The sequence below is a fragment of the Homo sapiens genome, chromosome 19 (genome assembly GCF_000001405.40).
Source record: "Homo sapiens chromosome 19, GRCh38.p14 Primary Assembly".
Lineage (NCBI taxonomy): Eukaryota > Metazoa > Chordata > Mammalia > Primates > Hominidae > Homo > Homo sapiens.
In genome coordinates this window covers 53589529-54069393 of record NC_000019.10, presented here as the reverse complement: position 1 = coordinate 54069393, position 479865 = coordinate 53589529, and the positions used below count along the sequence as shown (strand labels likewise).

At 49.0% G+C, this 479865-nt stretch overlaps 8 protein-coding genes, 6 long non-coding RNA genes, 51 other non-coding genes and 15 pseudogenes across 115 annotated transcripts, besides 50 other annotated features; 16 read left to right on the top strand and 64 right to left on the bottom strand.

Moving 5' to 3' along the window:
• The first annotated feature begins 5496 nt into the window (after window positions 1-5496).
• On the top strand, window positions 5497-28569 carry VSTM1 (V-set and transmembrane domain containing 1). Of its 12 annotated transcripts, XM_011526847.2 has the most exons (11): window positions 5497-5650; window positions 10662-10697; window positions 10804-11088; window positions 13595-13888; window positions 17946-17984; window positions 26837-26904; window positions 27025-27117; window positions 27198-27225; window positions 27441-27478; window positions 27578-27615; window positions 28314-28569. In XM_011526847.2, exons 1-11 carry the CDS (start codon window positions 5617-5619, stop codon window positions 28333-28335), a joined length of 975 nt encoding a protein of 324 aa, XP_011525149.1. In that variant the 5' UTR covers window positions 5497-5616; the 3' UTR covers window positions 28336-28569. The 12 variants fall into 12 exon arrangements, 11 of the variants coding, with proteins under 11 accessions (XP_011525149.1, XP_011525148.1, XP_011525147.1 ...); NR_110142.2 differs by lacking the exons at window positions 13595-13888; window positions 26837-26904 and adding an exon at window positions 20991-21079; XM_011526846.2 differs by lacking the exon at window positions 26837-26904.
• Window positions 32934-33509: an enhancer, noted in NCBI's record as "OCT4-NANOG-H3K27ac hESC enhancer chr19:54539139-54539714 (GRCh37/hg19 assembly coordinates)". NCBI's record gives its function as "activates a minimal SCP1, AML or CMV promoter by ChIP-STARR-seq in primed H9 embryonic stem cells {active_cell/tissue: H9 hESC(primed)}" and the evidence as "EXISTENCE:reporter gene assay evidence [ECO:0000049][PMID:30033119]".
• Window positions 46402-46605: a silencer, noted in NCBI's record as "fragment chr19:54526043-54526246 (GRCh37/hg19 assembly coordinates)". NCBI's record gives its function as "represses an EF-1alpha promoter that drives an FKBP-Casp9 reporter gene in an ReSE screen in K562 erythroleukemia cells {active_cell/tissue: K562}" and the evidence as "EXISTENCE:reporter gene assay evidence [ECO:0000049][PMID:32094911]".
• Window positions 48945-49239: an enhancer, noted in NCBI's record as "tiled region #12456; K562 Activating DNase matched - State 5:Enh". NCBI's record gives its function as "activates a minimal TATA promoter and a strong SV40 promoter by Sharpr-MPRA in K562 cells {active_cell/tissue: K562}" and the evidence as "EXISTENCE:reporter gene assay evidence [ECO:0000049][PMID:27701403]".
• On the bottom strand, window positions 56728-78245 carry CACNG6 (calcium voltage-gated channel auxiliary subunit gamma 6). 4 transcript variants are annotated; one of them, NM_145814.2, is made up of 4 exons: window positions 76186-77757; window positions 71081-71155; window positions 69623-69760; window positions 56728-57443 (listed from the first exon to the last, which is right to left on the bottom strand). In NM_145814.2, exons 1-4 carry the CDS (start codon window positions 76514-76516, stop codon window positions 57205-57207), a joined length of 783 nt encoding a protein of 260 aa, NP_665813.1. In that variant the 5' UTR covers window positions 76517-77757; the 3' UTR covers window positions 56728-57204. The 4 variants fall into 4 exon arrangements, 3 of the variants coding, with proteins under 3 accessions (NP_665813.1, NP_665814.1, NP_114103.2); NR_102308.2 differs by lacking the exons at window positions 69623-69760; window positions 76186-77757 and adding an exon at window positions 78197-78245; NM_145815.2 differs by lacking the exon at window positions 69623-69760.
• A 933-nt stretch (window positions 78246-79178) lies between these two features.
• On the bottom strand, window positions 79179-106457 carry CACNG8 (calcium voltage-gated channel auxiliary subunit gamma 8). The gene is made up of 4 exons (NM_031895.6): window positions 105969-106457; window positions 91165-91248; window positions 89387-89527; window positions 79179-87314 (listed from the first exon to the last, which is right to left on the bottom strand). The coding sequence occupies exons 1-4, from the start codon at window positions 106249-106251 to the stop codon at window positions 86545-86547; spliced, it is 1278 nt and encodes a 425-aa protein (NP_114101.4). The 5' UTR covers window positions 106252-106457; the 3' UTR covers window positions 79179-86544.
• Window positions 86997-87087, bottom strand: MIR935 (microRNA 935). The gene has a single exon (NR_030632.1). It is a non-coding gene; the product is annotated as a microRNA 935 (primary transcript).
• Window positions 88879-89411: an enhancer, noted in NCBI's record as "H3K4me1 hESC enhancer chr19:54483237-54483769 (GRCh37/hg19 assembly coordinates)". NCBI's record gives its function as "activates a minimal SCP1, AML or CMV promoter by ChIP-STARR-seq in naive H9 embryonic stem cells {active_cell/tissue: H9 hESC(naive)}" and the evidence as "EXISTENCE:reporter gene assay evidence [ECO:0000049][PMID:30033119]".
• Window positions 107096-107616: an enhancer, noted in NCBI's record as "H3K4me1 hESC enhancer chr19:54465032-54465552 (GRCh37/hg19 assembly coordinates)". NCBI's record gives its function as "activates a minimal SCP1, AML or CMV promoter by ChIP-STARR-seq in primed H9 embryonic stem cells {active_cell/tissue: H9 hESC(primed)}" and the evidence as "EXISTENCE:reporter gene assay evidence [ECO:0000049][PMID:30033119]".
• Window positions 108427-109327: an enhancer, noted in NCBI's record as "H3K27ac-H3K4me1 hESC enhancer chr19:54463321-54464221 (GRCh37/hg19 assembly coordinates)". NCBI's record gives its function as "activates a minimal SCP1, AML or CMV promoter by ChIP-STARR-seq in naive H9 embryonic stem cells {active_cell/tissue: H9 hESC(naive)}" and the evidence as "EXISTENCE:reporter gene assay evidence [ECO:0000049][PMID:30033119]".
• Window positions 111538-112072: an enhancer, noted in NCBI's record as "OCT4-NANOG-H3K27ac hESC enhancer chr19:54460576-54461110 (GRCh37/hg19 assembly coordinates)". NCBI's record gives its function as "activates a minimal SCP1, AML or CMV promoter by ChIP-STARR-seq in naive H9 embryonic stem cells {active_cell/tissue: H9 hESC(naive)}" and the evidence as "EXISTENCE:reporter gene assay evidence [ECO:0000049][PMID:30033119]".
• On the bottom strand, window positions 125444-160116 carry CACNG7 (calcium voltage-gated channel auxiliary subunit gamma 7). 2 transcript variants are annotated; one of them, NM_031896.5, is made up of 6 exons: window positions 159877-160116; window positions 156367-156591; window positions 154808-154894; window positions 153889-154029; window positions 127779-127924; window positions 125444-127358 (listed from the first exon to the last, which is right to left on the bottom strand). In NM_031896.5, the coding sequence occupies exons 2-6, from the start codon at window positions 156560-156562 to the stop codon at window positions 127101-127103; spliced, it is 828 nt and encodes a 275-aa protein (NP_114102.2). In that variant the 5' UTR covers window positions 156563-156591; window positions 159877-160116; the 3' UTR covers window positions 125444-127100. The 2 variants fall into 2 exon arrangements, with proteins under 2 accessions (NP_114102.2, NP_001371730.1); NM_001384801.1 differs by lacking the exon at window positions 127779-127924.
• Window positions 141372-141572: a silencer, noted in NCBI's record as "peak3551 fragment used in MPRA reporter construct". NCBI's record gives its function as "represses an SCP1 promoter by STARR-seq MPRAs in K562 erythroleukemia cells {active_cell/tissue: K562}" and the evidence as "EXISTENCE:reporter gene assay evidence [ECO:0000049][PMID:32103011]".
• Window positions 161490-162031: an enhancer, noted in NCBI's record as "H3K4me1 hESC enhancer chr19:54410617-54411158 (GRCh37/hg19 assembly coordinates)". NCBI's record gives its function as "activates a minimal SCP1, AML or CMV promoter by ChIP-STARR-seq in primed H9 embryonic stem cells {active_cell/tissue: H9 hESC(primed)}" and the evidence as "EXISTENCE:reporter gene assay evidence [ECO:0000049][PMID:30033119]".
• PRKCG (protein kinase C gamma) lies at window positions 161742-188300 on the bottom strand. Of its 3 annotated transcripts, XM_047439092.1 has the most exons (20): window positions 187554-188300; window positions 186730-186837; window positions 186200-186231; window positions 185151-185233; window positions 179645-179756; window positions 179377-179508; window positions 177564-177720; window positions 176751-176885; window positions 176319-176406; window positions 176003-176032; window positions 171283-171435; window positions 170766-170954; window positions 169070-169161; window positions 168913-168975; window positions 168645-168783; window positions 166241-166321; window positions 164652-164759; window positions 162937-163077; window positions 162503-162687; window positions 161742-162400 (listed from the first exon to the last, which is right to left on the bottom strand). In XM_047439092.1, exons 5-20 carry the CDS (start codon window positions 179655-179657, stop codon window positions 162358-162360), a joined length of 1749 nt encoding a protein of 582 aa, XP_047295048.1. In that variant the 5' UTR covers window positions 179658-179756; window positions 185151-185233; window positions 186200-186231; window positions 186730-186837; window positions 187554-188300; the 3' UTR covers window positions 161742-162357. The 3 variants fall into 3 exon arrangements, with proteins under 3 accessions (XP_047295048.1, NP_001303258.1, NP_002730.1); NM_001316329.2 differs by lacking the exon at window positions 187554-188300 and having other exon boundaries at window positions 186730-187197; NM_002739.5 differs by lacking the exon at window positions 187554-188300 and having other exon boundaries at window positions 161742-162687; window positions 186730-187197.
• Window positions 169686-170617: an enhancer, noted in NCBI's record as "H3K27ac-H3K4me1 hESC enhancer chr19:54402031-54402962 (GRCh37/hg19 assembly coordinates)". NCBI's record gives its function as "activates a minimal SCP1, AML or CMV promoter by ChIP-STARR-seq in naive H9 embryonic stem cells {active_cell/tissue: H9 hESC(naive)}" and the evidence as "EXISTENCE:reporter gene assay evidence [ECO:0000049][PMID:30033119]".
• Window positions 169686-170619: a biological region, named in NCBI's record as "Sharpr-MPRA regulatory region 4174".
• Window positions 170325-170619: an enhancer, noted in NCBI's record as "tiled region #4174; K562 Activating DNase matched - State 4:PromP". NCBI's record gives its function as "activates a minimal TATA promoter and a strong SV40 promoter by Sharpr-MPRA in K562 cells {active_cell/tissue: K562}" and the evidence as "EXISTENCE:reporter gene assay evidence [ECO:0000049][PMID:27701403]".
• Window positions 176268-176807: an enhancer, noted in NCBI's record as "H3K4me1 hESC enhancer chr19:54395841-54396380 (GRCh37/hg19 assembly coordinates)". NCBI's record gives its function as "activates a minimal SCP1, AML or CMV promoter by ChIP-STARR-seq in primed H9 embryonic stem cells {active_cell/tissue: H9 hESC(primed)}" and the evidence as "EXISTENCE:reporter gene assay evidence [ECO:0000049][PMID:30033119]".
• Window positions 186194-186745: an enhancer, noted in NCBI's record as "H3K4me1 hESC enhancer chr19:54385903-54386454 (GRCh37/hg19 assembly coordinates)". NCBI's record gives its function as "activates a minimal SCP1, AML or CMV promoter by ChIP-STARR-seq in primed H9 embryonic stem cells {active_cell/tissue: H9 hESC(primed)}" and the evidence as "EXISTENCE:reporter gene assay evidence [ECO:0000049][PMID:30033119]".
• On the bottom strand, window positions 192959-203766 carry MYADM (myeloid associated differentiation marker). Of its 12 annotated transcripts, none has more exons than NM_001290193.2 (3): window positions 203666-203766; window positions 199556-199640; window positions 192959-195866 (listed from the first exon to the last, which is right to left on the bottom strand). In NM_001290193.2, exon 3 carries the CDS (start codon window positions 195862-195864, stop codon window positions 194896-194898), a length of 969 nt encoding a protein of 322 aa, NP_001277122.1. In that variant the 5' UTR covers window positions 195865-195866; window positions 199556-199640; window positions 203666-203766; the 3' UTR covers window positions 192959-194895. The 12 variants fall into 12 exon arrangements, with proteins under 12 accessions (NP_001277122.1, NP_001277117.1, NP_001018656.1 ...); NM_001290188.2 differs by lacking the exon at window positions 203666-203766 and adding an exon at window positions 202977-203023 and having other exon boundaries at window positions 199556-199704; NM_001020820.3 differs by lacking the exon at window positions 203666-203766 and adding an exon at window positions 202977-203023.
• Window positions 198794-199707: an enhancer, noted in NCBI's record as "H3K27ac-H3K4me1 hESC enhancer chr19:54372941-54373854 (GRCh37/hg19 assembly coordinates)". NCBI's record gives its function as "activates a minimal SCP1, AML or CMV promoter by ChIP-STARR-seq in naive H9 embryonic stem cells {active_cell/tissue: H9 hESC(naive)}" and the evidence as "EXISTENCE:reporter gene assay evidence [ECO:0000049][PMID:30033119]".
• Window positions 199708-200621: an enhancer, noted in NCBI's record as "NANOG-H3K27ac-H3K4me1 hESC enhancer chr19:54372027-54372940 (GRCh37/hg19 assembly coordinates)". NCBI's record gives its function as "activates a minimal SCP1, AML or CMV promoter by ChIP-STARR-seq in naive and primed H9 embryonic stem cells {active_cell/tissue: H9 hESC(naive and primed)}" and the evidence as "EXISTENCE:reporter gene assay evidence [ECO:0000049][PMID:30033119]".
• Window positions 199896-199955: a silencer, noted in NCBI's record as "silent region_11012". NCBI's record gives its function as "represses an Ori minimal core promoter by ATAC-STARR-seq in GM12878 lymphoblastoid cells {active_cell/tissue: GM12878}" and the evidence as "EXISTENCE:reporter gene assay evidence [ECO:0000049][PMID:35858748]".
• Window positions 200287-217160, top strand: MYADM-AS1 (MYADM antisense RNA 1). The gene is made up of 3 exons (NR_184033.1): window positions 200287-200485; window positions 211430-211516; window positions 214759-217160. It is a non-coding gene; the product is annotated as an MYADM antisense RNA 1 (long non-coding RNA).
• Window positions 201731-202706: an enhancer, noted in NCBI's record as "H3K27ac-H3K4me1 hESC enhancer chr19:54369942-54370917 (GRCh37/hg19 assembly coordinates)". NCBI's record gives its function as "activates a minimal SCP1, AML or CMV promoter by ChIP-STARR-seq in naive H9 embryonic stem cells {active_cell/tissue: H9 hESC(naive)}" and the evidence as "EXISTENCE:reporter gene assay evidence [ECO:0000049][PMID:30033119]".
• Window positions 210878-211378: an enhancer, noted in NCBI's record as "H3K4me1 hESC enhancer chr19:54361270-54361770 (GRCh37/hg19 assembly coordinates)". NCBI's record gives its function as "activates a minimal SCP1, AML or CMV promoter by ChIP-STARR-seq in primed H9 embryonic stem cells {active_cell/tissue: H9 hESC(primed)}" and the evidence as "EXISTENCE:reporter gene assay evidence [ECO:0000049][PMID:30033119]".
• Window positions 228300-229067: an enhancer, noted in NCBI's record as "H3K27ac-H3K4me1 hESC enhancer chr19:54343581-54344348 (GRCh37/hg19 assembly coordinates)". NCBI's record gives its function as "activates a minimal SCP1, AML or CMV promoter by ChIP-STARR-seq in primed H9 embryonic stem cells {active_cell/tissue: H9 hESC(primed)}" and the evidence as "EXISTENCE:reporter gene assay evidence [ECO:0000049][PMID:30033119]".
• Window positions 229068-229837: an enhancer, noted in NCBI's record as "H3K27ac-H3K4me1 hESC enhancer chr19:54342811-54343580 (GRCh37/hg19 assembly coordinates)". NCBI's record gives its function as "activates a minimal SCP1, AML or CMV promoter by ChIP-STARR-seq in primed H9 embryonic stem cells {active_cell/tissue: H9 hESC(primed)}" and the evidence as "EXISTENCE:reporter gene assay evidence [ECO:0000049][PMID:30033119]".
• Window positions 232144-232913: an enhancer, noted in NCBI's record as "OCT4-NANOG-H3K27ac hESC enhancer chr19:54339735-54340504 (GRCh37/hg19 assembly coordinates)". NCBI's record gives its function as "activates a minimal SCP1, AML or CMV promoter by ChIP-STARR-seq in primed H9 embryonic stem cells {active_cell/tissue: H9 hESC(primed)}" and the evidence as "EXISTENCE:reporter gene assay evidence [ECO:0000049][PMID:30033119]".
• Window positions 234454-235221: an enhancer, noted in NCBI's record as "H3K27ac hESC enhancer chr19:54337427-54338194 (GRCh37/hg19 assembly coordinates)". NCBI's record gives its function as "activates a minimal SCP1, AML or CMV promoter by ChIP-STARR-seq in primed H9 embryonic stem cells {active_cell/tissue: H9 hESC(primed)}" and the evidence as "EXISTENCE:reporter gene assay evidence [ECO:0000049][PMID:30033119]".
• Window positions 235992-236761: an enhancer, noted in NCBI's record as "NANOG-H3K27ac-H3K4me1 hESC enhancer chr19:54335887-54336656 (GRCh37/hg19 assembly coordinates)". NCBI's record gives its function as "activates a minimal SCP1, AML or CMV promoter by ChIP-STARR-seq in primed H9 embryonic stem cells {active_cell/tissue: H9 hESC(primed)}" and the evidence as "EXISTENCE:reporter gene assay evidence [ECO:0000049][PMID:30033119]".
• Window positions 237532-238299: an enhancer, noted in NCBI's record as "OCT4-NANOG-H3K27ac-H3K4me1 hESC enhancer chr19:54334349-54335116 (GRCh37/hg19 assembly coordinates)". NCBI's record gives its function as "activates a minimal SCP1, AML or CMV promoter by ChIP-STARR-seq in naive and primed H9 embryonic stem cells {active_cell/tissue: H9 hESC(naive and primed)}" and the evidence as "EXISTENCE:reporter gene assay evidence [ECO:0000049][PMID:30033119]".
• Window positions 239070-239839: an enhancer, noted in NCBI's record as "H3K27ac-H3K4me1 hESC enhancer chr19:54332809-54333578 (GRCh37/hg19 assembly coordinates)". NCBI's record gives its function as "activates a minimal SCP1, AML or CMV promoter by ChIP-STARR-seq in primed H9 embryonic stem cells {active_cell/tissue: H9 hESC(primed)}" and the evidence as "EXISTENCE:reporter gene assay evidence [ECO:0000049][PMID:30033119]".
• NLRP12 (NLR family pyrin domain containing 12) lies at window positions 244991-275810 on the top strand. 15 transcript variants are annotated; one of them, XM_017027463.2, is made up of 11 exons: window positions 244991-245508; window positions 250302-250510; window positions 254406-254486; window positions 258106-259807; window positions 261726-261899; window positions 263944-264114; window positions 265272-265442; window positions 267997-268167; window positions 270981-271151; window positions 273365-273535; window positions 275258-275810. In XM_017027463.2, exons 4-11 carry the CDS (start codon window positions 258153-258155, stop codon window positions 275343-275345), a joined length of 2772 nt encoding a protein of 923 aa, XP_016882952.1. In that variant the 5' UTR covers window positions 244991-245508; window positions 250302-250510; window positions 254406-254486; window positions 258106-258152; the 3' UTR covers window positions 275346-275810.
• Window positions 270770-271270: an enhancer, noted in NCBI's record as "H3K27ac hESC enhancer chr19:54301378-54301878 (GRCh37/hg19 assembly coordinates)". NCBI's record gives its function as "activates a minimal SCP1, AML or CMV promoter by ChIP-STARR-seq in naive H9 embryonic stem cells {active_cell/tissue: H9 hESC(naive)}" and the evidence as "EXISTENCE:reporter gene assay evidence [ECO:0000049][PMID:30033119]".
• Window positions 271852-272352: an enhancer, noted in NCBI's record as "H3K27ac hESC enhancer chr19:54300296-54300796 (GRCh37/hg19 assembly coordinates)". NCBI's record gives its function as "activates a minimal SCP1, AML or CMV promoter by ChIP-STARR-seq in primed H9 embryonic stem cells {active_cell/tissue: H9 hESC(primed)}" and the evidence as "EXISTENCE:reporter gene assay evidence [ECO:0000049][PMID:30033119]".
• Window positions 276247-276747: an enhancer, noted in NCBI's record as "H3K27ac hESC enhancer chr19:54295901-54296401 (GRCh37/hg19 assembly coordinates)". NCBI's record gives its function as "activates a minimal SCP1, AML or CMV promoter by ChIP-STARR-seq in primed H9 embryonic stem cells {active_cell/tissue: H9 hESC(primed)}" and the evidence as "EXISTENCE:reporter gene assay evidence [ECO:0000049][PMID:30033119]".
• Window positions 276748-277248: an enhancer, noted in NCBI's record as "H3K27ac hESC enhancer chr19:54295400-54295900 (GRCh37/hg19 assembly coordinates)". NCBI's record gives its function as "activates a minimal SCP1, AML or CMV promoter by ChIP-STARR-seq in primed H9 embryonic stem cells {active_cell/tissue: H9 hESC(primed)}" and the evidence as "EXISTENCE:reporter gene assay evidence [ECO:0000049][PMID:30033119]".
• On the bottom strand, window positions 280621-280689 carry MIR373 (microRNA 373). Its single transcript, NR_029866.1, has one exon. It is a non-coding gene; the product is annotated as a microRNA 373 (primary transcript).
• A 479-nt stretch (window positions 280690-281168) lies between these two features.
• LOC124904767 (uncharacterized) lies at window positions 281169-282372 on the top strand. The gene is made up of 2 exons (XR_007067336.1): window positions 281169-281507; window positions 281635-282372. It is a non-coding gene; the product is annotated as an uncharacterized LOC124904767 (long non-coding RNA).
• Window positions 281438-281504, bottom strand: MIR372 (microRNA 372). Its single transcript, NR_029865.1, has one exon. It is a non-coding gene; the product is annotated as a microRNA 372 (primary transcript).
• On the top strand, window positions 281652-281717 carry MIR371B (microRNA 371b). Its single transcript, NR_039909.1, has one exon. It is a non-coding gene; the product is annotated as a microRNA 371b (primary transcript).
• Window positions 281653-281719, bottom strand: MIR371A (microRNA 371a). Its single transcript, NR_029864.1, has one exon. It is a non-coding gene; the product is annotated as a microRNA 371a (primary transcript).
• Window positions 286234-286959: an enhancer, noted in NCBI's record as "OCT4-NANOG-H3K27ac hESC enhancer chr19:54285689-54286414 (GRCh37/hg19 assembly coordinates)". NCBI's record gives its function as "activates a minimal SCP1, AML or CMV promoter by ChIP-STARR-seq in naive and primed H9 embryonic stem cells {active_cell/tissue: H9 hESC(naive and primed)}" and the evidence as "EXISTENCE:reporter gene assay evidence [ECO:0000049][PMID:30033119]".
• On the bottom strand, window positions 293468-293925 carry RPLP1P12 (ribosomal protein lateral stalk subunit P1 pseudogene 12; annotated as a pseudogene).
• On the top strand, window positions 296106-296899 carry SEPTIN7P8 (septin 7 pseudogene 8; annotated as a pseudogene).
• On the top strand, window positions 300841-301423 carry HMGN1P32 (high mobility group nucleosome binding domain 1 pseudogene 32; annotated as a pseudogene).
• On the top strand, window positions 302762-302860 carry RNU6-165P (RNA, U6 small nuclear 165, pseudogene; annotated as a pseudogene).
• On the bottom strand, window positions 305195-313156 carry LOC124904766 (uncharacterized). Its single transcript, XR_007067335.1, has 2 exons — window positions 311711-313156; window positions 305195-305798 (listed from the first exon to the last, which is right to left on the bottom strand). It is a non-coding gene; the product is annotated as an uncharacterized LOC124904766 (long non-coding RNA).
• On the bottom strand, window positions 306964-307050 carry MIR519A2 (microRNA 519a-2). The gene has a single exon (NR_030222.1). It is a non-coding gene; the product is annotated as a microRNA 519a-2 (primary transcript).
• Window positions 308172-308261, bottom strand: MIR516A2 (microRNA 516a-2). Its single transcript, NR_030221.1, has one exon. It is a non-coding gene; the product is annotated as a microRNA 516a-2 (primary transcript).
• On the top strand, window positions 309206-309307 carry RNU6-1041P (RNA, U6 small nuclear 1041, pseudogene; annotated as a pseudogene).
• Window positions 311076-311162, bottom strand: MIR1283-2 (microRNA 1283-2). The gene has a single exon (NR_031696.1). It is a non-coding gene; the product is annotated as a microRNA 1283-2 (primary transcript).
• On the bottom strand, window positions 312564-312653 carry MIR516A1 (microRNA 516a-1). The gene has a single exon (NR_030220.1). It is a non-coding gene; the product is annotated as a microRNA 516a-1 (primary transcript).
• A 2135-nt stretch (window positions 313157-315291) lies between the features above and the next one.
• MIR527 (microRNA 527) lies at window positions 315292-315376 on the bottom strand. Its single transcript, NR_030219.1, has one exon. It is a non-coding gene; the product is annotated as a microRNA 527 (primary transcript).
• Window positions 315377-316755: 1379 nt separating this feature from the next.
• On the bottom strand, window positions 316756-330555 carry LOC124904765 (uncharacterized). Of its 2 annotated transcripts, XR_007067334.1 has the most exons (6): window positions 330306-330555; window positions 327127-327249; window positions 322988-323191; window positions 322250-322488; window positions 321004-321126; window positions 316756-317366 (listed from the first exon to the last, which is right to left on the bottom strand). It is a non-coding gene; the product is annotated as an uncharacterized LOC124904765 (long non-coding RNA). The 2 variants fall into 2 exon arrangements; XR_007067333.1 differs by lacking the exon at window positions 330306-330555 and having other exon boundaries at window positions 327127-327407.
• MIR519A1 (microRNA 519a-1) lies at window positions 316913-316997 on the bottom strand. The gene has a single exon (NR_030218.1). It is a non-coding gene; the product is annotated as a microRNA 519a-1 (primary transcript).
• On the bottom strand, window positions 318097-318183 carry MIR522 (microRNA 522). The gene has a single exon (NR_030217.1). It is a non-coding gene; the product is annotated as a microRNA 522 (primary transcript).
• Window positions 319443-319543, top strand: RNU6-751P (RNA, U6 small nuclear 751, pseudogene; annotated as a pseudogene).
• MIR521-1 (microRNA 521-1) lies at window positions 320672-320758 on the bottom strand. The gene has a single exon (NR_030216.1). It is a non-coding gene; the product is annotated as a microRNA 521-1 (primary transcript).
• Window positions 321594-322192: an enhancer, noted in NCBI's record as "H3K27ac hESC enhancer chr19:54250456-54251054 (GRCh37/hg19 assembly coordinates)". NCBI's record gives its function as "activates a minimal SCP1, AML or CMV promoter by ChIP-STARR-seq in naive H9 embryonic stem cells {active_cell/tissue: H9 hESC(naive)}" and the evidence as "EXISTENCE:reporter gene assay evidence [ECO:0000049][PMID:30033119]".
• Window positions 323251-323463: a silencer, noted in NCBI's record as "fragment chr19:54249185-54249397 (GRCh37/hg19 assembly coordinates)". NCBI's record gives its function as "represses an EF-1alpha promoter that drives an FKBP-Casp9 reporter gene in an ReSE screen in K562 erythroleukemia cells {active_cell/tissue: K562}" and the evidence as "EXISTENCE:reporter gene assay evidence [ECO:0000049][PMID:32094911]".
• Window positions 324289-324390, top strand: RNU6-982P (RNA, U6 small nuclear 982, pseudogene; annotated as a pseudogene).
• MIR520H (microRNA 520h) lies at window positions 326795-326882 on the bottom strand. Its single transcript, NR_030215.1, has one exon. It is a non-coding gene; the product is annotated as a microRNA 520h (primary transcript).
• On the bottom strand, window positions 327987-328081 carry MIR517C (microRNA 517c). The gene has a single exon (NR_030214.1). It is a non-coding gene; the product is annotated as a microRNA 517c (primary transcript).
• MIR518A2 (microRNA 518a-2) lies at window positions 329975-330061 on the bottom strand. The gene has a single exon (NR_030213.1). It is a non-coding gene; the product is annotated as a microRNA 518a-2 (primary transcript).
• A 1904-nt stretch (window positions 330556-332459) lies between the features above and the next one.
• Window positions 332460-332549, bottom strand: MIR516B1 (microRNA 516b-1). The gene has a single exon (NR_030212.1). It is a non-coding gene; the product is annotated as a microRNA 516b-1 (primary transcript).
• A 1881-nt stretch (window positions 332550-334430) lies between these two features.
• On the bottom strand, window positions 334431-334517 carry MIR518D (microRNA 518d). The gene has a single exon (NR_030211.1). It is a non-coding gene; the product is annotated as a microRNA 518d (primary transcript).
• Window positions 336311-336413, top strand: RNU6-980P (RNA, U6 small nuclear 980, pseudogene; annotated as a pseudogene).
• On the bottom strand, window positions 338304-338388 carry MIR518A1 (microRNA 518a-1). The gene has a single exon (NR_030210.1). It is a non-coding gene; the product is annotated as a microRNA 518a-1 (primary transcript).
• Window positions 338389-339468: 1080 nt separating this feature from the next.
• Window positions 339469-339556, bottom strand: MIR518E (microRNA 518e). Its single transcript, NR_030209.1, has one exon. It is a non-coding gene; the product is annotated as a microRNA 518e (primary transcript).
• Window positions 339557-342407: 2851 nt separating this feature from the next.
• MIR526A2 (microRNA 526a-2) lies at window positions 342408-342472 on the bottom strand. The gene has a single exon (NR_030208.1). It is a non-coding gene; the product is annotated as a microRNA 526a-2 (primary transcript).
• Window positions 342473-343867: 1395 nt separating this feature from the next.
• On the bottom strand, window positions 343868-343952 carry MIR516B2 (microRNA 516b-2). Its single transcript, NR_030207.1, has one exon. It is a non-coding gene; the product is annotated as a microRNA 516b-2 (primary transcript).
• Window positions 343953-347138: 3186 nt separating this feature from the next.
• MIR520G (microRNA 520g) lies at window positions 347139-347228 on the bottom strand. Its single transcript, NR_030206.1, has one exon. It is a non-coding gene; the product is annotated as a microRNA 520g (primary transcript).
• Window positions 347229-348251: 1023 nt separating this feature from the next.
• Window positions 348252-348318, bottom strand: MIR517B (microRNA 517b). Its single transcript, NR_030205.1, has one exon. It is a non-coding gene; the product is annotated as a microRNA 517b (primary transcript).
• An 893-nt stretch (window positions 348319-349211) lies between these two features.
• Window positions 349212-349298, bottom strand: MIR520D (microRNA 520d). Its single transcript, NR_030204.1, has one exon. It is a non-coding gene; the product is annotated as a microRNA 520d (primary transcript).
• RNU6-803P (RNA, U6 small nuclear 803, pseudogene) lies at window positions 350229-350330 on the top strand (annotated as a pseudogene).
• MIR521-2 (microRNA 521-2) lies at window positions 352714-352800 on the bottom strand. The gene has a single exon (NR_030203.1). It is a non-coding gene; the product is annotated as a microRNA 521-2 (primary transcript).
• Window positions 352801-355959: 3159 nt separating this feature from the next.
• MIR519D (microRNA 519d) lies at window positions 355960-356047 on the bottom strand. Its single transcript, NR_030202.1, has one exon. It is a non-coding gene; the product is annotated as a microRNA 519d (primary transcript).
• Window positions 356048-357039: 992 nt separating this feature from the next.
• MIR517A (microRNA 517a) lies at window positions 357040-357126 on the bottom strand. The gene has a single exon (NR_030201.1). It is a non-coding gene; the product is annotated as a microRNA 517a (primary transcript).
• Window positions 357127-358305: 1179 nt separating this feature from the next.
• MIR524 (microRNA 524) lies at window positions 358306-358392 on the bottom strand. The gene has a single exon (NR_030200.1). It is a non-coding gene; the product is annotated as a microRNA 524 (primary transcript).
• Window positions 358393-360558: 2166 nt separating this feature from the next.
• On the bottom strand, window positions 360559-360659 carry MIR518C (microRNA 518c). Its single transcript, NR_030199.1, has one exon. It is a non-coding gene; the product is annotated as a microRNA 518c (primary transcript).
• A 425-nt stretch (window positions 360660-361084) lies between these two features.
• Window positions 361085-368724, bottom strand: LOC107985346 (uncharacterized). Of its 3 annotated transcripts, XR_001753998.1 has the most exons (5): window positions 368688-368724; window positions 365166-365296; window positions 364549-364624; window positions 362187-362309; window positions 361085-361125 (listed from the first exon to the last, which is right to left on the bottom strand). It is a non-coding gene; the product is annotated as an uncharacterized LOC107985346 (long non-coding RNA). The 3 variants fall into 3 exon arrangements; XR_001753997.1 differs by lacking the exon at window positions 368688-368724 and having other exon boundaries at window positions 365166-365436; XR_001753999.1 differs by lacking the exons at window positions 364549-364624; window positions 368688-368724 and having other exon boundaries at window positions 365166-365436.
• Window positions 361855-361941, bottom strand: MIR520C (microRNA 520c). The gene has a single exon (NR_030198.1). It is a non-coding gene; the product is annotated as a microRNA 520c (primary transcript).
• MIR526A1 (microRNA 526a-1) lies at window positions 363058-363142 on the bottom strand. The gene has a single exon (NR_030197.1). It is a non-coding gene; the product is annotated as a microRNA 526a-1 (primary transcript).
• MIR518B (microRNA 518b) lies at window positions 366575-366657 on the bottom strand. Its single transcript, NR_030196.1, has one exon. It is a non-coding gene; the product is annotated as a microRNA 518b (primary transcript).
• Window positions 368107-368167, bottom strand: MIR520B (microRNA 520b). The gene has a single exon (NR_030195.1). It is a non-coding gene; the product is annotated as a microRNA 520b (primary transcript).
• Window positions 368725-369292: 568 nt separating the features above from the next.
• On the bottom strand, window positions 369293-369379 carry MIR518F (microRNA 518f). The gene has a single exon (NR_030194.1). It is a non-coding gene; the product is annotated as a microRNA 518f (primary transcript).
• Window positions 369380-370922: 1543 nt separating this feature from the next.
• On the bottom strand, window positions 370923-371009 carry MIR523 (microRNA 523). The gene has a single exon (NR_030193.1). It is a non-coding gene; the product is annotated as a microRNA 523 (primary transcript).
• A 767-nt stretch (window positions 371010-371776) lies between these two features.
• Window positions 371777-371861, bottom strand: MIR525 (microRNA 525). The gene has a single exon (NR_030192.1). It is a non-coding gene; the product is annotated as a microRNA 525 (primary transcript).
• A 2239-nt stretch (window positions 371862-374100) lies between these two features.
• Window positions 374101-374181, bottom strand: MIR519B (microRNA 519b). The gene has a single exon (NR_030191.1). It is a non-coding gene; the product is annotated as a microRNA 519b (primary transcript).
• A 590-nt stretch (window positions 374182-374771) lies between these two features.
• Window positions 374772-421346, bottom strand: LOC107985342 (uncharacterized). 2 transcript variants are annotated; one of them, XR_007067332.1, is made up of 3 exons: window positions 421117-421346; window positions 418485-418609; window positions 374772-375365 (listed from the first exon to the last, which is right to left on the bottom strand). It is a non-coding gene; the product is annotated as an uncharacterized LOC107985342 (long non-coding RNA). The 2 variants fall into 2 exon arrangements; XR_001753996.2 differs by lacking the exon at window positions 374772-375365 and adding an exon at window positions 398455-398811.
• MIR526B (microRNA 526b) lies at window positions 374919-375001 on the bottom strand. Its single transcript, NR_030190.1, has one exon. It is a non-coding gene; the product is annotated as a microRNA 526b (primary transcript).
• MIR520A (microRNA 520a) lies at window positions 378429-378513 on the bottom strand. Its single transcript, NR_030189.1, has one exon. It is a non-coding gene; the product is annotated as a microRNA 520a (primary transcript).
• MIR1283-1 (microRNA 1283-1) lies at window positions 380827-380913 on the bottom strand. The gene has a single exon (NR_031573.1). It is a non-coding gene; the product is annotated as a microRNA 1283-1 (primary transcript).
• MIR519C (microRNA 519c) lies at window positions 382839-382925 on the bottom strand. Its single transcript, NR_030188.1, has one exon. It is a non-coding gene; the product is annotated as a microRNA 519c (primary transcript).
• On the bottom strand, window positions 384303-384385 carry MIR515-2 (microRNA 515-2). Its single transcript, NR_030187.1, has one exon. It is a non-coding gene; the product is annotated as a microRNA 515-2 (primary transcript).
• On the bottom strand, window positions 387149-387235 carry MIR520F (microRNA 520f). The gene has a single exon (NR_030186.1). It is a non-coding gene; the product is annotated as a microRNA 520f (primary transcript).
• MIR519E (microRNA 519e) lies at window positions 389371-389454 on the bottom strand. Its single transcript, NR_030185.1, has one exon. It is a non-coding gene; the product is annotated as a microRNA 519e (primary transcript).
• Window positions 390309-390391, bottom strand: MIR515-1 (microRNA 515-1). The gene has a single exon (NR_030184.1). It is a non-coding gene; the product is annotated as a microRNA 515-1 (primary transcript).
• Window positions 391199-391699: an enhancer, noted in NCBI's record as "H3K27ac hESC enhancer chr19:54180949-54181449 (GRCh37/hg19 assembly coordinates)". NCBI's record gives its function as "activates a minimal SCP1, AML or CMV promoter by ChIP-STARR-seq in primed H9 embryonic stem cells {active_cell/tissue: H9 hESC(primed)}" and the evidence as "EXISTENCE:reporter gene assay evidence [ECO:0000049][PMID:30033119]".
• MIR520E (microRNA 520e) lies at window positions 393597-393683 on the bottom strand. Its single transcript, NR_030183.1, has one exon. It is a non-coding gene; the product is annotated as a microRNA 520e (primary transcript).
• MIR498 (microRNA 498) lies at window positions 395074-395197 on the bottom strand. The gene has a single exon (NR_030182.1). It is a non-coding gene; the product is annotated as a microRNA 498 (primary transcript).
• On the bottom strand, window positions 397354-397426 carry MIR1323 (microRNA 1323). The gene has a single exon (NR_031568.1). It is a non-coding gene; the product is annotated as a microRNA 1323 (primary transcript).
• Window positions 399350-400237: an enhancer, noted in NCBI's record as "NANOG-H3K27ac-H3K4me1 hESC enhancer chr19:54172411-54173298 (GRCh37/hg19 assembly coordinates)". NCBI's record gives its function as "activates a minimal SCP1, AML or CMV promoter by ChIP-STARR-seq in primed H9 embryonic stem cells {active_cell/tissue: H9 hESC(primed)}" and the evidence as "EXISTENCE:reporter gene assay evidence [ECO:0000049][PMID:30033119]".
• Window positions 400140-400237, bottom strand: MIR512-2 (microRNA 512-2). The gene has a single exon (NR_030181.1). It is a non-coding gene; the product is annotated as a microRNA 512-2 (primary transcript).
• Window positions 400238-401126: an enhancer, noted in NCBI's record as "NANOG-H3K27ac-H3K4me1 hESC enhancer chr19:54171522-54172410 (GRCh37/hg19 assembly coordinates)". NCBI's record gives its function as "activates a minimal SCP1, AML or CMV promoter by ChIP-STARR-seq in naive and primed H9 embryonic stem cells {active_cell/tissue: H9 hESC(naive and primed)}" and the evidence as "EXISTENCE:reporter gene assay evidence [ECO:0000049][PMID:30033119]".
• Window positions 402015-402903: an enhancer, noted in NCBI's record as "OCT4-NANOG-H3K27ac-H3K4me1 hESC enhancer chr19:54169745-54170633 (GRCh37/hg19 assembly coordinates)". NCBI's record gives its function as "activates a minimal SCP1, AML or CMV promoter by ChIP-STARR-seq in naive and primed H9 embryonic stem cells {active_cell/tissue: H9 hESC(naive and primed)}" and the evidence as "EXISTENCE:reporter gene assay evidence [ECO:0000049][PMID:30033119]".
• MIR512-1 (microRNA 512-1) lies at window positions 402632-402715 on the bottom strand. The gene has a single exon (NR_030180.1). It is a non-coding gene; the product is annotated as a microRNA 512-1 (primary transcript).
• Window positions 402904-403791: an enhancer, noted in NCBI's record as "OCT4-NANOG-H3K27ac hESC enhancer chr19:54168857-54169744 (GRCh37/hg19 assembly coordinates)". NCBI's record gives its function as "activates a minimal SCP1, AML or CMV promoter by ChIP-STARR-seq in primed H9 embryonic stem cells {active_cell/tissue: H9 hESC(primed)}" and the evidence as "EXISTENCE:reporter gene assay evidence [ECO:0000049][PMID:30033119]".
• Window positions 403792-404681: an enhancer, noted in NCBI's record as "NANOG-H3K27ac hESC enhancer chr19:54167967-54168856 (GRCh37/hg19 assembly coordinates)". NCBI's record gives its function as "activates a minimal SCP1, AML or CMV promoter by ChIP-STARR-seq in naive H9 embryonic stem cells {active_cell/tissue: H9 hESC(naive)}" and the evidence as "EXISTENCE:reporter gene assay evidence [ECO:0000049][PMID:30033119]".
• Window positions 407274-408163: an enhancer, noted in NCBI's record as "OCT4-NANOG-H3K27ac-H3K4me1 hESC enhancer chr19:54164485-54165374 (GRCh37/hg19 assembly coordinates)". NCBI's record gives its function as "activates a minimal SCP1, AML or CMV promoter by ChIP-STARR-seq in primed H9 embryonic stem cells {active_cell/tissue: H9 hESC(primed)}" and the evidence as "EXISTENCE:reporter gene assay evidence [ECO:0000049][PMID:30033119]".
• Window positions 408164-409053: an enhancer, noted in NCBI's record as "OCT4-NANOG-H3K27ac-H3K4me1 hESC enhancer chr19:54163595-54164484 (GRCh37/hg19 assembly coordinates)". NCBI's record gives its function as "activates a minimal SCP1, AML or CMV promoter by ChIP-STARR-seq in primed H9 embryonic stem cells {active_cell/tissue: H9 hESC(primed)}" and the evidence as "EXISTENCE:reporter gene assay evidence [ECO:0000049][PMID:30033119]".
• LOC100288093 (nuclear RNA export factor 3 pseudogene) lies at window positions 410797-411629 on the top strand (annotated as a pseudogene).
• On the bottom strand, window positions 415603-415709 carry RNU6-698P (RNA, U6 small nuclear 698, pseudogene; annotated as a pseudogene).
• Window positions 424886-425679: an enhancer, noted in NCBI's record as "OCT4-NANOG-H3K27ac-H3K4me1 hESC enhancer chr19:54146969-54147762 (GRCh37/hg19 assembly coordinates)". NCBI's record gives its function as "activates a minimal SCP1, AML or CMV promoter by ChIP-STARR-seq in naive H9 embryonic stem cells {active_cell/tissue: H9 hESC(naive)}" and the evidence as "EXISTENCE:reporter gene assay evidence [ECO:0000049][PMID:30033119]".
• Window positions 431920-432420: an enhancer, noted in NCBI's record as "H3K4me1 hESC enhancer chr19:54140228-54140728 (GRCh37/hg19 assembly coordinates)". NCBI's record gives its function as "activates a minimal SCP1, AML or CMV promoter by ChIP-STARR-seq in naive H9 embryonic stem cells {active_cell/tissue: H9 hESC(naive)}" and the evidence as "EXISTENCE:reporter gene assay evidence [ECO:0000049][PMID:30033119]".
• Window positions 432380-468280, bottom strand: DPRX (divergent-paired related homeobox). Of its 4 annotated transcripts, none has more exons than XM_047438893.1 (4): window positions 468002-468280; window positions 437260-437332; window positions 434709-434863; window positions 432380-432798 (listed from the first exon to the last, which is right to left on the bottom strand). In XM_047438893.1, exons 2-4 carry the CDS (start codon window positions 437285-437287, stop codon window positions 432406-432408), a joined length of 576 nt encoding a protein of 191 aa, XP_047294849.1. In that variant the 5' UTR covers window positions 437288-437332; window positions 468002-468280; the 3' UTR covers window positions 432380-432405. The 4 variants fall into 4 exon arrangements, with proteins under 4 accessions (XP_047294849.1, XP_011525313.1, XP_011525314.1 ...); XM_011527011.4 differs by having other exon boundaries at window positions 468072-468280; XM_011527012.3 differs by lacking the exon at window positions 468002-468280 and adding an exon at window positions 462310-462385.
• Window positions 439353-439681, bottom strand: RN7SL317P (RNA, 7SL, cytoplasmic 317, pseudogene; annotated as a pseudogene).
• Window positions 449946-450446: an enhancer, noted in NCBI's record as "H3K4me1 hESC enhancer chr19:54122202-54122702 (GRCh37/hg19 assembly coordinates)". NCBI's record gives its function as "activates a minimal SCP1, AML or CMV promoter by ChIP-STARR-seq in primed H9 embryonic stem cells {active_cell/tissue: H9 hESC(primed)}" and the evidence as "EXISTENCE:reporter gene assay evidence [ECO:0000049][PMID:30033119]".
• On the bottom strand, window positions 452092-452621 carry OSTCP3 (oligosaccharyltransferase complex subunit pseudogene 3; annotated as a pseudogene).
• Window positions 454655-455648: an enhancer, noted in NCBI's record as "NANOG-H3K27ac-H3K4me1 hESC enhancer chr19:54117000-54117993 (GRCh37/hg19 assembly coordinates)". NCBI's record gives its function as "activates a minimal SCP1, AML or CMV promoter by ChIP-STARR-seq in naive and primed H9 embryonic stem cells {active_cell/tissue: H9 hESC(naive and primed)}" and the evidence as "EXISTENCE:reporter gene assay evidence [ECO:0000049][PMID:30033119]".
• Window positions 455649-456643: an enhancer, noted in NCBI's record as "NANOG-H3K27ac-H3K4me1 hESC enhancer chr19:54116005-54116999 (GRCh37/hg19 assembly coordinates)". NCBI's record gives its function as "activates a minimal SCP1, AML or CMV promoter by ChIP-STARR-seq in naive and primed H9 embryonic stem cells {active_cell/tissue: H9 hESC(naive and primed)}" and the evidence as "EXISTENCE:reporter gene assay evidence [ECO:0000049][PMID:30033119]".
• Window positions 456644-457637: an enhancer, noted in NCBI's record as "H3K27ac-H3K4me1 hESC enhancer chr19:54115011-54116004 (GRCh37/hg19 assembly coordinates)". NCBI's record gives its function as "activates a minimal SCP1, AML or CMV promoter by ChIP-STARR-seq in primed H9 embryonic stem cells {active_cell/tissue: H9 hESC(primed)}" and the evidence as "EXISTENCE:reporter gene assay evidence [ECO:0000049][PMID:30033119]".
• Window positions 462338-463260, top strand: LOC100422610 (solute carrier family 7 member 3 pseudogene; annotated as a pseudogene).
• Window positions 462802-463329: an enhancer, noted in NCBI's record as "H3K4me1 hESC enhancer chr19:54109319-54109846 (GRCh37/hg19 assembly coordinates)". NCBI's record gives its function as "activates a minimal SCP1, AML or CMV promoter by ChIP-STARR-seq in naive H9 embryonic stem cells {active_cell/tissue: H9 hESC(naive)}" and the evidence as "EXISTENCE:reporter gene assay evidence [ECO:0000049][PMID:30033119]".
• On the top strand, window positions 465897-469763 carry LOC284379 (solute carrier family 7 member 3 pseudogene; annotated as a pseudogene). Its single transcript, NR_002938.3, has 4 exons — window positions 465897-466042; window positions 467231-467397; window positions 468022-468129; window positions 468960-469763. The product of NR_002938.3 is annotated as a solute carrier family 7 member 3 pseudogene (transcript).
• Window positions 472844-473773: an enhancer, noted in NCBI's record as "OCT4-NANOG-H3K27ac-H3K4me1 hESC enhancer chr19:54098875-54099804 (GRCh37/hg19 assembly coordinates)". NCBI's record gives its function as "activates a minimal SCP1, AML or CMV promoter by ChIP-STARR-seq in primed H9 embryonic stem cells {active_cell/tissue: H9 hESC(primed)}" and the evidence as "EXISTENCE:reporter gene assay evidence [ECO:0000049][PMID:30033119]".
• Window positions 473774-474705: an enhancer, noted in NCBI's record as "OCT4-NANOG-H3K27ac-H3K4me1 hESC enhancer chr19:54097943-54098874 (GRCh37/hg19 assembly coordinates)". NCBI's record gives its function as "activates a minimal SCP1, AML or CMV promoter by ChIP-STARR-seq in naive and primed H9 embryonic stem cells {active_cell/tissue: H9 hESC(naive and primed)}" and the evidence as "EXISTENCE:reporter gene assay evidence [ECO:0000049][PMID:30033119]".

The following is a 479865-nucleotide window of genomic DNA, read 5'->3' as shown; positions in this document are numbered from 1 at the left end:
CTCTTTCATGGGCTGCTGTAGAGATATGGAATTCTCTTCTGCTCCAGATTTATTGAGATCTAATCGACAAATAAAAATGGAGTTATATTTGTGTACAACGTGATGTTTTGATATATTCCATTTTGATTTATCAATTATACCCCCATAAGCCTACGGGTGGGGAACCCTCCTACTAAGTAATTTATTGTGTACCAAGGAAGAAATTTCACTGATTGTGACATGAGTATCACAATGTAGCTAACGAACCTTTCTGTTTAAGATCCACCTTCTGGGAACCTCCCTACTAAATAATTAATTGTGTACCAAAGAAGAAATTTCACTAATTGTGACATGATTATCACAATGTAGCTAATGGACTTTTCTGTTTAAGATCCACCTTCTGGGAACTTTCCTACTAACTAAGTAATTAATTGTGTGCCGAGGAAGAAATTTCACTCATTGTGACAATGGTTATCTCAATCTAGCTTATGGACCTTTCTGTTTAAGATCCACCTTCTTAGCAAATTGTAATTACCCAGTGCAGCCTTGTGAACTGTAGCCGCCCTGCTGTGCATTCAATCCATATGGGGTTCTTTAAACATCAGACTCTACCATGGGGACTTCACACGTTTCTCCACATGGGCACAAATGGTATTTTTTGTTTTTTTGTTTGTTTGTTTGTTTTGAGACAGAGTCTCGCTTTGTCGCCCAGGCCAGAGTGCAGTGGTGCGATCTCGGCTCATTGCAACCTCCGCCTGCCAGGTTCAAGTGATTCTCCTGCCTCAGCCTCCCAAGTGGCTGCAACTACAGGCACCTGCCACCATCTGGCTAATTTTTTTGTATTTTTAGGAGAGACGGGGTTTCGCCACATTGGTCAGGCTGGTCTCGAACTCCTGGCCTCAAGTGATCCACCTGCCTCAGCCTCCCAAAGTGCTGGGATTACAGGTGTGCACCACCGGGCATGGCCACAAATGGTGTTTAAAGTGCAATAGTCCTTCACCATGTGAGACTGTCTTGTCCATTATAGGAACACGTAACTCGACATTGCTAATACTTCCTTTCCCATTGAACACCTGTTGGAGACCTAATTATTGTGAAACAACAACAACAAAAAAGCCACTACTCTCATACCTTTCAAATATCCCTGGATGGGGCGATGGGAAGTGAGGGTGGTGCTCCCCCTGGTTGAAAAGCTGTGTTTGGATGCCGGGAGAAAACAATCTTCCTCCTCTTCCTTCCCCTCTAAGCTCAGCTCTGTTCTTCTCTAGCCATAGATCCCACAGCTGCCCAGGGAATGATGGGTTGGACCAGCTGAGCCTTAACCGCTTTCTGTGGAACCTGCACTCTCAGCTCTGTTGGGATCTGCTGTAGGGCAGGATGGTGGCTTTCTTCTTCCTGTACTTTTCACTGGGGACAGAGGACAGAATTGGGCACAATGAGCCACGTAATACTTTTTTTTTTTTTCTTTGAGACGGAGTCTCGCTCTGTCACCCAGGCTGCAGTGCAATGGCAAGATCTCGGCTCACTGCAACCTCCACCTCCTGGGTTTAAGCGATTCTCCTGCCTTAGCCTCCCAAGTCGCTGGGATTACAGGCGCCTGCCACCATGCCCAGCTAATTTTTGTACTTTTAGTAGAGATGGGGTTTCACCCATGTTGGCCAGGCTGGTCTTGAACACCTGAGCTCAAGTGATCAGCCCACCTCGGCCTCCCAAAGTGCTGGGATTGCAGGCTTGAGTCACCGTGCCCAGCCCTTAATACATTTTTGATAACTTGAATCAATACTTAAAACTTCAGAGTCAGATTGAGTAGTAGGTGACTCTCACCTGCGGGGAACTCTTCCTCCACACGAAGGGAAAAACATTGCTTCCTGTGTAATATTTATTAATACTTCCTCTCCGTTCTTTCTATTTTGTGCTTCTGGACCAGCATTTAGTCCAATATTGGGATATACATATTTATTTATTTATTATATTTATTTATTTTGAGACAGGGTCTCACTCTGTCGCCCAGGCTGGAGTGTAGTGGCTAGATCACGGCTCACTGCAGCCTCGACCTCCCAGGCTAAAGTAATCCTCCCATCTCAGCCTTCTGAGTAGCTGGGACCACAGGTGTGTGCCATCATGCCGGACTAAATTTTGTATTTTTTGTAGAAGCCGGGTTCCACCATATGGCCCAACTTGGTCTCGAACTCTTGGACTCAAGTGATCCTCTCATCTTGGCCTCCCAAAGTGCCAGGACTACAGGCGTTAGCCACTGTGCTTGGTCATATGTATTTATAATACATTCTTTCTTTCTTTTTTTTTGGAGAGGGAGTCTCACTCTGTCACCCAGGCTGGAGTGCAGTGGCGTAATTTCAGCTCACTGCAACCTCCCTCTCAGGTTCAAGTGACTCTCCTGCCTCAGCCTCTCAAGTAGCTGGGATTACAGGCGCCCACCACCATGCCTGGCTAATTTTTGTGTGTTAGTAGAGACGGGGTTTCACCATGTTGGCGAGGCTGGTCTCGAACTCCTGACCTCAAGTGATCTGCCCACCTTGGCTTCCCAAAGTGCTGGGATTACAGGCATGAGCCACCACGCCCAGCCTGTATTTATAATACATTTCTTTTACATTTTATTTTATATGTTTCCAACATTTTACCCAGTTTGGCAGGAATTCCATTCTATCCATGGCATCCATTTGCTTGTAATTGGTAGCCAGTCTTACTGGTGCAGATGTAAAATGTCAACAGTTGCCAGGTGCTGTGGCTCATGCCTATAATCCCAGCACTCTGGGAGGCCGAGGTGGGCGGATCACAAGGTCAAGAGATCGAGACCATCCTGGCCAATATGGTGAAACCCCATCTCTACTAAAAATACAAAAATTAGCTGGGCGTGGTGGTGCATGCCTGTAATCCCAGCTACTCAGGAGGCTGAGGCAGGAGAATTGCTGGAACCCGGGAGGCAGAGGTTGCAGTGAGCCGAGATCTCACCACTGCACTGCAGCCTGGGCGACAGAGCGAGACTCCGTCTCAAAAAAAAAAAAAAAAAAAAAGTCAACATTTATGTTTTGTTGTTACATTTTGTTTTCAAGATTTGTTGCTGTTTCTTGTTAATAGTCTTATTATTTTTCGTAAATATCATTCTTATTTTATAACTATTGTCTCCTCTGTTATAACTCTGAGGATGTGCTTATCAAAGCAATATTCCTCCTCTTCCTCCACTAACCACAGGTTGGTCCTTCTCTATCCACAGACCACACAGCTGCCAAGGGTAGCATGCGCTAGAGCTGCCGATCCTTAGAGTTTCCTGTGCAGCCAGCATTTCCAGCTGTTTGAGAGCCGCACCAGGACAGGACGATGGCTTTCTTCCCATCCTCCTCACTTAGGACAGGACGGGGTGGGCACAGGGACCCATCCAGCAAGTTATTATTTTTGTAGTTATTAAGATAGAAAGTATAGGCCGGGCATGGTGGCTCACACCTGTAATCCCGCCTCAGCCTCCCAAAGTGCTGGGATTACAGCGGTAAGTCATCATGCCCAGACGATTATTTTTTATTTGTATACGTTTATGGGGTACAAGTGTAACTTTATTGCATGGATAGATTCCAAAATGATGAAGTTAGGGCTTTCAGGTATCCACTAACCCAGTGACACACATTGTATCCATTAGATAATTCTTTTTTTTTGATGGAGTCTTGCTCTGTGACCCAGGCTGGAGTGCAGTGGCGTGATCTCAGCTCACTGCAACCTCCGCCTCCCGGGTTCAAGCGATTCTCCTGCCTCAGCCTCCTGAGTAGCTGGGACTATGGGCGTGTGCCACCACGCCCGGCTAATGTATCCATCATCATAACACACAACCATTTGAATGAATCTCACAGGCATTGTGCTGAGTGAAAAAGGTCACCCTCAGAAGGTGAGGCGATGGACGATTCCATTTATACAAGAGTCTCAAAGTGACAAAGTGATAGAGACGTAGAACAGATTAGCAGGTGCTAGGGTGGGAGAGCGATTATAAAGGGGCAGCATGAGGGAGTTCCTACGTGGTGGTGGGACAGTTCTGTGTCTTGATTGTGGCGGTGGTTCTATAAAGCCATACATACAGGCAATAAAATGTTACAGAACTATACCCATAGGCAAAGAAAAGGGAGGAGGAAAAGAAGGTGGAAGAGGAGGAAGAGCAGGAGAAAAGAAGGAAAAGGAGAAAAGGAAATAGAAATAGAAGGAAGAGGAAGAGAAAAAGAGAAACGAATTATGCACAAACTGGTGAGATCTGAGTGACCTCTGGAACCTGGTTAAACGTGTGATGCCAGTGCAAAGTCTCTGGTTTTGAAAATGTGCCATACGCCGGGCGTGGTGGCTCACGCCTGTAATCCCAGCAGTTTGGGAGGCCGAGGCAGGCGGATCGCCTGAGGTCAGAAGTTCGAGACCAGCCTGGGCAACATGGCAAAACCTCGTTTCTACTAAAAAGAACAAAAAAAATTAGCCAAGAGTGGTGGCGGACACCTGTCATCCCGGCAACTCGGGAGGCTGAGGCAGGAGAATCGCTTGAACCCGGGAGGCAGAGGTTGCAGTGAGCCAAGATTGTGCCACTGCACTCCAGCCTGGCTGACAGAGATTCTGTCTCAAAAAAAAAAAAAAAAAAAAAAAGTACTGTAATTATAAGAGATTACCATTGGCCGGGCACAGTGGCTTATGCCTGTAATCCCAGCACTTTGGGAGGCTGAGGTGGGCGGGTCACTAGAGACCAGGAGTTCAAGACCAGCCTGGCCCACATGGTGAAATCCCATCTCTACAAAAAATTAGCTGGGTGTGGTGGTGCATGCTTGTAATCCCAGCTACTTGGGAGTCTGAGGCAGGAGAATCCTTAAACCCATGAGGCAGAGGTTGCAGTGAGCCGAGATCGCGCCACTGCACTCCAGCCTGGGTGACAGAGCAAGACTCTGTCCCCCCCGCCCCCCAAAAAAAGGTTAACATTGTGGGGAGCTGGCTAGTGGGTACACGGAAGCTATAAAGCTATAGGTATTAATGTTTGTTTGTTTGCTTGTTTGAGACAGTTTCACCGTTGTTGTCCAGGCTGGAGTGCAGTGGCACAATCTTGGCTCACAGCAACCTCCGCCTCCTGGGTTCAAGCCATTCTCCTGTCTCAGCCTCCGGAGTAGCTGGGATTACAGGCATGCGCCACCATGCCTGGCTAATTTTGTATTTTTAGTAGAGACGGGGGTTTCTCCATTTTGGTCAGGCTGGTCTTGAACTCCCGACCTCAGGTGATCCGCCCGCCTCAGCCTCTCAAGGTGCTGGGATTACAGGCGTGAGCCACCGCGTCCGGCCGGTATTAGTGTTTTAAAATAAAAAATTACATTTACAGAAAACTCTTGGCAGAACTTCAGATAAGGTAGGACAGAGCTCGGGCGGGTGGGGCCACACACACCGGATTCATGGGGAAGAAGTTATCATCGACGGCTTCTTGTTTCCTGAGTCGGTTGTGAGAAGGAAACTGCAAGAGTGGGGCAGAGAACCAGAGTGTCAGAGCAAAACCTCCTCTATCTGCACATCCTGGGGACGAACCGGGCAGCCGGAGAGCTGCGGCCGGCCCAGTCCCGCTCCGCCTTTGAAGGGTAAAACCCAAGGCGGGGCCTTGGTTCTGGCAGAAGGGACGCTATGACCGCAGAATTCCTCTCCCTGCTTTGCCTCGGTGAGTCTCCAGGACTGGGACGAATGGGCTTGGGCTGGTGAGAAAAACTCATGTGGGAGTGGCAGTCCAGGTGGAAATGCGGTGTGTGGAAGTAATGACTTCCAGGTGTTGCACACCTGCGGTGGGTGGGTCTGGGCTGTGGGTTCTGTGAGTTCTGCCGCCCACATGCAAGCGAGGAGGAGGCCGCGCTGCAGAGACACGGGGACAGACTCCGCTGGGAAAGGCAGAGCTGCTGTGGGGTCTCCGAGTCTGCAGCCGCTAAATACCGCAGTACTGCCATCATCCTCCGTCGGAATAGAGGAGGGCTGGGCTTAGGGATCTACAGGGTGCAAGGCTGTGGGCAAAAAGACAATTTTCTTCTCTCTCTCTCTTATTTATTTATTTATGTATGTATGCATTTATTTATGAGACAGAGTCTCACTCTGTAGCCCAGGCTGGAGTGCAATGGCGTGATCTGGGCTCACTGCAACCTCCGTCTCCCAGGTTCAAGCGATTCTCCTGCCTCAGCCTCCCGAGTAGGTGGGACTACAGGTGCAGGCCACCACACCCGGCTGACTTTTGTATTTTAAGTAGAGACGGGGTTTCACCATGTTGGTCAGGCTGGTCTCGAGCCCCTGACCTCAGGTGATCCGCCCGCCTCAGCCTCCCAAAGTGCTGGGATTACAGGCGTGAGCCACCACACCTGGCCCCAAGAAGACAATTTTCTGACCAGCTCGATTCTTAGGCTGATTTTAACCATCCTCCAATTGAACCTGATGTATTCAGACAGAGCTCACACTGTGAAACGGATGACCTGGGTTATAATCTCGGCTTTACTACATAGAAACTCTAGGCTTGACCCAGCAGAGCTCCACCTCCCTAAGGCCCCAGTTCCTCCCTGGTGCACGGGGGGTGCGGTGGACATCGACGTGCTTCGTCTGCTTCAGTTCCTTCCTCCTTTTCTGGGTGCAGCCCTTCCTTGTGGGGTAATGCTCGTCTCCTACACACATTTGCACCTTAGATGAGCATTTTTTTTTTTTTTTGACAGAGTCTTGCTTTGTCTCCCAGGCTGGAGTGCAGTGGTGTGATCTCAGCTCACTGCAACCTCCACCTCCTGGGTTCAAGCGATTCTCCTGCCTCCGCCTCCCGAGAAGCTGGGATTATAGGCACACGCCACCACGCCTGGCTAATTTTTTGTGTTTTTAGTAGAGATGGGGTTTCACCATGTTGGCCAGGCTGGTCTCAAACTCCTGAACTCAGGTGATCTACCCACTTCAACCTCCTAAAGTGCTGGGATTACAGGTGTGAGCCACTGCACCCGGCTATTTGTGCCTTAGAGATGACTATCGGGTTCATACCCAAGCCTCCAGCTGCTGAGCACAGTAAGCTGGGCAACCAGGAGACTGACCTCATCCCCCAATGGCTGCCATACCAAAGTACTACAAGCCTGGTGGCTTAAAGGAATTAGAATTGCTTTAAGTTGGGGAGATGAGAAGTCTGAAACCAAGGTGTTTGCAATGTTGATTCCTTCTGAGAACTATGAAGGAGCGTCTGTTTTATGCCCCTCTTCTAGTGATGGCTGACAATTCTTGGCATTTTTTTTTTTTCTTGAGGCGGAGTCTTGCTCTGTCACCCAGGCTAGAGTGCAGTGGCATGATCTTTCTCACTGCAACCTCCACCTCCTGGGTTCAATCAATTCTCCTGCCTTAGCCTCCCAAGTAGCTGGGATTACAAGCATGGACCACCATGCCTGGCTAATTTTTGTATTTTTAGTAGAGACAGGGTTTCACCACGTTGGCCAGGCTGGCCTCGAACTCCTGACCTCAGGTGATCTGCCCGCCTCAGCCTCCCAAACTGTTGAGATTACAGGCGTGAGCCAGCGCTCCCGGCATTCTTTAACTTGTAGATGCATCACTCCAATCGTTGGCTCTGTTTTTTTTTTTCTTTTCTTTAGACAGGGTCTCACTCAGTTGCCCAGGCCGGAGTGCAGTGGTACCACCATAGCTCACTGCAGCCTCAACCTCCTGAGCTCAAGCAGTCCTCCCCGCAGCCTTCTGAGCAGCTAGGACTACAGGTGCACACCACCATGTTGGACTAATTAAAATAATTTCTGTTTTAGAGATGGGATCTTGCTATATTGCCCAGGCTAGTCTCCAACTCCTGGGCTCAAGCAATTCTCCTATCTTGGCATCCCAAAGCACTATGATTGCAGCCTGGCCTCTCTGCCTCTGTCTTCGCATGGCCGTCTTCCTTCTGTGTGTCTCTGTCTCTCTTTTTCTCTTCTTGTAAGTTATATTGGATTAGATACCCAGCCTACTCTAGTATGACCTCATCTTAGTTTAATTAATTACATCTGCAAAGATCAGACAATGCTATTTTCAAATAAGGTCACATTCGCAGGTCCTGGGAGTTACAACTTGAACTTCTCTTTTCAAGAAACACAAATCAGCCAGGTGTGGTGGCTCACGCCTGTAATCTCAGGACTTTGGGAGGCCCAGGCGGGCAGATCTCTTGAGGTCAGGAGTTTGAGACCAGACTGGCCAACATGGTGAAACCCCGTCTCTACTAAAAATACAAAAATTAGCTGGGCATGGTGGCAAGGACCTGTAATCCCAGCTACTCGGGAGGCTGAGGCAGGAAAATCGCTTGAACCTGGGAGGCAGAGGTTGCAGTGAGCTAAGATAGCACCGCTGCCCTCCAGCCTGGGTGACAGAGGGAGACTCCATGTCAAAAAAAAAAAAAAAAAAAGAAAAGAAAAAGAATATGGGAATTGGGCTGGGTGCAGGTAGCTCACACCTGTAATCCCAGCATGTTGGGAGGCCAAGGTGGGAGAATCACTTGAACTCAGGTGTTCGAGACCAGCCTGGGCAACATCGTGAGTCCTCATCTCTACAAAAAAATTTTAAAATCAGCCAGCGTGGTGGTGCATGCCTGTAGTCCCAGTTATTTGGGAGGCTGAGATGGATGGATCACTTGAGCCCAGGAGGTTGAGGCTGCAGTGAGCTGTGACTGCACCCTGGCACTCCAGCCTGGGCCACAGAGTGAGACCCTGTCTCAAAAAGAAAAAAGAATATAGGAATCACTGTTTGAACAGACGATGGGTGGATAGCAGAGATGAGATGACATGAATCTAAAAGCGGGATTTGGGGAGGGTCTCAAAACAGAGCCTGAGTCCTGGGATGCCCTGCCCACCCAGAGGCTGTTTCCTACCTGCCAATCCCAGCTAATCTCGCTGCCAACGCAGCTTCGGTCCATCGTGAGGCCTCCACCTCATTCCTCTGTGGTGAAGCTTGGTGGGGGGTCACGTTCTGTATCGGCACCTGTGTCAACAAGGAACCAATGTCCTGAGACACTGTCGTGGCTCTAGAGAATTTCTACCTAAATTCTACGTAACTTCACCCTGAAACAAGCCCCATGACTGACATCCCATTTTCCACCCAAGTTTAAGACGCTACCTTCCCAGCGGGGAATGTAGAGAACAGAACACAGAAGAGGGAGGGGATAATGTAAGTGGAAACCAAAGCTAAAGTGAGGAGAGTATTTGGGACCAGAAGACACGGGGAAGGGGGAGCAGATTCTCTCTATTGGAATTGAGCAAGAAAACCCTCCTCTCGGCCGGGCGCGGTGGCTGATGCCTGTAATCCCAGCACTTTGGGAGTCCGAGGCGGGTGGATCACGAGGTCAGGAGATCAAGACCATCCTGGCTAACACAGTGAAACCCCGTCTCTACTAAAAATACAAAAAAATTAATTAGCTGGGCTTGGTGGCGGGTGCCTGTAGTCCCAGCTACTCGGGAGGCCGAGGCAGGAGAATGGCGTGAACCCGGGAGGCAGAGCTTGCGGTGAGCCGAGATCGCGCCACTGCACTCCAGCCTGGGTGACAGAGCGAGACTCCATCTCGAAAAATAAAAAAAAAAAAAAAACCCACCACTCTCACTCCACGATAAAATAACCTTTGCATTATTTAAGTGGCAAGGGTAAAACTGCAATCAGGCCGGGCACGGTGGCTCATGCCTGTAATCCCAGCGCTTTGGGAGGCTGAGGCGGGTGGATCACTTGAGCTCAGGAGTTTGAGACCAGCCTGGGCAACATGGTGAAACCCCATCTCTACAACAACAACAACAAAAATTAGCTGGGCACGATGGCACACACCTGTAGTCCCAGCTACTCTGGAGCCTGAGGTACGAGTATCACTTGAACCCAGGGGGTGGAGGAGGTTGCAGTGAGCTGAGACTGCACCACTGCACTCCAGCCTGGGTGACACAGCGAGACTCTGTCTCAAAACAAAACAAAACACTGCAATCACAGAAAATACCAGAAAAAAGCATAGGTGAATGTTGAACAATTTCTAGATGGTGAAAGGATTACTCATGAAAGCAATTCAATACATCAGAAAAGGTTGCTGGGCCGGGGGCAGTGGCTCACGCCTGTAATCCCAGCACTTTGGGAGGCCGAGGCGTGTGGATCACCTGAGGTCAGGAGTTCAAGACCAGCCTGGCCAACATGGTGAGACCCTGTCTCTACTAAAAATGCAAAAATTAGCCAGGTGTGGTGGCGGGTGCCTGTAGTCCCAGCTACTCGGGAGGCTGAGGCAGGAAAATTGCTTGAACCTGGGAGGCGGAGGTTGCAGTGAACTGAGATCATGTCATTGCACTCCAGCCTGTGCAACAGAGCAAGACTACATTTCAAAAAAAAAAAAAAAAAAAGAAAGAAGAAGTTGCTGGAATTTTCTCCATACACGTAGCTTCTGAATGACAAACAATGGAACAAAAGTAAGAGGTAAGTCTGGGGAGATATCTGCCAAAAATATATACATATATGTAATACATATATTTAATATATATATTATATTTATATATGTATTATATGTAATATGTGTACATATACTTAATACATTTATTATATATAATACATATATACATTATATATATATATATATCTCAGACCTATAAAGAGCTAGTCATACGTTCTCTGCTGGATTTGTACTCAAGGACAAGCACATAATTTTTCTCTCATTGAGATTTCTCTTCCAGGGCTGTGTCTGGGCTACGAAGATGAGAAAAAGAATGGTGAGTTTTCTCCTACTTAAACTTTTATTCCTGCATCCCACGCTTCATGACCTTTTCCTTTAATCGTCTGAATTCTAGACTCAAATTAACTCTGAATTGTTTCCAGAGAAACCGCCCAAGCCCTCCCTCCACGCCTGGCCCAGCTCGGTGGTTGAAGCCGAGAGCAATGTGACCCTGAAGTGTCAGGCTCATTCCCAGAATGTGACATTTGTGCTGCGCAAGGTGAACGACTCTGGGTACAAGCAGGAACAGAGCTCGGCAGAAAACGAAGCTGAATTCCCCTTCACGGACCTGAAGCCTAAGGATGCTGGGAGGTACTTTTGTGCCTACAAGACAACAGCCTCCCATGAGTGGTCAGAAAGCAGTGAACACTTGCAGCTGGTGGTCACAGGTGAGAAGGGCAGATGTACTCTTTGATGCACACATTTCTTTGGTTTGGCTTTGCTTTTTTTTTTTTAAGACAGAGTCTTGCTGTGTCTCCCAGGCTGGAGTGCAGTGGCACGATCTCGGCTCACTGCAACTTCTGCCTCCTGGGTTCAAGCAATTCTCCCTCCTCAGCCTCCCGAGTAGCTGGGACTACAGGCGCCCGCCACCACGCCCAGCTAATTGTTTGTGTTTTTAGTAGAGATGGGGTTTCGCCATGTTAGCCAGGATGGTCTCCATCTCCTGACCTTGTGATCCACCTGCCTCCGCCTCCCAAAGTGCTGGGATTACAGGCATGAGCCACCGCGCCCGGCCTAATTTTTGTATTTTTAATAAAGATGAGGTTGTACCATATTGGTGAGGTTGATCTCAAACTCCTGACCTCAAGTGATCCATCTGCCTCGGCCTCCCAAAGGGCTGGGATTATAAACGTGAACCTCCACACCCAGCCTTTTTTTTTTTTTTGAGAGGGAGTCTTGCTCTGTTGCCCAGGCTGGAGTACAGTGGCATGATCTCAGCTCACTGCAACCCCCGCCTCCTGGGTTCATGCAATTCACCTGCCTCAGCCTCCCGAGTAGCTGGAACTACAGGGGTGCGCCACCACACCTGGCTAATTTTTGTATTTTAGTAGAGACAGGGTTTTACCATGTTGGCCAGGCTGATCTCGAACTGCTGACCTCAAGTGATCTGCCCACCTCAGCCTCCCAAAGTGCTGAGATTACAGGAGTGAGCCACTGCGCTCGGCTGCTTTTTTTTTTTTTGACAGAATCTCGCTCTGTCACCCAGGCAGGAGTGCAGTGGCATGAACACAATTCACTGCAGCCTCGACCTCCCAGGCTCAAGCGATTTTCCCACATCAGCCTCCCAAGTAGCTGGGAGTACAGGCAAGCACCACCATGCCTGGCTAATTTTTAAATTACTTGTTGAGACAGGATCTATGTTGCCCAGGCTGGTCTTGAACTCCTGAGCTCAGGTGATCCTCCTGCCTTGGCCTCCCAAAGTGCTGGGATTACAGGCGTGAGTCACCAAAGCCTGCCTGATGCACGTATTTCTTTTCCTGTCGTGGGACATGGCTGGGGAAGAAGGAATCTAGGAGACAAAAAGATAGATGCAGGCCAGGCACGGCGCGGTGGCTCATGCCTGTAATCCCAGCACTTTGGGAGGCAGAGGTGGGCAGATCACTTGAGGTCGGGAGTTCGAGACCAGCCTGGCCAACATGGTGAAACCTCACCTCTACTTAAAATACAAAAATTAGCTGGGCGTGGTGGCAGGCGCCTGTAATCCCAGCTACTAGGGAGGCTGAGGCAGGAAGAGAATCTCTTGAGCCCAGAAGGCAGAGGTTGTAATGAGCTGAGATTGTGCCACTGCACTGCAGCCTGGATGAAAGAGCAAGACTCCGTCTAAAAAAAAAAAAGAAGAAGAAGGATAGATGCAACACCTTCAATGTGGAAATGGGAACCGAATGTGGAGCAAGATTCTCATCAGAGATTCTGAGAGGGTCCCAATGATGTGGATGTGGGAGGGTGGTGTAGAATATGGTCAGTTAATAGAAAATTGGGGTATGGTAAGACTGACAGACCAAGTGATGATTGCCATGGAAAAGATGGTCTGTTACAGTTCCCAAGAGGAGGAGGAAGGCTATACTGGGGGGAGTATGTGGGGAAGCACCAGGGTCAATGAGGGGCAGAGGGAGGAGGAAGAACTGTGGACCAGAGCTTTGATTGTATTTTGTGGGGAGAACAAGATTAGAGTTGGCCAGGTGTGGTGGTTCATGCCTGTAATCCTAGCACTTTGGGAGGCCTAGGAGGGTGGATCACCTGAGGTCAGGAGTTTGACATCAGCCTGGGTAACATGGCGAAACTCCATCTCTACAAAAATACAATAATTACCTGGGTGTGGTGGTGTGCACCTGTGCTTTCAGCTACTCGGGAGGCTGAGGCACGAGAATTGCTTGAACCCCAGAGGCAGAGGCTGCGGTGAGCCAAGATCGTGCCACTGCACTCAAGCCTGGGTGATAGAATGAGAACCTGTCTCAAAAAAAAAAAAAAAAAAAAAAAAAGAAAAGAAAAGAAAAGAAAGAAAGAAAAGAAAAACAAAAAAAGAATTGGCTTTGGGGTGTAGAGGCTGTCCCTGGTTGTCTAGTTCTTGGACCTGGGGTGATTAGGAGAGGACAACATTGACCTTGAGTGTGAGAGCCCCATAATTAAGGTGGTTGAGAGTATGGGCTCTGGATCTATTGGCTTGCATTTGAGGGACATCCTTGAGGACAAGTTGTTTACTGGCTCTAGAAATTAACTAACCCTGCGAGGGGAGGTCCCACCAAGGGCAGCAAGGCCCCAAGATGTTAAAGCATCAAATGCAGAAGATGAAAGACATGGTTAATACGGAGAGATGGATGAGATAGTCCCCAAGTGCAGTAGAAAATGGAAAAGCCCTGGCCCTTCTCTTTACCTCCATTGCCTTGTCCTCTTCAGGATCACTCCCAGAACCTTTGCTCTCAGTCAATGTAGACCCTGGGATGACTCCAGGTCTCAGGACACTTCGATGTCTCACTCCATACAATGGAACCGAATGTATTGTAATTGCTCTGTTGAAAATGGGGATCCCAGAACCATTACAAGTCAGGCAAGTAAGAAAAAACCAGACTGATTTCATGCTCTGGAACGTGACAAGTAATGACAGTGGAAACTACAGCTGTGTGTATTACCTGAGCAACTCATCACACTTGGCCTCCTTCCCCAGCAACAAGCTGGAGATCTGGGTGACAGGTGAGGATAGAGTGATAACACTGGCATTTGACATGTATCCAGCATTTTCTATGTTCCTGTCTCCACGACAGGTAACTTGCCTCCACTAACTCATTCAGTCTTCACTTCCTATGAGGGTGGTTGTGTTACTAACTTCTTTTTGCTCATAGAGATTAGGTGACCTCCCCGGTGTCACAAAAACAATGAGCTTCACAGTTGCTATTCAGACATAAATGAAAATTTATATTTCATTATGCCAGAGAAGGAAAGCCAGAAAGAGTGTCCAGTGCTCTATGAGGGATGTAGGAATGGCAAATAATGGATTGTGGGGCTAAGAGATCCCATTGTGTGGAAAAGTATGGGAGGCACGGTGCAGGTAACTGAAAAAAAAATGATGAGGACCACAGTGAGAAGATGCACGTGGGAGGATTGTAACATACATGACTTGAGATCCCAAGGAAGAGGGATAAAGAATAATTTTGCATCACTTTCATCTACCCATTTATCTACTCACCCATCCATCTATCAATCTACCCACCCATCTATCAACCCACCCACCCATCTACCCACCTACCAACCCATCCACCCTCCTACCCACTCATTCACCCATCCATCCACTCACTTATCCATCTATCCATCAACTCATCCATCCATCCATCCATCCATCCATCCATCCATTCATCTATCCATTAATCCATCCAACCACCAACCCTTCCATTCATCTGTCCACCCACCCCTTCATCCATCTATCTACCTACCTACCCATCTATTTACCCAGCCACTCATTTGTCCATCCTTCCACCCATTCATCCACTCATCCACCCTTTCACCCATTCACTCACCCCCACCCACCTATCCATCTATCCATCCATCCATCCATCCATCCATCCATTCATCCATTCATTTATTAGTCACTAAACAATACCTCTCAACTGACCACAGTTGCTTCCAGTAGGTCAGTCCTGCCATATCATGGGAAATCCCTGGAGAGACTTTACAGTCATCAGTGTAGTGTAGAAGTAGCCGTGGGTCCACACCAATGACTTAGCCTGGGCTTGGGGCATGATGAGTAACTGAATACTTAATGTTTCACCTCTGATTTACCCTCTTTCTGAGGCTCTTGATCAATGATACTCCAACAAGGTGCTCATCACTTTGATATTGATTTCAAATTGTATTCCCCATAACTCGTTCTTGTAGTCTTAAGAATTTCTGCACCCACACTTTAGCCCTAAAAGCCTCGCGATTATTTGCCATTTCCCAATTATGTTCTCTGGCATATCATCTACTGTTTCCTGATTTCTTCACCTCTATCGCAGCTGTACCATTACATCACAAGACAGGCTATAGTATCAATTTCCAGTGGTTGATTTTCCAGGTCAGCCTTCCATATACAATCTGTTTGCTGCTTTGCAAATCACTTTATTATACTACTTTTTACTTTTTTATTATACTACTTTTTACTTATTACAAAATGGGCATATAAATGCTTCCATTACAAAAAAAAATTAATGCAAAATACCTGGCACAAAAATAGCTGCCCATTCACCCTACAAATTCAGATACTTTGGTAGATCCTGAGCATATTGTAGGAACTGAGACAGACCAGGTCTCTGGCCAACAGGAGCTCACATTCTTCTTTGGAAGAAAGAAAGAAATAAGAGCAAGCTATCAGAGTAATTAAAAAACACATTATAGATGGAGAATAACTGTGAGAGGCATTGTATTAGTGATCTACAGCTGCATAACAAATTACCACTAATTTAGCAGCCTGAAACACCTATTTATTATCTCACAGTTGATGTGGGTCAGGAGTCCAGGCACAGCTTAGCTGAGTCCTCTGCTTTGGGTCTCATAAGGATGCAATCAAGGTGTCAACAAGGGCTGTGTTCTCATCTGGCTCATCTGGAGGCTTGACTGGGGAAGGGTCCATTTCTCCACTCCTGTGGTTGATAGCAATATCTGGTTCTTTATAGCTGTAGGATTCATGCTAGAATGATTCTGCAGCACTTGCAAGAAGAGAGATTGAGAGAGAGAGAAGAAAGAGAGAGCAAATGCCCTAGCAAACAGAGTTTTATGTAATGTAACATAATCAAGAGCATAACATCCCATCACCTTTGCCATAGCTATTGGTGAGAAGAAAGTCACAGATCTCCACACTCAAGGTGAGGGGATTAGACAAAGGCATGAACACCAGGAAGCAGGGCTCCTGAGTCTCCTGAGTGCCCCCTTAGGGTCTATCTGCCACAAGCATGAAGGATGAGAATGACCCAACCACACCGATATCTGGAGAACAGCCCTCCAGGGAGAGAGAGCAGCAAAAGCAAAGTCTCAGAAGTGTGAGTGTTCCTGGAATGATTGAGACACAGAAAGGAGGACATAAGGCAGGGCCTAGAGCATCTAGGATCTTGTGGGTGTTTGAACTGGTCCTAGAGTCTGCTTTGAAAGAACAGGAACCCACTGATGAAGTTGAGCTGGAGGATGGCATGATTTTATTTATATGCTGGAAGGGTCACTGGCTGCTTTTTTTTTTTTTTTTTTTTTTGAGACAGGGTCCCACTCGGTTGCCCAGGCTGGAGTGCAGTGGTGCAATCACAGCTCACTGCAGCCTTGACCTCCCAGGCCCAGGTAATCCTCCCACCTCAGCCTCCCAAGCATCTGAGATTACAGGCACAGGCCATCATGCCCGGCCTCTGGCTGCTTTTGGAAAATAAGGGACTAGATGTAGTAAGAGTTGGTGCGTTTCAGGCAATACGACTTTTTAAATTTAAAAATATCAAATTGACAAATGAAGATTGTATATATTCAAGGTATACAATCTGATGATTTGATCCACCTGTACATTGTGTAATGATTATCACAGTCAAATTAATTAGCACATCCATTGCCACCATGCTGAGCACCTGAACTTCTTCATCTTAGAACTGGAAACTTATACCCTTTCATCAACATCTCCGCATATATCATGCTAAACAAAATAAGCCAGACTCAGAAAGACAAATTCTGCAGGATCTCACTCATATGTGTAGTCTAAAAAAGCCAAACTCACAGAAGCAACTGGTGGTTGCCAGGGACTGGTGAGTAGGTGATATTTCATTTCATTTTTATTTTTATTTTTATTTTTTTTTTGAGACGGAGTCTGGCTCTGTCCCTCAGGCTGGAGTGCAGTGGCGCGATCTCGGCTCACTGCAAGCTCCGCCTCCCGGGTTCACGCCATTCTCCTGCCTCAGCCTCCCGAGTAGCTGGGACTACAGGGGCCCGCCACCACGCTCGGCTAACTTTTTGTATTTTTAGTAGAGACGGGGTTTCACCATGTTAGCCAGGATGGTCTCGATCTCCTGACCTTGTGATCTGCCCGCCTCGGCCTCCCAAAGTGCTGGGATTACAGGCGTGAGCCACTGCGCCCGGCCAAGTAGGTGATATTTTAACTTAGACTAAATGGTGCCACTGTGGAGATAGAAATATAGGCCAGGTGCAGTGGCTCATGCCTGGAATCCCAGTATTCTGAGTGGCCAAGGCAGGTTGATCACTTGAGGCCAGGAGTTTGAGACCAGCCTGGCCAACATGGTGAAACCCTGTCTCTACTAAAAATACAAAAATTAGCAGGGTGTGGTGGCGGGCGCCTGTAGTCCCAGCTACTTGGAAGGCTGAGGCAGGAGAATCTCTTGAACCCGGGAGGCGGAGGTTGCAGTGAGCTGAGATCATGCCACTGCACTCCAGCTTGGGTAACAGTGCAAGACTCAAAAAAAATAAAAGAAAGAAAGAATTTGGGTGAATGGTGTTCTTTGTCAAGATAGAGAAGACTGGCAAGGAATCAAACTGGAGGGGGCGTTAGCAGGGTCATTCATAAATATTTTTGTTATTAAAAATACTATCAAACTCCAGGACTATTAAGAAGAGTAATCTGAGGCTCTGTCCATGCTCTGAGGACCCAGGGAGCATCTAGGGAATGGAGAAGCCATTCTCTTTTCTGCTTCCCAAAGAAGAACAGGATGTCTATAAGTAGGACGTGAGGACTCCTGTCCCCAAGGTTCCTGTATGATTAGTGTAATTCCTTTTCTTCCCTCCTATTTTCTAGATAAACACGATGAACTTGAAGCTCCCTCAATGAAAACAGGTAAGATAATTAGAAAGGAGATGTTTTTCCCAATGAGATCTGCTTCATGATCACCTTTGCTTAAAGTGCACAAGGAGAACTTTATTTATTTGTTTGTTTGTTTGTTTGTTTGTTTTTTGAGATAGAGTCTCGCTTTGTCACCAAGGCTGGAGTACAGTGGCGCAATCTCAGCTCACTGCAACCTTCGCCTCCCGGATTCAAGCAATTTTCCTGCCTCAGCCTCCCGAATAGCTGGGACTACAGGCACGCACCACCACACCCAGCTAATTTTTGTATTTTTAGTAGAGACGGGGTTTCACCATGTTGGCCAGGCTGGTCTCGAACTCCTGACCTTGTGATCTGCCCGCCTCAGCCTCCCAAAGTGCTGGGATTACAGGCGTGAGCCACCGCACACGGCCTATTTATTTTTTTGAGAAAGAGTCTTGTTCTGTCCCCCAGGGTGGCGTGAAGTGGCACAATCTCAGCTCACTGCAACCTCCACTTCCTGGGTTCTGGGTTCAAGCAATTCTCCTGCCTCGGCCTCCCGAATAGCTGGGATTACAGGCACCCACCACCATATCCAGCTCAGTTTTGTTTTTTGTTTTTTGTTTTTAGTAGAGATGGGGTTTCACCATGTTGGCCAGGCTGGTATCAAACTCCTGACCTCAAGCAATTCCCCCGCCTCGGCCTCTCAAAGTGTTGGGATTACAGGCATGAGCCACCGCACCCGGCCTAGAAGAACTTTAAAGCCCATTTTCTCAATGTTATTGGGGAAACTGCTGTGTTTTGGGGGGTGGAGGATGAGGGGAGATAACCTCTAAAGTGCTTCCGGGTTCTGAAGAAGCTGGTGTGTAAAACAGCACAGAGTGCGTTGTTTGCCATATGACATGATGAAAAACTAGGGTGGGATTTGGGGAATAATGGGGGTGAATTTTTCAGTGACCCATTTGGGGAGTAGGACCAGGACCTACGCAGAGTAGGTACTTCAGGAATATATATAATCAAGAGTTTGTTATAACTCTAAAATTCTCAAAAATAGGTGAATATTGAATTTTTTTTCTAATGTTGCTTATTCATTAACAATTGACTAAGATTCTGTCCTCAGAGTTTCTCATAAAAATTAGAGCTTTTGGGCCAGGCGAGGTGGCTCACATCTGTAATCCCAGCACTTTGGGAGGCCGAGGTGGGCGGATCACCTGAGGTCAGGAGTTCGAAACCAGCCTGGGCAACATGGTGAAACCCTGTCTCTACTAAAAATACAAAAATTTGCTGGGCATTGTGGTGGGCGCCTGTATTCCCAGCTACTCAAGTGACTGAGGCAGGAGAATTGCTTGAACCTGGGAGGCAGAGGTTGCAGTGAGCCGAGATTACACCACTGCCCTCCAGCCTGGGCAACAGAGTGAGACTCTGTCTCCAAAAAAAAAAAAAAAAAAAAAAAATTAAAAAGTTAGAGCTTTTGGCAGCATTCGGCTGAAACAGGAACTCATCCAGACTTTAAGGGCCAAATGCAGAATATAAATTGGCATCTAGATGCTTAATCATCCTTCCTTTCAGCAAGTCATAATCTTCCTGCAACCTACTCCAAAGAGCCAAAGTTGCTGAAGGTTGTTGCTAGCAGTCTGTGCTGGTATAATCGGTTTTCAAAAAGGTATCCTCCAAAGTGTTCTTGCAAGATAACTATTTGAAACGTTTTTATTCCATGATAGTAGGCTTGGGAAATGTCTGCTACCCTAGCACTACGAACACAATTCACGTCAGGAACGTTTTCTGAGAAAGATATGAAATCTAATGGGAGAGAGGAACACAGAAGTATCAGAAACGAGGTGGGAGATCTAGTGAGGTGTGAGGGGGAGGAGGAAGAGAAGCTTTTCTATTTTGAGCTCTTGTATCATTTATTTTCTTTCTTTTTTTATTGATATATAATTCACAGTCCAAAAATTCACCCTTGTAAAGTGTCCAATTCACTGGCATTTTGTATCTTCATGAGGTAGTATAACCATCACCACTACATAATTCCAGAACATTCTCATCACCCTAAAAGAAAATCTTGTACCCATTAAGCAGTCACTCCTCATTTCCCACTTTCCCACCAGGCCCTTCCAACCATTCATATGCTTCTCTGTGTCTATGATTTTGTCTATTCTGGACATTTTGTGTAAGTGGATTCATACACTATGTGATCCTTTGTGACTAGCTCCTTTCTCTTTAGCATAATGTTTTCAAAGTTTGTCTGTACTGTAGCATGCATCAATGTTTCATTTCTTGTCATGGTGAAAAGCATCGTATTGTATGGATAGACCACATTTTGCTTATCCATTCTTTTTTTTGTTTTTGTTTTTGTTTTTTTGAGACGGAGTCTTGCTCTGTCGCCCAGGCTGGAGTGCAGTGGCACAATCTCAGCTCACTGCAACCTCCGCCTCCCAGGTTTAAGTGATTCTTTTGCCTTAACCTCCTGAGTAGCTGGACCTACAGGCGCCCGTCACCATGCCTAGCTAATTTGTGTATTTTTAGTAGAGAGGGGGTTTCACCATGTTGGCTAGGCTGGTCTCGAACTCCTGACCTCAGGTGATCCACACGCCTCAGCTTCCCAAAGTGCTGGGATTACAGACTTGAGCTACTGTGCCTGGCCCCGTTCTTCTTTTGATGGACATTTGTGTTGTCTGCACCTCTTGGCTAAAGCGAGTAATGGTGCTGGAACACTGTGGTAGGAGTATCTGTTTGTCTCCGCGCTGTAAATTATCTTGAGTATGTACCTAGAAGTGGATTTGCTAGGACATATGGTGACTATTATGTTCAACTTTTTGAGGAACTGCCAAATCATTTTCCATTGTGGCTGTATCATGTTATATTCCTTCCAGTAATATATGTGGGTTCCAATATCTCCACATCCTTGTCAACACTTACTTTTCTTTTTTTAAATTATAGCCATCCCAGTGGGTATTATATAATTTCTTAAAATGTACTTTTTGAGTTCAAATTTGTATCATCACAATTCTAAACAGAATAAAATATCTTTGCCGGGCGCAGTGGCTCACGTCTGTAATACCAGGACTTTGGGAAGATGAGGCAGGAGGATCACTTGAGCCCAGGGGTTCAAGACCAGCCTGGACAACTTGGTAAGATCCCATCTCTACAAAAAATACAAAAATTAGCCAGGCGTGGTGGTGTGCACCTGTAGTCCCAGCTACTTGGGAGGCTCAGGCAGAAAGATCGTTTGCGCCCAGGAGGTTGAGGCTTCAGTGAACTGTGATTGCGCCACAGCACTCCAGCCTGGGTGACAGAGCGAGACCCTGTTTCAGTAAATAAATAAAATAAAAGTAAAATATCTGTAAGCACAGGTATGATGTCCCCAGCCTGTATTTATATGCCTAAAACACACTAGAAAACGACTCTATGTTCAATCGCAATGTAGAGAATGAAGATGAATTTTATCACACAAGACTTGACTTTCTTTCTGGTGCCTGTGCCTCCATTTATGCCCCGTGTCAGGCTGTATCTTGTTGCTCACGCTGACTTTAGTAGCGTAGCAAGTTATGATTTATTCTGGCAATTTGCAAATACTGATGCAACATTTGGCCAGGATCTGTGGACATCTCAGGGTGAACCCAGTTCAGCTGATTATGGGGTCATATGAAGATGAGAATTTTGCAATAATGTACTTCTCATTTCTAGTGAATTGCTGTGTGAAAGATACCGTAGGCTGGAAAAGGGGAGAACAGAAAGGACAAGGCAAGGCTGCTGTTTCTCTGCTTCCATCTGGGGAAACTGAGAGTCCAGGAGCAGCTGTTCCTGCCCTGTTTTCATAAGTCCTTGGAGATGCACTGATAGAATTGTTGCTTATGGCCAGGCATGGTGGCTTATGTAATCCCAGCACTTTGGGAGGCCAAAGTGGGCAGAACACTTGAGCTCTGGAGTTTGAGACCAGCCTAACCAACATGGTGAAACCTCATCTCTACTAGAAATATAAAAAATTAGCGGGGTGAGGTGGCGGGTGCTTGTAATCCCAGCTCCTTGGGAGGCTGAGGCAGGAGAATTGCTTGAACCCCAGAGGGGGAGGTTCCAAAGCCGAGATTGTACCACTGCACTCCAGCCTGGGAGACAGAGTGAGACTGTCTCAAAAAAAAAAAAATTGTTGCTTTTGAGGGGTTCTCTGATTCAGCTCCACCAGAAGCAGGCTCTTAGACAGCATTAGTGTGAAAGTGACGTTTTATTTTATTTATTATTTATTTAGTTTTGAGACAGAGTTTCGCTCTTGTTGCCCAGGCTGGAGTGCAATGGCGTGATCTTGGCTCACTGCAACCTCCGCCTACCAGGTTCAAGAGATTCTCCTGCCTCAGCCTCCCAAATAGCTGGGATTACAGGCATGCACCACCACACCCAGCTAATATTCTATTTTTAGTAGAGACGGGGTTTCTCCATGTTGGTCAGGCTGGTCTCGAACTCCTGACCTCAGGTGCTCTGCCTGCCTCGACCTCCCAAAGTGCTGGGATTACAGGTGTGAGCCACCACGCCTGGCTTGAAAATTACATTTTAGGGAGTGGGGAAGAAGGGCTGGGAGGAAAATAGATTAAACAAGTGTGGGATATCTGTGTCCCTCAGATGGTATCTTTGGCTCCATCCTGCAGAAAGCAGTGGAGACAGAGAAGGTCGAAGACCAGAGGCTAGGGAGCTGGGGTCCCCACAGCCGTCAGTGGCAGTTTGTCCCGGGCATGTAAATTCCAAGGCATTTGGAGTTCTCCCAGGCAGTCCCCCAAAGAAGAGATACAAATGTTCACTTTGGAAAGGGAAAGAAGCCACGATCTAGAATGCATAAAAATGGGAAAGGGATCTGGGGAACATGGGTTGAGGAACATTGACAGAATCTATTACAGAGAGAGATGGGTGTAGGTGGAATATTGGGTGAAAAAAAATCATCATTATACCTACAATCCCATTATCCGACACAATGAGTCAGTTTCTAGACTGAGCGCTTTAAAGCCAGGATTTTTCATCATTACCTAACTCTTCAAGTTAGATATTATTAGCTCTCTGCCCCCTCCTTATATTTAACCAAAAAATAACGTATTCCAGAAAGGGAAGGGAACATTTACAAAGTCAGGAGGTAGGAGACCCAGTACTAGAACTCAAATATGTCTTGTTTCAAACTCCCCACTCCTTTTGCTGCTCCCTGATGATCAGCTCAGAAAGAACCTTATTTCAGGGAGGGGGATAGATAGATAATTAGATGTGATAGATAATAGGCAAGTAGGCAGATAAATAGATAACTAGATATGATAGATTAGATAGATACATAGATGATAGGTAGATAAGTAGCTAGATACGATGGACAGATTAGATAGATAGACAGATGATAGGTAAGTAGGTAGATAGATAACTAGATACAACAGGTTAGATAAGTAAGTAGATAGATAACTAGATATGATAGATTAGATAGATAAATAGACGATAGGTAAGTAGGTAGATAGATACAGATAGATTAGCTAGCTAGCTAGATGATAGATAACTAGATATAATAGATAAGATAGATGATTAGATAGACAGATAATTAGATATGATTGATAGATACATTAGATAGATGATAGATTAGATAGATAGATGATAGGTAACTAGGTAGCTAGATAAAGCTAGCTAGATAGATAGATAGATATACAGATACACAGATAGATACATAGATACCTAGATAGGTGATAGAGTTGCAAGATAGAAAAATTAGATAAGTAGGTGGATAGATAGATAGATAACTAGATAGAATAGATTAAATAGATAATAGTAGGTGAATAGACAGATACATACAGATGATAGATGATAGATGATAGATAACTGGTTATGATTGATAGATACATTAGATAGATGATAGATTTGGTAACTAGATGATAGGTAAGTCGGTAGATAGATAAGTGATAATTAGATATGATAGGATGGATAGATTAGACAGACAGCAGGTAAGCAGGTGGATAGACAGATAAAGATAGATACATAGATGCCTAGATAAGTGATAGATTAACAAGATAGAAAAATTAGACAGACAGATAGTTAATTACATATGATAGGATAGATAGATTGGATAGGTGATAGGCAAGTAGGTAGATAGATAAATCATAATTAGATAGGACGGATAGATTGGATAGATGATAGGTAAGTAGGTACAGAGACAGATAAAGATAGATAGGTAGATAGATAATAGATACCTAGACAGATGGTAGATAGATTAGCGAGATAGATAAATTAGATAGGTAATTCTCTATATATAGATATGTAGAAATGCCAATGCAAACATAGCGAACCAAGTAGGGGAAGCGTCTGGATGGGAGACCCTCTGTTGGTGCAGAGGACCAGGCGTGTGAAGCATCTCAGACTTGGCTCTGTAATGTGACCACAGATCATTGCACACCTAGGAAAAATTCTCAGACTCAAAGCACACTAACAAAGATAGCGGGGGTCTTGGTGAAGCCCCTTTCTGGGGCCTCACTTCTATAGTTGCTCAACTTTTTTCCTTAATCACGTTTCTGCTACTTACTCCTTAAAGTCTCACGACTTGTGTTTCTTGAATCTAAAGTGCCAAGAAAAACAAAAAACGGGGGGGAACTGCATGGACTCTGTCGCCTAGCTTTAGTAACAGGTTGCTCTCTCTTCCTCAACGCTGTGAGCTTTGGACACAACCCTTGCTGTAATCCCAGGAGTCACACGGGAATGCATGCCCTTCACCAGTGGGAGGGAAATAATTGTACTACCTTGCAGGGTTGTTGTTAAGACTTTAAAACGCTATGATGTAGACTTGCATGGCAATATTGCTCAAGAACTAGTTTTTTTTGTTTTGTTTTGTTTTTGTTTTTTAATTGGTAGAAATTTTATCTCCTGAGAGGGATGCTTTTTTGAGTTGGAGTCTTGGTCAGTTGAGTGTATGATGCAGTGATGCGATCTCGGCTCACTGCAACCTCCGCCTCCCAGGTTCAAGCAATTCTCTTCTCTCAGCCTCCTGAGTAGCTGGGACTACAGGCGTGCGCCACCATGCCCAGCTTATTTTTTATATTTTCAGTAGAGACAGGGTTTCACCATGTTGGCCAGGCTGGTCTCGAACTCCAGACCTCAAGTGATCCACCTACTTCACTCTCCCAAAGTGCCAGGATTACAGGCGTGAGCCACCGTGCCCGGCCACTGGTCATTCTTTTCTACCCTGCTCTAACCCTGTTCTTATTAGGAATCCTCCCTGAATTCTCCCAGCTGATCCCTTGTTCTGTGTCTTGGGGAATCATGTCTCCTTCAGAGAGCCCCACCCCTCCCCACTCTAAACGCCTTCCATGCCCGTGTCACTGCTGTTCATTACCTGGCATCAACGAGCTCATTGAAGTGTGTTTGAAGTTGGCTGGGCGTGGTGGTCTGTACTCCCAGCTACCCTGGAGGCCGAGTGAGGAGGACCACTTGAGCCCAGGAATTCGAGTATGATCACACCACTGCACTCTAGCCTGGGCAACAATGGGAACCCATTGGCACATCTGGGATTGGCATCCTGAGCTCCCATCTGTGACCTCCCTCCTCTCCCCTCCTCTCCCCTCCATTGCCCTCACCCTCTCCCCATAATCTTCACATCCCGTCCTTTCACATCTCTCTCTCTCCTTTAAAAAAAGAAAAAGGAAATATGTTTGAAGTTAAGAGCTGAGATCATGTCTGTGTTAGCCAGGGTTTTCCAGAAAAACAGAACCAATAGAACATATAGATATAAGCTGGGTGTGGTGGCTCACGCCTGTAATCCCAGCACTTTGGGAGGCCGAGGCAGGCAGATTGCCTGAGGTCAGTAGTTCAAGACCAGCGTGGCCAACATGGCGAAACCCCGTCTCTACTAAAAATACAAAAATTAGCCGGGCGTGATGGTGGGCACCTGTAATCCCAGCTACTCAGGAGGCTAAGGCAGGAGAATTGCTTGAACCCGGGAGGCGGAGCTTGCAGTGAGCCAAGATTGCACTATTGCACTCCAGCCTGGACGATAAGAGTGAGACTTTGTCTCAAAAAAAAAAAAGAGAACATATACATGTATATACATATATGGAGAGAGAGATTGATTTTAATGGATTGGTTCACGTGATTGTGGGGAGCTGGCAAGTCTGAAATCTGCAGGGCAGGCAGGCAGGGGATCCAGGGGAGACTTGATATTGCAGCTTGAGTCTGGAGGCAGAATTCCTTCCACCTTGGGGGACCTCAGTCTTTTCTCTTAAAGTCTTAAAGTCTTCAACTGATTGGATGAGGCCCACCCCTATGACAGTGGGTCATCTGCTTTACTCAAAGTCTATTGGTCGAAATGTCCAGCTCCAAGGAAGTTCCAGCTCCAAGGTGGGAGATCCAGGCTTGGAAGCCAGGCCATCTGTCTGGCTTCTCTTAGCTTTTCTACTCACCCCATCAGTGGATTTCAGACAGTGATTACACAGACAGATGTGGTGGCTCACGCCTGTAATCCCAACTACTCAGGAGGCTGAGTCAGGAGAATTGTTTGAACCAGGGAGGTGGAGGTTGCAGTGAGCCAGGATCACACTCCAGCCTGGGTGACAGAACACGACTCCATCTCAAAAAAAAAAAAGTGTGTATATATATATATATATGTATATATATATATATATATATATATATATATACACATTTATATATACACACACATATATATACATTTATATATATATATACACACACACACACGTATATATATATATGGAGCACCTGGAACAGAGCTGGCTCACAATAAATGATCAATATCATTGCTATGCACCAAACATTCCCTGGGAATTTTTGGAATTTCCTATGCGCCAAGCACTGTTCCAGCCCTTTCTATAGGTACTGACCCACCATCCAATAAAGTAGCTACTGCTGCTATCCTCACTTTACAGATGGGGAAACAGAAGCTTGGAGAAGATTAAGGAAATTCCCCAAAGCAATAGGAAGTTCCAGCTCCGAGGTGGGAGATCCAGGCTTGGAAGCCAGGCCATCTGTCTGGCTTCTCTTAGCTTTTCGGCTCGCCCCTATCAGTGGATTTCAGGAGCCAGGCTGATTCCCTGACCTGCTCTTCCCCCTCCAGACACCAGAACCATCTTTGTCGCCATCTTCAGCTGCATCTCCATCCTTCTCCTCTTCCTCTCAGTCTTCATCATCTACAGATGCAGCCAGCACAGTGAGCTCAGAGAACGCAAAGGGAGAGAGGGGGAGTGAAGGATTTTCTCGGTAGGTAAATTCCTCCTGCATTTTTTGTAGGTTCATCATCTGAGGAATCCACCAAGAGGTAGATGCTTGGCATAGCTCATGCTCCACTTATTCCCATGTCATTCTCAAGGGAACCCATTGGCACATCCGGGATTGGCACCCTGAGCCCCCACCCCAGCCCATTCTGTGACCTTCCTCCTCTCCCTTCTTCTCCCTTCCTCTCCCCTCCATTGCCCTCACCCTCTCCCCGAAATCTTCACATCCCATCCTTTCACGTGTGTCTCTCTCTTTCAGAACCAGCCATTCCAAACTTCCGGAGCAGGAGGCTGCCGGTAAGGGACAGGGGAAGTTTAAGGGAATCACCGGATAGAAAGACTAAGTTCTGACTTCTGCAGCTGAGAACTGATTTTTTTTTTTCCTTTCTCACTCAGAGGCAGATTTATCCAATATGGAAAGGGTATCTCTCTCGGTGAGTCCTCCCGCTTAGGAGTCCCACAAGAGCTCCCTCACCACAATGGGCTGGTCGTGTGTGCCTCCTGGTTAAGCCCATACAGAAATGTATACTGTTTATCACGCATGTGGTCTTAGACAAGTCACGAAACTCCCCTAATGGGAACCAAAATCTCCATTTAAAAGGCTTATGCATGGGCCGGGCGCGGTGGCTCACGCCTGTAATCCCAGCACTTTGGGAGGCCGAGGCGGGCGGATCATGAGGTCAGGAGATCGAGACCATCCTGGTTAACATGGTGAAACCCCATCTCTACTAAAGATACAAAAAATTAGCTGGGCGTGGTAGTGGGCGCCTGTAATCCCAGCTACTCAGGAGGCTGAGCCAGGAGAATGGCTTGAACCCGGGAGGCGGAGGTTGCAGTGAGCCGAGATCACGCCACCGCACTCCAGCCTGGGCGACAGAGCCAGACTCTGTCCCAAAATAAATAAATAAATAAAAATTTAAAAAAAATGAAAAAAGGCTTACGCAGATCCATTGATGTCACAGGCATAAAGGGTTATAAAAACAGAAAAGAAAAAGAAATGCATCTGGTGTGACCGAGGACCTGGGTTTTAAATTAAATTTAATTGTAATTAACTTAAATGTCAATAGCCATGTGTGGCTAGTGGCTGCCATATTGAACACTCAGTTCTAATATTCATCTATTTTCTCCAAAGACGGCAGACCCCCAAGGAGTGACCTATGCTGAGCTAAGCACCAGCGCCCTGTCTGAGGCAGCTTCAGACACCACCCAGGAGCCCCCAGGATCTCATGAATATGCGGCACTGAAAGTGTAGCAAGAAGACAGCCCTGGCCACTAAAGGAGGGGGGATCGTGCTGGCCAAGGTTATCGGAAATCTGGAGATGCAGATACTGTGTTTCCTTGCTCTTCGTCCATATCAATAAAATTAAGTTTCTCGTCTTAAAAAGAAATCTGACTTATTTATGGATTATTCATGCCCAAGAACCCCACCATACTCTTTCTACCCCACATTTCCTCCTAGAACAATTCAAGGAAATAATAAATAATGATTGACCAGCTATCCAGGAAAGAATGTAAGAATTACTGAGCATCTCCAGGAAGCACAACAAGCAAAAAAGAAAACGGCCGGGCTCACGCCTGTCATCCCAGCACTTTGGGAGGCCGAGGTGGGTGGATCATCTGAGGTCAGAGTTCAAGACCAGCCTGACCAACATGGTGAAATCCCATCTCTACTAAAAATAAAAAATTAGTTGGACGTGGTGGCAGGCGCCTGTAATCCCCGCTACTTGGGAGACTGAGGCAGAAGAATCGCTTGAACCCAGGAGGCAGAGATTGCAGTGAGCTGAGATGGCGCCATTGAATTCCAGCCTGGGCAATGGAGTGAGACTCCATCTCAAAAAAAAAAAAAAAAAAAAACAAAAAACGCCCAGAGCTGCAAACTCCTAGACCAGAGGGCAGAAAACAAAAGGACCAGAGAGTAACACGTCCAGCTTTGTGGGCTGTAGGATCTCTGCTGAGACTACCCCACTCTGCTGTTGTACCATGAAAGCAGCCATCGCTGATATGTAAACAAGTAGGTGTGGCGGTGTTAGAATAAAACTTTATTTACAACTTCATGTTCTCACTCATGTAGGAGCTAAAAAAGTAGATCTCATGAAGGTAAAGAGAGAGTCAGTTATCAAAGGCTAGAAGGGGTGGGATAGTTAATGGGCACAAACACAGTTGGATAGAAGGAATAAGTTCAAGTGTTCAATAGCACAGAAGGGTGACTATAGTTAACAGCAATATATTGTATATTTCAAAATAGCTAGAAGAGAAGATTTGAAACATTCCCAACACAAACGATAAATGAGCCAGGTGCAGTGGCTCACTCCTGTAATCCCAACACTTTGAGAGGCCAAGATGGGTGGATCACCTGAGGTCAGGAGTTCAAGACCAGCCTGGCCAACAAGGTGAAACCCCATCTCCACTAAAAATACAAAAATTAGCTGGGTGTGGTGGCGCACACCTGTAATCCCAGCCACTTGGGAGGCTGAGGCAGAAGAATTGCTTGAACTCGGGAGGCAGAGGTTGCAGTGAGCCAAGATCACACCACTGTACTCCAGCCTGGGCGACAGAGAGAGACTCTGTCTCGAAAAGATAAAAAAAAAGATAAATGTTTGAGGTGGTGAATATCCTAAATACCCTAATTTGAGTATTATACATTCTGTGCATGTATCAAACTATCACATGTATGTCATAAATATGCATAAATATTATGTATCTATAGAAAGTTTTTTTTTTTTTGATGGAGTCTTGCTCTGTCGCCCAGGCGCCAGAGTGCAGTGGCGTGATCTCAGCTCGCTGCAACCTCTCCCCGCAGGTTCAAATGATTCTCCTGTCTCAGCCTCCTGAGTAGCTGGGATTACAAGCTTCTGCCATCACACCAGGCTAATTTTTTTGTATTTTTAGTAGAGATGGGGTTTCACCATGTTGGCCAGGCTGGTCTTGAGCTCCTGACCTCAAGTCATCCGCCTGCCTCGGCTTCCCATAGTGCTGGGATTACAGGCGTGAGCCACCGTGCCCAGCCCAGAAAGTTGTTTTAAAAACAAAAAATTTTATTTGCAAAAACAAGCTGTGGGCTCTAGCGTGCCAACCCTTGTGCTAGGCCAGTGCTTTTTAAAGTCTGCTTGGGCCATCACCCCAACCACTTCTGGCCCTGATGAGGGTCCAGGGCATGAGAGGGAAGGAGAGAGTGTCTTAGTCCATCCAGGCTGCTATCAACATACCAAAGACCTGGCAGCTTACAGACAACACATAGTTATTTCTCATGGTTCTGGAGGCTGGAAGTCCAAGACCAAAGCACTGGTAGATTCAGTGTCTGCTGAGGGCTTTTTTCCTGGTTCATAGCTGGCACCTTCTTGCTGTGTCCTTACATAGTGAAAGAGACTGGGCCGGGCGCAGTGGCTCACGCCTGTAATCTCAGGACTTTGGGAGACCGAGTGGGGGGCGGATCACCTGAGATCAGGAGTTCGAAACCAGCCTGACCAACACGGTGAAACCCCATCTCTACTAAAAATATAAAAATTAGCTGGGCGCAGTGGTGGGTGCCTGTCATCCCAGCTACTTGGGAGGCTGAGGCAGGAGAATTGCTTGCACCTGGGAGGCGGAGGTTGAAGTGAGCCGAAATCGTGCCACTGCACTCCAGCCTGAATGACAGAGCCAGACTCCATCTCAAAAAAAAAAAAAAAAAAAAGAGTGAAGGCTTAATAAGCAAAAGAAAGAGAAAAGAGAATAGTTCTCTCTTTTGCACAGAGAAGAGAGGGGTTCCCGAGTGGGACCCCTGGTTTTGTGGTGAAATGCATGGGGCTTTTATAGACAAGCTTGAGGAGGTGCTGTCTGATTTACATAGGGCCTGAGAGATTAGTCGGACCAGGTATGACGTTTGCATAGCCCCCAAAGAAGCTGGCCATCCCACCCTAATCTTTTATTACGTAGGTAGGGTCTCTGCCTGGCCGGGGCCATGTTGTCTGCTTTTTTACTGCACATGTGGGGACAAAGAAAAGGGAAGAGGGAACCTCCATGTTGAATATACCCGGCTCCCAGGCATCCGTTTTCTATTGGCACAGCTGATGCAAGATTTTAGCTTGTTTATCTATGCTTGCAGCTTGATGTTTCAGGCTGCTTTCTGTTAGAAAAGAAATTATTTGGGGGCTGCTCTTTATTAATAGGAAACCTTACTGAGGACTCTCTTACCCTCACTGTCTGCCTCAATAATTTCTTTTTAGCTCCCGTATTACAAATACCATCACCTTGGGGTTAGGTTCCAACAGCTGAATTTTGTCGGGACACAAACATTGAGTTTACAATACCCATGAAGCTGTCTCTGCTTGTATCTTGTCCTAACCAGAAGCTCCCAGGATTGCTGCATCTGAAGGAACAACCTTGATATATGGCTTGTGTCTGTGTCCCCACCCAAATCTCATCTTCAGTTGTAGCTCCCATAATTCCCATGTGTTGTGGGATGGACCCAGTGGGAGATAATTCAATCATGGGGGTGGATTCCTGCAGGGTCCTATGGGGCTTTGCAGGTGTTCTCCCCGTGTGCAGAGATAAGAGATTGTAAGAAATAAAGACACAAGACAAAGAGATAAAGAGAAAACAGCTGGGCCCGGAGGACCACAACCATCAAGACGCGGAGACCGGTAGTGGCCCATAACGGCTGGGCGCGCTGATACTTATTGCATACAAGATAAGGGGGCAGGGTAAGCAGGGTGAATCTTCGAAGTGATTGACAAGGTGAAGCAAGTCGTGTGATCACAGGAGAGGGGGCCCTTCCCTCTTAGGTAGCCGAAGCAGAGAGAGAGGGAGAAGGCAGCATACGTCAGCGTTTTCTTCCATGCACTTATAAGAAAGATCAAAGACTTTAAGACTTTCACTATTTCTTCTACCGCTATCTACTATGAACTTCAAAGAGGAGCCAGGAGTACGGGAGGAGCATGAAAGTGGACAAGGAGTGTGAGCACTGAAGCACAGCACCACAGGGAGGGGTTTAGGCCTCCGGATGACTGCGGGCAGGCCTGGATAATATCCAGCCTTCCACAAGAAGCTGGTGGAGCAGAGTGTTCCCTGACTCCTCCAAGGAAAGGAGACTCCCTTTCACCGTCTGCTAAGTAACGGGTGCCTTCCCAGACACTGGCGTTACCGCTTGACCAAGGACCCCTCAAGCGGCCCTGATGCACGCGTGACAGAGGGCTCACCTCTTGCCTTCTAGGTCACTTCTCACCATGTCCCTTCAGCACCTGACCCTATACCCGCCGGTTATTCCTAGGTTATATTAGTAATGCAGCAAAGAGTAATATTAAAAGCTAATGATTAATAATGTTTATAATAATGATTGATAATTGTCCATGATCATCTCTACATCTAATTTGTATTATGACTATTCTTATTCTATTTTCTTTATTATACTGCAACAGTTTGTGCCTTCAGTCTCTTGCCTCAGCACCTGGCTAATCCTCCACCCACACATTCCCCCATGCCGTTCTCATGGTAGTGAACAAGTCTCAGGAGAGCTGAGGTTTTTATAACGGGTTTCCCCTTTTGCTTGGCTCTCTCATTTCTCTGTCGTCTGCCACCATGTAAGATGTGCCTTTCACCTTCTGCCATGATTGTGAGGCCTCCCCAGCCATGTGGAACTGTAAGTCCGTTATACCTCTTTTTTAAAAAGTAAACTGACTGGGCGCAGTGGCTCACGCCTGTAATCCCAGCACTCTGGGAGGCCGAGGCGGGTGGATCATGAGGTCAGGAGATCGAGACCATCCTGGATAACACAGTGAAACCCCGTCTCTACTAAAAATACAAAAAATTAGCCGGGCGCGGTGGCGGGCGCCTGTAGTCCCAGCTACTCAGGAGGCTGAGGCAGGAGAATGGTGTGACCCCGGGAGGCGGAGCTTGCAGTGAGCGGAGATCGTGCCACTGCACTCCAGCCTGGGTGACAGAGTGCGTCTCAAAAAAATAAATAAATAAAAATAAAAATAAAAATAAATTACTCAGTCTCAGGTATGTCTTTATCAGCAGTGTGAAAACAGACTAACGCAAACTTCTTCGCTCCCCCTCCCCTCACTACACAGTCCCAGGTTGCAGTGTGGAGGCCACATAGGGAGTAGCAAGGTGGGGAGGAGTGTCTCTTTGTTTTCTTGCCACAGAGAGTCATTCTTTTTTAAGCTTGGGAGTTCTTGGTGGCCATCTGTCTCGCCATGTGGAGGAAGCCAGTCTTTATGGAGAAACACAAAGATGACTCAGGGAGCATCCGGGAAGCGGGAGTGAGTAACAGTGCTTTCAGCTTTTGTTTTCTTGGTTCTAATTGCTTCCAAAGCTCAGCATTCCTTCACTCCCTGCAGTTTTCTTGCCCAATCCTTCTTGAACCAAAAAAACCCAAAAAGTCCTCCTTTGATTCTAAGCTATTCTGAGAATGGATTTTGTTTTGATTGAAGGGTCCTGGCAAACATTATTAAAATGGGTGGCCCTAATGGATATCCTTTATGGACATCTATGCTGGTAGTCACACTCACTGAATTACCATAGTGAGGACTCAGCTCTGATTTTTTTTTTTTATCTTGCCCAGATTCTTATCTAAGGGGTCTGGGGTCTCATGCCCTACAAACCATAAATTCTCATCAGATGGGTTTTATTTAGCCCTATATATCGTGACTTACTTTCCAATCTGACTCTGGCATAACATTACCTAACAAAGAAGAAAATAAAAATATTTTACCCCAAAACATGTTTCTTTGCCATATTTTTAAATGGCCCTGCAAAGCTGTCCTTGGTGGGGGGGAATATTTGCATATGTAAAGGATCTCTGTTAACATTGCTAGATCTTTTTCCTCCAGGACCTCCCAATCCTGAGGAGGTTAACTGAGAATCTAGCAACTTTTGAAGGTCTGAGTAGGAAACATTTGTCATCTATTGTCTCTAAGGGCAGCCACTATAAGACTTCAAAAGAACCTTGGTCTCCACAATCTTTTATCTTAACCTGAATATTTCCTCTCTATTAATCCCAGGTCTTTAGACAAACTCAACCAATTGTCAACCAGAAAATGTTTTAATTTACCTAAAGCCTGGAAGGCCCTGCCTCCTTCAAATTGTCCAGCCTTTCTGGACCAAACCAATGTATTTCTCAAATGTGTTTGATTGATGCCTCACGCCTCCCTAAAATGTATAAAACCAAGCTGCCCCCCGACCACCTTGGGTACATGGTCTCAGGACCTCCTTAGGGCTGTGTCAGGGGCCATGGTCATTATCATATTTGGCTCAGAATAAATCTCTTCAAATATTTTATAGAGTTTGACTCTTTTTGTCAACAAGAGTAAGTCTTGATATGTGATACGATCTGAGGGAGGCTCGGATCCACAGCTGGGGTTTGGACAGCTGTAGCATCACCCTGGGAGCTCCCGCCCCAACTCGGAAGGGGCAGGGCTCCCTGCGGCTCCATAGCGTGTATAGCCCGGGCTGGGCCTCCCTGGGGCAGGTGGCGTCATGGCAGCAGCAAGCCGTCTGGAGTGGCTGCTGCCATCACCAAAGGCCCAACCTCTCAGATCACATTGGGTGTCAAGATTTAACATGAGGCCGGGCGCGGTGGCTCACGCCTGTAATCCCAGCACTTTGGGAGGCCGAGGTGGGTGGATCATGAGGTCAGGAGATCGAGACCATCCTGGCTAACATATCTCTACTATAAATACAAAAAATTAGCCAGGTGTGGTGGCGGGTGCCTGTAGTCTCAGCTACTCGGGAGGCTGAGGCAGGAAAATGGCATGAACCTGGGAGGCGGAGCTTGCAGTGAGCCGAGATCCATCATTGCACTCCAGCCTGGGTGACAGAGCAAGACTCTGTCTCAAAAAAAAAAAAAAAAAAAAAGATTTAATATGTGGCCAGGCGCGGTAGCTCACACCTGTAATCCCAACACTTTGGGAGGTCAAAGTGGGAGGATCATGGGGTCAAGAGATCGAGACCATCCTGGCCAATATGGTGAAACCCTGCCTCTACTAAAAATACAAAAATTAGCTGGGAATAGTGGCACACGCCTGTAGTCCCTGCTACTCAGGAGGCTGAGGCAGGAGAATTGCTTGAACCCAGGAGGCAGAGGTTGCAGTGAGCCGAGATCACACCATTGCACTCCAGCCTGGGCGACAGAGGGAAACTCTGTCTCAGAAAAAAAAATAGAAAAGATCTAACATATGAATCTGTGGAAAGCACCGCCATGCAGCACAGGCCCAGGATTTGAAGTAAACTGAAGAGGCTCAACACATGTGGAGGTGGCTTTGTAAATAACTTCAGGAAACTAACTGAGGGTCATGTACCAGCAGGAGCAACTTCATAAAGGGGCCATGGAGAACCTGAGTTCCTTGCTGTTAAAAAGGAATATATAAATCCTGTTAGTTCAGAGAAAGCACAGATCATCAGTCTGATGAGGATAGGGCTTAATTATGGGCTGAATTACATCTCCTCAAAATTCGTGTGCTGAATCCTAACTCCCAGTAACTCAGAATGTGACTGTATTTAGAGACAAGAGGCCGTTGTGAAAAAAGGAAATTTGGACATAAAAAAGACACTAGGGGCTACGTGTGGTGGCTCACGCCTGTAATTTCAGCACTTTGGGAAGCCCAGGTGGGCGGATCGCCTGAGGTCAGGAGTTCAAGACCAGCCTGGCCAACATGGCCAAACCCCATGTCTACTAAAAATACAAAAATTAGCTGGGCGCGGTGGTGCACGCCTGTAATCCCAGCTACTCGATAGGCTGAGGCAGGGGAATCGCTTGAATCCAGGAGGCAGAGGCTGCAGTGAGCTGAGATCGTGTCATTGCACTCCAGCTGGGCAACAGAGTAAGACTCCAACTCAAAAAAAAAAAAAAGAAAAGGACACCAGGATATGTACATCCAGAGGAAAGACCACGTGGAGACACAGCAAGAAGGCGGCCATCTGCATACAAAGCAGAGAGACCCCGGGAGAAACTGACCCTACTGGCACCTCCATCTTGGATTTCCAGCCTGCAGAACGGTGAGAAAATCCATTTCTGTCCCATAAGCCCCCCAGTGGGGGGCATTTTGTTATGGCTTCCCTAGCACACAACTGTAGGTGGTAAACATATTTTAAACATTATAGTGATCATTTGTAAAAAAAAAAAAAAAAAAAAATTCAAAGAAATATATTTTCTACAGCTTCTCTTTATGATACCCTATGTTCCAAAGGCTACCTATTGTATTTTCTAGAAGACTATAAGAATTTTTCACACATGCTGGGGCCTGTCAGAGGGTGGAGGGTGGTAGCAGAGAGAGGATCAGGAAAAATAACTAGTGGGTACTAGGCTTAATAACTGGGTGATAAAATAATCTGATAATCAGGAAGTAGTAAATACACTAGAAAAAAAATAATCTGTACAACAAACCCCCATGACACACGTTTACCCGTGTAACAAACCTGCACATCCTGCCCATGTACCCCTGAACTTAAATGTCAAAAAAAAAAAAAGAATTTTTCTAGTATCATGCCAGGCTCTGTGGTTCATGCCTGTAATCCCAGCACTTTGGGAGGCTGAGGCAAGTTGATTGCTTGAGCATAGGAGTTCGAGACCAGCCTGGGGAAAATGGTAAAACCCTGTCTATACTAAAAATACAAAAATTAGCTGAGCATGGTGGTGCATGCTTGTAGTCCGGGCTACTCTAGAGGCTGAGGCAGGAGGATCGCTGGAGCCCAGGAGGTGGAGGCTGCAGTGAGCCATCATTGCACCACTGCACTCCAGCCTGGGTGACAGAGTGAGACCCTGTCTCAAAAAAAAAAAAATCAATTTTTCTAGTGCTATACATTTAATTTTTTTTTCTGTTATGAACATTAGGTTTCTTTGCCTTATTGTTTCAAATTCTTTGGAAGCATTGTTCAATCAATCACATGAGCACAATAGTTGGTACAAAACAGTCATTATTTTGAAAGACCATCACCTGATATGAACAGTTCATTCATAAACTTGAGCCTTTTTTTGTTTTTGTTTTTGTTTTTGAGACAGAATCTTGCTCTGTTGCCCAGGCTGGCGTTCAGTGGCACGATCTCTGGTCACTGCAACCTCCACCTCCCAGGCTCAAGTGATTCTCCTGCCTCAGCCTCCCAAGTAGCTGGGATTACAGGTGCCTGCCACCACGTCCAGCTAATTATTTATTTATTTAATTTATTTTTTGAGACGGAGTTTCACTCTTGTCACCCAGGCTGGAGTGCAGTGGCACGATCTTGGCTCACTGAAACCTCCACCTCCTGGGTTCAAGCAATTCTCCTGCCTTAGCCTCCTGAGTAGCTGGGATTACAGGCGCCCACCACCATGCCGGGCTAATTTTTGTATTTTTCGTAGAGACGGGGTTTCACCATGTTAGCCAGGCTGGTCTCAATCTCCCAGCCTCAGGTGATCTGCCTGCCTCAGCTTCCCAAAGCACTGGGATTACAGGTGTGAGCCACCGTGCCTGGCTGAGTTTGTTTTGTTTTAAAGACCTCAGGGATGTACCTCTAATTGACACTACATCACATTAATCAATAGCTGCACTTTTTGCAAACTGTGGCTATGACAGTCCTGAACAAGAAGGGTTTCCTGCTTAAGCTGCAGTAACTTTTCTGACTATGGATCATTGTTCCTTCTGTGGCAGATTTTTACACCTCCTCTAATGCATTTGGGATGACTGTCTCCAAGTAACCTGCAGCTTTCCTCACTGTCTCTCCTGCTAAGAACTGTTGCCCTTTTCTGCTGTTTTTAGAACCTTCTGTTTTCATATCCACCAGTTCCACGGCCAGATCTATAACGACCACCAGAGGGACTGCCTGAGCTTCTTCCACCAAAACTGCCCCGCATAAACTTGAGCTTTTAAGCGGCATTATATATAAGCCCTATACGAGTTTAACTTGATCTTGTTAAGGTAAACAATCTGTTCAGTCTCACTTTCTTTTTGCATTGATAATTTTAATAATGTCTGATCATTTACTTTCTAAAATCACAAATGCAGTAGCAAGTTTTGGCCAGTTTCATTTTCTTAACTTTTCTCCTCCACATGGGACATGCTACGGGAAGAGGCTTAGAATCGTGGAAAGAGGAGAGTCATCTGCTTTCAGTGCTGGATACAAGGGCAGGTTGTGTGACCTTGGGAACACGTGTTAAAATCTCCAGAACTGCATGTGCCTTTCCTCATCGTGAAGACACAGATCTCGAATAGGGTTGTTGTAGATAGTATGACCAACTGTTACCGTTTTACCAGGATTGGTGTGTGCAGGGGCGTGTGTGTGTGTCTTAGGATGTGGGACTTTCGGTTTTAAAATAGAAATGAGGAATTTCCCAGGACACAGAAATTTCAGGGCTAAACCAGAGAAAATCCTGGGCGAACCGGAACAATTTGGTTGCCCTAGTTGTAAGCACGTGAGTTGCAAAGATGTAGGTGTGATTATTCCCTTGATTCAGTAAACAATTTTTTTCTTTTTTCCCATTGCCCTATCAACCCAACTCCTAGGTCTAATTCTTTACCTGTGCCCTTGGGTGACATGTAAAGCAAGTCTCATAACTTTTTTTTTTTTTGAGACAGTCTTGCTCTGTTGCCCAGCCTGGAGTGCTATGGTGCAGTCATGGTTCACTGCAACCTCTGCCTCCCAGGTTCAAGTGATTCTCCTGCCTCAGCCTCCCGAGCAGCTGGGATTACAAGCATGTGCTACCACGCCCAGCTAATTTTTGTATTTTTAGTAGAGACAGGGTTTCGCCATGTTGGCCAGGCTGGTCTCGAACTCCTGACCTTAAGTGATCCGCCCACCTTGGCCTCCCAAAGTGCTAGGATTACAGGTGTGAGCCACTGCGCCCGGCCTTCTCATAATTTTTATAGTCATCTTAGGTCATAAAGACTTCCAGCTGCTTCTTAAAAAAGTCACATACAAGAAAAAAATACAGTGTCAGCTCAGTGATTAAAATCCTTTCGGCAGGTTGCCTGCAACGTGGAGGAAGCGTGGTCAGCTTTTCCTTTATCTCCCCACGTGGAGCTTCTCCTGCTTCCCCCACTCTCTTGCAAGGCTGCAGACCTCTCACCTGCAGTTCCCTTGATGCCTGTAAATGCAGCTCCTCCACTTGGTCACATTACTGAATCCTTGGGGATCCGTCAGTACATTTCCAGCTTCTCTCTGCAGACTTCACCTCCTACCTCCAGGTGGCGCTCCTGCAAAGGATAAAAGCTCCTGGTACATTCATTCTCATATTCATTCTCTCTCCCCCCTCTCCCCCCCTCCCCCATTTCTCCCCTCTCCCCTCTCTCCCCTCCCACCCTCTCTCTCTCCTCCCACCCTCTCTCTCCAGTGAGGAAAGACCCTGTGTTAGCCCGTTCTCACACTGCTATAAATAGCCGAGGCCGTGTGTGGTGGCTCACACCTGTAATCTTAGCACTTTGGGAGGCTGAGGTGGGCGGATCACTTGAGGTTAGGAGTTCGAGACTAGCCTGGTCAACATGGTGAACGCCACCTCTACTAAAAATACAAAATTAGCCGGCTATTGGCGCATGCCTGTTGTCCCAGTTACTCGGTAGGCTGAGGCAGGAGAATCGCTTGAACCCAGGAGGCGGAGGTTGCAGTGAGCTGAGATTGCACCACTGCACACCAGCCTGGATGACAGGGGGGCTCAGTCTCAAAAAAAAAAGAAAGAGATTTAATTGACTTACAATTCCACATGGCTAGGGTGGCCTCAGGAAACTACAGTCATGGCAGAAGGGGAAGGAGAAGCAAATATCTTCTTCACAAGGCAACAAGAGAGAGAGAAGAGCAAGCAAAGGAGGAACTTGCCAAACGCTTATAAAACCATCAGATCTCCTGAGAACTCACTTTATCATGAGAACAACAAGGTAGAAGCCACCTCCATGATTCAATCACCTCCCACCAGGTTCCTCCCCCAACACCTGGGGATTACAATTCAAGATGAGATTTGGGTGGGGACATAAAGCCAAACCATATCAGACCCCATTCCTCTCTGGACCCGCCCCTCACCCCATATAACTACTCTGAATTGTCCAGTTGAAGAGACTGTCATCCTCCATCACACATCTACGGTGGACAGAGGATGGGACTCACAGCACACCAACAGCTTACGTAAACAAACACACAGAAACAAAACAAAACAAAAACTCTTCTAATCTCTGGAGACTATTATTCTAAGTGAAGTAACTCAGGAATGGAAAACCAAACATCATATGTTCTCACTGATATGTGGGAGCTAAACTATGAGGATGCAAAGGCATAAGAATGATACAATGGACTTTGGGGACTTGGGGGGAAAGGTGAGAGGGGGGCGAGGGATAAAAGACTATAAATGGGGTGCAGTGTATACTGCTTGGGTGATGGCTACACCACAATCTCACAAAGCACCACTAAAGAACTTACTCATGCAACCAAACACCACCTGTATCCCAATAGGAAAAAAAATACCTTCTAATCTCAACACTCCTTTCTTTTTTTTTTCTTTTTTTAATTTTTATTTATTTATTTATTTTTATTTTATTTTATTATTATTATACTTTAAGTTTTAGGGTACATGTGCACAATGTGCAGGTTAGTTACATATGTATACATGTGCCATGCTGGTGTGCTGCACCCACTAACTCGTCATTTAGCATTAGGTATATCTCCTAATGCTATCCCTCCCCCTTCCCCCCAACACTCCTTTCTTACCTTCAGGTGGACAAGAGGCCAAGGGTGTGGGGAAATTAGGTTTTCAGCATTTTCTCCTGAAGTCATGCAGAAATGGCCTTACTGTGAGATCTGACCTCGCTGGCATCTATAATCTTTGGGCCTGAGCAGAAACTGAGATTGCAATGAATCTACTTTGACATTCTGTTATATACATGTGCAAAAACCTTGGGAATACTGGGTATGAGCAGTTTGGAAGGAGAATGGATGGTAGGAATTCATTTTCATAAAAAAAAAAAAAGCTCATGAATAAGTGCACAAGAAAATGTAAGATCAGCCGGGCACAGTGGCTCACACCCGTAATCCCAGCACTTTGGGAGGCCGAGGCAGGCAGATCACCGGAGGTCAGGAATTGGAGACCAACCTGACCAACACAGAGAAACCCTGTCTCTACTAAAAATACAAAATTAGCCGGGCGTGGTGGTGCATGCCTGTAATCTCAGCTAATGGGGAGGCTGAGGCAGGAGAATCACTTGAATCCGGGAGGTGGAGGTTGTGTTGAGCTGAGATCGCACCACTGTACTCCAGCCTGGGCATCTCTAAAATATAAAAATTAGCCAGGCTTGGTGGCGGGCGCCTGTAATCCCAGCTGCTCAGGAGGCTGAGGCAGGAGAATCGCTTGAATCTGCGGGGTGGAGGTTGCTGTGAGCCAAGATGGTGCCACTTCATTGCAGCCTGGGCGAAAGAGTGAGACTCTGTCTCAAAAAAAAAAAAAAAAAAAAAGAGAACCCAGACCTGGAGTGGTGTCTCACGCCTGTAATCCCAGTATGGTGTCTCACTGCAGCCTTGACCTCCTAAGCTCAAGTGATCCTCCCGCCTCAGCTTCCTGAGAAGCTGGACGCACAGGCAAATGCTAATTTTTAAAAACTTTTTTGTAGAGATGGGATTTTGCCATGTTGCCCAGGCTGGTCTTGAACACCTGGGCTCAAGAGATCCTTCTGCCTCAGACTCCCAAAGTGCTGGGATTATAGGCGTGAGCTGCCACACCTGGCCTCCAGAACTATTTTAAAATAAAAAGTTAAGCCAGGTGAGGTGGCTCGCTCCTGTAATGCCAGCACTTTGGGAGGCTGAGGTGGGCAGATCACTTGAGGTCAGGAGTTTGAGACCAGCCTGGCCAACATGGTGAAGCCCTGTCTCTACGGAAAATACAAAAATTAGCTGGGCATAGTAGCAGGTGCCTGTAGCCCCAGCTACTCGGGAGGCTGAGGCAGGAGAATTGCTTGAACCCAGGAGGTGGAGGTTGCAGTGAGCCGAGATCGCGCCACTGCACTCCAGCCTGGGCGACAAGAGCAAGACTCTGTCTCAAATAAATAAATAAAAAGTTAATTTTTTGGAAAGGATGAGATAAAAAGCAGACGAAGGGCATAGAAAGGCCCTTCCAACGCGGCCCTCTCCAACATGAGGAAGCCTCCCACGAGATTTCCACTCACATCTCAAGAAACACAATTGCATCCAGCCCCTTCCTTAAATAACCACTAGCAGTGGGCGTGAGTTTACCTAACTGGGCTAAAGGTGTTTAAACTTCAGTGTGCATCAGAATCACCTGGAGGACTTGTCAAACCATAGGTTGGAGAGGAGGAGAAAGGAAAAGCTCACCTTCAGAGTTTCTGACTGATTCAGTAGGTCTGGGGTGGGGCTCAAGAATTTGCCTTTCTGACGAGCTCCCAGGTGATGCTGACGCTGCTGGTTCAGGGACCACACTTTCACAACCAGCACGTCACTAAGCCTTAGACTAATCAAGATTCATGCCTGAAACTAGAAAAGGGCCAAGTCTCCAAGGAACAAGGGTGGCCAACTGACACCTGAACAAAATCAGGGTTCTCGGCTGGGTGCGGTGGCTCAGGCCTGTAATCCCAGCACTTTGGGAGGCTGAGGTGGGCGAATCACGAGGTCAGGAGTTTGAGACCAGCCTGACCAACATGGTGAAACCCCGTCTCTACTAAAAATTCAAAAATTAGCTGGGTGTGGTGGCGAGCACCTGTAATCCAGCTACTGGGGAGGCTGAGGCAGGAGAATCACTTGAATCTGGGAGGTGGAGTTTGCAGTGAGCTGAGATTGCACCACTGCACTCTAGCCTGGGCGACAGAGCAAGACTGCATCTCAAGAAACAAAAACAAAAACAAAATCAGGATTCTCTTAGCAGAGAAGATTTTGGATTTTGAGAAACACCTGTCCCTTATATCGTACGATGACTTTTCTCTTATTTTTTCTGATCTTAATATAATTATATCAGCTTCCTGGAGAAGTTCCTCCACCACATTTTCTTACTTGTTCATTTTTCTTCAGCTGTATCAATTCTGCCTTTTTTTTTTTTTTTTTTAAAGAGACACGGTCTCACCATGTTGCCCAGACTGGTCTCGAACTCCTGGTCTCAAGTGATCATCCCACCTCAGCCTCTCAAAGTGCTGGGATTACAGGCGTGAGCCACGGCACCCACCCTACTGCCTATTCTGTTAGAGGATAATGTTATATATTTTTTACCATCATGTATTTTTATACTTTTTATTTCCATAAGCCTCTTGCTTTATGGAAAATTGTTCTTGTTTCATATTGCTAATATGTGTCCTTTTTTAGTATGTTTCTTTTTTTTTCTTTTTATTTTTTGAGACAGGGTCTTGCACTGTCACACAGACTGGAGTGCAGTGGCACAATCATAGCTCACTGCAGCCTTGACCTCCCAGGCTCAAGCAATCCTCCTGCCTCAGCCTCCCAAGTAGCTGGGGCCACAGGTGTGCACCACCACACTGGGCTAATTTTTTTTTTTTTTTTTTTGTAGAGATGGGAATCTCACTATGTTGCCCAGGCTGGCTTTGTTAAGAAGTACATTTCTTATGCTAATTATAAATTCTTGATCTATCTGACACCTCCTCCCCCGAAAAAAACACTCTCATTGCTTCACCACACCAAGCAACTGACAAAGCTTTATATTCAAGTCCTCAGGGAGAACATCCAGTTTTAAAACACAGCTGCAAGTTGTTAGACATTCTCTCTTCTTTTTTTTTTTTTTTTTTTGAGATGGAGTTTCGCTCTTGTTGTCCAAGCTAGAGTGCAATGGCACGATCTCAGCTCACTGCAACCTCCACCTCCCAGGTTCAGGCAATTCTCCTGCCTCAGCCTCCAGAGTAGCTGGGATTACAGGCACCCGCCACCATGCCTGGCTAATTTTGTGTGTGTGTGTGTGTGTGTGTGTGTGTGTGTGTGTGTGTGTGTGTGTATTTTTAGTAGAAACGGGGTTTCACCATGTTAGCCAGGCTGGTCTCAAACTCCTGACCTCAGGTAATCCACCTGCCTCGGCCTCCCAAAGTGCTGGGATTACAGGCATGAGCCACCGCGCCCAGCTGACATTCTCCCTTCTACAGGTGCAGTCTATAGCTCCTTGCTCTGAAATATTGGTGAGTCCCTGACTGCTTCGGCTGATAGAGTCAGAATAGACACCGTCTCTACATTTAACAAATAAACTAAAAATTATCCAGGCATGGTGGCATATGCCTGTAGTTCCAACTATTTGGGAGGCTGAGGCAGGAGGATCTCTTGAGTCCAGGAGGTCAAGGCTGCAGTGAGCTATAATTACACCACTGCACTCCAGCCTAGAGGCAACTTCTGAGTCTAGATCATAAAAGGTGATTCACCTTCTGCCTTGTTTGCTGAACCAAACGTCATGCAGGAAGTCTGCCTGTCCTGAGACCACCATGCTGTGAGGAAGCCCAAGTCACACAGAGAGGCCACGTGTGGGCACTCGGGTCAGCTGTCCTCCAGCTGCGCACAACCGTGGAGTCATCCAGCCCAGACACCGGACGTATGAGTGAAGACGCTCCCAGATCTTCCAGATAATTCCGGCACCCTCCATTCCAGTCTTTGCAGCTGAGGCTGCAGATAAAACCACCCTTGCTGTACTCTGTCCAAATTCTTGACTGCTAGAATCTACGAGTATAAATAAACTATAGCCGGGCGTGGTGGCTCACACCTGTAATCCCAGCACTTTGGGAGGCTGAGGCAGGCGGGTCACCTAAGGTCAGGAATTCAAGACCAGCCTGGCCAACGTGGTGAAACCCCGTCTCTACTAAAAATACAAAAATTAGCTGGGCGTGGTGGCTCGTACCTGTAATCCCAGCTAGCAGGGAGGCTGAGGCAGGGGAATCCCGCTTGAACCCGGGAGATGGAGGCTGCAGTGAGCCAAGATCGCACCACTGCACTCCAGCCTGGACGACAGAGCGAGACTCTGCCTCATAAAAGGAAGGAAGGAAGGAAGGAAGGAAGGAAAGAAGGAAGGAAGGAAGGAAGGAAGGATGGATGGATAAATAGCAGTTGTTTTTTGCCACGAAGTTTGGGGTGACTGGGTGTAAGTCAGCAGGTAACCAGAACAGAGAAGCTGCCCTGAGAGAGGGCAATTGTCCTAATTTAAAGGGATGACGCCTTTCGTTCCGTGGCCCCAGCTCTAGGTCCAAGTTGTTGCTGTCATTTTCGCCGCTAGGTGGCGGCTCATGACTGTTTCCAGCCAACGGCGGGGCAGCAAGAGGGGATGTCAATTTCTCTCCCAGCCTCGCCAGCTGATGGGGCCTTCAGCCTGGTGCCTAGTACATCAGTTAAGCACGGTGATTATTATTTCCTTGCAGAAACCCAACCTCACCCTACCTCTCCGCACGCTCATACCCTCGTTTCCAGCCTCAAGCCTTTTGCTGGAGTCCATGAAGCCCCGCAGAGAGGCTGCAGACACGGGGGCGCCTTAGCCCAGTTCCAGAGACCCTAGTTCAGCCTGCAGCTTGAGAAGGAAGTGGGGAGCTGGGGAGGCCACGCTCCCTCCGCTCCGGTCTTCTACCCCAGGGCTGGTCTTTCGCTGACGCTTCAGGAAATGAAACGCAGTACATTGCAACATCATGCACTGTTTCCCCCCCTACAATATGAAATTTAATTTTTTTAAGCATTACTGATTTATTTTTTAGGGCAAATAAAAATTGTATGTACTTATGGTGTACAACATGATGTGCTGAAATAGTATACGTTGTGAAAAGGCTAAATTGAGCTAATTTACATGTGCATTGCCTCACATTTATCATTTTTGTGTGTGTGGTAAGAACACTTACAATCTACTCTCTTAGGAAGGCTCAAGAACACAGCACATCCGTGTTAACTAAAGCCCCTCTGTTGCAGCATCATCCTCTTAAAGCCCATCCCCTCCTGGGCTTCCCTCACTGTGAGTCTGCAGCTGACACCACAAAAATTCAGGCCATCAAGTTCTAACTCATAAAATAGAATTACCATGGGATCCAGCAATTCCATTTCTGGGGAGATACCCAAAAGAATTCCAAGCAGGATCTTGAAGAGATATGTATGTATGTATGTATGTATTTTTTGAGACGGAGTCTCACTCTGTCAGCCAGGCTGGAATGCAGTGGTGCGATCTCAGCTCACTGCAACCTCTGCCTCCTGGGTTTAAGTGATTCTGCTGCCTCAGTCTCCCGAGTAGCTGGGACTACAGGCACCTAACACCATGCCCAGCTAATTTTTGTATTTTTAGTAGAGATGGGGTTTTGCCATGTTGACCCGGGTGGTCTTGAACTCCTGACCTCAGGTGATCCACCCTCCTCGGCTTCCCAAGCCAAGGATTACAGGCATGAGTCACTGCCCCCAGCCTATCTGTGTATTTATTTTTGAGACAGGGTCTCTCTCTCTGTTGCCTGGTGAGTAATACAGTAGTGTGATCTTGGCTTACTTATTGCAGCCTCGACCTCCTGGGCTCGAGCGACCTTCTCACTTCAGCCTCCTGAATAGTTGGGACTACAGGCATGCACCACCAAGCCCAGCTACTTTTAATTTTAATTTTATTTTATTTTACTTTTGTAGAGACAGGGTTTCACCATGTTGCCTAGGCTAGTCTTGAACTCCTGGGCCCAAGTGATCCACCCTCCTTGGCCTCCCGAAGTACTGGGATTACAGGCGTGAGCCACCACGCTCGGCCGGAAGAGATAATTTATACGTTGATGTTCTTAACAGCATTATTCACAAAAACCAAGAAATGGAAGCAATGTAAGTGCCATCAATGAATGAATGTGTAAAGAAAGTGTGGGATCTACATAAATGGACAAGCATTCAGCCTCTGAAAGGAAGGAGATGCTGACATGTACCTGTGGGAGGCCAACACTTGTTACCAAGAGACCTGATCAGTGAAGAACCTTGAACAGCCACCCCGGAATGACTTCTGGTTTGGGGCTTTCAAAGAGTGGGTGACAGTGTGGCCCTTGCCTTCATCAGCCTTGAATCCGCGAGGAGCTGAGCACGGGATCGTGGTCTGAGAATCAGGGGAAAGACTCCTGGGCAGCTTCCCTGTTCTGAGCAAGCTACTCCCCTTCCCTGGAACTGTCTTATGTATCCAGTGATTTCACAAATATTTGTCGAGCACGTACTATGGACCAGGCATTTTGAAAAGACTGTTACTGTTGGCTGGGTGCGGCGGCTCATGCCTGCAATCCCAGCACTTTGGGAGACCGAGGCTGGCGGATCATGAGGTCAGGACTTCCAGACCAGCCTGACCAACATGGTGAAACCCCATCTCCACTAAAAATACAAAAATTAGCTGGGCGTGGTGGTGGACGCGTGTAGTCCCAGCTACTTGGGAGGCTGAGGCACGAGAATCACTTGAACCCGGGAGGCAGAGGTTGCAGTGAGTTGAGGTCACACCACTGCACTCCAGCCTGGGCGACAGAGCAAGACTCCATCTGAAAGAAAAAAACAACAAACTGTAGATTGTAACAAGAGACATGCTAGAAATCAAGAGGGATGCACTATAACACAATGAGTGTATGGGAGGTGGGTCTTTCCTTTGCAAAGTGGGTAAGGGAAGACTTGGATGAAAATATGTTGAAGCTGAGAATTAAAAACAGTGTAAGTATCCAGCCATGAGAAATGCAAAGAGAATGACACTTCAGGCAGAAGGCACAGCGCAGGCAAAGGCCCTGGGGCAGGAGCAAGCCTGGCCAGTACTAGTTCCAAGAATGGACACAGGCCAGCGTGGCTGAGGCAAAGTGAGCCGGCTAGAGCACAGCAGGAGAAGGGAGGTGCTAAGCCCGGATCATGCAGAACTTTGCAAGTTGTGATAAGAAGTTTGAATGTGGGGCCGGGTGCAGTGGCTCACGCCTGTTACCCCAGCACTTTGGGAGGCCAAGGCGGGGCAGATCACGAGGTCAGGAAATCAAGACCATCCTGGCTAACACGGTGAAACCCCGTCTCTACCAAAAATACAAAAAATTAGCCAGGTGTGGTGGTGGACGCCTGTAGTCCCAGCTACTTGGGAGGCTGAGGCAGGAGAATGGCGTGAACCCGGGAGGCGGAGCTTGCAGTGAGCTGAGATCGCACCACTGCACTCCAGCTTGGGCGACAGAGCGAGACTCCGTCTCAAAAAAAAAAAAAGAAGTTTGAATGTAGCTGGGCCCAGTGGCTCATGCCTGTCATCCCAGCACTTTGGGAGGCCGAGGCAGGAGACCAGCCTGACCAACATAGAGAAACCTCATCTCTACTAAAAATACAAAGTTAGCCGGGCGTGGTGGCGCATGCCTGTAATCCCAGTTACTTGGGAGGCTGAGGCAGCAGAATCGCTTGAACCTGAGAGGGGGGGTGCAGTGAGCCAAGCTCGTGCCATTGCATTCCAGGCTGGGCAACAAGAGCGAAAATCTGTCTCAAAAAATAAAAGAAGTTTGAGTGTGTGTGTGTGCGTGTGGTTTTTTTTGTTTGTTTTGTTTTGTTTTGTTTGAGACTGAGTCTCACTCTATTGCCCAGGCTAGAGTGCGGTAGCATAATCTCAGCTCACTGCAACCCCCGCCTCCTGGGTTCAAGCGATTCTCCAGCCTCAGCCTCCAGATAGCTGTGATTACAGCCATGCACCACCAGGCCCAGCTAATTTTTGTATTTTTAATAGAGACGGGGTTTCACCATGTTGGCCAGGCTGGTCTCGAACTGCTGACCCCAAGTGATCCACCCGCCTCGGCCTCCCAAAGTGCTGGGATAATAGGGGTGAGCCACCGCGCCTGGCCTAGAAGTTTGAATTTTTGTCCAAACGGAAAAGGAAGTGGAAGGTGGAAAATGCCTTCGTAACACTGATAAGGCAGGCAAGCAAATGATTAAGCCCTCCCTATCTTGTGGCTTTGCAAGCCTCGCATTTCAGCACTCTTGTTTGTCCTTGCACGGGAAATGAGTAGGCAGTGAATAATTTTTAGGTTGATATTGTCAGATTCCGTGCAGTTCCCCCGCTCTGTCCACAGACCTCACAAGGATTGTGTCACATCAGTTAAGGGCAGCAGGAGGGGCGGGGCTGGGAACAGGGTGGGTCTTCAGCCTTGCTGGCACCCTCTGGTCTGACTCAGCCCTTCTCACCTGATCACAATAGCGTCCTAAACCATCTCCCTGCTTCTACCTTCATTTCCCGCCTTGACCATCTGCTCTCAACGTAGCAGACAGAGGGATTCTTTTAAAATAGAATTGCTAGACTTGGGACATTAAAATACAGGATGCCCAGTTAAATTTAAAGTTTTAGATAAACAAAAAAATTTTGAATGTAAGTATATCTCATGCAGTTTGGGGGCTGTACTTAGACTTAAACATTTTATTTGTTGTTTATCTGAGTTTTGAAATCAACTGGGCATCCTACATTGAATCTGGCAACCCTATTTCAGTTTAATTTTTATTTTATGTATTTTTTTTGAGGCAGGGTCTGTTGCCCAGGCTGGAATGCAGGGACACGATCATGGCTCACTGCAGCCTCCAGGCTCAAGTCATCCCCCCACCTCAGCCTCCTGAGTAGCTGGGACTACAGGTGTGCACCACGATGCCTGGCTAAACTACATGACACATATATCCTCTCACCGCAGTTAAAATGGCTTTTATAGGCCTAATCCAGCACTTTGGGAGGCCGAGGCGGGCGGGTCACCTGAGGTCAGGAGTTCAAGACCAGCCTGGCCAACATGGCAAAACCCCGTCTTTACTAAAAATACAAAAATTAGCTGGGCGTGGTGGTGGGTGCCTGTAATCACAGCTACTCAGGAGGCTGAGGCAGGAGAATCGCTTGAACCAGGGGGAAAGGGGTTGCAGTGAGCCAAGATCACGCCACTGCACTCCAACCTGGGCGACAGAGAGAGACCCTGTCTCAAAAGAAAAAAAAAAAGTGATTGTGGCAAAGAAGGGCTTTTCTCAAAGACATTGCTTCATCTGTAACCACAAGCCTCATTTCTTTACTGTACTCCACCCTTTGGTGGAGTAACTTATCAACATGGGCTCAGTTTTGAAGAACTGATTACCTAAACAAAAAAGATATTTAGTTACCTTGCCTAACAGGAAGATTTTGTGCAAAAACTCATGCATGTTGCTAAGAACCAAGCCCTTTCTGTTTTACCACTCATGTCTTCAATGTTTGGCCTGTTGCCTCCTGGTCACCCATGACCCGGGGCAGCTCCACACATTGTGTCCTGTCCAGACCATGCTCAAGGGTGAGGCAACAGCTCAACAACTCCCTTCTCCCCTTCTATCTTCCTTGTTTTTTTTTTTTTTTGGAGACGGAGTCTCGCTCTGTTGCCCAGGCTGGAGTGCAGTGGCGTGATCTTGGAGGCAACCTCCGCCTCCAAGGTTCAAGCGATTCTCCTGCCTCAGCCTTCCGAGTAGCTGAAATTACAGGCACCTACCACCATGCCCAGCTAATTTTTGTATTTTTAGCAGAGATGGGGTTTCACCATATTGGCCAGGCTGGTCTTGAACTCCTGACCTCGTGATCTGCCCACCTCAGCCTCCCAAAGTGCTGGGGCTACAGGCGTGAGCCACCGCGCCTGGCCTCCTTCTAGCTTCTTATCAGGGAGTGATACCCATTTCAGAACCTCCTCATGCTCACTTCTCTTTATTTCATAGTGGTCGTAAACTATTCTTTACCCATGCCTGGACTTTATTTTTGTGGTAAAATCTTACCGTTACTTAAAGCAAGATTTTACCATTCTAACTATTTAAAAAATGTACTATACTTACTGATACTAAGTACATAAGTACCTCCAAAATGTTGTGCAAGCATTGCCACTATCTAGTGTCAGGAAAAAAAATTTTTTTTTTTTTTGAGACGGAGTCTTGCACTGTTGCCCAGACTGGAGTGAAGTGGTGTGATCTTGGCTCACTGCAACCTCCACCTCCTGGGTTCGTGCCATTCTCCTGCCTCAGCCTCCCGAGCAGCTGGGACTACAGGTGCCCATCACCACGCCCAGCTAATTTTTTGTACTTTTTTTAAGTAGAGACGGGGTTTCACCATGTTAGCCAGGATGGTCTCGATCTCCTGACCTCATGATCTGCCCACCTCAGCCTCCCAAAGTGCTGGGATTACAGGCGTGAACCACCGCGCCTGGCCTTTTTTTTTTTTCTTTTTTTTCAAGACAGGGTCTCACTCTGTCTTCCAGGCTGGATTGCAAGGGTGCAATCACAGCTCACTGCAGCCTTGACCTTCTGGGCTCAAGTGATCTTCCCACCTCAGCCTCCCGAGTAGCTGGGACCGCAGGCATGCACCGCCATGCCTGGCTAATTTTTGTATTTTTTTTTTATAGGGAACTGGCTTTCACCATGTTGCCCAGGCTGTTCTTGAACTCCTGAGCTCAAGCGATCTGCCTAACTTGGCCTCCCAAAGTGCTGGGATTAAAGGTGTGAGCCCCAGCACCTGGCCTAGCATCAGAAACTTTTAATCACCCCGAAAGAAAATCTCTCAGATGAGGCATTTAACAAATGTTAGCTATTGTTATTATCAGTAGTAATAGTAATAGGAGAAGGAGGAAGAGGAAGAAGAAAAGGAAGAAAGAAGTAAAAGGAGGAGGAGGGAGGGATGAGAGGGAAAGGGAAAAAAGACGAGGAAAAGATGAGAAGGGAGGGGAGAAAAAGAGAGAGACAGAGAGAGAGAGAGAGAGAGAGATGAGAGATGGGCTGTGTCCAGAGGCTCTGGGGTGCAGGGATGAGAAATTCTTCAGAAGTTGATGATCTGGGCACCCTTGTCATCTCCTATCTTGCTTCCTAGGCTCAGCCCTGCCCACATTCCTTCTGCTAGGAAACCACCCAGGGACTTGCTCCTTTCTGCCCTAACACCACTGTTGCCAGGCAACCTTCTAGTACTTCTCCAGCTGTCATCCTTCATGAAGCATTGGGCCTCTTTCCAATTCCGGCTAAAGTCAGAACCCTCAGAAGAGAAATTGAGGAAGGAGAGATTTCATGAGAGGTTATAAAATTAAAATAGGCTGGACGCGATGGCTCATGTCTGTAATTGCAGCACTTCGGGAGGTTGAGGTGGGCAGATCGCTTGAGCTCAGGAGTTCAAGACCAGCTTGGGCAACATGGTGAAATCTCATCTCTTTAAAAAAAAAATTTAAATTGGCCTGGTGTGGTGGCATGCACCTGCAGTTCCGGCTATTCAGCAGGCTGAGGTGGGAGGATCACTTGAGCCTGGGAGGTCAAGGCTGCAGTGAGCTGTGATCACGCCACGGCACTCCAGCCTGGGTGAAAGAGAGAGACCCTGTCTCAAAAAAATTAATTTAATTAAAATAGCTACTGTTGGAACACTCATACATAGCACTGTGCATCAGCAGCAGCAGCAGCTAATTTATTTTATTTTATTTTATTTATTTTATTTTATTTTGAGACAGGGTCTCACTCTGTCACCCAGGCTGGAGTGCAGTGGCATGATCTCGGCTCACTGAAACTCCATCTCCTGGGTTCAAGTGATTCTCCTGCCTCAGCCTCCTCAGTAACTGGGACTACAGACACTTACCACCATACCCAGCTAGTTATTTTGTATTTTTTGTAGAGATGATGGCCCGGCCGCCTCTGAGACCTTCTAATCTCCTTTAGTTCAAATGCTCCACCTGACAAACGTCATCCTTACTTCGGGGGTATTGTTTTCTGAGCCCCAACAATACATTGTTTCATAGGATGATGTGATTCCAGTCATTTGTCTTTGTGAGGTCTGTAATTCCTTCTCCCACTTCTGATCAATCTATGTTATATCTCTGCCTTCCCCTCCCTCCAGTCTCTCCCCACCCAGAGCTGAAGCCTGAACTGGCCGTGGGGGAACCACTCGGAGTGTGGTCAGGGAGGGTTTGGGGGAAAATTGCCATCTCCCTTTTCTCTTGAGTCTCTGGCTTTGAACCTTCCCTGCCCTGACCCCGGGTAAGAAAGAGTTTTCAGAATGATGACCCCACTGGACAAAGAGCCATTCCCACCAGGTGCGGTGGTTCATGTACCTGGGAGGCCGAGGCAGGAGAATCATACGAGCCTTGGTGTTTGAGACCAGCCTGGGCAACACAGTGAGACCCCATCTCTATTTATTTATCTTTTTTTTAATGAAGAGTGGCCAGGCACGGTAGCTCATGCCTGTAATCCCAGCATTTTGGGAGGCCAGGGCGAGTGGGTCACTTGAGACCAGAAGTGCAAGACCAATGTAGGCAACAGTGGGAGATCCCCATCTCTACAAAAAATACAAAAACTTAGCTGGCTGTGGCTGTGTGTGCCTGTAGTCCCAGGGATTTGGGGGACTGAAGCACGAGAATCGCTTGAACCTGGAAAGTCGAGGCTGCAGTGAGCCATGATTGTGCCATTGCACTCCAGCCTGGGGGACAGAGTGAGACTCCATCTTGAAAAGAAAGAAAGAAAGAGAGAAAGAAAGAAAGAGAGAGAGAAAGAGAGAAAGAGAAAGAGAAAGAAACAAAGAAAGAAAGAAAGAAGAAAAAAGAAAGAAAGAAAGAAAAAGGAAGAAAGGAAGGGAGGGAGGGAGGAAGAGAGAGAGGCCAGACGCAGTGGCTCGCGCCTGTAATTCCAGCAGTTTGGGAGACTGAGGCGGGTGGATCATGAGGTCAGGAGATCGAGACCATCCTGGCTAACAAGGTGAAACCCCGTCTGTACTAAAAAAAAATACAAAAAAATTAGCCAGGCTTGGTGGCGGGCGCCTGTAGTCCCAGCTACTCGGGAGGCTGAGGCAGGAGAATGGCGTGAACCTGGGAGGTGGAGCTTGCAGTGAGCCGAGATTGCACCACCGAGCTCCAGCCTGGGTGACAGAGCGAGACTTCGGCTCAAAAAAAAAAAAAGAAAAAGAAAGAAGGAAAGAAAGAAAGAGAGAGAGAGAGAGAAGAAAGAAAGAAAGAGGAAGAAAGAAAAGAAGGAAGGAAGGAAGGAAGGAAGGAAGGAAGGAAGGAAGGAAGGAAGGAAGGAAGGAAGGAAGGGCCATTCCCCCAAGACCAACTATCTCCGCCACCCCCATGGCAGATGTCTCTTGAGGCTTCCCTGACCTGGCTGGGCACAAAGTCAAACAACAAAAAAAAAATTGTGGACTCTCTTGTCTCCTAGCACTTAACTTGGTTTATAATTGCACGCTCATTACTTCAGTGATGTGATTAGTATCTGTTTCCATCAGCAGGCTGTCAGCTCGTCGTCGGGGGTCCCTGTTTACTCTGTAAGTGCCACTTGAGAAAAACTAACAGCAAAGGCAGATCGAGTTGCGACCACGTGCCAGGCGGTCTCCTGGGAGCTTTGCAGGGCTCATGATGGCGTTTACTCCCGACGGTGACTCCTGGGAGTAGGTACAGGATTGAGCTCACGCACCGTCTTTAGGGATGAAGGAACGAAGACAGAGAGAGGTGAAGCTGTTGCCCCAGCCATAGGTCGGGGAGCTGGGCTTTCACACCAGCCTGGCTCCCAGGTGCCCAGGCACTGCGGGGCACTTCTGCTTGTTGAATGGAAGAATGCAGAATTAGAAACAAAAATCGCATGGTCAGCTGGGCGCGGTGGCTCACGCCTGTAACCCCAGCACTTTGGGAGGCGGAGGTGGGACGATCACTTGAGGTCAGGCGTTCAAGACCAGCCAGGCCAACGTGGTGACACCCCATCTGTGCTAAAAATACAAAAATTAGCTGGGTCTGGTGGCGCACACCTGTAATCCCAGGTACTGGGGTGGCTGAGGCACAAGAATTGCTTGAACCCGGGAGGCGGAGGTTGCCGTGAGCCGAGATCGCACCACTGCCCTCCAGCCTGGGCGACAGAGTGAGACTGCAAAATAAAAATAAAAATAAAATCACATGATCATCTCAATAGATGCAGAAAAAGCATTTTGATATGGGAGGGGGGCAGAGAACTGCTGGGTAGAGAAGGGCAGGGTCTCTGGCAAGGGCTCTACCCTAGGGCCTGTGCCCATGGACCTAAATTAGAACAGGCATTTCCGAAGGTGCTGGGATTACAGATGTGAGCCACCACACCCAGCTAATTTTTGTATGTTTTGTTGTTGTTGATTTGTTTTGTTTGTTTGTTTGTTTTTAGTAGAGACAGGGTTTCACCATGTTGGCCAGGCAGATCTCGAACTCCTGACCTCAGGTGATCCACCCGCCTCGACCTCCCAAGGTGCTGGAGTTACAGGCATGAGCCGTCGCGTGGGGCCAAGACTCACCCTTTTCTTAACACCTGGCAACCACTAGTCTGTCTTCCGGGTCTGCAATTTAGTGACTTCAAGAATAAGAAACCTTGTTTCAACCCCTTGACCTGATGCCAGTGTGTCTCTGCTCAGCAAGCTCCCATGGCTCCTCAGTACCCTCAGGGTAAAGGCCAAGCTGTTCTGTTGAGCATCTGAGTCTCTCCACCTTGTTCATAAGACAGCCCACCCCAACCCTCTCACGTTTCCTGTGTCTCACTCTGAACACCAGCGTTCACATTTCCTCACTCACAGGTTCATCATGTTTTTCCTCTTGTTTCTGTCCAGGCTCTCCCACCCAGCTGGAACGCCCGTGACGTTCTCCACTTTCTCTGATTCTTACTCACCTTGAAGACTCAAGTTCGTCATCTTCTTCGGAAGGCTTTCCTGAACCAATCCCCCTTCCCCCCACCTTTTTGATTTTTTTTTTTTTTTTTTTTTTTTTTGAGACGGAGTCTTGCTCTGTCACCCAGGCTGGAGTGCAGTGGCGAGATCCCGGCTCACTGCAACCTCCAACTCCCAGGTTCAAGCAATTCTCCTGACTCAGCCTCCCGAGTAGCTGGGATTACAGGTGCCTGCCACCACACCCAGCTAATTTTTGTATTTTTAGTAGAGACGGGGGTTCACCGTGTTGGCCAGGCTGGTCTTGAACTCCTGACCTCAGGTGATCCACCCGCCTTGGCATCCCAAAGTGCTGGGATTACAGGCGTGAGCCGCCACACCCGACCAGAAAACACAATTTAGAATATATACACTGTTAATGGTTGAATGTTCTCCCCTACAAAATGTATATATATATATATATGTTGGACCCTAACCCCCAGTACCTAAGAATGTGACCTCATTTGGAGATACGGTCTTTACAGAGATAATCAAGTTAAAATAAGGTCATTGGGGGTAAATCCTAATCACGTATGACAGGAGTCATGTGTAAAGGGGAAATCTGGGTGGGGTACGGTGGCTCACGCCTGTAATCCCAGCACTTTGGGAGGCTGAGACAGGTGGATCACTTGAGATCAGGAGTTCGAGACCAGCCTGGTTAACATGGTAAAACCCCGTCTCTTCTAAAAAAAAAAAAAAAATACAAAAATTAGCTGGGCATGGTGGCTCGTGCCTGTAAACGCAGCTACTTGCGAGGCTGAGGCAGGAGAATCACTTGAGCCCAGGAGGCGGAGGTTGCGGTGAGCCAAGATTGCAGCACTACACTCCAGCCTGGGAGACAGAGCAAGACTCCGTCTCAAAATAAAAATAAAAATAAAAAATATATTGTGTTTTCCACACTCTCAACCATTGTGTATGGGTTCGTTTTCATGTGACTTCTGGGCTTAAAAGTGTTTCTGGAGGGTATGTTTCTGGAGGGAATATGGGGTCACTTTTCTTTACCCCAGAATGCACGATCACATCACAAATAGACTCCAAAGCAAAGTTGTTAAATTTCCAAACCTTTAATCCCAAATCAGATCACAGCGAGGCCAGACCCTTCGCTATCTCCCCCAACCGCACCCGGAGCTGCAGATGAGTTGTAAAAAGTCTCTCCCGGCAAGTGAATCGATCCAGACCTGGGAAATGAAGGGGCCCCCAACTCCCACCCAAGACCCCCTGACCTCATCCCCCAACCCCACACCCCAGCTACCCCATCAGGTCCCCGCCAGTCTTCTCTGGGGACCCTCGTTTGCAAAGAGCCTCTTCCCATCCCACCCCCAAGCAACCCACATACAGCCACAGAGAAAAACGTATTTACAGAGGGAGAAAGGATAAGGGGACAGGAGGCAGGCGTGTAAAAAAACATGGGCCCCCGAGCAGGGAGAACACAGTTTCTCTAGGAGATGGGGCAAAAAGATCTTGGGGGTACAATGGAGAAGGTCAAAGGGCTCGGTGGTTGCTTAGAGAAGTCTCACGCGTGGCTCTAGGTGGCCCGGTGCCCCCGCTTGGGACAGAGGGACCCCCAGGGCCAGGAAGGCAGTGTGAGCAGCAGAAAGCAGCCGGCCCCCAACAGCAGGATCAGGCCGGCCCCCACGCCGCAGCCCAGGGACCAGGAGTACTCGTAGGTGAGGCGTGGGGCCGGGGGAGGCTCCGGGCTGACTCTCTGCAGCAGGGCCCTCACGGAATGCCGGAACACCTCCAGGCTCACCAAGAGCAGCAGGCCTGCGGGAGAGAGGACAGCTCGCAGTCAGACGCCCGCGACCCCAGCTGTGTCTGAACATCTCCGCCATCCGCTCCCAGCCCTCCCGCCCACCCTGGCACCTTCCCACGCGTGCACTCAACAAATACTTACTAAACACCTACTATATAGCAGGCAGCATTTGGGAAGCTGGAGATAAAGAAAAAAAAAAACAAGACACAAAGTCATAGAGACAGAAAGTAGAAGGATGGTTGCCGAGGGCCGGAGGGAAGAGGAAAAAGGGGAGTTGGTGTTTAACAGGTATAGAATTTCAGCTGGGGAAGACGCAAATCGTTCTGAAGGTGGATGGGGGTGATAGTTGCATAACAATGTGAACGGAATTGATGCCACAGAACCGTACGCTGGAAAATGATTAAAAGGCGGATATAGAATCACAGCTAGACGGGAGAAACGCGTTCTGGTGTTCGCAGCACTGTAGGGTGAATATGGTTCCTTAGTTTTTTGTTTTTGTTTTGTTTTGTTTTTTTTTTTTTTTTTTTTTTTGAGACGGAGTCTTGCTCTGTCACCCAGGCTGGAGTGCAGTGGTGCGATCTCAGCTTATTGCAAACTCCGCCTCCTGATTCTTCTGCCTCAGTCTCCCGAGTAGCTGGGGTTCAAGCGACTCTCCTGCCTCAGCCTCCTGAGTGGCTGGGATTACACACGTGCGCTACCACGCCTGGCTAATTTTTGTGTGTGTGTGTGTGTGTATATATATATATATATATATATTTTTTTTTTTTTTTTAGTAGAGACGGGGTTTCACCATGTTGGCCAGACTAGTCTGGAACTCCTGACCTCAAGTGGTCCACCCACCTCGGCCTCCCAAAGTGCTGAGATGACAGGTGAGAGCCACCGTGCCTGGCTGTGTATTTTCAAAGAGCTAGAGGAGAGGATTTTGAAATGGTCACAACATGAAGAAATGATCAAGTTTGAAGAGGTGGATAGGCTAATTGCCCTGATCTGATCATTATGCATTGTTTACATGCATCAAACCATCCTTCTGTTTCCCACAGATATGTACAAGTACTACATGTCAACTAAAAATAAAAGAGGAGGCTGGGTGCTGTGGCTCACACCTGTAATCCAAGCGCTTTGGGACGCCGAGGACGAAGGATTGCCTGAGGCCAGGATTTTGAGACCAGCCTGGGCAACATAGCAAGACTCCATCTCTACAAAAAAAAAATTTTAAAAAATTAGCCAGGTGTGGTGGTGCACGCTTGTAGTCCCAGCTACTCAGGAGGCTGAGGTGGGAGGATCATTTGAGCCCAGAAGGATGAGGCAGCAGTGAACCGTGATCACACCAGTACACTCCAGCCTGGACAACACAGCAAGATCCCAATTCTTAAAAATATATAAATAAATAAAAATTGAAAATAAAAAGGGGAAATGGTTAAAATTACACATTTTATGTTTAGCACATTTTCCCACAACTTTTTTTTCTTAAAGCAAACACAGGAATCAGAAAACACAAAATTCAAATTAAGACTCCATTAGCGGCCAGGCACACCTACAATCCCAGCACTTTGGGAGACTGAAGCGATTGGATCACTAGAGGCCAGGAGTTTGAGACTGGCCTGGCCAACAAGGTGAAATCCCATCTCTACTAAAAATACAAAAATTGGGCCGGGCACAGTGACTCACGCCTGTAATCCCAGCACTTTGGGAGGCCGAGGCGGGTGGATCACCTGAGGTCAGGAGTTCAAGACCAGCCTGACCAACATGAAGAAACCCTATCTCTACTACAAAATTAGCTGGGCGTGGTGGTGTGCACCTGTAATCCCAGCTACTCGGGAGGCTGAGGCAGGAGAATTGCTTGAACCTGGGAGGCGGAGGTTGTGGTGAGCCAAGATCACGCCATTGCACTCCAGCCTGGGCAACAAAAAAAAAAAAAAAAGAAAGAAAAGAAATAGTCTCCATGCAAGTTTTTTAAAAGAGTGATAGAGGGGGAGGGGTCACAAAATAAAGATAAAGTCATATTGCAATGCAATTTTTTATTTTTTATTTTTTTTTTGAGACGGAGTTTCGCTCTTACACCCAGGCTGGAGTGCAGTGGCAATCTCGGCTCACTGCAACCTCTGCCTTCTGGTTTCAAGTGATTCTCCCGCCTCAGCCTCCCGAGTAGCTGGGATTACAGGCTGATTTTTTTTTTTTAAAAAAAGCAAAAAAGAAGAAAAAGAAAGAACATGATAGAGAAAGACCCTACCCTCGTGGAGCTTATATATTACTTGGAGATAGACAGTAAACAAATAAACCAAAATTTGCAAAACTCAAATGCCTGCAGGGGGCATGAGAAAGTGTAAACACACAGGGCGGCAAGTAAGGTAGAAATGATGGCAGAAGCCAGCTGCAGCTGCTCAACAGCATGATCTCAGCTCATTGCAGCTTCCGCCTCCCAGGTTCAAGCGATTCTCATGCTCAGCCTCCTGAGTACCTGCGACTACAGGTGTGCTCCACCACGCCTGGCTAATTTTTTTTTTTTTTTTTTTAGATGGAGTCTCACTCTGTTGCCCAGGCTAGAGTGCAGTGACATGATCTCAGCTCACTGCAACGCAGTGACATGATCTCAGCTCACTGCAACCTCCACCTCCCCAGTTCAAGTGATTCTCCTGCCTCAGCCTCCTGAGTAGCTGGGATTACAGACACACGCCACCACGCCTGGCTAATTTTTGTGTTTTTAGTAGAGACGGGGTTTCACCACGTTGGCCAGGCTGGTCTCGAACTTCTGACCTTGTGATCCACCTGCCTCGGCCTCCCAAAGTGCTGGGATTACAGACGTGAGCCACCGCGCCCGGCAATTTTTGTATTTTTAGTAGAGTCATGGTTTCACCATGTTGGCCAGGCTGGTCTAGAACTCCTGACCTCAAGCGATCCACTCACCTTGGCCTCCCATAGTGCTGGGATTACAGGGGTGAACTGCCGCACCCGGCCTATAATTGCTTAAATGATTATTATTTTTATGGGAATTCTCCCAACCTTTAAACGTCAACTCGAAGAAATCTTTACACACTGCCTGGCAAACAAAGCACATCTCCTGGCCATCGAGGGCCTGCAGGCTGCCAGGTTGCAATGTCCAAAATAAACAAATGAGGAGACAAGATAATCTCAGAGGGTGATGCATGAAAGGAAGGAAATAGAAACAGAGAGAGTGGCACCCAGGGGTGGAGCAGGGACTTTGGATGGTGTCGAGAAAAGCCATTTGAGCTGGGACCTGAAGGATGAAAAGAAGTCAGTCATGCTCAAAACGAAGCAACGGCTGTTCCGAGCAGAAGGAGGTGCTGACGCGAGGGTCCTGTGTAGGACGCAGCACAGAGTGTTTGGAGAAAAGAGAAAAGCTGAGTGTGGTGGGAGCAAGGAGAGTTGGGGTTGGGGAGAGAGGCGGTAATGGAACTGCAGGGGCGGGCAGGGGCCAGGTCATGCAGGACCGTCTGAGAGTCACGCATGAGTCATGGATCCCAGCCGCCTTCTCTCCAGACCCTGGAGTCCTGCCCCAACCCCAGTTCCTGACCCTGCTTCCTCCCTGCGCCCCAGCCCCACTGTGGTGTTTTTTTCTGTTTGTTTGTTTACCGGTTTTGGTTTTGTTTTGAGTCGGAATCTCACTCTGTCATCCAGGCTGGAGTGCAATGGTGCAATCTCAGCTCACTGCAGCCTCTGCCTCTCGGGTTCAAGAGACTCTCCTGCCTCAGCCTCTTGAGTAGCTGGGACTACAGGCTCTTGCCACCACGCCTGGCTCATTTTTGTATTTTTAGTAGAGATGGGGTTTCACCGTGTTGGCCAGGCTGGTCTCAAACTCCTGACCTCAGGTGATCTATCCACTTCCCAAAGTGCTGGGATTACAGGCCTGAGCCACCGTGCCCAGCCATTCACTGTGGTTTTGATTCAGGGCCTGGAGAATGCAGCCAGGATGCTGTGATTTAAAAGCCCCTTCTTTGCTCCATGCAGCCCAACATTACAGAACGGGAGGTGGAAAAGCATTTAGACAAGGACTCCCCTTCATTCCTTTCCTAATTCAATCTTTTTTTTTTTTCTTTTCTCTTTTTTAGTGACAAGGTCTCAGCCACCCAGGCTGGAGTGCAGTGGCGCGATCATAGCTCACTGCATGCAACCTTGACCTCCCAGGCTCAAGCCCTCCTCCTGCCTCAGCCTCCTGAGTAGCTGGGACTACATCGCAAGCTGCCATGGCTAATTATTTCATTTTATTTTGTAGAGACGGGATCTTTCTACATTGCCCCGGGCTGGTCTCAAACTCCTGGCCTCAAACAATCCTCCTGCCTCAGCCTCCCAAAATGTTGGGATTCCAGGTGTGAGCCACCACAGCAGACCTGATTCATGCATTCTTTGATTCATTCAACAGATGTTCATTGAGCTCTTATTACAAAATACATATAATATGATACATAAATGATACTACAACTAAATCCCTGTCCTTCTGGAGTTTCATCCAAGAAGGAGAGATGGACAATTATCAGTTAAATGCACTGTTGAGGGCTGAGTTGTGTCCTCCACAAAAAAGTTGATGTTTTGGGGTCCTGACCCCAAGTACCTCAGAACATGACTGTATTTGGATATAGAGTTCTTAAAGACAGAATTAAGTTAAGGCTGGGTGCAGTGGCTCACGCCTGTCATTCCAGCACTTTGGGAGGCCAAGGCGAGCGGATCGCAGGAGTTTGAGACCAGCCTGACCAACACGGTGAAACCCCATCCCTACTAAAAATACAAAAGTTAGCCAGGCGTGGTGGTGCATGCGTGTAATCCCAGCTACTCGGGAGGCTGAGGCATGAGAATCGCTTGAATCCTGCAGGCAGAGGCTGCAGTGAGCTGAGATCGAACCACTGCACTTCAGCCTGGGCAACAGAGTGAGACCCTGTCTCAAAAAACAAAACAAAACAAACACACACACACACAAACAGATAATTAAGTTAAAGCGAAGTCATCAGAAGGAACCCTAATCCAATGTGACTGGTGTCCTTATGAGATAAAAAAAATTTCAGGCAGGAGGATCTCTTGAGGCCAGGAATTCAAGATCAGCCTGGGCAACAGAGTGAGACCCTGTCTCTACAAAATAAAATAAAATAAAATAAAATAACAAAATAAAAAAAAGAAGGCCGGGCACAGTGGCTCACGGCTGTAGTCCCAATACTCTGGGAGGCAGAGGTGGGCAGATCACCTGAGGCCAGGAGTTCGAGACCAGCCTGGCCAACATAGAGAAACCCCCTCTCTACTAAAAAATACAAAAATTAGCTGGGTGTCATGGCGGGTGCCTGTAATCCCAGCTACTCGGGAGGCTGAGGCAGGAGAATCACTTGAACCCGGGAGGGGGAGGTTGCAGTGAGCAGAGAGAGATCACACCACTGCACTCCAATCTGGGTGACAGAGCCAGACTCTGACTCAACAAAAAAAAAAAAAAAAAAAAAAGAAAAGAAAGAAGGAACTGGGGACACAGACCAGTACAGAGGGAAGACCATGTGAAGATACAGGGATAAGTTGGCCATTTACAAGACAAGAAGAGAAGCCTTGGAGAAAACTTCCCTGTGGACGCGTTGGTCTTAGACCTCCAGCCTCCAGAACGGTGAGGAAATCAATCTCTGTTGTACCACAGCCACCCAGGCTGTGGTACTTTCTTATGGTGGCCCTGGCAAATGAATACGGGCATAAATAAATAGAGAGCCACCCAGGCTGTGGTACTTTCTTATAGTGGCCCTGGCAAATGAATACGGGCATAAATAAGCAGAGAATTTCAGGTAGTGATAAATTCTGTGAAGAAAAATAAAGCAGGTAAAGTCCCAGCTAGAAATGAGTCTTCTTTCTTTCTTATTTTATTTATTTATTTATTTATTTATTTATTTTTGAAACAGAGTCTTGCTCTGTCACCCAGGATGGAGTGCAGTGGTGCGATCTCAGCTCACTTCTACCTCCACCTCCCAGGTTCAAATGATCCTCCCACCTCAGCCTCCCGAGTTGCTGGGATTACAGGCACCCGCCGCCACGCCCAGCTAATTTTTGTATTTTTAGTAGAGACAGGGTTTCACCATGTTGGTCAGGTTGGTCTCAAACTCCTGGCCTTAAGTGATCTGCCAGCCTCGGCTCCCAAAGTTATGGGATAACAGGAGTGAGCCACCGCGCCTGGTTTATTTTATTTTATTTTATTTTATTTTATTTTATTTTATTTTATTTTATTTTATTTTAAGAGGGAGTCTCACTCTGTTGCCCAGGCTGGAGTGCAGTGGCGCGATCTTGGCTCACTGCAATCTCCACCTCTTGAATTCAAGTGATTCCCCTGCCTCAGCCTCCTTAGTAGCTGGGACTACAGGCATCACCACCATGCCCGCCTAATTTTTTATATCTTAGTAAAAACGGGGTTTCACCACGTTGGCCAGGCTGGTCTCGAACTCCTAATCCTGAGATCTGCCCGCCTCAGCCTCCCAAAGTGCTGGGATTACAGGCATGAACCACCATGCCCGGCCAGTTTATTTTATTTTTAAATTTTTATCTATTTTTTTTTGAGATCAGGTTATGAGACTAGCTAGTTTTTGTATTTTTGGTAGAGATGGGGTTTCACTATGTTGCCCAGGCTGGTCTCGAACTCCTGGGCTCAAGGGATCACGTACCTCGCCCTCCCAAAGTGCTGGGATTGCAGGCGTGAGCCACCGCGCCCAGTTTCTCTCACGTGCTCTTTCTTTTATTATTATTTATTTATTTATTTATTTATTTATTTATTTATTTATTTTTGAGATGGAGTCTCGCTCTGTCGCCCAGGCTGGAGTGCAGTGGCGCGATCCCAGCTCACTGCAACCTCCACCTCCCGGGTTCAAGCGATTCTCCCGCCTCAGCCTCCTGCTTAGCTGGGATTACAGGCGCCCGCCACCACGCCCGGCTGATTTTTGTATTTTAGTAGAGTCAGGGTTTCACCATGGTAGTCAGGCTGGTCTCCAACTCCTGATCTTGTGAGCCACCTGCCTCGGCCTCCCAAAGTGTTGGGATTACAGGCGTGAGCCACCGCGCCCCCCTCTTTTATTTATTTATTTATTTATTTATTTTTAACATTTTCTTGGATACCAAATGAGTCCCCTTTAGACACGATGGTCAGTGCTGGTCTCTCTGAGGTGGTGACATTTGACCAGAGACTTAAACAATGCGAGGAAACGAGACACGTGAAGCGCCGGCGGAAGAACGCTCCAGGCCGAGGAGGCAGCCCGGGAAAACACGCTGCGGGAGGAATGAGCTTAGAGCGTCTGGGGAACAGCAGAGGCTGGCGTGGCCGGAGCAGGGAGAGCAGGTGGCAGGAGAGGGAGTCGCAGGGCGCCGGGAGTCAGCCCGCGCGAGGCCTTGCCACCATGTTATTCTAGCAGTAGGAATTTAAGTGGCTTTTATTCTGGGGAGAATCCGTGATCCGACTTATGATATAAAAGTATCACTTAGGGGCCAGGCGTGGTGGCTCACACCTGTAATCCCAACACTTTGGGAGGCTGAGGCGGGCAGATCACCTGAGGTCATCAGGAGTTCGAGGCCAGCCTGGCCAACATGGAGAAAGCCCATCTCTACTAAACACACACACACACACACACACACACACACACACACACACACACACACACACACACAAAAATACAAAATTAACCAGGCGTGGTGGCGCATGCCTGTAATCCCAGCTCGGGAGGCTGAGGCAGGAGACTCGCTTGAATCCAGGAGTCAGACGTTTCAGTGAGTCGAGATCGTGCCATTGCACTCCAGCCTGGGCAACAAGAGCGAAACTCCGTCTCAAAAAAAAAAAAGTATCACTTGGCCGGGTGCGGTGGCTCATGCCTGTCATCCCAATAGTTTGGGAGGCTGAAGCGAGAGGACTGCTTGAGTCCAGGAATTCAAGATTAGCCTGGGCAACATAGTGAGACCTCATCTCTGCAAATAATTTTAAAAATTAGCCCAGAGTGGTGACGTGTGCCTGTGGTCCCAGCTACTCGAGGATGAGGTGGGAGGATTGCTTGAGCCCAGGAGGTTGAGGCTGCAGTGAGCTGTGATTGTGCCACTGTACATCAGCCTGGGCGACAGAGCCAGACCCTGTCTTAAAAAATTTAAAATTAAAAAAATAGAAGTATCACTCTAGCTGCTCTGTGGAGAATGGACTTGAGGAGGTTAAAAGGAGAAGCATAGAGAAGAGTTAGGAGGCCATAGAAATTACCTCGGGGAAATATAGCCGTGGCTTGGATTAGTGAAACCGAGGGAAGTGTTTGCATTCAAAACACATTTTGGAAGCAGTGCCAATAGAATTTGCTGGTGGATGGCTAGGCAGGGTGGCTCATGCCTGTAATCCCAGCACTTTCGGAGGCCAAGGCAGGTGGATCACCTGAGGTCAGGAGTTCGAGACCAGCCTGGCCAACATGGAGAAACCCAGTCTCTATTAAAAATACAAAACTTAGCCAGGTGTGGTGGCAGGCACCTGTAATCCCAGCTACTTCCGAGGCTGTGGCAGGAGAATCGCTGGAACCCGGGAGGCAGAGGTTGCAGTGAGCCGAGATCGCACCGCTGCACTCCAGCCTGGGTGACAGAGCAAAACTGTCTCAAAAATAAAAAATAAATAAAATAAATAAAAAGGCATGCGGGTCTGGCTCCTGCGGCTTCTCCAGCCTCCTCTCAAGCTGCTCCTCCCACACTCTCGCAGCGTGGAGCAGGACTTTCAATGCACCAGATTTGTTCAGGCTTGAAGACCTTTATGCTGCTTGGAATAATTTTCCGCCTCCCCCTCCCTGAGCCTGTCTTAGATGTCCTTATTCTTCACATCTCTGTATGAAGTACATGTTTCAAAGGGACGCCTTCACTAACCACTGCCACCTAAATCTACAGTGGGTCTCCTGTCATACATTTTTCTCATACTCTGTACTTTTTATCTATAGCATTCATCACAGTTGGTAGTTATGAATGTATATTGATTTGTATGACTAATGTCTCTTTATCTCATTTCTGTCTCTCCCACTGCACTATAAATCCACGAGGGCAGCAGACTTCTCTGTCTCATACCTCTAAAACTAGAACAACAGCTGATATATGTATTATAAGGAGAGAAACAAGACAACCTGAACACGACCCTTTATTTAGGGAGACCTCAAAATCCCAACCTGCCCCAGTCCCTGACACGCAATCTAACCACAGTAATTACAACATCAAATCCTTCTTCACTCTCAATTGGTTGTACAATCTGTGGAACATTTTTGTGCTCAAGACTTTCATAAAACACTTTTATATCAACAGTTTCCTGTGCACCCCCAGGAGTAATGCAGGTGTGAGTTCAATAATAACACCAGCACTAAATTCCTAGCAAGCTACAAATTCCATGAGAACAAACATCATCTTTATTTTATTCATCGTTGCGTCCTCAGCGGCTCCTAGCACAGCATCTGGGACTCACTGGATATTAAAGAAATACTTGTTAAATGAATGGACAAGTAAAAAAAAAAAAAAGGAGAAATAGATGATTGGAGGGAGAGAGGAAGGGAAAGAGGGTGGAAAAGAAAGAAAAGAGAGAGGGGCCGGGCTTGGTGGCTCATACCTATAATCCCAGCACTTTTGGGAGGCCGAGGTGGGCGGATCACTTGAGCTCAGGAGTTGGAGACCAGCCTGGGCAACACAGCGAAACCCTATCTCTACAAAAAAAAAAAAAACAAAAAAAACAAAAAAACCGAAAATTAGCCGGGCTTGGCGGCATGCACCTGTATTCCCAGCTACTCAGGAGGCTGAAAGGTAGGGAGGACAATCACTTGAGCCTTGGAAGTCGAAGTTGCAGTGAGATGAGATTGCACCACTGTACTCCAGCCTGGATGAGAGAGCGAGACCCTGTCTCAAAAACAAAAAAAAAAGAGAGAGATAGAAAGAGACATAGGGAAAGAGAGAGAGGGGAAGGAAGGGGAGAGAAGGAGGAAACTGATCAATCAACGGAAGGATAAATGGATGGATGGATAGGATGGACACAATACTAACAGATACATGGATGAGTGAGTTCATGGCTATAAGGAGATTTAAGCTCAGAGATAGAAAAAGGTTTGCCCCAATTACATGGCTGTTAAGAAGTTGGGACTCCAACCCAGATCTTTTTGATTCCCTGTTAATGTCACAGGACCAGTGACATTAATGTCACATTAATGCAGTGACATCTTTTACACCAGTCTCCCTGTCTCTCTCCACACTCCTGTCACACTGGCTTTCTTTCAAGATCTGCAATGCAGCAAACTCTCCCAGCTTGTCTATCCATACTTTGACATCTTCAATGTCACCTCCCCAGAGAGGCCCTCTCTAAATCCCTGAGGACAGAACGATGAAAAAGATAAAGATGATGTCTGTTTTCATGGAATTTGTAGCTTGGTAGGAATTTGGTGCTGGCGTTATTATTAAACTCACACCTGCATTACCCCTGGGGGTGCACAGGAAGGTGTTGATATAAAAGTGTTTTATGAAAGTCTTGGCCGGGCGCGGTGGCTCACGCCTGTAATCCCAGCACTTTGGGAGGCCAAGGTGGGTGGATCACTTGAGGTCAGGAGTTGGAGACCAGCCTGGTCAACATGATGAAACCCTGTCTCTACTAAAAATACAAAAATTAGCCAGGCGTGGTGGCACACACCTGTAATCCTAGCTACTTGGGAGGCTGAGTCAGGAGAATTGCTTGAACCTGAGAGGCGGAGGTTGCAGTGAGCTGAGATTGTGCCACTGCACTCCAGCGTGGGCAACAAGAGCGAAACTCTGTCTCAAAAAAAAAAAAAGAAAGAAAAGAAAAGAAAACATTTGATCCAAGAAGAAAACCAAGGCCCAGAAAATAAAAGGAACCTTCCCAAGGCCACACAGTGATTCAGGGCACAGCTTGGGCTGGAACCTAGAGGCAGAGGTTGTAGTGAGCTGAAATCGTGCCACTGCACTCCAGCCTGGGCGACAGAGTGAGACTCCATCTCAAAAAAGAAAGAAAGAAAACCGAGTTTAAAATCCCACCTCTGCCATCATGCCATCATTGATTGTGTGCCCATGAGTAATTCATCTGACTTCTCTGAGCCTCAATTTCCTCATTTATAAAATGGGGGAAGCTGTGTGTGGTGGCTCATGCCTATAATCCCAGCACTTTGGGAGGCCAAGACAGGCAGATCACTTGACGTCAGGAGTTCGAGACCAGCCTGGCTTATGTGGTGAAACCCTGTCTCTACCGAAAAATACAAAAATTAGCCAGGCGTGGTGGTGCCTGCTTGTAATCCCAGCTACTTGGGAAACTGAGGCAGAAGAATCACTTGAACCCAGCAGGCGGAGGTTGCAGTGAGCCGAGATCATGCCATTACACTCCAGCCTGGGAGACAAAGGGAGACTCTGTCTCAAAAATAAATAAGTAAATAAAATGGGGGATAGTAAGCCCTGCCTAATAGTGCTGTTGTAAGGATTTGAACTGGAAGTACAATAAACTGAAGTGTTGTTTATTACTGAGGGCTACATTTCACAAGATGCAGCATTTTATTTAGACCTTCAGCTCCAAGAATGCAACAGTCCTTGCAGACCTCAAGTCTCAAATCTAAAAGAGCATTTAGAGACCATCAAATTCTGAGCCAACAATAGGGCTTGGAACTCTTCCACCTTTGAGCCTGCTATAGCCCCTGGGCTTCCCTGACCTCTCAACACGCTATAGTGCTTAAAACATCTCAGCATGAAACAGTGTTTGGGGACTCCATGTTCAAACCTTGAAAAGCGTTTGGACAGCTTCCAATTCCCAGCCAACAACAGGGCTTAGAACTCTCCAATTTTTGAGACCTCTATAGTCCTTGCGCTTTCTCTAATGCCTAGCATGCAACAGTGATTGGAAATCCCAGGTCCAAATCTAAAACAATGTTTGGACACCCTCCAATCCTTAGCCCGGTTGTTGGGGTTCTCCCATCTTTGAACCTACTATAGCCCTTGGGCTTCCCCTCAACTCCAAGCATGCAACAGGGCTTGGAGATCCCACCTCCCAGCGTGCAACAGTGTGTGGAGATCCTACTCCCAGCATGCAACAGTGTGTGGAGACCCTACTCCCAGCATGCAACAGTGCATAGAGATTCCATCTCTGAGCGTGCAACAGTGCATAGAGACCCCATCTCCCAGCATGCAACAGTGCCTGGAGATCCTCCCAGCATGCAATGTCCTCAGCCTCCAGGCTCTGAACCCTCACCTGAGAGGCCAAAGCAGACGGCTCCAACTCGGAGCAGGAACTCTGCACCTTTACTGAGCACCATGATGATACAGAGGCACCCCAAGGCCATGACTGCCAGGCCCAGCACTGCTATCACCGCAGCTGCCAGATTCACCTCTGCCAGCAGGAGAGAGGAAAGAAGCAGAGAACATGGGATGTAGGGAATGAGGAGGATTCACCCATAGGAACCCAGAACCAGGAAGATGTAAGATTCGGGACGAGAGAAGAATTTTCAAGTAGAGTATCATCCAGCCCAACATTTTACTTACACTGTTGAAGGAATTAAGACTCAGAAAGGGTCAGTTATTTCTCTAAAGTCACTGAGCAAAGGGAGGAGAGGGCCAGGATTAGAAAGAGTTGAGAATTACCAACTATTACTTAGGATCTGGTTACCACTGGTTTACAGTTGAGGAAGCTGAGGCAGTGGGGTGTGTGGGAGACGATGGCAAAGGCAGTGTGCTACAGTGGAATGATCCAGGTTGGAAATCTCACCAACTACTTCCTACATGGAAGATTCTAGTAGGATTTTCCAGATTCCAGTAGGAATTTAGGCTGAACCCTTCTCAGCCTAAATTTCCTCCTGTGGACCAGGTGCGGTGGCTCACACCTATAATCCCAGCACTTTGGGAGGCCAAGGTGGGTGGATCACTTGAGATCAGGAGAGTTCAAGACCAGGCTGGCCAACATGGTGAAAAATTTTCCTGGGAAGAATAATTGTAACCATTCCTGGACTTCTGGAAGATGGAAGATAAAGCCCCCACCCTGCAGGGCTACTGCGAGGACTGGAGATCTTACAGATGGAGTGCCCAGCACTGTGGTCAGTACTTGATGCCTGCAGGTTTGTGAGATGTCCAAGTGCTACCCACAGAGAGGGGCTGCGACTTGCCCGGGGTGACACAGAACGTGGCATAGGCAGAGATGGGGTAAGAGCTCTAGGCACAGCTAGGTGCAGTGGCTCACGCCTGTCATCCCAGCACTTTGGGAGGCTGAGGAGAGGGATCACCTGAGGTCAGGAGTTCAAGACCAGCCTGGTCAACATGGTGAAACCCCATCTCTACTAAAAATATAAAAATTAGCTGGGCATGATGGTGGGCGCCTATAGTCTCAGCTACTCAGGAGGCTGAGGTAGGTGAATTGCTTGAACCTGGGAGGCGGAGGTTGCAGTGAGCCGAGATTGTGCCACTGCACTCCAGCCTGGGTGACAGAGCAAGACATCATCTCAAAAAAAAAAAAAAAAAAGAGTTCTCTAGATTCTCTAGAGCACCATGTCCCCATCATTAACTCTCCCGCCAGCACTCCCCAGGGGACAGCCACAGATTATAGACACGAGACCTGCCCTGGGGTAAAGCAGAGGAGGGGATAACTCTCTCTAGAACTCCTCCAGCACGCTCAGCATTTCCCCCACCTGTCACCCAGCAGGGGGTGAAAAGTTCTCACCTTTCTTTGTGGTTCTCTGAAAGATGCGTGCATTCTCCCCCGTGGTGAAGAATTTAAAATAGGTGCAGTTTGCTTCTGTGGGAGCAGGAGAGAGAAAACAGACATGAGGATGTGAGGTCCCTTGCGTAAGCTCAGGGCTGGACAGTTAACAGCCCACGGGAGCCTAAAACTTGGACATCAGCATCCCTGATACACAGAGGAGAAAAATGATGCCCAGAGGTGTGAAAGCCACCTGCGACCACACTGCCATCTAGGAGCTGGGACTCCTACCCGGGGCTCTGAGCCCCAGACCTGTGGCCCCAAGTGCGCCATTAGCCTCTCTGGGTCTCTAGTTCCTCCTCTTTAAAACGAGATAATAATCTCTTTCCTGGCCCCTTCGTATGGGTTTGTTGAGGGTCAAGTGGGATTACATATGGATAATCACTTGATTCAACAAAGGATACCAAGATACAAGTAGCAGAAGACTAACAGACTCAGAAAGGAATCCTGTCTCAGGAAGGATTCCTACCTAGAACACACAAAGAGCTCCTGCGGATTAGCAAGAAGAGAGAGAGAACCCAGTTGACAAATGGGCAAAGGGTATGAATAGTAATTCACAAAAGAGGAAGCCTGGGTAACTCATAAGTCCATGGAGAGATGCCCCACTTCACCAGGGATCAGAGAGAGGCAGCCGGAATCAGCAGGGAGCCACCACTTCCCATCAATTAGATTGGCCAACATTAAAAGGGTCATATCAAGCGTTTGAAAAGATAAGAGGAAACACCGTGTATGAACGGGTACTCCTAGTCTTTTGGGAAGGCACTCTGAGGTACTTTATGAAATGAAGAATGTTCATAGCCTGTGGCTCAACAATTTCATTGCAGGGTATAACTCCAGAAAAAAAAAACAAAACAGGAATATATATGCAGATGTTTACAGCAGCACTGTTTATAAGTAACATGGAGTCAGAATCAAGTCAGGTGTCCATCTAATGGGGAACAGACAAGTAAATGACACAGACAGTCCTTGTGAAAATCTCTCCAGTACATATAGCCATGAATTAGAATAACCTAAAGCAAGATGGAGAGATTTGAGAAACACAGTGTTGATCAAAACAATAATGATAATTAATATTAATAATTTAATTTAAAAATCCAAAAATTGAGGCCAGGAAAGGTGGCTCACACCTGTAATCCCTGCACTTTGGGAGGCCGAGGCAGGAGAATCACTTGAGCTCAGGAGTTTGAGACCAGCCTGGCCAACGTGGTGAAACCCCGTCTGTACCAAAAATACAAAAAATCAGCTGGGTGTGGCAGCACACACCTGTAATCCCAGCTACTCGGGAGGCTGAGGCAAGAGGATCCCTTCAGCCTGGGAGGCAGAGGTTGCAGTGAGCCAAGATTGTACTACTGCACTCCAGCCTGGGTGATAGAGTGAGATCCCATCTCAAAAAAAAAAAAAAAAAAAAAAATCCCAAAGATCAGACAAAATCAATAGCATGATCTCATTTATGTAAAACACACATATAAACTAACACTATATATTTTCCAAGTCAAAATACATATCTGTGAGTGTATATCAAACACATTAAAGAGATGAGCTGGAAAAGAACGAGGAAAAAATAATATAAAACAAAGCACAGGGCCGGGTGTGCTGGCTCATGCCTGTAATCCCAACACATTGGGAGGCCAAGGCAGGCAGATCACTTGGGGTCAGGAGTTCGAGACCAGCCTTGTCAATATGGTGAAACCCCATCTCTACTAAAAGTACAAAAATTAGCCGGGAGTGGTGGCACATGCCTGTAATCCCAGCTACTCAGGAGGCTGAGGCAGGAGAGTCGCTTGAACCCGGGAAGCAGAGGTTGCAGTGAGCTGAGATGGCACCACTGCAATCCAGCATGGGTGACAGAGCAAGACTACATCTCAAAAAAAAAAAGAGAGAGAGAGAAATTTTAAAGTTAAGAAAGACAGAAAAAGGAAGAAAGGGAGAGAAGGAAGGAGAAATGAAGGAAGGGAGGGGAGCACTTTCTGAAGTGCATTTTAGACCCAGAAATTCCCTCAGAATTCACCTAGCCTGACCTACTCTCTTATTCTACAGATGGGGAAACTGAGGCACAGAAAGAGAGAAGAGAGGTCGAGAATAACAGGAGTAAAGGCCATAGAAGAGGGACCAGGCAGTCCATGAATGTGAAAAATTGAACTTTTCAATTTGAACAAGGATATGAAGGGACAAGAAATCAATCCCTGAGTCAGGTGAGGTGGTGTGGGCGGGCGCTCCCCAAGTACCCCGAGGGGAGGTGAAGGGGTGAGATGTCCGGCCAGGAGGAGTGGGATATGTGAGTTCTTATGCAGCAGCAAGAGGTAGAGGATGCTGGGCTGCGCGTGGTGGCTCATGCCTGTCATCCCAGCACTTTGGGAGGCCGAGGCGGGCAGATCACCTGAGGTCAGGAGTTTGAGACCAGCCTCGTCAACATGGTGAAACCCCGTCTCTACTAAAAATACAAAAATTAGCCGGATGTTGTGGTGCATGCCTGTAATCCCAGCTACTTGGGAGACAGAGGCAGGAGAATTGCTTGAACCTTGGAGGCAGAGGTTGCAGTGGGCCGAGATCGTGCCATTGCACTCCAGCCGGGGCAACAAGAGCAAAACTCCATTTCAAAGAAAAAGAGGTAAAGGGTGCTTCACGTCACTGAGCGAAGGGTGCAGGTGCTCTTTGAAGCAGTCATTGCGGGAAACACGGTCTACATCCACAAGGGAAGTGTGACGGCCCTTCTGGGACAATGTAGGTTGCCTGGCATCCTCTTTTGGCTACTAATAGTTTAGCACATCCCAATTCGACCACCCCCAAACATGACACATCCCATCTGGAAAAGTGCAGGGTAAGGGTCACCCCCACATTCCATACTTATAGCCAAGGGAGCCAGGGATGCCTTTTGATGGGCAGTGGTGAGTGTGAGATATTTCTCTGAGATAATGAAGATTGAGAGATGTCCTCTGAGGGGTTGGGTTTGTAAGATAACGTTAATGGCCCTGCTGGAAGACTGAAGTCCTTTCTGATCAATGGAGGGGACAGCAAGGGATGCAAGGAACCCCATACAATGCGGTGAGATGGGATGGGCCACCCCTCCATTGTCCCAGGACCTTTGACCTTTGGGATCTCTTGATGGACCAGTGAGATGTGATATAATGCAGTTGTTGAGAAGAGAGGCAACCAAGCTTCAAATTCCATCTAACTAGCCTGGGTGCATAGACCGAGCCACCGAGATTTCTCGCCCCCTCATTTTTCTCTTCTCTAGAACGGGAGTGATAATAACGACTCATAGGCTAGCTATGATGCTTGATGAGTTAATGTACATAAAACACTGAGATGAGAACCAGGCATTACATAAGCAGCTACTATTCTTATTACTGGGGACTCCCATTTTGCAAAAGTTTGAGATCATCCTTTATGAGACCCCTGAGGGGCCAGAGACAGCCCATCTGCAGAAATAAAATGATCAAGGGTAGCCCATCTGGACACCAAGTGGGTAGCTCAGACAGCCGGGGGGCCTGGCATCCCACTGTCCTATCGAGGGCTTGGGACATCCTATTTTGCACTCTACACATATAAGATATCACATCTGGAGAAGTGAGGGACGAGGGAAATCTCATACGGAGCCCAGAAAAATAGGCCATATTCTTTGAGGGGCACTGGGATGATAGGACCGTCTTTGGAGACTGAAGAGTGCTGGAGATCTCATATGGGTGATCAAATATATGACAGCCCAAATGGGCTCTGAGGAGTGCCAGGTATTTTCCATGGGTCAGTGGAGGTAGAAGGAGATTTCATCCAGTTCCCAAGGGGTATAGAATGTCCCCCTGGTATAAGCACAAGCCGTGGCGTGGCGTGTCAGGGAGGTATGGAACAGCTCTCTGCCATGCCCAGGGATAAAACAGCCATGATTTGGGAAAGGAGGGAGTATGGGAATGTCTCTCGGAGAAAATGAGAAACGCTGAAATGTCCAGTCTGGGCATTTGGAGGCGAGAGGACAGGAAGTGAAGAACATTGCAGGGAAGGAACAAGGTCTGCCCTCGGGTGTTGGGAGGCGTCTGGTGAGAGCTTGGTTTGGTGGAAGCAGTAGGTGGGGAACAGGCATAGATCCTGCTTTGGGGTGGGCGTCTGTCTCCCCAGGGCTCACAGGATGGGAGCGCAAGCTGTCTCCAGGCTGGGAAGAGGAAGCTGACACCAGGAACCCAGGCTGTCTCTCCATGGGCACAGGCTGTCTGTGGGCACATGCAGAGTGGGCACGGGCTGTCTCCAGGGCACAGGCACTTCCAGAGGGTGCAGGCTGTCTGGGGTGGGCACAGGCTATCTGAGGACACCAGCTGTGTCTGGAATCACAGGCTGGGTCTGGGGACACAGGCAAGATTTTTCTAGTGACACAGGCTCTCTCTAGAGCTGTAGGCTGGTCTGGGGGGACACAGCGATGCCTGGGAACATTGGCTGTGTGGGGGCAGGGACTTTGGGGGTCATAGAATCATCTGGGACCATAGCCTGGTGTGGAGGTGCAGGCTGATCTGAGGGCACAGGCTGGTGTAAGGATGCAGGCTGGTCTGGGGGTATAGACTGGTCTAGGGGTGCATGTTAGTCTGGGGGTGGAAACTGTAGCTGGGGACACAGGCTCATCTGGGGGTACAGGATAGTCGGGGTACAGGATGGTCTTGGGGCACAGGCTGTAGGCGGGGGCACAAGCTCTCTTTAGAGGTGCAGAATAGGGGTACAGACTCGTCTGAGGGGGTCTCAGGTCACAGCCTGGTCTGGGGGTACAGGATGGCCTGGGGGCACAGACTCCCTGTAGGCACATTCTGGTCTTGGGGTACAGTCTGTAGCAGGAAAGCAAGCTCTAAGGCACAGGTTCTCTGGCGGTAGGCCCGTGAGGGACCTGGGCCATATCTGGGGGATCCCTCTATCTCTCAGCAGTTTCTGAGAGCAGAGGACGAAGTGGGCACTGGCGCTTACTGCGAGGCAAGCTGTCTCCTCCGGGCTCAGGCTTTTGTCCCTGGGGCGGGTTTTCTCCTCGGACACGGGCCCCTCTCCCTCCCTGTCCGTGGGACGCAAGCCCTGCGCTCGGGGCGGCGGCTGCTCACCTCCGGGCAGCTCCGCGGGGCCGCAGGTGTCCCTGTCCACGGGCACGTCCGCCTGCCACAGCCGCTTGGTGCACGCCTTCCACAGCCCCAGGTGGGCCGCTTCGCACACGGCGCTGCCGTTGGCCTTGTAGGTGTTGAGCTCCACCCAGAACTCGGTGCCCACGGACAGCACCGCCAGCGTGGCGCCCACGGCGGCCAGCAGCAGCGCCAGCTTCACCTTCCCCTCGCGCTCGGGCGTCAGCCCCGACCTGCCCTGCCCGTGCGCCCGCCGCCGGCCCGCGGCCCCCCGCCGCCGGTTCTCCTCTTGCAGGAAGAAGTTGGACCACATCATCTTATGGCCGGTGGGGTCGGGAAGGGGGAGGAGGCAGAGCCGGCGAAGGGCCTCGAGGGGCGGGAGCGAGGAGCGGCCTGGGGTCTTGAAGGGGGTGAGGGACTCAGTTTCCCCTGGGTATGAAAGAGGGAGAGCCGAGTCCTGTCTGGAATCTCAAATGCGAAAGTCGAGATTGCTTCTGGGGTTCAGAAGAGAAAAATGATCCCCAGGGCTGGGGAAGCCTCTGGGGTTCAGAGGAGGGTCTAGGTTGCCCTCAAGAACTTGGCAAAGAAGACGGGGCCCAGAGGAAAAACAAGGCCCCCACCCTGAGGTTTAGAGATAGAATTCGGCTTCCCAGGAGGGAGTCCCCCCAAGAGCTCCAGAGGAATGAGAACTGGTGCCCGCTGAAGCTCCCTGCAGCTCCAAGGGGCTGCTTTGGGGTCCCCGCTGGGGGGTTAACAAAAGGGAAACTGGTTTTCCTGAGAGATCTGAGCACCCCACTAGGGCTAAGAGTTTGGGGTACCCAGGAAGGGACCTGAGGTCCTGTGTGTGTTTGGAGGAGATGTGGCCGGGGTTCCCTTGGGCTCAGAGTTTGAGAACAGAGGACTTGGGGACCCTCTGGGATTCGGAAAAGGAAGACCTGGGGTCCCGGGAAGCTCCCAAGGGGAGGTCGGAATTCAATCCGGGTCTCAAGAGAGGCAGTAGGACCCCGGCATCCACAGAAGGAGAAGAACAGAGCCCTGGCTGGGGCTCAGAAGAGGACTGGGCCTCGCTGGAATTCAGGAAAAGGGGATAGGGGTCTCCCCTGCCATTCAGAAAAGATCCGAGGTCTCTACTGAGCCTGGAAAAGGGGCCGGTGGCCGGAAGACAGAGTGGAGTCCAGAGGCGGGAGGCTACGGGGCCTCCCCGAGGGCTGGGGCAGATGGGACCGGGGGCCCTCCTGGGGCTCACACTATGGGGCTGTGGTCCGCACTGCGGCTCGGAAAACCAGGACTGAGTCCCCCCAGGGTTCAAAGGCCAACCGCGACCCGCAAGAGACGCTGCGCCCCTTCGGGATCAGTCCGTCTCCCTCCCCCGGGCTCCCAGGGCCTTCCCGGTCGGGTTCGCGCCAGGCTCAGCCCCAGGCCAGGGCCCCCCCTCGGGGCTCCCACCCCCGACTCCCGAGCAGGGGCCCCTCTCGCTCTCCTGCCTCGGCCCCGCGCCGACCCCAGCTCCGCGCTGCCTCCGAAGCGTCCGGCTGTGCCCGCCACCGCCACCGGCCTGGCCTCCGCCCGCGCCCGGCCTCGTCCCCACCCGCCCACCCCCCACCCTCCACCCTCCACCCTCGGGGCTATTTCGGGCTTGACCCGTAAATAACACCCGCACCTGTCGCCCGGCGCCTGTTGCCATAGGGATCCCGGGTGTTTTAAGGGGACGAGGAAGGGGGGAGGGAGGCCGCCCGGGGAGGAAGGGGCCGAGCCTGATGGGACTTTCATTTCACTAAGGGGCAAGAGCGGCGCCGAGAGTCCCAGCTCCGCAGTCTCCCGGGCAGCAGGAGACGGGCGGGGCAGCAAGTCTGACTGGGGTTACCAGGGAGGAGGGGCGGGAGGCAGGGCCCCGGGTCTCAGGGAGGAGGGCCTGAGGCCAGGAGTCTTGGGTCCCTAAGGGAGAAGAAGCCTCGGTACCCCACTTCTGAGTGGTAGAGGAAGAAGGCCTGGGTACCCAGAATCTTGGATCTGAGAGGAGAGGAACCTGGTCTCCTAGGTCCTGGGCTCCTGAGTCTGAGGGAGGAGGGGCTGGGGGCCTGAACTCCTGGGTCTGAGGGAGGAGGGGCTGGGGTCTGGACTCCTGGGTCTGAGGGAGGAGGGGCTGGGCCTGGGCTCCTGAGTCTGAGGGAGGAGGGACTGGGGCCTGGACTTCTGGGTCTGAGGGAGGAGGGACTGGGGCCTGAACTCCTGGGTCTGAAGGAGGAGGGGCTGGGGGCCTGGACTCCTGGGTCTGAGGGAGGAGGGGCTGGGGGCCTGGACTCCTGGGTCTGAGGGAGGAGGGGTTGGGGGCCTGGGCTCCTGGGTCTGAGGGAGGAGGGGCTGGGGGTCTGGACTCCTGGGTCTGAGGGAGGAGGGGCTGGGGCCTGGACTCCTGGGTCTGAGGGAGGAGGGGCTGGGGGCCTGGGCTCCTGAGTCTGAGGGAGGAGGGGCTGGGGGCCTGGACTTCTGGGTCTGAGGGAGGAGGGACTGGGGCCTGAACTCCTGGGTCTGAAGGAGGAGGGGCTGGGGGCCTGGACTCCTGGGTCTGAGGGAGGAGGGGCTGGGGGCCTGGGCTCCTGGGTCTGAGGGAGGAGGGGCTGGGGGCCTGGGCTCCTGGGTCTGAGGGAGGAGGGGCTGGGGGCCTGGGCTCCTGGGTCTGAGGGAGGAAGGCCTGGGCCTGGACTCCTGGGTCTGAGGGAGGAGGGGGCAGGGGGCCTGGACTCCTGGATCTGAGGGAGGAGGGGCTGGGCCTGGACTCCTGGGTCTGAGGGAGGAGGAGGGCCGGGGAGCCTGGACTCCTGGTCAAGGCGTTGGCAGACCCAGAGTCCTGGGCCTCAGGGAGGAGACTGGGGCCAGAACCCTGGGTCTTGAAGGATGGAAGGCCTGATTTCCATGTTGGAGAAAGCGCAGGCCTCAGGGCAGGGCCGGCTGTCAGGGGCACAGAATGAAAGCAGCACTCCTCTTCATCGAGTTTATTAGACGGGGCACCCCTGGGGGACCTTCCATGCAGTTTCAGCTCCCCCAGGAGCAGGGACAGAGGACAGCCGTGTGGCATGGCGGCAGGGCCTGATCTTCAACCCCTCACCCCCTACCCCTCAGCCCTTCTGTGGACGGCCCAGGTGGGACCCACCTTTCACCAACTCCTTCTTCTCCCACAGTTGGCTGCTCCAGGCAGGCCTGGCGCTGACCTGAGCGAGGCTCTGGTGCACGCTGGGCCTCTCTGCCCACCCCCTGCTCTGGACTTTTCCGATGGAGCACGTGTTTCCCCGCAGTGTGATTGTCTGTGTCTGGTTCTTCCAGCAGACTGGGGCCGGGGCCAGGCACAGGAGGAATTCACCTTGGCATCCTCAGCTCTACCCGGCACAGGGCCAGGTCACAGGCAGTCTTGGAAAATGTGCATGGGGTGACTTGAATGAATGGATGGATGAATGGGCAAAGGAATGACCAGATGGAGTGAGATGATGGCACACAGACATCCCCGCCCCAGCTAGGGGAGGGGCCTGCTGCGTTTCCTCAATGCCCGCGTGGCCCCGTCAGAACACAGCCCCCTCTGTATTCTAATTGTCTGGACTACCTGTCCCCCCCTCTGAAGGCAGAGATGGGACAGAAGTGGCCTGAGATTGCAGGGCCTTGTACTTGGAAGTCCTCAGGAAATATTTTTTTTTCTTTTTATTGATCATTCCTTGATGCTGTGCTTGCTTCTGAGTCTCCACGTTGCTTTCTATGCGAATCTCTGGGTCTTTCTCCGGCTTACGTCTCCCTATCTCTGTGGTTGTGTTTTTGTTATCTCTGGGACTTCTCTGATTTGTGTACCTGTCAGTCTCTCTCCTCCTCCTTTTCTGTCTTCTCTGTATCACCTTCTTGTCTTTGACTTTATTTCTTTGACTTTCTTTCTTTCTGTTTTCTGAGACAGGGTCTTGCTCTGTGGCCCAGCCTGAAGTGCAATGGTGCAATCATAGCTCACTGCAACCTTAAACTCCTGGACTCAAGCAATCCTCCCGCCTCAGCCTCCCGAGTATCTAGGACTACAGGCGTGAGCCACCACGCCACAGCTCATTTTTCATTTTTGTAGAGACGGGGTCTTACTATATTGCCCAGGCTGGTCTCAAACGCCAAGCCTCAAGCAATCCTCCTGTCTTGGCCTCCCAGAGTGCTGGGATTACAGGCATGAGCCCCCAAGCCTGGCCAGAAAGTATTTCCAAGAACTGAGTGAATGTTTATTTCTGAAAATGAATGATGAAAACGTGTTCTTCCCCTTCACCTCAATAGGTCTTGACAGGGTCTACAGGGGGAATCCCAGAGTGTGCCCGGCGCTGACAGCAGCAAGAGACAGGAGCTGGGCAGAGCATCCCTGGCTAGGGGATCTGCCAGAGCCTAGCTGACAGCATCCTCTCTTCCCTGCCCCCTGAATTCATCTTCCCCTCCTGGCCCTGGGCTTCCCCATCTCTCTTGCTCCTGCCTGCTGTGACAGCTAATTGCAGGATGCAATTTTCTGCCTCCCATCTCCCTATCTGCATGTCTCCCTACTTCCTTTCAGGGTCATTTTTTTTTTTTTTTACCTTTTTTCTTTTTTGAGACAGAGTCTTGCTCTGTCACCCAGGCTAGAGTGCAGTGGTGTGATCTTGGCTCACTGCAACCTCTGCCTCCTGGGCCCAAGAGATTCTCCTGCTTCAGCCTCTCAAGTAGCTGGGATTACAGGTGTGCACCACCGCACCTGTCTAATTTCTGTATTTTTAGTAGAGACGGGGTTTCACCATATTGGCCAGGCTGGTCTCGAACTCCTGACCTCAAGTGATCCACCCACTTCGGCCTCCCAAAGTGCTGGGATTACACACGTGAGCCATCGCACCTGGCCTTTGTGTCAGTTACACACACACACACACACACACACACACACACACTTGCCTGAATTCCCTTTCCTTCTGTCTTCCCCCCAAATTCTCTCTCCCCTCCACTCCAGCAGGGCTTCTGTCCCCACCACTGCACTGAACTGACATCTTATCTTATCAAGATCACCAACCCTGTCCATGTCATCAGACCTAATGGTCACTCTGCTCTCTGCATCCTTGTCCAAGTCTCAGCAGCCCTTGGCACAGCTGGCTGTCTCCTCTCCTTCTTGAAACACAAAGGTGCATTTGCCCTCTGTAACCCTCCTGGTTTCAGCCTACCTCGAGATCACTCCTAAGCTCGTTTTGCTACATCCCCTTCTCCCCCAGATGTAGATGTCCCCAAGGCTCTGGCCAGGGTCGCTTCTCTGTCCCCACCCCCCTGCTAGGCCACGTCACCCAATCCTGTGGCTTTATGTTGACGTTTCCAAAACTTACGTTTTTGAGCCACGGCCTCTCTTTCCCCCAAACTCCAGTCTCACATATCCAACTGGCTATTTGATACCACAACTCGGATTTCTCGAAGGCAGATCTATCTTGACACATCCAAAAGAGAAGCCTTGGTTCCTCCCTCCCAAAGCCACTTTCCTGATCCCAGTCTCCTCGTTCCTGGTAACAATCCTCATCGGTGCCCATCAGAGATGTGCGTGCCCAATTCAGAGAGTTCTTCTCTTCCTGGTTCCTTTTCCTTCCCTCCTCTATGACATCCAGTTCACCACCAATGCAGGCTCTAGCCTCCAAAATCCCATGCCTTCTTCCACTTCCTCCATCCCACTAACTCCACCTTGGTCCAGGCCTCCAGCAACCAGAGGAAGGCAACAGCCCGCTACCTCCTTCCTTCCCCTTTGACTCCTGAAGTCTACGTATGCTCAGCACAGCAATGTAATTCTGCTGTTCTTGTTTAAATAAAAATATGAGGCCGGGCGCAGTGGCTCACTCCTGTAATCCCAGCATTTTGGGAGGCCGAGGCAGGTGGATCATTTGAAGCCAGGAATTTCAGATTGGCCTGGCCAACACGGTGAAATCCCGTCTTTACTAAAAATACAAAAAAATTAGCCAGGCGTGGTGGCACATGCCTGTAATCCCAGCTACTCAGGAGGCTGAGGCAGGAGAATCACTTGAACTTGGGAGGCGGAGGTTGGCAGTGAGCCGAGATCAGCCCACTGGACTCCAGCCTGAGACAGAGCAAGACTCTTTTTCAAAATAAATATAAATAAGAAAATAAAAATATGATCATGGCATGCCTGTGCTCAAAACCCTCCAAGCACTTCCCATCAGATCTAGAATAAAATTCAGATTTCTTCCCAAGGATCCAAGGCCCTAACTGATCAGCCCCTACCCTGTGCCTCTGTCCTATGGTGGATCTGCTCACCGCACAGGCCTCCTCGAAGACCTGCTACTTTTCTGGGCTTTGGGGCTGCCTCTGGTGGGTGGAATGCCTGGCCCCCAGACTTTCTCACCTCTCTTTCCTACTCACAATCCACATCTCTGTGACCTCTGCCACAAGGTCTACTCCAAGGACCTCATCTAAAGTCATCCTTGCTCTGTCATTCTGTTACCACTCACTGTCGCCCAGGCTGGAGTGCAGTGGCGCGATCTCAGCTCACTGCAACCTCTGCCTCCTGGGTTCAAGTGATCCTTCTTTCTCAGCCTCCCAAGTAGCTGGGACTACAGGCACACCAGCACACCCAGCTACTTTATTTATTTATTGGTAGAGATGAAGTTTCACCATGTTGACCAGGCTGGTCTCGAACTCCTGACCTCAAGTGATCCACCAGCCTCGGCCTCCCAAAGTGCTGGGATTACAGGCATGAGCCACTGCGCCCGGCCTTCAGCTTAATTTTTAAAGCACTTTTTGGTTACTGAAATGATATTATTTATTGTTTATCTCTCCAGTGTGTTTCAGGAGAGCAGGCCCTTGTCCGTCTATTTGCCACCACATCCCCTGGCCGAGATTGGGTCTAGAACAGGTTGGCACTCAATAAATATTTCTTGAATACTGGGAAAACAACACACCAGAAATGGAGCATTCCTTGACGCTGCGCTTGCTTCTGAGTCTCCACGTTGCTTTTTGTGCGAATCTCTGAGTCTGTCTCCGGCTTACCTCTCCCTCTCTATCTCTGTCTCTGTGTGTGTTTCTGCTATCTCTGGGACTTCTCTGATTTGTGCACCTGTCAGTCTCTCCTCTTCCTCTTCTCTCTCCTCTGTATCACCTTCCTGTCTTTGACTTTTTCTCTGTCTGTGACTCTACTAGTTTGGTCTCTCCTGCTCTCCCCCTCCCTCCCCATCTTGCTCTTCCTCCTGCCTACCCTCAACCTCATTCTTTCTCTCTCTCTCTCTCTCTCTCTCGTTCTGTTTGGCCTTCAGACTCTAGAATCCATTCTCCCCTAACCAGTTCCCTCTCCCTCTTCCAGCAAATATTTGCTGTCTCTCAATTTTTTTTTTTTTTTTGAGACAGAGTCTCGCTCTTTCGCCCAGGCTGGAGCGCAGTGGTGCCATCACGGGTCACTGCAGCCTCACCCTCCCAGGCCCAAGCGAGATCCTTTCACCTCAGCCTCCTGAGTAGCCGGGACTACAGGCGTGCACCACCACACCCGGCTAATTTTTGTATTTTTGGTAGAGACAAGATTTCAATATGTTGGCTGGTCTGGAACTCCTGAGCTCAATCTGCCTGCCTCAGTCTCCCAAAGTGCTGGGATTAGGAGCCACAGCACCCGGCCAGATTTGTCTCTTTTAACACCCGCTCCGGCATCCCTCTTCTCTCCACGTATCCGTCTCTCTCACTCAGCGCTTCTCCGTCTCACTGATTTGTATTCCTTTTCCTACATTTCCCAGCATCTCTTCCTGAAACCGCCTTGGCAGAATTCTTCCTAGGGACCTTCAGTCTCTCTCTTCCTGGTCCTTCCACACAGGCCTCGGAGAGAAATTCTGAACACCCAGCTCTGATCTGTACCCTTCCGTCAAGAGAAGGGCACGCAGAGCCCCTGGCAGCATGGCACCACCGCTGCCACGTCCTCCTCAAGCTGCGTCTGTGCCTGTTTTCCCGCCAGACTGGGAGCCCCTTGAGAGCAGGGCAAGATCAAAATCACCTCTCCACTCCCAGCACCGCCCAGCACAAGGCTTCGGGGGAGGCCTCAGGAAACACTTGCTGAGCAAATATGGAAGGGAAGCCTACTGGGCGCTGTCCCCTCTGCCTTCTCAGTGAACTTCAAACCCATCCCCTCCAATCACCGCACAGCCCTTGCCCCCGCGCAGCTGTCATCCTCTCTCACCATCCTTAGAAGAGCCTCAGTCCCTCTGCCTGGAACTCAGGCACCTTTTTCTCTTTTTTTCTGAGACAGGATCTCAGTCTGTTGCTCAGGCTGGAGTGTAGTGCCGCGATCCTAGCTCACTGCAGCCTCGAACTCTTGGAGTCAAATGGTCCTCCTCCCTCAGCCTCCTGAGTAGCTGTGTCCACAGGTGTGCTCCACCACGCCCGGCTAATTTTTTTTAATGTTTTGTAGAGACAGGGTTTCGCCATGTTATCCAGGCTGGTCTCAAACTCCTGGGCTCAAGTGATACTCCAGCCTCAGCCTCCCAAAGCGCTGGGATTACAGGCATGAGCCACCGCGCCCGGCCACCCTGGTACCTTTACACTCTAGCTTGTGGCTACTTTCCCGGCCTCATCTCCCAGCCCCACCTTGTACATCAGCATCCCAGAACTGTTAGCACTGACCCCAATACATCATGCTCGTTCACTTCCTCCCGTTTTCACCCAAGTTGTTCTTTGGCCCCACAAGCCTTTCTCATGCCTTTCATCAACCAGAAGATGCCCACTCATTTCTTCAAGACCCAGAATGGGCATCATATTCTCCAGGAAGCCTACCCCAAGTGCTGCTCACTCCTGGCAGTTGGTCACTCTGTCCACCGTGTGCCACGGTACCCACGGTGGTCCGGGTTCCAGCACCGATTGCCCTGCCTGGATGGCGGTGTTTGATGACAATAAACTGCTTGAGAGCAGGGCTAGAGTCTGTTTCACCCCTGGGGATCTGGATCCTAACACACTTCCTGGTACCTTAGCAGATGGCCAAAAATGGCAATGGGTGAGTGGCTGAATGAACGAGTGACAGACACATGAGTCTCTAAGCCCCACGGCTTTCTCCTGCACACCAGACACCATGACTATGCTTCAGCATCTGTGTAATTACGTGCTTCCTCCCACAAGAGTGTGAGCTCCAAGGGCCCGTGCCCATGTTTGATGCTGTATTTCAGCACATCTCTGCCTCCTACTCTTGCCTCCGAGTTCCTGTCTTCCCTTTGTACACCATTCACGTTAGCGTCCTGCTTAAACCCGTTCCACGGCCCTCACCACTCCTAGAATAAAATCTGAACTCCTGACCTACGAGCCCCTGCACAATCTGGCCCTGTCTGTGTCTCCGGCCTCACCTTGATCCCCGCTCACCTGCCTCACTACCCTTCAGCCCTCGCTGCAAGCTCCTTCCTGCCCCGGGGCCTTTGCACGTGCTGCTCTGCCTGCCACACTCCTGCCCCAGCTCCGCCCTGCTGGCTTCTTCTCATCCTTTCACTGTCCACTGAAATCTCTTCCTCACAACTGGGTTAGGCTCCCCTGATGGAGCATTTCATAGCATCTCGTTTCTCCTATAGCCTAACTGTAATTTATTGTGTATGTACATGATCGATTAATGCCTGTCTCATGCACAAGATGTTTACTCTATGAGACGTCGGGGCCCCTGGCTGTTTTCCTGCCTCCTGCACGCTGAGCACGGAGCACAATGCCTAGCTTTTTAAGGCGCACAAATAAATTGCCGGTAATGAATGAATGAATGAGAAGGCCCTTTCTGTGCCTCGTTCGTGTCCCCTGCTCCAATGCCTTCTTATGTACCAGTGCCTGGTACACAGTAGGTGCTTAATAAGCCCTTGTGGAATAATGAATGAAAAAAATGAATGAATGCCCGCGTCCAACCCTTCTTTCTGCCTTTCTGCATCCCTTCGCTGTGTCTCTTTATATAGGGCATATATATAGTTTGTGGGTGTAACTATGTATTCGTGTATTATGGGCCCCTCTCCAGGAGTTGGGCTGGGCTGGGAGTCCCTCCCTCCCCTCCCCCCGCCCCGCCCCCCATGCACACAGCAAAACATGAAAAAGAAAACATCTCGAAACTGCAAAAAACACCATGGCCCTCCCCCCTCCCCATAGATCCCCCAAAAAAATAAAACACGACGCTCCCTCACAGCGGCCCCCTCCCTCCCCTGCCCCCTCCCTCGGGGTCCCTGCTTCGGAGGGGGAGGGGGGCGGGGAGGGTGGGCGTGGGGCGGGCCCAGCAGTCTCCAGCGCGCTCACGGGGGAAAGCGGGGGCGCCCCCGACCCCGGCAGCCTCGATGCACGCGCGCCCGCGCACGCGCCCCGGACACGCCCCTCGGCTCCCCCGCCGCGCCCCTACACAGGCGTGGTTTTCCTGTTGAGCGTGTTGGTGTTGGAGGCGGCGGCCTCCTTGGCCAGGGTCCCGGGGGCGGGCGCAGAGGGCGCGGGTGGCGCGGGCGCGGGCGGGGCGGGCGGCCCGGTGACCGTGACCGTGACGCCGCCGCCCGCCTCCTTGGGGAAGGCGTTGTGCAGCGTGAGGAAGCCGGACGCCCCCCCGCGGTCCCGCTCGGCACCCGCCCCGCCGCCGCCTCCGCCGCCGCCCCCGGCGCCCCCGGCCGCGCCGCCGAACGCCCCCACGGCGCCGCCGCCGCCGCCGCCGGCCCCCGCCAGCCCCGCGGCCACGCTGCCCTTGGAGGGGTCGCGGCTGAGCGTGTACATGGAGATGTCCGTGGAGGCAAAGCCCGGGCCCCCGGGGCCGCCGGGAGACGCGTCCCGCGACGGCGACGGCTCGCTGGAGCGGGAGCTAGAGCGGGAGCGGCGGCGGTAGCGGAAGCGGTAACTGGGCAGACGGAGGATGGCCGAGGGGCCGCTCCCGCCACTGCCGCCCGCGCCCCCGCCGGCCTTGAGCAGGTCCGAGCGAGACTGGCAGTGCGCCTCGCGGCTGCGCTCGATGTAGATGTTGACGGCCAGCACGCCTATCACCTCGGCCAGGATGAACGACAGCCCGCCGAAGTAGAAGGACCAGCCGTACGAGTAGTGGTTTTTCTTCTCCTCGTCCCGCTTCGGGCCCGGCTCGCCCGCGTTGGCGGAGATGTACACGATCACGCCGATGATGTTGCTCAGGCCTGGGCGGGGACGGTCAGACGGGAGCCTCGAGGCCACCCCCGGCCCCGCCCCCGCCCCCGGCCCCGACCCCTGCCCGCCTGCGCCAGCGGGCCCAGGCGCCACCCCCAGGCGGTCTAGGCCCCACCCCGAGTGGTCTAGACCCCCGTCCTGGATCTGGCTGACCCAAGTCCTGCCAGAAGTGAACACAACTCCCCGCCCGATGCTCTAGGCGCTTCCCTGCTGGTCTAAGCTCCAACCCAGAGGGCTCCGGCCCACTCTTAGCTGGCCCAGGCCTCACCTCTGCTGGTCTAATCCAACCCCGGCTGGTCGAAACTCCATCCCCCAGGTGGTGTAGGGCCGCCAATGGTCCAGACTGCATCATGCGTGGTCCTGGCCCAGGCAGGCTCAAGCACCCCCTCAGATGGTCTAAATTCCACCCCCAGGTGGTCCAGGCCCTGCCCTGAATGGTCCAGACACGGCCCTGGATGGTCCAGGTCCTGCCCCCAGATAGCCCACGGCCCACCTCTGCCGGTCTAACCCAGCCCTGGCTGGTCTAAACTCTGCCCCAGGTGGTCTAGGACCCACCCCCAGATGGTCTGGGCTGCCCCCACATGGCATAAACCCCACTCCTCTAGCTAAGGTCCCAACTCTGCTGGTCTAAACCCCACCCTGGCTGGTGGTAACTCCACCCCAAGCGGTCCAGGCCCCACCCCTAGGTGGCCTAAGCCCCACTCCCAGCGAGTCCAGGCCCTGCCCTGACTGGTCTAAAACCCACCTTTGATGAGATGAGTTTCCAGGCCCTGCCCTAGTTAGTCTACCTCCACCCTTAACGTTATAAACCTGGGTTTTTCCCAAGCCTCATCCCTCTGCTCCTTTGAACTCTGTTAATGATGTCATCCTGCTGTGATCAGGCCCTGCCTTTCACTTATCTAATCTCTCTTCATATAATTCCTGCCGGAGTATCCATTCTAGGCCCTCCCCTACTGGTCAAAAATTTGCCTTTAATAAAGCAGGCCCCGCCTTCTACTCTAGGCCCCACCTCCAGCTTACCAAACCCCGCCCCGTGCGGATCTTGGCCAGGGTCCTTGCCGGTCTCGGGTCCTTGCCGGTCTCAGGTCCAGCTACTCCGGCCTTTCAGATCCTCCAAGCCCCACCCCTTGCAGATCTAGACCCATCCCCAAAGCACACCCTGCTCTTCAAATATGCAAAGCCCTCCCTCTTCTCTGTATTCTACTCCTCCAAAAAAGCTCTGCCCCTGGAATTTCCCAATGCTACTCATACGGGGTAGAAAGGGGGCCTTACCCCTTAATTGCGTGCCTCTTAAGTGTTCCAGTCCTAGCTCTCTGCTCGTCTAGGCCCTAGCTCTTGAGACGGCCAATCCCAGGTACTGACTGGCTTTGGTCGGCCTCTTGCTTCAATCAGCCAGGTTGATTCTCTGTGCCCTTAAGGACATAACCCCTCCCCCTTTGGCTTTTCCAGGCATCGCCCCGTCTTTTCTAGCCTCTCCTTCTCCAAATGGCCACGGGCAAGGGCCGATTCAGTCTCCCTTACCCAGCCCCTTTAGTTTCCACTTCCCGGCCCTGGACGGTTTCCCAGGACCAGCCCCCTCTTGGATCCACCAAAGTCTCCAAAGGCCCGCCCCTTAAAGCAGGCTCCTCATCGGCGCTCAGATCACTTTCTACCTCTCCTGGGCCCGCCCTCCAAGACCCAGCCCCGCCTCTCTATCCTCAAGAGCCCAATTGTGTCTCAAGGTCCCACCCCCTCCCCAGCTCCTCCCCTTCCGTCTCCAGGACGGCGGGCTTGGGATCCTAAGCGCCCGGCGTCTTACGCGCCAGACACCTGCCTGTGTCGGTTTACTCCTCCGAAGGCGACGCGAGAACTACACCCACCTTACCCAGCGGGTGGCGATGGAGCTTGGGGACCGCCTAGGAAGGCTCCGGGCCCCCGGGGGTGCTCGGGGCAAGGTGGCTTTGCAGACACACGAACGCGCACTTGCACTCACGCGCGCGCGCGCACACACACACACACACACACACACACACGTGCGCGCCCAGGTGGGCCGCCCCGGTCGCCCCCTCCCTCTGCCTCTCACCTGCTGCCACGAACAGGATCCCTGCGCCCAGAATGATGTTCCTCTTGGACTTGTAGACGCGGGAGGCCGCCACGCACACACCCCCGAGCAGCAGCAGGATGGCGCTAAGGATGGGGAAGATGCTGGAGGCCCGGACAACTCCTGCGGGGGAGGAAGGAAAGGAAAAGGAGGGAGAGCGAGGGCGGTCAGACGCGGCCGCCTGCGCCCCCTTCCCGGCCCCCCATCTCGCGGCGCCTCCCGACAGTTCTGTGATTCTCTCTCTCCGGCTGTGTTCTGGTTTATTTTACTGTTGCCTCATTCTCTCTCCTGTTTTTAAAATTTCTCTATTTCTCGGTCTGATTTTCTCTCCCTCTTTTTCTTTGTCCTTTTCTTTTTTCTTCGGACTATTTTTCTCTCTCTTGGAATATCTTTCCCCCTCTTTATTTATCGAAATCACTCTCCCTGTTTTTCTCCCAACTTCTCCATGGATCCTCTCCCTTTCTCTTTCTCGTCCCTTCCTTCCTCTCGTCTGCGAATTTCTTTCTCCATATCCCGCAAATCACTTACTACCTCTCTCCACACCCCCTCCCATTTTCTGCCTCGCTTCATCTATCTGGGTTTCTCTCTCTCTCTACATTCCTTCCTTCCTCCTCCTCCTCCCGTTTCTGCCAGGCTGAATCTACTTCTGAGTTTCTCTTCCCTTCTTCTCCTCACGCCCCCACCCCACCCAGTTTTATTGCTGGCTTCATCTATCTTTCTGGCTCTGTCTCCCCTCTCTCCTCTTATCTGCTTGGCCTCGTATGTCTTCATAGGTCCCCCCCCACCCCGCTTTTTCTGCCTGGCCTCATCTGTCTTCCTAAGTCTCTCTCCCACTTTTTCTCCCTGGCCTCATCTGTCTTCCTAGCCACCCCCACCCACAACTTTTTCTGTCTGGCTTCACCTATCTTCCTAGGTCTCTCCCCCCTCTTTTTTTTTCTGCCTGGCCTCATCTGTCTTCCTAGGTCTTTCCCCACCCCACCCCACCCCACCCCTTTTTTCGCCTGGCCTCCTCTATCTTCCTGGGTCTCTCTCTCCCCTCCTTTTCTGCCTGGTTTCTTCAATCTTCCAGGTTTCTCTTCTCTTCACTCCCTTCCTCTCCCTTCCTCCTTCCCTCCCTCCCTACCCCCTTTAGGCCTGACTTCGTCTATCTCTCTTTCTCCCTCTTTTCCTCCCTCCCTTCTTCCCCTTATCTCTCTCTCCCCGCCCCCACTCCCCGCCCCGCCCTCCTCTTTTTCTCTGCAGTCCTTCCTTTCCACCCACCCCTAAAACCCCAGGCAACTAGATTTTGCGATTTCGGAACCTGGCTGAGGCCGCAGCCAATCATCATTTAGGATTTGCCGCGTTCTCGGGGTAGCTACCAATGGCAATACAGGCTTTCCCAGCCGGCTCCCAGTAGTGGCCCGTCACCGCCGCAGATTGCCCCACAGCTCTGCGGCGCGGTGGCCAATCCCAGTCCGGGATTCCACAACCAGTCACGGCGCAGAGTCGCCGCGAGGGCCAAAGAGAGCAAAGCGGCCAATTAGCGCCCAGGATCCTCCCTCAGCCCGCCCCAAGGTGAGAGGAGGGGGCGGGAACGAGATCAGTCAGCCAATCGGGGACCAGAGGATCTCACTATCTGGACTCGGATTGGCTGGGAGGCTAACCTCGGCGTGTCGATCCAAGTGCCGGAGTCCCAGTGCCTTTTCCCGGCACCCACCCCGACGCCTTCCAGGCCCCGCGATTTGACCCACTCCCCACGTCTGTCCCGGACCCCCACGTACGGAGTAGATACTCCGCGCTGTCGTGGTCGTAGTCCGTGTCCTCCGGGAAATGATTGATCTTCACGCAGACGCCTCTTTTCAACCCTGGAGGAGCGGGGAGGGCAGTGGTGGGGGCGGATACTTCAGGGTTGGGGGCGGGGCAACCCCACTGACAACCGACCCTTCCCTTCCCCAAACCCCTTCTCTCTCTGGGCTGCTTGGGAGACCGCAAGTCCTGGCTCCTGAGCCCGACTCGTGATATGGGACAAACTTTCAACTTCTCTGGTCTGTTTCCCCGCCTGTTAAAGAAAAGAAGAAAAGCAAGGAAAAAAACCCAAAGTCTAACATCCTTGCAGCACTCACTGCAAGGCTACAGGACCTTGGTCCTGTAAGCTGCGCTAAGTTGCTCCAGCACTCTGGACTTCCGGCTCCCACCTCTGTAAGAAAGAGGGTGTTGTTGGCTTCAATAATAGCAAGGCGCTTCCCACCTCTCAATTGGTTGAAAAGTCTGGAAATGCGTGGGAAAAAAAACAAGGAAAGTGATGCGGAAGCCGATGAGGACTACATTTCCCATGAGACCCCGTGAAGTCTGGAGTCCAGTTGTGAGAAGAGCAGCCGCAGTGGATCATGGGAGTTGTAGTCTCTAGTCCTGTGGGGATGGGGAGAGAGAGGTTCCAGTCTCTTTCTGCAGGGAACCTGGAACCTTCTGGAGAGAAATGGAGTAGTTGAAGCAAGCAGAGGTGTGTGAGGGGTGGAGTATGCCTCTAGGGGTCATGCATCCTCATCTCCTTCCCCTCCTAAGATGCTCATCCTCAGCTATTTTCTCATCCTTGGGAACAGTTAATGTTTTACCACCTCTAGCACATAGCTGGAGAAAAAAATTAAAAATATAAGTATAAACAATGTAGTTTCCTCAACTGCCCAGCTCTGTCCAGTTCTGCAGACCTCTGCCCATGCTGTGGAACATTCCAGCTCACATTCTTTGCTGATGTAGTACTTTACCTGCAGCAGGCAGCTCAGGAGGCACCTTCTTGAGGAGGCTTTCCCTAGACACACACAGACACACATGCACACTCATTCCTCCCACCGAACTTGGGTCAGTTTCCTGCTCTGAGGTGCCCCGTAGGACATGCATTAGTTGGTAGATGATCTTCTTCGTCCTCGGTAAGCTGAGAGTTCCTGGAGGGGGTAGGGCATGGGAGTCCGATTCCTCTGTGTGTCCCAGCATTTCTTGGCAGTAGGCCTGGCACACGGGAGACCTCAAGAAATAAGGGCTGAGGCCGGGCACGGTGGCTCACACCTGTAATCCCTGCACTTTGGGAGGCCAAGGCGGGTGGATCACTTGAGGTCGGGAGTTCAAGACCAGCCTGACCAACATGGTGAAACCCTATCTCTACTAAAAATACAAAAATTAGCTGGGCATGGTGGCGGGTGCCTGTAATCCCAGCTACTCGGGAGGCTGAGGCAGGAGAACCACTTGAACCCAGGAGGTGGAGGTTGCAGTGAGCCAAGGCTGCACCATTACACTCCAGCCTGGGTGACAAAGCGAGACTCCGTCTCAAAAGAAAAAAAAAAGAGAGAGAGAAAGAAATGAGGGTTGAATGAAGAATGAATGAATGAATTAATGAATGAATATAAGCATAGCAGAAGGTGAGATCACAGGCAGACCATGACCAGCAAAGGAAAGTAGGGGAAAGAATAGGGATAAAGGAGGAACTGGGAAGAATTAATATAAGGGAGTGAGTAATACTGGCAAGAGCTAATGTGCGTTTGGTGCTTGCTAGGTGGGCCAACTCATTTGATGCTCCCAAGAGTCCTATGAAATAGATCATGTGGTTTGTGTGCTGTGGCAGCCAAATGTTAGGTATTGGAACGTCTCCATTTTTTTTATTCTTTGAGACAGGGTCTCCCTCTGTTGCCCAAGTTTGGAGTGCAGTGGCACAATCTCGGCTCACTGCAACCTCCACCTCCTGGGCTCAAGTGGTCCTCCTGCCTCAGCCTCCTGAGTAGCTGGGACTACAGGCTTGCGCCACCATGCCCAGCTAAATATTGCATTTTCTGTATAGACAGGGTTTCCCCATGTTGCCCACTTTGCCCAGGCTGGTCTTGAACTCCTGACTTCAAGTGATCCGCCCGCCTCAGCCTCCAAAAGTGCTGGGACTACAGGCATGAGCCACTGCGCTGGCCTCCACCACTTCCTTATTCTGTGTCCTTGCTGGTGTTACATAGGCCAGCTTGCTTCAGTTTCCCCACCTATAAAATGCAGAGAACAGGACCTACCTCATGGGACTGATATGAGGGATTGGGTCTAGGTGGAGATTTAGCACTTGGCCTTGAACACAATTAAGTACTCGGTTGATAGCAGCTGATGTATAGCACCCATTACCCAAACGTGGAAACTGAGAAACAGAAAAGGGTCATCATTTCGCAGCTGATGGTGGCAACAAAACTCAAACACACATCATGAATGTGAGCATCTGGGCTGTTCGACACTGTATTACCAGCATCTAGAACAGTGCCTAGTGCATATTGAGTGCTTAATAAGTATTTTTAATGAGAGAATGGTTGAATGGGCCAGGTGTGGTGGCTCACGTCTGTAATCGTAGCCATTTGGGAGACCAAGTGGGTGGATCACCTGAGGTCAGGAGTTTGAGACCAGCCTGGCCAACATGGTAAAACCCCATCACTACTAAAAATACAAAAGTTAGCCGGGTGTGGGGGCATACGCTTGTAGTCCCAGCTACTTGGGAGCCTGAGGCAGGTGAATTGCTTGAATCTGGGAAGAGGAGGTTGCAGCGCGCTGAGATCGCGCCACTGCACTCCAGCCTGGGCGAGAGAGCGAGACTCAGTCTCAAAAAAGAAAAAAAAAGAATGATTGAATGGGTCCACAAGCACATGAAAAGATGCTCAATTTCACTAATCATTGGGGAAATGCAATCAAAACCACAGTGAGATACCACCTCATATTCGTTAGTATGGTTACTATTAAAAATAAGCAAAATAGGCCAGGCGCAGGAGCTCACGCCTGTGATCCCAGCATTTTGGGAGGCTGAGGTGGGTGGATCACAAGGTCAAGAGAATCGAGACCATCCTGGCCAACATAGTGAAACCCCGTCTCTACTAAAAACACAAAAATTAGCTGGGCATGGTGGTGTGCACCTGTAGTCCCAGCTACTAGGGAGGCTGAGGCAGGAGAATCACTTGAAGCCGGGAGGTGGAGGTTGCAGTGAGCCAAGATAGCGCCACTGCACTCCAGCCTGGTGACAGAGCAAGATTCCATCTCTAAATAAATAAAAAAATAAAATAAAATAGGCTGGGTGCGGTAGCTCACGTCAGTAATCCCAGCACTTTGAGAGGCCGAGGTGGGCGGATCACGTGGTCAAGAGATCGAGACCATCCTGGCCAACATGGTGAAACCCTGTCTCTACTAAAAATACAAAAATTAGCTGGGCATGGTGGTGTGTGCCTATAGTCCCAGCTACTTGGGAGGCTGAGGCAGGAGAATCGCTTGAACCCAGGAGGTGGAGGTTGCAGTGAGCCAAGATCATGCCACTGCACTCCAGCCTGGGTGACAGAGCGAGACTCTGTCTCAAAAATAAATAAATTAAATAAATAAATAAATAAATAAAATAACACGTGTTATGAAGGATGTGGAGAAATTGGAACCTTGTGCACTGTTGGTAGAAATATAAAATGGTGCAGTGGCTATGGGAAACAGTGTCGAGGTTCCTCAAAAACTACAAATAGAATCATCATATGATCCAGCAATGCCAGTACTGGTGATAGACCCAAAAGAATTAAAAGCAGGCACTCAAATAGATATTCATACACTCGTGTTCATAGTAGCATTTTTCACAATAGCCAAAAAGCGGAAACACCCCAGTGCCCGTTGACAGATGAAAGGATAAACAACATGTGCTATGTACATACAATGGAATATTATTCAGCCTTCAAAGGGAAGCAAATTCTGATACATGCTATAAACATAGATAAACCTTGAAGACATTATACTCAGTGAAATAAGCCAGTAACAAAAAGACAAATACTGTGTCATTCCACTTATATGAAATTCCTGGAATAATCAAATTCATAGAGACAAAGTGTCATGGTAGTTGCCAGGGCTGGAGGGTGGGGGGATGTGGAGTTATTTAACGGGTACTGAGTTTCCATTTTGCAAGACGAAAAGAGTTCTGGAAATTGGTTGCACTTACCACTACTGAAATGCATACTTAAAAATGATGAAGATGGTAAATTTATGTTATGTATAATTTACTACAATTATCAAAATGAATGAACGAATGAATGAGTGAATGAGTGAATGAATATACAACTCCCACATACAAACTCTTAACCCATCAGCACCTCCACCATGGTGTGGTAGGTAAGATGACAAGCTCAATGTCCCTCCTTTCTTTCTTTTTTTTTGGGATGGAGTCTCACTCTGTCGACCAGGCTGGAGTGCAATGGCTCGATTTCGGCTCACTGCAACTTCCACCTCCTGGGTTCAAGCCATTCTCTTGCCTCAGCTCCTGAGTAGCTGGGATTACAGGCGTGTGCCACCATGCCCAGCTAATTTTTGTATTTTTAGTAGAGACGGGGTTTCACTGTGTTAGCCAGGATGGTCTCGATCTCCCGACCTCAGGCGATCCTCCTGCCTCGGCCTTCCAAAGTGCTGGGAGTACAGGGGTAAGCCATCTTGTCCAGTTTTTATTTATTTATTTTTTTTAAGAGATAGAGTCTCACTCTGTTTCCCAGGCTGGAGTGCATTGGCACAATCTCGGCTCACTGCAAACTCCCCCTCCCAGGTTCAAATGATTCTCCTGCCTCAGCCTCCCAAGTACCTGGGATTACGGGCACCTGCCACCACCCCTGGCTAATTTTTTGTATGTTAAGTAGAGATGGGGTTTCACCATGTTAGCCAGGCTGGTCTCGAACTCCTGGCCTCAGGTGATCCACCCACGTCAGCCTCCCAAAGTGCTGGGATTACAGGCATGAGCCACCGCGCCCAGCCTGGTCCCTCCTTTCTTGAATGGGATCATAGTAATTCTCTCAAAATATTCGTGATGATTAAATGAGACTGAGCATGTAAACCACATGGCACACCGGATTGCTGAACAGGTTAGTGGTGACAGTAATAATAACTAGTTCTGACTGAGCACTAACCGTGCACCAGGTACTGCTCCAAGCATTTGACAGGTGGTTAATAACTTGCTCAGTCCCTAGGACAAACCCTCGGAGGTAGGCAGTGACAGCATCCTTGCTTTACAAATGAGGAAATGGAGGCATAGGGAGTTGAAGAAGTTGCCCAAAGCCCTATTGGGGGTGAGTGATGGGGAGAGGTTCCTTCCAGCACAGCTCGGTTTGGGAGTTCAGCATATTTAAGACAGTAGAGTCTGGTGGCTGTGGGGGTTATTGATCGTGGGCTCTGGAATCCAACTCTCTGGACACACATCCCAACGTACCACTTCCCAGCTGCGTGGTTTTGGAACCGGATCGTCCCTGAGCCTCTGCTCTCTCATTGGGAAATTGAGGATGGTAGTGTGACTTTAGAGGGCTTCAGTGAAATTTCAGTGAAAGTTAGGCACAGAAGCCCAGGCGCGGTGGCTCACGCCTGTAATCCCAGCACTTTGGGAGGCCAAAGCGGGTGGATCACCTGAGGTCAGGAGTTCGAGACCAGCCTGGCCAATGTGGTGAAACCCTGTCTCTTCTAAAAATACAAAAATTAGCCAGGCATGGTGGCAGGTGCCTATAATCCCAACTACTCGGGAGGCTGAGACAGGAGAATTGCTTGAACCTGGGAGGTGGAGGTTTCAGTGAGCAGAGATCACACCATTGCACTCCAGCCTGGGCGACAAGAGTGAAACTCTGTCTCAAAAAAAAAAAAAAAAAGAAAAGAAGAAAAGAGAAGAAAGAAAAAAAAAAGAAAGAAAGCAAGCAAGAAAGAAAGGCACAGAAGACCAGGCGCAGTGGCTCACAGCTGTAATCCCAGCACTTTGTGAGGGCGAGGTGGGCAGATCACCTGAGGTCAGGAGTTCAAGACCATCCTGGCCAACATGGTGAAACCCTGTCTCTACTGAAAAATACAAAAAGTAGCCCAGCGTGGTGATGGGTGCCTGTAATCCCAGCTACTCAGGAGGCTGAGGCAGGAGAATTGCTTGAACCCAGGCAGCGGAGTTTGCAGTGAGCCGATATCACGCCAGTGCACTCCAGCGCACTCCAGCCTGGGGGACAGAGAGAGACTCCGTCTGAAAAAAAAGGAAGTTAGGCACAGAATTCACAGTAGTTATGCTTAATGCCACCGATCAAGCTATGAGTTTTTCTTGTGCATGGATGGTGATGTCATGGCCCTGAGTCTCCTCCCAGGGGCTGCCTAGCGCAGACCCGGGCATGCAAGGGTTAAGGGGCAGCTTTCTTGCAGTGCGGACACGTGGAGAACTGGGATCCAACCCACTCTGCCCCTCACATGCTGGGTAGTCCAGGCTGAGCCACTTCCCCTTTCTGGCCATCAGATTCCTGCTAATAATACATTCCCCTGGCAAAGTGGCGAGGGCTTAATGAGATAATAAGCAGGGCAAAGTGCTAGCAAAGGGGCTCTGTATGGTCGGCACTAATAAATAGGGCTGTGGGCCCAGACTCTTGAGTCCTGAGAGAAGACCTCGGGGTGTGGCTGAAATCCCTGAGGAGGGGGCACAAGCTGGGCTGTCCCATGCAGATGCCTCCAGCTCCCAACACTTGAAATGTGGCAATGGAGAGGTTCTGTGAGGGTAAAATATTTACTGGGTTTCAGACTCAGGATGGGGAAAAAGGGAGAGAGAGTGTCTATGTATAATATTTCATTAATAATTTTTATATTGATTACATGTTCAAGTGATAATATCTTGGCTATGCTGGGTACCTGTTCCTTTTTATTTATTTTAATGTAGCTACTAGAAAAATTTTAATTTTCTTTTTTTTTTTTTGAGACAGGGCCTCAATCTGTTGCCCAGGCTGGAGAGCAGTGGCACAATCTTGGCTCACTGCAAACTCCACCTCCCGAGTTCAAGCAATTCTCCTGCCTCAGCCTCCCGAGTAGCTGGAATTACAGTTGCCCACCACTGCACCTGGCTAAATTTTGTTTTTTTAGTAGAGACGGGGTTTCACCATGTTGGCCAGGCTGGTCTCCAACTCCCGACCTCACGTGATCCACCCACCTCGGCCTCCCAAAGTGCTGGGATTACAGGCGTGAGCCACCGTGCCCAGCCTAAAAATTTTAACTATATATGGTCACCCATGTTATATTTCTTTTTTTCTTTTCTTTTCTTTTCTTTTTTTTTTTTTTTGAGATAGGGTCTTGCTCTATCACCCAGGCTGGAGTGCAGTGGCACAATCACAGCTCACTGCAGCCTCGACCTTCTGGGCTCAAGCAATCCTTCTACCTCAGCCTCCCTAGTAGTGGGGACTACAGGCATGTATCACCATGCCCAACTAATTTTTAATTTTTTACACAGGCGGGGTCTCCCTATGTTGCCCAGGCTGGTCTTGAACTCCTGGACTCAAGCAATCCTCTCACCTCGGCCTCCCAAAATGCTGGGATTACAGGGGTGAGCCAGTGGCCCATCCTTGTGTTATATTTCCTTTTTCTTTCTCACTCTGGAATCTCACTCTGTTGCCCAGGCTGTAGTGCGGTGGCGCCATCTCAGCTCACAGCAACCTCCGCCTCCTGGGTTCAAGCGATTCTCCTGCCTCAGCCTCCCCAGTAGCTGGGACTACAAGCACCCACAACTACGCCCGACTAATTTTTGTATTTTTAGTAGAGACGGGGTTTCACCATATAGGCCAGGCTGGACTCGAACTCCTGACCTCAAGTGATCCGTCCACCTCAGCCTCCCAAAGTGCTGGGATTACAAGGCGTGAGCCACTGGCCCATCCTTGTGTTATATTTCTTTTTTCTTTCTCACTCTGGGATCTCACTCTGTTCCCCAGGCTGTAGTGCGGTGGCGCCATCTCGGCTCACTGCAACCTCTGCCTCCTGGGTTCAAGCGATTCTCCTGCCTCAGCCTCCCAAGTAGCTGGGACCACAGGCGCCCGCCACTGCGCCTGGCTAATTTTTTGTATTTTTAGTAGAGATGGGGTTTCACCGTGTTAGCCAGGATGGTCTCGATCTCCTGACCTCGTGATCCGCCCGCCTCGGCCTCCCAAAGTGCTGGGATTACAGGCATGAGCCACCGCGCCCTGCCAGCCTCCTGATTACCTGGGGTTACAGGCGCTTGCCACCAGCCCTGGCTAATATTTTTGTATATTTAGTAGAGACAGGGTTTCGCCATGTTGACCAGGCTGGTCTCGAACTCCTGGCCTCAGGTGATCCACCCGCCTCGGCTTCCCAAAGTGCTGGGATTACAGGTGTGAGCCACCGCGCCCAGCTGAAAGCAAGTTTATTAAAGACAGTAAAGGAATAAAGAACGGCCGCTCCTTAGGCAGAGCAGCCTCCGAGCTTGTTTCAGTCATTACATTCTACTGCATCTCTCAGACACACTCCAAAGGGAAATGGAGATTGAGCCCAAGGGTTCCCAGGAGCACAGTGGCTGCAGGACGCAATGACTCAGGGGGACCCCGTTTCTACACCCCTGGAGCCCCGATGGGCTGAAAGCAAGTGGATTTGTTGCTTCATTCTCCTAGAAAACCAGACACACCTGGATTCAAATCCAGATGCTGGGCCGGGCAGGGTGGCTCACTCCTGTAATCCCAATGCGTTGAGAGGCCGGGGGTGAGAGGATTGCTTGAGCCCAGGAGTTCTAGACCAGGCTGGGCAATGTGGTGAGACCCATCTCTAAAAAAAAAAAAAAAAGTAAACAAATCAGAAACAAAAACAAATCCAGACCCTACTGCATATTAACTGTGTGATCTTGGGCAACTCACTTCACCTCTCTGAGCTTCACTTCTTCTTTTAGAATGGGAATAATAAAAGTACCGGCTGGGCGCGGTGGCTTACACCTATAATCCCAGAACTTTGGGAGGCCAAGGCGGGCAGATCACCTGAGGCCGGAGTTTGAGATCAGCCTGGTCAACATGGTGAAACCCCGTCTCTACTAAAAGTACAAAAATTAGCCGGGTGTGGTGGTGGGTACCTGTAATCCCAGCTACTCAGGAGGCTGAGGCGGGAGAATTGCTTGAACCCGGGATGTGGAGGTTGCAGTGGGTTGAGATCGCGCCTCTGCACTCCAGCCTGGGTGACAGAGCAAGAATCTGTCTCGAAAACAAAATTAATAAAAATAAATAAATAAAGTACCTACTTTGCAGGGTTATTGTGCGCATTCAGTGACAAATGAATGACAATTACAACAACAACAGAGTCAGCCTTCATTCCTCCTCTCCTTGAAACGCTAACTTCCTTTGGCTTCCAAGACATCCAAGGACCTGTTTTTCCCCAAACCTGTGGCCACTCCTTTCTCCACTCCTTTGGTGACTTCTCACCTCCCTCCCTTTTTTTTTTTTTTTTTTTTTTTGAGATAGAGTCTCACTCTGTTGCCCAAGCTGGAGTGCAGTGGCACGATCTCAGCTCACTGCAAACCTCCACCTCCAGGGTTAAAGGGATTCTCCTGCCTCAGCCTCCCGAGTAGCTGGGATTATAGGTACACGCCACCACGCCCGGCTAATTTTTGTATTTTTAGTAGAGACAGGGTTTCACCATGTTGGTCAGGCTGGTCTCGAACTCCTGACCTCGTGATCCGCCTGTCTCAGCCTCCCAAAGTGCTGGAATTACAGGCGTGAGCCACCGCGCCCGGCCATCTCCCTCACATTTTAATAGTAGACTGGCCGAAAGCTTAAGCCTTCAATGACATAAGGACATTTTATCATTTGTTCTGGTCTCTTCTCTCTCTTTTTTTTTTTGTTTTTTTTGAGATGGGGTCTTGCCCTGTCGCCCAGACTGGAGTGTAGTGGTATGATCATGTCTCACTTTAGCCTCGACTTCCTGGGTTTAAGCAATCCTCCCACCTAAGCCTCCTGAGTAGCTGGGACCACAGGCACGCACCAGCACTTCCAGCTAATTTTTAAATTATTTGTAGAGACAAGGTCTCACTGTTTTCCCCTGGCTGGTCTCGAACTCCTGGGCTCAAGTGATCTTCCTGCCTTGGCCTCCCAAAGTGCTGGGATTATAGGTGTGAGCCACTGCACCCAACTGTCTCTTCTCTAAGTGATTCCATCCATCTGATTCATCTATATGATGATGCCCCTCAAACTGATATCTCCAGCCCAGCCTCTGGCCTCCTACATCATATCTCTAGCAGCCTAAATCACTGGTCAGCCAGCTATGGCTCACAGGCCAAATCCAGCTAAGAATGGGTTTTATGTGTTTTTAATGATTGAGAAAATGTCAAAGAAGAAGATGATTTTGTGGCATGTGAAAATGACATGGAATTCAAAAAAAAAAGTTTTTTTTTCTTAGAGTCTCTCTCTGTTGCCCAGGCTAGAGTGCAGTGATGCGATCTCGGCTCACTGCAACCTCCACCTCCTGGGTTCAAGCGATTCTCCTGCCTCAGCCTACCAAGTAGCTGGGACTACAGGCGCGTGCCACCACGCCTGGCTAATTTTCGTATTTTTAGTGGAGACCAGTTTTCACCATGTTGGCCAGGCTGGTCTTGAACTCCTGACCTCAGGTGATCCGCCTGCTTTGGCCTCCCAAAGTGCTGGGATTACAGGTGTGAGCCACTGCGCCCAGTGAAATTCAGATTTTAGTGTCCATAAATGAAGTCTCATTGGAACACAGCCACACTCACTTACAGACTGTCTTGGTCGTTTTCACGAGTAGTCGTGATAGAGACTGCTCCACAAAGCCTGAAATCTTTACTATATGGCACTTTATAGGACCTTCACTGTGCTGACCTCTGTCCAGATGTTATCTGTTAATGGGCATCGTAAATTTAACATGCCCAAAACTGAGCCCATGGTCCCTCTCCTTCATAATAAATTTGATAAGAGAAAATAAATAAAACAGCTGCTGTTTCATCTTATGAATGGCTCCCCTATTCTCAGGAGCTCAGGCCAAAGCCTTAGAGCGGTGATTCTCAACTCAGGGCGATTTTATCCCCCAGGAGACAGCTGACAATGTTTAGACACAATTTACAATTTTGGTTGTCACGACTGGGAAGGGCGCTGCTGGCATCCTAGTAGGAGAGATCAAGGCTGTTGCTCAGCATCCTACAATGCATAGGACGGCCCCTCCACACAGAATTATCCACCCCAAAATATCAACCATGCTGCGGTGGAAAAACCCTGCTTTGGAGACGCCCCTGGCTCTTCTCTCTCATATCCTACAACTGCTCCATCAGCAACTCCTGCCCACGGTAGCTCCAGAATATACTCAAAATTCAAACAACTTCCCAAACCCTGCTGCCCCCACCCTAGATGAGCCTCTCGTTGTCTCATTTGCCTTCCCCTCGGTCATTTGTTAACACAGCAGCAAGAAACATACCGCAAAAATGTAAGTCAGCTCGTGTGACTCCTCTGCTCAAGAACCTTCAACGGCTCCCATCTCCGAATCTAAAGCAAAGTGCTTTCTGGGATGTATAAGAAGCCGTGAGGCCGGGTGCAGTGGCTGACATCTGTAATCCCAACACATCGGGAGGCTGAGGCCGGAGGATTGCTTGAGCCCAGGAGTTTGAGACCAGCCTGGGCAATATAGTGAGACCCTGTGTCTACAAAAAATGGGGGCATGTGCCTGTAGTTCTAGCTATTTGGGAGGCTGAGGCAAGAGGACGGCTTGGGTTCAGGGGTTCAAGGCTGCAGTGAGCTATGGTCTTACCACTGCACGCCAGCCTGGGTGACAGAGCAAAACCCTGCCTAAAAACAAAAAAAGAAAAACAAAACAAAAACAAACACAGAAGCTGGCCAGGCATGGTGGCTCACATCTGTAATCCCAGCACTTTGGGAGGCCTAGGCGGGCCAATCACTTGAGGTCAGAAGTTCGAGACCAGCCTGGCCAACATGGTAAAACCCTGTCTCTACTAAAAATACAAAAATTAGCCGGGCATGGTGGCACACACCTGTGATTCCAGCTACTCGGGAGGCTGAGGTATGAGAATCGCTTGAACCCAGGAGGCCGAAGTTGCAGTAAGCCAAGATCACGCCACTGCACTACAGCTTGGGTGACAAAGCAAGACTCTGTTTCAATAAATAAATAAATAAATAAATAATTTTTAAAAAACAGAACCTGTGGGATGGGGACCCTGATACCCCTACGACTGCACCTCTTACTCCTACGTTCTCCGCCACCCACTCTGCCCCGGCCACGCTGACCTCACACTGGCTTGATCAACACACAGCCACACTCCCACCTCAGGGCCTCTGCGCCTGCTATTCCTACAGTCTGAAGCACTTTCCTCCATCTCTTACTTCCTTCAGACCTGTGATCAAATGTCACCTGCTCGGGGAAGCTTTTCCTAGATTCCTTATCTACTTCCCACGGGGATCCCTGACCCCTCCCATCCCCTCCCCCAACTCCTTGTCCTCCTTAGCACTCAGTTCTATCTAACACCCTAAAGGTTGACTTTACCTCCATCATTATCTGTCTCTCCCTTAGAATATAAGATATATAACGACAGGAGGTTTTGTCTGTTTGTTTTCCACTGCTGCAGCCCCAGAATCCAGAACAATGCCTGGCACATAATATAAACTCAATAAAAATGGGACGTTGAATGAACGAATGAATGAATGAATGACATCCCTACTAGATGCCACGTGCTGTCCTAGGGCTCCCATGATGGGAGCCCTCACACTTGGCTCTATGCCTGGTACTTGGTCAGACCAGTGAATGGACATGAACTCAAACTTCCACAGGAGAGGCAAAGAACATCACGAGAGCCGTGGGAGGAATGGGAGGCGAGACGGAGCAGATGGAGGTGACTGTGGGGAAGTGGAGACCCCCCAGCTGCTGCTCAGATCCGGCCCATCGTGGTCAGGGTAGAACACAGGCTTGTGCTAGATCTTCCGCCAGCTCAGAAGAAGCCGGAAATCAGAACTACAATGGGAAGCCTCCCTATTTTTAACTGTTGGCAATGGATTCAGATTTTGCTTTCAGTTTTAAACACTTTGTACACTAGACAGAGCGCATCTGTGAATCCCATCCATGAGATTCGAGTTCTGCTCTTGGCTCGGCCCCTTTCTCAGCTAGGTGACCTTGGGCAAGTGACTTCACTTCTCTGAGCCTCAGTTTACCCATCCCCAACAGCGAGGTGGTGCCCACCTCATAGGATTAAACGAGATAACGTTCCCGGCTTGTCGTGAACACTCAGCAAAACAGAGGAAGAAGGGGCAGAGGAAATAGAGGGGGATGAAAAAGAGAAGCAAGAGATTTCAATCTTTTGGCCGAAGGGGGCATCAGGATGGCTGGTTCCACTCCTTCACGTTGCAGACAAGGGCTGTGAGGCTGGGGTGCAGGAGGGAAGACAGTGGTCACACAGCAGGGCAGATATGCAGCAGAACTGGCACCCAAGACTCCTGCTTCCCAGCCCCGCAGCTACTTGATACTCAGGAAAGAAATACTGATGCTAAGAGTGGGAGAGAGAAGGGGTTGGCACAGCAGAGGGCAGGAGTCTTGGAGAAGTGGGGAAGTCGAGAGCCAGGGAGCCGAGCTAGGAGAGAAGCTGTGAGAGGGAGAACAGGACAGAGGAAAAGAACCAAGTCGAAGATCCGAGGAGGTAGCAGGGGCAGGAGCGAGAAGCCTTAACGTGAAGGCCTGAGGCATCGAGTCAGGAAGACGTCGAAGGAGGCATGAGTGGAGGAAGAGGAAGTGGAGTCCACTAAAGGAAAAAGGAGGAAAGGACCAGGATGGGAGGTTGGAGGGCACCCTGGTGGGAGAGACATGGGTGGGGGCACTGATGGGAAGAGAAAGATGAACAGGAGGAGAAGCACAAGGCAGAAAAGAGAGAAAGTCATGAGTGAGGGCGAGTTAAGGCACGAAGTTTCAGGGGAGCAGCAGCCAAAGAGAAGGGGAAAGAGACAGACCGGAAGACTGGGCCGTGAAAGGGGGCGGGAGAGGCAGGGGACTTCAGAGGACTGGGGGGGAAATGTCGGGAGAGAGAAGATGTCACGGGGCACGAGGGAGAGGAAATGAAGGGGCAGGTGGAGCGGAGGAGCAGGGTCAAGATGAACTGACGGGAAAGAGGGAGAAAGAGGCTGCTGGGTGCAGTGGCTCATGCCCTTCATCCCAGCACTTTGGAGGCCAAGGCAGGAGGATCTCTTGAGCTCAGGAGCTCGAGACCAGCCTGGGCAACAGGAGACCTCATCTCTACAAATAATAAAAAAAATTAGCTGGGCACAGTGGCTCATGCCTGTGGTCCCAGCTACTCAGGAGGCAGAGGTGGGAGGATGGCTTGAGCCTAGGGATTCGAGGCTGCAGTGAGCTGTGATTGTGCCACCGTACTCCAGCCTGGGCGACAGAGTGAGACCTTGTCAAAAAAAAAAAAAAAAAGAGAAAAGGCACAGGGCAGAGTGGAAGAAATGAAACAGGAGGAGCCCCAGGTACTGGAGAGAGGGAAGATGCAGGGGTGTGATGGGGCAGCGCAGGAGACACGGACTAGGGAAAGATAGGATAAGGGGGTTCAGCGGAGAGGCAGAGGGGCTGCAGAGGGAGCATGCCGAGGAATTCCGCAGGGTGCCAGGACGCAGGGAGGAGTGGGAAGGAGGGGAGAGGAGGTCAGGGGCGCGAGTGGGAAGGCGCAGAAGCCCCTCTGGCAGAGGAGGAGGGGTGCCCAAGGGGGCCCCAGGATCAGGGACAGGCAGCCCCGGGAGGCTCAGGGTCTCTCGGAGGGGAGCGGCGGGGGCTGCGGGGAGGGCCGCCCGCACCCTACCTTCCAGGCAGCAGATCCTCCAGAGGCCCGAGTGCGTGAGGCCGCCGGGGTCCTTCTTCTCCGAGGCGCCGCCGCCCCCGCGGTGGGGGGTCCCGTCGTCGCCGCCGGCCGTGAGGTTGGTGGTGTTGCAGATGAGGGCGCGCGTGTAGAGCCAGTAGTCAGTGCTGATGGCGATGGTCATGAGGCCGAAGGCGGCGAAGGCGCCCACCGTCGTCAGCAGCACCTGCACCCCCTTCTCGCACCAGAGGCCCCGCTCTTCGTTCCAGCGCTTCAGCGACTCCAGTTTGACCACGGGCAGCCGGGGGGCCGTGGGCCACCACCGGGGCAGCGGGGGCGGGGCCGTGCCGGCGGCTGGGGGGGGGTTCACAGCGCAGGCAGAAGCGGGGGGCCCGGGGCCGGCGGGGCTGGGGAGGGGGGCGGCGAGGAGGAGGCTGCGGCCGGGGAGGGGGTCAGAGCGCGGCCATGGTCGGCGGCTGGTGGAGGGCAAGGAGCGAGATCTCGCATTAGAGGAGAAGAAGGCACAGGTACCTCCCCCAGTCCCCGCCCCCCCCCCCCCAAAATCCCTGCCTCAGCTCCAGAAACTCCTTCCACTCGGGGCTCCACTGCTTCTCTTTCTCAAAAATAATAATAATAATAATAATAATAATAATAATTAATAAATAAGATGAAATCTCTCTCCACTCTTGTCTTCTGCCCAAGAAAGTCATCCCACCATCCCACTAACCCCACTCGGAGGAGTCCCCACCACCGCTAATAATTAATAAATAAGATGAAATCTCTCTCCACTCCTGTCTTCTGCCCAAGAAAGTCGTCCCACCATCCCACTAACCCCACTCGGAGGAGTCCCCACCACCGCTAATAATTAATAAATAAGATGAAATCTCTCTCCACTCCTGTCTTCTGCCCAAGAAAGTCGTCCCACCATCCCACTAACCCCACTCGGAGGAGTCCCCACCACCGCTAATAATTAATAAATAAGATGAAATCTCTCTCCACTCCTGTCTTCTGCCCAAGAAAGTCGTCCCACCATCCCACTAACCCCACTCGGAGGAGTCCCCACCACCGCTCACACTCACAGCCCTCGCCCCTAGCCCGCGCCGCCTCCGCCCCAGGGGGCTCCACGATCCTCATCGCATGGGAAGCCACCCCCCGCCATGATGCCAAGCCCCACGCCGCCGCCTCCTCCCCAGGAGCCCCCGTCGCGTTCTTCCTTCCTTAGCGACCCCCGCCCCATCACCATGCGGCGCCCACCAGCTCTCCCCACTCTTCCCCTGCAAGCCCCACCTCTCCACCCGCTAGAACCCTTCCCTGTCAGCCCAACTTTTCCCTGAGCGTCTCCACAACTTAAGAAGCCCGAGTAGCACCACTTCCGTGGGAGTAACCTCCGCGAGCCCCCTCCGGTCTGGCTTTTGTCATTCCATCACTCCAAATGGTCCCCCACAGTTTCCTCTCCTTAGGAAAAAATAAATCTCTCAACCTCTCTTCAACTAAAAAGGAAAAATTAAAAGAAGAAGAAAAAGAAAAAGAAAATCCCAGCTGACCCTCACAGTTTGTGCAACTCGGAATCACCAGCCACCCTCAGTCAGCCTCCTCTCCCTGGAAGCCCCCTTCCTGCCTCGGGCAGCCTCCAACACACCTGGAAATCACCCGAGGACCTTAAAAATTCGGATGTTTGAGTCCCACCTGAGAAAGTCCGACATGGTTGGTCTGCAGTGTGGCCTGCGCATGTAAGTTTTTAAAAGCTCCCTGGGGAATTCTAATGCACCCAACATCAGACCCACTGGTTTGCAAGCTGCCCCCCCCCCGCCATCTCCAGCCCATTCCCTGTCACAGCCCCCACTGTCTCCCCACAAGCCACTCACTCCCCACCCCATACTATGCCTTTACTCCAGGAAAACCCCCACCCTCTCTTTTGCTTTAGAAGAGTTTTCTGAATCTTCCCACCCCGCCACCCCCCCCCCCACAACTTAAACGAACTCATATCATAACCATCGTTTTCTCCTCCATTAAGAAAAATTTCCTCCGTGAGTTCCACGGCATTTTCTACTCGCAAGAATGGCTTCCTCCAGACCCCAAATGTCTCTCCACTCAGGACCATTCCAATCTCTGCCCTGTACTCCCATAGCAGGGGGCACACTGTACCACCCACCCGCCCCTCTGCACTCACAGCAGCTCCCACTGCCTCCAAATCCCCTCCTCGTAGCCCTTCATCATCACACGGGATCTTCAGCACACTGTTTCCCCCAACTTGAGATCCCCCTAACTCACTTTGAAGCCCACTCTCTCTTCAATGTACCAGGAAGCATCCTCCCCAACTTCTCTCTCATCATATAGAATTCCCTTGACTCACTTCCTCTTGCTCCACCGCTATAGCTCCCAGGTTCTCCTCTGCCCCGGAAAATCCCCTCCGCAGGCCCCCACAGGCTTCCCTTCTTGGGAACGCCCCCCAGTACTCCCCTCTACGACTTCACCTGTACAGGAACACACACTGTAGCCCCTCATCTTCTTCCACATGCAGAAAGAGCCCCCCCAGTAGACTGTGTCCCTCTGAAAAATGTGATCCGCAAGACTACAACTCTCTTTTCAATTAGGAATACTTTCCCAGCCTGCACCCGCTGCCCCGTGGCTCCTTCATTTCTCTCTTCCACATTCTCCCCCGACCACCATGCCCCCAGCCCTGCCTGTCTCCCCCACCCCAACTGTCCTCTGGGGGATGTACTCCTTACTTGCTTCCACACTGCTTCTTCAACTTCTTCCCCCAAACCCACTATAGTTAAGAGCCTGGAAACCTTAGACGAAGAGGGGATTAAAAAAAAACAAAACAAAAACCAGAACCTAGGTCCCAGTACAGGGTGACCTTGGCCTCCTGATTGCTTGCCCGTCTCCACTGCCCCCCATCAGCTGGCCTCAGACTGGGGCTGCTCCGAGGAGGGGCTGTGGAAAAAGGTTGTCTATGGGGGGTGTCTCCATGGCAACTGGGCCTAGTGCCCCACACGTTGTGTTCCCTCCCCCACCTCAACTCCCGTCTGCCCACACACAGCCCTTCCTCAGGCCACAGTTCAGCAGCCCGCTGGACAGGGCAACCCCCAGCCTCCCGGCCTGGGCGCCGGCCCCTTCCTCTCTTTTCTGTCCGCATGCTGAGTTTCCTCTCTTCTTGATCTCTTGGCCTCTTCTCCCCGAATTGGTGCCCCTCACCACCAGCAGGGCCACCTACCCTGTCTTAACAGATATCTGCTCTCAGTGGGGTAAGCCTGTGACCCCAGGCCCCTAACAACCTGGGATAAGAGGGGAAGGGAAGAGGAGGGAAAGGAGGGAAATTCTCCTTCCGTCCAAAAAAAAAAAAAAAGATTCGAAGATCTTTTCATTTTGTCAATTTGGGGCACAATCTGGTTTTAGGGACTCTTAGTCCATCGTTCAGCAGCTGCCAGGGAGAAGAGAGCTGGGGACCCCCAATTCTAAAGCTTCCGGATATGAGGGGGTCACTCTCCTTTCTCCTTAGGAAGGGGACCAGCTCTTTTCTCCAGAATTCGGGGGGGGGGATCACAGAACATTAATTCTACCTCCACCCACCTCCGATTAATAAAAAGATCTGTCTCACCTCTGTTAATGATAGGTCAACTCTCCGATGCACGGAGGAGGGGACGTCGAGCCCCCCCTGTTGGCACCCCCCCCAGAAAAACCTTTTGGCTCCCAATTCTCGCTGCTTCCCCCTCCCCCAGCAGTGAGGGACCCAGGCGTCCGACCTGGTTCGGGGAGTGGAGATGAGGAGGCGTATGGGGAATGGGGGTGCTGAGGTCAGGCTGGGGCTGGGGGGCAGCTCTGAGCCTGGGCCCCAAGGGAGTGAGGGTCGGGATATATATATTAAAAAAAAAAGGTGAGGAGACAATTTGGTTCTCGTGTCGCTGGGTAAAGTGCGGAGCTGGAGGACGAGAGGGAGGGAGTAGGGAGGGAGGGGGAGGGGAGCTGCTGAGGGATGGGGAGCCTCGGAGAGGAGATGGATGGGGGAAGGGAAAGAGGGGGGCAGGGTCGAGTGGCAGAAGGAAGCCGGAGGAGAAGAGAGAGATCCAGAGAGGGAGGGAGAGAGACAGAGAGAGACGAGGAGAAACGGAAAGAGAGAGACCCAGAGACCGCGAAACAGAAATGGGGGAGGGAGAAATTTGGGGGAGGCAGCGGCTGGAAGCAGAAGGAAGTTGGAGAGATACACACAGAGAAATATCCAGAGAGAGAAGGGGACAGGGACAGAGACTCAAAGAGAGAAACGCAGGGGCTGGGGGGGAGGGGGTGGGGGAGGGCTGGGGTAAGTGTGTGTGTGGGGGGGGTCAGGATCTGGGAAACAGAAGGAAAGAAGAGAGAGGGAGAGAGTCATCCAGAGAGGAGGGAGGAGGGACAGATGGGGAGAGACAGACAGAAAGAGAGAGACTGAGAGGATGGGGGAGAGAGGGGGGAGAGGGAATGAAATGGAGAGCGGGTAGGGAGAGAAATTGGGGATGGGGGCAAGGTCTTGCTAGAGAGAAGGAAGCTTTAAAGAGAGAAGAAGATGCGGAGAGGGAGCGGGGGAGCAAGATAGTAAATGAAAGAAATGGAGGGTAGAAGGGCCTGGATGGCAGAAGGTACCTGGGGAAAGAAAGGCAAGTGCAGGAAAAGAGGGAGACCCAGAGAGAGACAGACGGAGAGGGACTGAGACAGGAAGAGAGAGAGATCCAGAGAAACAGAGGCAGACACAGAGACTGGGGATGCACCCGAAGGAAGCCCAGAAAAAATAACGGGAGAGGGGTGAGGCTGAGAAGCCCCGAGGAGGTCAGAGATGAAGGATACCCCTGCCCCCGCCCCCTCCCGCGTCCCCAGCCCCGGATCCCTGCCCCCTCCCCCATTCCAATGCCACCACCCCCACCCCCACTAGCCTCCATCTCTCTTCAGCATCGCTTGCCGCCGCCACCGCCTCTTCCTGTCGTCATAGCAACAGGATCCAGGCGCCCAGCCAAGGCTGGCAGCGGCGGCCGGAAATGAGGGGAGGGCCTTTTCAAAAGGACCCCAGGAATGCTCCCCTTTCCCAAAATCCAAGGGAAAGCGCAACTTCCCGGGGTCTTCCCACCGCTCCTCCTCCAAGTGGCGAGGGCAAAGATTCCCCCCCCACCACCCCAGATAAAACAATATTGAACTTACCACGTTAACAAGCCTTTTGACTTTCACCAACAATTTTTTCTTTTCTCTTCTCATCCCCCTCCCCTCCCCTAGTTCAAACCTGATGGGGAAGAAGGGGTAGAGTTAGATGCCCCCGAGATGGGGCTGGGGCTGGGAAGGAGAGTAGAATGCCAAAAGCTTGGGTGCAAATATGTCTTAAAGAAACTTGTCTGGGACTGGGTAGGGGTCTATGCAACAGTTTTGAGAAGCATGGATCTGTCCGTTCTAGAACTAGCTAGTAGGTTGGGGAAGTGGAACAATCGGAGGTGGAAAGTCTGAGATCAGAGTCTGAAAGTTCGGTCTTGGGTCCAAATTTCACGGATGCTCCCAAGGCTTCGTGTGACCTTGGACAAAACACTTCTTCTCCTCTATACTCAGTTGCTCTTGGTTATAAAGGGCACAGAAGCTGCCTCCAACCAAGTGAGAACGCGGATGGGAAGTGGGATTGCACGTGGCTCTAGGCAAGCCGTTTACTCAAGACCCGATCCTCGTAAAAATGTTATCAGAAACTAAGAACTAGTAGCCATGGCTGATTGAAGGCTGTTGGCATGCTTCGCTGTCTTACAGAAGTCCTACAGAATCTTTGCCGTGTGGGCACCAATGTTCCTACATTAACCATGAGTAACCTGAGGCTCTGAGACAATAGGGGTTATGGGGGTGGAGGGCGGCCAACAATAGGTGAAATTCATAGTCATTTAACCCAGCACACCTTTACTGCTCCCTCCTGGGGGCTGGCAGAAACAGGAATAACCTGTGTTCCCTAAATCTATTTACCTAGTGTTTGCTCCTGCTGGTTCCTTCCTTTGGAGGGGCGATATCTTTCAGTCCCCAGCATCTCACATTTCTACTGAAATTTCTTTAGGTCGTTTCACTTAATTCTCACCCCGCCCCATGGGAGAAAGTTTAGACATGCATTCCAACACTCCTGGTTTAGAAGCTAAGAAACACAGCCCCCAAGGGAAGGGGTCTGGAATTCATTCGTTTGAGGAAAGTTGATTATTTTCTGCTCTTTTGCTGGGGGATGCGGGGGGAGATACATCAGCAAACAATGATGATAACCAATATAAACTGGACATTTAGGCTGGGTGCAGTGTCTCATGCCTGTAACCCTAGCAATTTGGGAGGCCGAGGCGGGCGGATCACCTGAGGTCAGGAGTTTGAGACCAGCCTGACCAACATGGTGAAACCCCGTCTCTACTAAAAATACAAAATTAGCCGGGCATGGTGGTGCATGCTTGTAATCCCAGCTACTTGGGAGGCTGAGGCAGGAGAGTCACTGGAACCAGGGAGGTGGAGGCTGCAGTGAGCTGAGATCGAACCGTTGCACTCCAGCCTGGACAACAAGAGTGAAACTCCGTCTCGAAAAAAATAAAAATAAAAACAAACTGGGCATTTAATATTACAGACTCCAAGGAGCCTGAGGGTATTGGTTCCATCTTCAAAAGAAGTGGGTTCTGTTAGCAGCCTCCACTTTAAAGATGTGAAAACTGAGGTTGAGAGGTCAGTTGTATTGGAGGACATTCATCAGGACATCAAATTCCAGAGCCTGTGCTGATACAACTGCACTGGTGAGAACGACTATGAAGATAATTTTTTAAAGCCAGGGTTTCCCAATCTCAACGTTCTCAACATTTGGGCTGGATAATTTTGTGTGGTGGAGGCTGTCCTGTGCATTGTAGAATGCTGAGCAGTACTCCTCGCCTCTATCCACTAGATGCCAATAGCACCTCCAAATAGCACCCTAAAAATAGCATTTGGGGACAACCAAAAATGTCTCCAAACATTGCTCAATGTCCCTTGGGGAACAAAATCGCCCCTGTTGAGAACTATTAAATTATACGAACTAGCAACTGGGGGAAACCTCTTTATTTTATTTTAAATGAAAATATATTTCCTAGTCCAATCAATATAGGCTCATGGTTTAAAAAAAGAAAAGAAAAAAAATCAAATGGTACACAAGGGACTACAATAAAAATAATTTAGCCTGTTCCACCTCAAGTCCTTTTCCTTATTGGAAAAGTCTATTAACATTCTTGTTTTTGCTTTTGTTCTTGTTACTTGAGACGGAGTCTCACTCTGTCGCCAGGCTGGAGTGCAATGGCGCAATCTCGGCTCACTGCAACTTCTGCCTGCCGAGTTCAGGCCATTCTTGTGCCTCAGCCTCCCGAGTAGCTGGGATTACAGACATGCAGCAACATGCCCAGCTAATTTTTACATTTTTAGTAGAGATGGGGTTTCACCATGTTGGCCAGGATGGTGTTGATCTCCTGACCTCTTGATCTGCCTGCCTCGGCCTCCCAAAGTGCTGGGATTACAGGCATGAGCCACCACACCCGGCCGTCTATTAATATTCTTAGCTATTTCTTCTCTTACTTGCCTTGACATCCCTAAATAATGATTTTCTTTTGGAATCAAAATTATACATTATTTATAGATATTTTTTCTCTAATAGATAACAAATCAATTCATGCAGCCCTCACTTTTCCTTCCCTTCTTCCTCAAGTGTTAGTTCTTCTATTGGTAATTTTGTGACACTAAGTGATGCATGATTACATCATGATTTATTTCAACAACTAAAGAGTATATCTCTTTTTTTCACAGCTTTATTGAGATCGAATTCACATATCATGCAATTCACCCACTTAAAGTGTACAATTCAACGGCTTTTAATTGTACAGAGCTGTGCAATCATCAACTTCAGATCACTTTTAGAATATTTTCATTAGTCCAAGGAGATACTGTGTACTCCTTAGCCATCACCCCCAATCTAAGCACCCACTCCAGCCCTAGGCAATCACTAATGTACTTTCTGTCGGTATAGATTTTCCCATTCTAGACATTTCATAGAAATTGAATCATACAACGTATGGTTCTTTGTGTCTGGCTGCTTTCAGGCTAAGTAAGTAATGTCTTTAAGGTTCATCCATGTTGTAGCATGAGCCAGTGCTTCATTCCATTTTATGGCAGAATAACATTCCATGGTATAGCGGGAGATACCACATTTTATTTATTCATTCATGTATCAATGAACATTTGAGTTTCTTCCACATTTTGGTTATTACAAATAATGCTGCTGTGAACATTTGTGTGCACATTTTTGTGTAGACATATGTTTTCATATCTCTTGGGCACATACCTGGCAGTGAACTTGTAGAATGAGTTTAAGGAATGAGATAGCATCTCTTCACTTCATTTTGAAAGATGGGAGTATTACCAGGTGTGGTGGTCCACGCCTGTAATCCCAGCACTTTGGGAGGCCGAGGCGGGCAGATCACCTGAGGTCGTGATTTCGAGACCAGGCTGGCCAACATGGTGAAACCCCGTCTCTACTAAAAATACAAAAATTAGCTAGGCATGGTGGTGCACGCCTGTAATCCCAGCTACTTGGGAGGCTGAGGCAGGAGAATCGCTTGAACCTGGGAGGTGGAAGTTGCAGTGAGCCAAGATCGTGCCACTGTACTCCAGCCTGGACAACAAGAGTGAAACTCTGTCTCAAAAAAAAAAAAAGCCGGGCGCAGTGGCTCATGCCTGTAAACCCAGCACTTTGGGAGGCCAAGGCGGGCAGATCACGAGGTCAGGAGATCGAGACCATCCCGACTAACACGGTGAAACCCCGTCTCTATTAAAAATAAAAAATAAAAAAAATTAGCCGGGCGTGGTGGCAGGCGCCTGAAGTCCCAGCTACTCGGGAGGCTGAGGCAGGAGAATGGCGTGAACCCAGGAGGTGGAGCTTGCAGTGAGCTGAGATCATGCCACTGCACTCCAGCCTGGGCGACAGAGTGAGACTCTGTCTCAAAAAAAAAAGAAAGAAAGAAAGAAAGAAAGATAGATGGATGGGAGTATTGAACCCACTGATCACTCCTTCAGCTCATGGAAGGCCCCTTCAGAAGGGGTGTCACAGAAGAAGCAGGTTGTAGACTTTTATAAGATCTCATTTCTACATTTGCTCACATATTCATTTCACATTAGCCAAGGCCTCTGCTGGGCTTGACCCAGAGACCTAGAGCCTGCAGACTTAGAGATAGGTTTGCTAATCCCTTCCCTTGAGAAGGTCCTCGGTCCTCACTTCCAACTGTGATAGGCAGAATTTTAAAATAACCTCCAAGATTCCCACCGCCTGGTGTACACACCCAAGAGAATCTCCTTCCCTTGGGTGTGGACAAGAGCTGTCACTAGGAGGTGATGCAGTCCCCATGATTATGTGACATTATATGGCAAGGTATGGGATTTTGTAAATATAATTAAGGTCCCTAATCAGTTGACTTCATTAAAAAAGAAATTATCCGGCTGGGCGCAGTGGCTTACGTCTGTAATCCCAGCACTTTGGGAGGCTGAGGTGGGCGGATCACGAGGTCAGGAGATTGAGACCAACCTGGCTAACACGGTGAAACCCCGTCTCTACTAAAAATACAAAAAATTAGCCAGGCAAGGTAGCGGGTGCCTGAAGTCCCAGCTACTCGGGAGGCTGAGGCAGGAGAATGGCATGAACCCCGGGGGTGCGGAGCCTGCAGTGAGCCGAGATCGCGCCACTGCACTCCAACCTGGGCAACAGTGAGACTCCGTCTCAAAAAAAAAAAGAAAGAAAAGAAAAGAAATTATCCCAGGTGGGCCTGGCCTAATCAGGTGATCTCTTAGGAAAGGATCAAGACGTCAGAAATAACCAAAGCAAAGGAGTTGCTGAGAACCCTGAGGAAGCAAACTGTCTTGTCATGGCAAAGACCTGAGAGTGAGTGGCAACTGCTAACTAGAAAACAGAGACCTCAGCCAAACAACTACAAGGAAATGAATTCTGCTCAACCTGTGGGAGGTTGGAAGTAGTTCTCTCCCTAGCCAAATCCCCAGCAGAGGACACAGCCAGCCGGCATCTTAACTTCAGCCTTGTGAGACCCAGAGCTCACCAGGCGCAGTGGCTCACGCCTGTAATCCCAGCACTTTGGGAGGCCAAGGCAGGCGGATCACTTGAGGCCAGGGGTTCGAGACCAGCCTGGCCAACATAGTGAAACCCTGTCTCTACTAAAAATACAGGTGTGCTGCCGCACACCTGTAATCCCAGCTCCCTGGGAGGCTAAGGCAGAAGAATCACTTAAACCTGGGAGGCGGAGGTTGCAGTGAGCCAAGACTGTGCCACTATATTCCAGCCTGGGCAACAGCAAGACTCCGTCTCCCAAAAAATAATAATAACATAAAATTCTCGGCCGGGCGCGGTGGCTCATGCCTGTAATCCCAGCACTTTGGGAGGCTGAGGCAGGCGGATCACGAGGTCAGGAGATCGAGACCATCCTGGCTAACACGATGAACCCCCGTCTCTACTAAAAAATTCAAAAAAAAATAGCCGGGCGAGGTGGCGGGCGCCTGTAGTCCCAGCTACTCGGGAGGCTGAGGCAGAAGAATTGTGTGAACCCGGGAGGCGGAGCTTGCAGTGAGCCAAGATCACGCCACTGCACTCCAGCCTGGGCGACAGAGCAAGACTCCATCTCAAAAAAATAAAAAATAAAAAATAAAATAAAATAAAATTCTCCTATGTCTCCCTATTGCCCTTAGGAGTAAATCTAAGCTCCTCACCTATGTCCTTTTGCCAAGAGCACAAGTCTCATCGTATGCCGCCCCCATTGCTGCCTCCTGCAGACTGAAGGTGTCTTCCCTACCATTCCCAGCTCCTTCCTGTTCTGAGGGTTTCCTGGGTGGTTTTCTTCCGTGGAATCCCCTTCCATCTCAGCCATATGGCAAACCCTCTATCCACTCTTTTTTTCTTTCTGAGACAGGGTCTTGCTCTGTCACCCAGGCTGGAGTGCAGTGGTGGAATCTTGGTTCACTGCAGCCTTGACTTCCCAGGCTCAAGCCATCCTCCCACTTCTTCCTCCCCAGTAGCTGAGACCACAGGCAAGCACCACCACACCCGGCTATTTTTTTTTTTTTTTTTTTTTTTGTATTTTTGGTAGAGAAGGGGGTCTCGTCATGTTGCCCAGGCTGGTCTCAAACTCCTGAGCTCAAGCGATCCGCCCACCTCAGCCTCCCAAAATGCTGGGATTACAGAGCCACTGCACCTGGCACTATCCACTCTTGAGATTCAACTTACACGCTCCTTCCTCCAGGAAGCCTTCCCTGACCTCCCAAGCCTCCATCAGGGTCTACATCAGTGCTCCCACCAGGCCTGCACTGGCTCCTTAAAGCCACAGCAAGGCTATATTGTGATTGACATGTGGGTCGGTCTTCTCCGCACTGGTGCCGGAGCTGTTCAAGGACAGGCACGGGTCTGATTTACTTCCGTGTCCCCTAGATCCCAGCTCAGCCCTGATGGACAGGAGCCCTCGGGTCCAGGGATGATGAACAAATGAATGAATGAATGAACGAATGAATGAGAAAATGAATGAGTCAGGGAATGAGTGGATACATATTCTAGGGTCTCCACCCTCTACGCAGCCAGTTCCAACCTCTTGTCCCTATCCAACCCTTCTCCCTGCCTCACATCCTGAGTGTGTGGTTTTTCCCAGGTGCGCGAGTGTTTCTCATCAACAACAGCTGGGGCCTTTGTGTTTCCTCAAGAGGAACAGGGTGGTGGTGGCATGTCTTCCTGCTGTACCAGGAAGCGTCGATCAGCGTTTCTTAAACGTCCTCATTCAGGGTGAAGTGGAAATATTCCAACGCTGGGGAGCCAGGTGGCTGGAGTTCCAACTCCGGCTCTTCTTTGCCTCCCCAAGGAACCCGGATCCAAAGCTTGATTCTCACTGCAGCTTCCTTCTCTCATTCTCTCATCTGTAGAAGGGGAAGAGGGATACCGTTAGTGATCTCTCTCTTGTTGAGACTGTGATTCGAAATCACACATCCAAGGCATTCTGCCAGAGCTAATGGGATGTCACTGAAGCCCCTGATATTATGTACAGAATATTGTGAGTATAAGTATTTTTTTCCTGGGGGTCCGTAGCTTTTATCTGACTCTCCAAGAGGTCCCTAATCTCCTGCAGATTATCACAGCTGGCAGAGCGCCGTGGCTCATGCCTGTAATCCCAGCACTTCGGGAAGCTGAGGCGGGAGGATTGCTTGAGCCCAGCCTGGGCAACATAGGGAGGCCCCCGACTCTACAAAAAATATATATATTTTTTTGAGATGGAGTTTTGCTTTTATTGCCCAGGCTGGAGTACAGTAGCGCGATCTTGGCTCACTGCAACCTCCACCTCCCAGGTTCAAGTGAATCTCCTGCCTCAGTTTCCTGAGTAGCTGGGATTACAGGCGTCCGCCACCACATCCGGCTAATTTTTTGTATTTTTAGTAGAGATGGGGGTTTCACCATGTTGGCCAGGCTGGTCTTGAACTCCTGACCTCAGGTGATCCACCCGCCTTGGCCTCCCAAAGTGCTAGGATTACAGGGATGAGCCACCATGCCAGGCCAAAAAATAATTCTTAAAAAATGAACCAGGAGTGTAGTCCTAGCTCCTCAGGAAGCTGAGGTGGGAGGATGCCTTGAGCTCAGGAGGTTGAGGCTGCAGTGAGCCAAGGTCATGCCACTGCACTCCATCCAGCCCAAGCGACAGAGAAAGACCCTGTCTCAAAATAAAAATTAAAAAAAGAATCACAGCTTATGAATCAATTTAGGAAAAACTCATTTGTGTCCATAAAAATAAAGGTAAAAAAGAAAAAAAGAAATATATATATATATATATATATATATATATATATATATATATATATATATTTTTTTTTTTTTTTTTTTTTTTTAGACGGAGTCTTGCCCTGTTGCCCAGGCTGGAGTGCAATGGCGTGATCTTGGCTCACTGCAACCTCCGCCTCCCGGGTTCAAATGATTCTTCTGCCACAGCCTCCCGAGTAGCTGGGGTTACAGGTGCCCGCCACCACCCCCAGCTAATTTTTTTTGTATTTTTAGTAGAGACAGGGTTTCACCATGTTGGTCAGGCTGTTCTCGAACTCCTGACCTCATGATCCACCTGATTTGGCCTCCCAAAGTGCTGGGATTACAGGCGTAAGCCACTGCGCCCAGCCGCAAAAGAAATATCTTCATAAAGATATTTCTATTTATTGATTTCTAGATAAAAGTCTGGCACAGGCTTTCTCAATCACTGTCGCACCAGTCACATCGGAGACCAGATGATTCTTTGCCATGGGTGGCCTTCCTGCACATTTCAGGGTCTATTCCAGAACTTGCTAGGTTCCCGTAGCACCTCACTCCCCCCAGCCCTGAGTTGTGACATCCAAAAATATCTCTGGACAGCCGGGCGCGGTGGCTCACGCTTGTAATCCCAGCACTCTGGGAGGCCGAGGCAGGCGGATCACGAGGTCAGGAGATCGAGACCATCCTGGATAACATGGTGATACCCCGTCTCTACTAAAAATACAAAAAATTAGCCGGGCGTGGTGGCGGGCGCCTGTAGTCCCAGCTACTCGGGAGGCTGAGGCAGGAGAATGGCGTGAACCCGGGAGGCAGAGTTTGCAGTGAGCCGAGACTGAGCCACTGAACTCCAGCCTGGGCGACAGAGCAAGATTCCGTCTCAAAACAAAAAACAAACAAACAAAAAAAAGCAAAAACAAAAATATCTCTGGACATTGCCAAATGCAACCTGGGGGCAACATGACTTCCAGTTGAGAGCCACTGTCCTAAAGGAAGAAAGTGGGAACAGTCACTCTCTCTGGGAAATGAGGCTGGAATTGAGAAGAGTGAAGAGAAAGCTACTTTCTTTTTTCTTCTCTTTTTCTTTTTCTTTTTTTTTTTTTTTTTTTTTTTTTGAGACGGAGTTTCACTCTTGTTGCTGAGGCTGAATCTCGGCTCACTGTAACCTCTGCCTCCCGGGGTTCAAGCAATTCTCCTGCCTCAGCCTCCCAAGTAGCTGGGATCAGAGGCATGTGCCACCACGCCCGGCTAATTTTGTATTTTTAGTAGAGACTATGTCATGGGATTTCACTAGGTTGGCCAGGCTGGTCTCAAACTCCTTACCTCAAGTGATCCACCCGCCTTGGCCCCCCAAAGTGCTGGGATTACAGACGTGAGTCACCATGCCCAGCCAAAAGCTACTTTCTTTATACCCTTCTCTGATGCTGAAACTTTTAAATCATGACTGAGTATTACATTTCAGGGCCAGGCACGGTGCCTCACTCCTGTAACCCCAGCACTTTGGGAGGCCAAAGCGGGCAGATCACCTGAGGTCAGGGGTTTGAGACCAGCCTGGCCAACATGGTGAAACCCCATCTCTACTAAAAATACAAAAAATCAGCCGGGCGTGGTAGCACATGCCTGTAATCCCAGCTACTTGGGAAGCTGAGACAAGAGAATCACTTGAACCTGGGAGGCGGAGGTTGCAGTGAGCAGAGATCGTGCCATTGCACTCTAGCCTGGGTGACAAAAGTGAAACTCCGTCTCAAATAAATTAATCAATTTATTATAGAAATAGAAAAAAATTTAAAATAGAAAAAAATTAAAAATTAAGAATAATAAATAAATAAATAAATTCGTAATTAAAATGAGTTTATTGTTCACATAAATTACCTCTCTGCAATGGACCACTACATAGTCATTAGAGGAATTAGGTAAATCTTACTAACTCTGTGACATACAGCATTAGCATTGAAACCTTTGAATGCAGGATCCCTCCGTACACTTAACTGTAGAGAGCTGGTGGCTCACACTTGTAGTCCCAACACTTCGGGAGACCGAGGTGAGAGGATCATTTGAGGCCGTGAGTTTGAGACTCCATCTTTACAAAAAAAAATTAAAATACTAGCTGGGCATGGTGGTGCTCACCTGTAGTATTTGCTACTCAGGAGGCTGAGATGGGAGGATTGCTTGAACCTGGGAGTTCAAGGTTGCAATGAGCTATGATAACCCCACTGCACTTCAGCTTGGGCAACAGAGCAAGATCTTGTCTCTAAAAATAAAATTAAAAAAAAAGAAAATTGTAGGGGACCCCAAAGAGCTTTTCAAATTTGTGCTATGTCTATCGATATTTTGCATATTTGCAATTCAAACTGAGAAGAAAATCTAAAATATGTATTTAAGTAAAATAATCAGCTTATTGTATATTTACATAAGCAACTTACTTTAATAAAAATAACTAGTTTCCAAAATTAAAAAATTATATAATGGTATTGGTTTATATTTTTTAAAATAGATTTAACGTTTGACTCAACAGAAGAAAGTCAGTCTCATATCTGCTTCTGTGTTCAGTCGTGTTCTTACTTCCTGTGAAGCCTCCAGACTCTATACACTCATGAGAGAATAAGAATGAAAAAAAGGAAAATATCTTAGTATTACGATAAAAATGCCTTTGACCTTGTGGACTTCCTAAATGAGTCTCAGGGATGTTCCAGCTCCCCAGGACACATTTTGAAAAGCACTGGTATGTGGTATTGTCCTGTAAACCAGTGTGGTCTAAGGGGGGCAGTATAGGGTAGGGTGGAAGCATTTAGCTAGACCCTGATGCAGGCTTGGGAGCTCAGGGAAGGCTTCCTGGTGGAAGGAGCATGTAAGTTGAATCTCAAGAGTGGACAGAACCCGGTGTGGTGGCTGATGCCGGCAATCTCAGCACTTCGGGAGGCTCAGGTCAGCGGATTGCTTGAGCTCAGGAGTTTGAGACCAGCCTGGGCAACATGATGAGACCCCTTCTCTACCAAAAATACAAAAAAAAAAAAAAAAATAGCCAGGTCTGGTGGTGCTTGCCTGTGGTCTCAGCTACCGGGGAGGCTGAGGTGGGAGGATGGCTTGAGCCTGGGAAGTCAAGGCTGCAGTGAACCAAGATTGTGCCACTGCACTCCAGCCTGGGTGACAGAGCAAGACCCTGTCTCAGAAAGAAAAAAAGAGTGGATAGAGGTTTTGCCATATGGCTGAGAGATGGAAGGGGATTCCTCGGAAGGAAACCCTCAGAACAGCAAGGAGCTGGGAATGGTAGGGAAGACAACTTCAGTCTGCAGGAGGCAGCAGTGGGGACGGCATATGTTGAGACTTGTGCTCTTGGCAAAAGGACATAGGTGAGGAGCTTAGATTTACTTCTAAGGGCAATAGGGAGATATAGGTCATTGATAAACAGATGGAACCAGGTGGCTTCAATATACACAGAGGGCCAGGCATGGTGGCCCACACCTGTAATTCCAGCACATTGGGAGGCCAAGGAGGGCAGATCACCTGAGGTCAGGAGTTTGAGACCAGCCTGGCCAACATGGCGAAACCCTGTCTCTACTAAAAATACAAAATTAGCTGGGAGTGGTGGCGTGTACCTGTAATCCCAGCTACTCTGGGGGCTGAGGCAGGAGAATCGCTTGAACCCAGGACTTGGAGGTTTCAGTGAGCCGAGATCATGCCACTGCTCTCCAGCCTGGGCAACAGAGCGAGATTCGTTTAAAAAAAAAAAGCCGGGCACAGTAGCTCACGCCTGTAATCCCAGCACTTTGGGAGGCCGAGGCAGGTGGATTGCCTGAGCTCAGGAGTTCACAGCCAGCCTGGGCAACACGGTGAAACCCCGCCTCTACTAAAATACAAAAAATTAGCCAGGCGTGGCGGTGTGTGCCTGTAGTCCTAGGTATTCGGGAGGCTGAGGCAGGAGAATTGCTTGAACCCAGAAGGCAGAGGTTGCAGTGAGTCAAGATGGCACCACTGCACTCCAGCCTGGACAACAGAGCAAGACTCCATCTCAAAAAAAAAAAAAAAAAAAAAAAATATATATATATATAGAGAGAGAGAGAGAGAGAGATAAATAGATGGAACCAGGTGGCTTCAATATACACAGAGGGCCAGGCATGGTGGCCCACAACTGTAATTCCAACACTTTGGGAGGCCAAGGAGGGCAGTATATATACACACACACACACACAAAGGTATACAGCTTAGCGGATAAGTATTGTCGACACAAGAGACTCCCAGGATTCAAATTTTAGCTTGACCGCTTACTAGCTGTGTGACCAGGAGAAAGCTAATTACCCTCTCTGTGTCTCAGGATCTCATTTATAAAGTGAGAATGATACTAAGAGTACTAAACCTCCTGAGGTTACAGAATGTAAAAGGCTTAGGACTGAAACACAAAGTGGCTGGCATGTAAGCACTCAATAAATTACGCAATTAATTTATGCAAACAATTGTTATTAAGCAGCCTTGGAAAACAGTAGAGTTATATAACATACTAAATGAGCCCCATGCATTCTCATTTGAAACTGGAAGGCCCAGAACTATGTGCATTACATGATAAATGTATAAAATAAAAATATGTATACCACATACTCATCTGTATGTGGATTTAAACACATGCATATATGCTTGAATATGCATAGAGTATTCCTGAAATTATACATTGAAAACTAATAATGCCTCAGGAAGAGGAGGATTTCAGAATGTTAGGACATCCTGACTTACTTTGGATAAATAAAGGTGGAACTTTTCACAGCATTTCTTTAAAACAAATCAAAAAACTCACCAATCTCGAACTGTGGGATTACATTCCATTTTCAAAGTTTAATAAACAAAAGAACTAGCTTGATTTTTTAAAAGAACACAACCCTTAGGATTTTAGGTTGTTAACTTCCCCATAGTGTTAGCAAGTATCTAGCATTTGCGTCACCACAGCCCATCCTGCAGGCAAGGCAGACAGCACCAATTGAGCAGCACGGCAGACAGCACCAATCAATGGCAACACTCTTTCCCACTGAGCAGATGTTCAGAATCCTTCTAACACCGGGCTCCAAGCAGCCCGTACGAATCACTTAGTTTTGACAACGAAGCTGAAACATGATTTGCCATCCCGAATCTCAAGCATGACCTCCAGAAATTGGTGAAATTATTGAAAATGACTTAGAATATTTCCCTCCGGGAGTCCAGTCCTGCTGATTCAGAACTCTTTCCTGCTAACTTACCCCCACCAACCTCCCTATTCCAGAGGGATTTGGAATCCTTCTAAACCAACCAGTGCCCTCGGTATTTTTTTATTTTTTTATAGAAAAAGAAACTGAAGCCCCAGAGATTCAAAGATTTGCTCAAGGTCACAGAATGAGTTTGCACCAAATCCATAGTAGTAAATTATAGCAGCTAAGAGTGTGGGCTCTGAGGTCAGACAGGCTGGGCATGAATTCTCCTCCGCATCTTACCAGCTGGGTGGCCTCACTTCCCTGAGCCTCGGTTTCTTCATCTATAAAATGGGGCTAATTGGGATGCCTGATTCACAGGATGGTTGGAAGGATTCAATGAGCTAATAAATCAAAAGTGCCTAGTGCAGGCTGGGTAGGGTGGCTCATGCCTGTAATTCTAGCACTTTCGGAGGCCGAGGCAGGAGGATCCCTTGAGCCCAGGAGCTCAAGACCAACCTGGGCAACACAGGGATACCCTGTCTCTATTTTTTTTTAAAAAAGTGCTTAGTGCGGTGTCTGATACCCTAATGATGACCTGATAAATGTGTCTTGGTTGTTAACAGTTGTGACTGTAACAGCAAAAGTTATTCTGATGGATCCTTAAGAGGCCAAATCTAGACAAGGCAAAGAAGGGAAGATCTGGCACGGTGTTTCCTTTACAATACGCTGCAAAAATAAGCTTATCAAACATTTAGGCTGTTCTCAGTCTCTCAGTATAGTGGGTGAGACTGCAGATTGTGGCACCCACTTTCCGAGCCTGCCTCCTTCACCTGCAAAAATGGGGTGATAATTCCTACATACAGGGTTGCTGTGAATGTCTAATGAGATCATGTAAGGAAGGAAGGCGTCTGGCTCAGGGTAGGTGTGCAGTAAATGGTAGCAGTCATTTCTTAACAGAGGGACTGAGCCAAGCATTGGGAAAACCCACCACTGCCTAGTGCAAGGGGGAGGAAGCCTGAGCTTCAGAACCAGATAAACTTGGTTTTATTATTATTTTGAGATGGAGTCTCACTCTGTCGCCCAGGCTGGCGTGCAGTGCACTCGGCTCACTGCAGCCTCCGCCTCCCAAGTTCAAGCGATTCTCTGCTTCAGCCTCCCGAATAGCTGGGATTACAGGCGTGAGCCACCGTGGCCAGCTAATTTTTTTGTGTTTTTAGTAGAGACAGGGTTTCGCCATGTTGGCTGGGCTGGTCTCGAACTCCTGACCTCAAGTGATCCCCCCAGCTTGACCTCCCAAAGTGCTGGGATTACAAGCGTGAGTCACCGCACCAGGCCTAAACTTGGCTTTAGCAAATGGCTCTGCCAACTTCCACCTGTGTGATCTTGGATACGTCACTTCACCTCTCTGGACCTATCTGCAAAATGAGGCCAATAAATTGACCGTGCAGGCTTGGGGGAAAAGTTAAAAGAAGCAATGAATGTCGAAGGAAGCCGAGTCATAGTAACAGTACTCTACGTGGTCATAATAATACCAGGAGAAAGCGTTTATTGATCCTGACCAGTATCATTTACGGTCCTGCATGCTTTACACGGACTGAAGTATAAAGCGCTGCCGTTGATAATGATGATGATTAAGTCATTTAACAACGACCCATCTAACGTCATTCTGCAGTACTTTAGGCCTGCAACCCTAGAAGCAGAGACCCAGACTAAGCCCCCTCTATCCAATCCCTTCCCTCCGGGCAGGCGGAGACGTGTTTGAAATAAAGTTTATTGAAGTTTCTGTCGATATTTACATATGATACACGGTAAATAACAGAGCCAGGCCCCCCACCCCACCCTGTCCCCACCCCAGTGCCCCCCTCCCCCCAGCCTCGTTAAAAATCGCTGCGTAAAGTCAGGTTAACTGCGGCGGGTCCCCCCTCCCCCCTCCCACCTAAGATGCAAACTAAAAGCCCCCGTCCCTCCCCTGCCCCCCTCCCCCCACCCCGGGGGCCATTCTGGTTCCGTGTACAGCACTGTGCTACCTCGCCCCTCTTTCCCTAATAAGGGGGGGTGGGCGAGTTCCTGGTGACCTCCTCTCCCCCCAAAATCTGTCCAACGGGGCGGACGGGCCCTTGAAAGAGGCCAGAGTTGGGGTTCTGAGGGGGGAAGAGGGACGTCAATGAGGAGGAGAGCCAGAAAATGGAAGACTTAGAGGTTTGGGGGGGGTGTCGACCCCCGCTACTGCCCCTCCCTCCCTCGACGGGGCCTCGAGGGGGGAGAGGCGGGCACAGGTGCGGAGATGGCGTGGGGGAATTCCCTCCACCCTAGGGTCCCCATTCTGGCCGTCTGGTGTGCGCCTAGGGCGGGATGCACCCAAGGGCTTGGGACGAACGGGTGAAGGGAGGAAAGGAGAGAAAGAGTTAAAGGAGGAGGAAGACGAAAAAGAAGCCAAGGATAGCTGAGAAAGCAAGAAGATCCTTTAGACAAGAGCCCCCTAAAAGGCAGGTAACCTTCAGGAAGCAGAAAAGAGCCCAGCCGGTGAGAAAGAATGGGACCTTCCAGGGAAGTAGGGGAGATGGGGAGGGAAGGGCCAGGTTAACCGTACCCGTGGCTTCCAGCCCCCTTCCCTACGCCACCCCGGGGCTGCGGGTGGAGCAAGCCGGCCCTCCCACTGCACCGGAGGACCCAGCAGGTCAGGAGGTGAGATTAGGCAGGGAAAAAGGAAGCCCAGGTTAGAAGGGAGAAGAGGATGGTCGGTATTCCCGACGGCTGCCCGAACCTGCTCTCCAGCCCAGCGCCCCTGCGGTGAGGTCCGAGGTTGGGGAGCTCTGGGGAGCTGGGCGCTTGCACCGCCTCTGGCTGCTCCCAGCTCAGAGCAGGTGGAGAACGAGGGAGGAGCTAATTTTCTTGGAGAGGAGGGGCCAGAGGAAAGGGGCGGGCCAACGAAGGGGAGGAGTCATTTGGGAGTGAGAGGGACCAATGAAAAGGAGAGGTCGGGAAAAGAGGGCGCGGCCATTGAAATAAGGGAGTCTGTGGGCGGAGCCATTGGGAGGAGGGCGGGGCCTAAAGCTGGCGCAGCCTCCTCCGGGTGGGAGCGAGGAGTCCCGAGGACGGAAGGGGGCGCTGCATTGCAGGGAGACCCCCCTAAGACGAGGAGGAGGAGGAGGCAGGGGGAGCTCCGAGGGGCGGGCCTCAGCAGGGCGAGGTGGAGATGTGCAGGTGGTCCGGGTACTTGATGGCGGGAGGGTAGTTCTGCGTCATTTGGATGGACACGTCGCTGGAGATGTCGGAGGGGCTCCGGCCGCGGCGCCACGCCTCGGGCTGCAGGAACTGGCCCGAGTAGTCGGAGCAGTCGCTGAGACGCGGGCGGTAGAAGGCCGGGTGTGGACGGTACATCTCCTCCTCCGCGTAGCGCTTGGTGAACAGGTACACGGACATCACGCCGGCCCCCTGCGGCAAGGCAAGGTCAGAGTCCCAGGGGCGCCCCCCTGCGCATCCCCGGACCCCGACTCATCTCCTCTCACTCCAGGACTCAGAGTCCCCACCCCAAGCCCCTTCCTATCCCAGGACCCAGGATCAGGGCTCCAGCCCTCTCTTTCCCCGGGACCTCAGGAGTCCAAGCCCTCAGGTTGGCCCCTCCCTCAAGACCCAGGAGTCCCAGTCTCCAGACCCCTCCTCCCCCAGGATCCCAAAAGTTGGAGCTCTCAGACCCCTCTTCCTCCAGGACCCAGGGGTTAGACCCTCAGCTACCACCTCCCTCTGACGCCAGAGTCTGCATCTCCAGCCTCTCCTTCCTCCTGGACTCAGGAACCAGGCCCCCAAGACCTCTCTCCATTCAGAACTCTAGAGTCTAGGTCCCACGGACGTCACCTCTTTGAGTAGGAAGGAGGAAGCGGCGAAGGCAAAAGACCACCCGTAGCGATAATGAAAATACTGCTCAGAGCTGCTGGGCCTGTTCATGACCTCGTCGTTGATGCTGGAGATGTAAAGAACCAAGCCCACCACCAAGGAGAGGCCTAGGGGAGCAGAGGGGGTGCCCTCGTCCATTAGAAGTGGGCCCCTTTTCCCAGCCCCAGCCCCACCTCACTGCCTTCCCCTCCTCCCCATTCTGTCCTGGACTAACTTCCCTGAAGCCCCTTGTATGCTGGGCCTTGGTTGGGTGCAGGGAGCCCAGAGATGAATCAACAACCACCTCCCCCTTTATCCCCCTAAATCTGCCATCCAGGAGCTCACAATACAATTGGAGAAGGAAAATAGGAACACACTGATTAAGTCACATATAAGGTGATAGGTGCTACAAGGAAGTAGCACGCTGTGTGGGACTCTGGAAGGAGTGCCAAACCTGCCTGGGGCAGGGGCAAGAGAAATGAAGGAAAGATTTCTTTGTTCAAGTCTTCTTTTCTTTTCTCTCTTTTTTTTTTTTTGAAATGGAGTCTCACTCTGTGGCCTGGGCTGGAGTGCAGTGGCCCGATCTCGGCTCACCGCAACCTTCAACCTCCCAGGTTCAAGCGATTCTCCTGCCTCAGCCTCCCAAGTAGCTGGGATTACAGGCGCCCGCCACCACTCCCGACTAATTTTTTTTTTTATATTTTTAGTAGAGACGGGGTTTCACCATGTTGGCCAGGCTGGTCTCAAACTCCTGACCTCAGGTGATCCACCCACCTCGGCCTCCCCAAATGCTAAGATTACAGGTTTGAGCCACCGCGCCCGGCCTTAAAGGATGAGGCCCAGAGAAGAATAAGGGCACACTGGCAGAGTGCACAGCATGGGCAAAGGTTTCGGAAGGAGGGAAAATAGAGCTGGTCCACCCATGTAGCTGTAACATAAGCTGTAGCCACAAGAAATGAGGTTAGAGAAAGGGGAAGGTATAGCCATGGTGAGCCTCGAATGCCGGGCCCAGGAGCTGGGTGTTGACGCCAAGGGTGCTAGGGAGCTACACAAAGTTTGTAGCAGAGGAAGGACAGGGCCAGATCCCAGTGTTAGAAGAAACTTTGGGGGCTGGTTGATGCTGGGAACAGACTGGAGGGAGACATATTCCAGGGCGAAGAGGATGAGGCCTGAGCTGAGGCTGTGTGGATAATAATTGCAACAATAGCAATAATAATAGCAACGACTTATATAGGTCTTGGTCTGTGCCAGGCACTGTTCTTGGTGTTGTGTATATATATACATTCATTCAAACTTCACAACACCTCTTTGAAGGAGGTACATTTTTAACACCATTTACAATTGAGGAAATAGAGCATACGGACAGTGTGCAGAGGAGAGGTCCAATCTGAGAATTTCTAAGAGGCGATTATCATTTTCTCCAGATGAAATTTCCTCTAAACAGTAACCATGCCAAGAGTGGCTTAAGGAGGCTATAAAGTTCCCTGCCTTAAATGTATCTAACTAATCCCTATCAACCTCTTCCCCTAGAATCCTACATTCTGTGTGCCACACACAGAATAAGCCCAAATTCCTTCCACTGTCTACACCGGTGGTCGGCAAACCATGGTCCATGGACGAAACCCAGCTCACCCCCTCATTGTGTATGGCCCACCAGCTAAGAATGGCTTTCACATAAGTAAATGATGTTAAAAATCAAAACAAGACTGGTATTTTGTGGCACATAAAAAGTATATGAATTTCATTTGGCAGCGCCTCAAAAAGTTAAAGATAGAATTATCATATGACCCAGCAATTCCACTCCTAGGTATGTCCCCAAGAGAAGTGGAAACATATGTTCATACAAAAACGCATACACGGATGTTTGTAACAGCGTTATGCGTAATAGCCAAAAAGCGGAAACAGCCCAAATGCCCATCAGCTGATGAATGGATAAACAAAATGTGGTATATCCATATACAGGAATACTATTCAGCCAAAAAAGGGAACGATATACTGATTCATGCTACCATAGGGATGAACCTAGAAAGCAAGCTAAAAGAAGCCAGATGCAAAATATCACATATTGTGTGATTCCATTTATATGCAATGTCCAGAATAGGCAAATCCACAGAGACAGAAAGTAGATTAGTGGTTGCCAGGGAATAGGATGGAGGGGGAAATTGTGTCTGGCTGCTAAGGTGTGTGAGGTTTCTTTTGAGAATAATGAAAATGTTGTGAAATTAGCTAATGGAGATGGTTGCACAACCTTGTGGATGTACTGAAACATCACTGAATTATATGAAATTTATAGTATGTGAATTACATCTCAATTTTGTTTTTTGTTTTTTGGAATTTTTTGAGACAGATTCTTGCTCTGTCACCTAGGCTGGAGTGTAGTGGTGCAATCTCGGCTCACCGCAACCTCTGCCTCCTGGACTCAAGCGATTCTCCTGCCTCAGCCTCCTGCGTAGCTGGAATTAACAGGCACCCGCCACCATGCCTGGCTAATTTTTGTATTTTTAGTAGAGACAGGGCTTCACAATGTTGACCAGGCTGGTCTCAAACTCCTGACCTTAAGTGATCTGCCCACCTTGGCCTCCCAAAGTGCTGGGATTACAGGTGTGAGCCACCACACCCGGCCTTTTTTGTTTTGTTTTGTTTTGTTTTGAAGACAGGGTCTTGCTCTGTCACCCAGGCTGGAGAGCACTGGGACAATCATGGCTCACTGCAGCCTTCACTTCCCAGGCTCAAGTGATCCTCCCACCTCAGCCTCCCTAGTAGCTGGGACTACAGGTGCACACCACCACGCCCGGCTAATTTTTTGTATTTTTTGCAGAGACAGGGTTTTGCCATGTTGCCCAGGCTGGTCTCGAACTCCTGATCTCAAGTGATCTGCACACCTCATCTCCCAGAGTGCTGGGATTACAGGCGTGAGCCACTGTGCCTGGCTTTATATCTCAACTTTTTAAAGTACATTAATTTTAAATTTTGGTTTCTACAAATGATAGTGGAACACAGCCACACCCATTTGTTTACATATTGCCTGTGACTGGTTTTTTGCTACAACCACAAGGCTGAGCAGTTACAAGAGAGACTGGGTGGCCAATAAAGCTGAAGGTATTTATTATTTGGCTCTTTACAGAAAACTTCGCTGACCTCTTAGACTGCAGTATATAAATGGTCCGGTACCTGCCCACACCATCTCTGATCAGTTTCTCCTTGTTTCTTTTTCTTAGACCACCTAACTTTCTTTACTTTTTTTCTTTTTGGGACAGGGTCTTGCTCTGTTGTCCAGGCAGGAGTGCATTGGTGCAATCATAGCTCACTGCAGCCTCCACCTCCCTGGCTCAAGCAATCCTCACACCTCAGACTCATGAGTAGCTGGGACAACAGGCATGCACCACCATGCGGGGCTAACTTTTGCATTTTTTTGTAGAGACAGGGTCTCCCCATGTTGCCCAGGCTGGTCTCGAACTCCTGAGCTCAAGCAGTTCTTCCACCTTGGCCTCCCAAAGTGCTGGGATTACAAGCGTGAGCCACCACACTCGGCCTAGAACACCTAACTTTCTTGCTCTTCCTTGAACTCCTCAAGCTCACTTCTGCCTCAGGGCCTTTGGTCTTGCCATTCCTTCTACCTGGAATGCTCTTCCCCCAGATTTCCCCATGTCTATTTCTGTCACTTAGATCTCTCCTCACTTGTTGCCTCTTTAGAAAGACCTTCTATGGGCCAGGCGCAGTGGCTTAAGCCTGTAATCCCAGCACTTTGGGAGGCCCAGGTGAAAGGATCACTTGAGACCAGGGGTTTCAGACCAGCCTGGCCACCGTGGTGAAACCTCGTCTCTACTAAAAATACAAAAATTAGCTGGGTGCGATGGCACACACTCGTAACCCCAGCTACTCGGGATGCTGAGGCAGGAGGATTACTTGAACCCAGGAAGCAGAGGTTGCAATGAGTCAAGATCGTGCCACTGCACTCCAGCCTGGGCAACAAGAGCAAAACTCCGAGAAGGAGGGGAGGGGAGGGGAGGGGAGGGGAGGGAAGGGAAGGGGGGAGGAGACTTTTATGATCTCCCTGTTGAAAAAAGTAGATTTCCCTCACTCAAAATTTGAGAAATGCAAATGAAAAATATGATGAGCTACCACTTCTCATCAACCGGGTAGTCAGAAGTTTAAAAGCTTCACAGCACACTCTTTTGGGGAGGCTGAGAGAATGGACGTTCTTCTACATTGCTGGTGGGAATGCAAAACGGTGCCGCCACGTGAAAGGGGATTTAGTAGCATCTAACAAAATCACACACGGATCTGTCCTTTAACCCAGCAATCCCACTTCCAGGAATTTATCCTGAGGATATCTCTCCCGTGATGGGAAACCACACATGCACAGGCTGATTTATCGCAGCATGACTTGCCGTTGAAAAATAATGGAGGCTGGGCACCGTGGCTCATGAGTGGAATCTCCGCACCTCGGGAGGCCGAGGTGGGCAGATCACTTGAGGTCAGCAGCTCAAGACCAGCCTGGACAACATAGTGAGACCCCATCTCTACTAAAAATAAATAATTAGTTCCTGTTGTCTTAGCTACTTGGGAGGCTCAGGAGGGAGGATCCCTCGAGCCTAGGAGTTCAAGGCTGCAGTGAGCTATGACTGCACCACTGCACTCCCGCCTGGGTGACAGAGGGAGACTGTCTCAAAAAACTCAATTAAGTTAGGCTGGGCACGGTGGCTCATGCCTATAATCTCTGCATTTTGGGAGGCCAAGGTGGGCAGATCACTTAAGGTCAGGAGTTTGAGACCAGCCTGGCCAACATGGTGAAACCTGATCTCTACTAAAAATACAAAAATTAGCCAGGCATGGTGGTGGGTGCCTGTAATCCCAGCTACCTGGGAGGCTGAAGCACAAGAATTGCTTGAACCCAGGAGGCAGAGGTTGCAGTGAGCCGAGATCCCACCACTGCAATCCAGCCTGGGCGACAGAGTGAGACTCCGTCTCAAAAAAACAAAAACTAAATTAAAAACAAAATAGAATAAAATACATGAGTCCACACTGATACATATTTAAAATAAGAAAAAAGAGAAAGTTCTTTTCAGTAGCACACCAATTTATCCATGTAGGTGGAATAATAGAGTTAGAAGAAAACACCATTCTGCAATCCTAGTAGTAATGTTAGATTCAGGCAAGAGTCACGAGGGGATGCTCGATTGCTGGATGACAGAATCTCCCCACAGAAGATCTATTAATTATTACAGAGATAAAAAGCTTCCTTTATGGTGAAAGAACCTGGCAGATACTGCCTTAACCAAGTGATCGCAGTTAACATCACCAGCAACAGGGCAGACCTACACCACGGGCCTCCAGAGAAGAGAGCTGAGCAAACCACTCCCTCCTTTATGTCGTGTTCCTGCTGAGAATGCGTAACCTGAATCCACTCATGAGGACAGTGGGACACTCTACAGCCCAACTGGCTGCACTCTTCAAAAACGTCAACATGAAAGATTGAAAAAGAAAAAAAAAGGCAGCAGAGCTCCATAAAAAATGAAAGGTTCACATGGCATCCTCCACGTATTAAAAAAAAAAAAAAATGAAAGGAGACTAAAGAGACACAATAGGGAAATGCAAAGCGTGATCTTAGATTGGATTCTGAATCAGGAAAAAGTAACAGTAAAAAGATAGCATTAGGCCAGGCGTGGTGGTTCACGCCTATAATCCCAGCACTTTGGGAGGCCAAGGCAGGTGGATCACTTGAGGTCAGGAGTTCGAGATCAGCCTGGCCAACATGGAGAAATCCTGTCTCTACTAAAAATACAAAAATTAGCTGGGCATGGTGGTGGGTGCCTGTAATCCCAGCTACTTGGGAGGCTGAGGCAGGAGAATCGCTTGAACCCAGGAGGCAGAAGGTTGCAGTGAGCCGAGATCGCGCCATTGCACTCCAGCCTGGGTACAAGAGCAAAACTCCAACTCAAAAAAAAAAAAAAAAAAAAAAAGACAGTATTGGAGGGTGGGGGCGGTGGCTCACGCCTATAATCCCAGTAGTTTGGGAGGCTGAGGTGAGTGGATCACTTGAGCTTAGGAGTTTGAGACCAGCCTGACCCACATGGTGAAACCTTGTCTCTACTAAAAACACAAAAATTAGCCAGGCGTGGTGGCATTAGCCTGTAGTTCCAGCTATTTGGGAGGCTGAGGCACAAGAATCCCTGTAACCCAGAAGGCAGAGGTTGCAGTGAACCAAGATTGAGCCACTGCACTCCAGCCTGGGTGACAAAGCAAGACTGTCTCAATTAAAAAAAAAAAAAAAGACAGTATTGGGACATTGGTGAAATTTAAATGTAGGACTAGATATTAGCTATAGTATTTTATAGACCTTAAACTTCCTGAATTTGATTATTGTACTGTGGTTAGGTAAAAGAATGCCCTTGTTCTTAGGAAATACTTGCTGAACTAGTGAAGTGTTTGCAACTTATATTCAAGTGGTTGCACCAATGTGTGTACATATATATTTTTTGTGCACACATATGCATATATTTGTGTGTATATATGTATATATAACGTGTGTATACATAGGTATATATGTATATGTAATATGTGTATACATATATGTGTATATAGATCTATATATATATATGGAGAGAGAGAGAGACAGAAAGGCAAATGTTGTAAAATGTTGAAAAACTGGGCTAGGTGAAGGATATGAGAGTTCATTGTATTATTTTTACAAGCGTCCTGTAGTCTTAAATTTTCTCCAAAATAAAAAATGTAAAATACGAGTATCCCAAACCAAGATTTTTTTTTTTCAAAATGCTAAAGTATTACCTGCACACTAGTATTTCATTTACTTATTTATCTATTGAGATGGGGTCTCGCTCTATGGCCCGGGCTGGAGTGCAATGGCATGATCATGGCTCACTGCAGCCTCAAACTCCTGGGCTCAAGTGATCCTCCTGTCTCAGCCTCTGGAGTAGCTGGGACAACAGGCATGCGCCACCACACCTGGCTAATTTTTTTTTTTTTTTAAGAGACAGGGTCTCAATGTTGACCACGCTGGTCTCAAACTCTTAGGCTCAAGCAATCCTCTCGCCTCGGAATCCCAAACTGCTAGGATTACAGGCATGAGCCACTGTGCCTGGCCTTGCTTTTTCATTGTAAAAAGAAAAACCTACCTTTTCCATGGGGAGCTCTGATGGACACCATCTTTACCAAGGGTTCAAGCTGGTACCACTCACTGTGGGACAACCTGACATTATTTGCTCCCTGGAGTAACGTGATACAAAGTATGCAGCGGCACCTCTGACTTTTCTTGCCAATGATGTTTAACGTGAATGTTATCAAGCCTCTAGTCTAGACAGAACTTCCAGGTTACAGAAAATACAAGGAAAGAGGAACAAATGAAGTGTTACCATGAAGAAACAAATAAATTCAAGATGCAGCTGGGAGCAGTGGCTCACGCCTGTCATCCCAGCACTTTGGGAGGCTGAGGTGGGTGTATCACCTGAGGTCAGGAGTTTGAGACCAGCCTGACTAACATGGAGAAACCCTGTCTCTACTAAAAATACAAAATTAGCCGGGCGTGGTGGTGCAGGCCTGTAATCCCAGCTACTTGGGAGGCTGAGGCACGAGAATTGTTTGAACCCGGGAGATGGAGGTTGCAATGAGCTGAGATTGCGCCATTGCACTCCAGCCTGGGTGACAAAGCGAGACTCTGTATCAAAAATAAATAAATAAATAAATAAAAATTAAACAATAAACCCAAGATGCAGGACATTCACCAGGATACCCTGTCCCTCAGTCTTCAGAAAAACGATGACATGGAGCAAGCTAATGACACTCAAACCAGTGATCAACTCTAATATCTCAAAAAGAGAGACAATCAGACAATCTGTGTCTCTTGATGTAATAGACACAGCAGGATGTGAATAGCACCACCTATGTATAAAGTGTTCTTGCCAAAAAAAAAAAAAAATCAAACCTGCATCCATCTAAGCTTCTTTTAGATCTTGGCTTACAAGAAAACACAGGAATAGGCTGAGTGTGGTGGCTCACACCTGTAATCTCAGCACTCTGGGAGGCTGAGGCGGGTGGATCACCTGAGGTCAGGAGTTTGAGACCAGCCTGTCCAAAACATGGTGAAACCCCCTCTCTACTAAAAATACAAAAATTAGCCAGGTGTGGTGTTGGGCGCCTATAGTCCCAGCTACTCAGGAGGCTGAGGCAGGAGAATTGCATGAACCTGGGAGGCAGAGGTTGCAGCGAGCCGAGACCGCACCACTGCACTCCAGCCTGGTGACAGAGCGAGAGTCCATCTCAAAAAAAAAAAAAAAAAAAAATTGGCCAGGCGTGGTGGCGGGCACCTGTAATCCCAGCTACTCAGGAGGCTGAGGCTGGAGAATCACTTGAACCCAGGAGGTGGAGGTTGCAGAACCCAGGAGGTGGAGGTTGCAGTGAGCCGAGATTGCACCACTGCACTCCAGCCTGGGTGACAGAGTGAGACTCTGTCTCAAAAAAAGAAAAGGCTGGGCTCAGTGGCTCACGCACAAAGTGCTGTAATCCCAGCACTTTGGGAGGCCAATGCGGGCGGATCACCTGAGGTCAGGAGTTTGAGACCAGCCTGGCCAACATGGCGAAACCCCATCTCTATTAAAATACAAAATTAGCCGGGCGTGATGGCAGATGCCTGTAATCCCAGTTACTCGGGAGGCTGAGGCCAGAGAATCGCTTTAACCTGGGAGGCGGAGGTTGCAGTGCCTGGACGACAAGAGCGGAACTCAGTCTCAAAAAAAAAAAAAAAAAGGAGAGAGAAAAGAAAACACTGAAATAGATGAACATATTAAACGACAACAGAAGATTCCATTGGAAAACTGCAATGTGGGAATTCCACATAACAAAAATGCAAATTTCTCAAAAAAATAAATGGCCAGAAAAAAATAGGAGAGGGACCGTTTTAGGTTGAAAGAGGCTTCAGAGATCTATCAACTCAATGTACATGTGGAACTTGGATCTGGATTTGCAACAAATGAACTAGAAAGAGGCATTTATGAGGCCAATGGGGAAGAGTGAGCATTAACTAGATATGAGATAATATTAAGTAATTATTCTTAGTTGCTTGGGCTTGATCATGGGATTGTGGTTATAGTAAATAAAAGACTACTTATAACTCAGAGATATACTGAAATATCTGTGAATCAAATGATGTCTGAGACTGGCTTTAAAATAATGTAGTGAAATGCAGAAGAGGACATGGCAATATGACTAAAAACAGATTTGCCATATGTTGGTAATTGTTGAAACTGAGTGCAGGATCCATGAATTTCATTATACTATTCTTTCTATATTTTATTTTATTTTTTAATTCTTTTTTTTTTTTTTTTTTTTAGACAGGGCCTTACTCTGTTGCCCAGGCTGGAGTGCAGTGGTACCATCATAGCTCACTGCAGCCTCCATCTCCTGGGTTCAAAGCGATTCTTCCACCTCAGCCTCCAGAGTAGCTAATACTACAGGCTCGAGTCACTGTGCTTGGCTTCTTTTTATATTTTAATAATGAGATATATTTAAAAAGTCAGTGCTGGCCGGGCACAGTGGCTCACGCCTGTAATCCCAGCACTTTGGAAGGCTGAGGCAGGCGGATCACGAGGTCAGGAGATCGAGACCATCCTGGCTAACATGGTGAAACTCCATCTCTACTAAAAATAGAAAAAATTAGCCGGGCGTGGTGGTGGCCGCCTGTAGTCCCAGCTACTCGGGAGGCTGAGGCAGGAAAATGGCGCAAACCTGGGAGGCGGAGCTTGCAGTGAGCCGAGATCGTGCCACTGCACTCCAACCTGGGCGACAGAGCCAGACTCCATCTCAAAAAAAAAAAAAAAAAAAAGTCAGCGTTGTTAAAAACAAATAGTAGTGGAATTAGGCTTTTTTTCCTTTCTTTTTTTTTTTTTTTTTTTTTTTAGACAGAGTCTTACTCTGTCACCTAGGCTGGATGCAGTGGTGTGATCTCAGCTCACTGCAACCTCCACCTCCTGAGTTCAAGCGATTCTCCTGCCTCAGCTTCCTGAGTAGCTGGGACTACAGGCATGCACCACCACACCTGGCTAACTTTTTTGTATTTTAATAGAGATGGGGTTTCACCATGTTGGTCAGGCTGGTCTCAAACACCTGACCTCAAATGGTCTGCCCAGCTCGGCCTCCCAAAGTGCTGGGATTATAGGCATGAGCCACTGCGCCCAGCCAAAAAAGAGACTTATTAACTAAATGTCATGCATGGACCTAGAATGAATCCTGGTTCTAGGGAAAGAGTTATAAAAGACATTCTTGAAATAGCCAGGACAGTTTAAAAATGTATTAAATTGTATTATGGAATTATAAAACGTCCATGTCTGATAATGTTGTTGTAGTTACGTAGACGAATGTATTATTCTTCTATTTATTTATTTATTTAGAGACAAGATCTGGCTCTGTTGCCCAGGCTGAAGTGTAGTGGCACGATCTCAGCTTATGGCGACCTCTGCCTCCTGGGCTCAAGCCATCCTCCCAGCTCACCCTCCTGAGTAGCTGGGACTGCAGGTGCATGCCCCATGCCTGGCTGACTTTTGGTAATTTTTGGAGAGACGGGATTTTACCATGTTGCCCAGGCTGGTTTTGAACTCCTGAGCTCAAGTAATGTGCCCACCTCGGCCTCCCAAAGTGAGGCCACAGCACCCGACCCTTAGCCTTAAAGGATGCATACTAACACTTAATTTTAGAGATGAACTATCAACATGTATGCAATTTACTTTCAAATGCTAAAGCCAAAAAAAATCTGTGTGTGGTGTGTTTAAAAAGTGAGGTGGGGCCGGGCACAGTGGCTCACACCTATAATCCCAACACTTTGGGAGGCTGAGGGCAGATCACCTGAGGTCAGGAGTTCAAGACCAGCCTGGCCAACATGGTGAAACACCATCTCTACTAAAAATACAAAAATTGGCCCAGTGCGGTGGCTCAGGCCTGTAATCCCAGCACTTTGGGAGGCCTAGGTGGGCAGATCATGAGGTCAGGAGTTCAAGACCATCCTGGCTAACACAGTGAAACCCCGTCTCTACTAAAAATACAGAAAAATTAGCAGAGCGTGGTGGCAGGCACCTGCAATCCCAGCTACTCGGGAGGCTGAGGCAGGAGAATCTTGTGTACCTGGGAGGTGGAGGTTGCAATGAGTTGAGATTGAGCCACTGCACTCCAGCCTGGGCAAAAGAGTGAGACTCCGTCTCAAATTTAAAAAAAAATTAGCCTGGCGTAGTGGTGCCCGCCTGTAGTCCTAGCTATTCGGGAGGCTGAGGCAGAAGAATTGCTTGAACCCAGGGGGCAGAGGTTGCAGTGAGCAGAGATGGCACCATTGCACTCCAGCCTGGGTGACAGAGTGAGACTCTGTCTCAAGAAAAAAAAAAAAATGGTGAGGTAGGAGGGAAAGATAGAGAGATAGAGAGAAAAACATTTAAAAACCTTGGATTATTCAGGTGGGTGGGATAATATAATAACCCCTCCCCATCACTCTCCTCCTAACCTGCTTTTTTTTTTTTTTTTTTTGTAGCATGTAGCACCATCTAACATTATATTATCTATTTGTTACTTTTTTATTAGACATCTCCTCCATCCCCAGTTAGATGCTAGGAACTCCATGATGCTAGAAACAAGTCCACCTTGTTTTTTATTATTCTCCATCAAGTAGTCAATTCTCTTTGAATGGATGAAGAACATACTTGCTATGCAGCTGGAACATCTAGAAAAGCCCATTCACTCTAAATCCCACCATTCCTCTATCCCTTCCAAGAATTAACTTTTCCCTTGCTCTGAACTTCCATAACACTTTCAACTTCTAGTATTCCATAATGTTGAGACGCAGTAAGGGAGTGATTATAGGCTGGGCGTGGTGGTTCAGGCCTGGAATCCCAGCACTTTGGGAGGCCAAGGAGGGCAGATCACTTGAGACCAGCCTGGCCAACATGGTGAAACCCTCTGTCTACTAAAAATACAAAAATTAGCCAGGCATGGTGGCGGGCGCCTGTAATCCCAGCTACTCGGGAGGCTGAGACAGGAGAATCGCTTGAACCTGGGAGGTGGAGGTTGCGGTGAGCTGAGATTATGCTGCTGCACTCCAGCCTGGGCGACAGAGCGAGACTCCATCTCAAAAAATTAAAAAATACAAAAATAAAGAGAATGATCATGAAGCATTACATGGTGAAAATGCACCTGAGATTGGTCTTGAAATATGAGCAGGTTTATAGCAAAGGAAGATTGAAGGAAGCCCAAAAATCACATTCACTGCAGTGCCTAACTCAGATGCAGGGGAATCAGCTTCACTCCTCTTTTCCTCTCTCTCTCTCCCTCTCTCTCTCTCATCCATCAGGGATGGTCACTGAAGGACAATCAAATTATGTCTGCTTTACTTCCTGAATTCCTCATAAATCTAACCCCCTTTTTGCTTCCCCAAGTCCCTTGCCCCAGCTCAGGCCTTATTCTCTCTTTTTTTTTTTTTTTTGTTTTTTTTTTGAGGTGGAGTCTCACTGTGTCACCCAGGTTGGAGTGGTGTAATGGCGCCATCTCAGCTCACTGCAACCTCTGCCTCCCGGGTTCAAGTGATTCTCCTGCCTCAGCCTCCTGAGTAGCTGAGATTACAGACGTGCGCCACCATGCCCGGCTAATTTTTGTATTTTTAGTAGAGATGGGGTTTCACCATGTTGGCCAGGCTGGTCTCGAACCCCTGACTTCGTGATCCGCCAACCTCAGCCTCCCAAAGTGCTGGGATTACAGGCGTGAGCTACCGTGCCCGGCCTTCAGGCCTTATTCTGTATGTTTGTACCATTGTTCCAAAATCCTCATCTCCGTTTCTGAAACCCAAAGCAGACTCTATCCCTCCAGGCTCAGAACTCTTCCTTGGCTCCTCATTGTCCACAGGAGAAACAAGTCAGCCTGTCGTTCCAGGCTGTCTGTGATCTGGTTCCTGCTGACAACACCTGCCTCATAGTTCACTCCAACCCCAGACTTAAGGTCCAAGTTTCACATTACAGCTCTAAATAACAAACATTCTGCCAGGTGCGGTGGCTCATGCCTGTAATCTCAGCACTTTGGGAGGCTGAGGTGGGCAGATCACTTGAGGTCAGGAGTTCGAGACCAGCCTGGCCAACATGGTGAAACCCCGTCTCTACAAAAATACAAAAAAAAATTAGCCAGGCATGGTGGTGCACGTTTGTAATCCCAGCTACTCAGGAGGCTGAGGCATGAGAATTGCTTGAACCGAAGAGGTAAAGGTAGCAGTGAGCCGACATTGCACCATTGCACTCCAGCCTGGGCAACAGAGCAAGACACTGCCTCAATAAGTAAATAAATAAATAAATAAATACCAATCTCCATAAGCAGAATCAGGACCAGGGTCTGATGAGAAAGAAAGAAATATTTCCACCGAGGAAGAGATTTTGTTTTCTTTTTTCTTTGTAGTAAGTCATTCTTATCGTTGCTTTTTCTTTCTGGCCATTTTGCATTAGCCCTGGTTCTCCAAAAATAACCTTATTTTCCCTTTCTCTTTTTCTCCCCTCCCTTCCTCCTTTCTATCTCTGCAATCCAACTCTCTTACTCTCCTCCCACCCCCTCAACTACATCTGCTTTGTAATTCTTAAAGCACAGTAGGCAAGAGTCACCTACATTCCAAGCTGAATAGAACCATCCTGACTTGAGAGCAACTGGGTTTCAGGACCATGGACAGGTGCACTGGCGTCGACCTCTGTCTTAGCTGCCTTCTTTTTTTCTTTCCTTTTTTTTTTTTTTTGAGATGGAGTTTCGCTCTTGTTGCCCAAGCTGGAGTGCAATGGTGCGATCTCGGCTCACTGCAACCTCCGCCTCCCGGGTTCAAGCGATTCTCCTGCCTCAGCCTCCTGAGTAGCTGGGATTACAGGCGCCTGCCACCAGGCCTGGCTAATTTTTGTGTTTTTAATAGAGACGGGGTTTCACCATGTTGGCTAGTCTGGTCTCGAACTCCTAACCTCAGGTGACCTGCCTGCCTCGGCCTCCCAATGTGCTGGGATTACAGGCGTGAGCCACCATGGCTGGCCTGTCCTAGCTCCTTTCTAGGACCTTATCGCATGCTGTGAATCCCATCTCCAAACCAGGCTCTTTTCTTTCTGGACTTGAAAATTTCCCCCTGACCCTTTCGGCATCAACTTAGCTGTCACCTTTTCCTGGGAGCCCTCCCTGGTCTCTCTCACCCTCTCCAGAGCACCCTACTATGTCAGGTTAATGCATCTTCCCTTTTCTTAGAATATGCAAGACTGTCACTCATCCCTTCTGCCCTCACTCATTCTGGAAATATTTCAGTTTGCACTTCATACAAACAACACCTCTAGGCTCTAAGATACAAACAAGAACATGTTTGAAAAGGTCTCAGCCCAGCTGCGCCGCAGTGGCTCACGCCTGTAATCCCGGAACTTTGGGAGGCCAAGGTGGGTGGATCACTTGAGGTCAGGGGTTTGAGACCAGCCTGGCCAACATGGTGGAATCCCGTCTCTACTAAAAATACAAAAATTAGCCAGGCGTGGTGGCAGGTGCCTGTAATCCCAGCTACATGGGAGGCTAAGGCAGGAGATCACGCCACTGTACTCCAGCCTGGGTGACAAAGCAAGACTCTGTCTCAAAAAAAAAGAAAAAAAGAAAAAGGAAAGAAAAGGTCTCAGCATCCCCCTCACTCTTCTTTTTTCTGAGACAGAGTCTTGTTCTGTCGACCAAGCTAGAGTGCAGTGGCATGATCTTGGCTTAGTGCAGCCTTCACCTTCCAGGTTCAAGTGATTCTCCTGCCTCAGCCTCCCAAGTAGCTGGGACTATAGGGGCCCACCACCATGCCCAGTCAATTTTTCTATTTTTAGTGGAGATAGGGTTTCACCATGTTGGCCAGGCTGGTCTCGAACTCCTGACCTCAAGTGATCCACCCACCTTGGCCTCTCAAAGTGCTGGGCTTACAGGCATGAGCCACCGCACCTGGCCTGTCCCAGCCCTTTTGAAGATTACATTCTGATACAAGAAGACAAAAAACAAATGGCACAACAGTAGCAATAAATGCTATGAAAAAATATGAAATAAAGCATGTGATAGTATCGCCAGGGTAAGGGAATACTAGGTACTGTTGTCAGAGAAAGCAACTCTGAAGAGAAAAAGTTTGAGGCTTCTGAGAATTAGGGTCGGGTGGAGTTGGAGGTGGGGAAAGGACTTCCAAGCAGGGAGGAATAATGAGTGTACGAAGTCCTGAGGTGAGGCTGTGATTAGCATTTTCAAGGAGAAGAATGAGGCCAGTGTGGCTGAAGTTACAAGCAATGCGGAGAGTGCTAGTGGGTGAGGAGATGAGGTCAGAGATCTGAGCAGTAGCCAAATCATAGAAGACGTTGGAGGACAGACTGAGGCATTTGGGTGTATTCTAAGTGTAATGGGGATCTATTGAAGGGATTTAAGAAAAAGTGTGAAAAGCTTTGACTGACAGGTAGTCGGGAGCTGTTCTGTGAGTGAGTGCACATGGGCTACACATGAGATTTAATTGTGTTTTCTGTGCCAAGGACAGGGCCTGGTATACAGGACATCTGAAGATTGAATGAATAAGCATATCCACAGATCATGTTTAATGATCAGGGGCTAATGTGGGACAGGCATGCACATGCCTCTTATGACCTGGAAAAAAACCAATGCCCGTCTAGCTTCCTCCCACTTCTACCAACCACATCCAGTCAGTCATCTGATTCTATTGATTCTTCCATCAATATCCCTCTCTCACATGGCCATCCAATTGCCTTTTCCTCACATCTCCAGCCCCAGCACAGACCTTATCTGCTACGGCCTGGGCCACTACACAAGCATCCTCAGTTTGTACATTTCCAGTCTCTTTCCCTCTAGTCCATCCCCAGCAGAGGTCCCTGTGAGACATTTAATGCGCAGCTGTGACCGTAATCCTCCTGCCTGAGCCCTTCCACTGGTTTCTCCACAATTGAATGCCAACTCCACCAATACCAGACCTGGGGCAACTCCCCCAATGACCAGCCTGGGGCAAGTCCACCAATGACCAGACCTGGGGCAAGTCCACCAATGACCAGCCTGGGACAACTCCACCAATGACCAGCCTGGGGCAAGTCCACCAATGACCAGCCTGGGGCAACTCCACCAATGGCCATACCTGTGGCAAGTCCACCAATGACCAGCCTGGGACAACTCCACCAATGACCAGACCTGGGGCAACTCCACCAATACCAGACCTGGGGCAACTCCACCAATACCAGACCTGGGGCAACTCCACCAATGACCAGGCCTGGGGACAACTCCACCAATGACCAGACCTGGGACAACTCCACCAATGACCAGACCTGGGGCAACTCCACCAATGACCAGACCTGGGGCAAGTCCGCCAATGACCAGCCTGGGGCAAGTCCACCAATGACCAGACCTGGGGCAACTTCACCAATGACCAGACCTGGGGCAAGTCCACCAATGACCAGCCCTAGGCAAGTCCACCAATGACCAGCCCTAGGCAAGTCCACCAATGACCAGACCTGGGGCAACTCCACCAATGACCAGACCTGGGGCAAGTCCACCAATGACCAGCCCTAGGCAAGTCCACCAATACCAGACCTGGGGCAACTCCACCAATACCAGACCTCGGACAACACCACCAATCACCAGCCTGGGACAACTCCACCAATGACCAGACCTGGGGCAACTCCACCAATGACCAGACCTGGGGCAAGTACACCAATGACCAGCCTGGGGCAAGTCCACCAATGACCAGACCTGGGGCAACTCCACCAATGACCAGACCTGGGGCAAGTCCACCAATGACCAGCACTAGGCAAGTCCACCAATGACCAGCCCTAGGCAAGTCCACCAATGACCAGACCTGGGGCAACTCCACCAATACCAGAACTGGGGCAACTCCACCAATACCAGACCTGGGGCAACTCCACCAATACCAGACCTCGGACAACTCCACCAATGACCAGCCTGGGGCAAGTCCACCAATGACCAGCCTGGGCAACTCCACCAATGACCAGCCTGGGGCAACTCCACCAATACCAGACCTCGGACAACTCCACCAATACCAGACCTGGGGCAACTCCACCAATAACCAGGCCTGGGGACAACTCCACCAATACCAGACCTCGGACAACTCCACCAATGACCAGACCTGGGACAACTCCACCAATGACCAGACCTGGGGCAACTCCACCAATGACCAGGCCTGGGGACAACTCCACCAATGACCAGACCTGGGGACAACTCCACCAATGACCAGACCTGCGGCAAGTCCACCAATGACCAGGCCTGGGGCAACTCCACCAATGACCAGACCTGGGGAAAGTCCACCAATGACCAGACCTGGGGCAACTCCACCAATGACCAGACCTGGGGCAACTGCACCAATGACCAGACCTGGGACAACTCCACCAATGACCAGACCTGGGACCAACTCCACCAATGACCAGACCTGGGGCAAGTCCACCAATAACCAGACCTGGGGCAAGTCCACCAATACCCAGACCTGGGGACAACTCCACCAATGACCAGACCTGGGGACAACTCCACCAATGACCAGGCCTGGGGCAACTCCACCAATGACCAGGCCTGGGGACAACTCCACCAATGACCAGGCCTGGGGACAACTCCACCAATACCAGACCTGGGGACAACTCCACCAATACCAGACCTGGGGACAACTCCACCAATGACCAGACCTGGGGCAACTCCACCAATGACCAGGCCTGGGGCAACTCCACCAATGACCAGGCCTGGGGCAACTCCACCAATGACCAGACCTGGGGCAACTCCACCAATGACCAGACCTGGGGCAACTGCACCAATGACCAGACCTGGGGCAACTCCACCAATGACCAGACCTGGGGCAACTCCACCAATGACCAGACCTGGGACAACTCCACCAATGACCAGGCCTGGGACAACTCCACCAATGACCAGACCTGGGGCAACTGCACCAATGACCAGACCTGGGACAACTCCACCAATGACCAGACCTGGGGCAACTCCACCAATGACCAGCCTGGGACAACTCCACCAATGACCAGACCTGGGACAACTCCACCAATGACCAGACCTGGGGCAACTCCACCAATGACCAGCCTGGGACAACTCCACCAATGACCAGACCTGGGACAACTCCACCAATGACCAGGCCTGGGGACAACTCCACCAATACCAGACCTGGGGACAACTCCACCAATACCAGACCTGGGGACAACTCCACCAATGACCAGACCTGGGGCAACTCCACCAATGACCAGGCCTGGGGCAACTCCACCAATGACCAGCCTGAGTCAACTCCACCAATGACCAGACCTGGGGCAACTGCACCAATGACCAGACCTGGGACAACTCCACCAATGACCAGACCTGGGGCAACTCCACCAATGACGAGCCTGGGACAACCCCACCAATGACCAGACCTGGGACAACTCCACCAATGACCAGACCTGGGGCAACTCCACCAATGACCAGACCTGGGGCAACTCCACCAATGACCAGCCTGGGACAACTCCACCAATGACCAGGCCTGGGGACAACTGCACCAATGACCAGGCCTGGGACAACTGCACCAATGACCAGGCCTGGGGCAACTGCACCAATGACCAGTCCTGGGACAACTCCACCAATGACCAGACCTGGGGCAACTCCACCAATGACCAGACCTGGGACAACTCCACCAATGACCAGGCCTGGGGCAACTCCACCAATGACCAGCCTGAGTCAACTCCACCAATGACCAGACCTGGGGCAACTGCACCAATGACCAGACCTGGGACAACTCCACCAATGACCAGACCTGGGGCAACTCCACCAATGACGAGCCTGGGACAACCCCACCAATGACCAGACCTGGGACAACTCCACCAATGACCAGACCTGGGGCAACTCCACCAATGACCAGACCTGGGGCAACTCCACCAATGACCAGCCTGGGACAACTGCACCAATGACCAGGCCTGGGGACAACTGCACCAATGACCAGGCCTGGGACAACTGCACCAATGACCAGTCCTGGGACAACTCCACCAATGACCAGACCTGGGGCAACTCCACCAATGACCAGCCTGGGACAACTCCACCAATGACCAGACCTGGGACAACTCCACCAATGACCAGACCTGGGGCAACTCCACCAATGACCAGCCTGGGACAACTCCACCAATGACCAGACCTGGGACAACTCCACCAATGACCAGGCCTGGGGACAACTCCACCAATGACCAGGCCTGGGGACAACTCCACCAATGACCAGGCCTGGGGACAACTCCACCAATGACCAGACCTGGGGACAACTCCACCAATACCAGACCTGGGGCAACTGCACCAATGACCAGACCTGGGGACAACTCCACCAATGACCAGACCTGGGGACAACTCCACCAATACCAGACCTGGGGCAACTCCACCAATGACCAGCCTGGGACAACTCCACCAATGACCAGACCTGGGGACAACTCCACCAATGACCAGGCCTGGGGCAACTCCACCAATGACCAGGCCTGGGGACAACTCCACCAATACCAGACCTGGGGCAACTCCACCAATACCAGGCCTGGGGACAACTCCACCAATGACCAGACCTGGGGACAACTCCACCAATGACCAGGCCTGGGGCAACTCCACCAATGACCAGGCCTGGGGCAACTCCACCAATGACCAGACCTGGGGACAACTCCACCAATACCAGACCTGGGGACAACTCCACCAATGACCAGCCTGGGACAACTCCACCAATGACCAGCCTGGGACAACTCCACCAATGACCAGACCTGGGGCAACTCCACCAATGACCAGACCTGGGGACAACTCCACCAATGACCAGACCTGGGACAACTCCACCAATACCAGACCTGGGGCAACTCCACCAATGACCAGCCTGGGACAGCTCCACCAATGACCAGACCTGGGGCAAGTCCACCAATGACCAGACCTGGGGCAAGTCCACCAATGACCAGACCTGGGGACGACTCCACCAATGACCAGACCTGGGGACGACTCCACCAATGACCAGACCTGGGGCAACTCCACCAATGACCAGCCTGGGGCAACTCCACCAATGACCAGACCTGGGGCAACTCCACCAATACCAGACCTGGGGCAACTCCACCAATGACCAGGCCTGGGGACAACTCCAGCAATACCAGACCTGGGGCAACTCCACCAATGACCAGCCTGGGGCAACTCCACCAATGACCAGACCTGGGGCAACTCCACCAATGACCAGACCTGGGGACGACTCCACCAATGACCAGCCTGGGGCAAGTCCACCAATGACCAGACCTGGGGCAAGTCCACCAATGACCAGACCTGAGGCAACTCCACCAATGACCAGACCTGGGGCAACTCCACCAATGACCAGACCTGGGGCAACTCCACCAATACCAGGCCTGGGGACAACTCCACCAATGACCAGCCTGGGGCAAGTCCACCAATGACCAGCCTGGGGCAACTCCACCAATGACCAGACCTGGGGCAACTCCACCAATACCAGGCCTGGGGACAACTCCACCAATGACCAGACCTGGGGCAAGTCCACCAATGACCAGGCCTGGGGCAACTCCACCAATGACCAGCCTGGGGCAACTCCACCAATGACCAGCCTGGGGCAACTCCACCAATGACCAGCCTGGGGCAAGTCCACCAATGACCAGCCTGGGGCAAGTCCACCAATGACCAGACCTGGGGACAACTCCACCAATGACCAGACCTGGGACAACTCCACCAATGACCAGACCTGGGGCAACTCCACCAATACCAGGCCTGGGGACAACTCCACCAATGACCAGCCTGGGGCAAGTCCACCAATGACCAGCCTGGGGCAACTCCACCAATGACCAGACCTGGGGCAACTCCACCAATGACCAGCCTGGGACAGCTCCACCAATGACCAGACCTGGAGCAAGTCCACCAATGACCAGACCTGGGGCAACTCCACCAATGACCAGCCTGGGGCAACTCCACCAATGACCAGACCTGGGGCAACTCCACCAATACCAGACCTGGGGCAACTCCACCAATGACCAGGCCTGGGGACAACTCCACCAATGACCAGCCTGGGGCAACTCCACCAATGACCAGCCTGGGGCAACTCCACCAATGACCAGACCTGGGGCAACTCCACCAATGACCAGACCTGGGGACGACTCCACCAATGACCGGCCTGGGGCAAGTCCACCAATGACCAGACCTGGGGCAAGTCCACCAATGACCAGACCTGAGGCAACTCCACCAATGACCAGACCTGGGGAAACTCCACCAATGACCAGACCTGGGGCAACTCCACCAATGACCAGACCTGGGGCAACTCCACCAATACCAGGCCTGGGGACAACTCCACCAATGACCAGCCTGGGGCAAGTCCACCAATGACCAGCCTGGGGCAACTCCACCAATGACCAGACCTGGGGCAACTCCACCAATACCAGGCCTGGGGACAACTCCACCAATGACCAGACCTGGGGCAAGTCCACCAATGACCAGGCCTGGGGCAACTCCACCAATGACCAGCCTGGGGCAACTCCACCAATGACCAGCCTGGGGCAAGTCCACCAATGACCAGCCTGGGGCAAGTCCACCAATGACCAGACCTGGGGCAACTCCACCAATACCAGGCCTGGGGACAACTCCACCAATGACCAGACCTGGGGCAACTCCACCAATACCAGGCCTGGGGACAACTCCACCAATGACCAGCCTGGGGCAAGTCCACCAATGACCAGCCTGGGGCAAGTCCACCAATGACCAGCCTGGGGCAACTCCACCAATGACCAGACCTGGGGCAACTCCACCAATACCGGGCCTGGGGCAAGTCCACCAATGACCAGCCTGGGGCAACTCCACCAATACCAGACCTGGGCAACTCCACCAATGACCAGCCTGGGGCAACTCCACCAATGACCAGACCTGGGGCAACTCCACCAATACCAGGCCTGGGGACAACTCCACCAATGACCAGCCTGGGGCAAGTCCACCAATGACCAGCCTGGGGCAACTCCACCAATGACCAGCCTGGGGCAAGTCCACCAATGACCAGCCTGGGGCAACTCCACCAATGACCAGACCTGAGGCAACTCCACCAATACCAGGCCTGGGGACAACTCCACCAATGACCAGACCTGGGGCAAGTCCACCAATGACCAGCCTGGGGCAACTCCACCAATGACCAGCCTGGGGCAAGTCCACCAATGACCAGGCCTGGGGACAACTCCACCAATGACCAGACCTGGGACAACTCCACCAATGACCAGACCTGGGCAACTCCACCAATGACCAGGTCTGGGGCAATCCCTGTCTTTCTCTCTCTGAGGCCTGGTTTCCTCATTGCGAACAGGAGGCAGTCACCCCAGGCTATTCCATTCCAAGTCCCAAGGCATTGGTACTATTTCTGTCCTTAACTTCTCCTTTTAAATCTCCTTCTTTTTTGTGATCTTAATCTTGGTGGGGCAGCATAATGCCATGGTGAGGAGGCTGGGTTGGGAAAATTTGAAATTTGGCCAGAAGGGGAGAAAAATTAAAAAATCAAAATAAGGGCAACGTGCGGTGGCTCACGCCTGCAATTCCAGCACTTCGGGAGGCCGAGGCGGGCGGATCACCTGAGGTCGAGAGTTCAAGACCATCCTGGCTAACACAGTGAAACCCCGTCTCTACTAAAAATACAAAAAATTAGCCGGGTGCACTGGCACATGCCTGTAATCCCAGCTACTCGGGAGGCTGAGGCAGGAGAATCGCTTGAACCTGGGACGCGGAGGTTGCAGTGAGCCGAGATCGCGCCATTGCACTCCAGCCTGGGCGACGAGAGCGAAACTCCATCTCAAAAAAATAAAAAATAAAAAAGTAAAATAAAAATTCAAAAATTGTTTGTTACTACTCGTACTGCTACTACTGCTACTATCACCAGCACCAGCACCACCACCGCTAGTACTACTATCATTACTACATTTATTTATTTACTTAAAACAACAAGTGTTCAGTGCTTACTGTTACAGTCCAGGCAGTGGGTCGGATGCTTTACATTCATGATCTAAATGAGGGGTTGGCAAATGATGACCTGGCCCATTGCCTGCTTTTGTATGGTTTGTGAGCTAAGCAGGATTTTTACCTATTATTCTTCTTTTGATTTAAAAAAAAATCAAAAGAAGAAGAATATTTCATGCACATGAAAATTACATTGAACTCAAATTTGAGAGTCCACAAATAGTCACTGGAACATAGCCACTCCCATTTGCTTACACCTGGCAGCTTTTGTACTACAGTGGCCAAGTTGCATCCCAGTAGAGTTGAATAGTTGCATCGGAGAACCTATGGCTCACGTAGCCTAAAATATTTGCTATCTGGCCCTAAGCAGAAAAAGCTTGCCAACCACTGATCAAGATTTGTCCCCTCAATAACTCCACAAAAGAAGGCTTTGGTTCAAACCGTAAGTGGTAGAGGCAAGATTTGAACCCAATTCTTCCTAGGTTTACAACATGTGGCCTTCAGCCACTATACACCCCAAGCTTGGCAGCACATGCCTGGATACCTTGGGGTGGAGTGCATAGGTCATAGCCTGTGAAATGAATGCTAGGAAGGAATTCAGGCAGTTGGATTCAATCTCTTCCGAATTACTCTATTGTTACCCTAGAGACGTGACTTCCAGCCTGCCTGCACCACTGATCCTCAGCATGACCTTGGGCAGTCAGTTCCTGGTGCAGTGGGTGGTATAAGCATGGATTTAGGAATCAGAATACCCTAGATTCCAATCCAGTTCTGCCATTGACAAGCTATGTCGCCTCTTCGAGCCTCTGTTTCCATTCCTGTGAACCGCAAACAATGGGACTTTCCTTATCATGATTTTGACAGGTTGAATAAAAATCCCCATGCTATCTACTCTTGCCCCACTTTTTGTCTCTAGGCTACTATTTTTCCATTTGAAAAATGATGAGACCTTTCCGCTCTCACACTCTAGGATCGTGATATTCTCCGTGTCTTATTTTAGCTCAGTGTCTGGGCTCCACCCGCTGTGATTCAAGTTTGCACGGAGGTTGCACCCTGCTTTCCCTGGAAAAGGTCTCTTCAGGTTAGGTTGAAGGCATGGGGGAGGTTGCACCAAGAGGAGCCTGGGTGAGGAGCAGAGACTGGAGGAGAGGATATTGGATCAGGTGCTTTGGATCTTAGTTGCTTAGTTGGAGGATCCCTTTTCAACGATTTGCACAGCCACTGAAAAGAGGGAGCTGAGTGCCGGCCCCAGGGGACAGAATGGAGCTGAGACATGCAGTGGGGTTTGTTCATAAACTATCAACTGAATTACAAGAACCTGATTTGAGTTTAATTAAATTATGTTGAATTCATTTGAAATGAACTGAAGAATTGAGTCAGAATGAATTGGGGTTAGCTGGGTTGGATGGATGGAGTTAAATGTACTCGAGCTGAGTTGATTTGGGCTGATTTTAGCTGAATTGGACTGAATTGGATTGGACTGAGTTGAAATTTGGAGGAGAGTAACACTCAAGAAAAAAGCTTTAGGCCAGGCACAGTGGCTCATGCCTGTAATCCCAGCACTTCGGGAGGCTAAGGCAGGAGGATCACTTGAGGCCAGGAGTTCAAGACCAGCCTGGCCAACATGGCAAAACCCCATCTCTACTAAAAATACAAAAATTAGCTGGGCATGGTGGCACACACCTGTAATCCCAGCTATTCGGGAAGGTGAGACAGGAGAATCGCTTGAACCCGGGAGGCAGAGGTTGCAATGGGCCGAGATCACGCCAGTGGGCTCCAGCCTGGGCAACAGAGGGAGACTCCGTCTCAAAAAAAAAAAAAAAAAGCCAGGCGCAGGGGCTCACACCTGTAATCCCAGCACTTTGGGAGGCCGAGGTGGGCAGATCACCTGCGGTCGGGAGTTTGAAACCAGCCTGACGAACATGAAGAAACCCCGTCTCTATTAAAAAAAAAAAAAAAAATAGAAAATTAGCCGGGCGTAGTGGCACATGCCTGTAATCCCAGCTACTTGGGAGGCTGAGGCAGGAGAATTGTCTGAACCCGGGAGGCAGAGGTTGTGGTGAGCTGAGATCGTGCCATTGTACTCCAGCCTGGGCAACAAGAGCAAAACTCAGTCAAAAAAAAAAAAAAAAAAAAGAAAGAAAGAAAAAAGGCATTGCTGGAACTCTGGACACTGAAGTCCTCTGGAAATAGTTTACACTAGTATCTTGGGCAACTCTCTATGCAATTCTGGGCCTTGGTACTTATGGGCAACTCTCTATGCAATTCTGGGCCTTGGTACCCCCATGTTATCAAGTGAGTGCTAATAATAACTCCTGGGTAGCGATGTTAGGAGACGGGTGTGAGATCACATATGCAAAAGAGGCTTGTGCCTCAAAAGAAGGAAAAAAAAACTGTAAACAAATATTGAACTCTAGCTAATCACGTGTACGATGACGTAAGTAGGGTGAAGTGTAGTGATGCCTGAAACTTACTCTGAAATGCATCTAGACAATAAGGTGGATTGATGGATGGTTGGACATATAGACAGATGGACAGACGCAAGACCATGCAAGTCTAGTGACCTGTCAATGGTTGACTCTAAGTGGTGGCTACATGGGTGTTCCCTATACAGTTCTTTGGACTTTTCCATTTATTTGAAAAAATTTAAAACAAAATATTGCACAGAAAATAAGCAGCCTTGTAAACTGTTAATTGCAGTTTATCAGCAGTGGTTAAAAATACAGCCTCCGGAGGCGAATTGCGTGAGTTTCATTCCCAGCTCTACCTCTCACTAGTTGTATGGCCCTAAGCAAATGACTTCATCCCTCTGAGTGTCTGTTTCCATATCTGTAAAATGGGCTATTAATAGGATTTACCTCACAAGGTTGTTGCGAGTGTGAGAATAGAGCCTGGTACCTAATTAGCACCCAGTAAGCCCTCGCTATAATGTGGTCCTCTGAAGGACGCTTTGCAATGGGCACTGCTATTTCCATTGCACATAGAAGGAAAGTGGGGCTCAGAGAGGGTCTGCACCTCCTCCCAGGCCACACAGCAAGGAAGTGGCTAAGTGGAAAAGGAACCACAGGTCCCTGGAACTGGAAATGGTCCCCCCCAACCCCCAAGTCCTTAGGCTCACCCGATAGTATGAAGAAGATGCCAGAGACAAAAGCCAGAATGGTCCTCTGCGGGCGGATGTGGCCGATGTTGCTGATGACGAAGGCCGTGAACACGAGGAAGAGGCTGACCATGGGGAAGGGGGTGGCCGTGCGCACTGTCTCTGGGGAGGGGATGGGGAGAGACAGGGGTGAGGGGGGAATCTCCAGTGGGACACTTCCCCATTCCTTGACCTCTGCTCTCACCACCTCTGCGTTTTTGTTTGGCTCCTCCCTTTCCTTACTGACTCCTCCCCTTCCCCACTGACTCTTCTCCTTCCCCTGATATTTCCTCGGCAGACACAAGCCTGCCACGCCCCCTCACACAGGCCACACCTCCTTGGGCTTAACTCCGCCCCCTTTCTGATTGACCGCTCCTCACCAACCGGACCTCACCCCTTCAACCTTGCTCTTTCTCCTTACCTAACCACCACTCTGCCTTGCCTTCTTTCTTTCTTCCTTCCTTTTATTTATTTTTTTTTTTGAGACAGAGTCTCACTCTGTGAGTTGCCCAGGCTGGAGTGCAGTGGTGAAATCTTGGCTCACTGCAAGCTCCACCTCCCAGGTTCAAGCGATTCTCCTGCCTCAGCCTCCTGAGTAGCTGGGACTACAGGCACGCGCCACCACGCCCAGCTAATTTTTGAATTTTTAGTAGAGACAAGGTTTCACCATGTTGGCCAGGCTGGTTTCGAACTCCTGACCTCAGGTGATCCACCCACCTCAGCCTCCTAAAGTGCTGGGATTACAGGTGTGAGCCACCATGCCTGGCCCATTCTGCCTTCTTTCAAGCCTCCCCTCCTTCCCTTGGACCCCACCCTTTCCCTAGTCCTGCCCCCTCCCAGGACTCCACGACTCGGCTGTGATCTTGCTGTCTTGTGCCTAGGTGCCCCCACATCCCCTCACTCAGAATATTCTCCGTGTTTTCCGTCACCAAATTGATCTCCGGTTCAAGAAAATATTCTGAGGCCACACAGCGACCTTTCTCCCGACCTGGGGGGAAGAGAAACAGACAGGGCTGGATGAGAGGCTCCTAAGCTCTAGAGAGGCTGGGGGTGGGGGCAGGACAGATAGAGGGGAGACCCCAGGATGGGGGAGCAAGGCCTAACCCAAGGGTTACGAGCTGTACTACTCCAGGGGTGTTGGGAAAGCGGGTGGGTGGATGTCTGTCTGGGATTCCTCTTTCTTTTCTTTTTCTTTTTTTCTTTTTTTTTTTTTTGAGATGGAGTCTCACTCTGTTGCCCAGGCTGGAGTGCAGTGGCACGATCTCGGCTCACCACAACCTCTACCTCCCAGGTTCAAGTGATTCTCCTGCCTCAGCCTCCTGAGTAGCTGGGACTACAGGCATGCGCCACTATGCCTGGCTAATTTCTGTATTTTTAGTAGAGACGGGGTTTCACCATGTTGGCCAGACTGGTCTCAAACTCCTGACCTTGTGATCCACCTGCCTTGGCCCCCCAAAGTGCTGGGATTACAGGCATAAGCCATTGCACCTGGCCTGGAACTCCTCTTTCTAACTGCCCTAGAGACTCCTGCTTGAAGGAGGACAAGGCTGGAACTCTAGGTCTTAAGCAACAAAGGGGCTGTAGATCAGAACTTGTGGTCCCTAAAGAGGACGAGGTCTGGGGAGCCAGGATTCTTACAATGAATTGGTCTTTGTGGTCCCTGGGAGGTATAGATTTTCTTTTTTTTTTTTTTTTTTTTTTTAAGAGACTGGGTTTTGCTCTGTCACCCAGGTTGGAGTACAGCAGCACCGTCATAGCTCACTGCAGCCTCGAACTCCTGGACACAAGCAATCTTCCCACCTCAGCCTCCTGAATAACTGGAACTACAGGTGCATGCCAGCAGTCAGAGCTAGGGAGAGTGAGATGGAGTCTCACTCTGTCTCCTAGGCTGGAGCGCAGTGGCAGTGGTGTGATTTCAGCTCACTGCAACCTCCACCTCCCGTGTTCAAGTGATTCTCCTGCCTCAGCCTCCCAAGTAGCTGGGATTACAGGGGTGCACCACCACATACAGCTAATTTTTGTATTTTTAGTAGAGACGGGGTTTCACCATGTCGGCCAGGCTGGTCTCAAACTCCTGAGCTCAAGGGATACTCCTGCCTTGGCCTCCCAAAGTGCTGGGATTACAGGCATGAGCCACCGCGCCCGTCCCATGCATTTTTTTTTTTTTAATCTTGCCCATTCAGCACTGAAATTGTGCAGGGGACAAGTTCTAAACCTAGACTACAAACTTTAAAGGAAGGCTCCAGAATTCCTTAGGGGTTAGGGGCCTGGAGCATTGGGGCTCCTAGATCCAGGAATAAAGGGCTAGTCACTGGGGCTCCACGTAGAAATTTGAACTTCCAGGAGAGAATCAGGATCCGTTTCTGGATTTCTGGAACTCAAGGGATGGGACTATGGCTAAGACTCTCAGACCCCAGGCAAGGCAGAAACTGTTGAGTGGAAGACGGGTGAGGGCTGTACCTGCAAAGAAGCAGACTCGCCAGAGGCCGGCGTGCAGGGCCATCTTGACCTCGGTGGTCTGGTTCTGCGGTAGCACTGTGCCTTCTTCCATGTACAGCCAGTAGTCAGTGCTGACCGCGATGCCTACCAGGAGCAGGCCACACGCACCAAACACGCTGCTCAGCAGGGTCAGGGCGCGGCTGCTGCAGTGACTCATCCTCAGAGGCAGGGGGCGCCCTGCGGGGCCTGTGGAAGGGAAGCTACAGTGCAGAGCTCCATGGGACCGACCAGAGTGCTTGACCCCATGCAGCAACCCGGGATGCTGGGCCCTAGCCAGAGACACTGACTCCCAAATCGAAATCTCAGATCTGACCTCCGTGGCCTGACCCATGACCCCAACCCTAGAGTCTGACCAGAGACACCAACTGTTGAGCCTCAGCCTCAGGGCTGGGCTCCCCAAACCTGCTGCCTGTGGTCTAGCTCCAGATCCAGATCCCCAACCCCAGAATTAGATTTCTAATCACAACTTTCAGCCCAGGCCCAGAGATTGAATCTTGGCTCCAACCGTGTTTGGACCTGGGTCCCAAATACTGTGACTCCGAGCAGAAATTCTAATTTGAGCTTCTTAACCCCAGAACCAGGTCCCCCTGCCAAAACCTAACCTCACCTGCTGACCTGAGACCCTAATTTAGAAATCAGATGCCACCAGAGTCCCTAACCTTGAGTGTGGATCAGTGACTCAGAAACTATTAGGCAGATCAATGATTTCAGCTCTAGGACCTGGCATCCTGCAGCCCTGTCTCTGTGTGACGATCGAAGCCCCCGGTTGTGAACACCAGACTCCAACAAGGATCAATAACCTCAACTCTGAGCCAGGACCTAGATCCCAGAGCACAGGGCATTGGGCTTGAACCCTGGATGCTCTACAACTTGAGCTGGCCAGAAACTCTAACCCAGGCTACCCAGTCTTAACTCCATGCCCTAATCTGATGCCCTGATACATTTTCTTGCACCCTGTCTCTGAACTACATCCAGAAATTCCCAAAGTGGGTCACTAACCAAGGATCTCTAACCCCATACCAGGGCTTCACACCCTTGACCTCAGCCCTATCTAAGACTTTGAGCAGAGGCCCCCACTGAAGTTTACACTCAAGATTTGTATCTTGAGCCTAACACCCAATTCTAACACCAAGAACTTGACCCATGACCTTCTAACTCTGATCCTGTGCCTTGACCTCATTTGATACCCCAATTTAAGATGACATCACACATGACATCCTCCCATCCTCCGCCTGGCGGCTCAGGGGTTTGACCGCGAGCTGCCTGGTCCTCTCGCAGCCCTGTGGGTTCGGAAACGGGCACCATCACCCTGGCCACCCTGGCTGCCTCCATCCCAGGTAGCCGATCTCAGCTTCCCCCTTTCGCCCCTCTGACTCTCAGCTGGGACCTCGTCCCTTCTCCACATTCTTGCACCCCGTCTTAAAACCCAATCTTGCTCCAATTCCTCCTCACTCCAGAACCTAGCTCCAGAACCCTAATTCCACCCTCCCAGATCTAGGCAGGCTCCTGGACCTGGAATCCTGGAACATCTTCACAGTCTGCTGAGTCCCAGAACATTGGAACCCAGAGACATAGAACCAGAATCTCGATTACAGATTCCAGAACATCAAAATCAGGAGCTGAGACTGGGTGAGGTGGCTCACACCTGGAATCCCAGCACTTTGGGAGGCTGAGGTGGGTGGATCACTTGAGGTCAGGAGTTTGAGACCAGCCTGGCCAACATGGTGAAACCTTGTCTCTGCTAAAAATACAAAAATTAGCCGGGCACGGTGGCTCACACCTATAATCCCAGATACTCAGGAGGCTGAGGCAGGAGAATAGCTTGAACCTGAGAGGCAAGGTTGCAGTGAGCCGAGATAGCACCATTGCACTTCAGCCTGGGTGACAGAGTGAGACTCCATCTCAAAAAAAAAAATCATGAATGAGCTGGACCCCACCACCACCACCAATCCAGCATCCTCATCAGAGCACCCCAGTCAAACAACGGTCTCTCATCCTTCCAACTAGGATTCAGTGCCCTGAACTCTAAAATCTCAAGCAGGAGTCCCAAAACCCCCTCCCCTAACACACGATCTGAAACTTCCTACCAGAGGTTCTGGACCCCGGTTTCCCATGCTGGGACTTCCAATCACAGATCTTCTTCAACATCCAGCATGGAGTCCCGATTTCATAACATTAGACTCCAAACAGGAGATCCCAGTTCATCTCTGTGGCCTCCCCAATTCCACTTAGGAACCTAGAAATTCCAGCGAGGGAGCTCCTCAACCCAGATCTCAAGGACTTGAAATTCCTTACCCACGATTCTCCCCCGACCCCTGCAAGATTTTTCCCCAAGCCACGCAATCCCGTGATTTGGGGGTCTCAACTTGGGACCCTTAGCCTTTATCAACCAGAGACCTCTACATCCCTGAATACCCGGGATCTTTTTAACTATGAAGGTTGAGACCCCTCAACATTCTCCCCTACAAACTAATCAAGACATAAAACTCCACTTTCCTTCACCAGAATTCTTCTAACCTTGCAACTCTGCTCCACCTGAATAAAGACTCTGGAGTCTGAGACAACCCTCACTCCTCCCCGCTCCACCCCGCACTCCCAGCCTCCAGATCCCCCCTCCTTCCCCCCCAACCTCTTGGAGGCCTCCGAGATCCGGAGTCAGGGAACGCTCTGGCCAGCTTTTCCTCCCATCCCCCGCCTGGCGGCTCAGGGGTTTGACCGCGAGCTGCCTGGTCCCCTCGCAGCCCTGTGGGCTCGGAAACGGGCACCATCACCCTGGCCACCCTGGCTGCCTCCATCCCAGGTAGCCGATCTCAGCTTCCCCCTTTCGCCCCTCTGACTCTCAGCTGGGACCTCGTCCCTTCTCCACATTCTCGCACCCCGTTTTAAAACCCAACCTTGCTCCAATTCCTCCTCCCTCTCACTGGCCCGCCCAGATCTCCTTATTCCTCCAGCCTTTCCTCCTTTGGGACCCTCCCCCCAGGCCTGAAGCCTCCTCTTCTCCCTCTTTCTCCCACCCTTTCCCGGATTCAGGCATTTGAATCTCCGGGGTCCCCTTCTGCAAGTCTTAAGCCCAAACTCCATCTCTCCTCCATCTCTCGGGAGACCGTAACTCCCCCTTTCTGGGACCCCTTTCCAGACCCACATCCTGCTCTGGCCGGGCCTGGGTCCTCCGCCCTCGCCCCGTACCTCGCCTTCCTCAGGGACCCGGCCTCTGCCCTCCCCAGCCCACGCTCGCTGCGACTCGGACGCGAGGAGTGCAGTTTCCCACTCCGGGACCCTCGGACCCCGTCCTCCGGGATCGCCAGGCCCAGGTGTCCCTGCATCCCCCATAGCCGCTCGAATTCGGGCGTCCCGACCGCCAGGATCTCACCACCCCTGGAGCCACTCGGGTCCCTTGTTGCCCCAAACCCGGCTCGCAGCCACCTCGAGGGGCGCCCCTTCTTCCTCCCAGGACCCTCCGCTAGCGCTCACCTCGCTCAGGGCTGGGCGGACGCTCCGGGCCGCGGGCCCCGCAGCCGCATGACCGGCCCCGAGGCTTCCCCCGGCCGCCGCCGCCGCCACCGGGGTCGCCGGTGCCCGCGCCCCCCGCCCCCGCCCCGGAGCCCGGCGTCCCGGCCCCCTCCCGGCCTCCCACCCCCCACCCCCCGCGGCCGCGGCCTCACTCGGCGGACGGAGCCGGGAGCAGGAACCGGCGGCCGCTCATTGGCTACTGCGGAGGAGGGGAGGGGCGGGGAGGGAAGGGGGGAAGGATGCAGCGAGGGAGGGAGATGGGCCTTGAGGATGGGGGAGGCAGAGAGGGAGAGAGAATAGAAACAGAGGCAGAGAGCCCGAGAGGGGCAGAGGCACAAAGAGAGACAGGGCAGAGAGAGAAAGTCACGCCGAGACCTTGAGGCCGAGAAATCCAGGGACTCAGGTCTGGAGACTGAAGGAGACACAGAGACAGAGAGAGACAAAGAGGGAGAGAGACAGAGTTTAAGACCACCCCTCACCACCTAGGCGCAGAGATTCTGAGGCCTGGGAAGTGGAGAGGTCAGAGACCAGGAAGAGACAGAAAGAGACAGGGGGACGCCCAGAGGCCTGGGGCTGAGAGATGCTGAGACCCAGAGACCTTGAGCTTGGAGAAGAGACAGAGACAGAGGCAGAGAGAGAGAGACAGAGAGACAGAGAGAGACAGAGAGAGACTCTGAGAAGGAGAGACAGCAGGGACAATCCTGGGGGTCCCCTGACGAGGACTGGGGCTCTAGCCAGGCCTGGGGCGGAGCCTGGGGTCTGGACGGCTGCAGGAAGCGGGAGGGGGCGTCCCGGGCCGGGGTCCCTACAGCAGCGGGCGGGCGCAGAGCGGAGTCGGGTCCTGCAGCCGCCGCGGAGCCAGGAGCCGGGCCACCCCCCCCCCCCGCCGTGATGTCAGCGGGGCCACTCTTAAAGGGGCAGGCCGCCCGCCGAGGGTCGGAGCGGGGGCTGGGGCCTGCGGGCACTGGATGGGGGTGTCGCGGCGGTGATGAGGGAGAGAGGGGCAGCCCCAGCATCCACCCGGACCGGGTCATGGAAACCCAGGAGACTGCAGGGAAGAAGACGTGCCCGGGTCCGCAAGGAAGACTGCGAAGCTTTGGGGCTCAGTCCCCTCCAAACACACAGACAAGGCACACCGCTCCACTGGTCTGGCCCTGACCGGAGACTACATTTCCCATCAGCCCTGGCGGCAAGGAGCCGCACTTGGGGGAAGGGTCTGCCGCGAGGCCTGCGGGGAAATGTAGTCCATCTGCACGGTCCCCGGCACTCCCCAGACTCTCAAGTGGGTCAAGGGAAAGAGGCCCAGAAGGCGCGTCTGCCTGCCGTGTGCCTCCGTCGCCGATTCCTAGGCTCTCGGGTTCTGGCTGTTTTTGGTTGCTCTGGCGTGGGGGTCTCTTCCTCTGATCAGGTCTCTAGGTCTCTCAAGAAGAGGCCAGACTGTGATCTCCCCGCTTGGGAAGGACTTCTCCCCGGTGTCTGAGCCTGGGGGTGCATGTGAGCTTGCGTGGCTGCTCTGGTGAACACGGACGCGCTGGGTCTCTGCGCGGGGGTCGCCACCTGGCACTCTCAGTGATCTCCGTGCCCCTCTCTCGCTGTGCACTGTCCACGTTGGTGCCCTCTGTGATATTTTCTCTCCCTGTCTCTGTCTGTCTGGGTCTCCTGCCTCTGTCTGCGCGCGCTTCTCTGCTTGCTCCCCTGCAGTGGGTGTCTCCCCTCTCACTTTGTGGGTCTCCGTGCTTTCCTTCTCTGTTTGTGTCTATGTACAGTCACTGTCCCGCCTCCACACCCCGTTCATTCTCCAAGCTTACAAGAAAATATCCAAACACTTCAGCATCAGCATCCCAAATTTATTCTCCAGCAGCTGTGGCCGGGTGGGAGAGGCTAAGGGAAGAGGAGGGGAGGAGGAGAGTCCCAGAGAGTGGCAGGCACTGGGGAGAGTTGGGGTGGGTCCGAGCCAGACAGGAGCCATGCACGGCAGGCGGGCTGCGGGGAGAAGTGATGGCTTCGGGATGGGGAAGTCTAGAACAAAAGCTGATTGGGAGCCTCTGGGGAAAGAATCCTCCATATATCCCAGAAATCCCCAGAGCACAGCAGCGGGACGTACTGGAGGAGGGGGGCACGCCTCCCACTCATCTAGAACTAGAGTGGAGGCGGGGAGCCTCGGAGGCCGAGGGCTGTTCTGGAACCTGAGTCTGGAACAGCCAACCCCGTGAGGCTATTTCCCCAGGGGCGGGGTCTGGGGGGAGGCACAGAACTACCAAGATGGAGTCTCGAACCCCATGGAGTTGGGGATGGTTAGTGGTGTGGTCTCTGGACCCGATTGGGGCAGAGTCCAGAACGCTAAGGTCAGGGAGAATATCGGGCTCCGCTCAAGTCTTGAACGCGGGACGGCTGTAGAGGCTGTATGGAGTTCAGAAGGCCAGGAACGCTTGGGAGGGGCGTCTAGAACCCGCGGGGGCAGAGCTGGAATGCTGGGGTGCAGGATCTAGAATGGGACAGGGGGTGGTGAAGTTGGGGGTGAAGTGGGGCTGCCGCCGGCACGGCGGAGGGGACGTTGGGGACACCTAGTGGCGGCGGGTGAGATTACATGACGGGCACAGGCACTGGGCTGGTGGGGCTGCGGGCATCCGGGTGCACGAAGTCGGGGTTCACGTAGGTGAAGCCCTGGAAATCGGCCTGGTCGATGCTGGCCAGGACTAGGCGGTCTGGAGGGGTCAGCGCTGGCGCCGCCCGCGTGAAGAACTTGTCAAAGTTCTCGCCGCTGCGGCCACACTGTGGGAGACGTGGGGGAGGGAAAGTTAAGCAGCTCCGAGGGCTCCTCGGGTGTCCCTCTGTGTACCCCAGTCTCATCTCCTGTCTCCTGCAGAATCTCTATTCATGCTTCATGGTGTCTGCACCTCCTTTTGTTGGGGGCGGGGGGCTCTGCAGAGGGAACCCCACCCCCACATACAGGTATATTGAGGCCCAGGGGAACCCCACCCCTTCAGGGACCAGGTTTTTGTTGCCTGGAGGGTGACTGACCGGGCGGGGTCTGAAAGGAGGCGGGATCTCCAATCGTTCCAGCCGCTCCCAGTCAATCCAGCGGAAAAAGCCATGTGCACGGATGGTAGGTTCCCCATCAGGCCCTGAGCCCAGGCGCTTCCCTGGGTGCTTGGTCAGGAACTGTGGGAAACACAGAGAGAGACAGACAGACAAACAGACAGAGTGCCGGACAGGTAGACCCAGAGAAAGAGGGACAGAGACAGGCAGATGGAGGAACCAAGAGACACAGGCATGAGATCCGGAGAGATAAGAACAGCCAGGGGAAACAGGCAAATGGAGGGAGGAAGGGAAAAGAAAGGAGAGAGAGAGAGAAGAAAAGAAGAAGAAGAAGAAGAAGAAGAAGAAGAAGAAGGAGGAGGAGGAGGAGGAGGAGGAGGAGGAGGAGGAGGAGGAGGGAGGAGGAGGAGGAGGGAGACAGACAGAGAGCGAGACAGAGAGAGACAGAGAGGAGAGAGAGAGGAAGAGGGACAGAGAGAGAGAGAGACAGAGGGTGAGAGTGAGTGAGAGAGAGAGAGAGAGAGACAGGAAGAAGGAGAGGATACATGAAAATGATAGCAGATGAAATTCATACCCAGAGACCCAGGGACACACAGAGAAACAGAACAAATCATGAGGGAGATGGAGAAGAGGAGAGGGAAAAGGGGTAGGGGGAGAGAGGGAAGGGGAGAGAGGGACGGGGAGAGGGAAGGGTAGGGGGAGGGAGGGAAGGGGAGAGTGAAGGACAGAGGGAGGTCGGTAGGGGGAGGGAGGGAAGGGTAGAGGAGATGAAGGGGAAGAGGGAGGGAATGGGGGAAGAGAGGTTGCAGACCCAGAGAAAAGGGGAAATAGAAATTCAGAGGGTGGTACAGAGACCCCAGGTAAGAAGGCAGAAACTCAGAGAAGGGAGGAGACAGAGGAGACCCAGGGGGACAGAGATTCAGAAAGAGAGAAGGATAGAGACCCAGGAAACACACACCCAGAGGGAGGAATAAAGACCAAATATGGGGACAGAGACCCAGAGAAAAGGGAGGACAGAAAGCCAGCAGGAGAGGAGGGTGAGATGTAGCGTGTGTGTATGAGAGTGGACACAGGAGGGGACAGAGATGGGGGGTAGGGGGGTTGGACAAAGGCCCAAAAGTGTAGACAGAGATGCAGAAGGAGACACAGAGAAAAGGAAGAAACACAGAGAGCCCCATCGTATGCAGATGGAGGGGAGGCATGAGACAGAAACCAGAGAGACTGTCAGGGAGATGCAGAGAGAGCAGCTAGACGCAGAAGGTGCTGACATGGGCTGAAAATCTGCTATGGGCCAGGTGCTTTCTTCTGTGTCAACTCCATAACCCCTGAAGAGAGTTAAGCTCACAAAGTTTTGGTGACTCACCCAAGTTCACACAGGAAGAAAAGCTGCAGAAGTTGGGTTTACCTGACCCACCCAGTTCTAGACAGACAGACACCCTGGACTTTCAGCACTTCCTGCAAGCAGGGAGCTGGGGAGTGGGAGTCACAGAGAAGGATGAGACAGAGGCCATCTCCAGGCCTCGTGGCAACAGGGCTGGAAATCATTGTTCTAACAAAACCTATGCATCATATCAACTTTTCCAACAGATGGAAGTAAAGTGACTTCAGGAATGGGAGCATTTTTCTAATAGGCACAGAGACAGCAATGGGGTGTGTGGTTGTGAGCCTGGAGAAGCTGGGAGTCAGGGGGCTCTCACCCCCTTGCAGATGGCCACGGCTTCCCGGGAAAGCGACTTGGGGTAGGTGACAGTTTGTTCCATGATGGCCTGAAACAGCTCCTCCTCGTCCTCCCCATCGAAGGGAGGCTATCAAAGTGGAGGGGATAGAGAGTCAGGGACATGCCCAACTGCCTTTCCCCAAACCTTCCACACCCTCCTCACCCCACCGGGAACATGCCTGACCCATCACACGCCCCACATGCACACCTGACCACACCCTCAGGAGAGATCAGACCAAACCACCAAAGCTTGATCTCTCTCCTTCTCAGGTTCTCTCATTTCCTATCTCGGATGCCTCAGATCTGTGCATCTCTGTACTATTCTGCCTCTCTTTATCTGCTATGTAAATCAGCAGGCTGTTAATTATGCAACATGTCAGTTAAATAGAAGAGAGGAAAAACTGCAGGAAACACCCTAAAAGCATTCTCCTGGTTGGATGAGTAGTTCACAGTCTTCTGAGGTTACAAAAAATGATACCAAGGCAAAGATTTAGAGATGGGGTTTCATCATATTGGCCAGGCTGGTCTCAAACTCCTGACCTCAAGTGATCTGCCCACTTCGGCCTCCCAAAGTGCTTGGATTACAGGCGTGAGCCACCATGTCCGGCCAAATTTTTTTTTAACTTCTAACTAAAATTTAGCATTCCCTTCAGTTATGAATGCAGGCAGCAGCAGTGCTTGTGGCTTCATTATCAATAGTAATCACAGGTATTTTCTCATCACATGAGAGTTGCAGATATTCCAAATTATTAGTCATTGCTACATCAAAATTACTGTTAGAGCTCCTTTTTACTTTACTACCATTAGAACTTACTACTTAATGAATTAATAAGAAATTGCACATATGTCCATTTTCCAATTTTAAATATTTAGACAACTGTATACATTGAATTTAGTTGGTTGTTAGATTCAATTAAATTTTAAAAGTTTTGGTGACTATCTTTCAAAATGATTGATTTCTTTTGTTTGTTTGTTCTTTTGAGATGGGGTCTTGCTCTGTCGCCTGTGCTGGAACACAGTGGCATACTCATAGTTCAGTGTAACCTTGAGTTCTTGGGCTCATGTGACCCTCCTGCCTCAGCCTCCCCAGTAGCTGGGACTATAGGTGCCCACTACCATAGCCAGCTAAGAAGATGATCAAGAGTGTGGTAACCAATTTTTTTAGTTGTAGTACACTCAGCAGTCCAGGAATCCAATCAAGCTGATTTAGAATGTATGTAATTGTCTAAGCTGACACAGCCAGTAAGTGGCAAAGTGAGGATTTGAACCTTGGTTTTCTGCGTATGTATTATTCTATTTTGTGCATTGAAAAACATTCTTCTGAGAAGGGATCCATAGGCTTAACCAGACTGCTACTTTACCATCTAGGGAGAAAGAATCCATGGTAACAGAACAAACAAAACAAAACAAAACAAAACACCTGGTCTACATTAAGACAACACTTCAGAACCATGGACAGCGCTATTCGAGCACAACCTTCTGGGCTCCTTTCTAACTGGCTCCTCCTGAGATCCAGGTGCCCCTCTCTGTCTCTTTTAGCCAAGCCAGCTTCTCCCCACCTTCCCTTACCTGTCCTGCCAACATCTCATACAGCAGAACTCCAAAGGACCACCAATCGACAGACTTCCCATAGGGCTGGTAGGCAATGATCTAGGGGAGGTGGAAGGCAGGGAATCATGATGCGTTCTTTAGGAAGCCTAGGACCCCTCTGGCCTCACCCCCTGGGAGCGCTACCCACGTTAAGTGCTTTCAGCACAAGCTCTTCCCACTCTGAATATTTATTTCATCAGGTGATTTTTTGTTTCGTTTTTTTTTTTTTTTTTTTTTTTTTTGACAGGGTCTCACTCTGTTGCCCAGGCTGGAGCACAGTAGTGTGATCACGGCTCACTCAGCCTCAACTTCCCAGGCTCAGGTAATTCTTCTACCTCAGCCTCCCAAGTAGGTGGGCTACAGGTGTGCACCACCACACCTGGCTAATTTTTGCACTTTTAGTGAAGATAGGTCCTCACTATGTTGCCCAGGCTGGTCTCAAACTCCCGGACTCAAGCAATTGGCCTGCCTCCGCCTCCCAAAGTGCTGGGATTATAGGAGTGAGCCACCACGCCCAGCCTCCACTCTGAATATTTTGGCCAGCGATCTAACTTTTGGAATATTCTGGAAACAAAGCATACCTACTTCAAACATTCATTTGGCCTCAAATAGAAAGACTACCTAACGGCCAAGTCACTGGTTCCACCCACCTAGAATATTTGTGTCAGAGTCAGGAATATGTGTGTAGTTTTCAAATTTTCTTATCTTTTTTCTTTTTTGAGATGGAGTCTCACTCTGTAGCCCAGGATGCAGTGCAGTGGTGCAATCTTGGCTCACTGCAACCTCCACCTCCTGGGTTCAAGTGATTCTCCTGCCTCAGCCTCCTGAGTAGCTGGGTTGACAGGCACACATCACCATGTCCAGCTAATTTTTGTATTTTTAGTAGAGACGGGGTTTCACCATGTTGGCTAGGCTGGTCTTGAATTCCTGACCTCAAGTGATCTGCCTGCCTCAGCTTCCCAAAGTGCTGGGATTACAGGCATGAGCCACCATGTCTGGCCTCAGTTTTCAAATTTTCTACAGATGATTCTGATTACCAGCCAGGTTTTGTGATCACTGACATTGATTATTTGGGCACGAGTCAGGCACATCCTCCCAAGTAGCTGGGACTACAGGCATGTGCTTTATCCATCTATACGTACATTCAGAACATCAGCCCCACCCCTTTAACAAAGTCGGGTAATACCCCACCCACTTAAAATACTCATAGGACAGCATCTGCTCTCCCAGAACCTTAGGGATCTCACCCTGCCCTTTTTCTTTTTCTTTTTTTTTTTTTTTTTGAGACAGGGTCTCACTCTGTTGCCCAGACTGGAGTGCAGTGGCGCGATCTCAGCTCACTGCAACCTCCACCTCCCGGGTTCAAGTAATTCTCCTGCCTCAGCCTCCCAAGTAGCTGGGACTACAGGCACCCGCCACCACGCCTGGCTAATTTTTGTATTTTTAGTAGAGATGGAGTTTCACCATGTTAGTCAGGCTGGTCTCAAACTCCTGACCTTGTGATCCGCCCGCCTCAGCCTCCCAAGTGCTGGAATTACAGGTGTGAGCCACTGCACCCGGCTTTTTTTTTTTTTTTTTTTTGAGATGAAGTTATGAAGTTATGCTCTGTCACCCAGGCTGGAGTGCAGTGGTGTGATCTCAGCTCACTGCAACCTCCGCCTCCCCGGTTCAAGCGATTCTCCTGCCTCAGCCTCCCGAATAGCTGGGATTACAGGCGCATGCCACCACGCCCGGCTAATTTGTGTAATTTTGTTAGAGATGAGGTTTCACCATGTTGGCCAGGCTGGTCTCAAACTCCTGACCTCAAGTGATCCACCTGCCTCAGCCTCCCAAAGTGCTGGGATTACAGGTGTGAGCCACCGCGCCCAGCTGATCCTGCCCTCTTGAAAAATGCAGCACAGAAGTCCAGTACACTTACATCAGAGAAACACGTACAACACAGGAAATAAGCTTCCATCCAACTGAATACTCCAGGGAGAGCCCTGCCCAGTTTAAAGTATTCAGAAGATAGTCCGGACATGTTCAGTGTTGGCAGGGGACAGGCCACACCCACTCAGAGTACACTAGAAATCGTCTGCCCCTTCTCAGAAGGATCCAGGGTCAGGTCCTACTTGGAATTCCTACGAGCTGGTCCCACTCTCCTGGAACATTCACCCACAGGTGCTGCCCACCTTACCTATTTAGAGACCCAGCTGGGCCCACCTGGCAGGCTCAGTGCCAAGCTCACCTGTGCTGGAGGCTGGAGGAACGACTGGCTGTGTAAGAAGGCCACAACTCATGACAAGGTCTGAGGGTCAGGCCTCACCCGTGGTGAATACTGGACCATCAGCTACACCCTCTAAGGGATCTCAAAGCGTGACCAGAGCAGCAGGGTTGGGGTTACCTCCGGGGCTATGTAGTCCGGGGTCCCGCAGAAGGTGCGGGTTGTCGTCCCGGGGAAGACGTTCTCCTTACACATGCCAAAGTCAGTGATCTTGATGTGTCCCTCAGCATCCAGCATCACATTGTCCAGCTTCAGGTCCCTGGACGATGCAGGGGTGTGGGGCAGGAATTGCAAGAAGTGTTGAGTTCAGCAGTCTAGAGCCACATATTCAAATCCCTTCCCTTCCAGGGGCGTGATTTCCTCCACGGAAATTCCTGGGGCTGCTCACCTGTAGATGATGCCCTGATTGTGAAGGAAGAAGAGGCCGATAGCGATTTCTGCCGCGTAGAACCTGGAGGACGGGGTGGGTGGGGACGTCAGAAGGTCAGTGGCTGGATCCTGCCCCCTTCCACCACCCCGACCATTCTCTGTTGGCCGAGACTCACGCTGCATGGGGCTCCTTAAACTTGCCCAGCTGTTGAATGTGGTACATCAAGTCTCCCCCGGTGACGTACTCCATCACGAAATACAGGCGGTCCTGCGGAGAAGTGCATGGGCTTAGAGGCGGGATCCATCTACCCAGAGTAGGAGAATTTCTTTCCTGATCACTCAGGACAGACGTGGAAGGTTCCAGATGCACCCAACCAGAAATTCAGAGCACCTAGCCACATCCCTGGGAGGGCCCTAAGGTGCTAATCCTGCTACCTCAGAATCTCCACCCGCCAGACCACCGCCAACTATCAGACCACGTGTTCTGGCCCCGCCTTCTCAGAATTGAAGACTGAAGCCCACCATTCGCTCGAAATCCGGGAACACCAAAATCTCTTTCCACAGCCACTCACACACAGATGCAATTCTGGCTTCCTACTAAGAATCAAAGTTGCAGCTGGGCGTGGTGGCTCACGCCTGTAATCCCAGCACTTTGGGAGGCCGAAGCGGGTGGATCACCTGAGGTCAGGAGTTCCAGACCAGCCTGGCCAACGTGGCGAAACCCGGTCTCTACTAAAAATACAAAAATCAGCTGAGTGTGGTGGCGGGAGCCTGTAATCCCAGCTACTCAGGAGGCTGAGACGGGAGAATTGCTTAAACCCGGGAGGCGGAGGTTGCAGTGAGCCGAGATCGCGCCATTGCACTCCAGCCTGGGGGACAAGAGCTAACTCCTTCTCAAAAAAAAAAAAAGGAATCAAAGTTGCTCATACATATATTTTAATCCAGGTGGCTGGCCACTCTCATTCGGAGCCCCTGGAAGTAAAGTCACGCCCTCTTAAAATCTTGCAGGTTCTGACTCTCTGCCCCTAAGTCGCAATCCTAAGGAAATAATGTCCTGTTTCTGATGTGTCCTTCAGTCAGAATCCAAAAGTGATGACCCCGTCACTCGGAGCCCAATTCTGGGCAGGCCCACTAGGAAGGCACCCTCCTCCACTGTGCCCCTTTGCTGAAAATTCCAGAGCACTGGCTACAGCCACTCAAGACCAAGCTCCCCAGGGAAACAGGCATCTGGCCACTCCCCCCAAGAGCCCATCCACCTGGCCACGCCCCCAAGGAACTCAACCGCTTCACGACACCTCCGCAGGACCCATTCACCTGGCCAGGCCATGCCACCGAGGAACTCACCGCCTGGCCACGCCCCCGAGGAGCTCATCCGCCCGACCACGCCCTCCGAAGAATCTACCTGCCTGGATACGCTCATTCATAATCTCGTCTGCCTGGCCTCGCCCCCAAGGAGCCAATCTGCCTGGCCACGCCTATTAATGATCCCATCGCCTGACAAAGCCCGCCCCTCTAAACCACCCCCCCAAAGATTTCATCCGCCTGACCACGCCCCGCGAAGAGCCCCTCTGCCTGGCCACGCCCCCGATGAGTCCCTCCACCTGGCCACGCCCCCGAGGAGCCCCTCCACCCGGCCTCGCCTCCGTTGAGCCCCTCCGCCTGGCCACGCCCCCCGATGAGTCCCTTCGCCTGGCCACGCCCCCCAAGGACCCCCCCCCGGCCACGCCCCCTGAGGAGACAATCCGCCTGGCCTCGCCCACTCAGAGAGCACAAAGTTCTCTTGCCTCGCCCTAAACTCAGAATCCCAACGCAGATGTCCAGAACTGGATAAGGCAGGGCCCGGAGGACAGCCTCCGCCCCCTCCATCCTTACCGGGGTCTGGAAGGTGGAGTGGAGCTGGGTGAGGAAGTGGGGCCGGCCGCCAGGACCCCGGCCCCCCAGCGCCAGCACACGTTTCTCCACCAGCGTGCAGTCCACATCGTCGTCCTGGACGATCACGTCCTTTTTCAAGATCTTGATGGCGTAGAGCTCATCAGAGCCCCTGCGCTCGGCCAGCATCACCTATGCGCACAGTTCCAAAAGGGCCAGTCCATGTTGGGAACCCAGTGGTACAGGACCTGCCCCCTCCCTAAGGGACGCAGGGAAACGGGATCCCAGGCCCTTCCTCCATCTCTTAAGGGACTGACAGCCCTGACTTGCCGCCCGTCCCCTCAAGGAGAGTGTCCACATCTGTAAACCTCTCCTCTCCAGGAACCTGAACGGCCCAACCTAACCATATTTGAAGATGCAGGAGCCCAGTCTCTTCCCACCCCCACTTCCTCCCTAAGAACCAGAAATCTGACCTTCCCACAGACATCCTCCCTTTCCCCCAGAACCCCAGGAATCCAACCTTCCCAAAACTGCCTTTTCCTAGAACCATGAGGAAGCTGAAGTCGGAGATGTGCAGGCGTCCTGGACTCGCCCCGAAGAAGCAGCGCTTGGGGTCGGTGGGACTAGGGGAAGGGGAGGGGATGGGAGAGGAAGAGGGGCCCATCCGCACCCGCTGTGGAAAGGAGAAAGAAAGAGCCAGAGGCAGTTAGACCTTACACAGCGATAAGGAAATGCTCCCAAGAGACACAGCACCCAAGAAAGGAAAGGATGAGAATCGCTAGACAGAGGAAAATGGCCACCCTCCTACCCTGTCCTTGGCTTAATTTTCTCTGACTCCCCATAGCCTGGAGGGTTTATTTATTATTCAACAAACACTTAGCTCTTTTTTTCTTCTTTTTTTTTTTTAGATAGCTTATCATATGCTGTTTCCAGAAAACCCTGCTATCGTTTCCATTTTACAGAAGAGGAGACTAGCACAGAGACGTTAAGTAACTTGCCCCAAGTCACACAGCAGGTAAAGGACAGAGCCAGAAATGAAACCCAAGCAGTCCAGCTCTAGAATCTGGTTGCTCTTAGCCTCTAAGCCGGAATTCCCTAGAGGGTTTGGTAAAACAGATTGCTGGGTCCCACTGCCAGATTTTCTAACTCTATAAATCTGGGGTGGGACCTGAGAATCGTTATGTGTAAAAAGCTTCTGGGTGACATGGGTGCTGCCAGTCCAGGGAGCACACCTGGCTTTCAGCTAGGGTCCCTTCTCTACCTTTTCCTGCCTCGGCCCCCCAGGGAGGGGGCCCAAGACTAAGCTGCTGTCACAGCTTCCACACTTGTCCCTCTACATGGACGGCTGCCCTTTCTAATGCATTCTCTACTCAGCAGGCACAGGAGCCAATTTAAAAATAAATAAACCAGGTCATGTCTCCCCTATGCTTGTAAACCCTTTAACTGCTCCCTCTGTGTTAAGATTTTATTCCACATGACTTGCAGAGCCAGGCTGAGACTGACACTGCAGGTTGTTCTTCTCTCTCCCAGGCTCCATGGTCCAGCCACCCTGGCCTGACACTCATTGTCCTCCCTCCCACCTCAGGGCCTCTGGATGTGCCGTTAGGTCTTCCTGTAAAGCTCTCCCCTCCCCTTCCCTCCTAGTTGTCTCCCAAACACCCTTTAGACCTTGACTCAAGCATCACTTCATAGAGGCCTCGCCTGACTTTTTAAACTGGGTCAGATGCCTCTCTTACCACCCCTTGGTCACCATGGACAGCACCTTCCTGGCACTTTTATTCTTAGTAATTTACATCTATCTGTGTGACTATCTGCTTTCTGCCTGTGAGCTCCCTAAGGCAGGGGTCTGCTTTGTTCGCTAAGACACAGTAACACTGCCTACCTCATTGAGGCTACATAAATATTTGTTGAGGGCTGGGTGCGGTGGCTCATGCCTGTAATCCCAGCACTTTGGGAGGCCGAGGTGGGCAGATCACCTGAGGTCAGGAGTTCAAGACCAGCCTGGCCAACATGGCGAAGCCCCATCTCTACTAGCAATATAAAAATTAGTAGGACATGGTGGCACATGCCTGTAGTCCCAGCTACTTGGGAGGCCAAGGCAGGAGAATCGCTTGAACCCGGGAGGCAGAGGTTGCAGTGAGCTGAGATCGCTCCACTGCATTCCAGCCTGGGCGACAGAGCGAGACTGTGTCTCAAATAGATAAATACATAATAATAATAATAATAATAATAATAATAATAATAATAATAATAATCAGGGCTGTTTCTGTTTGCTGTGTTGTTAGCCCCGTACCTAGCTCAAGGCTTGGCACAGAGTTGGTGTTCATTGGTAATATTAAGTGGTGCCTGCTGAACTGTGGGAGAGTGCTGTGAGCCACAACAGGCACACACACCACCCTACACTCCCTGCCTCTAGGCCTTTGCCCACCATCTGCCCTGCTGGGTTTCTTGGGTTTGTACGGGAGGATCATCCCTGCTGATCTCAAAAGACTCTACCTCTTTGGCTCAGAATGTCCTCCCGCTGGTACCCTTGTCTCCTGCAGAGCCCATTCTCTCTTTTTTTTTTTTTTCTGAGATAGAGTCTCGCTCTGTCACCCAGGCTGTAGTGCAGTGGCACGATCTCGGCTCATTGCAAGCTCCACCTCCCAGGTTCATGCCATTCTCCTGCCTCAGCCTCCTGAGTACCTGGGACTACAGGCACCCACCACCACGCCCAGCTAATTTTTTTGTATTTTTAGTAGAGACGGGGATTCACCGTGTTAGCCAGGATGGTCTCGATCTCCTGACCTCGTGATCCACCCGCCTTGGCCTCCCAAAGTGCTGGGATGACAGGCGTGAGCCACTGCGCCCGGCCGCAGAGCCCATTCTCAAACTTAACTTTGCAAAAGGATCACCTGAGGAATTAATTTAGTAGGCAGACATTTGAGGCATCAGAGAGATCGTCACTGAGTAGGTCTGCAGAAAGGCTGGGGAATGTGCTTTTAAAAGCAAGCACTCTAGGAATTCTGATGCAGGTGAACCCCCACACACAACATTAAAAACTCTGGTGAAAGTTTCTGTAAGAGTCCAGTAAAGACTATAACATGTTGTTGCTGTTGTTGAATCTTGAAGATTCTTGTCTTCTTTTTTTTTTTTTTTTTTTTTGAGACAGAGTCTCCCTCTGTCATCCAGGCTGGAGTGCAGTGGAGCGATCTGGGCTCACTGCAGCCTCTACTTCCCGGAATCCAGCAATTCTCCTGCCTCAGCCTTCCGAGTAGCTGGGATTACAGGCGCCTCCACCATGCCCAGCTGATTTTTGTATTTTTTAGTAGAGATGGGGTTTTGCCACGCTGGCCAGGCTGGTCTCAAACTCCTGACCTCAGGTGATCCGCCCGCCTTACTAGGATCACAGACATGAGGCATCGTGCCCAGTCTATCATATGCTTATATATTTTGTTTAATGTCTTCCTCCCGGTGTAAATCCCATAAGGAAAGGAACTTTTTTGTTTGTTTGTTTGTTCTTTCCCTGCTTTCTCTATATCCCCAGTGAGTAGAGCCACGCCTGGCACACAAAGATGCTCTGTAAAGTATTTTTTGAAAGGGTAAATGAGGGAGAGAGCATTACTTCCTCCTGCCTGAAAATCTGGTCTCTCCTTTGGGAAATCCCGCCCTTCTACCAGGTCTCACCTCTCTAGGAAGCTTTCTCTGACTCAGGCTGTGCCAGGGACGCCCCAGTGCCTGAGGCTGTCTCCATTACAGCAGCATTGCTCCTCGTTGTGAATGTCTGGGTTTGTAACTTTGTCCTCCACTAGAAGAAGAGCTCCACCAGGGAATGGCCTGATTCTATTCCCAGAACAGGGCCTGGCTTATGACACCCTAGAAAATGGGTATTCGTCTGGGCGTGGTCGCTCACGCCTCTAATCTCAGCGCTTTGGGAGGCCAAGGCGGGTGGATCACTTGAGGTCAGGAGTTCGAGACCAGCCTGGCCAACATGTCGAAACCCCATCTCTACTAAAAATACAAAAATTAGCCAGGTGTGGTGGTGCGCTCCTGTAATCCCAACTACTCAGGAGGCTGAGGCAGGAGAATCACTTGAATCTGGGAGGCAGAGGTTGCAGTGAGCTGAGACTGCATCACTGCACTCCAACCTGGGTGACAAAAGGAGATTCTGTCTCAAAAAAAAAAAGAAAGAAAGAAAGAAAGAAAAAGAAGGATATTCAGTGAGTGAATGAATGAATGGAGAGATTAAGATGATCATGCTTGATAGATTTTTTAAAACTCAAGAATCGGCTGGGTGTGGTGGCTCACGCCTGTAATCCCAGCACTTTGGGAGGCTGAGGCGGGTGGATCACCAGGTCAGGAGATCGAGACCATCCTGGCTAACACGGTGAAACCCCATCTCTACTAAAAATACAAAAAATTAGCCGGGCATGGTGGTGGGCGCCTGTAGTCCCAGCTACTCAGGAGGCTGATGCAGGAGAATGGCGTGAACCCAGGAGGCGGAGCTTGCAGTGAGCCGAGATCGCACCACTGCACTCCAGCCTGGGCGTCACAGCGAGACTCCGTCTCAAAAAAAAAATAAAAAACTCAAGAATCGGTCGGGCGCAGTGGCTCATGCCTGTAATCCCAGCACTTTGGGAGGCCAAGGCAGGCGGATCACCTGAGTTTGGGAGTTTGAGATCAGCCTGGCCAACATGGCGAAATCCCATCTCTACTAAAAATAAAAAAAAAATTAGCTGGGTGTGGTGGCGGTCACCTGTAATCCCAGCTACTCAGGAGGCTGAGGCAAGAGAATTGCTTGAACCCGGGAGCTGGAGGTTGCAGTGAGGCGAGATTGTGCCATTGCACTCCAGCCTGGGCGACAGAAATAAAAATAAAAATAAAAATAAAAATAAATTAAAAAATTTTAAAAAACCTCAAGAATCAATTCAGGCGTCACCTCCTCAGGGAAGTCCTCCCTGACCACCCTCCCCCAGGCTGGATTAGTGCCTCCGTTAGGCCTCTTCAGTGCCCTGGGCTACCTCTAATTTAGCACATCTTCCTGTATTTTAAGTATCTGTGACTGTGTCCCTACCTTGGAGAGTTGCTTGAGGGTCAGATTCATCTCTGGATCCTGGATTATTCAGCAAGCACAAGACAGGCCTAGCACAAATGTGTGCTCAACTCATGTGTGGGGAATTGAAGACAGAAGTCAGAGGAGGAATAAGAAATCAGAGAAGTAGGCAAAAACTGCCTCCATTCAACGCCCTGGTTCTACTCACCTCATACAATTCCAGGGGGTAGTTACAAGCCTGGGAGAAAAGAAAGAGAGAGTCAGGGTCCCAAGAGATGCAGGGGATCGCCCTAGAACAGGGGCTGGTGGCCCCTAGTACCCTCAAGCCATGGCGATAGATAGGAACTATAATTCCCATCAGACCCTGGGGCTCGAGTCCCCTAGAAGAGCAGAGGAGGGAGTCCTAGGGTCTTCTGGGAACTGTAGTCCCAGGACCAGCGGGCACTCAGGGGTGGAAGGAAAGGCCAGCTCTGAACCGTGGGAGGCTGGGCTGGGCTCCCTTGAGGAAGCCAGGGTCTGGGTACCTCAAACTTCTGGAGGAGGCTGCAGTTGTCAGCATCGGCCACCGGCACATTGTAATACTCGCCCTCCTCCTGGTTCAGTAACTTGTACCTGACATACAGACGGAGACCAGAGGCGGGCAGCGGGGATGGGGCACCCATGGGAGAGGCAAAGACATTGGAAGGGAGGAAAGAGACACAGAGAGACGGACACAGAGATGGAAGAGAGAAAGAGTGAGATAAAAAGAGAGGGAGAGGGAGAAAGGGAGGGGAGAAGAAGAGAAGAATAGAGAGAGAGGGGTGTGTGCGTGTGTGTGCGTGTGTGTGTGTGTGTGTGTGTGTGTGTGCGCATGCTGGGAGGCAGAGGGAAGGACAGTGGCCTGGAGGAGAGAGACCACACACAGATGGAGATGGTAATATTGCGCTCCATCCCCAGGCCCCAGCCCTGCTCCTCACCAGCCATCCACGGGCGCCTTGAGCAGCTCCGAGACGCCAAAGGACATGGCCCCCATGAAGTCGTTGCGGGAGGTCCGGTCCCAGTCCCACACCTCCACGCTGAGCCGGCGCTCCACATCCCCTGGCTTCAGGTTGCTGCAGGAAGGTGGGGTGGATGGGGTGCAGAGCCGAGCTCATGGCTCCCCTCGGTTCCCCATCCTTGGTGCTGGAGGTGGGGGCAAACCCAGCCAGCTGGGGCTCCTCTCCTGCTTTGTCGGTCTCCGACCTCTGACCTTCCCAGCCGGGCTCTCTCTCCAGCTAGGGCTTTGGGGCCTGAAGTAAACCTAGAGAGCTCTTCCTCTCCCTTCCTCCTGCATTCTCCGCCCCTTCCCATCTCTGTCTCTTGTCTCTCGAGATCTCTCTCTCTGAGTCTCTGTACCCTTCTCTCCTCTCTGGGTCTCTATCACTCTGTCTTCCTGTCAACTGATCTCTGTCTCCCTGCCATCCCCCATCTTCTCCCCTCCCTCTCCATCTGTGTCTCTCTTTGGGTTTCTGCCTCTTCTGAGACTCTCTCTTCTCTCTCTCATCTCTGTCTAACTCTAAAGTTGGGGGCTTCAATGGAGACTAATTATACAGTGGTCTGGCTGTCTCTCCGTTTCTGTATCTCCATCCCACTCCCTCAATCACTCTATTCCCTTTTCCCACCATCTTCTTCTGCCCTTTTCTGGGTTCCCTCTATCCTAACCCCTCCCATCAGCTGCTCTCTGGGGGCCACTAGGACCCTCAGATCATTCTCTGTCAGCTGTCATTGCCTTCCCTGCACCCCAGACTCACAACACAAAGGTCTCATTCCACACAGGGTTTAGCGTGGCTTTCACCGTTCGGGTCTTCTGTTTCGTCAGGTTCCGAGGGTCTGGGATGAGCTTCAGTTTCACATAGGGATCAGAGAGACCATTGGGGTCCATAGGAATTAGGTTACGGGCCTCGCCAACTAAACGGGGAGTGAGGAAGAGTGTGACGGGTTAGAGATCCAGGAAGGGGCTCCCAGCCCTCCTCCAGTCAGCAATCAAGAGTTCCAAGCTTGGCCAGGCACGGCGGCTCATGCCTGTAATCCCAGCACTTTGGGAGGCCAAGGCGGGCGGATCACAAGGTCAGGAGATCGAGACCATCCTGTGAATGGTGAAACCCCGTCTCCACTAAAAATACAAAAAAAAAAAAAAATTAGCTGGGCGTGGTGGCAGGTGTCTGTGGTCCCAGCTACTCAGGAGGCTGAGGCGGGAGAATGACGTGAACCCAGGAGTCGGAGCTTGCAGTGAGCCGAGATTACGCCACTGCACTCCAGCCTGGGCGTCACAGCGAGACTCCGTCTCAAAAAAAAAAAAAAAAGAATTCCAAGCTCTCAGTCTCGTTTCTCATGACTTCTTACCTCTCCAGAACCCAGAAGACAGGGCATAGAGCCCTTTCCGCAACCAGTGACCCTGAAATCAGATCCAGAGCCCTTCTCTCCATTAGGAACCAGAGTTTGGACCCTGGCCATGTCACCAGTACTGAACCACAGCCTCCCTCAGAACCAGGTACTCTCCCTTCTCAAGATCCTTATACCCAGAAAGCCATTGCCGGGCACGGTCCTCACCCCTGTAATCCCAGCACTTTGGGAGGCGGAGGCGGGCGGATCACCTGAGGTCAGGAGTTCCAGACCAGCCTGGCTAGCATGGTGAAACCCTGTCTCTACTAAAAATACAAAAATGAGCTGGGTGCAGTGTCATGCACCTGTAGTCCCAGCTACTCAGGAGGCTGAAGCAGGAGAATCGCTTGAACCTGAGAGGCGGAGGTTGCAGTGAGCTGAGATCATGCTACTGCACTCCAGCCTGGGCAACAGAGCGAGATCTTGTCTCAAAAAAAAAAAAAAAAAAAAATTAGCCGGATGTGGTGGCAGGCGCCTGTAATTCCAGCTACTCGGGAGGCTGAGGCAGGAGAATCCCTTGAACCCCGGAGGCAGAGATTGCAGTGAGCCAAGATTGCACCACTGCACTCCAGCCTGGGTGACAGAGCAAGACTCCATCTCAAAAAAATAAACATAAAATAAAAACAAAAAAGAAAGCCATTGGCCAGGCGCGGTGGCTCACGCCTGTTAATCCCAGCACTTTGGGAGGCCGAGTCGAGGGGATCACCTGGGGTCAGGAGTTCGAGACCAGCCTGGCTAACATGGTGAAACCCCGTTTGTACTAAAAATACAAAAAATTAGCCGGGCTTGGTGACACGCGCCTGTAATCCCAGCTACTCGGGAGGCTGAGGCAGGAGAATCACTTGAACCCGGGAGGCGGAAGTTGCAGTGAGCCGAGATCGCGCCATTGCACTCCAGCTTGAGCAACAAGAGCGAAACTCCGTCCCAAAAAAAAAAAGAAAGTCAAAGTCATTAACAGGTGCAGAAAGTTGCAAGAAGCCAGGTTGGAGGCGGGGCTTCGAGCCAAAAGGGGTATGGCTGGGTGTGCTCGGCCTTTGGGGTGGGGTCAGGAGTGTGGGCGTGACCATAGAAAGAGGCGTGGCCCCATCTTTGGGGTAGGGCTGGGCCAGCACAAGTGCCTTGGGTCAGCCCCGCCTCACACTTGGGGAGGGGGCGGGGCCAGGCGAGGGGGCGGGGCCTCACCAGTTACGTGGATCTCATCTGCTGTGGGAGCCCGGATCTCCAGCTGCAGGCGCCCGCGGCGCTCGGTGTGGTCCACACCGCACAGGGAGGGCACGCTACGCACACAGCGCCGGTGCACGTTCATCTCGCAGCCTGGAGGGGAAAGCTGCGGGTAGCACCTCAGGCCCCGCCCCCAAGCCAAGACTCCACCCCCCACCCCATCCCGGGCATTTCCCGGAACCCAGACCGGGCGCTTTGGAAGGGCCCTGGCAAGGCCCAGGTCACTCACAGGAGCATTTCATGCCCTGGTGCACAAGCCCGTAGAGGAGGGAGCCACAGTGGTCGCAGAAGGTGGGGCTGCTGTAGCTATGCAGGCGGAACTTGTGTTTGTTCCGGGGGTCCTGGGGGCAGAGAAGACTGGCTTAGGGGGCGTTGGGAGGGTCCTAAAACCCCAGGGGAGGGGCCCTTTTATCTTTTCCTCCTGCCTTGCTCTCTAGGTCAGCCTGAGGCTCCATCTCTTTCACTCTATGTACCAATAATCATTGAGCACCTGCTGTGTGCCAGGGACTGTTCTTGGTGTGGGGACCCAGCATTAAACAAATGAAAAAAAAAAACCTCTTTGTCACATGGAGTTTACTTCCTAATGGAGGGATACAGAATGTAAACATGGTAAATAAATAAAACATATAGTTTGATGGTTGGTAATGGGTGCTCTGGAGAAAAAATGAGGCAGGGATGGGGACCACCAGAAGTTGGGGGATTGAAATTTTAAATACGGTGGTCCTGGCTGGGTGCGGTGGCTCATGCCTGTAATCCCAGCACTTTGGGAGGCCGAGGTGGGCGGATTGCCTTGAGCTCAGGAGTTCCGGACCAGGCTAGGCAACATGGCAAAACTCTGTCTCTACTAAAAATACAAAAATTAGCCGGACATGGTGGTGCATGCCTGTAATCCCAGCTACTCAGGAGGCTGAGGCATGAGAATTGCTTGAATCCAGGAGGCCGAGGTTGCAGTGAGCCAAGATTGTGCCACTGCACTCCAGCCTGGATGACAGAGCAAGATTCTGTCTCAAACAACAACAACAACAACAAAACTGTGTGCAGGGGGAGTGGCAGGGGGGCCTCGCTGACCAAATGATATCTGGGCAGAACATGAAGGAGGCAGGAGCTTCCAACCTCCCATAGTTCCCATCCCCCCAACTCCCACAAGTTATTATTTGAGGACTTGTGGGCCACCCTGAACCCCAGCTCCTTCACTGGCAGCTTCTGTCAGTGTCCATATGGTATGCCTTCTCTGAGCTCCAGGTGGAATGGAGAACATGACCTCTCAGTTATAATAGGAACCCAGGAGGCCTAAATAAAATAATTGGTGTACAAAACATAGCTGTGCCTACCACGTTAGATGCTCCCAATACTATTACTGTGGTTATTGTTAGGGATTTTATTGAAGTCCCTACATAGCCCTGAATGTAAGTAAGAGCTAGGCCGCTTCTCAGCTGTGTGATTTGGGGCAAGTTCATTCCCAGTTTTGAGCCTCAGCATCCTCCTCTGTCAAGTGGAAATAAATAATCTATATTTTGAAGCAATGCTAAATTTCCAGAGTCCATTAAGCAAGAATGCAGGTCATCAGTGAAGCTTCTCCTTCTCCCCTGCCACCCACTACCCCCGGGACAATATCTGCTTGTTAAATAACTTGATTCTAAGAATCCATTAAAAGGATTATCACAGGGTGAACATTTAGGCCATTCTTGGATTTTCATCTATGTTAGTGGGGTTTCTAGTTTGAATATATATTTGGGTAGAGGAGGGTGTTGGCAGTTTCCAGGATCCTTTTCAATGTGCTGGGCTTCTAAATATCTCCGCTGACCCTAACTCAAAGGGTTCCTGCCGCACTAAATAAGATGCTGTGTGTGAAGGTTCTCAGCAGGCTGCCTGACACACAAACCATCCACAGACAGAGGCTGCTGTTCTTATTCTCAAAAGTGAACGTCGCTGTTAAAAAGGAGACAGCACGGAGGCTGTGGTTACATACATCAGAGTTCAAATCTTGCCTCTATCCCCTACCCAGCTAGGTGGCCTCACCACGCCTGCCCCTTTTCAAAGCCTCAGATTTACCGCTTGAAAAGTGGGGGCATGTGCCCTCCCTGGGGACTAAATGAAATCATTCTTGCCAAATCTTGATCCATGTTACTTTTTTTTTTTTTTTTTTTTTGAGATGGAGTCTCACTCTGTCGCCCAGGCTAGAGTGCAGTGGTGTGATCTCGGCTCACTGCAACCTCTGCCTCCGGGGTTCAAGCGATACTCCTGCCTCAGCCTCCCGAGTAGCTGGGACTACAGGCGCGTGCCACCGTGCCTGGCTAATTTTTTGTATTTTTAGTAGAGACGGGGTTTCACCGCGTTAGCCAGGATGGTTTGGATCTCCTGACCTCGTGATCCGCTTGCCTCAGCCTCCCAAAGAGCTGGGATTACAGGCATGAGCCACCATGCCTGGTCAAGGCATGTTACCTTTTTTTTTTTTTTTTTTTTTTTTTTTTTTTTTTTTTTGAGACAGAGTTTTGTTCTTGCTGCCCAGGCTGGAGTGCAATGGCGCAATCTTGGCTCACTGCAACCTCCGCCTCCTGGGTTCAAGTGATTCTCCTGCCTCAGCCTCCTGAGTAGCTGGGATTACAGGCGTGTGCCACCACGCCCAGCTAATTTTGTATTCTTAGTAGACACGTGGCTTCTCCATGTTGGTCAGGCTGGTCTCGAACTCCCAACCTCAGGTGATCCACCCGCCTCGGTCTCCCAAAGTGTTGGGATTACAGGCGTGAGCCACTGTGCCTGGCCTGCATGTTACTTTTAAGAAGATCAACTGCCAGCAGTGAATCACTTGAGCCCCGGAGGTCAAGACTGCAGTGAGCAGTGATAGCACTATTGCACTCCAGCCTGGGCAACAGAGTGAGACCCTGTCTCAACAGCAAAAAAAAACAAAAACAAAAAAACCCCCGAGTGATGCAGAGGAAAGATCTCCTTCTCACTATTCACTCGTTTCCTCATTGGTCATAATAATAATTTTAACAAGAATAAAAAATAATATTTTGGCTCTTGCTATGTGTCAGAAACCATCCCAAATGTCTGACTCACTAAATCTTCAAAACAATCCATAGTGAGCATAATTATCATCTCCACTTTACAAACAAGGAATTCAACAAGTGCAGAGAGGTAAATTAACTCAGGAAATGTCACAGAACCAAAAAGTGGTGGAGCTGGGATTCAAACCAGATAGACAGGGAAAAATAACCAAATAAGCTGTTGTGTGGATCCAACCTATACTGTATACAAAATACTTGAGGCCAGGTGCAGTGGCTCACGCCTGTAATCCCATCATTTTGGGAGGCTGAGGCAGGAGAATCGAGTGAGACCAGGAGTTGAAGACCAGCCTGGGCAATATAGTGAGTGAGACTCCATCTCTACAAAAACATTTTTTTTTAATTAGCTAGGTGTTGTGGCTTGTGCCTATAGTCCCAGCTACTTGAGAAGCTGGGGCAGGAGGAGCACTTGAGCCTGGAGAATTCAAGGCTGCAGTGAGCTATGATCCCATCACTGTACTCCAGTCTAGGTGACAGAGTGGGACCCTGTCTCAAAAAACCCCAAAAATCGGCTGGGTGCGGTGGCTCACGCCTGTAATCCCAGCACTTTGGGAGGCCGAGGTGGGTGGATCACGTGAGGTCAGGAGCAAGACCAGCTTGGCCAGCATGATGAAACCCTGTCTACTAAAAATATAAAAATTAGCCGGCCATGGTGGCTCATGCCTGTTCTAGTCCCAGCTACTCGGGAGGCTGAGGCATGAGAATCGCTTGAACCTGGGAGGTAGAGGTTGCAGTGAACCAAGATTGCACCAGTGCACTCCAGCCTGGGTGACAGAGTGAAACTCCATCTAAAAAATACCCCAAAATCAAACAAAACAACAAAAACAAAAAAAAATCTTTTTTTTTTTTTCCAAGACAAAGTCTTGCTCTGTCACCCAGGCTGGAGTGCAGTGGCGTGATCTTGGCTCACTGCAACCTCTGCCGCTCAGGTTCAAGCAATTCTGCCTCAGCCTCCCGAGTAGCTGGGATTACAGGCAAAAAACAAAAAAAAAAATCTTGATGAGTGTACCCAATGAGCACTGGATGCATCAGACTTATCTGGTGTTGGTGGCGGAGGTGAGTGGACGAGGGGGGTCATCAATCACATACACGTGCTGGTAGACAGTGGTGCTCAATATATGTTCTATGAAGTCACATCTTCTATGTAGACTTCTGTTATTTTCAGCTGAGAGGGTGGTAAAACGCCTCATGGACTTCTGTGGATCTCTCTCTCTCTGCCTCTCTCTCCATCTGTACATCATAAAACTGTCTCCGATCTTGTGTCAAACCCTGGGCGAAACTCTGAACCCACCTGACTTCAAAACAAGCCTGGAAGTGTCCAGATGTGTGCTGTCCCATTTGGTGGCCACTAACTACATGTGGCTGTTTAAATTTAAGTCAGTTCTGCCGGGCGCGGTGGCTCACGCCTGTAATCCCAACACTTTGGGAGGCCGAGGCGGGTGGATCACAAGGTCAGGAGTTCGAGACCAGCCTGGCCAACATGGTGAAACCCCATCTCTACTAAAAATACAAAAAAAATTAGCGGGGTGTGGTGGCATGCGCCTGTAGTCCCAGCTACTCAGGAGGCTGAGGTAGAAGAATTGCTTGAACCTGGGAAACGGAAGTTGCATTGAGCTGAGACTGCGCCACTGCACTCCAGCTTGGGCAACAGAGCGCGACTCCGTCTCAAAAAATAAAAATAAAAAAAAAAAATTTAAGCCAATTCAAATGACACGAAATGGAATTTCTAATCCTCAGCCACAGTCGCCCTGTTTCAAGTGCTCACTGGCTACATGGAGCTGGTGGCTGCCTATTGGACAGTGCATGTACAGAATGCTTCCGTCACTGTAAACAGTTCTGTTGGTCAATGCTAGATCATCAGCCCCATTTTATAGAGGAGGAAACTGAGGCTCAGAGATAAAGCAGAAAAGGGAACGGGAATGGGCACTCAGGGTTGACTGGTCTTGTGAGCCTCTGATGGAGAGAGAGGGGGTGGGGAGAGGCTGTGTGTCTCTGCGTGCTGCACATCTGTGATGACAGGGGCATCTGTACATGCACGCACATGTGTGCAAGTGTACTGTGGGACTTCCCTGGGTCTCCTCTCAGCATCTCCTAAGCTGTTGTCTGTATCCACCATTTTCTATTTTAGTCTCTTTCTCCAGGTGTCTGTGTCTCCGTCTCTTGGAGTTTCTCTGTCCATCTTTTGGTGCCTCCAAATTCCTCTCTTTCTCCCTGGTTCTTTCTCTGCTCCATCTCTCTCTCTCTCTGCCTCAGCTTCAGTCTCTCCTAGGTCTCTGTCTTCTTCTGTCTCTGTTCCTCTCCCTGAGATTCCCTCTGTCTTATGTTGGCATCTCCGCACCTGCACTGATATTTTTCTCCGTGTGCCCCTCAGCTCTCAATTTTTAAATCCCTTCACCCCTGGATCACAGCCCACCCCCGGCAGCACCCATCTTCAGTCTCCTCACCCCGGCCTCCTCTCTGTGCCCCACCCGTGTCCCCAGCCTGTCAGTCCCCCTCGCATTCCCCCTTTCCAGGCCAAGGGCAAGGAATCTGGGCCAGATAGCTCCCCCTATCTCTCCAGCCCCCCTCCCCTCCCAGCCATAAAAATAGCAGGAGAAATTGGGACGGACGCCGAGGGGGTGAGGGCGGGGGCACGGCCCGAGGAGGAGAACCAGGTGTCCGAGCACTCACGTCCGTCTGGGGGCCCTTCCCAGCGCCTGGACACTCGAAGGTCACAAATTCGTGGCATCGTCGATGAACCACAAAGCTGCAGACTATAGATGAAAATCATAGAGACACAGACGGAGGCATGGATTAGTCCAGCGGGAGACCCCAGCAGACAGAAAATTGGAAAGAGAGAGCGGAACTCGGACACTGAGAAAACCAGAAAGAGAGGGATCTCAACACAGAGAGTCCAACAGAGAGAAAATCGGAGGCCAGAGAGAGAAGCAGGAGACAGAAACCCAAGAGATGGGCTCAGAGTCAGAAACAGAGACGCAGAGACTTACAGAGAGACACAGAGCACAGAGCTCAGGGAAGGGAGATGGAAAAAGAGAGAAAGAAAATAGGATCCCATTGACAAACAGACACAGGCCCACGGACGGAGATCAGAAAGCCAGGAGAGAGGCAGACAGATTCAAAGAGCGAAAACCGAAATATCTTCAGACGCAGCCCAGGAAGCAGCAACTTGGGCAGAAGTGAGTCTGGGGGCGCTGCTGCCGGCCCGCCCCCCACCCTGACTCACTCTGTTCTCAGCAGTAGCAGCTGGTGCTCAAGGACTCGCCCCCCTCTCCCGCCCCCCAGAACTGCCGGCCCCGCCCGGCCCCCACTCGCCCATTGGTGACCCCACCCGGCCTGCCCCTGCCTAGGACGGCTGGTGTTGTCATGGCGACGGCAGCCTGGGGTGGGGGGGGGCTCTGACTTTGCATCTCCAGCCCCCTCCCCCTTCCCCCCTTCAGCTCCCCTTTTCCAAATCTCCATGTTCCCATGGCAACAGATTCTCCAAATATCTGTCCCCACCTGGAGCCGGCCGAGGGAGGGGCCCCCAGCACCACCTCCGCGGTGGCCCCACCATCAAAGCTCCCTCCCCACCACAGGCTGTGTCTCTGCCACACCCCCCGCCCCGGGCTCCCCCGCGCCTCTCTGGGGACCAGAGAACACGTGTGTCAAGCAGCCTCAGCTGTGGGGCCCCAGCCTCCACCCTCCTGAGGGTCCCAGGAGCCCCGGTCCCCAGCTCTTACCTTGACATTGCAGGCCCTGCTTTCCGATACCCCTGGAAGAGTCAGGGATCCTAGGTCAGTGCAGAAAGGGGTACCTGGACCCCCAACCTCTGCGAGCCACAGGGGGCCTGCGCTCTCTGACCCTCCTCCCGCAGGGCCCAGGTGTCCAAGCCCCGGCCACCTCCTCTTTCTAGAACCCAGAAATTTTGGCCCCCAGCCCTTCTTCCCTTAGACTGGAGTTCAGCCCCCAGTTTCTTCCTCCTTCAGACCCAGGAATCCAGGCTCCCAGCCCCCCAGGCCCTTCCTCCCTCAGACCCAAGACTCCAGGACCTCTGTCCTCCAGCCTCCTCCTCCCTCGGACCCAGCACTCCAGGAACCAGCCTCCTCCTCACTGAAACCCAGGAGTCGAAGCTCCCAGCGTTCCCTGGCCATCCTAGAACCTGGGAGTCGGGACTACAGCCCCCTCCTTCTTCCTTCCACAGGGGTCGGCGTGATAGGAGTCTGCACCCCTAGTCCCCTCGTCCCCCAGTCCCCCAGCCCCCTTCCCTCACCAGATGAAGTCGGTGCAGTGGCTGCAGAAGGTGGGCTGCTTGAAGAAGCGAGCGGTGAACTTGTGGCTCTTGACTTCGTGGACCACCTTCTGCCTCAGGGCCCCCTTTCTGCAAAACAGGGGCCGGGGTCCCCCCTCTGAATCGCCTACGCCGGGGCCCAGACCAGCCATGGCCCCAGAAACGTAGCAGGGACCAGGATCCTGCCTTTCTTGGGGGAAACAGGTGGAAGGGAGAGGAGCTGGAGACTCGAAGGATCAAAGGAGCCACAGGGAAATTCCGAGGTGGGCAGGAGAGGGGCAAGGCACCTCCAGGTGCGGAGCGCGCCAGGCAGGGAGCGGCACCCCGGGCGCGCCGGCTCCGCCAGGGGGAGCGGGCGAGTGGGGAGGAAGAGCCAAAGGCAGGGGCGCCGGCAGCCGGAGGCACGGGCGGCGGCGGTGGGAGCTCCAGCTCCGGCACCTGCTGAAATGTGGGAGCCCCGGGTTGGGGGAGGCGTTGCCAGGACGACCGAGAGGGCGGGGTTTCGGCTTAAAGGCGCTCCCCTCCCGGAGACACGGGACAAATGTCCTCCCTCCCCGCCCCCCACACGTGCACACACCCACTCCGGGGGCTGGCTGGAGGGAGGGGCATCCTCTGAGCCTGGCTCCCCCCCACCACCCTGCAATCTGTCATCCTGCCCCGCGTTCCTCCCCCACTAGGGTGCCTCGTGTGTCCTGTGGGCGCCCTGGGGTCCCTGTGTCTGACCCTGCCCCTCTCCTTCCTTCAACAAACTTTATGCTCCACGCTAGGGGTCCAGCAGTGGACAGGCAGGGCGCTAAGGTTCTCACTTTCTCCGATGCCGGCTGAGTCTTTATTTCCTCCCCTGGCCTCTCCATTATTTGTGTAGCTCTCTGCCTGCGTGTGTCTTTCTTGTGACCTCTGTCCCTCTCCCTCTATTCCTGGAGCGAGCTTTCTCGATGTGTCTCTGTTTCTGCCTCTCAGTGGATCTGTTTTCTTTTCCCTGTCTCCGAGAAATGCTGTTTCTATTTCTTTCTATTTCTCTATTTCCTCTGCTGTGTGTCTCCATCTGTATCTGTCGCCATCTCTGGGTCTTGGTGTCGTGGTTCTTCTCGGGGTCTTGGTCTGCCTCACTGTGAATCAGTCTCCCTCTGTCTCTCCCTCTACGTCTGATAAATTCTTCCGCCTCTGTCTCCCTGAGTTTGTTTCTTTCCCTGTCTTTGTCTCTCTGGCTCTGTGAATCTCTATTCTCTCTCAGGCTGTGACTCTGTCTCCCCCTCCCTCTGCAACTTGATCTCTTTGGGAGTCCGTCTCTGTCTTCCTCTCTGGGAGTCACTCTCTAAATGCTTGCCCCTGTCTCTCCCTCTCTCTCCTCACCTCCACCCGTCTTTATAAATGCCTTTGTCTCTGTCTCTCTCCCTTCCTCCGGTTCTGCAACTCCGTCTCTGTTTTTGTTTGTCTCTTCCTATATCTCTCTGGTTCCATCTGTTTCTCTGTACTTGTCCCTCTCTGGCTCTGTTGATCTCTCTCTCTCTCTCTGATGCTAGGGGGGTCTCTCTCCTGTCTATGACTCAGTCTCTCTCTCCCTCTTCTCTTCTCTGTCTCTGTCCCTTTCTCTCTGACCCAATCTCTCTCCCTCTTCTCTTCTCTGTCTCTGTCTCTGTCCCTTTCTCTCTGACCCAATCTCTATTTGTCTCTCTGGCTCTATGAATCTCTTTCTGTTTCTGGGGATCTCCCCGTCCCTCTGTGTCTGTGATTCACTCTCCCTGTGTCTCTGGCTCTCTGAATCTATTCATCTCTCTGACTCTCTGAATCTGTGTCTCTGGCTCTATGAATGTCTATGTCTCTCTGACTCTGAATCTGTGTCTCCGGCTCTATGAATGTCTCTCTATGTCTCTCTGACTCCCTGAATCTGTGTCTCTGGCTCTATAAATCTATGTCTCTCTGACTCTGAATCTCTCTGTGTCTCCGGCTCTATGAATGTCTCTCTATGTCTCTCTGACTCTGAATCTCTCTGTGTCTCTGGCTCTATGAATCTCTATGTTTCTCTGACTCTGAATCTCTCTGTGTCTCTGGCTCTATGAATGTCTTTCTATGTCTCTCTGACTCTCTGAATCTCTGTGTCTCTGGCTCTATGAATCTCTATGTCTCTATGAATCTCTGTGTCTCTGGCTCTATGAATCTCTTTCTATGTCTCTCTGACTCTCCGAATCCCTCTGTGTCTCTGGCTCTATGAATCTCTCTGTTTGTCTCTTTGGCTCTGTGAATCTCTGTGATTCAGGCTCTCTGAATCTCTCTATATGTCTATGAATCTCTCTGTGTCTCTGGCTCTATGAATGTCTCTCTATGTCTCTCTGACTCTCTGAATCTCTGTGTCTCTGGCTCTATGAATCTTTCTATGTCTCTCTGACTCTCCGAATCTGTGTCTCTGGCTCTATGAATCTCTCTGTTTGTCTCGTTGGCTCTGTGAATCTCTGTGATTCAGGCTCTCTGAATCTCTCTATATGTCTCTATGAATCTCTCTGTGTCTCTGGCTCTCTGAATCTCTGTCTCTGGCTCTAGGAATCTCTGTCGAGGGTCTCTAGATAGAGACTTCCCTCTCTGTGTCTCTGTGATTCAGTCTCTCTCCCTCTTCCCTTTTCTGTGTCTCTCTCTCTGTCCCCTTCTCTGACCCACTCCATGTGTCTATCTGGCCCTGTGAGTCTCTCTCCATCTCTGAGGTCTCTCCCTCTCTCCCTGTGTCTCTGTGATTCAGTCTCTCTCCCTCCTGTCTTTTCTATGTCTCTGTCCTCTGTCCTCTTCTCTGACCCACTCTACGTGTCTCTCTGGCCCTGTGAATCTCTCTGTCTTTGAGGTCTCTCCCTCCCTCTAAGTGTCTCTGTGATTCAATCCCTGTCTCCCTCTCTCTAGATCTCGCTGGCTTCGGCATCCTCTCTGTGCGCCCCCTCTCAGGAAAGGGGTCTCTCCAAGGGCCGGCGCGGTCAGTCTCTTCCGGCCTCCACACCTCTTGGTCGCTCTACCCGCGTCCCCGCCTCTCTCTGGTCGGGCTCTGCGCCTCCCCGGCTCGGGAGCGCTTCCCAGTCCCCGCTCCCGGGAGACCCTCTCTGTTGCCAGGGGCAACCACGGCCCGCCCCGGGCTGCGGGCGCAGTGCATTCTGGGACTGGTAGTCCGAGCCTGCGGACCAGCCACTCTCGGGACACGACCGAGAACTCCGCCTCCCGGCGTGCCCCGCGAGGCTGGGCGGGACGCTGCGGCGGCGCCTGGGAGGGACTCTGGACGCCCAGCTTACCTTCTCTGGGACTTTTCAGGGGTTCGGGGCGGGTTTCCTGGGATTCCCAAAGCCGAAGGGAAGGTGGGGGAATCCGAGTCCTCTTGTAACCACTCTCCCTAAATGTGGAGTCCACTGGCCTTCCAGCCACCTCCAGGTGACCTAGGGCGAAGGATAGGCGGCGGGGATGGCCCCGAAACCGACCTAGGAATCCCACCACGTTCTAGTCCAGTGTCCTTGAGTTCTTTCCCGAGTTAACCAACGTATCACCCCAGAGTTCTATAGCTGTTCTTTCGGATGCCTTCCAGAAGGGATTCAGGCATGGGATGGGAGAGAAGGGTGGGCGAGGCGTCCTTTAAGAAGACAGCGATGGAGTGGGTTGGAGCTCAAGAGTGGACGCTGCAGAAATGAAAAGGAGGCCTTTCCTCATCCAACGACAGTGTGTGCCCCAGCTGGCCTTTCCTTCTCCCCTTCCAGGGGAACCCTTCCCTCCCTTGCGGTATCTCTCCCCAATTGCTTTTGCGGATGTAGATGCAGATAGCGGGTTCTGTGATCATCGAATTTTCTTTAAAACTTTTTTTTAAATAGAGACGAGGTCTTGCTGTGTTGCCCAGGCTGGTCTTGAACTCCTGGGCTTAAGCGATCCTCCCGCCTTGTCCTCCCAGTGTTGGGACTACAGGCGTGAGCCTCCGCGCCGGCTGATCATGGAATATATATATATATATATATATATATATATATATATATATATTTTTTTTTTTTTTTTTTTTTTTTTTTTTTCAGACGGAGTCCCGCTCTGTCTCCCAGGCTGGAGTGCAGTGTGGCGCGATCTCGGCTCACTACAACCTCCGCCTCCCAGGTTCAAGCGATTCTCCTGCCTCAGCCTCATGAGTAGCTGGAACTACAGGTGCCCTCCACCACGCCCGGCTAATTTTTGTATTTTTAGTAAAGACGGGGTTTCACCATGTTGGCCAGGATGGTCTCGATCTCCTAACCTCGTGATCCACCCGCCTCAGCCTCCCAAAGTGCTGGGATTACAGACGTGAGCCACCCGCCGGGCCTGATCTGGGAATTTTGTAGGGCTTATATTTATTTGTGTATTTGTGATTCTCCTGAGGTCCGGGAAATATGTAGGCGGAGGATTACCTAGGTGCCCAGGCAAGAGACTGAAGGCACAAACTGTTTCAGTATAATAAACAAAATAGTTAGAATAAGAATAGTCATAATACAAATTAGATGTAGAGATGATCATGGACAATTATCAATCATTATTATAAACATTATTAATCATTAGCTTTTAATATTACTCTTTGCTGCATTACTAATGTAAGCTAGGAATAACCGGCAGGTATAGGGTCAGGTGCTGAAGGGACATGGTGAGAAGTGACCTAGAAGGCAAGAGGTGAGCCCTCTGTCACGCGCACATCAGGGCCGCTTGAGGGGTCCTTGGTCAAGTGGTAACGCCAGTGTCTGGGAAGGCACCCGTTACTTAGCAGACCACGAAAGGGAGTCTCCTTTCCTTGGAGGAGTCAGGGAACACTCTGCTCCACCAGCTTCTTGTGGAAGGCTGGATATTATCCAGGCCTGCCCGCAGTCATCCCGAGGCCTAAACCCCTCCCTGTGGTGCTGTGCTTCAATGCTTACACTCCTCCTTCACTTTCATTCTCCTCCCATACTCCTGGTTCCTCTTTGAAGTTCATAGTAGATAGCGGTAGAAGAAATAGTGAAAGTCTTAAAGTCTTTGATCTTAGAAGTGCATAGAAGAAAACACTGACGTATGCTGCCTTCTGTCTCTGCTTCGGCTACCTAAGAGGGAAGGGCACCCTGTCCCGTGATCACGTGACTTGCTTCACCTTGTCAATCACTTCGAAGATTCACCCTCTTTACTCTGCCCCCTTGTCTTGTATGCAATAAATATCAGCGAGCCCAGCCGTTATGGGCCACTACCGGTCTCTGCGTCTTGATGATAGTGGTCCCCTGGGCCCAGCTGCTTTCTCTTTATTTTTGTCTTGTGCCTTTATTTATTACAATCTCTCATCTCTGCACATGGGGAGAACACCTGCTAAGCCCCATAGGGTTGGAGCCTACAGAAATGGACAAGATGGCCTTCTGTGGGACAGAGATTGGTTGCAGTAGCTCATTTGATCTTTATGAAGGTCTTCTGTTGACCAGGTATATTCAGAGGCTTAGATTGGAGGGTAAGGAGGGAGCTGATAGTGGGAATGGAGGCGGGATCAGATCATGAAGGCCAGACCCAGGGGCTTTGATAGTGCCTATAGGCAATGGGCTACGGAAGGACTTCAGCAGGGAAGGGCAGGATCAGATCTGCATGATGAAAGAATCCCTCTGGAGCCAGGGTGGGATGGAGGAGAAGGAGGCTGGGGCAATAGCTCAGGTGAAACAAAATGGAACTTGAGCTGGACCAGGAACCTGGAGAAGAGGGCGGTAGAAATGGTATTTAGGGGGAAGAATAGACAGTGTTTGATGAGGGACTGACTTGAGTAGACGGGGGGAAGGTACCACCATGTGCTTGGGTTCTCAGCTCTGAGAGGCTATTACTGAAATGGGGGGACCTGGGAGGACGAGGTGACTGGGGAGGAAAGCTCCTTCACTCAAATTAGGACGTTGTATTTGTGAGGTGCTCAGGGGACAGACTCCAAGGAGGGAGAAGTCTAGTTCATTTCTATCCCACCCAGCCCTCCTGGTTTGAGGAAGTCATTTAGAAGACCTAGATCCAGCTAGTATCTTCTGATGAGGCCAAGGTTGTCTTGGCACCAACCCTATTCTCCCACTAGACCCAAGAATCTGGCCCTTGCCCCTCTCCGAGAGTCCTCCCCCGCTTTTCTTTTTTATTTTTTTGTAGAGACGGGGTTTCACCATGTTGGCCAGGCTGGTCTCAAACTCCTGACCTCAAGTGATCCGCCCGCCGTGCTCGGCCGCCCTCCTCATTAAGAAAGCACAAGTCCTTCTTTTACCTTTATATTGATATTTAAAAGAAAAAGAACATGATGGATACGGGAATGGGGGAAGGGACAACGGTTCTACGATTAACAACAGGAACTGATAGGAACCAGAAGCTCCAGGGATTTAAAAAAAAATAAAATATATATTTATACATTTATATATATATATATATATATCACGTTATGTATGTGAGTCCCAGACAAGCAGGAAGCAGCAGCAAGAAGCAACTAGCACACAGAAACACCCGTGCGTGTGCACTACACATTCAAGCAAAGCCATTCCTCTAGCTAGGACGCAGCAATCCCCACCCTCCCACCTACGGGCAAAAGAGAACAGCTGAAAACAAACTTCCCTCTTTAAGGGCCACTCAGTAATTTTTGTCCTCATGGCCAGGAAAAAGAAAGAAAAACAAAACAAAACAGAAAAGGTCGATCTTGCCTTGAAAGCGGGCAGTGGCTATTTTCTTCTCTCTGCCAAAGCAGGACACGTTATTCTTAACACAGAGGGCCACATCGCTGTCCCTCACAAATACTTCAGACAGTTGTCTTCAACATCCTGTGGTTCTTCGTCCGATTCCTTTTTTTTTTTGAGATGGAGTCTCGCTCTGTCCCCCAGGCTGGAGCACAGTGGTGCCATCTTGACTTACTGCAACCTCCACCTCCCGGGTTGAAGGGATTCTCCTGTCTCAGTCCCCCCAAATACCTGGGATTACAGGCGCCCGCCACCACGCCCGGCTAATTTTTGTATTTTTAATAGAGACATGCTTTCACCATGTTGGCCAGGCTGGTCTTGAACTCCTGACTTCAGATGATTGCCTGACTTGGTCTCCCAAAGTGCTGGGATTACAGGCGTGAGCCACCACGCCCGGCCCCGACTCCTTCTTTTTTTTTTTTTTTCTTTTTGATACCACAGAGAATAGTTGGGATGAAAGGCATCCAGCCCCTGCTTCCTTTAAGATGGCCTCTAGGCAGTGGGTGTTCTGTAAGCCTGGCAAAAATTCTGGAGCCAATCTCTGGCAAGGCTGAGTGCCAGGCGGGGCCTAGGGACCCAGGGTCGGTGCTTAAAGCCTCCCGCCCATTGGAAATTACTGACCTCCAAATATATATATATATATGTTTTTTAATTTAAAGGGGAAGTACACTGCACACCTTCCTCCACTGGGAGAAAGAGGGCCCAATCCCCAGCTACCCACCCCCCACCCCCCAAACACACACACACACACACACACACACACACACGTACACACTGACTAAGGCACAGCGAGGGTGGGCAGGCATGCTTTGGCAATGGGGCCCCTTGGGGGGCTGTGGCATGGACGGCTGCAAGGGGTGTGGATGTGAGCTCAGCACCTTTGGAGGTGGGTGGAGGCAAGGAGAGAAAGAAGTCTCAGGGCTCCCAAGGACACAGGAGAAGGTGCTTGCAAAACAGGCAGATAAGAAAGCCGACAGGCAACCCAGAAAAGAGATGAGAAAAAAGAAGAGTGGAAAAAGAGAAACAGGCTGGGTGCGGCAGCTCACACCTGTCCTCCCAGCTACTTGGGAGGCTGGGGCAGGAGAATCGCTTGAACCCAGGAGGCGGGGGTTGCAGTGAGTCGAGATCGCACCACTGCACTCCAGCCTGGGCCACAGAGTGAGAATCCGTCTTAAAAAAAAAAAAAAAAAAAAAAGAAAAGAAAAAGAGAAACAGCTCAGGGGTGAAAACAGGATGTGGGCAACAAAACAACACAGGAAGGAAACAGCAAGAGGAAAGGGAAGGAAGAAGATGCATCCAAGAACTGGTTAGAGTGCAAGGAATTGGGAAGGAAAGAAAAAGGTGGGAGGGAGGGGAGACAGGAAGAGGAAAACAGAGGAAAGGCGGAGGAAAGAAGTACTCCATAAAGAAAACTCGGGCAAGAAGAACAAAGAGGTTGGAGAGGGAACGGGAGCCTCTTGGGAGAGTCTTAGACCTTGACAAAAACCAGGTGGGCAGAGTGCACCAGGTCAGCCACATACGCCAGTAGGTTGATGGCCGTCAGGATGGCCACAGCCAGTCGGCGGTCCCAGGCACACACGTAGTAGGCATGGCTGCGGCTGCAGCTTACATCTCTCGAGCGCCGAGGCTGGCCGCCATACTTCTCATCGAACTGGTAGAGGGGCCAGAGAACAAGGGCGGTGGCATAGAGGAGGACAGACAGCAAGGCCAGCCCCGACAGGAAGCTGGGGAAGGGGATGGGTAGCACGTTGGTGCACTCCCCCAGGTTCAGCAGGATGGCGATGGCCGCTAGGATGAAGCAGATGGCGTACACCGCCACGCACCACTCCAGGGCCGGCTGGTGCTGGTACAGGTTGGGGTCGCTGATGAACGCGAAGATGATGCAGGCAACGAAGGTCTCCAGCACCTTCAGCAGCCCGGGTACGGTGGCCATATAGCCAGTGATCTCGCCGGGCCGGGCCCGGGTCCAGGCCACTTCGGTGGCGTAAGCCACACACGCGATGCAGGAGAAGAAGGTGGCGGCGATGGCGTGGTCCCGCGAACGGCCGTGGGACAGGAACTGGACATAGGTGGTGGGGTAGATGATGGAGGCCGAGAGGCAGAAGAGGGCCGCATAGCAGGCGAAGGTGATGGGGAAGTTGCGCCAAGACAGGGGGAAGCGGGCCTGGAGCCCGCACAGCTCCACGATGAGGATGATCAGGGTCACGGAGAAGCAGAAGCACCAGGTGAACATGGACCAGTTGCCCATGGACCCCGTCCAGGCGCCCACGCTAGCCACCAGCGAGAAGGCCACGCAGGTAGACACCAGCTGCAGCAGGCGAAGGAGACCCAGGGGCTGTGTCAGGGCCCGAGGGGACCCCACGATCATGGGGGACCCCAGGCCCGAAGATGACGTCGTGGTGGTTGTGATGGTGGTGCGGGTTACCGTCACTGGCATGGCTGCAAAAAGGGGAAAGACAGTGTCCTTATACAGTCACAAACATAAGAATCCAGGTCCCTTAGCCATTGCCTACCCCAGGGACAAATTAATATGAGCTCTAATTAGGGAGTTCCCAAGATGTGGGGCTTTCGGTTTTCTTTTCTTTTTTTTTTTTTGAGACAGAGTCTTGCTCTGTGGCCCAGGCTGGAGTGCATTGGCACAATCTCAGCTCACTACAACCTCTGCTACTCAGGTTCAAGTGATTCTCCTGCCTCAGCCTCCCGAGTAGCTGAGATTACAGGCATGTGCCACCACGCCCGGCTAATTTTTTTGTATTTTTAGTAGAGACGGGGTTTCACTGTGTTAGCCAGGATGGTCTCGATCTCCTGACCTCATGATCCGCTGGCCTTGGCCTCCCAAAGTGCTGGGATTATAGGCGTGAGCCACCGGGCCCAGCCTTGGGTTTTCAAATGGGGACAGTCCTGGGCATACAGGGATGAGCCTGTCCCCTCCGGTTCAAGGCTCACTCCTCCCCTACTCGTATCAGAATCCAGGAGTCTAGGCCCCTATTTTCCTCCTTCTCAAGAGATTCTTCTCTCTTTCAAGACCTAACTACTGTACAACTACACTGTTTGCTTCCCACTCCAGATACCGTGCTTCCCTCTTTCCCTCCCTCCCCAAGGGACTCAGTAGCTCAGCCATTTAGCACTCTGTACTCTATAGCACCACCCCTCTGGCCAGGCACAGGTGTGGCTGATGCCTGTAATCCCAGCACTCCAAGAGGCTGAGGCAGGAGGATTGCTTGAGCCCAGGAGTTGGAGACCAGCCTGGGCAACCTTAGGGAGACCTCATTTACCAAAAAAAAATTTTTTAATTAGCTGGGTGTGGTGGTGTGTGCGTGTGGTCCCAGCTACTCGGGATGCTGAGGTGGGAGGATTGCTTGAGCCTGTGGGGTCAGGGCTGCAGTGAGCTGTGATGCACCAGTGCACTCCAGCCTGGGAGACAGAGTGAGACCCTGACTCAAAAAAAAAAAATTTTTTTTAATTACAAATAGGCCGGGTGTGGTGGCTCACACTTGTAATCCCAGCACTTCGGAGGCCAAGGTGGGTGGATCACTTGAGGTCAGGAGTTGGAGACCAGCCTGGCCAACGTGGCGACACTCGGTCTCTACTAATAATACAAAAATTATCTGGGCGTGGTGGCATGCACCTGCAATCCCAGCTACTCGGGAGACTGAGGCAGGAGAATCACTTGAACCCAGGAGGCAGAGGTTGCAGTGAGCCAAGATAGAACCCCTGCACTCCAGCCTGAGCCACAGAGCCACACTCCGCCTCAAAAAAAATAAAATAATCTGGGCGCAGTGGCTCATGCCTGTAATCCCAGCACTTTCGGAAGCCGAGGCTGGCAGATCACTTGAGGTCAGAAGTTCAAGACCAGCCTGACCAACATGGTGAAACCCCGTCTCTACTAAAAATACAAAAATCAGCTGGGTGTGGTGGTGGGCGCTTGTAATCGCAGCTACTTGGGAGGCTGAGGCAGGAGAATCGCTTGAACCCTAGAGGTGGAGGTTGCAGTGAGCCGAGATTGCGCCACTGCACTCCAGCCCGGGTGACATGAGTGAAACTCCATCTCAAAAAATAAAATAAAATAATAAAAATAAATAAAATAAATAAAAAATAAAGCATCCTCCTTCTGCCTCCTGCCACAACCCAAGTGTCAGAACAAAACGCTTGTCTTCCACAGGCTCTGAAAACCCCATCTCTCAACTTCCTTTTCTTTCAGTATTCAGAGCTCTGCACCCCAGACCCTGTGAGCAAACTTCCTTCTTCCATCGAACAGTGACCTAGACATTTGCAGCCTCTAAACGGCCCAACCTCCCCAGGCTTCCACTCTCAGGGACCCACATCTAATAAGAGCTCCGACCTCCCGATAAAGGATATCTTCTCATAGAGATCCCAGCCGTGGAAAACCAAGAGATCTCCCCTCCCTTCTGACAAGGAGCCTAAACTCTTAGCGGCCTCCTCCTCTCCCTACCCCCCACCTTGGAGATTAGCAACCTTCACTCTCAGTCTAACTCCCACCTGAGATTTAGGACTGGAGTACTGCAACCCAAAAAAGCTAGTTTGAGCCTCCCCCTCCACACTCCTGCATACTGAGTCCATCTACCTCCACCTTCTCTCCCCAAAACCCAGCCAGCTGGTCCCCCAGCTTCTGGGAAACTCAGCTCCCCAGATTTCCAACTGTCCAGTAGGAACCCCAGGCCCTTCCACTGAACTCTCTCTAGGCCTCACAATCCTGTTTTTTGGTTGTTGTTTTTTTTACATGGAGTCGCTCTGTCACCCAGGCTGCAGTGCAATGGTGCGATCTTGACTCACGGCAACCTCCGCCTCCCGGATTCAAGCGATTCTCCTGCCTCAGCCTCCTGAGTAGCTGGGATTACAGGTGTGTGCCACCATGCTCGGCTAATTTTTGTATTTTCAGTAGAGATGGGGTTTCGCCATGTTGGCCAGGCTGGTCTCAAACTCCTGACCTCAAGTGATCCGCCCGCCTTGGCCTCCCAAAGTGCTGGGATTACAGGCATGAGCCACTGCGCCTGGCCATCACCGTCCTGTTATAAGGGGTCAGACCTCTGGCCCTGGACCCTTAGCCTGAAGGATCCCAGATGCCCCAGACTCCAGAAAACCAATTTGCTTCTTTAGTCCTTGCAAAACCTACAGCTTCCACCTCCTTGTCCTAATGGCCCCCAGGAATCAAGTGCCCGTCCTCTTAGAAACCAGGTGCCCAGTTCTTTCCTTAGGCTGTAAACTGTCTCAACGCAGCCACAGGACTAAACCCAAGGCCTCTCCTAGCCACAGGAAAGTAACTTCCTCCTTTCAGCTTCAGGCACTTTGCAGGGCAGTAGCACAGGCCTTAACCTCTTCGTGGCAGTCGCAGGACAGCAGCTCCCTGAGACAAAGGAGCCAGGGCCTGGACTCGCTTCTTCCTCAGATACCTCAGTGTCTGGGACCCTATTCCTTGGAGCCCAAGCTTCCTGGTCCTTCTCCCAGGATCTAGGAGCCCAGGACCTAATCCTTCCTCCTTCAGACCCACGAGTCCAGACCCCAGCCCCTCCTCCCTCAGACCCAGGAGCCCAGGCCCCCAGCCCCTCCTCCCTCAGACCCAGGAGCCCAGGCCCCCAGCCCCTCCTCCCTCGGACCCAGGAGTCCAGACCCCAGCCCCTCCTCCCTCGGACCCCGGAGTCCAGGCCCCCAGCCCCTCCTCCCTCGGACCCCGGAGTCCAGGCCCCCAGCCCCTCCTCCCTCGGACCCAGGAGTCCAGACCCCAGCCCCTCCTCCCTCGGACCCAGGAGTCCAGACCCCAGCCCCTCCTCCCTCGGACCCAGGAGCCCAGGCCCCCAGCCCCTCCTTCCTCGGACCCAGGAGTCCAGACCCCAGCCCCTCCTTCCTCGGACCCAGGAGTCCAGACCCCAGCCCCTCCTCCCTCGGACCCCGGAGTCCAGACCCCCAGCCCCTCCTCCCTCGGACCCAGGAGCCCAGGCCCCCAGCCCCTCCTCCCTCGGACCCAGGAGCCCAGGCCCCCAGGCCCCCAGCCCCTCCTCCCTCGGACCGAGGAGCCCAGGCCCCCAGCCCCTCCTCCCTCGGACCCCGGAGTCCAGGCCCCCAGCCCCTCCTCCCTCGGACCCCGGAGTCCAGGCCCGCTGCCTACTCACCAGCGGTCTTAGCAGAGGAATCCACGGAGAAAGATCTGGTGGTGGAGACGGATTAAGCCACACTTGGAACAGGCTGTAAGAGCACCTGAGGGGGAGGTAGGCCGTTAGCGTCCGTTTGGACAGGCTCCTCCCTCTAGGGATCGAACGCCCTGCGGAGACAGGAACGTGGCGTGGAACCCAGCAGGGCCCTGGCGGTGACCCCGGGTAAGCCCCGCCCCCTCCCCTCCCCGTTCAGTTAACTGTTTGGGCTGCGGCGGACGGAACCCAGCGAAAGTGCACGCCCCGCGGGCCGGCGTGGGCGCGTGTGTGATCTTAACCCCGCGGGGGCGGGGGTGCGGGCGGCAGTGGCGGGAGAACCCTGGGCGGCGGCTGTGGAGGCGGGCGGCCCAGCCAGAGCCGGTGTCTCCGCGCCTTATAAGGGCTTCGAGTCGGCCCAGGCATCTGGAATGTGTCAGGGACCAGGAGGCGGTGCCCGGACCCCCGCCCGCCTCCGGGGCTGCCCGCCCTCTCCCGGATTTCCGGGGGGTGGGGACCCCGACTCTCAGGGTTGGAGGCCTGCATTTCTGGATCCCTATAAACATGGGCTGAGAGCCCCCCCAAGAGCATCTCTAAGACCGGAGTGGGCAGGGACCCGGGCCTCTGAGGGGCTCAGGCTCCAGGCCGGAAACTGCACGCGGTGCTGGCGTCAGGCCCGAGGCCCAGCTACGCCTCCCACGGCCTCCCTAATCGCCATTCGGGGCTTGCGGGAGCACCTGGGAGGCTCCACCCGGAGCCAGACACTGCCTGCCCCCACGCCCCTCCAGGACCCTCGAAGGAGAAGGAAATCGGGACTGGCCCAGCGTCCCGTGCTCTAGAAGGCGGGCTACTGCCCCGTCCCAAGCAGGGGAGGAGGACGAGCGAGGGCGTCACTCATTCTGTCCCCCGCGGAAGGTGGGCTAGCCGCGGAGGGGGGCGCGCAGGGGAGGGGGGCGCGCCGAGGGGAGGGGAGGGGAGGGGTCCACCCCGCCCTTAGGGCCTCCAGCCATCGCCCGAGATCAGAGCTCAGGAATGCGCAGCCAGACCCTGGAGGGTGAGGAAACACCCCTCCGGGATTCCTCGCAGCGCACCCGACTCTCCGGGCCACACCCAGCCCCTCAGTGTCCTCCCTCGTCCACTCCAGACGCCACACCCATCGCTCACGCTGAGAATCGGGCCCCGGAACCCCAGCTTCGGCTCTCGGCACCCAGAGGTGCGGGACGCAGCCCTGTCTTCTCCTCCTTTCCCAGCTCCTTCTGCACTTCGGAAGCACGGGGCTGGATCTTAACACCCCCCTCCCTCGGCCTTTCAGGAGCCCAAAGTTCCGATTCTGTCTGTCCCCTGGATGGGGAGGGGTCAGTAATTCTGAATTCCTTCCATTCTCATTCCCAAACCCAGGACACCTAACCCTAAGCGCTTCCCCTCCTAAAGGACCTCCACGTACCAGATTCCAGCCTCCAACTAGGGCACCTACGAGTCCCCATCTCTCTACTCCCGCAGACCCAGCCCCTCCTCCCTCAGACTCAGGAGTCCAGGCCCAGCTCCTCCTCCCTCAGACCCAGGAGTCCAGGCCCTCAGCCCCTCCTCCCTCGGACCCAGGAGTCCAGACCCCCCAGCCCCTCCTGCCTCGGACCCGGGAGTCCAGACCCCCAGCCCCTCCTCCCTCAGACCCCGGAGTCCAGGTCCCCTTCCCCACTCTTCCAGACGTATGACCTCCACAGTCCAGGTCCTCAGCCCTCTCCTCTGCAGAACCCCAAGAATCCTGGCCCAGCCCCAGTCTTTCTAGGGACCCAGACATTCTGAGACCCAGCCCATTCCTCTCTCTGGCCATAAAGACCCTAGACTGTTGCTTATGCCCTCTGGGGTCCCCACAACCTCACCTCAGGCAGCCAGTGGCGACTGCGGCTGAAGCAAAGACGACAGCGGCAGCTGGAAGGGTCTGAGGGCTGGGTGGGGTTGGAGGGCTGGGGAGCCAGCGCGGGCGGGACGGGGGCGGGGCCGGGGCGGGGCGCAGCTCCGGCTAGGGCGGTGGACAGGGACTTCCCCGAGTCTGGGCTATCCCAGCCCCGCCCCGAGGCGGGGCCAAGAGCAGACCACGCCCCCCAGAGTAAAAGTAGCGTGGAGCTCCCGCCCCACCCCAGTGAGCAGGGTGGAGGGCTGAGGTCACGGTTGCCGTGGTGACAAAACAGGAAGACACAACAGCTGGCGGCGTGGAGACTCCTGGGGGCTGCCCTCCTCGACACAGCCCTAGAGGAGTCTCCCGGGTAGGCCAGGGAAGACCGTTACCATAGAAACCCCGCATGTTTAGGGTTTGTTTAGTGCAGAGCCCCCCAGCTCAGGTCCCCGCCCCCGTCTCACCTCACTCCTTTCTTCCGCTCCCTTCCTACCCCCTCCTTCCTGGTCTGTTCCGCCCCCACCCCTTCCTTGCCGGATGAAACCTTAGACACCTGGGTCGCAGCGGATTGGGGGACCAGGCCCCTCAGTTCAATGGGGGGGCTAGGATCTCTGTCTCTTGGAGCCCTGAGGGAGAGCAGAATTGAGAGCAGTATTCCTGGGCTTTAGGTGGTTCTGGGCTACGATCCCTGACTGATGGGTCTCCCCAAGAAACAGAGGCTAGATTCCTGTATTTAAGGACTTGAAGGGGCGGCAAAATGCTCCCCTAGTACCCACTGGCACCGGGCGCCGCAGGGTAAGGGACTCGGGCTGGACGCAGGTCTCAGATATCACAGTGGATAGGGGTGGGGTGTGTTGGGGGCAAAATTCCTGGGAGCTAGCGCGGTAGCAGTTGGGGGCCCGGATTCCTGGGCTCCACAGGATGCCTAGGCTGAGGCCCAGATTCTTGGCTCAAAAGAACAATCAGGCCTGGGCGCGGTGGCTCACGCCTGTAATCCCAGCATTTCGGGAGGCTGAGGAGGGAGGATCCCTTGAGCCCAGGAGTTCGAGACCAGCCTGGGCAACATAAGGAGACTCTGCTCTATTAAAAATAAATCATCATGATCATCATAATAGAACCATTAAAGCTCAGACTCGGGTTTTCCGAGCAGGTGTTGCAAGCCTAGCCGCCTGGGTCTGGAAGGCAGCGATATTTTTGGCCTACATTCCTGACTCCTGGATGGAGGGAGGGACTCAGAATTTTAATGAGGATGGGGCTGGGGCTGGGGCTTGGGGCTCTGGATTCACGGATCCTGCAAGAGGGGAAGGGATCCAAGGGGCTGGTGGGCCCGAAGCCCCAGGGCAGGGAAGGGATGCAGGGTGTGTTTTTAAAAGGCGGCTCTGCGGCCCTAAAACGGACTGCCGGAGCCAAAAGAAAAAGAGGGAGCTGAGGGTCGGGATGTCGGGCCCCCGGGGAGGGGCAGGGCGGGGACCTGGGACGCCTGAGTCCCTCCCTCTGGCCGCGTTCACTCACCGCGCTCTGCAGTCGTCCCGGGCGCGGCCTGGCTGGCTGCGGCCGCTGGGCGGGGCCTGGTGGCGGCTGCGGATGCTCAGCGACGCTGAGCTAACGGGGCGCGTCTGGCGCTGCCGCCGCTGGGCACCTTCCAGGGCCGACAACTGAGGAGGCTTTGAGGCCAAGCCCAGGGGTGGAGGCCGAGTCCAGGAGTGGAAGCCGCGCGAGTGGCGAAGGGAGCAGTCGGAAGGGGTCCGGGAGCTGGGGATCCGGGTCTACGTGCCCTACGGAGCAGGGAGGGGCCGGAGGGGGACCTGCAGGAAGGCGGGGGTCTGCAGGAGTGGAGAGGGGGTTGGGTAGAGGAAGGTAGAGCCTGTGTGCGGGCTTGATGTGCTTCTGCAAAGGGAAGGGGACACAGACCCTCTTTGTCACTCTGGGCCCTGCATAGGGGAGGGAGGTCTCAGTGCACCCAGATCAGGCCTTGTCCTTGTCCAAGGAGGGAGGGCTGTGGACAGATAGGGAGTCGGGACATGGTGTTAGTTGGAGACTCCCCTGGGACGCCTCTAGGTTCTATTCACAGGCCTCCTTGGCCCCAAGTGTAGCAGCAAATCTTTCCCCTTCCTGCCTAAATTAGTCACTGCCTAACCCCATAGTGACACACTCAAGGTACCCCAAACGGCCCAGAGGTGGTCTCCACTTACACAACTTACTGTGTTATTCCTCGTGGTGGCAGCGGTTCCCTTGTAGACACTAGAACCCCTCAACAGCAGGGTTCAGGGTAGCAGGAACAGGAAGCAAACATTTGAAGAGTGAAGGCCGGTCACGGTGGCTCACCTCTGTAATCCTAGCACTTTGGGAGGCCAAGGCAGGCAGATCACCTGAGGTCGGGAATTCAAGACCAGCGTGGCCAACATGATGAAACCCCGTCTCTATTAAAAATACAAAAAAATTAATCAGGCGTTGTGGCGCCGCCTGTAATCCCAGCTACTCCAGAGGCTGAGGCAGGAGAATGGCTTGAACCCGGGAGGTGGAGGTTGCAGTGAGCCAAGATTGCCACTGCACTCCAGCCTGGGTGACTGAGCGAAACTCTGTCTCAAAACAAAAAATAACAACAAAACAAATAAAAATTTGAAGAGTGAGTCATCGGGTGTGGTCCTAAGAAATGGCACTCTTGGCCGATGCAGCAACTCATGTCTGTAATTCCAGCACTTTGGGAGGGAGGCCGAGGTGGGTGGATCACCTGAGGTCAGGAGTTCGAGATCAGCCTGGCCAACATGGTGAAACCCCGTCTCTACTAAAAATACAAAAAATTAGCCGGGCGGGGTGGCATGTGCCTGTAATCCCAGCTACTTGGGAGGCTGAGGCAGGAGAATCGCTTGAACCCAGGAGGCAGAGGTTGCAGTGAGCTGAGATCATGCCATTGCACTTCAGCCTGGGTAACAAGAGCAAAACTCCGTCTCAAAAAAAAAAGAGAGAGAAAAATAAAAGAAAGAAATGGCACTCTTGAGTTCACAGGTCTTTGTAATCTGGGATCATCTGGCATGTACCCCTGGTTCAGAGTGGTTACCCATCCTGTAACAGCACCCCGACCCCAAAGATGATGACTCCAAACTGGCCCTGTAACCCAGTCTCAAACAGGCCGTGCTGTTCCATGAGGCTGGCTGCTTTGGGGTAATGGGGTACATGGACTGCCCCCCACTGACTTCCTAATATATGGAGCTCCTTGATCAGAAGCAATACTGTGCGGGTTAACATGAGGGTGAATAGGGCCATTCAGTGCATACACAGATGCTGCTGTTGGCAGAAGTGCAAAGGGCAAGAAAAGCAAATAACAAGCCCAGAGTTGTTTACTCGAGGGAGGAAAAACTCCCTGCCCAGCCCAGGATGAAAGGGCTCCAGTGTAATCCTCACGGGCCCAGGTATTTGGCTTTTTGGTCTTCCTAGGAAACTGTACCACACTGGGGGATCAGCACTTGCTACTGCCAGCTAGGTGGGCATTCATCAGTGACGTAGGTGGTGTAGTCCACCTCGGCCACTTTGCTCCTGAACCTATGGAGCAAGCCCTGAGGATGCCAGGGAAGGAGGCTGATCCAGATCCTCAGAGTGGTCATCTGATCTACCACATGGCATCATAGCATTCCCTGTAATAGAGGTTTTAGGGGGAGAGTTCACTTGGGATAAAGATTACGAAGTGGTTTCCACTCGCAACACGTCTGACACCAATGTGTGTGTTTTTTCTTTTCTTTTTTTTGAGACGGAGTCTCGCTCTTGTCATCCAGGCTGGAGTGCAAAGAGGTGGTCTTGGCTCATTGCAACTTCTGCCTCCCAGGTTCAAGCGATTCTCCTGCCTCAGTCTCCCCAGTAGCTGGGATTACAGGCACCCACCACCACACGCAGCTAAATTTTTTTGTATTTTTAGTAGAGGCGGGGTTTTCACCATGTTGGTCAGGCTGGTCTCAAACTCCCCACCTCAGGTGACCCACCTGCCTCGGCCTCCCAAAGTGCTGGGATTACAGGCATGAGCCACCGCGTCCAGCCACCTGGCTACATTTCTAGGACTGTCCTCTAAAAACAAATAAGTTGTTTTTTTCATCTCAGGTCAATTCTTTTCTTTTTATTTATTTATTTATGTTTTAAGATGGAGTCTCACTCTGTCACCCAGGCTGGGGTGCAGTGGTGCGATCTCTGCTCACTGCAACCTCTGCCTCCTGGGTTCAAGCAATTCTCCTGCCTCAGCCTCCCGAATAGCTGGGACTACAGGCATGGGCCACCACGTCCGGCTAATTTTGTATTTTTAGTAGAGATGGGGTTTCACTCTGTTAGCCAGGCTGGTCTCAAACTCCTGACCTCAGGTGATCCACCTGCCTCGGCCTCCCAAAGTGCTGGGATTACAGGCGTGAGCCACCGTGCCCAGCCGTCAATTCTTTTCCTCTTTTTCATCTCTAAAGACATTCTTCTCATAACCTTACTATTGCTGTTACAATTCTTCTCTTTTTGATAGTCAATGTTCCTACTCAAAGAATATTTCGTTGGATTTAAAATACACACACACACATATCATATATATGCATATATATGTGTGCATTTATTATCTCACAGTTTCTATGGAGCTTAGCACAGTTTAGCCAGGTTCTCTGTGAGGCTGTAATCAAGGTATTGGCCAGGACTGAGTTTTGGGTTTGTTTGTTTGTTTGTTTGTTTTTGTGTTTTTTGTTTGTTGGTTTGTTTGTTTTTGAGATGGAGTCTCACCTTGTCGCCCAGGTTGGAGTGCAGTAGCACGATTTCGGCTCGCTGCAACCTCTGCCTCACAGGTTCAAGCGATTCTCCTGCCTCAGTCTCCTGAGTAGCTGGGATTACAGGTACATGCCATCACCCCGGCTAATTTTCATATGTTTAGTAGAGACAGGGTTTCACCACATTGGCCAGGCTGGTCTTGAACTCCTGACCTCAAGTGATCTGCCCACCTTGGCTTCCCAAAGTGCTGGGATTACAGGCGTGAGCCACCACGCCCGGCCCGGCACTGAGTTTTGATCTGAAGGCTCCGCTGGGAAAGGACGTGCTTCTAAATTCACTCAGCTTGCTGCAGAATTTGTTTCCTTGTGACTTTAGAACTCATCAGGGGCTGGGCACGGTGGCTCACACCTGTAACCCCAGCACTTTGGAAGGCTAAGGAGGGCAGATTGTTTTGAGCTCAGGAGACCAGCCTGGGCAACATAGCAAAACCACATCTCTATAAAAATACAAAAATTAGCCAGGTATTGGTGGTACCTGCAGTCCCAGCTACTGGGGAGACTGAGGCTGGAGAATCACTTGAGCCTGGGAAGCAGAGGTTGGAGTGAGCCGAGATCACGCCACTGCACTCCAGCCCCTGGATGACAGAGTAAAACCCTGTCTCAAAAAAAAAAAAAAAAAAGAACTCAGCCGGGCACAGTGGCTCACGCCTGTAATCCCAGTACTTTGGGAGGCTGAGACAGGCACATCACGAGGTCAGGAGATCGAGACCATCCTGACTAACACGGTGAAACCCCGTCTCTACTAAAAATACAAAAAATTAGCCGGGCGTGGTGGTGGGCACCTGTAGTCCCAGCTACTTGGGAGGCTGAGGCAGAAGAATGGCGTGAACCTGGGAGACGGAGCTTGCAGTGAGCCAAGATCGCACCACTGCACTCCAGGCTGGGAGACAGAGCGAGACTCCATCTCAAAAAAAAACAAAAAAACAAACAAAAAACCCTCATCAACTCATCAGTGCATGCTCCTTCAAAGTCAGTGATGAGAGACTCTAGGGTGTGTCAGCTAGCAAGAAATCTTCTACAACATATAAGCACCACCTTTGCCATGCCGTATTGGTTAGAAGAAAGTAACACGTTCCTCCCACACTCAAGGGATGGGGATGATACAAGTGTAGAAGATTTCTTTTTAGGAGGAAGAAAATTTTCTGGACACACAAAGTAGTGATTGGCCAGGTGCAGTGGTTCACGCCTGTTATCCCAGTACTTTGCGAGGTTGAGGCAGGCGGATCACTTGAGGCCAGGAGTTCAAGACCAGCCTGGCCAACATGGTGAAACCCTGTCTCTACTAAAAATACAAAAATTAGCCAGGTATGGTGGTGCATGCCTGTAATCCCAGCTACTCAGGAGGATGAGGCAGAAGAATTACTTGAACCTGGGAGTCAGAGTTTGCAGTGACCTGAGATCACACCACTGCATTCCAGCCTGGGCGACAGAGTGACTGAGACTCTCTCTCAAAAAACAAACAAACAAACAAAAAATAATAACCACCTAGCAGCAAAGCCTGTGAATGCATTTCTGCTTCCTTTTTTTTTTTTTTTTTGAAACAGGGTCTCGCTCTGCCGCCCAGGCTGGAGTAGTGCAGTGGCGTGATCTCGGCTCACTGCAGCCTCGACGTCCAGAGCTCAAGCAATCCTCCTGCCTCAGCCTCCAGAGTAGCTGGGACTACAGGTGCTCGCCACCATGCCAGGCTAATTTTTTTTTTTTTTTTTTTTTTGGTAGAGACTGGTTCTCACTCAGTTACGAAGACGGGTCTTGAACTCCTGAGTTCAAGCGATCCACCTGCCTCAGTCTCCCAAAGAAGTAGTAGCAACATTTTTAAAAAGTTTAAAAAAAAAATAAGAAAAAAGTCAGGAGAGTTGGGGTTGCAATGAATAGGCAGAGTAAGAGATATTTTAGGAGAATGAAACTGTATTATGACACCATAGTGGTAAATACTGATTATTATACATTTGTATGAACCTATAGATTCTATGACACCAAGTGAACCCCAGTGTAAACCGTGGACCCTGGGTGAAGATGACATGTCAAATCAGCGGAGGTTCATCCACTGTAACAAATCTACCACTAGCTGGGGATGGTGGTAGTTGGGGAGGCTGTGCATGTGTGGGGACAGGGAAATCTCTGTACCTTCTGCTCAATTTTTATGTGAACCTAAAAATGCTTTTAAAAATAAACTCTATTGGCTGGGCGCGGTGGCTCATGCCTGTAATCCCAGCACTTTGGGAGGCTGAGGCGGGCAGATCTCTTGAGGTCAGGAGTTCGAGACCAGCCTGGCCAACATAATGAAACCCCATCTCTAATAAAAATACAAAAATTAACCAGATGTGGAGGCTCATGCCTGTAGTCCCAGCTACTCAGGAGGCTGAGGTGGGAGAATCACTTGAACCCAGGAGGCAGAGATTGCAGTGAGCAGAGATCACGCCACTGCACTCCAGCCTAGGCGACAGAGCGAGACTCTGTCTCAATAATAATAATAATAATAATAATAATAATAATAATAGACCGGGCGGGGGCCTTACGCCTGTAATCCCAGCACATTGAGAGGCCGAGGCGGGCGGATCACCTGAGGTCGGGAGTGTGAGACCAGCCTGACCAACATGGAGAAACCGCGGCTCTACTAAAAATACAAAATTACCTGGGCGTGGTGATGCCTGCCTGTAATCCCAGCTACTCAGGAGGCTAAGGCAGGAGAATCGCTTGAACCCGGGAGGCAGAGGTTGCAGTGAGCCAAGATCGCGCCATTGCACTCCAGCCTGGGCAACCAGAGCGAAACTCCGTCTCAATAAATAATAATAATAATAATAAAATTTAAAATTCGGTTTCTCAGTCTCACTAGCCAGGTTTCAAGTGCTCTTTGTGGCTATGGCACGGTAGCACAGCCTTCATTTCGTGTGGACTCCTTAGGCTCAGAATAGAGCTCTGGGTTTTGGAGTGTGTCAGCCTGTATTAGCATTCAGACTCCAGCGGTAGAGTAAAAAAAAATACATTGTGACCAACTGGGGTTTATTCCAGAAATGCCAAAATGGCTTTTTTTTCTTTTTCTTTTTCTTTTTCTTTTTTTTTTTGAGACAGAGTCTCTCTGGGTCTCCTAGGCTGGAGTGCAGAGGCGTGATCACAGTGGCGTGATCACAGCTCACTACAGCCTCAACCTCCCGGCCTCAAGCGATCCTCCCTCCACAGCCTTCTGAGTAGCTGGGAATACAGGTGTGTACCACTATGCCCAGCATGGTGTTTTTAGTAAAGACAGGGTTTTGCCATGTTGCCCAGGCTGGTCTTGAACTCCCGGGCTCAAGCAATTTTCCTGCCTCAGTTTCCCAAAACCACCCGTAAGCCACTGTGCCCAGCCCAGAATGGCTAATATTCAAAAACCATTAATGAGCTTTATCATATTAACAAAGTAAAAAAAAAATCAGTATGATCATCTTATATATGCTAAAAGAATATTTGACAAAATTTAGTATCTATGTTTTTTGGTTTTGGGTTTTTTTTTTTTTTTTGAGATGGAGTCTTGCTCTGTCACCCAGGCTGGAGTATAGTGGTGTGATCTCAGCTCACTGCAACCTATGCCTCCCGAGTTCAAACGATTCTCCTGTCTCAGCCTCCTGAGTAGCTGGGATTACAGGCTCTGGCCACCATGCCCAGCTAATTTTTTTGTATTTTTAGTAGAGACAGGGTTTGGCCAGGCTGGTCTCAAACTCCTGACCTCGTGATCCGCCTGCCTCGGCCTCCCAAAGTGCTGGGATTACAGGCATGAGCCACCTCGGCTGGCTCTATGAATTTTTTTTTTAGAAAAACACTGACTAGCTGGGTGTGGTCATGTACAACTGTGGTCCCAGCTACTTGGGAGGCTGAGATAGGAGGATCTCTTTAGCCCGTGGGTTCAATTCTGCAGTGAGCTATGATCGCACCACTGCACTGAAGCCTGGGCAACAGGGTGAGACTCTGTCTCAAAAAAAGAAAGAAAGAAAATTAAAGTACAGTGGCAAGGGCAAAGGTGTCACTAGTCAATGTCAGGAGGGCAGTGCCCAGTGGTGGTGGTGGTAATGGTGGCTTCCCCACCGGGGTGTGGCTGCATCTGATATTAGGAACATTCTTGCTGCTGTCTATTCTTGGCCTCCTGCCACATTCCTGAGCCGGATTCCGTAGCCTTTCCATGTATCCTTTGCTTTTTTTTTAGACAGAGTCTTGCTCTGTCACCCAGGCTGGAGTGTAGTGGCACGATCTCAGTTTACTGCAACCTCTGCCTCCTGGGTTCAAGAAATTCTCCTTCCTCAGCCTCCCGAGTAGCTGGGATTACAGGCATGCACCACCATGCCCGGCTAATTTTTTTTTTGTATTTTTAGTAGAGATGGGGTTTTACCATGTTGGCCAGGCTGGTCTCAAACTCCTGACCTGAGATGATCCACCTGTCTCAGCCTCGCAAGAGTGCTGGGATTATAGGCATGAGCCAGGTCGTGGCTCTTCTGCTTTTTTTTTTTTTTTTGAGAGGGAGTCTCGCTGTCACCCAGGCTGGAGTGCAGTGGCTCTATCTCTGCTCACTGCAAGCTCTGCCTCCCGGGTTCAGGCCATTCTCCTGCCTCAGCCTCCCAAATAGCTGGGACTACAGGCACCTGCCACCACGCCTGGCTAATTTTTTGTATTTTTAGTAGAGACGGGGTTTCACCATGTTAGCCAGGATGGTCTCGATCTCCTGACCTCGTGATCCGCCCGCCTCGGCCTCCCAAAGTGCTGGGATTATAGGCGTGAGCCACCGCGCCCGGCTCTTTTGCTTTTACTCAAAGTCCTTCAACACATTCCTCCTCTGCTTCTTGGATCCAAACAAGAGCCACCACAGCCAGAGGCTCTCCCTGCTGCATGGCAAGAGACCCTCAGGAATTCCCCTTCACATAGCCCAAGAGGAGGTTTCATGCGCATGAGATGATTTTCGTTTTTCTCCTGATGCAGATTGGATTAACAGATGGTGACTTTTGTCATCCTTAAGCAAAATAGACTGAAGTCTTCGGTTTTGAAGACGTAGGCTGCATTTTTGGGGGAACGACGAAGGAAATCTATTTGATTTGTAAAACTCCCCTGCTGAATGTACTTCTAAGACTGGAAATAGATCAAGACTCCATCTTATAGGGGACTGGTGAGATGAACGATGGCAGATTCAATAATGCAAACATGTCTGTATCTTCTTAAAAGGATGAGGAAGCTCTGTTTACCTAAATGAAAAGCTTTCTAGGAGGAAGTCCTAAGTGAACAATGATGCATGAGGATGCAATCTTACAGGTGAGAAAACATAAAAATAAGGATATTTATATGGTTTACCTATTTGTCCCCTCCAAATCTCATGTTGAAAATTGATCCTGGGCTGGGCACGGTGGCTCACACCTGTAATCTCAGCACTTTGGGAGGCCAGGGTGGGTGGATCACCTGCGGTCAGGAGTTTGAGACCAGACTGACCACCATGGTGAAATCCCCTCTCTACTAAAAATACAAAAATTAGCCGGGCATGGTGGCGAGCGCCTGTGATCTCAGGAGGCTGAGGCAGGAGAATCGCTTGAGCCTGGGAGGTGGAGGTTGCAGTGAGCCGAGATTGCGCCACTGCACTCCAGCCTGGGCAAGAGAGTGAGACTCTGTCTCAAGAAAAAAGAAAATTTATTCTGAATGTTGGAGGCCTGTGGCCTTGTGGGAGGTGTTTGCGTCGTGGAGGCCCATCCTGCATGAAGAGCTTGGCGCTCTTCTCAGGGTAATGAGTGAATTCTTGCTCTATTTGTTCCCATGAGAGCTGATTGTTAAAAGGAGCCTGCCGGACAGGGCAGCTCATGCCTGTAATCCCAGCACTTTGGGAAGCCAAAGCAGGAGGACTGCTTGAAGCCAATAGTTCAAGACCAGCCTGGGCAACATAGTGAGACCCTGTCTCTACAAAAAAATTTGGCACCCGACCTGTATAATTTTTCTATTTTAAACATATTGGCTGGGCGCAGTGGCTCACGCCTGTAATCCCAGCCCTTTGGGAGGCCAAGGCCAGCATATCACCTGAGGTCGGGAGTTCGAGACCGGCCTGACCAACATGGAGAAACCCCATCTCTACTAAAAATACAAAATTAGCTGGGGTGGTGGTGCATGCCTGTAATTCTAGCTACTCAGGAGGCTGAGGCAGGAGAATCGCTTGAACCTGGGAGGCAGAGGTTGTGATGAGCCGAGATCGCACCATTGCACTCCAGCCTGGGCAACAAGAGCAAAACTCCATCTCAAAAAAATAAAAAATAAAAAATAGACATATTAATGTATTAGCTTTATAAAATTATATCAGGCTGGGCATGGTGGCTCATGCCTGTAATCTCAACACTTTGGGAGGCCAAGGCAGGGGATCACCTGAGATCAGCAGTTTGAGACCAGCCTTGCCAACATGGTGAAACCCCATCTCTACCAAAAATACAATAAATTAGCCGGGCGTGGTGGAGGCGCCTGTAATCCCAGCTACTTGGGAAGCTGAGGCAGGAGAATTGCTTGAACCTGGGAGGCAGAGGTTGCAGTGAGCTGAGATCATGCCATTGCATTGCAGCCTGGACAAAGAATGAAACTCAGTCTCAAAAAAAAAAATTATATCTATATTACATGATTCAATGCATATAAAATTCTTAGAATAGGCTGGGTGCGGTGGCTCATGCCTGTAATCCCAGCACTTTGGGAGGCTGAGGCAGATGGATCACCTGAGGCCAGGAGTTCAAGACCAGCCTGGCCAACATAGTGAAATCCCTTCTCTACTAAAAATACAAAATTTAGCTGGGTGTGGTGGCTGGTGCCTGTAATCCCAACTACTCAGGAGGCTGAGGCACAAGAATTGCCTGAACCTGGGAGAGGGAAGTTGCAGTGAGCCTCAGCCACTGCAGTCCAGCCTGGGCAACAGAGTGAGACTCTGTCTCAAAAAAATAAAAATAAAAATAAAAGTAAAATTCTTAGAATAATGCCTTGTATCAGTACATATATATTCACACATGTATATTCACACATGTATATGTGTGTATATGTGTGTGTGTGTGTGTGTGTGTGTGTGTGTATATATATATATATATATATATATATATGCCATGGATATTTCCAAAAAGATACAGAAGACATCAATAAGAACAGAAGGGGAGGAACGCTGGAAAATGGGAAAACTGGGATGGATGAGAAGCTTACAGTCTACCCGGAAATATATTACCAAGTCAAAACACATCACTGTTTATGTATTTTATTACAGGGTCTCACCCTGTTGCCAGGCTAGAGTGCAGTGGTATGATCACGACTCACTGCAGCCTTGACCTCTTAAGTCTGAGAGATCCTCCTACCTCAGCCTCCTGAGTAGCTGGGACCACAGCTGTCTCCCTGGCTAGGGTTTGTTTTACTTATTTATTTATTTATTAGAGACAGAGTCTCACCCTGTCACCCAGACTGGAGTGCAGTGGCACAATCTCGGCTCTCACAGCAACCTCCACCTCCCAGGTTCAAGCAATTCTCCTGCCTCAGCCTCCCAAGAAGCTTGGAGTACAGGCGCATGCTGCCACGCCCAGCTAATTTTTTGTATTTTTAGTAGAGACAGGGTTTCACTACGTTGGCCAGGCTGGTCTCGAACTCCTGAACTCGTGATCTGCCTGCCTCGGCCTCCTAAAGTGCTAGGATTATAGGCATGAGCCACCACGCCAGGCGGGCTTAATTTATTTATTTTTATTTTTCATTTTTTGAGATGGAGTCTCACACTGTCACCCAGGCTGGAGTGCAGTGGCGTGATCTCGGCTCACTGCAACCGCCACCTCCCAGGTTCAAGCGATTCTCTTTGCCTCAGCCTCCTGAGTAGCTGGGATCACAGGTGCCTACCACCATGCCCGGCTAATTTTTTTTTTTTTGTATTTTTAGTAGAGACAGGGTTTCACTATGTTGGCCAGGCTGGTCTTGGACTCCTGACCTTGTGATCCGCCCACCTCAGCCTCCCAAAGTGCTGGGATTACAGGTGTAAGCCACTGTGCCTAGCCGGGTTTTATTTTTTATATTTTATTTTATATTTTGTAGACACAGGGGTCTCCCTATGTTGTTCAAGCTGGTCTCGAACTCCTGGCCTCAAGTGATCCTCCTGCCTCGACCTCTCAAAGCTCTGGTATTATAGGTGTGAACTACTGCATCTGGCCTGTATAATTTTCTTATTTTAAACATATTAATGTATTAGCAATATAAAAGTATATTTATATTACATGACTCAATGCACGTAAAATACTTAAAACAATGTCTTATATCGGCACACACACACATATATATATACACACACATTTATACATGCATATATATATATATCTGTGTGTGTATATATATGCAATGGATATTTCCAGAAAGATACAGAAGAAATCAGTAAAAACAGAAAGGGAGGAACTCTGGGCAACTGGAAAACAGGGGTGGCTGAGGAGGCTTGCGTCTACCCTGAAATCTATTACCAAGTCAAAACACATCACTATGGATGTATGTATTTTAACGAAGTATTTATAATCTTTCAGGCAAGGAGCCCAGTGATAACAAATGGCTGTAGATGCTTTTCCTCCATCAAGCTTCCAGGAGGAGATGAGATGGAGCCCATCGCTGAGCCAAGGTCACCAGCCCCATTTCACAAATGTAAATAGCAGGTGTCCCCCACACAGTCTGAACACTTGGAGGCCAAGATTCATTTCTCTCAGGGCCCACCATCCTCAAGCATGGGATTGATTTAGTGCCTCTTGCTGGGAAGCAAAGTTCTGGGAGCCATAGTGGGATCCTCCCTCCCTCCCTGCAGGAGACTGGGGCCCTTCCAAGCAGCAACTGAGACCAGTCAACAACCTCTGCCTTAGGCCAGGCGCGGTGGCTCACGCCTGTAATCCCAACACTTTGGGAGGCTGAGGCGGGCAGATCATCTGAGGTCAGGAGTTCAAAACCATCCTGGCCAACATGGTGAAACCCCGTCTCTACTAAAAATACAAAAATTAGCTGGGCGTGGTGGTGCGTGCCTGTTGTCCTAGCTACTCCGGAGGCCAAGGCAGGAGAATTCCTTGAACCTGGGAGACAGAGGTTGCAGGTCTGAGATTGCACCACAGCATCCAGCCTGGGCGACAGAGTGAGACCCTGTCTCAAAAAGAAACAAATTAAAAAACAAAAAACAAAAAACAACCTCTGCCTGCCCTTGGGGCCTAGCATGAGCCCCTGCACACAGGAGGCTTCTATAAAAATAGCTCATTTCGGGTAATCTAGGGCAGAACCCAGGCTTTTACCACTTGTGGTTTCTCTTTCTAAATGTGTAGTTAAAAGCTGTAGGCCAGACCTGGTGCATGGTGGCTCATGCCTGGAATCCCAACACTTTGGGAGGCTGAGGTGGGAGAATCACTTGAGGTCAGGAATTTGAGATCAGCTTGGCCAATATAGCAAGACCCTGACTCTTTAAAAAAAAAATTTTTTTTTTAATTAGCCAGGCAAGGTGGTTGTGCCTATAGTTCCAGCTACTCAGGAGGCTGAGGCAGGAGGCTCACTTGAGCCCAGGAGTGCGAGGCTGCAGTGAGCTGTGACTGCACTGCTACACTCCAGCCTGGACAAACTGAGCAAGACCCCATCTTAAAAAAAAAAAAAAAAAAAAAAAAAAAAAAAGACTGGTTGCAGTGGCTCATGCCTGTAATCCCAGCACTTTGGGAGGCCGAGGTGGGCGGATCACCTGAGGTCGGGAGTTCGAGACCAGCCTGACCAACATGGAGAAACTCCATCTCTACTAAAAATACAGAATTAGCTGGGTGTGGTGGCACATGCCTGTAATCCCAGCAACTCAGGAGGCTGAGGCAGGAGAATCACTTGAACCCAGGAGGCGGAGGTTGCTGTGAGCTGAGATCGCGCCATTGCACCCCAGCCTGGGCAACAAGAGCAAAACTCCGTCTCAAAAAAAAAAAAAAGAAGAAGAAGAAGAAACCCAAACACACACACAAACAAAATAACAGGTGCAGGCCAGTTAAACAAAAACAACTCAAGAACTGTGCCCTGCAGGGGCGCATTCATGTGCGGGTGCCCCCTAGAGGACTCTGAGGGTAGAATGCATTCATCCTGAATGGATGCAAGAGGATCATTTTTCTTCATCCAAAGTGAATTCCCTACCGTATGCTATGCCCAGGGGACATGGCCAGTGAACAAGACATGCAAACATTATTGCTGCTGCTCTGTTCACACATGCAAGAGAGAGACAATGAGTCAGCAAACACACACATAAGTTGTTTTTGTATAGCAAAATGTACCAGAACATAAGATATAGGGGACTGGTGGCTGGGCGTGGTGGCTCATGCCTGTCATCCCAGCACTGTGGGAGGCCGAGGCAGGTGGATCACCTGAGGTCAGGAGTTGAGACCAGCCTGGGCAACATGGGGAAACCCCATCTCTACTAAAAAATACAAGTCCCAGCTACTCAGGAGGCTGAGGCAGGGGAATTGCTTGAACCTGGGAGGCGGAGGTTGCAGTGAGCCAAGATCGCCCCACTGCAATCCAGCCTGGGTGACAGGTAGAGACTCCATCTCAAAATGATGATGATAAGAAGAAGAAGAAGAAGAAGAAGAAGGCTGGGCACGGTGGCTCACGCCTGTAATCCCATCACTTTGGGAGGCTGAGGCAGGCAGATCACGAGGTCAGGAGTTCGAGACCAGTCTGACCAACATGGTGAAGCCCCATCTCTACTAAAACTACAAAAATTAGTCGGGCATGGTGGTGTACGCCTGTAATCCCAGCTACTCAGGAGGCTGAGGCAGGAGAATTGCTTGACCCTGGGAGGCAGAGGTTGCAGTGAGCCGAGATCGTGCCACTGCACTCCAGCCTGGGTGACAGAGCAAGACTCCATCTCAGATAATAATAATAATAATAATGGCTCAAGCTAATAAAAGAAGGCCTGTCAATGCACCTATATCACCTTCTCTGTTGCATTATTAAAAAAAAAAAGATATAGGAGGCTGGGGTGAGCTACTTTAGATGGAGTGGTCAGGGAAAGGCCTTTTGAGGGGAGGACTCTGAGCTGCTGGCTGAAGGATAAGACAGAACCACCACCCAAAGCATCTAAGAAAGGCTGCCAGTCCAGACACAGGCGCCCTGAGTGGTACACAATAGGTGTGCTCATCCGAGAGCAATGAGGCTAGTGCCGCTGAATTCAGAGTGATTGAGGAACTGCGGTAGGAAATGAGGCAAATAATGTGGTATTGTCGCAACCATGGAAATGCAGGCTGATGACACAGAACACTACAGATTTCAGAAACAGATGCACTTGATCTGTGCACAAAGTCACATTGCTTTTTTGCAGTCGAGAACAGACATTTTTGTGGAGCTGTATTCGGTCCAGGACCCCGACCTTACACCGTACCCCAAATACATTTCTAGATGGTTCACATGTCTAAGTGTGAAAGATAAAACTATAAATATTCAAGAGCAAGGCATTGGGAAACATCTCTGGGATATCAGGATTGGCAAGGATTTCTTTTTTCTTTCCTTTTTTTTTTTTTGAGACAGATTCTTGCTCTGTTGCCCAGAATGGAGTGCAGTGGCGCGATCTTGGCTCACTGCCAGCCTCCGCTTCCTGGGTTCAAGCGATTCTCCTGCCTCAGCCTCCCGAGTAGCTGGGACTACAGGCGCCCACCATGCCCACCTAATTTTTATATTTTTAGTAGAGACGGGGTTTCACCATGTTGGCCAGGCTGATCTCAAACTCCTGACATCAAGTGATCCGCCCGCCTCAGCCTCCCACAGTGCTGGGATTACAGGCAAGAGCCACCGCGCCTGGCCAGTAGTGATTTTTTTAAATAGACAAATGAAAAGTGTATGTGTTGGCCGGGCTCGGTGGCTCATGCCTGTAATCCTAGCACTTTGGGAGGCTGAGGCAGGTAGATCACGAGGTCAAGAGATCAAGACCACCCTGCCAACACGGTGAAACCCGTCTCTACTAAAATACAAAAAATTAGCCAGGTGTGGTGGCACACACCTGTAATCCCAGCTACTTGGCAGGCTGAGACAGGAGAACCGCTTGAACCCGGGAGGTGGAGGATGCAGTGAGCCGAGATGGCGCCACTGCACTCCAGCCTGTCGACAGAGCAAGACTCTGTCTCAAAAAAAAAAAAAAGAAAAAGAAAAGTGTATGTATTTATGGTGTACAACATAATGTATTGCTATATGTATACATTGTGGAGTGGCTAAATCAAGCTGTTGAACACGTGCATTGCCTCACATACTTATTTCTTTATGGTGTGAGCACTTAAAATCTATTGTCAGTGGTTTTCAAGAATATGGTTCTTTTTTTTTTTTTTTTTTTTTTTTTGAGACAGAGTCCCACTCTATTGCCCAGGCTGGAGTGCAATGGCACGATCTCGGCTCACTGCAACCTCTGTCTCCCAGGTTCAAGTGATTCTCCTGCCTCAGCCTCCCGAGTAGCTGGGATTACAGGCTCGCAGCACCACGCCCAGCTAATTTTTTTATTTTTATTTTTTTTAGTACAGATGGGGTTTCACCATGTTGGTCAGGCTGGTCTTGAACTCCTGACCTCGTGATCCACCCACCTCGGCCTCCCAAAGTGCTGGGATTACAGGTGTGAGCCACTGTGCCTAGCCTGAAACATTGTATTCTCTGACTAAGAACTTCCCATTGGCACAGTGGCTAACATGTGTAATCCCAGCACTTTGGGAGGCCAAGGCAGGAGGATCACCTGAGGTTGGGAGTTCGAGACCAGCCTGGCCAACATGGTGAATCACTACTAAAAATACAAAAATTAGCCAGGCATGGTGGTGCGTGCCTGTAATCCCAGCTACTTGGGAGGCTGAGGCAGGAGAATGGCTTGAACCCGGGAGACGGAGGTTGCGGTGATCTGAGATCATGCCATTGCACTCCAGCCTGGGCAACAAGAGCGAAACTCCGTCTCAAAAAAGAACTTCCCATTCCCTCTCTTCCTCCTCCACCCCCGGACTCCCTCCAGCCCCTGGGAACCCCCATTCTACTCTTTACTTCTATGAGTGCCACATTTTCAGATTCCACATATGAGTGCCATCATGCAGTATATGTCTTTCTGTGCTTGGCTGACTTTATTTAACGTATGTCCTCAGGTTCATCCATGCTGTTCCAAATGACAGGATATCCTTCTTCTTTTTTTTTTTTTTTTTTTAAGATGGAGCCTAGCTCTGTCACCCAGGCTGGAGGGTAGTGGTGTGATCTCAGCTCACCACAACCTCCGCCTCCCGGGTTCAAGCGATTCTCCTGCCTCAGCCTCCTGAGTAGCTGGGACTGCAGGCGTGCGCCACCATGCCTGGCTAACTTTTGTATTTTTAGTAGAGACAGGGTTTCACTATGTTGGCCAGGCTGGTCTCGAATTCCTGACATCATGATCCGCCCATCTCGGCCTCCCAAAGTGCTGGGATTACAGGCATGAGCCACCACGCCCTGCCAGGATTTCCTTCTTTTTTAAGGCTGCCTAGTATTCCATTGTGCGTACACACCCCATTTTCTTGGTGCGTTCATCCATTGGTGGACACCTAGGTGGATTCCACATCTTGGCGACTGGGAACAGTACTCCCATAAACACGGGAGTGCAGGCGTCTCTTCCACATACTGATTTCATTTCCTTTGGAAACGTACCCAGCAGTGGGATTGCTGGATCACATGACGTTTCTATTTTTAATTTTTTGAGGAAGCTGCGGTTGTAATGTCTCAGCTGAGAACTACAGAATGAGGAGGAGGGGCTACCTGGAGATCCTAAGGAAGCCTGGATGTTACAACACAGGGAAGGGTTAGCGTAAGAGCCCTGAGTAAAGGCATCCTTTCTGGTGTATGAAAAACAGCGCAGCGGCTAATGGGGTGGATCAGACAGGGAGAGCTGAGGAACCTGGAGGTAGGAAGGAAAGCAGCCAAGGCTAACAGGATCCAGATCATGGAAGGCGTTTTAGGACACCGTAAAGAAGCTGGCTTTTGTTCAAAGTGGAAAAGGAAGCAATTAGGGGTTGTTAGGATTGGAAATGACACAATCTGGTTTCTGTTTTTAAAAGAATCTTAGGCCGGGCGCGATGGCCAGCACTTTGGGAGGCCGAGGTGGGCGGATCATGAGGTCAGGAGATCGAGACCATCCTGGCTAACATGGTGAAACCCCGTCTCCACTAAAGATACAAAAAAATTAGCTGGGCGTGGTGGTGGGCGCCTGTAGTCCCAGCTACTCGGGAGGCTGAGGCAGGAGAATGGCGTGAACCCGGGAGGCGGAGCTTGCAGTGAGCCGAGATCGCACCACTGCACTCCAGCCTGGGCGACAGAGCGAGACTCCGCCTCAAAAAAAAATAATAAATAATAAATAAATAAATAAAAGAATCTTGCTGGGTGGCGGAAAGATATCAACTTGATGAGGATGTCAAGTGAACAGGGTACAGAAGACGAGGGTCCTTGGGAAAGATGCTGGTGGTCTTGCATGGGCTGCAGCAGGAGAAATGAAGCTACACTAGCTAATGGGAAATTCCCTCACTCGGCAAGTATCCTAGAGTGCATTGTGCCCTGTTACAGACGGGCACTGCAGATACAGCCATGAAGAAAATAAAGTCCTCTAGGCCGGGCGTGGTGGCTCATACCTGTAATCCCAGCATTTTGGGAGGCCGAGGTGGGAGGATCACTTGAGCCCAGGTGTTCAAGACCAGCCCGGGCAACATGGCAAAACCCCCGTCTCTACTAACAATACAAAAACTGAGCTGAGTGTGGTGGTGCACGCCTGTAGTCCCAGCTACTCGGGAGGCTGAAGCGGGAGAATCGCTTGAACCCGGGAGGCAGAGGGTTGCAGTGAGCCGAGATCACAGCACTGCACGCTCCAGCCTGGGTGACAGAGTGAGACTGTCTCCGGAAAAAAAAAAAAAAAGAACAAAGTCCCCTTAGCCAGACATGGTGACTCATGCCTGTAATCCCAGCACTTTGGGAGGCCGAGGCAGTGGTTCACCTGAAGCCAGGAGTTCGAAACCAGCCTGGCCAACATGACAAGACCCTGTCTCTACAAAAAAAAGATACAAACATTAGCCGGGCATGATGGCATGTGCCTGTGGTCCCAGCTACTCGGGAGGTTGAGATGGGAGAATTGCTTGAACCCAGGGAAGTTAAGGCTGCAGTGAGCAGTGATCACATCACTGCCCTCCAGCCTGGGTGATAGAGACAGACCCTGTCTTAAAACAAAAACAAAAAAAGTCCCTGTCCTCATGGCATTCCTGCACTTTAAGGGAAGACCAATAATTACCCACAGGAACACACAGACATGTCACACTATGTCAGACAGTGACGTGTGTGATAAAGAAAAAAAGCTGGGCATGAGAGCAGGAGTAACCAATGCAATTCTAGGAGAGGTGACGAGAGAAAGCCTCTCCAGAGACAGTGCTTGATGTGGGGCCCGCATGCCTCCAAGGAGAGCATCTCTGGTGGAGGGAATAGCAGATCCGGATGCCTGGAGGTGGGAGTGTGTTTTGCCTGTTCTAAAAAGAGTAAAATGAACGCTGTGCTGGAGGAGAGTGAACGAGGGGAAGAGGAGTAAAACATGAGATCTGGCAGCCGGCAACGTTTGGAGAGAGGCATTTGGGAAACAGATCCCCAAGGACTGGGTTATGGAGCCCAGCTGGGCTCTCCATAAATACCGGGGAGACATAGGACACATGAGTTGACAGCTGTCACTCAGGTTGTCAACTGTGAGGTCCTCTACATCTGGCAAGCTCTGAACTCATAGGGTGTTTTTGAGAAATATAAGCGTGTATACAGTTGATCCTTGAACAACACGGGTCCGAACTGCGTGGGTCCACTTATCCAGGGATTTTCTTCCTCCTCTGCCACCCGGAGACAGCCTTCCTCTTCCTCTTCCTCCTCAGCCTACTCAACCTGAAGATGATGAAGATGAACACCTTTATGATGATCCACTTATACTTAATGAACAGTGAATATACTACTTTCTCCTTCTTATGATTTTCTTTCTTTTTTTTTTTTTTTTTTTTGAGATGGAGTGTCACTCTGTGGCCCAGGCTGGAGTGCAGTGGCGCAATCTCAGCTCACTGCAAACTCCACCTCCCAGGTTCAAGCGATTCTCCTGCCTCAGCCTCCTGAGTAGCTGGGATTACAGGCGCGTGCCACCAGGCCCAGCTAATTTTTGTATTTTTATTAGAAATGGGGTTTTACCATGTTGATAAGGGCTGGTCTCGAACTCCTGACCTCGTGATCCACCCACCTCGGCCTCCCAAAGTTCTGAGATTACAGGCGTGAGCCACTGTGCCCGGCCGCACACTGATTTTCTTGATAACATTTTCTTTTCTCTAGCTTCCTTTATTGTAAGAATATAGTATATTATACATAGAATATCAACTTTTTTTTTTTTTTAGGTAGGGTCTGGCTCTGTTGCCCAAGCTGAAGTGCAGTGGCACGATCTCGGCTCACTGCAACCTCCACCTCCTGCGATTTGGGGCCTCAGCCTCCCAAGTAGCTGGGATTACAGGTGAATGCCACCATGTCTGGCTAAATTTTTAGCAGAGGGTCTTACCATGTTTGCCAGGCTGGTCTTGAACGCCTGGCCTCAAGTGATCTGACTGCCTTGGCCTCCCAAAGTGCTGGGGTTATAGGTGTGAGCCACCACACCCGGCCTATTTTTTCTTTTTTCTATTTATTTATTTATTATTATTATTTTTTGAGACGGAGTCTCGCTCTGTCACCCAGGCTGGAGTGCAGTGGTGCAATCTCGGTTCACTGCAAGCTCCGCCTCCCGGGTTCACGCCATTCTCCTGCCTCAGCCTCCCGGTAGCTGGGACTACACGTGCCCGCCACCGCGCCCGGCTAATTTTTTTGTATTTTTAGTAGAGACGGGGTTTCACTGTGTTAGCCAGGATGGTCTCGATCTCCTGACCTCGTGATCTGCCCGCCTCGGCCTCCCAAAGTGATTACAGGATTACAGGCGTGAGCCACCGCGCCCGGCCTCTTTCTTTTTTTAATCTGATTTTCTCCTAGAGCCTTCGGATGAGACCTACCATTCTTTTATTTTATTTTATTTTATTTATTGTACTTGAATGTCAGTAGGGAAAGTATCTGAGTCACAGAGCACCAAAGTATGTTAGCAGCGGAGAATGCGTATGAGTCTGCAGCAACTTCCATTTTTGCCTCTTCAGAAGAAAGAATTCCACTGGGGGAATAAGGCAGGAGAGACCAAGGCAAGCTTTAGAGCATTAGTGAAAGTTTATTAAAAACTTCAGAACAGGAACTAGGCGGGCGCAGTGGCTCACGCCTGCAATCCCAGCACTTTGGGAGGCCGAGGCGGGCGGATCACAAGGTCAGGATTTCCAGACCCAGCCTGACCGATATGGTGAAACCCCATCTCTACTAAAAATACAAAAATTAGTTGGCCGTGCCGTGATGGTGGGTGCCTGTGGTCCCAGCTACTCGGGAGGCTGAGGCAGGAGAATCGCCAAACCTGGCAGGTGGAGGTTGCAGTGAGCCAAGATCGCGCCATTGCACTCCAGCCTGGGCAAAAGAGCAGGACTCCTTCTCCACAAAAAGAAGAAAGAGAGAAAGAAGGGAGGGAGGGAGGGAAGGAAGGTAGGAAGGAAGGAAGGAAGGAAAGGAGGGAGGGGCTGGGCACCGTGGCTCATGCCTATAATCCCAGCACTTTGGGAGGCCGAGGCGGGGCGGATCACCTGAGGTCAGGAGTTCGAGACCAGCCTGGCCAACATGGCGAAACCCCATCTCTACTAAAAATACAAAAATTAGCTGGGCGTGGTGGTGGGCGCCTGTAATCCCAGCTACTCAGGAGTCTGAGGCAGAAGAATCTCTTGAACCCGGGAGGTGGAGGTTGCAGTGAGCCGAGATCGCACCATTGCACTCCAGCCCAGGCGTCAGGGCAAGACTCCATCTCAAATAAAGAAGAAGAAAATGAAACTTTATATTGATAACCTGGATTTGCCTCATTCTTCAGTTTCTTAACTCCATGTGTATTTGGGGGCTGCTTTGCACATAGGGCCCTTTCACAGGAGGGGAAGGCTTGTTACACAGCAAAAGGTATTGGGCGCACTCCTGCGCAGGTTTCCTCTCCGCTCTGCTTCCCCTTTGTGGACCGAAACTGATGACAATACACACCTCGTGGGTTGTTGAGTGATTACGTAACTTAATGCATGTAAAGGGCTCAGATCATTGCCTGACACACAGTACGTGGTGCTCAGTAAATGTTGGTTGTTGTGGTTATATGCAATTATTCCAAAATCTGAAAAATCAGAAATCCGAAACGCTTCTGGCCCCAAGCATTTTGGATAAAGGATACTCAACTCTTATTTATATACTAAAATACTATTTACTTCATCCTTTCCTTAAAATACATATATTTCAGCCTGGGCAACATAGTAAGACCCCGTCTCTACAAAAAGATACAAAGATTAGTTGGGCATAGTGGTGTGCACCTGTAATTCCAGCCAGCTGGGGGGTTGAAGTGGGAGGATTGCTTGAACCTGGAAGGTTGAGGCTGCAGTGAACTGTGATCTTGCCACTGCCCTCCAGCCTGGACAACAGAGCAAGACCCTGTCTCAAAAACAAATAAATAAAAAACAAAAACCATATGTTTGCTTAAATTAAAAAAAAACACAAAAAACAAAACTTCGGCTGGGCACGGTGGCTCACACCTGTAATCCCAGCACTTTGGGAGGCCAAGGTGGGCAGATCACGAGGTCAGGAGATCGAGACCATCCTGAGTAACATGGTGAAACCCCGTCTCTTTTAACACACACACACACACACACACACACACACACACACACACACACACAAAAGCCAGGCGTGGTGGCGGGCACCTGTAGTCCCAGCTACTCGGGAGGCTGAGGCAAGAGAATGGTGTGAACCCAGGAGGCGGAGCTTGCAGTGACCCGAGATCATGCCACTGCACTCCAGCCTGGGTGACACAGCAAGACTCGGTCTCAAAAAAAACAAAACAAAACAAAACAAAAACCTTCAAGCAGCTATGACATAAGTGAGCACAGGTTTACTCATTAGTCTTTGTGTACGTATCAAAGAAAAACGTGAGCAAATATTTACATACCAAGTGTCCTGAAATTAGGATCAACTATATATTTATTCCATAACTTGTCATTGTAGAAGACATTATTTTTGTAGCATTTAGAGACTCATTTGAATAATTCAAATGATTATGAACTTGCAACCTGGAAACCATGACAGTTATGGACAGCTATGTTTTCTAGAATCTTTTTTTTTGTGTAAAATTCCCGATTAAACGGTGTAAATTATGTTTGCAAAAAGAAGGTGAATTTGCTGAACAAACGTATGATAATTAGCCATGGCTGTGACTTTGCCGATAGTTTTTGTTTTGTTTTGTTTTGTTTTGAGATGGAATCTCACTCTGTCACCCAGGCTGGAGTGCAGTGGCATGATCTGCAAGCTCACTGCAAGCTCTGCCTCCTAGGCTAATTTTTTGTATTTTTAGTGGAGACCGGGTTTCACTGTGTTAGCCAGGATGGTCTCGATCTCCTGACCTCGTGATCCGCCCATCTCAGCCTCCCAAAGTGCTGGGATTACAGGTATGAGCCACCACACCCGGCCTTTGCCGATAGAGTTTTAAGTATCTCAACCTGCACGGAAGACTGCATAGATTATTTTAGAATCTGGAACAAATAAAAAGTCATTCCTCTTTGCAAAGTTATTCTGTGCATAAAATAAATAAATGACTCTAACAGATTAAGTCTAGAACAGTGGTTCTCAACGGAGGGCAATTTTGCCTCTTGTTTTAAGATGTAGGGTCTTTTGGGGGGTGGGGTTGTATGTTTGTTTGTTTTTTGAGACAGGGTCTAGCTCTGTCACCCAGGCTGGAGTACAGTGGCGCAATCTTTGCTCACTGCAACCTCTACCTCCCGGGTTCAAGCGATTCTCCTGCCTTGGCCTCCTGTATAGCTGGGATTACAGGCGCCTGCCACCACACCCGGCGAATTTTTGTATTTTTAGTAGAGCCGGGGTTTCACTATGTTGGCCAGACTGGTCTCGAACTCCTGACGTCAGGTGATACTCCTGCCTCGGCCTCCCAGAGTGCTGGGATTACAGGCGTGAGCCACTGCGCCTGGCAAAACGTAAGCTTTATTATTCAGTTATTGTGAGGCCAACAGATCAGGAGACAGTTGCCATTGATAAGACAGTTTGTGGCTGGACACGGTGGCTTTTGCCTGTAATCCCAGCACTTTAGGAGGCAGAGGCAGGTGGATCACCTGAGGTCAGCGGTTCGAGACCAGCCTGGCCAACATGGTGAAACCGCGTCTCTACTAAAAATACAAAAATCAGCTGGGCGCGGTGGCAGGTGCCTATAATCCCAGCTACTCGGGAGGCTGAGGCAGGAGAATCGCTGGAACCCGGGAGGCAGACGTTGCGGTGAGCCCAGATTTCGCCACTACACTCCAGCCTGGGCGACAGAGCGAGACTTTGTCTCAAAAAGGTAAGTAAATTAAATAAATAATAGAAAACATCTCTGCTATTTTTGTCAGAGTTGAATCACCCAAGTAGAATTACTGTAAGAATATTCATGCGTGAGACCATATTAATTTCTAAAACTGCCGGTTGACCTTCTGAACTGGCTTTACCCTCTGCTGGTCATCACTGGCTTTAACAAAGAAGAGGTTTTTTTCCCCCTAAGGGAACAATGGCATTCCTTTAACTTGCATTTCTTACTGATTTGTTATCAGAACTTGGCACTTGGCTGCGTGTCAATTTATGGCATTGTTCACTGAGACTATTCCTATTAAGTTTTACTTCCTCAGTTGACTCCGTGGTGAGTCATTACAAAGTTTAAAGGGAACGCGATTAGGTTTACTTCCCCTCGAACAGCCTGTCTTCTGCTCGCCCACCTGTGTCTCAGCGCCCTCTACTGGTGCCTAAAATCCTATCATAATTTAGTCCACAGGAAATAAAACAAAATCCTCTGCAGTCCCAGGCCAGCCCTAGCCGGGCCCTCCGAAACAGAGGTCAGAGGTCAGTCTAGAAAACTCAGAAAGGGGCGCTTTTCATTGTTCCATATGAAAATCATTCCAATTTTGATTTTCACCATCCACGGAAGCCTCAATTTAAAAAAAAAAGTATCTTGCATGAATTGACTGCTGGGCAATCAGTCCTAAGATTGAAATTGTTTGTGATTTTCAGTTACCGGTTAATGACTAGACAATTAGGCAGAAAGAAATCACTTGCCCAGGCCGGGTGCGGTGGCTCACGCCTGTAATCCCAGCACTTTGGGAGGCCGAGGAGGGCGGATCAGCTGAGGTTGGGAGTTCAAGACCAACCTGGCCAACATGGTGAAACCCCGTCTCTACTAAAAATACAAAAAAATTAGCCAGGCATGGTGGCGGGCGCCTGTAATCCCAGCTACTCGGGAGGCTGAAGCAGGAGAATTGCTTGAACCCGGGAGGCAGAGGTTGCAGTGAGCTGAGATCATGCCACTGCACTCCAGTCTGGGCAACAGAGCAAGACTAGGTCTTAAAAACAAAAAGAGAGAGAAAATAAATCACATGCGCCAGGCAGAGCTGTGTAACCCAAGCCTCAATTTGCTCAGGTGTAAAAGATGCATTCCACCTTCCAAGAATGTTCATTAATTTTCTTAAGTACAGGCATATGTGGAGCCCAAGGTCGTTACAGCTAACTCTGGTCCCCTTAGTTTTATATACTTTGACCAGTAGGAGTGTTCCTAAAACTAGCTAGATAGGAGAGTTGTTTTATAGAAATTATATCTCTTCTTGGCAATAAAACTAGGGTACCTTCTATCTGAAGCCTGAATTGAAAACGTAATACCAATTTGGACCAAGCACAGTTGCTCACGCCTGTAATCTCAGCACTTTGGGAGGCCAAGGAGGGAGGATTGCTTGAGCCCGGGAGTTTGAGACCAGCCTGGGCAACATAGTGAAACCTCATCTCTACTAAAAATTAAAAAAAGAAATTAGCCAGATGTGCTGGTACGTGCCTGAAACCCCAGCTACTCAGGAGACTGAGGCAGGAGGATGGCTGGAGCCCAGGAGTTTTGAGGTTTCAGTGAGTCATGATTGCACCACTGTACTCCAGCCTGGGTGACAGAGTGAGATCATGTCTCAAAAAAAAAAAAAAAAACAACTAAGAATAAAAAAAATAAAAACGCAAAACATGGTACCATTTTAGTTTTTCTTTCTTGTTTTTTTTTTTTTTTTTTTTGAGATGTTGTCTTGCTCTGTCGTCCAGGCTGGAGTGCAATGGCACAATCTCGGCTCCCTGCAACCTCTGCCTCCCAGGTTAAAGGGATTCTCCTGCCTCATCCTCCCGAGTAGCTAGGATTGCAGGCATGCACCACCAAGCCCAGCTGATTTTTGTATTTTTAGTAGAGACGGGGTTTCACCATGTTGGCCAGGCTGGGCTCGAACTCCTGACCTCAGGTGATCTGCCCAACTCGGCCTCTCAAAGTGCTGGGATTAGAGGCTTGAGCCACCGCTCCCGGCCTGTTCTGGACTTTTTAAAAGCATTTTAATTAATTTAAAGTATTAATTTAGGCCAGGCACGGTGGTTTACGCCTGTAATCCCAGCACTTTGGAAGGCTGAGGCGGGCGGATCACCTGAGGTCAGGAGTTCGAGACCAGCCTGACCAGCATGGCAAAACCCCATCTCTACTAAAAATGCACAACAAATTAGCCAGGCATGGTGACGCACACCTGTAATCCCAGCTACTCAGAAGGCTGAGGCAGGAGAATCGCTAGATTCCGGGAGGCAGAGATTGCAGTGAGCCAACATCGCGCCACTGCACTCCAGCCTGGGCGACAGAACAAGACTCCATCTCAAAAAAAAATAAAAATAAAAAAAGAATTAATTTAAAAACAACAAGAACAAAAGAATGAAAAGTAATTCGTGAATAACCTTTTCATATTGATTGCATGAAATAATAATGTTTTGGATATAGTGGGTTAAATAAAATACATTAACTTTATTTGTATTGATTTATATAATTTTTTTTTTTTTTCAGACAGAGTCTCACTCTGTCGGTCAGGCTGGAGTGCAGTGGCACGATCTCGGCTCACTACAACCTCCGTCTCCTGGGCTTAAGTAATCCTCCTGCCTCAGCCTCCCGAGTAGCTGGGATTACAGGCACCCACCACCACGCCGGGCTAATTTTTGTATTTTTAATAGAGACAGGGTTTCACCATGTTGGCCAGGCTGGTCTCAAACTCCTGACCTCAGGTAATCTGCCCGTCTCGGCCTCCCAAAGTGCTGGAATTACAGGCGTGAGCCACCGCACCCGGCCTTAATTTTTTTTTTTTTTTAAACAGAGTTTTACTCTTGTTGCCCAGGCTCGAGTGCAATGGCGCGATCTCGGCTCACCACTCCCTCTGCCTCCCAGGTTGAAGTGATTCTCCTGCCTCAGCCTTCCTAGTAGCTGGGATTACAGGCATGCGCCACCACACCCAGCTAATTTTGTATTTTCAGTAGAGACGGGGTTTCTCCATGCTGGTCAGGCTGGTCTCAAACTCCTGACCTCAGGTAATCCGCCTACCTCGGCCTCCCAAAGTGCTGGGATTACAGGCGTGAGCATGAAGGGGTGGGTTGCCCCTCCACACCTGTGGGTGTTTCTCGTTAGGTGGAACAAGAGACTTGGAAAAGAAAAAGACACAGAGACAAAGTATAGAGAAAGAAATAAGGGGGCCCAGGGGACCAGCGTTCAGCATACGGAGGATCCCCCGGCCTCTGAGTTCCCTTAGTATTTATTGATCATTTTGGGGTGTTTCTCAGAGAGGGGGATGTGGCAGGGTCATAGGATAATAGTGGAGAGAAGGTCAGCAGATAAACACGTTAACAAAGGTCTCTGTATCACAGACAAGGTAAAGAATTAAGTGCTGTGCTTTAGATATGCATACACATAAACATCTCAATGCCTTACGGAGCAGTATTGCTGCCCGCATGTCCCACCTCCAGCCCTAAGGCGGTTTTCCCCTATCTCAGTAGATGGAACATACAATCAGGTTTTACACCGAGACATTCCATTGCCCAGGGACGGGCAGGAGACGGATGCCTTCCTCTTGTCTCAACAGCAAAGAGGCATGCCTTCCTCTTTTACTAATCCTCCTCAGCACAGACCCTTTACGGGTGTCGGGCTGGGAGACGGTCAGGTCTTTCCCTTCCCATGAGGCCATATTTCAGACTATCACATGGGGAGAAACCTTGGACAATACCTGGCTTTCCTAGGCAGAGGTCCCTGCGGCCTTCCGCAGTGTTTGTGTCCCTGGGTACTTGAGATTAGGGAGTGGTGATGACTCTTAAGGAGCATGCTGCCTTCAAGCGTCTGTTTAACAAAGCACATCCTGCACCGCCCTTAATCCATTTAACCCTGAGTGGACACAGCACATGTTTCAGAGAGCATGGGGTTGGGGGTAAGGGCATAGATTAACAGCATCTCAAGGCAGAAGAATTTGTCTTAGTACAGAACAAAATGGAGTCTCCTATGTCTACTTCGTTCTATACAGATACAGTAACAATCCGATCTCTCTTGCTTTTCCCCACAGAGCCACCATGCCTGGCCCTTATTTTTTATTTCAATAGAGTCTTAGGGAGCAAGTGGTGTTTGGTTACATTAATAAGTTATTTAGTGGTGTTTTCTGAGATTTTGGTGCATCCATCACCCGAGCAGGGCACGCTATGCCAAATGTGTACTCTTTTATCCATCACCCCTACTCCCACCTTTTCCCCAAGTCCCCAGAGTTCAATGTATCATTCTTATGCCTTTGCGACCTCATAGCTTAGCTCCCACTTATGAGTAACAACATGTGATGTTTGGTTTTCTATTCCTGAGTTACTTCACTGAAAATAATAGCCTCGGATTCCACCCAGGTTGCTGTGAATGCCATTATTTTGTTCCTCTTTATGGCTGAATAGTATTCCATGGCATATATATATATATATATACCACATTTTCTTTATCCACTCGTTGATTGATGGGCATTTGGGCTGGTTCCATATTTTTGCAATTACAAATTGTGGCAATGAACATGTGTGTGCAAGTATCTTTTCTGTATAATGACTTCTTTTCCGCTGGGTAGACACCCAGGAGTGGGATTGCTGCATCAAATGGTAGGTCTATTTTGATTTTATTTTATTTATTTACTTATTTGAGACAGAGTCTCACTGTGTCGCCCAGGCTGGAGTGCAGTGGCACGATCTTGGCTCACTGCAACCTCTGCCTTCTGGGTTCAAGTGATTCTCCTGCCTCAGCCTCCTGAGTAGCTGGGATTACAGGTGCCCGCCACCACACCCGGCTAATTTTTTTGTGTTTTTAGTAGAGACGGGGCTTCACCATATTGGCCAGGGTGGTCTTGAACTCCTGACCTTGTGATCCACCCGCCTCGGCCTCCCAAAGTGCTGGGGTTACAGGCATGAGCCATCGCACCTGGCCCTACTTTATTTTTGTAATTGTAATTTTATTTTATTTTTACACAGATGCCTGTATGTGACAGAGTAGGGGTGACGGCTGCGATTAGTGTGGCCCAAGTCCATTGTTTGCCCCTGTACCTCATGGCTGTGTGACCTTGGCCAAGTGAACAAGGGCAAATTTGCCCTTTCTGTTTTTGGGTGTTTTTTTGTTTTGTTTTTGTTTGTTTAGACACGGTCTCACTCTGTTGCCAAGGCTGAAGTGCAGTGGTGCGATCACAGCTCACTGCAACCTTGACTTACTGGGCTCAGGTGATGCTCCCACCTCAGCCTCACGAGTAGCTGGGACTGTGCCACCATGCTCAACTAATTTTGTATTTTTTGTAGAGATGGGGTTTCTCCATGTAGCCCATTTCATGCGCGTCCGTGTGAAGAGACCACCAAACAGGCTTTGTATGAGCAACATGGCTGTTTATTTCACATGGGTGCAGGCGGGCTGAGTCCGAAAAGAGAGTCAGCAAAGGGAGATAAGGGTGGGGCCGTTTTATAGGATTTGGGTAGGTAAAGGAAAATTACAGTCAAAGGGGGTTTGTTCTCTGGTGGGTAGGAGTGGGGGTCGCAAGGTGCTCAGTGGGGGAGCTTCTTGAGCCAGGATGAGCCAGGAAAAGGACTTTCACAAGGTAATGTCATCAGTTAAGGCAAGGACCGGCCATTTACACTTCTTTTGTGGTGGAATGTCATCAGTTAAGGTGGGGCAGGGCATATTCACTTCTTTTGTGATTCTTTAGTTACTTCAGGCCATCTGGGCGTATACGTGCAGGTCACAGGGGATGCGATGGTTTGGCTTGGGCTCAGAGGCCTGACATTCCTGCCTTCTTATATTAATAAGAAAAATAAAACAAAATAGTGTTGAAGTGTTGGGGCGGCGAACATTTTTGGGGGGTGGTATGGAGAGAGAACGGGCGATGTTTCTCAGGGCTGCTTCAAGCGGGATTAGGGGCGGCGTGGGAACCTAGAGTGGGAGAGATTAAGCTGAAGGGAGGTCTTGTGGTGAGGGGTGATATTGTGGGGATGTTAGAAGAAACGTTTGTCGTATAGAATGATTGATGATGGCCTGGATACGGTTTTGTATGAATTGAAAAACTAAATGGAATAACAGAAGGAGAAAAACAGGTATAAAAGGTCTAAGAATTGGGATGACTCAGGATATCTGATTAGAGAGTGCCTAAGGAGATTCAGCATAGTCCTGCCAGCAAAGATTATTTATTTACTTCAAGAGTTAAGAGTGGCAGTTTGGGGATAGCACCAAGAGATATCAGCTGTGATGGCTTGGAAAAACAGTGTAAACCGGCCGTGTAAACAAGAGCAGGGCATGTATGAGTAGTTGAGAATGGTGAATAGGAGTATGATTAGACAGAAGATAGTAGGGATGACAAGTATTTTTTGGGGCACAGTCTAAGTTGGTCTGGTGTCGAATGAGACTGGGGCCTAATAAAAAGGAGCGTCTATACAGGAGCTTAAATGGGCTGTACCCTGTAGCATTCCCAGGACAGGCCTGAATTCTGAGAAGGGAAAGTGGTAAAAGTATTGTCCAGTCCTTTTTAAGTTGGTGACTGAGCTTGGTGAGGTGTGTTTTTAAAAGACCTTTAGTCCATTCTAATATTCTTGAAGACGGAGGACCGTAGGGATATAAAGGTTTCACTGAATACTAAGAGCCTGAAAAACTGCTTGGCTGATTTGACTAATAAAGGCTCATCTGTTATCAGACTGTATAGAGGTGGGAAGGCTAAACTGAGGAATTATGTCTGACAGGAGGGAAGAAATGACTGCGGTGGTTTCTCAGACCCTGTAGGAAAGGCCTCTACCTATCCAGTGAAAGTATTTATCTAGACTAAGAGGTATTTTAGTTATCTGACTCAGGGCATGTTGAGTAAAGCTAATTTGCCAGTCCTGAGTGGGGCAAATCCTCGAGCTTGATGTGTAGGGAAGGGAGGGGGGCCTGAATAATCCCTGAGGAGTAGTAGAATAGCAGATGGAACACTGAGAAGTTATTTCCTTGAGGATAGATTTCCACGATGGAAAGGAAATGAGAGGTTCTAAGAGGCAGGCTAGTGGCTTGTACTATAGCATAACCTGCCTTTGCTGGTGTGTGGCGATTAGGCCTGGTGGAACCACCATCAATAAATCAAGCGTGATCAGGGTGAGGAACAGGAAAGAAGGAAATTTGGGGAAATGAGGTGAATGTCAGGTGGATCAGAGAGATACAGTCATGGGGGTCAGGTGTGGTACCTGGAATAATGTGGGAGGCTGGATTGAAGTCCGGGCCAGGAACAATGGTAATTGTGGGACTCAACAAAGAGTGAGTGCAGCTGAAGGAGCCGGGAAGCAGAAAGTATATGCGTCAGGTATGAGGAAGAAAATAGATTTTGGAAGTTATGAGAACTGTAGAGAGTGAGTTGAGCATAGTTTGTGATTTTGAGGGCCTCTAAAAGTATTAATGCAGCGGCAGCCCCTGCACGCAGACATGAGGGCTAGGCTAAAACAGTAAGGTCAAGTTGTTTGGACAGAAAGGCTACAGGGTGCAGTCCTGGCTCTTGTGTAAGAATTCTGACCACGCTAACCATGCCTAGGAAGGAAAGGAGTTGTTTTGTAGAAGGTGCTGGGGTTTGAGAGATCACTAGGACACGATTGGCAGGGAGAGCACGTGCGTTTTTATGAGAATTATGCCCAGATAGGTAACAGATGAGGATGAAATTTGGGCTTGACTGAAGTAATGGGGGCTGTCTGTGAAGCCTTGCGGCAGTACAGCCCAGGTAATTTGCTGAGCCTAATGGGTGTCAGGGTCAGTCCAAGTGAAAGCGAAGAGAGGCTGGGATGAAGGGTGCAAAGGAATAGTAAAGAAAGCATGTGTGAGATCCAGAACAGAATAATGGGTTGTAGAGGCAGGTACTGAGGATAGGAGAGTATATGGGTTTGGCACCACGCGGTGGATAGGCAAAACAATTTGGTTGATAAGGTGCAGATCCTGAACTAACTTGTAAGGCTTGTCTGGTTTTAGGACAGGTAAAATGGGGGAATTGTAAGGAGAGTTTATAGGCTTTAAAAGGCTATGCTGTAGCAGGCGAGTGATAACAGGCTTTAATCTTTTTAAAGCGTGCTGCGGAATGGGATATTGGCGTTGAGTGGGGTAAGGGTGATTAGGTTTTAATGAGATGGTAAGGGGTGCATGATCGGTCGCCAAGGAGGGAGTAGAGGTATCTTATACTCGTGGGTTAAGGTGGGGGGATACAAGAGGAGGACACAAAGGAGGCTTTGGATTGGGAAGAAGGGCGGCAATGAGATATAGCTGTAGTCCAGGAACAGTCAGGGAAGCAGATAATTTAGTTAAAGTGTCTCAGCCTAATAAGGGAACTGGGCAGGTGGGGATAACTGAAAACGAGTGCTTGAAAGAGTATTGTCTAATTGGCACCAGAATTGGGGGAGTTTTAAGAGGCTTAGAAGCCTGGCTGTCAATACCCACAACAGTTATGGAGGCAAGGGAAACAGACCCTTGAAAAGAAGGTAATGTGGAGTGGGTAGCCTCCGTACTGATTAAGAAGGGGACAGACTTACCCTCCACTGTGAGTTACCTAAAGCTCGGCATCCGTGATGGTCTACGGGGCTTCTGAGGCGATCAGGCAGCATCAGTCTTCAGCCGGTAAGCCGAGAAGGAGTCAGTCAGAGAGCCCTGGGCTAGAGTTCCAGGGGCTCTGGGAGTGGCTGCCAGGTGAGTTGAACAGTCCGATTTTCAGTGGGGTCCCACACAGATGGGACGCGGCTTAGGAGGAATCCCGGGCTGCGGGCGTTCCTTGGCCCAGTGGCCAGATTTCCAGCATGTGTAGCAAGTTCCTGGGGGAAGAAGGTTCTGGAGGAACGCCTGGCTGCTACAGTTCAGGCATTTGGAAGTTCTTGTGTGCTGGAGATGTGGCTGGGGTTTGTCTCACAGTGGAGGCAAGGAATTGCAACTTTTTTCTGTTATTACACACCTTGAAGGTGAGGTTAATTAAGTCCCGTTGTGGGGTTCGAGGGCCAGATTCCAGTTTTTGGAGTTTTATTTCATGTCGGGAGCAGATTGGGTAATAAAATGTATGTTGAGAATAAGACGGCCTTTTGACCTTTTAGGGTCTAGGGCGGTATAGCGTCTAAAGGTTGCTGCCAAACGAGCCATGACCTGGGCTGGGTTTTCATCTTTACCTTGGGTAGTTTCTTTAAGTTTGTCATAATGAACAGCTTTGTAAGCTGCTTTTTTAAGCCCTTCAACTAGGCAGGAAACCATGTAATCTCGCCTAGCTATACCTGGGGAATTTGCCTGGTAGTTCCACTGGGGATCCTCTCGGGGAACTGCTCTAATGCCTTCCTGGAGGTCTGGCTCATGAAGCCAGTGGTTAGCAGCATGAGATTGGGCTAGAGAACAAACTCTTTCCCGTTCATCTGGGGAGAGGGTAGAAGTCAGGATGACATTTAAGTCACTCCAGGTTGTTGTAGGACAGAGTTAGATATTGGAATTCCTGTATATGTTTAGTGGGGTCTGATGAGAAAGTGCCTAAACGTTGACTGATCTGAGAGAGGCGTGATAGAGAAAAAGGTACATGTACCCTGACTGCCTTCAGCTCCAGCCACCTCTCTAAGAGGAAATTCTTGGGCAGGTGGGGAGGAGCTAGTCGCGGAACTAAACTGTAAGCCGGGCCGGGTGTGAGGAGGGGAGGTGGTAGAAGGATTATAGGGTGGAGGAGCGGAGGCTGAGGAAGAATTGGGACCTAGCTCGGCCTGGCGAGGAGGGGAGAGGTCAGACGGGTCTGTAGAAAAGGAAGATTAGAAAGACTCAGCGACGCTTGGGGTTGGTACTGAGGGGACAGGCGGGAGGGAAAGAAGGAAGATTTGGGACGAGTTGCACTGGGCACAGAGACTAGGAAGGGACTGATGTGTAAAAGAATGCCTGGACGTCAGGCACCTCAGACCATTTGCCCATTTTACGACAAGAATTATTTAGATCTTGCAGGATGGAAAAATTGAAAGTGCCGTTTTCCGGCTATTTGGAACTGCTGTCCAGTTTGTATTGGGGTCAAGCGGCATTGCAGAAGAAAATAAGGCATTTAGGTTTTAGGTCAGGTGTGAGTTGAAGAGGTTTTAAGTTTTTGAGAACACAGGCTAAGGGAGAAGGAGGAATGGAAGGTGGAAACTTACCTATAGTGAAGGAGGAAAGCCCAGAGAAAAGAGTAGAGACACGGAGAAGGGGTGGGGGGTTCTTGCCCTCCAGGAAAGCAGAGAAGGGGTTGGGGCACGGAAATAAGGGATTGGGGCACACAGATAAGAGGTCAGGGTGTGGAAATAAGGGATTGGGGCGCAGAGATAAGAGGTTGGGGTGCGGAAATAAGCGATTGGGGGGTTCTTGCCCCCTAGGAAAGCGGGACTTGCCGCTGAGGGTGAAGGACCAAGGCAGGCGTCCCTGCGTGGTCTGACACCCTTGAAATGTGAGTGTATAATCAGAGAGGCGTCCCTGTAATGATTAAACGCCAAGGGAAGGCTGCCTTCCCAGTCCGTGACCGGCGCCGGAGTTTTGGGTTCACGGATAAAACGTGTCTCTTTTGTCTCTACCAGAAAATGAAAGGAATTGAAATTAAGAGAAGGGAGAGATTGAAGTGTGGCGCCAAGATTGAAAGGAGAAAGAGGTTGAGGGATAGTGAGGGAGGTTGGAGAAGAGAGTAAAAAGAGGCCGCTTACCAGATTTGAAATTGGTGAGATGTTTCTTGGGCTGGTCGGTCTGAGGACCTGAGGTCGTAAGTGGATGTTTCTCACGGAGCAAAGAGCAGGAGGACAGGGGATTGATCTCCCAAGGGAGGTCCCCCGATCCGAGTCACGGCACCAAATTTCACGCGCGTCCGTGTGAAGAGACCACCAAACAGGCTTTGTGTGAGCAATAAAGCTGTTTATTTCACGTGGGTGCAGGTGGGCTGAGTCCGAAAAGAGAGTCAGCGAAGGGAGATAAGGGTGGGGCCGTTTTATAGGATTTGGGTAGGTAAAGGAAAATTACAGTCAAAGGGGGTTTGTTCTCTGGTGGGTAGGAGTGGGGGTCGCAAGGTGCTCAGTGGGGGAGCTTTTTGAGCCAGGATGAGCCAGGAAAAGGACTTTCACAAGGTAATGTCATCAGTTAAGGCAAGGACCGGCCATTTACACTTCTTTTGTGGTGGAATGTCATCAGTTAAGGTGGGGCAGGGCATATTCACTTCTTTTGTGATTCTTTAGTTACTTCAGGCCATCTGGGCGTATACGTGCAGGTCACAGGGGATGCGATGGCTTGGCTTGGGCTCAGAGGCCTGACAGCCCAGGCTGGTCTCAAACTCCTGGGCTCGAGCAATCCTCCTGGCTCATCCTCCCAAAATGCTAGGATTACAGGTTTGAGACACTGCGCCCGGCCTGCCCTTTTTTTTGCCCAGGCTGGAGTACTATGGTGCTATCTTGGCTCACCGCAACCTCCGCCTCCTGAGTCCAAGCGATCCTCCTGCCTCAGCCTCCCGAGTAACTGGGATTACAGGCATGTGCCACCACACCCAGCTAATTTTGTATTTTTAGTAGAGATGGGGTTTCTCCATGTTGGTCAGGTGGAGCTCGAACTCCTGACCTCAGGTAATCTGCCCACCTCGGCCTCCCAAAGTGCTGGGATTACAGGCGTGAGCTGCCACGCCCAGCCTGCCCTCTTTTTTTAAACTGGAAAGTCCATCTTCTCTTGCCCTAGGACATCGGAGCTCCTGGTTCCCAGGCCTTTGGTCCTGGAGTGAATTCCACACCAGCTTTCCTGCTTCTACAGCTGGCAGCTGGCAGATGGTGCAACTCCTAGGGCTCTGCATGCCTGTGAGCCAGTCCCCATAATAAATCCCTTTCTCTCTAACTCTCTGTGTGTGGATGTCTCCCTTCCATTGATTCTGTTTCTCTGAGGAAACTTAGCTAATACAGAGGGAGATTATTGGTCTGAGAAGGAAGGAACATAATACATTTTCTTTAAGTGCCACCTACTTCTCCCTGATACTAAGTTTTAAGTATCATCCGGCTGAGTGAGGTGGCTCATGCCTGTAATTTCAGGACTTTGGGAGGCCAAGGCGGGCAGATCACTTGAGGTCAGGAGTTCGAGACCAGCCTGGCCAACATGGTGAAACCCCATCTCTACTAAAAATACAAAACTTAGCCGGGCATGGTGGTGGGTGCCTGTAATCCCAGCTACTGCGGAGACTGAGACATGAGAATCACTTAAACCTGGGAAGCGGAGGTTGCAGTGAGCTGAGAAGGCACCACTGCACTCCAGTCTGGGCAACAGAGTGAGATTCCATCTCAAAAAAAAAAAAAAACCAAAGTTTTAGTACCATCAGCTGTGGCTGAATCTTCCCGATTGATCAGGGCAAGGGTAGTGGAGCCTGTGGTGGGGCTGGACCCTGTGCAACTGTTCCTAAAACCCACAGGGAAAGTCACAGCCAGGATGTTTCCTGCCAGGGTCTGTGGTAAAAGTGAGGACATAGCTCACAGGGGAGGAAGTTTCACAACCCCTACACTCAGGCCCTGATGAAAGTGACTGTGGCTGGGCGCGGTGGCTCACGCCTGTAACCCCAGCACTTTGGAAGGCCGAGGCGGGTGGATCACGAGGTCAGGAGATCGAGATCATCCGTCTCTACTAAAAATACAAAAATTAGCTGGGAGTGGTGGCAGGTGCCTGTAATCGCAGCTACCCGGGATGCGGAGACAGGAGAATTGCTTGAACCCAGGAGGTGGAGGTTGCAGTGAGCTGAGATAACATCACTGCACTCCAGCCTTGTGACAGAGCAAGACTCCATCTCATTAGAAAAAAAAAAAAAAAGGAAGAAGAAGACTGCATCCTAGCAGCCCCTGGGCAACTTTTGAGTGCTATATGATGGTCTGCAGGTGACTTTGCTACTTTGGACCTCAGTCTATCCCTCTTTCAAATTGGAGGGTTGGCCTCATTGTACAAGCTGATGAGGATTTTAGCTGCTTGAAGTTTGGAGCCAGAACTGGCTTTCAGAGTCGTCTCCATCATTTTCCAGCACTGCTGTGTAGGCCACACACTCAGAGCTTCCCTCTCAGCCTCAGTTTCCCCATTCATAGGTGGAGAATGATGATTTCCATTTTCTAGCCAGTTCGTGGTGAGCTAGTGATGCTGGTGATGGTCATGGGAACAGTGGGTAGCACTCGGTATCCTCTCTATGTGACAACAAAGAGGCACAGAAACCTCAGATGTGGCCTCCCACGGGACAGTCATTCAATGCCAGTTAGAGACACCATTTTGTCACACTGCCTGTAAAAGCAAATCAGGCCAGGCATGGTGGCTCACGCCTGTAATCCCAGCACTTTGGGAGGCCGAGGCAGGTAGATCACCTGAGGTCAGGAGTTTGAGACCAGCCTGACCAACACAGTGAAACCCTGTCTCTACTAAAAATACAAAAATTAGCCGGGTGTAGTGGCACGCGCCTGTGGTCCCAGCTACTTGGAGGCTGAGGCACGAGAATCGCTTGAACCCGAGAAGAGGAGATTGCAGTGAGCCAAGATGGCGCCATTGCACTCCAGCCTGGGCAGAAAGAGCGAAACTGTCTCAGAAAAAGCAAAAAAACAAAACAAAAAAACGCAGCAAATCCATGTTCACAACGTGCTAGCGAGCAGCATAGGTTTTACTGATGATGGGTTTGGTTGGGGTAGAAGACAGTTTTCATCGTACACCATATAGTAAAGCAATTTAAATTCCTATTACTCATCTCCATAAACCCTCCAAATGTTCTTCCCAGGCACCTGACACCTCCTATTTCCTTTCCTTCTGCCTTTCCCCACGTGGCTTCTAAAATGCCTTTTTATCCTGAATGATTTAGTTTTACCTGCAAACAAGCAAACACCATACTGCAAAATTTCTCCAGTTAACAGATTTCATACTCAAGTGACTTCTCAAAGTATTCCCTCAAAGGAAACAGGTCTCTTCCGGAATGGCAAAAGGGAAATTCTGCTGATAGAAAAACAAGCATTTCTCTGTGCCTTTCTAGTACTAACACAGAGAAATGTTTCTCAGCAGAATCACTAGGGGAGCTTTATATTATAAAAACATGTATTTAGCCAGGCGTGGTGGTTCACACTTGTAATCCCAGCACTTTGGGAGGCTGAGGTGGGAGGATCACTTGAGCTCAGGTGTTCCAGACCAGCTTGGGCAACATAGTGAGACCTCATCTCTATTCAAAAAATTAATATAAGAAAAAAAGGAAAAAGAAACATATGTTTGATGGCCCCTGCCCCACCAAGATCCTGATTCAGGAAGTCTAGAGAGGGACCAATTTCATATACATATTTATATATTTATAATTCTTATTGTAATGTATATAAAATATTTCATCTATATATAATTTTTTTTTTTGAGACGGAGTCTCACTCTGTGGCCCAGGCTGGAGTGCAGTGGTGTGATCTCGGCTTACTGCAACCTCCGCCTCCCAGGTTCAGGAGATTGTCCTGCCACAGCCTCCCGAGTAGCTGGGATTACAGGCACACGCCACCATGCCTGGATAATTTTTGTATTTTTATTTATTTTTTTATTTTTAATTTGTTGTTGTTGTTGAGACAGAGTCTCACTCAGTCACCCAGGCTGGAGTGCAGTGGCGTGATCTCGGCTCACTGCAACCTCCACCTCCAAGGTTCAAGTGATTCTCGTGCCTCAGCCCCCCGAGTAGCTGGAATTACAGGTGCGCGATAGCACATCCGGCTAATTTTTGTATTTTTAGTAGAGACGGGGTTTCGCCATGTTGGCCGGGCTGGTCTCAAACTCCTGACCTCAAGTGATCTGCCCACCTTGGCCTCCGAAAGTGCTGGGACTACAGGCGTGAGCCACCACACCCAGCCTTCTATATATAATTTTTATAAATGTCCCTGATGATAATAATTTCTCTTCTAGTTGAAAACCAACAGGGCAAATTAGCACCTGCTTTGAATGGGTTTATCCTTGTGATGCTAGGCAAGTGAGGCCCCAAAACAGGGCTTACCCCGGGATAGTTCTTGGCTTCACACAGGAAAGAATTCAAGGGAGTGGCAAGCAGGTGGTGGTGACAACTTCTATTATTTATTTATTTATTTATTTATTTATTTGAGATGGTGTCTCTGTTACCCAGCCTGGAATGCAGTGATGTGATCTCGGCTCACTGCAACCTCCACTCCTGGGTTCAAGTGATTCTTCTGCCTCAGCCTCCCAAGTAGCTGGGATTACAGGTGCCCACCACCATACCCAGGTTATTTTTGTATTTTTAGTAGAGATGGGGTTTCACCATGTTGGCCAGGCTGGTCTTGAACTCCTGACCTCAAATGATCCACCCGCCTCAGCCTCCCAAAATGCTGGGATTACAGGCGTGAGCCACTGCACCCAGCAAAAAAATTTTTTAAAAAAGGAAAATTGGGCTGGGTGCGGTGTCTCATGCCTGTAATCCCAGCACTTTGGGAGGCCGAGGTGGGAGGATCGCTTGAGCTCAGGAGTTGAAGGCCATCCTGGGCAACATGGTGAAACCCCATCTACTAAAAACAAAAAAAAAAAAAGAAAAAAAAAGGAAAATGGCATTCCTTGTCTTTAGATTCATTCTTGTGTTTCCAGAAATGGCACTAAGCCCAGAAGCAGCTATAGAAGTTGCCAATTCTCTTCTTTCCCCATGAGAAAGTTCTATCTTGAAAGTGGAAGCATGAAGTAGACAGATGTGGATTCAGCTTCCCCCAAGCCTCGCTTCCGAATTCCTAGAAATTAGTTTTACCACCACCTGCAGCAGTGGCGTGGAAGGAGCCTGCGTCGTGAGCCACTTGAGGAAGCTCAGATGGGGTCTGTAGGTAGTTCAGGTTTGCCAAACCTTTCTCCTCCCCTCTAATGATCACTGCCATCCCCACACTCCCAGGATGCACCCACCGCCTGCCCTTACTCAGGCATTATCTCCATCTCCTGAAACATGAAGGCTTCAGCTTCTCGCTCTCCCAATCCAGGCCTCCTCTGTTTGGTCTGCCTTCCACAAGGGCCTTGAGGAATCTTCCTTAACCCAGACCTGACTCCATCCCTCCCCTGCTCAAAACTGCTGCATGCCATGCAACAGAATATTAGTCCTGGAAGGGACTGGATGTGGGAGAATGTCTCATAAAAAGCTGTGAAGGTTTTTTTTGTTTTGTTTTGAGACGGAGTCTTACTCTGTCACCCAGGCTGGAGTGCAATGGCGGGATCTTGGCTCATTGCAACCTCCGCCTCCTGAGTTCAAGTGATTTTCCTGCCCCAGCCTCCTGAGTAGCTGGGACTACAGGCACCCGCCACCAAACCCCAGCTAATTTTTTTTTTCTTTTTTTGAGACAGAGTCTCGCTCTGTTGCCCAGGCTGGAGTGCAGTGGCGCAGTCTCGGCTCACTGCAACCTCTGCTTCCCGGGTTCAAGTGATTCTCCTGCCTCAGCCTCCCAAGTAGCTGGGATTACAGGTGCGTGCCACCAAGCCCGGCTAATTTTTGTATTTTTAGTAGAGACGGGGTTTCACCATGTTGGCCAGGCTGGTCTCAAACTCCTGACCTCAGGTGATCTGCCCGCCTCAGTCTCCCAAAGTGCTGGGATTACAGGTGTGAGCCACTGCGCCTGGCTATGAAGGCTTTTGTGTGTGTGTGTGTGTGTGTGTGTGTGTGTGTGTGTGTGTGTGTGTGTCTGAGGGGTCTTAATTGATTAGGAGCATGAAACAAAGTTGGCATGATGCAGGAGACAGAGGGAATTATAAACTTGCTCTTCCATCAGAATTCATAAATTCTGCTAACACATATTTTGTAGAGATGGGGCCTCACTGTGTTGACCAGTCTGGTGTGAAACTCCTGGCCTCAGGTGATCTACCTGCCTTGGCCTCCCCAAGTGCTAGGATTACAGGCATGAGCCATTGCACCCAGTCACATCTTCCTCTTACACTAACCCTCCTGTCTTCTTCTTATAAAGACTCTTGTGGCTGGGTGCGGTGGCTCACGCCTGTAATCCCAGCACTTTGGGAGGCTGAGGCAGGTGGATCACGAAGTCAGGAGATCAAGACCATCCTGGCTAACATGGTGAAACCCCATCTCTACTAAAAATACAAAAAAAAGAGAATTAGCCAGGCGTGTTGGCGGGCACCTGTAGTCCCAGCTATACGGAAGGCTGAGGCAGGAGAATGGTGTGAACCTGGGAGGCGGAGCTTGCAGTGATCCGAGTTCGTGCCACTGCACTCCAGCCTGGGCAACAGAGCAAGACTCTGTCTCAAAAAAAAGACTCTTGTGATTCCATGGGTCCTGCCCAGATAACCAGGATAATGTCCCCATCTGAAGTGCCTTCATTTGGTCACATATGCTAAGTCTCTTTTGCTATGTAGGGTGAAATGTCACAGGTTCTGGCCATTAGGACATGAATATCTTTGGGGACCATCATCCTGCCTACCGCAAAGTCCCTCTCATGCCACTCTTGTGACTGAGAGAACAGAAAAAAAATAGCAGACCTACGTGAGGTCCTTAATAATTCTCCCTGAGGCTGGGCTCAGTGGCTCATGCCTGTAATCCCAGCACTTTGGAAGGCTGAGGTGGGCGGATCGTTTGAGCTCAGGAGTTCAAGGCCAGCCTGGGCAACATAAGAAGACCTTGTCTCTACCAAAACTACAAAAACTTAGCTGGGCATGGTGGCGCATGTCTGTGGTCCCAGCTACTTGAGAGGCTGAGGTGGGAGAATCGCTGGAACCTGGGAGGCGGAGGTTGCAGTGAGCTGAGATCACGCCAGTGAACTCTAGCCTGGGTGGCAGAGTGAGACTCTGACTCAAAGAAAAAAAAAAAAAAAAAAGCCAGGGACGGTGGCTCACACCTGTAATCCTAGCACTTTGGAAGGCTGAGGCGGGTGGATCACCTGAGGTCAGGAGTTCGAGACCAGCCTGACCAACATGGTGAAACCCTGTCTCTTCTAAAACCACAAAAATTAGCTGGGTGTGGTGTCCGGCGCCTGTAATCCCAGCTACTCAAGGGAAGCTGAGGTGGGAGAATCGCTTGAACCTGGGAGGCAGAGGTTGCGGTGAGCCAAGATCGCAGAGCCAGGGCCACAGAGTAAGACTCTGTCTCAAAAAAAAAAAAATTCTCCCTGGAAGAGGCGCAGTCGCAGTTTTGATAATACACTCTACCACACACACTAGTGAAATGAGGAAAACAAGAGGAAAGCGGAAAGAGAGTGACTGTTTTGTCAAGAGATCCAGGAAGAGACAGCAGAAGTGAAAATCTTTTTCATCAGCCAAGTGGCTCCTCGGATTTCTTAATCTCCCCCCGAACTTCCTCTTCTCCACCCAGAACAGCCATTGGTGAGTGGGGCAGGGCAGGAGGGAACTGAAGAGTGAGAAAGCATTATTTCAGCAAAAGGTCTTTCCTCCCTTGCTCTCTCCTCCAACCACTGGCTCAGCCTCTCCGCCCGCTGCCTGTGAATGATGCAATGGAAGGTGTGCTGGGGTCGCCCTGTGTCCCGTGCATAGGAGCATCTCAGCCTCCAGGTCCTCTCCTTTGGGGCTCACGGCACCCCCATGCTACGAACCGCAGGCAGGGACGGCCTCTGTCGCCTGTCCACCTACTTGGAAGAACTCGAGGCTGTGGAACTGAAGAAGTTCAAGTTATACCTGGGGACCGCGACAGAGCTGGGAGAAGGCAAGATCCCCTGGGGAAGCATGGAGAAGGCCGGTCCCCTGGAAATGGCCCAGCTGCTCATCACCCACTTCGGGCCAGAGGAGGCCTGGAGGTTGGCTCTCAGCACCTTTGAGCGGATAAACAGGAAGGACCTGTGGGAGAGAGGACAGAGAGAGGACCTGGTGAGGGGTAAGGAGGTGGCGGGACAGGCAAGGCTAGAATGCCAGCCGGGTCCAGTGACTCATACCTGTAATCTCAGCACTTTGGGAGGCTGAAGAGGGCAGATCACTTGAGGTGAGGAGTTCAAGACCAGTCTGGACAACATAGTGAGGCTCTGTCTCTACCAAAAATAAAAAAAATTAGCCAGGTGTGGTGGTATACGTCTGTGATCCCAGCTTCTCAGGAGGCTGAGGTGGGAGGATCACTTGAGACCAGAAGGTCGAGGCTGCGGTGAGCTATGATCCTGCCACTGCACCCCAGCCTAGGTGACAGAACGAGACCTTGCCTCAAATATTTAAAATATATTTTTTTAAAATATATATATTTAAAATATATGTTTTAAATATATATTTTAAATAAATATATTTTAAAATATATATTTTAAATATATATTTAAAATATATATTTAAAACATATATTTTAAATATATATATTTAAAACATATATTTTAAATATATATTTAAAATATGTATATAATTATATTATTAAATATATATTAAATATGGTATATATTATATATAAATATAGTATATATTTATTATATAAATATACTATATTATATAAATATGGTATATTATATAAATATATATAAATAATAAATATTATATATTAAATATTTAATACATATATTATTAAAATAAATATTTAAAATACATATATATAAAATCCCTGAGCCTGGGAGATCTGGAATTTATATATATATACACACACGTATATATATGTGTATATATGTGTATATATATGTGTGTGTATATGTGTGTGTGTATATATATTTTAAGAGATGAGGTAGCCAGGTGCAGTGGCTCACACCTATAATCCCAGCACTTTGGGAGGCCAAGGCGGGTGGGTCACCTGAGGTCAGGAATTCGAGATCAGTCTGGCCAACATAGCAAAACCCTGTCTCTACTAAAAATACAAAAATTAGCCAGGCGTGGTGGCACACGCTTATAGTCCCAGCTACATGGGAGGCTGAGGCAGGAGAATCGCTTGAACCTGAGAGGTGGAGATTGCAGTGAGTTGAGATTGCACCACTGTACTCCAGGCTGGGTAACAGAGTGAAACCCCATCTCAAAAATAAATTAAGAAAGAGATGAGGTATCCTTTTTTTTTTTTTTTTTTAAGACTGAGTCTCGCTCTGTTGCCCAGGCTGGAGTGCAGTGGCGCAATCTCCGCTCACTGCAACCTCCGTCTCCCAGGTTCAAGCAATTTTCTGCCTCAGCATCCCGAGTAGCTGAGATTACAGGTACCTGCCACCATGCCTGGCTAATTTTTTGTATTTGTATTTTTTGTAGAGACGGGGTTTCACTATCTTGGCCAGGCTGGTCTTGAACTTCTGACCTCGTGATCCACCCACCTCAGCCTCCCAAAGTGCTGGGATTACGGGCATAAGCCACTGTGCCCGGCCAAGATGAGGTGTCCTTATGTTGCCCGGGCTGGTCTTGAACTCCTGGGCTCAAGCGAGCTTCCACCTTAGCCTCCCAAAGTGCTGGGATTACAGGCATGAATGACCACTGCCTGGCCACCAATTCCCTTTTCTTTCATACTAATCCCTGAGCCTGGGAGATCTGGAATTCTAATTTACGTACACACACATCTATATCTATATAAAAATTTCAACTTTTAGATTCAAGGGGTACATGTGCAGGTTTGTTACATGGGTATATTGAGTGATGCTGAGATTCAGAGTAAGATTGATCCTATCATGCAGGTACTTGAACATAGTAATAGTACCCAATGGTGAGATTTCTCCCCGCCACGAGTCCCCAGTGTCTCTTCTTCCCATCTTTCTGTCCATGAGAACCCAATGTTTAGCTTCCACTTATAAGTGAGAACATGCAGTCTTTGGTTTTCTATTCCTGCATTAGTTTGCTTTGGATAATGGCCTCCAGCTGCGTCCATGTTACTGCAAAGAACATGATTTTGTTCTTTTTTATGACTGTGTACAGAATTCTAATTTCATCCCTTTGGTCTTTGTTCATGCTGTGTTCTGCCTGGAATATTCTCCATCTTCTTTGCCTGGAAAAGTATTACTTACTGAAACCTTGAAGCCACTACCTTCTCTAAAGTAAAGTATTTACTCCTCTTCCCCCACTCCTTCTGATTCCTCGCTCCCACCACTCTGGCTGGCTCAGAAACCCCACTTCTGTGCCTCCTTAGCACTCTTGGATTTCTTTTTGTTGTTGTTGTTGAAACAGAGTCTTGCTCTGTCGCCCAGGCTGGAGTGCAGTGGCGCAATCTCAGCTCACTGCAAGCTCTACCTCCTGGGTTCACGCCATTCTCCTGCCTCAGCCTCCCGAGTAGCTGGGACTGCAGGTGCCCGCCACCATGCCTGGCTAATTTTTTGTATTTTTAATAGAGACGGGGTTTCCCTATGTTAGCCAGGATGGTCTCGATCTCCTGACCTCATGATCCAGCCGTCTCGGCCTCCCAAAGTGCTGTGATTACAGGTGTGAGCCACCGTGCCCAGCCAACATGATTTCTTTTATTATATCTTCTATCTCATAAAATAATCACAATGAGCTGGGTGCGGTGGCTCACGCCTGTAATCCCAGCACTTTGGGAGATTGAGGTGGATGGATCACCTGAGGTCAGGAGTTCGAGACCAGCCTGGCCAACATGGTGAAACCCTGTCTCTACTAAAAATACAAAAAAATTAGCCGGGTGTGGTGGCGGGCGCCAGTAATCCCTGCTAATCTAGAGGCTGAGACAGGAGAATCACTTGAACCCAGGCGGTGGAGGTTGCAGTGAGCGAAGATTAAGCCACTGCACTCCAGCCTGGGTGACAGAGTAAGACTCTGTCTCAAAAAAAAAAAAAAAAAAAAAAGAAAAAATATGATTTATACTCAGGCATAAGCTCAAGAGATAATACATGCAAAGTGCTTAACACAATTCAGAGCAGGTAGCAAGTGCTCAGCAAATATAGGCTATTGCTGAAGTGGCAGAGATGGCACTTGAGCTGTGGAATTGTTTTTTTAAAAATATTTTTATTTTTTACAAAAAATTAGCTGGGCGCAGTGATGGGCGCCTGTAGTCCCAGCTACTCAGGAGGCTGAGGCAGGAGAATGGCGTGAACCTGGGAGGCAGAGCTTGCGGTGAGCTGAGATTGTGCCACTGCACTCCAGCCTGGGTGACAGTGCAAGACTCCGTCTCAAAAAAAAAAAAAATAATTTATTTTTTAGAGATAGGGTCTCACTATGTTGCCCAGGCTAGACTCAAACTCCTGGGCTGAAGTGATCCGCCTGCCTCAGCCTCTTGAACAGCTGGAACTACAGGTGTGCACCACAGAGCCCCATTTGAGCTGTGGTTTTTTGTTTTGTTTTGTTTCTGAGACAGAGTCTCACTCTGTCGCCCAGGCTGGAGTGCAGTGGCACAATCTTGGCTCAGTGCAAGCTCCGCCTCCCGGGTTCCAGTGATTCTCCTGCCTCAGCCTCCTGAGTAGCTGGGACTACAGGTGCGTGCCACCACACCCAGCTAATTTTTGTATTTTTAGTAGAGACGGGGTTTCACCGTGTTGGTCAGGCTGGTCTCGAACTCCTAACCTCAGGTGATCCATCCACCTCGGCCTCCCAAAATGCTGGAATTACAGGCGTGAGCCACTGCACCCTGCTTGAGCTGTGGTTTTTAATGTAATTTCTCACCTGTTTTCTCTACTGTGACATGGACGCCTTCAAAGGCAGAAAGAGTCTTGACTCCCCTGTGTGATTCTCTGCGATTCCAGTGTCTGGCTGGGGCTAGGAACCGAGCAAACTTTGGTGAACATTTGCTGAATGAGTAAGCAAGCCCTGCCAATAACTGGATATACACAGTCACTTCTGCAAAGCTTAATGACTCGTCGTTAATGAGGTGTGCCAGTAGTAGTGTGCTGGGAAACATCTCTGTAAAAAACAAAGTCTTTAATGACTGAAAAAACCAAAGACACTTGTTTGTAGCCTTTCTTCCCTCCTTCCTTCCTTCTTTTCCCTTCTTTTCCCTTTCCTTCCCTCCTTCCTTTCTTTTCTTTTCTCTCCCTCTCCTCTCTTTTTCTCTTTCCCTTTTCTCCACCACCCAGGAGACGGAGGTTGTGGTGAGCCAAGATCCCGCCACTGCACTCCAGCCTGGACAAGAAGAGCAAAACTCCGTCTTAATATACATACATACATATATATATACGTGTGTGTGTGTGTATATATATGTATACATACATATATGTATACATGTGTATATATATACGTATACATACATATATACGCGTATATACGTATACATACATATATATGCGTATATACGTATACATACATATATACGCATATATATACGTATACATACATATATATACGTATACATACACACATATATACACATATGTATACATATATATACACATATGTATATACACACACACACACACACACACACACATATATATATATATATATATATATATATATATATATATATATATATATTAGCCAGGCGTAGTGGCACACGCCTGTAATCCCAGCTACTTGGGAGGCTGAGGCAGGAGAATCACTTGAACCCGGGAGGCGGAGGTTGCAGTGAGCCGAGATCACGCCACTGCACTCCAGCCTGGATGACAAAAGCGAGACTCCATCTCAAAAAAAGAAAAGAAAGAAAAAAGTATCAATTTACTTACTTGTCATATTGTATAATTATATCTAAATGGAAGTGTTACATAGTTATTTTAAGAAATGGAAATAATGTACAAATATAGAATCAAAAGTAAAGTCCCACTTTTCTCCCTCTTCCGCCTAAATCTCTCCCAGCATTGACAATGCATAACCATTTGCCGAGCGTTCTTCCCCGGACTGCATCCGTTTAGTCTACTGAGAGGCAGCTCAGCGTTCCCAAGGAGACAGATGTCTAGCTTTGCTCTTTCTGTCTGTGTGATGCTGGAGAATCGATATGCCCCTGGGCCTCCATCTCCATCTGTAAAACAAGGGCATCAGGCAAGATCGGCAGTTCTCATGTTACTGTGCGTAAGAGTCTCTCGAGACACTTGTGGCCAATGGGGAATCCAAGACCCTCAACCCGTGATTCTGAATCAGCAGGTCTTAGGCAACAGGAATCTGCATTTTGATGTGGCTGGTTCTCGCGGCATGCCTAGGAAACACTGAGGGAGAACATCTCTGAGGCCTTTTTCAGCTGCAATTTTCAAGAATTACCTTTTTTATTTTTATTTATTTATTTTTTTGAGACGGAGTCTCACTCTGTCACCCAGGCCGGAGTGCAGTGGTGCGTTCTCGGCTCACTGCAACCTCCGCCTCCCGGGTTCAAGCGATTCTCCTGCCTCAGCCTCCCGAGTACCTGGGACTACAGGCACCCGCCACCACGCCCGGCTAATTTCGTATTTATAGTAGAGATGGGGTTTCACCATATTAGCCAGGATGGTCTCAATCTCCTGACCTCATGATCCACCCACCTCAGCCTCCCAAAATGTTGGGATTACAGGCGTGAGCCACCGCGCTGGCCTGGATTACCTTTAAAAAAAAAAAATGTGGCCACACCTATAATCCCAGCACTTTGGGAGGCTGAGGCAGGCAGATCACTTGAGCCCAGAAGTTTGAGACTGGTCTAGGCAACATGGCAAAACCCCTTCTCTACAAAATTGACCAGGCACAGTGGTGCATGCCTGCAGACCCAGCTACCTGGGAGGCTGAGATGGGAGGATCACTTAAGCCCAGGAGGTGAAGGCTGCAGTGAGCCAAGATCATGCCACACTACTCCAGCCTGAGCAACAGAGCAAGACCCTCTCTCAAAAAAAAAAAAAAATTGCCAACCAGCTGCAGTGGCTCATGCCTGTAATCCCAGCATGTTGGAGGCTGAGGCACGTGAATCACTTGAGACTAGGAATTTGACAACAGCCTGGCCAACATGGTGAAACCCTGTCTCTACTAAAAATACAAAAATTAGCTGGTCGTGGTTGTACATGCCTGTAATCCCAGCTACTCCGGAGGCTGAGGCAGGAGAATCACTTGAACCCTGGAGGCAGAGGTTGCAGTGAGCCAACATCACACCAGCCTGGACGACACAGTGAGACTCTGTCTCATAAATAAATAAATAAATAAATAGTGCTAAAATACACAAAACATGAAATTTGCCCTCTTTTTCTTTTTTTCTTTGAGATGGAATTTCACTCTTGTTGCCTAGGCTGGAGTGCAGTGGCGCGATCTCGGCTCACTGCAACCTCTGCCTCATGGGTTCAAGCAATTATCCTGCCTCAGCCTCCCAAGTAGCTGGGATTACAGGCATCTGCCACCACGCCCAGCTAATTTTTGTATTTTTAGTAGAGATGGGGTTTCTCCATGTTGGTCAGACTGGTCTTGAACTCCTGACCTCAGGTAATCCACCCACCTTGGCCTCCCAAAGTGCAGGGATTACAGGCATGAGCCACCGCGCCCAGCCTCCTCTTAACCACTTTTTCTTTCTTGAGATGGAGTCTCGCTCCGTCACCAGGCTGGAGTGCAATGATGCGATGTCAGCACACTTCAACCTCTGACTCCCTGGTTCAAGCGATTCTCCTGCCTCAGCCTCCCGAGTAGCTGGGATTACAGGCACGCGCCACCATGCCTGGCTCATTTTTGTATTTTTAATAGAGACAAGGTTTCACCACGTTGGTAAGGCTAGTCTTGAACTCCTGACATCAGGTAATCCCACCTGCCTCGGCCTCCCAAATTGCTGGGACTACAGGTGCCTGCCACCATGCCCAGCTAATTTTTTTTTGTATTTTTAGTAGAGACGGGGTTTCACCGTGTTACCCAGGATGGTCTCGATCTCCTGACCTTGTGATCCACCCGCCTTGGCCTCCCAAAGTGCTGGGATTACAGGCGTGAGCCACCGCGCCCTGGCCCTCTTAACCATTTTTAAGTGTGCTGCTGAGTGTTGTACATTTACACTGATGTGCATTCAATCTGCAGAACTCTTCATCTTGCAAAACAAACTCGATACCCATTAAACAATTCCCTATTTTCCCCTTTCCTCTCAATGATAACCTTCTCCAATTAAAAATTTTTGAGTGGCCGGGTGCAGTAGCTCACGCCTGTAATCCCAGCACTTTGGGAGGCCGAGGCAGGCAGATCACCTGAGGTCAGGAGTTCAAGACCAGCCTGGCCAACATGGTCAAACCGCATCTCTACTAAAAATACAAAAATTATTTTTTTGTATTTTTACCACCACCTGCGTGGTCATGGGTGCCTGTAGTCCCAGCTACTCGGGAGACTGAGGCAGGAGAATCACTTAAACCTGGGAGGTGAAGATTGTAGTGAGCCGAGATCGCGCCACTGCACTCCAGCCTGGGCGACAGAGCGAGACTGTCTCAAATAAATAAAAATAAATAAATAAAATGGTGCCAGATGACTGAATCTACCAGAGCCAGCACTGAACAGAGGAAAGACAACAGTTTATTAGTCACACAGACTCACAGGGAAGGTGTCCCCATATGCCAAGAGGGTCACATGAAGCTACAGAGACTGTTGGGGGGGGCGGGCTGTGTAGTAACAAGAGGGTGGGGTGCCTCCTGGCTCCTTCAAAAGGATGTTCTTTGCTTTCATGAATCATTTCATGGACTAGCAACCAGCAGGGAGGTGAAAACTTATCAGAGTGAGGACCAGATGGGGTGCCGCTGGCTCAGCTGATGGGAGAACTAGCCAGGTGGGAAGACTTTCTCATGGAGTGAGAGCAAAGGAACTCACACTTAGGACTTTGGGGGGCCTTCTGAGGACCAAAGATGCCAAGGAAGGACTCGATGTGTAGAATCTTATGATATATCCAAACGAAGGCCTTTTTTGGGCTGGGCACGATGGCCCATACCACTATTTCCAACACTTCAAGAGGCCAAGGTCGAAAGACTGCTTGAAGCTAGGAGTTCCAGACCAGCCTGGGTAACATACTGAGACCTAATCTCTACCAAAAAAAAAAAAAAAAATTAAAATATTTTTAAGAGACAGAGTCGCCAGGCGCAGTGGCTCACGCCTGTAATCCCAGCACTTTGGGAGGCCGAGTTGGGTGGATCACGAGGTCAGGAGTTCAAGACCAGCCTGACCCACATGGTGAAACCCTGTCTCTACTAAAAATACAAAATAAATTATCCGGGCGTGGTGACACATGCCTGTAGTCCCAGCTACTCAGGAGGCTGAGGCAGGAGAATCACTTGAACCCGGGAGGCAGAGGTTGCAGTGAGCCAAGATTGTGCCACTGCACTCCAGCCTGGGCAACAGAGCCAGACTCCGTCTCGAAAAGAAAAAAGAAAAGATAATGGATGAGATGTGGCCCAGAGCTGACAAGGGAGGAGTCCAGACTGACTCAGAACTTCCCAGTCAAAAAGATTGGTTGGTGCCAGGTGCAGTGGCTCACATCTGTAAACCCAGCACTTTGGGAGGCCAAGGCAGGTGGATCACAAGGTCAGGAGTTCAAGACCAGCCTGGCCAACATAGTGAAACCCCGTCTCTACTAAAAATACAAAAATTAGCCAGGCATTGTGGCGCACACCTGTAATGCCAGCTACTCGTGAGGCTGAGGCAGGAGAATCGCTTGAATTCAGGAGGTGGAGGTTGTGGTGAGCCGAGATCATGCCACTGCATTCCAGCCTGGGCAACAGAGCAAGACTCCGTCTCAAAAAAAAAAAAAAAAAAAAAGACTGATTGGATGGATGGAGGTGCCAATGACCATGAGGGGGACCCAGGGAGGAGGGTGCGCTACAAGGAACAAGGGATGAGCTATTTCCCACACACGGCCTATGCAGTCACTACTGAACATTCTGGGGTGCGGGTGACCAGGGAGTTATGCAGGCATTTCGACGTAATCGCAGCTAATATGACGCGGTGCTACTAGCCAGATGCGTGCTAGCTCATCTTCCACAATTTCTCTTCCAGATACCCCACCTGGTGGCCCGTCCTCACTTGGGAACCAGTCAACATGCCTTCTGGAAGTCTCTCTTGTCACTCCAAGAAAAGGTGAGCCTCAAGCCATGTACCTACATGTATTCATCTACACAGAGCAGCTGACCCCACGGAGTGTAGGCCAACCACAAACGCGTGATTGAGGAATTCGTGGGGTGGATTAATGACACCATCAAAGGGGCAGTTTCCTCCTGTGTTTCAACTCATCAACCTTTCCACGTCAGCATTTTGTCCTGACACGTGTCATCTCCTGGCTGAAAGATGGCTACCAAACCATCTCATACACGCAGGGGCAACAAGGAAGGCTAAGAGGCCAGGTACAGTGGCTCACGCCTGTAATCCCAGCACTTTGGGAGGCCAAAGCGGGCAGATCACCTGAGGTCAGGAGTTCAAGACCAGCCCGGACAACATGGCAAAACCCCGTCTCTACTAAAAATACAAAATTAGCAGGGTGTGGTGGAGCATACCTGTAGTCCCAGCTACTCAGAGGCTGAGGCAGAAGAATCACTTGAACCTGGGAGGTAGAGGTTGCAGTGAGCCAAGATTGCACCACTGCACTCCAGCCTGGGCAACAGAGTGAGACTCCATCTCTTAAAAAAAAAGCAAAGAAAGGAAGGGTAAAGGCCTTCTTCCTCCCTGTTACCAGTCACATCCACGTAACCCACTGGTCAGTACTGGGGAATCTGCCCATTCTCAGAGCAACCACTGACAGAGGGGAACGAGGTTACTCATGACTGATTTAGCAAAACCATAATTCATCCTCTGAGGCTTGTGAAGGGGCAGGATTCACCACTCACTCGAGTCATGAATCAGCATCCACCAACCAAACAGAATCAGGTTTGCTGGCAGGGAAGAAACCGGGGTACAGTCTGCTGGGTAGACAGCAACACTGTTAACAATGCCACAAATGTTTCTGGCTATTTTTTTCAAGGGGAGCATGAAATGAATCTAGTCTCCAGCTCTACTAAAGTAGAATAAGAGTGGGTTCACCAGCTGAGCAAGGTGGCTCACGCCTGTAATCCCTGCACTTTGGGAGGCCAGGCTCTGAGACCAGCCTGGGCAACAAGCAAGACCCCATCTCTACAAAAAAAAACAAAAAATCGAACATTAGCTGGGCATGGAAACTTGTGCCTGTAGATCCAGCTACTCAGGAGGCTGAGGTGGGAGGATTAGTTGAGCCCAGGAGGTTGAAGTTGCAGTGAGCCAAGGTCACGCCACTGCACTCCAGCCTGGGGGGAGTGAGAAAGACCCTGTCTCAAAAAAAAAGGCGGGAGAGGGGTACAAATATTGTATGATTCCACTTATCTAAGGCACCTAGAGTAGTCAAATTCAGAGGCGGAAAGTAGAACAGCAGTTGCCACGCCCGGCATGGTGGCTCACGCCTGTAATCCCAGCACTTTAGGAGGCTCAGGCGGGCAGATCATGAGGTCAGGAGATCGAGACCATCCTGGCTAACACGGTGAAACCTTGTCTCTACTAAAAATACAAAAAAATTAGCCAGGCGTGGTGGCAGGCACCTGTAGTCTGAGCTACTTGGGAGGCTGAGGCAGGAGAATGGTGTGAGCCTGGGAGGCGGAGCTTGCAGTAAGCCGAATCGTGCCGCCGCACTCCAGCCCAGGTGACAGAGCAAGACTCTGTCTCAAAAAAAAAAAAAAAAAAAAAGAAAAGAAAAAAAAAAAAGAATAGCAGTTGCCAGGGAGAGGAGAAATTATGAGTTAATATTTAATGGATATGGAGTTTCTGTTTAGAATGCTGAAAGCATTCTGGAAATAGACATTGGCGGCCAGGCACAGTGGCTCACGTCTGTAATTCCAGCACTTTGAGAGGCCGAGGCGGGCAGATCACTTGAGGTCAGGAGTTCGAAACCAGCCTGGCCAACATGGTGAAACTCCGTCTCTACTAAAAATACAAAAATCAGCTGGGTGTGGTGGCGAGCACCTGTAAATCGAGTTACTCAGGAGACTGAGGCAGGAGAATCACTTGAGCCTGGGAGGCGGAGTTTGCAGTGAGCCTAGATCATGCCACTGCACTCCAGCCTGGGGGACAGAGCAACACTCTGTCTCAAAAAAAAAAAAAAAAAGAGATATTGATGATTGCACAACATCGTGAACTTAGTGTCACAGAGTTGTACGCTTTAAAGTGGTTAAAATGGTAAATTTTATGTGTATGTCACTATAATTAAAAGTACACATATTTGTTTTGAAAATTTTAGTATCAAACTCAGATTCTTTTTTTTAAGCTTCTCTCAGGCAGCTATCATGGGCCTCTGCTGGCATCCAATACCAAGGGATGCATTTGTATCCAGACCAGGGTTTCTCCACATTGGCACTGTTGGCATTTCGGGGCCAGAGCGTTCTTTGCTATGGGGTCGTCCTGTGGTTCCTGGGATGTTGAGCAGCACCTCTGGCCTCTATCCACTATGTGGCAGTAGTACTTTCCCAGTTGTAACAACCAACCCACTTGTCCCGTTGCCAAATGTCCCCTGGGGAACTAGGGGACACAGTCACCCCAATTAAGAACATTGTTCTAGATTTTTTTTTTTTTTTTTTGAGGCAGAGTCTCACGCTGTCGCCCAGGCTGGAGTGCAGTGGGGCGATCTCTTACAGGTGTGAGCCACTGCACTTAGCCCAGGGACTGCATTTCTAACAAGATTGCTGCATGATATGTATGCGTCTTAAAGTTGGAGAAGCACAGCCAGGCATGGTGGTTCATGCCTGTAATCTCAGCATTTTGCGGGGCTCAGGCAGGAGGATTGTTTGAGGCTAGTAGTTGTAGACCAGCCTGGATAACACAGCAAGACCCTGTCTGTACTGAAAAAAAAAAAAAGTTTGAGAAGCACTGCTCCCAAGTTTTCTGTGCCCCCTTTGTTTTCTCTTTCTTTTGTTTTTATAGAGACAGGGTCTCACTATGTTGCTCCGGCTGGTCTCAAACTCCTGAGTTCAGGCGATCCTCCCACCTGGACCTCCCAAAGTGCTGGGATTACAGGCGTGAGCCACCGCACCTGGCTTGTGCCCCCTTTGAAAAAAGGCAGATTCATGTCTGCACTATCTGGTAATGTACCCGTTCTATAAATCCTTTGCTGAAAGTCACTTTGTGGGGCTGGACACAGTGGCTCATGCCTCTAATCCTAGCACTTTGGAAGGCCGAGGTGGGCAGATCATGAGGTCAAGAGATCGAGACCATCCTGGCCAACATAGTGAAACCCCGTCTCTACTAAAAATACAAAAATTAGCCAGGCCTGGTGGCATGTGCCTGTAATCCCAGCTACTCGGGAGGCTGAGACTGGAGAATCACTTGAACCCAGGAGGTGGATGTTGCAGGGAGCACACCATTGCACTCCAAGCTGGGCAACAGAGCGAGACTCCATCTAAAAAAAAAAAAAATTAGCCAGTCTTATAACCTAGTCTCAAAACAAATAAATTATTTTAATTAAAAAAAATTTTTTTTTGAGATGGAGTCTGGCTCTGTTGCCCAGGCTAGAGTGCAGTGGTGCGATCTCAGCTCACTGCAACCTCCACCTCAGGGGTTCAAGTGATTCTCCCATCTCAGCCTCCTGAGTAGCTGGAACTACAGGCACACACCTTCTTTGAGCCACATGAGGAGCGCTTTACCTCGTGAACTCATTAGAGGCTGCTGATGAGTCTTCCACAAAACCTTCATTCCTCTCCCCTAGATCCCCAGGAAACCTACAGGGACTATGTCCGCAGGAAATTCCGGCTCATGGAAGACCGCAATGCGCGCCTAGGGGAATGTGTCAACCTCAGCCACCGGTACACCCGGCTCCTGCTGGTGAAGGAGCACTCAAACCCCATGCAGGTCCAGCAGCAGCTTCTGGACACAGGCCGGGGACACGCGAGGACCGTGGGACACCAGGCTAGCCCCATCAAGATAGAGACCCTCTTTGAGCCAGACGAGGAGCGCCCCGAGCCACCGCGCACCGTGGTCATGCAAGGCGCGGCAGGGATAGGCAAGTCCATGCTGGCACACAAGGTGATGCTGGACTGGGCGGACGGGAAGCTCTTCCAAGGCAGATTTGATTATCTCTTCTACATCAACTGCAGGGAGATGAACCAGAGTGCCACGGAATGCAGCATGCAAGACCTCATCTTCAGCTGCTGGCCTGAGCCCAGCGCGCCTCTCCAGGAGCTCATCCGAGTTCCCGAGCGCCTCCTTTTCATCATCGACGGCTTCGATGAGCTCAAGCCTTCTTTCCACGATCCTCAGGGACCCTGGTGCCTCTGCTGGGAGGAGAAACGGCCCACGGAGCTGCTTCTTAACAGCTTAATTCGGAAGAAGCTGCTCCCTGAGCTATCTTTGCTCATCACCACACGGCCCACGGCTTTGGAGAAGCTCCACCGTCTGCTGGAGCACCCCAGGCATGTGGAGATCCTGGGCTTCTCTGAGGCAGAAAGGAAGGAATACTTCTACAAGTATTTCCACAATGCAGAGCAGGCGGGCCAAGTCTTCAATTACGTGAGGGACAACGAGCCTCTCTTCACCATGTGCTTCGTCCCCCTGGTGTGCTGGGTGGTGTGTACCTGCCTCCAGCAGCAGCTGGAGGGTGGGGGGCTGTTGAGACAGACGTCCAGGACCACCACTGCAGTGTACATGCTCTACCTGCTGAGTCTGATGCAACCCAAGCCGGGGGCCCCGCGCCTCCAGCCCCCACCCAACCAGAGAGGGTTGTGCTCCTTGGCGGCAGATGGGCTCTGGAATCAGAAAATCCTATTTGAGGAGCAGGACCTCCGGAAGCACGGCCTAGACGGGGAAGACGTCTCTGCCTTCCTCAACATGAACATCTTCCAGAAGGACATCAACTGTGAGAGGTACTACAGCTTCATCCACTTGAGTTTCCAGGAATTCTTTGCAGCTATGTACTATATCCTGGACGAGGGGGAGGGCGGGGCAGGCCCAGACCAGGACGTGACCAGGCTGTTGACCGAGTACGCGTTTTCTGAAAGGAGCTTCCTGGCACTCACCAGCCGCTTCCTGTTTGGACTCCTGAACGAGGAGACCAGGAGCCACCTGGAGAAGAGTCTCTGCTGGAAGGTCTCGCCGCACATCAAGATGGACCTGTTGCAGTGGATCCAAAGCAAAGCTCAGAGCGACGGCTCCACCCTGCAGCAGGGCTCCTTGGAGTTCTTCAGCTGCTTGTACGAGATCCAGGAGGAGGAGTTTATCCAGCAGGCCCTGAGCCACTTCCAGGTGATCGTGGTCAGCAACATTGCCTCCAAGATGGAGCACATGGTCTCCTCGTTCTGTCTGAAGCGCTGCAGGAGCGCCCAGGTGCTGCACTTGTATGGCGCCACCTACAGCGCGGACGGGGAAGACCGCGCGAGGTGCTCCGCAGGAGCGCACACGCTGTTGGTGCAGCTGTAAGTATCCCTGGGGTATCCCCTGGGGCTGCTTAGGTTCGTGTGTTTTTTTTTTTTTTTTTTTTTTTTGCTCTGTTGCCTAGGCTGGAGTACACTGGCGTGACCTCAGCTCACTGCAACCTCCGCCTCCCGGGTTCAAGAGATTCTCCTGCTTCAGCCTCCCAAGTAGCTGGGACTACAGGTGCACGCCACCACGCCCACCTAATTTTTGTATTTTTAGTAGAGACAGGGTTTCACCATGTTGGCCAGGGTGGTCTCGATCTCTTGACCTCGTGATCTGCCCGCCTTGGCCTCCCAAAGTGCTGGGATTACAGGCATGAGCCACTGCACCCGGCCCACGATTTTTTTTTTTTTTTTTTTTTAAACTAAGTCTCTCTTGGTCTCCTAGGCTGGTGTGCAGTGGCGCAATCTTGGCTCACTGCAGCCTCTGCCTCCCGGGTTCAAGCGATTCTCCTGCCTCAGCCTCCTGAGTAGCTGGGATTACAGGTGCCCATCACCATGCCAGGATAATTTTTGTATTTTTAGTGGAGATGGGGTTTCGCTGTGTTAGCCAGGCTGGTCTTGAACTCCTGACCTCAAGTGATCCACCCACCTTGGCCTTGAGGTTCATGCTCTTAACCAGTGCCTCTCAGCTGGGGGTGATTTTGCTCTGACATTTGGCGATGTTTGGAGACACGTTTTTGGTGGTCACAACTGGGAAGCAAATAATACTACTGACATCTAGTGGATAAAGGCCGGGAATGCTGCAAACATCCTACAGTACACAGGACAGTCCCTCTGGCCCCAAAGTGTCAATAGTGCCACAAAGACTAAACAACACCCATTGGGACTAAATTGAGGTCGATGTCTGGGAGAATTTATTCAATCAACAAATATTACTAAGTCCCTTTTTCTTGAGAGAGTGTGGCTCTGTCACCAAGGCTGGAGTGCAGGGGCACAATCTCAGCTCACTGCAACCTCCACCTTGCGTGTCTCAGCCTCCTGAGCAGCTGGGACCACAGGAGTGTGCCACCACACCCAGCTAATTTTTGTATTTTTTTAGTAGAGATGGGGTGTCACCATGTTGGCCAGGCTGGTCTCAAACTCTCGGCCTCAGCCTCCCAAAGTGCTGGGATTATAGGTGTGAGCCACCACACCCAGCCTCTATATCCCTTTTATCGGTGGACCCAACAATCTTCTGTAGACAGAAGACTGTGTGAATAAGCCAATGGTCCCAAGAGAGCACGCATCCTAATGAGAACGGAGACAGATAATAAAGAGGGAAACAAGTAAACCAACTATCAATGATTAGGAGCGTCAGATAGAGCCAGGTGCAGCCTGGACAACATGATGAGATCCCCATCTCTAAAAATATAAAATAAATTAGCTGGTCATGATGGTGCACACCTGTAGCCCCAGCTTCTCAGTAGGCTGAGGTGGGAGGATTGCTTAAGCCTGGGAGGTCAAGCCTACAGTGAGCCATGATCTCACCATGCACTCCAGCCTAGACAACAGGGCAAGGCCCTCTAAAAAAAAAAATGAAAAGATAGCATGCTTTGGCCGGATGTGGTGGCTCACGCCTGTAATCCCAGCACTTCAGGAGGTTGAGGCGGGCAGATCACCTGAGGTCAGGAGTACGAGATCAGCCTGGCCAACACGGTGAAACCCCATCTCTACTAAAAATACAAAATTAACTGGGCGTGGTGGCTCATGCCTGTAATCCCAGCTACTCTGGAGGCTGAGGCAGGAGAATCGCTTGAACCCAGGAGGCGGAGGTTGTGGTGAGCTGAGATTGCGCCATTGCACTCCAGCCTGGGCAACAAGAGCGAAACTCCGTCTCAAAAAAGGATAGCATGCTTCATAAACGGTGAAATGACATGCAAAGGCCATAGTTGTCAAGCACCAGTAACACCAGAGAGTGGCCTGTCTTTCCTTCAAGCAGACCAGAGAGGACCGTTCTGCTGGACGCCTACAGTGAACATCTGGCAGCGGCCCTGTGCACCAATCCAAACCTGATAGAGCTGTCTCTGTACCGAAATGCCCTGGGCAGCCGGGGGGTGAAGCTGCTCTGTCAAGGACTCAGACACCCCAACTGCAAACTTCAGAACCTGAGGTGAGTGCAGGCTGGTCTGGGCGTTTCAGGTGGTCCCCACCGTGGCCTCTCATGGGGATCAGTCACAAAGGTTCTATCACGGGATGGTGTATTCGTTGGCTACGGCTGCCATAAAAAAGTGTCACAAAGCCAGGTGCCGTGGCTCACGTCTGTAATCCCAGTATGTTGACAGGTGAAGGCGGGCAGATCACTTGAGGTCAGGAGTTTGAGACCAGCCTGGCCAACATGGCAAAATGCCATCTCTACAAAAAATACAAAAATCAGGAGGGTGTGGTGGCGGGCGCCTGTAATCCCAGCTGCTTGGGAGGCTGAGGCAGGAGAATCGCTTGAACCTGGGAGGCGGAGGTTGCAGTGAGCCGGGATTGTGCCACTGCACTCCAGCCTGGGTGATACGGTGAGACTCCATCTCAGGGGGGAAAAAAGTGCCAAAGACTGGGTGGCTTCACCACATAAATCTATTTTCTCAAGGCAGGTGGGGGGCTGCTGGAAGTCCAAGACAAGGAGTGGGCAGGTTAAGTTCTTCTGAGGCCTCTGTCCTGGGCCTGCAGATCACTGCCTTCTGTCTTCACATGGTCATCCTGCTGTGTGGGTCTCCAAATTTTTTTCTTTTTTTTACTTTTTTTTTTTTTAAATTTTTGAGACACTGATATGCTCTGTCACCCAGGCTGGAGTGCAGTGGCACAATCATGGCTCACTGCAGCCCCAAACTCCTGGACTCAAGCGATCCTCTTGCTCCAGCATCACGAGTAGCTGGGAAAACAAGCATGTGCAACCACACCCGGCTAATTTCTTTTTTTTTTTTTTTTTTTTTTTTTGAGACGGAGTCTTGCTTTGTCACCAGGCTGGAGTGCAGTAGCGTGATCTCGGCTCACTGCAACCTCTGCCTCCTGGGTTCAAGCGATTCTCCTGCCTCGGCCTCCTGAGTAGCTGGGACTACAGGCAGGTGCCACCATGCCCAGCTAATTTTTTGTATTTTTAGTAGAGACGGGGTTTCACCATATTAGCCAGGATGGTCTCAATCTCTAACCTCGTGATCCACCCACCTCGGCCTCCCAAAGTGCTGGGATTACAGACTGAGCCACCGTGCCCAGCCACACCAGGCTAATTTTTGTATGTTTTGGAGAGATGGGGTTTCACCATGCTGCCCATACTGGTCTCAAACTTCTGGCCTCAAGTGATCCTCCTTCCTCAGCCTCCCTAACTGTTGAGATTACAGGTGTGAGCCACTGTGCCTAGCCAAATTTTTTTCATATGTTATTTTTTGAGATAGTATTGCTCTGTAGCCTGGGCTGGAGTGCAGTGACATGATCTCGACTCACTGCAACCTCCGCCTCCTGAGTTCAAGCAATTCTCCTGCCTCAGCCTCCTGATTAGCTGGGATTACAGGGGTGCATCACCACACCCAGCTAATTTTTGTGTTTATAGTAGAAATGGGGTTTCACTGTGTTGGCCAGGCTGGTCATAAACTCCTGACCTCAGGTGATCCACCCACCTCGGCCTCCCAAAGTGCTGAGATTACAGGCTTGAGCCACCGCACATGGCCTTGAATTTCTTTAAGGGCAACCTTTGTGAATGTATTTGACTACAAAGCATCAAAACATTTTATATTGTTCTTGTTGCTTTTCTTGACAGGTAAAATTTATCATATATAACATGATATTTTGAAATAAATATATTGGCCAGGTATGATGGCTCACGCCTGTAATTCCAGCACTTTGGGAGGCCCAGATGGGGAGGATCACTTGACCCAGGAGTTCAAGACCAGCCTGGCCAACATGGTGAAACCCCATCTCTACTAAAAATACCAAAATGAGCCAGGCATGGTGGCACACGTCTGTAAGCCCAGCTACTCAGGAGGCCAAGGCAGGAGGATTGCTTCAACCCAGGAGGCAGAGGTTGTGGTAAGCCAAAATCATGCCACTGCTCTCCAGCCTGGGTGACAGAGCGACTCTGTCTCAGAAAAAAAAAAAAAAGCAAAAGAAAATAATCCACAAAACTGGAGCAAAAGAAATGACCAGCTCCTTTCTCCTCTTTTCCACCCCAGGCTGAAGAGGTGCCGCATCTCCAGCTCAGCCTGCGAGGACCTCTCTGCAGCTCTCATAGCCAATAAGAATTTGACAAGGATGGATCTCAGTGGCAACGGCGTTGGATTCCCAGGCATGATGCTGCTTTGCGAGGGCCTGCGGCATCCCCAGTGCAGGCTGCAGATGATTCAGTGAGTCTCTATCCCCGGGAGCAACTTCTTAAGCTCATTGTCTCCTGGGGCATGAAATATCACAAAATGCTGGTAATCCCCAAATCTCCACCTTTAAATCAGGGCTGGCCCTTAACCCCATGACCTAAGACCCTGGCCCTGGACTCTAGGCACTTTGGAAGACCTGCTTCTGCCCTCCTCTGACTCCACACTCAATTCTACATGATGAAGAGTCCCTGGGGCCATCCCCCACCTCTTCTTTTTTTCTCCCGAGACGGGGTCTTGCTATGTTGCCCAAGTTGGGGTGCAGTGGCACAATCTCGGCTCACTGCAACCCCCACTTCCTGCGTTCAAGTGATTCTCCTGCCTCAGGCTCCCAAGTAGCTGGGATTACAGGCACCCACCACCACACCCAGCTAACTTTTTTGTATTTTTAGTAGAGATGGGGTTTCCTCACGTTGGCCAGGCTGGTCTTGAACTCCTGACCTCAAATGATCCACCCACCTTGGCCTCCCAAAGTGCTGGAATTACAGGTGTGAGCCACTGCACTCGACCTACAAAAATTTTTTTTTTTTAATTAGCCAGGTATGGGCCAGGAGCGGTGGTTCACGTCTATAATCCCAGCACTTTGGGAGGCCAAGGCAGGCGGATCACCTGAGGTCAGGAGTTCGAGACCAGCCTGGCCAACACGGAGAAACACCCCGTCTCTACTAAAAATGCAAAACTTAGCTGGGCGTGGTGGCACACACCTGTAGCCCAGCCTGTAGTCCCAGCTACTCGAGACTGAGGTATGAAAATCACTTGAACCCAGGAGGTGGAGGTTGCGGTGAGGCAAGATCACGCCACTGTACTCCAGCCTGGGTGACAGAATGAGGTTCTACCTCAAAAAAAAAAAAAAACAAAAAAACCCAAAAAAAACAAAAAACAAACAAACAAAAAAAATTAGGCAGGTGTGGTGGTGCACACATGTATTCCCAGTTACTCAGGAGGCTGAGGCAGGAGGATCACGGGAGCCTGGAGGTCGAGGCTTCAGCGAGTTGATATCACTCCACTGAACTTCACCCTGGGTGACAGAGCAACAACCTGTTCCTAAATAATAAAATAACAGGCTGGAGCATGAGTGATCACGACATAGAAAAGCAAGATGGCGTCCCCTTCAACCTCTCCTTCCTCCCAAGGTTGAGGAAGTGTCAGCTGGAGTCCGGGGCTTGTCAGGAGATGGCTTCTGTGCTCGGCACCAACCCACATCTGGTTGAGTTGGACCTGACAGGAAATGCACTGGAGGATTTGGGCCTGAGGTTACTATGCCAGGGACTGAGGCACCCAGTCTGCAGACTACGGACTTTGTGGTGAGTTCTTCCTGGGGTCAACTATAATAAAATGGCAAATCTCTTCATATTGAATGATGGTATAAAAATGCATCCACAGGTCGGGCGCAGTGGCTCACGCCTGTAATCCCGGCACTTTGGGAGGCCAAAGAGGGCAGATCATCTGAGGTCAGGAGTTCGAGACCAGCCTGGCCAACACGGTGAAACCCCCTCTCTACTAAAGATACAAAAATTAGCTGGATGTGGTGGCACACGCCTGTAATCACAGCTACTCAGGGGGCTGAGGCAGGAGGATCACTTGAACCTGAGAGGCGGAAGTTGCAGTGAGCTGAGATCACGTCACTGCACTCCAGCCACGGTGACAGAGTGAGACTCCATCTCAAAAAACAAAGTAGAATAGTGGCTGCCAAGGCCTAGAACAGGAAGAAATGGGGAGTTACCGTTTAACGGGAGCAGAGGTTCCATTTCGGAAGATGAAAAAGTTCCAGAGATGGGCCGGGTGCGGTAGTTCACGCCTGTAATCCCAGCACTTTGGGAGGCCGAGGTGGGCAGATCACCTGAGGTCTGGAGTTCGAGACCAGCCTGACCAACATGGAGAAGCCCCGTCTCTACTAAAATACAAAATTAGCCAGGCGTGGTGGCACATGCCTATAATCCCAACTACTCGGGAGGCTGAGGCAGGAGAATCACTTGAACTTGGGAGGCGGAGGTTGTGGTGAGCCAACACTGTGTCATTGCACTCCAGCCTGGACAACAAAAACGAAACTCCGTCTCAAAAAAAAAAAAAGTTCCAGAGATGGATAGCAGTGATGATTTCCCAGTAGCGTGAAACTACTTCATGCCACTGAGCCACAGTCAGCCCTCTGTGTCCACGGGTTCTGCATTCGTGAATTTCATCAACCATGGATCAAAAATATTCAGAAGGGCAGGGCGCGGTGGCTCACAGCTGTAATCACAACCCTCTGGAAGGCCAAGGCAGGAGAATGGCTTGAGTGCAGGAGCTCAAGAGCAGCCTGGGAACCAGTGAGACTTCATCTCTACAAAAAATAAACATAATTAGCTGGGGTGGGTGGTATGTGTCTGGAGTCCCAGCTATTCAGGAGCCTCGGAGGCCAAGGCTGCAGTGAGCTGTGATCAAGCCACTGTACCCCAGACTGGGTGACAGGGTGAGACCCTGTCCCTAATAAAATAAAAAGTAAATTTAATTGTGGTAAAATACATGCAACATAAAATGTACCATCTTCCCCAGTTTTCTTTTTTTTTTTTGAGACAGAGTCTTGCTCTGTCGCCCAGGCTGGAGTGCAGTGGTGTGATCTCTGCTCACTGCAAGCTCCGCCTCCCGGGTTCACACCATTCTCCTGCCTCGACCTCCCTAGTAGCTGGGACTACAGGCGCCTGCCACCACGCTTGGCTAATTTTTTGTATTTTTAGTAGAGACGGGGTTTCACCGTGTTAGCCAGGATGGTCTCGATCTCCTGACCTCGTGACCCGCCCGCCTCAGCCCCCGAAAGTGCTGGGATTACAGGCGTGAGCCACCATGCCCGGCCGCATTCTATTTATTTTTAATAGTAGGCATCCTAATGGGTATGAGATGCTATCTTATCGTGGTTTTCATTTGTATTTCCCCAATGATTATTGAGATTGAGCATCTTTTCAGGTGCTTTTTGGCCATTTGTACACCTTCCTTGAAGAAATGTGTATTCAAGCCTTTTGCTCATTTATTTTTATTTATTATTTATTTATTTGAGATGGAGTTCCACTCTTGTTGCCCAGGCTGGAGTGCAATGGCGTGATCTCAGCTCACGGCAACCTCCGCCTCCTGGGTTCAAGTGATTCTCCTGCCTCAGCCTCCCAAGTAGCTGGGATTACAGGCATGCGCCACCACGCCCAGCTAATTTTTTGTATTTAGTAGAGACGGGGTTTCACCATGTTAGCCAGGATGGTCTCCATCTCCCAACCTCAGGTGATCCACCCATCTCAGCCTCCCAAAGTGCTGAGATTACAGGCATGAGCCACTGTGCCCAGTCTAATTTTGTATTATTAGTAGAGAGGGGGTTTCTCCATGTTGGTCAGGCTGGTCTCAAACTCCCGACCTCAGGTGATCTGCCAGCCTCGGCCTCCCAAAGTGCTGGGATTACAGGCGTGAGCCACCAGGCCGGGCCCTTTTGCCCATTTTTAAATTAGATTGTCTGAAAATGCATTACTGTTAAGATTGGGGGCCTAGGCGCAGTGGCTCACGCCTGTAATTCCAGTCCTTTGGGAGGCTGAGGCAGGCATATCACCCATGGTCAGGAGTTCGAGACCACCCTAGCCAACATGGCGAGAAACCCTGTCTCTACTAAAAATACAAAAACTAACTAGGCGTGATGCCACACGCTTGTAGTCCCAGCGATTCAGGAGGCTGAGGCAGGAGAATCGCTTGAACATGGGAGGTGGAGGATGCAGCTGAGCCGAGATTGCACCACTGCATTCCAGCCTGGGCAACAGAGTGGGACTCTGTCTCAAAAAAAAAAAAAAAAAAAAAGAAAAAGAAAGGAAAGCCTCCATAATGCTTGTTGAATTGGACTTTGTGCAGGCTGAAGATCTGCCGCCTCACTGCTGCTGCCTGTGACGAGCTGGCCTCAACTCTCAGTGTGAACCAGAGCCTGAGAGAGCTGGACCTGAGCCTGAATGAGCTGGGGGACCTCGGGGTGCTGCTGCTGTGTGAGGGCCTCAGGCATCCCACGTGCAAGCTCCAGACCCTGCGGTGAGTCCCGTTTTGCTCACCACGCTAGGAGTCCCAATCCATGAACGCAGCCCTCTCACCTGGGACCACGGAGGCCAGGTTGTCTCTGCTCCTAAACTCTAGCTACTACATCAGCCTTTTTTTTTTTTTTTTGAGACTCCCAAGTAGCTGAGATTACAGGCGCCCGCCACCAAGCCCAGCTAATTTTTTGTATTTTTAGTAGAGACAGGGTTTCATCATGTTAGCAGGATGGTCTCGATCTACTGACCTCATGATCTGCCTGCCTTGGCCTCCCAAAGTGCTGGGATTACAGGCTTGAGCCACTGCACCCAGCCTACATCAGCCTTTTTAAAAGGATTTTTCTGGCCGGGCATGGTGGCTGACACCTTAATTCCAGCACTTTTGGGAGGCCGAGGTGGGAGGATCACCTGAGGTGGGGAATTCGAGACCAGCCTGACCAACATGTAGAAACACCCCATCTGTACTAAAAATACAAAAGTAGCCAGGCATGGTGGTGCATGCCTATAATGCCAGCTACTCGCGAGGCTGAGGCAGGAGAATCCGTTGAACCCGGGAGGTGGAAGTTGCTGTGAGCTGAGATGGAGCCATTGCACTCCAGTCTGGGCAACAAGAGCGAAACTCCGTCTCAAAAAAAAAAAAGGGGGGGGTTTTCTGACGCACGGCCCTTTGCACAAGCAATTCTTATTCCCTGGCATGCCTTCTGCTCTCTGTCCCCTCTTTGCCTGGAGAAGTTCAATTTTTCTTCTGAACACTCTTTACTTTGTATTTTGAGACAGGGTCTTGCTCTGTCACCAGTGCTGGAGTGGAGTGGTGTGATCATAGCCCGACATCCTGGGCTGAAGCCATCCTCCCAACTCAGCCTCCTGAGTAGCTGGGACTGCAAGCGCATGCCACCACAGATGGCTAATTTTTACTTTTTTTTTGAGACGAGTCTTGCCCTGTCGCCCAGGCTGGAGTGCGGTGGCGCGATCTCAGCTTACTGCGAGCTCCACCTCCCGGGTTCACACCATTCTCCTGCCTCAGCCTCCCGAGTAGCTGGGACTAAAGGTGCCCGCCACCATGCCCGGCTAATTTTTAAAAACATTTTTTTAGTAGAGATGGGGTTTCACCGTGTTAGCCAGGATGGTCTCTCTCTCCTGACCTCATGATCCACCTGCCTCGGCCTCCCAAAGTGCTGGGATTACAGGCGTGAGCCACTGCGCCTGGCCAATTTTTATTTATTTTTTGTAGGGACAAGGTCTCGATTTGTTGCCTAGGCTGGTGTCAAACTCCTGGCCTTAGGAGATCCTCTGGCCTTGGCCTTCCAAAGTGCTGGGATTACAGGTGTGACCCACTACACCCAGCTGGACACCCTTTCTAATCCCTAGCTAAAATCTGGGTTCCTAGATTTATGATCCTATGTGACCTCATACTTCCCCCTCAGCATCATTTATTGAAATCTGAAGGCAGGATGCGGTGGCTCACACCTGTAATCTTAGCACTTTGGGAGGCCAAGGTGGGAGAATGACCTGAGGTCAGGAGTTCAAGACTAGCCTGGCCAACATGGTGAAACCCCGTCTCTACTAAAAATATAAAAATTAGCCAGGCATGGTGGCGGACGCCTGATATCCAGGTACTCAGGAGGCTGAGGCAGAAGAATTGCTTGAACCCGGGAGCCGGAGGTTGCAGTGAGCTGAGATTTTGCCACTGCACTCCAGCCTGGATGACAGAGCGAGATTCCATCTCAAAAAAAAAAAAGAAAAATTTGTAATTTGTGTATATGTGTGTGTGGTGGCATTCCACAAGCATAGGAGCTATGCCAACTGTATCTCCTAGTGACTAGTATAAGACGTGGGTAGAAGTGCTCAAAAAACACACTTTGTGTATTTTTTTTATCAAGGCACCAGCAAAAAACAAAAAACAAAAAATCACACACGCGGCTGGGCGCGGTGGCTCATGCCTGTAAACCCAGCACTTTGGGAGGCTGAGGCGGGTGGATCACGAGGTCAAGAGATGGAGACCATCCTGGCCAACTGGTGAAACCCCGTCTCTACTAAAAATACAAAAATTAGCTGGGCGTGGTGGTGTGCACCTGTAGTCACAGCTACTCAGGAGGCTGAGGCAGAAGAATCACTTGAACCCAGGAGGCGGAGGTTGCAGTGAGCCAAGATCACGCCACTGCACTCCAGCCTGGGCGACATTGCAAGACTCTGTCTCAAAAAAAAAAAAAAAAAAAATTTGTAGATAGGAGGCTGAGGCGGGTGGATCACCTAAGGTCAGGAGTTCGAAACCAGCCTGACCAACATGGTGAAACCCCGCTTGTACTAAAAATACAAAAATTAGCCGGGCATGTTGCCACATGCCTGTAATCCCATCTACTTGGGAGACTGAGGCAGGAGAATCGCTTGAGCTTGTGAGGTGGAGGTTGCAGTGAGCCGAGATTGCACCATTGCACTCCAGCCTGGACAACAAGAGGGAAACGCCATCGCAAAAAGAAAAAAAATTTTTTTTTGTACAGACAAGTTATTGGTTGTCCAGACTGGTCACAAACTCCTGACCTCAAAAAACCCTCCAGCCTCAAGCCTCCCAAGATGCTGGGATGACAGGCATGAGCCAGGGCACCTGGCCTGATTCTTAGTTGCTTCCTTCTGTTCTCTTATTCCTCCCTTCCTCTCATCTTCCTACTTCTGTCGTCTTTTTCTTTTTGTCTCTCAAGGGTAGAGATTGAGTCTGTCCCTCTGTCTGCAACCAGCACAGGGCTTGGCACAGGGCCCTCCCAGCAGATTTTGCAGGAGGAATGCCTCCCACTCCGCCCTAGCATCCTGTCTTTGCAGGTTGGGCATCTGCCGGCTGGGCTCTGCCGCCTGTGAGGGTCTTTCTGTGGTGCTCCAGGCCAACCACAACCTCCGGGAGCTGGACTTGAGTTTCAACGACCTGGGAGACTGGGGCCTGTGGTTGCTGGCTGAGGGGCTGCAACATCCCGCCTGCAGACTCCAGAAACTGTGGTGAGCATCGGGGAGTGACGGGGTGGCAGTGGTCACGTTTGGACAGTGGAAGCGCCTTCTCATCCTTCATTTTTCTATTTATGAACTATCCTGCTTCACTACAAAAGATTCAGGTAGCAAGAAGAGAGGTGGAAAGAAAAGACAGGAAGTCTCTCTGAACTTATTCTGATTTGGGGGTGCTACCCGACTTAAAATTTTAAAAACTTAAGGCCAGGCGCGATGGCGCATGCCTGTAATCCCAGCACTTTGGGAAGCCGAGGTGGGTGGATCACCTGAGGTCAGGAGTTCAAGACCAGCCTAACACGGTGAAACCCTGTCTCTACTAAATACAAAAAAAATAGCCGGGCCTGGTGGCACATGCCTGTAATCCGAGCTACTTGGGAGGCTGAGACAGGAGAATCGCTTGTACCTGGGAAGTAGAGGTTTCAGTGAGCCGAGATCATGCCATTGCACTCCAGCCTGGGCAACAAGAGTGAAACTCTGTCTCAAAAAAAAAAAAAATTAAAATTTAAAAATTACAAAAGAGGCTGGGCACGGTAGCTTAATGCCTGCAATCCCAGCACTTTGGGAGGCCGAGGCGGGTGGATCACCTGAGGTCAGGAGTTCGAGACCAGCCTGGCCAAAACGGTGAAACACCATTCTACAAAAATACAAAAATTAACCCAGTGTGGTGGCGCATGCCTGTAATCCCAGCTACTCGGGAGGTTGAGGCAGGAGAATGACTTGAACCTGGGAGGCGAGATTACAGTGAGCTGAGATCATGCCACTGCCCTCCAGCCTGGGTGATAGAGCAAGACTCTGTCTCAAAAATAATAATTCAGGCCGGGCACAGTGGCTCATGCCTGTAATCCCAGCACTTTGGGAGTCCAAGGCGGACAGATCATGAGGTCAGGAGTTTGAGACCAGCCTGGCCAACATGGCCATCTCTATTAAGAATACAAAAATTAGCCTGGCGTGGTGGTGGGTGTCTGTAATCCCAGCTACACAGGAGGCTGAGGCAGGAGAATCACTTGAACCCAGGAGGTGGAGGTTGCAGTGAGCGGAGATCACACCATTGCACTCCAGCCTAGGTGCCAGAGAAAGACTCCATCTCGAGAAAAAAAAATAATAATTCAATCTGGTGCTCTGTAAATTCCAATCAAATGTTAATTGTGACTTTCTCCCTCACCTTTCTGCCAGGCCAGCTGTAGCCCTAATCTGAAGGACTTAGAATGGGATGAGGCATCATCTAGTTTATTTGGGATTTTTTTTTTTTTTAAAACAGGGTCTCCCTGTCACCCTGGAGTGCAGTGGCACGATCTTGGCTCACTGCAACCTCCACCTCCCGGGTTCAAGCAATTCCTGCCTCAGCCTCCCGAGTAGCTGGGATTACAGGCATGCGCCACCACCCCGGCTAATTTTGTATTTTTAGTAGAGACGGGGTTTCTCATGTTGGTCAGGCTGGTCTTGAACTCCCGACCTCAGGTGATCTGCCTGCCTCGGCCTCCCAAAGTGCTGGAATTACAGGCGTGAGCCACCACGCCCGGCCTAACCCAGATAATTTTTTAAAATGTTTCAGAGGCTGGGCGTAGTGGCTCACGCCTATAATCCCAGCACTTTGGGAGGCCAAGGTTGGTGGATCACTTGAGGTCAGGAGTTTGAGACCAGTCTGGCCAACATGGTGAAATCCCCTCTCCACTAAAGATATAAAAATTACGGCCGGGCACAGTGGCTCATGCCTGTAATCCCAGCACTTTGGGAGGCTGAGGCGGGCGGATCACGAGGTCAAGAGATTGAGACCATTCTGGCCAACAAGGTGAAACCCTCTCTCTACTAATACAACAATTAGTTGGGTGTGGTGGCTCTCGCCTGTAGTCCCAGCTGCTGGGGAGGCTGAGGCAGGAGAATCACTTGAACCCGGGAGGCAGAGGTTGCAGTGAGCCGAGATCATGCCACAGCACTCCAGCATGGGCAACAGAGGGAGACTCCATCTCAAACAAAACAAAAATAAAAGGATACAAAAATTAGCCATGCTAATTGGTGGTGGTGCACACCTGTAATCCCAGCTACTCAGGAGGCTGAGGCAGGAGAATCGCTTGAACCTGGGAGGCGGAGGTTGCAGTGAACAGAAATCTCACCACTGTACTCCAGCCTGGGAGACAGGGTGAGACACTGCCTCCGAATAACATAAGTAGCCCCTGGTGTTACCTTAACCAACTCCTTATCTTCACCAGGCTGGATAGCTGTGGCCTCACAGCCAAGGCTTGTGAGAATCTTTACTTCACCCTGGGGATCAACCAGACCTTGACCGACCTTTACCTGACCAACAACGCCCTAGGGGACACAGGTGTCCGACTGCTTTGCAAGCGGCTGAGCCATCCTGGCTGCAAACTCCGAGTCCTCTGGTGAGGGATGATGACCAGTTCTTTCTGGAGGAGGCTGGACATTGGGCTGGGAGCATGAGGGTAGATAAGCTGGATGGACAAATACGTTATGCACTGGTGTATGCAATTAGGGGGCATACAGATGAGGCCACATATTAGCTATGTCATCTACTGGCTGTGTGACCTTGGATAATTTCCTTGTCTGAGGCCGGGCGCGGTGGCTCACACCTATAATCCCAGCACTTTGGGAGGCCGAGGCGGGTGGATCACGAGGTCAGGAGATCGAGACCATCCTGGCTAAAATGGCGAAACCCCGTCTCTAATAAAAACACAAAAAATTAGCCGGGCGTGGTGGCGGGCGCCTGTAGTCCCAGCTACTCAGGAGGCTGAGGCAGGAGAATGGCGTGAACCCGGGAGGTGGAGCTTGCAGTGACCCAAGATCACACCACTGCACTCCAGCCTGGGTGACAGAGTGAGACTCCATCTCAAAAAAAAAAAATTTCCTTGTCTGTTGAAGGGGACCATCGTGGCTCACCAATTGCATTGGAGGTCACTGTGATTCGAGTGAGAATCTAGAATTACTCTGCCTGGGTTCAAACTCCAATTGCTTTTTTTTTGGACAGGATCTTGCTGTGGCCCAGGCTGGAGTGCAGTGATGCAATCAAAGTTTAGGCTGGGTGCAGGGGATGGCGCCTGTAATCCCAGTACTTTGACAGGCTGAGTTAGGAAAATTGCTTTCTTTACACACACACACACACACACACACACACACGCACACACCAGGTATGGTGGCACACACCTCTAATCAAAGCTACTCAGGGGGCTGAGGTGGGAGGATCCTTTGAGCTCAGGAGTTCAAGGCTGCAGTGAACCATGATTACGCCACTGGGTGACCCAGCAGGAACTTGTCTCAAGAAAAAAAAGGCCAAGGCAGGCAAATCACTTGAGGCCAGGAGTTCAAGACCAGCCTGGCCAACATAGCAAAACCACATCTCTACTAAAAATACAAAAACTTACGGCTGGGAGCGGGTGGCTCTATGCAAAAATTAGCCAGGCATGGTGGCACGTGACTGTAATCCCAGCTACTTGGGAGGCTAAGGCAGGAGAATCGCTTGAAGCCAGGAGGCGGAGGTTGCAGTGAGCTGAGATCATGCCACTGCACTCTAGCCTGGGCAACAGAGCAAGACTCCATCTTGGGGAAAGAAAAAAAAAATGGAGAACATAGTTGCATCTTCATAAGGCTATGATAAATTATGAATTGGCCAGGTGTGGTGGCTCACACCTGTAATCCCAGCACTTTGGGAGGCCGAGGTGGGCGGATCACGAGGTTAGGAGACTAGGACCATCCTGGCTAACACGGGTGAAACCTTGTCTCTACTAAAAATACAAAAAATTAGCCGGGCGTGGTGGTGGGCGCCTGTAGTCCCAGCTACTGGGGAGGCTGAGGCAGGAGAATCGCTTGAACCTGGGAGGTGGAGGTTGCAGTGAGCTGAGATTGCACCACTGCACTCCAGCCTGGGTGACAGAATGAGACTGTGTCTCAAAAAAAAAAAAATTATGCAGTTAACACAGCTTGGGGACTTGCATGTAGCATGTAGTAAGCCTACTTTCCAGCAGCGTTGGGTGGAATTTCTGGAGGATCATGGAATTATCTTACCACGGTAGTGCACAATAGATACTTAAGGCTTATTAATTGAATGCCACAGTAGTACACTGGAATAATATCAACTCTTGTGTCCACAGGTTATTTGGGATGGACCTGAATAAAATGACCCACAGTAGGTTGGCAGCGCTTCGAGTAACAAAACCTTATTTGGACATTGGCTGCTGAATGGTCCTATCTGCTGGCTCTCCCCTGAGATCTGGACAGAGGAAGATGGGAGGGTGCTCATCACCCCCCCAGCATAATGATCAGCCTCCTTCCTAGAGACAGACTCATGCAGATTGAGATCAAAAGTCCCTCTGCTTGGGATCAAATTAATGTTTGACAGAGCTGGCCAGGCGTGGTGGCTCATGTATGTAATCCTAGCACTTCGAGAGGCCGAGGCAGGTGGATCACGAGGTCAGGAGTTTGAGATTAGCCTGGCCAAGATGGTGAAACCCTGTCTCTACTAAAAATAAAAAAAAATTAGCCAGGCATGGTGGCGGGCACCTGTAGTCCCAGCTACTCAGGAGGCTGAGGCAGGAGAATCGCTTGAACCCGGGAGGTGGAGGTTGCAGTGAGCCGAGATCGCGCCACTGCACTCCAGCCTGGGCGACAGAGTGGGACTCCATCTCAAAAAAAAAAAAAAAAAAAGTTTGACGGAGCTTTAAGGGATGACCAACTAAGAGAGGTTTGATGGCCCCTAACAGGAGGGGTAAATCCCAACAGGGGCCAGGTGCGGTGTCTCACGCCTGTAACCCCCGTACTTTCAAAGGTGGAGGCAAGATGGGTTGCTTAAGTCTAGGAGTTAGAGACCAGCCTAAGCAACATAGCAAGACTCCACTGTTACTAATTAGCCAACTACTATTAATTAGTACAATTAATTACCCAGGAGTAGCAGCACATGCCTGTAGTCCCAGCTACTCTGGGGACTGAGGTGGGAAGATCGCTTGAGCCCAGGAGGTCGAGGCTGCAGTGAGCTGTCATTGCATCACTGCGCCCCAGCCTGGGCAACAGAGGGAGACGGTGAAAAATGGCCAGTAGGGGCCCTCAGAGGCCACCCAGCCCTGCCAAGCCCTGGCTGCATCGGAACATAGTAATATTTGAGCTCTGGGGTGGGTGCCACTGCCATCTAGTGGACGACACTAGGAATGCATGCCAACATCCAGCAAGGAATGCACAGGACAAAGCACTTGGTCCAAAGGCAAATTGTGCCAAGTTGAGGAAAGCCTATTCTCAAATGTCACAGGATACATGGGGCAACTCAGCATTTGGGAAGAGACTGGTATGCAAGCTAACCCTCAGAATGCTTGTTATGCCAACAGCCCTGATCCTCCCTTGCTGGAGGGGATAATGTCTGAAATCTTAACGTGGCAGGCATGTCAGGATGGCCCCCTGCCTGGAATTCACTGGGCCCTGCCAAGAACTGACACCTACAAGGCCACGTGTAGGCTGGCCATAACCTATTATACACTGTGCTTTCAACAAAAATACCGCCAGATGCGGTGACTCATGCCTGTAATCCAAATACTTTCGGAGGCCAAGGCAGGCAGATCAGCTGAGGTTAGGAGTTCGAGACCAGCCTGGCCAACATGGTGAAACCTACTAAAAATACAAAAATTAGGCTGGGCACGGTGGCTCATGCCTGTAATCCCAGCACTTTGGAGGCCGAAGCGGGCGGATCACTAGGTCAAGAGATCAATACCATCCTGGCTAACACAGTGAAACCCCATCTCTACTAAAAATACAAAAAATTAGCTGGGTGTGGTGGCATGCACCTATAGTCCCAGCTGCTGGGGAGGCTGAGGCGGGAGAATCGCTTGCACCTGGGAGGCAGAGGTTGCAGTGAACCGAGATCGCACTACTGCACTCCAGCCTGGGCGACAGAGCGAGACTCCATCTTAAAAAAAAAAAAAAAAAAAGGGTGTGGTGGCTCACACCTGTAATCCCAGCACTTTGGGAGGCCAAGGAGGGCAGATCACCTGAGGTCGGGAGTTCAAGACCAGCCTGACCAACATGGAGAAACCCTGTCTCTAATAAAAATATAGAATTAACCAGGCGTGATAGCACATGCGGGTAATCCCAGCTACTCGGGAGGCTGAGGCAGGAGAATCACTTGAACCCGGGAGACAGAGGTTGCAGTGAGCAGAGATCACGCCATTGCACTCCAGCCTGGGTGATAGAGACGCCGTCTCAAAAAAAAAAAAAAAAAAAAAAAAAAGAGGAATCCATATTCCCTTGGCTGGGTGCAGAGGCTCACGCTTGTAATCCCAGCACTTTGGGAGGCCAAGGCGGGTGGATCACAAGGTGAGGAGATCAAGACCATCCTGGCCAACATGGTGAAACCCCGTCTCTACTAAAATACAAAAAATTAGCAGGGCGTGGTGGAGGGCGCCTGTAGTCCCAGCTACTCAGGAGGCTGAGGCAGGGGAACCACTTGAACCCAGGAGGCGGAGGTTGCAGTGAGCCGAGATTGTGCCACTGCACTCCAGCCTAGTGACAGAGCAAGACTCTAAAAAAAAAAAAAATGCATATTCCCATTTCAATACACAGAAACCTATATTCCCATTATTAGGAATTCGAACTAAGAATCTTTAAACTATGTCACTGCCCGGTGGGAAATCAGGTCCCCATGCTGTGCTCAGCCCACACACTGGAGATCTACAGACCAGAACCTGCAAGGAGACTGAGGCAGTTTCAGAAAAAGTGACCTTACAACTCCAGAGATCAGATACTGATTCAGTCCTGTAGACATAATTGTCCCATTGGCCAGGTGCAACAGCTCATGTCTAATTCCAGCTCTTTAGAAGGCCAAGAATTTTTACACCAACCTTAAGGTGCCGCCTGAACACAAAAAAATTATCTACTCTATGTACTACTATCTATCTACCCCAGAAGGGGTATTCATGCATAGACCCAGCTACTGAAGCTGAGGAAAAATGCTTGAGTCCAGGAAGTGGAGGCTACACCTAGCTCGACAGAACCGCTACATTCCAGCCTAGATGACATGATCGTCTACAAAAAAGAAACTAAAAATGGCCCACCATTACCACGTAAAACTGTGCCTTAAGCTTTCTGCAATCCCAGCACTTTGGGATAAGAGATTGTTTAGGTTTCAAGACCAGATTGGGCAACATAGTGGGATCCTATCTCTAAATTTTTTAAAAAGTTATTTACCCAATATTCTTTATATGTCTGCATTCAGTCCTGTTTCCACAGCTGCTTCTGAAGCAAACAGCCCTGCTTACAAACCACCCCCACCTACACCCTGCTGGCCATACAGGCTAAACCCTAAACAAGCTTAAGAAACTCAACTAAAGGCTGGGCGCAGTGGCTCAAACCTGTAATCTCAGAATTTTGGGAGGCCAAGGTGGGTGGATCACTTGAGGTCAGGAGTTTAGTGAGACCAGCCCGGCCAACATGGGGAAACGCCATCTGTACTAAAAATCCAAAAAAAATTAGCTGGGCATGGTGGTGGGTGCCTATAATACCAGCTACTCGGGAGGCTGAGGCAAAAGAATCGCTTGAACCTGGGAGGTGGAAGTTGCAGTGAGCCAAGATCATGCCATTGTACTCCAGTCTGGCGACAGAGCGAGACTCCATCTCTTTAAAAAAAAAAAAAAACAAAAAAAAAAACACAAAAACAAAAAACCCTCAACTAACAATCCCCAAGCTGCCCGTAGAAAAGATGACAGGAGGCCCAGGTAGGTCAAATATAAAGAGAAGTCTTACTGGTTACCGTGGCGGACTCCCCACCAGTGGTGGCGGTATTGGGACAGAGGCTACAACTGCTTTATGAATTGCGGGTACAAATAGCAAAACAAAACTCCCTTGAATTTGAGATCTTACTTCAGTTCAGATACTGTGGAGTGGGCAAAGCAGCCGCAAGGGTTTGGAACACCTACAGGGGATAGGAAAACTTACAGGGGATAGTGGCCAGCAGACCCGGAAACCAGTGATAGGGCAAACAGCAACTAAGAACCTACTGAAGGCCCCACGTGGTGGCTCACGCCTATAATCCCAGCACTTTGGGAGGCCGAGGTGGGTGGATCACCTGGGGTCAGGAGTTCCAGAGCAGCCTGGCCAACGTGGAGAAATCCCATCTCTAAAAAATGCAAAAAATTAGCCAGGCGTGGTGGCTTATGCCTGTAATCCCAGCTACTTGGGAGGCGGGGGCAGGAGAATCGCTTAAGCTGGCAGAGGTTGCAGTGAACCAAGATTGCGCCATTGCGCTCCAACCTGAGCGAGAGCACGAGACCATCTGAAGCAAAAAAACCTTCCAAATATGAACTTAGGCCTGGCACTGTGGCTCACACCCATCATCCCAGGGAGGCCACCCAGGGCAAGACAGTAAAGCCCCATCTCTACTAAAGGAGGGATGTTTGATTCCCCCTAAGTTTCAGACCAAGCTGGCCAATGTATGAGACCCCAATTTCTACTAAACATTAGTGGAGCATGGCGGGGACACTCCTGTGGTGCCAGCTACTAAGGGTGGGGTGAGGGGGGGCTTATATGGGAAGATCTTTTGATCTAGGGAGCTCAGGCCTGCAGGGAGCTGTGATGGTGCCACCACACTTCAGCCTGGGTGGTTTTTATTTTTTGAGACAGTTATCGCTGTCACCCAGGCTGGAGTGCAGTGGCACAACCTCGGCTGGCTGCAAGCTCCACCTCCCGGGTTCATGCCCTTTCTGCCTCAGCCTGTGACTACAGGCACCCACCGCCATGCCCGGCTAATGTTTTTGTATTTTTTAGTAGAGATGTGGTTTCACCGTGTGAGCCAGGATGGTCTTGATCTGACCTCATGATCAGCCTGCGTCGGCCTCGGCAGTGCTGCCACTGTGCCCGGCCTTACTTTTTAAACTTGTTTGAAGTTTAAAGAGCAGAACTCTCAAAGAGCATAACTCTAAGTTCTAGCAGGGGTAGAAGGGAAGCACAAAATACTGACAAGTATTTTTAGGCAATGTACTTGGGTCATAGAAGAAGGTTCAGTAACGCCAGACATGAGGCTCATGCCTGTAATCCCAGCACTTGTGGGTGGCAGAGGAACCCAATAGACCAGAAACACATGATGTTGTTCACATTTTATTAAAAAAAAAAGTTAGGAAAAGTGAGACTGTGGCATTGTCCGTGTAGCAGGGTGGAAGCACTCCAGCCCATGCTCTGGCCAAACCCACTTCAAGCCTTACATGCATGCTGCCTACCAAATTCAGGAACAGGACCCCAAATTCCCTTTAAGGCCAACCAGATTCCCCCGACACCCCATCAAGCTTTTCCTGCCCTGTTCATCTGCAGGTGAACCCCGTATCCTGCCCACCCCAGAATATGCCAATTTTTATTATCTAAAATGGAGCATACAGACTGGTGCCCCGCAGAGAAGCCCGGGAACTCCAGGTCATAGCTGAAGCTGCAGTCAGACCCGCAGGCTCCCTTGAAGCAGGATGGTTCGTGATGCCCTACTCAAACAGGGACACCCCAAAATCGAAGCACTTCCCAGTACAGACAAAAAGGAAAGCGCCCCCATTTTGAGTATCCCAGTATGAGCTCCTCGCGAGGATCTGCCATCACTGTGACTTTCTTGCCTACAAGAGGTTGGCCTCCAATCATCCAAGCACATGTTAAATGTCAGCAATAAACTTGCTTGCTATGGGGGAAGAGGAAAGTTACATATCAATTATAACACCAACAGCAAAAAGCATTCCTTTCTTTGTGCATACAGCCCCTTGGTCACAGCTGCTGTTTTTTTTTTTTTTTTTCTTTGAGAATGAGTCTTGCTCTGTCGCCCAGGCTGGAGTGCGGTGGCGCGATCTCGGCTCACTGCAAACTCCGCCTCCCGGGTTCACGCCATTCTCCTGCCTCAGCCTCCCAAGTAGCTGGGACTACAGGCGCCCGCCACCACGCCCGGCTCATTTTTTGTATTTTTAGTAGAGACGGGGTTTCACCGTGTTAGCCAGGATGGTCTCGATCTCCTGACCTCGTGATCCGCCTGCCTCGGCCTCCCAACGTGCTGGGATTACAGGTGTGAGCCGCCGCGCCCGGCGCAGGCGCACAGCCGCCCTCTGAACCTTCTCTTCCTTTCACCATCTAACCCAGATTCCCTTAGTTGTGTCAGGTGAGAGCCCAGGAGGCCCCCTTCCCTTCCCCAGGTTTTCCGGAGCCATTACAGCCAGACGCTGTAAGGGACCTGTACCCAAGACAGTTTCCGGCTGGGAATCGAAACCACAGGCTCTTTAGTTCCTGCAGAAGACCGAGCTCCACGGCATCCGTTGATATGGGCGTCACCGGTGACGCTCAAATGTCGCAGCACTTTCCACTTGGACATCAGAATAGTGCTCCACATTTGAGGCCCACAGGGTGAGCAGCTCCATCTGCAAGAGCCCCGGCCAAGAAATTTATATCACGAGGAAACGGCCATAGGCAGGGTCTAGGGCCATCCTGCTACCCGCCCCCTCACCCAATCAAAATGGTATCTTCTCCGCAGGTTGAGTCTTCTCAAGCGGTAACACTCAAAAGATGGCGGCACTTTCACCAGAGAGCAGAAAGTGCCCCCACAGTTTGAGTGCCACAGGCTGAGGGGATGCGGCAAGGCGGCGATCGCAAGTGGAAGCACTTACCCATCAGAAGAGGCTTTTAAGCAAGGAGGTGGAGAGTAGCCCTTGATGAGCTGTTGAAGGTCTACAAAGCACGAATTTAACGACCCTTTCTTAAAAAGTAAAAAACAAGGCTTTCCACGTATAGATATTCAAAGCACTCCCCCGCCCATAGCCTCCAGATGCAAGCCATGAGGACTGAGTACAATGCAAGTAGGAAGGAACACGTGTGAGGGACAGTGGGGCCTTCGTCCTTAAGACTGAAAAAAAATCACAGAAATAGAACAAAAGTACAGCCCGGCTGGGCGGAGTGGCTCAAGCCTGTAGTCCCAGCTACTCGGAAGGCTACGGTGGTAGGATTGCTCTTGAGCCCAGGAGTTCGAGACCAGCTTGGATAACATAGAAAACCCCATCTCTCCTAAAAAAAAAAAAAAAAAAGCAGAAAAACGCACATGGGAATGGTGGTGCGCGCCTGTGGTCCCAGCTACTGGAGGCTAAAAGGGTGAGTCCCAGGAGGTCGAGGCTGCAAGGCGCCATCATCCTACCTGTGCACTTCATCCTGGGCGACAGTGAGATCCTGACCCTAAAAAATAAAGTAAAATGAAAGAAAATAAAATAACATAGCAATACTCACAGAGGCCAATGATACGTCCACACCTCAGGTCTGCCAGAAAGAACAAGGTTCACTGCAGCTGCGTTCTTATATAGGGTGAGAGCCCACTCAACTTTGATAGGATTAAAGCCCACCCCTTCCCACCCTCTCATTCCCCCTGGTCTCCGCCCCAAGCCACCCTGCTCCCTTTGATCCTAGCTTGCCTTAGTCAGACACACCTTCATAAACTTTTTCAAACACTGATTCAAATAGAAATTAGGTGATCCCTATTACTAGTAACGCCAACATGTATTCGTTATAAATACATTGGAAAACACAGAGAAATAACCAGAAGAAAATCATTCCACCAGTCATCCACTCAACAAATATTTAAATATAGTATTTTGGCAGAGCGCAGTGGCTCACACCTGTAATCCCAGCACTTTGGGAGGCCGAGGCGGACGATCACTTGAGGCCGGGAGTTCGAGACTAGCCTGGGCAACATGGCGAAACCCCGTCTCTACCAAAAAAATACAAAAATTACCCACGCATGGTGGTGTGCACCTGTAATCTCAGCTGCTTGGGAGGCTGAGGCAAGAGAATTGCTTGAACCCGGGAGGCAGAGGTTGCAGTGAGCCAAGATTGTGCCACTGCATTCCAGCCTGGGGACAGAGTGAGACCGTGTCTCAAAAAATAAATAAATAGGCTGGGCACAGTGGCTCATGCCTATAATGCCAGAACTTCAGGAGGCCGAGGCAGGCAGATCACGAGGTCAAGCGATCGAGACCATCCTAGCCAACATGGTCTCTACTAAAAATACAAAAATTAGCTCGGCGTGGTGGTGGATACCTGTAGTCCCAGCTCCTCGGGAGGCTGAGGCAGGGGAATTGCTTGAACCCAGGAGGCAGAGGTTGCAGTGAGCCAAGATCGCCCCACTGCACTCCAGCCTGGGTGACAGAGTGAGACTCCATCTCAAAAATAATAATAATAAATTTTAAAAAAATAAAAAAGCTGGGTGCGGTGTGGCTCACACCTATAATCCCTGCTACTCAGGGGGCTGAGGTGGGAGAATCCTTTGAACCCTGGAGGTGGAGGTTGCGGTGAGCCGAGATCACACCACTGCACTCCATTCTGGGCGACAGAGTGAGACTTAGTCTCAAAAAAAAAAAGAGAGGGAGAAAAGAAAAAAACAGTGCGGCAGTGAACATTTTTGAGAGCAACTTTGATAAAAAAGCGGAAACATTTCTGATTTTATTTAATGAAACCACTAGAGTTCCTTTGACCTTGAGGCATAGAGAGGAACTCAAAAAGGTGGGTGTTGGAGAGGTGAGGAGGGGCTTGAAAATGGTAAGTGCTCAAAATAATGAATGACTCAAGGAAGGGGAAGACTTGGGGCCCCAGGAGGCCAGGGTTTCCTTCCCATTTGTAATCCTAGCCAGCTGCGGGAGTACGTGCTCAACCTTTCTGGTTAAACCTAGTTCCTTCATCAATGAAAATGTACAGCATTTGCTGCAAAGGATGGCGAGAGATAGAAATGAGACAGCAAATAGCATGTTTGGCGAGAATCGCTAGAACCCAGGAGGCAGAGGTTGCAGTGAGCTCACATCACGCCACTGCACTCCAGCCTGGGTGATAGAGCCAGACTCCATCTCAAAAAAAAAAAAATTCTTGCTTTGATCTTTGTCAAGGTTGCGGGAGGTCAGTGCTTATGTCCTTACAGCTCAGCCATCCAGATTCCTATCTAACCTACTCACTCCTCTCACACTGCACCTGGATTTTCTGCTATTTGTGAACCACCTGGATGATCTCTCGGGTATTTCCTAGAACTCGGCTTTTTCTCATCACCTCATTTTGTCTTTGCAAATTTCTCCTTTAAGGGCGGCTTTCTTCTCCTGCCCTTGGGCCAGCACAGCGAGTTCATTGCTGACTTTTTTTTTTTTTTTTTGAGACGGAGTCTCCCTCAGCCACCCGGGCTGGAGTGCAGTGGCTCGATCTCGGCTCACCACAACCTTCGCCTCCCAGGTTCAAGTGATTCTCCTGCCTCAGCCTCCCGAATAGCTGAAATTACAGGCATGTGCCACCACGCCGGCTAATTTTGTATTTTTAGTAGAGACGGGGTTTCTCCATGTTGGTCAGGCTGTTCTCAAACTCTCAAACTCAGGTGATCTGCCCGCCTCGGCCTCCCAAAGTGCTGGGAATACAGGCGTGAGCCACCGCACCCGGCCAACGTTTGTATTTTTGAATATAAAAAATGTTATTAGTGCAATTGAATTTAATCAACATTCAACAAAGAGTATAGTCAAAGACGATTTTTAAGTGCATTTGAAAGAGGACTGCAGGCAGTGGCTCAAGCCTGTAATCTCAGCAATTTGGAAAGCTGAGGTGGGAGGATCTCTTCAGCCCATGAGTTCAAGGCTGCAGTGAGGCCTGATCCTGCCACTGAACTCCAGCCCAGGTGACAGAGCAAGACCCCATCCCTGGAAAGAAAGAAAAAAGAAAAGAAAAAAGATCCGCTGGGCACGGTGGCTCACACCTGTAATCTCAGCACTTTGGGAGGCCGAGGTGGGCGGATCACCTGAGGTCGGGAGTTCAAGACCAGCCTGGCCAACATGGAGAAACTCCGTCTCTACTAAAAATACAAAATTAGCCGGGGTGGTGGTGCATGCTACTCAGGAGGTTGAGGCAGGAGAATCGCTTGAACCCGGGAGGCGGAGGTTGTGGTGAGCCGAGATCGCGCCATTGCACTCTAGCCTGGGCAACAAGAGCAAAACTCTGTCTCAAAAAAAAAAAAAAACAAAGAATAAAGAAAAAATATCCAATGTGATATTTTACTTTTTTGTTGTATAATTTGTTTAAAAATATAGAGATGGGCTGGGCATAGTGGCTCATTCCTGTAATCCCAGCACTTTGGGAGGCTGATGCAGGCGGATCAGTTGAGGTCAGGAGTTCAAGACCAGCCTGGTCAACATAAGAAAACCCCGTCTCTACTAAAAAATACAAAAATTAGCCCGGTGTGGTGGTGGGCGCCTGTAATCCCAGCTACTCGGGAGGCTGAGGCAGGGAGAAATGCTTGAACCTGGGAGGCAGAGGTTGCAGTGAGCCGAGATCACACCATTCACTTTAGCCTGTGTGACAGGGCAAGACTCCGTCTCAAAAAAAGAAAAAGAAAGAAAGAAAAAAAATACATATATATATATATATATATGAGAGAGAGAGAGAGAGAGAGAAGAGAGAGAGAGAGAGGGAGATGCTGGTCTTGCTTTGTTGCCTAGGCTGGTCTCAAACTCCTGGGCTCAAGCGAACCTCTCACCTTGGCCTCCCAAAGTGCTGGGATTACAGGCATAAGCCACCACGCCTGGCCCAATTTGACTTTTTTTTTGACAATTGATAACATTGGTGGTGAGACCAGTTTAAGACTTGACCTTCCCCCCCCACAACCAGGCTTGACAAGAAAAATCAAATTGAAAAAAATTTAAAATTCAAGATGCGCTTCTTAGATTTTCATTCTGACCTGACAAGTATAGTTGATCTGGTCTTGTATTATTGCGGTAATTCAACACACATATTTAACGTAAAGCCTCAAATTGTAATAATTGTATTAACTATTAGTGAACTTTAAGTGTCAATTTATCTTTACTCTTAAATGAGCTCTTTGAAAAAAAAAAAATGACAGCCAGGCGCGGTGGCTCGAGCCTGTAATCCCAGCACTTTGGGAGGCTGAGGTGGGTGGATCACCTGAGGTCAGGGATTCCAAACCATCCTGGCCAACATGGCGAAACCCCATCTCTACTAAAATACAAAATTAGCCAGGTGTGGTGGCGCATGCCTGTAATCCCAGCTACTTGGGAGGCTGAGGCAGGAGAATCGCTTGAACCGAGGAGACGGAGGTTGCAGTGAGCCCAGATGATGCCACTGCACTCCAGCCTGGCCAACAAGAGTGAGACTCCGTCTCAAAAAATAAATAAATACATAAAATAACAGAAGGAATCAGAAATCCCAAATATTTAGGACATGAGATTTCATAGCCCGTGCTTCTTGGGAGGAGCGGACAGATAGAGGAAATTTTGCCTAATCAGAAGTTCTTCCTGCTGAGCTGAAAGGTCATCGTTTGCAAACCAATAGACCTCCTTGTCATGATAATCACCCTGAATCCTCACCCTGAAACCCAGCCCTTTGCATAATCTGCCCCAGCTCCCCATAACAATGAGATTAGCATTTTTTTTTTTGTAAACAGCCTAACAGTTTGAGAAATCCTTTTATGTACAATATTCGTTCCTGTAATCCCATTTTTCTCTCAGTCACTGTTTATCTACAGACTTTGGGTGGGTGCATGATAAACCTCCTTATGACATTAAGGAGAATTTACCATTTTATCCATCTTTTCTGCAATGGGATGAGTTCAGGAAGGAAAGATTCTTGCCAGACTAGATTAAACCTTTCCCCGGTTAATGGCTGCTTATTTTGTTTGCCTGTGTTCTTAACACTCCAAGATTTAATACACATGGTTTAATATGTGGAACACCTAAAAGGTGCTGGCGTCCATCCTCGATTCGGGGGTGTGGGGGGGACATTGTATAAGAAAGATTAGACCAGGCGTGGTGGCCCAAGCCCATAATCCCAGCATTTTGGGAGGTGAAGGGTGGCAGATTGCCTGAGCTCAGGAGTTTGAGGCCAACCTGGGCAATATGCTGAAACCCTGTCTCTACAAAATAAATACTATATATACATACTAGCCAGGCGTGGTGGCATTTTTTTTTAAACTGGAGATAGGGTCTTGGCCATGTTGCCCAGGCTGTTCTCAAACTCCTGGTCTCAAGTATCCCTCCCATCTCAGCCTCCTGAGTATGTGGGATTAAAGGGAAGAGACTGAACTGAGAACGCGCCATTGCACTCCAGCCTGGGCAACAGGAGAGAAACTCCGTCTCAAAAAAAAAAAAAAAAGAAAGAAAGAAAGAAAAGAGCCTCTGGGCTCTGCTTATTTATTTATTCATTTTTAAATTATCTATTTATTTTTATTGTACTTTAAGTTCTGGGTTACATGTGCAGAACGTGCAGTTTTGTTACATAGGTATACATGTGCCCCGGTGGTTTGCTGCACCCATCAACCCGTCACCTACATTAGGCATTTCTCCTAATGTTTTCCCTCCCCTAGCCCCCCACCCTATTTATTCATTTTTATTTCATAAAGAGCCAGAGTTTTCCTCTGTAGCCCAGGCTGGAGTGCAGTGGCTGGATCATGGCTCACTGTAACCTTGAACTTCTGGGCTCAAGCAACCCCGTCTCAGCCTCCCTAGTAGCTGGGACTACAGGCTTGTGCCACCACACTTGGCTAATTTTTTGCAATTGTAGTAGATATGGGTTTTTGCCATGCTACCCAGGCTGGTCTCAAACTCCTGGGCTCAAGTGATCCTCATGCATGGGCCTCCCAAAGCGTGGGAATTGCAGGAGAGCCAGAGCCTGACCCTATGGCCACTTTCTTGCTATAGTAATTGCAGAGTTGAGAAATTGTGACAGAGACCACGTGACCCACAAAACCTAAACCATTTACTATCTAGCTCTTTAGAGAAAATGTTTGCTGACCTCAGTATCGAGGCAAGGAGTGGACAAAGGCTGCGGTGGCTCACGCCTGTAATCCCAGCACTTTAGGAGGCTGAGGTGGGCAGATCGCTTGAGGTCAGGAGTTCAAGACCAGCATGGCCAACATGGCGAAACCCCGTCTCTACCAAAAATACAAAATTTAGCCATGTGTGGTGGCGAGCACCTGTAATCCCAGCTATTCGAGAGGCTGAGGCAGGAGAATCGCTTGAACCTGGGAGGCGAAAGTTGCAGTGAGTTGAGAACATGCCATTGCACTCCAGCTTGTCTCAAAAAAAAAAGACCGGACGCGGTGGCTCACGCCTGTAATCCCAGCACTTTGTGAGGCCGAGGTGGGTGGATCACAGGGTTGGGAGTTCGAGACCAGCCTGGCCAAGATGGAGAAACCCCGTCTCTACTAAAAATACAAAAAAATTCCCGGGGCATGGTGGCACGCGCCTGTAATCCCAGCTGCTCTGGAGGCTGAGGCAGAGAATTGCTTAAACCTGGAGAGGCGGAGGTTACAGTGAGCCGAGATCGCGCCACTGCACTCCAGCCTGGGCTACAGAGCGAGACTCCGTCTCAAAAAAAAAAAAAAGAAGAAGCAAAAATGGGATTTAGCCAAAGAACAGAGAGATGGGTTCATGGATGGAAAATTACAAAGGAGGCACCCTGGACAGAGGATTTCTGCTTCAACTGGCCTAACGGGATTCTTGCTAAAGGTGGGCCAAGGCCTCCTACATCAAAGGTGGTGGATGAGGCACTTCATCAGATATCAGGGGCAGTTAGATGGGAAGAGTCAAGAGATAACTCAGCAGGAATCTCTGCTAAGAGTGGGCTGGTAAGGTCAAAGATAAGATAGCAGCCAAGGCCCAGGCCTAGTCAGGAGGGCTCAGGACAGCCTGTGTAAAGTTTGGTCAAGGGGGGGAGTCTGTCAAGGTATATGCTCCAAATTTGTTTCTTTTCTTTTTTTTTTTTTTTTTTGTTGAGACGGAGTTTCTCTCTGTTGCCGGCTGGAGTGCAATGGCGGGATCTCGGCTCTCTGCAACCTCCGCCTCCCGGGTTCAAGCGATTCTCCTGCCTCAGCCTCCCGAGTAGTTGGGATTACAGGCACACGCCACCACACCCAGCTAATTTTTGTATTTTTAGTAGGGGGGTTTCTCCATGTTGGTCAGGCTGGTCTCGAACCCTTGACCTCAGGCAATCTGCCCACCTCGGCCTCCCAAAGTGCTGGGATTACAGGAGTGAGCCACCGTGCTCGGGGCCAGCTTTTTTTTTTTTTTTTTTTTGAGGTGGAGTCTCACTCTCTGTCGCTCAGGCTGGAGTCCAGTGGTGCTATCTGGGTTCACTGCAAACTCCGCCTCCCAGGTTCAAGAGATTCTCCTGGCTCAGCCTCCCAAGTAGCTGGGATTAAGGCACCCAGCACCATGTCCAGCTACCTTTTGTATTTTTAGTAGAGATGGGATTTTGCCATGTTAGCCAGACTGGTCTTGAACTCCTGACCACCCATGATCCACCCACTTTGGCCTCCCAAAGTGCTGGGATTACAGGCATGAGCCTCCACGCACAGCCAAAATCTGTTTCTTCATTTTGAGTCTTGCTCTGTTGCCCGGGCTAGAGTACAGTGACTCTGTCACAGCTCTCTGCAGCCTCAATCTCCTGGGCTCAAGTGATTCTCCCACCTCAGCCCCCTGAGCAACTGGGACCTCAGGTGCACTCCACCATGCCTAATTTTCTTATTTTTTGTAGAGAAAGGGTCTCGCTACATAGCCCAGGCAAGTTTTGAACTCCTGAGCTCAAGCGATCCTCCCGCCTCAGCCTCCCAAAGTGCTGGGATTATAGACTTGAGCCACTGCACTTGGCCTGCTTTTTATATTTCTATTGAATAAGTCCTCACTGGAACTATCAATTATCTCTAAAGTGGCCGAACCCTGCAGTGGTCAAGAACACCATCTTCCAGCTGCCTTCTTCTAGAGCCTGCCTTGCCAGACACTCAGAGCCATACAATTTATATTTGGGTTCCATGCTCAAGAGTTATGGCTGATAGAGTGCTTGCTAGAAAATGTGGACAGGGCTGGGCACAGTGGCTCACACCTGTAATCCCAGCACATTTGGAGGCCAAAGCGGGCAGATCATTTGAGGACAGGAGTTTGAGACCAGCCTGGCCAATATGGTGAAACCCCGTTTCTACTAAAAATACAAAAAAAAATTACCTGGACGTAGTGGCAGGAGCCTGTAATCCCAGCTACTTGGGAGGCTGAGGCAGGAGAATCGCTTGAACCCAGGAGGCAGAGGTTACAGTAAGCCAAGATCAGGCCACTGCACTCCAGCCTGGGCGACCGAGTGAGACTCTGTCTGAAAAAGAAAAATAAAAAAAAGGTGAGGCCCAGTGGCTCACAGCTGTAATCCCAGGACTTTCGGAGGCCAAGGCAGGCAGATCACTTGAGGTCAGGAGTTCGAGACCAGCCTGACCAACATGGTGAAACCGCCCTACTAAAGATACAAAAATTAGCCAGACATGGTGGCAGGAGCCTGTAATCCCAGCTACTGGGGAGGCTGAGGATGAGAATCGCTTGACCCAGGGAGGCGGAGGTTGCAGTGAGCTGAGATCAAGCCACTGCAGTTTAGCCTGGGTGACAGAGTGAGACTCTTTCTAAGAAAATAAATAAATATGACAGGTGCAGTGGTTCATGCCTGTAATCCTGGCACTTTGGGAGGCTGAGGGGGAGGATCACTTGAGGTCAGGAGTTGGAGACCAGCCTGGACAACATGGTAGAACCCCATCTCTAGTAGAAATACAAAAATTAGCCGGGCGCGGTGGTGTGTGCCTGTAATCTCAGCTACTCAGGAGGCTGAGGCAGGAGAATTGCTTGAACCTGGGAGATGGAGGTTCCAGTGAGCCGAGATTGTGCCACTACACTCTAGCCTGAGCGACACTCTGTCTCAAAAAATAAATAAATAAGTAAATAAATAAATAAATGTAAAATAAAAATAAAATTAGGCTGGACTTGGGGGCTCATGACGGTAATCCCAGCACTTTCGGAGGTTAGGATAAATAAATATATATTTTTATATTACATATAATAATATATAAAATATAAATATATATATATTGTAAAACAGGGTCTCACTCTGTCACCCTGGCTGGAATGCAGTGGCACTATCACGGCTCACAGTAGCTTTGACCTCCTGGGCTCAAGAGATTCTCCCACCTCCAGCCTCCTGAATAGCTGGGACTACACACACCCACCATCATGTCCAGATAATTTTAGTATTTTTTGTAGAGACGGGGTTTCACCATATTGCCCAGGCTGGTCTCAAACTCCTGGGCTCAAGTGACCTGCCCAGCTCAGCCTCCCAAAGTGCTGGGATTACAGGCATGAGCCACCGCACCTGGCCCACATCAGGACTATATTGAATAGTGCAGGTACAGAACAGGTGCATCCTTGCATATAAAGTTCTGTTGGATGGGCCGGGCACGATGTCTCACACCTGTAATCCCAGCACTTTGGGAGGCCAAGGCAGGCGGATCATAAGGTCAGGAGTTTGAGACCATCCTGGCCAACATAGCGAAACCCCGTCTCTACTAAAAATACAAAAATTAGCTGGGCATGGTGGCATGTGCCTGTAATCCCAGCTACTTAGGAGACTGAGGCAGGAGAATCGCTTGAACCAGGGAGTCAGAGGTTGCAGTGAGCCGAGATTGCGCCACAGCACTCCAGCCTGGCAACAGAGCAAGACTCCGTCTCAAAAAAAAAAAAAAAAAAAGTTCTGTTGGATGGTGCTGATGTGTAAAATGGCCTCAATGAAGAGGCTTGGATCTGCAGAGAGGTTGGGGGACATCACTGAGGAAATGGAAACGGAAGTCAGGGGACAGGCCTGGAAATGTGACTAAATTCTAAGGCATGAATTGGATAATTCGCAACTTCGGAAAAAGAGATTTCAGGTGCCCATTTATTTATTTATTTATTTATTTATTTATTTATTGAGATGGAGTTTCACTCCTGTCGCCCAGGCTGGAGTGCAGTGGCGCGATCTCGGCTCACCGCAACCTCCACCTCCCAGGTTCAAGCGATTCTCCTGCCTCAGCCTCCCGAGTAGCTGGGATTACAGGCATGCGCCATCACACCCAGCTAACTTTTTTGTATTTTTAGTAGAGATGAGGTTTCTCCATGTTGGTCAGGCTGGTCTCGAACTCCCGATCTCAGGTGATCCCCCTGCCTCAGCCTCCCAGAGTGCTGGGATTACAGGCATGAGCAACCGTGCCCGACCTATTATTATTGGTTTCTTTTTTATTTTTATTATTTTATTATTATTGGCTTCAGGTGCCTATTAACCCCCAAAAGAAGGTGGGGTTTTTTGGCCCTATGCAGCGGATCACATCTGTAATCCCAGCACTTTTGGAGGCCGTGGTGGGAGGATGGCTTGAGGCCAGGAGTTTGAGACCAGCATGGGCAATATGGGGAGACCTCATCTTTAGAAAAAAAAAAAAAAAAAAAAAAAAAAAAAATATATATATATATATATATATATATATATATACACACACACAGACACACACACATATATACATATATATAAAAATATATGGCCAGGCGTGGTGGCTCACACTGCAATCCCAGCACCTTGGGAGGCCGAGGCAGGTGAATCACTAGGTCAGGAGTTCGAGACCAGCCTGGCCAAGATGGTGAAACCCTGTCTCTACTAAAAATATAAAAATTAGCCGGGCACGGTGGCAGACGCCTGTAATCCCAGCTACCTGGGAGGCTGAGGCAGGAGAATCGCTTGAACCCAGGAGGCAGAGGTTGCAGTGAGCCAAGATAGGGCCACTGCACTCCAGCCTGGGCGACAGAGCAAGACTCTGTCTCAAAAAAAAAAAAGAATTATTTAGGCTGGGGATGGTGTCTCACTCCTATAATCCTAGCACTTTGGGAGGCTGAGGCGGGTGGATCACCTGTGGTCAGGAGTTCAAGACCAGCCTGGCCAACATGGTGGAACCCCGTCTCTACTAAAAATACAAAAATTAGCTGGGCACGGTGGCAGGTGCCTGTAATCCCAGCTACTCGGGAGGCTGAGGCAGGAGAATCACCTGAACCCAGCAAGCGGAGGTTGCAGTGAGCAAAGATCACGCCATTACACTCCAGCCTGGGCAACAAGAGCAAAACTCCATCTCAAAAAAAAAAAAAAAAAAAGAAAAGAGAAAGAGAATAATAAATAAAAAATTAGCCGGGCATGGTGGTGCATACTTGTGGTCCCAGCTACTCCGGGGACTGAGGTGGGAGGACTGCTTGGGCCCAGGAGGTCAAGGCTGTAGTAAGCTGTGATGATACCAAGGCACTCCAGTCTGGGGTATAGAGGGAGACCCTGTTTCAAAAAAATAATACACAAAGAATGCCTTTTTACATTTTTTTCTTTCCAGAGAAGGGGTTCTACCTGTTAACCCAGGCTGGACTGGAACTCCTGGACTCAAATGATCCTCCTGCATAGCTGGGATCACACGCGCTGGGCACACTATGCCAGATGCAAAGAATACATTTATTTCTTTTTTTTTTAAATTGAAGTTCAGCTTTTTATTGAACACTTTATAAAAAGAGGTTCAGTGAAAAAGACCAAAGCGCATGTCATCATCACCGTCCTCGGATTCTTCTTTCTTTGCTTCCACTTTCTTCTCCTCAGCTGGAGCAGCTCCACCAGCCTCTACACTGCAGATGAGGCTCCCGATGTTGACATTGACCAGGCCTTTGCAAACAAGCCAGGTCAAAAAGGTTCAATATTTACACCAGCTGCTTTAATGAGAGCATTGATCTTATCCTCCGTGACGGTCACCTCATCGTCGTGCAGAATGAGCGCCTAGTAGATGCAGGCGAGCTCGGAGACAGAGGCCATGGCGCGGGCGAGTGTGGGGCTGGCACTGCCGGACGTGGTGCTAGTCGCGGGATGAAGTGAGGGCCTCACTGCAACGCGGCCTTGGCTTCCTCGGAAGGACCGAGCACCTTGGCAGCAGCTGAGGAAAGGGAAGAATACATTTCAATGAGCTTGATGTCAGAATTTTCTTTTACTTTTTCTTTTTCTTTTTTTTTTTGTTGTTGTTAGAGTCTCACTCTGTCGCCCAGGCTGGAGGGCAGTAAGTAGTGCGATCTCTGCTCACTGCATCCTCCACCTGCCGGGTCCAAGCGATTCTCCTGCCTCAGCCTCCCGAGGACCTGGGATTACAGGCGTCTGCCACCACGCCTAGCTAACTTTTTCGTATTTTTAGTAGAGACAGGGTTTCACCATGTTGGCCACAGTGGTTTCGAACTCCTGACCTCAAGCGATCTGCCGGCCTGGGCCTCCCAAAGTGCTAGGATTATAGGCATGAGCCACAGCACCTGGCCAAGAAATTTGTTTTTTTTTTGAGACAGAGTCTCGCTCTGTCACCCAGGCTGGAGTGCAGTGGCACGACCTCGGCTCACTGCAACCACCATCTTCCAGGTTCAAGCGATTCTCCCGCCTCAGCCTCCCAAGCAGCCGGGATTATAGTGTAATACCCAACCTGGTTTTTACTAACCCTGTTTTTAGACTCTCCCTTTTCCTTTAATCACCTAGCCTTGTTTCCACCTGAACTGACTCTCCCTAAGCTAAGAAAGCCAGACAGATTCCATCTTGGCTCTTTCACTGGCAGTCCCTTCCTCAAGGACTTAACTTGTGCAAGCTGACTTCCAGCACATCCAAGAATGCAATTAACTGATAAGATACTGTGGCAAGCTATATCCGCAGTCCCCAAGAATTCGTCTGACTGATAACGCCCAAAGCCCCGCGTCTATCACCTTGTAATAGTCTTAAAGCCCCTGCACCTGGAACTGTTTTACTTTCCTGTAACCATTTATCCTTTTAACTTTTTGATTACTTAACTTCTGTAAAATTGTTTTAACTGGACGCCCCCCCCTTCCTAAACCAAGGTATAAAAGTTAATCAAGCCCCTTCCTCCGGGCTGAGAGAATTTTAAGCCTTAGACGTCTCTCAGGCGCTAGCTAATAAAGGACTCTTAATTCGTCTCAAAGTGTGGCGTTTTTCTAACTCGCTCAGGTACAACAATAGGCACTTGCCACCATGCCCGGCTAATTTTTGTATCTTTAGTAGAGACGGGGTTTTGGCCAGGCTGGTCTCAAACTCCTGACCTCAGGTGATCTGCCCACCTCGGCCTCCCAAAGAGCTGGGATTACAGGCATGTGCCACTGCGCCCAGCCAAGACATTTTTTTTGCTGCTGTTTTTACTGACAGAGAGGAGTGATAGCTCAGTCAGTCATTAAAAGGAGAATTCCTCCTCTAATCAATGTGGAGGCCCTAAGGGGAAAGGGTGGGGCATAGTCTCATTTTCTCCATCTGTTGAGGATTTACTGGAACAGAACTGGTTTTCAGTTAACAGAGTCCTCTTTTACTGAATATTCCTAAAGACCTTTGAGAAGAACTTAGCTTAACAAGTATTTGTTAAAATCTACTAACTTCCAGAGCCTAATTCATTGGTGAGAAATAGAGATTGAATTCCTTAATACCTGGGCCGTGCACACATTGGCTGTCGCCTGTAATCCCAGCACTTTGGGAGGCCGAGGTAGGAGGATCACCTGAGGTTAGGAGTTCAAGACCAGCCTGGCCAACATGGTGAAACCCCCGTCTCTACCAAAAATACAAAAATTAGCCGGGCATGGTGGCGGGTGTCTGTAATCCCAGCTACTCAGGAGGCTGAGGCAGGAGAATCGCTGGAACCCAGGAGGCAGAGGCTGCAGTGAGCTGAGATTGTGCCACTGCTCTCCAGCCTGGACGACAGAGTAAGACTGTGTCAATAATAATAATAATAATAATAATAAAATTTTAAAAAAGTTCTCTACTACCGGGAGTCTGTATTTAAGTGGACAGAACTGGAGGCAGCTGAGGACTAGGGCAGGTGGGTGGAGGGGCGAGGCCTCCAGTTGGGAAGCAATGAAAAGCATCCTAAAGAAAGTGCTGGGAAGAGAAACTTTTTTCTCTTTCAACTTGGCTCCTATAGTTGGTGGTCTGCAAATTAACTGAAAATAGAGAGATCTACAGCTGAAAAGGTTTATTTACAGATGCTTGAAGGAGTTCCCAATTATGTAAACCTCAAGGAACAGCCTGGAGAAAAGGTTTACATATATCAACTTAACAAACAAGGGCGTTTTTTGGACCTCTATGGGAAAATAGAAGCCTGGATGGAACAATCCAAAGTTTTAATCAAAGAAGGTGGTGTTTAGTTGCTGCTCAGGATAGTTGATACCTCAGGATTTGGAGATGCAGTGGATAGTAGTAATTGCTGGCAGCCTGTTATCGATTACATTGATAGTAAATTTGAGGACTACCTAAATGCAGAATCGCGAGTGAGCAGACGTCAGATGCCTGATAACAGGACCATTACATAACTGAAGACTCCCACCTTCAGGCAGGATTGGGTAGTGCATGTTTGTAACTACTTGACATTGCCTTTTGTTGAGACTTAAACCACTGGATGTTGAGTTTATGAAACATTTGCATGAAAAAGTGAATATCATCCCACTTACTGCCAAAGCAGACACACTCACACCAGAGGAATGTCAACAGTTTACAAAACAGATAATGAAAGAAATCCAAGAACATAAAATTAAAATATATGAATTTCCAGAAACAGATGATGAAGAAGAAAAGAAACGTGTTAAAAAGATAAAGGACCGTTTACCTCTTGCTGTGGTGGGTAGTGATATTATCACTGAAGTTAATGGAAAAAGGGTCAGAGGAAGGCAGTATCCTTGGGGTATATATTGTGCTGTGATTTAGCTCCAGCAGTGCCATGTGCAACTGAAAAAGAATTTGGGAGCACGGCACAAAGAATTAGAGGAGAAACGTCGTCAGTTTGAGGATGAGAAAGCAAACTGGGAAGCTCAACAACGTATTTTAGAGCAACAGAACTCTTTGAGAACCTTGGAAAAGAACAACAAGAAAGGGAAGATCTTTTAAACTCTCTATTGACCACCAGTTGTGTATTAGTTGCCAATATGCCAGCTTGGACATCAGTGTTTGTTGGATTCATTTGACCAAGTTGCACCAGTTTGATCCATAATGATGGATTTAACAACATGACAAAAATTATTTTTGTTGTTGTTGTTCTTGATGGAGATTAAGATGCCTCGAATTGTCTAGGGTGTTGTGTACTTAGAAAGTAACAGCTCTAAGTACCTTTCCTACATTTTCTTTTTCTTTTTTTATTAAACAGGTCTCTTCAGTTTAATGCAAGAGAACATTTTACTGTTGTACAGTCATGTTCTGGTGGTTTGATAGTTTACAGGAGATTCCAAAATAAAAGGACTCTGGAAGGTTTTCATTGACGATGAATTGCCATAATATGATGCAAACTGTGCTTCTCTATGATAATTATAATACAAAGGTTCCATTCAATGCAGCATATACAATAATGTAATTTAGTCTAACACAGTTGACCCTATTTTTGACACTTCCATTGTTTAAAAAAAAACACATGAAAAAAAAACCCTATATGCTTACAGTGCACCTAGAGCTTTTTATAATAACCTCTTTTTGTTTGTTTGTTTTGGATTCTTTAAATATATATTATTCTCATTTAGTGCCCTCTTTAGCCAGAATCTCATTACAGCTTCATTTTTGTAATAATATTTAATTTAGATATTTTCCAAATATTGACCCTGCTAAAATAGAATATAGCATCTTCCATATGGTAGGAACCAACAAGGAAACTTTGCTTTAACTCCCTTTTTACGATTTACGGTAGGTAGCAGGGGGGAAAAATGCATTTATAGATCATTTCTAGGCAAAATTGTGAATCTCACAACCAACCTGTATGCGGTCTCTTTATTTTACTAGAAATGGGAATCATGGCCTCTTGAAGAGAAAAAAGTCACCATTCTGCATTTAGCTGTATTCACATATTGCATTTCTGTATTTTTTGTTTGTATAGTAAAAAAATCACGTAATAAACCATGCCGTGATGTAAAAAAAAAAAAAAAAAAAAAAGTATTTTCAGCTTCAACTCCACACAATTCAATGGAAATGTCCCCTGACCTGAAGTTCTGGTTTCCCTGCATTCCAGACAGGACATTTTCTTTTGTCCTTATCTCAGTAAGGACTGAGTACTGTGAGAGGAACGAGTGAGTCTCTTTTGTTTCTGATTGCCCAGAGCCTGTATCTTGCTTGGCACATAGGAGATAGCAAAAGTAGACATCTATGTAAATTCTTGAATTGACACTCCCTTGGTTCACAAAAATTGGCTGTTATCAGTGTGGCTTCGACTTACTTGATTCTTTTTGTTTTTCTGTTTTTTGTTTTTTGAGACAGAGTTTTGCTCTTGCTGCCCAGGCCGGAGTGCAGCGGTGTGATCCCGGCTCACTGTAGCCTCTGCCTCCCGGGTTCAAGCCGTTCTCCTGCCTCAGCCTCCCGAGTAGCTGGGAATACAGCCGTGTGCCGCCATACAGGGCGAAGTTTTTGTATTTTTAGTAGAGGCGGGGTTTCACCATGTTGGCCAGGATGGTCTTGATCTCCTGACCCCGTGATCCGCCCTCCTCGGCCTCCCAGAGTGCTGGGATTACAGGCGTGAGCCACCGCGCCCGGCCTATTTATTTAATTTTTTGAGACGGAGTTTCGCTCTTGTTGCCCAGGCTGGAGTACAGTGGTGCGATCTCGGCTCACTGCAACCTCAGCCTCCCGGGTTCAAGCAATTTTCCACCCTCAGCCTCCGGAGTAGCTGGGATTATAGCACGTGCCACCGCGCCCAAGTAATTTTTGTATTTGCTAGTACAGACGGGGTTTCGCCATGTTGGCCAGGCTGGTCTTGAACTCCTGACCTCAGGTGATCCCCCTGCCTGGGCCTCCCAGAGTGCTGGGATTACAGGCGTGAGCCACTGCGCCTGTCCCTAACCAGCATCTTATGTGCTGGCTGTACATCCACACTGGCCTCTCTGGGTACCTTCTGGTGTATTCTTTTTCTTTTCCTTTCTTTTTGAGACAGGGTCTTGCTCTGTCAACCAGGCTGGAGTGCAATGGCGCGATCTTGGCTCACCGCAACCTCCGCCTCCCGGGTTCAAGCAATTATCCTCCCTCAGTCTCCCAAGTAGCTGGGATTACAGGTGTCTGCCACCACACCTGGCTAATTTGTATATTTTTAGTAGAGACGGGGTTTCACCATGTTGGTCATGCTGGTCCTGAACTCTGGACCTCAAGTGATCCACCTGCCTTGGCCTCCCAAAGTGCTGGGATTACAGGCAGGAGCCACCGTGCTGGGCCTACGGTGTTGTTTTTTGAGACAGGGTCTCACTTTGTTGCCCAGACTGGAGTGCTGTGGTGCAGTCATAGCTGATTGCAGCCTTCAACTCCTGGGCACAAGCGATCCTCCCACCTCAGCCTCCCAAAGTGCTGGGTTTACCGGCCTGAGCCACCGTGCCTGGCTGAAGCCTAAAGACTTCTCTGGGGCAGGGCATGATGGCTACCACCTGTAATCCCAGCAGTTTAAGAGGCTGAGGTGGGAGGATTGCTTGAGCCCAGGAGTTGAAGACTGCAGTGAACTATGATTGCGCCACTGCACTCCAGCCTGGAGAGCATAGGAAAACCCTGTAACTAGCCGGGCATGGTGGCTCATGCCTGTGGTTCCAGCTACTCGGGAGGCTGAGGTATGAGAATTGCTTGAACCCGGGAGGCAGAGGTCGCAGTGAGCTGAGATGGCGCCACTGCACTCCAGCTTGGGTGACAAAGCCAGACGCTGTCTCAAACAACAACAACCACAACAAAACAAAAAAGAGAATGATGGCCGGGCGCGGTGGCTCACGCCTGTAATCAATCCCAGCACTTTGGGAGGCTGAGGCGGGCGGATCACCGGAGATCAGGAGTTCAAGACCAGCCTGGCCAGCATGGCAAAACCCCATCTCTACTAAAAATACAAAAAATCAGCCGAGCGTGGTGGTGGGCGCCTGTAATCCCAGCTACTTGGGAGGCTGAGGCAGGAGAATCACTTGAACCCGGGAGGCAGAGGTTGCAGTGAGCCAAGATTGCGCCATCGCACTCTAGCCTGGGCAACAAGAGCTAAACTCCACCTCAAAAAAAAAAAAGGAATGATAAGTTGTGGGGATGTGACAAGACAAAGAGGCTTGGGCTAGGGGAAGTGACCAGGAAACAGTGGGGAACTTAAGGAAGATAAGGGTTAGTAGCTGAGTTGTTTAGCATATGGACTCCTGGCCCCTGCTGATAGGAACATTCTTCTCTTCCTGGCGCAGGAAGGGCGTTTTCCTCTTGATAAATTTTACAATCTACTTTTACGTAGGAAGGGGGAGGTCAGATGCATCTGCTTTTTCCCACAGGCTTCCAGGTCGAAATAATCCATATGCTGACGCGATGACTTTGGGGTGACATGCCCTGAGCCCCTTCAATATATACTAGCCCCTTGCTGACTGAGAGTTGAGAGAGCACCATTCTCTGCCTGGAATGTTTGTTGCTAGCTAATCCATCCCGCCGACTGTGGCCTCCCAAACTGCTGGCGTTACAACCAGCACTTTGGGAAGCCAGGCCAGGAGGATCATTTGAGCCCAGGAGTTCAAGACCAGCGTGGGCAACATAGCGAGACCCCCATCTCTACAAAGAGTACAAAAATTAGCCAGGCATAGTGGCACGCGCGCCTGTAATCTCAGCTACTTGGGAGGTTGAGGTGGAAGGATCACTTGAGGCAGACGTTGCAGTGAGCCAAGCACTCCAGCCTGGGTGACAGAGCCAGATCCTGTCTCAAAATAAGAAAGTTTCGGGTTCCATTCGGTTCTCCCACCGACCCCGCTGTGGGTCTCAGCAGCTCGGGCGGCGGGAGGAGCCGCAGCCGCCAGGCAGCCCAGCTTCGCCAAGGCTCTCGGCAGCCGCGGCCCGCAGACAGCCGGCACGCGCCCTCTCCGCCACCAGGATGCCCAAGAGGCAGGTTAGCTCCGCCATAGGGGCCGCCAAGGAAGAGCCCACGAGGAGATCGCACGGTTGTCAGCTAAACCTGCTCCTGCAAAAGTGGAAGCAAGGCCGGGTGCGGTGGCTCACGCTTGTAATCACAACACTTTGGGAGGCTGAGGCGGGCGGATCACCTGAGGTCAGGAGTTCGAGACCAGCCTGGCCAACATGGTGAAACCCCCGTCTCTACTAAAAATACAAAAATAAGCCGGGCATGGCGGTGCGCGCCTATAAGCCCAGCTACTCGGGAGGCTGAGGCAAGAGAATCGCTTGAACCGGAAGGCAGAAGTTGCTGTGAGCCGAGATCACGCCATTGCACTCCAGCCTGAGCAACAGGGTGAAACTACGTCTCAAACAAAACAAAACAAAACAAAACAAAAAAACCAGTGGAAATGAAGCCGAAAAAGGCAGCAACGAAGGATACATCTTCAGACAAAAAAGTGTGAACAGAAGGGCAAAGGGGAGCAAAGGGAAAACGGGCAGAAGTGGCTAACCAAGAAACTAAAGATTTATCTGCAGAAAATGGGGAAAGGAAAACTGAGGAGGCCCAGCCTCTGATGCCCAGTCTGATTCACCGTATACCACGTCTCATCAGTGCTCCCTGTCTCGCTTCTTGTAAAACCCAGAGGAATCTTTTTATCAACTATTTTGTAAATGCAAGTTTTTTAGTAGTTCCAGAAACTTTTTTTTTTTTTTTTTTTTTGAAACAGAGTCTTGTTCTTGTCGCCCAGGCTGGAGGGCAGTGGCGTGATTTCAGTTCACTGCAATCTCCACCTCCCGGGTTCAAGCGATTCTCATGCCTCAGCATCCGGAGTAGCTGGGATTACAGGCGCGCACCACCATGCCTGGCTAATTTTCATATTTTTAGTAGGGATGGGGTTTCACCATGTGGGCCAGGCTGGTCTTGAACTCCTGACCTCAGGTGATCTGCCCACTTCGGCCTCCCAGAGTGCTGGGATTACAGGCGTGAGCCACTGCACCCGGCCAGGGTTCGTGTTTATATCCTATAATACAAAGCATATTAAATGGCAGCATGGAATCAGCTCTGCATTTAGTGTCTTGAACATTTTAAATTACTTCTATTCTCCTGTCGTATTTTGGAATTGTTTCCTAAAGAAAACCACTCCCTGACCATGGCTCTCCCTGTTAGAATTGTGTGGACTCTGTAACATCTTTGATTGTGGTAGTTCTGTTCTCCTAATAAGTTTGTTTCTGCGTTGTGAAAGATGAAAAATTTGAATATGTAGGGTACATGCTATTTTTAGTTGTGAATTGGAGGGACGTCCGTAACAGCTGATCAACATGTGAAGATACTGGTACTTGATAGCCTCTTAAGGAAAATGTGCTTCCAAATTTTAAGCTGGAAAGTCGCCGGAATAACTTTGTAGAAGAATTACAATACATGGCCGGGTGCGGTGGCTCACGCCTGTAATCTCAGCACTTTAAGAGGCCGAGGCGGGCAGATCACCTGAGGTCGGGAATTCGAGACCAGCCTGACCGACAGGCAGAAGCCCTGTCTCTACTTAAAAAAAAAAAAATACAAAAATTAGCCGGGCATGGTGGCATTTGCCTGTAATCCCAGCTACTTGGGAGGCTGAGGCAGGAGAATTGCTTGAACCCGGGAGGCGGAGGTTGCGGTGAGCCGAGATTGCGTCATTGCGCTCCAGCCTGGGTGACAAGAGCGAAACTCTGTCTCAAAAAAACAAAACAAAACAAAACGATTTACAATACATGGCTTTTTAGATTTTCGGTACGTATGTTAAGAATTGTGTACAAATTGAAATGTCTGTACCGATCTTCAACCAATAAAATCTCAATTATGAAAGAAAAAAGTAATAACGTTCCATCTATTGTATCCTCACGTGAAGAATAATTCCCACACTTAAGTGCTTGCTTTGGCAGCACACATTAAACAATGAAATGATAGGTTCCCACGGCCCCTGCGCAAAGGTGACAGCCAAATTCATGATGGGTTCCGTATTTAAAATTAGGGGAAAAAAATTTCTCACACTTAAACAACAAATCACTTCTTGTTCGAGTAGATTCTAGATATGCTGTTAATCTGAAATACAAATTTAACCGGGTTTCCCTGCTCTGGGAAGCCCCCTTTGGCAATTCAGATAAGGGTCTTTTTTTGGAAGGCAATAGGTAGGAATACGGAGATGTCAGCAAAGGGAAGGGGCTCTCAGGGATTTCTATGGATTGTGCAGATGTCCTGCGAGGTCCCAAATTTCCCCAAAAGATCCTGAGTCCGGGCAGAAAGGACCACTGGGCTCCAGAAACCAAATGAAGTGGCCCAGAGTGGGAGCCTTTGTCATCAGATTCCATGACTGAAAGACAGCCAGGAGCAGAGCAAAAATCCCAGGGACTCTCTCTACCAGAAGACACCTGCTCCATCCAGATCAAACCCAAACTGTCACCAGAGAATGATGCCTGGCACTCCTTTCCCCTCGGCTCATCCTGCCTGCACCAGTGCAATGCCCTGGTGTTCCCAGTCCAGATGCCTTCACTCCATCCAGTGCCCCAGGAGGGTCACCTTGCAGTTATCAGAGAGGAAGATGGGTTCTTCCACCCTTGTGAGCTTCCCAGACATCAGGGTGTGCCCACCCCACTCCATTCCGAAAGGATGTTCCGCCCAGTTCTCCCAGCCTCCTGCTTCCATCCAGGGACCATCCTTCATTGGCAAGATTCACACTTCAGACAACCAGAACCAACCCATTATATTAAAAGTGGTCACAACAGGCCACCCATTCAAGACTGGTTTTTGTGAAATGCCCACAAGAGGCAAATCCAGAGCTAGAGAGATGTAGAGTAGTTGCCAGGGTCTGAGTGGAAGAGGGGGGTGGGTACTGAAGGCAAATGGGTATAAGCTTCTTTGGGGTGATAAAAATCTTCCAAACTAGAGTGGTGGTGGTTGCAAATATGCTAATGTTCATTTGTAGTCCAAACTACCAGAGACCGTGGAGGGGCAGAGGCAGGAAGATCTCTAAAGCCTAGTTTAGCCCGGGTGGCATAGCTAGACCACTGTCTCTAAAATAGAAAAATTAGGCTGGTCATGGTGGCTCACGCCTGTAATCTCAGGACTTTGAGAGGCCGAGGCGGGCGGATCACTTGAGGTCAGGATTTTGAAACCAGCCTGGCCAACATGGTGAAACCCCGTCTCTACTAAAAATACAAAAATCGGCCGGGCGTGGAAGCATGCGTGTAATCCCAGCTACCTGGGAGGCTGAGGCACAATAATTGCTTGAACCCGGGAGGTGGAGGTTGCAGTGAGCCGAGATCAGGCCAGTGCACTCCAGCCTGGGCAACAGAGCGAGGCTCCATCTCAAAATAAATAAATAAAAATAAAATAGAAAAATTAAATCAAATGTGCATTTATGATGTGGTCATGCGCCCTACATTTCAGCTTCATTTTCCCAATAAAAACTCAAAGCCCATGCACTCCACCTCCGTGCTCTTGCTAAGCAGTGCACATCCCACCTGCAAGGGACACTGAGGTTCCCTTCAGCTCTACCTCAACCCAAGTCAAGGGAGGTTCTGTAAACCAGTGCAGGCATAACTTCCACGGAGTAAAAGGTGTTGAGGGCTGGACGAACAGGCATCGCTCACTACGGCAACAACGAGAGCTGCCTCGCATCCCACCTGTTACTAGGGAGCCCCTTCTAGGGCCCTAAAGGCTTTCGTGAAAGTATCTGTGGTTGGCCGGGCACAGTGGCTCACGCCTGTAATCCCAGCACTTTGGGAGGCTGAGGTGGGAGGATCATCTGAGGTCAGGAGTTCCAGCCTGACCAGCATGGCGAAACCCCGTCTCTACTAAAAATACAAAATTACCTGGGCGTGGTGGTGCATGCCTGTAATCCCAGCTACTTGGGAGGCTGAGGCAGGAGAATCGCTTGAATCGCCTCCAGGAGGCGGAGGTTGCAGTGAGCCGAGATCGCACCATTGCACTCCAGCCTGGGCAACAAGAGTGAAACTTTGTCTAAAAAAAAAAAAAAAAAAAAAAAGGATCTGTGGTTTTGTCTTGTGCGACATTTATCACTGCCACTGAGATTCATCTTGTCTACAATAGTTTGTTTCTTATATTAGCCACAGCAAACATTTCACATCTTACCGAGCAACTGACACTTAGATGTGAGCTTTTGCCCGGTGGAATGGTACCTTGGAATCGTTACCCATAGAAAATAGGATAAAAGAACTCACTGGGGTTGGCATTAGTGGGTAAGGGTTGAATCAACCACACCCTTCCTGCAGAGAAAGCAGGTCTATTCCGAGAAATGATGGCAAGTTTTTGGGGAAGAAAAACTAAAGACACAAATGAATAGGAAAAAGAAAAGAAATTTTATTAATATTGACAACCGTTGGGGATTACAAAATAGACTGGATAGACGTGGAGGCGTTCTTAGTCTCTTAATGAAGGACACATGATTTGGATTGATTACACTAAATTGATGGGAGGCTAGTGTTTCAAATGACCAACCCAAATGAAGTCTCTGGGACCAGGTGCCAGGTGCCACGTAATCTGTGTTTTTAAAGAGATGGGATCTTGGTATGTGGTCCAGGCTGGCCAACATATGCTCACAGGAAGAACAATTCCTACACATAAGTGCTTGCTTCAGCAGCACACATAAAAATAAATGAAATGGGCCGGGCACAATGGCTCATGCCTGTAATCCCAGCACTTTGGGAGGCCGAGGTGGGTGGATCACCTAAGGTTGGGAGTTCAAGATCAGCCTGACCAACATGGAGAAATCCCATCTCTACTAAAAATACAAAGAATTAGCCGGGCGTGGTGATGCATGCCTGTAATCCCAGCTGCTCGGGAGGCTGAGGCAGGAGAATCGCTTGAACCAGGGAGGTGGAGGTTGCAGTGATCCGAGATCATGCCATTGCACTCCAGCCTGGGCAACAAGAGGGAAACACCGTCTGAAAAAATAAGTAAATAAATAAAAATTAGCCGGCCTGGCGGTGGCTGCCTGTAATCCCAGCTACTCGGGATCAAAAGTGTGATCAGCACATGGTATAGCCTGGAAATCAAAGGACCCTCCCACCCCGGCTTCTGCAGTAGCTGGGACTGTGTGCCCCATGATGCCTGGCCATGTCAGCTACGTTTGAAATGGGTCATCAGGACAAGGCGGCTCACACCTTTAGGATCCCTTGAGCTCAGGAGTTGAGACCATCTTAGGCAAGAGAGATTCCCTTTCTATCAAAAATTAAAAACTATCGGCCGGGCGCGGTGGCTCACGCCTGTAATCCCAGCACTTTGGGAGGCCGAGGCGGGTGGATCACGAGGTCAGGAGATTGAGACCATCCTAGCTAACAGGGTGAAACCCCGTCTCTACTAAAAATACAAAAAACTAGCCAGGCGTGGTGGCGGGCACCTGTAGTCCCAGCTACTCGGGAGGCTGAGGCAGGAGAATGGCGTGAACCCCGGAGGCCGAGCTTGCAGTGAGCCGAGATCTTGCCACTGCACTCCAGCCTGGGCGACAGAGTGAGACTCCGTCTCAAAAAAAAAAAAAAAAAAAAAAAAAAAAATTAAAAACTTAGCCAAGTGTGGTGGCATGCCCCATGTAGTCCCAAAACTTGGTAGGCTGACTTAAGAGGACCACTTGAGGCCGGGCGCAGTTGCTCACGCCTGTAATCTCAGTACTTGGGAGGCAAGGGAGGTGGATCGCTTGAGGACAGGAGTTGAGACCAGCCTCCCCAACATGGTAAAACCCTGTCTCTGCTAAAAATACAAAAATTAGCCGGGTGTGGTAGCCCACACCTGTAATCCCAGCTACTCGGGAGGCTGAGGTGAAAGAATCACTTGAACCGGGGAGGGGAAGGCTGCAGTGAGCTGATAATGCACCACTGCACTCCAGCCTGGGTGTCACCACCAGACTCTCTCTTGAGAAAGAAAAATAAAAAAAGACCTCTTGAGCCCAAGAGATCTAGGTGGGAAGTACCACCGCACTCCAGCCTGGGCAACAAACACACTGTCTTGGAAAAAAAAACAAAGCAAAAACAGAACCCAACATCATCCAAGTCTGATGATAAGCATGCTCTGCAAATGTATTACCAAAATCAGCATCAACTTCAACGTTGCTTTTCTCAAACAGTAACACTCTAAAAGGATGCACTTTCCTTTCTTTCAGACAACAGAAAGCGCTTCCCTGTAGAGGGACACAGCCTGAGATCTTCTTGCTCCGGCACTGTGGATTTTTTGTTGGAATCTTCCTTGACCAGGTCAAAATGGACACAAAAATAAAGATGCATTTATTGGCCCTGTTTGCGTGTTTTCTGGAATCCAGAGCATAAATCCCTAAAAGGACCATTTCCAGTTCCTTGCTTCAAAGAATCAGCAGGTTAGTCCTGTTCATCAAGGGGCAATCCTCCTGTGTTTTGTCTCCAGAAAGAAAAAGCAATGCCTACTAGATATATATTATATTTGCACAAGAGGATTAGGCTGGATTTCTAGAGAACAGCAAATGGACTCTGAGCCAAGTCTTCACTTGCGTTCCAGTACAGGGACACACAGTCCCCATGGAGGCACCCAAAATGGAATCGAAGATGTTGAAGAATATACATTGTCACACACACAAACATCCTCCAGGACAGACCACAGGCGAGGCCATAAAAGCTCCTTAATAAAATTTGAGCAGAAACACACAAGTAAGAGTAGGGCACGGTGGCTCACACCATTAATCACAGCAGTTTAGGAGGCCCAGGTTTGAGGAGTACTTGAGCTCAGGGGTCCGAGACCAGCCTGGGCAACATGGTGAAACCTCATCTGTACAAAAAATACAAAAGTTAGCAAGGTGTGGTTGTGCATGCCTGTAGACAGGTATTCAGGAGGCTGAGGTGGGAGGTGGAGGTTGCAGTGAGCCAAGATCGCACCACTGCCCGACAGCCTGGGTGACAGAGCCAGACTCTGTCTCAAAAATCAATCAATCGATCGACAATAAAAATGCAAAAATTAGCCAGGCGTGGTGGCACATGTCTGTAACCCCAGCTGCTCGACAGGCTGAGGCAGGAGAATTGCTTGAACCCAGGAGGCAGAGGTTGCGGTGAGCCGAGTTCCTGCCACTGCACTCCAGCCAGGGCCACAGAGCAAAGAAGACTCTATCCCGAAAAGAGGGCCACTTGAACCCAAGAGATCTAGGTTAGAAGTGCCACCGCACTCCAGCCTGGGCAACAGATACCTTGTCTTAGATAAAAAAATAAAACAAAAACAAAACCCCACCATTATCCATGTCTGATGATCAGCACGCTCTGCAAATGTATTACCAAGATCAGCGTCAACTTCGACGTTGCTTTTCTCAAACCGTAACCCTCTGAAAGGAAGCACTTTCTTTTCTTTCAGACAACAGAAAGTGCTTCTTTCCTCGAGAAGGTCACAACCTGAGATCTTCTTGCTCCAGCACCGTGGGTTTTTTTTTTTGGAATTTTCCTAGATCAAGTTAAAATGGACGAAAACATAAAGATGCATTTATTGGCCCTGTTTGCATGTTTTCTGGAATCCAGAATATAAACCTCTAAAAGGACCATCTCCAGTTCTTTGCTTCAAAGAATCAGCAGGTTAGCCTTGTTCATCAAGGGGCAATCCTCCTGAGTTTTGTCTCTGGAAGGAAAAAGCAATGCCTGCTACACATACCTTATATTTAACCAAGAGAATTGGGCTGGATTTCTAGAGAAGAGCAATGGATTATGAGCCAAGTGTTCACTCAAGTTCCAGTACAGGGACACACAGTCCCAATGGGAGCACCCAAAATCAACTCTACGATGTTGAATTGTCAAACACACAAACATTCTCTAGGATAGACCACAGGCTTGGTCATAAAAACTCATCAAAATTTGAACCTAAATCACAAGTACCGATGGGGCATGGTGGCTCACACCTCTAATCCCAGCACTTTAGGAGGCCAAGACAGGAGAATCACCTGAGCTCAGGAGTTCGAGACCAGCCCCGGCAACATGGTGTAACCCCATGTGTACAAAAAATACAAAAGTGAGCCGGGTGTGGTGGTGCATGCCTGTAGACACTAATGCAGCAGGCTTAGGTGGGAGGCGGAGGTTGCAGTGAGCCGAGAACGCACCACTACACTCCAGCCTGTGTGATAGAGCTAGACCTTGTCTCAAAAATAACCAACCAAACAAAATACACACACACAGAAACAAAAAATACCCAAGTTGATATCAGAGTATTCTCTGTATTTAGAACAGTATTTTGTGTCTATATGATATTTTATATATAAAGAATATATGATAAAATATACATTATATATGTTTGAGACTCTGTCTCAAAGTTCCATATATTATATGCTCACAGGAAGAATAATTCCTACACATGAGTGCTTGCTTTGGCAGTGCACATAAAAAAAATTGGAATGACAGAGATTACCCTGGCCCCTGCACAAAAGTGACATCCAAATTCATGATGGTCTCATATTTATCTATTTATTTTTATCTATTTAATTTCATTTTTATTATTTATTTTATTTTTGAGATGGAATCTTGCTCTGTGGCCCAGGCTGGAGTGCAATGGCATGGCTTCAGCTCACTGAAATCTCTTCCTCCTGGGTTCAAGCGATTCTCCTGCCTTAGCCTCCAAGTAGCTGGAAATACAGATATACACCACTGCACCCAGCTAATTTTTGTATTTTTAATAGAGATGAGGTTTTGCTATTTCAGCCCTGTTAGTCTTGAACATGACCTCAGGTGATCCTCCCGTCTCGGCCTCCCAAAGTGCTGGGATTACAAGTGTTTGCCAGCGCACCCAGCTGATTTTTTACTTTTTTGAGACTCAGTCTCACTCTGTTGCCCAGGCTGGAGTGCAGAGGCTTGATCTCAGCTCACTGAAAGCTCAGCCTCCCAGCCTCAAGCAATTCTCCTGCCTCATCCACCCGAGTAGCTGGGATTACAGGCATGCACCAAGACCACGTCTCACTAATTTTTTTATTTTTAGTACAGACGAGGTTTCACCATGTTGGCCAGTCTGGTCTCGAACAACTGACCTCAGGTGATCCTCCTGTCTCCGCCTCCCAAAGTGCTGGAATTACAGGCATGAGCCACCGTACCTGGACTAGTCCCATATTTAAAGTTAGGAAGAAAAAAAAAGATGCCCACACCTAAACAGCAAATCATTTGTTGTTCAAGTACATTTCAAATACATTGTTTATCTAAAATACATGTTTAACTGGGGTCAGGTATGAACCAAAGAACAGTCCTTACTTTCTTCTTGTCTGTGCATGGGGGGTTAATATTCACATGTAGTCCCATGTACCAAGGACTGGGGAGGGGCAGAGGCAGGAGGATCTAAGCCCACTTCAGCCTGGGCAGCATAGTGAGATCCCCATCTCATGCATTTATCTCCTGGTCACACACCGAAGATTTTAGCTTCATTTCCCCAATAAACACTGAAGCCCCATGCACTCCACCTCTGTGCTCTTGCTGAGCAGTGCACATCCCATCTGCAAGGGAAACTGAGGTCCCCTCAACTCCACCTGACCCCACGTGAGGTTCTATACCAGTGCCAGAAAAATTTCCATAAAGTAAGAGGTGTTGATGGCCACGCAGTGGCTCATGTTTGTATTCTCAGCACTTTGGGAGGCTGAGGCAAGCAGCTGACTTGAGGTCAGGGGTTTGAGACCAGCCTGGCCAACATGGTGAAAGCCCATCTTTACTTTAAAAAAAAAAAAAAAAATTCAAAAAGTAGCCGGGTGTAGTGGCAGGTGCGTGTAATTCCAGCTACTCAGGAGTCTGGGGCAGGAGAATCACTTGATCCTGGGTGGCATACATTGCAGTAAGCCGAGATCAAGCCACTGAACTACAGCCTGGGTGACGGTGAGACCCCATCTTAAAAATAAATAAAAAAAAAACCCAAATATTATCCAGGTGTGGGGATGGGCGCCTGTAAATCTCAGCTACTTGGGAAGCTGAAGCAGGAGAATTGCTTGAACCTGGGAGGCGGAGGTTGTAGTGAGCCAAGATGGGATGACTGCACTTCAGCCTCGGTGACAGAGAGAGACTCTGGCCCCCAAAAAGGACCATTTAAATCCAAGAGACCTAGGTGGGATGTGCCACCGCACTCCAGCATGGGCAACACAGACCCTGTTTTAGAATAACAAAGCAAAACCAAAACAGAACCCCGCCACCGTCCAAGTGTGATAAGCATGCTCTGCAAATGTATTACCGAGATCAGCATCAACTTCAACGCTGCTTTTCTCAAACCGTAACACTCCAAAGGGAAGCGATTTCTTTTCTTTCAGACAACAGAAAGCGCTTTCCTTTGTAGACTCACAGCTTGAGATCTTCTTGCTCCAGCACTCTGGGTTTCTTGTTGAAATTTTCCTTGACCAGGTTAAAATGGACAGAAAAATAAAGATGCATTCATTGTCCCTATTTGCATGTTTTCTGGAATCCAGAACATAACCCCCTAAAAGGACCATCTCCAGTTCCTTGCTTCAAAGGCTCAGCAGGTTAGCCTTGTTCAAGAGGCAGTCCTCCTGAGTATTATCTACAAAGAGAAAAAGCAATGCCTACTACACATACCTTTTTATTTTTTATTTTTTGAGATGAAGTCTCGCTCTGTCACCCAGGCTGGAGTGCAGTGGCGCGATCTCAGCTCACTGCAACCTCCGCTTCCTGGGTTCAAGCAATTCTCCTGCCTCAGCCTCCCAAGTAGCTGAGATTACTGGTGGAGCCACCACGCCCAGCTAATTTTTGTATTTTTAGTAGAGATGGGTTTCACCGTGTTGGTCAGGCTTGTCTCGAACTCCTGACCTCGTGATCCTCCCACCTCGGTCTCCCAAAGTGCTGGGATTACAGGCATGAGCCACCACGCCCAGCCCACATACCTTGTCTTTAACCAAGACAATTGGCCTGGAATTCATGAGAACAGCAATGGATGTTGAGCCAAGTGTTCACTTGAGTTCCAGTACAGGGGCACACAGTCCGGATGGGAGCATCCAAATGGAATCTAAAATGTTGAAGAATATACATTGTCACACACACAAACATTCTCCAGGATAGACCACAGGCTGGGATGTAAAAGCTCCTCCATAAAATTTGAGCAGAAACACACAAGAGTAGGGCACGCTTGCTCACACCATTAATCACAGCAGTTTTGGAGGCCCAGGCGGGAGGAGCAATTGAGCTCAAGGGTCCGAGACCAGCCTGGGCAACATGGTGAAACCTCATCTATACAAAAAATACAAAAGTTAGGCAGGTGTGGTAGTGCATGCCTGGAGACAGGTATTCAGGAGGCTGAGGTGGGAGGTGGAGGTTGCAGTGAGCCGAGATCGCACCACTGCCCTATAGCCTGGGTGACAGAGCCAGACCCTGTCTCAAAAATAAATCAATAAATCAATAATAAAAATGCAAAAGTTAGCTGGGCATGGTGGCACAGCCTGTAACCCCAGCTGCTCCGGAGGCTGAGGCAGGAGAATTGCTTGAACCCAGGAGGCAGAGATTGCAGTGAGCCAAGTTCCTGCCACTGCACTCCAGCCAGGGCCACAGAGTGAGACTCTGTCCCAAAAAGAGGGCCACTTGAACCCAAGAGATCTAAGTTGGAAGTGCCACCGCACTCCAGCCTGGGGAACAGACACCCTGTCTTAGATAAAAAACAAAACCCCACCATTATCCACGTCTGATGATCAGCACGCTCTGCAAATGTATTACCAAGATCAGCGTCAACTTCAACGTTGCTTTTCTCAAACCGTAACCCTCTGAAAGGAAGCACTTTCTTTTCTTTCAGACAACAGAAAGTGCTTCTTTCCTCGAGAAGGTCACAGCCTGAGATCTTGCTCCAGCACCGTGGGTTTTTTGTTGGAATTTTCCTAGATCAAGTTAAAATGGACAGAAACATAAAGATGCATTTATTGGCCCTGTTTGCATGTTTTCTGGAATCCAGAATATAAACCCCTAAAAGGAGGATCTCCAGTTACTTGCTTCAAAGAATCAGCAGGTTAGCTTTGTTCATCAAGGGGCAATCCTCCTGAGTTTTGTCTCTGGAAAGAAAAAGCAATGCCTGCTACACATATCTTATATTTAACCAAGAGAACTGGGCTGGATTTCTAGAGAAGAGCAATGGATATTGAGCCAGGTGTTCACCGGAGTTCCAGCACAAGGACACACAGTTTCTACGGAAGCAATCAAAATGGAATCTAAGATGTTGATGAATATACATTGTCTCACACACAAACATCCTCCAGGATAGACCACAGGCTAGGACATAAAAAATCCTCAATAAAATTTGAAAAGAAATACAGAAGCTGGGCGCGGTGGCTCATGCCTGTAATCCCAGCACTTCGGTAGGCCGAGGCCAGTAGATCATGAGGTCAGGAGTTTGAGACCAGCCTGGCCACCTTGATGAAACCCCATCTCTACTAAAAATACAAAAAATTAGCCAGGCGTGGTCGTGGGCACCTGTAATCCCAGCTACTTGGGAGGCTGAGGCAGTAGAATCACCTGAACCCGGGAGGGGGAGGTTGCCGTGAGCTGAGATCATGCCGTTGCACTCCAGCCTGGGTGACAGAGCGAGATCCCATCTCAAAAAAAAAAAAAAAAAAAAAAAGGCCGGGTGCAGTGGCTCACACCTGTAATCCCAGCACTTTGGGAGGCTGAGGCAGGGAGATCACGAGGTCAGGAGATCAAGACCATCCTGGCTAATACGGTGAAACCCCGTCTCTACTAAAAATACAAAAAATTAGCCAGGCGCGGTGGTGGGCACCTGTAATCCCAGTTACTTGGGAGGATGAGGCAGGAGAATCGCTTGAACCCGGGAGGGGTAGGATGCAGTGAACCGAGATCGTGCCATTGCACTCCAGGCTGGGTGACAGAGCGAGACCCCATCTCAAAAAAACAAAACAAAAAAACAAAAAAGCTGGGTGCGGTGGCTCAAGCCTGTAATCCCAGCACTTTGGGAGGCCAAGGCAGGCAGATCACGAGCTCAGGAGATCAAGACCATCCTGGCTAATCCAGTGAAACCCCGTCTTCACTAAAAATACAAAAAATTAGCCAGGCGTGGTGGCGGGTGCCTGTAGTGCCAGCTACTTGGGAGGCTGAGGCAGAAAAATATCATGAACTGGGGAGGCGGAGCTTGCAGTGAGCCAAGATCGTGCCACTGCACTCCAGCCTGGGTGACAGAGCCAGACTCCATCTCAAAAAAAAAAAAAAAAAAAGAAAAGAAAAGAAATACACAAGTTTGGGTGAGGGACAGTGGCCGAGACAGGAGCATCACTTGAGCTCAGTAGCTGGAGACCAGCTTGGGCAATATGGTGAAGCCCTGTCTGTAAAAAAACTACAAAAGTTAGGTGGCCAGGTGCAATGTCTCTCACCTGTAATCCTAGCACTTTGGGAGGTCGAGGCAGGTGGATCACTTGAGGTCAGGAGTTCAAGACCAGCCTGAGAAAGAAGGTGAAACCCATCTCTACTAAAAATACAAAATTAGCCAGGTGTGGTGGTGCATGCCTGTAATCCCAGCTACTTGGGAGGCTGAGGCAGGAGAATTGCTTGAAGCCGGGAGTCAGAGGTTGCAGTGAGCTGAAATCACCCCATTGCACTCCAGCCTGAGCGACAAAAGCAAAATTCCTTCTCAGAAAAAAAAGTGAGCCAGGTGTGGTGGTGCATGCCTGTAGACACTAATTCAGGGGACTTTAGGTGGGAGGTGGAGGTTGCAGTGAGCTGAGCTTGCAATACTACACTTTAGCCTGAGCAACAGAGCCAGACGTTGTCTCAAAAACAAAGAAACAAACACAAAACAAACACACAAACAAAAAAACCCAAAGCGATATAAGAATACTCTTCGTGTGCAGAAGAGTATTTTGTGTGTATATGATTATATATATAAGAATATATGACAAAATATATATCATACTAGCCAACATGGTGAAATCCAGTCTGTATTAAAAATGAAATATAAAAAGTAGCCAGGTGTGGTGGTGTACTTCTGTAATTCCAGCTACTCAGGAGGCTAAGGCAGAAGCATTACTTGAACCAGGGAAGCGCAGGTGGCAGCGAGCCGAGATCGTGCCACTGCCCTCCAGTCTGGGTGACAGTGAGACTCCATCTTAAAAATAAATAAATACATGAATAAAACCAAATATTATCCAGGTGTGGGGATGGGCACCTGTAAATCTCAGCTACTTGGGAGGCCGAAGCAGGAGAATTGCTTGAACCTGGGAGGCGGAGGTTGTAGTGAGCCAAGATGGGATCACTGCACTCCAGCCTCGGTGATAGAGAGACTCTGCCCCCAAAAAGGACCATTTGAATCCAAGAGACCTAGGTGGGATGTGCCACCGCACTCCAGCATGGGCAACACAGACCCTGTCTTAGAATAAAAAAGCAAAACCAAAACAGAACCCCACCACCGTCCAAGTGTGATAAGCATGCTCTGCAAATGTATTACCGAGATCAGCATCAACTTCAACGTTGCTTTTCTCAAACCGTAATTCACCAAAGGGAAGCACTTTCTTTTCTTTTAGACAACAGAAAGGGCTTCCCTTTGCAGTCACAGCTTGAGATCTTCTTGCTCCGGCACTCTGGGTTTCTTGTTGAAATTTTCCTTGACCAGGTCAAAACGGACACAAAAATAAAGATGCATGTATTGGCCCTGTTTGCATGTTTTCTGGAATCCAGAACATAAACCCCTAAAAGGACCATCTCCAGTTCCTTGCTTCAAAGAATCTGCAAGTTAGCCTTGTTCACCAAGGGGCAATCCTCCTGAGTTTTGTCTCTAAAGGGAAAAAGCAATGCCTACTACACATACCTTATCTTTACCGAGAACTGAGCTGGATGTCTAGAGAAAAGCGACGGATTTTGAACCAAGTGTTCACCTGAGTTCCAGTACAGGGACACAGTCCTGATGGGAGCATCCAAAATGGAATCTAAATTAGCCAGGCATGGTGGTGCATGCCTGTAATCCTAGCTTCTCAGGAGGCTGAGGCAGGAGAATTGGTTGAACCAAGGAGGAGGAGGTTGCAGTAAGCCACGATCGCGCCACTGCACTCCAGCCTGGGAGACACAGCAAGACTCCGTCTCAACAATAAATAAATAAATAAACAAATAAATAAAAATACAAAAATTAGCTGGGTGTGGTGGCTCACACCGGTAATCCCAGCTGCTCAGGAGGCTGAGTCAGGAGAATGGCTTGAACCTAGGAGGCGGAGGTTGCAGTGAGGAGAGTTTCTGCCACTGCCCTCCAGCCTGGGTCACAAAGCAAGACTGAACCAAAAAAAAGGACCACTCGAGCCCAAGAGATCTATGTTAAAAATGCCACCGCACTCCAGCCTGGGCAACAGACACCCTGTGGTAGAGAAAAACAGGCCGGGCGCAGTGGCTCACAGTTGTAATCCCAGCACTTTGGGAGATCGACGTGGGTGGATTACCTGAGGTCAGGAGTTCGAGACCAGCCTGGCCAACATGGTGCAAACCCTGTCTCTACTAAAAATACAAATAATTAGCCGGGCATGGTGGCACAGGCCTGTAATCCCAGCTACTCAGGAGGCTGAGGCAGGAGAATTGCTTGAGCCTGGGAGATGGAGGTTGCAGTGAGCCGAGATCACGCCACTGCGCTCCAGCCTGGGCCACAGAGCAAGACTCAGTCTCAAAAACAATAACAAGGCTGGACGCGGTGGCTCACGCCTGTAATCCCAGCACTTTGGGAGGCTGAGGCGGGTGGATCACGAGGTCAGGAGATCGAGACCATCCTGGCTAACACGGTGAAACCCCGTCTCTACTAAAAATACAAAGAATTAGCCGGGTGTGCTGGCGGGCACCTGTAGTCCCAGCTACACAGGAGGCTGAGGCAGGAGAATGGCGTGAACCCGGGAGGCAGAACTTGCAGTGAGCCGAGATAGCGCCACTGCACTCCAGCCTGGGCGAAAGAGCAAGACTCGGCCTCAAAAAAAAAAAAAACAAAAAACAAAAAACAGAAAAACCCCAAAACTAAACAAAACAAAACAAAAAAAAACTCAGAAGCCCAACATCATCCAAGTCTGATTATAAGCATTCGCTGCAAATTTATTACCAAGATCAGCATCAGCTTCAATGTTGCTTTTCTCAAACAGTAACACTCTAAAAGGATGCACTTTCCTTTCTTTCAGACAACAGAAAGCGCTTCCCTCTAGAGTGTCACAGCCTGAGGTCTTCTTGCTCCGGCACTGTGGATTTTTTGTTGGAATCTTCCTTGACGAGGTTAAAATAGACACAAAAATAAAGATGCATTTATTTGTCCGGTTTGTGTGTTTTCTAGAATCCAGAACATAAACCCCTAAAAGGACCATCTCCAGTTCCTTCCCTCAAAGAATCAACAGGTTAGCTTTGTTCATCAAGGGGCAATCCTCCTGAGTTTTGTTCCCAAAGAGAAAAAGCAATGCTTACTACTCATACCTTACCTTTAACCAAGAGAATTAGGCTGGATTTCTAGAGAACAGCAATGGATTTTGAGCCAAGTGTTCACTTGAGTTCCAGTACAGGGACACACAGTCCCAATGAGGGCATCCAAAATGGAATCTACGATGTTGAAGAATATACATTGTCGTAAACAAAAACATTCTCCCGGAGAGACCACAGGCTATGCTGTAAAAGCTCCTCAATACAATTTGAACGGAAACACACAAGTACTGTTGGGACACGGTGGCTCACAGCACTTTAGGAGGCTGAGGCGGGAGGATCACTTGAGCTCAGGAGTTCAAGATGAGCCCGGGCAACATGGTGAAACCATGACTGTAAAACAAATACAGAAGTTAGCCAGGTGTGGTGGTGCACGCCTGGAGACAGCTGTTCAGGAGGCTGAGGTGGGAGGTAGAGGTTGCGGTGAGCCAAGATCGCACCACTGCACTTCAGCCTGGGTGACAGAGCGAGACTCTGTCTCAAAAATAAATAAATAAATAAATAATAAAAAATACAAAAATTAGCCAGGCATGGTGGCACATGCCCGTAATCCCAGCTGCTCAGGAGGCTGAGGCAAGAGAATCGCTTGAACCTAGGAGGCAGAGGTCGCAGTGAGCAGAGTTCCTGACACTGCACTCCAGCCAGGGCCACAGAGCAAGACTCTATCCCAAAATAGAGGGCCACTTAAACCCAAGAGGTCTAGGTTGGAAGTGCCACCGCACTCCAGTTTGGGCAGCAGACACCCTGTCTAGGAAAAAAAACAAAACAAAACAAACGCAAAACTTCAACATCATCCACGTCTGATTATAAGCATTCTCTGCAAATGTGTTACCAAGATCAGCGATGCTTTTCTCAAAGCGTAACACTCTAAAGGGAACCATTTTCTTTTCTTTCAGACAACAGAAAGCGCTTCCCTCTAGAGGGACACAGCCTGAGATCTTCTTGCTCCAGCATCGTGGATTTTTTGTTGGAATTTTCCTTGACCAGGTTAAAACAGACACAAAAATAAGCACGCATTTATTGGTCCTGTTTGCATGTTTTCTGGAATCCAGAATATAAACCCCTAAAAGGACCATCTCCAGTTCCTTGCTTCAAAGAATCAGCAGGTTAGCTTTGTTTATCAAGGGGCAATCCTCCTGAGCTTTGTCTCCAGAAAGAAAAAGCAATGCCTACTACACATACCTCATATTTACCCAAGAGAATTGGGCTGGATTTCTAGACAACAGCAATGGATGGAGAGCCCAGTGTTCACTTGAGTCCCAGCACAGGGACACACAGTCCTGACGGGAGCATCCAAACTGCAATCTAAGATGTTGAAGAATGTACATTGTCTCACACACAAACATTTTCCAGGATAGACCACAGGTTACGCTGTAAAAGCTCCTCAGTAACATTTGAACAGAGATACACAAGTACAGGTGGGGCGTGGCGGCTCACACCTCTAATTCCAGCACTTTAGGAGGCCGTGATGGGAGGATCACCTGAGCACAGGAGTTTGAGACCAGCCCCGGCAACATTGTGAAACCCCATGTGTACAAAAAATACAAAAGTGAGCCAGGTGTGGTAGTGCGTGCCTGTAGACACTAATTCAGTAGGCTTAGGTCGGGGGTGGAGGTTGCAGTGAGCTGAGATCACACCACTACACTCCAGCCTGGATGACAGAGCCAGACCTTGTCTCAAAAATAACCAACCAAACAAAACACACACACACACACACACACACACACACACACACACACACACACAAATACCCAAAGTGATATAAGACTATTCTCTGTGCATAGAAGAGTATTTTGTGTGTATGTGATATTACATATATAAAAATATATCATGGCCGGGCATGGTGGCTCACATCTGTAATCCCAGCACTTTGGGAGGCTGAGGTGGATGGATCATCTGAGGTCAGGAGTTCGAGACCAGCCTGACCAACATGGAGAAACCCCATCTCTACTCTAAATACAAAAAATTAGCTAGGCTTGGTGGCACATGCAAGCAATCCCAGCTACTTGGGAGGCTGAGGCAGGAGAATCGCTTGAACCCAGGAGGCAGAGGTTGCCGTGAGCTGAGATCGTGACATTGCACTCCAGCCTGGGCAACAAGAGTGAAACTGTGTCTCAAAAAACAAACAAACAGAAAAAACAAAAAAGAAAGCTCCATATATTGTATTCTCACAGGAAGTATAATTCCTACGCATATGTGCTTGCTTTGGCAATACGCATAAAAAAATTGAAATAACAAAGATTACCATGACCCCTGCACAAAGGTGACACTCAAATTCATAATGGTACCATATTTATCTATTTAATTCTTTTTACTTTTATTTTGTTTATTTATTTACTTATTTTTGATACAGAGTCTCGCACTGTCGCCCAGGCTGGAGTGCAATGGCCCGATCTCGGCTCACTGCAACCTCCGCTTCCTGGGTTCACACGATTCTCCTGCCTCAGCCTCCCAAGTAGCTGGGACTACAGGTGCCAGCCACCATGCCCAGCTACTTTTTTGTATTTTTAGTAGAGATGGGGTTTCGCCATGTTGGCCAGGCTGGTCTCGAACTCCTGACCTTGTGATTTACCCGCCTTGCCTCCCAAAGTGCTGGGATTACAGACGTGAGCCACCCTGTCTGCCCTACTTATTTATTTTTTGAGACAGAATCTCGCTCTGTCGCCCAGGCTAGAGTGCAATGGTATGATTTCGTCTCACTGCAATCTCCTCTTCCTGGGTTCAAGAGGTTCTTCTGCCACAGCCCCCCAAGCAGCTAAGATTACAGGTGTAATTTTGTATTTTTAGTAGAGTCGAGGTTTTGCCTTGTTGGCCCAGCCAGCCTTTAACTCCTGACCTCAGGTGATCCACCTGTCTCGGCCTCCCAAAGGGCTGGGATTACAGGCATGTGCCACCACGCTCGGCCTATTTTTTATTTTTTTGAGATGGAGTCTCACTCTGTTGCCCAGGCTGGAGTGCAGTGGAACGAACTCAGCTCACTGAAAGCTCAGCCTCCTGTCTCTACTAAAAATACAAAAATTAAGGCCGGGCGCAGTGGTTCACGCCTGTAATCCCAGCACTTTTGGAGGCCAAGGCGGGTGGATCACAAGGTCAGGAGATCAAGACCATCCTGGCTAACACAGTGAAACTCTGTGTCTACTAAAAATACAAAAAATTAGCCAGGCGTGGTGGCGGGCGCCTGTAGTCCCAGCTACTCAAGAGGCAGAAGAATGGCGTGAACCTGGGAGGCGGAGGTTGCAGTGAGCTGAGAACACGCCACTGCACTCCAGCCTGGGCGACAGAGCAAGCCTCCATCTCAAAAGCAAAACAAAACAAACAAACAAAAAACTCAAAACCAAAACAGAACTACACCGTCGTCCAAGTCTGATGATAAGCAGGCTCTGCAAACTTATTACCAAGATCAGCATCAGCTTCAACGTTGCTTTTCTCACACGGTAACACTCTAAAGGGAAGTGCGTTCTTTTCTTTTAGACAACAGAAAGTTCTTCCCTTTGGAGGGTCACAGCCTGAGATCTTCTTGCTCCAGGACTCTGGGTTTTTTGGTGAAATTTTCGTTTACCAGGTTAAAATGGACAGAAAAATAAAGATGCATTCATTGTCCCTGTTTGCATGTTTTCTGGAATCCAGAATATAAACCCCTAAAAAAACCATCTCCAGTTCCTTGCTTCAAAGGCTCAGCAGGTTAGCCTTGTTCATGCAGGGGCAACCCTCCTGAGTTTTGTCTCCAGAAAGAAAAATCAATGCCGACTAGACATACCTTATATTTCACCAAGAGAATAGGGCAGGATTTCTAGAGAACAGCAATGGATTTTGAGCCAAGTGTTCACTCGAGTTCCAGCACAGGGACACACAGTCCCGATGGGAGCATCCAAAATGGAATCTAAAATGTTGAAAATGTACATTGTTATATACACAAACATCCTCCAGGATAGACCACAGACTAGGATGTAAAAGCTCCTCAATACAATTTGAGCAGAAACAAACAAGTACGGGTGTGGCACGGTGGCTCACACCATTAATCACAGCAGTTTAGGAGGCCGAGGTGGGAGGACCACTTGAGCTCAGGGGTTCAAGACCAGCCTGGGCAACATGGTGAAACCTCATCTGTACAAAAAATGCAAAAGTTAGCCAGGTGTGGGGGTGCATGCCTGGAGACAGGTATTCAGGAGGCTGACATGGGAGGTGGAGGTTGCGGTGAGCTGAGATCACACCACTGCACTACAGCCTGGGCAACAGAGTGAGACTGTCTCAACAACAAACAAATAAATCAATTAAAAAAATGCAAAAATTAGCCGGGCGTGGTGGCACATGCCTGTAACCCTGCTCGGGAGGCTGAGGCCAGAGAATTGCTTGAACCCAGGAGACAGAGATTGCAGTGAGCCAAGTTCCTGCCACTGAACTCCAGCCAGGGTAACAGAGTGAGACTCTGTTTCAAAAAGAGGACCACTTGAGCCCAAGAGATCTAGGTTGGATGTGCCACTGCACTCCAGCCTGGGCAACAGAGACACCCTGTCTCAGATAAAAAACAAAACAAAAACAAAACCCCACCATCATCCACGTCTGACCATAAGCATGCTCTGCAAATGTATTACCAAGATCAGCGTCAACTTCAATGCTGCTTTTCTCAAACCGTAACCCTCTGAAAGAAAGCACTTTCTGGGCGGGCGTGGTGGCTCACGCCTGTAATCCCAGCACTTTGGGAGGCCGAGGCGGGTGGATCATGAGGTCAGGAGATCGAGACCATCCTGCCTAACAAGATGAAACCCCGTCTCTACTAAAAATACAAAAAATTAGCCGGGCTTGGTGGCGGGCGCCTGTAGTCCCAGCTACACAGGAGGCTGAGGCAGGAGAATGGCATGAACCCGGGAGGCGGAGCTTGCAGTGAGCCAAGATCACGCCACTGCATTCCAGCCTGGGCGACAGAGCGAGACATTGTCTCAAAAAAAAAAAAAAAAAAAAAAAAGGACTTTCTTTTCTTTAAGACAACAGAAAGTGCTTCTTACCTCTAGATGGCCACAGCCTGAGAGCCTGAGATCTTGCTCCAACACCGTGGATTTTTTGTTGGAATTCTCCTGACCAGGTCAAAATGGGCACCAAAATAAAGATGCATTTATGGGTCCTGTTTGCATGTTTCCTGGAATCCAGAATATAAACCCTTAGAAGGACCATCTCCAGTTCCTTGCTTCAGAGAATCAGCAGGTTAGCCTTGTTTATCATAGCACAATCCTCCTGAGTTTTGTCTCTGGAAAGAAGAAGCAATGCCTACTAGAAATACATTATATTTAACCAAGAGAAACGGGCAGGATTTCTGTGGGTGGCAAGCCACCCAGGTGCCGAGGCAAGAGACCGAAGGCACAAGCTGTTCCGGTATAATAAAGAAACTCACCACAAGCCGTTCCAGTATAACAAAGAAAATATATAGAATAAGACTAGTTATACTAGAAATAGATTATAGATATGATTATATATGAATATTATTAATCATTAGTTTGTAGCATTACTCTTTATTCCAATATTATAATAATCTTTGTTCTACAATCATAACCTAGGGAAAACCAGGCCATACAGAGATAGGAGCTGAAGGGACACGGTGAGAAGCGACCAGAAGACAAGAGCGTGAGCCCTCTGTCATGCCCGGACACGGCCACTAGAGGGCTCCCTGGTCCAGCGGTAACACCAGGGGGAAGGCACCCGTCACTTAGCACAGCGGTAGCGCCAGTGCCTGGGAAGGACCCCCTTACCTTCCCAAACCCGGAGAGGGAGTCTCCCTTTCTCCAGGGGAGTTAGAGAAGACTCTGCTCCACCACCTCTTGTGGAAAGCCTGACATCAGTCAAGCCCGCCCGCAGCCGTCTGGTGGCCTAAACGTCTCCCTGTGATGCTGTGCTTCAGCGGTCACGCTCCTGGTCCACTTTCACGTTCCGCTCTGCACACCTGGCTCCGCCTTCTAGATAACGGTAGCAGAATAAGTGAAAGTATTAAAGTCTTTGATCTCTCCGAGAAATACATAGAAGAAATAATGACGTAAGCTGTCCCCAATCTCTCTCCGCCTAAGCTACCAAATAGGGAAGGGGCCCCCTGTCCGGTGGACACGTGACTCGCGTCATCTTACCTATCATTAGAGAAGACTCACACTTCTTACCCTGCCCTTTTGCCTCGTATACAATAAATAACGGCGCGGCCACGCATTCGGGGCCACTACCGGTCTCCACGTCTTGGTGGTAGTGGTCCCCCAGGCCCAGCTGCCTTTTCTTCTCTCTCTTTGTCTTGTGTCTTTATTTCTACAATCTCTCCTATCTGCTCACGAAGAGAAAAACCCACAGGCCCAGTAGGGCTGGACCCTACAGATCTCTAGAGAACAGCAGTGGATTTTGAGCCAAGTGTTCACTCGAGTTCCAGCACAGGGACACACAGTCCCGATGGGAGCATCCAAAACGGAATCTACGATGGTGAAGAATATACATTGTCGCACACACAAACATTCTCCAGGATAGACCACAGGCTGGGCGGTAAAAACTCCTCAATAAAATTTGAATAGAAATACACAAGTATGGCTGGGGTGCGGTGGCTCACACCTCTAATCCCAGCACTTTAGGGGCTGAGGCGGGAGGATCACCTGAGCTCAGGAGTTAGAGGCCAGCCCCGGCAACATGGTGTAACCCCATATGTACAAAAAATACAAAAGTTAGCCAGGTGTGCTGGTGCATGCCTGTAGACACTAATTCAGCAGGTTTAGGTGGGGGGCGGAGGTTGCAGTGAGTTGAGATCACACCACTACACTCCAGCCTGGGCGATAGAGCCAGACCTTGTCTCAGAAATAACCAAACAAACACACACACACACACACACACACACACACACACACACACAGAAACAAAGAAAAATACCCAAGGTGATATCAGGGTATTCTCTGTATTTAAACAGTATTTTGTGTGTATACGATTATATTATATATATGATGAAATACACATCATATTTTTGAGACCCTGTCTCAAAGAATGTTCCATATATTATATGCTCACAGGAAGGATAATTCCTACATGAGTGCTTGCTTTGGCAGTGCACATAAAAAAAATTGGAATGACAGAGATTACCCTGGCCCCTGCACAAAGGTGACATCCAAATTAATGATGTTCCTGTATTTATGTATTTATTTTTATTTATTGATTTTATGTCATTTTTATTATTTATTTATTTTTGAGACACAATCTTGCTCTGTGGCCCAGGCTGAAGTGCAATGGTGTGATTTCAGCTCACTGAAATCTCCTCCTCCTGGGTTCAAGCTATTCTCCTGCCTCAGCCTCTGGGTAGCCGGAATTACAGATGTGTACCACTGCACCCAGATAATTTTTGTATTTTTAGTAGAGACGAGGTTTTGCCATGTTGGCCCTGTTGGTCTTGAACTCCTGACCTCAGGTAATTCCTGTCTTGGCCTCCCGAAATGCTGGGATTACAGATGTGCACTACCACACCCCGCCTTTTTTTTTTTTTTTTTTTTTTTGAGACGGAGTCTTGCTCTGTCACCCAGGCTGGAGTGCAGTGGTGCGATCTCAGCTAACTGCAAGCTCCGCCTCCCGGGCTCAGGCCATTCTCCTGCCTCAGCCTTCTGAGTAGCTAGGAGTACAGGCGCACACCATCACGTCTGGCTAATTTTTTTTTTTTTTTTGTATTTTTACTAGAGACAGGGTTTCACCGTGTTAGCCAGGATGGTCTCAGTCTCCTGACCTTGTGATCCACCCACCTCGGCCTCCCAAAGTGCTGGGATTACAGGCGTGAGCCACCGCGCCCGGCCCACACCCAGCCTATTTTTTACTTTTTTGAGACTGAGTCTCACTCTGTTGCCCAGGCTGGAGTGCAGTGGCTCAATCTCAGCTCACTGAAAGCTCAGCCTCCTGGCTTCAAGTGATTCTCCTGCCTCAGCCTCCTGAGTAGCTGGGATTGCAGGGGTGCACCACCACCCCGTCTGGCTAATATCTATATTTTTAGTTCAGACGAGGTTTCATCATGTTGGCGAGGCTGGTCTCAAACAACTGACCTCAGGTGATCCTCCTATCTCAGCCTCCCAAAGTGCTGGAATTACAGGCGGGAGCCACCGTACCCAGACTAGTCCCATCATTAAAATTAGGGAAAAAACAAAGATGCCCACACCTGAACAGCAAATCATTTGTTGTTCAAGGACATCTCAGATACATTGTTTGTCTAAAATACAAGTTTAACTGAGGGCCCGGTGTGAACCAAATAATGGTTCTTACATTCTTCTTGTCTGTGCATGGGTTAATATTCACATGTAGTCCCATCTAGCAAGGACTGCGGGGGGCAGAGGCAGGAGGATCTAAGCCCACTTTAGCCAGGGTGGCATAGTGAGACCCCCGTCTCATGCATTTATTTCCTGGTCACGCACCCAAGATTTCAGCTTCATTTCCCCAATAAACACTGAAGCCCCATGCACTCCACCTCCGTGCTCTTGCTCATCCCATCTGCAGGGACACTGAGGTCCCTTCAACTCCACCTGACCCCACGTGAGGTTCTATACCAGTGCCAGAAAAATTTCGATAAAGTAAGAGGTGTTGATGGCCACGCACCATGGCTCATGCCTTTGGGAGGCCGAGGCGAGCAGCTCACGTGAGTTCAGAGGTTTGAGACCAGCCTGGTCAACATGGTGAAACCCCGTCTTTACTTGAAAAAAAAAAAAAAAAAAAAAAAATTCAGGCCGGGCATGTTGGCTCACACCTGTAATCCCAGCACTTTGGGAGACTGAGGCAGGTGAATCATTTGAGGTCAGGAGTTCGAGACCAGCCTGACCAACATGGGGAAGCCCCATATCTACTAAAAATACAAAATTAGCCAGGTGTGGTGGCACATGCCTGTAATCCTAGCTACTCAGGAGGCTGAGGCAGGAGAATCACTTGAACCCAGGAGGCTGAGGTTGTATGGGCCGAGATCATGTCATTGCCCTCCAGCCTGGGCAACAAGAGTGAAACTCCATCTCTCTCTCTCTCTTTCTCTCTAACACACATACACACACATACGCACACATTCGAAAAGCAGTCAGGCGTGGTGGTAAGCGCCTGTAATTCCAGCTACTCAGGAGGCTGAGGCAGGAGAATTGCTTGAACCTGAGAGACAGAGGTTGGAGTCAGCCGGGATCGTGCCATGGCCCTCCAGACTTGGCAACAGCAAGACTCCACCTAAAAAATAAATAAATGAATGAATAAAAAAGAAAAATACAAATATTAGCTGGGCATGATGTCAGGTGCCTGTAATCCCAGGAAGCTGAGGCAGGAGAATCACTTGAACCCAGGAGGTGGAGGGTGCAGTGAGCTGAGATTGCACCACTGCACTCCAGCCTGAGTCACAGAGCAAGACTCTGTCCCAAAAAGGACCATTTGAGCCCAAGAGACCTAGGTTGGAAGTGCCTCTGTACTCCAGCCTGGGCCACAGAGACCCTGTCTTAGAAAACAAAAAAAACCCAGAACCCCAACATCATCCAAGTCTGATGATAAGCATGCAAATATATTACCAACATCAGCATCAACTTCAACACTGCTTTTCCCAAACAGTAACTCTAAAGGGAAGCACTTTGTTTTTTCTCAGACAACAAACAGAAAGTGCTTCCTCTAGAGGGTCACAGCATGGGATCTTCTTGCTCCAGCACTCTGGGTTTCTTGTTGGAATTTTCCTTGACCAGGTTAAAATACACACAAAATAAAGATGCATTTATTGGCCCTGTTTGCATATTTTCTGGAATCCAGAACATAAACCCCTAAAAGGACCATCTCCAGTTCCTTGCTTCAAAGGCTCAGCAGGTTAGCCTTGTTCACCAAGGGGCAACCCTCCTGAGTTTTGTCCCCAAAGAGAAAAAGCAAAGCCTACTACACATACCTTATATTTAACCAAGAGATTAGGGCAGAATTTCCAGAGAACAGCAATGGATTTTGAGCCAAGTGTTCAGCTGAGTTCCAGGACAGGGGCACACAGTCCCGATGGAAGCATCCAAAATGGAATCTACAATGTTGAAGAATATACATTGTCTCACACACAAACATCCTCCAAGATAGACCACAGTCTAGGCTGACTCTACAGGACCATTTGAGATTAGGGGTGATGGCTCACAGCTGTAATCCCAGTACTTTGGGAGGCCAAGGCTGGTGGATCACCTGAGGTCAGGAGTTTGAGACCAGCCTGCCCAACATGGTGAAACCCCATCTCTACTGAAAACACAAAAATTAGCTGGGTGGGGTGGTAGGCACCTGTAATTCCAGCTATCTGGGAGGCTGAGGCAGGAGAATCACTTGAACCCGGGAGGCCGAGGTTGCGGTGAGCCGAGATCGCGCTATTGCCCTCCAGCCTGGGCAACAAGAGCGAAACTCCGCCTCAAAAAAAAAAAACAAAAAAACAATAATAATTAGCAAGACCTGATGGCAGGCAACTGAATTCCCAATGATTCGGCAGGCTGAGGTGGTAGAAACACTGGAACCTGAGAGGTGGAGTTTCCGGTCAACAGAGATTCTGCTACTGCACTCCCAGTGAAACCAGAGTGGGTCTCAAAAAATCAAAAAATAAAAAGAGGACCACTTGAGCCCAAGAGATCTCGGTTGGAGGTGCCACCCACTCTAGTCTGGGCAACAGAGACACTGTCTTGGAAAAAAAAAACAAAACAAACAGAACCCCAACATCATGCACGTCTGATGATAAGCACGCTCTGCAAATGTGTTACCAAGATCAGCAGCATCTTCAACGTTGATTTTCTCAAACAGTAACACTCTAAAAGGATGCACGATCTTTTCTTAGACAACAGACAGTGCTTCCATCTAGAGGGTCACTGCCTGAGATCTTCTTGCTCCAGTACTCTGGGTTATTTTTTATGTATTTATGTATTTATTTATTTATGTATTTATTTTTTGAGATGGAGTCGCCCAGGCTGCAGTGCAATGGTGTGATTTTAGCTCACTGCAATCTCCTTCTCACGGGTTCAAGAGATTCTCCTGCTGCCGCCTCCCACGTAGCTGAGACTACAGGTGTGTACCACCACGCCTAGCTATATTTTGCATTTTTAGTAGAGAGGAGGTTTTGTCTTGATGGCGGGGCTGCTCTTGAACTCTGACCTGAGGTGATCCACCCGTCTCGACCTCCCAAAGTGCTGGGATTACAAGCGTGTGCCACCGCACCCGGCCTATTTTTTATTTTTTTGAGATTGAGTCTCACTGTTGCCTAGGCTGGAGTTCAGTGGTGCGATCTCAGCTCACTGAGAGCTCAGCTTCCCGGCTTCCTGTGATTCTCCTGCCTCAGCCTCCTGAGTAGCTGGGATTACAGGCGTGTACCACCACCACACTGGGCTAAGTTTTGTATTTTTAGTAGAGATGGGGATTCACCATGTTGGCCAGGCTGGTCTCAAACAACTGACCTCAGGTGATCCTCCTGTCTTGGCCTCCCAAAATGATGGAATCACAGGTGTGAGCCGTGGTACCCAGCCTTGTCCTATACTTAAAATTAGGAACAAAAAAAGATGCCCACACCTAAACAGCAAATCATTTGTTGTTCAAGTACATCTCAAATACATTGTTTATCTGAAATAGAAATTTAAGTGGGGGTGGGGCATGAATCAAAGAACAGTCCTTACTTTCCTCTTCCTGTACATGAGTTAATATTCACATGTAGTCCCAGCTACTAAGGACTGGGGAGGGCCAGAGGCAGGAGGATCTAAGCCCACTTTAGCTTGGGCGGCATAGTGAGACGCCCGTCTCGTTGCATATACGACCTGGTCATGCACCCAAGATTTCAGCTTCATTTCCCCAATGAAAACTCAAACCCCATGCACTCCACCTCCATGCTCTTGCTGAGCAGTACACATCCCATCTGCAAGGGACATTGGGGTCCCCTTCACCTCTACCTGACCCCAAGTGAAGTTCCATAAACCAGTGCCAGAATAATTTCTGTGGGGTAAAAGGTGTTGATGGCCAGGCGCGGTGGCTCACGCCTGTATTCTCAGCACTTTGGGAGGCCGAGGCAGGCAGATCACCTAAGGTCAGGAGCTGAGTTCAGCCTGGCCAACATGGTGAAACCCCATCTCTGCTAAACATTCAAAAATTAGGCCAGGCGTGGGGGCGCATACCTGCAATCCCAGAAAGAGTCAGAGGTGGGCGGATGACTTGAGGTCAGGAGTTTGAGACCAGTCTAACCAACATGGTGAAATCCCATTTCTACTAAAAAAAAAATACAAAAAGTAGCCAGGTGCGGTGGTGTGCTCCTGTAATTCCAGCTAGTCAGGAGGCTGAGGAAGAATTGCTTGAACCCAGGAGGCAGAGATTGCAGTGAGCCGAGATCGTGTCACTGCCCTCCAGCATGGGTGACAGCGAGACTCCGTCTCATAAATAAATAAATGAATTTTTAAAAATACAAATATTATCCAGGTGTGGTGATGGGTGCCTGTAATCTCAGCTACTTGGGAAGCTGAAGCAGGAGAATCGCTTGAACCCAGGAGGCGGGGGTTGCGGCGAGCCGAGATCACATCACTGCACTCCAGCCTGGGTGAGAGAGAGAGACTTTGCTTGCAAAAAAGGACCATTTGAATCCAAGAGGGCTAGGTTGGACATGCCACTGCCACCGCACTCCAGCCTGGGCAACAGAGATCCTGTCTTAGAATGAAAAAGCAAAACCAAAACAGAACCCCGCCATTGTCCAAGCCTGATGATAAGCATGCTCTGCAAATGCATCAACTTCAACGTCGCTTTCTCAAACCGTAATCCAGCAAAGGGAAGCGCTTTCTCTTCTTTTAGACAACAGAAAGGGCTTCCCTTTGCAGACCCACAGCTTGAGATCTTCTTGCTCCGGCACTCTGGGTTTCTTGTTGAAATTTTCCTTAACCAGTTCAAAACGGACACAAATATAAAGATGCATGTATTGGCCCTGTTTGCAAGTTTTCTGGAATCCAGAATATAAACCCCTAAAAGACCATCTCCAGTTCCTTCCTTCAAAGAATCAGCAGGTTAGCCTTGTTCATCAAGGGGCAATCCTTCTGAGTTTTGTCCCCAAAAAGAAAAAGCAATGCCCACTAGACATACCTTATCTCTAACCAAGAGACTTGGGCTGGATTTCTAGAGAACAGCAATGGATTTTCAGCCAACTCTCACTTGAGTTCCAGCACAGGGACACACAGTCCCGACAGGAGCATCCAAAGTGGAATCTATGATGTTCAAGAACATACATTGTCACACACACAAACATTCTCTAGCATAGACTGTAGTCTAGGTTGACTCAAGAGGACCACTTGAGGCTAGGCGTGGAGGCTCATGCCTATAATCCCAGCACTTTGGGAGGCCGATGCAGGGAAATCACTTGAGGTCAGGAGTTTGAGACCAGCCTGGCTAACATGGTGAACCCCCATCTCCACTAAATGCAAAAACTGAGCCGGGTGTGGTGGCGCATGCCTGTAATCCCAGCTACTCGGGCTGCTGAGGCAGGAGAATCGCTTGAACCTGGGAGGTGGAGGTTGCAGTGAGTCAAGATTGTGCCATTGCATTCCAGCCTGGGTAAGAAGAGCAAAACTCTGTCAAAAAAAAAAAAAAAAAAAAAAAAAGGGGGAAATACAAATGCCCACACCTAAACAGCAAATCATTTCTTGTTCAAGTACATCTGAAATATACTATTGATCTGAAATACAAATTTAACTGGGTATCCCTGGCCTGGGAAGCTGCCTTCGGCAATTCAGATAGGAGTCTCCTTTGGAAGCTAATAGGTAGGAACATGGAGATGTCAGCAAAGGGAAGGGACTCTCAGGGATTTCTATGGATTATGCAGATGCCCTGCCAGATCCCAAACTTCCCCAAAAGATCCCAAGTCCAGGCAGAAAGGACCACTGGGGTCCAGAAACCAAATGTCTTGGCTCTGGGCGGGAGTCTTTGTCATCAGATTCCATGACTGAAAGACAGCCAGGAGCAGAGCGAAAATCCCAGGGGTTCTCTCTACCAGAAGACACAGACTCCGTCCAGATCAAACCCAAATTGTCGCCAGTTAGCGATGCCTGGCTCTCCGTTCCCCTTGGCTCATCCTGCCTGCACCGGTGCAATGCCCTGGTGTTCCCAGTCCAGAGGCCTTCACTCCTTCCAGTACCCCAGGAGGGTCACCTTGCAGTTCTCAGGGAGGAAGATGTGGTCTTCCACCCTTGTGAGCTTCCCAGGCATCAGGGTCTGCCCGCCCGACTCCATTCCCAAAGGATGTTCCGCCCAGTTCTCCCAGCCTCCTGCTTCCATCCAGGGACCACCCTTCAGTGGTAAGATTCACACTGCAGACAACCAGGACCAACCCATTATCCTCAATTACAGTGGTCACAACAGGCCACCTATTCAAAACTGATCTATGTGACATGCCCACAAGAGGCAGATCCAGAGCTAGAGAGATGCAAAGTGTTTGTCACGGTCTGGGTGGAAGAGTGGGGTGGGAACTGACTGCAAATGGGAATAAGCCTCTTTGGGGTGATGAAAATCTCCTGAACTAGAATGTTGGTGGTTGAAAATATGCTAAAATCATTCACACTTCAGAGTAAATTTCAAAAGGTTACTTCCTCAGTTCGCAAAAGTCAGAGACAGGGCCGGGTGCGGTGGCTGATGCCTGTAATCCCAGCACTCTGGGAGGCCGAGGTGCATGGGTCACCTGAGGTCAGGAGTTCCAGACCAGCCTGGCCAACATGGGAAAACCCCGGGTCTAAAAATACACACATAAAAAATTGGCCAAGTGTGGTGGCACGCACCTGAAATCCCAGTTACTCCAGTGGCAGAAGTTGCAGTGAGCTGAGATTGTGCAGCTGCACTCCAGCCTGGGCGACAGCGAGACTCCTTCTCAAAAACACATAAATAAATGAATAATAAAGAAAACTACAAATATTAGCCAGGTGTGGAGGAGTGAGCCTGTAATCCTAGCGACTCGGAAAACTGAGGCAGGAGAATCGCTTGAACCCGGGAGGTGGAGGTTGCAGTGAGGGGAGTTCCTGCCATTGCACTCCAGCCTGGGTCAGAGTGAGACTCCGCCCCCCAAAAAGAGGACCATTTAAGACCAAGAGATCTAGGTTGGAAGTGCCAACACACTCCAGCCTGGGCAACAGAGACCCTGCCTAAGATAAAAAATAAAACAAAAACAAAACCCAACCGTCATCCACGTCTGATGATAAGCATGCTCTCCAAATGTATTACCAAGATCAGCATCAACTTCAACGTTGCTTTTCTCAAAGAGTAACCCTCTGAAAGGAAGCACTTTCTTTTCTTTCACAAAACAGAAAGTGCTTCTTACCTCCAGATGGTCACAGCCTGAGATATTCTTGCTCGGTGCATGGTGGATTTTTTGTTGGAATGTTCTTCGACCAGGTTAAAATGGACACAAACATAAAGATGCATTTGTGGGCCCTGTTTGCATGTTTCCTGGAATCCAGAACATAAACCCCTAAAGGAACCATCTCCAGTTTCTTGTTTCAAAGAATCAGCAGGTTACCTTGTTCATCAAGGGGCAATCCTCCTGAGTTTTGTCTCTAGAAAGAAAAAGCAATGCCTACTACACATACCTTATATTTAACCAAGAGAATTGGGCTGGATTTCTAGAGAACAGCAATGGATTTTGAGCCAAGTGTTCACTTGAGTTCCAGTATAGGCACACAGTCCCAGTGGGAGCATCCAAAATGGAATCTACGATGTTGAAGAATATACATTGTCATACGCACAAATATTCTCCAGAATAGATCACAGGCTTGGTCATAAAAACTCCTTAACACAATTTTAACATAAATACACAAGTACAGGTGGGGCACGGTGGCTCACACCTCTAATTCTAGCACTTTAGGAGGCCAAGACGGGAGAATCACCTGAGGTCAGGAGTTCGAGACCAGCCCCGGCAACATGGTGTAACCCCATGTGTACAAAAAATACAAAAGTGAGCCGGGTGTGGTGGTGCATGCCTGTAGACACTAATGCAGCAGGCTTAGGTGGAAGGCGGAGGTTGCAGTGAGCTGAGAACGCACCACTACACTCCAGCCTGGGTGATAGAGCCAGACCTTGTCTCAAAAATAACCAACCAAACAAATAAAACACACACACACAGAAACAAACCAAAAAATACCCAAAGTGATATCAGAGTATTCTCTGTATTCAAATCAGCATTTTGTGTGTATATGATTATGTTATATATATGATATATTATATATATGATAAATTTAACTGGGGGCTGGGTACGAACAAAATAACAGTCCTTACTTTCTTCTTGTCTGTGCATGGGTTAATATTCACATGTAGTCCCATCTACCTAGGACTGGGGAGGGGCAGAGGCAGGAGGATCTAAGACCACTTTAGCCAGGGCGGCACAGTGAGACCCCTGTCTCATGCATTTATTTCCTGGTCATGCACCCAAGATTTCAGCTTCATTTCCCCAATAAACACTGAAGCCCCATGCACTCCACCTCCGTGCTCTTGCTCATCCCATCTGCAGGGACACTGAGGTCCCCTCAACTCCACCTGACCCCATGTGAGGTTCTATACCAGTGCCAGAATAATTTCCATGCAGTAAAAGGTGTTGATGGCTGCGCAGTGGCTCATGCTTGTATTCTCTGGACAACATGGTGAAACCCCCTCTTTAGTGAAAAAAAAAAAAAATAATAATAATAATAATAATACAAAAAGTAGCCGGGCCTGGTGGTGTGTTCCTGTAATTCCAGCTACTCCAGAGGCTGAGGCAGGAGAATTGCTTGAACCTGAGAGGTACAGGTTGTAGTCAGCCGGGATCGTGCCACTGCCCTCTAGCCTGGTCGACAGCGAGACTCCATCTGAAAAGTAAATAAATACATGAATAAAAAAGAAAAATACAAATGTTAGCCAAGGATGATGTCAGGCGCCTGTAATCCCAGCTCCTCAGGAAGCTCAGGAAGGAGAATTGCTTGAGCCCAGGAGACAGAGGTTGCAGTGAGCCGAGATCACGCCACTGCACTCCAGCCTGGGTCACAGAGCAAGACTCTGTCCCAAAAAAGAGGACTATCTGAGCGCAAGAGACCTAGGTTGGAAGTGCTTATGGACTCCAGCCTGGAAAATACAGATTTTGTCTTAGGAGAAAAAAAAAAAAAAAAGCACAGAACCCCGATATCATCCAAGTCTGATGATAAGCATCCTCTACAAATGTATTACTGAAGTCAGCATCAACTTCAACATTGAGTTTCTCAAACCGTAACGCTCCAAAGGGAAGCGCTTTGGTTTCTTTCAGACAACAGAAAGTGCTTCCCTCTAGAGGGTCACAGCATGGGATCTTCTCACTCCAGCACTCTGGGTTTCTTGTTGGAATTTTCCTTGACCAGGTTAAAGTGGATAGAAAAATAAAAATATATTTATTGGTCCTGTTTGCCTGTTTTCTGGAATCCAGAACATAAACCCCTAAAAGGACCATCTCTGGTTCTTTGCTTCAAAGAATCAGCAGGTTAGCCTTGCTCATCAAGGGGCAATCCTCCTGAGTTTTGTCTCTGGAAAGAAAAAGCAATGCCTACTACACATACCTTATCTTTAACCAAGAGAATTGGGCTGAATTTCTAGAGAACAGCAATGGATGTACAGCCAAGTGTTCACTTGAGTTCCAGCACAGGGACACACAATCCCCTTGGGAGCCTCCAAAATAGAATCTAAGACGTTGAAGAATATAAATTGTCACACACACAAGCATCCTCCAGGATAGACCACAGTTTAGGCTGACTTAAGAGGACCACTTGAGGCTAGGCGCAGTGGCTCATGCCTGTAATCCCAGCAGTTTGGAAGGCTGAGGCAGGTGGATTACCTGAGGTTAGGAGTTTGAGACCAGTCTGGCCAACATGCTGAAACCCTGTCTCTACTAAAAACACAAAAATTAGCTGGGTGTGGTGGTGGACGCCTTTAATCCCAGCTACCCGGGAAGCTGAGGCAGGAGAATCGCTTGAACCTAAGAGAAGGAGGTTGCATTGAGCCGAGATTGTGCCATTGCACTCCAGCTTGGGCAACAAGAGTGAAACTCTGTCTCAAAATAAATAAATCAATAAAAATAAAGAAATACACAAGTACGGGTGAGGCACGGTGGCTCACACCTCTAATCCCAACATTTTATGAGGCCGAGGCAGGAGGATCACTTTAGCTCAGGTGTTGGAGACCAGCTCAGGTAAAATGGTGAAACCATTTTGTAGTCTCAGGTAAAATGGTGAAACCATTTTGTAGTCTCAGGTAAAATGGTGAAACCATTTTGTAGTCTGTAGAAAAACTACAAAAGTTAGCCAGGTGGCTGGGTGTGGTAGCTCATGCCTGTAATCCCAGCAATTTGGGAGTCCGAGGCAGGTGGATCACTAGAGGTCAGGAGTTGGAGACCAGCCTGACAAGCATGGGGAAACCTGTATCTACTCAAAATACAAAATTAGCCAAGTGTGATGGTGCATGCCTGTAATCGCAGCTACTTGGGAGGCTGAGGCAGGAGAATCACATGAACCCGGAAGGCGGAGGTTGCAGTGATCTGAAATCTTGCCATTGTACTCCAGCCTGTGCAACAAGAGCAAAATTCCCTCTCAAAAAAAAAAGGTAGCCCACTGTGGTGGTGCATGCCTGTAGACACACTAATTCAGGACGCATAGGTGGGAGATGGAGGTTACAGTAAGCCGAGATCGCACTACTACACTTTTGCCTGGGTGACAGAGCCAGACCTTGTCTCAAAAACAAACAAAAACCACACACACAAGAACAAAAAACAATCTCATAGTGATATGAGTAACCTCTACCTCCCAGGTTCAAGCGATTCTCCTGCCTCAGGCTCCCAAGTAGCTGGGATTACCCGTACCTGCCACCATGCCCGGCATATATACATATATATATATATGTATTTATCGTAGAGACGGATTTTCACCATGTTGGCCAGGCTGGTCTTGAACTCCTGACCTCGGGTGATCCACACGCCTCAGCCTCCCAAAGTGCTGGGATTACAGGCTTGAGCCACTGTGCCCAGCCACATCATACATTTTTGAGACCATGTCTCAAAGAAAATAAAGATCTACATATTGTATGCTCACAGGAAGAATAATACCTAAACATAAGTGCTTGCTTTGCTGGTGCACATAAAAAAAAATTGGATTGACAGAGATTACCCTGGCCCCCACACAGAGGTGACACCCAAATTCATGATGGTTCCATATTTATCTTTTATTTATTTATTTATTTTTTTTTTTTAGACCAAGTCTTACTCTGTCGACAGGCTGCAGTGCAGTGGCACGATCTTGGCTCACTGCAACCTCTGCCGCCCAGTTGGAACGATTCTCCTGCCTTGGTCTCCCGAGTAGCTGGTATTACAGGCACCTGCCACTGCACCTGGCTAATTTTTGTATTTTTCGTAGAGATGAGGCTTTGCCGTGATGCCGCAGCTGGTCTTCAACTCCTGACCTGAGGTGATGCCCCCGTCTCGACCTCCAAAAGTGCTAGCATTACAGGTGTGTGCCACCGTGCCTGGCCTATTTTTTATTTTTTTGAGATTGAATCTTATTCTTTTGCCCAGGCTGTAGTTCACTGGCGCGATCTCAGCTCACTGCAACCTCTGCCTCCCGGCTTCAAGCGATTCTCCTGCCTCATCCTCCTGAGTAGCTGGGATTACAGGCGTGCAGCACAACCACGCATGGCTAATTTTTGTATTTTTAGTACAGATGGGGTTTCACCATGTTGGCCAGGCTGGTCTCAAGCAGCTGACCTCAGGTGATCCTCCTGTCTCTGCCTACCAAAATGATGGAATTACAGGCGTGAGCCACCATACCTGACCTTGTCCTATGTTTAAAATCAGGAGCAAAAAAAGATGCTCACATCTAAACAGCAAATCATTTGTTGTTCAAGTACATCTCAAATACATTGTTTATCTAAAATACAAATTTAACTGGGGGTGGGACGTGAATCAAAGAACAGTCCTTACTTTCCTCTTCCTGTACGTGAGTTAATATTCACATGTAGTCCCAGCTACTAAGGACTGGGGAGGGGCAGAGGCAGGAGGATCTAAGCCCACATTAGCCTGGGCGGCATAGTGAGACGCCCGTATTGTTGCATATACGACCTGGTCATGCACCCAAGATTTTGGCTTTATTTCTCCAATAAAAACTCAAACCCCATGCATTCCACCTCCGTGTTCTTGCTAAGCAGTGCACATCCCACCTGCAAGGACATTGGGGTCCCCTTCAACTCTACCTGACCCCAAGCGAGGTTCTATAAACCAGTGCCAGAATAATTTCCGTGGACCAAAAGGTGTTAATGGCCAGGCACGGTGGCTCACGCCTGTATTCTCAGCACTTTGGGAGGCCCAGGCGGGCAGATCACCTAAGGTCAGGAGCTGAGTTCAGCCTGGCCAACATGGTGAAACCACGTCTCTGCTAAAAATACAAAAATTAGGCCAGGCATGGGGGCGCATACCTGTGATCCCAGAAATTTGGGAGTCAGAGGTGGGTGGATCACTTGAGGTCAGGAATTTGAGACCAGCCTAGCCAACACGGTGAAATCCAGTCTCTACTTAAAAAAAATATACAAAAAGTAACTAGGTGCGGTGGTGTGCTTCTGTAATTCCAGCTACTCAGGAGGCTGAGGCAGAAGAATTGCTTGAACCGGGGAGGCAGAGGTTGCAGTGAGCCGAGATTGTGCCACTGCCCTCCAGACTGGGTGACAGCGAGACTCCGTCTCAAAAATAAATAAATAAATAAATTTTAAAAAATACAAATATCATCCAGGTATGGTGATGAACGCCTGTAATCTCAGCTGCTTGGGAAGCCGAGGCAGGAGAATTGCTTGAACCTGGGAGGCAGAGGTTGCAGTGAGCCGAGATCGCCTCACTGCATATCAGCCTGGGTGACAGAGAAAGACTCTGCCCCCTAAAAAGGACCATTTGAATTCAAGAGACCTGGGTTGGACATGTCACTGCACTCCAGCCTGGGCAACAGAGATCCTGTCTTAGAATAAAAAAGCAAAACCGAAAACAGAACCCCGGCATTGTCCAAGCCTGATGATAAGCATGCTCTGCAAATGTATTACCACGATCGGCATCAGCTTCAGTGTTGTTTTTCTCAAACCGTAATCCAGCAAAGGGAAGCGCTTTCTCTTCTTTCAGACAACAGAAAGGGCTTCCCTTTGCAGTCACAGCTTGAGATCTTCTTGCTCCGGCACTCTGGGTTTCTTGTTGAAATTTTCCTTGACCAGGTCAAAATGGACACAAAAATAAAGATGCAATTTTTGGCCCTGTTTGCATGTTTTCTGGAATCCTGAATAAAAACCCCTAAAAGGACCATCTCCAGTTCTTTGCTTCAAAGAATCAGCAGGTTAGCCTTGTTCATCAAGGGGCAATCCTCCTGAGTTTTGTCCCCAAAGAGAAAAAGCAATGCCTACTACACCTACCTTATATTTAACCAAGAGAATTGGGCTGGATTTCTAGAGAACAGCAATGGATGGAGAGCCAGGTGTTCACTTGAATTCCAGGACAGAGACACACAGTCCCGAGGGGAGCATCCAAAATGGAATCTAAGATGTTGAAGAATGTACACTGTCACACACACAAACATCCTCCGGGCATTATCCCGTAAATGCTTCTCAGTAACATTTGAACAGAGATACACAAGGGCAGGTGGGGCGCGGTGGCTCACACCTCTAACCGCAGCACTTACGTAGGCCAAGGCAGGAGGATCACTTGAGCTCAGGAGTTAGACACCAGCCCGGGAAACATGGTAAAACCTCATCTGTAAAAATACAAAAGTTAGCCAGGTATGGTGGTACATGCCTGTAGATACTAATTCAGGAGACTGAGGTGGGAGGTGGAGGTTGCAGAGAGCCGAGATTGCACCACTGCTCTCCAGCATGGATGACACAGCAAGACTCTGTCTCATAAATAAATAAATAAATAAGCCAGGTGTGGTGGCACATACCTGTAATCCCAGCTGCTCGGGAGGCTGAGGCAGGAGAATCCCTTGACCCCAGGAGGCAGAGGTTGCAGTGAGTGGAGATCCTGACAGGACACTCCAGCCAGGGCAGGGTCACAGAGCAAGACTCTGTCCCAAAAAAGAGGGCCACTTGAACCCAAGAGATCTAGGTTGGAGGGGCCGCCACACTCCAGCCTGGGCAACAGACACCCTGTCTTAGAAAACAAAACAAAACAAACAAACACAAAACCCCACCACCTTCCATGGTTGATTATAAGCATTCTCTGCAAGTGTATTACCAAGATCAACGTTGCTTTTCTCAAAGCGTTAACACTCTGAAGGGAAGCGCTTTCTTTTCTTTTAGCCAACAGAAAGCGCTTCCCTCTAGAGGGTCACAGCCTGAGATCTTGCTCCAGCATTGTGGGTTTTTTGTTGGAATTTTCCTTCACCGGGTTAAAATGGACACAAAAGTAAAGATGCATGTATTGGCCCTGTTTGCATGTTTTCTGGAATCCAGAACATAAACCACTAAAAGGACCATCTCCAGTTCCTTGCTTCAAAGAATCAGCAGGTTAGCCTTGTTCATCAAGGGGCAATCCTGAGCTTTGTCTCTAAAGAGAAAGAGCAATGCCTACTACACATACCTTATATTTAACCAAGAGAATTGGGCTGGATTTCTAGAGAACAGCAATGGATTTTGAGCCAAGTGTTCACTTGAGTTCCAGCACAGGGACACACAGTCCCAATGGGAGCATCCAAAATGGAATCTACAATGTTGAAAATGTACATTGTTATATACACAAACATCCTACTATATATATGATAAGAATATATGATGACTGGGCGCGGTGGCTCACGCCTGTAATCCCGGCACTTTGGGAGGCCGAGGCGGGCGGATCACCTGAGGTCAGGAGTCTGAGCCCAGCCTGACCAACATGGAGAAGCCCGTCTCTACTGAAAATACAAACTTAGCTAGGCATGGTGGCGGGTGCCTGTAATCCCAGCTACTCAGGAGGCTGAGGCAGGAGAATCACTTGAACCCAGGAGGCGGAGGTTGCAGTGAACTGAGATCATGTCATTGCACTCCAGCCTAGGTGACAGGAGCGAAACTCCCTCTCAAAAAATGAAAAAAAAAAAAAAGATATTGAAGACTATGTATTGTACGCACAAACAACCTCCAGGATAGACCACAGGTTAGGCCATAAAAGCTCCTCAATAATATTTGAATAGAAAAACACAAGTACGGTGGGTCTCGGCGGCTCATACCTCTAACTGCAGTACTTAAGGAGGCCAAGTCGGGAGGATCACTTGAGCTCTGGAGTTCCAGTCCAGCCTGGGAAACATGGTAAACCCTGTGTGTACAAAAAATACAAAAGTTAGTCAGGTGTGGTGGTGCATGCCTGTATTCAGCTCTTTAGGAGGCTGAAGTGGGAGGTGGGAGGTGGAGGTTGCAGGGAGCCAATTGCACCACTGCACTCCAGCATGGGCAACAGAGCCAGATGTTGTCTCAAAAAAAAAAAAAAAAACACCCCAAAATCCCAAAAAACGCACGCAAACAAAAAAACCCCAAAGTGATATCAGTATTCTCTGTGTACAGAAGAGTATTTTGTGTGTGTATGATTATATTATCAATATCAGACATTATAATAAAATGTATATGATATATTTTTGAGACCCGGTGTCAAAAAAAGAAAGCTCTCTATGTTGTTTGCTCACAGGAAGAATAATTCCTACACAGAACAGCATGCATTAAAAAAATTGGAATGACAGAGATTCCCATGTCCCCTGTACACAGTGACACCCAAATTCACCATGGGTCCCATATTTAAAATTAGGAAATACAGACCGGGCGCATAGGCTAACGCCTATAATCCCAGCTCTTTGGGAGGCTGAGGCAGGTGGATCACCTGAAATCAGGAGTTCGAGACCAGCCTGACCAACATGGTGAAAACCTGTCTCTACCAAATGCAAAAACTGAGCTGGGTGTGGTGGTGCATGCCTGTAACCGCAGCTACTTTGGAGGGTGAGGCAGGAGAATCACTTGAACCTTGGAGGCAGAGGTTGCAGTCACCCGAGATCACATCATTGCACTCCCGCCAGGCAACAAACTGAGACTCTGTCAAACAAACAAACAAACAAACAAACAAACAAAAAAACAAGGTGTGATCAGTGCATGGAATAGTCTGGAAATCAAAGGACCCTCCCACCCCGGGATCTGCGGTGGCTGGGACTGTGTGCCCCATGATGCCTGGCCATGTCAACTATCTTTGAAAAGGGTCAGCAGGAGAATGTGGCTCACGCCTGTGGAATCCTTGAGCTCAGGTGTTGAGACCTTCCTGAGCAACAGAGATCATATCTGTATGAAAAATTAAAAACTTAGCCAAGTGTGGTGGCACGCCCCATGTAGTCCCAACTACATGGGAGGCTGAGTCAAGAGGACCACTTGAGGCTGGGCGAGGTGGCTCACGCCTGTAATCCCAGCACTTTGGGAGGCCGAGGGGGAGGATCACTTGAGGTCAGGAGCTGAGACCAGCCTGGCCAACATGGTGAAACCCTGTCTCTTCTAAAAATACAAAAATTAGGCCAGACGTCGTGGTTCATGCCTGTAATTCCAGCACTTTGGAAGGCCGAGGTGGGTGGCTCACATGAGGTCAGGAGTTTGAGACCAGCCTGGCCAACATGGTGAAACTCCGTCTCTACTAAAAAAAAATCCAAAAAGTAGCCAGGCATGGTGGTGTGTTCCTGTTGATTCCAGCTACTCGGGAGGCTGAGGCAGCAGAATTGCTTGAACCTGGGAGGCAGACGTTGTAGAGAGCCGAGATCACGCCACTGCACTCCACCGTAGGCAACAGCGAGACTTCGTCTCAAAAATTAAAATAAAAAAAAGAATAATAAAGAAAACTACAAATACTAGCTGGGTGTGGTGGTGTGCGCCTGTAATCCCACCTACTCAGAAAACCAAGGCAGGAAAATCACTTGAACCCGGGAGGCGGAGGTTGCAGTGAGCAGAGTTCCTGCCACTGCACTCCAGCCTGGATCACAGAGCAAGACTCTGCCCCAAATAAGAGGACCATTTGAGCCCTAGAGATCTAGGTTGTAAGTGCCACCACACCCTAGCCTGGGCAACAGACATCCTGTTGTAGAAAACAACAACAAAAAACAGAACACCACCATCAGCCAAGTCTGATGATAAAAGCATGCTCTGCAAATGTACTACCAAGATCAACATCAAACTAAACGTTGCTCTTCTCAAAGAGTAACCCTCTGAAAGGATGCATGTTCTTTTCTTTCAACAGAAAGTGCTTCCCTCTAGAGGGTCACAGCACGAGATCTTCTTACTTCAGCACCATGGATATGTTGTTGGAATCTTCCTTAGCCTGGTGAAAATAGACACAAAAATAAAGATGCAATTATTTGTCCTGCTGGTGTGTTTCCTGAATCCAAAAACATAAACCCCTCACAGGATCATCTCCAGGTCCCATGCCTCAAAGGCTCAGCAGGCTAGCCTTGTTCATCAAGAGGAAATCCTCCTAAGTTTTTTCTCCGGAAAGAAAAATCAATGCCTACCAGACACACCTTATCTTTAACCAAGATAACTGGGCTAAATTTCTAGACAAGAGCAATGGATTTTAAGCCAAGTGTTCACTTGAGTTCCTATATAGGAACACATAGTACCGATGGGAGCATCCAAAATGGAATCTAAGATGTCTAAGAATATACATTGTCACACACACAAACATTCCCCAGGATAGACCACAGGCTATGTTGTAAAAGCGCCTCAATACGGTCGCTCATGCCTGTAATCCCAGCACTTTGGGAGGCCGAGGCGGGAGGATCACAAGGTCAGGAGATCTAGACCATCCTGGCTAACAAGGTGAAACTCCATCTCTACTAAAAATACAAAAAAATTAGCCGGGCGTGGTGGTGGGCGCCTGTAGTCCCAGCTACTCAGGAGGCTGAGGCAGGAGAATGGCATGAACCTGGGAGGCGGAGCTTGCAGTGAGCCAAGATCGCGCCACTGCGCTCCAGCCTAGGTAACAGACCAAGACTCCGTCTCAAAAAAAAAAAAAAAATCGCCTCAATAAAATGTAAGCAGAAACACACAAGTAGGGCGGGACATAGTGACTCACACTTTAGGAGGCCGAGGTGGGAGGATCACTTGAGCTCAGGGGTTCAAGACCAGCCTGGGCAACATGGTGAAACCTCATCTGTACAAAAAACACAAAAGTTGGCGAGGTGTGGTGGTGCATGCCTGTAGACAGGTATTCAGAAGGCTGAGGTGGGAGGTGGAGGTTGCAGTGAGCCGAGATCACACCACTGCACTACAGCCTGGGCAACAGAGTGAGACTCTGTCTCAACAATCAATCAATCAATCGATAATAAAATGCAAAAATTAGCCAGGTGTGGTGGCACATGCCTATAACCCTGCTCGGGAGGCTGAGGCAGGAGAATTGCTTGAACCCAGGAGGCAGAGGTGGCAGTGAGCCAAGTTCCTGCCACTGCACTCCAGCTAGGGTCACAGCGCGAGACTCTGTCCGAAAAAGAGGGCTACTTGTTGAGCCCAAGAGATCTAGGTTGGAAGTGCCACCGCACTCGAGCCTGGGCTACAGACACCCTGTCTTAGAAAAAAACAAAACCCCAAGATCATCCAAGTCTGATGATAAGCATGCTCTTCAAATGTATTACCAAGATCAGCATCAACTTCAATGCTGCTTTTCTCAAAGAGTAACCCTCTGAAAGGAAGCACTTTCTTTCACAAAACACAAAGTGCTTCTTACCTCCAGATGGTCACATCATGAGATCTTCTTGCTCCAGCACTGTGGATTTTTTGTTGTAATTTTCTTTGACTAGGTTAAAATGGACACAAAAATAAAGATGCATTTATTGGCCCTGTTTGCACATTTTCTGGAATCCAGAATATAAACCCTTAAAAGGACCATCTCCAGTTCCTTGCTTCAAAGTCTCAGCAGGTTAGCTTTGTTCATCAAGGGGCAATCCTCCTGAGTTTTGTCTCCAGAAAGAAAAAGCAATGCCTACTACGTGCACCTTATATTTAACCAAGAGAATTGGGCTGGATTTCTAGAAAACAGCAATGAACTTAGAGCCAAGTGTTCACTCGAGTTCCAGTACAGGGACACACAGTCCCGATGGGAGCATCCAACATCGAGTCTACGATGTTGAAGAATATACATTGTCATGCACACAAACATCCTCCAGGATGGACCACAGGCTTGGTTATAAAAACTCCTCAATAAAATTTGAACAGGAACACACAAATACCAGTGGGGTGTGGTGGCTCACACCTCTAATCCCAGCACTTTAGGAGGCTGAGACAGAGGATCACCTGAGCTTGGGAGGGAGTTTGAGACCAGCGCCTGCAACATGGTGTAAACCCATGTGTATAAAAAATACAAAAGTGAGCCAGATGTGGTTGTGCATGCCTGCAGACACTAATTCAGCAGGATTAGGTGGGAGGTGGAGGTTGCAGTGAGCCGAGATGGCACCACTACACTCCAGCCTGGGCGATAGAGTCAGACCTTGTCTCAAAAATAACCAACCCCTTTGTAGGGACATGGATGAAACTGGAAACCATCATTCTCAGCAAACTATCGCAAGGACAAAAAACCAAACACCGCATGTTCTCACTCATAGGTGGGAACTGAACAATGAGAACACATGGACACAGGAAGGGGAACATCACACACCGGGGACTGTTGTTGGGTGGGGGTAGCGGGGAGGGATAGCATTAGGAGATATACCTAATGCTAAATGATGAGTTAATGGGTGCAGCACACCAGCATGGCACATGTATACATATGTAACTAACCTGCACGTTGTGCACATGTACCCTAGAACTTAAAGTATAATAATAAAATTAAAAATAAATATATAAGTAGGGATACAAAAATATGACAAAAAAAAAACAACCAAACACAGACACATGCAAACAAAAAATACGCAAGGTGATATCAGAGTATTCTCTGTATTTAGAAGAGTATTTTGTGTGTACATGATTATATTATATATGATAAGAATATATAAAATATACATGATATATTTTTGAGACCCTGTCTCAAGGAAAGTTCCATACATCGCATACTCACAGGAAGAATAATTCCTACACAAGTTCTTGCTTTGGTAGTGCACATAAAAAAAATTGGAATGACAGAGATTACCGTGGCTGCTCCACAAAGGTGACACTCAAATTCACGACGGTCCCGTATTTATCTACGTATTTTTATTTGTTTTATTTATTTTTGAGACGGAATCTTGCTCTGTGGCCCAGGCTGGAATGCCATGGCTTCATTACAGCTCACTGAAATCGCCTCCTCCTGGGTTCAAGTGGTTCTCCTGTCTTGGCCTCCCGAGTAGCTGGAATCACAGATGTGCACCACCGCACCCAGCTAATTTTTGTAGTTTTAGTAGAGACAAGGCTTTGCCACGTTGGCCCCGTTGGTCTTGAACTCCTGACCTCAGGTGATCCTCCCGTCTTAGCCTCCTAAAGTGCTGGGATTACAGGCGTGTGCCGCTGTGCCTAGACTATTATTTACTTTGTTGACACTGAGACTCACTCAGTTGCCCAGGCTGGAATGCAGTGGCGCAATCTCAGCTCACTGAAAGCTCAGCCTCCTGGCTTCAAGCGAGTCTCCTGCCTCAGCCTCCCGAGTAGCTGGGATTACAGGTGTGTGCAACCAGGCCTGGCTGATTTTTGTATTTTTAGTATGGACGGGGTTTCACCATGTTGGCCAGGCCGGTCTCGAACAACTGACCTCAGGTGATCCTCCTGTCTCGGCCTCCCAAAGTGCTGGAATTATAGGCAGGAGCCACCATACCTGGACTAGTCCCATCATTAAAATTAGGGGGAAACAAAGATGCCCACACCTAAATAGCGTATCATTTATTGTTTAAGCACATCTCAAATACATTGTTTATCTAAAACACAAGTTTAACTGAGGGCCGGGACGAACCAAAAAATGGTCCTTACTTTCTTCCTGCCTGTGCATGGGTTAATATTTACATGTAGTCCCATCTAACAAGGCCTGGGAGGGGCAGAGGCAGGAGGATCTAAGACCACTTTAGCCAGGGCAGCATAGTGAGACCCCCGTCTCATGCATTTATCTCCTGGTCATGCACCCAAGATTTCAGCTTCATTTCCCCAATACACACTGAAGCCCCATGCACTCCACCTCCGTGCTCTTGCTCATCCCATCTGCAGGGACACTGAGGTCCCCTCAACTCCACCTGACCCCATGTGAGGTTCTATACCAGTGCCAGAAAAATTTCCATAAAGTAAGAGGTGTTGATGGCCACGCACCATGGCTCACGCCTTTGGGAGGCGCGCGGTGGTGGCTCATGCCTGTATTCTCAGCATTTTCGGAGGCCAAGGTGAGTGGCTCACTTGAGGTCAGGGGTTTGAGACCAGCCTGGCCAACATGGTAAGCCCCATCTCTACTGAAAAAAAAAAAAAAAAAAATTCAAAACGTAGCCAGGCGTGGTGGCGGCCACCTGTAGTTTCAGCTACTTCAGAGGCTGAGGCAGGAGAATTGCTTGAACCTGAGAGGCAGAGGTTGGAGTCAGTCGGGATCATGCCACCGCTCTCCAGCTGGGGAAACGAGACTCCATCTCAAAAATAAATAAATGAATAAAAAAGAAAAATACAAATATTAGCCAAGTGTGATGTCGGGCCCCTGCAATCCCAGCTATTCAGGAAGCTGAGGCAGGAGAATAGCTTGAACCCGCGAGGTGGAGATTGCAGTGAGCCAAGATCGTGCCACTGCACTCCAGCCTGGGTCACAGAGGAAGACTGTCCCAAAAAGGACCATATGAGCCCAAGAGACCTAGGTTGGAAGTGCCTCTGTACTCCAGCCTGGGCCACAGAGACCCTGTCTTAGAAAACAAAAACAAAACAGAACCCCAACATCATCCAAGTCTGATAATAAGCATGCAAATATATTACCAACATCAGCATCAACTTCAACACTGCTTTTCCCAAACGGTAACACTCTAAAGGGAAGCACTTTGTTTTTTCTCAGACAACAAACAGAAAGTGCTTCCTCTAGAGGGTCACAGCATGGGATCTTCTTGCTCCAGCACTCTGGGTTTCTTGTTGGAATTTTCCTTGACCAGGTTAAAACGGATACAAAAATAAAAATGCATTTATTGGCCCTGTTTACATGTTTTATGGAATCCAGAACATAAACCCCTGAAAGGACCATCTCCAATTCCTTGCTTCAAAGGCTCAGCAGGTTAGCCTTGTTCATCAAGGGGCGATCGTCCTGAGTTTTGTCCCCAAAGAGAAAAAGGAATACCTACTACTCATACCTTACATTTAGCTAAGAGAATTGGGCTGATGTTGAAGAATATACATTGTCTCACACACAAACATCCTCCAGGATAGACCAGAGTCTAGGCTGACTCTAGAGGACCACGTGAGATTAGGGGCGGTGGCTCACGCCTGTAATCCCAGCACTTTAGGAGGCCAAGGCTGGTGGATCACCTGAGGTCGGGAGTTTGAGACCAGCCTGCCCAACATGGTGAAACCCAGTCTCTATTCAAAACACAAAAATTAGCTGGGTGGGGCAGTAGGCACCTGTAATCCCAGCTACCCAGGAGGCTGCGGCAGGAGAATCGCTTGAACCCAGGAGGTGGAGGTTGCAGTGAGCCTAAATTGCAACACTGCACTCCAGCCTGGACATCAAGAGTGAAACTCCATCTCAACAACAACAACAACAATAAAAATAATAACTAGCAGGACACGATGGCGGGCATCTCTATTCCCAACTATTCGGCAGGCTGAGGTGGGAGAATCGCCGGAAGCTGGGAGGCGGAGTTTCCGGTCAACAGGGATCCTGCCGCTGCACTCCAGCCTGGGAAACGGAATGAGAGCGCATCTCAAAAAATCAAAAATAAAAAGATCACCACTTGAGCCCAAGAGATCTCGGTTGGAGGTGCCACCCACTCCCGCCTGGGCAACAGGGAACCTGTCTTGGAAAAAAACAAACCAAAGAGAACCCCAACATCATGCAAGTCTGATGATAAGCACGCTCTGCAAATGTATTACCAAGATCAGCAGCATCTTCAACGTTGCTTTTCTCAAACAGTAACACTCTAAAGGGATGCACGATCTTTTCTTAGACAACAGACAGTGCTTCCATCTAGAGGGTCACAGCATGAGGTCTTCTTGCTCCAGTACTGTAGGGTTCTTTTTTTTGTTTTTGTTTTTGTTTCTTTTTGACGGAGTCTTGCTCTGTTGCCGAGGCTAGAGTGCAATGGCACGATCTCGGCTCACTGCAAGCTCCGCCTCCTGGGTTCAAGCCATTCTCAAGCCTTAGCCTCCCGGGTAGCTGGGACTACAGGCACCCACCACCACGCCTCGCTAATTTTTTGTATTTTTAAATAGAGATGGGGTTTCACCGTGTTAGCCAGGATGGTCTCGATCTCCTGACCTCGTGATCCACCCGCCTCGGCCTTTCAAAGTGGTGGGATTACAGGCGTGAGCCACAGCGCCCAGCTTTTTTTTTTTTTTTTTTTTTTCAGACGGAATCTCACTCTGTCATCCTGGCTGGATGCTGTGGCACAATCTCGGCTCACTGCAGCCTCTGCCTCCCGGGTTCAAGCAATTCTCCTGCCTCAGCCTCCTAAGTAGCTGGGATTACAGGTGCCCACCACCACACTGGGCTAATTTTTGTTGTTATTGTATTTTTAGTAGAGACGGATTTTCACCACGTTGGTCAGACTGGTCTCAAACTCCTGACCTGAGATGATCTACCTGCATCGGCCTCCCAAAGTGCTGGGATTACAGGCATGAGCCACCATGCCCGGCTTTATTTTGTATTTTTATTCATTTGTTTATTTTTTGAGACAGAATTTCCCTGTGTTGCCCAGGCTGACCATTTGAAGCCAAGAGATATATTGGACATGTCACTGCACTCCAGCATGAGCAACACAGAGCCTTAGAATAAAAAAGCAAAACCAAAACAGAACCCCACCATCGTCCAAGTGTGATAAGCATGCTCTGCAAATGTATTACCGAAATCAGCATCAACTTCAACGTTGCTTTTCTCAAACCGTAACCCACCAAAGAGAAGCACTTTCTTTTCTTTTAGACAACAGAAAGGGCTTCCCTTTGTAGACTCACAGCTTGAGATCTTCTTGCTCCGGCACTCTGGGTTTCTTGTTGAAATTTTCCTTGACCTGGTCAAAATGGACACAAAAATAAAGATGCATTTATTGGTCCTGTTTGCATATTTTCTGGAATCTAGAACATAAACCGATACAAAGACCATCTCCAGTTCCTTGCTTCAAACGTTCAGCAGGTTAGCCTTGTTCATCGAGGGACAACTGTCCTGGGTTTTGTCTTCAAAGAGAAAAAGCAACGCCTACTACATATACCTTATATTCTCAGGAGTTAGACACCAGCCTGGGAAACATGGTAAAACCTCATCTGTAAAAATACAAAAGTTAGCCAGGTATAGAGGTGCATGCCTGTAGACACTAATTCAGGAGGCTGAGGTGGGAGGTTGAGGTTGCCGGGAGCCGAGATCACACCACTGCACTCCAGCATAGGTGACAGGGCCAGATCTTGTCTCAAAAACAAACGAACGAACAAACAAAAAATGCACACACCAACAAAAAAATGCCCAAAGTGATATAAGAGTATTCTCAGGGTGTAAAAGAGTCTTTTGTGTGTACATGATATTATATATATAAGAATATATGAAGGCCAGCCGCGGTGGCTGTCTGCAATCCCAGTACTTTGGAAAGCCAAGGTGGGCAGATCACCTGAAGTCGGGAGTTTGAGACCAGCCTGACCAACATGGAGAAATCCCGTCTACTAAAATACAACAAATTAGCTAGCCCTGGAAGTGTATGCCTGTAATCCCAGCTACTCAGGAGGCTGAGGTAGGAGAGTCGCTTTAACCCAAGAGGTGGACATCGCAGGGAGCCCAGATCACACCATTGCACTTCAGCCTATGCGACAAGAGCAAAACTCAGTCGCAAAAACATAAAAAATAATAATAATAAAAGAAACTTCCATATATTGTATGCTCACAGGAAGAATACTTCCTACACACAAGTGCTAGCTTTGGCAGCACGCATGAAAAAATTGGAATGACAAAGATTACCATGGGCCCTGCGCAAAGGTGACACTCAAATTCATGATGATCTCATATTTATCTATTTTTATTTTTTAACGTTTAATGTTTATTTAATAGTTTTATTTATTTATTTAGAGACAGAGTTTCACTCGTTGCCCAGGCTGGAATACAATGGCACAATCTCGGCTCACCACAACCTCCGCCCCCTGGGGTTCAAGTGATTCTCTTGCCTCAACCTCCCGAGCAGCTGGGATTACAGGCATGCGCCACCATGCCCGGCTAATTTTGTATTTTTAGTAGAGATGGGGTTTCTACGTGTTGGTTAGGCTGGTCTTGAACTCCCGACCTCAGGTGATCCGCCACCTCGGCCTCCCAAAGTTCTGGGATTACAGGCATGAGTCACTGTGCTCGGCCTATTTATTTAATTTTTGAAACAGAATCTCACTCTGTCACCCAGGATGGAGTACAATGGTGTGATTTCGTCTCACTGCAATCTCCTTTTCCCAGGTTCAAGAGATTCTCTTGCCGTGGCCTCCCAAGTAGCTGAGATTACAGGTGTCCACCACTGTTCCCAGCCATTTTTCCTAATTTTAGTATAGACGAGGTTTTGCCTTGTTTGCCCAGCTAGTCTTGGACTCCTGACCTGAGGAGATCCGCCTGTCCTGGCCTCTCAAAGTGCTGGGATTACAGGAGTGGACCACCGTGTCTGGCCTATTTTTTATGTTTTTGAGATGGAGTCTCACTCTTTTTGCCGAGGCTTGAGTGCAGTGGCGTGATCTCAGCTCATTGAAAGATCAGCCTTCCAGCTTCAAGCGACTCTCCTGCCTCAGCCTCCAGAGTAGCTGGGATTACAAGCATATACCACCACCATGCTGGGCTAATTTTGTATTTTTAGTAGAGATGGGGCTGCACCATGTTGGCCAGGCTGGAATCAAATTCCCGACCTCAGGTGATCCTCCTGTCTCAGCCTCCCAAAGTGCTGGAATTACAGGCGTGGGCCACTGTACTCTGCCTGGTGCCATTATTAAAACTAGGAAAAAAGAAAGATGCCCACACCTAAACAGCAAATCATTTGTTGTTCAAGTATGTCTCAAATGCAGTCTTCATCTAAAATACTAATTTGACTGGCGGCTAGGTGTGAACCAAAGAACGGTCCTTTCTTTCCTCTTGCCTGTGCATGGTTAATATTCACATGTAGTCCCAGCTACTAAGGACTGGGGAGAGGTGGAGGCAAAAGGACCTAAGCCCATTTTAGCCTGGGCAGCATAGTGAGACCCCTGTCTCGTTGCACATATGACCTGGTCGTGCAGCCAAGAGTTCAGCTGCATTTACCCAGTGAAAACTCAAAGCCATGCACTCCACCTCCGTGCCCCAGTGAAAACTCAAAGCCATGCACTCCACCTCCGTGCTCTTGCTAAGCAGGGCACATCCCATCTGCAAGGGACAATGAGGTCCCCCACCCCCTTATTTATTTATTTATTTTTTTGAGACAGAGTCTTGCTCTGTCGCCCAGGCTGGAGTGCAGTGGTGCCATCTCGGCTCACTGCAAGCTCCGCCTCCCGGGTTCACACCATTCTCCTGCCTCAGCCTCCCGAGTAGCTGGGACTACAGGCACCCGCCACCACGCCTGGCTAATTTTTTGTATTTTTAGTAGAGACAGGGTTTCACCATGTTAGCCAGGATGGTCTCGATCTCCTGACCTCGTGATCCACCCGCCTCGGCCTCCCAAAGTGCTGGGATTACAGGCGTCAGCCACCACACCCAGCCTGAGGTCCCTTTTAAATCTGCCCGACCCCAAGTGAGGTTCTATAAACCAGCGCCAGTATCATTTCCATGGAGTAGAAGGTGTTGATGGCTCGGTGCAGTGGCTCACGCCTGCATTTTCAGCACTTTGGGAGTCTGAGGCGGGAGGATCACTTGAGGTCAGGGGCTTGAGACTAGCCTGGCCAACGTGGTGAAACCCATTTTCTACTAAAAAAAAACAAAAAGGGCATGATGGTGACACATATAATTCCAACTACTTGGGAGGCTGAGGCAGGAAAATTGCTTGAACCCAAGAGGCAAAGGCTGCCACTGCACTCCAGCCTGAGAGACAGCGAGACTCAAAAATAAATAAATAAGAAAAATGAAAATTATAGCCAGTCATGGTGTCAGACACCTATAATCCCAGCTACTCAGGAAGTTGAGGCAGGGGAATCACTTGAAACTGGGAGGCAGAGATTGCCGTGAGCCAAGATCGTGCCACTGTGGTCTAGCTTGGGTCACAGAGCAAGACTCTGTCCCAAAAAAGAGGACCATTTGAGCCCAAGAGACCTAGGTTGGAAGTGCCACCATACTCCAGCCTGGGCAACAGAGATCCTGTCTTAGAAAAAAAAAAACAGACGCCCACCATTGTCAAAGTCTGATTATAAGCAGGCTCTGCAAAGTTATTTGCAAGATCAGCATCAACTTCAGCATTGCTTTTCTCACACGGTAACACTCTAAAGGGAAGTGCGTTCTTTTCTTTTAGACAAGAGAAAATTCTTCCCTTTGGAGAGTCACAGCCCGAGACCTTCTTACTCCAGCACTCTGGGTTTTTTGTTGACATTTTTGTTGACCAGGCTAAACTGGACACAAAATAAAGATGCACGTATTGGCCCTGTTTACACGTTTTCTGGAATCCAAAACATAAACCCCTAAAAGGACCATCTCCAGTTCCTTGCTTCAAACAATCAGCAGGTTAGCCTTGTTTATCATAGGACAATCTTCCTGAGTTTCGTATCTGCTAAGAAAAAACAATGCCTACTACACGTAGCTTATATTTAAGCAGGAGAATTGGTAAGATTTCTGGAGAAGAGCAATGGATTATGAGCCAAGGGTGCACTTGAGTTCCAGGACAGGTACACACAGTCCCGATGGGAGCACCCAAAATCGAGTCTACGATGTTGAAGAATATACATTGTCACATACACAAATATTCTCCAGGATAGACCATAGGCTTGGTCATAAAAACTCAATAAAATCTGAACAGAAATACGTAAGTATGGGTGGGGTGGGTTGGCTCACACCTCTAATCCTAGCACATTAGGGGGCCAAGACGGGAGGATCACCTGAGCTCAGGAGTTCCTGAGACCAGCCCCAGCAACATGGTGTAAACCCATGTGTATGAAAAACACAAAAGTGAGCCAGGTGTGGTGGTGCATGCCTGTAGACACTAATTCAGCAGGTTTAGGTGGGAGGTGGAGGTTGCAGTGAGCCAAGATCGCACCACTACACTCCAGCCTGGGTGATAGAGCCAGACCTTGTCTCAAAAATAACCAACTGGCCGGGCGCGGTGGCTGACGCCTGTAATCCCAGCACTTTGGGAGGCCGAGGCGGGTGGATCACGAGGTCAGGAGATCGAGATCATCCTGGCTAACATGGCGAAACCCTGTCTCTACTAAAAATACAAAAAAAAATTAGCCAGGTGTGGTGGTGGGTGCCTGTGGTCCCAGCTACTCAGGAGGCTGAGGCAGGAGAATGGCGTGAACCCGGTAGGCGGAGCTTGCAGTGACCCGAGATCCTGTCACTGCACTCCAGCCTCGGCGACAGAGTGAGACTCTGTCTCAAAACAAAAACAAAAACAAAAAACAAAAAACAAAAAACAAAAACAAAAAAAAACCAGCCAAACAAATAAAAAACATACACACACAAAGAAAGAAAAAAATACCCAAGGTTATATCAGAGTATTCTCTGTATTTAGAACAGTATTTTGTGTGTATATGATTATATTATATATAAGTATATATATAACGAAATATATACCATATATTTCTGAGACCCTGTGTCAAAGAAAGTTCCATATATTGTATGCTCACAGGAAGAAAAATTCCTACACAAGTGCTTGCTTTGGCAGTTCACATAAAAAAAAATTGGAATGACAGAGATTACGCTGGCTGCTACACAAAGGTGACACCCAAATTTATGATGTCCCATATTTATCTATTTATTTTTATTTATTTTATTTATTCATTTATTTTTGAGACGGAATGTTGCTCTCTGGCCCAGGCTGGAATGCCATGGCTTGATTTCAGCTCACTGAAATCTCCTCCTCCTGGGTTCAAGGGATTCTCCTGCCTCAGCCTCCGGAGTAGCTGGAATTACAGATGTGCACCATTGCACCCAGCTAATTTTTGTATTTTTAGTAGAGACGAGGCTTTGCCATGTTGGCCCTGTTGGTCTTGAACTCCTGACCTCAGGTGATCCTCCCGTCTCGGCCTCCCAAAGTGCTGGGATTACAGGCATGCGCCACCGCGCCCGGCCTATTTTTTACTTTCTTGAGACTGAGTCTCACTCTGTTGCCCAGGGTGGAGTGCAGCAGAAGATTTCAGCTCACTGAAAGCTCAGCCTCCTGGCTTCATGTTGGCCAGGCTGGTCTCGAACAACTGATCTCAGGTGATCCTCCTGTCTCAGCCTCACAAAGTGCAGGAATTACAGACAAGAGCCACCATATGCACACTAGTCCCATATTTAAAATTAGGAAAAAAAAAAACAAAACAAAGATGCCCACACCTGAACAGCAAATCGTTTGTTGTTCAAGTACATCTCAAATACATTGTTTATCTAAAATACAAGTTTAACTGGGGTCAGGTATGAACCAAAGAACAGTCCTTACTTTCTTCTTGTCTGTGCATGGGGGGTTAATATTCACATGTGGTCCCATCTACCAAGGACTGGGGAGGGGCAGAGGCAGGAGGATCTAAGCCCACTTCAGCCAGGGCAGCATAGTGAGACCGCCGTCTCATGCATTTATCTCCTGGTCATGCACCCAGATTTCAGCTTCATTTCCCCAATAAACACTGAAGCCCCATGCACTCCACCTCCGTGCTCTTGCTCATCCCATCTGCAGGGACACTGAGGTCCCCTCAACTCCACCTGACCCCACGTGAGGTTCTATACCAGTGCCAGAAAAATTTCCATAAAGTAAAAGGTGCTGATGGCTGTGCCCGGTGGCTCACGCCTGTATTCTCAGCACTTTGGGAGGCCGAGGCCAGCGGCTCACTTGAGGTCAGGGGTTTGAGACTAGCCTGGCCAACATGGTGAAACCCCACCTTTACTAAAAAAAAAAAAAAAAAAAAAAAATCAAAATCAAAAAGTAGCTGGTTGTAGTGGTGGGTGCCTGTAATTCCACCTACTCAGGAGACTGAGGCAGGAGAATGGCTTGAACCTGAGAGGCAGAGGTTGGAGTCAGCCGGGATCATGCCACTGCCCTCCAGGCTGGGTGACAGCAACACTCCATCTCAAAAATGAATGAATGAATAAAAAAGAAAAATACAAATATTAGCCGAGTGTGATGTCAGGCATCTGTAATCCCAGCTACCCAGGAAGCTGAGGCAGGAGAATCACTCGAACCCGGGAGGTGGAGGTTGCATTGAGCCAAGATCGCGCCACTGCACTCCAGTCTGGGTCACAGAGCAAGACTGTATCCCATAAAAGGACCATCTGAGCCCAACAGGCCTATCTTAAAAAGTGCTTCTCTAGTCTCTCCTGGGCAACAGAGACCTTGTCTTAGAAAAAAAAAAAAACACAAAACAAAACACACACACCAAAACAAAAAACAAAAACCTAACAAACAAAAAAACCAACCAAACAAACAAACAAAAAAACAGACTCCCAACATCATCCAAGTCTGATTACAAGCATGGTCTGCAAATGTATTACCAAGATCAGCATCATCTTCAACGTGGCTTTTCCCAAACGGTAACACTCTAAAGGGAGGCACTTTGTTTAAGAGAAAACAAACAGAAAGCGCTTCCCTTTGGAGGGTCACAGCATGGGATCTTCTTGCTCCAGCACTCTGGGTTTTTTGTTGAAATCTTCCTTGACCAGGTTAAAATGGCCACAACAATAAAGATGCATTTATTGGCCCTGTTTGCCTGTTTTCTAGAATCCAGAACATAAACCCCTAAAAGGACCATCTCCAGTTCCTTTCTTCAAAGGCTCTGCAGGTTAGCCTTGTTCATCAAGGGGCAACCCTCCTGAGTTTTGCCTCTAAAGAGAAAAAGCAATGCCTACTACACATACCTTATATTTAACCAAGAGAACTGGGCTGGATTTCTAGAGAACAGCAATGGACTTTGAGCTGAGTGTTCACTTGAGTTCCAGCACAGGGATACATAGTTCCGATGGGAGCATCCAAAATGGAGTCTAAGATGTTGAAGAATATACATTGTCACACACACAAACATCCTCCAGGATAGACCACAGGCTAGTGGATCACCTGAAAGCGGGAGTTCAAGACTAGCCTGGCCAACATGGTGAAACCCGTCTCTACTAAAAACATAAAAATTAGCTGGGTGGGGCAGTAGGTGCCTGTAATCCCAACTACCTGGGAGGCTGAGGCAGAAGCATCACTCGAACCCAGGAGGCGGAGGTTGCAGTGAGCCTAGATCATGCCAGTGCTCTCCAGGATGGGCAGCAAGAGTGCAGGACACGATGGTGGGTGCCTGATGCCTGAATTCCCAACAATTCGGCAGGCTGAGGTGGGAGAATCACTGGAACCCGAGAGGTGGAGTTTCCGGTGAGCAGAGATCCTGCTACTGCACTCCCAACGAAACAAGAGTGTGTCTCAAAAAATCAAAAAATAAAAAGAGGACCACTTAAGCCCAAGAAATCTTGGTGGAAGGTGCTATCCACCCACGCCTGGGCAATAGAAAGCCTGTCTTGGAAAAATTTCAAATCACAAACAGAACCCCGACATCATGCAAGTCTGATGATAAGCACGCTCTGCAAATGTATTACCAAGATCAGCAGCATCTTCAACGTTGCTTGTCTCAAACAGTAACACTCTAAAGGGATGCACGATCTTTTCTTTTATACAACAGACAGTGCTTCCATCTAGAGGGTCACTGCCTGAGATCTTCTTTTTTTTGACACGGAGTCTCACTCTGCCGCCCAGGCTGGATGCGGTGGTGGGATCTCGGCTCATGGCAACTTCTGCCTCCTGGGTTCAAGCGATTCTTCTGCGTCAGCCTCCTGAGTAGCTGGGATTAGAGGCACCCACCACCATGCATATTGCATATATGACTGCATATATGACCTGGTCATGCACCCAAGATGTTGGTTTCATTTCCCCAGTGAAAACTCAAACCCCATGCACTCCACCTCCGTGCTCTTGCTGAGCACATCCCATCTGCAAGGGACACTGAGGTCCCCCTTTGACTCTACCTGACCCCACATGAGGCTTTATAAATCAGTGCCAGAATAATTTCCATGGACTAAAAGGTGTTAATGGCCATGTGTGGTGGCTCACGCCTGTAATCTTAGCACTTTGGGAGGCTGAGGTGGGCAGATCACCTGAGGTCAGGAGTTCGCAACCAGCCTGGCCAACATGGTGAAACCCCGCCTCTGCTGAAAATATAAAAATTAGGCCAGGCGTGGTGGCTCATGCCTGTAATCCCAGCACTTTGGGAGGCAGAGGCCGGTGGCTAACTTGAGGTCAGGGGTTTGAGACCAGCCTGGCAAACATGGTGAAATCCCATCTCTACTAAAAAAAAAACAAAAAACAAAAAACAAAAAGTAGCCAGGTGTGGTGGTGGGCTCCCGTAATTCTAGCTACTCAGGAGGCTGAGGTAGAAGAATTGCTTGAATCCGGGAGGCAGAGGTTGCACTGAGCAGAGATCACGCCTCGGCCCTCCAGCCTGGGTAACAGTGAGACTCCATCTCAAAAACATAAATAAATGAATTTTAAAAAATGAAAATATTATCCAGGTGTGGTGATGGGCACCTGTAATCTCACCTACTTGGGAAGCTGAGGCAGGAGACTCGCTTGAACCTGGGAGGTGGAGGTTGCAGTGAGCCGAGATCACACCACTGCACTTCAGCCTGGGTGATAGAGAGACTCTGTCCGCTAAAAAAACCATTTGAATCCAAAAGACCTAGGTTGGATGTGCCACCGCACTCCAGCCTGGGCAACAGAGATCCTGTCTTAGAATAAAAAAGCAAAACCAAAACAGAACCCCGCCATCGTCCAAGCCTCATGATAAGCATGCTCTACAAATGTATTACCGAGATAAGCATCAACTTCAACGCTGCTTTTCTCAAACCGTAACACTCCAAAGGGAAGCGCCTTCTTTTCCTTTGGACAAGAGAAAGTGCTTCCCTTTGTAGGGTCACAGCATGAGATCTTCTTGCTCCAGAACTCTGGGTTTTTTGTTGGAATTTTCCTTGCCCAGGTTAAAATGGACACAAAAATGAGGATGCATTTATTGGCCCTGTTTGCATGTTTTCTGGAATCCAGAACATAAACCCCTAAAATGACCATCTCCAGTTCCTTGCTACAAAGAATAAGCAGGTTAGCCTTATCCCTAATCCCAGCACTTTGGGAGGCCGAGGTGGGCGGATCACCTTAGTTCAGGAGTTCAAGGCCAGCCTGCCCAATATGGTGAAACCCTGTCTCTACTAAACGTACAAAAAAATTAGCTGGGGTGGTGGTGTGTGCCTGAAAATCCCAGTTACCCGGGAGTTGGGGAAGGAGAATCACTGGAACCCGGGAGACAGAGGCTACAGTAAGCCGAGATTGCGCCACTGTACTGCAGCCTGGGCGACAGAGCAAGACTGTTTCAAAAAAAATAAATAAATAAAAATAAAAAAAATTTAGTGTCAGGGACAAGGAGATTCAACTAAAAAGATACAAATAAATAGAAAAAATAAGAACATTGTATTAATATTGACATCCATTGGGATTACAGAATAGACTGGATAGATGTGGAGGCCTATATTTTTTGTTTTGTTTTGTTTTGAGATGGAGCCTCGCTCTGTCGCCCAGGCTGGAGTGCACCTGCGCGATCTTGGCTCACTGCAACCTCCGCCTCCTGGGTTGAAGAGATTCTGCTGCCTCAGCCTCCTGAGTAGCTGGGATTACAAGCACGCACCACCACGCCCACTTAATCTTTGTATTTTTAGTAGAGACGGGGTTTCACCATATTGGTCAGGCTGGTCTCGAACTCCTGACCTCCTGATCCGCCTGCTTCAGTCTCCCAAAGTGCTTGGATTACACACCTGGCCCTTACTCTCCTAATGAAGGAAACATGGTTTGGATTGATTAAACTAAACTGATGAAAGGCCTGTATTTGAAGTGACCAACCCAAATGGAGCCTCAGGAACCAGATGGCATGTAATCTGCGTTTTTAAAGAGATGGGATCTTGCTATGTGGCCCAGGCCGGAGTGCAGTGGCTATTCAAAGGTGTGATCAGTGCATGGTATAGCCTTAAAATCAAAGGACCCTCCCACCCTAGCCTTTGCAGTAACTGGGACCCTGTGTGTCCCAGGATGCCTGGCCGTGTCACCTATCTTTGAAATGGGACAAGGTGGCTCACACATTTAGGATCACTTAAGCTCAGCTGAGACCATCCCAGGCAAAAGAGACCCCATCTCTACCAAAAATTAAAACCTGAGCCCAACTACTTGCGAGGCTGACAAGAAGACCACTTGAGGCTGGACGTGGTGGCTCACGCCTGTAATCCCAGCACTTTGGGAGGCCAGGGAGGTGGATCACTTAAGGTCAGGAGTCGAGACCAGCCTGGCCAACATGGCGAAACCCTTTCTTGTCTAAAAATACAAAAATTGGCAGGGTGTGTTGGTGGGTGCTTGTAATACCAGCTATTTGCGAGGCTAAGGTGAAAGAATCACTGGAACTCCACGGTGAGTGGAGATCCTGCCACTGCACTCCAGCCTGGGCGACAGAGGTGGGAGTTACAGTGAGTGGAGATCCTGCCACTGCATTCCAGCCTGGGCGACAGAGCCAGTCTCCATCTCAAAATAAAATAAAATAAATAAAATAAAACAAAATAAAATAACAGGCTGGGCACGGAGGCTCACACCTGTAATCCCAGCACTTTGGGAGGCCGAGGCGGGTGGATCATGAGGTCAGGAGTTTGAGACCATCCTGGCCAACGTGGTGAAACCCGGTCTCTACTAAAAATACAAAAATTAGCTCGGCATGGCGGTGCGTGCCTGTAATCCCAGCTACTCAGGAGGCTGAGGCAGGAGAATCGCTTGAACCACGGAGTCGGAGGTTGCAGTGAGCTGAGATTCCGCCACTGGACTCCAACCTGGTGACAGAGCGAGACTCCGTCTCACACACACACAAAAATAAGAATTAATAATAATAATAGAGCAAGACATGACCCCAAGAGATCTAGTTTGGAGTGCAACCCCTCCCTCTCCAGCCTGGGCAACAGAGACTGGTCTTGGAAAAAAATAAAACCAAAACAGAACCCTGCCGTCATCCAAGCCTGATAAGCATGCTCTGCGAATGTATTACCAAGATCAGCATCAACTTCAACGTTGCTTTTCTCAAACCGTAACACTCTAAAGAGAAGCGCTTTGTTTTCTTTCAGACAACAGAAAGTGCTTCCCTCCAGAGAGTCACAGCATGAGATCTTCTCGCTCCAGCCATCTGGGATTTTTGTTGAAATTTTCCTTGACCAGGTTAAGATGGACACAAATATAAAGATGCATTTATTCGCTGTTTGACCGTTTTCTGGAATCCAGAACATAAACCTCTAAAAGGACAATCTCCAGGCTCAGCAGATTAGCCTTGTTCATCAAGGGGAATCCTCCTAAGTTTTGTCTCCAAGGAGAAAAAGCAATGCCCACTACACATACCTTACCTTTAACCAAGAGAATTGAGGTGGATTTCTAGAGAACAGCAATGGATTGAGTCACATGGTCACTTGAGTTCCAGCACAGGGACACACAGTCATGATGGGAGCATCCAAAATGGAATCTAAATTTGCCAGGCGTGGTGGTGCCCACCTGTAATCCCAGCTACTCAGGAGGCTGAGGCAGGAGAATTGCTTGAACCCGGGAGGCGGAGGTTGCAGTGAGACGAGATCGTGCCAATGCACTCCAGCCTGGGTGACAGGAAAGAAAAAAAGAATATGCATTGTCTTACACACAAACATTCTCCAGGATAGAGCACTGCCTAGGCCGTAAAAGCTCCTCAATAACATTTGTACAGAAGTACGGGTGGAGTGCAGTGGCTTACACCTCTAATCCCAGCACTTTAGGAGTCGAAGGCGGGAAAATTACATGAGCTCGAGTTCAAAACTAGCCTGCCCAACATAGTAAAACCTCATCTGTAAAAATACAAAAGATAGCCAGGTGTAGTGGTTCATGCCTGTAGACACTAATTCAGGAGGCTGAGGTGGGAGGTAGAGGCTGCAGTGAGTTGAGGTCACAACACTGCACTCCAGCCTGGGCAATAGAGCCAGATGGTGTCTCAAAAAAAATTAAAAAAAAAAAAAATACACAAACAAAAACAACCCCAAAGTGATATAAGAGTATTCTCTGTGTGCAGAAGACTATTTTGTGTGAATATAATTATACATAGAAGATTATATGATAACATGTATATATTTTGGAGACCCTGTCTCAAAAAAACAAAGTTCCATGTACTATATGCTCACATAAAGAATAATTCCTACATACTAGTGCTTGGGCAGCAAGAACGAAACTCCATCTCAAAAAAAAAAAAAAGAAAAAATCAAAACAAAAACAGAAGCCCACCATCATCCATCTCTGATGATAAGCATGCTCTGAAAATGTATTACCAAGATCAGCATCAACTTCAATGTTGCTTTTCTCAAACGGTAACCCTCTAAAAGGAAGCACTTTCTTTTCTTTCAGACAACAGAAAGTGCTTCCCTCTAGAGGACGACAGCCTGAGATCTTCTTGCTCTGGCACTGTGGATTTTTTGTGGGAATCTTCCTTGACCAGGTTAAAATGGACGCAAAAATAAAGATGCATTTATTTGCCCTGTTTGCATGTTTTCTGGAATCCAGAGCATAAATCCCTAAAAGGACCATCTGCAGTTCTTTGCTTCAAAGAATCAGCAGGTTAGCCTTGTTCATCAACGGGCAATCCTCCTGAGTTTTGTTCCCAAAGAGAAAAGGCAATGCCTACTACACATACCTTATCTTTAACCAAGAGAATTGGGCTGGATTTCTAGAGAATAGCAATGGATTTTGAGCCAAGTGGTCGCTTGAGTTCCAGTACAGGAGCGCACAGTCCTCATGGGGGCATCCGAAATGGAATCTAAGATGTTGAAGAATATACACTGTTGTAGGCACAAACATCCTGCAGGGTAGACAACAGGCTACCCTGTAAACGCTCCTCAATAAAATCTGAGCAGAAACAGACGAGTATAGGTGGGGCACAACAGCTCACACCACTAATCCTAGCACTTTAGGAGGCCAAGGTGGAAGATCACCTGAGCTAAGGAGTTCGAGACCAACCTGGGCAACATGGGGAAACCACATCTGTACAAAAAAACCAAAAGTTAGCCAGGTGTGGTGGTGTATGCCTGCAGACAGCTATTCAGGAGGCTGAGCTGGGAGTTGGAGGTTGCAGTGAGCCGAGATCGCACCACTGCACTCCAGCCTGGGCGACAGAGTGAGACTCTGTCTCTAAAATGAATAAGTTAAAAAATAAATACATAACAATAATACAAAAATTAGCTGGGCGTGGTGGCATATGCCTGTAATCCCAGCTGCTCGGGAGGCTGAGGCAGGAGAATCATTTGAACCTGGGAGGCAGAGGTTGCAGTGAGCAAAGTTCCTGATACTGAGCTCCAGCCAGGGTCACAGAGCAAGACTCTGTCCCAAAAAAGAGGGCCACTTGAACCCAAGAGATCTAGGTTGGAGGGGCCACCATACTCCAGCCTGGGCAACAGACACCCTGTCTTAGGAAAAAAAACCAAAAAAACCCCACAAAACCCCAACATCATCCAAGTCTGATTATAAGCATGATCTCCAAGATCAGCATTAACTTCAATGTTGTTTTTCTCAAAGAGTAATCCTCTAAAAGGAAGCGCTTTCTCTTCTTTCAAGCAACAGAAAGTGCTTCCCTCTAGAGGGTCACAGCCTGAGCTCTTCTTGCTCCAGCACTGTGGGTTTTTTGTTGGAATTTTCCTTCACCAGGTTAAAATGGACACAAAAATGAGGATGCATTTATTGGCCCTGTTTGCATGTTTTCTGGAATCCAGAACATAAAACCCTAAAAGGACCATCTCCAGTTCCTTGCTTCAAAGTCTCAGCAGGTTAGCCTAGATCATCGAGGGACAATCCTCCTGAGTTCTGTCTCCAGAAAAAGCATTGCCTACTACACATACCTTACATTTAACCAAGAGAATTGGGCTGGATTTCTAGAGAACAGCAATGGATTTTGAGCCAAGCGTTCACTTGAGTTCCAGCACAGGGACACACAGTCCCGATGGGAGCATTCAAAACTGAATCTCCCATGTTGAAAAATATACATTGTTGGCCGGGCGCAGTGGCTTATGCCTGTAATCCCACCACTTTGGGTGGCTGAGGCGGGCGGCTCACATGAAGTCAGGGGTTTCAGACCAGCCTGGCCAACATGGTGAAAAAAAAAATACAAAAGTAACCGGGCGTGGTGACGGGTGCCTGTGATTCCAGCTACTCAGGAGGTTGAGGCAGAAGACTTGCTTGAACCTGAGAGGCAAAGGTTTGAGTGAGCCGAGGTCCTGCCACTGCCCTCTGGCCTGAGTGACAGTGAGACTCCATCTCAAAACAAATAAATACATGAATAAATAACATGCAAATATTAGCCAGGCATGGTGTCAGGCACCTATAATCCCAGCTACTCAGGAATGTGAGGCAGGAGAACTGCCTAAAACTGGGAGGTGGAGGTTGCAGTGAGCTGAGATCACGTCACTACACTCCAGCATGGGTCACAGAGCAAGACTGTCCGAAAAAAGAGGACCATTTGAGCCCAAGACACCTAGGTTGGAAGTGCCAACACACTCCAGCCTGGGCAAGAGACCCTATCTTAGAAAAACAACAACAACAAAACAGGACCCCACCATCCTCCATGTCTGATGGAAGCACGCTCTGCGAAGTTATTACCAAGATCAGCATAACTTGTTGGGAGGCCAAGGTGGGCGAGTCACCTGAGGTCAGGAGTTCCAGACCAGCCTCGCCAACAAGGTAAAATCCCAGCTCTAAAAATACAAAAAAAATTTTGCCAAGCGTGGTGACACGTGTCTGCAATTGTACCTACTTGGGAGTCAGAAGTTGCAGGAGCAGAGACTGGGCCGCTGCACTCCACCCTGAGGGACAGAGTGAGATACTGACTCAAAAAAAAAAAAAAAAAAAAATTGCTTGAACCCAGGAGGCAGAGGTTGCAGTGAGCCGAGATCACATTATTGCACTCCAGCTTGAGTGACAGAGTGACACTGCCTCACAAAGTCAAAGACAGAACAAAAGAACCCTCCTTGCCCTCTTCTTGCCTGTGCATAGATTAAAATATTCACCTGTAGTCCCAGATACTAGGAAGAGGAGAGGGAGAGAGCACATTCTACCCTGGGCGGCATAGCGAGACCTCCGTTTCTAAAATACAAAAATTAAATCAATTGTACATTGATGACGTGCTCATGTGCCCTACATTTCAGCTTCATTTACCCAATAGAAACTCAAAGCCCACGCACTCCACCTTTGTGCTCTTGCTACGTAGTGAACATCCCACCTGCAAGGGACACTGAGGTTCCCTTCAGCTCTACCTCAACCCAAGTCAAGGGAGGTTCTGTAAACCAGTGCAGGCATAACTTCCACGGAGTAAAAGGTGTTGAGGGCTGGACGAACAGGCATCGCTCACTACGGCAACAACGAGAGCTGCGGCGCATCCCACCTGTTACTAGAGAGGCCCTTCTAGGGTCCTCAAGGTTTTTGTGAAAAGTATCTGTGGTTTTGTCCCATGTGACAATTATCACTGCCACTGAGACTCATCTTGTCTACCATAGTTTGTTTCTCATATTAGCCACAGCCAACATTTCACAGCTTACCAAGCAACTAGCCTTTAAATGCGAGGTACCTTGGGTTCATTACCCGAAGAAAATAGCATAATCAGGGAAGCTGCAGTCAAAGAACTCACCGGGGCTGGCGTGAGTGGGTGGCGGTTGAATCAACTACACCCTTCCTGCAGAGAAAGCAGCTCTATTCCGAGAAACGACGGCAAGTTGTTGGAGAGAAAAAAATTTCAGTGTCAAGGACAAGAAGATTAAACTAAAAAGACACAAACAGGAAAAACAAGAAAATTTTGTTAATATGGACATCCATTTGAGATTACAAATTAAGATTGGATAGACTTGAAGGCTTACTTACCTTTTTTTTAAGTCCAGCTCAGTCGCCCAGGTTGGAGTGCAATGGTGCAATCTCAGCTCACTGCAACCTCAGCCTCCTAGGTTCACGCCACCACACCCGGCTAATTTTTGTATTTTTAGTAGTGATAGGGTTTCACCATATTGGCCAGGCTGGTCTTGAACTCCTGACCTCAGGCGATCCGCCTGCCTTTGCCTCCCACAGTGCTGGGATTACAGGCATGAGGCACCATGCCCCGGCTACTTACTCTCTTAATGAAGGAAATGATTTCGATTGATTACACTAAATTGATGGGAGACCCATTTCAAATAACCAACCCAAATGGAGCCTCTGTAACCAGGTGCCATGTAATCTGTTTTTAAAGAGATGGGATCTTGCTATGTTGGCCCAGGCTGGAGCGCAGTGGCTATTCGAAGGTGTGATCAGTGCATGGTACAGTCTGGAAATCAAAGGTCCCTCCGACCCTGGCCTCTGCAGTGGCTGGGACTGTGTGCCCCACAATGCCTGGCCATGTCAACTCTCTTTGAAATGGGTCATCAAGACGAGGTGGCTCACACGTGTAGGACCACATAAGCTGTGGAGATGAGACTATCCTGGGAAAAAGAGACCCCAATTGTACCAAAAATTAAAAACTTAGCCAAGTATGGTGGCACGCCCCACGTAGTCCCAACTACTTGAGAGGCTGACTCAAGAGGACCACTTGAGGCTGGGCGCGGTGGCTCACGCCTGTAATCTCAGCACTTTGGGAGGCCAGGGAGGAGGATTACTTAAGGGCAAGAGTTGAGATGAGCCTGGCCAATATGGTGAAACCCTTTCTTGTCTAAAAATACAAAAAGCAGGGCATGGCGGTGGGTGCTTATAATTCCAGCTACTCGGGAGGCTGAGGTGGGAGAATGTCTGGAACCTGGGAGGCTGTAGTTGTGGAGATCCTGCCACTGTACTCCAGCCTGGGTGACAGAGTGAGACTCCATCTCAAACAATTAAAAAAATGAAATAAAAAGAAGACCATCTGAGCCCAAGAGATCTAGGTAGAAGTGCCACCGCACTCCAGTCTGGGCAACGGAGACCCTGTCTTAGAAAAAAACAAAACCAAAACAGAACCCCACCATCGTCCACGTCTGATGATAAGCACGCTCTGCAAATGTATTACCAAGATCAGCATCAACTTCAACGCTGCTTTACTCAAACCGTAAACCTCTAAAGGGGAGCGCTTTGTTTTCTTTCAGACAACAGAAAGCGCTTCCCTCTGGAGGGCCACAGCATGACATATTCTTGCTCCAACACTGGTTTTTTGATGTTGCTGTTGGAATTTTCCTTGACCAGGTTAAAATGGACACAAAATAAAGATGCATTTATTTGCCCTGTTTGCATGTTTTCTGGAATCCAGAACATAAACCCCTAAAAGGACCATCTCCAGTTCCTTGCTTCAAAGGCTCAGCAGGTTAGCCTTGTTCATCAAGGCGCAATCCTCCTGAGTTTTGTCCCCAAAGAGAAAAAGCAATGCCTGCTACATATACCTTATCTTTAACCAAGAGAATTAGGCAGGATTTCTAGAGAACAGCAATGGATTTTTGAGCCAAGCGTTCACCTGAGTTCCAACATAGGGACACACAGTCCCGATGGGAGCATCCAAAATGGAATCTAAATTAGCCAGGCGCCCACCTGTAATCCTAGCTACTCAGCAGGCTGAGACAGGAGGATCGCTGGAACCCAGGAGGCGGAGGTTTCAGTGAACCGAGATCATGCCATTGCACTCCAGCCTGGGTGACAGAGTGAGACTCCGTCTCCAAAAAATAAAAATAAAAAAAAAGAATATACATTGTCATACACACAAACATTCTCCAGGATAGACTACTGTCTAGGCCGTAAAAGCTCCTCAATAAAATTTGAACAGAAATACACAAGTACAGGTGGGGTGCAGTGGCTCACACCTGTAATCCCAGCACTTTAGGAGTCGGAGGCAGGAGGATTACTTGAGCTCAGGAGTTCAAGACTAGCCTGGGCAACATGGTGAAACCTCATGTGTCCAAAAATACAAAGGTTACCAGGTGTTGTGGTTCATGCCTGCAGATGCTAACTCAGGAGGCTCAGCTGGGAGGTAGAGGTTGCTGTGAGCCGAGGTCACAACACTGCACTCCAACCTAGGTAATAGCGCCAGACTGTGTCTCAAAAAATATTTAAAAAATACACAAACAGAAACAACCCCAAAGTGATATAAGAGTATTCTCTGTGTTGGCCGGGCACAGTGGCTCACGTCTGTAATCCCAGCACTTTGGAAGGCCGACGTGGGTGGATCATGAGGTCAGTAGTTGGAGACCAGCCTGGCCAACATGGTGAACCCCATCTCTATTAAAAATACAAAAATTAGCCAGTGTGGTGGCTCATGCCTGTAATCCCAGCTGCTCTGGAAGCTGGGTCATAAGAATGACTTGAACCTGGGAGGCAAAGCATGCAATGAGTGGTGTTCATGCCACTGTACTCCGGACTGGGTCACAGTGTGAGATTATCCCAAAAAACAGGACCACTTGAGCCCAAGAGATCTAGGTTAAAAGTGCCACTGCACTCCAGCCTGGGCAATAGACACTCTGTCTCAGAAAAAAAAAAACAAAAAAACAGAACCCCACCATCATCCAACTCTGATGATAAGCATGCTCTGCAAATGTATTATTGCCAAGATCAGCATCCACCTAAACGTTGCTTTTCTTAAACGGTAACCCTCTAAAAGGAAGCACTTTCTTTTCTTTCAGACAACAGAAAGCGCTTCCCTGTAGAGGGACACAGCCTGACATCTTCTTGCTGTGGCACCGTGGATTTTTTGTTGGAATCTTCCTTAACCAGGTTAAAATGGACTCGAAAAGAAAGATGCATTTATTTGCCCTGTTTTCTATTTGTGTGTTTTCTGGAATCCAGAATATAAACCCCTAAAAGGACAATCTCCAGTTCCTTCCTTCAAAGAATCAGCAGGTTAGCCTTGTTTATCAAGGGGCAATCCTCCTGAGTTTTGTCTGCAAGAGAAAGAGCAATACCTGCTAGACATACCTTATCTTTAACCAAGGGAACTGGGCTGGATTTCTAGAGAACAGCAATGGACGGAGAGCCAAGTGTTCACCTGAGTTTCAGTACAGGGACACACAGTCCCCATGCAAGCATCCAAAATGGAACATAACATACTGAAGAATATACATTGTCATAGACACAAACATTCTCCAGAGAGACCACAGGCTATACCATAAAAGCTCCCCAATAAAATTTGAGCAGAAACACACAAGTACAGGTGGGGCACGGTGGCTCATACCTCTAATCACAGCACTTTAGGAGGCCGAGGTGGGAGGATCACTTGAGTTCAGGAGTTCAAGACCAGCCCAGGCAACATGGAGAAACCATGTCTGTACAAAAAATACAAAAGTTAGCCAGGTGTGGTGGTGCATGCCTGTAGACAGCTATTCAGGAGGCTGAGGTGGGAGTTGGAGGTTGCAGTGAGCCGAGATTGCACCACTGCACTCCAGCCTGGGCGAAAGAGTAAGACTCTGTCTCAAAAATAAATAAAGGAAATTACAAAAATTAGCCGGGCATGGTAGCACATGCCTGTAATCCCAGTTGCTTGGGAGGCTGAGGCAGGAGAATCGCTTTTACCCAGGAGGCAGAGGTTGTAGTGAGCAGAGATCCTGACACTGCACTCCAGCCAGGGCCACAGAGCAAGACTCTGACCCAAAAAAGAGGGCCACTTGAACCCAAGAGATCTAGGTTGGAGAGGGACCACCACACTCCAGCCTGGGCAACAGACACCCTGTATTAAAAACAAAACAAAACAAACATGAAACACCAACATCATCCACGTCTGATTATAAGCATTCTCTGCAAATTTATTACCAAGATAAGCATCAACTTCAACGTTGCTTTTCTCAAAGAGTAATCCTCTAAAGAGAAGCGCTTTCTTTTCTTTTAGACAAGAGAAAGTGCTTCCCTCTAGAGGGTCACAGCATGAGATCTTCTTGCTCCAACACTCTGGGTTTTTTGTTGGAATTTTCCTTCACCCGGTTAAAATGGACACAAAAACAAAGATGCATTTATTGGCCCTGTTTGCATGTTTTCTGGAATCCAGAATATAAACCCCTAAAAGGACCATCTCCAGTTCCTTGCTTCAAAGGATCAGCAGGTTAGCTTTGTTCATCAAAGAGCAATCCTCCTGAGTTTTGTTCTCAAAGAGCAAAAGCAATGCCTCATAGACATATGTACCTTATATTTAACCAAGAGAACTGGGCTGGATTTCTAGAGAAGAGAAATGGATATTGAGCCAGGTGTTCACCAGAGTTCCAGCACAGGGACACACAGTCCCGATGGGAGCATCCAAAATGGAATCTACGATGTTAAAGAATATACATTGTTGTACACACAAACATCCTCCAGGGTAGATCACAGGCTAGGCCCTAAAAACTCCTCAATAAAATTTGAACAGAAACACACAACTACAAGTGGGGCACGGTGGCTCACACCTCTAATCCCAGCACATTAGGAGGCTGAAACTGAAGTATCACCTGAGCTCAGGTGTTCGAGACCAGTCTCGGCAACATGGTGTAAGCCCATGTGTATAAAAAATACAAAACGGAGCCAGGTGTGGTGGTGCATGCCTGTAGACACTAATTCAGCAGGCTTAGGTGGGAGGTAGAAGTCGCAGTGAGCTGAGAGAGATGGCACAACTGCACTCTAGACTGGGTGACAGAGCCAGACCTTATCCAAAAACAAATAAAACATACACTCACACACACACAAACAAACAAAAAAAACCCCAAAGTGATATAAGAGTATTCTCTTCATGTAGAAGAGTATTTTGCACGTATATGGTATTATATATATAAGAATATATAATGGCCGGGCGGGGTGGCTAATGCCTGCAATCCCAGCACTTTCGGAGGCCAAGGCGGGAAGATCACCAGAGGTCGGGAGTTCGAGACCAGCCTGACCAACATGGTGAAACCCTGTCTCTACTAAAAATACAAAAAATTAGCCAGGCGTGTGGTGCATGCCTGAAATCCTAGTTAGTCGGGTGGCTGAGGCAGGAGAATCACTTGAAACTGGGAGGCGGAGGTTGAAATAAGCGAAGATCGCACCACTGCACTCCAGCCTGGTGACAGAGTAAGACTCCATCTCAAAAAAAAAAAAAAAAAAAAGAAAAGAAAAAAGAAAGAAAAATGCAAGTATTAGCCAGGCGTGGTGTCAGGTACCTATAATCCCAGATACTCAGGAATCTGAGGCAGGAGAACGGCTTGAAACTGGGAGGTGGAGGTGGCAGTAAGCTGAGATCACGCCACTGCACTCCAGCCTGGGTCACAGAGTAAGACTCTATCCCAAAAGAGAGGACCATTTGAGCCCAAGAGAGCTAGGTTGGAAGTGCCACCACATTCCAGCCTGGGCAACAGAGATCCTGTCTTAGAAAAAAAAAAAAAACAGAACCCCACCTTCATCCAAGTCTGATGATAAGCATGCTCTGCAAATGTATTAGCAAGATCAGCATCAACTTCAATGCTGCTTTTCTCAAAGGGTAACCCTCTATAGGGAAGCGCGTTCTTTTCTTTCAGACAACAGAAAGCGCTTCCCTCTAGAGGGTCACAGCATGAGATCTTCTTGCTCCAGCACCCTGGGTTTTTTGTAGCAATTTTCCTTGACCAGGTTAAAATGAACACAAAAATAAAGATGCATTTACTGGCCCTGTTTGCATGTTTTCTGGAATCCAGAATATAAACCCCTGAAAGGACCATCTCCAGTTCCTTGTTTCAAAGGCTCAGCAGGTTAGCCTTGTTCATCAAGGGGCAATCCTCCTGAGTTTTGTCTCCAAAGAGAAAAAGCAATGACTACTAGACATACCTTATATTTCACCAATAGAATTTGGCTGGATTTCTAGAGAACAGCAATGGATTTTGAGCCAAGCGTTCACTTGAGTTCCAGCACAGGGACACGCAGTCCTCACAGGAACATCCAAAATGAAATCTAAGATGTTGAACAGGCCTGGCGTGGTGGCTCACGCCTGTAATCCCAATGCTTTGGGAGGCTGAGGCAGGTGGATCACCTGAGATCAGGAGTTCAAGACCAGCCTGACTAACATGGTGAAACCCCATCTCCACCAAATACAAAAACTGAGCCGGGTGAGGTGGCGCATGTCTGTAATCCTAACTACTCAGGAGGCTGAGGCAGGAGAATCACTTGAACCCAGGAGGGGGAAGTTGCAGTGAGCCGAGATTGCGCCATTGCACTCCAGCCTGGGTGACAGAGTGAGACTCTGATTTAAAACAAAAAACAAAACAGAAACCCACCATCATCCAAGTCTTAATTATAAGCATGCTCTGCAAATATATTACCAAGATCAGCATCAACTTCAACGTTGCTTTACCCAAACCGTAACGCTCTAAAGGGAAGCGCCTTCTTTTTTTTCACATAAGAGAAAGTGCATCCCTCTGGAGAGTCACAGCTTGAGATCTTCTTGCTCCAGCACCGTGGGTTTTTGGTTGAAATCTTCCTTCACTGGGTTAAAATGGACACAAAAATAAAGATGCATTTATTGGCCCTGTTTCCATGTTTTCTGGAATCCAGAACATAAACCCCTAAAACGACCATCTCCAGTTCCTTGCTTCAAAGGCTCAGCAGGTTAGCCTTGTTCATCAAGGGGCAATCCTCCTGAGTTTCGCCTCCAGAAAGAAAAAGCAGTGCCTACTACACATACCTTATATTTAACCAAGAGAATTGGGCTGGATTTCTAGAGAACAGCAATCAATTTTAAACCAAGTATTCACTTGAGTTCCAGGACAGGGACACTACAGGACAGACCACAGGCGAGGCCTTAAAAGCTCCTCAGTAAAATTTGAACAGCGGGAGGATCACTTGATCGCAGGAGTTAAGAGTCCAGCCTGTGGAACGTGCTGAAACCTCATCAGTACCAAAAATACAGAACTTACCCAGGGGTGGTGGTGCCTGCCTGTAGACACTAATCCAGGAGGCTGAGGTGGCAGGTGGAGGTTGCAGTGAGCCAAGATCTCACCACTGCCCTCCAGCCTCAGCGACATAGCCAGGCCCTGTCTCATAAAAATTAAAACAAAATACACAAACAAAAACAACTCCAAAGTGATATAAGAGTGTTCTCTGTGTATAGAAGACTATTTTGTGTGTATGGAATTATACACAGAACATTGTGATGAAATATACTCATTTTTTTTTGAGACCCTGTATAAAAAAAAACCAAAGTTCCATATACTATATGCTCACATAAAGCATAATTCCCACATATTGGTGCTTTGACAGCACACACAAATGAATGGGGTGACAGAGATTTCCATAGCCCCCGCACATAGGTGACACCCAAATTCATAATGGGTCCCATATTCAAAATTAGGAAAAAAGGCTGAGTGCAGTGGCTCATACCTGTAATCCCAGCACTTCGGGAGGCCTACGTCGGCAAATCACCTGAGGTCAGGATTCAAGAATGGCCTGGCTAACATGGTGAAACTGTGTCTAAAATACATATATATATATAGCTGGTATGGGGGTACATGTCTGCAATCCCAGCTACTTGGAAGGCTGAGGTTGCAGTGAGCTGAGATCACACCACTGCAGTCCAGCCTGGGAGACACAGAGAGGCTCTTTCTCCAAAAAAAAAAAAAAGAGAATTGCTTGAGTCCAGGAGGCAGAGGTTGCAGTGAGCCAAGATCACACTAATGTACTCCATCTCGGGTGACAGAGCAAGACTGTCTCAAATAGTCAAAGACAGAAAAAAAGAACAGGTCTCGCTCTCTTCTTGATTGTGTATGGGCTCACTTAAGGTCAGGAGTTGGAGACTGGGCTGGCCAACATGTTGAAACCCTGTCTCTACAAAAAAAAAAAAAACGAACAAACAAAAAAAACACAAAAATTAGCCGGGCGTGGTGGTGTGCGCCTGTGATCCCAGCTACTCGGGAGGATGAGGCAGGAGAATTGCTTGAACGTGGGATTGTGCCACTGACCTCCAGCCTGATGGACGGAGTAAGACTCTGTTTCAAAAATCGATGAGTAAATAAATAAATAATAAAAATACAAAAATTAGCTGGGTATGGTGGCTCATGTCTGCGATCTCAGCTACTAGGGAGGCTGACTCAGGAGAGAATGGCTTGAATCTGGGAGGTGGAGGGTACAGGGAGCGAAGTTCCTGCCACTGCACTCCAGCCTGGGTCACAGAGCAAGACTCCATCTCAAAAAAGAGGACCGCTGGGCACAATGGCCCACGCCTGTAATCCCAGCACTTTGGGAGGCTGAGGTGGGTGGATCTTGAGGTCAGTAGTTTGAGACCAGCCTGGCCAACGTGGTGAAACCCTGTCTCTACTAAAAATACAAAAATTAGCTGGAAGTGGTGGCAGGCACCTGTAGTCCCAGCTACTTGGGAGGCTGGGGCAGAAGAATTGCTTGAACTCAGGAGGTGAGCTTGCACACAAGATCGCGCCATTGCACTCTCGTCTGGGTCACAGAGCAAGACTCCGCCTCAAAAAAAAAAAAAAAAAAAAGAGGACCGTTTGAGCCTAAAAGATCTACGTTGGAAGTGCTACCCTACTCCAGCCTGGGCAAGAGAGACTCTGTCTTAGAAAAAAAAACAAAATAAAAACAGAATCCCACCATCATCCAAGTCTGATGATAAGCATGCTCTGCAAATGTATTACCAAGATCAGCATCAACTTCACTGTTGCTTTCCTCAAACAGTAAACCTCTAAAAGGATGCACTTTCTTTTCTTTCAGACAACAGAAAGCGCTTCCCTCTAGAGGGTCACAGCATGGGATCTTCTTGCTCCAGCACCCTGGGTTTTTTGTAGAAATTTTCCTTGACCAGGTTAAAATAGAGACAAAAATAAAGACCTATTTATTGGCTCTGTTTGCATGTTTTCTGGAATCCAGAACATAGACCCCTAAAAAGACCATCTCCCGTTCCTTCCTACAAAGGCTCAGCAGGTTAGCCTTGTTCATCAAGGGGAAATCCTCCTGAGTTTTGTGTCCAGAAAGAAAAAGCAATGCCTACTATGCATACCTTATATTTAACCAAGAGAATTGGGCTGGATTTCTAGAGAACAGCAGTGGATTTTCAGCCAAGTGTTCACTTGATTTCCAGCACAGGGACACACAGTCCTGATTAGAGCAGTCAAAATGGAATCTACCATGTTGAAGAATATACATTGTTGCACACACAAACATCCTCCAGGATAGACTACAAGGGAGGCCTTAAAAGCTCCTAAAGAAACCCTGTCTCTACTAAAAATACAAAATTAGCCAGGCATGGTGGCGCAGTCCTATAATCCCAGCTACTTGGGAGGCTGAGGCAGAAGAATCACTTGAACCCGGGAGGCGGAGGTTGTGGTGAGCCAAGATTGTGCCACTGCACTTCAGCCTGGGCAACAGAGACCCAGTCTTAGATAAAAAAACAAAAGAAAAACAAAACCCCAACATCATCCAAGTCTGATTATAAGCGTGCTCTGCAAAGATATTACAAAGATCAGCATCAACTACAACGTTGCTTTTCTCAGACAGTAAGCCTCTAAAAGGAAGCACTTTCTCTTCTTTCAGACAACAGAAAGTGCTTCCCTCAAGAGGGTCACAGCCTGACATCTTCTTGCTCTGATGCCGTGGATTTTTTCCTGGAATTTTCTTTGACCAAGTTAAAATAGACACAAAAATAAAGATGCATTTATTGACCCTGTATGCATGTTTTATGGAATCCAGAATATAAAACTCTATAAGGACCATCTCCAGTTCCTTGCTTCAAAGAATCAGCAGGTTAGCCTTGTTCATCAAGGGGCAATCCTCCTGAGTTTTGTCCCCAAAGAGAAAAAGCAATGCCTACTACACGTACCTTTAACCGAGAAAATTGGGCAGGATTTCTGGAGAACAGCAATGGATTTTAAGCCAAGTGTTCACTCGAGTTCCAGTACAGGACCCACAGTCACGAAGGGAGCATCCAAAATGGAGTCTACGATGTTGAAGAATATACACTGTCATATGCACAAACACTCTCCAGAGTAGATCACAGGCTAGGATGTAAAAACTACTCAATAAAATTTGAGCAGAAATACACAAGTACAAGTGGGGCCCAGTGGCTCAGACCTCTAACTCCTCGAACTTTAGGAGGCCCAGGCAGGAGGATCACCTGCCTCAGGAGCTCGAGACCAGCCCCGGCAACATGGCGAGACCCCATGTGTACAAAAATTACAGAAGTTAGCCAGGTGTGGTGGTGCATGCCTGTAGAGACTAATTCAGCAGGCTTAGGTGGGAGGTGGAGGTTGCAGTAAGCCGAGATTGCACCACCACACTCCATCTTGGGTGACAGAGGCAGATATTGTCTCAGAAAAGAACCACACACACACGCACACACACGCACACGCACACACACCCTAGGTGATATCGGAGTATTCTCTGTGTTTAGAAGAGTATTTTGTGTGTACATAATATATAAGAATATAAAATGAAATATACATCATGTATTTTTGAGACCCTGTCTCAAAGAAAGTTCCAAATATTGCATGCTTATAGGAAGAATAATTCCTATACATAACTGCTTGCTTTGGAAGTACACATAAAAAAATTTAAATGACATAGAATATCCTGGCCACTGCACAAAGGCGACACCCAAGTCCATGCTGGTCCCATATTCACCTAATTATTTTTATTTTTATTTATTTATTTATTTAGAGACAGAGTCTCACACTGTTGCCCAGGCAGGAGTGTAACGGTGTGATCTCTGCTCGCTGTAACCTCCGCCTCCCAGATTCATGTGATTCTCCTGCCTCAGCCTCCCGAGTAGCTGGGATTACAGGTGAGTGCCACCACACCCGGCTAATTTTTGTATTTTTAGTAGAGACGGGGTTTCACCATGCTGGCCAGACTGGTCTCGAACAACTGACCTCAGGTGATCCTCCTGTCTCAGCCTCCCAAAGTGCTAGAATTACTGGTGGAAGTCACCATACCCAGACTAGTCCCATATTTAAAATTAGGAAAAAGCAAAAGATGCCCACACCTCAACAGCAATGTTCGAGTACATCTCAAATACATTGCACATCCCATCTGCAAGGGACGCTGAGGTCCCCTTCAATTCTACGTGAACCCACGTGAGGTTCTATAAACCAGTGCCCGAATAATTTCTACGTAGGAAAAGTTGTTGATAGCCGGGCGTGTTGGCTCACACCTGTATTCACAGCACTTTGTGAGGCTGAGGCAGGTGGACCAACTGAGGTCAGGAGTTCCAGACCAACCTGGCCAACATGGCAAAACCCTGTCTCTATTAAAAATACAAAAATTAGCCGGGCGTGGTGGTGCACGGTTGTAGTCCTAGCGACACGTGAGGCTGAGGCAAGAGAATCGCTTGAACCCGGGAGGCAGTGGTTGCAGTGAGCTGAGATCACACCATTGCACTCCAGCCTGGGTGACAGAGCGAGACTCTGTCTCAAAAAAAAATAATAATAATAAAATAAATAAATAAATAAATAAATAAATAAAAGGTGTTGAGGACTGGAAGAACATGCATCGCTCACTATGGCAACAAGAAGAGCTGCTGTGCATTCCACCTGTTACGAGGGAGCCCCTTCTAGGGTCCTCAAGATTTTTGTGAAAACAACTGGTTTTGTTGCATGCTACATTTATCACTGTGACTGAGATTCATCTTGTCTACAACAGTTTCTTATATTAGCCACAGCTAATATAAGACACATTTGACATCTTAGCAAGTAACTGGCATTTAGATGCAAGGTTTAAGCCCATTGGAATGGTACCTTGGAATCGTTACCCAAAGAAAATAGGATAAACATGGCAGCTACAGTCAAAGAACTCACTGGGGTTGGCATTAGTGGGTGAGGGTTGAATCAACTACACCCTTCCTGCAGAGAAAGCAGGTCTATTCCGAGAAATGATGGCAAGATGTTGGGGAAAAACAAATTTCAGTGTTACGGACAAGCAGATTACACTAAAAAGACACGAGTGAACAGGAACAAAAAGAAATTGTATCAATACGGACACCCACTGGGGATTACAGAATAGACTGGATGGACTTGGAGGATTACCCACTCTCTTAATGAAGGAACCATGGTTTGGATTGATTATACTAAATTGATGGGAGGCCATTGTATGACATGACCAACCCAAATGAAATCTGTGGGACCAGGTGCTATGTAATCTGTTTTTAAAGAAATGGGATCTTGCTATGTTGGCCCAGGCTGGAGTGCAGTGGCTATTCAAAGGTGGGATCTGTGCACGGTATAGCCTTAAAATCAAAGCACCCTCCCGCCCCGGCCCCTGCAGTAACTGGGACTGTGTGCCCCATGATGCCTGGCCAAGTCAACTATCTTTGAAATGGGTCATCAGGACAAGGTGGCTCACACCTGTAGGATCGCTTGAGCTCAGGAGTTGAGACCGTCCTGAGCAACAGAGACCCCATCTCTACCAAAAATTAAAAGCTGAACCAAGTGTTGTGTCACGCCCCATGTAATCCCAACTACTTGGGAGGCTGACTCAGGAAGACCACTTGAGGCCGGACACAGTGGCTCACGCCTGTAATACCAGCACTTTGGGAAGCCAGGGAGGCAAATCACTTGAAGTCAGGAGTTGAGAACAGCCCAGCAAACATGGTGTAACCCCATCTCTGCTAAAAATACAAAAATTAGCATGACATGGTGGTGGGCGCCTGTAATCCCAGCTACATGGGAGGCTGAGGTGGCAGAACTGCTGGAACCTGGGAGATGGAGGTTGCAGTGAGTGGAGATTGTCCTACTGCACTCCAGCCTGGGTCACAGAGCCAGATTCCATCTCTAAATGAATGAATGAATAAATAAATAAATAAATAAATAAATAAATAAATAAATAAATAGAGGGTCTCTTGGGCCCAGGAGAGCTAGGTTGGAACTGCCACTGCACTCCAGCCTGGGCAACAGAGACCCTGTCTTGGAGAAAAACAAAATCAGAACCCCAACATCATCCGAGTCTGATGATGAGCGTGCTCTGCAAATGTATTACCAAGATCAGCATCAACTTCAACGCTGCTTTACTCAAACCGAAACAGTCCAAAGGGAAGCACTTTCTTTTCTCTCAGACAACAGAAAGTACTTCCCTCTGGAGGGTCACAGCCTGAGATCTTCTTGCTCCAGCACTCTGGGTTTATTGTTGGAATTTTCCTTGACCAGGTTTAAATGGACACAAAAATAAAGATGCATTTTTCCTGGCCCTGTTTGCATGTTTTCTGGAATCCAGAATATAAACCCCCTAAAAGGACCATCTCCAGTTCCTTCTTTCAAAGGCTCAGCAGGTTAGCCTTGTTCATCAAGGGGCAATCCTCCTGAGTTTTGCCCCCAAAGAGAAAAAGCAATGCCTACTACTCATACCTTATCTTTAACCAAGAGAATCGAACTGAATTTCTAGAGAACAGCAATGGATTTTGAGCCAAGTGTTCACTTGAGTTCCAGTATAGGCACATGTAGTACCCATGGGGGCATCCAAAATGGAATCTAAGATGTTGAAGAATGTACATTGTCGCACACACAAACATCCTCCAGGAGAGACCACAGGCTACGCTGTAAAAGCTCCTCAATAAAAAAATACACAAGTACCTGTTGGGTGCGGTGGCTCACATCTCTAACCCCAGCACTTCAGGACGCCGAAGTGAGAGGATCACTTGAGCTCAAGAGTTCCAGACAAGCCTGGGCAACATGGTGAAGCTTCATCTGTACAAAAAATACAAAAGTGAGCCAGGTGTGGTGGTGCATACCTGTAGACACTAATTCAGGAGGCTGCGGTGGCAGGTGGAGGTTGCAGTGAGCCAACATTGCACCACTGCACTCCAGCCTCGGTGATATAGTCAGGCTGTGTCTTGTAAAAACTAGAAACACATACACACACACACACACACACACACACACACACAAAGACACACACTCAAAGTGATAGTCTCCTGCCTCACCCTCCGGAGTAGCTGAGACTACAGGCGTGCGCCACCAGCCCTGGCTAATTTTTTGTATTTTTAGCAGAGACATGGTTTCACCATGTTGGCCAGTCTGGTCTCGCCCTCCTGATCTCAGGTTATCCACCCGCCTCGGCCTCCCAAACTGCTGGGATTACAGGCGTGATCCACCGCACCTGGCCATACATCATATATTTTTGAGACCCTGTCTCAAAAGAAAGAAAGTTCCATATACTGTATGCTCACAGAAAGAATAATTCCTACACATAAGTCCTTGCTTTGGCAGCTCACACCCCCGTCTCTAAAATACAAAACCTAAATCAAGTGTGCGTTGATAACGTGGTCATACACCCTGTATTTCAGCTTCATTTACCCAATAAAAACTCAAAGCCCATGCACTCCACCTCTGTGCTCTTGCGAAGCAATGCACATCCCATCTGCAAGGGACACTGAGGTTCCCTTCAACTCTACCTCAAGTCAAGTCAAGGGAGGTTCTGTAAACCAGTGCAGGCATAACTTCCACGGAGTGAAAGGTGTTGAGGGCTGGACGAACAGGCATCACTCACTATGGCAACAAGAGCGGATGCGCATCCCACCTGTTACTAGGGAGGCCCTTCTAGGGTCCTCAAGGTTTTTGTGAAAGTATCTGTGGTTTTGTCCCATGTGACATTTATCACTGCAACTGAGATTCATCTTGTCTATAATAGCTTGTTTCTCATATTAGCCACAGCCAACATTTCACAGCTTACCAAGAAATTTGCATTTAAATGTGAGGTTTTGCAGGTTGGAATGGTACACTGGAAAAATTACCTGCAGAAAACAGGATAAACAGTGCAGCTGCAGTCACAGCACTCACTACGGTTGGCATGAGTGGGTGAGGGTTGAATCAACTACACCCTTCCTGCAGAAAAAGGTCTATTCCGAGAAATAAGTGGAAGCTGTTAAGCAAGAAAAATTTTCGATGTCAGGGACGAGCAGATTAAATTAAAAAGACAGGAATGGGCCGGGCACGGTGGCTTATATCTATAATCCCCAGCACTGTGGGAGGCCAAGGAGGCAGATCACTTGAGGTCAGGAGTTGAGACCAGCCCCGCAAACATGGTGAAACCCCGTCTGTGCCAAAAGTACAAAAACTGGCAGGTCATAGTGGTGAGCATTTGTAATCCCAGCTACTAGTGACACGGAGGTGGGAGAATTTCTGGAACCTGGGAGGCAGAGGATGCAATGAGTGGAGATCATCCCACTCTACTCCAGCCTGGGTGACAGAGCCAGGCTCCATCTCAAAAATGAATACATAAATAAATAAAAAGAGGATCACTTGAGCCCAAGAGAGCTAGGTTGGAAGTGCCACCGCACTCCAGCCTGGGCAACGGAGACCCTGTCTTAGAAAAACACAAAACCAAAACATAACCCCGCTATCATCCAAGTCTGATGATAAGCATGCTCTGCAAATGTATTACCAAGATCAGCATCAACTTCAACACTGCTTTTCTCAAACCGTAACCCTCAAAAGGGAAGCGCTTTCTCTTCTTTCTGACAACAGAAAGCGCTTTCCTTTGTAGACTCATAGCTTGAGATCTTCTTGCTCCAGCACTCTGGGTTTCGTGTTGGAATTTTCTTTGACCAGGTTTAAATGGACAGAAAAATAAAGATGCATTTAGTGGCCCTGTTTGCATGTTTTCTGGAATCCAGAATAAAACGCCTGAAAAGGACCATCTCCAGTTCCTTGCTTCAAAGGCTCAGCAGGTTAGCCTTGTTCATCAAGGGACAATCCTCCCGAGTTTTGTTCTCAAACAGAAAAAGCAATGCCTACTAGACATACCTTATACTTAACCAAGAGAATTGGACTGGATTTCCAGAGAACAGCAAATGGATTCTGAGCCAAGTGTTCATTTGAGTTCCAGTGCGGAGACACACAGTCCCATTGGAAACATCCAAAATGTGATCTAAGATGTTGAACTATATACATTGTCGCACACACAAACATCCTCCAGGATAGACCACAGGCTAGGTGGTAAAAGCTCCTCAATAAAATTTGAACAGGAATACACAAGTACCAGTTGGGTGTGGTGGCTCATACCTCTAATCCCAGCACATCAGGAGGCCAAGGCAGGAGATTCACTTGAGCTCAGGAGCTCAAGACCAGCGTGTACAACACGGTGAAACCCTGTCTGTAAAAAAATACAAATGTAGGCCAGGTGTGGTGGTACATGCCTGTAGACACTAATTCAGGAGGCTGGGGTGGGAGGCGAAGGTTGCAGTGAGCCAAGACTGAAACACTGCACTCCAACCTGGGCGACTGAGCCAGATCTTGTTGCAAAAAAAAATTTAAAAGAACACACAAGCAAAAACCACCCCAAAGTGATATCAGTCATCTCTGTGTGTAGAAGAGTATTTTTTGTGTATATAATTATATATATGGCTATATGATGAAATATACATCATATATAATATATATATACACACAAACACACCCATATATATATTTTTTTTTTTGAGACAGAGTCTCTCTCTCTATATAAATATATATGTATATATATATTTTTTTTTTGAGACAGTCTTATTCTCTCGCCCAGGCTGGAGTGTGGTGGCGTGATCTTGGCTCACTGCAACCTCCATCTGTCCGTTCAAGTGATTCTCCTCCCTCAACTTCCCCAGCAGATGGGAATACAGGCGTGCGCCACCATAGCTGGCTAATTTTTTGTATTTTTAGTAGAGACAGGGTTTCACCATGTTGGTCAGGCTGGTCTCAAACTCCTGACCTCAAGTGATCCACTCGCCTCAACCTGCCAAAGTGTTGATATTGCAGGCATGAGCCACCGCTCATGTCGTATACACACAAAAACTGCTCATATACTCATGCGCCTGGCTGTACATCATTTATTTTCCAGACCCTATCTCAAAAAAAAAGAAAGTTCCATATACTGTATGCTCACATAAAGAATTACTCCTACACATAAATGTTTGCTCCACACATAAGAAATGAATGGAGTGACAGAGATCACCATGGCCCCTGTGCAGAGGTGATGCCCAAATTCATGATGGGTCTCATATTGAAAATTAAGATCAAAGGCCGGGTGCAGTGGTTCATGACTGTAAACCCAGCACTTTGGGAGGCCGAGGCAGGTGGATTACGAGGTCAGGAGATGGAGACCATCCTGGTCAACACGGTGAAACCCCATCTCTGCTAAAAATACAAAAATTAGCCGGGCGTGGTGGCATGGGCCTGTACTCCCAGCAACACAGGAGACTGAGATGGGAGAACCACTTCAACCCGGGAAGGGGAGATTGTAGTGAGCAGAGATCGTGACCCTGCAAAGAGGACCACCTGAGCCCAAGAGAGCTAGGTTGGAAGTGCCACTGCTCTCCAGCCTGGGCAAAAGAGACCCCGTCTTAGAAAACAAACAAACCAGGAACAAAAGCCCACCCTCATCCAAGTCTGATGATAAGCACGCTCTGCAAATGTATTGCCGAGATCAGCATGAACGTTAACGTTGCTTTTCTCAAACTGTAATCCTCTAAAAAGATGCACTTTCTTTTCTTTCAGACAACAGAAAGCGCTTCCCTCTAGAGGGTCACAGGCTGAGATCTTCTTGCTCCAGCACCATTGATTTTTTGTTGGAATTTTCCTTGACCAGGTTAAAATGGACACAAAAATAAAGATGCATTTATTGGCCCTGTTTGCATGATTTCTGGAATCCAGAACATAAACCCCTATCAGGGCCATCTCCAGTTCCTTGTTTCAAAAAGCAATGCCGACTATACATACCTTATATTTAACCATGAGAATTGGGCTGGATTCTAGAGAACAGCAATAGATTTTGAGCTAAGTGTTCACTCGAGTTCCAGTACAGTGACACACAGTCCCGACGGGGGCATCCAAAATGGAATCTACGATGTTGAAGAATATGCATTGTCACACACACAAACACCCTCCAGGAGAGACCACAGGCCAGGCTGTAAAAGCTCCTCAATAAAATGAGCAGAAACACACAGGTACAGGTGAGGTGTGGTGGCTCACACCTCTAAACCCAGCCCTTTAGGAGGCTGAGGCAGGAGTATCACTTGAGTTCAAGAGTTTGAGACCAGCCTGGGCAACATGGTGATACCTCATGTGTAGAGAAAACAGAAAAGTTAGCCGGGCGTGGTGGTGTGCGCCTGTAGACAGCTACTCAAGAGGCTGAAGTGGCAGGTGGAGGTTGCAATAAGCTGAGATGGCACCACTGCACTCTAGCCTGGGTGACAGACCCAGACCTTATCTAAAAAAAAAACAAAAACATACACACACAAACAAAAAATTACCCAAAGTGATACGAGAGTATTCTCTGTGTATAGAAGAGTGTTTTGTGTGTATATGACTATGTTACATGTATAATAAGAATATGATAAAATATATATTTTTGAGACCGTACATCAATAAAAATTAAGTTCCATATACTATGTGCTCACATGAAAAATAATTCCTACACATATGTGCTTGCATTGGCAGCACACATTAAAAAAAATTGGAGGCTAGGCTGGGTGGCTTACACCTATAATCTCAGCATTTTGGGAGGCTGAGGCAGGCGGATCACCTGAGGTCAGGAGTTGGAGACTAACCTGGCCATCATGATGAAACTGCATCTCTGCTAAAAATGCAAATATTAGCCAGGCGTCGTGGCACGTGCACCTGTAATCCCATCTACTTGGGAGGAGAGGTTGCAGTGAGCAGATAACATGCCACTGCGCTCAAGCCTGGGCCAGAGACAGAGACTCTGTTTCAAGAAAAAAAAAAAAAGCAAGCACGGGACCACTTGAGCCCAAGAGATCTAGGTTGGAAGCGCCACCGCACTCCAGCCTGGGCAACAGAGACCCCATGATGCAAAACAACTAAACAAAAACAGAACCCCAACATCATGCAAGTCTGATGATAAGCACGCTCTGCAAATGTGTTACCAAGATCAGCATCAACTTCAACGTGGTTTTTCTCAAACAGTAACGCTCCAAAAGAAGGCACTCTGCTTTCAGACAACAGAAAGTGCTTTCTTTTGGAGAATGACTGCATGAGATCTTCTCGCTCCAAAAGTCTGGGTTTTTTGACGGAATTTTCCTCACCTGGTTAAAATGGACACAAAAATAAAGATACATTTATTGACTCTCTCTGCATGTTTTCTGGAATCCAGAATATAAACCCCTAAAAGGACCATCTCCAGTTCCTTGCTTCAAAGGCTCAGCAGGTTAGCCTTGTTCATCAAGAGACAATCCTCCTGAGTTCTGTCCCCAAAGAGAAAAAGCAATGCCTACCACACATACCTTATATTTAACCATGAGAATTGGGCTGGATTTCTAGAGAACAGCAATGGATTTGAAGCCAAGTGTTCACATAAGTCCCAGTACAGGGACACACAGTCCCCATGCAAGCATCCAAAATGGAATCTAAGATGATGTTTAAGAATATACACTGTTGTACACACATTCTCCAGGATAGAACACAGGCTAGGCCATAAAAGCTCCTCAATAAATTTTTTTTTTTTTTTTGAAACAAGTCTCACTTTGTTGCCCAGGCTGTAGTGCAGGGCCGTGATCTCAGCTCACTGCAAGCTCTGCCTCCAGGTTTCCAGCAATTCTCCTGTCTCAGCCTCTGGGGTACCTGGGATTACAGGCACGTGCCACGATGCCCACCTAATTTTGCATTTTTAAAATTTTTTTTTCTTTTTTTTCTTTTCTTTTTGTGGAGAACAGGGTCTCACTGTATTGCCCAGGCAGGTCTCAAACTCCTGGGCTCAAGCTATCCTCCTGCCTCTGCCTCCCTAAGAGCTGGGATTACAGGCGTGAGCCACCGCGCCCGGCTAATTTTTGTACTTTTAGTAGAAATGAGGTTTCACCATCTTGGCCAGGCTGGTCTCAAACTCCTGACTCCAGGTGATTAGCCTGCTTTGGTCTCCAAGAGTGCTGAGACGACATGCCTGAGCTACCGTGCCTGGCCTGCAGACAGCTATTCCAGAGGCTGCGGTGGGGCATGGGCCAAGACTGCAACACTGCACTGCAGCCTGGGTGACAGAGCCAGACCTTGTCTCATAACACACACACACACACACACACACACACACACACACACACACGAAGGAAAAAAAACCCAAAGTGATACAAGAGTATTCTGTGTGTGTAGAAGAGTGTTTTGTGTTAATCATTATATTATCTATAGAAGATGATATGATAAAATGTGTATCATATATAAGACACTGCCCCCAGAAAAGGAAGTTCTATATACTGAATGCTCACACGAAGAGTAATTTCTCCACCTAAGTGCCTTCTCTGGCAGCATATGTTAAAAAAAAAAAAAAATGACAGCGATTCCCACGTCCCCTGCACAAAGTGACACCCAAATTCATGATGGTCCCATATTTAAAATTAGAAAAAACAAATGCCGACACCCACAGCCAATCATTTCTACTTCAAGTACATCTCAAGTATACTGTTAATCTGAAATACAAATTTAACCAGGTTTCCCTGCTCTGGGAAGCCCCCTTTGGTAATTCAGATAAGGGTCTCCTTTGGAAGGTAATGGGTAAGGAACATGGAGATGTCAGCCAAGGGAAGTGACTCTCAGGGATTTCTATGGATTATGCAGACGCCCAGCCAGATCCCAAACTTCCCCAAAAGATCCCAAGTCCAGGCAGGAAGGACCACTGGGCTCCAGAAACCAAATGAAGTGGCCCTGGGCAGGAGTCTCTGTTGTCAGATTCCATGACTAAGACAGCCAGGGAGCAGAGTGAAAATCCCAGGGGCTCTCTCTCCCAGAAGACACCTGCTCCATCCAGATCAAACCCAAAATGTCCCCAGAGAATGATGCCTGCTTCTCCTTTCCCCTCGGCTCATCCTGCCTGCATCGGTGCAGTGCCCTGACGTTCCCAGCCCAGAGGCCTTCACTCCTTCCAGTGCCCCAGGAGGGTCACCTTGCAGTTCTCAGGGAGGAAGATGGGGTCTTCCACCCTTGTGAGCTTCCCAGACATCAGGGTCTGCCCGCCCCACTCCATTCCCAAAGGATGTTCCGCCCAGTTCTCCCAGCCTCCTGCTTCCCTCCAGGGACCACCCTTCAGTGGTAAGATTCACATTGCAGACAACCAGGACCAACCCATTATCCTCAACTGGACACCCATACAAGATTGGTCTACGTGACCGGCCTACAAGAGGCAGATCCAGAGCTAGAGAGATGGGGAGTCGTTGCCACGGTCTGGGTGGAAGAGGTGGGTGGGTACTGACTGCAAATGAGTATAAGCCTCTTCGGGGTGATGAAAATCTTCCAAAACTAGAGTGGTGGTGGCTGCAAACAAGCTAAAATCCACATCTCAGAGTTCATCTCAAAAGATTAGTTTCTCGGCCGGGCGCGGTGGCTCACGCCTATAATCCCAGCACTTTGGGAGGCCGAGGCGGGCGGATCACGAGGTTAGAAGATCGAGACCATCCTGGCTAACACGGTGAAACCCCGTCTCTACTGAAAATGCAAAAAATACAAAAATTAGATGGGCGTGGTTGCACGCACCTGTGATCCCAGCTACTCAGGAGGCTGAGGTTTCAGTGAGCCAAGATAGTGCCACTGCATTGCTGAGACACACAGTGAGACTCCCTGTCAAACAAACAAACAAACAAACAAAAACGACCGGAGCCCAAGAAATGTAGGTTGAAGTGTCACCGCACTCCAGCCTGGGCAACAGGGACCTTGTCTTGGAATACAACAAAACAAAAGCAAAACCCCACCATCATCCAAGTCTGATGATAAGCACGCTCTGCAAATATTTTACCAAGATCAGCATCAACTTCAACATTGCTTTTCCCAAACGGTAACCCTCTAAAAGGAAGCACTTGCTTTTCTTTCTGACCACAGAAAGCGCTTCCCTTTAGAGGGTCACAGCCTGAGATCCTCTTGCTCCAGCACCGTGGATTTTTTGTGGGAATCTTCCTTGACCAGGTTTAAATGGACACAAAAATAAAGATGCATTTATTGGGGCCGGGCGCAGTGGCTCATGCCTGTAATCCCAGCACTTTGGGAGGCCGAGGCGGGCAGATCACGAGGTCAGGAGATCAAGACCATCCTGGCTAACAGGGTGAAACCCCGCCTCTACTAAAAATACAAAAAATTAGCCTAGCGTGGTGGTGGGCACCTGTAGCCCCAGCTACTTGGAAAGCTGAGGCAGGAGAATGGCGTGAACCCAGGAGGCTGAGCTTGCAGTGAGCCAAGATTGTGCCACTGCACTCCAGCCTGGGTGACAGAACGAGACTCCATCTCAAAAACAAAACAAAACAAAACAAAAAGATGCATTTATTGGCCCTGTTTGCATGTTTTCTGGAATCCAGAACATAAACCCCTAAAAGGACCATCTCCAGTCCTTTGCTTCAAAGAATCAGCAGGTTAGCCTTGTTCATCAAGGGGCAATCCTCCTGAGTTCTGTCCCCAAAGAGAAAAAGCAATGCCTACCACATATACCTTATATTTAACCATGAGAATTGAGCTGGATTTCTAGAGAACAGCAATGGATTTTGAGCCAAGTGTTCACTCGAGTTCCAGCACAGGGACACACAGTCCCGATGGGAGCATCCAAAATGGAATCTACTATGTTCAAGAATATACACTGTCTCACACACAAACATCCTGCAGGATAGACCACAGGGTATGCTGTATAAGCTCCTCAATAAATACAGAAATACACAAGTATGGGTGGGGCGTGGTGGCTCACACCAATAAACCCAGCACTTAAAGAGGGCAAGGCAGGAGGATCACTTGAGCTCAGGAGTTCGAGCTCAACCAGCATGGGTAATATGGTGAAACCTTATGCACAAAAAATAGAAAAGTTAGCTGGGTGTGGTGGTGCGCACCTGTAGACAAGTACTCAGGAGGCTGAGGTGGCAGGTGGAGGTTGCAGTAAGTCGACATGGCACCACTGCACTCCAGCCTGGGTGATAAAGCTAGACCTTGTCTCAAAACAAAACAAACAAACAAACAAGAAAAACACAGAAAGAAACAAGTAAATAAATACCCAAAGTGATACAAGAGTATTCTCCGTGTGTAGAACAGGGTTTGGTGTACATATGACTACATTATATACATGATAAGACTATATGATTAAATATACATCATATATTGTTGAGACCCTGTCTATGAAAAAAAAAAAAAAGAATATACTGTTTGCTCACATTAAAAATAACTCCTCACCGGGTGCGGTGGCTCATGCCTGTAATCCCAGCAGTTTGGGAGGCCGAGGCAGGTGGATTAGTTGAGGTCAGGAGTTTGAGACCAGCCGGACCAACATGGCAAAACCCCGATTCTACCAAAAGGACAAAAATTAGCCGGGGTGGCGGCATGCACCTGAAATCCCAGCTACTCAGGAGGCTGAGGCAGGAGAATCGCTTGAACCCGGAAGGCGTAGGTTGCAGTGAGCCGAGATCATGCCACTGCACTCCAGCCTGGGCGACAAGAATGAGACTCCATCTCAAACAAACAAACAAACAAACAAACAAAATTCCTACACACAAGTGCTTGCTTTGGCAGCACAAAAAAATACAAATAATAATTAAAAAAAAAAAAAAAAACACCCTGCAGTCCGAGCAGGGTGGCTCATGCCTGTAATCCCACCACTTTGGAAAGCAGAGGCGGGCAGATCACCTGAGGTCAGGAGTTCAAGACTAACCTGGCCAATGTGGTGAAACTCCATCTCTGCTAAAAATACAAAAATTAGCCAGGCGTGGTGGCACGTGCCTATAATACCAGCTACTTGGGAGGCCGAGGTTGCAGTGAGCAGAGAATGTGTCACTGCCTGCCCGCCTGGCCCACATAGTGAGACTCTGTCTCAAGAACAAAAACAACAAAAAAAGTAGGGGGGACCAACTAGCCTAAGAGGTCTAGGTTGGAAGCGCCACCGCACTCCTGCCCGGGCAACAGAAACCCTGTGTTGCAAAAAAACTAAACAAAAACAGAACCCCAACATCATGCAAGTCTGATGATAAGCACGCTCTGCAAATGCGTTACCAAGATCAGCATCAACTTCAACGTGGTTTTTCTCAAACAGTAACACTCTAAAAGGAGGCACTTTGTTTTCTTTCAAACAGAAAGTGCTCCCTTTTGGAGAATGACTGCATGAGATCTTCTCGCTCCAAAACTCTGGGTTTTTGTTGGAATTTTCCTTACCAGGTTAAAATGGACACAAAAATAAAGATGCATTCATTGTCCCTGTTTGCATGTTTTCTGGAATCCAGAACATAAACCCCTAAAAGGACCATCTCCAGTTCCTTGCTTCAAAGGCTCAGCAGGTTAGCCTTGTTCACGAAGGGGCAACCCTCCTGAGTATTGTCTCCAAAGAGAAAAAGCAAAGCCTACCACACATACCTTATATTTAACCAAGAGAATTGGGCTGGATTTCTAGAGAACAGCAATGGATTTTGAGCCATGTGTTCACTTGAGTTCCAGCACAGGGACACACAGTCCCGATGGGAGCAACCAAAATGGAATCTAAGATGATATTTAAGAATATACGTTGTGGGCCAGGCACAGTGGCTCATGCCTGTAATCCCAGCACTTTGCGAGGCCGAGGCAGGTGGATCACCTAAGGTCAGGAGTTCAAGACTAATCTGGCCATCATGATGAAACTCCGTCTCTGCTAAAAATACAAAAATTAGCCAGGCGTGGTGGCATGTGCCTGTAATACCAGCTACTCGGGAGGCAGAGGTTGCAGTGAGCAGAGAACATACCACTGCACTCCAGCCTGGGCCACAGAGAGAGACTGTCTCAAGAGAAAAAAAAGGGGGAGGGGGTGGGGGCAGGGACCAACTGAGCCCAAGAGGTCTAGGTTGGAAGTGTCACCGCACTCCAGCCTGGGCAAGAGACCCTGTGTTGCAAAAAAACTAAACAAAAACAGAACCCCAACATCATGCAAGTCTGATGATAAGCACGCTCTGCAAATGTGTTACCAAGATCAGCATCAACTTCAACGTGGTTTTTCTCAAACAGTAACGCTCCAAAAGAAGGCACTCTGCTTTCAGACAACAGAAAGTGCTTTCTTTTGGAGAATGACTGCATGAGATCTTCTCACTCCAAAACTCTGGGTTTTTTGTTGGAATTTACCTTACCAGATTAAAATGAACACAAAAATAAAGATGCATTCATTGGCCAGGCGCGGTGGCTCACGCCTGGAATCCCAACACTTTGGGAGGCTGGTCAAGAGACCACGACCATCCTGGCCAACATGGTGAAACTCCGTCTCTACTAAAAATACAACCATTTGCCGCCTGTGGTGGCATGTACCTGTAGTCCCAGCTACTCGGGAGGCTGAGGCAGGGGAATTACTTGAACCAGGAGGCAGAAGTTGCAGTGAGCCGAGATCGTGCCACTGCACTCCAGACTGGCAAGAGTAAGACTCCATCTCAAAAAAAAATAAAAATAAAAATAAAAAAGGTGCATTCATTGCCCCTGTTTGCATGTTTTATGGAATCCAGAACATAAACCCCTGAAAGGACCATCTCCAGTTCCTTGCTTCAAAGGCTTAGCAGGTTAGCCTTGTTCATCAAGGGGCAATCCTCCTGAGTTTTGTCCCCAAAGAGAAAAAGCAATGCCTACCACACATACCTTATCTTTAACCAAGAGAATTGGGCTGGATTTCTAAGGATGTTGAGCCAGTGTTCACTTGAGTTCCAGCACAGAAACACACAGTCCTGATGGGAACATCCAAAATGGAATCTAAGATAATGTTTAAGAATATACATTGTTGTACACACAAATACCCTCCAGGACAGACCACAGGCTAGGCCGTAAAAGCTCCTCAGTAAGATTTGACAGAGCTGGGGGGAAAAAAAGAATGTACATTGTCACACACACGAACATTCTTCAGGATAGACCACAGGCTAGGCTGTAAAACCTCAATAATTTTTTTTCTTGGAGACTAAGTTAGGAAAAACAAATGCCCACACCTAAACAACCAATCATTTCTAGTTCAAGTACATCTCAAGTATACTGTTGACCTGAAATAGAAAGTTAACCGGGTTTCCCTGCTCTGGGAAGCCCCCTTTGGTAATTCAGTTAAGGGTCTCCTTTGGAAGGTAATGGGTAGGAACATGGAGATGTCAGCCAAGGGAAGTGACTCTCAGGGATTTCTATGGATTATGCAGATGCCCTGCCAGATCCCAAACTTCCCCAAAAGATCCTAAGTCCAGGCAGGAAGGACCACTGGGGTCCAGAAACCAAATGAAGTGGCCCTGGGCAGGAGTCTCTGTTGTCAGATTCCATGACTAAGACAGCCAGGGAGCAGAGTGAAAATCCCAGGGGCTCTCTCTCCAGGAGACACCTGCTCCATCCAGATCAAACCCAAAATGTCCCCAGCCAGTGATGCCTGGCTCTCCTTTCCCCTCGGCTCATCCTGCCTGCATCGGTGCAGTGCCCTGACGTTCCCAGTCCAGAGGGTGGAGGTTGCAGTGAGGGGAGATCACAGACTGTCAGAGCCTTCCTCTCTCCTTGCCTATGCATGGGTTAATATTCACCTGAAGTCCCAGCTACTAGGGTACGCATAGGAGCACAGCCCAGTTTAGTCTGGGTGACACAGTGAGACCCCCATCTCTAAAATTTAAAAATTAAATCAAATGTGCAATTTTTTGACCTGTTCATGCACACTACATTTCGGCTGCATTTACCCAATAAAAACTCAGAGCCCATGCACTCCACCTCCGTGCGCTTGCTAAGCAGTGCACATCCCATCAGCAAGGGACACTGAGGTCCCCTCCAACTCTACCTCAACCCAAGAGGTGTTCTATAAAGCAGTGCAGGCAGAACTTCCATGGAGTAAGAGGTGTTAAGGGCTGGACGAACAGGCATCGCTCACTGTGGCAACAACAAGAGCTGCTGAACATCCCACCTGTTACTAGAGAGACCCTTCTAGGGTTCTAAAGGACCCTATTTTTGCGAAAATATCTGTGGTTTTGTCTCATGTGACATTTGTCACTGTGATTGAGATGGATTTTCTTTACAATAGTTTATATTAGGCACAGCAAACATTTTAGATCTTGCCAAGCAACCTGTATTCAGAGGCGAGGTTTTGCCTGTTGGAATGGTACATTGGAACCGCTACCCACAGGAAACAGGATAAATGGTCCAGCTGTAGTCAAAAGAACTCACTAGGGTTGTTGGCATTAGTGGTTGAGGGTTGAATCAACTATAAGCTTCTCACAGAGGAAGCAGGTCTATTCTGAGAAATGATGGTAAGCTGTTAGGAAGGAAAAATTTTCAGTGTCAGGGACAAGTAGATTAAAATAAAAAGACAAATGAACAGGAAAAAAAAAATCCCCATTGGGGACTGCAGAACAAGACTGGACAGGCCGGGCGTGGTGGCTCTCGTCTGTAATCCCGGCACTTTGGGAGGCTGAGGTGGGTGGATCACGGAGGTCAGGAGTTCGAGACCAGCCTGACCGACATGGTGAAACCCCATCTCTAGTAAAAACACAAAAATTAGCTGGTCATGGTGGCAGGCGCCTGTCATTCTAGCTACTTGGGAGGCTGAGGTGAGAGAACTCCTTGAACTCAGGAGGCAGAGGTTGCAGTGAGCTGAGATTGCACCATTGCACTCTAGCCTGAGTGACAAGAGCCAAGCTCTGTCTCAAAAAGACTGGATAGACTTGGAGGCTTATTTACTCTCTTAATGAAGGAAACATGGTTTGGATTCATTAAACTAAATTTATAGGAGGCCATTGTTTGACCAACACAAATGGTGTCTCTGGAACCAGGTGCCATGTAATGTATTTTTTTTTAAGAGATGGGATCTTGCTATGTTGGCCCAGGCTGGAGTGCAGTGGCTATTCAAAGGTGTCATTAGTGCACGGTATAGCATTGAAATCAAGAGACTCTCCCACCCCAGCCTCTGCAGTAGCTGGGGCTGTGTGTCCCACTATGCTTGATCATGTCAACTATCTTTAAAATGGGCACGGTGGCTCACACCTGTAGGATTGCTTGAGCTCAGGAGTTGAGACCATCCTGGCCAGGGTGAGGCCCCATCTCTACAAAAAATTGAAAAATCTACCAAATATGGCGGCACACCCCTATATTATAGTCCCAGCTACTCGGCAGGCTGAGGCATAGAGGACCAGTTCATCCCAGGAGTTCTAGGTTGGAAGGGCAACTGCATTCCAGCCTGGGTGGAGACCCTCATCTTGGAGTAAAAACAAAACCTCACATCACCCAAGTCTGATTATAAGTATACTCTGCAGGTGTGTTACAAACATCAGCATCAACCTCAAGGTTGCTTTTCTCAAACAGTAACCCTCAAAAAGGAAGCACTTTCTTTCCTTTCAGACAACAGAAACTGCTTCCATCTTGAGGGTCACAGCAGGAGACAGTCTTGCTCCAGCACTCTGGGTGTTTATTGGTTTCCTTGGATTCTAAAACCTTGACCAGGCTGAAATGAACACAAAAATAAAGATACAGCCAAACATTCATTTGCCCTGTTTGCATGTGTTCTGGAATCCCAAATTATAAGCCCATTAAATGAACATCTCGGGTTCCTTGCGTGAAAATCTCAACAGGTTGCCCTTATGAATCAAGAAGCAATCCTCCTGAGTTTTGTCCCCCGAAAGAAAAAGCAGCGACTACTATACATACCTTAAATTTAACCAAGAGAACTGGCTAGATTTATAGAGAACAGCAATGAATTTTGAGCCAAGTGTTCACCTAAGTTCCAGTACACCTAAGTTCCAGTCCTGATGGGAGGATCCAAAATGGAATCTGAGCTGTTTAAGAATATATATTGTCAGTCAGGCGTGGTGGTGCACACCTGTAATCCCAGCTACTCGGGAGGCCGAGGCAGGAGAATTGCTTGAACCCAGGAGGCAGAGGTTGCAGTGAGCCGAGATCATGCCATTGCACTCCAGCTTGGGCCACAAGAGTGAATCTCCGTCTCAAAAAAAAAAAAGTACAAAAATTAGGAATATACATGGTCAGCCTGGGCAGGGTAGCTCACGCCTGTAATCTCAGCACTTTGAGAGGCCGAGGCGGGACTCCTGAGGTCAGGAGTTCAAGACCACCTTGGTCAATATGGCGAAACCCCACCTCTACTAAAAATACAAAAATTAGCCGGGTGTGGTGGAGGGTAATCCCGGCTACTCGGGAGGCTGAGGCAGGAAAATCGCTTGAACCCGGGAGGCGGAGGTTGCAGTGAGCTGAGATTCATGCCACTGTACTCCAGCTAGGGCAACAAGAGTGAAACTCCATCTCAAAAAAAAGAAAAAAAAAAAAAAATATATATATATATATATATATACACATTGTCATGCACACAAATATTCTCCAGGATAGACCACAGGCTAGGCCATAAAACCTCAACAGAATTTAAAGAGAAATATACAAGTATGAGTAGGGAGTGGTGGCTGACACCTGTAATTCCAGCACTTTGGGAGGCTGAGGCAGGAGGATGCTTGAGCCCCGGAGGTTGAGAGGCTGCAGTGAGCTGTGAACATGACACTGCACACCAGTCTAGGCAAGAGTGAGACCGCATCTCTATTTGTATTAAATAAGCTATATTAAAAAAAAATTACACTCCTGAAGACCTTTCAGGCAGGGAAATTCTCAGGCAATTTACTCACTGTAGCTTCATGAAATTACCAAGACGCTTATGACTATTTCCGTTAAAATGAATTTTCTAAGTACATTTCCTGGATCAACAGCATCCAGAAGTAAACACAGGAATCTGATTTCATGCTTGTTTAAAAAACTATTAACATTGCCATCAACTTCCTTAGACGATTGCTCTCAAACTGTGAGCTTCAAGCTCTGGAGGTGCTTTTCATCCAGTTATAGAAAAACGCCCCCTGGCTTGAAATCACAGCCTGAGCTTCACTTCCCAAGGAGGGTTTGGGGCTTGAGCATTCTCAGGGTCCATCTGAAATCAGAGTGCAAACAAAAGGCATCCCAGAGCAGTCCACTCTCAATAATAAGCAGAATTAGGCAGAAGTAAGTAGAAGTTTCAAATAAGTTTGCAAACCAACTCAATGGACATCTACTGAACCCTCCCCAACATTCAAATGCACACATAGCATAGGACGGGACAGACGTTATGAGACACATAATACACGAGGCATACAATGGAGAAGGACCAAAGTACATTATGTTCAATCACCACCATAAAATGCAATTAGAAATCATTGTTGAAGACAGGCACGGTGGCTCACGCCTCTTATCCCAGCACTTTGCGAGGCGGAGGTGGGCAGACCACCTGAGGTCAGGAGTTCGAGACCAGCCTGGCCAACATGGTGAAACCCTGTCTCTACTAAAAATACAAAAATTAGCTGGGTGTAGTGGCGGGCGCCTGTAATCCCAGCTACTGGGGATGCTGAGGCAGGAGAATTGCTTGAACCCGGGAGGCAGAGGTCGCAGTGAGGCAAGATCACACTACTGCACTACAGCATGGGTGACAGAGAGAGACTCCATCTCAAAAAAAAAAAACTCTCAAATGGTCAGGCAGGATGGCTCAAGCCTGTAGTCCCAGCACTTTGGAAGGTGGAGGCAGGAGGATTGCTTGAGTCCAGGAGTTTGAGACCAACCTGGGCAACATAGTGAGACCCTGTCTAAATACATAGAGAGATAGGCAGGAAACATGGTGAAACTCCATTTCTACTAAAAATACAAAAAATTGGCCAGGGGCAGTGACTCAAGCCTGTAATCCCAGCACTTTGGGAGGCCGAGGCAGGCAGATCACGAGATCAGGAGACCGAGACCACCCTGGCTAACACAGTGAAACCCCGTCTCTACTAAAAATACAAAAAAATTAGCTGGGCGTGGTGGCGGGCACCTGTAGTCCCAGCTAGTCGGGAGGCTGAGGCAGGAGAATGGCATGAATCAAGGAGGCGGAGCTTGCAGTGATCCGAGATCACACCACTGCACTCCAGCCTGGGCAACAGAGCAAGACTCCATCTCAAAAAATAAAAAAAATAAAAAAATAAAAAAAAATTAGCCGGGCATGGTGGTGCACACCTGTAATCCCAGCTACTTGGGAGGCTGAGGCAGGAGAATCACTTGAACCCAGGAGGCAGAGGTTGCAGTGAGCCGAGATTGTGCCACTGCACTCCAGTTTAGGCAACAAGAGCGAAACCCTGTCTCAAAAAAAAAAAAAGAAAGAAAAAAAGAAAATGCTTAGACATTTACATTGAGACTAAGAAAAATGGCTCCCCAGATCCCAACCCAGGTCTATGGCACCAAACAAAATCTGTGGGTGGGCCCCAACAAGCTGCTTCAGCCAAGCTTCTGGGTTTTTGTCATAAATTTAAGAACCTCTGGGAATGGGGGCACGTGCATCTGTAATACCAGCTACTTGGAGGCTGAGGCAGGATGATCACTTGAGCCCAGGAGGTTGAGACTGCAGTGAGCTATAGTCGCACCATTGTACTCAAGGCTGGAAGACAGAACCCCTGGTCCATGATATCCTGGGTAGAAACCAGGACATCTACTAAATAGATGGACTGGTATGGGGGGCAGAAGGGAAAGGAAACCTTCACAGGAAGCACTTTTTTTTTTTTTTGAGTCTCGCTCTGTCACCCAGGTTGCAGTACAGTGCCATTATCTTGGCTCACTGCAACCTCTGCCTCCTGGGTTCAAGCGATGCTCCTGTCTGCACCTCCCAAGTAGCTGGGATTACAGGCACATGCCACCATGTCCAGCTAATTTTTGTATTTTTAGTAGAGACAGGGTTTCAAGTGCCTCGCCTGCCTCCCAAAGTGCTGGGACTACAGGCGCGAGCCACCCCACCCGCCTTAGGAAGCACATACTAAGGAGCCAAGTTAACTGCAATTCCTGGGGTCTCAGAACAATGTTGCATAACAGACATTTTTGCTTTGCATTAGAGGGATTTTTGCCTAGGAGAGCGCTTAGAAAATGGAATGCATTCAACGTGAGAAAGCTGATTGCAGTGGAGAGAAAAAGAAACAATAGAAAAGCAAAGGCCAGTCCACTGGGTGCATCCATGTGGTGCAATGCGATGGGGGACTGGGGATGGGTTATGATGAGGATTCACAATTGACATCCCCAAAACTGGGTGCACTTTCCTTTCAAACCACAGAAAATGCCCCTCAGTTTTGAGGACCTCAGTCTGAATGTCATGTCTGACTTCAAACTCTTCCTACGTGGTTAACTCACACTAGGGTTCGCTGTCCTCACACTGCAGATGGAGGACGTTCACACAGCACTCATGCAGAAGCTCCCAGCCAGATCTTGAAAAAAAATAACCTCAAAGAATCCTCAGGCTGCCCAGGGAGTTGCTAGGAAAAGGCAGACACACCAGCATTTACACAAATTCAGTTACATCACTAGTGGTAGGTTTCACATAAAAACCTTTGATTTATGAGAAGGCTATGCACATGTTACACATCCAGTCAGAACCAATCATGCACTCTAATCATACACTTTAATTTCAAATTTTTTTTTTTTTTTGAGACAGAGTTTCACTCTTGTTGCCCAGGCTGGAGTGCAGCGGTGCGATCTCAGCTCACTGCAACCTCTGCACCCCATGTTCAAGCCATTCTCCTCGTCTACTCAGTCTCCTGAGTAGCTGGGACTTCAGGGGCCCGCCACTATGCCAGGCTAATTTTTGTATTTTTAGTGGAGATGGGGTTTCACCATATTGGCCAGGCTGCTCTCGAACTCCTGACCTTGTGATCCGCCCGCCTCAGCCTCCCAAAGTGCTAGAATTACAGGCAGGAGCCACGGCACCCGGCCGTTTTTGGTTTTAAATTTCTCAGCATTACCTGTGAAAGAATCCAAGTGTACATTTCCACAGTCCTGTCTATGAACACAGAAGAAGGAGTGATTGGCAGCAAACTGATGCTTCAATGCCATGATAGGAGCAAGTGGGCTTCAAAACTATCCTAATACCTGTCCTTTTTTTTTTTGAGACAGAGTCTCGCTCTGTCGCCCAGGGTGAAGTGCAGTGGCACGATCTCGGCTCACTACAAGCTCCGCCTCCTGGGTTCATGCCATTCTCCTGCCTCAGCCTCCCCAGCAGCTGGGACTACAGGCGCCTGCCACCACGCCCGGCTAATTTTTTTGTATTTTTTTAGTAGAGACGGGGTTTCACCGTGTTAGCCAGGATGATCCACCCGCCTCAGCCTCCCAAAGTGCTGGGATTACAGGCGTGAGCCACCACGCCCGACCAATATCTGTCTTCTTGATGCAAATCCAAGTTTAGCATCCTCATTTGGGCATTCATTTGTTAATCTATTCTGCAGTCTTCTGATCTACCTCTTATGCTACTCTTCTTTGCAATTTTACTGTAAGGCAAGAAATTCCTAGTCTTCAGTAACCTGGAGTTAAGATACCAGTCCCCATCAGTTACAATCAAGGACTCACCTCAGCACTGAAAATGCCTGGGTCCCACACGTCACAGGCAATGTGCCAGTATGTTCTTATCAGACTCCAGAAAGCACTCCCAGATTGCATGTCACCAAGGAGACAGTGATCACAAGCCCCAGGGAAAACCTGCAAGGTAGCATAGAACCCATGTCCCTCCACAGGCAGTCCTCCTACAGCTCAACAGAAGACAGTGTTGGAATGTGTTGAATTCTGACATTCTGTTCTACCACCTCACGGGGACAGCGCCTGTAAAAGCCTTTGGGAGAGTGTGGCTGGGAAATGGGCACATTACTTCTCAGTGCACATCCAGCAAGTGATCCTCCATGTGTCAAAAAATCTTATGCTTGCTGGGCGCGGTGGCTCACACCTGTAATCCCAGCACTTTGGGAGACTGAGGTGGGAGGATCAACTGAGGTCAGGAGTTTAAGACCAGCCTGGCCAGCATGGTGGCACCCCATCTCCACTAAAAACACAAAACATAAGCCAGGCACGGCTGTAATCTCAGCTACTTGGGCGGCTGATGCAGGAGAATTGCTTGAACCCGGGAGGCAGAGGTTGCAGTGAGCTGAGATCACTGCACTGCACTCCAGGCTGGGCAATAGAGTGGGATCCTGTCTCAAAAAAAAAAAAAGAAAAATAAGGCCGGGCGCGGTGGCTCACGCCTGTAATCCCAGCACTTTGGGAATCCGAGGCGGGCAGATCACAAGGTCGGGAGTTTGAGACCAGCCTGGCCAACATAGTGAAACTCTGTCTCTACTAAAAATGCAGAAAACAGGCTGGGTGCGGTGGCTCACGCCTGTAATCCTAGCACTTTGTGAGGCCGAGACGGGCGGATCACCTGAGGTTGGGAGTTGGAGACCAGTCTGACCAACATGGAGAAACCCCGTCTCTACTAAAAATACAAAATTAGCTGGGCGTGGTGGCGCATGCCAGTAATCCCAGCTACTCCGGAGGCTGAGGCAGGAGAATGGCTTGAACCCGGGAGGCAGAGGTTGCTGTGAGCCGAGATCGTGCCATTGCACTCTAGCCTGGGCAACAAGAGTGAAACTCCATCTCAGAAAATAAAAAGAAAAATAGTGATCTCAGGTGATCCATCCACCTCAGCCTCCCAAAGTGCTGGGATTACAGGCGTGAGCCACCGCGCCCGGCCTCAGCTTGCTTCTTTCATTGTGTTGTGACTTGCCTCGAAATTCTTTCCAGCAAGAGATCCAAGAACCCGCTTTTGGGGTCTGGATTGGTTGCCTCTTCTCTGGCAATGGTGTGACCCAGGCTATCCCTGAATCCAAGCATTATAGCTGCTACGGAACCCAGCCTCACAACCCAGAGACCCTGGTCATTTCCTTAAAGCTGGGCTGAAGTCCAGTTTATGGCGCAGAACAAGCACCACGGTTTAGCTTTTACCTGCAGTGGCTCCTGGAGCCCCCCGCCCCCCCTCCCCCCCATGGTGTTTTTTCGGTGCTCGCCTCAGTCATTGGACCTCAGCTATGACAGCACTTTCATTCTGGCACCAGAAAGTGCCCTCAAGGCTGAGTGCCACAGACTGAGAAGTACCCTCCCTGTATTGTCCAGTACCTGGAAACTGCAGGCACATCCTCTATGCAGAAGATAAGAGATTTAAAACTGACTTCTGAATGTTGCTCAATAGTGAAAGGTAGATTGAGCATTCTCTCCAGTTCTCAGGAACAATGCAGAGCCTTGTAATGCAAATCCTAGGCCTGCCCTGGGGCTCATGCCTGTAATCCCAGCACTTTGGGGATCCCCAGCCTGAATAACACCTTTTAAATTACTTTGTTTTCTTTTTCTTTTTCTCTTTTTTTTTTCTTAGTCTTGCTCTGTTGCCCAGGCTGGAGTGCCATGGCGCGATCATCAGCTCACTGCAGCCTCCGCCTCCTGGGTTCAAGCAATTCTCCTGCCTCAGCCTCCTGAGAAACTGGGATTACAGGCGCCTGCCACCACACCTGGCTAATTTTTGTATTTTTAGTAGAGACAGGGTTTCACCATATTGGCCAGGCTGGTCTCGAACTCCCGACCTCATGATCCGCCCACCTCAGCCTCCCAAAGTGCTGGGATTACAGACGTGAGCCACCGCACACGTCCAGCACCTTTTAAATTACGTGGACAGGCCCGGTGTGGTGGCTCACCTGTAATCCTAGCAGTTTGGGAAGCCAAGGCAGAAGGATTGCTTGAGCACAGGACTTCGAAACCAGCCTGGGAAACATACTTAGCCCCCTTATCTACAAAAAATGCAAAAATTAACTGGGTATGGTGGTACGTACTTATAGTCCCAGCTACTCAGGAGGCGGAGGTGGCTCACTTGAATCTGGAAGGCAGAGGTTGCAGAGAGCCAAGATCTGGCCACTGCCCTCTGGGCACCGGTGTAGTCTCAGCTACTCGGGAGACTGATGCAGAAGAACTGCCTAAACCCAGGAGGTGGAGGTTGCTGTGAGTTCCCACAACTGCACTCCAGGCTGGGCAATAGAGTGAGATCCTGTCTCAAAAAATGAAAAACATTTTTGCTCTACAAGATTACATTTAATTGGCAACTACCTAGCTTTGAACCAGCAAGGGGAAAAGTAACAGAACGGCATGTCTGTCTCACTAACTTCTTGTTTTTTTGAGACAGGTTCTTGCTCTGTCCCCCAGACTGCAGAGCGGCAACACAGCCGTCGGCTCACTGCAGCCTCAACGTCCCTGGCCATACACAACTGCAGCATTTTGGCTAAACCAGCATGGCTTACAGAGAACAAGTAGTTCTTTCTCTCTCTTTTTTAAGACAAGCGTCTTGCTCTGTTGCCCAGACTGGAGTTCGGTGGCGCGATCTCGGCTCACTGCAACCTCCGTCTGCCGGGTTCAAGCAGTTCTCCTGCCTCAGCCTACCGAGTAGCTGGGACTGCAAGCCTGTGCCATCATGCCCAGCTAATTTTTTTGTATTTTTAGTAGAGATGGGGTTTCACCATGCTGGCCAGGCTGGTCTCGAACTCCTGGCCTTGTGATCCGCCCTCCTCGGCCTCCCAAAGTGCTAGGATAATAGGCGTGCGCCACTGCGTCCTGCCACAATAGTTCTTTCAATGGTAAGACTAGTTGAAAACCTGAGTTAGATGTGTATCTCTAATCTTAGTGATATTTAAATGTAAATAAAAATGTTATGTCTGGAACACACTTGGGCTGCTTGGGATATATTCAGATAAATACTATTATACATAATTTATAAATAAATACTATTTATTTACTAATAGGGTATCAGAAAGGTACAATCCCTATGTCTCCAGGTTGACATAGAAATTTTCTACTGGTCCGAAAGTTGCATCTGTACGACTGGCCAGTTGCTTCTGGTTCAACAAGGACCTAACCTGCCAATCACACAGGACAGCTGGGGGCTGACATTCCAAATTGTAATCTTTACTAGGCACAGAGGCTTAGCAGGCCTCTGGTTTAATAACACACGAAAGTAACTGCTTGAAGTAGCAAGGCACTCACTCACAAGGCACCTATAGAGTTGGTACTTATGGTCTGGAAATAGCCACATTGTAAGCTGACCACCAGTTATAATTACCAAATATTGGCAGGGCACAGGGGATCATGCGTGTAATCCCAGCACTTTGGGAGGACGAAGCAGGAGGATTGAGCCCAGGCCTCAGCTTGCTTCTTTCGCTGTGTTGTGACTTGCCTCGAAATTCTTTCCAGCAAGAGATCCAAGAACCCGCTTTTGGGGTCTGGATTGGTTGCCTCTTCTCTGGCAATGGTGTGACCCAGGCTATCCCTGAATCCAAGCATTATAGCTGCTACGGAACCCAGCCTCACAACCCAGAGACCGTGGTCATTTCCTTAAAGCTGGGCTGAAGTCCAGTTTATGGCGCAGAACAAGCACCACGGTTTAGCTTTTACCTGCAGTGGCTCCTGGAGCCCCCCGCCCCCCCTCCCCCCCATGGTGTTTCTTCGGTGCTCGCCTCAGTCATTGGACCTCAGCTATGACAGCACTTTCATTCTGGCACCAGAAAGTGCCCTCAAGGCTGAGTGCCACAGACTGAGAAGTACCCTCCCTGTATTGTCCAGTACCTGGAAACTGCAGGCACATCCTCTATGCAGAAGATAAGAGATTTAAAACTGACTTCTGAATGTTGCTCAATAGCGAAAGGTAGATTGAGCACTCTCTCCAGTTCTCAGGAACAATGCAGAGCCTTGTAATGCAAATCCTAGGCCTGCCCTGGGGCTCATGCCTGTAATCCCAGCACTTTGGGGGTCCCCAGCCTGAATAACACCTTTTACATTACTTTGTTTTCTTTTTCTTTTTCTTTCTTTTTTTTTCTTAGTCTTGCTCTGTTGCCCAGGCTGGAGTGCCATGGAGCGATCATCAGCTCACTGCAGCCTCCGCCTCCTGGGTTCAAGCAATTCTCCTGCCTCAGCCTCCTGAGAAGCTGGGATTACAGGCGCCTGCCACCACACCTGGCTAATTTTTGTATTTTTAGTAGAGACAGGGTTTCACCATATTGGCCAGGCTGGTCTCGAACTCCTGACCTCGTGATCCGCCCACCTCAGCCTCCCAAAGTGCTGGGATTACAGACGTGAGCCACCGCACACGTCCAGCACCTTTTAAATTACGTGGACAGGCCCGGTGTGGTGGCTCACCTGTAATCCTAGCAGTTTGGGAAGCCAAGGCAGAAGGATTGCTTGAGCACAGGACTTCAAAACCAGCCTGGGAAACATACTGAGGCCCCCTTCTCTACAAAAGATTTAAAACTCAGCTGGGTGTGTTTGTGCACACCTATAGTCCCAGCTACTCTGGAGACGAAGGTGGATCACTTGAGTCTGGAAGGCAGAGGTTGCAGAGAGCCAAGATCTGGCCACTGCACTCCACCCTGGGCAACAGAGTGAGACCCTGTCTCTTTAAAAAATAAAGAAAAGGAAAAAGCTGCCTTTGTGGACACCTAAATAAAAAATAAAATGAACCTAAAACCTACTGGGTGCAGTGGCTCAGAGGCCGGGGTGAGAGGATGTTTGTGCCCAGGTGTTGATGACCAGCCTAGACAATGGTGGGAGACCCCAACCCTACAAAAAAAAAAAAAAATTAGCTAAGCATGGTCCTGTATGCCTGCCATCCCAACTACACGGGACGCTGGGGTGAGGGAGGTTGAGGCTACTGTGAGTCACGATCTCACCACTGCACTCCAGCCTGGGAGACAAGCCCATCTGGGCAACACAGTGAGACTCAATCACTAATTGAACAAAATCCAAAAATTTTAAAAAATCAATAATGCGGTCCAGGAATGGTGGCTCACACCTGTAAACCCAGCACTTTGGGAGGCTGAAGAGGGCGGATGACTCGAGGCTTGGAGTCTGAGACCTGGCCAACATGGTGAAACCCCACCTCTACTAAAAATACAAAAACAATCAACTGGGCATGGTGGTGCATGCCTGTAATCCCAGCTACTCGGGAGGCTGAGGCAGGAGAATTGCTTGAATCCGGGAGGCAGAGGTTGCAGTGAGCCAAGATCACACCACTGCACTGCAGCCTGGGCAACAAGAGTGAAACTCCGTCTCAAAAAAAAAAAAAGAGTATTAGGGGCAGAGAATCAAGGTGTCGGAGTCATGACTACAAATAGAGAGGACTCAGTGTTGGAGATTTTAGGGGGAGTCTTACAACCTAAATGTGAGGCTCATATGACCCCGGGGGAAGTGCAGAAACACCATGGGAAGCCAATACTTACTGAACTCTGTGAGGACTTCCCATCCTGAGGATGAAAGGCAGGGCAGGGGCCCTGGAGCTCTTTTATACCCTAGGGACCACCCCACAGATGGAGAATGGATTAAAGTCTGGCCACACCCACTCTTTGCCCTCCAGCCTCCTCCCTGAATTTGATTTTCCTAGCTTCTGTAAATGCATTTCTTTTTCTTTTTCTTTTTCTTTTTTTTTTTTTTGAGAGGTAGTCTCACTCTGTCACCCAGGCTGGAATAGCATGATCTTGGCTCACTGTGACCTCCGCCCCCCAGGTTCAAATGATTCTCCTGCCTCAGTCTCCAGAGTAGCTGGGATTACATGCATGCAATATCCCGCTACGGAGTCTTGCTCTGTAGCCATGCTGGGGGGCAGTGGAGTGATCTCAGCTCACTGCAACCTCCGCCTCCCAGGTTCAAGTGATTCTCCTGCCTCAGCCTCCCTAGTACCTGGAATTACAGGCGCGTGCCACCACGCCCAGCTAATTTTTGTACTTTTAGTAGAGACGGGGTTTCTCCATGTTGGTCAGGCTGGTCTCAAACTCTCGACCTCAGGTGATCCGCCCCCCTCGGCCTCCCGAAGCACTGGGATTACAGGCATGAGCCATCACGCCTGGCACCCAGCTGATTTTTATCTTATTTATAGAAACGGGGTCTCACTATGCTGCCCAGGCTAACCAGTCTGGTGCAGGTGCTCACCAGCAAAGCCAGCTAATTTTTTAAATTTTTAATGGAGATGAAGTCTCACTTTTTTGCCCAGGCTGGTCTCAAACTACCAAGCTCAAGTGATCTACCTGCTTCAGCCTCCTAACGTTTTGGGATTACAGGCAGGAGCCTCTGCGCCCGGCCTTCGAATAAATTTAGACTTACAGAAAAGTTGCAAAAAGTACAGAAAGTTCTCTATGTTCTCCACCCAGTTTTCTTTAATGTCCATATTTTACATTAGATTTGCCACAACTAGGAAATAAACAATACCACTGCCCCAATTCCAGAGCTTATTATGATTTCCCATTTTTCTATTTTGTCCCAGGTAGAACCTCTCATTGGGATTCCTTGTCATTTCTAAGACCATCTACTCTGTTTCTTTTCTTTTCTTTTTTTGTTGAGACAGTCTCACTCTGTTGCCCAGGCTTGAGTGCAGTGGCGCCATCTCGGCTCACTGCAAGCTCCGCCTCCCGGCTTCACGCCATTCTCCTGCCTCAGCCTCCCGAGTAGCTGGGACTACGGGCGCCCGCCACCACGCCCGGCTAATGTTTTGTATTTTTAGTAGAGACGGGGTTTCACCGTGTTAGCCAGGATGGTCTCGATCTCCTGACCTCGTGATCCGCCCACCTCGGCCTCCCAAAGTGCTGGGATTACAGGGGTGAGCCACCGCGCCCGGCCCATCTACCCTATTTCTGTTGCTCTGTTTCATTTTATTGATATCACATTATTGCTATTACAATTGTCTCAGGTGTTTGCTTGTTTATTTTCTCTCTTCTACTGATCGATAATGCTCCGCAAGGACAGAGACCTGGTACATCCCCTTTAAATTCTGAGTTTCCCAGTGCCTGGAACAGGGCTTGATTTCTGACAGGTAGTGTAGTGGGTTTGATTCCTGCACAAAAATCTGCTTAACCGCAGGCCTAGACTATAACTCTAGGAGGGTGGAGACCCAGTCTCCCTCCCACCCACGGCGTCCCCAGTACTAACATGGAACCTACCCTGAAGCCCAGTCAATACTCTTGAAATGAATGATGGGCTGAACAGATGCTAAAATCACAGACAAGCATCATTTAATCTTGTAATTATCAATCTCAGTTGACACACGGGGGAAAGAGGCTCAATGCTGGCCTGATTTGTCCCTCCTCAAGCAAACAAAACAAAACAAAACATGGCTGAGAAGTGGAGAAGTCAAAATTAAAACCCAGGAGGCCAAGATCCAGCCTTTAAAGCTGAGCTTAATTAATCCTAACCACAGGTGACAGAGCTATGCTGCCAGCCTCGTCTTACTTCACCCCAGATGTGCGGGTCATTTGTTAATTTTTTTATTTAAAAAATTTTTTTAAAATTATTATTGTTTTTTTGAGACAGAGTTTCACTCTGGTTGTCCAGGCTAGAGTGCAGTGGTATGATCTTGGCTCACTGCAGCCTCTGCCTCCAGGGGTCAAGTGATTCACCTGCCTCAGCCTCCCGAGTCACTGGGATTACAGGCGCGCACCACCATGCCTGGCTAATTTTTTTATTTTTAGTAGAGATGGGGTTTCACCATGTTAGCCAGCCTGGTCTCGAACTCCTGGCCTCAAGTAATCCACATACCTCGGCCTCCCAAAGTGCTAGCTCACTTCAGCCTCAACCTCCTGACCTTAAGGGATCCTCCCACTTCAGCCTCCTGAGTCAAAGTTGTTGGGATTATAGGAATGAGCCACCACACCCAGCTACGTTTTTTTTCAATTTTAGATCTCCTCGTGTTACCTAGGCTGATCTGGAACTCCCAAGCTCAAGCAATCCTCCCATCTCAGCCTCCCAAAGTGCTGGGATTACAGTCCTGAGTTACCACACCCAGACAATTACTGGAAGAGTCAATGTTGTCACCACTCCCCAATTTCTGTATGTAATTTCCTCCCAACCAGGATACCCTGCCCCCTCCCCTCAAAGTTCCTCCACTGGGCCAATATCCTTGCATCTATTCAACTCACAATTTTAAAGTCACGTCTTCAAGAGGAAGCCAGCACCCTCGTACCCAGGTGATGGCCCCTGTCACGGCAGCCTATAAACCTACTCACAGTACAGTACAATTGACGTGGAATCATCAGTTGCAATAATTATCTGTGCACGCCTTTGCTTAGTATTTACCTTCCTGGGGTTTATAACACACCCATACGCATGTGGAGGACAATCATTCTCCCCTCCCAACGTGGTCTAAGTGTTTGTGAAAGGTAATACTTTCCTCAGTTTGACTCCAGACTGGAACCTTGCCTGGCCAGAGCCAGGTCCTCAAAATGAACATTAATTGGAATATGAAGAAATAACAAAGAATGGGCAGGAGGCAGAAGGGCATCAGGACAAATAGCTAATGGCTGTGAGGCTTAATACCTAGGTCAATAGGTTCAGCAAACCACCACGGCACGCATTTACCTATGTAGCAAACCTGCACATCCCGCATGTGTATCCCAGAACTTAAATTAATGAAAAAAGAAAGAAAGAAGTAACAGAATGAGGGCCTGGCGCAGTGGCTCACGCCTGTAATCCCAGCACTTTGGGAGGCTGAGGCAGGTGGATCACCAGGTCAGAAGTTTGAGAACAGCTTGGCCAACATGGAGAAACCCCATCTCTATTAAAAATTAAAAAAATAAGCCAGGTGTGGCGGTGGGCGCCTGTAATCCCAGCTACTCGGGAGGCTGAGGCAGGAGAATTGCTTGAACCCGGGAGGTAGAGGCTGCAGTGAGCGGAGATCGCGCCATTGCACTCCAGTCTGGGTGACAGTGCCAGACTCCGTCTCAAAAAAAATAAATAAATAAAAGAAAGAAAAGAAAGAAAGAACAGAATGAACAAGCCAAAAGCTTTTTAATGCAAATTTGAAAGCTAGTGGAGGGTTTGGGAAACCAGACAGGCCTGCAGGGATCAGGGCTATTTCAGGGCTGATTTGCAAGACACTGAACTTTACCCTAATTCTATAGTCACCCCGCCCCCTCCAAACACCCCTAAATACAGGCGAGCGCTCTCTGAATGAAGCTTTCTTTCTCTCTTTTTCCAAATACCCAGCCTTCAAAGAGATGAATGGATTTCTTTGTGACACTCTATTTACTGTTTTAGAACCTTCACTCCCTAAACTCTTCATTCTTCCTGAAAATCTTTTATGGATCATCTCGGGGCTGTAATCCCATTCTGTGGAGAGCAGGAAGTTTTTTAAAAGGTCCCCAATCACTTTTTAGCCGGGGGGCGAGGAGAAACCAAGGGAAGTTGGGAGAGAGAAATTCTTCCTTTCTTTTTTTTTTTGAGACAGGGTCTCAACTGCCTCCCAAGCTAAAGTTTACTGGTACAATCAAGGCTCACTGCAGCTTCAACCCACTCCTGGGTTCAAACAGTCCTTCTACCTTTGACTGCCAAGTAGCTGGGACTACACCATGCGTCTGTAATTTTTTTATTTTTTGTAGAGACGGGGGCAGGGGGGAGGGGTCTCACTATGTTGCCCAGGCTGGTCTTAAACTCCTGGGCTCAAGTGATCCGCCTGCCTTGGCCTCCCAAAATGTTGGGATTACAGGCGTGAATCACCTGAGCTCACCTCAGCTTTAATACTGAATATTAAGCTCCTTGAGAAGTTGGATGTATCCATTTTGTCCACCAAGGCATCCTGATACTTAAAAGGATTCCATGTGTGTTTTCAGTTCTGGGTTTAGAATGTCTTCATCTACATGAGGAAAACCACCTCCACTTCCTGTATTTGTCTCAAAAGTCACCTTTGATTTGGTGATTCCTCAGAAAGTTAAATATCACTTCAGTTAAGTTTAGGGGGGAAAAAGTTAAACACAGAATTACAGAATGATCTACTGGGCGCGGAGGCTCATGCCTGTCATCCCAGCACTTTGAGAGGCTGTGGCGGGCGGATCACGGGGTCAGGAGTTCAAGACCAGCCTGGCCAACATAGTGAAACCCCGTCTGTACTAAAAATACAAAAAATAAAAAAAAAATTAGCAGGTTGTGGTGGCAGGCACCTGTAATCCCAGCTCCTCACTGCAGGAGAGTCGTTTGAGCCCAGGAGGCGGAGGTTGCAGTGAGCCAAGATCACACCATTGCACTCCAGCCTGGGAGTGAGACTCTATCCCACCCCCAGCAAAAAAAAAAAAAAAAAAAAGGAGGAATTGCAGAATGATCTAGCAATGTCACCCCGGGTATATCCAAAAGAAGTGAAACAGGGTCTTTTTTTTTTTTTTTTTAACTTAGGGCTACCTCGTCTCTCCAGTAAAAAGCAGGGTTTGGGCCAGCGTGGTCGCTCATGCCAGTAATTCCAACACTTTAGGAGGCCAAGGCGGGTGGATCACCTGAGGTCAGGAGTTCAAGACCAGCCTGGCCAACATGGTGAAACCCTATCTCTACTAAAAATACAAAAATTAGCCGGGCATGGTGGCACGCGCCTGTAATCCCAGCTCTTCAGGAGGCTGAGGCAGGAGAATTGCTTGAACCTGGGAGGCGGAGGTTGCAGTGAGCCGAGATCACGCCACTGCACTCCAGCCTGGGTGACAGAGCAAGACTCTGTCTCCAAAAAAAGTTTGATTTGGTACTATCACGGAGATCATAATTTAAAAAAAATTATATATATATATATATATATATATATATATATATATATATATATGTATACGCACAATTACAAATAAATAAATAAATAATAAAGTTTGACTTTTTCCCCAACTGACATTTGACTTCATATAATTCAGTTCCATTTAAATGACTTCAGAAGCTTCTAGGCTGTGGAAAGGGGCTCCCTCTCCTGGTTAAGATCTGCCAGCTCTTACAAGTTCCTTTTCAGGTCTACAAACCACTCCGCCCTTGTGCAGCCGTCACAGCCCTCCCTGCTTATCTCAAGACAGACTCTAGGTTAACTGGTGAATAGAGCTTTACTGAGCTATGTGCAGAGAAAACACGGAAGATTACAGCACAAAAAGAAACAACGGAAGCCTGAATATCAGACGTCATTGTTCAGAAATTCTTCAGGTTTAATGCATTCTCTGGGGTCTCACAGACTGTCCTTTGGTCCTTTTCTGTCTTTTTTTTTTCCTTAAATACTCTCCTATCCAGCCTCTCTCATCTTGTAGCCCCATCCGTACCCGCTGTGATGGTAGGACCCATTATTTCCTGAGCAAGTCTGATCTACCTCTTCTGAAGATTCCAGATCTCAAACAACTGCCATCTCTGGATCTCAGTCCCTTTTGCGTTGGAACAATCTTTCCACACCAGAGGGGATCCCTTTTTAGGTTACTATGCCCAACAGTTCTCACTTTATCTTCAATTCTCCATTCTAGGCTATGTTTTGGAAATTGTCTTTCATAGCTATAAGACAGAGAAAGGCTATGCAAAACTACATAACATGGCTACATAATATCAACATTTATTTATTTACTTACTTTTTTTTTTTTTAAACAGAGTCTCACTCTGTCACCCAAGCTGGAGTGCAATGGCACAATTTCAGCTCACTGCAACCTCCGCCTCCCGGGTTCAAGCGATTCTCCTGCCTCAGCCTCCTGAGTAGCTGGGACCACAGGCGCCCGCCACCATACCTGGCTAATTTTTTTATATTTTTAGTAGAGACGGGGTTTCGCCATGTTGGCTAGGCTGGTCTCGAACTGACCTCTGGTGATTCGCCAGCCTTGGCCTCCCAAAGTGCTGCGATTACAGGCGTGAGCCACCGCACCCAGCCATGGAGAGGCACTTGCCATAAACAAGACCAAACCCATGTTAACACAGAGAAAGCGCCAAAAACCTCCAGAGAAAAGAACAGAGGGAAACAGGCCAGATCGGACCTTAGGGAGCTGCTAGTTCAAGATCTGCATAAAATGAGAAGTGGCTGCTGAATTTGATTCAGAGTCAATGCAATGCCCCTTCCTCCTGATTCAGTTTCGCTATGAGAAAATGCAGGCCCACATCTTTGTGGAGAATGCCAGCATCGCCTAGGCACTGAAGAATGTCAGTGGCAAGATTAGGGATGAGGATAACAAAAAGATGTCAATCTTTGTCAACCCCACTGATACCCCCTGCAGAGAAAGCTGAAGTCGGAAAAGGCAAAGCAGATAAAGCTGATGGTGAAGAAGCGATGTGATTCCTCCCAGTCCAGTCTTGACAGCCAGAGACTCCCGTTTGACCCAGACCTGGTGACCAGTGACTCTAAGACGGCATCGAAACCTAGAAAGTGCATGGCTGCCTTTCTGCACGTCCTCCAAGACAACATGCCTGAGGCGGAGTCTGTAGGACAGATGGACAGGGGAAAGGGCTGGAGCCAGGAGACGTGTGCAGACAGGAACTTCCTGTCTACCACTTTCCCGGACAAACAAGTCTAGCAACATAACCTCCATCCTGGAATTGTTCCCCAAATTATTATGCCTGGATGGTCAGCCATCACCTAGACCAACTCTGTGTGGTATTGAAGCCCTCAAGGTTACCAACTTGCAAGGGAAGCTTCTTTGGATGTGACATGCTGCAGAACCTGCTCCTGCAATTTCTGCAGTAATAATTGCTTGCTCTACGTCCACGGAGATTTCTGCAGTAATAATCGCTTGATCTACGTCTACGGAATGGCACAGGGCGTGTATCTTACTGTGAGCCCATGCATTGCCAGATCTCCATCTTGCCACTGATGGCACGATGAACGGTACATGCCAGCACTGACTGGTTTGGACCAATTGCTAGATCTCCTTTGTAAATACCCAACATCCTGCTCTACTTTGAACTGGGTTACCTTGGTGACTGTACCTATGGTGTGTCCTGAAGGCAGTGACCTTTCACCAGTGTCCACCCAGGGCACTCATGAGTGCCCTGTCAATCTCTAGCAGTCTCCTAGCTGCTTACCATGACGGGGCCTGCCTCTGCCTGACCACTCCCCTCACCCAGAGAAACCAGCCTGGTACAGGTAGTTCAAAAATAGCAGGAAGGCTGGGTATGGTGGCTCATGCCTGTAATCCCAGCACTTTGGGAGGTTGAGGAGGGTGGATCACCTGAAGTCAGGAGTTCAGGACCAGCCTGGCCAACATGGGGAAACCCTGTCTCTACTTAAAAGATAAAATTTAAAAACATACAAAAAAAAAAAATTAGCCAGCGATGTGGCATGAGCCTGTAATCCCAGCTACTTGGAAGCCTGAGGCAGGAGACTCACTTGAATCTGGGGTACAGACGTTGCAGTGAGCCAAGATCCCGCCACTACACTCCAGCCTGGGCAACAGAGTGAGACTCCATCTCAAAAAAATAAAATTTAAAAAGACCAGACTGGTCAACATAATGAGACCCCGTCTCTATAAAAAAATAAAAGAGAGTGGTGTTGTCTGTTATGTCAAAAAAAATTTTTTTTAAAAAGAAAAAGCGGCTGGACATGGTGGCTCCCACCTGTAATCCCAACACTTTGGGAGGCCAAGGAAGGTGATCACCTGAGGTCAGGAGTTCGAGATCAGCCTGGGCAACACGGCAAAACCCTGTCTCTACAAAAAAAAAAAAAAAAAAAAATACAAAAATTGGCTGGGTGCAGTGGCTCACACCTGTAATCCCAGCGCTTTGGGAAGCCTAGGCGGGCAGATCATTTGAGGTCTGGCCATTCCTGGCCAACATGGCAAAACCTCGTCTCTACTAAAAATACAAAAATTAGGCGGGCGTAGTGGCAGGCGCCTGTAATCCCAGCTACTTGAGAGGCTGAGACAGGAGAATTGCTTGTACCAGGGAGGTGGAGGTTGCAGTGAGCCGAGATTGCGCCATTGCACTCCAGCCTGTGCAACAGAGCAAGACTCAGTCTCAAAAAACATAACACAAACAAACAAAAATATTAGCCAGGCGTGGTGGCTGGCATCTGTGATCTCAGCCACTCAGGAGGCTGAGGTGAGAGGATCACTTGACCCCAGGAGGCAGAGGCTGCAGTGAGCCAAGATTGCACCATTACACTACAACCTGGGCAACAGAGTGAGACCCTGTCTCCAAAAAAAAAAAAAAAAGAAAGAAAGAAAGAAAAAGAAGACTCCTTTTCTAATGATAGGGTGGAATGGCACAGGGCGTGTATCTTACTGTGAGCCATGCATTGCCAGATCTCCATCTTGCCACTGATGGCACGATGAACGGTGCATGCCAGCACTGACTGGTTTGGACCAATTGCTAGATCCCTTTGTAAATACTGAACATCCTGCTCTTCTTTGAACTGGGTTACCTCGGTGACTGTACCTATGGTGTGTCCTGAAGGCAGTGACCTTTCACCAATGTCCACCCAGGGCACTCATGAGGAGAATCCGGTGGTCTGGAGATGGAAGTTTGGAGAGGATTAAGGAGGGCTGCTGCAGAAGGCAAGGGCAGGTGCGAGGCCCCTTTAACAAGATGGAGTTCTAACAAGGAATTCAACCCCCAAAGACAGAGAGAGGAATGTCCTAGGAGTCAGAGAAGACCTGACTTCCCATTCTCACTGATACCTGACACCCAGGGAGCTATTGCTTTTCTTTTTTCTTTTTTTTCGAGATAGGGTCTTGCTCTGTCACCCAGGCTGGAATGCAGTGGTGCGATCTTGGCTCACTGCAACCTCTGCCTCTTGGGTTCAAGCAATTTTCCTGCCTCAGCTTCCTGAGTAGCTGGGATTACAGGCATGCACCAACATGCCTAGCTACATAGTTGCCCATAGCCTGGGCAACAAAAAAACAAAAAAAGAAACCCTGTTTGTCCTTTCATTTCAATGTTTAATTTATGGAAAACTGGAAAATACCCCTTTAAATTTAGTCAACGTGTTTGCACACAGAATTTTTTTTGCAAGATTAGTTTTTACAAACCTTCCACAACTTGTTCAAACCGTGAGCTTATTCTTATCTAATTTAAAAATCACATAACCCTCTCAACTAGGTGAAATTTGACATTCTCCTGCCTTTTAAAAATATTTTACCAAAAACATGTTTCACTCTTCTCACACACTTTCCATGTAAAACTATTTTTTCAGTAGTTTCAATCATATGTTATAATGGTAACTAGCAACTTTTACTTTTGGTGGCTTAAATTTCCTTTCACGAACCCTTTCACGACTTTCCCAGACCATCTACAACATGCTTTGACTTTCTGACTTCTCCTTAGCATCCCCTTTTTGAACAAACCAGTTATTTTACTTTAGAACAACAATTTACCATACAAGATGCTTTCTTATAGACCAAGGAGTCTAACATGTACACGAGTCAGTGGCTCACACGAAAGCTGCCATGGCACAATGAAGGTGAAGGCCAGCGTGCTATCCGGCTGAGGTGGGATCCCATGGCCTCTTCAGTCCACTGAGGGTGCACCATCTCACCTGCTGTGCTGGGTAGGCGGAGCACAACCACCTGTGGTTTTTGTTAATTAAAAAAAAAATCTCTTTTCTTTATAACCTTTGCATAGATAGAGTGCATGGCTAATTCCACATGTTCCCAGGCCTTATCTAGAATCTAATGCTCCCAAGTAGGTAAACTGAACAATTTTCAAAAGCCTAAGAAGCAGTTGATGACCTTAAAGCATCGAACAAACCTAATATCTGACCTGCCTAATTTAGACTAAATGTCTTCATTTTTCCCAATAATCTTTAAAACTTTTTATTTCCCAAAGATTACTAAAGTTATGTGAACTAAAAGGCATTAGTTTTTATTGTTCTTTCAAAATATTTGATTTAGGTGTTTATTTATTTATTTGAGATTACTGGCTTTAGGGTGGAGTCCTTGGACAAAAAGGACCAGGAAAGCATGCAGTTTCTAGGGCCCAATATAATAAGTGGGCACAGCAGAAAGCAACACAGGTCTCCAAAAATTAAGGGTCCCATTTTTATACCAGATCCTGAATCCCAAAAAGAACAGAGCCTTAGATTTCTGAAGGGGAATCTATCCATTTCCAATTCCTGTGGTTCCATGAGGAAAACAGGTTTTTTTCCAAAATGGCGTCTCTGGTGCCTCCTGTTTTTCCCAAGGAGTCCCAGGCTGTTAGAATTTGAATATATACATTGCCGGGCACGGTGGCTCATACCTGTAATCCCAGCACTTTGGGAGGCCGAGGCGGGTGGATCACCCAAGGTCAGGAGTTCAGACCAGCCTGGCCTACATGGCGAGACCCTGTCTCTACTAAGGATACAAAAATTAGCTGGGCGTGGTGGCAGGTGCCTGTAATCCCAACTACTCGGGAGGCTGAGGCAGGAGAGTCACTTGAACCCAGGAGGTGGAGGTTGCGGTAAGCCGAGATCGTGCCATTGGACTCCAGCCTGGGTGACAAGAGTGAAACTCCGTCTCAAAAAAAAAAAAAAGAATTTGAATATACACACACATATATATTTTTTATATACTTTTTTATTTTATATATATTATGTATATTTTATTATACATATTTTATTTTTTATATATCATATATATTTTATTATATAAATATTTATATTTTTTAATGAAAACCACAATTTTGTTTTTGGGTGCCACTCATTTTTGCTTAGATTCACACTATTTCTTTAGTGCTAGTTAGCAGATACAGAAATGATCTTGCCAGGATGCACAAAATATGGAACGCTTCATGAATTTGCATGTCATCCTTGTGCAGGGGCCATGCTAATCTTCTCTGTAGCATTCCAATTTTAGTATATGTGCTGCTGAAGCGAGCACTACACTTTTATTTTATTTATTTTATTTTATTTTATTTTTATTTTATTTTTATTTTTTGAGACGGAGTCTCGCTCTGTCACCCAGGCCGGAGCGCAGTGGTGAAATCTTGGCTCACTGCAAGCTCCGCCTGCCGGGTTCAAGCAATTTTCCCGCCTTCCTGAATAGCTGGGATTACAGGCGTGCACCAACATGCCCAGCTAATTTTTTTTTTTTAGTAGAGATAGAGTTATGCCATGTTGCCCAGGCTTGTCTTGAATTCCTGACCTCAAGTGATCCACCTGCCTCAGCCTCCCCAAGTACTGGGATTACAAGCATGAGCCACGATGCCTGGCCAAATATCCACTTTTAATGTACCTGAGTTTTAACTATAGCGCTTGTTTTAAAAAGTCCTTTTAAATCTTTTATTACCCAACCTTGGCTAGGCCAAACAGCTAATATTTCTGTGTTCTATAAGAAACAGAGGGAAGAGAATCAACACATGGTAAAGGTGACACCAGAAAGTACTCGCTGAGTAAGCCGGGAATGGAACCCTGAACCTGGCCTGCCGTTGTGAAAAGAGAAAGCAGGGCCACATGGTATTAGGAGGTTAAGCTTCCAAGGACATGATTGACCAGTTTGCTGGGCCGTCTTGAACAGCGGGCTTATGCGGCCCTGGGCACGCATTTCATCCGAAGGTACCCCTCTTCGTGACAGAATACAGAAAGACACAAAGCATACCAGATTTATTACAGCTTCCTAAGACCAACCTCAGAATTCTTTTTTGTATTAATCAAAGCATTACAGAGGAGATAAACAGTGATTTTTACCGTTCATCTAACCAGTTTGCACAGAGGGGCCACAGTCTAATTGGTAAGAAATACTTTACCTTTTGCCAGCATGCCAGGCTTCTAGGTTCCCTTTGCCCAGGTGGTCCTAGTGACTCTGCTTGCCACACTATAGTCCTGAGGGCCAAGCCTGCGGCATCACAAAGGAAATTCTTTTTCTGTTTTATGGAACCTTAAGCAAAAGCCTCTTAGTTTTGCAAGTGTGGCCGAAGGGGTTGCGTGGGGTAAGCCAATTAACATTTTTTCATCATGGCGCCAAAGCAAAATACGTGACAAAACACAGACACTGGCCACTGTGCTTAGCACCCAATACTGAACTCGCAAGGCTCAAACTTGACCCCAGCTGGGCCCTGTCATCTTTAACCCATTTTTAACCAAGGGGGACTTTACTGAGGGGAGGGCCTCTGACCCCATCCCATACTTTACTCAGGTAAAATGGACCCCATTACTTATCCAAAGTCAGCCAACTGGTGCTGCAGTCTGCTTCCTTTGGATCAGGATAGTAACGAAGCTGAAAGATTAGCAGATTTAACTTTCGGGAGCCCTCATTTTAATTTTTTAATTTTTATTTATTTATTTATTTATTTTCGAGACAGTGTTTCGCTCCTGTTGCCCAGGCTGGAGTGCAATGGAGCAACCTTGGCTCACTGCAACCTCAGCCTCCTGGGTTCAAGATTCTCCCGCCTCAGCCTCCCAAGTAGCTGGGATTACAGGTGCATGCCACCACACCTGGCTAATTTTTTGTATTTTTAGTAGAGACAGAGTTTCACCATGTTGGCCAGGCTGGTCTCAAACTCCCGACCTCAGGTGATCCACCTGCCTTGGCCTTCTAAAGTGCTGGGATTATAGGCGTGAGCCACTGCGCCCAGCCATTTTTATTTTTTGAGACAGAGTCTCGCTCTGTCACCCAGGTTGGAGTACAGTGGTGCAATCTCCACTCACTGCAAACTCCGCCTCCTGGGTTCAAGCAATTCTCGTGCCTCAGCCTCATAAGTAGCTGGGACTACAGGCACAAGCTACCACGCCCCACTAATTTTTGTCTTTTTAGTAGAGATGGGTTTCACCATGTTGGCCAGGCTGGTTTCGAACTCCTGAGCTCAGGTGATCCACCCACCTTAGCCTCCCAAAGTGCTGGGATTACAGGCGTGAGCCACCACGCTCAGGCAGATTTTGCCATTTCTGTAAGTCTTTGCTCCTTCCCGTGCCTAATGTATAAGCCAGAAGGAACTCAGTTTTTCAGAATTTAAGGATCCCATTTTTGGCAGGGCGTGGTGGCTCATGCCTGTAATCCCAGCACTTTGGGAGGCCGAGGCGGGCAGATCACGAGGTCAGGAGATCAAGACCATCCTGGCCATCACAGTGAAACCCCGTCTCTACTGAAAATACAAAAAAAAAAAATTAGCCGGGCGTGGTGGCGGGCGCCTGTAGTCCCAGCTACTGGGGAGGCTGAGGCAGTAGAATGGCGTGAACCTGGGAGGTGGAGCTTGCAGTGAGCCGAGATCGCGCCACTGCACTCTAGCCTGGGCGACCAAACGAGACTTCATCTCAAAAAAAAAAAAAAAAAGATCCCATTTTTACCTAAAATATTGGCATTCATTACTCTCAGGTTCCCTTGATTAACTTACCCAGTAATTTTTTTTTTAATACCTAAGTGCACAAGAAAAATGAAACAAAGGGGTAGAACACAAACATCCCTGTTAATTTTTAAAAGCCAAATTTTACACCTCCTGCAATATTACCATTTGCTACCAGTTTCTTTCTGACCCAGTCACATGTAAGAGGCCTCTAACTGGGTCCAAGCCAGCTAATTACCACATCAGATCCATTCCCAGAACCAGTCCAGTTTCTGTCACAGCTTCCAAACCCAGTTTGGATCAGATATTTGCTCAATGAAACTCGGAGAGCTCAAAACACAAATCTGTGGAGCTCTGAAATCCGAGAGGGAACTTACCCACGATCCCCGGCCACTCGGAGAGGTCAATGGACACAAGTGGGTTCCGCAGGCACCTTGCGTGTTCACTCAGCACTCCCGAAGGTTCCTAGAAGCTCTACTCTGGACTCCGCTTCTGACACCATCTGTTAAAAGAAAAACTTCAGCCGAATTAAATTTAAAGGGGGCCAGGTACAGTGGCTCACACCTGTAATCCCAGCACTTTGGGAGGCTGAGGTGGGCAGATCACTTGAGGTCAGGAGTTCAAGACCAGCCGGGCCAACGTGGTGAATCCCCATCTCTACTAAAAACAGAAAAAATTAACCAGGTGTGGTGGTGGGCACCTGTAATACCAGCTACTCGTAAGGCTGAGGCGGGAGAATCACTTGAATTAGGAGGCGGAGGTTGCAGTGCGCAGAGATGGTGCCATTGCACTCCCGCCTGGGCCACAGAGCGAGACTCCGTCTCAAAAAAATGAAAATAAAAATAAAATAAAATAAAAATAAAAATGAAACAAAATAAAAATAAAATAAATAAAATAAAATAAAATAACAAAATACATAAAATAAAATAAAATACATAAAATAAATAAAATAAAATACATAAAATAAATAAATGTAAAGGAGTTCAACTGAACAATGAACCTCTTGCAAATCGGGCAGCTCCGAAAGTCACGGCAGATTCAGACGGACTCCAGGGGTGCCTCGTGGTCAGAACAAATTTATGGACAAGAAAAGGAAAGTGACATACAGAAATCGGAAGTGAGGTACAGAAAGAGCTGGATTGGTTACCGCTCAGCGTTTGCCTTATTTGAACACAGTTTGAATGCTCAGCAGCCTGTGAGTGGATGAAGTACAGCTGCTGGGCTGCTGGGATTGGCCAACACTCAGTGGCGGTTACAGGCGCATAAAACGTAAGTTAGGCTTCCTTTTTTTTTTTTTTGATATGGAGTTTCCCGCTCTTGTTGACCAGGCTAGAGTGTGCAATGGCGCAATCTCGGCTCATTGCAACCTCCGCCTTCCGGGTTCAAGCTATCCTCCCGCCTCGGCCTCCCGAGTAGCTGGGATTACAGGCATGAGTCACCACGTCTGGCTAATTTCGTATTTTTAGAAGAGACGGGGTTTCTCCATGTTGGTCAGGCTAGTCTCAAAGTCCCGACCTCAGGTGATTCGCGCGCCTCGGCCTCCCAAAGTGCTGGGATTACAGGCGTGAGCCACCACGCAGGGCCTAACTTAGGTTTTCAATCTTTTGTACCTATTAAGTTAGGTTGCAGTTCATCCACAAGGACTCAAATATAGAATTACGGAGTCCTTCTCAGGCCATATTTAGTTTGCTTTAACACAAGGGTCTCAACAAACAAACAAACACAGGGGTCTCACTATATTGCCCAGGCAGGTCTCTTAACTCCTGGTCTCAAGCGATCCTCCTGCCGCGGCCTCCTCCAGTGCTGGAATTGCAGGCCTGAGCCACCACGCCCGGCCTGGACTACCCTTTTTTTCCCCAAGACGGAGTCCCACTCTGCCGCCCAGGCTGGAAGTGCAGCGGCACAATCTCGGCTCACTGGCTCACTGCAACCTCCGCCTCCCGCGTTCAACCGATTCTCCCACCTCAGCCTCCCGAATAGCTGGGATTACAGGCGCCCGCCACCACGCCCTGATAAATTTTGTATTTTTCCGTAAAGACGGGGTTTCACCACGTTGGCCAGGCTGTTCTCGAACTCCTCACCTCGGGTGATCCTCCCAAAGTGCTCGGATTAGAGCCACCGTGCCCGGCCTGCATCCCTCTTAACTGGTGCTCCGATGCGAACTACCGTGCCCAGCCTGGACCCCTCTTAACGGGTGCTCTGATGCGAACCACCGTGCCCAGCCTGGACCCCTCTTAATGGGCGCCCTGATGGGAACCACCGTGCCCAGCCTGGACCCCTCTTAATGGGTGCTCTAATGCGAACGACCGCGCCCGGCCTGGACCCCTCTTAATGGGTGCCCTGATGGGAACCACCGTGCCCAGCCTGGACCCCTCTTAATGGGCGCCCTGATGGGAACCACCGTGCCCAGCCTGGACCCCTCTTAATGGGCGCCCTGATGCGAACCACCGCGCCCGGCCTGGACCCCTCTTAATGGGCGCCCTGATGGGAACCACCGTGCCCAGCCTGGACCCCTCTTAATGGGTGCTCTAATGCGAACGACCGCGCCCGGCCTGGACCCCTCTTAATGGGTGCCCTGATGGGAACCACCGTGCCCAGCCTGGACCCCTCTTAATGGGCGCCCTGATGGGAACCACCGTGCCCAGCCTGGACCCCTCTTAATGGGCGCCCTGATGCGAACCACCGCGCCCGGCCTGGACCCCTCTTAATGGGCGCCCTGATGGGAACCACCGTGCCCAGCCTGGACCCCTCTTAATGGGCGCCCTGATGCGAACCACCGCGCCCGGCCTGGACCCCTCTTAATGGGTGCTCTGACGCCGTGGTTTCCCGAGGTCTAGCGGGCCAGATGGGCCCTGGACTTCCTGGTTGGATGAGGGGCTGTGGCTGCAGAGCTGTCTGGTGGGGGGTTGGGCGGGGCGAGGTGGCGATACTTCCAGGCAGCGGGCGAAAGGGAAACCTGTTAACTAGGGGCCCGTGGCCCGGGGGGCATCGTGGGGGATACATACTGACCTGCCGCGTTGGCACCGGAAGATTGTCGCAGGGCTGGACGGCAGAACTCTGAAGTTGGAATAGAGACGGCAGAAAAATTCAGAATTTTGCCGTATTCCAATTAAACAAGTTCTGATCCCTCAAAAGGGAACCAAGATGTTGGTTCCAGGTGGCAAAGAAAGGTGTCGCCGGGCCCGGGGTGGATGGGCCGGGAGACGCGCGCCAGCGCCTCGTGGCGCACGGAAACTCCTAAGGGACGTGCAGCCGGCGCGCAGCTCTAGAGACCTCGGTCCAGGGCGTGGCGGCGTCAGGGGGTGTGGAGACGCCGGCAGCGGAAACAGGGGTCAGGCGAGAGGGCGTGGAGTGCGCCGGGGGGGCTTCAGAGGGCGTGGGGGATGCATGAGCAGCCCCGTTCCAGGCAGGCGGCAGGAAGTGAGCCTGGCATTGGGGTATGGTAGAGGGAGGAGGCCGCGGCGGGGGGCTTTGCAGGTAAAGAGGCCAGCCTTGCGGGGGTTAGGGATGTGGAGACCCTGGGAGCACACCTAGCGCTGCAGGTGAGGAGATCCACGCCCAGGGTGTCCCAGGTGAGAAGGTGGGCAAATGTACCCGCTTGGGGGGCAATGGAGACAAGAAGAGGGACAGGGTCACGGGCGTAGGGGCAGAGGAGATGCTCGAAGCGCCTTGTTCCGCAAGAATCAACACACATAGAGAGATCGCAGGCAGGCAAAGCCGTCAGTGTGACTCATGTCTCTCTCAGGTTTGGAGATTGGAGAGGAGACTGGTTCCTGCTCTGGCTCTCCAGTGTTATCGTTTTGTTTTGTTTTCTTGAGGCAGGGTCTGGCTCTGTCGCTCAGGCTGGAGTGCTGTGTCTCCATCTCAGCTCACTGCAGTCTTGACCTCCCAGGCTGAAGCGATCCGCCTGCCTCAGCTTCCTGAATAGCAGGGACTACAGACACATGCCACCACACCTGGCGAATTTTTGTAGTCAGGGATCTCACCATGTTGCCCAGGGTGGTCTGGAACTCTTGAGTTCAAGCGATCTGCCTGCCTTGGCCTCTCAAAGTGCTAGGATTACAGGCGTGAGCCACCGCACATGGCCTAGCTCTTAAGTTCTTGAACCAAATCTGGGAAGAGAGAAAATGTGAGAGGCAGGGCACAGTGGCTCTTGCCTGTAATCTCGCCACTTTGGAAGACCAATGTGGGCAGATCACCTAAGGCCAGGAGTTCCAGACCAGCCTGGCCAACATGGCAAAACCCCATCTCTACTAAAAACACAAAAATTAGGGCCGGGCGCAGTGGCTCACGCCTGTAATCCCAGAACTTTGGGAGGCCAAGGCGTGTGGATCACGAGGTCAAGAGATCGAGACCATCCTGGCCAACATGGTGAAAACCTGTTTCTACTAAAAATACAAAAATTAGCTGGGTGTGGTGGTGGGCGCCTATAGTCCCAGCTATTCAAGAGGCTGAGGCAAGAAAATCACTTGAATCCAGGAGGCGGAGGTTACAGTGAGCCAGCGGGCCGGGATCACGCCACTATACTCCAGCCTGGCACAGAGTAAGACTCCGTCTCAAAAAAAAAAAAAAAAAAAAAAAAAATTAGCCAGGCTTGGTGGTGTATGCCTATAGTCCCAGCTACTTGGGAGGCTGAGGCAGGAGAATCACTAGAACCGGGAGACAGAGGTTGCAGTGAGCCGAGATCACACCATTGCACTCCAGCCTAGGCAACAGAGCAAGACTCCATCTCAAAAAAAAAAAAAAAAAAAAAAAAAAAAAGTGAATCAGGGTGATTCAATGGGATAGGGTTCCTTAGGAGAGGCCACATTTTTCCCAGGACAGAAGCTCCCTTACTGAGAATAGCATACCCATCTGTTTTCTCTATACCCAGTTAGCGGACCAATCCCCAACTCCCACCTGCACTTACGTTACAGGAAGGAGGGCTGGAAAGGAATGGAACAATGGGTTAGTAAGAATGCCATCAGGGCACAGGAACATCCTAGCATGGTTGGGGAACATATGGAAAATCAGAGCTCTCTTTCCTGTAAGAGGCTCTGTGGTAAGGAAAATTGCTTTTCCTTTGATCTTTGCAAAGATGCTGACTTATTTACTAGTGGGAAGTGACTGACCTAGGGACCTTTGGGGGTTTTTTTGAGGTTTGCGGAAATATAAATGAGAAAAAAATCTGGGGCTGGGAGCAGTGGCGTCCGCCTGTAATCCCAGCACTTGGGAGGCCGAGTTGGTGGATTGCTTGAGGCCAGGAGTTGGAGACCAGCCTGGGCAACATAGTGACACTCCATCTCTACAAAAAATACAAAACTAGTTGGGTGCAGGGGTGCACGCCTGTAGTCCCAGCACTTTGGGAGGCTGAGGTGGGAGGATTGCTTGAGCCCAGGAGGTTGAGGCTGCAGTGAGCTGTGATCATGCCACTGCTCTCCAGCTTGGGCGATAGAGTGAGATCCTATCGCCAGAAAAAAAAAAAAAAGAGCTGCATAGAACAGCCGCAGCAGACCTTAATAACATGTTTATATAGAACAAGTTCTAAAGACAGTTCCTTACATTTTGAATTTGTTAGGTAATGAGTCATACTGAATGTTAATTATCGTAGCTAGTTTTAGGTCAAAGTGATTCTGGTCTGGCACTGCAAGTGAAGCAACAGATGAAGAAAACTGAGTTGGAGCCACACAAAATTCATGGTCTGCCTTGTCTTTTTCTTGGGACTTGAGACTGGGGCACCCCAATACCAGACACTGACACTGTGCCTTGCACAGCTAAATGTTGTTTGTTCCAGGGCATGTCCAGGACCATTCGATCCAGCCTCAGTTTTCCCACAATTCAAATTAAAAAAATGAGCCTGGCCAGCATTCGCTTTGAGACCAGCCTGGAGAACATGGCAAAACCCTGCCTCTACGAAAAATACAAGAATTAGGATTTGTTGCTTGTATCTGTAATCCCAGCTACTTAGGAGGCTAAGGCAGAAGGATCATTTGAGTGTAGGAGGTGGAGGTTGCAGTGAGCCAAGATCCCCACGCCATTGCACTCCAGCCTGGGCGACAAGAGTGAAACTGTCTCAAAAAAAAAAAAAAAAAAAAAAAAAAAAAAAAAAAGAGAGAGAGATAGAAAAAGGAAGGGAGAGAGGAAAAGTATACTAGCTGGCATTTTTTAAATTGATTTTTAATTTTTAATTTTTTTATGTATTTTTTTTTTGACATAGAGTCTCACTCTATCACCCAGGCTGGAGTGCAATGGCATTATCTCAGATCACTGCAACTTCTGGCTCCCAGGTTGAAGTGATTCTCCTGCCTCAGCCTCCCAAGTAGCCAGGATTACAGGCACCCGCCACCACACTCAGCTAATTTTTTTGTATTTTTAGTAGAGATGGGGTTTTGCCATGTTGGCCAGGCTGGTCTCAAACTCCTGACCTCAGGTGTTCCACCTGCCTCGACCTCCCAAAGTGCTGGGATTACAGGTGTGAGCCACCGCACCCCACCTAATTTTTTTTTTTTTAGGCTCGATCTTGCTCTGTTGCCCAGGCTGGAGTGCAGTGTCGTGATCTTGGCTCACTACATCTTCCATCTCCTGGGGTCAAACCATTCTCCTACCTCAGCCTCCTGAGTAGCTGGGAATACAGGCTCACACCACCACACCCGGCTAATATTTGCAATTTGGTAGAGATGGGGGTCTCACCATGTTGCCCCAGCTGTGTAGGACTCCTGAGCTCAAGTGAACTGCCTGCCTCAGCCTCCCAAAGAGCTGGGATTACAGGCATGCATCACTGCACCTGGCTGGGCCCATAATTTTAAAAGGGTTATAAAAGCAGAGAATGAGGAGGATGACATATAACAGGGAGGGTGGGATGCTTGAAAGTGGGGAACCCAAGGAGTGGGGAATGCTTTGCAGGGGAGGAGGAGAAGCAAAAGGCATGGAAGGTGTTGAGGCCAAGGTGAAGGCTGCCTTTGGCTCTCTGAAGGTTGGCTGAAAAGAACTGATAGGAAGCAGATTAGCAGGAGAAAAGGCTTACAAATGTCTTTAACCTGAGCATGGGGAGAGCCAGTGATCGCCCATCCCCCAAGGGGGTTCAGAAGCTTATATGTTCTCCTGGCAAACTGATTATGGGAGGGGGCTAGAGGAATTCCATTGAGGGCAATAAAGGATTACTAGAGAGCATGAATGGGTCCTGGAAATCATTCCTATTGACAGTGATGGGATCTGTTCAGGTGTGGTTACATTCTTTGTCTCACAGGGAGGAGAAGAAAAAACAATTATTCCTCTTGGCAGGTCTGGATCTTACACAGATAAAGGCCTGTGCTTTGGAAGAGATGATCGGGGGAGGTCAGAGACCTTGAGGCTCATTTATTTATTTCTTATTATTTTTTGAGACAGAGTCTCGCTCTGTTGCCCAGGCTGGAGTGCAGTGGTGTGACCTCGGCTCACTGCAACCTCCGCCTCCCAGATTCTCCTGCCTCAGCCTCCCAAGTAGCTGGGATTACAGGCGTGTGTCACAGCACCCAACTAATTTTCTTTTTCCATATTTTTAGTAGAGACAGGGTTTTGCATGTTGGTCGGTCTGGCCTTGAACTCCTGACCTCAAGTGATCTGCCTGCCTCGGCCTCCCAAAGTGCTGGGATTACAGGCATGAGCCACTGCACCCGGCCCTTGAGGCACCTTTAACATGCTGTATTTAGAGGTATCAGTTTCTGAGCCCCAACAAGGGGGAGAGGGTCATGAAGAGGGAGGACTCTAGAAGAGGGACAGGTCAAGGACTAAGAGGATGAAAGGAGGAAGACCAGACCAGGCACAGTGGCTCACGCCCATGATCCCAGCATTTTGGGTGGCCAAGGCAGGAGGATTGCTTGAGGCCAGGTGTTCAAGACCACCCTGCGCAACATAGGGAGACCCCGCCTCTACAAACAATAAAAAATTAGCAGGGCATGGTGGTACATGCCTGAGGTCCCAGCTACTTGGGAGGGTGAGGGGGGAGATTGCTTGGAGGGGCCGGGTTGTCGAGGCTGCAGTGAGCTGTGATCGTGCCACTGCATTCCAGCCTGGGTGACAGAGCAAGACCAGTCTCAAAAAATAAAAATAAAAATTAGACGTGCATGGTGGCATGTACCTGTTGGTCCTAGCTACTTGGAAGGGTGAGGTGGGAGGATCACCTGAGCCTGGGGAAATTTATTTGGGCTGCAGTGACCTATGAGTGCATCTTGGCATTCCAGCCTGGGTGACACAGCAAGACCCTGTCAGAAAGAAAGAAAGAGAGAAAGAGAGAGAGAGAGAGAGAAAGAAAAGGAAAGAGAGAGAGAGAAAGAAAGAAAAGAAAGAAAGAAAAAGAAAGAAAAGAAAAGAAAGAAGGAAACAAGGAAAGAAGGAAGGAAAGAAAGAAAGAGAGATAGAGAAAGAAAGGAAGAGAAAGAAGGAAGGAAGGAAAGAAAGAAAGGTGAGAGAGAGAGAAAGAAACAGAAATAGATAAAGAGAGACAGAAAGAAAAAGAAAAGAAGGAAAGAAAGAAAGAAACGAAAATGAGAAAGAAAGGAAAGAAAGAAGAGAAAGAAAAGAAAGAAAGAGCGAGCGACCAGGGCAAGAATATGTGACGGACTGTGCTTGATGGTGAGGTATTGTTCCTCACAGGAGGGCATTAGCTGCCAGGGGCCGCCCACAGACCCTGACCCAAACAACGGCTGAATAAAACGCACACTGACACACAGATATTCTGCTTTGCCAGTCCAGCTGAGTGTCAGTGTACGAGAATGTTTCAAATATTTACTCTGTGGCTCTTTCCATAAAATGTTGCTGACCCTGAAGGTTAAACTTTGAGCCCCACCCAGAATCTCTAGAGCAGTCATGCTAAAAGTACCCAGTCTTTGAGGGAAGTTTGAAGGATTGGGTTCCTGGCAAAGAAGAGGGCTGAGCCAGGGCAGCTTATACTCACGGGAAGAATTCAAGGACTTGGATGCTGAATTTACCCTGGTATCTGTAGGATCAAAGGTGTTTGTGGTATCACCCGATGGGCGTCCATAGACAAGGCAGGTGGGGGTTTTTGGCAACTGTGGATAGCACAAGAGTGGCCTGTAGAACAAAGGGACATTGTGGTTCATTCTTTTATTTCTTATTTTTTATTTTTTTTTTAAATTATTATTATTATTATTATTTGAGACGGAGTCTTGCTCTGTTGCCAGGCTGGAGTGCAGTAGCACGGTCTTGGCTCACTGCAACCTCCCCCTCCTGGGTTCAAGCGATTCTCCTGCTTCAGCCTCCCAAGTAGCTGGGATTACAGGCATGTGCCACCACGCCCGGCTAATTTTTTTGTATATTTAGTTGAGATGGGGTTTCACCATGTTAGCCAGGCTGGTCTTGAACTCCTGACCTCGTGATCCACCCGCCTCGGCCTCCCAAAGTGCTGGGTTTACAGGCGTGAGCCACTGCACCTGGCCTAAATTATTATTATTATTATTATTATTATTATTTGAGACACAGTTTCACTCTGTCCCCAGGCTGGAGTGCAGTGGCACGATCTCGGCTCACTGCAACCTCCGCCTTCTGGGTTCAAGCAATTCTCCTGCCTCAGCCTTCCGAGTAGCTGGGATTACACCTGCCCGCCACCACGCCTGGCCAATTTTTGTATTATTAGTAAAGAGGGAGTTTCACCATATTGGCCAGGCTGGTCTCAAACTCCTGACCCCAAGTGATCCGCCCACCTTGGCCTCCCAAAGTGCTGGGATTACAGGCGTAAGCCACCGCACCAGGCCTTGGGAGACTGAGGTGGGAGAATCGCTTGAACCCAGGAGGTGGAGGTTACAGTGAGCCGAGATCGCACCACTGCACTCCGGCCTGGGCGACCAGAGTGAAACCCTGTCCCACAAAAAAAAAAAAAGATAAACTAATGATTCCTTCTAGGGAGATATAGATGATATCAGAGAGCACATTTTGTAAGAACACATAACAGAGTGAGAAAAGCCCCACCGTAGGGGAATTACCCTCCCCGCCCATTCATCAGGTGAGGAAGTTGAGACCAGGAACAGTGGGGACACGAGGGGTGGCTTCAGTCAATAGTTCGCCCAGGGAGGAGGCTGGGTGCAGGGCCAGCATCGGTGTCTCCACGTATTCACAGCCCCTGGACTGGGAATTCACACCCAGCCCCCTAGACTATGGTTCACACTCATACCCTAGCTGGCTGGGTGCAGTCCTCGCCCTTTTCCCTCCTGTTTCCTCTGGGAACTTTCTCTGGGAACTTCTTTCTCTCTCTCTCTCTTTTTTTTTTTTTTTTTTTGTAGAGATGAGGGTCTCACCATGTTGGCCAGGCTGGTCTCCAACTCCTGGGATCACGCGATCCTCCTGCCTTGGACTCCCAAAGTGCTGGGATTACGGGCGAGAGCCACTGCACCTGGCCGGAATTTCTCTTTTTCGTCTTCCCTAAGAAGTCTTGAGTCTCCAGACGGCTCAGGTTTTGATTGTACCTCCTGGGTTTTGAACTTTGTTAAATACAACCCCAGGGAAAAATCATGCCCACACCTGGGAAGCATGCCCCTGTCTGGTCTCAGAGTCTGGGTTTTAACAGCTCCCCAGATGATTCTTATTATTCTCACGTTGGGGAAATACTGGGCTAGAAGGTGATGAGAGGAAGACAGGATTTGATGTTAGTGAAGCCCTTCTCCAAAGATGCTTGGAAGCTGTTCCTTTTCTTTTCTTTTCTTTCTGTTTTTTTTTTTTTTTTTGAGATAGAGCCTCGTTCTGTTGCCCAGGATGGAGTTCAAGGGTGCGATCTCGGCTCACCACAACCTCCACCTCCCAGGTTCAAGTGATTCTCTTGCCTCAGCCTCCCGAGTAGCTGGGATTACAGGCACACACCATCACTCCCAGATAATTTTTGTATTTTTGGTAGAGACGGGGGTTTCACCATGTTGGCCAGGCTGGTCTGGAACTGCTGACCTCAGGTGATCCGCCACCTCGGCCTCCCAAAGTGCTGGGATTACAGGCATGAGCCACTGTACCCGGCCTCTGTCTCTTTCCCTTTGTCTTCATCTCTGTGTCTCCCTTCCCTCTCCCTTCCTGTCTCCCTCTCTCACTTTCCTCTTCCCCTACTTTCTCTTCCTACCCCCTCCCCTTCTGTTTCTCTCTCTCTTCCAAAAATGTATTTTGAAAACATACTTGGTGACAGGCACTGTTATGGGAACCGCGACACAGTGGGGAATGACTGGGGTCCCTGCACACTTTAAAGAGTGAGGTTCCATGGCCAGGCGCAGTGGCTCACGCCTGTTATCCCAGCACTTTGGGAGGCCGAGTTGGGCAGAACATTTGAGGTTAGGAGTTCGAGACCAGCCTGGGCAACATGGTGAAACCCCGTCTCTACAAAAAGAAACAAAAAAACAAACAAAAAAAAACACCATAAAAATTAGCCAGGTGTGGTGGTGCATGCCTGTAATCTCAGCTACTCAGGAGGCTGAGGTGTGAGACTCGCTTGAACCAGGGAGGCGGAGGTTGCAGTGAGCCGAGATCATGCCACTACATTCCAGCCTGGGAGACAGAGTTAGACTTCACCTCAGGAGAAAAAAAAAAAAGGAAAGAAAGCTTTATAGCAGAAAAAAAACGAAGTCTTCAGATATGTCCTGACCAAAGGCTGCTGACGTTGGGAGGCCGCCAGGGAGCTAACCAGAAGTAGGATCCTGTGGGATTGTTTAGCCAAACATTGGGTTTCTCTGGTTGGTCCTAAATTGAAATCAAGGTTGGGGGATGGGCACAAAAACTAGGGAAGCTACGAGTGATGGATCAAGCCCTGGGCATTTGGGGCTGATTGCTGCAGAAATTGTGACTTGGTTTCTTGGACTGGTGGTTGTACAAGTTTTGGGGTTATGGTTCTTTTTTAATTAATTGTAGAGGCTGGGCATGGTGGCTCAAGCCTGTAATTCCAGCACTTTGGGAGGCTGAAGCAGGTGGATCACCTGAGGTCAGGAGTTTGAGACCAGCCTGGCCAACATGATGAAACCCCATCTCTACTAAAAATACAAAAATTAGCCAGGTGTGCTGGTGCATGCCTGTAGTCCCAGCTACTTGGGAGGCTGAGGCAGGAGAATCACTTGAACCCAGGAGATGGAGGAGGTTGCAGTGAGCCGAGATCACACCACTGTACTCCAGCCTGGGCGACAAAGCGAGACTCCTTCTTTGTGTTTTTGTAGGGACAGGGTTTCACCGTGTTGCCTAGGCTGGTCTCAAACTCCTGAGTTGAAGCAATCCACCTGCCTCAGCCTCCCAAAGTACTTGGATTACAGGCGTGAGCCACCGTGCCCAGCCTGTTTTTGTTATTCATTTAATAATTTTTCTTGATAATGTTTGTTTTGATATAGGGGCTCGCTCTGCCACCCAGGCTGGAGTGCAGCGGTGCAATCACAGCTCACTGCAGCCTCAACCTCCTGGGCTCAAGCAATCCTTCCGCCTCCCCCTCCACCTCTGAAATCCCCTGGGATTACAGGTGTGGGCCGCCGGGCCGGCATGCTGTTATTAAGATTGTTTTTAACATTTGTCCTGAGCCCCAACCCATCAAATATTCGCCTATGGCTAAGCAATGGCTGCCGCCCATTTATCTATTATAGGTTTGTCCTCTTTCTAGTCAGCCGTCCTATAGATAAGATGTATTGAGATACTCAGTCATAGAAGCTGCCGCTGGCACCACCCAATCCAGACCTTTCTCTTCCTTTGATTCTATCTGAAATTACTCAACTCCAAATCCTACAGTAGGTTCCTTTTTTTTTTTTTTTTTTTTGAGATGGAGTTTTGCTCTTCTTGCCCAGGAGGCTTGGAGTGCAATGGCGCAATCTCGGCTCATGGCAACCTCCCCTTCCCGGGTTCAAGCAATTCTCCTGCCTCAGCCTCCCCAGTAGCTGGGATTACAGGCATGCGCCACCATGCCTGGCTAATTTTGTATTTTTAGTAAAGACGGGGTTTCTCCATGTTGGTCGGGCTGGTCTCGAACTCCCAACCTCAGATGATCCGCCTGCCTCTGCCTCCCAAAGTGCTGGGATTACAGGTGTGAGCCACCACGCCGGGCCAGTAGGTTCTTTCTAACACACTCATGTTTATTTTATGTTTAAATTTTAATCTATTTATTTATTTTGAGACCAGTATATGAGACTGGCTAATTTTGATGTTTTTGGTAGAGATGAGGTTTTACCATGCTGGCCAGGCTGGTCTCGAACTCCTGGGCTCAAGCCATCCGCCCGCCTCAGCCTCCCAAAGTGCTGGGATTACAGGCGTGAGGAACATTGGCAGAGGACCAAGGTTCAAGGGGATGGAGATTCTCTGATGGTTGCCAAGTTGCATCAGAGTACAGCCAGGGAGGTATAGGAGAGCTTGCTTTTTCTGAGAATTTTCTAGGAACTTGAGATTTTTAGGAATTTTGGGGGTGGAATCCCAATTGACTCAACTCTCAGAGAGGGAATGCTTTAGGTTCTCCACAGGGTGATTTTGTGTTGCCAACCTCCAGGCCTTGAGGAAGGGTTCGCATTGATTCAAAAGGCTAGGTGGACCTGACCTATATGCCCAGGCATTTTGAGTTTTAAGGACATTTTCTGGTCTTCCAAATATTCCAGCTGGTCCTCTGTGCTTTCTTGTTTCTTTTTTTTGAGACAGATTCTTGCTCTGTCACCCAGGCTGGAATGCAGTGGCACAATCCCCTCAGCTCACTGCAACCTCTGCCTCCCGGGTTCACGCCATCCTCCTGCCTCAGCCTCCCGAGTAGCTGGGATTACAGGCACAAGCCACCACGCCCGGCTAATTTTTGTACTTTTAGTAGAGATGGGCTTCGCCATGCTGGCCAGGCTGGTCCCAAACTCCTGACCTCAGGTGATCCGCCTGCCTTGGCCTCCCAACGTGCTGGGATTAGAGGCATGAGCCACCGCACCCTGCTAGGATGAGGCGTATGACGAGGGGCCCGGAGCTTCCATGCCCTCCCCGGATATGCCACCCTCCAGGTACGTCCGCATGCTTAGCTGTCAGGGATCTCTTCAAACCCTGTCCTCCTGGGTTTTGATGGATGCTTCCTTACCCAGACATGACTGATGAAACCACTGGCCAATGGTGATCAGCCTCACCCTCAGCTTCCTTCCCCTCCCAGAAGTTTGCCCTCTAATCCTACTGGGGTCTTTCCAGAGACCAGTCCCCATCCTGAAGCTATCGGTCAACATTAGCACACAAAATACAAAAAGATGGCACTTTGGAGACTCCATGGAACTCTGGAGCTGCTTTCCAGGAAACAGGCACGAAGACCAAACGCAAATGTCACAGTACCACACACACATCATTACAACATGTGACTTTTTGTATTTATCATCTCTCTCGACTTTGGTTAGATGAACAGGCAGGAGAGCCAGAATGGAAGCTTGGAGCGCAAACTTGGGATTCCAAAATGGGGTAGAGGCAGTATATATTAGGATCTCGGCAGCAGCCAAAATGGACTATTCTGTGGCCAATGAAGTCATTTGCAGGGACCTTGAGGTTGGGGTACAGGATGAGCTGGAATGAGGGGACTCGATGACCCGTGTACACCAGGCCGATCGGGTGAGCAGCGTTGGGCAATCTGGGTAGTGTGTCTGCATTTCTCAGGCCGACACTGGTGGAGACCCCACCCTCTGGTATTGGCGGTTGTGGAGTTTCTTGTTTTTGATGAATATGCTTGCATTTCGCTTTCTTGAGTTTTGCTCTGTGATTCTTGAACCAGACCTGAAGGGAAGAGAGAGAAGAGAATGGGGTGGAATTCAGATGACTTGTCATTCTATTTTTAAAAAATTTTTACTTTTTAATTTTTATTTTGTTAAACGTATTTTATTTATTTATATTCTTTTTTTTAACCTTTAAGTTTTTAACTTTTCTTTTTTTTTCCTTTTTTTGGCCCTTAAACTCTCCTAATATTTATTTATTTATTTATTTTTATTTTATTTTATTTTATTTTTGAGATGGAGTCTCACCTTGTCGCCCAGGCTGGAGTTCAGTGGCACCATCTCGGCTCACTGCAACCTCCGCCTCCCAGGTTCAAGCGATGCTTCTGCCTCAGCCTCCTGAGTAGCGGGGACTACAGGCTCACACCACTATGCCTGGCTAATTTTTGTATTTTTAGTACAGACAGGGTTTCACCATATTGGCCAGGCTGGTCTCGAACTCCTGACCTCATGATCCGCCCACCTCGGCCTCCCAAACTGCTGGGATTACAGGCATGAGCCACCATACCCAACCCAAGTTTTCCTTTTAGTTGATAATATGAGTACTTCTAGGTGAGAACAGCTAGTGCCACAGCTTGGCCACTTACATCCTCTTTGTGGAACCCTACTCAATCTACTCCCAGGAAGGAGCAGAAATGAGAGATTTTGGGGACAGAAATTGAGACAGGGGTCAGAAAACCCAGAGCAGGGGATAGGAGAGCAAGGGGATCAGTCGCAGGGGCTGCTCTGGGGCTCAGGCCAGCCAGCTAAGGCTGGTGGCCAAATCTGACCACCCCCTGTCTTTGTATCACCCATGCACTAAGAATAGGCTTTACGTTTTAAAATGGTTGAGAAAAAACAAACACAATAAGAGTACTATTTTGTGTTGTATGTGTGTTGGGACTGAAAGAAAAAAGAGAGAAAATAAAAGAATACTACTGGCCAGGCACAGTGGCTCATGCCTATAATCCCAGGACTCTGGGAGGCTGAGGTGGGTGGATCACTTGATTTCAGGAGTTTGAGTCCAGCCTGGGCAACATGACGAAACCCCATCTCTACAAAAAACACACAAATTGGCTGGGCCTGGTGGTACACACCAGTAGTATCAGCTGCTCGGGAGGCTGTAGTACCACACACCTGTAGTCCCACCTACTTGGGAATCTGAGTGGGAGGATGGCTTCAGCCCAGGAATTCAAAGCTGCAGTGAGCTATGATCGTGCCACTGCACTCCAATGTGGGCAAGAGCAACACCCTGTCTTAAAACAAAACAAAACAACACTATTTTGTAATGTGAAAATTGTATAAACTTCAGGCCAGGCGCAGTGGCTTATGCCTATAATCCTGACACTTTGGGAGGCCAAGGCAGGTGAATCACTTGAGACCAGGAGTTCAAGATCAGCCTCCTGGGCAATATAGCGAAACCCCATCTCTACAAAAAATAAAATACAGCCGGGCTCATGCTTGTAATCCCAACACTTTGGGAGGCGTAGTGTGCACCTGTAGACCTGTAGTCCCAGCTACTTGGGGTGCTGAGGTGGTAGGATTGCTTGAGCCCGGGAGGTCGAGGCTGCAGTGAGCTGTGATTGCACCACCGTGCTCCAACCTGAGTAAAAGAGTTTCTGGGAACACAGATGGGCCTCTTGTTTACGTTGTCTGTGGCTGCCTTCGCACTGTGGTGGCATAGTTAAAATAGTTGCTAGAGAGACGGTATGGCCCACAAAGCTTCAATTATTTACTACCTGGTCCTTTACTGGAAAAATTTTCCCATTCTTGCTCTAGGGGGTTGAAGAAAGGTTTACGGGGACGTGAGTAGGAGAGTGTGGGTTTGGGGAATATTGGCGATTGGAATGAGACCTCAGGAATTATCCTAGAGGGACTCTGAATTTAGATTAGATCAGGAAGGCAGTTTAGTGAGAAGAGGGATCATTTTCCAACCTGCAGTACTGTTGGGTGTATGTCTATTTTCGAGGCCATTTCTTTCTGAAGGCTGGGGTTTGGGTATGGGTTCTCATTGAACAAGATGTTCAGATCTTCCAGTTGCTTCTTAGTGAACATGGTTCGTTTCCTGTGTGAATGCATCTGGTCCTTGCCTTGAAAGAGGAGGAAAAAGACACAAATGGGAAATGCTAACAACTCCATTCTCAAAAGCCTGAGCTTTCCTTTCCTTTCCACTGAGGTACAACGTGATGATCAAGTGACTGAGGTTCTGTCACCGAGGCTGGAGTGCAGTGGCACAATCTCAGCTCACTGCAACCTCCACCTCCTGAGTTCAAGCGATTCTCCTGCCTCAGCCTCCCGAGTAGCTGGGATTACAGGCGCACGCCACCATGCCCGGATAATTTTTGTATTTCTAGCAGAGACAGGGTTTCACCATGTTGGCTAGGCTGGTCTCGAACTCCTGACCTCAGGTGATCCACCCGCCTCGGCCTCCCAAAGTGTTGGGATTACATGCGTGAGCCACTGTGCCCGGCCGTGACTGAGGTTCTTAGATATGGAGACACTGCTGGCCGGGGTCGTGCCTCAGGCTGCAGTCCCAGTACTGTGGGAGGCTGAAGCGGGAGGACAACTTGATCTGCCTTTTGTCCTTGTTTTTCCAAGCCTCATTTGTCATTTTCATAGGAAAAGGTTGTTCCTTTCCCCCTTGGTTCCTCCATCCTTTTTTTCTGTTATCATTTAAATATGGGATCCCTTGCTCACGCCTGTAATCCCAGCACTTTGGGAGGCCAGGGCGGGCAGATCATATCAGGTCATGAGTTTGAGACCAGCCTGGCCAGCATGGTGAAACCCCATCTCTATTAAAAACACAAAAATTTGGCCGGGCACAGTGGCTCATGCCTGTAATCCCAGCACTTTGGGAGGCCAAGGCGGGCGGATCATGAGGTCAAGAGATCAAGACCATTCTGGCTAACATGGTGAAACCCTGTCTCTACTAAAAGTACAAAAATTAGCTGGGCGTGATGGTGCACGCCTGTAGTCCCAGCTACTCGGGAGGCTGAGGCAGGAGAATCGCTTGAACCTCAGAGGCAGAGGCTGTGGTGAGCCGAGATTATGCCACTGCACTCCAGCCTGAGACAGAGGGAGACCCTGTCTCAAGAAAATAATAAATAAATAAATAAATAAATACGTAAATAAGGGATCGCTTGTGCCTTACCTCTTGGGTTCTATTTTCTTTGTGTAGAAATAGGCAACTCAATCCAAGGTGAAATGGATGGACATGGTTTTATTCTTATCATTTATTCAATGTTCATTAAGTATATTCTTTTAGGAATATAGCAAGGAAATAAGCAGAAAAATAACATCACTGCTGTCACGGATGTCACCTTTTACTTTCTTTTTCTTGAGACAGTGTACTGCTGTGTTGCCCAGTGGCATGATCACAGCTCACTTCAGCCTCAACCTCCCCAGGCTCAAGCGATCCTCTCACCTCAGCCTCCCGAGTAGCTGGAACTACACAACACTGACATGCCCGGCTAATTTTTGTATTTTTTGTAGAGACAACGTCTTGTTTTGTTGCCCAGGCTGGTCTTGAACTCCTGGGCTGAAGCGATCTGCCCACCTCGGCCTCCCAAAGTGCTGGGATTACAGGCATGAGCCACCGCATGCCTCGCTCTAAAAGATCTGAATCGCATCATGCCTGAAAATGGTTTGGCAGCAGCTCCAGAGTCTAGTAAGTGCTCATGAACATGAGATTTCCAGCTTGGCTAAGCCTATATTCTATCTAGGACCTAATCATCCTCATAGGAATCAGATTCCCCTGTGCTCAAGAACAAGCATCGGGGTGGGAAGAATTAGGACACAACTACGAGGGAGAAGATTTCGGATTTGAAGGCAGAAACAGGCTTCCCTGCATTTGCCTGTGCTGTCAGATGACAGCCGCGGCCGGGCACCGAGGCTCATGCCTGTAATCCCAGCACTTTGGGAGGCCGAGGCCAGCCAATCACATGAGGTCAGGGGCTTGAGACCAACCTAGCTAACATGGTGAAACCCCATCTCTATAAAGATACAAAACTTGGGCCGGGTGCAGTGGCTCACGCCTGTCACCCCAGCACTTTGGGAGGCTGAGCCAGACGGATCACAAGGTCAGGAGTTCGAGACCAGCCTGGTCAATATGGTGAAACCCCCGGCTCTACTAAAAATACAAAAAAAAAAAAAATTAGCCAGGTGTGGTGGCGTGTGCCTGTCATCCCAGCTACTCGGGAGGCTGAGGCAGGAGAATTGCTTGAACCTGGGAGGTGGAGGTTGCAGTGAGCCGAAATCGTGCCACTGCACTCCAGCCTGAGCGACAGAGTGAGACTGTCTCAAAAGACAAACAAAACAAAACAAAACAACAACAACAAAAACGATGACAGCCTCTGTGGGAAGTCCCTGCCACCCACGTGGACGAAGCACCAGCTTCGGCCGCCTGGTCCCTCTGCCTTTTCCCGCCGCCAGCTGCTTTCCACTTCTTCACGTGTCTTTGCTTCGGTTCTCATTTTTTCTGGCTTACCTTTACGAAGATCCTCTGAGCCTGGCATCTTCTAATCCAGATGTGCGCCTGGGTTCAGGTCCAGGGATAAGAACTAGCAAAGATCAAATCCGGATTTAAGTAGCTTCCTCCACAGCCACACCCGACTCCCACCTCCTCCACCTTTCTCTGCCCTATCTGCCTCCAATATGATCCCTCGGTCCTCCAGAGCCCCCTGGATTTCTCCCAATACTGTCATTTTATCTAATATTGATTGAGCGGAGACCAACGACTCAAAGGCGAGTCCACAAACCAGCCCCACTAACACTCCTGGGAGTTGTTAAAATGCAGAATCCTGGCCCACTCCAGACTTCCTGAGCAGAAGCTGCAATTTCTTTTCTTTTTTTCTTTTTCTTTGAGACAGAGTCCCACTCTGTCACCCAGGCTGGAGCGCAATGACACCATCTTGGCTCACTGCAGCCTCTGCCTCCCAGGTTCAAGGGATTCTCATGTCTCAGCCTCCCGAGTAGCTGAGATCACAGGCCTGTGCCACCACTCCTGACTAATTTTTGTATTTTTAGTAGAGACGGAGTTTCCGCCATGTTGGCCAGGCTGGTCTTGAACTCCTGCCCTCAACGTTTCTGACTCGGTCTGGGGTGGGATCTGATGATTTCCATATCTAACAAGCACCCAGGTGACCAGGCTCCGTAATGGGGACCGGGAATGTGATTGTGAATAATGAAGTCCAGGTTTAAACCCTAAAGGGGCTTTCAGGCAACTTATATATTCTTTAGTGGCTAATATATGCTTGGCATTGTTCTGCATATCCTGATTTAGTTAACTCACTCAGAAATCATCTCATTTTATTTATTTATTTATTTATTTAGAGATGGAGTCTCACTCTGTCACCCAGGCTGGAGTGCAGTGGCACGATCTCGGCTCACAGCAACCTCCGCCTCTCAGGTTCAAGCAATTCTCCTGCCTCAGCCTTCCCAGTAGCTGGGATTACAGGCACCCACCACCAAGCCTGGCTAATTACAGGTGGCTCACACCTGTAATCCCAGCACTTTGGGAGGCTGAGGCAGGCGGATCACCTGAGGTCAGGAGTTCGAGACCAGCCTGGCCAACATGGCGAAACCCCATCTCTACTAAAAATACGAAAATTAGCTGGGTGTGGTGGTGGGCACCTGTAATCCCAGCTACTCAGGAGGCTGAGGCAGGAGAATTGCTTGAACCCAGGAGGCAGAGGTTGCAGTGAGCTGAGATCGCACCACTGCACTCCAGCCTGGGTGACAGGAGTGAGACTCCATCTCAAAAAAATAAAAGAAAAAGCTGCAACACCTTTCAGATGCCCAGGCTCACACCATGTATACCTTTTATCTTGACGACAAGGGCAGTTTGACTTCAGGTTCACAGAAGTGGCAGTTTTTCTTGCCATTCCATCCATTTGAATCTCAGTTCTGCACATCTCTACTTGTGACAGTGGTTAGCCTTTGCATAAATGAGCTTGTAGCTACTTTTTTTTTTCTTTTTGAGACAGGGTCTTGCTATGTCTCAAAAAACACAGCTGACTGCAGCCTCGACCTACTGGGCTCAAGTGATCCTCCTACATTTGCCCCCAAGTAGCTGTGACTACAAAGGCCTAGGCCCAGCCTGGAGTGCAGTGGCAAAATCATAGCTCAATGCAGCCTTAACCTCCTGGGCCTAGGTGAGCCTCTCACCTAAGCCTCCTGAGTAACTGGGACTACAGGTGCACACTACCATACCCAGCTAATTTTTGCATTTTTTGTAGAGAAGGGATTTTGGCTAGGCTAGTCTCAAAGTCTTAGGCACAAGCCATCCTCCCACCTCAGCCTCCCAAAGTGCTGGGATTAGTAAGAGGCAGTCTGTGTTGCTCAGGCTGGAGGGCAATTCACAAGCTGATTCCACTACTGATCAGCATGAAAGTTTTTTTTTTTTTTTTTGAGATGGAGTCTCACTCTGTCGCCCAGGTTAGAGTGCAGTGGCGTGATCCCGGCTCACTGCAACCTCTGCCTCCTGGGTTCAAGCAACTCTCCTGCCTCAGCCTCCCAAATAGCTGGGATTATAGGCACATGCCACCATGCCCAGCTAATTTTTTTTTTTGTATTTTTAGTAGAGACAGGGTTTCACCATGTTGGCCAGACTGGTCTCAAACTCCTGACCTCAGGTGATCCATCTGCCTTGGCCTCCCAAAGTGCTGGGATTACATGTGTGAGCCACTGTGCCCAGCCAGCATGAAAATTTTGACCTGCTCCATTTTCAACCTAGACCATTTCCCCACTTCTTAGGCAACCTGGTGGGAGGTCACCATATTGATGCCGAACTTAGTGTGGATGCCCAATTGGCAGAGCACATTACAGCCTAGAACTCCTGGGTTCAAGCCATCCTCCCGCCTCAGCCTCCCAAAGTGCTGGGATTACAGGTGTGAGCCACTGCACCCGGCCTGATGAACAGTATATCTTTAGAGGTGAATAAGACATACCAAGCAACAATTTTAAACCACATTTTTATCTTGTGATAGTGTCAGAAACCAATTTAAAAAGAGCCTGTAATCTGCCGTCTGTTTCTCTGGATTTATCTTTTCCAGGTATTTCATTAAAAAAAAAAAATCATAGGCCGGACACAGTGGCTCACACCTGTAATCCCAGCAGTTTGGGAGGCCAAGAAGGGAGGATCGCTTGAGCCCAGGAGACCAGCTTTTCAAAAACTAAAATAAAATTACATTATATAATATGTAACCTTTTGTGTGCTGGCTTCTTTTACTGAGCATGTTGTTTTCAAGGTTTATCCTCATGGTATAATGTGTCGGTATCTCATTCCTCTTTTTTTTTTTTTTTTTTGAGACAGAGTCTTGCTCTGTTGCCCAGGCTGGAGTGCAGTGGCAGGATCTCAGCTCACTGCAACTTCTCTGCCTCCTAAATTCAAGTGATTCTCATGCCTCAGTCTCCTGAGTAGGTGGGATTACAGGTGTGCACTAACACGCCTGGCTAATTTTCGTATTTTTAGTAGAGACCTGGTTTCACCATGTTGGCCAGGCTGGTCTCAAACTCCTGGCCTCAAGTGATCTGCCCGCCTCGGCCTCCCAAAGTGCTGAGATTACTGGTGTGAGCCACTGCGCCAAGCCCCTTTTACAGCTGAATTATACTCCATTGTATGGATAAACCATATTGTTTAATCCATTCATTTGTGGATGGACAGGCCGGGAGGAGGAGGGAGTGGGGAATACCTGCTTATGGGACTTTATTTTAGAGTTAGGAAAGTGTTTTGGGGCCAGGCATGGTGGCTCACATCTGTAATCCCAGCACTTGAGAGGCCGAGGCGGGTGGATCACCTGAGGTCAGGAATTTGAGACCAGCCTGGCCAACATGGAGAAACCTCATCTCTACTAAAAATACAAAATTAGCCGGGTGCGGTGGCACATGCCTGTAATCCCAGCTACTCGGGAAGCTGAGGCAGGACAATCATTTGAACCTGGGAGGCAGAGGTGGCGGTGAGTGGAGATCGTGTCATTGCCCTCCTGCCCGGGCAAGAAGAGCGAAACTCTGTCTCAAAAAAAAAAACAGAAAGAAAAAGTTTTGGAACTACCTAGAGGTGGTGGTTGCACAACACTGTGATGTACTAAATGCCACCGAACCGCTTATTTTTAAATGGTTAATTATATGTTATTCGTATGTCACCACAGTTAGAGAAAAACACTAAGAAGTGTCAAAGTTCACTTATCAGAGCTACAAAGACCTGCTTTCCCTCATGCTGGTACCATTAGTCCAAAGATGCTAAACCCAAGGACTGATTATTTTTATTTTTATTATATTTGAGACAGGGTCTTGCTCTGTTGCTCAGGATAGAGCACAGTGGTATTTTATTTTATTTTATTTTAGGTTTCAGAGACAAGGTCTCACTGTGTTACCCAGGCTGGTCTCAACCTCCAGGATCAAGTAATCCTCCCACCTCAGCCTCCCAAATCACTGGGATTATAGGCGTGGGCCACTGCACCCAGCAACTTTGATTACATGTATCTTTGGGTATACTTTTGCCCCTTATCCTGGGTTAAAGGTAGGGCCAGCTACTGTATGTTGACATCAGAACAGCCCAAGCGCTTGCTTTAGAAATTTTTTTTTATTTTTGAGATGGAGTCTTACTCTGTCGCCCAGGCTGGAGTTCAGTGGCTTGATCTCAGCTCACTGCAACCTCCGCCTCCCGGATTCAAGCAATTCTCCTGCCTCAGCCTCCTAAATAACTGGGATTACAGGCAAGCGCCACCATGCCCAGGTAATTTTTGTATTTGCCACGTTGGCCAGGCTGGTCTCGAACTCCTGATTGCAAGTGATCTCCCCGCCTCGGCCTCCCAAAGTGCTGGGAGTACAGGCGTGAGCCACCACACCCAGACAAAAACTTTTTGTGTTAAGAAAAACATCTTGGCTGGGCACGGTGGCTCATGTCTGTACTCCCAGCACTTTGGGAGGCCGAGGTGGGCGGATCACCTGAGGTCAGGAGTTCGAGACCAGCCAGGCCAACGTGGCGACAGCCCGTCTCTGCTAAAAAAGTACAAAAATTAGCTGGGCATGGTGGTAGGCGCCTGTGATCCCAGCTACTGGGGAGGCTGAGGCAGGAGAATTGCTTGAACCTGGGAGGCAGAGGTTGCAGTGAGCCAAGATCACGCCATTGCACTCCAGCCTGGGCAATAAGAGTGAACTCTGTCTCCAAAAAAAAAAAAAAGAAAGAAAGAAAGAAAAACATCTCTCCCTTCCAAGTCCTTCTCCAGGAGTTCTTCCACTCCTTCCCTCTTGTGAGAGGCCTCAGTATATTAATTAAGTGTTCTCAGTGATGCTTACTGGAGTCTGAAAAAGCACACCTCAAGGATAAGCCTGCTTTTAAGGGGAGAAAAGAAGACTTGAATGAACAAAGTTTACAAGTCTTAGTGGTGGTTTTCAAAGACAGCTGTATATTATCATTCTCAGGATTATAAGAAAATGCCTTCGGCTTCACTCCAGGCTCAGTCCACTTGAATCTCTGCGGGTGGAGTCTAAGTACGAGGATTTGTAAATAATCCTTCTACTGCGCAAATAGGGCTGGAAACCGCTGGCTCTGTTGCCATGTTTAGAGGGATTAAATTGGTGTCCTAAAGAATCACCTTGGAGGCTGAGAAGTCAAGATGTGCAACAGAGGGGCCACGAGCAGTCAACCCCAGCACTTTGGGAGGTCGAGGCAGGCAGATCACCTGAGGTCAGGAGTTCAAGACCAGCCTGGGCAACATAGTGAAACCCTGACTCTACTAGAAATACAAAAAAAATTAGCCAGGCGTGATGGCAGGCGCCTATAATCCCAGCTACTCGGGAGGCTGAGGCACCAGAATTGCTTGAACCCTGGAGGCGGAGGCTACAGTAAGCCAAGATGACGCCACTGCACCCCAGCCTGGGAGAGAGTAAAAAGATGTCGAACAGAGTGCTTGAGACGGCCCATGAGAACCTCACGCCTTGACTAACACTCATTGCCAAACCGGAAGACCAGTCCTGGGAAGGAGTCTGGCCACCACTCCCAGAATATCACTGGGATTAATATGATCTGTGCCTGGGGCACAATCTCTAGTCTTTTTTTCTTTTTGGAGATAGAGTCTCCCTCTGTCTCCCAGGCTGGAGTGCAGTGCTGTGATCCCAGCTCACTGCAGCCTTGACCTCCTGGGCTCAAGCGATCAGCCTCCTCAGTAGGTAGCTGGGACTAGGGTGCCTGCCACCATGCACAGCTAATTAAAACTTTTTTTGTAGAGATGGGGGTCTCACGGTGGGGCGTGGTGGCTTATGCCTGTAATCCCAGCACTGTGGGAGGCAGAGGCAGGTGGATCACCTGAGGTGAGGAGTGTGAGACCAGCCTAGCCAACATGGTGAAAACCCATCTCTACTAAAAATACAAAAATTAGCTGGGGCCAGTCACGGTGGCTCACGTCTGTATTCCCAGCATTTTGGGAAGCCAAGGCTGGTGGATCGCTTGAGGTCAGGAGTTTGTGACCAGCCTGGGCAACATGGTGAAGTCTCGTCTGTACCAAAAATACAAAAAATTAGCTGGGTTTGGTGGCACGTGCCTGTAGTCCCTGTTACTCAGGAGGCTGAGGTGGGAGGACCACTTGAGCCTTGGAGGCAGATGTTGCAGTGAGCCGAGATTATGCCCCTGCACTCTAGCCTGGGTGACAGAGTGAGACCCTGACACACACAAAAAAGGGGGGGCACTGGGCACAGTGGCTCACACCTGTAATCCCAGCACTATGGGAGGCTGAGGCAGGCAGATCACCTGAGGTCAGGAGTTCCAGACCAGCCTGGCCAACATGGTGAAACCCCGTCTCTACTAAAGACACAAAAATTAGCCGGGTGCGGTGACACACACTTGTAGCCCCAGCTACCTGGGAGGCTGAGGCAGGAGAATCACTTGAACCTGGAAGGTGAAGGTTGCAGTGAGCTGAGATCACACCATTGCCCTCCAGCCTGGGCAACACGGTGAGACTCCCTCTCAAAAAAAAAAAAGGAATTATGAGAAGAGGCAGAGGCATGAGATCTCTGTGTCTCATGTTAATGTTCTCCAGGGAGTGCTCACCACAGAGAAGATCCTGAGCAACCAGGAAGAGAGGGTGCCTTGTGCAGTGGGCATCACTGAGGCTCTATCCTCAGACCACTGCTTGTATAATGCACCCATGAACAGAGACGCGGTAGCAGGGTAGCAGGAGAAGAGACGAAGGATGTGCCTAATAGCATGAGCTGTCTCTCATGAAAGCTGAGCTCATTATCACAGCCTGGGAGTTTCTGGCTGTGATCAGGGCCAGACACGCTGGCTCATGCCTGTGATAAGAGTACCAGTGAGAGGCCGAGGCGGGAGGATCGCTTGAGGCCAGGAGTTTGAGATGAGTCTGGGTAAAAAAGCCAAATCCTGTCTCTACAAAAAAAATTTTTCAATTAGCCAGGCATGGAGGCATGCACCTATAGTCCTAGTACTCCAGAGGCTAAGGCAGGAGGATCGCTTGAGCCCAGAAGGTTGAGCTATGGTGGTGCCACTGCACTCTAGGCTGGGCGACAGAGCGAGACCCTGTCTCAAAAAAAAAAAAAAAAAAGCCCATGATGACACCTTGATCTGCTATTGTCCTTTAAGGGGAATGACTGACTAGTTAGTGGTAAGTTGATTACATTTCATCCTTTCCCCCGGAGAGGGCAGTGGTGGAGGTGATTGATTTGTGCTTCCTGTTTCTGTGACCATACCACCGGGAACACGCCCGATCTCATCTGATTTGTATTTCCTGGAATTGATGTGTTTTCTTTCTTTCTTTCTTTCTTTTTTTTTTTTTTTGTGACTGTCGCCCAGGCTGGAGTGCAATGGCCTGATCTCAGCTCACTGCAATGCCCGTCTCCCGGGTTCAAGCGATTCTCGTGCCTCAGTTTCCCGAGTAGGTGTAAGCCACCAGGCCCAGCCATTTTCTAACATCCTTGTAATCCCAGCACTTTGGGAGGCCAAGGCAGGTGGATCACTTGTGGCCAGGAGTTCAAGACCAGCCTGGCCAACATGGTGAAACCCCATCTCTACTAAAAATACAAAACAAAAGGCTGGGCACAGTGGCTCACGCCTGTAATCCCAACTACTCAGAAGGCTGAGGTAAGAGTACGGCTTGAAACTGGGAGGCTTCAGTGAACCGAGGTTGCAGTGAGCCAAGATCAAGCCACTGCACTCTAGCCTGGGCGACAGAGTGAGACTCTGTCTCAAAAAAAACAAAAAACAAAACAAAAAAACAGCTGGGCATGGTGGCTCCCTGTGCCTGTAATCCCAGCCCTTTGGGAGGCCAGGGAGGGCAGATCACCTGAGGTCAGGAGTTTGAGACCAGCCTGGGCAACAGGCAAAACCCCGTCTCTACTAAAAAAGTACAAAAATTAGCTGGGCGTGGTGGCGGGCACCTGTGATCCCAGCTACTCAGGAGGCTGAGGCAGAAGGATTGCTTGAACCTGGGAGGCAGAGGTTGAAGTGAGTCGAGATTGCGCCACTGCACTCCAGCCTGGGTGACAGAGCAAGACCCTGTCTCAAAAAAAAAAAAAAAAAAAAAAAAAAGGTACAACAATCAGTGCATTAATATGAAATACACTCTTTACATCGCATATTTATTACCTTATACAGAAAGAGCTGCCATCATGGGATAACATAATGGTTATTATTTATTTATTTATTTATTTATTTTTTGAGACGGAGTTTCACTCTTGTTGCCCTGGCTGGAGTGCAATGGCGCAATCTTGGCTCACTGCAACCCCTGCCTCCTGGGTTCAAGAGGTTCTCCTCCCTCAGCCTCCTGAGTAACTGGGATTACAGGCGCCTGCCATCATGTCCAGCTAATTGTGTATTTTTAGTAGAGACGGGGTTTCACCATGTTGGCCAGGCTGGTGTCAAACTCCTGACCTCAGGTAATTCACTTACTTTGGCAAGCGTAATCCCAAAGTGTTGGGATTACAGGCGTGAGCCATTGCGCCAGGCCAGGAATGGCTTTTTGTTTTTTTTGAGATGGAGTTTCACTCTCGTTGCCCAGGTTGGAGTGCAATGGTGCAATCTCTGCTCACTGCAACCTCTGCCTCCCGGATTCAAGCGATTCTCCTTCCTCAGCCTCCCAAGTAGCTGGGATTATAGGCATGTGCCACCATGCCAGGCTAATTTTGTATTTTTAGTAGAAATAGGGTTTCTCCATGTTGGTCAGGCTGGTCTCAAACTCCCAACCTCAGGTGATCCGCCCTCCTCGGCCTCCCAAAGTGCTGGGATTACAGGCGTGAGCCACCATGCCCAGCCAGGAATGGCCTTTTATTTATTTATTTATTTATTTATTTATTTATTTTTTTGAGACAGAGTCTCACTCTGTCGCCCAGGCTGGAGTGCAGTGGCACAGTCTCAGCTCACTGCAACCTCCACCTCCTGGGTTCACGCCATTCTCCTGCCTCAGCCTTCTGAATAGCTGGGACTACAGGCGCCTGCCACCAGGCCCAGCTAATTTTTTTTGTATTTTTGGTAGATACAGGGTTCCACCATGTTAGCCAGGATGGTCTCGATCTCCTGACCTCGTGATCCGCCCGCCTCAGCCTCCCAAAGTGCTGGGATTACAGGTGTGAGCCACCGGGCTTGGCCCAGGAATGGCTTTTTAAAGGGCTCAACTAAAGTGTCAGCCCAGGTATAACATCCCATGGGTTTGGGGTGCTGTCCTCTAAGATGCAATATCTGCATATAACCAACAGTCAATATAAGGGGCTGTGACCCTAGTAGTTAGAATATACAGGTGTAGCTACCAGGGAGTGAAACAGAATTGGCATTTATCAATATCCTGTCTAGGGACCCACTTGAAGAAATTGTGCTTCTAGTCCCCAAACCTTATCTGGCGTGATGTCTTCATTTTTGAAGAGGGAACACTTTCACCAAGAAGCACAGTAAGGTTTTCTGCCTGGTGACTGTGGGCTCTTCAGGCTGATAAAGCACTGGGCAGAGAAATGAGGTAGTTGGCGGGCATGGATAATCAACCACGAGCATTATGAAGAGACTGGGTTGCTGCTGCATATTGGGCAGGAAGGTTCTTGTCTGGAACTCAGAGAATTCCCCATGCCCAGCAGGAAGTTGCACAACCACAGCCCTGTAAAAGTACAGTAACTGAGATAACACCAAGGGAGGGTAGAATCAGACTCTTAATAAGACGAGGTCTCATTATGTTACCTAGGCTGATCTTACGCTTCTGGGCTCAAGTGATCTTCCTGCCTCAGTCTCCCAAAATGCTGGGATTGTAGGCATGAACCACCACGCCCAGCCCCTCTCTCTCTCTCTCTTAACTAAATATGTGACGCTGACATTTTCCAGTGGCTCATGCCCATAAACCCCTAAATTCCTTGTTTACTGCAAGACATCAAGAAAGAACAAGTATGTCCTGCTGAAAGCATCTCACAGATAAGAATCTCTGGTTGTTTTCCTCTAATAAATACCATGAGATCTGATTAGCATGTTTACAAAGAAGTTTGACCAAGGGATGCCTCCTCAGACATCACCAGGTTGGGAGAAAGAATGGATTATAGACTAGTTAACCTTTTCCTTCCTAGCAACACCAGACTCAGATCTCTCAGAAACAAAGGCCTGAGTCACCCTAGCAGGCAAATGAGTTACAAAAAATGAAGTACTGGCCCACCATGAGGAAATGTAGACGACGTGGGGGAAACAGATGAGTATCAGTAATGGTTTGGGGCCCACATAACAATGAGGATTGTAGTTTGCTCTGGTAAACATATTGTATTGAAAATTTTAAATAGCTATAGCAGCCTACAAATGCGTGCCTAAGAATGTGCAGAAACTATTTTTTTCTAGGAAAGATTGCCTTTTGTTTTTTTTTGGAACAGAGTCTTGCTCTGTTTCCCAGGGTGGAGTGCAGTGGCGTGATCTTGACTTACTGCAACCTCTACCTCCAGGTTCAACCGATTCTCCTGCCTCAACCTCCCTAGCAGCTGGGATTACAGGTGCTGACCACCATGCCCAGCTAATTTTTTGTATTAGCGTTTCACCATGTTGGCCAGGCTGGTCTGGAACTCCTGACCTAAAGTGATCAGTCTGCCTCAGCCTCCCAAAGTGCCGGGATTATAGACGTGAGCCACCATGCCTGGCCTGTATTGAAAATTTTATATAGATCGTGGCTGGATCTTTGCTTCAAGACTTAATGACTAAATGAACTTACATATAGAAATGAGGCTGGGTGCAGTGGCTTATGCCTGTAATCCCAGCACTTTGGGAGGCACGGGTGGGAGGATCATTTGAGGCCAGGAGTTCAAGACCAATCTGGGCAACAGAGCAAGCCCTTGCCTCTACAAAAAATAAAAAAATTAGCCGGGCACTGTGGCATGCAACTGCAGTCCCAGCTACTCCAGAGGCTGAGGCAGGAGGATTGCTTGAACCCGGGGGGTTGGGACTTTAGTGAACCTTAATTGTGCCCCTGCAATCTAGCCTGGGTGACACAGTGAGACCTTGTATCTGAAAAAAAATAAAAAATAAAAAATATGGAAATGAGCATTTTCAAGAAGCACAAGGATTGTTCAGTAGCAGATGTCCATATCATACTCTCTTGTACACCTCTAATTTTAACCTGAGCCTCACTGTTCAGTCTCATGAAAGCAGAGACTCACTTGATTCTACCATACTCTCACCTCATGCACGTGCCATACATCTTTGTAGTATTTTGCTCTGGGGTCCTTTCTGCTGTCATTTATCCCATAGAAAATAGCTTTGGCAGGCTGGGCATGGTGGCCCACGCCTGTAATCCCAGCACTTTGGGCGGCTGAGGCAAGTGGATCACCTGAGGTCAGGAATTCGAGACCAGCCTGGGCAACAAGGTGAAAACCCGTCTCTACTAAAAATACAAAATTTAGAGATCATGCCACTGCACTCCAGCCTGGGCAACAGAGTGAGACTTGGTCTCAAAACAACAATAACAAAAAATTTAAAATGGAAAATAGCTTTGCCCCGGGCGGGGTGGCTCACACCTGTAATCCCAGCACTTTGGGAGGCCAAGGCAGACAGATCACTTGAGGCCAGGAGTTCGAGACCAGCCTGACCAACATGGTGAAACCCCATCTCTACCAAAAAATGCAAAAAATTAGCCGGGCATAGTGACGCATGTCTGTAATCCCAGCTGCTCAGGAGGCTGAGGCAGGAGAATCTCTTGAACCCAGGGGGCAGAGGTTGCAGTGAGCCAAGATCACACCACTGCACTCCAGCCTAGGGGACAGAGGAAGACCCTGTCTAAAGAAGAAAATAGGCCGGGTACGGTGGCTCACACCTGTAATGTCAGCACTTTGGGAGGCCAAGGTGGGCGGATCATGAGGTCAGGAGATCGAGACCATCCTGGCTAACATGGTGAAACCCTGTCTCTACTAAAAATACAAAAAAACAGCCGGGCAAGGTGGCAGGTGCCTGTAGTCCCAGCTACTGGGGAGGCTGAGGCAGGAGAATGGCTTGAACCCGGGAGGCGGAGCTTGCAGTGAGGCGAGATCACGCTATAGCACTCTAGCCTGGGGGACAGAGCGAGACCCTGTCTAAAGAAGAAAGTAGCTTTGAACTGCAGGAAGTCAACATGTCTCAGGGAAAGCCTCACCCAATGTGGGATGAAATTTGGCACAGAAATGTCCCAGTCTTTCATCTCTGTGACAGGGGATGAGGCAGGGGATGATAAGAGGAAGCGTAAACAGTCTTCAACAGGCTTCAAAGGAATCAAGCCCTCATTGTCCACTTCACAGACTTCAGCAACTTATCCTTTTTTTTTTTTTTTTTTGAGATAGAGTCTCACTCTGTCACCCAGGCTGGAGTGCAGTGGCATGATCTCGGCTCACTGCAATCTCCACCTCCCAGGTTCAAGCAATTCTCCTGCCTTTGCCTCCTGAGTAGCTAGGACCACAGGCGTCTGCCACCAGGCCCAGCTAATTTTTTCTGTTTTTTGTTTTTTTTTTTTTTGAGATGAAGTTTCACTCTTGTCGCCCAGGCTGGAGTGCAATGGCACGATCTCGGCTCATCGCAACCTCCGCCTCCCAGGTTCAAGTGATTCTCCTGCCTCAGCCTCCCAAGTAGCTGGGATTACAAGCATGCACCACCACGCAAGGCTAATTTTTGTATTTTTAGTAGAGACAGGGTTTCTCCATGTTGCTCAGGCTGGTCTCTAACTCCCAACCTCAGGTGATCCGCCCGTCTCGGCCTCACAAAGTGCTAGGATTACAGGCGTGAGCCACCGCACCCGGCCTGTTTTCTGCATTTTTAGTAGAGACAGAGTTTCACTATGTTGGCCAGGCTGGTCTCAAACTCCCGACCTTGTGATCTGCTCGCCTCGGATTCCCAAAGTGCTGGGATTACAGGCATGAGCCACCACGCCTGGCCTCAACATGTCCTTAGATAAGGTGTTGGCTCCCCATCCTTTCCTGTCTTACTCTCCCTGCTACCTCCCTCTTGGTTTAGGATCACATTCTAAATAAACCTCTGGAACTGAAGCCTTTGTATCAGTGTCTGCTTTAGAGAACCCAAATTAAGTTAGTGTCATTCCGATCAACAGAATGGAGGCAGAGATACAATCAACAGGGATGTAAAAAGGACATGAAAATGAAAGGTCTCCATTTCCCTAGAAAAGATTAATCTGTTACAAGGATAAAAGACTACTGGCTGGGCGCGGTGGCTCACACCTGTAATCCCAGCACTTTGGGAGGCCGAGGCGGGTGGATCACCTGAGGTCAGGGGTTCAAGACCAGCCTGACAAACATGGCAAAACCCTGTCTCTGCTAAAAGTACAAAATTAGCCGGGTTTGGTGGCGTATGCCTGTAATCCCAGCTACTTGGGAGGCTGAGGCAGGAGAATTGCTTGAACCTGGGAGGTGGAGGTTGCAGTGAGCCAAGATAGTGCCACTGCACTCCAGCCTGGGTGACAGAGCAAGTCTCCGTCCAAAAAAAAAAAAATCTGGAGACAATATGAATAATTTCCATTTTTCTATCTCTGAGTCTTTAGTACTCTTTTTTTTTTTTTTTTTTTAGAGATGGGGTCTTGCTATGTTGCCCAGACTGGTCTCCCAACTCCTTGAACTCCTTGGTTCAAGCGATCCACCCACCTTGGCATCCCAAAGTGCTAGGATTACAGGCATGAGCTACCATGTCCATAGTAGTGTTTATTTTTTATTTTTTCTTATTTTGTTTTTTAATTAGTATTTATTTCTGTTCCTTTCATACATGTTATTGTTCAGGCAGCAGTCTTACATACCTATCTGAAATAATCTACCATCACACACTCTAGTTAAAGCCAAAGCTCCGTAGGTAAAGCTGACCAGCTGTCCAGAGTTCTCAGCTCATGGAATCTTGCTTCTTGATTTTATGTTAATTTCTGAAAGTCAGAAATGTCATCTCCAAAAAGTGTTAAGGGGGTTGTAAAAAATAATCACTATATTTGCTATTATAGTTGTAGGTATGCAGTATATTTTCTTTTCTTTCTTTCTTTCTTTTTTTTTTTTTGAAACAGAGTCTCGCTCTGTCGCCCAGGCTGGAGTGCAGTGGCAGCGATCTAGGCTCACTGCAGCCTCCGCCTCCCAGGTTCACGTGATTCTCCTGCCTCAGCCTTCCAAGTAGCTGGGATTACAGGTGCCCCGCCACCACCACGCCCGGCTAATTTTTGTATTTTTAGTAGAGATGGGGTTTCAACATGGTGGCCAGGCTGGTCTGGAACTCCTGACCTCGTGATCTGCCCACCTTGGCCTCCCAAAGTGCTGGGACTACAGAAGTGAGCCACCGCGCCTGGCTTGTATTTTCTTAAAGAAATAAAAAACTAAGAAGAAAATGCCACTCATCATCATTGGTATAGCAATGTGGTCAGCAGGAAAAGAAAATACTGTGATAAATTTGTCTCTTTAATAAAGAAGAAATTCTAGTCCAAGCTTCAATACACTTCCTGGTTTTTCACTAGATATTTCTTTTACTGCTGCTCTTCCTTCTTTTCTACATCTCATATTAGAGGATTGGACAGCCTTTAAAACTTCATTGACAGGAGCAAATCCAGTATGCACTGATTTCTTTTTTTTTTTCTTTTTTTTTTTTTTGGTGAGACGGAGATTTACTCTTGTTGTCCAGGCTGGAGTGCAATGGTGCGATCTCGGCTCACCGCATCCTCTGCCTCCCGGGTTCAAGCAATTCTCCTGCCTCAGCCTCCCGAGTAGCTGGGATTACAGACATGTGTCACCACGCCTGGCTAATTTTGTATTTGTAGTAGGGATGGGGTTTTACCATGTTGCCCAGGCTGATCTCGAACTCCTGACCTCAGATAATCCGCTCGCCTCGGCCTCCCAAAGTGCTGGGATTACAGGCGTGAGCCACTGCACCCAGCCTGATTTCTTCTTAAAGGCACTCTAACCCATCAGAGAGCCCGGTAGTTTCATTCTCACGAATACTCTAGCCGTGAAAAAAACTCAATAGGACACAGACGAATCCAACGAATAGAAGAAGAAATCTATTGAGTTTTGGGATATTTGGTGCATTCGATCGGTCCAGGATTATGAAACCTAAACCTCCCATTGTAAACAGGAAGCTGGATCCAAGTCCTTCCATAATAATATTGTCCACTTACTCTGTAGGCCAAGAAAGCTACTGGCCTCTGATGCCCTTGTTCATCAGTCATAGAGCCAACACCTGGCGGTTCAACCGTAACATCATAAACGATTCCTCTGGTGATGAGGAAGTAAGACACCACCACCAGAGCATACATAGTCATGGCCAACGGCATGTGCAGCCAGGGCGGCTTCTTCAGCTTCAGGTTGGGACATTCAAGCGCTAAGAACGGGACACGGTACAAAGTCTCCATGTTGGTGGCAGCAAGGGCCATTCTCGGCCTCTATTTTTTCTTATTTTTTGAGACAGAGTTTCGCTCTTGTTGCCCAGGCTGGAATGCAATGGTGCGATCTTGGCTCATTGCAACCTCTGCCTATGAGGTTCAAGGGATTCTCCCGCCTCAGTTTCCCAAGTAGCCGGAATTACAGGCATGCACCACCAAACCTGGCTAATTTTGTATTTTTAGCAGAGATGGGGTTTTGCCATGTTGGTTAGGCTGGTCTCGAACTCCTGACCTCAAGTGATCCACCCGCCTCAGCCTCCCAAAGTGCTGGGATTACAGGCGTGAGCCACCATGCCAGGTCCAGTACAGTCTTTTAAATAAATGACACTGGGACAGCTGAACATCCATATGGAAAAAAGGTGTTTGACCTCCACCCCATGCTATATATACGGAAGATTAATTCTAGTGGGTTGTAGATTGAATTGTAAAGGCAGAACAATGAAGTTTACAGAAGAGCTTCATGTCTTCACGCTAGGGAAACACTTCTTTTTTATTTTATTTTTTATTTATTTATTTTTTTTGAGACAGAGTTTCACTCTTGTTGCCCAGGCTGGAGTGCAATGGCGCAATCTCGGGTCACTGCAACCTCCGCCTCCTGGATTCAAGCGATTCTCCTGCCTCAGCCTCCCGAATAGCTGGGATTACAGACATGCACCACCACGCCCAGCTAATTTTGTACTTTTAGTAGAGACAGGGTTTCTCCATGTTGGTCAGGCTGGTCTCGAACTGCTGACCTTAGGTGATCCACCCGCCTCGGCGTCCCAAAGTGCTGGGATTACAGGGGTGAGCCACCACACCCAGCCCCGCCTTTTTTAATTTTTAATTTAAAAAAATTGGAGACAAGGGTTTCACTATGTTGCCCAAGCTGGTCTTGAACTCCTGGGTTCAAGTGATCCTCCCACCTTGGCCTCCCAAAGTGCTAGGATTGCAGGTGTGAGCCACCACACCCAGCCAGGAAACACCTCTTAAACAGAAGAAAAAAATGCTAACCATAACAGGAAAAATCGAACTTTTCATTATATTAAAATTAAGAAAAATAAAAAGTAATAAAAGAGGACTGTAGTAAAAAAATAAATAAAAATAAAATTAAGGATTTATATTAATCAGAAGAAACTAGGAAAAGATTTCCCATAACATAATAGCAGGAACCTAAATCTGAATCTTCATACATTCTTTAAAATTAGACAGCTCTGGGCCAGGCACAGTGGCTCGCACCTGTAATCCTAGCATTTTGGGAGGCCAAGGTGGGCGGATCACTGGAAGTCAGGAGTTTGAGACCAGCCTGGCCAACATGGCAAAACCCCGTCTCTGCTAAAAATACAAAAATTAGCCAGGCGTGGTGGCACGCACCTGTAATCCCAGCTACTCAGGAGGCTGAGGTAGGAAAATCACTTGAACCCAGGAGGTGGAGGTTACATTGAGCCAAGATCACGCCACTGCACTCCAGCCTGAGTGACAGAGTGAGACTGCGTCTCAAAGAAAAAAAAAAATTAGACAGATCTGGCTGGACACAGTAGCTCATGCCTATAATCCCAGCATTTTGGGAGGCTGAGGTGGGCGGGTCACCTAAGGCCAGGAGTTCGAGACCAGCCTGGTCAATATGGTGAAACTCTGTCTCTACTACAAGTCCAAAAAATTAGCTGGGCATGATGGCATTGAGAGGCTGAAGCACTCCAGCCTGGGTGACAGAGGAAGAATCCGTCTAAAAAAAAAATTAGATAGATCAACAGAACAAAGTAAATTACAAATTAAACACCCACAACTATAGCACCACAAATGATCTTTTTAAAAGTATATATTTAACTGAAAAAAAAAATAGAGAGACAGGGTCTTTCTATGTTCCCCAGGCTGGTCTGAAACTCCTGGGCTCAAGAGATCCTCCTGCCTTAGCCTCCCAAAGTGTTAGGATTACTGGTGTGAGCCACCATGCCTGGCCACAAATGATCTTAACCCTACCTAATCCTAGACACAAAAATCTACAAATGAACTGCAGACCTAAAATCAGAAAATAAAACAATGTTTTGTTTTAGAAGACAACACAGAAGAATGTCTTTATTACATAGAGGTAAGCTAACATTTGCTAGATAGGACCCAAAAATTTTTACAATGAAGAAAATATATAAATTAGACTATATTAAAATTAAGGACTTTTTGCTATAACAAGATGTCTTAGAAAATAAAATAAAATTAACGACTTCTGTTTCATTAAAAATTTTTTTTTTCTTTTTCAAACTTTTGGAGAGATGAGGGTCTCGCTATGTTGCCCAGGTTGGTCTTGAACTCCTGGTCTCAAGTAATTCTTCCACCTAGGCCTCTGAAAGTATTGAGATTACAGGCGTGAGCCACCGTGGTCCGCCTATTAAGGGTCTTCTTCCTCTTTCACCCAGGCTGGAGTGCAGTGGTAAGAGCATAGCTCATTGCTGCCTCAAACTCCCAGGCTCAAGGGATCCTTCCTTCTCAGCCTCCAAGTAGCTGGGACCACAGGCACGCACCATCGCTCATGGACAATTTAAAGATTCTTTTAGGCCAGGTGCAGTGGCTCACGCCTGTAATCCCAGCACTTTGGGAGGCCGAGGCGGGCAGATTACGAGGTCAGGAAATTGAGACCATCCTAGCTAACATGGTGAAACCCCATCTCTACTAAAAATACAAAAAATTAGCAGGGCGTGGTGGTGTGCACCTGTAGTCCCAGCACTTGGGAGGCTGAGGCAGAAGACTGGCATGAACCCAGGAGGCAGGGTTTGCAGTGAGCCGAGATCAGGCCACTGCACTCCAGCCTGGGCAACAGAGTGAGACTTTGTCTCAAAAAAAAAAAACAAAGGAAATACTACCCACTGGAGAAATGGGCAAAAGGCTTGGACACATATTTTACAAAGGCAAAATATCCACACGGCCAATAAACGTAGGAAAAAAAAATCCTCAATCTCCTTCGTCATTGGAGAAGTGGTCCTTGAGAATTATTTAGGGGGGCTCATTAGGGGCCATGTTCTGTCCCAATTCCGTATGAAACTCTTGTTATGTGGGTTTGAAATGATTCCAAACGCATCGTTTGGGGTTGTGGAGTACACTCTTCCCTTCCTTCTAGTGCGTGACTTCTTATCAGATCTCACAAGAGGCCAGGCGCGGTGGCTCATGCCTGTAGTCCCAGCACTTTGGGAGGCCGAGGTGGGCAGATCCCTTGGGGTCAGGAGTTTGAGACTGGCCTGGCCAACATGGTGAAACCCCCGTCTCTACTAAAAATACAAAAAAAAAAAAAAAATTAGCGGGGCATGATGGCACGCACCCGTAATTCCAGATACTTGGGAGGCTGAGGCAGGATAATTGCTAGAACCTGGGAGGTGAAGGTTACAGTCGAGCTGAGATGGTGCCACTGCACTCCAGCCTGGGTGACAGAGCGAGATTCCATCTCAACAACAACAACAAAGATCTCACACGTGACAACGTGCAGTGACCTCCCCCCTCCTCTTGGACCCCATATGTGAGCTGTTGATTTTGGTCTTTGAAATACATAGATCCACAAGAGTTTGACAGGCGCTTTGAAAGCTTAGACTGTGGCAGGCTAATATTGGGGCTCAGAAACCGATAACCTCAAAACAAAGGCTTCCGAAGCAGCTTCAGAAGCGGAAGTTTCTTCCTGACCCTCCTTCTCCCCCAAGGCTAGCCATAGAAACTAGAAACTGTCTTTCCCAAAGTGAGCCATAGACACCAGAATCCCTTTTCCCCAAATCCTGCCATAAAACCTAAAATCTCTGACTCTAATTTTCCCTCCATCTTCCCTGTAAACACTGACCATAAAGGAATTCCTGTCCTATCTTGTTTGGTTTTAGGTCTATGACCCTCATTCCAGAGAGGCTTCTGCCCTCTGCCCAGCAGGAGGGAAGGCTGCTCAGAGAGGCCAGGAGGAATGCAGAGAGACAGGTTTGCTGGGTTCCCCGTCCGCCCGACCCCTGCAGTCTATGACCTTTAGATCAGATCCATTTTGTCCAATCCTATTTCTTTTCTTTCTTCCTTTTTTAAAAATATTCTTTAACATAGAGAGGGGGTCTTTTTTTTCTTTTTTTCTTTTTGAGACCGAGTCTCACTCTGTTGCCCAGGCTGGAATGCCGTGGCACAATCTCAGCTCACTGCAACCTCCGCCTCCCGGGTTCAAGCCATTCTCCTGTCCCGGCCTCCCAATTAGCTAGGATTACAGGCGCCTGCCAGCATGGCCGGCTAATTTTTGTATTTTTCATAGAGACGAGGTTTCACCATGTTGGCCAGGCTGGTCTCGAACGCCTGACCTCAAGTGATCCACCTGCCTCGGCCTCCCAAAGAGCTGGGATTACAGGCGTGAGCCACTGCACCCGGCCACGTCCAATCCTATTTCTATGCTGCTGTCTGCTTTTTTGTGTTTTGTTTTTGAGACCGGTTTCACTCTGTTGTCCAGGCAGTGGTAGGATCATAGCTCACTGCAACCTCAACCTCCTGGGTTCAAGCCACCCTCCTGTCTCAGCCTCCTAACTAGCTGGGACTACAGGTGTATGCCACCATGCCCACTCATTTTTAAATTTTTTGTAGAGATGGGGTCTTCCTATGTTTCTCAGGCTGGTCTTGAATTCCTGGGCTCAAGCGATTCTCCTGCCTTGGCCCCCCAATGTGTTAGTGTTTTACAGGCGTGAGCCACTGCACCACCCAGCTTACTTTTTTTTTTGAGGTGGAGTCTCGCTCTGTCACCCAGGCTAGAGTGCAGTGGCACGATCTCGGCTCACGGCAACCTCCACCTCCCGGATTCAAGCAATTCTCCTGTCTCAGCCTCCCGAGTAGCTGGGATTACAGGCGCCCACCACCATGCCCGGCTAATTTTTGTATTTTTAACAGAGACGGGTTTTCACCATATTGGTCAGGCTGGTCTCAAACTCCTGACCTCAGGTGATCCACCTGCCTCGGCCTTCCAGAGTGCTGGGATTCCAGGCGTGAGCCACTGCGCCCAGCCAGTTCACCTCAAATTTGAATTAGACTTTACTTTTCACATAGTCCTTCCTCCATCCTGTGAGCAACAGGACTTTAAAAATTTGGAACTCACTCACTATTCGGTTAACGTACTTTGCCTACAGAGTGCATTCTATGAAGTGTGTTCGTGTTATTCTTCTCCTCCTTAAGCATTGTCAATGTTTTTTTTAAAAATCTCTTTTTATGTCAATAAACTGTGGAAGGCATGAAATCGTACCGCAATCATCTCCTTATTTCCACCATAAATATTAGGGCCAGGCGCGGAGGCTCGTGCCTATAATCCCAGAACTTTGGGAGGCTGAGGCGGGTGGATCACTTCAGCCCAGGAGTCCAAGACCAGTGTAGGCAACATGGCAAAACCCCATCTGTACCAAAAATACAAAAATTATCTGGGTGTGGTAATGTGGGACTATAGTCCCAGCTACTCAGGAGGCTCAAGTGGGAGGATGCCTTGAGCCTGCTGCACTCCAGCCTGAGTGACACAGCGAGACCATGTCTCAAAAAAAAATTTAAAAAAATTATCATGAGAGCACTTTTTGTCTTGCAAAAAGGATTTTTTGTTTTTTTTAGAAGGTCACTTTGTGGCTGGGCTCTGTGGCTCGCGCCTGTAATCCCAGTGCTTTCAGAGGCCGAGGCAGTTGGATCACCTGAGGTCAGGAGTTTGAGACCAGCCTGGCCAACATGGTGAAACCTTGTCTCTACTAAAAATACAAAAATTGGTCAGGCATGGTGTTGGTTGCCTGTAATCCCAGCTACTTGGAGGCTGAGGGAGGAGAATCGTTTGAACCTGGGAGGCGGAGGTTTCATTGAGCCGAGATGGTCCCACTGCACTCCAGCCTGGGAGACAGAGCGAGACTCCATCTCAAAGAAAAACAAGAACAAAACAGCGTACAGTGCTCTGTCTGAAGGTGGCCTCCTTATTTGTCTACAATCAGTGGTGTCCAATCTTTTGGCTTCCCTGGGCCACATTGGAAGAAGAAGAATTGTCTCCGGGTACACATAAAATACACTAACGATAGCTGATGGGCTGAAAAAAACCCAGAATCACAAACAAACTCGTAATGTTTTAAGAAAGTTTCTGAATTTGTGTGGGACCACATTCAAAGCCATCCTGAGCTGCAGGCAGCCTATGGGCCGCTGGTTGGACAAGCTGGGACTCCACATCAGCCCTTGCACCTGCCCCCGGCAGAGCTCCAGCTTCAGGTGTGTTTCTTCACTATAATTTACTAAACCTGCAGCTAAGCTTTCTAAGTGGCAATATTTCACTTAGGGTGGTATAAAATTAAAACAGCCAATGAAGGGAACTTTTTTCTTATTTGATACATAATAATTGTACATATTAATGGGGCACGTGATATTTTGATACATGAATGGAGTAGGTAATGATCATCATGTCACGGCATCTAGGATATCCAACCCCTCACCCATGGATCATTTCTTTTTCCTTCTTCTTTTTTCTTTTTTCGAGACAGAGTCTTGCTCTGTCGCCCAGGCTGGAGTGCAATGGTGTGATCTCTGCTCACTGCAACCTCTGCCACCCAGTTTCAAGCAATTCTCCTGGCTCAGCCTCCTGAGTAGCTGGGATTACAGGCATAAATGCCACCACACCCGCCTAATTTTTTTTTTTTTTTTTGAGACACAGTTTTGCTCTTGTCACCCAGGCTGGAGTGCAGTGGCCCAATCTCGGCTCACGGCAACCTCTGCCTCCCAGGTTCAAGTGATTCTCCTCACTCAGCCTCCCAAGTAGCTGGGATTACAGGTGTGGGCACCACCCCTGGCTTATTTTTATTTTTATTTTTTGAGATGGAGTCTTGCTCTGTTGCCCAGGCTGGAGTGCAGTGGCATGATGTCAGCCCACCACAACCTCCACCTCCCGGGTTCAAGCAATTCTCCTTCCTCAGCCTCCCAAGTACCTGGGACTATAGGTGTGTGCCACCACGTCCAGCTAATTTTTGTATTTTTAGTAGAGACAGGGTTTCACCATGTTGGCCAGGCTGGTCCCAAACTCCTGACTTCAGGTGACCTGCCCGCCTTGGCCTCCCAAAGTGCTGGGATTATGCCCAGCCAATTTTTGGATTTTTAGTAGAGACGGGGTTTTGCCATGTTGGTCAGGCTGGTCTAGAACCCCTGATCTCAGGTGATCTGCCCACTTCGGCCTTTCAAAGTGCTGGGATTACAGGAGTGAGCCACGGTGGCCAGCCGGTACACACGTGGATTTATTTCTGGATTTTCTATACTGTACCATTGCTCTATATGTTTGGGGTTTTTTTTGTTTCTGGTTTGGTTGTTTTTTTTTTTTTTTTTTTTTTTTTTTTTTTGAGACCGAGTCTCGCTCTGTCGCCCAGGCTAAAGTACAGTGGTGTGGTCTTGGCTCACAGCAGCCTCAGTCTTCAGGTTCAAGCGCTTCTCCTGCCTCAGCCTCCTGGGTAGCTCCGATTATAGGCGCCTGCCACCATGCGCAGCTAATTTTTGTATTTTTTGTAGAGATGGGGTTTCACCATGTTGCCCAGGCTGGTCTTGAACTCCTGAGCTCAAGGGATCTGCCCCTCTTGGCCTCCCAAAGTGCTGGGATTACAGGTGTGAGCCACAATACCCAGCCATATGTCTGTTTTTATACCAATACCATGTTGTTTTGGTTACCAGAGCCTTCTGATATGTTTTGAAGTCAGGTAACATGATGTCTCCAGCTTTATTCTTTTTGTTCAGGATTCCTTTTGCTATTTGAGCTCTTTTTGTTTCCAAATGAATTGTAAGGTCTTTCTTTTCTTTCTCGCTTTCTTTCTTTCTTTCTCTTTCTTTCTTTTCTTTCCTTTTTTTTTTTTTTTTTTTTTGACGGAGTCTCACTCTGTCCGCCCAGGCTGGAGTGCAGTGGCGCGATCTTGGCTCACTGCAACCTCTGCCTCCCAGCTTCACACCATTCTCCTGCCTCAGCCTCCCGAGTAGCTGGGACTACAGGCGCCCGCCACCATGCCCGGCTAATTTTTCTGTGTATTTTTAGTAGATACAGGGTTTCACCATGTTAGCCAGGATGGTCTCAATCTCCTTACCTCGTGATCCGCCCGCCTCAGCCTCCCAGAGTGCTGGGATTACAGGCGTGAGCCACTGCGCCTGGCCTGAAATGAACCATTTGAAAGCATGCAGTTCAGTGGCATTTAGTACATCCACGGCATTGTGCAGCTGCCACTTCCATCTAATTGGGAAACGTTTTCATCACCCCTGCGGGAAACCCTGCACCCTTTAGGCGGTCGTTCCCCATTCCCTTTGGCTCCTGGCAACCACGGATCTGCCTTCTGTCTCTGTGGGTTTATTTATTCTGGATATTCCATGTTTCCCACAGGACTGCTGGCTCTGGGAGCTCGGGAGTCAGCCTGGGGTTCCAAAGTCTTCACAGGTGTGAACCTTTTGGTTCTGAGCTGCGTCATCTTCTCCGGCTTCATCAAGGGAGATCTGCACAACTGGCAGCTCACAGACGCCGACTACAAATGGGCCGAGCTGGGGTGGTCCAACGACACCCACAGGTGAGGGCACAGGTTTATTTTATTTTTTTTTATTTTTTAATTTTAATTTTAATTTTTATTTATTTTTATTTATTTATTTATTTACTTTTTTTTTTTGAGATGGAGTCTCACTCTGTCACCCAGGCTGGAGTGCAGTGGCACGATCTCGGCTCATGCAACCTCTGCCTCCCGGGTTCAAGCGATTCTCCTGCCTCAGCCTCCGAGTAGCTGGGATTACAGGTACCTGCCACCATGCTCGGCTAATTTTTGTATTTTTAATAGAGATGGGGTTTTACCACGTTGGCCAGGCTGGTCTCGAACTCCTGACCTCCATTGATCTGTCCACCTCTGACTCCCAAAGTGCTAGGATTTCAGGTGTGACCCACTGTGCCTGGCCTGTTTTTTTATTTTCAAATTTACCTTTATTTTTATTTTTTGAGATGGAGTCTCACTCTGTCGCCCAGGCCAAATTTCGGTCGCACAATTTCAGCTCACTGCAACCTCTGCCTCCCGGGTTCAAGCGATTCTCCTGCTTCAGCCACCTGGGATTACAGGTGCGTGCCACCACACCCGGCCAATTTGGTTTTTTTTTTTTTTTGGTAGAGACGGGGTTTCACCATGTTGGCCAGGCTGGTCTCAAACTCCTGACCTCAGGTGATCTGCCCACCTTGGCCTCTCAAAGTGCTGGGATTACAGGTGTGAACCACTCACTGCTCCCAGCCTAAAACTTATTTTTATTTTTTGAAACAGGGTCTTGCTCTGTCCCTCAGGCTGGAGTGCAGTAGCACGATCATGGCTCACTGCAGCCTCTACCTCCCAGGCTCAAGCAATCATCTAGAGTAGCTAGGACTAGAGGTGTGCACCACCACACCTAGCTAAGTTTTTAAATTTTTGTAGAGATGGGGTTTTGCCATGTTGCCCAGGCTGGTCTCAACCTCTGGGCTCAAGTGATCCACCTGACTCAGCCTCCCAAAGTGCTGGGATTATAGGCGTGAGCCATTGCAACTGGCCAGAGGTGCCCTCTTGGACACAGGAGTGGGGCCTGGGGTGCAGAACCTGGACTATTGTGGGAATAGGGGGAATCTGGGTTGACGGAGCCAGATGATGGGGAGTGGGGATGGCAGTGGGGGCCCCGGGCTTGTGGAATTAACTGAGCAGTTGGAGTTAACTGAGTCGTCCCAGAAAGACGGCTGCACACCTTACCAATGTTTCTTGTTCCTTCTGTCCCCGTAGCTCGGGCTCCCTGGGCTCTGGAGGGTTTGTGCCTTTTGGCTTTGGCGTGATTCTCCATGGAGCGGCCACGTGTTTCTTTGCATTTGTGGGTTTTGATGGCATTGCCACCACAGGTAACACGGTCATTCTGTCTCATCGGGGGTTTGGGCACTGTTTGGGCTGCCGCTGGGCACAGGTTTCATTAAAGGCTACCCTGTTCTCAGATGGGGAAGAGGGAAGAGGGTTTTGTACCTTCACTTCCGTGCATTTTCCTGGCCCAGTGCGTATACCTGTCCTGCAGGAGAAGAAGCCCTCCACCCTCACCGCCCGGTGCATATACCTGTCCCGCAGGAGAAGAAGCCCTCCACCCTCACCGCCCGGTGCATATACCTGTCCCGCAGGAGAAGAAGCCCTCCACCCTCACCGCCTCCACCCTCACCGCTCCATCCCCTTGGGCACTGTGACCTCGATCTTCATCTGCTTCTTGGCCTATTTTGGTGTCTCAGCGGCGCTCACCCTCATAGTGCCCCTACTACCTGATATGTCCCGAGAACCCCTTGCCGGAGGCTTTTGTCCACATTGGATGGGCCCCCATCAGATATGCTGTGGCCGTCGGCACCCTCTGTGCCCTTTCCTCCAGGTCAGTGCTGGATGCTCTCTCCCTGTCTGCTGTCTGGTTCTCGGGTGTCCTGGGCCTTGGTAAAGGGAGGAGACGTTTCACCCACGGAGGCGACAGAGCAGAAGCCCCAGTCCCTCTTGCTTCCTGAGTCCCCATGCGTGTTCCCGTTTTCTCCTGCATGCAGCCTCCTGGGTGCCACGTTCCCCACGCCTCGCGTGCTCTAGTCAATGGCTGAGGACAGGCTCCTTTTCTGCGGACTCGCCCGGATCCACGCCCACACCAGCACCCCTGTGGTGGCCACTGTCGTTGCTGGGACCCTTGCAGGTAAAGGCCCAGAATCCAGGCTTTCTTTCATCCATTTTCTATGAGTTAGTTCCTCATCCTCCCCCACAGCCCATCCATTTTTGCTTTTATTATTATTCATCAATTTTTTTAAAAAGTTGGCTATTACAAAAGTTTATTTAATAAAAAGTTTAACAGGAAAATGGGACTAGGCTCAGTGGCTCACGCCTATAACCCCAGCACTTTGGGAGGCTGAGGTGGGAGGATTGCTTGATCCCAGGAGTTCAAGACCACCCTGGGCAACACAGGGAGACTTCCATCTCAACAAAAATTAAAAAAAAAGTTAGCCAGGCATGCTGGAACGTGCCTGTAGTCCCAGCTACTGGGGAGGCTCAAGTGGGAGGATTGCTTGAGCCCAGGAGGTTGAGGCTTCAGTGAGCTGAGGTCACACCACTGCACGCCAGCCTGGGTGACAAAGCAAGACCCTGTCTCAAAATAAAATAAAATAATTAAAATAAATACAATACAATACAATATAGAAAATGGGGCGGGGTGCAGTGCCTGATGCCTGTAACCCCCGTACTTTGGGAGGCCAAGGCAGAATCACTTGAGCCCAGGAGTTTGAGACCAGCCTGGGCAACATAGCCAGACCCTGAGATCATTTTTTTGTCTCTGCAAAAAAATTTTTAACAATTAGTTGGCTGTGGGAGGCGGAGCTTGCTGTGAGCTAAGATCGCGCCACTGCCCTCCAGCCTGAGCGACAGAGCGAGACTCCGTCTCAAAAAAAAAAAAAAAAATTAGCTGGGTGTGGTGGTACACCTGTAGTCCCAGCTACTCGGGAGGCTGAGGTGGGAGGATGGCTTGAGCGCAGCAGGTTAGGGCTGCAGGGAGGTATGATGATTCCTGTTTAAAAAAAAAAAATTAAAGAAAATGTACATAATCTGACTTTTGTTGTTGTTGAGACAGGATCTCACTCTTACCCATGCCAGTGTACAGTGGCACCACACCTGGCTAATATTCAAATTTTGTAGAGGCGGGGGTCTGTGTTGCCCAGGCTGATGTGGAACCTCTGGGCTCAAGCAGTCCGCCTGCCTCGGCCTCCCTAAGTGCTGAGATTACAGGCATGAGCCCCTGCACCTGGCCACATTCCTATTATTAATTAACACAATAATTGTACATATTCGTGGGGTACAGTGTGATATTTCCATACATGTATACAAGATGTAATAATCAAATCAAGGTAATATCATAACCATCACTTCAAACATTGATTATTTCCTTGCATTGGGAACACTGAAAACCTATTTTTCCAGCTCTTTTTTTTTTTTTTTGGAGACAGAGTCTCGCTCTGTAGCCCAGGCTGCAGTGCAGTGGCACGATCTCAGCTCACTGCAACCTCCGCCTCCCAGGTCCACGCGATTCTCCTGCCTCAGCCTCCGGAGTAGCTGGGATTACAGGCATGTGCTACCACACCCAGCTAATTTTTGTATTTTTAGTAGAGATGACGTTTCACCATGTTGGCCAGGGTGGTCTTGAACTCCTGACCTCAGGTGATCCGCTCACCTTAGCCTTCCAAAGTGCTTTTCCAGCTCTTATAAGTTGTTAACGACAGTCACCCTCTAGTGCTGTGGAACATTGGAACTCACCCTGTTTTGAGCCCTGACTATAGCAATCATGGCTTTCCTGTTTGAGTTCAGTGACCTTGTGAGCCTCTTGTCCATCGGGACTATGCTTGCTTACTCCTTGGTGGCTTTTTCTGTTCTTGTCCTCAGGTGAGACTGGGGTCCTAGACACGTGAGGATTGATGGGGTTCCCAGCCCTCTTCTGCCTGCCTCCTGGCCCCTCGGTGCATTGCTACACATACAGGAGTGGGAGGAGTACAACAGCCCCTGCTTATCCACGGGGGACACGTTCCAAGACCCCCAGTACATGCCCGAAACCGCGGATAGTACCAGTCCCTATACATGATCATTTTCCCATCCATAACTCAGTTGCCTAATGTGACTTAACACGGCCGGTAGCGTTCACAGCATGGACACACTGGACAAAAGGATGATTTACATCCTGGGCATGGGCAGCGTGGAATGCCGCTACTTGAAGCTGCACACAATTGAAAACTTATCAATTACGGCGGGGCGCGGTGGCTCACGCCTGTAATCCCAGAACTTTGGGAGGCCGAGACAGGTGGCTCACTTGAGGTCAGGAGTTTGAGACCAGCCTGGCCAACATGGTGAAACCTGGTATGTCCTAAAAATAGAAAAATTAGCTGGGCGTGGTGGTGGTCTCCTGTAATCCCAGCTACTCAGGAGGCCGAGGCAGGAGATTGCTTGAACCTGGGAGGCGGGGGTGGTTGCAGTGAGCTGAGATTGTGCCACTGCAATCCAGCCTGGGTGACAGAGTGAGACTCCGTCTCAAAAAAAAAAAAAAAGAAAGAAAAGAAAAAAAGGAAAAAAAGAAAGAAAACTTACAAATTACTGCTGGACTTTTCCATTTACTATTTTTGGACTGTAGTGGATACGGGTAGATGAAACCTCAGATACGTGGGAGCTACCGTGGGTGTATTAGGCTCTCTGATGTTGGATGAACAGGGACCTGGGTTAATCTTGCCCTACTCTCTCTAATTCAGGTACCAGCCAGACGAGAATTTCAGCAAGAACGAGAAGCCGAAGGAGGAAGTAGTTGAGATGAATTCTGTACCCAAAGCAGAATCCCCAGCATGTGTTCCTGAAGCGTCCAGCACTCCGGCGAGTCTGTGGAGCCCTGTCAGCACCATCCCCACCCCGAGATGGGGCCGCATCGTCTATGGATGTGCCTTTCTGCTTGGTGAGCAGTGGCGTTTCTCCGCGGGGTGTTTTGAACCTGATAGCATGCGGCAGGGGGCCGAGTAGGGAGTGTGGGGCTTTGGTAGTTGAGAGGAGTTGTGAAGATGTGGTGGCCCTTCTTAGTAGGCGCACTTTTGGCCGGGCACAGTGGATTACACATGGAATCCCAGCACTTTGGGAGGCTGAGGCGGGACAACTGCTTGAGCCTGGGCAGTCGAGGCTTCAGTGAATCAAGACCACACCACTGCACTGTAGTCTGGGCAATGGGGCGAGATCCCATCTCAAAAAACAAACAAAAAGCCATATATATATATACACACACACACACATATATACACACACACACACATACATATACACACACAAATATATATATATAAAATTAAAAGTTTAGGCTGGGTGTGGTGGCTCACTTTAGAAGGCTGAGGCAAGTGGATCACTTGAGGTGAGGAGTTGAGACCAGCCTGGCCAACATGGTGAAACCCCATCTCTACTAAAAATACAAAAAATTAGGTCAGGCACAGTGGCTCACGCCTGTAATCCCAGCACTCTGGGAGGCCGGGTGCCGGGGGGGAGTGGATCACAAGGTCAGGAGTTCGAGATCAGCCTGGCCAACATGGTGAAACCCCATCTCTACTAAAAATACAAAAATTAGCCGAGCACGGTGGCAGACGCCTGTAATCCCAGCTACTCGGGGAGACTGAGGCAGGAGAATTATTTGAACCGGAGAGGCCGAGTTTCCAGTGAGCCAAGATCACGCCACTGCACTTCAGCCTGGGCAACAGAGAAAGACTTTTTCTCAAAAAAAAAAAAAAAATACAAAAAATTAGCTGGGTGTGGTGGCAGTTACCTGTAATCCCAGCTACTTGGGAGGCTGAGGCAGGAGAATCACTTGAACCCAGGAGGCAGAGGTTGCAGTGAGCCAAGATTGTGCCACTGCACTCCATCCTGGGCAACAAGAGTGAAACTGCATCTCAAAAAAAAAAAAAAAGTATTTGGGTGTGCTGACACGTGCCTGTAGTCCCTACTTGGGAGGCTGGCACACACACACACACACACACACACACACACACACACACACACACCCATACCCATATATATGGTTTGGGGGATAGGATGTGGCCCGAGATCTTCACTTATTTAGCTTCTGAAGTTGAACCTGTTCTCCCCAACCTTGACCCTTTTCCAGTTGTCCTGCTGTCCATGCTATGCCTGGTATTGGCCCATTGGCCCAAACGCCTGTTCTCTGGAGAGCTGATCTACATCGCAGCGGCTGTGTTGCTGCTGGTGCTCATTGTGGGATTCACTTTCACCGTCTGGAGACAGCCCCAGAGCAACACTCCTCTTTACTTCAAGGTAGGTGGCCTTATGTCCCCACACCACCCTCCTGAGTCAGTGGACTCTGCATGCCTCAAGCTCTAAATACTCTACGGGACCAGGGGTAAAAAGGGCAGTTGCGAAAAACCAATGGACTGTTCATGGACACCCCCTCCAGCCCCCACATATCAGTACTTCCCAAAACCTGTCTCTTCCAGAACACCCAATGGAATACCTACTCAGAACAGGCATTGAGCCAGGTGAGGTGGCTCACACCTGTAATCCCAGCACTTTGGGAGGCCAAGGCGGGTGGATCACTTGAGGCGAGGAGTTCGGGACCAGCCTGACCAACATGGTGAAATTCCGGTTCTACTAAAAATACAAAAATTAGCCGGGCATGGTGGTGTGTGCCGGTAATCCCAGCTACTCAGGAGGCTGAGGCAGGAGAATCGCTTGAACCCAGGAGGCGGATGTTGCATTCAGCTGAGATCGCGCCACTGCACTCCAGCCTGGGTGACACAGCAAGACTCTGTCTCAAAAAAAAAAAAAAAAGAATAGGCATTGAATATGCGACTGCAACAGAGCTGAGGCCTTCCCACCCCTTGGAATAAGGGTCCCTTGCAGACGTTCGTGGTGTGCTCACGGTTAACGCTTTGCCTGCAGGTCCCCCTGTTGCCTGTTCTCCTCTGGTCAGCATCTCTGCACATGTTTACCTGATGATGCAGATGACCACTGAGACCTGGGCCCAATGTGGAGTCTGGATGTTGATTGGTGAGTGGCTTCCTGGAAAAAAAGAGGCCTCTTGGGTGTCTGAGCCCAACACTCTTCCTGCGACCTTTCCCTATAGCTGTCTCAGGCTAACAGTGTGGGGTGTGCCTGTAGTCCCAGCTACTCAGGAGATGAAGGCAGGAGCATCGCTTGAGACCAGGAGCTCCAGACCAGCCTGGGCAACATGGCGAGACTCCACCTCTACCAAAATAAAAAACTGGCCGCACGCAGTGGCTCGCACCTATAATCCCAGCACTTCAGGGGGCCAAGGCAGGTGGGTCACCTAAGATCAGGAGCTCAAGAACAGCCTGGCCAACATGGTGAAACCCCATCTCTACTAAAAATACAAAAAAGTAGCCGGGCGTGGTGGCGGGCGCCTGTAATCCCACCTACTCAGGAGGCTGAGGCATGAGAATTGCTTGAACCCAGGAGGCAGAGTTTGCGGTGAGCCGAGATCATGCCATTGCACTCCAGCGCAGGCGACAGGAGCTGAGATTGTGCCACTGCACTCCAGCCTGGGTGACAGAGTGAGATGCTGTCTCAAAAAAAAAAAAAAAAAAAAAAAAAAATTAGCCAGGCACGGTGGCACCTGCCTGTAGTCACATCTATTCTGAAGGCTGAGGTGGGAGGATCGCTTGAACCCAGGAGGTCGAGGCTGCAGTGAGCCATGATCATGCCACTGCACTCCAGCCTGGGCAATGGAGCGAAGCTCTATTTCTAAATAAAAGAAACAAGAAAACCTCCAAATAAACAAACCACAGTATAATCGCTATAGGGCATTTATAAGGGAAGGGGTGACTACATTTCCTTTCATTGTCTCATTTCCCTGCTAGGATTTGCTATGTATTTTGGATATGGGATCCCACACAGCTTGGAGAACAATCAACAGCCACCAGCGTCAAGCTCCCAAACTCCTCATGAAAACATCCCTAGTCCCTTGCTGAATTAGTTTAACCACGGAAAAGGGATGGTCCAGTCCACTGGAGGTGTCCTCTGGATGAAGGGAAAGTGTGAAGCTCTGTGGAGCATGAAGGTGGGATACACTTAAAGCCCCTTGTGCATTGCCAGTGAGCAAACACTTTTTAAAAAACTTTATTTTGTTGTTTGTTTGTTTGTTTGTTTGTTTGTTTGTTATAGAGGTGAGGACTTGCTCTGTTGCCCAGGCGGAACTTGAACTCCTGGGCTCAAGTGATCCTCCTGCCTCAGTCTTCCAAGCAGCTGGGACTACAGGTACCCCATCATACCCAGCTTAACAAAATATCTTTATTTGATTTGATTTTTTTTCTTTTTGAGACAGAGTCTCGCTCTATTGCCCAGTCTGGAGTGCAGTGGCATGATCTTGGCTCACTGCAACCTCCGCCTCCCGGGTTCAAGTGATTCCCCTGTGTGAGCCTCCAGAGTAGCTGGAATTACAGGCACATGACACTGTGCCCAGCTAATTTTTCTTTATTAGTAGAGACCAGGTTTCACCATGTTGGCCAGGCTGGTCTTGAACTCCTGACCTCAAGTGATCCACCTGCCTCGGCCTCCCAAAGTGCTGAGATTACAGGCCTGAGCCACCGTGCCCAGCCAAAATAACTTTAAAAACTTACATTTTTAAAAATTGACAAATAAAAGTTGTCTATGTTTATGGTGTACAATTGCATATATTATATGTATTAAAATTGTGTATGTTTATGGTATACATGAAGCTTGGAAATATGTATACATTGTGGAATTGCTAAATCAGGTTGATTAACGTATTCATTACCTTACATACCTTTTTTTTTTTTGAGATGGAGTCTCCCTCTGTCGCCCAGACTGGAGTGCAGTAGTGTGATCTCAGCTCACTGCAACCTCCGCCTCCCAGGTTCAAGCAATTCTCCTGCCTCAGCCTCCTGAGTAGCTGGGATTACAGGTGTGCCCCACCATTCCCGGCTAATTTTTGTGTTTTTAGTAGAGACGGGGTTTCACCATGTCGGTCAGGCTGGTCTCGAATGCCTGACCTCATGATCTGCCCGCCTCGGCCTCCCAAAGTGCTGGGATTACAGGCGTGAGCCACCACACCCAGCCTTACGTGCCATTTTTTTTTTTTTTTGTGGTAAAAACATTTAAAATGGCCGGGTGCGGTGGCTCATGCCTGTAATCCCAGCACTTTGGGAGGCCAAGGCAGGTGGATCATCTGAGGTCAGGAGTTCAAGACCAGTCTGGCCAACGTGGCGAAACCCTGTCTCTACTAAAAATACAAAAAATTAGCTGGGGCGCAGTGGCAGGTGCCTGTAATCCCAGCTACTCGGGAGACTGAGGCTTGAACCCAGAGGCAGAGGTTGCAGTGAGCTGAGATTGCACCATTGCACTCCAGCTTGGGCAACAAGAGTGAAATTCATCTCAAAAAAAAAAAAAAATAGCCAGGTGCGGTCTGGAACTCCCGGCCTCAAGTGATCCTCTTGCCTCAGCCTCCCGAGTAGCTGGGAATACAGGCATGCGCTACCACACCAGGGTAATTTTTGTATTTACAGTAGAGATGGAGTTTCACCTTGTTGCCGAGGCTGGTCTTGAACTCCTGAGCTGAAGCCATCCTCCTGCCTCTGGCCTCTAAAAGTGCTGGGATTCCAGGCGTGAGCCAGCGTGCCCGGCCATCATGTTTACTTCAAACAGATTTTCTCTGGCGTCTTCTAGGACACTTGTATCTGATCTTTACTGAAAGTCACATTCTTAGCAAGACTTAACCTTACATCCTGAGTAAAATTGCGAATTCCACAGATGCCCTCAATCTTTCCTGACCTCGGCTCCTCTTCTGTTTCCCGGCATGGCTTGAAGCGCAACGGCATTCTACCTGTTTACTCAGGATGTGTCTTACCATTAAAGTCCCTGCCTGCAGAGCAGTTGGCTTGATTTCACCTAAGACTTTTGTCAAAATACTTAACTCTCTCATTTTGTGTCCTTATTTAAAGTTTCAGTTGTCTAGTTCACTTGCTACATTATAGCTGAATGACTGTCAGTCCAGTCTGGCAAAAGAGAGAAGGTAGATTGTTCCTCCGATATCCTCATGAGTTTTGCCACATACTGCATAGAAAGTCTGATCAGTGTAATTTTTACTAAGGAGATCCTGAGGATATAACAGGAAGTTCCTTGGGTAAATGACAATGTCCATGTATCTACATCATGGAAGAAAGTTAAATTAATGCTATAAAAATGGTGTGGCCGGGCACGGTGGCTCACACCTGTAATCCCAGCACTTTGGGAGACTGAGGTGGGTGAATCATGAGGTCAGGAGTTCAAGACCAGCCTGGCTAAGATGGTGAAACCCCGTCTGTACTAAAAATACAAAAATTAGTCTGGCATGATGGCAGGCGCCTGTAATCCCAGCTACTCAGGAGGCTGAGGCAGAGAATTGCTTGAACCCAGGAGGTGGAGGTTGCAGTGAGCTGAAATTGCACCACTGCACTCCAGCCTGGGTGACAGAGCTAGATTCTGTCTCAAAAACAAAAAACAAAAAACAAAAAGCAGTGTAATAAGTGGAAATGTTGACTCAAAGAATAGACATTAAGAGATTTTTGGCCTGGCACGGTGGCTCACGCCTATAGTTCCAGCCCTGGAGGCCGAGGCGGGCGGATCACCTGAAGTCAGGAGTTGCAGACCAGCCTGGCCAACATGGCGAAAATCCGTCTCTACTAAAATCACAAAAATTAGTTGGGCATGGTGGTACACGCCTGTAATCCCAGCTACTCAGGAGGCTGAGACAGGAGAATCGCTTAAACCCAGGAGGTAGAGGTTGCATTGAGCCGAGATTGCACCACTGTACTCCAGCTTGGGTGACAGAGCGAGACTCTGTCTCAAGAATAAAAGATTTTGAAAAATACTGCCACATTTGTATCTAGAACTGGTGCTGTCCAAACAAATACAATGAGAGCAAGTATGTAATTTCTTTTTTTTTTTTTTTTTTTGAGACAGTCTTGCTCTTGCCCAGGCTGGAATGCAGTGGCGCAATCTTGGCTCACTGCAACCTCTGCCTCCTGGGCTCAAAGGGGTCTCCTGGCTCAGCCTCCGGAATAGCTGGAATTACAGGCATGCACCACCACGCCCGGCTAATTTTTGTATTTTTTAGTTTCAACATGTTGGCCAGGTTGCCCTCAGGCGACCTGCCCGCCTCAGCTTCCTAAAGTGCTGGAATTACAGGCCTGAGCCACCGCGCCCGGCCAAGTATGTAATTTTAATATTTCTAGTAGCCACATTAAAAAAGCAAAGATAGGCCGGGCGCGGTGGCTCACGCCTGTAATCCAAGCACTTTGGGAGGCCGAGGCGGGCGAATCACGAGTTCAGGAGATCAAGACCATCCTGGCTAACACGGTGAAACTAAAATACAAAAACAAAATTAGCCGGGCATGGTGGCAGGCACCTGTAGTCCCAGCTACTCCAGAGGCTGAGGCGGGAGAATGGCGTGAACCCAGGAGGCAGAACTTGCAGTGAGCCGAGATCGCGCCACTGCACTCCAGCCTGGGTGACAGAGTGAGACTCTTCTCAAAAAAAAAGCAAAAATAACTTGAAATTCTAACCCAAAATACCCACATTCTAATACCCAAAATATTAACATTAATCAATAGAAAACATTAACATATAATCATTATAAAAATAAAATATTAACTTAATATAAAATATACAAATAAAATAAAGTATGAAAATATTTTACTATTAACAAATGTGATTGTGGGTTGCAGTTCATGATGGCTGGTGGACGCAGCTAGTGTGCGCTGCTTTTTTATTATTATTATTATTATACTTTAAGTTTTAGGGTACATGTGCACAATGTGCAGGTTAGTTACATATGTATACATGTGCCATACTGGTGCGCTGCACCCACTAACTCGTCATCTAGCATTAGGTATCTCTCCCAATGCTATCCCTCCCCCCTCCCCCCAGTGCGCTGCTTTCATGGAGAGGAAACAGGGTAACTGCCCGGTCTTCAAGGGCATAGACCAGAACACCATGCTGGGATTCACCAGGGCTGCGGTGGGACTTGGAGAACAGGCAAGGTTGGGCAGCTGCCCTCCTGGGATTGCAGCGGAGTTGGGGGAAGCTCCCTGATGCAGAGAAAGGGTAAGAGTGAGAGTCCCTGGGGGTCCCACACTTTTTTTTCCTTTGAAATGGAGTCTCACTCTTGTCGTCCAGGCTGGAGTGCAGTGGTGTGATCTTGGCTCACAGCAGCCTCTGCCTCCCGGATTCAAGCGATTCTCCTGCCTCAGCCTCCCGAGTAGCTGAGATTACAGGCGCTCGCCACCACGCCCGGGTAATCTTTTGTATTTTTAGTGAAGGGGGTTTCGCCACGTTGGCCAGGATGGTCTTGAACTCCTGACCTCGGGTGATCCACCTGCCTTGGCCTCCCAAAGTGCTGGGATTGCAGATGTGAGCCACCATGCCCGGCCAGGGACCCACACTTCTAACACAATCCTTTGCAATCCTGGGCGGAGAAGAGCCCCCCTGACCCCCTGAGCTTCCAGAGCAACATGGAGGCAGCCTGGAGTCTCCGCAGAGCACCGTTCAAGCCCGTGCGGAGCCCCACAGGCCTTGGATCCCTGCACACCCCATGAGCACCCTGTTGTCAGCTGCCACAGCCCCAGCAACAAGGAAGGCCAGGCTCTTTGTCCGCCTGCTAGTGAAGCCGCCTGTACGAAAGTTCTGTCAGTGAGAAAATGCGAATAGTAAACTAAGCTAACTCACCCTCAATTAATCCTGGGCTGTTGGGCCAAGCTAATTTTGGAAGACATTTAGGCTACAGTTTAAATGATAATAGGCTTTACTGCAAACTCAACTGCTTTTGTAAAGCTAATAGGAGCCCATCAGGCTGAGGCAGTGAAAGGAACCTGAATCCAGCTAAGGCGCTGACGTTCCAGAAGTTGTAAGATAAACAGCTTCCCCAGTTGGTTTTTGAGATACCTTTCCAGGTTTTTTGCATGTCTGACACCCTCGGCTGCACCTGGACCAACAATGCCGCTCCGGTGGCCCCACTTAAATGCGAATTGGCCCCCAGGAGGCCTAGGAGTTCATCTCTGCCCCAACCAATCAGTAGCAAGCATCTGTAACCTGGGGACCCCCCCCCCAACCCCTTCCAAGTTGCCTTTGATTTTACTTCCTCCAAACTGCCTTTGAAAACCTAACCTGTGAGCCTTGGATGGTTTGAGTATGAACTCCATCTCCCACGTGGCATGACCGGCCTCGTGTCTGTCAAACTCTTTCTCTCCTGCCATGCCCTGGTCTGTCTTTATGCAGAGGGTGGAAAGGACCCCTGGCGAAGTTACACTAGGATCGCACTGAGGAGGGGATGGATGGGCTTCAGGCCTTGCCTCCGCTGCTCCTTGCCAGGCCAGGCTGACCGGCTTGGGCCCCCAGCACAGCTGACCCACCCTGGCCTCAGCACCCTGGTCGGTGGCCTCCACATTCCTCTGGCAGGAAACTCCCAGAGGTAACTGACAGGCCCTCCGTGGTGGCTGCCACTGCGGTCCTGCCACTGCTGCCCTCAGGCTGGGGCCCCAACTTTCCCATGGCTCCAGACTGTCTACCACAGGCTCCCTGCCCAGAGGGGCTTGCCACCTCCTGGCTTCCGGTGCCCACCCCCACACTCCCCAGGTGTTTCAGCTGTGACCCAGAGAGTGCCCGTCTGCCAACCCTATCCGACAGGCCTGGGATCACCCCCCAGGCTCCCACCGCCGGAGTACTCTGCCTGCACCCGCTGGAGAGTTGGCCAGTGAGCAGGGGACCAGCCCGTACCCCACCATCAGAGTCAGCACTGGACGCTGCTCTAGCCCCACCTCCATTCCAGTCCCAATGGGACTCACTCATCCATGCATTCCAGTGGGCCATCTAGGGCTCAGGGAATTGGGGTACTGCCCACCCCATTCCAGCACTGCTGGTACCCGACCACTTCCCTCAGGGCCTGAGGTTGGGCCCAGCCAGCTGGCCACCACCACAACACACACCTGCACAGCCCCAGAGGTGGTGCCCCTCTTACATGAAGCAGCAGTGCCACCATATGAGAGGCCAGGTGAGCCCTAAATCTCCCTGGACCAGGCTGAGTGACCATGTGCAGCTCCAAAACCACTCCATAGAGAGCCACGAAACAGGCGTTTCCCGAGGCTCTCCACCACACTGTGGTCCTGGGAAACAGTGCAGTGTGCTGGCTGGGTGATGTGGCCCATGCCTGTAATCCTAGCCCTTTGGGAGCCACAAGGTGGGTGGATCACTTGAGGTCAGAAGTTCGAGACCAGCCTGGCCAACATGGTGAAACCCTGTCTCGACTAAAAATACAAAAATTAGCCAGGTGTGGTGGTATGTACCTGTAATCCCAGCTGCTCGGGAGGCTGAGGCAGGATAATCACTTGAATCCCGAAGGCGGAGGTTGCAGTGAGCCGAAGTCGTGCCACCGTACTCAAGTCTGGGTGACGGAGCGAGACTCCATCTCAAAAAAAAAAAAAAAAAAAAAAAAAAAAGCAGTACAGTGGCCAGGCTTGGTGGCTCACGCCTGTAATCGCAGGACTTTGGAAGGCCGAGGCGAGTGGATCACCTGAGGTCAGGAGTTCAAGACCAGCCTGGCTGAAACCCTGTCTCTACTAAAAATACAAAAATTAGCCGGGCGTGGTGGTTGGCACCTGTAATCCCAGCTACTTGGGAGGCCGAGGCACGAAAATTGATTGAACCTGGGAGGCGGAGGTTGCAGTGAGCTGAGATCATGCCACTGCACTCCAGCCTGGGCGACAGGAGAAGACTATCTCAAAAAAAAAGAAGAAAGGAGTACAGTGTGCATCTGAACTAGGAGCCACGAACCCCACGATAGGGGTGTGACAGGGACACGATTCACGTTCCTGCCAATCTAGATGAGGAGCCGGTGCAATATCCTCACCCCTCAGCCCTACACAGAGGCCTCAGCGCATTTCACCTGGAGCTCCTCTCAGCCACCCTCATCGGCCTGGTGCCTGCCTTCATCATTGGGGTATTCCTGTGCAAGCTATGGGCTCCAGCTCTGCCCAGCCGTGTCCCCCACCCCAGGGAACAGGAAGCTCATGGCACCGGGCACTCCATGCTCCAGCCCATGACCTGAAACAACAGACAGTACCTCCCAGGAAACCAAGATCAGGTACATGCCCACCTGCTTCTGCTGCCGGCAACTTTCAGCCCGAAGTGCCATCTCCTGGCCTGTAGGTTGAACTGCACAGTCCAATATAAAACCTGCCAGGCCGGGCGCGGTGGCTCACGCCTGTAATCCCAGCACTTTGGGAGGCCGAGGCGGGCGGATCACCAGGTCAGGAGATCTAGACCATCCTGGCTAACACGGTGAAATCCCGTCTCTACTAAAAATACAAAAAATTAACCGGGCATGGTGGCGGGCGCCTGTAGTCCCAGCTACTCAGGAGGCTGAGGCAGGAGAATGGCGTGAACCCGGGAGGTGGAGCTTGCAGTAAGCTGAGATCATGCCACTGCACTCCAGCCTGGGTGGCAGAGCGAGACTCTGTCTCAAAACAAAACAAAACAAAACAAAACAAAACAAAACAAAACCTGCCAAAGACCAGGCACAGTGGCTCACGCCTGTAATCTTTGCACTTTGGTAGGCTGAGGCAGGCAGATCACTTGAGGTCAGGAGTTTGAGACCAGCCTGGCCAACATGGTGAAACCCTGTCTCTACTAAAAATACAAAAATTAGCCAGGCATGGTGGTGCACGCCTGTAATCCCAGCTACTCGGGAGGCTGAGGCAGGAGAATCGCTTGAACCCGGGACGTGGAGGTTGCAGTGAGCCGAGATGGTGCCATTGTACTCCAGCGTGTGCGATGGGAGCAAGACTTCATCTCTAAATAAATAAATAAATAAAACCTGCCAAAAAAAAACTGCATAAGCCTATAGAAACAAGGCCAAAAAGCCTACCCAACATTCTATGCAATCACACTCCCTAGGGAGTAGGGGAAAGGGGAGGCGGACAATAATAATGTAGGGAAAGAAAAAGAAAAAGTTTCTATCCACATGAAAATAATTACAGAAATTAGAAGGGCCAGAGTTTCTAGATGAGAAGGAACCAGTGTTAAGAATTCTGGCACCTGGCCGGCTGCAGTGGCTCACTCCCATAATCCCAGCACTTTGGGAGGCCGAGGTGGGTGGATCACCTGAGATCAGGAGTTCGAGACCAGCCTGGCCAACATGGTGAAACCCTGTCTCTACTAAAAATACAAAAATAAGCCAAGCATGGTGGCAGGCACCTGTAATCCCAGCTACTTGGGAGGCTAAGGCAGGAGAATTGCTTGAATCCGGGAGGTTGAAGTTGCAGTGAGCTGAGATTGTGCCACAGTCTGGGCGACAGAGCGAGACTCCATCTTAAAAAAAAAAAAAAACCCAACATCCCTTTATGATAAAAACCCTCAACAAACTTGGCATTGAAGGAACATACCTCAAAATAGTAAGAGCCGTCTATAGCAAACACACAGCCAACATCGTACTGAATGGGCAAAAGCTGGAAGCATTCCCCTTAAGAACAGGCAAAAGACAAAGCTGCCCACTCACACCACTTTTGTTCCCCATAGTACTGGAAGTCCTAGTCGGAGCAATCAGGCAAGAGAAAGGAAGAAAAGGCATCCCAAAAGGGAATGGAATGAAGAAGTCAAGTTATCCCTCTTCACGGATGATATAATTCTATACCTAGAAAACTCTGAAGACTCTGCCAAATGGCTCCTAGAACTGATCAACTTCAGTAAAATTTCAGGATATGAAATCAATGTATGAAAATCAGTAGTATTTCTATACACCAATAATGTTCAAGCTGAGAGTCAAATCAAGAACGGAATCCCATTTACAATAGCCACACACACACACACAAACACACACAAATACCTAGGAACAGATCTAACCAAGGAACTGGAAGGTCTCTACAAGGAGAACTACAAAACACTGCTGAAAGAGGCCAGGTGCAGTGGCTCATGCCTGTAACCCCAGGACTTTGGGAGGCTGAGGCAGGTGGATCACTTGAGGTCAGGAGTTCGAGACCAGCCTGGCTAACATGGTGAAACGCTGTCTCTACTAAAAATACAAAAATTAGCTCGGCGTGGTGCTGTGCACCTGTAGTCCCAGCTGCTCGGGAAGCTGAGGCAGGAGAATCACTTGAACCTGTGAGGCGGAGGTTGCAATGAACTGAGATTGCACCACTGCACTCCAGCCTGGGTGACATAGTGAGACTCTGTCTCAAAAAACAAACAAAACACTGCTGAAAGAAATCCTTGACACAAACAAATGAAAAAACTTTCCTTGCTCATGGATTGGCAGAATCAATATTGTTAAAAAGACCACATTGCCAGGCAAGGTGGCTCACGCCTGTAATCCCAGCACTTTGGGAGGCCGAGGCGGGTGGATCACGAGATCAGGAGTTGGAGACCAGCCTGACCAACATGGTGAAACCTTGTCTCTACTAAAAATACAAAAATTAGCCGGGCGTGGTAGCAGGCGCCTGTAATCCCAGCTACTTGGGAGGCTGAGGCAGGAGAATCACTTGAACCTGGGAGGCGGAGGTTGCAGTGAGCTGAGATCGTGCCCTTGCACTCCAGCCTGGGCGACAGAGTGAGACTCCATCTCCAAAACAAAAGGCCATATTAGGATAAATGCTTGAGGTGATGAATATCCCATTACACTGATGTGATTATTGTACATTGTGTGTCTGTTTCAAAATATTTCATGTAACCCGTAAATACATACACCTACTATGTACCCCCAATTTTAATAATTAAAATAATTTTTAAGTGGCCATATTACCCAAAGCAATCTAGAATCATCAAACTACCAATATTATTTTTCACAGAATTATAAAAAATGATTGTAGGCCAGGCGCGGTGGCTCATGCCTGTAATCCCAGCACTTTGGGAGGCCGAGGCGGGCGGATCACCTTAGGCCAGGAGTTTGAGACCAGCGTAGCCAACGTGGCGAAACCCCTTCTCCACTAAAAATACAAAAATTAGCCAGGTGTGGTGGTACGTGCTTGTAATCTCAGCTACTCGAGAGCCTAAGGCAGGGGAATTGCCTGAACCTGGGAGGCAGAGGTTGCAGTAAACTGACATTACGCCACTGCACTCCGGCCTGGGTGACAGAGTGAGACTGTCCCAAAAAAAAAAAAAAAAAAACTATTGTAAAAGTCATATGGAGCCTAAAATGAGCCCAATGGCCAAAGCAATCTTAAGCCAAAAGAACAAAACTGGAGGCATGACATTCCAGCTTCAAACTGTACAAGGAAACAGTAACTAGGAGCTTCCTGATAGCTGAAGACTTGGATGCCTCCTGGAGGGTAGTGTGCCGAGGGAGGGCGCGGAAACTCCTCACCCCTTCTCCCATACCTCGTCCTATGCATCTCTTCGTCTGTGTCCTTTGTAATGTCCTTTATAATAAGCCAGTAAATGTAAAACAAAAGAAGTATACAGTAACCAAAACACCATGTTACTGGTACAAAAAGACACATAGGCCAGGCACAGTGGCTCACGCCTGTGATCCCAGCACTTTGGGAGGCCAAAGTGGGCAGATCATTGGAGGTCAGGAGTTTCAGACCAGCCTGGCCAACATGGTGAAACCCCATCTCTACTAAAAGCACAAAAATTACCTGGGCGTGATGGTGCATGCCTGTAATCCCAGCTATTTGGCAGGCTGAGGCAGGAGAATTGCTTGAACCCGGGAGGCAGAGGTTACAGTGAGCTGATATTGCGCCATTGCACTCCAGCCTGGGTGACAGGGTGAGACTGTCTCTC

Excerpts from the sequence above, each read along its gene's own strand:
- VSTM1 (XM_011526845.2), top strand. The coding sequence starts at position 5,617 with ATGACCGCAGAATTCCTCTCCCTGCTTTGCCTCG. Across the intron at positions 5,651-10,661 it reads CCTCTCCCTGCTTTGCCTCG|GGCTGTGTCTGGGCTACGAA; the intron begins GTGAGTCTCCAG and ends TTTCTCTTCCAG. Across the intron at positions 27,479-27,577 it reads TCCGGAGCAGGAGGCTGCCG|AGGCAGATTTATCCAATATG; the intron begins GTAAGGGACAGG and ends TTTCTCACTCAG.
- CACNG6 (NM_145814.2), bottom strand. The coding sequence starts at position 76,516 with ATGATGTGGTCCAACTTCTTCCTGCAAGAGGAGAACCGGCGGCGGGGG. Across the intron at positions 71,156-76,185 it reads CCCCGCGGAGCTGCCCGGAG|AAGCAAACTGCACCTATTTT; the intron begins GTGAGCAGCCGC and ends CTGCTCCCACAG. Across the intron at positions 57,444-69,622 it reads CGTCTGCTTTGGCCTCTCAG|GCCTGCTGCTCTTGGTGAGC; the intron begins GTGAGGGTTCAG and ends TCTCTCCCGCAG.
- CACNG7 (NM_001384801.1), bottom strand. The coding sequence starts at position 156,562 with ATGAGTCACTGCAGCAGCCGCGCCCTGACCCTGCTGAGCAGCGTGTTT. Across the intron at positions 154,030-154,807 it reads AAACACGGAGAATATTCTGA|AGACAGTGCGCACGGCCACC; the intron begins GTGAGGGGATGT and ends TCCCCTCCCCAG. Across the intron at positions 127,359-153,888 it reads CATCTTCTTCATACTATCGG|GGGGCCGGCGTGATGTCCGT; the intron begins GTGAGCCTAAGG and ends GCCTTGCCGCAG.
- PRKCG (NM_001316329.2), bottom strand. The coding sequence starts at position 186,899 with ATGGCTGGTCTGGGCCCCGGCGTAGGCGATTCAGAGGGGGGACCCCGG. Across the intron at positions 179,509-179,644 it reads CCAGGGCATGAAATGCTCCT|GCTGCGAGATGAACGTGCAC; the intron begins GTGAGTGACCTG and ends TTTCCCCTCCAG. Across the intron at positions 168,976-169,069 it reads TTTAAGGAGCCCCATGCAGC|GTTCTACGCGGCAGAAATCG; the intron begins GTGAGTCTCGGC and ends CCCGTCCTCCAG.
- MYADM (NM_001290193.2), bottom strand. The coding sequence starts at position 195,864 with ATGCCAGTGACGGTAACCCGCACCACCATCACAACCACCACGACGTCA.
- NLRP12 (NM_001277126.2), top strand. The coding sequence starts at position 245,220 with ATGCTACGAACCGCAGGCAGGGACGGCCTCTGTCGCCTGTCCACCTAC. Across the intron at positions 261,900-263,943 it reads TGCAAACTTCAGAACCTGAG|GCTGAAGAGGTGCCGCATCT; the intron begins GTGAGTGCAGGC and ends TTTCCACCCCAG. Across the intron at positions 271,152-273,364 it reads TGCAGACTCCAGAAACTGTG|GCTGGATAGCTGTGGCCTCA; the intron begins GTGAGCATCGGG and ends TATCTTCACCAG.
- DPRX (XM_047438893.1), bottom strand. The coding sequence starts at position 437,287 with ATGCCAGGCTCAGAGGATCTTCGTAAAG. Across the intron at positions 434,864-437,259 it reads CTCAGAGGATCTTCGTAAAG|GCAAGGACCAGATGCATTCA; the intron begins GTAAGCCAGAAA and ends TCCTCTTTCAAG. Across the intron at positions 432,799-434,708 it reads TACACCCAACAGTACTGCAG|GTCTGGTTCAAGAATCACAG; the intron begins GTTGGAAAATGA and ends TCTTCCCTTCAG.